Consider the following 519,700-nt stretch of genomic DNA (forward strand, 5'->3'; position numbering starts at 1 on the left):
ATTACCTATTTTAAACAAACAAACAAACAAACAAGTAAATAAATCTTCCTAACTGCAAAAAAGTTTTCTAGCAACTCTAACCATGTTTACCCACAAGGGGTCACTATTGAATGACATTTAATTCCAGTTGTTCATCAGGGAAACACTGTTCTGAATTCTCCCCACTCTCACTAGGGAGTGAAGAAGCATTTTCATTTATGTTCTTACTTTATTTTACACATTATATTCCATTGTTAAAAAACCCTCAATTCACAAATATGCTCAAAAATAAAAAATATACATTTAAAATGGGGTGAAAGAAGACAAAGAAGTTTGATGCAAAAAATTAAAAAAAGGAAGTATTGTTATTTATACAATTAAAAACCTTGCTCAGAACATTAAGACTATGAAAACATTTTTTCCCCCTGGTTGAGTTAGCTAAAGGCAATGCACGAGGACCATTTAGGTGAAATTCCTGACCGGTCTCCATAGATCAATTATGAAACCACGCCGTCTTATGCTCTAAGAGAAGTGTTAGATGTTCTGGGACATCAGACGAGCAAAGTTTCATTCATAGTTAGTTATGGATGAAAATGAAAGTAAGAATGGTATAGAAAAGGAAGAAGAAAAACCTTAAACTTGTGCTTTAAAAATTCTGTCTTACACATAAGATAGTGAGTATCTTCACTTGGCTGGATTTTTCAAAATTTGATTATTGCAGTGAATTCCCGTTTTTCCTAAAGCTGAACTCATTGTCCTTGGGCTAATAATGGGTTAAATGCTATCTTGTAAGTTCAAGGAAATTAGCCCTGCTCAAACACTGCGCACATGCAGTAGTGCTTTGGGCAGAATAAAGACAGGGGAAATCAGTGTGTGGGAGACAGTTTTCTCCGTGACAAGAGCTGAAACAATTAATGAAAAACATTTCAGAAGTGATGGATTCGTCTGACATTCAAAGGAAAAATGTAGCTGTCATTGGTGGTGGCTTGGTAAGAATCTGTTTGTATTTATTATTCCTGTTAGTGGTATTATATTAACTATCATTACTCTTATTTTGTTTGTTTCTCCGAGATTAACTGCTTTTATTTTTTTTTCTACCAGTTTTATTGAGAATTGACATACAGAGTGTATAAGTTTAAAGCGTACAACATAATGGTTTGACTTAACATACATTATGAGATGATTACCACAATGGAAGTTTAGTGAACATCCTCATCTCATACAGATACAAAATTTTAAAAAAATTTTTTTCTTGTATTGAGAACTCTTAGGATTTACTCTCTTAACAACTTTCATATGTAACATATAGCGGTGCTGATTATATTAATCATGTTGTATATTACACCCCTAGTGCTTATCTATAACTGGAAGTTTGAGCCTTTTGACCACCTTCGTCACCAAAGATATCACATTATTGTTGACTAAATTCCCCATGCTGTACATTTTATCCCGTGCCTCATTTATTTTGTTAGGGAAGTTTGTACCTCCTCATAATCTCCCTCACCTATTTCACTTATCTTTATTATTATTAATCGTTGTAAGTATTGTTAATTTTCTTTTGAAACTTTTCTGACATTTAAATACACCTTTTAAAAATGTAGTATTAGTTTATTTTGCTATTTGCTCGAAAAGCTATTTTATTTCCCTTAAATACAGAGGTGTCTGTTTCCCCCCCACCGTTTTTTTTTTTTTTGGTATAACATCTTTTGAAATAGACAATAAAGCAAATTGAATTTGATTAATCAGCAAACTGGCTGTTTTAAAAACAGATATTCATGTAAACAGTCATTTCAATAAAAAAGATTGCCCCGCTTTGGTTAATAACTCAAGTTTATACTGTCTATCAAGAATAGACAGTTCCTTTGGTCAGAAAACATGAAATTAGCCATGTTGGGTGTTCGCTGGTTATTTGAGTAATTGGGAGGAATACCTGTTTAGTCACCTTACATGGCTGGTCTGGTGGAGCTGGGCTGAAGGTGGTGAGTGAGGTGTTCCCCCGTCCTTGAGCAGGTGAAATGAACAGGCTGAGGTGGCTCCACATCTCATAAGATACAGGAAGGGGGTCTCTCCTCGGCTTCCATTGTTATTATACAAAGGTTAGTTCTGCTTAATGTGGGGCTGCCTCAACTAAACTGTATTTTTGTCCCTCTTAGCAGAACTCCTATTTTGAAGGCAAAATATCCCCATTAGTTAAAGTTTAATCATTTTTTTTGCCTTTGGTCTAATCATTTGCAGGCTTTTAGTTCATAGGTATTCATTCATTCGTTTACTCAACAAAAATGTATCGAGGGCCTAATATGTGCCAGACACTGTTCTAGGCTGTGTATAGTTGAGTTTTTTTTATACCACACACAGAGTTACATAGTTTGTGCTAATTCTGACTTTTGTTTTGCCTTCCTTCTTGTGTTTTCCCCGAAGTATGATGACAGTTCTAACACTTCTGGTTCTAAATTTCAAGATGCTAAGGGATGATACCATGTGCCATGTTGGCCAATGCATGTGACATATGTTGTCATTTCTTCATACCAGGCTTCCAATCAAAATTTTGCATAAAATGAGAATTCATGTATTGGACAAAATATTATCGAGTGCCTGCTATGTGCCAACATTGTTTTAGGTACTGAGGATATGATGGTGGGCATTCAGCGAGGAGAAAGACAATGGAAAAGAAAAGTAATAATAAGTTAGTCGGTGAGACCTAAGCCCTATGAAAGACAAGCCCTAGTGCTGTAGAGTGTCCCAGCAGGTGTCCCTTTGGAATGTGGTCAGGGATAGCCTTTCCGAGAGGGGATCTGTAACCACAGACCTGAGTAATGAGCAGGAAGCAGCCATGTACAGAAAGAACATTTTGGGTAAAGAGACAACTGTCCCTAAGAAGAGGAACCCTGAGGTAGTAATGAGCTGGCCACATTTTTGGAGCAGACAGAAAGGCAGGAAGAATGAGACTGGAGAAGAGTGCTGTTGTGGCTGCAGAGACTGAAAGAGCCAGAGATCCTAGGGTCTTGAAGGGAAGGCAGACAGGTTTTATCCTAGACACACTGGAAAGCCATTGGAGGGTAACTTTTCACTAGGCAAGGCATCATGGAAAAAAAGTAAGTTCACTGTATTCTTTAGACTTCTGAGTAAAGGTTCTCTGCTCTGTTGCAATTTCTCCCCCTGGGGCCCAGGGAGAGCCTTTAAGGGATTAGACAGAGTAAGGGACTAGGGTCAGTCCACGGGGAGGAAGAGAATGGGAAAGGTGAAAAAAAAAATACACAAGGAAGAAGATCGGAAAGAAAATAATTCTGTTCAAGTATAAACTTTTTATTTTATGCAAATATTGAGGAAACGAAACATGTAATCACTTAATTACCTTTATTATTATTATTTTATTAGTATTAAAGTAAACAAAACTCTATTCATTCCATTTTTGCTTTCTACTCCCCGAACATTAAGCCTATATATGAAAAAACTTTATTACTGCCCCGATATCTAGCACCTTTTACAAACAGAAGTGGAGTAGATTTCTTTGTGGCTACGGATGTCATCCTGAATCTGCTCAATGGCTGAGGAACAAGTTTTCATCTCACTCTATTAACTTTTCTCAGTCTCTTTTGTAATTTTGCTTGTGCTCTATTTCCTCTCACCAAACAAGTTTTCTTTCAGCCATCTCACTCATGTGCCTATATTTCTCTAACAGGCCTAGCATTTTGAGATTTTTTTCTGCTACCCTGATGGACTTCTAAGGTGCCTCATAAATCCTGTTCTCACCAACATAAGAAGACAATTCATAGCTCAGAGTTTACCACTTTTGCTGCCTGATGAGCAGTATCTGGAAGGGAACCAATGACTTTAGACAGTTCAAAGTTTTGTTAACTGCCTGCCAAGAACGTATTTTTCTTTCCTTTTCATTGATTCCAGAGTACCCTGTCCGTCTGTGCATACACATCTATCCATCCACCCATTCATCTGTTTGTCCTCTCAAAGAGAAAAGAGCACTCCTGCATTGTTTTATATATATATTTTTATTGAAGTATAGTCAGTTTACAGTGTTGTGTCAGTTTCTGGTGTACAGCACAATGCTTCAGTCATTTAGGAACATACATATATTTGTTTTCATATTCTCTTTCACCATAAGTTACTATAAGGTATTGAATATACTTTCCTGTGCTATACAGTATAAACTTGTTGTTGATCTATTTTTTTATATATTAGTTAGTATCTGCAAATATCGAACTTCTAATTTATCCCTTCCCACCCCCTCCCCCCAGTAACCATAGGTTTGTTTTCTTTTTTTTTAACATTTTTTATTGATTTATAATAATTTTACAATGTCATAGGTTTGTTTTCTATGTCTGTGAGTCTTTCTGTTTTGTAAATAAGTTTGTCTTTTTTTCTTTTTTTTTACATTCCACATATAAGTGATATCATATGGTATTTTTTCTTTCTCTTTCTGGCTTACTTCACTTAGGATGACAATTTCCAGGTCCATCTATGTTGCTACAAATGGCATTATTTTCTTCTTTTTTATGGTTGAGTAGTATTCCATTATATATATATTTTATATATATATATCTTCCTTATCCAGTCATTTGTTGATGGGCATTTAGGTTGTTTCCACATCTTGGCTGTTGTATATAGTGCTGCTGTGAACACTGGGGGAGCACTCCTCCATTGTTGATGGTAATCTAAATTGGTCCTTTTTTCTAGAAGACAATTTAAAAAAAATGTATGCTGATAGTCTTAAAAATATGGGAGAACTGCAAAAAGCAGCAATAGCTCTCTATCTTGAAGCCATCCTCAGAAAGGCACTGCATTTAGAGGGACGATTATCCTTCAGCCTGAGGGAAATTGAAAGCATTAGAATCTTTAATGGGGTCTCTCAAAAACACCAAATCTGAAGTATATTCAAAACCTGTAACAGAGCCTTCTAAAAATCTCACTCACTCTCAATCTCTTTCATGTACGTCTCAGCTATTCCAAAAACAAAACCAAAGACAATAGAGAAAACTCCTCCAATGTTCTAGGTAATCAAAATCCTCTCCCCAGCTCATTTCAGACTCTCTTCTACGTCCTTTATCATTACTCTGTTATCTTTACTCCGTTCCTCCCTGGTTCTAAGGCCCAAGAACCAATGGGGAAGACAGAAAGAAGGTGTGGCTCTCAGAAGTTTTGGGGGTTTGGTCCCTGTCATGAAGACCTGTACTTTGATGGACCATTTCATTACTGTGATTGTATCAAAAGCATTGCGTGGGCACCATGCAATTGTTTATAATCTTAAAAATTAAAATAAGTCAAATATACAAATATAAGAGCATTGCATATAATGAAATGTAATGAAATTGTTAAGTATTTTGATCTAAAATATTTTATGACTCTGACATATATTCATAGTATACTATTCATTTTAAAGGAAATTATAAAGTAAAATATACACCTGCTACCATTTTTAAAATAAATATGTGTTTTTATATACATAGAAAATGCTAACACTGGTTCCCCCTGGTAGTAAGATTGTGGGAGATTATGTTTTTCTTTATGTTTATCTGCATTTTCTAATTTTTTATTAAAAACTGTTGAGTTTTTACAAAGTGTCAGGTCTGTACCAGAAATAGCAAGATTGATAAAGTACAAGCCATACACACATCATTTTCTGGGCACTCTCAGCCTGGTGGGAAAATCAGACAGAAATGTAAATCAATCATTCAGTTAATTGTGAGAGATGTTAAAATACATATATACCTATGTACGTCCATGGAATTAAAGACAAAAAGACAAGCCTCATGGAGAAGGAGAGATACTAAGAGAAATTACACTGAGGACATGGGTCTTAAATGAAGGCTAAAGCAGGAAAAAATAGTCCACACAAAGGGAACGTTAGATTCAAAGGCACTTAATTATAAAAGTGCATGGCAGATTCAGGAAATATACAGCAACCTGGGTATACTTCTTGCAGATAGTCCGTGGGAATAGCCAAAAAGGAGCTGGAGAGAGAGGCGGGGTCACATGTAAGAATCTTTTATGTCATGTTGATAATTTGGGACTTTTTCCTAGAGACTTCTGAGGAGGCAGTAAAGGATTTTAGTACAGAAAAGGCATCATCCATGGGCTTGAGATCTATTTCGAGAGAGATTCAAAAGGAGCAATCAGTAGGACTTGTTGCCTAATTAAATGTATATCGGTTGGTGGAGAGGAGCTGTGAATATTCTCCGAGGCGTCCTGGTTGGGTGAGGTAGTGGGCAGGTTACCATTCACTAACAGAAGGAATACAGGAGGAGGAGAAGGTTTGAAGGTTGAGGGATGGGAATAAGTTCAAGGTATGTTGAGATGAAGATTCTCTTAAGACTCTCAGGAAGAGAGGTTCAGTAGTCAGAGATGGCATTCTGGGGAAGGATCTAGGCTAGAGAAAAATTCATGCACGAGCTTTCCTCAGAGCCCCCTCTTGGAAGTGTTTGGGGCATTCATTTTATCATGAAAAGAGGGACAGTCAAGACTATAGCTTGGCCTTAGAGCCCAAACTCAGCTGGTACAAGTCAGAGAGTCCAGAGTAAGGTTTAAATAATGAAACAACATTTGGCATAAGAGATGCAATCCTGGCATATGTAACAGTGACAAAGTCTGAAGAGATTTCCATTTGCTTATTTCAGAGTAAGTGCAGTGAACCATCCAGTTCTTCTCATTACATTGCTATGTTCAAAGATTAAATTCTTCAGAGACCAAGCTACAGATCCATGAGTAGGAGGCATGAACTGGCTTTTTAAACGTCTATTTGGTGACAGACTCAGAAGCAAACTCTGTGTTCCTTAGGGAGAGTTTTATGTGCTTCATTAAGCCAGAAACAGTTGACAGGACGTGTTTAACATTACATTATCAGATTAATTTCAAATGCATTACAATAAAAAGGCATAAAATATATGACATTTTTATAATCATGATGCCTCTTCCTGTTAAGGTTAGCACTTATAAATTAAAAAGTACAGTTTTCTCGTGATCATTCGACACTTGAACGATCATTGATGGAGAGATCATGTGGGAATCAGCAGAAACTTAGTGAATCCTATTACATAAAATCATACCTGCTGAATGCCTGAGAAGCACAGCTCAACATTTTTTAAAAAACAATTTCAAATTATCCTTTAAACTGGTAAGTTAGGCATCAGTGTAGTAGGCCAGGGTGGGGCCAAAGCACATGACATTTAAAGAAGGAAATAAGAAGAAAAAAAGTGGAGAGACGGAAGAACAATAAATTGGGTAAATCCACAATTATGTAACCAAGGAAACTCCTCAGAGCTCTGCTTAACCACAGACAGGCTAGATAAGTCGTTAATAAAACATTTAACTTACATATTATTTTATGATCAAAACAGTTTGCTATTGTGGACTTTGGGTGCTTCAGAACAAATACAGAGATTTTTCATCATTGTCCATGTCCTTAATAGAACTGTTTTAGTTCTGTCCAGGCTTAACTATAAGAACTGGCAGGAGAACCCACTGCTTGCTCCCAGGAGTTTACCCCTGTCCAGTTTCTTCTCTCCTCTCACCACCCTCCTTCCCCATCGATGCACAGGAACCAGCTGTGCCTTAACCGAGGGTTTGTGGTGGGCTCAGAATGACGTACACTCATTTTCCTTTCCATTTTTATCTTTATTGTCTTGCTAGCCTTTTTGCCTGTGCAACAGCTAAAGAAAGCACTGACAGTTATTCCTGATTAAGCATGTTTTACAGAAAGTGAGAAGGGGAAATAAATTTAGAGTGAGTCTGAAAAGTACTGATGTTACTGATCCTTCAGCTAAATTTATATAACACCTACCAAAGTTTTTTCCTTTTAGTTTTATTCAAACCTTGGGTACACAGAATTGGAATGACCATAATCTTTGTTTCAGGACTCCCTATTACCACTGGTCTTGGAGAAGACATTTTTGTTTATCCATGTGTTTATTTATTAATAATAAGAAGCAGCAGTACTTTTGAACTCATCACTCAACTGGGAATTGATACATTGCAGTGACTTATAACAACCTCTGTGCTTCTCCCCAATCCATGACATTGCCCTGACTCTTGTGTTTACCATTCCTTTGCTTTTATAAATGTACGTGAAAGTTCTATGTATATATGATATATGTTTATCATATATATGCACAAATAATATATATACTTCTAAAAATTATGCATATACATATATCTGTGATTTAGGATTTCTTGGTTGGCCTTCCAGGATATTAAATATGTGAATTGCTTTGCAAAATTAAAACCTTCCACACACTTAATGGTTTAAATGAGGGCTGACTACATTTTAAACTAACCACTACAGTCTGCAGAGATTGAATAATATGAAAAAAGTTAGGTGACTGCAGTATCCATGACAAAAGGAGACACAAGTCCTAAACCATCAGATTATTAAGAAAAGGAATATCCAAGTGCTTAGATGCTAAGGTGCCTTGGAGCAAAGGAAGCAAAACTCGTGCGGAGTGAATAGTAGAAGAGGACTCAGGTCCTCCTGTGCCTGCACACCTGTACTCACAGGTCCCCTAAACACTGCCCGGGTGCAAGGCCCTCTCTCCTTACCCCCCACATCCACCAGGGGCTGCTGAGGACCCACCAGCCTCCCAGCTCAGAGCTCCTCTAGTTAAGCATCCCCTCCCACGTGTCCCCTCGGCCAGCTCTGTGATTCCTGTCTCCCAGCTGAACTTCTCTTTGCCACCTTCCCTTCCAGCCTCTTCCACAGAGCCCTCTGGATCTATGTTTTGGTGTGCGAAATGTCAGTGTTTTCGCTTTATTTATTGCAACTCCCCCCAGACTCCTGGCCTTAGCTTAAACCTGAGGACAGCAGCTGCCTTGCAGCTTCTCCTATGGCTCAAGTATCTGAAGATTGGTGGTTGCCATGGTAGCCTTATTCTGCACTGCAACTTTCAGCCCTGTAAGTCTCCATTTTTACATGTTAACCCTTTGAGACTTAACTTATCTCCTTATACCACCTCTGTCCTCCTCACTGTTGTCATCAACCCACCTCTAGGTTACTTCCTCCGAATATTGAAGACTTCAGTACTTACACATAATCTTTTTTTCTATACTCCAGCCCAACCATCACCTTGAGTGACTATCAAAAGTTTTTGTTGACCCATCCAATTCCCTAGCCCTTCAGTTCCTTGAATTCTGCTTTCAATCCCTTCCACCTCTGCTATACTTCAGCCTCCAAGTCCCATGACCACATCCTGGACCTGCACCTGATCATTCCACAGAACTGCCCCATCTAGGATAACAGTGTCAGACCTAGGACTCCCTGATTCAGCACCTCCTAGCTTCCTAGCTCTCCCATTCAGTTGCTTCTGCTACGTCTATTCTTCACAGGGACCTCCTACATTCCCCGTTCATCAGCCCTCTCTGTCTTCCTTCCATCCCATCCAGCTCAGCTGTTAACTGTCCATCAATCCAACTAATACTTCAACTCATTGCTTTCTGTTCCATCCATATGGCTGAATCCCACCCTGCTTAGTTCCAGTGGTTTTCTTCCTCTGCATAGAATCCGGGCTGTTAATGCTACAAGAGAAAAGCATATAACAAAACCTCACGTCTTGGTGCTACTCTTAATCATGGTCTCAATCTTCAACCATGTGCTATTCACCCACACTTCTACTTTATTAAGCAGCCCATGTTCTGGAACCAGATTGGATCCATCTGAATCTTGACACCAACTGCAGCACTCACTAGCTGTGTTACCTTAGGTGAGCCATTTAACTTCTCTGTGCCTCAGTTACCATACCTGTAAAACAAGATAATAAAGTATCTACCTCCTTCTACAGCAGAGGAGATTAAATAGAGCAATGAGTGAATGGTACATAACAGCTACTTCATGTGTCTGTACATTATTATTATTGTTTCTTTAATCAGATTTCTGCTTCTTTTTAGTGGTTATTTTTAACCTTTATCATGTGTTTCTTCTACTTAGATGTCTCTGCCTCCTGACTCAGTCACCCTTACTTGGCTGACTCCCACTCATTCTTTCGGTCTCTGCTTAGATTTCATTTCTCCCGAGAAGTCATTCCCTACCTCACTCTATAACCCTCTATTTGGGTTAAGGGCCTTTTCTCTACTCTCATTGTAATTTCTCGACCATACTATTTATTACCCTTTGTTATAATTAACTATAATGCCCTTGAGCGGCCCAGGTGTATCTTGAACTCTGTTGTGTAGCACCTAGCACAGAGCTGGCACAGAGAAAAAAATTAATAAATAGATGTTAAATAAGTACATGAATAGTATTTGGAAAAATGAAGGCCCAGACAAGACTGTGAACCCCCTCAGGGCAGCCATTATGTATTATGTTTGGATCACTTTAAGTGCCTAGCAAGAGATCTTGTAAGAGTTAGAAATCAGTAAATATTTTCCACATAATCACTTTTCTGTGCCTCTTGAAAGTTGTTTTTGAATTTCCAAAGATTCATACTCTTTATCAGTTTGTTCCTTCTCTACATATGTGTCAAAATTGTCTCATTCTTCAAAGCTCAACTCAAAAATGATCTCCAGGAAGTTTTTACCAGTCTCTTTGTTCTGGTTATCTATTGCTATGTAATAAACTACGCCAAAACTTTGTGGCTTAAAACAAAAATCTATTCCTATGCCTCACAGTTCTGTGGGTGTTCTGTCATGTGCCTAGGGGTGCAGTCATCTGAAGGCTTGACTAAGCTGGATGCCCAAGATCACGCACTCCCATGGCTGGTGGTCGGTGTTGGCTATTAATGAGTGAAATGTTCAGCTGAGGCTCTTGAGCAACTGCCTGTGGCTTGTCCACATGGCTTGGGTTTCTCACACATGTCAGCCTCCAGATAGTTACTCTTCTTACATGATCACTGGCTTCCAAAAGGCAGGATGCAAAAGTTTCCAGGCCAGCAAATGACTATGCCTGACAAATGGCTCAGGTGTCACTTCTACTGCATTTTATTGGTCAAGACTATCATAGGCCCACCTGGATTCAAGAAATAAATTTCATTTCTTGATGGAGAAGTATTGAGGTCACATGGCAGAAGAGATTTGATTATGGCCACCTTTGGAAAAGACAGTCTGGTACATCACTCAAGGCAAAATTAATCTCTTGCGTGTCTTATGTAAGATTTCATTTAGTCTTTTTTTTTTTAACATTGATTCCCACCTTTGGAGCTAGATTATTTTGCAAGGAAAGGTCTCTAGTTTATATGCACTCAAAACATTGGGTAAGTTGAATAAAATTCTAATGACTAAAACATATAATTTTTTTTAAAGTATGTGTAAATGTTTTATGATTAAATTTATTTAAAAATTTAACTGATCCATAATCAAAATTCAAATAATGTGAGAAATCTGCAAAACTTTTATATAAAATTTACTAAGCATTGATTGGTTTATATGTTTATCTCTTCTTAACAATTAGGTGTTCCTAGGCCTGAGTACTTAGCTTAATAATCTTTAGGCCCCTAACATTTAGTAGATTAAGTTACATGTAACATGCTCGATAAAATTTGGCTTGGTTTGGTTACAAATTTTATTTTAAAATGTAATCTCTACCATTCATGTATACATTCAACAAATATCAATCAGGTACGTATTATGTTGCAATGGTTTTGGACAAGGATAACATGGTGAGCAAAAACAGTTTGCAGCTTAGTGGGACAGAACAGATATTGATTACAGAAGCACCCTAAGAATGTGGACTTTCCTTTGTGATAAGCTCTTTGTGTTAGCTTTTTAGGGCAACAGAGTACCAAAAACAAGTGGTTTAAAAAACAGCTATTAATTATTTCACAGTCCTGGAGGCTATAAGTCTAAAACCAAGGTGCCAACAGAGTTGTCTCCTTCTGAGTGCTGTGAGGGAAAGCTCTGCTCCAGGTCTCCCTCCTTGGCTTGCAGATGGACGTCCTTTCCCTGTGTCCCTTTACATCATCTTCCCTGTGTGAGTGTTTCAGTGTCCAAATTCCCCTTTCTATAAGGACTCCTCTCATATTGGGCTTGGAGGCACTCTAATGACCTCATTTTAACTTAATTACTTCTGTAAAGACCCTGTCTCCAAATAAGGTCACACTCTGAGGCACTGGGGTTAGGACTAATGCATATGAACTTGGGTGACCGCAATTCAACCCTTAACGCTTCTCAAAGGAGAAGTTTGTAGCGCTATGAGACCTCCTAAGAGGGGATTTGAGGTAGTTAGATGGGCCGAGGAAGGCTTCCTTGAGGAAGTAAAGCTGAGTGGAGACCTGAGGATAAGTGGGCTAGAAAAAGAGGAAAGAGAAGACTGTTAGCCACGGAAATCCTCTTGTGAGGGCGAACCTGGTGAGTGCAGGAGCTGAAAGTAGGCTAGCAAGGCTGGAGTGGAACAGTGATGTGATCTCCATAATTTAAAAACATTATGGAGAAAATCTGAGGTCTACGAGGAGTCATTTTTCTCTGAGAGGCTTATGTTTGCTTCTGTTAAGTGCCTGTGGTTGCCAGCAATCCGAGGTGAACGTAATTCAATCAGGGCCAGAGATGATTCCTAAGGCTGCTTTGGTCCCTTAAATCACTGGTTTATTTCCAGTTTATTCTACTTCTAAGACATACCTGTTTAGGGTCCTAACTCAAAGCCTGGGCATTTATTAAACCTTCCTGAGCAGAGGTTTGGAGTGTGTGTCCTAAACTCCAAATTTTGTCCTTTTAGCTTCATGAGTCTATCAAAAATCCTGCTGAGATTCTCAGCCTCCCCTACAATCAACTGATGCCAAGTTCACCTCTCTGGGCCTCCTTTTTCTCTTAGCAGAAGACGTAGTTCAAATGACCTATTGCACTACTACAACAAATGGCTGCTTGTGGAGAACAGATGGTCAAGAAGTCAGAAGAATGCTAGTAGAACAGACAGGAAGCTTACATTAGTCAAGCATGATGCTTGTGATAAAGCAGAATGGTGAAAATGGAAAGAGATGGATAGATGGAAAAACATTACAGGGTAGAGTTGGTAGAACTTGGAATGGATTGGATGTGGAGAATGAGGGAGAGAGTGTTGCCAAGAACGATTCTGAGATTTCTAGCTTGAGCAACTGGGTAGATGGGATGTTATTCATTGGCATAGGGAATATGTGGAGAAAACTGACACAATGTGGGGCAAGGATCACAAGTTTCAGTTTGTCTCTGTTGATTCTGAGGTGCTTTGAGACATTTAAAAAGCTACATCGATTCAACATCTATGTGCATGAGCTTGAAAGGAGATCTGAGTGGGAGACGTAAATTTTCACATCACCATGGATGTGAGAGATGGACCAGGAAGGAGGTTTGAGAAACTCCAACATTTGATTGTTTTCTTTGCAAGGGTGAAAGAGAGAAAGAGGAAATGGCCAGAGAGGTATGAGAAAGCAAACAAACAGGAAGGTTAACGTTCCAAGAAGAAAAGTTAACAGTACTGCGTGCTGCTGAAAAATTGACTGTGATCATTGTAGACTGTGTTACCAAATTTAAGTTGCTAGTGGTGAGGCAGTAAACAAATCACTGCAACTCATATAAACATATAGGAGGGAAACACTATAAAGCTGTGAGAAGACAATAAACAAAAAATTCTTCATAATCTCAAAGTTGGGAGAGATTTCTGAAGCAGGATACCAAATGCATTAACAATAATGTAAAAGATTGATCAGTGTGACTACATTAAAACAAAGAGATTCTTGTCATTAAAGATAGTATAGAATTTTTTAAAAAGCAAATCAGAATGGAAGAAGATATTTGCAACATTTAAAAATGAGGCACTCTGTACCCAGCTCTCTGAATAACTCAAATGATAGAATTACTCAAATAGAAAAATAAAGGCAGACAGTCCAACAGAAAATGGGCAAGAAACTTAAACGGACACTCTACAACAGAGGAGATCCAAATAGCCTATCAGTATATGAAAAGCTGTTCAGTCTCTTTAGTAGTATCTATTTATTTTGGCAAATTAAAACCACATTCCCACCTATCACTTTGTTTAAAAGTTTGAGAACACCAAGTGCTGGCCAAGATGAACCCTCAGAAGCTGCCAGTGGGAAAACACGTTCGTACGAAACTTGGACACAATTTGGCATAATAAAGGTGAAGATACATAAACTTTTGATCAAGGATTCCACTTCTGTGCATAAAATCTGAGAAGAAATCATGCATATGTGTACCCGGGTACATGTACAAGAATGTTCTTTGCAACATTTTTAATTTTCCCAGGCCATCATTTCACAACGTACAGCATATATCAAACCATTATGTTGTATACTTTAAATTTATATAGTTTATACATCACTTATATCTCAATGAAACTGGAAAAACTAATATTCTCAGGCCAGAAATAACTCAAGTGTCCTTCAACGGGAAGATGGTTAAATAGTCTGTGAGATTTCATACGATGAAGAATCATATGGAAACGAAAAATGGATGACATGGGGTTTATATGCAATCACATGGAGAGATCTCATCAGCATTATTATTGAGTTAAAGAAGCAGATGCAAAAAATACACAAGTGTGATGCTAATTATGTGATTCAAAAGCTGGCAAAATTAAACTGCCTCAGGATGTATATACCTAAGTGGGAAAACTATAAAGAAGCAAGGATAGGTTATCACAAAAGTCACAACTTCTAGGTGAAAGTTTGGGGACTGCAACTGGGAAGGAGGCTGGGGGAGTATGGAGATCAGCAATGTTGTACTTTTTCATCAGTGTGGCTATGTGAGTGTTTGCTCTAGTTATTCTATAATCTGTACACATGTTTTATGATCTTTCTGTATGAAAGGTATACTCATCATTTAAAAAAAGTTCAAAAAATAAAACATTCTTGAAAAGCAGACCTTTTAAATCTTGAGTTAATCCCATTATTTTTGCAAATGGTATTTTCCAGCAGTGATTGAATAGATCAATGTGATGACTGAGGCTAGTAATAGTATGGCCACACATGAGGTTGCATTTAGCCAGCAAAAATCCCCTCTATTTGTGGAATCAGATTAAAATATGGAAAAACTTGCTTTGATTCCTAGGTTGGATCATTAAATGCATGCTTCCTTGCCAAGAGGAATTTCCAAGTTAATGTATACGAAGCTAGGGAAGGTAAGACAATACTAAACAATGTGAGGTGTGGTTCTGATTCTGTGACTTCTTCCTCTTTAGATTTTAAAAAGAAAAAAAAAATTAAGATGAACTGTTAGATTTCATTAATAACCTCAACTATCGAAATTTAACATAATGCAAATTTATTACTATTAGTGTTTTCTTTAAAAGAGTAAACAAGCCCTTTTAATGTGGTCCTGATGGCACCAGTGGTTCAGGTGCTCATCCTGTCCTAGGCTGTAAGCAGGTGTGTGTAACATGGCGTCTACTTCCAATGTCTTAGATATCCGGGTGGCTAAATTTGCACGTGGAAGAAGCATTAATTTGGCCCTTTCTCACAGAGGACGACAGGCTCTGAAAGCCATTGGCCTGGAAGATCAGGTACCTTGTTAATGCATTTTCCTTAAAGAAGACAGCACCTGCTGTTTTTCAACAATTGCATGGTCTTGATTTCATCTTGGTTCAAAGCACCACTTAATGCCAAAGCCCTCTGCATGAGAACCCATTTTACAAAGGTTTTCAAGCTTCTAAAATTCACAACAGGGGGAACATTTCACACTTGAGGCACCCGGGGGGAGGACCGGAGCATAATGTGGGGCAGGCGGATACTGTACCAGGTAGGAACTTGGCCATCGCATCTGGCACTGGGCTCTCAACCAGACAGGGAGTCCCTGCCTACTGCAGCGTGATCAGGGATGGCCTCCGGGACCGGAGGAGGCAGGCAACTCCCCGTTTGACTACTTAGGTCCATTATCTCTTATCCACAATTCTGTACTCCAAAAACTCTGGGACTACAAAGCTTTTCAGCACCCATTCAGCAGCAAACTTGACCTGATGTGAGGCTTTTTATGGCCTTTAAAAAAAAATCTCATTTAGCGTGAATATGTTTTTCTAAAGAAATATTGTGTTTGATTATGTGGTGGTGCCCTGTGTGTTATATAATATCCACATACGCACTACATTACCTACCTAAAATTTGAAAACCTCTGAATTCTGAAACCAATGGGCCCTAAGTGATTGGGTAAAGACTGTGGGCCTGTTGTGGGTTTTTCTTATACGGATTCAATGTGGCCAAACGTCTCACGTTCATGTATCTTAGAAATGTGAACAGAAATAACGTATTTTTCTTGATAGTGCTTTTGCTGACAATGTGTTTTTGAAATGATAGTGTAAGTCAATACAAGTTCCGTTTGCATCTCCATAGTTTTCTGAGGCATGTGTAGGAAAACACTCTGCGCTGGGTTTCAGGAATCCCTCTTGCATTACTTTCTTTTGAGGTCATGAGAAAAATCACTTATCTCTCTGACAATGAACCATTTTCCTCAATTGTAATATTTGATTTAGACCATATAAACTTTAAGTCAATTCCCAAATCTTAAAGTTTAAAAAAAAAAAAAACTAAAAACTAAAATTTGCAGGAAAATGGTTTTCATTAAGTTTCCACCATACTGCACTCCCATGGCTCCATTATGTTTTGATATTTGGACAATATTTGAAAAATCACATTTCAAAATCAATCTCTGTCTTATTTGCATGACACCATGTTGTGGAGATTGAAATCGATATTTCTGGTTTTATTTCAGATTGTATCCCAAGGTGTCCCCATGAGAGCAAGAATGATTCACTCTCTTTCAGGAAAAAAGTCTGCAATTCCCTATGGGACAAAGTCCCAGGTAGGTTTACCTGGAGGGGCTTTTTTGTAAAGTGGTAATAGCTGAGTCTAATGTTGGAAGCTTGCTACTTGCTTGTTGGCCCTTCCTTTCTTCTCTAGCCTTATCTTTGGCATCACTTGCCTTCTGGAATTCAAGAACATGTACTAGTTAATTCATAGGAGGTGCTTAGAAAGGGCCCAGTTCCTCATAAATGTTCAATAATAGATATTATTTTTATCACTATTAAGCTGGTTTTTTGCCTCTACGCTTTGGTCGTACTGGCCTGGGATGCCCTTTCCCTCCCATCTCCTTTCAATTAGGCAGAGATTACCATGGATTTATTGTTAAGCATACTATGCAAGAACAACTCTATGTAAACTTATGTCTTATGATGCTGTTGCCTTTTCCTGACTCTCTGGCCCCAAATTTATTATAATAGAACTTATAGAATGAACCAGAAATGCTTTCAGTGTTGTATAATTTCTAAAACAACAGAGGCCAGATGATGATACAGAGTTTAGGAAAGAATATCCATTATCCTGCTTTGTGTTTTTCTTCTTGTCTCTTAAATAGTAACGTATAGAGTTGGGCAAAGTATGTACTTTTATCTGATTACACTTTCTAGGTTTGTTTCTTTGAGAGAGAATGAATGTACTAGACATCTGTCAACCACAGAAGAAACCCAACTTGCTTTATCCAGCAATGCCTCATTTTGCAGAACCCAAGTGAGGTTCATATTCTTTGGAGTCTCTGACCCTCTGCAGAGCTCCAACTGCAGGTAGACTAGCAGTTCTCAGACTCAACCTGGGATCTTGTTAAAATGTCTGATTCTGTAGGGCTGGGGTGGAAGCTGAGTTTCTGCAATCCAAATAGACCTACGTGGTGTCCATGCTGCTGGTCTGTGGACCACACTTTGGGTAGCCAGAAATAAAGTACATATGCTCATGGGAATAAGGTCTTTGTGGATTGTGTGAGGATTTAAGAAGCTGAAGTACTTCACACCCAATAGGATAGCTACTATCAGAAAACAAAAACAGAAAGAGAAAGTAAGTGTTGGTGAGGATATGGAGAAGTAAGAACCTTGTACACTGTTGGTGGGAATTTAAATTGGTGCAGCCACCATGGAAAACAGTGTGATGGTTCCTCAAAAATTAAAAATAGACCTACCAAGTGATCCAGAATTCCACCGCTGGGTATAGATCCAAAAGAACTGAAAGCAGGGTCTGGAAGAGATATTTGAACATCCATGCTCATAACAGCACTATTCTTGATAGTTAAAAGGTGAAAGCAACCAAAATTTTCATCACTGGATGGATAAATAAACAAAATGTGGTATAAACAGGTGAGATAATAGAAGGTATCGGTCTCTGCCCTGGTTCCTGACACAGGCCTCCTAAAACCCTTGTACTCCCCTAAGTGATAAGAATACTAGGAGCATCTTTTGTTCAAATAGTTGTTCTTTGACTCTGTTCCTAAATCTCTTGCAATTTGCTGGGTGATAGAAGTATCTTTTGCTCTAATGAGGTAACTCTGGTCACCAGAAAGACCAAACCATGATTAGAAGCTTGGAACTTTCAGACTCATCCCACGTTCTCCAGAGAGGGGAGAGGGGCTGGAAATGGAGATAATTATCCATGATGACTATGTGATAAAGCCTCCATAAAAAATCCCAAAAGTATGGGTCCAGAGAGCTTCCAGGTTTGTGAACACATGGCGTTACTGGGAAAATGACACACCTAGAGATGGCAAATATATACCTTATCCTATGCATCTCTTCCATCTGGATGTTCACCTGTATCCTTTATCATATTCTTTTATAATAAACTGGCAAACATAAGTAAACTGTTTTCCTGAGTTCCGTGAGCCACTCTAGCAAATTGATTGAGCCTGAAGAGGTGATCCTGGGAACTTCTGCTTTACAGCGGATTAGTCAGAAGCACAGGTAATGAACTGCATTTGCAATCAGCATCTAAAGGGAGGGGACGGTCTTGTGGGGCTGAGATCCTAAGCTGTGAATCTGTTGCCATCTCCAAGCTGGTAGTGTCAGAACAGAGTTCAATTATAGGACATCCAGCTGGTGCTGCAGAGAATTACGTGGTTTGAGGAAAACTCCTCTGTATCTGGTGTCCGAAGTGTTGTGAGTGTGGTAATAGTATGAGAGTACAAGAGAGACACACAGGAGAAGTGTAGGTTTTCTATACAGCATAAAATGGAATACTATTCAGCCTTTAAAAAGAAGGAACTTCTGACACATGCTGCAACATGGATAAACCATGAAGACTTTATAAGTTAAATAAACCAGTCACAAAATTACACGTACTGTATAATTCCACTTATAGGAGGTATCTAGAAGAGTTAAACTCATAGAAACAGAAAGTAGAATGGTGGGTGCCAGGGCCTGGAGAAGGGGAATGGGGGGCTATTATTTAATGGGGATGGAGTTTCAGTTTTCTAAGATGAAGTGTCCTGTGGTGGATGGTGCTGATCGTAGCACAAAAACGTGCGTGTACTTAATGCTGCCAAACTGTGTATTTTAATGGTTAAGATGGTAAATTTGTTATTGTGTGTGTGTGTGTCAAAAGTGGCTGAAAAGTAAAACATTCCAACAACTGAGTGAGGAAAGGAGCCGTGGTGGGGAAGGATTAAATTTTTCCATTTAGTGACTTCTTAGAAATAATAACCTGCTTATTTCAGTAAGGTGAAAACCTAGGGACATGATCCTCTCAGGGGAAGGAAGGGAAAATCCCACTGATTATCTATTGTCAGATAAACATCTTCAGATAATTAATATGTCCTGTTTAATTGGCCCCAAATAAAGCTTGGTGCTATAGGAAAGATCACCTCTTCTTAACAGGCAAGGAAGATTTACACATGCAAATCAAATAGCTACACCAACTAAATGTATGCTTTCTGTAAACAGTGATCATCCTCCTGTGCACCATGCCCCGTGCTAGTTGCTGAGGAACAGGAGAGGAGCCTGCCACCTGGGGAGGACAGACAGTAATCAAGTTCATTGATAAAAGAACTCAACTGAGTGATGGCAGGAGCACTGAGCTGTATGATTCAGAAAAGGAGGAAACCTTTTGTTTTCAGAGAAGAGAATGTGAGACTTGAAACAGACATTTTGTTTAAATCTTAAACTGGTAGCAAAATCACATTGTCCCAATCAAACGACAGTCCTCCTGTAGAGGGAAGTTGGGTGAGACCAAAGTTTTAAAAAAAATGTAAATGTTTAAGTGCCAAGGGTGCACTGGATGAGAAAACTTGCAAATGTGCTTTCGAATAACAGAATCTTACGGTGATCAGCCACTTTAGATGCGCTGACTCCGACCACCTTGCTTTACAGATGAAGAAACAGGCTGCATGATTACGTGAGGACCACATCAAGGGAGAAGCAAGGCAGGTTTCCTTGCAGACAGTGGCCAGCGAGCACGGTGGAGGCGCCCCTCGCAGTCACAGGAGTGTGGGCGATACTGCTTAGTTTACACTATTTCTTTTCGCCAAAATGAGAGGGACTCATAACAGTCAGCCCACCTTTCTCTTGGATTAACATGCATTGAGCTGAGGAAACTCAGCTCAACACACCCATCCCATCCCCAGAGGTTGAGCCAGCAAAGTGTGAATAGACCAAAGCGTAAGATGTGGTTTAAAATAACAGGAAATCTAGATGAGAAGAGTGACTTGGACCCGAGGCTAAAATTAACTTCCTTACTATTATGGCGAGAGAATGAGAGAGAGAGACAGAGAGCGAGACATAGAGACAGAGAGAGAGAGATGCAGTTTCATTGCCAGTGACTCCCCAAGAAGGTGAAAGAGTTGGTGGGAGTCCTCATTTTGGAACCTTCATTACAGAAGGAGGAACTACCCTTCCCCATAAATCCTGCCATGTTTTAATCTTTAAGAACTGAGTAATGCTAAATTTATAGCCACCCCTCTTACTATCACTATTTTTATATTGGAGGTGAACATGGGGGCCTCTTTGTCTTGTAAGAACTATATAAAATTGCTTTGAATTGGCCAATTCCACAGCCTGTGGCGATGCAAAGCCATCCGTATGACCCCAGGGTTTCTTCAAATCCTCAGGGAGCCTACCTTGTACTGGCCTCTGTTGCCTCTTGCTCAAGCCCACTCCTCCTCTAGGATTGGCTATGTAGCATGTGGTCCACACGAGAAACTCACCCTTTTCACTAATTTATACACACACACACACTCAAAGTACACATGAACATGCTGGAGACCTGGGGGTCATTGTACAGGGCACAACAAACAATTTATAAATCCCTACTGTGTACAATGTGACCTCTGAAACCCTTTCTGTACCCCCTTCTCTGAGCCTCCCTCCTCTATCTGCCCTTTCTCCCTTGTGGTAACTGACTTGCTGGTTTCGCCCATTTCCCTCTCAAATTACCAAATATCAAAATATTCTGTAATATACAGAGCAGGTCAGAGTTCCTCACTTCTTATTCCTAACCTCCTAGACCCAGAATGTAGAAATGGCCCCCTTACTAGAAAACAGACTCATTTGGAGGCTTTCAGGACCTAGAATGTAAACATTGCATTTTCGAGCACATTTGAAAAAGTCAGCACTGCACTGTTCTCCAGCAAACCTCCAGAGGGGATTATGCCACTTCCTTTGGGTTTTTTCTTAGTGTTTTTTGTTTGTTTGTTTGTTTGTTTGTTTCAAGGGCCATTTTATAGCTCTTGACTTGTTTGTTCTTATTCTTACTTACTCTTTGTAAGATAAGCCTTTTAGAATATGTATTGGAGAAGTGAGTTTGATGTGAGTGACTCAAACTTTTGGTTATAGTTACAATACTGCCCAGAGACGTGGGGGGGGTGGTTAGACGGGGACTCTCCCTGGTCTTCCTGCAGGACCAGTGTTGGTTGGTTGGTTCCCAGGTGATCAGTTCCCAGATTATCTCAACCAAGACTGATAACTAATAGGGAAAGAATATTTTCCCCATGTAAAGGCTTCATAATTTGAATGTTTCCTAATATACTTTGAATAACAAGTGTGGTTTCTATTGAAATGCAATGATTAATGGCACAGGAGACTGGAAAGGAGAACCACAAGGCAGAGAATTAAAAGGTCCCTGTTAATTTTAGTTTTTAATAAAGACACAGGAAGCTCTTCCTCAGTCATTGCCTCTGTAGCGTGACCAAGTTATTTTTACACCAGGCATAGAGTTAGCTGTTAATTTTAATATCTCTATTGAATGAGGTGAAGATGAATGTTAGCATATTTGTGTTAAATGTAATGTCCCATAATTTGGAAAACTGTATGCTTTAAAATTTTAAAGCAGTAGACTTGCCCTGAATTGCAAGGCTGCATTATGAATTTCATGGGCACTAGGTAGGCCCTTCGGCCTTTGTGGGACACTTTCTCTATAAGACAATAAAAATTAAGAATTAGATTATATGAGTGCATTGATAGAAAGGTTAATATAATCTAGACTGGATTCATTCCTATATATATTCATATTTATTTTTTCTTCTGATTTTAAAATAAACTAAGATTAAAACATTTTCATGAACCCCTAAAAGTATCCTAGGCCCTATGCATCATTCTGACTGTGCCCCATGGAACAGTCGGCCCTATGAAGTCAGAAACAACCAACACACATCCCAGCCAGGGTCCATCCTACTCTTGCCAATCCTTGCCCCATCTCAAACACACACACACACACACACACACACAGCCTTTCACATTGAATGAAGCCTCTCCAAGTAGTTTCTTTGGGAAATAGCACATTTATTCTAGTGATGTGTCATTTCTGAAGTTTTTAAACAACTCTATTTGGAGACCTATAACAAACATAATGAGATTTATGTTTTATTGTTAAAACAAAACTATCTTAGTGAAAATAATATTTTTGCTATCAGAAAGAAGTTTGGGTTTTATAGTGTCAAACTTTGAAAAAAACCTAAGCTTAATTTAATTTTTTAAAAAATTTCAGAGCTATTTATTTTTTAGTTGAAGTATAGTCAGTTTACAATATTGTGTCAATTTCTGATATACAGCATAATGCTTCAGTCACACATATACATACGTATATTCCTTTTCATATTCTTTTCATTTTCATTATAAGTTACCATAAAACATTGAACATAGTTCCCTGTGCTATGAACGTATTGTTTATGTCTTTTATGTATAGTAGTCAGCACCTGCAAATCTCAATCTTCCAATTTATTCCTTTCCACTCCCTTCCCCCCCCCCCCGGTAAACATAAATTCATTTTCTATGTCTGTGAGTCTGTTTTTTTCTTGTAAATAAGTTCATTTGCATCTTTTTTTTTTAGATTACACTTATAAGTAATATCGTATGGTATTTTTCTTTCTCCTTCTGTCCGACTTCACTTAGAATGATGATCTCTAGGTCCATCCATGTTGCTGCAAATGGCATTATTATATTCTTTTTACAGCCGAGTAATATTCCATTGTATATATACCATGTCTTCTCTATCCAGTCATCTGTCGATGGACATTTAGGTTGTTTCCATGTTCTGGCTAATGTAGATAGGGCTGCTATGAAAATTGGGGTGCATGTATCCTTTCAAAATAGTTTTCTCCAGATACATGCCCAGGAGTGGTATTGCTGGACATATGGTAAATCTATTTTCAGTTTTTTAAGGAATCTCCATACTGTTTTCCATAGTGGCTACACCAAACTGCATTCCCACCAACAGCGTAAGAGGGGTCCCTTTTCTCCACACCCTCTCCAGCATTTATTGTTTGTGGATTTTTAAAGATTAGCCATTCTGACTGGTGTGAGGTGATATCTTATTGTAGTTTTGATTTGCATTTCTCTGATAATTAGCAATATTGAGCATTTTTTCATGTGCCTATTAACCATCTGTATATCTTCATTGGAGAATTGCTTAAGTCTTCTACCCATTTTTGGATTAGGTTGTCTGCTTTTTGTTATTAAGTTGTATGAGCTGTTTGTATATTCTGGAAATTAAGCCCTTGTCAGTTGCATTATTTATAAATATTTTCTCCCATTCTGTAGGTTGTCTTTTTGTTTTGCTTATGGTTTGTTTTGCTGTGAAAAAGCTTACAAGTTTAATTAGGTCCCATTTGTTTATTTTTGCTTTTATTTCTATTGCCTGGGTGGACTGCCCTAGGAGAACTTTGCTAAGATTTATGTCAGATTTATTTTTGCCTATGTTTTCTTCTAGGGGGTTTATAGTGTCTTGTCTTATATTTTAAGTCTTTAAGCCATTTTGAGTATAATTTTGTGTATGGTGTGAGGGAGTGTTTGAACTTCATTTACATGTGTGAAAAAGCCTAAGTTTAAACTTGAATATTGTATTACATGTATTTGATTAAAGTATTTACAGAAAAAAGGTTACTTATCTAAATGGTTATAAAACTAAGCTTTCAACCTTCTGCTAAATAATAAAATTTCCTATTGCTGAGTGAATAACATAGAAGTACATTTGTTCACCCTCCAGAAACGAACAGTATCTACTATATTTTTCTTGCAGTATATTCTTTCCATAAGCAGAGAAAATCTAAACAAGGATCTACTGACTGGTAAGTCCAATGTTTTATTCACCAGTTGTCATTTTCAGTTAAGCACATGAGACTAAACTTGTCACATGATATACTGAAATTTCTTTACTATTGCTCTTTATGGGTTACTAAAACAAGACTATGTACAATGCAAAGTCTTTCTTTAAAAGTAGTGGTGATACATCATCTACTGTCTCTTTTTCACCTTATCAATGATCTAAATAAAAATCAAGCGGAGGGTATAGCTCAGTGGTACAGCACATGCCTAGCCTGCATGAGTCCTGGGTTCAATCCCCAATACTGCCATTAAAAATAAATTTATAAACCTAACTACCTCCTCCACCTTGCAAAGAAAAAAAAAACTTAAATAAAAAGCATTTGTTCAGTGTGTATTGAATTCCTGTTGTCTCCTATGCACTAGATTGAATGAGTGCTCACTCTCTGATGAAGAACTCATGGTCCAGTGGAACAACAGATGTACAGATACAGTAATTTGCAAAGTGACACAGTTAGACGTGCATTTCAGAAAGATGAAAGCAATAGTGCGAAGGCTGATAGAGGGCTGCAGTTTTTAGAGTATTATGATAATCCCTTTGTGCAAAAACAAGGCCCTGGACAAATCTGTAGCAAAGTGGTTTGTAGGGGGAGGTGTATATTCAAGATATTTTTAGGCAACAAAATAGATGCAGGGTATCGAAGGCTGAGAAAGAGGAAGGTGTAAAATATAACCCTGAAAACTCTTATGTGTGTAACTAAAAAGACATGCCTATTAATTGAAAAGCTTCTGGATTGCAAATTACATTTGTAGCTTGGATAATCAATCCAATCACATCCTATGTAGTCCTTGGTCATAGTTTTTTTTCTCTTCTTCAGCATTTGTACTAAACAGATTTATCCCATGCAAAGCATGCCACTAGTATTTCTATTATCTTTTAAATCAATTAATCCCTCTTAATACAGTCTAGCAGCCTCTGAGTTTTGGAGAGCAGAAGTTCCAGTGGTATATCTGTGTTTGCCCTCAATCCCCTACCCAGAAAGTGTTTGCAGTATGTCTGTTGAATTGAACTGAATTGAATTGAATTGGGAGGAGGAGTGATAGGGAAGTTCACTCTAGTTAATTCACCAGGTACTTAAGAAATAAGGCCTAGTACTCTTAATTCCATTTCTTTACTTGTATTTGTAAGACTGACTTTTGGATGAGTAGCTAGGTGGGGGTGGCCTAGGTTGCTCGGTATATTTGTGTTGAGCTTAAGAAACTACAAAACAGCTTTTTTACAAAGTTGCATAGTCGACCTAAGACAATTTCTTAAGCGCATCCTCTGAACTTAAGATAAAAATAGTAACGTTCATCGATGCACCAGACACTATGTTAAGTGCTTCATATGTGTTGATTTGTGTAACTCTCCAAACAGCTCTGTCGGGTGGGAATTATTTTCACCTCAACTTTATGGATGGTAAAGGAAGCTTAGAGAGCTCCACAGTGAATGACATAGCAGCATACTGATGTTAGTAAGTGGTAGAATTAGTGGTATTCTACTGTTAATAAGTAGTAGAATCTGGATTTGAACTTGAGTCTGTTCATTTCAAAGTCCATGCTTTTACCTGTTATAGCCACTGCCTCCAGTGTTACCTGTGAAACACCTACTGATAATAAGGAGCTAGGACACGGTGGAGATCCAGTCTCGGACGCCCCCTGTTTTTCATTGGGAATACACTGCACAGCATGCGATTTCATAAATGACAGAAATATGTTAATCAAATGAATGCTGACTCTCTGGATCTCTAAGCTTTGTTGGGCATATAAAGTTCTTTTACACAGCTTCTGTTCCTTTAATGGCATCAAACTTGTGAGCCACCCATTACACAGATAATTGCCTCTTCCTTCTGACAGAACAGCCTCCCCTTTAAAAGGACTGTACTAAATCATTTACCGGCATCAGCTTTTCACGTGGGGTTGTCTCATGGTTCGCTAGTCTGTGGAATGTTAATAATTGTTAAGCAAAACAAAAAGAAAAAGGTTATGTGGTAAGTAAGTCTGATAAACTCTGCATCAAATTTGTTTTAAAAGTCTTTTCTTACAATACTTCTCAGGGCCTTTATTCCACTAGCCTGCAGGGTGGATTTTCTAGAGCAATGCTGTCCAAGATGTGACTTCGGATGCCAGTCACATGTATAACTTAAAATTTTATATTAACCACAGTAGAGAACCTAAAGAGAAATAGGTGAAATTAATGTTAATAGTATATTTACCCTAATATAGCCAAAATATTATCATTTTCAATGTGTAGTCAATGTAAGAAGTATACTCATGAGACATTTTATTCTTTTTTTGGATAAGAAGTTGTCGAAACCCAGTGGGGTGCATCACATCTCAATTCAGACCAGCCACATTTCAAGTGCTCAAAAGTCACATGTGGTTGAGGACCAGGACACACAGCCAGGCAAGTCAGAGTGTGAGCGTTTCTCTAATGGCTTTGACCACAGATCAGTTATTTTAGGGAGGTATCACAGGACTAGTTCTCCATGGAAAACTCTTGAGCTGTATTATTATACATTTAATTTAAAATTTAAATTAAATTAAATTAAATTACAAAAGAAGTCAATTCTACAAACCCATTTTGTGTTTGTAAAAGACACCCTTAATTGTTCGGGTAAACTCTAATTTCTCCAAAGTTATTTGCCAAAAGGTTTCTTAAACATAGATGAGTCTTTGGCTTAGGGTCTCTCAGATTTCAATATTCTAAAGCTTCCAATCCCATGTCCAAGAATCTTAAAGTCTTCAAACCACAAGTCAAACTCAAGCAAAACAGAAGAAAAAAAGACAAACCCAAGGTAAAAAGGAGAGATAAGTACAGAGAGGAATGTTGAATTGGAAGTCAGACCTCTGGCTTAGTTTTCCTAAATTTTTTCCTTTGTGTGGTCCCAGGCATCTTACCTTTCTCTCCAGGATCTTGGTTACTCCATTTATAAGATGAAGAGTTTTGAAATAAATCGTCTCTGAGGTTTATTCCAGCTCTAACACCTGCATTAAGATTTGTAGCTTTTAGAACAGTAACTAGCCCCTAATTACAGAGCTCTTGTTCACGAGAATTAATGGAACAAAAGTCGTATCTTACTATGTGATAAGAAGATAATAATTCAAAAAATGAAATTCACTACAGATCATTAGCAGGCAAAAAAAAACGCACTAAAATAATTTTATTCTATTATTTGAGAAGTTTCAAATCTTATTACTCATTTTTTTGCCCTAACTGTTCCAGTGTTTGATTACAAAAAGAATTAGTATAAATAATCTGTATTTATGACAAACTGAAACAGAAGTCTAGAGGACTTCCTAAAAAGAGATACACATTCAGAAATAGTATGAAGAAGGAAGTTTGACTGAATATTTTCAATTGTAAATTAGGCCTTAAATTGGGGGCAACTTTTTATAATATGTGATGACTGCTTCTTTCCCAGGGTGCCAACAATTACAGTCTTAGAAGAATTTGCATAATAGAATTAGTTAGATTTTTTTTTTTTTTTTGAGATGAGGATAGTTGGTTTTTATTCATCTCTTTTACAATCCTGGAACATTTGCCAAACAGTTGTCAAATTACATTTTAACTAATTTATTTTTACATCACTAAGAGTATTTCTGTTCTCAGAAAATGATTGCTATTTCTGTTTGATTAAGTGAAATAAGAATTGGAATTTCACGTCTGTTTGTTTTCTTTGTTTCCTCAGCTGTTGAGAAATACCCCAATGCAAAGGTGCACTTTGGCCACAGGCTGTTGAAATGCAATCCTGAGGAAGGAATGATCACAGTGCTTGGGTAATGAGCAGTCAGCCTTTTGACTTCAGGGGTGAAGGGTTGGAGTGCAGAATTGTACCTGTAAACTTTGTTCTTTGGCTCTTTTGAAAGAGTTACATAAGTACTAACAGGAAAATTCAAATACTTTCTAGAATCAAGTAATTTTCTATTGAAATAGGACTTAGATGCCTTCTGAGCACTACTGCCAGGGATTCCTCCTGAGGCTCCTGCTCACTCACCTTCCTGCAGTATTTCGCACTGGCAGCCACACTCTGCTTCACTCTACTCTCTTGAAAAAGATGACCCTCCTCTGCCCTGCTTCTTTTCTCCTTTTTCTGAATATTATTTGTCTGCCTCCCCTTGGCTGACTCCATTTCCTCTAAGGTTCCAAGCCCCATGTCCCACTCTTGGGATATGTCATGGATTCACAGTTCGTTCAACAACCACTTGTAAATTCACATTTCTATGATTAACCTCTCCAGGCCAGGCCTGTATCTTCATTCTCAATCCTTATTTCAATCCTAATCTATATTAACTTCCCATTAAACACCTTCATAAGTACTTCTTGCAGTAAATCACAAACACTTTTAAAACTCTGATCTCCAAGCATGTCCCACTCCTGACTTCCCTAGTGCCATTACTCCAGTAATTAAAATCCTTCCTGATGTACCCTTTCCCCTATTTTCTCCCAGTAGACCTGTCAGCACTCCCCAATCTTTCATGCTTCCTGTTCACCTCAGAGCCTATGTCTGCCTTCCTCCTGGGCACCACAGTCCATGAGCTGTCATCCCTACATCTGTAGGCTACTACAGCACCTGGTCCCCATTTCCTCTCCCTTCTGCATTCTGCCTCCACTGCAGGGTGTTCACTGCCAAGTACGTTGTCTTAACTCACCACTCTTCATACATCATCACCCCAGTGGAAAAAAATGGTTTCCTCCCCTTTGCCAGAATAATGTATTGAAACCTTTGTCTTAACATTCAAAATGCTCTTCTCCTTCCTCTCCAGTTGTATTCTTTTCTGAAGCTCATCTACTGATCCCCTCTGTTTAAGGAAAATGTGATGTTCCTAGAAGACCCTGGTCACATCCCTGCCGATGTTTATGCTTTCCCTCTGTTTGAAACACTTGTTCTTCTCTTCAAGGTTCTTCATGCAGGGAACTCAACTCTTAGTCATGCTTCCACGGTCTTCTACTTCTGCCCAAGTAGAGGTACCTCATCATTTTCACCACTAGACTTTTTTTTTTTGGATGGTTTATTTTTCAGATCTGACAAAGTTCCCAAAGATGTCAGCTGTGACCTCATTGTAGGATGTGATGGAGCCTATTCAACTGTCAGAACTCAACTCATGAAGAAACCCCGCTTTGATTACAGCCAGCAGTACATTCCTCATGGGTACATGGAGCTGACTATTCCACCCAAGGATGGGGATGTAAGTCCTTTCCCCTAGCCCTCCCCCCACCGCATTAGTGTAGAGCACGTCCTAGGGCAGCTGTTCTCAGCAGCGTGTCCTGATCAGCTTTAGGGTCCGCCACAAGTACTTTATAGTTAATAATAAGTTGAGTGTACAAGTGTCCCTTTAATCATATCACTCTGACTCCCTTCCCTTTTGATCGGCTTTCTTGAACAGGGAAGAAAGGAGAGGAATTACAACTACCCTGTTGGAAACACACGAGGGACTGGTCTCACACAATAGTATCATTTTGGTATTATCTCTTGAGAGAAAAAAAATGGGTTGGGAATCAACTATGTATACTGACAATCCAGAGTTACTAGGCTCATGATTAAATAAAAATAGTTCTTAAACTATGTGGCCGGAGACAAATATGCAGTATGTACATTGTGTATTGTCATACGCAAATAAATGTGGTAACTTGTCAAGGAAATTTTAAATGCCAAAAGAAGCAATAAGGATCTTGGCTTGAAAGTAATAAAAAGTAAAGAGCATTAGTTAAATATTTGCTTTGCATATAAAGCATCCATTTTTAAACATCCCAATTTAATCTATCCTGTTTGAAATTCAGACTCTATAAAATAGCTAGTCACTTTGGGATAGTGGTATCCTATCAGCCGGTCAAATCCATATTTTAACATTTCATTATCTTTCTTCCTCCTGGTCAAAAGTGTATTTACTAATTCTTCAATGATATTTTATGGTTTTCAAGTGTGTCACAGTCTCATGGCCCAGGATCTGATCATTCTGGATTATAGGGTAACAGGATTCTGTTGAAAAACTGTCCCAGACTTGAGTGGCCTCATGCCTCCTAAAGTGGATTTAAGACAGCCATTTATTTCCTAGGTGTTCCTATTTAATAGCAATGTTTAGTGGTTTATCGAAAGTCTCCATTCTCTTAAGAAATGCTGTTTTGACATCGCAATGTGACTCAGATATGGGAATATTTTGACATGGCCCCAAAACAATTCTGTGAAACTTTCTCTCCCTTTCTTCCCTCTTCCTCTCTGACTCCTTTCTTCCTTCTCTCCTTCCTCCCTTTCTCTCTTTTTCTTTCTTTTTTAACGTAACAGACACTTTGACTCCATCTCTGACAGCTGGAGTAGAGGTGAGAGGTGGGGTGAGTGACAGTATGAGGGGCGTGCTTTGGGGAATTAATGTGGGAGCCTCATCTTAAAGCTGCTTTTGCACAGCAAGCAAATTGTCTTTGCTGAGACTTACAGTTTGGAGGGACTTGTAGTAAGATCCATGGGGATTATGACGAGCCTGAACTTGGGACTGCTGTTGCACGAGGGTATATATTGAGAGAATGACTGTTATTAAAGAAGCTGAAAATTTAAAGAGTTGTTTTCCAGGGTCATGAAATATATATGAATATCAAAGTGTTCTTGGTCTCATATTTGCTATTTCAAAACAATGGACAGACCATTGTCCATGCCAATGGTGAGGACAGGAGGTATATATTATCTTGCAGACTATTTTTAGTCAGCAGTTTCAACCTTTACTGTTGCTGCAAATGATAGATTGGTTTCAGCTGTCATTTCTTCGCTTTCTTATCTTTTGGAGTTCTAAAAGATTCTAACAGTGGTCAAAAGATAGCAAGAGGGAAAGGCAAGGACGTTCACTTCATCCAGGCTGGTCTCCTTTTTACCCGCTGAGGCAGGGTGCTCCTTTGTGCCTCCTCCCCCCTGCTCAGCGAGTTTACCCCTGCCTGGAAGCCACTGGCCTTCACATCCCCTCTAATCTACGAATCCCTTACTTTAACCGCTCCAGCCCCACAAATGTCTTACCTGCCCAGCTTCTACTTTGGCAGCCAATCTTTTTGTCTCTCTACCACTTGAGTTGTTGTTTCAAAAGAATTTATTTGGCTTTTCTTGTATCTTGCCTACCAACTGCTTTGTGAGATCTTTGGGCTCAAAGAGTTATGCCCTTGTTCATTTCTTTGTGTTCTGGGCTTTCTTTGGGGCTCTGGGGATAAAAAAGCCAGGAAGAAACGGTTTCTTCTCGTAAGACACAAATAACCATAACAAAGTGTGAAAATGCTAGCTAGGAGACTATTCTGTGCTTTCTGTTGTCTTTTTAATCTGTAAGACATATACGTGGTATGTGAACTCTAAACATTTGTAAAAAGTAACAGGAATTTGAAATAGTTGGGAAATTTATTGCATAGTCTTATGTATGTTAATACCCCTGGGAACCTGGATGGTTTGGGTTAATTGGGTGTTTGGGTTAATTCATGTTTCTAAGCAATTAATACCTATTCAGGATACTACTGCCTTGTAGTGGGGTCACTAAAGAGAACACATTTCTCTCTACTATTTATGTTGCAGTAAACAAGTGATAAGAGGCTTGTTTGTAAGATTTTGTTTTGCTCATGAAATTTAAACTTAGGATCTTTCCGTTCATACAAATAAGTACCCAAATAAAGTAAAAAGTAAAGTGTAAAAAATTTACATATATATACACACACCCACACATACATAGTTTATGTGTGTATATTTAAATATGTATGTATATTTATATACATATTTGTGCATATGTGTATGTGTGTGTGTCCATGGAAATAAAGAGGGGAGAGAGAGAAAGAGCATCTTATAGCATGTTCTCAAAGCTTGAATTATCCATGGCATCAAAAACTCGCCCAAGGTTGAGTTTATAAAGACCGAACACGGTCTCTTCTAAGACACCTTCTGCTCTATGTAGCAATGGATGTGCATATCACCATGCATATGGTACTGATTTAAATTACTGTGGAAACAAGTATAACATAAACAGAGTCAGTCTTACAGATATGCTGCATTAATGCACTAATTACATATGCTTTTTTTCCTGCAGTTTGCCATGGAACCTAATTATCTGCATATCTGGCCTAGAGATACCTTTATGATGATTGCACTTCCTAACATGGTAGGTATAAAGTTTTTTTCATCAATTGACATTTTGTGTATATAATTAATGTTTTTTGTTACTTACTTTTGTACTCAGTATGCGTCTACCTAATCAACTTTTTCATTGTTTAGTCTCTTCGGTGATGATACCTTTGAAACTGTGGAATTGCTGAGGAAAAATCTGAAGGAATTCCAATTATTTACTTTGGAAAGGAGGTTTAACAGATATGAATGACAAATGGGGGTTTATGTGTGGTGGTACCTGACTGTCACCTCCCTCAAGATAGTGCAGGAAGAAATGGCCCCCAAATTAAGCCAGAGAGACTTAGGTTATATATTGGGAAGTATTTTCATCCTTTAAGGTCTGTAGGACACTGGACTATACATTATCAAGAAAGAGCATTTCTGTTCTTCCATTAGACCCTAGAGATTTTTTCTATTAAAATATATAATATATATACATATATAGTTATTATATCTATATTATTTATAATACTGACAGATTGAGCTATTTATATTTCTCTGGTGGTTCTTTTATTTTCTTTTTTTTCTTTCTCTTGTTAACAGTCCTAGGGTCCAATGCTTTGATGTCTTAATGTCTTAAAAGGAACAATAAAGGGGGGGAAAAGAGGAGAAATGAGATCCAACCAACCTATTAATAATCTAAGGAGTGTAATGTTTATTCGGTGAAAATTTCTGGAATTTACAGTACAGGAATTCTCCCAATAACCAGGAAGCTGGGGAGCACCCTGGTTGGCAGAACTTTTCCTTGGGGGTGAGGGGAGAAAGCGAGGAGACCTTTCCTGTCTGCTTGGACATTTCTCCTAGGGTCTGCCTTAGTGCCGGCATTGCCTGGACCCCTCGTCTCTCTCACACTGTTCCTTCTCTTCTCACAGAACAAATCTTTCACGTGTACTTTGTTCATGCCCTTTGAAGAGTTTGAAAAACTGCTAACTAGTAGTGATGTGCTGGATTTCTTCCAGAAGTACTTTCCGGATTCTATCCCTCTAATTGGAAAGTAAGTTCCAAGATGTGCAGTTGTGCCTTTTGCCCCATTGGTGTGAGTTATTCAAAATTCAAATAAAGGTTAATGCACCTTATTTCAGTTTTTGTTAAACATGACCCATCGTGCAGTGGTGACCTGGACAGGAAGCCTAGATTACAGAAAAAGTCCAAGAGGATCTTGTGCTGTGCGCAGAAATTCTGGAAAGCCCCAGGCCAGGACAGTTCCCCTGAGAAAGAAAAGTAACAAGTGTCCCTGGGCCTTTTATGTACCTGATGCTGGCACTCAGGCCCTCAGGGTTTGGCATGCCACATAGCCTGGCTGTGCCGCCTTCCGCTGGTGGGGACACAAATCTGTGTCACGGCGGATATAGCTGGCAACCCCAAGACTCAGGTTCACGACTTGCTAACTATGTAAGCTTTCCTGTCTTGGGCCCCTCACAGTAAAACGGCAATAATAATAAGTTCCTGCCCCAAAGGATTATTGTGAGGAGTAAAGAAGATCATGCCTATGAATCATACAGCACAGGAGCACATAAAGTTACCCCAGATTGACAGCTAATTGTATTACCTGTTGGGCTTATGAGTCTCAGCTCCTCTGACCCATGTCCACATCACCCCTGAGGGCCCTATCATTTGGTCTCACTCAGTGCCTCTCTCCCACTGTCCCTCCCTCCTGGAATGCGGCTCATTTTCTACCTCCAGTGATGTCTTCGTGGAGGCAGTACAATGCTACAGAAAGAGCAAGATTTTAGTACTGCTTCTGTCCCTGACTTCCTTGAGTCTCAGATTTTCTCAGTGTTAAAATGGACATCAGGATACCCACCTTTAGGAGCAGTTTTGAAAATTAAGTGAGCTAAGTATGTAAAAGTGTTGGCCCACTGCCAGACCATAGCAGATCTTTTTAGAAGTGTCAGTTCTCATCCTTTCCTGCAGAACAATTCAGTTGTCTGTCTTGGTTTCCCCTTCTCTGACTTTGAAGCGAAATCTCTGGACACCAAAATTTAGCCCTTAGGTACTTTCAGAACTTGTTCTGTGGCTATTTCCTGCCTCACCGACTGGATTTAAGATCCTCTACTGTATGTACTACTTCTCTACCTATAGCTTCCACGGAACCTCTGTAGATGTTTGACAAACACGAGCTTGATTACAATTGTCCATTTCCGAATGCATATAGATTCACATTAATTTAATTTTGGTTTGTTGCACATTAATCAAATGTACGACACATCTTGATTTTTTCCAAGGAAACCTACACCATACCAAGGTAGTTGTCAATTGTGTGATCCATGTGCTTGATAATGAAATTTTCATGACATGTACCACAGACGTATTCCAAGTTATTCAGATTCAACCAAACTTGATCTTTGGGGATATGATTAATACTGTTGCAAATCAAGAAGGTGGTTAGAACAATGGAATTTTGAGACTAGAAGAAACCTCGGTTCTCCCTCTCCTGTTTCCTTCCTGGCATTCCTGTGTAGTTCTCACTGAAATATTATGGTAACAAAGTCAGTATATTAGAAAGAGTTATGCAAGATTTAATACCTAACTTAACACTTTAACACTTTGATTATTGTTCCTCTGAAGACAAGCCCTGGCACAAGATTTCTTTCTGCTGCCCGCCCAGCCCATGATAACCGTCAAGTGCTCTTCTTTTCACTTTAAATCACACTGCGTGTTGATGGGAGATGCAGCTCACGCCATAGTGCCCTTTTATGGGCAAGGAATGAATGCAGTAAGTTCTTCTTCTGTAAGTTCCTGAAATTTTTCTGCGTCAGTCTCAACCAAAAAAATCTTAAATAAAAAACATGTCTAAAACTATCCCCACATAATCTCTGAGAAAACAATCAATTCAACAACCATACCAGCTGTTGAACAAGATTGATCACTAACTACAGTCAATTCTTGGATTACTTGATCAATTTAATGTATAAAAAGAGCATAAAGCACAAAATAATTCTTTGTTCAGTTAGAAAATGTATTGCTAACTTGAAATTTAGAGACTTGGTTATCAGCAATTTGAGACTTAATTTTTAATGTAATTTTTTCTAGAGATTACAATGTTAGTCTCAAATAAGAAAAATATCCCAAATTATTCTTTTATTTCCTCCACTTTTTTATTCCAAAGGATAGAGTTAAATAAAATGAAGAAACAGACAAGATGTTGTACCTTACTAATTTTGCAGATTTCTTGATATTGGAAATTTGCTTTAACCTTGGCTTATAGGAAGTAAATTAATATGAGAGTTTTATCCTGTCATTAAATTGCTCTAAATGTGAACCCTAAAGCCCTAAATAGTCTAAATATTATCCTAATGTTCATAGTAGAACAATATAATTATTTTTGCTTCTTGAAGAAGCAACAGAATTGTCGAAATTACAAGTAATTTAAAATTTTCATTAAATTCTAAATTACATATATAGGAAACAACTGAGCAAAGACAAAACCATCAAACATGCAATCAATGGTCTTTTATAATCAGAATTCAGTGCCAAGTATGACTATTCAGCTCTCCTGTGCTGACTGAGGGGAAACATCCTGTGAATTATATCCACCGATGAAAGTTCCTAAGAAGCTTTTATTATTTCCAGTTTATTTTTTCCCATTTTTCTTGTTTTAGGGCTTTGAAGACTGCTTGGTGTTTGATGAATTAATGGATAAATTCAATAATGACCTTAGTAAGTAAAATTTCTCGATTGGACATGGACTAGCCCTGCTGATTAATTGTGCACCTATTTCTGATCCTGGATGAACACAAACCAATAAGTGATGCTTATTTCCTGTTCAGGGTTATAAGTTTTTCCATTAACATCTATGCCACTGTTGTTTCCCATATCGCACAAGGAGCACCTGGAGAGGATAGCATTGTTTCTTCTAAGTTTTGTGCATGAAGGTCTGTGCAGCAATCTATACAAAGATGAAAGTTCCGATTACTAAAGTTTGGCAGAGATATACTCCTTTCGTTCCCTCTCAACCTAGGTAACAGCTCTGCCTGCATCCCGTACAGCGTGCCCTCAGAAAAACTTTTAGAGGTTCCAGCATTTTCTTTCTTTTTGCCTTATCAAAGGTTGCATCTGATACTTCCATTTGCCTTTTGATTAAATTTGATTCCATAAATATATTCATTTTACAAGTATTGAAGTTTTAAAATTTATGTATAATTCTGAAAGTAACTTAAATGTACATAATTTTCAACTGTAAAAGAAATTGCAAACAATAGCCTGAGAACTGGATAACTTTTACTGCTTCTCAGCATCATGTGTTCTCAAAGGTCACTTCTGAATTTAAACCTGTTTCAGGTAAGGGGTAGACTTGGAGCACCAGCTCTGAGTCTATACCCAGATTCCAGTCCTGACTTGCCAACTTGCTAGCCCTGTGACCTTGAACAAGTCACTTTATCTTTTAAAAGGCTCAGTTTTTTTCCCATCAATAAAAGAGGGATAATACCAACCTGAGAGAGTTGTGAAAATTAAATCAAATGATTTGTGTAAAGCTTTCTTTTTTAAAAAAGCCTCACTCACAGATACAGAAAACTAACTAGTGGTTACCAGTGGGGAGACGGACGCAGGGAGGAGCAAGCTAGGGGTAGGCGATTAAGGGGCACAAACCGTTACATATAAAGTAAATAAGCTACAAGGCTATATTGTACAACACAGGGAATATAGCCAATATCTTATAATAACTATAAATGGAGTATAGGCTTTAATAATTGTGAATCACTATGTTGTACACCTGTAACTCATATAGTTTTGTACATAAACTATATCCCAAGAAACAAAAGTTTGGGGGAAAAGCCTGCATCAAAGAAAGTTCACAGTAAATGTTTTCTTATGGTGTTATAGGGAGTCAGAGTGGTGTCTGAATCTGAAGAGATTATAGGTTCCAGGGTAAATTTCTCATTCAGGTGCTGGGGATCCAGAGGCATTTTGTTTCCTCCCTCCTTAGCCCTCGTGTGATTGGTTTGCATGTGATGACAGTGATGGAGGTAGACGGAGAGCTCATGGAACAGAACATACTGTCAGCACTGGTACCATTCTTGTCCCTATTTTACAACTGAGGAAATTTCTTAGAGATGGTTAAGTAACTTGTCCAAAGTCGTGTAGCTAGGAAGTGGTGAAGCTGGGACTTGCACCCACATTCTCTGATTTTAGGAATGGCTTCCCAAAAAACTAGAGTTGTTTGGCCCTGTGAAGTTATATTAGTTAGTCATTAATTTATCAAATATTTATTACTTACCATATACCAGGTTAAGTTTTCAAACATGAACAAAATACAGGGCCTGCCTCTGGGAGATAACAGAATAACAGGGAAGCCAAAGTTTAAGCTAATAAGGTGTCTTAGGTACAAATGAAACAAATGTGCATTGGGTGGCAAGGGAGAACAAAAAAAGAGTAGCAAATTCTGAGGACTTGGAGTCATTTGCAGTCACTTATATGAACTGCTTTCCATTTGTGAAATAAATAATAATGATTTTCTAATCTAGTACATATTATACTAACTTTATAATAAGTTTTATTTAATCACAGTGGGAAACACCTACTTGTTATTGCTCAGTATTCATAACCTTGTTGCCCATAGTTTTAAAAGGGTAGGGAGAACATTTAAGTAGAGACCATACCATTTAATTTGAATTGTGTAGAGTCTAGCACATTTTTTACTGACTGTTTTGGAAAGATGTATTATTTAATTTGGTTTCTAGGTATGTGTCTTCCTGAATTCTCAAGATTTAGAATTCCAGATGACCATGCGATTTCAGACCTATCCATGTACAATTACATAGAGGTAAGTGATAAGGTTTGGCTCTATTCAACGAGCTCATGTACTGACATTCTAATAAACATTCTTCAATTTTTCTTTATTCTAGCTCCATCTCATGCATGCTGAATAAAAATAGGACCAAAAGAAAACACATACACAGATGCACATACACAGAGCATTCCTTACACACAGTTGAACTGTAACTATGAAGACAGTGACAATGACCCACACACATCATCTCCATTAGGGACATTTAGGAGGTAATGAAATTGATGAAATGTCTGTTTTCAATCTCTGCTAGTTCACAGGTGCAAAATCTTAGACATTTAGAAGAGTTAGTAATATGCTATTTTAATGAAAATACAGTTTTGATATTAGTTAACATATTTGGAAAAATTTAAGAAACATTAAATGACCTTTCTGCTCTTAACATTATAAGCGGGAAGCTTAAAGTAGCATTGAATATCCTTTGGGAATTTTTGCACTGAAAGAAATATGTAATAACAAAGAAATTCATGGTCAGTGATTAATACTCAGAAGAAAAAGACAATTCCATTTTGAGCCAGTCATGTGAAAAGCTCACAGTAAATGGTTATGGTTATAGATTTTTTTAAAATAATCAAATGAAAAAATGACAAGATAAATTTTGAAAAAAGACTGTAACTGTTTTCCATCTCTCCAGGAGATAGAAAGAAATAAAGTAGACTTCAGCTTGAGCAGAATTGTTTCATTTGTGGTGAAGGAAGCTCTATAAGATACTGAGAGTCCCACTGATGTATCTTGCCTTGTCTTTAAAAACAACTAGAACATAATATTTATCCTGAATATGAAATAGGTTAAGAGAGGCATAGCTTTAAACAGATCTCTTCTTGCCATAAACAATATTCCAAACTGATCAGGAAACAGGTATTTGTCAAACCTTTGGGCTCACAGACTCCTTACAGATTCGGACAAACCCTTGCTGAAAAAGTGTTCCCATATTGACCCCTGAGCAAAATATTGTTCTCTAACAGGTTTTGTATAATTGCTCTACCTTTCCAAGTTATTGTCTTTTGACACTTACTGAAGAGGATTGAAAGTGACTATTATGAAATAGGAGTTTATTTGACTACTCTAGTCTGGCTTTGTGGTGAATGGGGATGAAGAGTGACAGTAAGTTGTTATAAACAATTAAAGGTACTTTGTTCAAGGCTCTCTTTAAGACTCTCACGTTATTGCAGATGCGAGCACACGTCAACTCAAGATGGTTCATCTTCCAAAAGAACATAGAGAGATTTCTTCATGCCATTATTCCATCTACCTTTATCCCTCTCTATACCATGGTAAGGGCTGGATTTAAGACTTTTCCTCACTTTAATCTTATTTTTAGCCATTAAAGAACACACAAGAGTATTTTTTAAACTTCCTTACAGGTCACCTTTTCCAGAATAAGGTACCACGAGGCACTGCTGCGTTGGCATTGGCAAAAAAAGGTTGGAACAGATTACACTTTTTAAAAAATCTGATGTGTTGAAGTTTACAGTGTTATGGTTCTATTTACCTCAGGCAAATACAAAAATGATGTGACAGACACCAAATGCTTGCTTTCCAAATAAAAACTGTCCTGGGTATACAGGTAGCAGAAGCCTAATGAACAAAATTACAAAAAACGAGGCAAAGAGAGAAAGAGAACTTCTTGACGGGAAGAAATTTAAAAAAAGATAAATTGGTGCTAATATTCTAAACTTTCTGGTTTATTTTATCAACATGACCGTTTACTTTTATTTAGCAATTGACTTTTGCTTCATGCAATACTCTTATGGGTTTAATTTATAAAACTGGATAAAAAGTGGATCACTTATAAAACAATCTAATTCCAGTGTAATGCTATCTAGCACATTAATTTTGGCAGTTGGCTCAGAGATGTCATGAAATGGAGATTCAGATTCCTGATCTTCCACTGTGGAAATTTTACAATTTCATTTATTACATAAACAGTTCTATTCAGTACGTAGACACTGAGGTGGGAACGGTGATGAACGAGAAGCAGCCCCTACCCTTTGCGTGGCTCAGAGACTAGTGGGAGAAACAGACCCCTGCAGTGGAGAGGCACTGCCCCGGAGGAGAACGGGCATAGCCCCGGCGGGTGGAGGTTACAGAAACCGCTCACACATTCAGGATGTGAGTAGCGAGTATGTCAGCGAGCTGGAAGAAGCACATATGTGTAAGAATGGCTAGAGGTAGAGCTGGAATGGTAAGCAGGACTTGAAACATCTTGAATATTATTTTGAGGGGAAATAGGGAGACAAAGGAGGCTCATAGTCTCAGGTGTGGATTTTAGAAAGATTACTTTGCTGTGTAGAGAATATATTGGGATGAATCAAGATTTATTAATACAGAAATGAATAAAATAGGGTCCCTGCCCTTGAGAATCTTTAAGTCCAAAGAGGAAATGGGAAATAGACAGCAAGAGGCAGGACAGTGAGTGCAGTGAGAGGCCAGGATAGAAGGGGAGTGTACCTAGCCCAGACTAGACGGAGCCTCAGCTCATGGCATTCATAGACTGTAGGTGGTGAAGGTGCAAGTTAAAGTCTTTGAATGTGCACCTTCCGAGTCACAGAGGCCACTGGGCCCATCACTGTTCTTCAGGGACACTTTGTGCAAGGTCTGAGCAGTGACTGAATCATTTGTGGCTTTGGCACAGTTCTCTTTGAAGACATAGTTCACAGTTCTTTTTTTTTTTTTCAACTGTGGGATTTTTTTCAATGTCTGGACAAAGGCTGAATGCTAAGAATTCTTTATCCAGAACTCATGGATTCAGGTGTTTCCAGGGACAGAGAGAGAGGAGGAAGAGAGGGAGGCAGGAACTCCAAATTCTTGACCTTACCAGTCATTGCAGGACTTTACCTGGTGGTCATGCAATTAAATCACTGTTTCAGGTTAAAGAACAACGAGGAAATTGTATACAACATTTTTAAGAATGAAGTCTCTTTTTAAGATTTTAATCTCTGCACAAATAAAATGAGAGTTCTTGCTCTTTTTACAGATGATAAACAAAGGACTCTTTTTCTTTGGAATACTGATAGCCATCAGTGGCACCTACCTACTTAGGCGCTCCATGTCACCAAGGCCCCTGGAATACCTGAGAAGACCATGGAACTGGGTCACTTATTTCTAGAGTACAGGACGTGTCTCCCTGCAAATTCCCTGGGGTCACTAGAACAAATTACTAATGTTATTAGCAAGCGATATAAAGATGCTGCAGTAGCAAATACCTGAATTCTCTGTAATCAAAACAGGATCAAAATCATGTTTCCATCATTTTATTTAATTCACTAATGGAAGATATTTATCAGTTTATAATTAAATTCAATGTATAATTTTTCTATGTGTTCACTGAAATTATTGAGAAAAAAAAACCCCACCACTTTAAGTTGCAAAACGCAGCTTCCCCACAGCACTAGGCTTAAGTCAGATCATTCTAAATATAAAAGTGCAATGACTAAGATCTCTTTCACTTCTTAAAAAGTAAGGCCATAGAGGCCTCAAAGAAGACACTGATCACGCTTTTCTTTAAAGCCCTAATAGGACTGACTTAACACCCAGGACTAAAAGTCACAATTTGCCTAAGATGGTAACTACACTTTTCATCACCTGGATGGAACCACCTAAGCACAAGTCTCAGGCCTGCTTGCTAAAACTGGAAGTGTAAACAAGGAATTGAGGAATTGAGGGGCTTTCTAGAGAGTTCAAAATGAATCAATTTTATTTCCCAGTTTTTAGATGAAAGTATTACTTTCTGAAGATTTTCTTCAAATGTTTAATAGCCATACTAAGTGAAGGATAGAAGAGTTTTGTTTATAAATTAAGTATCTATATACACAAGAGAGTGGAAAAGAAACAAAGGGAGATAGTTTTCATAGCAATATAAAGCCGTATTTTATTCTATTCAGAAACAATTTACTAACATTCTCGAACTACATGCTGTGGAAAAACTAGCAATAAACTTGATTTTTAAAAGTTCATTTAGTGAAAACTTTTTTTTTGTTTGTTTCTTCCTTCTTCAATAAGCCAACTGGATCATTTAGAAATCTTTCAAACGTGACTAATTATGAAGATGCAACACTAGTAGAATAATCATCTAAGAAATAAAAATTAGGCAATAAAATAGTGACTCACTATGTCTTTCCTATATTGTCAAGGAAATTCTTGGGTCCTAATAATCCATGTTCAGTCTAAATAATGACTCATAGGAAAATGGCCTCCTTACTAACACTGACCATTATTTATCTGGGGGATTGACTGAAGAGCAGTCAAGATTAAATAGCACATTTTGTGAATACAGTCTACACTTACTTTCATCCTCCTTCAAATGTAAGTTTGTTCAGTTTTTGTTGGAACTCCTTTTCCAAATCCAGAAGTCTTGGCAAAATTGTAGGAAATTACTAGGAAGAGAGGCTAATCCTGCCACGTTCATGTTTGAAATGAAATAGATGGGGACACCTATCGCCATCAGCACCAGCTTCACCATGTATCTCTGCTGCTAATGAGTGATGACCTGTAAACCTTGATCACCTTGAAATTAATCATTCTATTTTCTTTTCTGTGTTGCTGTTTAATAGTATCTTCTAGAGCTTTCTCAGTAGCATATTAGTCTGAAGCTCCTTTTTAAAAAATCATATTACTCATAGAGCAATAGTCTTTTGTTTCCCATAAAGTTAAGAAATTGATTTTCTTTTTCATCCCAGAATTGTCTTTGATAAATTTTATTGATCAAACATTTGTCATGATACTGAATAGGACCCAACACTACAGAAAATTCAAGATATTCTAGCTATTTCACACATGTGTATGAGACAAAGTTATTTTAACAGCTAAATAAGTTTTGAGAAGTATGTGTTATTTGCCTTGGAAATACAAACATTTAAAAATATTTATTTGAAGTGAAAATTTTCAGCATGTTATAAGTTGATGGTACCTGATGCCCACCTTGGGCCATAAAAGATTTTTCATTATATGAAGCACCCATTGAAGTAAAGAATTTGTCCTGCTCAGTTCCTCCCAGAGGCAAGAAAACTTGAGAGCAATTCAGATTTTCTACTGGACCACAAAACTTCTGTTGATATTACACAGAATGAGGATTCCAAAACAATCTTATAATGGTAGTCTAAAAGTGATATCTTGATTTAAAGCCCTATCTTTCATTCCTATAAAGGGCGAATTTGGATTACATCAACCTTTGACCCACTGGTTCTAGTCTTTGTCATCGACTGATAGTGAGCCATCATGAGTGATAATAAAAATGATGGGAGAAGAGTTAAAAATCACTTTTTTCTTTGGTCTGTCCCTGACTTTCTGTGACATCTCAATGGGTCTAATCTGCATTTAACTCTGGTAGGTCTTTAGCAGGTTGCTGGTATCTGAGCAGTCGGAAACATAGGAGATGCAAAAGGGCCCTTTGAAACTGGGCAGGAAGAAAATAAAGCTGAATATTAAGTAAAAGTTTGGCAGTGGTCCACAGAGCTGGGGGTTCAGATTGACCATGTAGTGCAGGGAGGACAGATGGCCACAAACTAGTCACAGGCCATCAAGATCAGAACACTATCCAACCATGAAGAGTGTGAAAAAACACACCAGGGTGGTGCAGCCTGCATAGATTGTGACTTTGTTTGTTAATTACTTGCCATGTCTGAACAGTGGTGGAGGTGAAACAGATGTCTATAAAGGCCAGTAGGAAAGGAAGAAGTACGTGGGCGAATGGGGCTGGGAGTCTGATCTGTACGGGTTATGATGGTGAGCAGGTTTCTGAGTGATCAGGTGCTAGGAAAAGCCCCAGTGCAGGGGTGTGGCAGTTCTAGTTCCTCTGGAAACCCCAGAAGTTATTCTGAAATTCATTGGCCTTTTCCTGGTTCCATGTGGTTCATGTGACTACCAAGAAACTAAGCAAAAATTAAATGGAAAAAAAATGTAAAAGTTTGGCCCTTAATCTGGATTTGGATTAATTAGGATTGTTGTTTTTCATTTGCTAGCTGTTGGGGGGTTAGGTGGTACTGTTCAGATCAACCTAATTAAGCCTGGACTTTTATGTCTTTTATTTATTATAATTCTTACTAACTTTATCACGTAGGTCTGTTTCAATACTTTATAATATCTAGATTCAAGTTGCATGAACCTTCCATGAGAGCAGCTAGATATGTTTCTTTAAGGGATTTTGAACATTAAATGTACTTATTAGCCCGTTGAGGCTCACCAGAAAGATTCATATGCATATTCTCAAAAAGTTTTATGAACAATTTCAGTGGCTTCCAATGATTCTCCTGAGGCCAACTCAAGTAATTCTCAGATTCTAAGGATTCCAAATTAAAAATCTCTGGGTTCAAGGAAATAGACAAATGGAAGGCAACATGAAAGGGAAAGAAAGACCATCAGTTGAAAGGATATTGAAACTTATCAATGAAAGTAAGCTTATGGAGAGGATAAGCCAACAATATTCAAGGGAAATGAAAGGCATAAAAACAAAGAGGGCGATTTAGCACTGAACATTCTCAGGTTAATATAAAAATGCCCTCTTCTTTCAAGCTCTTGAGCATTTGAAGTCAGAGTAGTTATTTTGCCTGTTAGTAATATGACCTGTTACTTTGAAATTTCAATATTGTAATTAACCATGACTCATAACTTTTAAATTCTTTTAACTTAGAGGCTCAGCTTCATGTCAATCGTATCAGATCCATCGCTCTCATGTCATGACTGACGACCACAAAGCTGAAACTTTTTCACTACAAAAATAGATTAATAGGCTTCCCACAGACAGAGAGGAAGTTTCTTGAGGCAAATTGGCTTTAGCTACACATTGGCTGTGGTATGTGGATAATAACCCAACGAATTGCTAATGGTACCCATAACCCCAAGTGATGAGAAGTTACGAGCGTGGGCCTTTGGAATTCAAGCAAACCAGGTTCAAATCCAGGCATCAACATGTCCCGGACCAAACAAGTGCTTTAACTTCTCTGAACCTCTCATAATCCATAAATAAAATAAGGAATAATATTACTGCCTATTTTATGAAGTTTATTAAAGATAATGGATGTAATCTGCATAGTGCAGTAAGACTTTTAAATAAATTAACTTTGACTGTAGTTGTTATTATTACTAGACATAAAATATTTTCTGATGAATAAAATGTTGATTTTCATGGAATTTTACCTAACAACTGTGACCTCCATTGGCAGGTCTTAGGATTTTTATTGTTTTATCTGGAAACATCCACATTTCTTCCTGAACCCTTTACTTTCCTGTAAAATGCCTGATTTAGGTTTTTATCATCAAAACTGCTCTGAATAAAGTCTGTAAAAGTATTGTATTTTCCAACAACCCCACCCACATGGTGGAAATGATTGGTTAAGTACAAAGCTTACCTTTCTGATCATGAAGATATAAAAAGCTGCATCATACACAGTGCTGGAATTAGTGAAGGGTTATGAAACAATAAATACTGTTAGAGTGACCAAGTGTCCACCATCACTAAACATCAAGAAACAAATCACAACATAAGGCATCCAAAGGATCATAAAGGTGAATGTCATACAAAAGCACATTCTGGCCAGTTTATTTTCATATCTTAAAATCCTTATCACTTTTATTGTCTGAAGATCTTCAACGCCACGAAGCCACAGAAAGGAAAAGGAAAAGAAAGGGTTGAAAATGTAAAAATCATTTTTGTTCATTGTTTTCATAATAGATATTCAGATACCATTCTTGGCCCTACCCTAACAGAAAGAGAAATGAATAGGACCTTGGGAGGCTGACATCTGATCCAGGACCTGCAGCTGGGCCCAGCCCTTAACCTCTCTGGGCCTCAGTCCCCTCATCTTAACATATTACATTGAACTACATAGTCTCTTAGATCTTTCAATGGTTTTTAATGTTTTCTAATTTGCCTAAAGAAGAATAAAATGAGTTATTTTATCTAGATCTTCAAGTTGCTAAAGGACATCCTAAAAGAGTCATGATAAATTGGAAATAATTTCTCCATGATCCTGGAATCTCTTTTATCCATAGCAAAATCCTCAGATTCTCAAACCAGGCAGCAAACATGTGATGCCAGGAGTTTTACATGGTAAATAAAGCCTACAGCTGGTCTTGATGAAAACATAATTCCCAAATGAATTCTTAATGGCAACTACTGTGGCTTCCACTTTAGAGCAAATGACTATAAAGTGCAGTTTGATGAGGAATTTGTTCGTGGCTGGTTTCATCAGGGGCTCAGCTATAAAGGAGAATGCTTGGTAAAACCCAAGTAACCCCATTTCTCTAAAATCAGCATGTCTATGCCTAGTTTGTCCCCATTAAAGATATTTATGAATAATAGCCTATAGGCTGAAAGTTCTTTGAGTTTCTCAGATAAAAAGTTCTTTAGAAATTCCTCCTATTATTATTATAAATGTGTTTTAAGATGAAGGGGAGAATATTCCTGTATATCAAAAGTATTTTCTTAAATAAAATGGTTGTTTCTGATGTACTAAGAAGCTAATTTTGCTACAAACATACAATTGCTTTATATATTGATATAAAATCACTGGCATACCACTAATACTTAGTGTATAACTTTAAACTTGGAAATTTATTGCATTTCAACAAACTTTAAGTGCTTCTTTTATTTCTAGAAATATCATAAAGGTTAAGAAAAAATTTTCCAAAGAAAATCTGTTAAAACATGTGCTTATAGTATTTTAAAATATATTTAAATTTATATATCTAAATTATTGATATTTTTGAGATTATTTATTTAGAATTCTGTATTCATATTGACAAGGAATGGAAGAAAACATGAACAAGTAAAATGGTTGATTTTTTTTTTTTTTAGAGTAGAGGAAATGTGTGGTAGTGACTGTTAAATTCCTGGTACTATTATTATCTATGTGTGCCATTATATTTTAAAAGAAGCAATTTTATTTAATGCGATAGAATATCAATCTATTTTCAGATCAGCGTTTTTGAGGGGATGGGAGTTTTTCCTTAGAGTTTTTAAGAAGGTTGTGGAGTCCTAGTAAGAGCTCTAGGTTTGGAATTAGAGGATCTGGGTTCATATCCTAGATTCGCCACTTTTGCTCCTTGTGTGATGTTGAGCAAGTCAATTACCTTCTCTAAGAGTAAAGATTAAAGGAGGTTAAAATGATTAACTTATTAGAGTTAACTGAGATCATCCATGTCTATTGTGTAGTATGAGACGAGAGCTGAGCATAGTGTTGGGGAGGCCCAAGGAAAAGAAGCCCTTGAAGGAGACTTTAGAAGATGGGGCCAGAGAGTCAGCAACAAAGATAGAAGAGAATGAGGTCTTAGAAAATTTGGGAGCAGAAAAATTACAATTAAATGGAAGCTGTCAACAATGTCAGAAGTCTCAATGCTACAGATGCCAGGAAAAAAAAAAAAGAAATAGAATGTGTTCATTGGCTCTAACATTTGGGAGATCATTAGTGACCTTAATGAGGGCTGCTTCTGTGAGAGTGTGGTAGAAGAAGGAATCACCAATTTGCAATGGGTTGAGGAATAAATGTTATGTAATTAAAGAGATAACTACTGAGAGTTGAGAGTATATTCTGCTTTTGAATTAAGCTAACATGGTTATATGCTAAAGGTAAAGAGCCAGTAGTGAGGGAGAGATTGAAGATATATGTGAAAGAGAAAATTATTACTTGAGGGAGGTCCCTGAGGCAGAGAATGGGGTGGGGATGAAAACAGGAATCTAGGATCAGCTTGGTCTTGAGAGACCTCTCTCATTACCTTGCAACTGAAAAGAGGAGTCTAAGAACGAGTGTGAACATAGAGGTTTGTATAAAGGGAGGCGGGGAGTTGAGAAATTTGATAGTTGCCTTGTCTTGTGTAATAAATAAGAGGCTTGATTGTTTGATAAGAATGAGGAGGAATAGGAGGGCAAGAGATGATGATGAGGACTGAGGACACCTCACCGCTGAGTGTGGACAGTGGGAATCCAGTGTGGTTTTTCTCCAGCCCCTTTCTGTAGTTTGATTACAGCATGGAGAATACAAATAGTTGGATTAAACCAGGGATTTGTTTGCTTGTTTTTTCAAAATAGATGTATATGAAGAAAGTTGGAACATGAAAGTTGAGAGTAATAGGTCATGATTTAAAATGATGCATGTGGCTAAGTGATTTAAACGGGATGAAAGCTAGAGGGGTTTGGCAGAGTGAGCAAGAGACTGGAGGATTTTGATGAGAGAAGAGAACAGAGTAGGAAGAAGTAGTGAATGAGTAAGGAAAATGTACACGGTTGAAGTTAGAGATTGGGATGTGGAGTATGCCCCACAGTCTGTAACTCCAGATGTCTTTCTTGCTAGCACCTAAAAGCAAACCTGCTGTGGTCAGCTCTTGTCATTTATGACTCAAAAGTGATTTCCAGACAAAATGTCTGTACCACTCTCTAGTGGGTTTATGTGAACTTTGGATGAATAAAATTATGGGAAGTGTGGAATTCCCTTTACTAGAGTTCTTAAATTCTAAGAATGCTGGAGAATGTAGGGTTTTTTTCTTTTGGTTATTGCTTATTTTTGTCTGTCCAGAACCCCTTTCCTTCCTTCTTGTGGTTTAGAGAGTGATATATAAAGAGTAAATGTTACTCCTCAATGATCTTCTCAGAAAGTGACTTATAGTGCAAACTTTTATCAAGTGGGAAGTCCCTGAGAACTGCGCCAGCTGTAGGAAAGAGTATGATTCTCTTCCACATGAAATTTTCTACCCTGCATGGTTTGGGGCAGGAGCATTCATAGTCTTCAACTCACCCTTCACTTCAACTCAATGGAATACAGAATATGGCCATAGCAATGAGCAATGACACCCACAGGCACCACCAGGGAGCCAAGAAATAAGAAAAGCACAAAGCAGAAGTCATTGGCATCTTGGATTTCCAGTCTACAGCACATCCTAGTCCATGAAACAGGATGTACCTGTTTCAGCCCATGAGAGGCACTCCTGACCACACCAGTGTGTACAGCCAGATGTAGGTAACGGCCCTCCAGGTCCAGGAAAAAGTGATCATTCTGGCATGAACCACATGAATATAACATTCATAGGCCAGCACAGTTAGGCTGATAATGGAGACAATCCCTGCAAGAAGAGAAAGTGGGATAGCATATCATGGCACAGGGCAGGGAGGGGCAGACAGAACAGAAGTGATACATTCTCCACTGGCAATAACTTACAGAGTATCTGGAATGAACAGAATACTTTAAAAGCCAAAATATCTAGAAGGAATAATGCCTGACAGTCCCCAGGAAATTCCACTGGAGACATATTTACTCATAAAAGAAAATGTGGACTGGAAAATGGCATGTGAATTATAGCAGGTCAATAAATAAATAAAAGCTCTAAAGTCAGCCCTGGCCCATTGGTGCAGTTACTGTGTTAAATTTTCTGCCAAAGAGAAACTCTGGAGTGATGCAGCAAGAGTCACTAAAACAAATGTCTCTCTTGGTTTTGACCTTTCTCAGCTGTATCTGACTCAGCTATGGAAATAAAGTCAAAGAGGGTTCCACAAGTGACCCAAACTGACCAAAGTGATGGTAAATAATACACTAGAAGGAACCAAGAATAGACTAAATGAAGCAATAGAGTGGATCAGTGAGTTCGAAGATAGAGTAGTAGAAAGAACAGAAAAGAGAAAAAAGAATGAAAAGAAATGAGGATTGTTTAAGAACCCCCTGGACAACAGCAAGTGCACTGATATTTGCATTATAGGGGTCCCAGAAGGAGACGAGAGAGAGAAAATGTCTGAGAAAATATTTGAAGAGGTAATAGCTGAAAACTTCCCTAACCTGGGAAAGGAAATAGTTACCCAAGTCCAGGAAGCACAGAGAGTCCCATACAGGATTAACCCAAAGAGGAATAAGCCGAGGCACACTGAAATCAAACTGAAAAAAATTAAAGATAAGAAGAAAATATTAAAAGCATCAAGAGAAAAGCAACAACAACATACAAGGAAACTTCCATAAGGTTATCGGCTGCTTTTTCAACAGAAGCTCTGCAGACCAGAATAGAGTGGCATGATATATTTAAGTGATGAAAGGGAAAAACCCACAACCAAGAATACTTTACCTAACAAGGCTCTCATTCAGATTTGATGGAGAAATCAAAAGCTTCACAGATAAACAAAAGCTAAAAGAATTCAGCACCACCAAACCAGCTTTACAACATATGCTAAAGGAAATTCTCCAGGTAGAAAAGATAAGGCCACAACTAGAAACAAGAAAATTACAAAATGGGAACACTCATCACGAAAGGCAAATATACAGTAAAGGTAGGAAATCATCCACACACAAACTAATAGGGAAGTTAAAAGACAAAAGTAGTAAAATCATCTGTATCCACAATAAGTAGTTAAAGATACAAAAAACAATTAGATGTAAAATATGATATCAAAACCAGTAATTGTGACGGGAGGAGAGCACCAATGAGGATATGTAAAATGCATCTGAAATTAAGAGATCAGCAACTGATGTAAGTGTAAATGGATTAAATGCTCTAACCAAAAGACATAGACTGGCTGAATGGATACAAAATCAAGACGTGTATATGCTGTCTACAAGAGACCCATTTAAGTGCTAGAGACATACAGGCTGAAAGTGAGGGGATGGAAAAAGCTATTCCATGCAAGTGGAAACCAAAAGAAAGCTGGAGTAGCAATACTTATATCATACAAAGTAGATTTTAAAATAAAGATGGGTACAAGAGACAAAGAAGGATACTACATAATGAGCAAAGGATCAATTCAAGAAGATATCACAATTATGAGTATATATGCACCCAAGATAGGAAACCTCAATATACAAGGCAAACTATTAACAGACATAAAAAGAGAAATTCACAGTAACACAATAATAGTGAAGAACCTCAACACCTCTCTGACATCTATGGACAGATCATTCAGACAGAAAATCAGTAAGGTAGTAGAAGACTTAAATGACACATCAGATCAGATTGACATATTTATAGAGCATTCCATCTGAAAGCGGCATAATACACATACTTCTCAAGTGCACATGGAACATTCTTCAGGATAGATCACATGCTGGCCCACAAAGCAAGCCTTGGTAAATTGAATAAAAGTGAAATCCTATCAAGCATCTTTTTAACCACAATGCTACGAGATTAGAAATCAACTACAGGAAAAAAACTTCAAAAACCACAAACATATGGAGGCTAAACAATATGCTACTAAACAACCAATGAAACACTGAAGAAATTTAAAAGGAAATCAAAAAATGATTAGAGACAAATGAAAACAAAAACACGACAATCCAGAACCTCTGGGACATGGCAAAAGCAGTTTCAAGAAGGAAGTTAATAGCAATTCAAGCTTACCTCAGGAAACAAGAACGATCTTAAATAAACAATCTAACCTTACACCTAAGGCAATTAGAGAAAGAACAAACAATGCCTAAAGTTAGTAGAAGGAAAGAAATCATAAAGATTAGAGCAGAAATAAATGAAATAGAGAATTAAAAAAAATAAGAAAGACCAATGAAACTAAGAGGTGGTTCTTTGAAAAGATAACCAAAATTGATAAACCATTAGGCAGATTCAAGAAAAAAGGGGTTAGGGCCCCAATTAATAAAATCAGAAATGAAAAAGAAGTTAAGCTGACAACACAGAAATACAAGGGATCATAAGAGGCTAATATGAGCAACTGCATGTCAACAAAATAAGACAACCTAGAAGAAATGGATAATTTCTTATAAAGGTACAATCTTCCAAGACTGAACCAGGGAGAAATAGAAAATATGAATAGACAAATTACCAGCACTGAAATTGAATCAATAATTTAAGAACTCCCAACAAACAAAAGTCCAGGACCTGATGGCTTCACAGGTGAATTCTACGAAACATTTAGAGAAGAGTTAACATCTATCCTTCTGAAACTATCCCAAAAACTTGCAGAGGAAAGAACACTTCTGAACTCATTCTATGAGGCCACCATCACCCTAATACCAAAACCATAAAAAGATATCACAATTAAATAAAATTAAAGTCCAATATCATTTATGAATATAGATGCAAAAATCCTCAACAAAATAGTAGCAAATCAACTCCAACAATGCATTTAAAAGATCATACACCATAATCAAGTAGGACTCATCCCAGACACGCAAGGATTTTTCAATATCTGCAAATCAATCAGTGTGATACACCACATTAGCACACTGAAGAATAAAAACCATATGGTCATCTCAATAGATGCAGAAAAAGCTTTTGATAAAATTTCACATCCATTTATGCTAAAAACTCTCCAGAGAGTGGGCATAGAGGGAACATACCTCAATATTATAAAGGTCATATATGACAAACTGACATCTAACATCACACTCAATGGTGAAAAGCTGAAAGCATTTCCTCTAAGATCAGGAACAAGACAAAGATGCCCACTCTTGCCACTTTCATTTAATATAATCTTGGAAGTCTTAGTCAAAAAAATCAGATGAGAAAAAGAAATAAAAGGAATCCAAATTGGAAAAAAAGAAGTAAAACTGTCACCATTTGCAGATGACACAATACTATACATAGAAAATCCCAAAGACTGTACCAGCTACCAGAAAACTACTAGAGCTCATCAGTGAATTCAGCAAAGTTGGAGGATACAAAATTAACATACAGAAATCAGTTGCATTTCTATACATGAATGACAAAATATCAGAAAAAAATTAAGGAAAAACTCCCATTTCCCACTGCATCAAATTTGATACTTAGGAATAAACCTACCTAAGGAAGCAAAAGACCTATACTCTGAAAACTATAAGACACTGATGAAAGAAATTGAAGATGACACAAATAGATGGAAAGATATACTGTGTTCTTAAATTTGAAGAATCAATTTTGTTAAAATTGTTACTACCCAAAGCAATATACAGATTCAGTGCAATCTATATCAAATTACCAATGACATTTTTCACAGAGCTGAAACAAAAAATGTTAAAATTTGTATGGAAACACAAAAGACCCCATATAGCCAAAACAATCTTGAGAAAGAACAACAAAGCTGGAGGAATCACACTCTCTGGCTTCAGACTATACTACAAAGCTACAGTAATCAAAGCAGTGTGGTACTGGCACAAAACCAGATACATAGATCAAAGGAACAGGATAGAAAGTCCAGAAATAAATCCACACACTAATGGTCAATTAATCTGACAACAGAGACAAGAATATACAATGCAGAAAAGGCAGTCTCTTCAATAAATGGTGCTGGGGAAACTGGACAGCTACATGTAAAAGAATAAAATTAGAACAGTCTCTAACACCATATACAAAAATAAACTCAAAATGGATTAAAGACCTAAATGTAAGACCAGATACTATAAAATTCCTATAGGAAAACATAGGCAGGACACTCTGACATAAATTGCCAGCAATATTTTTTATACTTCTATACTGGAATTAAAAGCAAAAATAAACAAATGGGACTTAGTTATACTTAAAAGCTTTTGCACATCTAAGGATACCATAAGCAAAATGAAAAGAGAATCTACAGAATGGGACAAAATATTTGCCAATGATGCTTCTGACAAGGGACTAATTTCCAAAATATACAAACAGCTCATACAGTTTAATATCAAAAAACAAACAAAAAACAAGCACTTCAATTAAAAAATGGGCAAAAGACCTAAATAGATGTTTCTCCAAAGAAGACATCCAGATGGCCATCAGGCACATGAAAAGATGCTCAACGTTATTAATTATTAGAGAAATTCAAATCAAAACTACAATGAGCTATCACCTCACACCAGTCAGAATGGCAATCATTAAAGGGGCTGCAAATGATAAATTCTGGAAAGGGTGTGGAGAAAAAGGAAACTTGGTAGGAATATGAGCTGGTGCAGCCACTATGAAAAACAGTATGAAGGTTCCTTAAAAAACTAAAAATAGAGTTACCATACCATCCAGCAAGCCCACTCCTGGGCATATATCTGGAGAAAAACTGTATTTCAAAAAGACACATGCACTTGTCACAGCAGCACTATTCACAATAGCCAAGACAGGGAAATAACCTAAATGTCCATGGATAGATAACTGGATAAAGAAGATGTGGTACATATGTAATACAATGGAATATTACTCAGCCATAAAAAGAATAAAATGTCATTTTCAGGAACATGAATGGACCTAGAGATTATCATATTAAGTGAATAAGTGAGACAGAGAAAGACAAATATCATATGATGTTGCTTATATGGAAATCTAAATATATATAGACATAGAGAACAAACTGTGGTTACCAGGGGGCAAGGAGTGGGGGGAGGGGTGTGGATTAGGAGTTAAGAGATTAATAGATACACACTACTATATATAAAATAGATAAACAACAAGGACCTACTATATAGCACAGGGAACCATATTCAATTTCTTATAATGGGCTCTAATGGGAAAGAATCTAAAAAATATATATGTATGTATATATATAACTGAATCACTTTACTGTACACATGAAACTAACATTGTAAACTGACTACACTACAATAAAAAATAAGAATTAAAAAAGAAGGAAATTGTGAAATAAAATTCATATTTTATGGCAAGACAAGAAAACTTTAAACATAAAAAGATTCTTCTCTGCCCTTTGATCTTCTCTTCCCACACTGTGCTCTGTGTGCTGCTTTATGCATTGATCAAAACTCCCTCATCAGGAGAAATACCTGCTCAGCTCAAAAAAGCACCATTCTCCTAGCATCAACAAGACAACTCCTTAAAAGATAACATTCCTTCTTGATCGTTTAAGGGTCACATGACCCATCAGGATGGTACTTAGATCTGGATTACATAGACTGTCAACATATGTCATTGATGTACAGCCCTCTGATTTCCAACTAGCAGAACAGTTCTCAGAGCTTTCTAAGATGCTCTTCCTGGGTTATAATCCTCAAATTTGGCTTGAGTAAAATTTTCCATTTCTTTCTTAGATCGACTAATTAGTTTTTCATTGACAAAATATGTATCTTAACATGATAAATATAGCTTTTTCTCATTGTAAATAATATATCTATCCATGGATTACTGTTACCTGTGTTAGAATGATGTAAGATAAATTCTATTTTTTTTTATAAAGTTAGAGATTTCTTGAGCACATAAATCCAGATGGTAATAGAAGTTTTGTTATATTCAGTTTTTACTGGTTATAAGAACATATTTCCTATATTCAATTATTTAAGCTCTTCTGAATTTATGTGCCTCAAAACAGTGTTTATTATAAAAAATTACTTTTAATGATCTACTAATTACAACTCAATTTTATTAAAACAATAATTAGAAACAACCTGAGTATCATTCATTTCCTCAAGATCTTCATCAGTATTTTAAACTGTCCCTTTATTTGCCATACTAGAATTTCCTCCCCCTCCCCCTACTGATAATACTTCACAGTAAGAGTTTGGGAAAACTCAGGATCTTGCTTTTCTGTGTAAAGTGAGAGAAAGGTGATTGAGAAAGGGAGTGCCCGGATGCAGGAAATGATTTCCAGGAAGAATACAAACGGAAGCTGAGAATTTAGAAGCTGTTTCTCATACACCTGTCCATGCATAGCCATTAGAAAGAGCTTCTATTCCCCTAGTGGTATGTATATTCCAATTTGAAGACAACAGTCTATAAAATCTAATCTCACTGGCATATTACCTAGATTGCTTAATCTTGCCTCGTTGCTTATATTAGGATATAAACCATGCCTCAAACTACCAGCCACAGTAAAAAGTGGCTGCTTTGAGTTTGCTGTTCCCTCTGCCTGCAATTATGACAAAGATCTCATTCATAGTCTGGAGAAGAAGACAGATGTGTAAGCAAATAATTACAGGAATGTGGTAAGTGTTGAAACAGAGCTCTGTCTAGGGAGCTGGAGAATGCAATAAACGAAGTACTTATCTCTGCCTGGGGTAATACTGGGGAAGATTTTAAGAAAAAAAAAATTGAATTGATGAATGAGAGGGATTTATCAAGTTGGCAAAGGTGAAGATATTTCCAAACCAAAAATACAGTGTCTAGAAAAACATGGACATGAAAAAGAGGTGTTCAAATGTTGACTCTGTGCATCAGTTTGAGTCCAGTGAAGTTCTTTGTGATACAACTTGAAGATTATGCATTACTTACAACATCTATCAACAAACATGCATACACAATATGTCAGGCACCGTGCTAGGCAACAGAAAAACAAAGATGCATTATAAATAGAGAAATAAATAATTATGAAACAATACTATAAATTCTATGATAGAGGAAGGTTTTTGAGGCCAAAGTCCTGGATTCAATTCCAGTTTCTATACATAATTACTATGACTCAGGGAAAATTACTATGACTCTTTGAATCTCAATTTGCTCACCAGTAGAATAGGAATAATTGTACCAAAGTGCTGTCTCACGGTGTGCGTGTGTGTGTGTGTGTGTGCACAATAATGAGAATATAAATGTAGTTACTAAAATGGCAGTATATATGGTATCATTATTATTATTATTGAATATTTGAGTATCTGGGTTCAGAACTGTGTTAGGCGGTAGAAAGTTAGCAGAAGGCACAGGAGTGGGAAGAACTCTGGAGCTTAAATCTGATTCTATTTATACGTACAAATGTTTGAGAACCAAGTTATTTCCTCCTTTGGCCACTAGATGTCCACACTGAATAGCTTCAACAGCCTAGACGCTGGACTTCTACTCTAATGCACTTTCTCCAAGTTGGCACTACGGACGTTTTGAGCTGGATAACCCCTGTGGAGAAGCTGTCTTGTGCCTCAAAGGATGTTTACCAGAACTCCTGCCCTCTACCTACTAGATGCCAATATCACCCCCTTCTCAGTTTTGACAACAAAAATGTCTCCAGATGTTGTCAAATGTCCCCTGAAGAGCAAAATCACACTGGTTTGAGAACCACTGTCTTGATGGGAGAAAATCAGTAAAAGGATTAGATGAAACATTCCATAGATTATTTAAATGTTCCCTATTTTTAAGTAGTTTCATTAACTCACATAGGCTTATCCTAAAACTAATCATCTGCACTAATAATACAAAGACCCAGGAACACAGTTTTGATACATTGTCCAAGAGATTGTTCCCGGTGGTACTCTGTTCCTTAGTTGGAACCTAGAGGGAAGAAAAGAGGTGCTGGAAGCTGCCCGTTGGTCTTAGTTTTTAGCAAATCTGTTTTGGATGCCTGTGAAATGCAAGACACTGTAGGGAATACACAGGTACAACACACATAGACTTTGTTTTAAAGGAGATTACAATCTCACGACAAACTGTTCTCGTTTTTTGCCTTCTCCTTTTAATAAACACCTGGTTGGTATTTGTATTTCAACAACAGAAGGCATTACAAATAATGTCATAAAATAGAATTGTTAAAGGAACAGAAGGACATACAGCTCTTATCTCTTTAAAACTTCACTTAAATAATTTTAAGAACTTAACAATCATACTAATTGCCTTAAAAAAAAAAGATTCCCTGCTCTTCCTCAGCAGTCAGCTCCCCAAAATTTCTTTATAATGTGCAATAAAAATACTGAAATTGGTACGAAAACTTTAACTATGAATTAAACTTAACACATATAATAAAATTAACATAATGATGTAAAATTAATACATCTCCATACTAATTCACAATATTTCCATTCTTATTTTTAAATATAAGGGATAAATAAATAAAGGATCAAATAAAAGTCTCAAATATAAATGGGATATTCAAGGGCTTTAATTATATGACCTATAACAAAAATAATTGGCATAAACCCCACTGCACTGATATCCCCTAGGATTCCTATTTATTTAAAACTACAAAATACCTGAAGATGTCTTTCTGACTGAACTACAAACAGGTCTTTATCTTTGTCAACCCTGCATCTCTGAATCCAAAGTCATTCCTTTTCTTCTGATGATGTGTATCCCTTCATTCAAGTTGTTCACAGAGTGTATTAAGGGTTAAATATATATTTAGCAACAAGCAAATGTCAACATTAAGGGACATCAACAGAAATTAATAAAAATACTTTATTATAGAAATGAAGCTCTTGACATAAAAACCAGAAGAAATGGTTTGCTTTGATTTCAGGTGTAAGCTTAAATAATCAACTCCCTCTCTTCCAATCCAGGTCAGCTCCCTTTAATTACACAAATTGTAATTTATAGGATGTTCGTTTACTTGTTGAAAAATAAATGTACTCTAAAATTGTAGAGGCCACCACTTTTAAAATAGTGATTTATGTGCTATGCACTCTTGCATGCAATAAATAACCCACTTGAGATGAAGGCAAAGCAGAAGTTACATTTCAATTCTAATTAATGGATCTGAATACTTACTAGGAAAGAGTCCAGGCAAGTCATTTAATTCCTCCGAGTCTTATCTGTAAAATGGATATAAATACCTGCCCTTTCTTACCTTAGTGGTCCTGAGGTTCATATAAAAACTGTAGTTGTCAGGAGAAAAAGCAGTACTCCTACAAATGCTGTAGCAGAACCGCTGTCATAATGTTCATGTTAGAATCAAATTCTTTCAGTTGAATCACTCAGCTTCTTTGTTCATGCCTAACATAAAGCTGGAGGTATGTCCCCTGCTGCTGAACTGTGGATACATTTGGTTATTGGTTAAAAGGGTAAAAACTATACTGGAAATAACACCTCTTTAAAGAGTGAAAATACTGAAATAAAAATTTAAAAATCTTCAGAGGAAGCAACTACCTCAATGCAATAAAAGCATGACTTCCATTTGTCCTGCTGAAACAAACGTAGGTAAAACTAGTGCTAACCAGAATTTTTCCCTTTTGAAACTTTATGATCTGCTTCTCTTACATTTCTTTATACTTCCTACTCCCTGAGCTCTCAGTGCCTGGGGTTTTGGGGACCCAATCTCTTGTACCTTCTCTTCACTCATCAGTGGAGGCAAGACAGAAAGCTTCTGATTAATTTAAGACTTCTTGATTAACAGAATGTTAGCTGAAATAGATTTCAGAAAATATAAACTGATCTACCTTTTAACTTGTATTAAGCTACATGTTTCCGACTGTGTAATAAAAGGTCTTGTCACCCCTTTAAAGGAATTCTATGCATCACAAATCAGATTTCTTTTGTTTTTCTTTTCAGGGGGAGGAGGTGGCTATAATGGGGAGTATGATGGACAGAAAACGTCTTAAATTCTCATTAAGATAAAATAAAATGTATGTCCTTTAACAGACTGGTTCTCAGGTACAAAGGACCTGGCTTATATTTCTATTTCTAATCCCTAGAATAATGTAAACTCATAATCCACAGCTGATATTCCACTGATGTTTGTCATATTACATCATCTTGATTTGGATCTCTCATACTGACAAGAAGAGGTCTGCCAGCATCCTCAGTACCCTGAGATTTGTCCTTAGCATCAATCTCCCTGAAAGCACTCCCCAGGCTTGGCCACCTCTACCAATCCAAATCCAACCTTCATTTCCCTAGCCTCCAACACTCCCAAAGTAATTATATTCTTCGATCTGGGGACATACTTTAATTAGTAATTATGTCTTCATGCTAATGTCCTGGAATGCATTAATATCATTTCTATTATTCCCACCTCTGGTGCTGTGCTTTCCATTAAAATACATATATTTATTTATATATAATTTATACATATTTACTTATACATGTATACATTTATACATGTGTATATACATATACATATGTGTGTGTGTATGTGCGTGCATGTGTATGTGGGTGTGTGTAGTCACAGAATATCTTATTTTTTACTGCTGGGCAACTGAGAAAAGGTACAACATCCATTTTGACGAAGAATTCCTTCCCACCAAGAGATGGAAAACATTCTATTTTTGGAGATTATCTCTGACACTAACATTAAAATATACTAATATATATACTTATACATATATATAAATTTTTCTAATTTAAAGAATTTTAGAAGTTTCTAAGAAATCAAATTTCAACAAATAGTAAACCATTATACCAATTAATCCTTTATTTTTCATTGCACATATCAATATTGTATAGAAAAGAACCTCTTAATGTTAAACTCCAATTACAGTATTTTCTTCTGATTCTTTCCAATGTAGACCTAAATTTTTACACAAATACAATCAGTAAATACAATAATTTATGTTCTAACGTTTTTGAGTCTCATTTAAACATTTTTCCATAAGGTGTTTACAAATATCAATATTATGTAATGCCCATATAACAGTCTATGAGAGCGACAGCAATACATGAAAATTTATTTATCCAGTTCCCGATTACTAGGCCTTTTTTTTTTTTAAACCTAAATGGATCTCCAGAAACATCTTTATACAAATAACTTTTTTCTTCTTTTAAAATATTTTCCTGGACATATGCTATTCAGAGCGAGTTAAATCTATCAAAAGACAAATTGATTAAAGAGCTCTTATTATATTCTTCTGAACAGCTCTTTAAAAAAACTAATAATGCTACTAGTATTAGAATACATGCAATTTTAAAATTTTTTGTTAATATAATTGCATGAACTAGGTCAAAATTGCTTTAGTTTGCATTCTTAATATTAGGAAATCTGAATACCATTCTAAGAATTGACTTTTATTTGCATCTTCTCCTTTGAACTTGACTCAAATTTGCCTACCTAAGCACACAAATATTTATGGATTTGCATCTACCTTTTAAAAAATACTGAGTACTTTATCCTTGTGTAAAGCAAGTAGCTTTTATCCCATCTCTTCTTTTGTCTTCTTCCCATCTAGTATACATTTTTCCTTTTGCTTAGTTCATCTCATCTACCTTGTCCGTAATTTTCATTGTCATAAAGTTTCTTTTGCACAATTACTGGGATGAGAATTGCAGCCTAGCTTCCAGTAAAAACTGTCACGCAGAATGGGACTCATGTGGTGCCAGTCCCCGCCGCCGTCCATGGGCAGGTGAACAGCGGTAAGCAGCGCCCTCTCTCTGCTCTCCTTTTATGAAGAGCGTTTGGGTTCCGAGTAAAAAAAAAAAAAAAGAATTACAGTCTTTATTTTTACCTTTATACTTAACATTTTAGTTCATCTGGAACTAACTGTTATCATATGTGAAGTGGATCTAATTTCTTTTTTAACACTGATGTCCAGCTAATCTTTCCTCCAGTAGTTATTATATATTTCTTTCCAACTGGTTTATTAGTGTTAAACTTTCTACTCAATACCATAGTGTATTTAGAAAGGTGTACTCCACCTTTTTCTCCTAAGTTAGAAAGACATATCTTTGTTTATTTTCCTAATTAACTTATCACAATTCTGTCAAATTATATAAAACATCCAGTTTAATGGTAAGTGGAAATGTGGTAAATCTACATACTAACATCAGTCCTTTGGACACAATTTCATTTACATTGATTTAATCTCCACAATAATTCTGCGAAGCATTATTTCTATTTTACATATGGTGAAATGGAAGCCAGGTATGATTTTCCCAAGATTACACAACTGGTAAACAGTAAAGTGAGGACTATAACTTTGCTTTTCAGAGTCCCTATTTACTTGTTTTCCACTATACTAGGATATGGTTCCTTCAACTCACTTCTATATAAGCATCTTTCTTAATTTATCCCAATATAGTTGTGTAACTTTAAGTACTTGCATGTATTAATACACAAACATTTTAAACTGTAGTTCATCACTGTTGGAATCTAGAAATAAGATTAATTTTTAAAATTAATCTTTAAAACTTCCTGGATCAGTCTTTTATTGTCAGTACATTTATACTATAGGTTTCACTAGTTAAAAAACCATGTTAATAGAAAATATTTGTGCTTTCTCTTCTTATCTTTCTCATTTATGAATGCTTATTAAGGTTTTATTATAATGACAAGCTTTTTCGACCATATATAAATAAAAACAGTGCCAAGATTATTTAATTTCTGCTTGAGAAATGTTTCCTATGTTTTCCTAATAGGAATGATGTTAGTTCTTCATTTTAAGTATTACTTATCACAATGAGAAACCAACAAAATCATTACCAGAGATAATTAAATAAATGATAAATTTTACTAATATTTTTAAAGTTATCTGTAGTTAATACTTTGGATTATTAACTATTTTGTTCTGTTGATATAGATTTGATGATTATCCTATTGAACACCAACCTTATAACCCTGGGTCATAGTAAATTTTCATGTTGTATAGTATTTCCTAGTATTTTGCATTTTGCATCTGTTCAGAATGAGACCCTTTTCAAAATATTTGACTTCTAGTATTGAGGCCAAATTTGCCTCAAAATGCAAATATTGGCATATCATCTTTCTGATACATAGATATTATTTATCCTTTGAATATTTAAAAAAGTTCACCAGTAAGCCTATTAGGGTAAAACTTCAACTTATCAGAAAATTATACTAGGTTATAATATCCCCTAATTTTTAAAATGCTTTTTATTGGTTTTTTTTTAATTTCCAACTTATTCACATTCAAGTAGGAATGTAATATATTCATATTGTTACTTTTTTAAAACACTTATTTTAATCTAGTCTTAACATTTTTCCTGTTTCCATTATCTTTGGCTCTACCATCTTTTGCAACTTCTCAATGTCTTTTTTCTCAAATTCTTCTGAATAAAAATATTCATGATGTTGAAATTGAAGTTTTTTTCAATAGGTCTGCATTACCTTCACCTCCATTTTATATATCATCTTGAATTTTCATTTTAGTAACTAATTTTTAGGTCTATTTCAGACTTTTCAGTTGTTTTGATAGGTTTATACCTTAGAATCCAACCAATAATACCACTTTGCTATATTCAAAAGACATATATATATATTAATATCAACTCATGGCTTCTCTATTTCCAGTAAGCTGAAAGTTACTTAAATCTTTCTTGTTTCATTTTTTTCACATATAGAGGAGCAACAATAGACTATTCAGAGCCTACTTTGGTCTAGTAACATGTTACTTTTTTACAACACAATGTTCAAATCAAAAGATACATTAAAAAGCATTACTTTGTTAAAACTTAGACAAATTCTGCTTTAATGAGCTCCACAGTGCTAAACTTTACTTACTTTCAATTAACCTTTATTTTCATATTTCTCTGACTCAGTAAGTTGAGACGTGTGTCTACTCTGCTTCACTAGCAATGCTATACTGGTTTTCATGAGCATATTTTCCTTCTCCTACAGTACCTACACTCTTCTAATAGTTAAGGTTAGTGGAAAGATTTTGAAATCATGAAAGCCTAGATTCCAGTGTTGGCTCTTCAACAAGCCAGACTCAGAGCAAATTATTAAGTCTTTATTTCCTCTTTGAAAATGTATTCAATAATATCTGCCTGACAGAGTTGCTGAGAAACTGTAATGAGAGAGCACAGTAAGTGCCTAGCACATCGTAAATGCTTTGTTCAGGACAAAAACTGTAATTAAAGGGCTCACTTCCTATGGGATTATAATTCTCTGTCTGAGGAATGGGAACAGGGACTGGAAGGGAGGGAAGTTTACCTCCGACAGCTCCACAAGCTTACACCCCTGGAGTACAACCAGCTTTCATGACTTCTGATTGTTCTTGGGAAAGAAAAAAAAAAGTTTCTATCCTCCAGATAACGCTAAGCGGTAGGAGTTGATTATGAAGGTGGTTACCTCATTATTTGTGGGGTGGGACACAAGCAGAGGGACATGGTAAATCCTCCTTTGATTCACTCCTATCAATTGTAGCTAGTGCTGCTAATTCAAGTGGTGGAGCCAAACAGTACTTCACTTTCATCAAGAAACCTTGGCAAATCTATTTACAAGTGGCTATTAAAAACCATCTGAAATCCCAAGTTAAAAATGCTTCACTCAGTTTCTCCTTAAGAATTTCAGAACAGGCATTCTAAAATATATTTTCCTGGAGCAATTTATTTTTTCTTTTAGTCTCAGTTACTTAGAAATTATTTTCTTTTACATGCCAGAGCAGTGCTCTGCAGAAATTTTCTGAAATATTAAAATAGAACTAATCTTTTCCCCTAGATTTTTTTTGGACCAAACCTCCCAAGAATGAGCACTTCAACTACTAACTGAACTCTCTGACTCTTTTTGCAATGTAGAAGACTACGGTGGTGTCACTGTCTCACTGGTTACAAGGGTCAAGTAGGAGAATTAAGCTGTAGGATGTACTGTAAACATCACCTTCACAAATAAAGGATCATGCAAAGCTATTCTTTCAACAATTACAGACAAAAGTATTTTATCATAGTGGCACTTGCATTAGTTGCTATTGCAACTATGTTTATATGTTTATATTATAAACAAAAGACCCACATAACTTCCACTGTGTGTGTGTTTCACTATTCAGAGGTGGTAGCAACTGTAATAAGCTGCATAAGTAATTAAAATATTCCTTAGATATTATTGTTCTGTAGACAATAATAAAATCTGAAGATCAGTAGCAGATACAATATGACCTTCCTTTACGCACCACTGCTATTATGGAATCCTCACATACACATCCAGTGCTAAAATAAAGCTAGTCCTGTTTAAGGTTCTGAGTCATGGAGCCCATTCGGAAACAAAGTAGTCCAATAACCAATAAATCGATTATTGACAGGTTTACAAAGACATCCAATGACAATGTCTCAAGGAGAATTATAGACAACATCTGCATAGCATTCATTATATAATCACTCATATAGGAAATTGTCCTTTAAGTAAGAATATTCTGATGCCAGGATGAAGGTCCAAAATAGCACTTCCAGTTTGCTTTTTTTCTAATTTTGAAGGTGCTTTCCTGGGCTTTGTAGGTTTTTGCTTCCCTCAGAGGATTCTAGTTTGGCCATCACTATGTTACTGGTTCCAGAAGGCTCTGGCTGCTTGTCATCACCCTCAAAGAAAATGTCTTCTGGATTTGGAGGTGGTGGGCAGAATTCCTCACTTGGAAAGATCTCCCGGAACAGTGTTTCAGCTTGCTTGACTGCATGCTCACTTCCTAGTCCACAGTCAGGCCCAGTGCAGACATAAACATTGGAAGGCAAGCCATTATATGAGCTTCTGCTGACTCCTGAGGAATCTCTCATATTAAAATAAAGAGCCCACAAGAGTCCTGGCTTTTTAAGTTCTTCCTTGTCTATCTCTGTTTCAGCATATGGGGTAAATAATTTCTTCACCACTGATTCTAAGTCTTCTCTTGCTGTTTTAGAAGATGAACAGGTCAGATGTACCAGATAGGTGTCTTTCATGCATGTCATGGTTGAAGAACACAGTTCAGTGATGCGAATAGCACATGCTCCTGGTTCCACTGGAGGCACTATCAAAACGGAAATCTGCTGATCTGACTCTGCCTTTAGTACAGACTGGTCCGTAATGAGCACTGCCCTGGAGATCTGCTTGTACTGCACATTTAAGCATGTTTCCTCAGAAAGGTAACTATCCTCCACAATGAAATATTTAGCACTTATTCTTCGACCAAAGTGATCTATAATTGCTTTACATCTTCCAGATTCTTTGTCAACTACAAGGCATTGTACTTTATGGCGAAGACAATAGACTCCACCAAAGACTGCACACATTCTGCAGAAACACTGGGGAATTTCGCCTTGGCCATACAAGGGAAGTAAAAAGGGAGTGTTGCCAAACCGTCCAAGACACTGAAGAAAGTTCTTTGTTGCTTTAAGGCCATCTATTGTAGTGCAAGGTGACTCCGACATCATTGCAATTGAATGTAGTACAAAATGCTGGAGGTTGGGGGTTAATTTTTTGGTTTTTAAGTATTCTGAAAATGAGGACTGCACAAAAGCTTGGTATTCATCAGGATGTTGTTCATAGTCTAAACAAAATGTAAGAAATTTCATTAGCATCCTCTTTTCAACCATTGTGAGCTCTTTGCTATTAAAGATATCTGCTCTGGAACAAGGCACCTGTTCTACTTTTCCTTCTCGAAATGCAAGAATCCTAGTGACATTTTTAAATTCTGCATAACGACTAACATTTGATTTGATTAAAAGATCAACTAGCAATCCTTGAGAATAAAGCAGCTTTGACACCAAATCAATATTAAACTTCCTGCCTTCTTTAACTATTTGAGAGTAAGTAATCCTATTTCTCTTTGGTGGATCACTGTTGTCTTCCAAGATAGGTCTGGTTTCGTCTTTAGCTCCATCTGAAACTGTGTGTTTATAAGTTTTATATCTACAATATTCTTTCACCAGGGTTTCTGCTGCATCAGTTACTTCTCCATTGTTTTTTGTAGTGTCTTTGGCAGGCATTTCATAGCTACTCACATATAACGGATGTGTTTCTTCAGATAAGCACGCAGAATCCAGAGGTTTAATGAGGGTACTAGATGCGACCCAGGAAGGACTTTTCTGCAGAACATCAGTCTCTTCAACGTTATCATTCACATCTTGACTGGCATAACAGAAAACTTCTGTGTGTTGAATGGTTTCATCCTTCCTGCAAAGAGTGATGGCTTCTTCTGTTTCATAGACCAGGTCTTGCCATGCGGTGCTACCTTCTTCCCCAATGTCACTGTTCTGCTGATACTCCTTCAACCAGGAGAGCAATCCTGAAAAGCTGAAACTAGCCCAGTTTCCTCCATAGTAACTTCTTGAGTCAAGATGCAGAACCCTCTGACCACTTCTGGAACATGCAGCTGCAAGGATGGATTCGGGCAGACCTGTCCCTATTACAACCACATCAAACTCTGTTGGGAGACTGTTGGCCATCTTGGGAGGTAAAGTGCCTGGTTACAACTTCTGATGAAGGAAACGTGTATGAGCCCAGGCTGAGGGCTCAGATGAGGTGTGAATATGCTGTAATAAAACCCTCCTTGTGATGTTTCAGGTCACTCCAGAAGTACTGAGGCTGCGGGTCCTAGGTGTTACTTAACTGTTACCCTATTATTGTTTTTTTTCCCCCTTATAGGTCAGCAGCATAAAAACATGATAAAGTACATCTAATCATACCTCAGAATACTAAAATGAGTGTGTGGTGTTCATTTCTGCATTTCATCTTAGCAGTGAATGTCAAAATGTATCACATATGCATTTCGGACTGGAACTCTTCTGTGAAAGAAAAAAAGTCAAGAAAGAGTATAATTGTAAACAATATTAAGAGAAAAGTAATTTCATGCAACAGCAATTATAATTCAGTGGAGCCCGACTTGTTATGAGGACAGCCTCTACTAAAGCAAGTTATTAAATGAATTCTCACATGTTTTCTAATTTTCTGAAAATGAACAAAAGATATAGACTCCCTCAAATCAAGCAATTCAACAATAAAAAATAGACATAACATCCCACACAAATAAAGAATTAATGTAATACAATTTTATAATTTTTGCTTTTAAGTATGTGAATAAATAATACACAGCTGTGAGCTTAAATTGTAAGAATCATAACAAATGTAACATTTGGGTTTGTCACCACATAGAAAGTTCATAAGAAAATACTTTTGATAATGCTGCAAAGATTTTTGTTCCCCTAAATTTGCCAAGATAAAAACAGTAATAAATTATCAATAGATTTCAGGATTTTTTTAAAGGAAATTTAAGACCTGAAAAATATACATTTCTATTTCAAATCTTTGTACAAATGAAATTCCTGGAGCTTACCAACAAAAATTTTTTCTTTCTTTCTTAAGCTTATAAAATCACATCTTCAATGACACGAGGGGTGGCTCATCCTTCAAACTGTCAAGTCTCAGTGAGACTTAAATTAAGAGTATTGTTGAAAGAAAATTTCAATTAACAATGAAATTCTGCTTTAATGAAATCAACTGGCTGCACTGCTAGTTATTTGTTCATTTGAGTTGGGATTCTCTGAGCCATCTGCAATTACAGCTTAAATTTTTGGTGTGCTGGAACCTATAAGGAGGAAAATATAGTAAAAATAGCTCATAGAACACATGCCAGTTTGCATTCTGAGGACCTGAATAAAACTATCTTACTTCCTAGGAAGCAGTCAAAGGTTTACAACAGCTAATGGGCAAGTTAAAAAAAAAAAAGTTTACACCTGCCACTATGTTAGGTTCCTCTCATTTTAGGAAAGTAATATATGAGTTAGACCTCATCACTGTCTCCAACTTTCACAAAATAATCAGTTCTTTTTCTTGGATTTCCTGACCCTACGGCCTCTCATTTCTTTCCTCAAAGTGTAAAATTGTCTCTGTTGAATTAAATTAGGAGATGAAAGCAGAGAAGTGAGATGAGCTGGACAGCGGCTCACTTACGAGAGGGTTACAGGGCAGCTGGGACTGCAGGCAGGCTGGGGTTCGGGTGGGCGTGGGGCCTGGTGAGCCCAGGGAAGGAAGGACATCAGCGTGCTTAGGAGGAGGAGAGGTGGGGGAGGAGGTGAGATGGGGGTGAGGTCACGGGGAGGAAGTGAGGTCAAGGTGGAGGAAGACAAGTCGGGGGCGGGGGAGCCGGTGAAAGAGGAACAGAGGTGGGGGGAGATGAAGTCAGGAGAGCACCGCCGCGAGCTCGGAGCGCAGGAGGGGGAGGGGACGGGGCGGGGCCCGTGCAGGGGGCCGCAATGGCGGGAGGTGTCCCCGGGCCACTCACCGGACAGGCTGTTGCTGAAGCTGTCCCACGCGTAGTCCATGGCGCCCCAACCCGCCGCCCCTCAGGCGGGACGCGAAAGCCAGCGCGGCCCTGAGGACAGACGGCAGCAGGCGGCCCAGGCGGGCTTGAGCAGCGGAGGCGGGCGGGGCGGCGGAGCCGCGGCAACCTGACGCAGGTTGCTGCCGGCCCGCTGGGAGCCCCACGGAGCCCAGCAGCAGGGCTAGGCGCTCGTAGGCGCCCTGGCTGACAGGCGAAGGGAGGTTCGGCTGCCCAGGCCTCGGCCACTCGGCGCCCTCCGCGCCGCCACGCCTCCCATTGTGCCTGACTGGCGCCCGCGCGCTTGGCCGGGGTGGGGCGACGGGCGCTCCGAGGTACCCGTCGCCCCTCCGGCCACGGCGCCGGCCGCATGACGCCGCCCGGACCCCGCCCCGCCCCCGGCGTGCCTCCTAACCCCGCCCCTTCTGTCGTAGCAGCTTCCCCGCTAGGCAGGTTCGCTGCCTTCGCACCCCTTCATGACCTGATCCCCACCCTTGTAGACGGTGAGACCCCGCAGGCAGATCATCTGCAGGGGCTTATCACTCAGGAGCCCCCCTCACCCAGCAGGAAGGCTGCTGGGCGTTGACCACTCACTCACTCATTCAGGAACATTATGGGCGCCTGGCCCACCACGTGCTCATGTTGGGGGTTACACGAGGGGCCCCCGCCCTTGGCTTTGCCTTCCTTAGGAAGCTGTTATGACCCGGTGCCTGCCGGGTGTCTCATACTTGATGCAAGCCCTGGCCACACCCTGCCCATATGGGCCTTCCTGCCCATCCTGCAACAGCGGGCGATACACCCTGTCACTGAGGCCCTCACTGCGGAGAGCCCCAGGCTGTGCCCTCAAGCTCCAGACCACATCTAGCAGGTGCAGAGAGGTGGTTGCTATACTAGGAGCAGCACATTTCCTCTGGCCCTTTACCCAGTGAAAATAGCAGCCAACTCAAGCACAGGTCCGTGAACTGATCAGTCTCTGCAGGGCTGTACTGTTGCATCTGCACAGGCCCCAAAAGGCCCCAAGAGGGATGCAGTCTGGAGCCAGACCTGCAGGCTGTCCTGGGCACTGCTGGCCAGCAGAGTGTCTGTGCAAGAGCAGAGGAACTGCCCTTTATGAGGGTATGTGCCTCTCCACCTCTAAAAGACCCATAAAGAATGACTAGCCTTAGGGAACCTCCATTCCAAGTTCCTTGGAGGTAAAATCTAATCATCAGGTGGGGTTGCTTTCCATCATGGTGCATTGAGCAATAGCTGAGGGACAGTGTGCTCTCCTTAAAAATCTTGATTTGTCATTAAGGCTTCCAGTCTGGACTTGTCACTGATGAGACTAACCCACCCACTTCTTTAAAAAAAAAAAAACTCATTTACTTTTGTATTCCAGATGTATGCAGCCATTTAACAAGTTCTGTATGTTTAATGTCCACTGTGTTAACAACATAGCGCTTAGTCTACAGTAAGGTCTCAATAAATATTAGTTGAAGGAAGGAAGGAAGGACTCATAATTTTTCCTAAAACATTTCATTCATTTATTGGTGCTGACTCCCTGCCCTCATAAAGCTTACATTCTGGTGGTGTTGGAAGAATAATCAAATAAGTACATATATGGTGTTGTGAAATATGCCATAAGGAAAAATAAAGCAGAGAAAGGGTGTTTGGAAAGAAGGGAGAGGTTACGTTGTAGACGGCGGTTACAGATAGCCTTACTGAGCACCACAGGCATAGGGTACATGTAATGGGGTGGGACTGTGCTTGGCATATTGAGGGAGAAACAAAGAAACCAATGTGGCTGGAGCAGAATGAGAAGAAATTAGGGCAAAGAGGTGGTGAGTAGTGACTGGCCAGATCATGCAGGGCTTTGGCTACTTTAGTAAATGGACTTTGGCTTTCACTCTATCAGAGTAAAGTCCCAGGCGAAGCCTAAGCAAGAGGAATAATAGCGGTGAAGGAAAAAAAAAGAATAAGAGACTTTGGGAAAATGTTTAAGAATTTTGATAGATTTACTTTTATAATAGTATGAACTGTTAAAATTATTTATTATGCTTGACAGAAACAGGCAATGATACTACAGATAATATTTATTTTGTCAATAATGATATATGTTGCTATCCATTTTCAGAATTATGTAATCATAGTGTTGCCGGTGGATGCAACCGGTGTTTCAGGTTCTTGTCCCATCCCAGAAAGAATTCAGAGACAAGACGTAGAGGTTAAAAAAAGTAAAATGAGGATTTATTAAAGGATGGATAGTATACTCTCAAGGGGAGAGTGGACAGGCTCAGGTGAGCAGCTGCCCCATGTTTCTTTAGCAAGTTAGTTACATAGGGTGTAAAAATGAGTAGGCGGAATATTCATTGGGGAGGGAAGGGTTTGGGGTCGTATTCCTTGATTATCATCCCAACTCCACCTTCCCAAAGGGAGGAGGGATTTTTGTCCTTATTTAGTCTGGTTCAGAAGTGTCATGGCATCAGTGCATGATGGGTACTTCTGACCGGCAAGGCTAATTTTATTGAAATGAGGGCATAATGAGCAAAAGGTTACATTCAGACACTGGAAATTCCTGCCTTTTCTCACCTTTCTTTGTTCACCTCCAGGCCATTCATCACCCCAAAATGTGTGATCCTTTATCAGCCCAAAGGTTCCCACTTTTCTTTCTCTTCTCAGGGACCCCTGGTCCTTACATGATGTATATTTTCCTGCATTTGGCTTGTGCCCCTCTTTTCTGCCCCATTCCTGCCATTTGGTCTGTGTTCCCCTTTCTCTGCTCGTATCTAGCTATCTGCCTGCTCTAACAATAGGAGAATGCCAAAAACACTACAACTTATAAGGAAGTGCAGTATTGGCATAAGGACAGTCATATAGACCAAAGTAATAGAATAGAGAGTTAATTTTTAACAAGGATGACAAGACTACCCAGTGGAGAAAGGCCATTTCAATAAGTGATGCTTAGGAAACTGGATATCTACAAGCAAGGATGAAGTTAGAACCTTACCTTACACCACATACAAAAATTAACTCAAAAAGGATCAAAGAGCTAAACTTAAACACTACAGCTATAGAACTCTTAGAAGAAATAACACATCTTTGTGACATTAGATTCAGCAATAATTTCTTGTATGTGACACCAAAGGCACAGCCAGCAGAAGGAAAAAATGAACTGTACTTTATCAAAGTGAAAAACTTTTGTTCATCAAAACGAAAAACTTTTGTACACTATCATAGAGTAAAAAGACAATATATAAAATTGCAGAAAATATTTGCAAATAGTATATCTGATAAGTAATTAAAATCCATAAACTCATACACTGCAACACCAAAAAACCAAAAACCCCAATTCAAAAATGATCAAAGGACTTGAATAGACATTTCCACAAAGATACACATACAAATGGCTAGTAAGCACTTTAAAAGCTGCTCCAGATCTTTAGTCATTAGGGAAATGCAAATCAAAACCACAGGTTTTTCAATCCTGTGTCCTCTTCTACAGTGATTCGTGGGTTCTCTGGAGGGCCTGAGATCACTGGAGATATTTATCCTGAAACTCCCTTAACAGGGGCAATGCCTCTGTCAGCTGGCTCTTTGGGTCTCCCTCTCAGACCCTGGAAGACAGTCTTGGCCAATGTGGTCCCTCCCAAAATGACCCAGCTTGGCTCCTCTGCTTAGTTTTGCATCGGCCTTCTGAAAATATGTTTGCATTCTTGTCCCACTGAGTTCTGGATGTGGCCTGCTGTTGGAGAACTGGCCAGCCTCAGTCTTTCCCCTTCAGCGCCCATTGGGTAGAAAGAAGTGGAGAAAAGTCATGGTCCCTTGACTACTCTGAAAATTTTTTCTAGAGAAGTGCTCATTAAGGGTCTCCTCAATCTCCTAATAAATTCGCCTTCTCTTAAGTATTCTGAAGGTGATAACGGACTAATGCATGTAGAACTGGTTTCCCAGTGCCTCCCCACATACCCCTAAATGGGCTATATAGCATTTTTTTTTTTTAGAATGGGGGAATTATTCAAGCCATTTGTATTGTGGAGCCTCTGCCAAGACAGAAGGAAGTCCATTTTAATATCCTTCTACACTGGAACATTAAATCATCACAATCCCTATATTCCAAAAAAAATCTTTTACAAAGTATGAGAGTGTGAATGGGGGCAGACTTTATCTGCCATTCTTGCTCAGAATCACTGATAACCCTTAGCCTTCCGTGTGGTGCACGTCCACTGAGAGGAAACTCCGACCCTTACTCAATCAAGTAACCTCCTTCCAAGGGCTGGAACATATCCGTCACTGGCTTCTCTAAGCTTGGGCCCTAGTGAGACTCAGAAGAGCCCTTGCAGAAAATCTGGCCAAGCATATCTGAACTATTTCCTATCTTAGGAAACAGAAGTTAGTGAATGTAACTGGATTTTTTTTTTAAGGAGTCTGGCATGTCTTCAAGTTCTGAATGTCGTTTCTCTTTGTGCATAGAGCTCCTCAGATGTGTGAGATGTACGAATCAGTTTGATGAAAATTATGTACCTGTCCACATTCTCTTCCCCTAAAATACATATATTTGTTTAAAAATGGGATCTTGCTTATTATCTTGCTTTGGGTGACCAAGGAGTTAGGGAAAAATAAACATTCAATTTCTTGAAGGAACTGATTAGTGAAGTTATGATTAATGTATATCTATATCATATCTCTATCTATCTATCTATCTATTCCATATCCATTACAGTGAAATTTTGGTACACTGGGAACAAAGAGAGCATTTATAGGCTTCCTGAGGCAGGGGGTGGGGGGTGTGGCAGGAATAAAATAAGTTATGTACAAAGGATCAGAGATCAGAATAGTTTATAATCAGCAACAAAATCTGCTCAAAATAGACTTTATTCTAATAGCAACACTAAAAGCAAGAAGACAATGGAATAATATTTTCAAAATACTGAAATAAAGCAATTTCCAGCCTAGAATTCAGTATTTAACCAAATGTCAATTAAATGTGAGAGAAGATTAAGAATATTTTCAGATACTCAAGGTATCAAAATTTATCTTCCACATACAGTTTCTGGATGTGAGCCACCTAAATGCTGGCAATAAACCACAGAAAAGAAAGATACAAGAGAAAAGATAAGAGAATTCTCAAAATAATGACAATGGGAAATAGCAGTATGACAGCTATGTCCTGATACATGTGGCATTGGTTCTGACTGTGGCACTGTGACTCAAGAGACAGACATGTATGATAGAAAGGGCAGATGCTGAAAGACAGTTTCATCTTTAGAAGTTCATGCTTCCACATCCAGTAGAGCTGCAAGAATGAATGTGAATTTTACTCCCCATGGCATCTTGAGGAAGGTAAAGGGTCTGAGTTGAAAGGAGATATAGGGGGGAGAAAGTAATGCCCAGCTTTCTTACTTGGTCTTTACCCATTTTTCTTCCTTCTCAGGCAGTGTACACACACACACTCACACTCACAATCTGCGGGGAAAGAAATCTCAATCTCCTTGTGAAGGAAGGAGAATGTTAGATATTATGATGCAATGAGGACCACAGAAGCACCATGGCAACATTCTGAGGTCAGGATTTTTACTGAAATGTTTGCCTAAGTCAGTATTTCTCCCTGCTAACATCCCAGAGGTAGCAAGTCTTACTCCTACCCACAGGATGGGATTTTAATATGAAAGGAATGAGACCTCGGACCAAAAACTGAGGCAGCAGGGAGGCATTGTGACATTGGAAGGTTTTCCAAGTTGGCAAATTTGCACTGCTATTTCTGGACGGAAATAAAAGATTCCCTATGTCCCTATGGATATCAGGGAAGAAAAACGTTTCAACCTTGAGGTTCAGACTGGCAATTTCAGGACAGCCTTGAAAGGGTTTGAAAAATTGGTTGAACATGTAGCTGCCCAGAAAAGAGAGGAAAGAGCCGGCTTGTTTATCCAGAAAGAAGGTAAGATCGTAGATCACAGGGCAGTCCTGCTGGGTCTGTTGATTAGAAATGGGAAAAGTTTTAAGCAATCAGAGAAGCAACATAGCTTAATAGCAAAGATACCGACTGAGTGGCCTGAGTCCTCGTTCTGACTGTCCCTGACTGGCTAAGTGGACTTGAGGGAGCTCTTTTCATTTCTCTCAATGTTAGTTGTCTCGAATGTAAAATTGAGGGGTTGGATTAAATGACATCTAGGGGTTCTTCTGTGGGATCTACCATTTGATGGCTCACCGGTTACCCCGGGCCTCTCAGTAGTGTGTAGTGACCATTAACAATCCATGTGAGCCCCTGCCATCGCTTTCCTTAAGGGTATCACAAGATCTTCAAGACTTTCATAAGCAGGAGAAAGGCTCCTGCCTCACCATGATTCACTGTCTGAGCCTCTCTCCATGCCTCTAGGCTAGAATAATTTCCAGCATGCCAAGGTAAGGGGAAGGCAGTGAACAGTGGTCTGCCAGGACTGTTAGCAGCAGATGCCAACACAGAACTTGAAAGCACAGCACTGTGGTCAGGGCTGAAGGGGAATGGTGCAGTGAGGAGCTTCAGAGCACTGAGGACAGTAGTGAAGAGAAAGGCTTAACAGCTGAGTAAAAGACTAACAGGACATATACAGCTTTTGCAAGGAAAGTAGCAAGACCCACAAAACTGCTAAAGGGACAGCATGGCCAGCCCCTTAATATGCGAGGCTGTATAGTCATAAATAAGTGAAAATGTTGACTTTGGGTGTTCAAACCCAAACCGGTGTTATCTGAATAGCAGTTGAGAATTTACTAATCACTTTAATAAATATATTTAATTTTCATAACAATTTTAATAGACAAACATTACTGTTATTGCTATTATCCCCATTTTATTTGTTAAGAAATGAGAGGTTACAAATAAATCATCTTCCTAAGTTACTGAACTACTCTAAGTGTTAGAGCTGACTCATACATTTTAAGATATATGTGTGTGTGTGTGTATATATGTTTACCTGATTGAGAACTTGGCTAGACTTTCTAAATTACTCAATAAGCTTTCATTTTTCCCTAGTCCAGTTTGTTCTAACTCTCTGTGTAACTGATTTTCCAAATCCTTGCCACTTTTTCTAAATCCCCTGTAGGATCTCACTTCCTCCAGCCAAGCTTCCAACATCCTACGTGAAAGCAAGGTCAAAAGACAAGAATTCTCTCAAACTCCCTTTCCTCCACTTCCAAATTACCTGAATCATCACCTGTCCTTCCTTCCGTCCTCCTCCCCTCTGGAGCGATCACTTTACTTCTAACTCTAGCTCAGTCCTCCTTCACCTCTGATCTCACCTCAAGGTACTCATCATACTCCATTTCACAGACCTTCCCAAATATGCCAAGCTTTTGCCCAGCTCAGTGTCCTTGTGTTCACTAGCCTCTGCCTAAATGTCTAGCTGTGCATATGACTGACTCCTTTTTGCTTATTTTTTTTTCCTCAGCTTTATTTTTTTAACTCATCCTTAGAGAGGGCTTCCCTCAGGTCCACTCCCAACCACCACCACTAGATAATTCTATCACAGCTCCCTGTTGGTTTCCTTTCCAGCACTCATCTCACTCCAAACTTAATGATTTTCATATTGTTACTGAAGTATGACCTACATACAATAAAGCACATAAAGTACACTAATCCTAAGCATGTAACTCGATAAATTTGGACGCATGTAAACATACCTGTAATTCCCAAATGAGATCAAGACAGAGAACATTTCTAACATTCCAGAATGTTCTCTCATGCCCTTTTATACAGATAACCACTAATCTAATGCCCATCTCTAGTAATTAGTCTTGCCTGTCACAATCTGTAGGTATTTTTTTTTTCACTTTTTGACTTTCTTTCTCCCACTGGAATATAAACTACCCAAAGAGTCTTGTCTACCTAGTTTTCCATTCTAAATCCACTGTCTAGCTCAGTTCTGACACGTAACAGATGCTCAATGTATTTCTGTGTCTAACTCTTTCTTGTCTTTAGACTCAATAGCTAGACCCCAGCGAATCACGAAATTTGTCAAAATCAATATTCAATCCATGACGTGGTTTGTGCGAGTGTGTTTACGGTGTCAAAGAATCAGTCAAGAACTGTTCTTTGGTCACTTCTCTCTTCCACTCAAGACTAACTCTGGCAAACACTTCTGATTAGCAAGATGTTTTCCCGATAGGAAAGAAGTAATTAACTTTCTTATCTTTGTGTTCCTGAATAACTCTTGAAATAATTAAAACAAAAGCTATGGAAGAGATACTAAACACCAAAGTAAAATACTTTCTTCTGACTAAGTAATATTTTAGCCAAGAGCCCAGTAACATTCCCAATGAATGAAAAGATCTTTAACATTTAGAAGAATCTGGTTTTTATAGGTTGAAATGATAAAATGGATTAGCAAATAGAAAAAAGCAGCTGAAAAATGCAACATAGTCCTTGGAATGTTTTGACAGTGTTCCTGTGCTTTGTTTGATTGCAGATGCAATTGATTATGACAAGTTTTATGCAGCAGTACAGGAACTCTTCGGTCCAGAAGTGAAAAATCAAGATGTGAAATGCTTTTACAGGAAACTCTGCAACAACCCCGAAGCGTCTACAGACTGGTGTGAGGTACTCATTTTTCATGTTTATATTATAAAATCCAGGTATTACTTTTCTTTGTTCAAAATAAATAAAGAGTTACTCCGCCAGGGGTTAGACCCACAGTGTGCGTGTGGCACATTTAAATGCCAATCCCCAGAAAGAAGCTCATTCTGCTTAGTCACTAATAAGCACCAGCTAGTCTCGAGTTTAAGAGAAATACTGTGTGTTGTTAATTTATAACAGTTTTACTTCTCTGTTTTCATGAGACAACTGAAAAACTGCTGTCTTATTTTTCAGATTCCTTGGAATCAATAATTTGACAGTTGATCCACAAATAAAAAGCCCTTTTCTTCTTCAGGATAGTCTTTCCTAGTAATTTACTTTCATGCCATACTTGGAGGGTAGGATTTGGAACAGTAAAACAGAAAAATTTAAATTCAAAACTTCTCCCGCAGAGGAATGAAGAATTTTGCCCAGGAAGATTTATGGGAAATGGGTAGGAGTAATTATTTGAGAGAGAGAGGCCAAACTCAGTGTTAGGGTTCTCAGTCTGAAGAAGGCTGATTTGATTTCCAAACAAGTGCCAGCTCTGAATTGAACTATCAGTCTGAGCAAGGACGCCAGCCTGGTACATTGGTTTAACCATCGGAAAGAAAAATCAATGACTGCTCAAAAAGCCTGCACCATCAGCATGTGGAATGTTGAATATATTCAATGGCCTTCTGATATTTACAAAGCAAGGTGCTGACCGTTAATCCAAATTAAGATGTCAAATTCAACCAACACTAAATCTCTTACTTCACAGCCATTTCTGAGATACGGTGCATGTTTACACGTGTTGTTTGGGATTTCAGATCTTTGGATACTTCGCCTCTGAGAAAGATTCTCTTACTTCCCAAATGGATGAAGAAAATCTGGTTTTCCTCGTTTCTAGAAAACAGCGAGTTGTAATTTCAGGTGATACTTTAAATTTCCCAAATGAATTAATGTGGGTTTTAATATTTTCTCAAAAATAAATACTGGGACTATAACATTTCCATAGAACCATTTTTGGTCTTATGTACTTGATCAATACTTTATAACCAAAGAGAGAGAAGTGACAGTTTCAACTGCAGTATTGAAAGAAACTTGCAGTCGAGTTTGAAATATTATCATTGCTCTGAAGGACACTAAGTAGGGAATGTAAGGGGAAAAATTCACATTTTCCTGAAGGGGTTCAGATCTAAAATTAAAGCTCTCTACAGTGTTACCTCAATAATGCATACTCCGGTACCAAATACATTTTTTAAACAAATTCTTAAAATTAAATTTTCAAGTTTGCATAAATTAGAATTATTTCCCACACTCTCACCCTTGATTATCTTATGGAGGTTTAACCCTACACCTCTAAAACTGTGAATGTGGGTCCATCACAGAGGAATATTAGCTTAAGAAGCCAACACTTTACATACACATTTGTTTTAAAATTTGAGCCTGAGCTCCAGGAACTCACTTCCCTCTCTCCTCTTGACACTTTAGGTTTTCTTTCCTTTCTTCCCTCCAGAAAGGGAGAAGTCCAGGATGAGGAAAGGCAAACCCTGAAATCTGCCACTGTCCTCCAACATTTCATCTCAAATTCTGAAGTGAAACGAATAGTTTAGGTCAAAGCTGGTGTTTCTGAAATAAGCCCCTGAACCTAATTCAGTCCCTTCTGAACGAAGCCGACCCTTGTCTTTAAGTCTTCCTGAGCCCAGCCACATGCCTCACCAGGGCCTAACCTCTGGCCACAGTAACTGTCATCAAAGATAGTTGATGCAAGGGAGCAAGGGAGCTCTTCCCGCTCCCCCAGCAAACATCATCTCTGAGTGAGGAGTGGCCAGTGAACAAGGGAGACATGCTGCCAGCATCCTAAGTTAGAACTTTGAAAGCAAATTTCTAGATGGCAGTTGGGTTCTGTAGCTCATTTATTCACTCGGTGAATATTTGTTAAGGTCTACTGTGTGGGCCAGGTCACTCTCTAAGTGCCAGAGACACAGCACTGAACAATCTAAAAATCCCTGACCTCCTGGAATCTACATTCTAATGGGGAGAGACAGACAATAAAAGAAAATCAAACAAGTAAATTATATGATATGTCAGATGGTCTTAAGTGTGATAGAAAAAATAAGAAAGGAAGCAGGTTGTGGAGAAAAATAAAGCAGGGGTATGGGGAGTTGTTTTGGAGATGGGAACACGGTGTTGGGGTTTTAAATAGGGTGCTGGGGCAAGACCTGGAGGAGCTATGAGAGCAAACCACACACTTCAAGTGGGAGTGCCGTGGACTGGGGGCAGAGTAGTAGAAGATAAGGTGGGAGAGGCAACAGTGGCACAGGGACAGATGTCTAGGGCCTTGTGGCCACTCCAAAGATTTCTGAGTGGGATAGAAAGCTATGGGAGGGGTTCAGATAGCAGAGAGGCAGGACATGGGTTGCACTTCACATGTTTATTCTGGCTTCTGTGATGAATATGGTCTTTAGAGGGGAAGGACTGAAAGCAGTGAGAATGATAGTGGCTTCAAATAGGATGGTATTCTCAGCCTTTTTTTCATCAAAGGTTCAAAAGACCATCCCCTAGGAGTCTTTTGAACCTTTTTTCTAATTTCTGGCTCCTTTCATCCCAATTGCCTTCCCAACCTCCTTATCCTCCTCCCCTAGACATTTAATTGCCTCTGACATACTGTGTATCTATGTACTGTATGTATATCTGAGCTTTGGACACAAAGAGAGTAAGACTCATTCACACGCCCCACCAAGAACCAATCTGCACCCCCTGGGGGGCAATACTTCCTCAGTTGAGAATGCATATGGACAAGGGTGATAATATTGGAGTATGAGATTTGATTGCTTGCTTTTCCTCTCTAAGAGTTTACAATCATAAAAACTTGAGTTAAACCCCCCTGGGAAGAGGCCCAATATGTGTGGCTTTATTATTCAGTACGCAGGCAAAAAAAAAAAAAAAAAAAAAAAGTCTGTTTTTTTCAAAATGCGTGAAGTTAAAAAAAAAAACCTTAATAATAGTATTAAGGTAGTTTCATTCTTTTGTACTAGAAAGCCTGAGAGAGTATTAGGTTTTTATTCTACATAAATCATAATGATGACAGTTCAAAGAAAGAATTCCTGAGACGCAAAGATCTTAAAATAGAAGTGATTCTAAAAGACGTTTGGAAAACTCATTCTCTGAAATGTGCACATGGGGGTGGAGGCTGGGGTATGTATCTTGCTTTCCTCTGGGGATTCATGTATCACATCTAGTTGGAAAGCACTGTCAGGTCAGATTAGTTTCTCTAAGGATAATTAAAAAGCAAAGTTGCTCATTTTTATGGTTTTATTTTAGTTTACTTTTTAAGTAACTAGAGCCTTTCTAGCAAAAAAAGTTGTTTGTTTTCTTTTTCTTTTCTTTTTAAACAAAACTAACAAGTGACTTTTAGGATCTTTGCTGCTGGAACTGAAAGTGAGTGTTGTGCCATTAACAGGTAGCAGAAGACGAGATGTGATCAAGGGCATTGTCAAGGTTCCTCAGCTGGATTTACTAATTACAGCTTCTCAGAAAGGACTGATAACAATCTTTAATGGCCAGGTAATTTGAAAGCTTGGATTCCGTCCTCTTTTCTTCATCCCTTTCTCTCTTCTGTTTTGTTTATACATTATGCCTCTATATCAGATGCAGCTGAAACTGTAGTCATATTTCTGATTTATTCCAAAAAACAAAACCAAGTATTCCTAAAATGAGGAGCTTGCTGAACCCCAGAGCAATTTTCGAGATTTTTGGTAATTGCATGTGGCATTGTTCCTCAGGATGCCATATTGAACCATGTGGCATCAGCACCGTTAAAAGAGGATCCTTGGTAATTTCTCAGATAAAACTATAAAAACTCACCAGTCAAGTAATTTTTATCATAATCCCACAAAACAATGAAAGGTCCTTAACAAGAACCTTGTACTTGAAGTTATAAAAAAGAAGGCTCAAATTCTAGCCCCTCTATTTTACTAGCTAGATGTTAAGTAGGGAACTCGATGAGCCAACTTAGATCTTTTCATGTCTTTTTTTTCACATCTATAAAATGAGGACAATAGGATCGGTCCCCTCTCCCTCAGAGGATTACAGTGAAGGTCAGACGAGATGATGAATGTGGAAACACTTTCAGGCTTTGCTATTATTAATGTCATTTCTTTCTAAATTTATGTTTTGGACTTATTTTCAAACTATGAGAGATTTTAATGGCATGTATGATGATAGAGTCTACATCGTGTTTCACCATGAAAATAAACACTTGGTGATCAGTATCAAAAAAGAGTTCGAGTTATTCATTTATTTCCAAGTAGAGGCAAGCTTCATGCACATAAGATATACTTAAAATGATAACCAATGATTAAAATTTCAACAATAATTTTCAGCATTTCAGTGATTTACATCATAGGCGACCAGACTCAGTTAGAGGAGAGGCTGGCCTGCACCCAGAGGCGCAGCAGCAGGAGGTTCAGAGTGTAGGTGTGCAGACTAGCTTACCTGCCCAGCTGTGCCTGTTATATTTTTTATCTCTGGTGCCCAGTTCCTCCTCATCCAGACCAGAGAACATCCCTCCCTAGGTAGTTGCGCTGTTTACATGAGTTAATAAATATAAAGCACTTAACATCATCGTAAGCATTTAGTAACTGGTGGTGTGACTACAGTTATGAACAAATACTGTGAAAATAAAAATGGATTTGCCTCATCTAAGTATGAAAACCTTCCTCAAGCTCTTTTTCTTGGTGCATTATTTCCCTTCTCATTTTTTAACCTTTATTTCCTCAAAAATAGAACTAATGTGGTAGCTAAAGAAAAACAGTGAGAAGGAACAATGATCTTTAGAATGAAATAGTTCAGGATTATGTGAAATAAGTGAGATGGCATTATCACAGATCCAGGGATGTATCACACACACATTCACTCACACATGTAAAGGTGTACATGTGTAGGCACACCATGTATAGGCACACACACACACGTATAGGCACACACATGTATGGGTACACACATGTATACTCACAAACATGCAGATGCTCACATCTGTTTCTTAAAAGATAATACAATTGGAGAGAAAAGATTGGTAAAAAAATTACTTTAAGATTTAGTACACCAGGAATGAATAGTATTTTGAATGCTGCATGCCTTAAAAATAAGATAGTACATTCTATGAGAAAAGTAATTTGGTAAGGAGGGTCACAGGAATGATTTATTAAAAGATAGCCATTAATAATGCAAAATATCTTATACTCACAGTTTTGGCTTGATCTGAAGTAGAACAAATACACTGAAAAATTTTCAGGGTGCTCTCTGGAGGGCTTGGTGATGTACACTGTAAATATCCTGCAAAAACGGGCTAGATTTTAAAAATTCAGAAAATATCTCTAAGGATTACAACACTTTTAGAGTGGATAAGAGAACTTTAAACTTGAAGTGACTTCCACTAAAGAGGGAGATAGAGAAATAGAGGAGGAATTTTTTGAAGCGCTTTATTTTTCCCATCTAGAAAAAAGTCCCTGGTTGGAAAAGCATTTTTGAACTCTTCAGATGAAAGACAGTCTACGATGACCACAACTGACACTTTTAGTGATCTCCTGGATTTATTTTTTTCCTTTTCACATGATCTGTCCTTCTTGGCAATCATTTTCTAGACTTTCCCCAAGACCATTTGAGCACGCAAAATTAACCAGGTCGTTAATATACTTTGGACACTTACCTTTACCTTAGGAGCAATTAACATGCCTTAAAGGTATTAAAAAGCTGCTCGTGTACATACCAGCTCTGCTTGGATAAACCTGTGGTCCTCAATGAGCATAGTACTGAGGGCACGGTTTCCATTCAGTAGGTACTTACTGAGTAAAAGAGGAAGCCCACCAGATAGAATGTTCTTAAATCTCAGTAACTTGACAGATAACTTTCAAATGCAATGCTTTTTTTCTATATCAATCCATCTTCGTATTGACCTATTTAGCATTCTTGCTGTTGCCGTTAGTATTATTTTGCATCTCCAGATTTTGTTATCAAATGTTGCTCTGAATAGCTAAAGAATGTAAGGCAGGTGCAAATAGAAGGAACAAAAAGTTTTTGTTCCTAGTAAAGTTTTAAGACTAAGAGCATAATGACCAGGCTTAAAGGCAAGCCACAGAAGCATAAACTTGCCCAAAGCGAACAGTGCATTATTCCACAGAGCTACACCTTTCAGGGGAGACTCACAGAAGCTAGAAATGACTAACGAGATTAAACCAAGGAGATACTGTGTTGCCTTACAGCCAATATTTTCATTCTAAACTGTAGTGCCAACTAGCGTTCATTAGTCTCTCCCTTTTTTTATAGATGAAAGTTCAGACCAGCACCAAAATTATAGTAAGTACCTTTTAAAAATTCCTAATTAAGTTAAACTGGTGGCTATGATGATGTTCCTCCATAACTAATCAAGATCTCACTCAATGAAGAGCCTGAATAGGCCCTGAGAAAAAGATGTTTTCATAGGTTACGTTTTATCTTTATTGTCTAGGCTCCAAACTAAACCTTGAGCAACAGCAAAGAGGACCCAGCTCTTGCTTTTTGAGTTGATATGATTGCAGAGAATTTCTTGGAAACTGATTACTCCTTGGAAGCTTCCATTTAAAAGCCTCGCCTGTTTTTCTAAGCTCTCACTATTGAGGAATACAAAAAAGACAAAACCCATGTTGTGAGAACAAGGCAATAACCAATGGAAATTATTTGAAAACATTTTATTTTAAACTTGAAAACAGCATAAAAAACTAGAGTGCAATTTTGTAATTTATTTAATCCATATTGTTAATTGGAACAGTAATCTTGTGGCAGATGTAAAGCTATGGTGACTTACTCTCAGAATCCCACTGTGGCTTTAGGAGAGATGGGAATGATTGACTTTTACCCTGTTTGCATGCACTGATCTGCACTGAACTTCAAAGGGGGGTGCCAGGCACCTGGCAGAGGAGTCTCTGAGCTTCTTTTTCTTAAACTGAAAAAGAAACAAACACTTGTCAGAATTCCTAACCGATTTTACAGAAGACTCAAGGGCATGCCTGAAACACATGCTACAGTTTCCGGCACAGGAGGCACTCACAAGAGGGAGCCATTTTTCTCGTTCAGCAGTGTATTGTCAGTGACATGATGGATCTAGCCCCGCCAACCTGGTGACTGTAGGAAGACACAAGGGAGACTCACTGGCCTCTACTTGATCACTGATCAGATGTTCACGAAGGTCTTTTCCAGCTAAAGAGTCTAAGCATAAGGACAGGGCCGGAGAACTTGCTTAATCAGTGCCCTAAATCTAGTCTCCCGAGTTCCTGTGAAGAAGTGTTCTCACCTGAATGAACAGTGCACAAAGGTGACTGCTCGGCCAGTGGCTGTGCACTTCCGGGGAACTGCTCCAGGCTCTGGCTGTGTCATTCATTCTCCAGCTGATGGTGCTGAGAAACTCATGGTGAGAGTGAAAGGGAAAAAGATGAGAGCCTCTACTCAAGACATCAAAGAAGAGACTTTGTGAGGCTCCTCTGCAAATAAGGGGGAAATGGGGCTTTTAATGTAACTAATCTACTATTTAGTAACCATCATTCTGTGACAGGACAAAACACTATATATCCCAAAACAAAGCATTCTGATTCTGTGTTTGTCTATCAGGATACCTCCTGGATCACAGGATGTGATTACCTCTCGCAGCTGAAACGAATTGTTGCTACTACCGAAAGGACCATTGTCGTCTGGGATTATAAAGCTCAAGGAAGCAGCCAGGCACGTGCCAAGAGAAATAATCAGAGAAACTGGATTGTCTTTTTCATACTGGTAGTTTATGAGCAATCCACTTTCTCTACTGAATATCAGTTTCCTCATACATAAAATGGGAGTGTTTAACTAAAATTATCAAGTCCAGCATTAATATTCTGTGAGTCTAATTAAAAAGGAATGTTCTTTCCATTTAGTGTATGTTTGTTTTGGTTTTTAAATTTTTATTTATTTTTCATTTTGTTGGGGGGTGGTAAATAAGTTTATTTGTTTATTTTAATGGAGGTACTGGGGATTGAACCCAGGACCTTGTGCATACTAGGCATGCACTCTACTGCTGAGCTACACCCTCCCCTGTTTTGTTTTTGAGAGAGAGAATGATTAGTTCCTTTCTTCTTTTATACCTTTCTCTGAATCCAAGTATTAGCTTTTTGATTATGCTCACGTTATCCAATTCTTTCTCTCCAGTCCAGCTTCATTTGGTAAGAAAATTACTAAAATCAAATGCCTAATTCTGGCAAAAAAAAAAAAAATTCAACGGAGCAGATGTTAATGTTAATCCCTTCAGTAGCTGAGATGTTACTACTTAACCAATTTACAATATTTATTGAATGGATGGACCTGGAGAATGTTATTCTAAGTGAAGTAAGCCATAGGAGAAAGAAAAATACCACATGATATTACTCATATGTGGAATCTAAAAAGAAAAAAAATGAACTTATTTGCAAAACAGAAACGGACTCACAGACATAGAAAACAAACACGGTTACTCAGGGGGGAAGGGAGTGGGAAGGGATAAATTGGGAGTTCGAGATTTGCAGATACTGACTGGTATATATAAAATAGATAAACAGGTTTATACTGTATAGCACAGGAAATTATATTTGATATCTTGTAGTAGCTTATGGTTAATAAGTTATTAATTAAGGCTTACGGTTTCACAACTTATTAAAGGGAGCTTTCTGTTTCCAGGAAAACTATTTTGTCATAAAACCTATGGACCATTGCCTCCTCTGTGTGTGTGTAGTGTCTCTGCCTGGCCAGCTCTGCCGAGATGACATCCTCTTGGGGGATGATGGTGGTTTTGTGAACAAATTCACAGTAAATAGCAATGACTTTGGACTAAAACAGGCAAAATACAAAAAAAAATTACAAAGTCAGGTCTTAGACGCAAAGAACTTTAAAAGGTAAGAGTGTTACATGGATAGTCCAACTGTTTTAATATAGACATTGTTCAAGTATTTATGTAGTGAAAATAATGTGCCAGACCCCATGGTAGAGATTTTAAATACAAAGCTGAAAAAGAAATGTTTCTTACCTCAAAGAACTTCCAATATAAAAGGAAACACAGACAACTGAAATTAGCAACTGAAATTCCTATTTTAAAGGCTATTAAAATCTATAGGTACTTGAATGAATTAAAGAGTTCAATGAAAAATTAAATCATGAAAAAGTGTAAAAGATACATATGACTGTTTACTAGTACTTAAATATGGAAGATTTTAAACATGAAAACAATGGATATAGAATTCAGAGAAAAAGGTTAATAGATCTGACTATACCCAAACATCAAATGATAACATTTTAAAAGTAAATGACAAACTGGAATAAATATTTATTACAAATATGACAGACAGTGGGTTAATACTCTTTAATAAGTGTTAGAATTCAATTAAAAACCAATAATTCTTCAAGATAAAAATTGGCAAAGGCCATGAACAGATAGTTCACACACATGAACACACAGTACAAATAGTCAATAAACATTTCAAAATGATCATCTGGCAAAAATGCTAACAACAGTACGAAAACAGACATATGGACCAATGGGACAGAATAGAGAGCCCAGAAATGAACCCACAAACTTTTGGTCAACTAATCTTCAACAAAGGAGGCAAGAACATACAATGGAATAAAGACAGTCTCTTCAGCAAATGGTGTTGGGAAAACTGGACAGCAGCATGTAAATCAATGAAGCTAGAACACTCCCTTACATCATACACAAAAATAAACTCAAAATGGATCAAAGACTTAAACATAAGACAAGACACAATAAACCTCCTAGAGGAAAATAAAGGGAAAACATTATCTGACATACATCTCAAAAATGCTCTCCTAGGGCAGTGTACCCAAGCAATAGAAATAAAAGCAAGAATAAACAAATGGGACCTAATGAAACTTACAAGCCTCTGCACAGCAAAGGAAACCATATGTAAAACAAAACGACAACCTACAGAATGGGAGAAAATTTTTGCAAATGAAACCGACAAAGGCTTGATCTCCAGAATATATAAGCAGCTCAATCCAATCCAAAAATGGACAAAAGACCTAAACAAACAATTCTCTGAGAAAGAAATACAAATGATCAATAGGCACATGAAAAAATGCTCAATATCACTAATTATCAGAGAAATGCAAATCAAAACTACAATGAGGTATCACCTCACACCATCAGAATGGCCCATCATTCAAAAATCCACAAACGACAAATGCTGGAGAGGCTGTGGAGAAAAGCCTACATTGCTGGTGGGAATGTGGTTTGGTGCAGCCACTGTGGAAAACAGTATGGAGATTTCTCAAAAGACTAGGAATAGACTTACCATATGACCCAGGAATCCTGCTCCTGGGCATATATCCAGAAGGAACCCTACTTCAAAAAGACACCTGCAGCCCAGTGTTCATAGCAGCACTATTTACAATAACCAAGACATGGAAACAGCCTAAATGTCCATCAACAGATGACTGGATAAAGAAGACGTGGTATAGTTATACAGTGAAATACTATTCAGCCATAGTAACCGACAACATAATGCCATTTGCAGCAACATGGATGTTCCTGGAGAATGTCATTCTAAGTGAAGTAAACCAGAAAGAGAAAGAAAAATACCATATGAGATTGCTCATATGTGGAATCTAAAAAAAAGAAAAAAAACCAAAACATAAATACAAAACAGAAACAGACTCATAGACATAGAATACAAACTTGTGGTTGCCAGGGGGTAGGGGAGTGGGAAGGGACAGACTGGGATTTCAAAATGTAGAATAGATAAACAAGATTATACTGTATAGCAGGGAAATATATACAAGATCTTGTGGTAGCTCACAGCGAAAAAAAATGTGACAATGAATATATATATGTTCATGTATAACTGAAAAATTGTGTTCTACACTGAATTCGACACAACATTGTCAAATGACTATAACTCAATAAAAAAATGTTTAAAAAATGCTAACAACAGTTACCTCCAACTGATGGGTGATTATTGGTGATTTCGATTGCCTGCATTATAATTGTAGTGTTTTTGAAGTTGTTTAGAGTAAGACATATTATTTTTATTAGCGGAAAAACAAACTTTGTACTAAATATAACATCTTTATTAATCAAAGAAATACAACGTAAAATCGGATACAATCCTCACCTATAAAATTAGAAAAGGTTAAAAGTGGGTATAACACTGTGAGATAGGCATTCTCACATAATGCTGGTGGTGAAAGTGTGAGTTGAATCCCTTTCTGGAAAACAGTTTAGGCAACTGCATCAAGTGCCTTAATTTATAAACATTATAAACATTTATACATTGAGACCAGTGATCCCCGTGTATTTAAAAATATGATTACCAGTGTGGCCGACAAGGGAATGATTAATTTAAATAAGTAATCATTTAAAAATACAGATATTATGTAAATGTATAATGTAAATTCTATATATTTACATATTTTATAAATGTCATACATATGTAATATATTTATATGTAAAATATATTTTTGTCAGAGTCCTAAAAATATTTAAGATATCAAGGGCATTTGATAAAACAAAACATAGTATAACCATATTACAGAATGCCACACACCTCCATTAAACTATGTTTTGAAAAACATTTAATAATACGGAAAATGTTCATTATATAATATTAAGTAAAAATATTTTTATTTTTCTATGTGTATTTGTATCCATTTTTATTTAAAAAATACATAGATGTCTGCGTGTGTGTGTGTGTCTTTGTAGTTCTTCTTAGAAAAATACTAGGAGGCAGGGTATAGCTCAAGCAGTAGAGTGTGTGCTTAGCATACACAAGGTCCTAGGTTCAATCCCTAATACTTCCTCTAAAAATAAATAAGTAAACCTAATTACCTACCCCCACCAAAAAAAAAAAGATGACAAATATATTTTTAAAAGAGCTATAAATTATAAATAAATAAATAAATAAATAAATAAGTAAGTAAATAAACAAACAAACAAATAAATAAATAGAATATAGTTTCCAAAATGTTAACAATGGTTCTCTTTGAACTTTAGAGTGATGATTTTTATTTTCTTCTTTATGTTTTTTTACTTTCTAAATTTTGTCCAAAATTTTCCTTCTAGAATACAAAAAAAACTTTAAATAACACAGGATTATACTTTGTTACTAATATAACAAATATTTTATCCCAGAGTTAAAATATGTAGTTAAAAGCTCCTTACATCTGTTGCTACAACGGAAGTACGACTAGCCCATTGCTGGATCCCTAAGAATGACAATAATTAAAGTATCTGGCTCCACTGTCTATCATTCGTATACAAGCAGTATTCCTTAGTTCCACCAAAGTTCTAGACTCTGACGGAGGACCTCCCCAATACGTGATGTGCTGCTCTACCTACTGTCAAGAACTTTATTCCAATTATGATAGGCTCTTAGAATAGATGCTGAGACATGAATCTTCTCTTTACTGAGATATGTGTCGCCTGTCAGAAAATTCCATGGCCTGTGTTCCATCTCTGTTTCCATTAGGCAGAAATGTTAGAAATGAGATTAGGGATCTGAGGAATTTGAGGAAGCTGAGTACAGTTAAATGAATGCTAATTCACATTGGTTCTTTTGTAGACGATTTAATCATGCAGCTGATCATTCTGTTCATGACTTAAATTCGAGACTGAAGTGTATGTATAGGCTGAGTGTTGAGGCATTTTCTTAAACCAAGCGGTCCTCAGACCCAACAGCATAAAAAGTATTAAGGCTAAAGGGGTAATTAAATTCTGAAGCCATCAAAGTTTTCCTGCAGTTGATATCTACATCATTCATTCATTGACTGCATAGGGGTGGGGGTGATGTAGGTGGCAAGCACTGGTGTGCAAAACATTGTGGAAATTAAAGAAAGAAGTTGCCAGTATCCAGAGCTAAAATTGAACACAATCTGGCATGGAAAAATAAATCTCTCTCCCCACTCTGTTTAATCCAGTATTGTCAAACTTTCCTGCCTTGAGTTACAAATATGTCTATTTCCCAACTACAATCTAAGGAACTTGAGGATAAGAATTTTACCTTAATCAACTTTATGCCCCTAGTACCTGGAATATGATGGGTGCTCAATAAATACTTCTGGATAAGGAAACAAATATACTGTAAAATATGAGTAAATAAAATACCATGAAGATGGCTTCTTCCAGGTTAAGACAAGAAGAATTTTATGGCAGAAGTTTTGGACTCTGATGCTAAGCCTCTCCCTCAGGTGTGCTGTGTACTGATGAGCAAGCCTTTGACAAAGAATATGATGGCTGTCCTAGCCTCAGCTTCACTGGTGATCCGGGATTACAAACTTCTTAGTTCTTCAGTTTTGACTATTCATGGGAAGTATGAAAATGAATTGACTCATATAAAATAAAAAATAACATAAAACACAATCCTCCATTTGGATGATCAGAACTTTTTCAGTAGGGTAAGGATGATAGTGTCAATATTGGACTGGGATTCTTCTAGATTCTTCCTTTAATTCTGATTCTGTAGCTCAAAATCTGATGATAAACTTTTACTTCTTTCATTTAAACTATGCTGGAGGATGAACTTACAGTTAAACAGTTGAAAGTGGTATAATGCATAGGACAGCTTTACCATAGCTCAGAGTTGCGATTTGGTTAAAGGGAAAATAAAATACCAAATAGAAACTCAACACGATGTGTTTGTGAGTCTAATATAAACTCTCTTTCTTCCTTTTAATCCCCAGTGTTAAAAGGAAGCTACATAATGACTGGGTTATGAAAATTAGATATATTCCAGCCCTAAATTGCTTTGGATCCTGCTCCTTAGACAGTACTCATTCGCTAGTTTTGGAATCCTTGAAGAGACTTGAGGATAATTTGTAAGTACAATAGTTTATATATATAAACATTCTATGACTTTCAGGTATTTTCCAGTTGATAAACCCATGGCAGCCTTGGAGCTTTGAAACTGGTTTTTAGAAATATCAGGTGTTAAGTATCCCATTTGTTCGATGAGATTAATTAGATTTTCAGGAGGCAGCTGAAGTTACACAAATCTGAACATGATGTGTCCTGCTAGCAGCAATTTCTGTCATTTGTTGTGTGTTGCTATGATCTATTAAAATAAATCAATATAGGTGTACTTGCGTATTCCAAATATAGTTCTTCCGTAAAACTTTATACATTAAAAATCATTCTTATAGGTTAATTGACTAGCTAGTAGACTTGTGAGTATTTGTAACACAAAACCATCATGTTCCATGTATAATAAGTACACAAAGTAGCTTATAGACAGCTGAGTTTAAATAGTATGTAATCTTATTTTCTATCTAGTTAAATATTTAATAGTTACATTGATATATACTAAGAGTTTACTAATGTATAGTAACTATAAAACAGCTGTTGTATTTTAGTTTTTCTCAACTGCAGAGTTGAGGACTGGATTTCTCTTTAAACAGAAACAATGCAAATGCTGTCTTAATATCATGTTATAGAGTAAGTAGATTCTATGGGTCAGGGAGAACTTAACCATTTTACTTGTAATATTTTCTGTGGATAAATGGATGTGTAACAACTTAGAAATAAGCCTCTCGAATATAATCTATCCATAAGTTGGAATTAGCTTTATAAAGAAAAATACACAAGCTTTACTTCTAATCTGTGTTTCCCAGGCCTGTCAGAGAGTTCTCCATGCCAAGAGGAGCAAACGCTTTTTGTTACTGTGTGAAAGCGAATGTGATTGTCACTGGAGGTAAGACAGTTCACGTTACACAGAGATTTTCTACTTTGCAAACAGTGCTGTCCCTAATTAACATAGTTATAGAATTTTCATACAGTTATAGCATTTTACTGCTGGATAAACCTTTTAGAGAATTTAAAACTTTGTATAAATTTTTCCTTCACAATGCACACCAGATACAGTTTTTAGCTTAAGAGACCTGGACACTTCTCAGGTGGAAGTTGTCTATTCAATCCTCCTTCATGTAAAATACAAGTCATAGATTTTCTTCTGGGGACAGCCCGGTCTCATCCTCCAGGAGTGATAATGCCCATTTCAGCAGGGATCCTGGCCAACATTATCTAGGATGATTTGTGGGCCTGTGGCTTAGGGTTCTGAACATACCTGAGAAATGTGATACTTCTTGGCCACAGCCAATGAAAAGCAAATGCAAGCAAGCTGCTGCATTATAGGAATTATTCAGCTTGAATCATGTAACTGATAACCAGTTTCAATAAGTATAAAATGACACTGTTTTAATTTAATTTATATGATAGCCAATGCTGTGGAGCATTTTCTCCTATGTAAGCTAATTGTATCTCCTGTGAATTGTTTGACCATATATTTTACCCATGATTTATTATAATTCTGATATTCAAAATTAAAATTTAATAGAAAGTTTATTTTCATATATGTTTATATATACATCCAGTTTTATCATAAAACTGCCAGCTGTTCACCAAACCTATATTATCTCTGTTTTTAATTCTTATTTTTAATTGAAATGCAATCGACTTACAATGTTAATTTGAGGTATACAGCAAAGCAACCAAACCTATATTATCTCTTACTTGGTATACACCTAGACTACATTCCCTAGACTCTCTGTACATTCAACATAGCACACTGTAATTTCTTGATAAAAGTACATTTTACAACAGTGATTTTTGTATTTGGGCAACACTTATAATATATTTTTACATGTGTATCAAAGATAAAAATTAGTGTTAGTGATTCTTTCTTTGTTGGAAAAAAGCATTTCCTGAAAATATTTCCAAGTGTTTAAATATAAATGGAAAAATGTTAATTCTCAACTCTGAAAATAGTCTGTAAGAGAGGAAAATAAGCTAACAGTGACAATCTATAGGGAGTGGAACTAGAATTTTATAGGGGAAAAGAATACATTTTTACAGTAAATATATCCTTCCATATTGTTTAAATCCTTTACTATGTACCCATATGATTGTAACAATTAAGAAAATAGTATCTATGCCATGATAGTAACTCCATAGAAATTTTGTGTGCTCATGGGTATATGCTAGAAGGGAAGATGGAAAAATGAAAAGAGTTGATTTGTTATAATGGTAAAAATTATGTGCAACTTTCCACTTCCTTTGGTTCCCTTTATTCTTACAATGTTTGCATAATTTAAGAATGTGAAAACAAAGGAACAGCTGCCTTCAGTATCTGGGAAGTAAATGAAGTATAAATAATACATTAATGCCTAAATGAGTAGAGAAGTGTTAAGTCAAGAAAAAGACTCATAAAATATTTATGAAATTCACATTTAAATGTGCAAATACAACTATCACAAAACAGCCTTGACAAGAAGATGCAGATCCAAAACAAGGCTAGACTCGTAGCCAGTCCATCATAGATGACATCCTGGAAGAAACAGGCTGTGATTTGATACTAGAAGGAAGATAAGGATATGATTAAGGGTGAGAGAGACTCTCTAAATTTGACCACCTGTATCCCTGAGAATGTAAGTAGTCTCCCACATCCTTCTTTCAGGAGACGATAAAGTGCTCCGGCTGTGGCATCCCAGCATCAGCACCAAGCCAGTGGGGAAACTTGTGGGGCATACGTTCAGCATCACCGACATCGTAACAAATGAGAAGGACCAACATGTAATCAGCCTTTCTTCCGCAAAGGTAACAAAAAGAGAACAACAAAAATGAAAAAGAGCAATTCCTTCCCTTAAAGTCAACTATTGGAAAATCTAGAATACATACAATTTTTGACTGAAATAGCTGACAGTCACTGAGAAAAATATTGTCAACATGGAAAGGGCAATGATGTCACTGTTCTGTTTCTATTGATCTCAGCATGAGAAAGAACATGTTTAAAGACAAGAGTAAAAGTAATGAGTGAAAAATACAGCATTGGGAAGAGAGCCATTATCCTCAATAGAAAAACACAAGCTGGCCCTCCTGTCATCATTAAAGACAAAAAATAGGGATTTCTGTTATCATTGCTCTTACTATACAGTATTTTAAATGTTCTAACCAATGTAATAAAACAAGGAAAAATGATTCATGAATATTAGAAATGAGGTGACTGCATTATTATATTTGCAAATAAGGTGATTACTGGAAAAATTTAATAAAATCAGCTTACAATTTTTAGAGCAGAGAAATTCATTAAGGTGGCTGAAATCTGAGCTGTAAATCAACTATATTTCAATAAAAAATAAAAATACCTAAAAAAAATCCTTCTACCTAACTCCTGCGTTCCCAGTTTGTTGAAAATATCATCTTTATTCTTAACTGCTACTAGAAGGTGAATTTTTTTTTGTAATTTCAGTTTTATATGACTATATGTAATATTTAATTGATGGTTAATAAATATCCAGTTCTGCCCCTCCAAGTCTTCCTTAGTGGAAGCTACTTGTCCTCTTGGGTTTTCTCTCTACATCACCTTTCTGAAATGTTCTGCTCTTCCTTAACCCCTTTAGGGCTGACCTGGCTCCACTTTTCTTCTCCAGAGCTTTGAAGTACTAATACAATGACAGGAACCCTGCCAGCCCCTGGGGGATGAGGGAGAAAAGGGCTGGAATCAGTGCAGCCAAGTGAATAGCACTACTCCTTTTTCCTCCAAAGTAACTAATGTATTGTGACCACCCAAGAATAAAGTAAATGAATTCTGTTTTCTGAAGCTATTCCCTTTATTAAGTATCCATTCAATTTTTTAAGAAGTACTGGGTGTTTATGCAGTGCTGCACCACTCTAAATTCCTATTGGACCAAGACAGGGAATACGCAAGCAAACAGACCACAAACCAACTAACCAACCAAACTGAAGAGAATACATAAGACACTGGAGAAACAGAATCAAATAAGACATGGTTATTCACTCAAGCAAGTTACAGTTTCGTAGAAAAGGCCACTGAATTAGTCATCATATAATTTCTAGTTGCCATTAAGACAGACAAGTACTATGGGCATCAGAGGAAGAACACCCAGGTTGAATGGGTGACCAATGGAAGTTGTCGAGAGGAGATGAATCTTTGATGAGTTTGTATTAAATTTTGAACAAGTACCATGTTTTCACACCATTAGTACATATGTAAGTGGCCCTAAATGGTATATAGTTTTATTTTTGCATGTTTCTTTTTTTTTTAAATTGAAGTACCATCAGTTACAATGTGTCAATTTCTGCTGTACAGCATAATGTCCCAGTCATGCATGTCCATACATATATTCATTTTCATATTCTTTCCATTACAGGTTATTAAAGATATTAAACATAGTTCCCTGTGCTATACAGCTGGAACTTTTTAAAAAAATCTATTTTTATATATAGTGGCTAACATTTGTAAATCTCAAACTCCCAAATTTATCCCTTCCCACCCGCTTTTCTCAGTAACCATAAGATTGTTTACTATGTGTGCAAGACTGCTTCTGTTTTGCAGATGAGTTCATAGTGTCCTTTTTATCCATTTTCAAATTTTTGCATGTTTCAATGTTCTCTATGAATATAGTGAATGAATATTACTGAGATTTCCTTTTTCTCCCCTCAGCACTACATTTTGAGATTTCTCTATGTTCTTACATATAACTCTAGTTTATTATCTTAACTGCTGCATGGTATTCTGTTGCATATACGTTATGTGCTTATTCAGCTTGGCCACTGAGGATTTGAGTTGCTTCTATCCTTTGTGAATTTGTGACTATCGCTTTGATTGAACAGAGGTTTTTAATTTTCATTTAGTTAAATTTATCAGCTTGTTACGGCTCATGCTTTTTGTGCTAAGAAATCCTTTTCAACTCTTCAGTTCATAAAGATACCCTCCTTTAAATTTTTAATTTCCTTAACACCTTTATTATCCTATGATTCTTGTTTAGTAAACCACACATAATTCAGATGTTCAATTTGGTGGATTTTGATAGATGTATACATCAATGAAATCACCACCACAATCAAGATAGCTAACATTTCCTAAGTTTTTCTTAACATTATAGTTTCTTTTTAACATTTAGGGGCTTGTATCTCTGCGTGTGCGCGCGCGTCTGTGCGTGTGTGTGGTCTGCATGCTCACTCCTGCACATCTTTAACCATCCATCCTCCACATGGCCCCCGGGCCCCAGTCTACAAATAAGCCTAGACCCTGAGCCAGAGGTTGCCTTGGTTTAGTTCCTGGTCAGAAGGCAGAGTCCTCCCCTTTCACTGATCCTACAGCTTTCTATAAACTGTGCCTCCAGATGAAAACAGAGCACAACCTACTGCTTCTCAGTCCCTGCTTGGGCTCTGCCACAGAGAAGCGAGTGTGCTTTTGGTCCTGTCTGCCCTGCAGGAGCTGCTCTCCTGCTGCCACTGTCTGTTCCAGACCAGTGCCCAGGCTCTGGGTGGAGCCCGCTCATTGCTCTGTATGCCTCTCTTATTCGGATCTATAGAGTTCATACACTTTGCTTTGAAGCCTTGCTATTTCTTTTTGCTTTCTATTTTTACATTTTCTCTATTATTTCTCTCAGCATGTAAATCATACTTTGCTGCAAGTTTTTAAGAGCATATTTCAGATTCTGAAAATGCTTCACTTAAATAGCTTTGAGTAGGGAAAGTAAAGTGGAAAAGCAGTGACCCATGATCTTTATTCCTCCAGGTTTTCAGGGTGTGGGATATACAGACTCTTTCACTATTACAAGTCTTCCATGACAGCCAGGGAGGACCCGGAGACATGCAGATTTACTCTATGGTATTTGATGCCAATCACGGCATGCTTATTACAGGTAAGTGCACCCAGTTAATGGCAAACAAACCTCAGAGCTTGATATTTAACCTTTTTTAAATTAGCACTTGATCGCTGACTATAAGAAAAACAAAACCAGACAGGGAATTTATAAACCGTGATTTCTCACAGTAGACAACTGAATTCAATTCTGTCTGTTTTTTTATGGCTTGGTGGATGAGGTCTTGAACCTAGGATTCAGGGTGGTGGGGTTAAGCAGAGAAGTGGGATGTAAACGGCTGCCACATTTAGGCAAATCCAGTTCTATGGTGACTGTTGGGGGCAGCAATAGGACCCGTCTTGGAGTGGCTGCACCAGCATGAGGAGTCGGTGCCCCTTTTCTTGAGAGAGGCAATGTGGCCCCATGCACTCTGGTTCAGAGACAGTTACTCAGTGAGAAGGGTGCTGACCCTCCCACCTGCCTTTTGTTCTAGACAAAGAACAGTGCAGAGAGAGGATAGAGCCCTGAATGACAGACTTCCCCTCGTACTGATGCCAACAATTTGTTGCCCCCTTCTCCTGCTGCCTCTTAGGAACATGTGTTTACTAAAGAGACCAAAGACCTTGCTCGGCATCTGGTTGAACCCTTAGAAGGAGCTTTAGAAGAAATGAATGGTATTAATAGTACTTCTTCCTTCTGGAACAACAACCCAGAAGGCATTTCCTAAGCATTTTCCTGCTGACCACCTGCTCTGAATTCCTGTGGCGTAGTTAGGGCAGAGAAGTGGTTGGTGCTACCTCTGTTGGTGTAGCATATAACCATTTTTAACATTTGGGTTTTTTTCCGGATTAGAAGCACTTCATGCTTGATAGATAATTTTCCATCTTGTAAAACAGAACTTAATTCTAGTTGTAAGCTCCCCTCTTCTACACCACCTCCTCCAAAAATAACATAATAATGACTACAAGTGAATTTTCTCTCAGTGCCCCAACTTGCATGTTTGATTGCTGGGCTCAGCATTTCCACATCATTTATCATCAGGGTAGCTAAAGACTCAAGCATCAAGACCGTAAACAAAAACAAAACCCACAAAAAACAACCATAAAATCAAAATTTCTTCCCAATTTTATGTAATTCTGATGGTACTCTACTTACAGAAATACACAATTCTGTGTCTTGCTGAGTCATCACTAAAATTGCATACACTGACTGCAAACCATCAACGTGACACCAGAATTGCATGAAACTTGGCTCTCAGATTTTAATTCGTGCTTTCAAATGAAGCAGCCATTGTCATCTTCTAAATGACAGCAACACCACATTGTAGGATGTGCCATCGTTACTGTCACCACCGTTGCTGTTGCTACTCTATTCAGACAACTACCATTTGACGAGTTCTTTCACGAAGTGCTTTTATGGACTTTATTTCATTTGATCTGCACAACTACCGCCTGAAGTAGGCATTATTCTTTATCCTATTTTATAAAGGACAAAACTGATTATTAAGTAGTTCAGCTGACTAGTAGGACACTGGGTTAAAACATAGAGCTGGGATTCAGTCCCAAAGCTTCTGACTCCTGAATCCACCCTACTTCTCTGCACTGCAGTGTTTCCGTAGTAGGAGGGCAACTAGCCAGACATGCAGAGGATTGCCAGCTGTTCGTAAGTATATCCCGCTTCGGTGTCAGTCTGGATAAAGTCAGTCACAATCAGCACAATGTTAAAGGACCTACAAAGAAGCTCAAAGTGTTACTTGATTTCCTGGTCACCACCTCCCTCTCACACCTCCATCCTGAGGTATTTGAATTGAGAAATATTTCCGGAAGGGCCACCTCTGTTCTTCTTTACATATGAATAGAATTTACCTTAAAATTCAAACACTTTAGTTAAGAGTTTAGTAATTTTCACTGAAACTTTCACTACACTTGAGATCTCTTTGGAGGGACCTGAGGAAACCAATACAAAGGGTCAGCCTTTGGTAGCTTAATATCCACATCAATAAATTAGGGAAGAAGTTTCACTTTTGTTTGAACTGCAGAAAGATTTGAGGTTCTTACTTATAGTTCTAGACATTACACTAAAATAGAATACATAGTTGCTTTTGAGAGTTAAATCATACTTGAAGTTTATAAGATTACTGTACAACCAAACCAAACACCCCTTTAAAAATGCAAGTAGGGAATACCTGCTCCCCAGCTAATTCACCATGAATGATTTAGGAATCACACTTACTTAACATTGATGTTGCAAGCACTGGCTTGCAAATCTTTTTGATCATTACATTTAATAAAACCATGTTTACAAAGTGCTTTATCATTCACTGGTTGACAGAGCTTTCCAGCAATATATCTCAATCACTAAACGGAAGCTTTCCTTCAGCAGAAAGCTGGCCATTACCATTATTATTCTACACTAGATAAAGAGGCATGCGGTAGACACTGTAAAGAAGGAAAAAAGTAAACCAGAAAAAAAACCAGGAAAATAGGGGCCACTGAAAAGATATCAAGGAAGTCCAAATGTCCTGCACTTGAAAATTAATGAAGCCCAAAATGAATACTTTTCTCTGGCCGAATCATATTTGTTTCATTTGTCAAAAATGCTTTTTGATTAAATCAATATGTTTTCACCTCATTAGATTTCCTAGGCACTAATAATCCCACTGATACTAATAATCTCACTGACCAACTGTTTCCAAACACAACTGGTTGAATAAAATCCTTTGTGATTCAAATCTCTTAATATCAAGGATGTCTGAGAGATTCTTCTTTCTGTTCCAGGATCTAGTGTTATGGACATGTATCCTTTAACTAGGATGATACAAGATACAAAACAGGTTCCTCACACTCATGAATGGGAAATCAATGTCATGCTTTACAACAGATATTTTCACCAAGTACTTACTATCTGCTCTGAATCCATAATTAAGGTGAGTACCTATTGACTCTTCAGGAAGAAAAAGAGAAAGCAGAATTTTCTCTTTTTGTAGGTGAGTTTTTGAGTGATTAAATAAAGGCAGTGGCACATGTCATGGGGTCCGGCCGGCCGGTGAATTCACCAAAGCAAAGGGTGAAAATAGAGAAGGAGTTTATTAGGGATGCTGTCACAGACAACAGCGGGCCACACAGACGAGAGGTGCCTGTGTGTGTCCCGAGGGCCGGTTGCTGAGGTCTTTTATTAGGGAGGGTTATGTCAAGTACCGAGGGGTCACAAGGTGCAGTGGTCAGCTCGAGTACGAGTCTCTGATTGGTCAATGTTGAGATAGTAGGGAAGGGAGGGGGTCTTGAGAGGGTAGGGCTACATGACTCTGGTCGGGGCTGTGACCAGTTCTGATGGTCTGGTGTCCAGGCATTGTATAGACGATCATTATCTCAGCTAAGGGAGGTATGTCTTAGGAAAGGAATGTTGTCTGTATTTTCTGGTCTATGTCTTCATGGCATGAGTGATTTGGGGGCAGGCAGACATCCTGTGACTGGAGCCCCTCTGGCTCTCTGTGTGGCCTCTTACTTTTCCTGGAACCCCATAGCACATATGATCAGAGCTACATCAGAGCTATTTTTAGCTTTCATGAACATGTGAAAAATATGCATTTTAAGCCAGCTCAGACTGCTTGCTTTTAAGCTACATGCTCAATTGAAAAAATAAAGCTAGTTCTTCTCGTGAAAGTAGGAATTTTAAAGGAATACATCAAGGAGAAAAAAACTAGTGTGTATGTGTGTGTGTATGTATACATATAAATATATATATATATAAAATGTTTAAACTGAGCTATGGGAAAGAGAGAACGTTAAGAAGGAAGGGAAAGAAATGCACAGACATTTACTATAACCCCTGTAAGCACAGGATATGTGCCAAGTGCCTTAAATCCATGATCTTGTTTAATCCTCACGCTGTGGATCTGTGGACAGATACAAAGTCCCATGCTCCAGTGCATATAACTAGTGAGCATCACGGCTGGGATATGAACGCAGGTTTGTCTGTGGTGAATACCCACATCCGTTCCTCTGTAGTCCTGTGGCCCTGTCATCACTGTGTTCCCTAGAGGCCAGGGTACTTGACCATTGTAACCAGACTTGTAATTACGATCACTGAAGTCATCTAGCAGTGATGGCTGGAGGTATTTGCTTGAAGTGTTTATCCTTTTATTTCATGCATGCTCTCCAGAGGGAGACATACGGAGCAGTGGAAAACACTCCCTGGGGAAGCCTTCAAATCTCCTCTCGATCTTTGACCTTCTGTGCTCGTCTGGTGGAGATTTTCTTAGGCCAAAATCTCCCAAGTTCATTTAGGTGTCACTTATTTCTGATAATGTCTACAGAGTAAGTAGAGGGAAACAGAAACAAAAACCTGTCTGTTTTCATAAAATCCTGACCTCTTAAGTGGAAAGTTGTCTTTCCTGCAAGAGAAGGGGAAGGGGAGACAACTAAGTGAGTTTTCATACCGGATTTGTTGGAGAAGCATCATACTTTGGGCCAGGGAACAGGTAGCCTCTGAGACCCCTTCATGCAGTGGCCCTCATTCCTTTCTCCCTGCAGGACCTCATCTCTATCAGGGGCACACAGTAGTTAAGAACACGGGCTTTAGGGCCAGACGGGCTTCACTCAGATCTTGGCTCTGCCACTGCTGAGTCAGTGGCCCTTTGTTACCTGGCCTTCAGACTATTTACTACATCAGCTACATCTTCTCTCACTCTCCCTCTTTCCCTCCAGCTGCAACAACTGACTTTGTTCTTTGGAGAAACAGTGCACCTCCCCACCTCCGGCCCTTGGTTTATGCTGCCCTTGTCCTCAGGCACCGTGAGTGCAATCACTCTGCGTTGCCAGTTCAGTTTTCTTACTTGCTGGCATTCCAATATACACTCGATGTTGGCAGATCCGTAAAGAGGGAAAGATTCAGACCAAAAGACTGCAGCTCTAAAACTTCTACTCCGTTTTGAAACAGACAATGATGAGACTTGACATGCTTTCAGACTTTCTGATTGCACCCAGCCTAATTACACAGAGAGCCTTCTCTGAAGTCTCGGCCTCCCACACCCTCCCTTCCTTTTTCTCTCTCTTAGGAGCTGAGCCCTTGTCCCTAATCAGAACACTCATTGGAAAAGTCAGTGAGCTCTTTCCTCAGGGTTTTCTCAGACTTCCTGCTGTTAACCCAGATTTTGTCCTGTGGTCCCTAGCTCATTTGGATGAATGTCAACAGAGAATAAATTCAGTTTGATTTCTTTGTCTGCTGAACTTTTAACTGGTACATTTCTATCTTGCTGCTAAGCTTCATGCCGACAGTAGCAACTAACTACCTCGGCAGCCAGGGGCTGCCTGGAATAGTCACTGCTTGTCTCAGCCCACCTACATACGTTACAGACACCCTCCAGCCCATGAGACAGCACTGCATCTTTTAGCTCTTTCTTTGATCAAGCCAACCTTCATGGCAGAATGTTGGGAAAGGTGTTAGATGTGCATTGCACCAATTTTGAGGCTGTTTTGAGTACTGTAAAATTGATGCAAACCAAAGGGCTTCTGGATCATTTGATTGTTTTGTTCTTTCCTGTAGGTATGGGAACTCGAGACTGGCCTCCAAATATATCAGATTTCAGACCCGCATGGCTTCAATGTTGAACTGACTTCTGCCGCTGTCGATGGAAGTGGATTTCTTTTTGCCACAGGAGCATATAACGGTCAGACTAATATCCAGAACATGGCCTCTCTACTTTAGTGTCCTGAGAATTTGTTCTAGGATCCCTTCTCACTTGTTTGGGTTGGAGGGCAAGTGTGAATCAGACTGGAATCTGTAAGCATGCCAGGGAGAGTGCTGTGCCTGCCTGAACAGTGCTGGGCTCTTCTCTAACAGGCGTTAAGGCCTTGATACCAATGTTCAAAATAACCAATACCTTTCGTTACACTTATCTAGTTGCTTTTCAGTCTGCAAAGCCTTTCATATGTACCATCTCAATCCATCTTGACTGGGACTTATCTGCACTGACTCATTCCATCCTTCTACTTTTGGATACCATCAGCAAAGAGACAGAAATTCAGTTTAGCGCTTGCTGGTAATATTTTTACTGACAATACGGGACCATACAAAATATCCATCCAACTTTGCTATATCACATCTAGAAGTCTATATTGGACTGGTTTATTCATCCAGCTCCTTAAGGGCATGTGTCATGTCATACTTGAGAGGATGTCATGCTCCAGTTGTCCTGTGTCATTTGCTGCCCCTCATGCTGTGAGGCACTGCATAGAACCTGCTGGAACCACAGAGCTACAACCTGCCTCTCCTTTCACCTGCCTTGTTCTGAACTCCCCTGAAAGAACTGCTTTATCTAGACAAGATGACCATCTGCATCGCTACTGGAATGTATTTACTCTAGGGATATATTTCCTAAATTAATACTTGCTTGTAAACCAGTTGATGGATTGAATGAGTATTCTGATGTGAAAGTCTGAGTTTTTAAGTGTGAGCAGATAACAATACACATGAAATAAAATCATGAATGCTGAATCGATGGGGTGTGAGTAAGTGCAACTGCTCTTCATCTGGAACAATTCTTAAGCAGTCCTACTGCTCTATAGGCATATCCTGAATACATATGCAAGTTAGGAGCTCTGACCAATGCAGGTAACCATTGTCCACCATAACCATGCTGGAATGTTGATTGGAATTGTATTAGATCTGTGGATTATTCTGGAGAAACTTGAAATTTTTACATTTTTGAATGTTCCTGTTAACGAAAGTGTTATGTTTCTATATTTAGTTCTATTGTAATACCTTACTATACATTTTGCAATTTTCTACATAAGGATGTTCCATGTTTTTGTTAGATTAAAAAAGAAAGAAAGAAAGATTCATTGCAAAAAGCTAATGAAAAGTTAAAGACACAAGAGGTACCTAAAATAACAGACTATAAGACTGAAAAAAGAAAGAAACTCATATAGATGACTGAGATAGTGTTATTTTTCATACAAGCAAGTCATATTTTACTTTGTTAGGTCTAGAGTCTAAAATTCTTTCAAATGTTGACCGTTTTGTCTTCTTCAGAGGTACATATGTTAATTGACAAAGACTCTGGGTCTAGGACACCCTGAAAAGTAGGATTCTCTGACTCCCAGAGAAGCCCTAGCCACAAGCCAGCAGCACTCTCCCATTCTCACCAACCCACTGCCTGGGAAGAACTGAGCGGTACCCGCCCTGCTCTCTACCCCACTAAATCTTACTGCCAAAGTCCTAAGGTAGCAGGAAATCTGGGCCATGAGCCTGTGGTCCCACCTACCTGGGAAAGAGTTAGAGCAGGACCACTTCCTTTGTTTTTATGACTTCCTAAAAGACCATAAAGTCCTCGAGGGCAGGAACTATGCCTGCTCACTTTTCATCCCCTGCTCCTACCACCGTGCTGGGTGTATAGGAAGAAATTAATGTTTAAAGATGTTGTTAGTGAAAAAACAAGCAAATGATGGGGTTGTGAGAACTGCTGATGGAGGGAACCTGGCGTAAGGGAAGGAAAACACCCTGGATGTCCAGCAGGATTACAGCTGGAAGACAAGCAGCAGGGGGAGGGGGGAGGGGTTAGGGATAAGGGAGGGGAGGAAAAGTGCTGTGAGAAGCAGACCACCAGTTTCTAAACCTGGGTCACTATAAGAACCCATGTTGGAAGATAATTCTCTACATTGAGTAATGACTTAGAAATAGGCATTCAGCATGTACACTATCATCCCACCTGGCCCATGCATCAGGATCTCCTAAATGAACAAAGTTAACTATAAAGAAACTTTGTTATGATTGGTGCTGCCATTATGGAAAACATTGTGGAGATTCCACAAAAAACTAAAAATAGACTTACTCTATGGTCCAGCAATCCCACTCCTGGTCATATATCTGGAGGAAACTCAAGTTTGGAAAGATATATGCACCCCAGTGTTCACAGCAGCACTATTTACAATAGCCAAGACATGGGAGCAAGCTAAATGTCCATTGACAGATGACTGGATAAAGAAGATGTGGTATATTTATACAATGGAATACTACTCAGCCATAAAAAAGAATAAAATAATGTCATTTGCAGAAACATGGATGGACCTGGAGATTGCCGTAAGTGAAGTAAGCCAGAAAGAGAAAGAAAAATACCATATGATATCACTCATATGTGGAATGTAAAAAAGAAAAAAGAAGACACTAATGAACTTACCTACAAAACAAAAACAGACTCGCAGACATAGTAAACAATCTTATGGTTTACCAGAGGGGAAAGTGGGTGGGAAGGGATAAATCTGGGAGTTTGAGAGTTTCAAATATTAACTATATATAAAAATAGGTTAAAAAACACAGATTTCTTCTGTATAACACAGAGTATTATATTCAATATCTTGTAATAACCTTTAATGAAAAAGAATATGAAACAATATGTGTATGTATATGTGTGACCAGGACATTATGCTGTACACTAGCAATTGACACATTGTAACTGACTATACTTAGATTTTTTAAAAAGTATGATTTTAAATGTAAGAACACTTGACACCCTTTTTGCATTTTTCTTATGGAACTCAAAACTTGATTGTTTCCTACCTACTGGAATTATTTTAAACCTTTTGTTACCTAGTAAAAGCTACTTCTGAGACATGTTAGCACCTTAGGAAATGACACCATTGGAATGATATTTTACTATTAATAATAATTATGGCATTATTTAGATAGATAGATAGACAGACAGACAGACAGACATTGGAGAGTATCTTATCAAACTGGAAAGTATTGGGAGAATAAAGACAGAAAGGATCCACTTAAGAGAGAAAGCTTAGATAGGAGAGTCTGAGATTTTCCAAAAAAACCGTCACAATTTTCAAGAAAATGCATGGTCCTGATTATTCTCCATCAGCCTGTGACAAATGAAGGCATCAGAAATACATTTTGTACACAGCAAGGCTAGAGAGACTCACATGTCAGTCTCAGTAGGAAACAAACAGGATAAATTGTTGCAGAAAGCTCTCAATTAGATCAGTTTTTTTTTTCCTGAGATAAAAGCCAGGCTTTCTGTGAATTATTTTTGCCTATATAGTCTTTTCTCTGTGTGCTCAGGAACAGTTAAAATCTGGGATTTTGGCAGTGGGCAAGAGAAGAAAGTGTTGCCAGAAAGGAAGGACTGGAAGGAGGAGGAGCACTGGTTGCAACGCCTGATTTTCCTGAAAGCTCAGGAAAAACACCAGCACTTGCTCCTCTCTTTGGAGCGCAGCGGGAAGATCAGAATGATCCAGGTTTGCAATCCATTTTTATGTGCTCTGTTTGCTCTTCTTGGGGGGACCAAGTCATTGGACAACCCCCATTTAACTTCTCTCTTGCCAGCAAACTGAGGATAGTACCTCCCCATCAGCCTTCCTTGATTGCTCCTAATTAACCTTGCCCAGGTCCAAGCAAAGAGCAAAACAGAATAGCTGTGCAACCACAGCATCCTGCCCATCCAGCCTTTATCTGCTGAAGGGATTAGTCGGGATCCCGTGGGGATGGTATCAAAAAGATTAAATTCACATACAGCTGCCACCTCTGACATGGCTTATACCCGCATTTGGAGATCATTCACTGGCAGAGCTGCTTCCCAGCAGACTCTGGGAAAGGGTTCCTCTCTGAATCTTAATAACTCACAATGCATTCCGGGATGCTCAAGTCACTTTTACAGTTTGTCACCAAAATTGCTTTGTTTACTTTAAGGTTAACAATGCAATATGCCCAGGGCTGTTTTGGGACGATTGAGGTAGACTAACTTATTTTTCCTGTGAGTCTATTACCACCCAAGAATTCTAATGCCTTCTTCATGACTGAAACCATATTCAGGTGTCTAGTTACCTCGAAAGAGTGATAAAGAAAGAGGAATTATATTAGAAGGGAATAGACGGGGCTTAAGAGTTGATAAAGCTGAATGGTGGGTATGTCACTGTATGTTCTATTTTTCTCTGTATCTTTAAAATAGCTCAAAATAAAATAATTAATTGAATTTTTCATGTACTCACTGGACTTCTATTCGAGGGTAAGGAAGATGATATTTACCTGGCGGTGATATGGGAGCTGCCTGACGTTGTGCGTGTCCTGCAAAACGGGAACCGTATTGTGCATCTGAGGACAACCACTAAAAATAGGAGCATGGCTATTCCCATCCCAGATGTGGAGTTGATAATTGAGAAAAACTTTTCTCAACATGCTAATGTAAGTTTTATTTCCCCAATTTTTTTCCTTTTTATTATGGAAAATTATAAACATATACAAAAGTAGAAAAAATAATGCAATGAACTTCTATCTACTATTACCCAGCTTCAAAAATGCTCTCTGCATGGCCAAATTTATTTCTCATTATTCCTACTACTTCCCACAACCACTGTCAATGGCTCAATTATTTTGAAGCAAATTCCAGACACTGTGTCACTTCATCCCTAAATATTTCAGTGTGGATCTCTAAATGATAATGACTCAAAAAATAAAAATGTGCTATTAATTTCTCAAATATTTTCTAAAATAATTTACAAGAAGTCCTTAATATAATCATCTCACACTCTTCAAATTGCCCAGATTTTCTCATACATTTATTTTCAGTTTATTTCAACCAGAATCCAATCAAGCAATTTGTTACCCCTAGTTGATACATCTCTTCAATCTCTTTTAATCTATGATTATCTTTCCATTTCTCTCTTGTTTTTTTCCCTTGCAATTTATTTCTTGAAGATACTGGTACCATAGTTTCTCATTTTCTGATTGCACCTTCAGGGTGCATTTAACTTCTTTACTTCCTTTAATCTGGTAGTTATATCAGGAGCATGCAGCTTTGACTGAAAAAAATAAGACTATAGGACATGGAGGTCACTATAGTGCCGTGTACTTCCATCAAAATTTACATAACGACTGGTTCTCTTTTTTTGGATGTCAGCAGCAGTTGATGATCAGTATCTAGGTCTATTCTTTCACTGAGTTCCCATTCTACCGTTCAGATTCATTTATTAGCTGGAATGTGTCTTTAAAGAAAAACTGTTATCAGCTATTGGTTGCACTGAGGTACAGTTCAGATAGGAAATCAAAGTGACTGAATAACTCTTTCCTTATATTTATTAGTTTTCAAAATAAGAAATGGGTTCCCTTGCATCCTCCAAAAGTGGTTAGTGGACTTTTTGTTTGTTTGTTTAGTATCATTATCAAATCACAAATTTAAATATTCCTTATGTGTTTCATTCTATTGCATTTGCCATTATTATTGATAAATTCTCAAATTGTCCCATCTCAAGCTAGCTGGACACTTTTCAGGCTCCTGAGTTCTTCTGACATGACTCTAGTAGTTCCAGATAGCTTCCAAGTATGATCATTTTCCAGGCTTATCTTGTACATTTCTTGCTCCAGATCTAGAATCCACCATTTCCCCAAGAAATCCTAGTTCCTTTTAGTGCAATTAACTTCATTTAATTATAAAATTAAAACAGTATTAAGAAACTACAAACTGAGTTTTAGAGATGTCTATTGCCACTAGTTTTTATTGCCTTGTTTTTAGAACTTTTCAATGGATGGAGCCAGGAAAAAAATTTAAGAGAAAATACATCCTCAGTTTGTACTGATGTTCCCATTCAGATTTAAAATAACATGCTTTTACTGATTTTATCTCAAATGATATCTTTCTCTCTCACAGAAAATCTTTGTTTCTAATGACATCAACATAATTACTTATTTACTTTATCCTATGACCTATATAATATATCCTATATAATACATAGGGTTTTATGTCATATTATATTGTATTATGATACATTATATTATAGAATTTAGACTACAGAGTCAGAAAAAATAAAATAACTAGCAATGTGATAGCCGAAACTATTCAAGATCTTGTTTTCTTTGTACTTTCTGTCTTTAGAGTATATAGCTCTGGAATGTGTAGTCAAATGATCATACTTTAAAATTACTTCAAATAATCCTTGTGCCACCAATTCTTAAGCAGCAAAGTTTATTTCATTTTTTTAATTCACTGCTTTTTTAAAATTTAATTTTGGGAAGCAGTGCTACCCAATGAGATATAGAATAGAGTGAAGGAAAATGCTTAAAGAAGGTGATGGGTTAGACATAACTCTGAGATACTTATAAAATTTCTAATATATATAAGCCTGAAACTTGTGGGAGGGGACTGAACTAGGCTATTAGGTTCTTAACATTGGGATGATTACTGAAACATAAGAGGATGAGATTGCCCAGAGAGAGTTAGAAAAAAGAAAAAGCAAATGGGCTGGAGGTAAATCCTAAGGATATAAACATTTAAAAGGTTGGTAGAGTAAGAGAGTACCAAGGAGAAAACAGAAAAGGAAGGATCGTATAGACACAAGCAAAACCAGGAAAGCCGAGTGCCGAGCATCTCAAGAGAGCAAGGAGTTTCAGGGGAAAGAGAGCAACTGAGAGTGACAAGAATAACAGACCTCTAACCTTATTTAGACATTTCTAAGTCTTGCTTATGCCTTTGATATAGCACTTTCAAGCTGTACATTAATCAACACTTTGCCTGAATGCTTGAATTGTGTTATAAGTTTCTCCAAGTCACAGATATTCTATTTGACTATTCCAAGAACCTAACATAGAATATTTCTATTCTCAGAATCTAACATAGTAGTTACCAAAAAGTACTTGAGGCAAGAAAATTGAAATATATCAAACAGCATTGGCAATAGAAAGTCCTTAGTGATCATGAGAAAAAACTTTCATAGAGTGGCATGGTGCAGAAGCCAGACGATGGGTGAAAGGAAGGTAAGTATGTTAAAACAGCTAATATAGAATATTCTTTCAAGAAGTTAGAAGAAATATTCTTTCAAGAAGTTTGAAAAAGCTGGGAAGGTAATCTAATAGTTGGTAGGTTAACGAAGAATAGGTCAAGGCTGAAGGAAGAAGAGAGTAGAGGAGAGGTATATTTTTGTTGTTTTAATAAATTCTACAAATTAAATACTTTATGCCAAAAAGAAAAAATAGGTTTTACTAAATTTCATGCTCTAGGATTTTAAATCTATCTATCTATCTATCTATCTATCTATCTATGACATTTTATTTTAAGTTAATGACAGAATAACAAACTATGCACATTGTATTTGTCCTGTGCTTAGATACTGTATTCATGATGGTCATGAGTCTGTTTCCTTCCTTCTTCAGAATCCTGCCATCAGTACAGAAGTGAACTGCATTGATTTATTACAAGTAGAAGGATATAACATGATAGCTGCTGGAACTTTAAATGGTGTGATCATCTTATGGAATTTTGTAACATCTACTGTCAAAGAAGTGTGAGTTGCATCATTTCCTTAAATAATATAATTGTTTCCTTAAAAAGTTGCACTGCAGAAGAGCCAGAGTAACATTCAGTAATTAAAAAAATAAAAAGCAATAAATAAAAGTGATAACTCTGTCAAGGGAGGCTTTTCCTGGAGGTTATGTTCATGAGGAGACTATGTTCTAAGTGTCTAAATCCCAGAATGATATGAATAAAGTGAACCTTAGAGGCTTGCATTCCCAAGTGCTTTTACCTTTACTCTTCTCACTCTACTACGTGCTTTCCATGTGTGGTCTTGTCCAAATTCATAACCTTAACAAATACTTAAAGTATATAATAACTTAAAACAATAATTTCCTCAGATCTTCAAACACACATATCCTGCTAGCAATTACCATCTGGATTACCAAAAAGATCCTTAAAGTCCCACATGCTCAAAACTTCTTCCCAACCTACCACCGCCCCGCAACAAACACCTCTTTCTGTATTCCCAGTGAAACCTCTATCTAGTCAGTCACTAAAGTCAAATGGTGAGACACATTCTAGATTAGTTATCCTTCTCATTCACCACCCCAACACATCCAATTTACTACAGGCCAGTACCAACAAGGGCATGACATATACAGTTCTGCATCTCAACCAGTGAGATTTGCTCTGTTCCACAAACTTTACCCTCCTCCTGCAGTCCATTTCTAAATGTACTTACTATTGGTTATAAAGGAAATAATGCAACATTGTATGATTTGCTATGGATAGATCATAAATAATCTTTCCCCAGTTGTATAATCGGGCTCTAACCAAGGGCCTTGTGTGAATACCCTATGTCAAAGGAGTTTGTAAAACTGTACTTTGAGGTACAAGATGGCCAAGAACCTCAATGATGAATTAAAAATAAACTCAAGACTATCTAAGCATCTGGGGGAAGGAAAGAGGAGAGAAGAGAGTCAGAGACGACAAGGGGGAGAAAAAAGAAAATGCCAAAGAAATCTTTGCTTGTCTACAAGTCTCTTACACTCTACTGGTCTACCTGGACTCCATGCCCCTTTCCAGTCTATATCTGAGTCTTTACTTTTCACCACATTTTAGGAGGAAATATTTCTTCCTTTTGGGGACTCTGGGTGTATTTTCCTTTGAACCTTTAGTTGAGGTATCTGTTTTTGCAGACCCCTGCTCTGTACCTTAGCCAGGTTCTCCTGGGCCCTGTCCCTAGAATTCTTGTCATCCTTGCTCCTTCTCTTCAACCCCTGCCTTTAGGCTTTTCTCACAGACTGTATACTTGTCATTTTATTCCTAAATCAATATACATTGCACAATTCTGCACCTTCTTATTTAAAAAAAAATTAACAGTTATTGTGGTATATTTCCTGTACAGTAAACCACACATATTTCAGATGTACAATTTGATGAATTTTGATAGATATATACACCTATGAAACCACCACCACAATCAGGATAGCTAATAACATTTCCATCACTCCTCAAGAGTGTACCTTCTTATTAATTCAATTCTCACACTGTTAAGTGTCAGCTTGTGTATGACTTACTACTTAGGGAAAGCAGATAGACTAAAAAGGCAAAGATCATAGTCCTAATGCCACAGCTTAAAAGGAGTGGGGTGGGCAGCTCTCCTGAGACTATTCCCAATTCAAAGGTGGAGATACTCCTTGTGGAAGTGCTAGGCATTTTTCCAAGGGATGTATGCAAACCCAAAACCCAACTGAAGAAAAATAACTGATTATAATGGGTCATACACAGTGTCCTCTTCCCATAAAAAGATGATTCTATAAAAACAATTGATTTAGAATCACTGGAGTATTTTTTCAAAACATATAATTTAACACAAAACTGTCTAAGGTAATTTAGGTCTGGCTCTAAAGCTGAAGATGGTTTCCATATTCATGGTGGAGGCCATTTCTTCCTCTACCTCAAATTTTAAGTTCCCTTCACCAGTTCGGAGAAATAGCACTTCTTTTTCTTCTCTTTTAGTTCAAAGCCCCATGCTTTTTGGGGACATGAACTGGAAACTGTTGATGCTAATGAATAAGCCACTTCACCATTCAGTTCATCTGCAGAGCAGAAGTATGTAAAAAATTTGAGTTCAACACAAACTCAAGCTCACAGCTTTTGAGCTTGGTTCACTCCCCAGGAGATTCTTCATCACTCATCATCCAAATTAGCAGAGGCAATTTCCACTAAAGGAAAAAAAAAAGCTACAAGGTCTATTGGCTGTAAGGAACGTCAAGTGTGGCTTTAAAAGCCAGCCATGAAGTGCCAGGGCAGGTGGTGAGGGACCATCACTCTGCTTCCAGGAAACTGTCTAGGAAGATATATGGTTCTTGGGAATCTGGGTCAGTGGGAGACTTGAACAGCAAGAATAGTGTAATCACTGAATTACTTGTTTTTCTTTTCCACTTAAAAATAAGCTGCTGGAGGGCAGTAACTGTATTTTATTCAAATTTGTCACCCCACTTATTTAGAGTGGAATTCTATTCTTTAAACTGTATGAAACTTCCAGGCAGTCATATAAGCTCACTCTCTGAACTACAGGTTGGAAAACTAGACCAACTTACTAAGTTAAAAGACTTCTAAACACTAAAGATCATGTCGTTATATAGAGCCTTGTTAAGGAAAATTATGTTCAAATGCTATACCTCTGGATTGTCTCTCCATATTTAACAATAACCATCAACATTTCAGGAGTTGATTGGCTCTGCATGAGATACACAATATGATGTAAGTAATGTAAGTCACATTTGTACATTTTTATCATGTAAATGTATGCTTATTTCCAGGTACAGACCTGAAGATTGCTTCACTGTGGACCGTGACTTGGATCCTAAACGCTTTAGAATTAATGACATACTGTTCCTCTTTCGTAAACCTGAATGTGCAAGGTAACTCAGTACTTAACGGATCAAGAAATAATGCCTGGGATTTATGTAGATGATATAAAAAGGGTCCTCATCTCAGCATTTAGGAAGGTACAATAGAGGGGAGATATAGGTGGGCTGACTACTTGGCTTTAGCTCTCTTCCCTGTTACTGTTTTTGTAGGTGGATAGTCCCCAGGGCGATCAGTTTGCTGTTTGGGGATCTAATGCCCCTTACCATGTCAGCCCCACAGCTCCCTTTACAACAGTGTCAGAGATGGAAAATGCTCACTTGACCACATTCTGAGCACTGATACAAAACAGAAAAGAAGGTTTATAGGGCAAATATGAAAGACTCTATGACAGCAGGTTTCATGTGACATCTACTATAACTGAGCAATCTTCATCCATTTCTGAGAGAGCAGGGGATTTTTTTTTAATTTTTAAGAAAAGGTATTTTTCCTATTTACATTCGCTGGAGAGCTCTGATTTTCAGGCAATAGGCAATGGTAAACACATCTCTGGGGAGACATCAGTTTCTGTACTAGCATATCATCATCCAGAATATAATACCATTCCTCCTCCTTGACGTGAAATGTGTTCTTATTCTACGAATGTTCTGTATATAGCTGCACCAGAATCCTAAGTCAGTTTTCGGCCCATTCCAGCAGAAATGGAAACTGCAGAACAGAAGTTACCAGGTTTTCCAGGGCCCCCATTGCCGCCCTGCTCTCCACCATTTCAGTATCAGAGCCTCTGGGACTAAATCTAGCCTTAACGGTGGGACAGGGCAGATTTTTGTTTCCCACACTCAGACAGTACCCACAGTATCCACAGATGATGAAAGAAGAAATCAACTGAAACTGAAAAGAGGAGCACACCCTCTGAGTATGACAAAATATCTCAACTTTTCCTCCTTGCGCTTCCCCCCTTGCCTTGTAGGAGATCAAGTCAGGATTCCATATGTTCTTCATCCCAATGTGATTCTAGCAAAGGTCCACAGAGTAGCAAGGTAAGCAAGAAATAGGGAGAATATGCCTTCCTGTCATATCCAATGTTGGTCCAAAAATAGTGATTTGTTGCAATTGAGCCCCTCCCTTGTATATATGAAAACACTTTTTTGTTTCCACTAGAAAGCAATGTCTAAACTGTTTTCATCCTTTTTTCCAATTTTCAGGGTTTTCATATCTGAAAATAATCATAAATAAAATCAATTACACATGCTACTTTTACGTTCAAAATAATCATTTTAGACTATATCTTTGCTTAAAAAGTATTACACACATTTCACAGAGGGAAGAGACAGCACGTAATTACAGCACATAATGTAATGCAGTGGTGTTCAAACTGTGTCCTCAGTTCTAATTTCATATATTTTTACACATTTCGTTTCTAGTTAGGATTTTGTTTGAAGGAAAGTTTTCACTACAAAAATTATTTTGAAAGCACTAGCATGGTGGAAAGAATAAACTTGTAAGAATGTAAGTGTTAGACAGACTTGTACTTGAATCCAAACACTCATTTATTATCTGACTAGCTTTAGAGATGCCACTTACTCTCTAAGTTTCTGTTTCTTCATCAGTAAAAAGGGGCTGATAAAGCCTAACTGGCGTTGTCGTCAACGGAATCAGAGACAACATGCACCAAGAACACAATACGCACCAGGCATTTAATTACTCTCATTCCTACGCTACACTAGGCAAGTGTTGTGTTACAGATATCTATTTACGAATGTAAAAATCTTTGCGATGCATTTTTCAAAGAATTAATTAAAAATAAATTGAAAACTAATATAATTAGAAATGTAAATTTAGCTATCTGAAAAAAAAATCTACTCATCTATATCTCATTTCCTTATAATGTCATACAAATACTTTCTCTTTTTCTCCCCTAATTCAGGGAAGCAAACAGAGCATACATGACAGTGAGGTTAAAGGTCAGTATGAAATCTCCTCTCTTCCTTATAATAACATAATTTATTTGCAATAGGGAGTTTAGGTGATCGAATACCTGTAATTAACATGTATCCTTTTTGTGACTAAATGTGGAGGTGCCCGTAGGATTCAGTAGTCTAAGAAGGAGAATTTCCATTATGATGACGCCTTTTCAACTACTAACTCTAGATTTAAAAAATCCAAAATACTACTTAGCTTCTTAGTCTCTAGCCCGTTTCCCTAAAACTTATACTAGATTCATAAGCTGTTTTGTAATGTGTAAGACTTACACTGGGTGTTTATCTAGGTTTAGCTGTTATTCACGGTATAGTGGCTTTTGCAATGGAACCCAAAATAAGCTCTTCTATTTCTTCCAGTGATATGGGATCCATTTGTTAATGGTTTTTTGTTCTCTGCCCTGATTGAAGTTTTCTGGCATTAAAAAAAAATCTAGGGAAAAGAATGTGTTTTTTCCCCCCTGTTTTCCTGTCTGCCTCCTCTTTTACATTCTATAAAATTTGAAATTTCAAGTACTACAAACAATGGTAACATTAATTTTCCAATAGGTGTGCAAACAGATGTCACGGGAGGACAGCAACAGCCAGTGGATAAAAAACATCTTGGAGGCTCCAATTTAACAGACACTCAGCCACCTATCCTTGTCACTGCACATGAAGACGGACACCTCCGCCTGTGGACTATGGAGGTGATAGGCCTGTTATTTACCTGTAATAGCAAAGAATGGGAAAGATAAAAAGGACTATTGAATAAATCTTACCCTTCTAAGGTTCCATATAGCATCTAATTCTAGTATTGTTCAACTGTCAAGACACATTTCTGGTTTTGAAGCCTGTTCTGTGAAAATACTACTCAAAATTGTAATAGGTCAGTTTTGTAATCAAAAGATCAAATCATCAAAATGGCTACGTCAACCAATGTATTTCAAATTTTTCTTTACATTGAGCTATGAATCATGCCACTATGTATTTCATTGGATATTTAAATATTAGATAATATTAATGATGTATTATAGTGGAAGAATATATGAATATTAAAATGTTAACTATATATAAATTTTTAGTTATCCAAACTATTGGAAGACAGAGTGGGGGTGGGTATAGCTCAGTGGTAGAGCATGTGCTTAGCATGCATGAGGTCCTGGGTTCAATCCCCAGTCCCTCCATTAAAAAAAAAAAAAGTACCACAAACTATTGGAAGACATTATTACATTGTGCTGAGTGTCCTTACACATTTTACTTCAAGTTGAAAAAATCACTTTCATTTACTGAAAGATTTTAGATGATTTGGGGAGGAAAATGGGACAGCGTTTGAACTGGGAAGACAGAAATGACAGAAGGAGGGATCTTGAGTAGACTGATGATGATGATGACCATGAAATTCTTAGGGAAGGAGAGTGGTACCACTTGTAAGGCTCCTTTCTAGAGGGAAATCCAGAAAACAGCGAGTTTTGTATACAGATAGTGAGATCCAACAACACAGAACAGCATAGCTGTCTGCTGGATAAAACCTCTGAGGTTATCAGTTGATCCTCGCTTATGAGTAAGAAACTCTTGGTTTGAAAATACTACAAAATATTGTAACAATAATTTTCCCTGAAGTGGTCCTGATATTGGAGCAGTGTCTTTTTTTCCTGATAGATAGATAAAAGTGTGAGAGCAATAGGAAAAGAAAAGATTGTATCCAACTAAATCTCAGGAAACAAGCAGCAGGTTCAAATTCCTTCTTCCCAAGCTTGGATGTTTATTCTCCAAGTGGAGCAATGAATATGAAAACCCTTCCCAGTGCTGACTTACACTAAGCACTGAAAAACAATCTGCCAAATTTGACTCTCTTGCTCTCTCTTATCTTGCACCAATATTCAAAAATAGGTATTTCTGAAAAGGCAAACACAATATTCTTGCTCAAAGTAAGTGAGGTACACTTAAATCTGAAAAGAATATTTAAAAGGAGAATATGTCACTGGAAAAGGGACCTGAGGAACTGCATGAAGAGTCATGGGAATGACAGAAAACAACCCCCAGGTATAGAGGTGATCTGCCATCATCAGACTCCAGATGCTTATAATCAATAGTCGTCTCCACCTTTATGAATATTAATTTCAAGGAAATAAGTCCCTATAGATAGTTTCAAATCATTTTTACTACAAAGAAGAGAATCATGTTTCAAGTAATAGACATAATTCTTTAGATAAATTATTTACAGAGAAACTCAACTCCAATTTAATATTTAATATAGAATTTATTATACTTTATACAGGGAAGACTACTGAAAGATTTTCTACCTTTCACAAAACACGCTGCTGTTTCTCTGACATCGCTGTATACTGATTCATGCGCCAGAATACTACTGACTGGCAATGTGGGTAAGTCATTACTCTTACGTCATTGGCCACAGGTATCTTAGTAACCTACATGATATAAAAATGAATATAGGAAAATACGTAACATTTATTGAGACAAAAGGAAGACTAAGAAGGATGTGCAAACTCTCAAGGAGAAGAATGAATGAACATCAGGAGAACATCTTTCATTCCTAGCTCTTTATTTAGAGTAAGACATTCTACTTCTGCCATCTTTAATTTGAGTACAGGACTACCCACCCCTTACCTCACATATTGGGAAGAATGTTAAGTTTTCACTTTTATCTTAAAAGGGTTATGTTGCATTAATCTTCATTATTAAAGGGAGTAGTGGCATGAATTAGAGAAGAAAGAGATTATATTTTCCTCAATAGGGAACTTGTATTTATTGGGGTTTTTTTTGAAAAATAGTACTGTTTTATTCCCTCCTGCAATCTTTTTTTTTCAGTTTTATTAGGTAGAATTATTACAATTTGACTGCACATACACATTATATTATATATAAATACATGTATACAGTATACTGCGTATTTTTTTAGCTTACGTATATGTACTGATCATTGTTTCTAAAAACAGATTAGAGCTTTAGCTTTTTTTTAAGTTTAACATTTTTTATTGAGTTATAGTCATTTTACAATGTTGTGTCAAATTCCAGTATAGAGCACAATTTTTCAGTTATTCATGAACATACATACATTCATTGTCACATTCTCTTTCGCTGTGAGCCACCACAAGATCCTGTGTATATTTCCCTGTGCTACACAGTACAATCTTGTTTATCTATTTTACATTTTGAAATCCCAGTCTGTCCCTTCCCACCCCCCGTCCCCCATACAGTTGGTCTTAATTCTTTCATGTGACACAATTCTTTTTTTAATATTCCTTTCTATTTCCTTTCTTCTGTCTTTTGAATTAAGCCTAAATTTCCTTTTCTTCTCCCCAGTACTTTGAAAGATTATGTATATGTGTAAATGAACATGCATATGTAAACACAGTTTTTAATTTTACTAGTGTTTACCTTTAAGTTTTTCAAAAAGTAGTTAACCAGCTTATTAGAAATTAGGCTGAAACCTCATCCTTCCAGTTAAACAGAAAGCTTAGCCTACTACCTTTCTCTTTTTTCCAAAACCACCCCTTCACTTATTGTTTAGTAATGTAATCTTGAGATTACAGGTACTGCTATTACATTTATATCTAAATTTTATACCTCCTCTTTAAGAATTTTGTTTTCATTTCAAAAGTTATTTTACAAAAGTCACAACAAACTATTTTGTATCAGAAATTATTTGAGTCTTCTGGAGATTATAGAAAATAATTGTCTATGTTTGCATTCAGTATTACCAGTAGATTTATAACAGATTTTTAAAGTTATCTTTATTTAAATGAACTTATTTACAAAACAGAAACAAACTCACAGACATAGAAAACAAACTTAGTTACCAAAGGGGCAAAGGGGGAAGGAGGGATAAATCAGGAGTTTGAGATTAGCAGACACAAACTACTATATTTGTAGATACTGACAGGCATATGTAGAATAGATAAACAAGATTATTATGCGTAACACAGGGAAATATATACAAGATCTTGTGGTAGCTGACAGCAAAAATAGAATGCGACAGTGAATATATGTATGTTCATGTATAACTGAAAACTTGTGCTCTACACTGAAAATCGACCCAACATTGTAAAATGACTACAACTCAATAAAAAAAAGTGAAAAAAAATAGATAAACAAGGTCCTATTGTACAGCACAGGGAACTGTGTTCAATATCTTATAATAAATTATATGGAAAAAATCTGAAAACAGAATATATATATAAAACGGAAACACTTTGCTGTACACCAGAAACTATCACAACATTTTAAATGAACTATACTTCAATCAATCAATCAATCATTACCTTTATTTTATCTGTTTTTATTACTCACCACCAGCCCTTTTGTACTCTGATATTCTTATTCTTGACTTCTTATTTTTATTTATCTGTCAGTCTCCATAGTTTCACCAATATTGTTTCTGGTTACAGCAGAACACAGAAATCTAAGATCAGGCAAATTGTTTCTTCTTTTTAAAAATAGCTTGTATATTTTTGCACTAACTTTACCCTCTATGTGGTAAGTCTTTTCTAACAAAACACATGGTTTCTCAGATTCTGTTTTATTTACCATTGTAAATGCCTGAAGCAAAACAGTTTGGCAGTCTGGGTAGTATTTACTTACACAGCAAAATATCTAATGAAAGATTTCAATGTTTACATTTTATACAGAAGGACATGTTATCCTTTGCAGCATTAGTTCCTTCCTGGATCCACCTCATGATGAAAAGGTAAGAACTGTAGTTTTAGTTTAATTAATGAACCAACACATTATTTATGGAGCATTTCTTTGTGCTAGATACCACAAAAGTCAGAAATACAGGACAAGACTGCCTACTCTCAAATCATATTTAATACTATTGAAACTTAACCTATATGACAAATCACAATGGTCTCCTGGAGAAAAGAGGGGATGAGTGAATAAGCCAGTCACTGGTCACTCTGCGTCTACTTCATATTTTGACTTACTTGTTAGAATCTATGTAGAAACCCACAGCTTAAAAGAATTCATACACCATCCAGTCCTCCACAGTCATTTTCTGTGTCTTATACCACTTCATAGAATAAGGTTCCATTACCTTTCCTGAAAGTTCAACCTAGTGTCCTGCCATTATTCTTCTCAAGAAACTCTTCCTCCCCTGTAGTCTAATCCTCCTTGCAGTTAAACATATGTTATTTTACTTTTAGTGTTAATGCAATGTAAATGTCACCATCCTTATTTGGTAACCATTTAAATATGCACTTCTTGTGTGTATGTGGATATACAAACATCTACGTGTATTAGATAAAAACTCAACACTAATTAAAGAGTAAGCAAGGAAGCACTAATTATCACAGCCTTATTTCCCTGTAAGTTAATACTTCAAATCCAAAAGCTGAATAATAGCTTGAATAGTAACGTTTTATTTTTAGTTATAGGTATTAACATACAGGTACATAGATTAGGTAGACGCCTTACAGAGTTTTACAATGGTTATTACTTCAAACATTGTTTCATTGGATCTATAGAGTTTTCTTTTTGCATCCAAGAACCCATTATAGTTTTCATAAAGTTCAGATATTTATATTTGGTATGACTGCCTTCAGTTTGCAGAGGTGAAATCAGGGAGTGGCTTGCTTGGGATCACGTAATAGTTACTGATGACATCAGGGCCAGAACCAGGGTTCTTGTCCTCTAATCCAGTGCTCTTTACATGTATAACACATACTGCTGGCAAATGGAAAAAAGTAAGTTTCAACTTAGAAAGCATGGTTCATTTATCAACAACTAGAAATGGCCTACAATCAAGGCATGCTGTGAGTGAACAAAAACAATCGTATGCTAGAACCACGTGTGAAGAGAAGAGTTTCTAATTGTTTTCTCCTACTCACAACGATTATCAATATTCTATTATTAGTTTTAAAAGGTAAAAACATGATTCAAAGCCTACAGTTTTGTAAATGGGCCTTCTACAAGATGGCAATCAAGATCTTTCAAAATTCAGATAGAATCTTTAAAAACAAAGTTGTGTAATAATATTGAATTAGAATAATTGTGGGGTTGATTGGAAAGCATCTTCACCAATTTAAAAGAAGAGAATCTATTTTAATGACTTATTTAAATTCTTCCCTATTCAGCCTCATTTCAGCCTTTTCTTTATTTGGACAATGTGATTTTCTAATTTGTACCTGGCTGCCTATTTATAAATATAACACAGAATCTGCTTGTAAGATACCTCATTATTACATAGACTAACATATACCATGCATTAAGCCAGATTCAGTCACAGATTACAACTATAGTGAAAACTTAATATGTCAGTCTATAAATCAGAGATTACATCTGGTTCTCTTGCAGCTATACTGTTTAAAAGATGCTGTATGGAATGCAGATATTCTAAGAGATAGGGTAGCCAAAATCTGTCCACAGAAAAAGAAATAATACATGATTATATATACAAGCTTACAGAAAAGAAAAGTCTTAGATCAGTGTCTTTATAATTACAGGTTGTAATCCACTAGGGGGGTCGTCAAATCAATTTAATAAGTGGCAAGCAGTATTTTTACGAAAATAGAAGAGAATGGAGTGGGCTGAAATGCAATAGAATAGAATAGACAGTATCAGTGTGCATTGTACACAATGCGGCTAAGTACCCTTTGTGAAGGATATTGCAGCTTGTTTCAGATGCATGAGCTGGAGTTGTATGTGGTCACTGGGTCATAAAGTAAAATGTATTTCTTATTATAGATACAGTCTGTATTAGAGAAATACTTGCCTTAGAGAATCTAATCCCAAGGCAGAGAAAAAAAAACCTTTGGATGACCAAATGTTCCTGAACAGCTCTGAGACAGTAAAAAGAATACAGAAGAGTTTACCCTTGCTCTCTAGGAACAGGGGGTTGAATCAGAAGGTCAAGAAACTGTGCCTAACCTATGTGAAAGCCTAAAGGAACATGAGCCTCACAGAACTCTAAGCTGCCAGAATTCTAGCTCCCTAGTAGATGACCAGGAAGAAGTAAGGTCCTACTCTGGGTGCATCGGTGACAGAGGGGGACACATTCCAAGGGGATACTGCTAATAGAGCAAGCTCCTCGGTTGACAACTCTAGTTCACACAGTTTAGAAATTTCTTCTGAAACCCATTTAAGGGCTCTGTACTGGAGGATAAGTCACTTTCTGAAGGAAGGTACCAATCAAGCCTCAAGACGTTTTTGAGAGAGAATGAGCTGGGTCCATTCCTTTGGTTAATTCCTTGTGGATTATAGTGATCATATATACCTCACCACCACCACCAAAAAAAAAAAAAAAAAAAAAAGGAATCGGGATAAAATTTGGAAATGGGACAAGTCTTTTTGCCAATCACCCCTTTGGTCTCCTTTCTACTCTGCTTTCTCCTGCTCCTGATTATATCTTTCAGTACCCTCACAACCATTCTCCTAAGGCTTTTCCTTTATCTGGTCATCTCCTAATCCTCAGCTAAATGGATCGCTATGCCTCAATTAAATGATAAATCGCTAAAGATGTGAGATACTTCCTGTCCCGGGGAGACGTACAGATTAACCAAACATCAACAAACAGAATTTGGGTACCTCAACAAGCAAGAGAAGAGATAATCAGGGTGGGACTTCACTGTCTTGAGCAGATGTCCCCACCATTCACTCATAAGCTTAGTGATTTAATGGTTTTGCTCAAGACTGAATTTGGATCAGTACATACTTATTACAAGGGATATGCTTTCTCTTTGTTATCTAGAAATTCAAACAGCTGCTTGCCTGGCGTGCTCATTCTTTAGAAATTATTCAAATAATCTATGTAGAAGATAAACAAGTGGTGCTTACGGCCTCCATCGATGGCTCAGTAAGGTATGGACCTTCATCTTGTGAATTCAGGGTTTTGAGTATAAGAGGTAAAAGGATTTTAAGCTAAGGTTTACGTATACACCATAAGTGCAACTTGATTAGCTGATTAAAAGAAAGAAATAAACAAACAAATAGAAGGTGGCACAAAACGGCCTTGAGATGGTGGGCACTGATTTATAATTCTTTTCCATACCCAAGGAAATGAGATGCCATGCTCATCCACATTAAAAGGTATAATAAATACTTCCAATATAAGTGTTTTTGTAGACTATTTCACAATATTAAGCAATATGAGTAGCTCAGAGAGACAGACTCAGGCTCCGGAAAGACCACAGGATAGACAGGATCAGAAGTCATTAAAAAGTCCTAGAAAAGAACACTGAGAAAAGTGAAGGTGAGCTAATTGTTTCAATGACAATGTGACTGATGCTACAAAGCCTCCCTGTCTTTATGGGTCTCTTCTTCCTTGGCTGCTTGGCCTGCATCAGAGGGGTGAGCACAGCGCTGTGACTGGAGTGACCGGAGGTGATTCACTAGGACTGTGCTAGTTAGATGATTTACTAGGACTGAGGCATAGTTATATTCTTTAGAGAGCCTCCCTTCAGGATCAGCTTTTTTTTTTTTTTTAACTGAGGTATAATTTACATGTAATATGTTAGTTTCAGGTGTACAACATAATGATTCAATATTTGCATATATTGTGAAATGATCACCACAATAAGTCTAGTTAATGTTTGTCACCATACACAGTTACAAACATTTTTTTTCTTGTGATGAGTACTTTTAAGATCTACTATCTTACTACTAATAACTATAGTGGCCATGCTGTACAAAGCCAACTTGCTTTTAATTGCCTAGTAATGCTAAGTGTACATACACAAACTGCTAAAAACACATACATATAAAGAGAGAGCAAGATAGAGAAAGAGAGAAAGGAAATGTCATGACATTTCTTGAGACAAATTGCTATATATTAAATGTCTGAAAGTCATGATAATGAATTATACTTTTATGGGTAATAAAATTAGTTAAGATCAAGAAAGACAGGTTTCAAAGTGTTTTAGAGTTTAAGCATAATGAAGATGAAAAGGAAGAAATATTTTATGTTGCACGAAAGGCCCTGGACTGAAATCCAAAAGACCCTAGCTAGCTGAACAAGCCTGAGGCTGGTGATTTAGGCAGGGACAACCCCATGTAGCATCTAACAGACATCATTAAGGGCTTGGATCTTCACCTTGAAATAAACAGCCACCAAAAGATTTCAAGTGGGTGACTGATATAATTTGATTTACATTTAAAAAAATAATGTGTGGGGAATGGATTTTGGAGCAGCAAAAGTCAGGGCAAAGAGACCAGTGAGATGTCTGTGGAGTGACGTGGACTAGGGGAGTGGCAACAGTGCTGGAAATAAGTATCTTGGATTGGAGAACTATTTAGGAGGCAAAATCCAGAAGATGTGAAAGTTAACTGAAAGAGAAGGTAAGAGACAGGTGTCAAGAGTGACTCCTGGCATATAAAACTGGATGAATATTGATGCCATTCATTGAGGGAGGAAGCACTAAAAAAAGAGAACATTTAGAAATATGTGGGAAGATGAAGAATTTTTAGAAATGTTGAGTCTCAGGTGAATCTTTCGGGTAAGGTCCTATTTGAGGGCAAACAGCTGCTTCCTCTGATAGAGCTGAATATGTTTTATTCATAGGAAAAAATGAGATAATGAGATTTCATTATTATAGATGTTTTCCGCAACTCTGTCCCTGGGGTCTCTGCTCCAGCTTATTTTCAGCTACCTGTCATCAGAGTTAACCGGGCACTGTAATGCACACACATACACACACTCCCCACATGTTACATGTGTGCACACCTCTGTTGTTATGAGCATTTCCTGCTCAGTCACCCGTGGCATGGAGAAATTACTTTTACGATTCCTTTCAGTGAAGATCTCCCTAAACACTCAGTTCAAAAGACCTAGCTCTATTAATAGCTTTGTCAGAGTACAGTTGTCTTCATAACAGGGTCCTTCTGCTAATACTAGCTGCCAGTTTCTAAAGAAAGAAGCAATTTTAACAATCTTGCTTGTCAAAAAGATTGATTTCATAGTAGGAAAAAGCATAATAAAGACTTAGCTCTGGGACAGAGGATAGAAGGGGCTAAAGATCCATATCTGAGGCCCAGAAAATCAGGCTGAGAAATAGGATCAGTCATTTGGGAAAGTTCCACAGGGAGCAGGAAACACCAGAAAACAAGAGAACGAAGTTACTTCAGTCCTTGCCTCCAGTAGAATGAATTCAGAGTTGTCCTGAAGTTAGTCCCTCACCCCTCGGACTTCTGTGTTGAAAGGTCTGGTCCACTTCACTTTGGCCAAGGCTCCGGGAAGGCCATGAAAACATCTACACAGTGTTAGGAATTAAAATATGTAAGGAATGTAAGATGCTCATGTTACACACTCAGGACACCGTCAGGTGTAAAGATTCCTGACTGGACACCTCTGTCCTTCCTGCTCCTCAGTGCCTACCACTTTGATCTGGGATACCACTTGGACTTTGTGGAATCTATTTTTAGTTCAGATTATCCTCCTCCTGGGTCACTGAGGCAGGAACATGATGATTGTTTCCATCATTTGCTCCTTTGAGATTAGGACATAAATGGGAGATCTGCCAAACATTATTTCCTTTGTGTCTTATTTCCATAAGACATAGGGCACACACTCTATATGACATTCTATATGACCCTTAAGCATGTGGGCTATTTAGAAGGTCCTCTTGGAGTGAACTGATAGAGAAGTGATGCATACGGATAAAGAGCCACTTCGTTTGCCATCTTACTGCAGAACTCAGTTGTGAAAAACAGAATGTTGTCTCCACAATAGTGGGAATTGTGCATGGAGGTTGAGATGATTTTGATAACAGTAAAACCATTAGTAGCTATCTCCTCTCATAAGTTCTACTGATGCCGATACAGAAAGTAGACAACCGAGATGAGATACGGCCTAATTCAACTAAGTCAGCATGAGTTCTGATCAGCTTCAATGAGTGATGTTATTTTGGGAAAAATCTGCTCCTTGCTTTCTGGGTTTAATAAACAGTTATCTCTGTAAAGATTTAAACTGACATTCCCCCAAATTATTATAGATTAGAATTCTAACTTATAAAAATGTTTGTGCTATGATTAGCTCCATATATTTAATAGGAAGTCGTGGATTCAAGTTTAAAACTCCTTGTTGGGTCAGTGAAAGTCTATATAAATGATCTAATGAACACAATAACTTCCACTGAATTCTAGTTACTTTCTCCTCCCTCCCTTTGCCTTTCCTCAGGCTCTGGCATGCCCTCAGTGGTCATTACTGTGGATATTTTGGACAGCGAAGAGTCTTTGAAATATCACAGACAAGTGATTTTATTTTGCCTTGTGATGTTAATGAATATCCCATAGAAATAAAAGAAGAAAGCAAGTTCACAGAAAAGAAGCAAAAATATGAATATCCTCTGGTATTTGACCAGGAAAGGTAAGAGCATTTGGTTTTGTTTGTTTGTTTTCAGATAAGCAGACGAAATTAAACTGTATGATACTGTGACTCTCTGCTGGGCACGGAGAATTCAAAGGTGAAAAGCCCAGAATTTTTTGACAATTTTGAAATTCAGAGGAAGGGAGAAATAAGCAAACAAAAGCTACAATTTGGTATAATAGTACCTCTAGGAACATCAGTTCTTAAAATAATCACAGTGGGGAAAATAAGATTTACTCAAATAAAGATCAAAGAGGTAATTGCCTAAGAAAAGGCACTAAATAAATTTAAAAAAAGAGACCATGGTATAGTCTTTCAAGGCTTGAAGTCCAGGGAGCAAATAGGGAGGATATGGTAGGAGATAAAGCAAGAAAAGCCTATAGGGGCCAAAATGCAATTAAGACTTTCATGGGCCAGCAAAAGGATTTTATACTTCATAGAAATCACTCTGGCAGACTACATAAGGGGAAGACCAGGCCTGGAGAAAAAGACAGTGAGTCTGGTTCTGGACAGGCTTAAGTCTGAGATGCTGGTGGGACTTCCAATGAGAGATCTTGAATCAGCATGAGATAGAGCTGTCTGGAGCTCCCAAAAGAGGTCGTAACTATAGATAAAGATGTTATCAACATACTAGTATTTTTAATGTGGATAAGTCATGTAGGTCCTGTGTGTAGAGTGAGAAAAAAAACAGAAAATGAAGGAAGAAATCAAGAAATAGCCTGTAAAGAGCAGGCTAAGGAAGAGAAACCAGTGAAAAAATATTAAGAAGAAATAGCCAAGATGTTGAAAGGAAAGTCATAAACAAGTGCTATGATGGAAATCAAAAGAGGAGAGAGTCTAAGAAAAGTGGTAAAGAGGACACGTTTGTAGAACATGGCAGTGAAATCACACAGGACAACAGAAAAGTAAACACTGGATTTGGCATGTCCATCAGCTGAAACGTCACTAATGATTCTAGAGAGTGAAATTTCAAAGACTGGTAAGTAAAAATCACATTGTCGTGGCTGAGAAATAAACAGGAGATGTGTGGTGATGACAGTATAGATTACTTTGTAAGGAAGTCAAATTGCTCTAAGGTTGAAGAAGAGCTTGTTTTGGAGAGAGACTTGAGCCTGCTTCAAGGCTCAGAGGAAGGAAGACAGTCCCCTAGTAGAGAAAAAAATATTGGTGAAAAGTTGTTTTATGCTTTTGCTAAGCTCAGTCCTGTCTGAATCTTTGTTATAATGGAAGAGATCAGTGCTCATCTGAGCTCTCAACATTAGCTAAGCTCAGCCCTAGGTGGTAGGTGTCTAGATGTCTAGCCCTTGGGGGACAAGACCGCTTAGACTGGTAATATTCAGCAGACCAGATGAGTCCGAAACAGGAAGGACCAGAGAGGACTGTCTAAGATCAAGTCTTTTAGGGAAATCCTAAGTGGGTCAAAGCTGGGGAGACCCAGTGCCATCTTCTGGTCCAAAAGTGTGGAATGGCTGTAAACAGAAATTGAAGCGAAGAGTCATAAGCCATACAGAACTTGGGTCAAAACAGAAACAGTTCAAGAACAATTAACAAGGGTCCCAGGTGGCTGCCAAAACCCCACTGAAGGGCTCAAGGCTTGCCCTGGCTGGGCAGTAAGGAGCTCTGTGGAAGAAGTCGAGCTGAAATGTAAGAGGCGGCGTGGTAGAGCTAAGATTCATCAGGCTATGGTAAGGTTCACCAAGCAAAGTTGATCAATCCCTTTGGGTAATTGCTGCACCCTGAACATCCATGTATCTTAGTACTTAAAACACCATATTCTAATTAAATTAGCATGCATCTGCTTCACTATCCTCTGAGTTCCTTAAGGGCTAGTACCATGTTTTATCCATCTTTATATACCTAGTTCTTATCTCAGCGCTTAGCACACAGTAGGCACTCAAAAGATATTGTGGAACAAATAAAGAATGACTAATGGAGAACATTACAAGCAGAGGTAACCGAAGTAAATGATAGATACAGAAGTATGAGACACTATGATGTACTTGGGATAGCTTAAAGTAGGATACGTGTCCACATTATAAGTAAATAATTATGTCTTGTCTGTAGCATATTGGGCCTTTTTCTGTAGAAGAATTCCATCCTAGGACATACTATTTAGTATGTTAAAATATGCTTTTAAAATGCTTTTAATATTTAGTTATGACTTCTCAAATATATGCATAAGTAGGTTTTAACTATAATAGAGCCGCCCTGAGTCACAAAAAAAAATCAAACATTGGTTTTGTACCAGAGGTTTCCTCATCCTTACTATACAGATTTTTTCCAATGGCTATTAATGAATTTAACTACATGGAATGTTCAGGTTTAGCAGAAATCTCTGGAGGGAAATCTGGGAAGCCATGAGGCGTAAGAGTTAAGCACAAAGGTTGCATCATTAGGACAGGTGCTGTGGGAGTCAGAGAAAGTGGGAGTCCAGACAAAGAAGGATGAAATGGATACTTGTTGAGTAGGCAGAAAATAAAAGTTGTGGTATGCGCTTGACCATTTTTTGTGTATCTTTATATGCAGATGGAAAAAAATGAGCTCAATGTCTTTGCTTTTCAAACGTACACCTCCTAAGGCCTTTGAAGTGGAACATGATTTTAAGTATTTCAAGTGTCTTTCTACTCCCAAGGTAGGTTTAAAAACCAAAAAAGAAAAACAAGACAAAACAAAAAAAAAAATGCTTTGGTTTTTCACTTTTGGTTTTGAATTTAGATATGTCCAATGTATTAGCTTTCTACTGCTGCTGTTACAAATCGCAGCAAACCCGGTTGCTTAAGCAGTACAAATCACTTATTTCACGGTTCTGATGGTCAGAAGTGCGACCTGGGTCTTACTGGTGCTGCCAGAGCTGTGTTCATTTCCAGAGGCGCTAGGGGAGAATCTCAGACTCCTTAGTTTGTGGCCCCCCCTCCTTCATCTTCGAAGCTAGAAATGTTGCATCTCTCTGCCCATTCCATCTCTCTGACCAGTGGGAAAGGTTCTCTGCTTTTAAGGATTCCTGTCATTAGACTGGGCCCACTTAGATAATCCGTCTCAAGGTTCCTAACCTTAATCACATCTGCAAAGTCCCTTTTGCCAAGTGAAGCAATATATTCACAAATTGGGGGTGGGAGGAAGAAGGTGTGAACATCCTTGGTTGCCATTATTCTGCCTATCCCAGACAGACACACTTCTCTTCAGTGCAGAAATAGGAGAGAAATGTATACTGCTATTTATTTCTATTCCTAACACTTTTAAAAAAATGGACACAGCATGAGTCTTTAGGCTAAGGTCTGGCATAAATGAATTAAAATGGATTTCCTCAGGATTTTCTGCAAAACAAACCAAACTTACCTCCCATTAAAACTTATCCCTCATTACTAACCTACAGTTGCCCGACCTTCTACAAATCAGACTAATCGTTGTTTTCCTGAGCATTACTCTCAGTCTTCTGCCCCTACAGTCCACCTGGGCTCCCCTTACCACAACCATGATCTCTCTCTATCAAAGTCCATCCTTCTTTGTAACTGACAAGCTATTAGTATCCACAATAAGAAAAATCAAGAAGAAAAGACAGTCCAATTTTAAAAATGGTCAAAGACTTGAATAGATAGTTCACAAAAGAAAAAAAAATTACCAATAAACACATGAAAAGATGCTCAACCTCATTAGCAATCATGGAATCCATGTCAATAATATAAGATACCGTTTTATACCCGCCAGACTGGCAAATATCACAAAGTCTGACCGTGTCATAGGTGTGCATTTGTAACAATCAGAACACTCATCTGCTGGTGGAAGTAGTGTAAACTGCTAGAATCACTCTGGGAAATAATATGACCGACGCTATCTAGTAAAGCTGAAAACAGGCCTACTCTACTAAGGACATACCCTGGGAAATGCTTGAGTCTGTGTTTAGGAGGCAGAAACAAGAAAGCTCAGAGCAGGTCTGTTGGTAATAGCAAAAACCTGAAAGCAGCCTAAATGCTCATCAACAGTGTAATTAGTAAATAAACAATGATGTAATTACAACTTGGAATACTATGGAGCAGTAAAAATAAATGAATTTGAATAACACTCACCTACACAAAGGTTTGAAACATACTATTGAGTGAGGAAAGTTTTGCATAAGAATATATGCATAGCGATTTCATTTAGATAAAAATAGAGAAGAGGCAAAACGAAATAAAATATTCTTTTGGCAAAAACCATATAAGGTAAAACTATAAATAAAGCAAGAGAATTAAAAGCACAACACTTGGATCGTCATTATGTTTGAGAGCAGATGAAAAGGACGGAAGCCTGTGAACACCACGCTGAAAACCTCTAAGTTGAGGATATTGCTCCAATTTGTAAAACACAGCTGTGCTTATAGTGCCATTATTCTTGAACGGTATCAACTTCATATTTAATAAATATGTAACACTTTCCAAATAAATCAATTTTTATAAACGCTACCCTTCTGTCCAAATGGAACTCAGACAGCTTCTCCCAGAGGACAGGGTGACAGGCAGGAAAGGGACTGGCTGTGGAATGTGACAGACTTAGGTTTAATCTCATATAAGTTAGTTTATCTCTTTCCTCATCTGCAAATCCCTCAAAGAGCTGTTATGAAGATTAAAATGAGAAAATGTACATCAGGTACATCATAGATACTAGATAATCAATAAATGTTCATTCTACTTTACGAGAAGAGCCCAGTCTCTCCCTGCTTTGTGTCTCATAACATGTTCACTTACCATGTTCTACACTGAATTAGAATTATTGATATACTTCCTTTTAAATTTTATTTTAATTGAAGTATAGTCAGTTATAATGTATCCATTTCTGGTGTACAGCATAGTGTTTCAGTCATACATACATATATATATTTTCATATTCTTTTTCATTATAGGTTACTACAATATTTTGAATATAGTTCCTTGTGCTATACAGAAGCAATATGGTTTTTATCTATTTTATATATAATAGTTAATATTTGCAAATCTCAAATTCCCAATTTATCCTTTCTCACCCTCTTCCCCCTGGTAACCATAAGTTTGTTTACTATGTCTGTGAGTCTGTTTCTGTTTTGTAGATAAGTTCATTAGTGCATTAGTGTCTTCTTTTTCCTTTTTTTTTTTTTAGATTCCACATATGAGTGGTATCATATGTAATTTTTCTTTTTCTTTCTGGCTTACTTCACTTAGAATGACGATCTCCAGATCCATCCATGTTGCTGCAAATAGCATTATTTTATTCTTTTTTATGGTTGAGTAGTATTCCATTGGGTATACTTACTCTTACTTCCTACCCCAGCAGTAAATCATAAGCTCTTTATGGACAAAGATGCAGAGAACATAACAATGCTCAGTTTTGTTGAACAGCACAACTTGAAAATAAAGATTGGATTCACTTTTAATATTATCTTCCAACTTGAAAATACAAAATAACTTTTAAAGTAATCTGAAACATGAAATAAATTTGGTGAAATCTTTAGAAAGGTTTTAAAGCTCTTGAAACAACTGAAAGCCCCCAATACTATAAGGCTTACCCTTTTCTTGACACATTTATATCTTCTCCGTTGGTTGGTAAAACAACAAAGATTTAATGCTCAAGTTGAATTAAAATACACTTTGGAATCTGATTTCTAACAGCAATCTTGTTTTGCCCATTCCTTTTCATTCTCAATTGTGTAATATTTATCTATTCACTTCTTTTCTGTTAAACTCTTTTGACATTGTTTTCAGTAATAATAATACAATACCACCAAATCTTACATTTGAACAGCTCCTTACTATATACATTACTTCATTTGATCCTCATAACTAGCCAACAGGGAGAGAACTTGCTTAAGGTCATGCAGCTAATAAGTGGCAGAGTCAGAATTTGAACCCAAGAATTTTGCCACTGATGTAATGTGCCCTTTCCATTTTAACAGTCACTTCTCTGTTTTGCAGATTCGAAGACATGCTTTAGAAGGTTTCAAGACTGAAAACAGAAAGGCGGGGATTGTTTTTGGTTCTCTGCCTATATACAGGGTGAGTTGGAGGTATTCAGGACTAGATTTGTTACAGAACAACAGGGAACCTGACATCTCACTCCTGAACCTGGGCTACCGAGCAAGGTTGGGGAAAACTGCATAACCAAGCAGAGTGATGCTTCCACAAACATGTATAACCTCAACCTCCACCACATTCTCCCATGTTCCCCATATTCCAGCTAAGCTAACTTACTTACCATTCCTTAAGCATCACTGTTCTTCCCTTTTCTGGGACTTTGCCTGGACTTCCCCTCTGCCTGTAACTCATCCACCTCTTGTTTCCCTCCAAATCCCTACTCATCCTTCAAGTCTCCAATTCAGAAAACCTGTTAAATTAAAGAATTAATTATTAACCTAGGATAATAAACCAAAAACCAAATATTACAACTTAATCTTAACCTATAGTTTCTTAACATGTTGTTTCCCTTTCCCAAGAACATGCTGATACTGATTACAGGTATCAAACACTTAAACTACAGACAGGGCTAAAGGTACAGCCTCAGAATTAATAGTGGGCTACTGGCAAAGTGGGTATTTTTGAAAGCAGTTGGACCTTATCACTCCCTATCCCCCACCCCTGAATTCACAGAAATTATCACTTTAAATATGTCTTACTAACTTTATATATGGCTTCTAGATACCAAGCCCCCCTAGTCTAAGACTGCTTCCACTAATTGGTTCAGAAGCACAAATGGAGTCTCCAGATGGCATTTCAGGAAAGAAGAAGGGGCGTCATGTTCAACATGAAAAAGTAAGTTTGTACTTAGAATTCCATTCTTATCCCATTTCTGTTTCAATTGTTACTTATTTCTGGACCTAAAATTATCTCAAATCATACTCTGTTTAGAAATACTCGAAGATTTTAGCTCAGGGAGGTGGAAATCATGAATTTCTTGGATAGAGAGAAAAATCAAACAGGACCTCTGATCTGAACAAATAAAACCTTCCTACAGCTAATTTAAGACTTAGGTTTACTAAGCTTAAAATCCAGGCAGTATGACATGACACATCTGGGGACTGTATAGTCACCGTTTCTTCCTAATCCTATTGTACTGCAGGATGGAAACAAGACATCAGTAAGTTTCTGGCTCACCAGCCAAGTCGAAGAGAATGTTTCCCATATATTAACAGGAATAACTAACAAATAAAACTTTACAGTTTACATGGTGTTTTTATAAATGATCCTCTTGATTTTCACAATCACAAAGAAAATGTTATACCCATCATAGAACTGGAAAAAAGCGGAGCCAAAAGGGAGGTTTAGTGACTTAACAAAGATCACATAAGAATTAACTGACAATCTGAGGTCAACTTCTGACTCCAAATTTCATGCTCATTCTATTAAACCATACAGCCTAAAAAACTCAAATCCTATTACTCTTTTACTAGTTCTAGGAAGTTTATATGAGCCTAACTTAACCTGTGGCATTTATCTAGTCATTAAAATACATCAAACATTAAGAGGAAAATCTAATATATGGTAATTTTTATAAGCCTCCACGCATGTAGTCAATAAACACAGAAAGGAGATAGTTATTGTTTGTGCTTAATCGAACAACAGATAACAAATACAACTACAACAAAAAGCTGTTTTATTTAATATAGAAAACTTCACATAATTTTGTTATCTTGTGCACTTAATGAGAACATGAATGATTCCTGTTAATCATCGATCTACCAATTATTTGAACAAAAATTTTTGGCAACAGTAGAGTTTTTTATAAAAATAAGAGTTATTTTAATTGTCTTAAGTAATGGATGAAACACAACCTAGCAAGCTCCTTAGTTTCCTGTTTTTAACCAAACTTTACAGATTGGGCAGTGAATCCTGCTGCCCAGTTAAGTAGTTCTAAAGTTTACCTTGTTCCACTATGCCTTTCTGGAGCCCTGCCTCCTGGTTGTTTTGTTTTGTTTTTTAAACACATTTTTACCCCGGAGGCACAAAGAAAAGTTAAGTAAATTATACTTTCTTTCTAGAAGGATTAAGATCTCTAAAAATTAGTGGTACAATTTGACTCTAGAAAACTGTCATAAAATGACAGTTACTGACATGTCCTTTATTTCACAGACACAACGGAAGAAAAGTCTGAAAAGAAATTTAGTCCCGCAAATAAATCTGACTTCTTCTTTCTTCCCAAGCATCCCCAAATGAAGAGAGAAAAATCAGAAGTGGCTGTTTTGGCCTGAGCTGTACATCAAATGGCAAGGTCTGACTGATACTCTAGTCTTTATCTCAGGGTGAAAGTGAAGGGTCCATCAGACACTGTCACCCATCTCTGTATCCTCAAGCCATCCTACTGATGGAGATGATTACTCAGGGAGCTCAGGTGGCCTCAGCTCTGAGTATGAAGCAAGCAGCAAGCAGCCCATTGGCCAACTTATTTCATAAACAGAAATCCACTTACTGAATAGGTGATATTTCTTGTTTACTGTCAGGAAAATGACACATAAAGAAACAAAGAAAATCAATAGCATAAGTAGATGTAATCAATGACTAGGTTTCCACTTCCCACCATTGTTAACCCTAATTCATAACCAGAATTATTATTAGAAGGTAAGCAATAAGAGGCAAATTAATTATGTGTCATGCTTTGCGGACTACAAAGAGAATTATTAAAAAGAAAAATGTGCCCTGTCTTTTTCATTTAGGGCAATGTCACATGGAAGAAAATCCCAGTAACTTTGGGAAACTAAGTAAATTTTTTATTCATATGAAGTGTATACACATTTCTTTTTATGTTTACTTCTAAATACCCCTCCCTCTCTGACCTAAGTTAGGTTCTTCCCATTTTTTTATTTTAACAATATTCCTAAGACAACAACCAGGTCTAGAGTATCATGAGGACCGTAAGCTTCACCCCAAGTGGCCACCAAAGTCAAAAATGTCTTTATAGTCTGTGCACCGTAGGCCCCTTTCCATGGCTGTTTGGTTATAAAGTTTCCCCAGGTTTATGCCAAAGGTAAACAAAGCTGGACACTACGTAAAGTGGTCAGGACAGATTTTAATCAATAATATATTGCAATAGGGAAAAGCACCCAGCATGAAATGAACTCACCCTGGATTTGTACAGAAGTGACTGGGCAGTTTAAAGAGGGAATGGGACTGTGCGTGAGTGATAGCTCAGCAGCCAGGGAGTGAAACATTTTTTTAAAAATCGGGAAGGGAGAGTTGGAGACTCACTTGGGACTGCTAACCAGAATTTGTGGAAGTCAGGCACCTCCCCTCCTAGAGACGCTGGGGGAAGAGATCCTATCTTCAGGTGGTGGCTGGAACAAATGCTAAATTCTTTTGGCAGCCTTGAGCTTTCTCAGGCAGGCACTTTAAGTGGGGCTGGGGTCACCCTACGGATGAAGACTTGATGTTAAAAACCATGTTGCTGTTTGTTTAAGTCTTTATAAGCCAAGTCTGAGACCTAGTTAAGAGGGCAGACGACCCTGGCCGGCCTGGTCAAGGAAAGACTGTCTCTTACCAGTTCAATTACTTAGCAGGCACTCCCTCCCCTTCCCAAAGGGGAAGGGTCCAAGGAGCATATACCTCAAGCTGCACCTTCTGTGTGCCTGGAGCCCATGTGTAGCTGCCTGTGAAGAGCCGAGATTAGCAGCACAAGGACTAGGGGAGATTTCCAGCCGGGACTCCTTTTCGGTTTAGAGACCTCAACACAAACACGCGACGGCGCTCTCTGAGCTTCTGCGCCGGGACCCGAGGCCGCAGTCGGGAGAGCTCCACGACTCCCAGCAGTTTGGGGAAGAGCTCGACGCGCTTCCCGGGCGCCACGCGCCATGGGCCCGCAGAGCCAGCTCCGCTCAGCCCTCTGGAAGGTCGCCCGGACGTCCAAGGGGACGTCTGCGGCGGCGCCGGCGGGAAGCCGGAAGGCGAGAACCGGGCTCTGGCCGGAAGTGGGAGACCGCGGACGGGGGGGTGGTGCCGGCGCCGTGGAGGGGCGCTGACGTCACTTCCTCTGGGCGGGGCCGTGGGCAATCCCGCGCAAATTGAAAGCTCCGGCCGTCTGTGCTGTGCTGCGCTGCGTCCCGGCTCATCAAGTTCTGCGCCGCGGCCTCGCGTGCTCTGGCTCATGTAAGTGGGGGCCGCGGGGACGGGCTTCTGGGTCCCCACCCGGCCTTCCTCGGGCAGATGGAGGGCCCTTCCCGGCTAGCGGGTGGAGCGGGCAGTGCAGGCCCGCAGCGTGTCCCCGCTGGTCCCAGTCCCTGCTCTCGGGATCCGGGTCTTCCTGGCAGAAGGGGAATATCTGACTTGGTGCCGGACCCTGCAGCGGCCCTGGGGGCGGCAGGCTGGGCACCCCTGAGCGGAGATTGGGGTGCTGGAGTGTATAGGCCGGGGAAGTGATTTGGGGGACCGAGGGAGGGACCTCGCATTTTCCTGCGGAAACGAGCAGGCCGGTTTTACGTGCAACCTCCCGGCTTCCAAATGTTGACAAGCACATGGTTTTCTTAAAGTTGTGCAGGCGAAAGGAACGTGTCTCCTGGAACAGTCCTGTGGGCGCTCTGCCAGGCCCTGTGAGATCAGATGGAGCGGTGATATTGTGCTGTCATTTACTACCTGGTGCCGCAGGCGGTCTCCTGACGATGCTTTGTGCCTGTGGCCCCCATCATTCTCATCGTGCTGAAGAGGAAACATTTATTCGTGAATATTTACCTAACTTAGAAGAAACATGTAAGTTTCACAAAATTATACTCTGACAGTTTCTCTTGGAATGAAAGAAAACTTTTTTAGGAGTATCTGAGAGGTAGGAGAGTAATTGTTTTTCCCAAACTGTGGCTTGACGACTACGTGCACCCAAATTACCTAACGTGTTTAAAATTCAGAATTCCCGCCTCATGCCACAACTAGTGAATCATAGTCAGGAGGAGTGGAGGAGTTGAGAATCTGCAACGAACTGAAATTTGAGAACTGCTGGACTAGAGTATCAGAGCTTTCCTACAGTATCAACAGGGTTAAGTCTGACTCCTGATCCTGTACTTTCTTCCTATCCTCCCTAATTTAATGTCTGTTGGGAGAGATTTATGTTTTGAAATGCTAAGCAATGCTCAGTGTCCACTGCTTTTACTTTTTATCATGGGCAGTTGGGTGAGAGGGCAGTAGTTACTTGAAAAAGGACTGTGGCAGCTTCAGGTTTCTGTATAGAAAGGGCTTGGGGGCTGCAACCTGGATGGAAAAGCTAAGCATTTATCTTGAAACTGTATTTGCACGGCGGGCAGTTTCACATTATTTGTGGGTAGCTTTCAGTCTGATGGACTTGCCCCTGGGCACCACCATTGCCTGTTAGCAGAATGTTCAGTTGTTGAAATAAAGCATTCTGATGGTAGTAAATTTCAGTCCTAAAAAAGTATACCCCTAGTTCTATAATTCTATTTGCTTATTTTATTTTTCAGTTGAAATGTTCTACCAAGTGTTTTGCATGTTGTTTCTTACAAAGCCTTTGCAGAGGCAATGTGATATCACAAGATGCACAATTTTAACAAGGCCTTCTTGGAGAGAAGACAGGCTCATACTTTTTTTTAGTATTTTCTGTCTGCTTCATACTGTTTCCAGGGCTTGGAGCATACATTATGATTCCAAAAGGGAAAGCACTTTAGAAAGAATACATAAAGGAACTATCAAATAGGGATAGTATGTTATTATGGTAAGTATTCTAGACGTTAGAAATTGTTTGACAGAGAGGACCCCAGTTAAAATATTAAAGAGTAGTGATTCTCAAATGTCTAAACAATAATAGGTGCTATGTTAGTTTTTGAGCTCTTTTTCCAAAACTTTTGGGTAAATATATTTTGCTTTAACCATTGCTGTTTTCCATTTCTTTTTTCGTATCATATAGTTAACTTAGCACTATGGGGATCCAAGGATTACTGCAATTTATCAAAGAAGCTTCTGAACCTATCCACGTGAGGAAGTATAAGGGACAGGTAGTAGCCGTGGATACATATTGCTGGCTTCACAAAGGTGCTGTTGCTTGTGCTGAAAAACTAGCCAAAGGTGAACCTACCGATAAGTAAGTTTGGACCTTACGTTAATTCTTTGCCAATTAGGAACGAGACTTGTAACGCTCTTTTTTCAGAAGAGGATCATTTTCCTTCAGTGTCAGATTTATCAAGAAGTGAGAGCATGTGCTTTAGAATATTGCCACATCAGGGAACATTTCCTTCTATGATATACGCTAGTTTTCATTCCTTCAAATAAGCCAGAGTATTAGGACACCAGTGGACAAAGACTAAAGGCTGTCTTCTTTATTCTTTATCTAAGATAAACTTTTTAACAATATTCTGAAAAATCCATGGTGACTTTAGACTCTCACTTTCTTGGGTACAGACAACATACTGCTAAACCCTGTTAGCAAAACAAGGCAGTTGCTTCTCAGGGACAAGGTGTTCTGACTTCCTTTTACTTCACTCGGGGCCAGAAATGGTGGCCAAGCTGACATCCAGTCATAACTCATGACCTTATTTGGGGCGGGATATGTGTCCTCTTTGTTTTTTAAATAGAGACACTAGAAAAACAAGTCAGCATAGTTTTTAGACAGAGATTTTCCACAAGGATTTGGGCACTATTATGTGTCTTCTTTTTCACACTGTATAATTTACCTCCTAGAGGGAAGGCTTATAGATCTTAGCATGATTTACTTAAGCACAATGGACAATAATAATAATAATCTTTTTTTGTTTCCAGAAAGGGATGGGGTAGTGAGTTGGGGGTGGAAAGAAGCAGAGAAGTCATTATTGAAAGGTGAATATATGTTTTTGGGCTTTTGGGCCTATCAAGTTAATTTGACCCAAAGTGACCTGTCACAGTTTGTCTGGGATGTGAAGGAGTCTGGGTGCTTCTGCCACTCCAACTGTTGCAACCATTTTTTGAAAGTGATTTCTTTTCCACCAATAAATTTGAACAGTTGCAATTATAGTTGACGACTACAATTTTCTCATTGCTACCTTCAATGTTCTTTAAATTTTCTTCACTGGGGAGAGAACTTTGTCTCTAGTTTTTTTGTAATTCTTAAGGATTCTGAGATTTTTGACTAATTAGAAGAGTTGTCCAAAGTACAAGGAATATCCATATTGTCAGATGAATTCCACAGGGCCTTCCACATAGTAGGTGCTCAGTAAATGTTCACTGAACTAAAAAGTTTCAGGACTTTCAACAAAGTATTGAGTATTTTAATATTTTTTTCCTACTGTAACTAATAAGTCACATTTGATAGTTTATTTTCCTTTAATGGTTCATTTTGGATGGGGATACTAACAAGAAAAAAACCAGAAAGTTTGGATAAGCCTATGGTAAACCTTTATGATCATAATAAAGAATGAGGTAGCTCTATATGTACCTGGAAAGATGTCTGAAATATATAAAATGAAGGAACCAGATATCTGACGTTTGTATTCTGTCTAGTTAATAAAAAAAAGTAAATTTCCTTTAAAATCCATTATAATTTTACATTTGCTTTCTCCTATTTTTATTTGATATTTAATCACTAGTTCCCAGTCCTTGTGCTATAGACCAATGCAGGTCCATTGTCACTGGTTTACAATTTTAAAAAAAGGACAATGTAGTGAGTCTTCCATTAAAATGAATATGATGATGATTTAAAAGATTATCTTTTAAGATTACATCTTTCTATTCATATTTTTGAGTTAAAATACACCAATTGTCTTGCCAGAATAAAAACCTAAATGTAATGCATGATTCTTGTTTGCATCCTGGACTGGAGGAAAAAACTATAGCAGTGCTGTGCTGGAGTCAACTCATATGAACTTGCTATACCCATCTCCTCCCAATTTAGCATTTAGTGAGCCCACATTGGTGGTTTATCCACCACTGTTGAATATGCATGTCAGGGAAATTTATAAGTGCTACAAATCAGGCACTTCTTCCCCCAGAACTCGTTATTTATTTAGCAGGTCACCACTAGTTACAACAATACTAGGACAATTGGGCAAATTTTAATATAGACTGTATATTAAACAGTACTTTATTACTGTTAAATTTCTTGGGTATAATAATGGTGTTGGAAAAATCAGGTATTTATTGTACTATTCTTTCAGCTTTTCAGTAGATTTGAAATTTTTTAAATCAAAAAAAAAATGAGGGAAAAAGGCTAGATTTGAAATCACACAGTGTCAGGACCGTCAGAGTCTTTTAATCTGCTCATGAGGAAGGCAAATATTACATAACCCAGTAGGATCCAAGGCAGGATTTGAACCCAAGTCTAAATTAGAGCTTATATTTCCTATGAAAACATTTGCTTAAGAAACAAAAGCCTCTTTTCATAATCTATCTCATCTAGTTTTAAAAAGAGCAAAAGTATTACCTTATAAGATGCAAAGTACGTAAATGTTTTTTCTTCAATTTCATAGGTATGTAGGATTTTGTATGAAATTTGTAAATATGTTGCTGTCTCATGGGATCAAGCCTGTCCTGGTTTTTGATGGATGTACTTTACCTTCTAAAAAGGAAGTGGAGAAGTCTAGAAGAGAGTAAGTAGATTCTCTAACTTAACTACTTTAAGTTCTGACATTGTGGTCTGTATGATACCAATTTCTTTTTGTCTTAGTTTGTGGAGGCTTGTTTTATAGTTTAGTTCATGAACAGATTTTCTTAAATGTTTCATGTGTGCTGGAAAAAAATGTGTGTTCTTCAGTTATTGAGTGGAAGGTTTTATGTCTATCCATTAAATCAGGCTTATTATTGTAGTGTTCAAAGTGGCTTCTTTTGTGGGGAGTTTTGTTTTGTTTTTTATGTGTGTCTACTTAATCCATCAATTACTGAGGAAATGTTAAAATTTCACTGTGATGGTGGATTTTTCAGTTACCTTATAGTTCTGTCCATTTTTTGCTTTGTTTATTTGAAGCCATTTTATTGGTTGCCTTCATATTTAAAATTTGTTATATTTTTGTAGCAAATTGAAACAATACGTAGTGACTCTTATAGTCTCTATGCTTTTTTGTTCTGGAGTCTATTCTGTCTGACGTTAGTATACGCATAACAACTTTCTTTTGTATGTTCCTAATGCCTTTTTCTGTTTACTTTTAGTTTCACTATGTCATTGTTTTTAGGCTTGTTTCTTGTGAAGAACACATCACTGTAATTTTTTTTTTTATCCATTCTGTCAACCTTTGTCTTTTTAAAAAATCTTTTAAATGGAGAGTTTGATTCTCTTTACACTGATCATTAATTGCTAATATATAGCTCCGACCTTGTTTGACTTCTTTTGACATAAAGCATTATTCTAGAAAAGTCTGATGATAAGCTTGTGTGTATGGGCACTATAAATCCTTGTTCTTTGCATCTAGAAACCCAAAAGATCTGGGTTAATATTCTGAAGAACCCAGTGTACACTTTCAAATGAGTCAACCATTTTTTTATTCTAGGAAAATTTCTTGAATTATAGTTTTATTGTAGTTTCTTGAGTTCGCCTGTCACCTTTTTTTTTTTCTCTCTTGCAGAAGAAGACAAGCCAATCTTCTTAAGGGAAAGCAGCTTCTTCGTGAGGGGAAGGTCTCAGAAGCCAGAGAGTGTTTCACCCGTTCTATCAATATCACACATGCTATGGCCCACAACGTAATTAAAGTGAGCTAAATAAGAAATAAAGCCAAAGTAACAAATGGTTGGGTTCATTTAAGCCAGTTACAAGCCAGCTGTTTGTTAATGGGCAAGAGAGGACATGAAGGGAGGATAATTATTGTAGGCCAGACCTTCAGGAAAGCTGGGTGTCAGAGGAAGAAGGGAGCAGGGTTTGTAGGTAGGAGAGAGGAATCCAGCCATTTCCAAGGGAGAAGTCCTAAAGAATGAGCTCTCCCTTTTTAGATGAGTCACTTGCATAGATAAAAGTGCTCCGTAGAGACAGAAGGGCTAAATTCTTGGAGGTTCAATCCTACCCCATGCTCATAGTCTTCAACACTTACTGTAACCTTCACTCTTGAATGACTGTCAGGGATCTATTCAATTATTCTGGCCAGTTCAGAAGCTCTGCAGATTTCTAGTCTGTTTGATCTGCTTCTGCTTAGAAGCTTCTTCCCTCATCACCGTAAATCTTAGGGTCAACACTCCCATAGTCACAGCCCACACTTCCCCCTTTTTGGGTCTCTGTTCAAACTGCTTGGTAAACAAATGGGAAGAATGGTGATTAGATTCTGTTGTGTCATCAGTACAGTCTCCTGTAGACTTTTGTTCTGTGACAAGAGAACCTGGGGAAACACATGTCTTATGTTCTTTTGGGAGCATGACCATACTTAAGATGGTAGCTGTCTATAATTTGAAATAATTAAGCATTACAGCTTGTTTTTTTTTCTCCCCCCTCCCCGCCCCCCTGAATGTACAGCAATAGTTCTGTTTTCCTAATGTATAAATTGACTTTTAAAAAAGATTTCTTAGTGGCTGTATGATTAGTTCAATATATGCTAGGACTGAAAACAGAAAAACTTACTTTAAAGGAAATGATTTCCAAAAATAATATGAGCCTGTACATGTTGAGGCTGGGTAAGATGGGTTTGAAACAGGAAGTCTTTCAGTGCCTTCCACATGCTGTTCTTGAGATTGATCGTGACCCTTCCTCACAGGCTGCTCGGTCTCAGGGAGTAGATTGCCTCGTGGCCCCATACGAAGCGGATGCGCAGTTGGCCTATCTCAACAAGGCTGGGATTGTACAAGCTATAATTACAGAGGACTCCGATCTCCTCGCTTTCGGCTGTAAAAAGGTACCTAACTACAACTACTCCATACTGTTTTTCTATGTGGTTGGAAATAGTGTAAATCAAGGAGCTAAAATTTTCCTCTCCAGAAACACATATTTTATCTTATTTAATACCTGCAACAAATATCTACTTACAGTGTTAACAATTATTTTATTTAAAATGAAAAGAAAGGTTTTGCTGCTTGACATTTGTGTAATCTGGATGATTTTTCAGAGTAAGCCCTTAAAGTGAGAGGGTCGTCTTGTTTTTTTCCAAATTCTTTAGTGGAATGTAGTCTTGTTTTTTAATAATGATCACTTACATGCTTTATATTTTTCAATTAGGTCGTATAAATAAGTTAACGTATCTGCTAGTGAGAGGCTCTGCAGTAATTTAGAATTATGTATAAAACTGTTTAATGGAGAATTTTATTATGATATTTTAAGACACAGAACTATAGACTGATCTCATTTCTGTTATTATCTATGTTATTTGTATTATCTATATATTTGTAGATGACTAGAAGGATCTGTGAAAAGATCAATGCTGGGTAACAGTGATAGATGAGAGATTTGGGGCAACTTCTGTTTTCTTCTTCCTGAATTTCTGTGTTTTCCAAATTTTCTGCAATACACATGAATTACGTTAAGAATAAGAAAAAGAATTACTTTAATATGTAAAAGCAGAAGGTAAGAAGAAAATGCTTTTTGTTATTTAAATAGGAATTGCTATTTGACATGATCAACCCTGTAATAGAAATAGGAAGTAAAGAGGAGCAGAAAGGGCCTTCTTTATACGAGAGTCAGGGCAGTTGAATTATGATGTGTGATCTTGTCTAGCCTGTGCTTCAGTTTAACTTACCTGCAGATTTGACGGTAATTAATTGGACTCCCTATCTCTTGGTTACGATGAAGAACAAGAAAGATTTCTTAGAAATACTGCAGTGGATTTGGTAATGAAAAATTAAAATGGCTTTTATAGGTGTTAACAATTTCCCTTCCCTTTGAAGGTGATTTTAAAAATGGACCAGTTTGGAAATGGACTAGAAATTGATCAGTCTCGGCTAGGAATGTGCAAACAGCTTGGGGATGTGTTCACAGAAGAGAAATTCCGTTATATGTGCATTCTTTCAGGCTGTGACTATCTCTCATCCCTGCGTGGGATTGGCTTAGCCAAGGCCTGCAAAGTACTAAGACTAGCCAACAATCCAGATATTGTGAAGGTAAGAGTGATTTACCAAGGGTCACGTTAAGTTCTGAAGCAGTTCTTAAATAATAGATGATCCGCTCAGAATATGGATCTTAAATATTCTGTTATATCCACAGCCAATATTGTGTCATTGAAAGGAGAAAACTACTAAGTCACTAGAACTTTGCTTTTGGCAACTGATGAACCATGTTTTCAGCAGTTGACTTAAAAACTAGTAATTTTTAAAAATAAAAACAGCTATAAAGAGATTTAAGGATAAAATATCCTAGGGGAGAATTAATGTTAAAATGCAGTCTTTTGATTTCTGTCTTATTACCCTAGTGGTTCTCAAACTTTTTGGTCTCAGGATCCCTTTATACTCTTAAAAGCTCTTTGTGGCAATAATTTTTGTTTATATGGGTTATAGCTATTAATATTTACTAAGTCAGAAATTGAAACAGAAAAATTTAAATATTTGTTAGTTCACTCAAAATTAACAATAAATTCATTACATTTTAAAATAAATATATTTATATGAAAATAATCATCGTCTAAAACATGAAGATTATGAGAGAAATTACACATTTATGTAAATCTCTTTAACATGGCTCAGTAAAGCTGGATTCCTAATTCTACTTCCTCATAGAATCCGATGCAGTATCATGTGTCGTGAATTTTCTAGAAAACTCTGAGACACCGTACGTCATTGGTCTATAATTTAAGAAATTAAGCATTCGTTAAAGAAGCTTATTCCCACCCCTACTTGCCTTGAGTAGTTCTCTTAAGCCCATAGAGTTTGCAGAGCAGAATTTTCATTTTCTGTTTCTAAGAGTACAAAGTGTGAGTCCTCAGGGCTAAGGATGGTCTGATCTCAGGGATGGGAGATGGTGGCAGATCTGGGAAGAGAGCAGCATGCACTGATTAGCCTGTGACTCTAGGATCACTCTGGTTCTCTGGGTCTTCACTTCTTCATCTCTGAGTTTAATATAAAAGTTTCAAAACCCTTTCAAGCTTTAATCATCCATGACCATAACAGGAGTTAGAATGTTGACTCCATTTTTAAAATATGATCTAAGAATTTTTTTTTTTAAATCCTCAGATTTTGTCTGTTGTTTGTTTTTTGCTTTCTGAATGAAAGGGATTTTGAAGGTGAAGAATGTATCTTAAAGTTATACTTAGGAATATAAATTTGATGTGTAACTGGATTTTTCATTCTTTGGATTAATAATAGGAAAAAACAAAGAAAACACTGTTATAGAGACTTAGAATTTTAAGTCATGACATGATTGTGTTTACTGGTAGAGGTTTTTAATGTAGATAAAAGCAATTGATTTTTTTTTTTAATCCCTCATCCTTCTCTACTGTAAGCTGATGGATCTTGGGGATAATGTGTTCCCTGTTCTTTGTTTGCAGATAACTTGTAAATATTTTTACATCTATTATTAGGTTATCAAGAAAATTGGACATTATCTCAAGATGAATATAACAGTACCAGAAGATTACATCAAAGGGTTTATTCGAGCCAACAATACCTTCCTCTATCAGCTAGTTTTTGATCCCATCAAAAGGAAACTTATTCCTCTGAATGCCTATGAAGATGACATTGACCCTGAAACACTGAGCTATGCTGGGCAGTATCCTTTCTGAACAAGAATCGTAGAACTTTGCACTTCTTGCATATGTTTGTGGTGATATTTTTAGTGAGACATTCAGTAAAAAGCTTGCACTTTTTTTTTGCTTTTTTTTTAATAGTTAAATCTTTATTTTTTTAAATTAATTACCATGCTAGTGAAAATTTAGAACAACTTTTGCTTATAAACCTGAGGCTCATCCATTATAACTTGCTAATTACTTAGATTGACTTGGCAGAAGCATATACAGTCAGTCACTTAAGGTACATACTCCAAAGGTGGTACTTAAGAGACCCTCTCACAGCAAGTAAGCTCAATTAATTAGGAAGAACATTCTGGGCATATGAGTATCCCAGTTGAGGATGCCCTTCCCACAGCTACTGGCCACATGCATTCAGGGTGATGCAGAGCTGTGAGTCACTTAGGTATTGGCCAGGACTTTCTTCTTTATTGCCCTTGACAGGAAGTAAGTGATGACTTGGGGCTTTGCTTCAGAAAATAACCAACTCCTGCTGTGACAAATAGAGACTAATAAACTCTGCCTGTGGTTTTGGTAAAGCTGAATGTAGAAAGTAAGTACTGTCCATTGAAATCATAAACCTGAAGATTTTCTGTGACAATAGAAGACATTTTTCCATTTTAATACAGTATCATTTGTTTGATTATTAATAAAAGCATTTTCCTTAATCCTACCAACCTAGGTATGTTGATGATTCTACAGCTCTTCAAATAGCGCTTGGAAATAAAGATATAAATACTTTTGAACAGATTGATGACTTCAATCCAGACACTGCCATGGTAATATTTTAAAGACTTTCTTCTCAAAGAGCACATTTTAGTTATGTCTCAGGAAGTATGACTTAAGGCAAATCTTCATTTAGTAAACATCTTTTAAGCATTTCTATATCCAGGCACTGTGAAGTGTAGACTGAAAACAACTTGATACTAGAGGAAATATATCTCTTAGAACATAGGTATGTTGGTTAATTTCCTTAAATTAAAAAGTGATCACATAATATATTATCAAACCTTTAGACTTTCATTTGAGCATACCAAATGTTTGATGTCTTTTTTCTCAATTCACCTCATTCTGCCTACTTAGCCTTTCATTTGATCTCTGTCTTTAGACAAATGAATCTTCCCGCCTTCTAAAGTGCCTATGGTTTGAATATTACTGTTTTGGGTTTCAAAGGTCCAGTTGCTCTGAAGGCAGATGGGTGCGAATTGACTGTACGGTCAGGTTGAAGATGAGGACCCAGGGGCCAAATAATCATTTTTTTCAGCTCTCTTCCTACCTGTGGCCACCATGGTACCTGGTGCCTTAAATTCCTGAGTCGTTCTCTGGGTTTCTGTACATGGAGTTGGCTTTTCTCACTGACGTTCTTTTCTGTAGACACTTGAGTTTGATCTCTCTTGGGCTAAATTCTTTATTTTTATTTTTTTATTGCAGTATAGTTGATTTATGTAATGTAAGTTTCAAGTGTACATGAGGTTTCATGATTCACAATTTGAAAAGGTTATAATACTTTATTCATAGTTATTATAAAATATTGGCTGTATTCCCTGTGCTGTACAATATATCCTTTTACCTTCTTTATTTTACACCCGTTAATCCCCTCCCCCTGTCTTGCCCCTCCCCCTTGGGCTAAGTTCTTTAAGCTCTTCTATTTATACTCTTATCTTCACTATGGTTTGGAAGTTACATGTATCTCCTAATTTTACTGCAGGTGGAGTTTGTGTTTGTTTCTTGTTCTTACTGCTTTGGGGATGACTTTTTTTTTCCTTATTGAATTATTATTGACATATTAGTTTCAGGTGTATGACATAGTGAATCTTTTTATTTATATACATTATACTTATATACATTAAGAAATTATTTATATACATTAAGAACTTATCACAATCATTCTACTTACCATCTGTCACCATACAGAGTTATTACAGTATGATTGACCATGTAGTCAGCCCTTCATTTCCACGGGCATCTGCAGATTAGACCAACTGCAGACCCAATTCAATTGAATCCTTGGATGCAGAACCCATGGATATGGTGGGCTGACCATACTGCTCCATTTTATATAAGAGACTTGAGCATCCGTGGATTTTAGTACCAAAGTGGGTCCTGGAACCAATCCCCCACAGCCACCAAGGGACGACTATATTCCCTGTGCTGTGTATTATATCTCTGTGACTTATTTACCTTATAGGTAGAAGTTTGTATAAGAAGAGGACCGAAAAGACTTTATTCTGCTATCTTCTTTATAGATTTGAATTACTGATATTACAATTTAATCAGAAATGATTCTCATTTTTCCTGTCACAGAAACTGAGAAATAATTGGCTGAATTTAGTATGTTCAGATATGAATGGGAATGTTATGACTCACTAAGACAGCCATCCTTCATAATCCCAAATCCTTATCAGATCTTTTTTTTCATAGAGAAATTTCCCTTGGAACCACTGATTGTACATCAAACTAATCCTTTTTATTTCTCAAAAATTTATTCTTCCCAGTCAGGTTTTCTAATTGCCTATTTCTCTCTCTCTCTCTCTTTTTATAAAACCATCATGAGATCTAATGCCGTGAGCTATACTGCTTAAACTGTTTTTATTATGCCTATTCTCTCAATTATTCTAAGTTACCTTTCTTGTTACTTATTTATTATATTACTTATTTATTTTTATTTTTAATCCTTTGTTTAAGATTAGATTCCAAGTTCAGGTGGGATTTTTGTCAGGTACAATTCACACCCTAAGTACCAGCATTTTTTGTACTGTTGTTAATTTTTTAATGTTTTGTACCCTTTGCCTCTTCTGCTCTATTTGAATATCATTGACATCCTTTTAGCAGATCATTGTCATCTAAAATGTATTTAGTTATTAATTGTGAATAACTTGTATTAGCATTAAAAATGATTATTTACCAATCCTTACTGTCAATGAGTTTTCTCAGAGAAAATTTTGTATAAGGCTCAGCGTAGACCAAAGTAGCTTTCTGTTTCTCAGTATTGTCCATATTATAGAAACTATTGTTTTGTAAATTAGATTGTTTTAGTTTGAACTCATCCAAGTTCTAGAGATGGGATAGTTGATTAAATACATAATTTTATAGTTTTAATTTTCAAGTCCTTTGTAAAGAGTATGTTAGTTATTAATTAGAGGCTTGTTGCAAGATGATTATTAAAGTAATTACTACTGTATATTGAACTAATACTCAAATTTTAAAAGTAGTTTTTTCTGATCATGTTTCTTCAAGTGCTGTTTCATTTCTTGCACTGTTCATCTTAGGAAGATTCTTTTTTTATCTCTTAGAAATGAGCTAACAAGTTGCTTGACCCTCATTAAGAGAGAAATAGATCTAGGAATATAAAACACATTTAATGGAAAAGTATAGGACCAGCAAAGTGGAAAATGTTATTAGAGGACAGATGTTTCATCAAAAGCTGTTCAAAGGGGTAATTTAATTATTAACTTATAATTTATGTTGATACAGAGGGAAATAATTTGACTAATTATCTTCTTCAAGTAACTGTTTTCCTTTTACTGTTTTAGCCTGCCCAATCAAGAAGTCGTAGTTGGAATGACAAAGCATGTCAAAAGTCATCTAATATTAATAGCATTTGGCACAGAAATTATTGCCCTAGACTTGAGCTGGATATTGTTTCAGATGCTACAAGACTGAAAGAAAATCCAAGTACTGTAGGCATTGAACAAGTGATTAGTACTAAAGGGTTAAATCTTCCGAGGAAGTCACCCATTGTGAAAAGACCAAGAAGTGGTATGTATTTTGTTTTTGTGAAACAAAACAAGAAGTCTTGTTTAAGAAGTCTTTGTTAAATCTGAGATCACTAAGATTTTTTTCCTGTTTTCTTTTAGAAGTTTTATACTTTTAGTACTTACAGTCAGGCCTTTGATCCATTTTGAATTATTTTTTTATATGGTGTGAGGTAAGGATCAAGGTTCACTTTTTGGTATATGGTAATCCAGTTGTTCTAGCACCATTTGTTAAATAGATTATCCTTTTTCCATTGAATTGCCTTCCTGCATTTCTGTTTCTAGATTGGGTTATTCTGTACCAGTGGTCTCTTTTTCTATCTTTGAGCCAGGCACACTGTCTTAATTACTGTAGCTTTATAGTAGATCTTAAAATCAAGTAATATAAGTCCCTAAGCTTGTTCTTTTGAAGAGCTGTTTGGCTAGTCTGTGTTCTTCACATTTCCATACAAACCTTAGAATCAACTTGTCAGTTTCTTTAAAAAACAAATTCTGCTGAGATTTTGATTGGTATTTAGTTGAATCTGTAGATCAGTTTGGGGAGAATTGACAACTTAACAATATCGAGTTTTCTGATTCACTTAAATCTTCAATGCTTTGTAGTGTTCAGTGTACAGATCTGTACATCTGTTAAATTTATACCTCTATTTCAGATTTTTGATACTGTTGTAAATGGTATTTTTAATTTTAATTTCTGGTTCATTGCTAGTATATAGAAATACACTTGGTTTTTGTGTATTAATCTTATGTTTGGTAACCTTACTAAATTCACATATTAGTTCTAGTGTCTCTTTTGTAGACTCTAAGATTCTCTACGTAGATAATCAGATCACCTACAAATAAAGTCTTTGGTACAATGTTGAACAGAAGTGCCGAGAATGGAATGTTAGGTATTGGGAAAAAGGTTTCATTTTCCACTGTAGACATGTTTAGAAGTAGAAAGAGTAATTGTAATCCATTCCTTCTGTCTTTCTTTCCCTCAGACATTACATGAATGAATGAACGTCTGACAACAAAAGCAAAACAAAGCCCATGCAGACTTTTAGTTCATGCTTTTATGTTTTGAATTTAAGTATGGATTATACACATTTAGCCAAAATGGCCTGATTCCTTATGAACCTAAATCTTCTTCATGATAATATCTCTGAACCTTTGTTTCCTCTTCTGAAAGGGGAACAACATTGCCTGTTTCCAAATTGTTGTATACGTGATATATAAAAGCCCTGATGCATAGCAAGTACACTGAACTTAATAGTTCCTTCCTTTCCTTCTGCTGCCATCAGGATGATTCATTTTAGGTGGAGAGCTCATCAGGAAATTACCTATATCAGATTAAATCTTCTCTGTTATAACTGCCATTTATCAATGGATTTTGTCTCTGGGCACACACACAAATGCAAAAACAAAACAAAAACCGGTGAATTTTCTTCCCTCTTTAACGTGATAGCCCTTCATATATTTAAAGACAGCCATTGTCACCCTCCTAAATTTCTTTTGCAAGCTAAAAGTTTCTTATCTATCCAGGTTATGCTTTGGATACAATATAATTTTTTAATAATTTGTATCTGTTACAGTGAGTGGTTGTTGAGATGTGGTCTGCTTACCATAGAGCATGGTAAATATTTAGAACACTATTTCAGTCCTTCATCCAGAAACTGCTTTTACTATTGCAAACTAAGATAGTATTAGCTTCTATTAGTATTCTTGTCATTTTGCTGGCATTTTCTGCATTTATAATCGAAAGCCACCATTTGCTATTAAGCCAGGTACAGTTATATTTGTAAACTTAAATGTGGGTTAAATTATCTTTATTGAGGTAATCTTAATTCATTATAATCCATTGTTCTGCCTATTAATTTTTTTTCCTTTTTTTAAATCTTTGTATTGTCTTCTAATATATGAGTATTAGGTCACCTGAAAATTTGAGAAGTATGGCTCAAGGGTGTCTTAAATTTTTGGTTAAAATTTGTTTGCTTGTGTCATGTTGAATTGAATCAGAGCAAGTATGGAAATCTAGGGCTCCATACCAGAGACAGACCTCCTTTCATACCATTAGTCACCAATTATCTTTCAGGGCTATTCAGCTTGCTGCAAATTCCCATAACTAATACACAATAAATTTTGCTCTACATTGTCCACTAGAATAGTGAGAGTCACTGTGAGAAGTGTCTAGCTCAATTCAGGATATACTAAGTCTATGAACTTCTCCAAGGAGCTAGACTGACAAACTTATCATAAAAAGAAAATGAGATTAATGTGATATGGCTTCTTCTTGATGAAGCCTTGCTGGAGAGCCTACAATATTTTTTTTTTCCTCTTCTGTAAGAGCTCACAATTCTCTGCATAATACACCGATTTCGGTTTTGCCAAGTTTACCAATCTATAGGTTTTGGGTTTTTTTTTTTAATCTATGCAATTTTTAATTTGAGTTATCACCTTGACTCTAGTGTTTTGGCATGCCCCAGCTCTTTTACTAACTTCTTAGAATAATGAGCATTTACTCATGTGAGTGGAAGCTGTTCACTCTGAGGATTAGATGGACTAATTCAAAGCACCTTAGTGCTATCTCTATGTCTTTGTCTATTTCAGCTTTAACACTTTACATTTATTTAGCCTTATGAGGTATTCTAACACCATAGAATACATTTGTCACATGGCAGTCTTTTGAGAGCCCCTTAGCTGTGTAATGAGGATCAAAACTAAAGCACAAATTACTTTTGACTACATGACACTTTAAAAACCATAAACACATGGATGGTGTATATAAATAGCTCCTGGTTTTATGGAAACATTTTTAAAAAATCAAACATTAAGTTAAATCATACATTTACATGTAAATTGCCTTAGATTTTTTTTTTACTTTCAAAATTAGGTCCTTAGTATATGAGTATAGAGTCTTACAGAATTGATTATATCCTGAAGTTTTGGTTTGGGTAATTTCACATAAAATCATACAAATAATTGACATTAAATCATAGCTAATTTTTGAAATTATAAAACACAGCAAAGGAAATTTTTTTAGAGTCATTTTATTTCCTTTTCTGATGCATAATTAAAAAAAATTAAGACTTCATCTTTAGACAATAGGGCAAGGACTGTGGAATTAAGACCAAATCTCTACATGTGAAATAAAGATTTACAGATAATTTTGTTTTTATTTAGAAGAGCTGTCAGAAGATGACCTATTGGGTCAATATTCTACTTCAAAGAAGACCAAGAAAAATAGTTGTGAAGTTAGTAAGTCATTGAAGTCTTCCGACTTGTTTATGCCTGACCTGGTAGACGGAACTACTAATAAAAAAAGCTTAAGTACACCACCTACAACAAGAAACAAATTTGCAACATTTTTAAAGAGAAAAAATGAAGAAAGTGGTGCTGTCATGGTTCCAGGGACCAGAAGCAGGTATAGTTGTACCTATGGAATATTGTTTGTCTGTTCTATCATATACTCTGTTGACATTCATTTTAATTGTCTTGAATAACATTGAGTCTAATGGGATAGGCTTAATCCAAATACAGTTTTTTCAAATCATGTAGTGCCTTAGTTCTGCTGTTTCCCTGAACTTCTGTTACTTTTGTAATCTCTCCATACAGAACCAAAACAAGAATTGTAGACCTTATTACATTTTGCATTAGAAAAACTCTGCTGTTTTTGGGGGGGTCCCCCCTTATTTGTGCCTATTTATTTCGTTTTTTTTTTTAAAGCTAAATATAATTTTGCAAAGGATAGTTAGAAATATATTTAAATACAGATGGCTATTGATTTCTCATATAAATTGACAATTGTATACGATACTAGGTGCTCTCATACAAAAATGAGAGGCAATTTTTGTTCTTGAGAAACATGTAGTTTTTCCTAGTTGGAAAACTAGGTCATGACAAAATCTTTCCATGTAGGGTAGTGTAAGTTCAATGACAAACCATGCCTGAGGTGTTCTGAGGGCATCTAATTCTGAGACAGTGGCTGGAAAGGACGAGGGGGAAGGGATGAGTATTAGGTGCCGTTACCTAAGGTGTAAATGATGAGTGAGCGAAGCAGACGAAGCATGGAGCCAGGTGCTTTCCCGGGAGACTCACACAGCTTGGACAGAGGCACAGAGCTGAGCAACAGCATGGAGCGTGGGGTGACTGTTTGCTGTAGACCACTGCCATTATTACTTCTGCCACGATGTAAATTGGGGAAAGGATGAAAAGGGAGCAGAAATGAAGATGATGAGGGAGCAGAAGCAAGCAGGCCAGTTCATGAAAGGCTTGTAAGCCAACTGAAGGATCTCTGAGCCTTTAAGGTGATGGGAAACATTTAGAAGGTTTTAATCCAGGGAGGGGTATGATTTGATTCCTAGTTTAGATAGACCACTCTGAACACACTGTGAAGAATGGAGTCTAGTGGGCCAACGTGGAGCAGAAAGATTGGTTAGGCTGTTTCCATCATCCCTGTGAATGAAGGTGAGAACTTGAGGAGTCAGTATGGCTTAGGGATTAGGAACTGGGACCCTGGGATTAGGCTGCCTAGACTTGAATCCTGTCCTGTTTACTCATGAGTTCTTTGACTTGGACAAGTTAATTTCTTTGTGAGAAAACTCCAAAAATCTTCTGCATTATTTCCGTTGTTTTTGCTGCTAGGTTTTTTTGCAATTCTCTGGATTCTACTGACTGTGTGTCAAAGAAAGCAAGCAGCCAGCCTCTGGATGAAACCGCTGTTGCAGATAAAGAAACCAATGGAAACGAATCAGACTGTGTAGATGGCACGGTGTCGGATGACACCAGTGTAGCACGTAATTCAAGTGAGCAGACTGCAGATGATGTGACCGTGATTGCTGCGGACTCTCAGTCTTTGAAAACCAGCAGATTCGCAAGGACCATCTCACCACCCACTCTGGGGACACTAAGAAGTTGTTTTAGTTGGTCTGGAAGTCTTAGAGATTTTTCAAGAACACCAAGCCCCTCTCCAAGCACAGCACTGCAGCAGTTCCGTAGAAAGAGCGATTCTCCCGCCTCTCTGCCTGAGCGTAACGACAGGTGTGATGTGTCTCAGCTGAAGAGTGATGAGTCCGGTGATGAATCTTACCCCTTACATGAAGTGGGCTGGTCTTCACAGTCTCAGGAAAGCATGGAATTATCACCACACAATTTAAGTGCAACTAAACTTTCTCAGCCTTCCAGTAAGGATTCAGATTCAGAGGTAGGTCACATTATGAAGCCTTTGTTTTCAAATTCATATATAAGAGAAAACATGGTGTTTATCAGGTAACAGGAAATTTTGCCTGCATTATGGAAATAATTGGTTGTTTTAATTTTTATTCTAGGTCTTACTGAGTAGAAAGTTCACATTTTATTCATCTGAAGGGCTTTTCTATGTCTTTCCTATTTTAGACTCTTGTACGTGTAATCTAACCATATTTCTTGAATCACTATGTATTCCATTGAGAGCTGTCTCAAGTTGTGGAACACTTAAGACCTAAGCAGGACAATAAGCTTCGTGAAAAATTATTATAAATTTAATATCAAAATCCTTAATATACTCTTGAATTCAGATAACATTTAAAACCTTTTGACGAAATGGCCCTGTTACTGTGATGGTGTTCATCTTAAGTTTTAGTACTTCGGGAATATATATTTATTTACGCTTTTTACTTTTGTTGAAATGCCCCTTTATGACAAAGCAAAATAGTAATAATACAAGTGATTTTATGTTATTCTGTTTAAATTAATAAAAGCATCCTACTCATTTTTCTTATTTATAAAATATCTTTATTCTTACTTAAATAAAATCAAAACTACAAATAAGTACTGCTCATAAAGACCCAGTGATAATCATATTTTAAAATGACATGATTGCATAATAGCATTCTTTAAATCTGAGTTATCTCAAATTTACCAATTTAACATACTTCATTTTATATTTACAATTACAGTTACCAAGTTGTAAGAACAACTAAAGCCTTGGGATTATTTGACGGAATTTTGAGGTCTGATAATCCTGAATATTGAGCACTGTCTAATAAATCAGTATAGGTTGTATTTATCGAAAGCAAAATATTTTATTCAAATTCCTAAAGGAAACTTGAGTTGTATTGGACTCAAATTGAAGGAAAAAAGCCTAGGTAAAATGTGGAAACAAATTGTTTTCATTTGGTGAAAGCTGAAATCAGTTAATATATTCAAATCCAAAATCCATCTCATGTGGTGTTTTCTAAGTAAGAGTATGCCAAACCAAACCCTTGAGGCTTTTGCTTTTCTTTTCCCATTCACCCACTTTGCCTTCAGTTCATTCATACTGGTCTAGAAGACTGCTTCTTTTATATGAGCCTCCAGTTTTTTCCTTTTCCACCTCTTAGCTGGGTTTTCTCTTGGCACCATTTGGGTACCACCACAGCTGCTATTTCTTGAACATCTTTCATAAAAACATCGTTATCTATTCTCAAACAATTGAGACAATAACGGGTAATATAAAAACTATATAATCCTTCTTTGATTCAGAAAATATTTTAGAAAGCCACAATATTAGTCTTTACTGCATGATTCTGAAGAAAATGTATTGGGGCTTCATTCTGAATATCAGTTTTTACCATATGGTTCTGAAGAAAAAGCATTGGAGATGTTTACTGGTTCACTGTGAAAAGCAACAATCATGTGTTCTATATGTATTAAGTACGTTAACCCTATTTGAGGTGAATTAACCTTAGGATCTTACTCTTGATCTTCATTTTAAGAAATGATACAGCCCAGAGTCACCACTACTGCTAGCTATGAGCAAGGAACTTTAGAGTTTCTATAAATTACAATCCAAATTAATGGAGTATTTTTTACTTTTGGATTGTTTTTTAAGTATATAGTACCACGTGGAATCCCAAGATAATATTTTTTAAAAACCAACCCTCTTGGAACATGCTGAAATGTAGACCCTTCAGAATTTCCATTTATTGTCCTTTTTTATTTGACTTTTGTGGGAATCAAGATTATTCTGTCTATAGAAAAGTCTTATATGAGGGGATTTGGGTACAGAAAGTAGGTCTCAAAGTCTCTGCTAAAGGTAATTGTGCCTTTCATACGGTACTGCTCTACTTCTTGAAAGTAGATGCCTTTTTTCTCTTAAATGTTGAACATGTCACACAATTAAAAGAGCTATGGAGCTACACTGGTTCAAGTTTTTGTGGCTAGTAATTTATGAAAATTATTAGCCAAGCTTGCAAATGATATTACAGGAGGAGACTTTTTTTTTGAAAAAGAGAATAAATCCACACTTTTATTTATCTACTTTCCAACAAGTTTAAATCCTTGAGGGGGTACAGCGTCGCACAAATTCTGTATCCAGTGACTTTAGCAGGATGGTTGCTTCAGAATTTGGCAGGAACCATGCCGTTGTTTCCATGAGCACAAGTTACTTTTCCCCAGATTACTCTGGTTTTGTTGGGTTTGCCACCAGGAGTTACAATGTTCTTTTTTGCTTTGTACACATAAGCACATCTCTTGCCTTATCTATTGAATTCATCTCAAGCATAAACACCTTCAATTTTAGGAAGAGCTGTGCACCCCCTCTAGTTCTGGAGACCCCACTTAACAGCTTTTTAATTTATATTTCGTACAGTTTACTTCTCCAGCTGAAAGATCTTACTAGATTTCTTTAGTGAAACTCACAAACATCACTCTTTCCACATTAATTTTCTTTTATTCTATTCCAAGCTTTTTATATTTTTTTCTTCTGAGAAATTACATTTTATTTACACTGATTTTCTCAACTGACTTGTTTTATGTTTTGTTGAATATTGGTTAATTGTCATAAAAATTCCATAGTAAAAATCTAATTTTACTTTATTTTTTGATTTGTGGGATCTAGGAATCTGATTGCAATCTTAAATCACTTGATAATCAAGGTAATCAAAAATCCAAGCTACACTTATTTCATTTTTCGAAAGAAGACACGCCTCTAAGGAACAAGGTAAAACAGTTATTTAAATTATTTTTAAATTTCAGAAGTGATACATACCAGGAGATAAGAAATATAAGCAAAATTAAATATCAAAATGCCTGTATTCTTAATTACAGAAAAGCGTCTGCCTTCAAACCTTCTAAGACCATGTTTGTGCTTAATTTGTAGGTGTTTAAGTTGTGAAACCTGCTGTTTTTCTCTCGCAGTATAACATTGCTTATAATGACTAAAATATGCCTTTGTATGGGTTTAGTTAATCCTCTTATGTTTGTCCTTTACCCTAAAACTTTTTGCTATAGCAAACTGTACTGCAACCAAGATCTTGTGGGTAAATATTTGAGTACACATTCTTGATTATTTTACAAGAATGAATTCTGTGGAATGGTATTACTGGTCCCACAGCATCTATGATGATGTAAAGCTTTGATATATACTGCAAAAAGACCTTCTAGGAACTGGGTTCCTGATAAGCCAGGTTTTTTTCTTTATCAAAATATATAAAGATTTGTGTGACTGCATAGTGAAAGCTCATTAACTTAAAGCATGTTTTATATATTAAGTGTTCTTGCCCATCAGTATCAAAATACTAATTGTTAATGTAAAAATGGGCAAGGGACATGAACAGAGATCATAAAAGAAAAAGTACAAGTGAATGATTAACATATAAAAGCACATTCAACCTTATTAGTAATCAAATAATGTAAATTAAAGTAATATAATTTTTATCTCTCATTTTTCCATAAAAGTTTTTAATTTACTTATATTTATGAGAGTATTGTGAGATGAAAAATCACATATTTAGGAGACTAAGAATTGCTCAGCCACTCCTGGAAAGCAATTTGAAAGAGTTCAAATAATTTAACCCAATAGATTCATTTTATAACTTGAGGCTAAGGAGAAACTGAGAGTGTAAACACGAGAGCACTTAGTTCTGCATTGATTACAATGGTAAAGAATTGGAAAAAGTTCTAAATATCTAAGAATAAGGGAGTGAAATACATTGAATACACTGTTGGTTTTACTTCTTTGCTGGTGGAAATATAGGTGAATTCTTTTTGTTTGTTTCTCATGTTTTTCTATAATGAACATACGTTATTTTTCTTCTATTTATACCTGTGAACTGTATTTATATAGTTAACAGATATTATTTTCTTATGTTAATTTTTTAATGCATAGAAACTTTAAAAAAAATTTTAATAGGTGGTCTGGCTATTTGAAAGAAGGTTCCCATCTCATACTATATAAATATAAACCTGAAAGCTATTCAAGATATAAATGTAAAAAATGTGAATATAAGATTGTTTTAAAAATCTTTGAGTGAGACAGCCTGTTTCAGGACATCTGTCTTGGAAAGATGTTCATATTATTTCTGAATGAAAAGGGAAGCCATGCTATTAAACAATATTGTAGTGTGGTGTTATTGTTTGCTTAAATACTTGAAATTACTCACACATCTGTGTATATTTGTATAATCATGGTATAAAGTCTAAAAGGATGCCAAAATTATGTGCAATCATAGGTAGGACTAGAGATGTAAAAAGTACTTTCTCAAAAGGAGTTACGTCTGGACATTAAACCATGTTTTTATTATTATTCTTTCTGTTAGAGATATGCATTGTCAGAGTTTTAACTGTCACTTCTGTTTTGGTGACAACTCCCCAGATGAACCTTCCTTCTTCCTCCCCAATATCCACCTTCAGTATCTAAAATCAAACTCATCTTTTTTACCTCTAACCAGTACTTCGCAGAACATTTTTTATCAGCTACGGAAAGTTATTTAATTTCAAAATCTTAGGGTTGACCTCTTTCTTTATAAACGCCAGCTTGATACTTCTTCTGCAGGGATTAAAGAAAAACAACCAAACATCTCCATCTGTCTAAATCTTGTTTCTTTCTCTGTCTTATTTCATGCTTTCCCGTTTTCCCATCACCAACATCCTAATTCAGGATTTCATCTTTCACGTGTGAACCTTTCCATTCTTATACATCCTCTACTAGATTCATCAATTTTAAAGCCCTGTTTTATATTACCACACTCTTACCACCCTAAAAAAACAGCAACAAAACTTTAATGGCTCCATATGTCCCGCAGTGTAAAAATCAATGGATTCAACTTAAATGTCAGTAGAGATCCATTTAAGTAAATTATGGCACATTTATACAATGGAAAAAAGAGGCAACTTATTCAAAACAAAATTCAGTTCCACGCATGAAATGGAAAACTCTCCAAGATACATTGTTAAGAAGAATCAAGATATAGTAAGCAAGAAAAGCAAAGTACACAACAGTGTGTAATATGCTCCTGGTTGTCGTGTGTGTGTGTGTGTGTGTGTGTGTGTGTGTGTTTGTAAATGTATTCAGTGAATGCACAGGAAACTAGTAATAGTGATTGCCTAAAGGCAGTTCGGGAGTACAGGAGACTTACTTTTCTGTCTATTTTATAACTCTTGAATTTAGTGCCAGGTACGTGTATTAACCTGTTTTTTTTTTTATGATATATTTTTGTATTGTACTTTTATATGATAATTTTTGTAGTAGACATTTATAAGCACATTTTTGCATATTGCTTATGGGTTATTTTGTTGTTGTTGTTGCAGTGTATGAAGAATAGTTTGAAATTAAATAAAGGTAGTTGCTTTAACAGAATAGTATTAAAACAGACATTTAACCTTCAGGTTCCTGGGCTGTATAAATCTAGTTCTGTGGACAACCTTTCTACAACCAAGATCAAATCCTCAGTACCTGCCAGAGTCAGTGGGCTGAGCAGGAAGCCAACAAGCATCCATAAGAGGAATCATTATAATGCCGAGAACAAGCCAGGATTGCAGATAAAAATTAATGAACTCTGGAAAAATTTTGTATTTAAAAAGTGAGTTGCCTTGTTAACTTACTCTAAAATAGGATAAATGATTTTCTTCTGTAATTTCAACTTCTCTCTCCCAGCTGTTTCTGTTTTCATATGAATTAATTTCTTTATTGCTGTACCCACCCTCCCACCCCCAAAAATCACAATCTTACCCTAAAAGAATTATTTTCCTCTAGTCCCTTTAACTGACTCTTTGTAAGACTATTTAGCTTCAATTTCTATGCCTTCTTTTAGTGAAAAGATGGCAAAATGAAAAACCTCAGTTCTCAATCTGCCTTTGGGGGGGGGTCTCTCTGTTGTTAAGCAGATGACTTTTCCAGGTCTTAATAAGTGTCTCAATTTTCTTTCCTTCTAAAAGTTGTTTTAGATGTAGGGGGTAAGCAGATAAGCTTTGTGGTACTTCTGGATTTAGAGCAATTTGTTTCCCTAAATTATCACATCTAACATGGGGAGTATGATTGAGTTTATGTGATTAATTTGCCAGATTTCTAATGTACGTAGCGAACACTGTTTTAAAAGAATTGACCCTCTGTCTACATTTTTTGAACCACAGTACTTCTGTTGGACTACAACATCAGCCACAGAGTAGCATCAATTTATAATTAATCATTTTCTTGTCCTTATTAGAGCAAATGTGCTAAGAATAAAAGCAAAGAGAAATGAACGGAGGGAAGGGCATTACGTGCAATGCTAGGGTTTAAATCTCACCTAACAGATATATTATCACAATCAGATGAGATAGTATGAGTGGAAACACTTTGGAATAAGTGCTGGACAATTATTTTTTACTTTATATTGTGTAAGGTCTAGGATTAAATGATACAGCAGCAGTTCTCAAACTTTTTGCCTTTAGGAACCCTTTATAGTCTTAAAAATTATTGAGAGCCCAAAAGTACTTTGGTTTACGTGGGTTATATCTGTTATATATTTAACCATCTTCGAAAGTAAAGTGGACATTTAAAAATATTTAAATAACAATACGCTCATTACATCTTAAACCGATAGTATATTTTCACAAAAGAAATAGCTGTTTTTCAACACACAAAAAAAGTGAGGACACTTATATTTTTGCAAATCTTTACTGTCTGGTTTAACAGAATTGAGCTGGATTCTTACATCTGCTTCTGTGTTTGCGTCTGCTTCTGTTATGATACGTTGCTTTGGTTGAATTATATGAAGAAAATCTGGCCCCACACAAAGTTGTATTTGGAAAAAGTATATTTTAATAGGATTTTTATTTAATTGTAATTCTTCTTTTATATTACACCAGAATTCAACAAGTAGTTTCTTAAAGGTAGTTGTAATATAGAATATGAAGCCCTATCAGTTGACTCTCTGTGCTCTGTAGCATCATAGTCTATTGGTCCGTATTGCACTTTGTGCATCTTCTACTCACGTGTGATTTTATAACATTGGCGTTGATCATTTGGAAACTGTGGGTTTATTGAGTTGTGCTTATCTTCTAATTGTTGACACATTTCATTATACAATATTAAAAAAAAAATCGCAATCTTTTTTTTGTAATTGGAGTCACTGGAGATTGAACCCAGGACCTTGTGCAAGCTAAGCATGTGCTCTACCACTAAGCTATACCCACCACCCCCTCCAAAAAGAAAAAAATCACAATCTTATCAGCAAAGTCTTTAAGTACTGAGAAACTATTAAGTGGCAGATACAGGTTTTCCAAAATTCTAATTTTCACTTGAAAGTTTGAATTTTGTCATTGGCAATGAATACTGTTAGGTTTTTTTGTCTTTGAAGTAACAGCCTCTCTTTGTTCATTTTAGAGAAGCCCTTTGCCAAATACCTAAATTTGAATAACCATAGTGTCATACATGCTTTTACTTGAGATAACTATCATACTTCTCTGTGCAACAAAAGTGCCTTCTGTGTTTCCCATTTTGTCACAGAATATTCAGGGGGTTGAGAATTAATAAAATTTATAATTTTTACTACTTCATCAAAAATGTTCCTAGGTGAGACTCACTTTTTTTTTAGTACTATTAGTATTTCTTGTGCAGTTTGGTGCCACTGTCTGGATTCATGCTAAGTTGCCAGCAGCTTTACTCAGTTCTGCTTTTGGATTATCAGGACAGATGTTAGCACAGCAGGGAAGGCAGATAAAGTCTAAATATTATTATGAAAATAGTTTCATTCTTACAAAACCCCTGGAAAAGGTCTTGGGAATTTTTAGGGGTCTGTGGGTCATACTTTGAAAACTGCTGCTAGAGGGAAATTAACAGTATTTTCTAAATGCCTTGTAGGAAAGTAAGACTTACTCATATTGAATTTTTGTTGACAGGAGATAGAATCACTTTTGTTGTCTTCATAAGAGGATTAATTTTTATAGATACAGAGCTCCCAAAATCTCGGCGGAGGGAGAGGAGTAAAAGATAGGGCTTAAACATTTGTTCATGCTTCATTCATGTTGGTTCTCAGCCAGACTGGAGAAGGGCGCTAATCAAAAAAGAACTGATCATTCTGCCTTAGCTAGTATTTATTTAGTTGCGGTTTAGCACCTACTTTGAACGGTGATTTAGAAAGCAGGAATAGGAGAGGGTGTAGCTTAAGGGTAGAGCACATACTTAGCATGCACAAGGTCCTGGGTTCAATCCCCAGTACCTCCATTAAAAAGCAAAAATTAAATAAATAAACCTAATTACTTCCCCCCGCCCCCCAAAAAAGAAAGAAAGAAAGAAAGCAGGAATGTGTACTAAGAAGCAAAACTCACATTTTATTGGACGTACTCAGGGGAGAATCTGAATGTGTCATGTAATGAATTGAGACAAATTATAAAGTAAAGAATCATCTCCTCTTCATATACCTCTATTTTGTCCAGGTAGGTTATTCTCTAATAATTGCTACCCTAAAAACACCAAATTCATTTTATTATATTATATTTTGCAGAGATTCTGAAAAGCTTCCTTCTTGTAAGAAGCCAGATCCTCTGTCTCCAGTGAAAGATAACATCCAACTAACTCCAGAAGCAGAAGATGATTTATTTAACAATTCCGAATGTCTGCGTGTTCAGAGAGCAATATTTCCATAAACACAGGCAGCTGGGAGGCTGTCACCTGCAAGAGAATCTCTATCAATTGGAAATCCTATTTGGGATGAGGCAATTATCAGTCTGAAAGATTTGCTCTTAGAGCTATGCCATTTTTAAAATAGGGTACATTTTGTTTATTAACTATGTAACTGTTTTTGTTCAGCAGCTTTTTATATTTTTTGTAAGAAGCTAACTAGATAAATAATTTTGGTTTTGATAGTTTTTGGAAATTTTACTGTTAGTTAGGTGAGTCCCTTGGAACTTATAAAAATCTACTCTAAAGATTTCTGTAATGTCATCAAGTACAAGGATGGTAAATGAAAAACCACAATTCTGTAATCATTTTATCCTAGAGGAAATTACTGAATTTCTCAAAGCTTTAATTTTTTCCACCTGTCTTTCCTATCTTTTATGGTTGAATTGGAAATATAGTTGCTGGGATTGGAGTGGTAGTCGGAAGGGATAAAGATCATTGTGTAAGTGAGACAGTGTTCTGTTTTCCCTGAAGAGTTTGGTTGGGTTACAGATTGACAGTAAAGGAAAATTGCTTTCAGCGTCATGTGAAAAGAATGACTTCTTATTAATATTCTTAAACCTCAAAATAGCCTGTTTTTCTTAAATGTCTTTTTGAAGTGTGGGCTAAAAATTCCTTAACATGTATTCAAAACTAGTGTCCTGGGTGTGATATAAGACACTAAAGCTGCAGGGTCTGTGATGTGTACATACTCTGCAAAGAAACAGACAGCTTCTTGGAAAAAGAACCAGCTGTGCAAGTGAAGATCTGAAGGAAAGAAGTGAAGTAAGTGATGATCTGACAGGAAATAGAGGAATTATAAAACTATCCAAGATATAGTGGATAAAGGAAAGGGACCCAGGATATTTTCATTTTTCATTGAGACTCAGTAGAGGACTCTTGGATAAAGCTGTCAGGGTGGAACAAAAAACATAACATTGCAAGAAACAGCAGCATAAAAATTTAAAAGGGAGACAAATTTATTTTTTAAAAAACCTGGAAAAGACCAAATCCAAAGGATAAAAGAAAATTTGAATTTTCTGTGAATGTTTTCTATTGTAGAACAAATTGAGTATGGGAAGATGGCAACAGTGCCATAGGTTTTTAATCTCCAAACTCCCAACACTGGATGGCAAAATCAAAATACTAATGAACAGCATTTCAACAAATTGAGATGACATTTTATCTTAAATCCCAAAATACATGTGGATGAAGACAAGCCACCAAAAGCCACAAGACTGCAGGGTGATACTGCCATCTGTTTGAGAGAAGCAGAGGGTGACAATAGGGCATCTAATGCACCTGAGAACAGAGCTTATATAGAATAACTGTTGAAAAACACAGCAAGCCAAGTTACAAACAGCATTTGAAACTGGGAGAGGCTTTGAGCATTCCATGGTAAGTGAGTGCAAGACGTCTACAGTAATGTTTGAAGGACTGAAGCAATGTAGTCCATGTGCACTTTTGAAATGATTTGTAGAGGGGACAGGGTTCCCCACAGAAGAGAAAGTGCTGGGAGTGAAACCAAAACTGAGCAATAGAGCGACAATAGACACAGAGGAAGAAAAGGTTACATACAAGTGGATGGAAAACTAGTTGACCAAGAAATCTCAGAAGAATACTGTTTTTGAACACTGAAAATAAACAAACAAATAACTGAGGTTTCTGAAGTTCCTGTGAACCATGCCTCCTTCTCAAAGTTTAAGAAAATTTTACATGAAACCACAGAAAAGTTTCTAGATCAATCTCTTAAAAAATTAATTTTAAAAGGAATCAAGAGTAGAATAACATCTTTTCAAATAATGAAAATCTACGAGAAAGGCCCACAGAGCATATCAAAACCAGTCTATTTTAAAATGTGCTTAAAGTTATTAAGAAAATGATACAGGATATGAAGGAAATTAAGAATTGGAAAAACTCAGAAAAAAGTAAACTCAGGAAAGCATTAGAAATCAACATTTCAGATTTTAAGGCTAAACTATAAGAAACACAAGTGAATAAACATACAGATAGATAATGCCTTAAAAGAAATAGGTAAAAATCAAAACAAAATGGGAAAAAAGACTAAAAGATTAGGAAGTGACAAATATTGAGGATGGGGCAGAAGGTTCAATATAAAAATAATAGGAGTCTCCAAAGCGGGGGGAACCTATAATTTCAGAAAATAATTTGAAAAGATTTTGAGACAATGTTTTTTAAATGCACCCTTATACATAAGAGGTTATTGATCTAAAACAGCCAACACCAAGATATAAGTGATGAAAGGAGAAATTCTTTTGGGTAAGCAAGAACAGCAAGTAACATGTAAGAAAAAAAAGGTGGTCATCAGACTTTTCCGCAAGTATTCTTTATGCCTGAGGAAAATGGAGTCACATTTTTAAGATAATCATGGGAAAATGTAAGCAAAGGATTTTACATTCAACAAAGTTGACTTTCAAGTACAAAGAGCACGAACTTACTTACTGAACAAGAATTCAGGAAATATTTCTCCCTCAAGCTCTTCCTCAGGAATCAGAAAATAACCAAAATAACCAGAGAAATAGCACCATAAAGATTGATGATGACCATCAAACATAGTGACTTGTCCAATTAAAAGTGAGAGCTAAAAGGGAGAGTATGATATGCAATGGCTGTACGTCCATATGACAGGTAGTACAACTGAAGGGGAGAGACCATACCCAACCGTTGTTTAAACTGCCGTTAGTCTGATACTGTTTTAGGACTTTTGTGTATATACTGTGGGATAGAATAAATGAATATTTATAGGCTATTTTAATTCAGCCCCAATTATCTTGAGAACCAGAATTCTTCCCACCCCCACATGCCTCAAGATTCTTAATGTCAGAAAAAGGAGATGAAGATAAAATACAAAACAAATTACTTTAAAAAAAAGTGTAGTTGTGAACTTGAATTGGGAGTACTGATAGAAACTGATGAATGTATATACACACATACTATATATACACATATGTGACATGTATATATTTCACACACACACTGAAGAGACCAAGAAAAACTTAACCAGTCCAGTACCAATGAGCATCCTTATTGTAGTCATCCCAGCTTGTAGTCAAAATGCCATTTTTCATTGAAAGAAATTAGAGCTGCTTGAAAGTATCAAAGGCAAGCCTGGGGTATCTTGTTAAAACAGGCTATTACTACTCGGTAATTTCAGAATGACAGGAGACAGCGGAAAATGTTCTCACCGTCTAAACATGGGGGAAAATTTGATCTTGAAAAGACAAGAATTACGATTTATTGGAACCCATCATAAACATTTTTAAAAACTAGTCACCTTCAGAGGATAACAGAGTATCAATTCATTATCTTGAATATGGGGAAATACAGGAGAAAAATCAGGCATTTTCCTCTGTACTATACAACTGATTAACCAAACAGAAGACGGTAAGTCTCCTTTTAGTGTTCTAATAATGAAAAAGAGAGAATATCGCCATTTTAACCTAGTGGATTAATGGATTTAGGCGTTGAGCATCAGCTACTATTAACATAATCAGACATTTTATGCCTCTTAATGGAAAAACTGGACATCCTCTGTAGTCTTGCCAAAGAATAGGAGATGAGTCTGATCACTCTTCTGGATCCAGCTACCGAATTGCAGGAAATACAGAGGACAGAGGAATTTGTGGAACTAGGGCATGAGTGTGCAGTTAGCAAAATCCAGACTGCAAGGAACTACAGATTAAACGCCCTGGGATTTTCAACAGATAAATTGCAAGGAAAAGGATGGAGGGGAGAATTCCATGTTTTTAAAAAAAGCACAAAACTAAACTAGATTATTTAGGGATGCATACTCTGGTGATTAAAGAACAGAGAAATACAAGGAAGCTGTAACTATAAAATTCAGGGTGGTGGCTATGGAGCGGGGTTTCAGGGGGTGGTTGGACATTGATATTAGGACAAAGCATATGGAAGGGATTCTGGGAATGACTGGCAGTTTTATTCACTAGGTAGGATATTTTATGACAGTGTCTTATAGTAGGTTTGTCTTATAATAATATAACTTATTAAGCTGTCCATATCATAAATTAAGGTGTTGGCCTTGTAATTTATTAAGCCATTTAGTTGTGTGGTGGTCCATATTTTCTGTTTTACAACAATTTTCATAGTACTAGTATTTCATCAAATTGAAGATGTAATTGGTTGTAAGATGCATCATCCTTTTATGTACCATTGAAAGAAAAAAATCCATTATATTGACACTCTATCAAGGTACACACTATTCTCAAAAATGTTGAAATGTGTACCTTAGAATAAAGGAACTGCAGCAATTAGATGCCACATATTCTGTCCCTCATGCACAAAATCAACTATCTTCATTTCCCAAGGTTAACTCCCTGGACAGTTGGCTCCAGGCAGCCTGTGATCTTGAAAGACAGGAAGCATAGCTGAGGGGAAAATGAGGTACAATGTTGCTGAAAAGAGGAAATAAAGTGGAAATAAGCTGAGCAGTATGATCCCCACCCCCGTTTTCCTGTGAAGCTCCATTCTCTCTTCTTTGGGGATTCCAATTGCAAGTATGCTGGACTGCTCAAAGTTGTCCCTCAGCCGTTAGTGCTACTATATTTACTTTCTACTGTTTTTCTTTTTCAGTTTGGTTAATTTCTGTGAACCTATTTTCTGCTTAACTAATTCTTTCCTTCACTCTTCATCTCTGTCGCTGTGTTTTGTGTTTTTATTTCTAGCATTTCTATTTTACTGTTTCTCTCTCTCCACTGACATTCCCAGATCTGCTCATGCACGTATTATCCACATTTTATAACACAAGGTATATTAACCATAGTTATTTTAAATACCTTTTCTTGTATTTCCAACGTCTGGGTTATCTGAATCTGGTTCTGCATCTTGTGTCTTGACAGTGTTTTCTTTTTCCCTGTTCTCTGTGTGCATGTCTCATATTTTTTATTCATTTAACTGCTGGACGTTGATATACAACAGTAGTGACTGAAGTAAATGATACGCCTGGAAGTGGACATTGGTAAGTCTAGTCAGGAGTTTAACTGGTTGGGGTTTGTTATTGCTATGACAAGTACACCAGTGACTTCAAATTCCTCTAGTGTAGTGCCAGGGTTTTCAGTTCTGTCTGTTTTCCAGTGTTCCTGTTCTATCCTCAGTTTTTAACCTTCCTGACGCTCTCGTGACTCAGAAGCGTTCCATCTCCAAGCCCTCGCCCCTCTCCAGAAGTAGACTATTGTTGCTCAATTCTTGTTGCATGTTTAATGACTAGATGCAACCTGGGGTTAATGTCAATTATATTCGACTTTACAATCCACTACACAATAAAAGCATTATCCCCTTTTGTTTCTCAACTCCCAGCAAGTTCCTGGCAATATGGTCAGTGTTCCACATTCTTGGTAAATAATGTCTGGCTATCAGGCACTGTATATTATACAGCACCTGAAGTCTTCCCAGACACATTTCAGTGTTTGACACTTGTAGACTGACTCATGGTTTAAGGGAGGCAGAAGAATTGAATTCCAGATAGGAATCAGAAGACTTCATTTATAATTCTGACCTGCCTCAAACTCTTAAATGACCTTGGGTAAACCACCGAACCTTTGTCGTCTTCTTTTTTCTCACAGGACAAACACAAGGGGTTGACCTCTAATTCAGAAATTAATAACTCCAACATTCTGTGAACCAAACAGTAAATTCATTTATGAGTAACCTTTTAAAAATTATTCCAAAAGCTCCACAAGAGGGCAGCTCCTCCACATTGCTTAATGTCGGAAGAGCATTCCATACGCCTTTAAGTCTATTTAAAAGCCCACCCTCTTATACAGTATTTTACTTTTATTTCTCTTAACTATACAAGCAGGGCACAAATATATTCATACTTGGAAAAATCCCAACATTACAGATCAACTTCTAGCTTCTTGATTCATACCCCCAATCCTAGTCTTCCCTATTGTCAGGTTGTTGAGTATTTTATTTCTTTATGAAGTTTTGTTTTGCGTGACTTCTTTAAAACGTGATTTCTGAAACTGACTCTTAAAAAATCCACATAGGATTTGAAGGGTTGGAGGTATAGCTCAGGTGGTAGAGTGCATGCTTAGCATGCACAAGGGCCTGGGTTCAATCCCCAGTACCTCCTCTAAAAATACATAAATAATCCTAATTACCTCCCTCTCTCCCTACATAGGATTTGAACATCTTCTCCTGTTAATATATATAGATTAATTTACCTTTAATGACCCTTTTTAACTCCATAAAATGCATGTCATAATTTACTTATTTCTTAATGACATTTAGATGATGTTTCCAGCATTCAAACAATGTTGCATTAAACATTTACTGAATTTGGGGGAAAAGTGAAGAACCTCTCTTAACAGTAATTAAGATTTCAAAGCTAGTTTATTAAATCAAAGTAGGAATGTTTTAGTAATTTTACTAGCCATAAAAATATGTAAAGTCAGTTCATAGAAAGGAAGCTAGAAGAGGGAGCAATACTTGACAGCCTTTCCTGGAAGCATTTAGGTTTACTCTGTTCCATGATGTCAATCATTCTGGGATACCATTCCTGGTATGGCATTTCACAGGTATATTTTTGTCTTCGGTGAGATTGGACCTGAGCAGCAAATGGCCCAATCAATGCAGAACAGAGGCAAGAAAGGAATGCTCAAAGGTGGCCACCCCGTGAGGGAAAGTTCTGTCTTGGTTACCTCTGTATCTTCTACAGTGGGAAGGAAATGTCTGATGACAATGAGCCAGAACCATTTATATGTCATGTACACAACAAAAGTTAAATACACACACGTCTGGTGGTATTAATGGGATATGAAGAGGGGAGGGTATAGCTCAGTGTTAGAGCGTGGGCTTAGCACGCAGGAGGTCCTGAGGGCCAGATGGACTCTTGACTCGTTTAACCTCTTTTGGCCTTAATGCACTTCTGGTCTTCTCACCGCCCAGGAATTCTGAGGTTCATATAGGATACTGGTGAGAGCTTGCATGAAAGGCTAAGTGATAGCTTACCAGGTGCAAATGACCAATCCTACCATGATGGTGACACAGATTAAGCAGGGTTTGAAAACTGCAGCGAAGGGTGGCCAGTGGGAAATGTGTCTCCTTGCAAGGTCCCTCAGCATGAAGTCCAGAGTGGCATAACTGCCTGATGTGCTTAAACTTGTAAAGTCCTGGGCCACGCTTCGCTGAGTCTGCGTGGAGGCTTCCTGCCTCCTCCAGCCCTGAGCCTCCCCTGCCAGGGTGCTGGGTGTGGCTGGCGTGCTGCTTCCTGCTGGACGCTGGGAGAGACAGACCCTAAGGCTTCCTGCGCCCTCTGTGCTCTCCCGTTAGGGTTGGGACCCTCTGTGTGCATTTACCTAATGCTCTGCTCCATCAGGTCAGTAACCACAGGTTAGAAGCTCACAAGGGTTTTATCTTAGAGCAAGTACTTCTGTAAACCGTGCTTCCCTCGGTGGTTGACTGGGGAAAGTCAACATATTTGTAAAGTTTTTTGTTAGTTTGCTCTTTTCAGTTATGTAAATATTTACTCTCTGGCTGAGCTGATGGCAAAATCCATACTTCGAAGCTACTTTATTTGGTGTGATTTGTTAATTAAACAAATATCTTTTCCGCATATGTCTGTTACATTACTCTATGCTAAAGAATGTGAAGTGTGTCATCAGAACAGAAAGCCCGAATTTGGTAGTCAGGGAAGGCTTCCTGGAGGACATGACATCTAACCCTAAAGGATGGCTTAGAAGTTATCCAGGTAAAGAGAGGAAGGAAGACAGTCAGAGGGAACAGTAAGAAACGCTGGAAGAACTGAAATTCAGTTATTATGCAGGAAATGGGAGAGAAAAAGTTGGAAAGATGGCTTTGGTGTCCAATTAAGATGATTAGAATTTATCTTGAGGTAAGATAAGGACATTAAACATTTTAAGGAGGAACGTGCCCATGATCAGATTTTAGTTTTAGAAAGATTACTTGTAAGATACACCTTGAAATGTTAAAGGAGGAATAAGAAAGCTTCTACTTTTGGAAAGAATCACTTGTCTGTAAGGAGGTATGGAAAATCTAAAGGAATTTAAGGAGGGGACCATTGCAAGGTTTTAAGTCAGAGAGTGACAAGATGAGATAAGCATTTAAAAGAATCTCTCCCCTAAAAGGAGTTGAAAATATATATATATGGTTAATTCACTGGGGAGCCAGAGGAAACTTAGTGTCAAGGGGAGAGTCAAGTCCTCCACCATGTCTGCCCTCCGCTTCATCTGCCAGCGCTGCAGCCAGCCCCTGAAACTGAGCTGGTCCATGGAGACTTCCCGAGAACCTGCAGACTCGACACTCGTCTCAGCTGAGGGGGAGCCAGGAGAAGCCCAGGAGGGAGGCCCTCCCTTCACGGAGGAGGCAGATTTTGAAAATCTACAGGATGGTGCCTCTAGCAGGATTCTCCCTAGCGGTGGGATGTCCTGGGACCAGTTCAACAATTTCACCCTTCTTGGGAATCTCGGCTCCCTGAGAACCCTCAATAACATCCAGAAGGCCATCGGGGACATTTCTGACATCCTCTCCGGGGAAACTGACGTGAACCACCCTGTGTGTGTGGACTGTACTGACAATCTTTTAGAGCAACTGGACGCTCAACTCACCATCACAGAATCTGAGATTCAGAACTACAAACGCTGTTTGGAGACCAGGGAGTGGATAAGTGAGGATGACAGGGAGATGCTGCAGAAGAAGCTGAAGGACCTGGAGCTGGAGGAAGCGAGGCTGGTCCGGGAGCTGGAGGGGGTGGAGCAGAACCGAGAAAGGGCAGCAGCAGACCTCGAGGCAGCCCAGGCAGAAACAGAGATGCTGGACCAGCAGGAAAAGCAGCACCAAAAGGACTACAGTACATTGAAATGGCAACAACTAGAACTACATGACGAGCTGAGCAGCGTGGAGAAGCGCCTGTGGTACGCCCAGATCCAGCAGGACCAGCTGGAGAAAACCAGCGTCTTCCATGCCACGTTTGAGATCTGCCATGATGGCCCCGTAGGCACCATCAGTAACTTCAGATTGGGCTGCCTCCGCACCGTCCCCACGTGCTGGGATGAGATTAATGCCGCCTGGGGACAGGCAGCCTTGCTGCTCCTTGCTCTGTCCAATACAGTCGGACTGGAGTTTCAGAGGTATCAACCTGTCCCCTGTGGAGACCATTCCTATCTGAAATCTTTAACAGACGACCACACTGAACTGCCCTTGTTCTCTAATGGGAAGCAGAGTGTTTTCTTGCATAACAAATATGACCAGGCGATGATGGCTTTCCTGGACTGCATGCAGCAGTTCCAGGAAGCGGCTGAGAAAGCTGAGTCGGGTCTCTGTTTCCCCTACAAGATTCATGTGGAGAAAGGCCTGATGGAAGATCCTGGAGACAGTGATGGGTTCTATTCCATCAGAACCCACTTGAACACAGAGGAGGAGTGGACAAGAGCCCTCAAGCTTATGCTTATAAATTTTAAGCACGGTCTCACTTGGGTCTCCTTAAGGTATCGTGCAAAATAACTTTTTTTTTTCTAGGAGGGAGAGGTTTTTTGTTTGTTTTAAAGTATTTTTATTTGTGACAGTGTTATCAGATAAATTTTAAAACTGAAGAATATAACATGTTTATACTTTTAAAAAGTGAATGGCCACACAGGCACTAATTTAAGATGAATTATTGTCCAGGGCAAACCAGAAGTCATTGCTATCCTCCCCAGCACATCCTTGTCCTCTGTCTCCCCTTCTTCCTAGACAAAACAAATCAAGAATGACAAAGATGAAACCACAAGATGACAAGATGATTCCGCCATTAAAGAGATAATGAATACGGAGAGAACTGAGGGTGGGGTGAGAGGAAGAGGGTGGTAAGGAGAGAGGTGGAAGTCTTCATTTTTTTATGAGAAAAGTACTTGGGCCATTGTTCGTAGTGGGACTTTGGAGTCAGGAGGTGAATACTAAAAGATTTTTCAGTCTTTGCTGTGATGTATAGTGTAAACCCCTCCTCTTTATCCCAGAAAAATTGTCAGTAAATTTCTACACTTCGTTCAATGATTTAAAGTGAGAAGTGTGTCATTGGGCTGCGCCGAAATGTTTTGACACTAACCTGGAGATGAGGGGTGGTGGTTGAAAGGACTGGTAACATTTCTGCTGATTATTCTAATGGTCAGGTAGGGGTCACAAGGTGAACCCTTACAGAGAGCTGATGATTGTAAAATCAGCCAGAGGGCTTCTTAAAACTAAGAATTGTATGTCATTTACCTGCTTCTCCATTGCTCTCGAAATAAAATCCCAAATTCTTACCATGGCTTTCAGCCCGGGTGATCAGTCCTGCCTGCCTCTCGGGGCTCATCTCATCATTTATCCCAGCTCCTTTCTGTTCCCAAACATGCCAAGTCCAGCCTCCCTCAGCCCTTTGCCCACGCTCTCCCCTGTGTGTCTTCTAACTAAACTACAAACTTCCTGAGAAGTTAGCGGAAGTAGTCCAGGTAGTGCCTAGAACAGCCTCTCATACGTACATCTGTAAGTAGAAGTCATTGTGGAAAATGAGAACAGAAAGGTAATTAGTTTCTCAGACTGAGAAATAATAGAAAAATCCTAGGAGATTGATTAAATGAATTAAGTTCTAAGCATATGGTGGAATATCATGTAGGTATTAAGACGTTACAGAAGAATAATTACATAATATTTTTAAATGCTTATTATATGTTAAGTAAAAAGATTAAGTTATAAAATGTAACAAAAACTATTTAAAAGTATTTAGAGAAAAAATAACTCCAAGAATATAGATACCTTGAATATATGAAGGTAATTCCATGAAAATTATTTAAAAAAATAAAGCTTTCCACTTGAGATGAGGAAAGATGCAAGATACTGGTTTCCAGTATTTCATTTAACATGTATTGGGGATTCTAGCTAGTGCAATAGATTAGAAATGAAAGGTATAAAGATTAGAAGGGAAAAAATCAATATATTATTTGTGTATGACATAACTGTATAGTGATACCTCAATAATCATCACATAAATGATTAGAATTTTTAAGTGAATTAAAAAATTTACTGACTACAAAGTCAATTACAAAAATCACATGTATTTCTATACACAAATAACAATTAGAAAAAGAATTTTTAAATAGTTCAAATTGTTAAATTCCTAAGGATAACCTAACAAAAAGCCTTTTGTGTGGAAAATTGTGTTCTCAATCACATTTAGAACAGGAGTTTGCAAACTTTCCCTGCAACAGGCCAAATGGTGAATAGTTTAGGATTTGGGGTCCATGTGGTCTCTGTTGGTACTACTAAATTGAGGCAACTATTTGATTGTGCTGTTATAGCATAAAACCAGCCACAGAAAAGATGTAAATGAATGGGCATAGCTATGTTCTAGTGAAACTACGTTCATCAGAACAGGCAGCGAGCTGCATTTGGCCTGTGGGCCACAGTTTTCTGACTCCTGCTCTAGAGGGTAGACTCCATCCAGTCATGGACTGTGTCAATCATGTTTGTAGCTATGTCTCTGACAGCCTGCACGATGCCTGCTGCAGGCTAGATGCTCTGTGAATAGCTGAATGAATAAATCATGGAATTATACTGAGTAGTGAGATTATGGGAAATGCTATTTTTTTCTTTGTGGTTTATAAATATTCTCTGGCATACTTGTATCTGTCCTATAATAAAAGAAAGTAAGAGATGTGAATAGACATCAAGTCAACCTGCTGCTACATTATCCTGCTTCACTTTGTGGCTGTCTATCTCCATCCCCTACTTCCCATCCCCAAATTTCTCACATAGGCACATATTTTCCATTGAAGTCATTTGAGTGGCAGAAACTACTAGGCCAAGAGATTTTAGGCACCAGAAATAAAAGGTAAATCAGTTTATTTATTTATTTATTCACTCATTCTTTTTTTTTTTTTAAATTATTGAAGTATAGTCCATTACAGTGTGTCAGCATTTCTGGTGTACAGCATAATGTTTCAGTCATACTTTCATGTTCTTTGTCATTAAGGGTTACTGCAAGATGTTCAATATAGTTTCCCATGCTATACAGACGAAATTTGTTTTTTATCTATTTCTATATATAGTAGTTAATATTTGCAAATCTCAAACTCCCAGTTTACCCCTTCCCACCTCCTTTCCCCCCAGTAACCATAAGATTGTTTACTATGTCTGTGGGTCTGTTTCTGTTTTGTAGGTAAGTTCATTAGTGTCTTCTTTTTTCTTTTTTTAGATTCCACATATGAGTGATATATGGTATTTTTTTCTCTTTCTGGTTTACTTCACTTAGAATGACACTCTCAGGTCCATCCATGCTGCTGCAAATGGCATTATTTTATTCTTTTTTATGGCTGAGTAGTATTCAGTTGTGTAAATATACCACAGTTTCTTTATCCAGTCATCTGTTGATGGCCATTTAAGTCGTTTCCATGGCTTGGCTATTGAATATAGGGCTGCTGCATTCATTTATTTTGTGTTAAGAACAGTTAACATGAGATCCAACCTCCTTGAATTTTAAGTGTATAGGACAGTGTTGTATAAGCACAGTATTGTGCTGTGGATCTCTAGAACTTAATCACCCTGCACAGTTGAAACTATACCCACTGAATAGCAACTCTCTATTTCCCAATTCCCTTGGCCCTTGGCAACCACCATTGTACTCTGCTTCTGTGTGTTTGACTCTTCTAGATTTCTTATATGAGTGGAACCATGCAGTACTTGACCTTCTGTGACTGATTTAGATAAATTACTTTTAGAAAAAAGAAGTTCTAGGCTACGAGAAGTAAGATCTGGAACAAGCTGCGCCAGCATCACCTAGGAGCATACAGGAAATGAACACTGTCAGGTCCTGCTAGGAACAACTTCCTAAATCACAGTCCTTTTAACAGAGGGAGCATCTGGAACAAAAAGAAAAAAGCATGGACAGGCAAACAGCAGGAGCTCAGCAGGGCTGCGACTCACTGTGTGCTTCACTGGGAGTATTGCTATTGACACAGAAAAGATGGAGACGGAGGAAAGAGCACTGTCTTGGAGGGTCATCAATAACACGCCAAGGAGTTTGGATTTCTAGTTGGTGCAGAGCCTTCAAACCATTGCCCCCCCCCCCACACACACCCCTTGGTCACAGTAGACCAACCACCAGAAGTCACAGACTTGCATTTTAGAAGGGTGACAGCAGAAGCAGTGTAGACTGTTGAGGACTGACCACTCATTCAGGCAGCATCTCCGCAGGTGGGATGTCCTCAAAAACATCAGCCCTAGAAACTCTTGTGGGGGAAATCACAGGTGACAGAAAACTAGGTCAATAAACAAGCAAGGAAGAAAAAGTTTCCAGAAAGTCAAGAAAAGAGTAAAGAAAAGTAGATTTTTGTTGCTTTTTTTTTTAATTAAAAAAAAATTAGGGAGGGGTAATAGGTTTATTTATTTATTTCTTAATGGAAGTGCTGGGGATTGAACCCAGGACCTTGTGCATGCTAAGCACGTGCTCAAACACTGAGCTACACCCTCCCCCTGATTTTTGTTGCTTTTGATAAGAGAACTTTCAGAGTGCTGATGGTGAGATCCAACCAGCAGTCGGTAGAAGAGTAAAAGAGAAGTAGAGATAGCGAACATGGGCAATTCTTTCGAGAGCTTTGATCATGGGGGAGGAATACCAATAAAGCAGAGGACTTTAAAACTGGGACAGATCTGAGAATTTTTACAGTATTAAGAGGAAGAATGTAGCAGAGAAAGATTAAAAATAAAGTGTGTGCATGAGGGTGGGGTGAGGGCTTACATAAACTGACCATGTGAGGGGAGAAGTAAGTCTAATCAGGAAGGAAATGGAGAGGACTATTCAGAACAGGAGGAAACACAGCTTTGGGAGGCTAGTGAGAAGGAGGGAGGAGATGCGAATGTGGATCATTTATAACAGGTGCAGGTTGTTGGCAAGAAGTAGTTCAGGCAACTTGGAGGAGGAACTGGGGAGAGCATGTTAACCTGGTGGTGAGGGGAATTGGGGTGGAGAAGGCGACTGTAAACCAAGGTGGGGTACATGTGTCTTTTCAAATTATATTTTACCCTGGACATATGCCCGGGAGTGGGGTTACCTCAGATTCTTCCTTCTGATCTTGAATCTCAATGTAGTCCTTTCTCTGTGATCCCCGGAACCTTGTTCCATGCTAAACTTCCGGACTTCTTGCACCGTCCAGTGCCCTTCTACTCCCCATCAGTCACTGAGGGCTTCAGACACGGAAACCGGGCAAAGGCAAATGTACAGTGATCCTGGTAACAAAAATAAAATTGGTCACAGCTGTTAGCCGTAAGAGAGGGAAAAGAGAAGAAGCAGATTTCACTTTTACATGCTTTCATCACAGATCGTTAAAACACACTTTGCTCTCATTAATTCATTCCTCAAGCACCACGCTAAGGGTGCAGTCACCCACTTCCTGGGCAATATCGTCAGCTCAGTGACTCGGGATTAGGAGAAAAAGGAACAAAACATTCCATAGCCATTGACCATGGTACTAAATATTGCAAACTCATTTGAACCCCTAAATTCTCCTTACAACAAAATGATTAGAGCAGCTGTGCCTGGTGCTTTCTGAGGGCAGGGCTTCCTGGCTGTCGTGTTCATTGCTGTGACCCACTGCCAAGTCCGGGGTTTTGCCCACAGCAGGTGCTCGGTCAGTTGAGTGAATGGGCCTTCAGTGAATGGTAGCAACTGTTACTATGTGTAGTTTGCCAATGCCTTCTCACCAAGGTACTGACGAAGCAGCTCCAACTAGTCCTGCATCATGGGAATGAATGTTCTCCGATGACTTCCTCGGTCACTAATATTCTTTCATTCATGCCACACATATTTTTTGAGTGATTCTAGAATGCTAGGAGCTGTGCCAGATGCTGGATATTCAGAGTTGATGAATTTCCAGCACATGCAGTCATTGAATTTATAGTCTGTGGAGGCAACAGAAATGAAACAATTCACAAAAGAGAACTGGCCTGCAATGGTGACAAGGACGTGGAAGAGGGGCTCAGAGTGTTCAGAGTCTAGGGCAGGGAAAAAGAAGAGAAGAGAATGTGTAATGAGCCAAGAAGAGGGAGGAAAGATGAATTTCCCTCTACTCTTCTGAGTTCTTAGCTGAGATGTCTGTAATAAAGACAGATTAACAAGAGAAAAACATTAACATGTATACATGCGAGATACCCAGCAAAAATGAGTAACTCAAAGAGGTGGCTTAGAATTCAGGATTAAATGTCACCTTAATTGGGAAAGGGTGGGGGAGGTAGGCCTCTTAGGAGGAGTAAACAAATTTTAGAAAGGGGACTGGTCCCTTGGAAGTATAGATGGGAGGTAGGACGGTTTGTGGCAGTTTGTCTGGGTGTGACAATGACTTCTGTCTCCTCTCCTGTGATAAGTCCATCTTCCCCTTTTGCTGATGAAACGCCAGGGAGGAGATTTATGACGATTCAGCTTCTTTTGGAGGATATGTCTTCAGACAGTTAAGGAGAGTTGAGAGAAAGCTTCTCCCTGCACCTGCTGTTTTTCAGGTGCCTCCAGCGCAAAAGAGTCAAAATGGCAAAGTAGCATATTTTGAGGTAACATACGCTGCTACCCCTCCCAGGCCACTCCGGACCTTGTAGCCAAAGTCATGGGCTTGAGTTTGAATGTCAGAGCAGCAGGAAGCATGAAGGATGCCAGCCTGAGGAGGGACCGGATGGGACGCACACCTTCTACAGATTCTCGAGCTACTGTCAACGTTTGAAGTTTTTCCCATTGCGTCTCACTGCCACACTCCTAGGAGCTTTGAACAGCTAACAGAAATTAAAGGTAGCCTGCATTTGTAACAGCCAAGGGAAGCTGTTACTCACTGACGCTCAGCAGGCCAGCAGCCTGGTGATTGCCGTTAAGGCTTATTTAGTGCTAAATCGTCCTCAGGCATTATTTTAAGCTCCTTACACACAGTAACTCATTATATTTTCATTAAGTCTATGAAGTAGGTGCTATTTGTATTTCCATTTTTACAGATGAGGGTTCTGAGGCTTGGAGAATTTTAAATAACTTTACCAAAGTCCCAGAACAAGCGGGGAAAACACTTTTCACATCCCATCCGACTGGCTCCCGCACCGGTGATGGAGATGAGATCGAAGGGATCAGGATACGCCACCTGAAAACACGACTTAAGGAGAATTGGTATAAGGATGATTTTGAGTTGAAGGCAACTGAGAATCAACAGATGCAGGAAGAGCTCTCTGTCCTCCCTCATCCGCCTAAAAGCAGGGCGCACGTTTCCCTTTGTGAAGGTGCCCCTCTGACCCCGTCCCAGGAACAGGAGAGCAAGTCTGATCACCAGAGATGGAGAGGGGCATTTGCATAAACAGTCTTGACTAAAATAACCCTTCTCTTCCATTAGATGAATAACGTGGTGGGTAGGGGTGCCAACCCTCTGCACAGTTGAAAATCCAAGTATAACTTGTAATAGGCCCTCTGTCGGGGGTGGCAAAAGAATTTACCAAAGACAAAGAATGAAAATAGAGTTTATTAGGGGTGTGTCGCCATAGACAACAGCGAGCCACACAGACAAGAGGTGCCTTGTGTGAGCCTCGAGGGTTGGTTGTTGGGGTCTTTTATAAGATCGGGTCACAAAGTGCCTGATTGGCTTGTGCACAAATCTGATTGGTTGTAGGTGAGGTAAGAAGTTCAGTGTTCCTGAAGGGCGGTGAGGTTTATGACTCTGATAAGGTGGGTTGAAACAGGCCAACCTGGGTTATTGTGAGATTAGGCATTACCTAGAGCTATTGGTTTCTTAGAGGAAATACACCCAGTAAAGAATGTACGTTATCTGTTGAGGGATCACAGGCAGATCTCTGAGAGCCCGGAATGGGGGTCGTCAGACACTGAAGGACGTCGGCGGGCCCAACATTAAACAGCTTTATTTGCAGTCATTATGGCTTCTTGGCATAGTGACAAAAAATATTTAAAATGGTCCTGACACACGGGGAACACCCCCAAATTATATTTTAGATCATTTAGTTCCTTCAGCTGAAATAAATTTTTACCAAATAAGAGTTCGTGTGCCTGTCACACAGTCAGGCCAAACTGAAATGATGAATTTAGAGCAGGAAAAGGTTTATTGCAGGGCCAAGCATGGAGGACAGGGTGGCTCATACTCGAAAACCCCGAACTCTGATGGTTTCCAGGGAGAAGTTTTATAGGTAAAATTTGGGGTGAGGGCTGCAGGTGTGTGACTTTCTTCTGATTGGTTGGTGGTGAAGTCAGAGGGCCGTGTTCCAGGACTCTTGTGCTCAGCCTGAAGTCACCATCCTCCACCTGGGTGGGGGCCTTAGTTCCTGCAGAAGAGCTCAGAGATATTGTTACGTATATCCCTTGAGGAGGAACCAGGACCCTGCTTTAAACACTGCACTATTGTTTCTTGACTGTTCGTCCCTTGTTTCTGCATCCCCTCCCTTCCCTGATTTGCAACTGTTTGAATCTGCCCTTTGGAACTCAGGGAAGGTCAAGGAGGCTGAATGAAGCCTATTATCTCCTACAAACAAGGACCCAGCAAGTATTTGCACCAGGGAGGGCCCCACAGGATCCTGTTCCAATTCAAAGTGACCCACTCAAGGTTTCATCACTGCTGGGGGCTGCGGAGTGTCCCAGCTCTGGCCAGCTGGGCTCTGTGGCCCTGAAGGTTGGGCTGGTACAGGGATCTCAGTGACTCAGCCGAATGGCAGGGGGCATCCAGATTAAGAAATGCCCATAACTGATTTGGGGGAAGCTGCAGTTTTCCTGAGGTTGAGGGTAAAGCCATAGATTTTAACCTCAAAACCATTGAAGGAATGATAGGCCATCCTTGAATCAGGATTCAAAGGGCCCCTGAGCACTGCAGTCGGAAACAGACAACTCTCTATTTCCCACAGTCTAAATGACTCTGCAGCTAACGGCAAATATCCAGAGGGTACTTTCATCCCTTCCCCTCCCTCTTCCGAAGGAGACTAAAGTAACTAAGTAACTAAGTAACCTTTGTCTCAGGGTAAACTCAGAAAATTTTGTCATAATCAAGCAAAAAAGTACCACACCCTAAAACTTGGCTTAGAAGGAATTTGGAGTTTCCAAATTCTGGAGTTTTCCTGAAACCCAATATTAACATAATTAATTCTGAAGAATAAAGGGAGGGGCAGTTTTGCTCTCTTTTCCACCCCCACCCACACGCACCCTCCCACGTGCTGGGCAACACCCTTCCCCACCCCATACACACCTGGTTAATTTCTTCAGGTTTCAACCGGAAAATCACCTTTTCTGAGAGGGCTTCAGAACTTTCTTGGAAAAATCTGAGACTACATACAATCACCCAAAATGTGTAGTTATTCATTACTTTTGCCTTTTATGTTTGATCTGATTTTCATGACTTAAATATCTGTTAGTCATTTGTCTGAAGGCGCTTTGAACACCAAAGTTCTGGTTTGTTATGATGTCTTCATTGTTTTCCCCCGCCTGCACTTAGATTTTTGTGTTTCAGCAACCTCCCTGATATCTCCAAATGAAAAAGAAACTTTGAAAAAAATAAAAGCAAAGAAGTTGAGAGTATGTTCATTGTCTTAATAATGGTTTATTTATTCCTTATTTCACTTGTTAATGACCCTCAGAAGGAACCATGATAGATACTGTCCATTTTGTTTTATGATTGGGGCTGGTCATTTTCAGTGACCGAAAATCTTTAGTCCCTCAATTTAGACCACCCCTTTCTTCCAAGGTATCATGGAAGCTGAATCAGTTCAAGGGAGATTCTGGCCCACTGACCCCCACTCCCACTCACATTCCTGTTTCTGGTTGACCCAGAAGTCTACACTGTTGATCAAGTGTTAATCCAATTTTGGTCCTGAAAAGCCATTCTAACACCCCAGCTTAGTGTGAGAAAGGCATGGTGCTGGGTGAGCTTTCTAGATTAGGTGCTTGGGGATGAATAATACTCATGCAATGCTTATCTTTTGGTAGAAGGCATCATATAATGGTAAAAATAACATCAACATCTGGGATTGTTTTATTTCTGCTACTAGAAATCTCTGCTTTTCCCCCTCTTCTGACTTCCTTTGCTACGTGGTGGTTTGTGGTCCTCACTCCCTGACTCTGCTCCCAGAATCACCAGGGCCACTTGTATCTTTATGATGGCTGCGGTTGCCATGGCAGCACACGAGGAGTTGGGGGCACTGTGCTATCCTTTCTGATGTTCTGCTGCTTTCAGGGTCTCTGTAGTTCTTTTCTGTGGACTGGTCAGCATTCAAGGAGATGCATTTGCTATTCTATCTACTCTCCCCTCAACATTTCAATCTGAGCTCCCCTTTAGCTAGAGCTAGACTTTTCAGAACTTTCAGATACACCTACTTTAAACTTCAGGGGATTTAAGTTATTGGAAACAAACTTCGTGGCCACATCTCAATCTAACAAAGTGGTGTTGGTGCCACCTGGTGGTATTTGTCAGCTCTGACGTCAGTGTCAATGGAGACCATTAGGGTACAGAACTAGCTGGGGTCCACAGGATGAAGGAAGCAATCCAGGTATAGTCCTGTTAGTTGGAAACTGGCTGCCTTTGTGATTTCATCACGTGTGAGAAACCTATACAAGTGATTTGAAATTTTTGAAAAAGTCTACTGATCTTTTGATGATAACCTGCTCAGAAAGTCTTCATGTTTTGAAGCACAAATCAGAGATTTTTCAGATAAGGACACTGGCATGGAGATTTAATAATCCCCAGCCACAGGGGCAGATCCTTCTTTTGGACTCAGGTCTGTCTGATGACAAAAACCTGGACAAAACCCACACTGTCTCTTAAAACAGTACTGGGCCAAATTATGTACTTAAAAAGCTGAAACAAAGTGGACACAGATGAAGAACAGTTGCTGTGCTTTACCAGGGAGTGGGAGGAGAATGCAGTGGTGTTACCACCCAAAATGTCTAGACCAGTGCTTCTCAAACTCTGCTGTGCTCGTGAATCACCTGGTGGATCTTGATAAATTGCAGATCTGATTCAGCAGTTCTGGGGAGGGACCTGGGAGTCTGCATTTTAAAGAAACTCCCAGGTGAGGCTGCTGGTATACAGACCACATTGTGTCTAGGGTATGTTCTATGCCAATGGTTTCCAGCCCCCCAGGGGACATTTGGTAATGTCTGGAGACATTTTTGGTATCGCTATCTGGGGTGGGGAGCAATGCCACTGACGTCTAGTGGGCAGAGGCCAGGGATGCTGCTAAATATCCTAAAATGTGCATGGCAACCCCCACAAACAAGAATTATTTGGAAAACACAACCACACAAAATCTATGGGATGCAGTAAAAGCAGTCCTAAGAGGGATGTTCATAGCGTTCATAGCGATACATGCCTTCCTCAAAAAACAAGAACAATCTCAAATAAACAACCTAACCTACCACCTAAAAGGATTAGAAAAAGAAAAACAAACAAAACCTAAAGTCAGCAGAAGGAAAGAAATAATAAAGATTAGGGAGGAAATAAATAAAATAGAGATTAGGAAAAAAATCAATCAAACCAAGAGCTGGTTTTTTAAGAGTACACAAAGTTGACAAACCTTTGGCCAGGCTCACCAAGAAGAAAACCAAGAGGACAAACAAACAAAATAAGAAATGAAAATGGAGAAATTACAATCAACACCACAGAAATACAAAAAAAAAAATCATAAGAGAATACTATGACCCACTATATGGAAACAAATTGGACAACCTAGAAGAAATGGACAAGTTTCTAGAGACATACAGTCATCAAAACTGAATCAAGAAGAAGTAGATCAGTTGAACAGACGGACCAATAGAAATGAAATAGAATCAACAGTAAAAAACCTCCCTGCAAACAAAAGTCCAGGACCAGATGGCTTCATTGGGGAATTCTACCAAACACAATAATAACTCATACTGAGCCTTCTCAAACTCTTCCAAAAGATTGAAGAAGAGGGAATACTCCCAAACTCATTCTATGAAGCCATCATCACCCTGTTACCAAAGCCAAAGACACTACGAAAAAAGAAAATTATAGGCCAATATCGTTGATGAATGTAGATGTGAAAATCCTCAACAAAATATTAGCAAATAGAATCCAACAATATGTAAAAAAGGTCATATACTATGATCGTTAGATTCATCCCAGAGACACAGGAATTATTCAACATGCACAAATCAATCAACGTGATACATATACCACATCAACAAAGAAATCAATAAAGTTAGAACACTCCCTCACACTATATACAAAAATAAACTCAAAATGGCTAAAAGAGTTAAACAGAAGACAAGACACGTATAAACTTTCTAAAAGAAAACATAGGCAAAGAATTTTCTGACATAAACCTTAGCAATGTTCTCCCAGGGCAGTCTACCCAGGCAATAGAAATAAAAGCAAAATGAAACAGATGGGACCTAGTTAAACTTACAAGCTTTTGCACAGCAAAGGAAACCATAAACAAAACAAAAGGACAACCTACTGAATGGGAGAAAATTTTTGCAAATGATAATGACAAAGGCTTAATTTCCAGAATATACAAATAGCTCATACAACTTAATAACAAAAAACCAAACAACCCCATGCAAAAATGGGCAGAAAACCTAAACAGGCAATTTTCCAATGAAGACATACAAATGGTCAACAGACACATGAAAAACGCTTAATATCACCAATTATCAGAGAAATGCAAATCAAAACTGCAATAAGGTCTCACCTCACACCAGTCAGAATGGCTATCCTTTAAAAATCCACAAACAATAAATGCTGGAGAAGGTGTGGAGAAAAGGAAATTCTCCTGTACTGTTGGTGGGAATGTAGTTTGGTGCTGCCATTATGGAAAACTGTGGAGATTTCTCAAAAGACTAAAAATAGACTTACCATAATGATCAGACAATCCCACCCCTAGGCATATATCCAGAGGGAACTCTAATTCGAACAGACGTATGTACCCCAATGTTCATAGCAGCACTATTTACAATAACCAAGACACGGAAGTAACCTAAATGTCCATTGACAGATGACTGGATAAAGAAGTGTATATTTATACAATAGAATATCACTCAGCCATAAAAAAAGAATAAAATCATGCCATTTACAGCAACATGGATGGACTTGGAGATCGTCATTCTAAAAGATGTAAGCCAGAAAGGGAAAGAAAAATACTGTATATCACTCATATGTGAAATCTACAGATAAAACAAAAGACATAAATGAACTTATTTGCAAAATAGAAACAGACTCACAGACATAGAAGACAAACTTATGTTTACCGGGGGGAAACGGGGTTGGAAGGGATGAACTGGAAGTTCTAGATCTGCAGATACTAACTACTGCAAATCTATAACTAATATAGATAAAGAACAAGTTTCTTCTGTATAACTCAGGGACTACATTCAATATCCTGTAGTAACCAATAATGGAAAAGAATATAAAAATGAATATATGTATGTATGTGTATGACTGAAACCTTATACTATACACCAGAAATTGACACAACATTGTAAACTGACTATACTTCAATAAAAAAAAAAGAAAAAGAACAGAAAAAAATAAAGATGTGCAGGTTTGAAACTGTTAAAAAAAAAAGAAATTAACATAAAGAAGAATTGAGAAACATGACAAACTGAAAAAAATCCCTGAAAATCTGAAGTAGTGGACTTACAAAATGTAATACAAATTCAGGAAGAAATACCTATCATTTCCTGTAGCCAAAGTGAAAAATATCAAAGACATTTTTTGGTAAATTGGTCTAGATGAACTTCCTGGCAGCTTTAAGGACTAGGGTTATGATTTTAGATGTTTAAGTATTTCCTTTGTACAGTTTGCCTCCTGGCTGCTCACCTAATACAGGTGCTCTACATGAATGTGATACTTTATGGGTTAAAAATCCCCTTTGCATACATTTGCTCAGTTGATCTGTTCAGAATGTCAGTGAGGTGTCTTTTAATTATATTTGACATTTGAACAAGCATCTCACAGAAGATGAGCAATTTCCTCAAAGGCACCAAATTTACAGCCATGTTAGAAACACCACAAACTTACATTTCAGCCATAATAAAATATGTATTTGCTAGCATCTATGATTTAATACTTTATAATTGTATCAAACCCAGAAATTTCCATTCAGTTAGTAGCTGGGACTCTCCCGGGTCCTCCTCTCGCTATCACAGGCTTTGGCATTTTTCACTGAATGCCCTTTAATAGAAGTAAATATTAATTGAGCTACTGCTCTGTACCAGTTGCAGTGCTAAGTATTTCTGTTTATGGCTCACACTCTAGTCTCAACAATCACCTGTTCACTGGTGGATCCCAAATCTATGTTTCCAGCCCAGGCCTTGCTCATTTCTACCTGGTTGCCAAACCCCTGCTTAAAGGTGGGATACTTTCAGCTCCAGCGATCCAGTATTAGAATCTCTAAATACTTGTCTTTCCCCCACATTCTTTGAGTCTGCAAGCTCCAAGGAGAGCAGAGATAGCACATTTTCATCTCTGAACACTCCCTTTGGTCCTTAGTTTTGCATTTCACACACAGTAGTTACTCAGTGTTTGTTGGTTTCAGTGTACATTTGATCACTAGTGTGTCTAAATCAAGCCAAGGAAGAAAAAAAAAATCAGTAACTTTGGCCACTAGATGTCCCACTGCATTTAATGGTTAGTAGGAAATTTCAAATTTGACCATAGTATGGAAGCAAATCTTATGTTACTGTAGTCTCTAATCTCAACCATTTAAAACAAAGCATTGGCCAGACTTTTCTTGATGTTAGTGTTATTTTTTAATTACTCACTTATGTGGGGAGGAGAACGTGTCTGGGGGTAATGCAAAAATAATTTGTAATTGACTATGAAATTTATCATGTAACATCTTCCCAGGCTTTATGCCTTTTTTTGTTGTATCTGGTTAATATTAGTTTGCATTTCTGAGTACTGGGTGCAATAAAGTAGGTGGAGTGGGGTAGGGGGACAGTCTGAGGACAACATTTTATTAAGCAAAATTCTGATGATGCCATCCATCCTCCAGGCTTACGCCCTTCAGTGTGTTCCTATTTCTTACAGAAGGATCAATATGCTGCAAGCTGCCTACCCAGTCCTGCCTGTCTGGACACCCGCTGAGCTCATCCACCTCATCTGACACCACGCCTCCTCTCTCCACTCTAACTTCATCTTCCAGGCCTGTCTGGACTCCCCCCTTTACCCGTCTATCCCTGTAGTGTCTAAGTTTCCTTCAGATCCCAGTTCATGAGCCAACACCTGATGGAAGATATTCATGACTTCCCACTGTGTTAGTTCCCTATTCCTGGTGCAACAAATGACGCCCAATGGCCACAAATCAATGGCCTAAAACAACACACATTTATTCCCTTACAGTTCTAGAGGTCAGAAGTCCACAATGAGTCTCATGGGGCTAAAGTCACGGTGTTAGCTGGGCTGCATTCCTTTTGGAGGCTCAAGGAGAGAATCTGTTTTCTTAACTTTTCCGGCTTCTAAAGGCTCCCTGTTTCTGTGATCCTGTTTCCTTCCCTGACTCTCCTGACTCTTCCCCATTTAAGGCCCTTGTGATGACTTTGGGCCCACCCAGATAATTCAGGGTCATCTCCTTAATTGGACTAATCCGCTGATTAGTATCTGTAATTCTTTCAAATCTTCAATCCCCCTTTGCCACATAGCATAACATAGTCACAGATTTAGGAGATCAAGATGTGAATGTCTTTGGGGACTGTTATTCTGCCTGCCTTAGCCACCTAAGTTAAACACTCAATTTTAAGCTCTTCCACTACTTGTTACAGTTAATTAGATACATTCTATATATTCTGTATATCTAGATATACCTAGATATATAGAATATATATCTATATATAACTATTATATATCTATATAATTATATAATATATAATTAGCTAGTATATATCTAATTAATAATTATATATTATATATCGAATTAGCTACAGATTCCATTTTTGATCACCGTAGTTTCTCCATCTTCTAGCACTCTGCTCAAATAAATGCCAAATACAAGGTTGGACAGTGGGGGCTACATGGTGGTTGACAGCAGTTTCTAAAAATAAATAAATTCACTTTATTCCCTTTGACTCCCCCCGTCCTCATTTCTAACTTGAGTGAACTTCTAAAAATCTCTGTAAGTTCTTAAGAACCTTGTTTTCCCAGTTAGCTGGCATGTTAGTCGGTTAGTCCCTCTCTTCTGCAGTGTCACACGTTGAAGTCAGACAGGCCTGGCTGGGAACACTGGCTCCTCACTCTTATCTGTGTAACTTGATCTTTGTGAGATTTCCTTTTATCATCCATTATGTGGGGAAAAGAACTCAGGATAGTATTGTAATGAGGACCAAATGAGCTATTAATGTGTAAATGGCGTAACAGCATTCCAGGCACATAACAAACATTGGCGTTATGTCAATAAACGTAATGTCCTTCCCCTGAGCAATCTGTCGCTCATCTTTTTATTCTCAGGCTCTAGAGTGTTAACATGTCAATAGGCTCTTAAAGTGTTGATTGCATTAAAGACGTCTCCAAAATAATGAAAGCATCGAGGCACTGAAGAGTTAAGGGTGCAAATGAGGAGGAATTTAAGACCAGCTCTGAGCACAGGGCTCTGGGTCCCAGAGAAATGAATTGGCATGTCACAGAGCACCCTCAGCGAGGTGTTTGCTGCCTTTAGATAAGTGTGAGTCACCAGCCCGCCCCAGAACACCCACACACTCTCAGTTAATAGGGAGCTGAAGCTGTTCTGACAGTGTCCATTTCCTAAGGTCAGTATTACAGATCCCTTCAGTGGCCTAAGCAGAGCCCAGGCTTTCAGAGCCCATTAATAGGAAATGCACGCTGTGCCTTTCCTTTAGGCTAAAGAAATCCCTCTTCCTTTGTGGGAGCCAAGCAGGGCGACTACTGAGGTGGCCTTTGGCCCAGGGTATCTGCACAGATCCTTTCTCTTGGGCCAGCTTTCCCCAGGTAGTACCACATTTTCGACTGTGAGCTAACAGATCAAAGCCCACGCAGTTCATTCTTTTGCTGCGAAAGGCAGGTACTCACCAATGTTTCATCAGCTCTTCATTGTATGGTTGGAGGAGTTGCAGGATGCTACTGATTACTTCGGGTGAGAAGAGTACACTGATTTCACATATCACTAGATAGATGTTAAATAACTCTCTCATTTCACGTAGCAAAGACTTAAAAGTAACTTCTCTGACTTTTTTCTTTACTGGAGCAATAGATATTTAATATCAAACATTAGATATAACCTTAAAACTAACAGTCAGATGTCACCAGGATTAGCATTTCCCTCCAGTTTTATTGAGGGATCATTGACAAATAAGGACGGTATGCATTTAAGGCATACAAGACAGTGTTTGCACATATGCTCACATTGGGAAATGACTCCCACAGTCGAGCTAGGACCATGTCCATAACCTCATATAATTACATTTTTGGGTGTGTGGTGGGAGCACTTAAGAGCAAATTTCCACTTTGAAGCATGCAATACAGTCTATTAACTATAGTTGCCATCATTTCTAGAACTTATTCATCCTGCATAACAAAATGTACCCTTTGACCAAAAATCTCCCCATTTCTCCTACCCACCAGCCCCCGGCAACCAGCATTTTACTGTCAGCTTTCATGAGTTCAACTTTTTAACATCCTACGTCTAAGTAATATCATGCAATATTCGTCTTTCTGTGTCAGCGTATTTCACGTAGCCTAATGTCCTCCAGGTTTTTCCATGCTGTCTCACATGGCAGGGTTTCCTTCTTTTTTGAATGAGAAATATTTGAATAATATTTTATTGTATTTATATGTACCACATTTTCTTTACCCATTCATCTTGTATACTTTACATGACATACACTTGTACACTGAACATCTTAAAACATTGATTAAAAAAATTGAAGAAGACATAGATAAATGAAAATGATTTCTTTTTCACGAACTAGAAAACTAATATTGTTAAAATGTCCATACCACCCAAAGCGGTTTATAAATTCAATTGCCCAGGATCTCACACAGGCTAAGCTTACCCTCTACCACTTGAGCTATACCCTCCCTGAGAAAAGAGTATTTCAAATGAGAAAGAGTGGTGGATTTTGTCAAACACCATCAAGAATTTAAGTAAGATCTAGTCTTAAAAGGGAGATGTTTGATGAAATTGGTGCCAGCCATGTCAGTGGAGTGAGTAGGATTGGAAAGCCACGTGACAGGGGGTTGTGAAACCCATGGAAGGTGAGGGTTAGGAATTTGGCTGTGGAGAGAAGAGAAATGTTAGAGCGATAAATGGAGAGAAGAGAGTTGGGCACTGGGATACACCTGTGGTGAACAGCGGGGTCCTGAAGACCCAGGGCTGCTCCTAACCCAATGTCGCAAGTCCTTCCATAGCTACTTTGCACCTTTGAATTTGTATCGTGTTCACTTTTTTTCTGGTTCAAATAATGTTTCTTTGATTTTGTTCAGAACATTTTAAAATCTTCTCAAGAGAGCAGCTGGAGAGAAGAGGACACAGTCACTCGGGGATCCGCTGGGTCACTTTACCTCACCCAGCTGGTGCTGCCTGCCTGGTGCGCTCCAAGGTGCCTGGAAATCCCAGGGGCTGTGTTCTCCTGCCCATTCTGGCCCTGGGCTTCTGCTTTTACTGGATTAGATTGTCTCAGCACATTTATTTATGAGAGTAGATGATTTACTGAAAACGAGGCAGCAGAGAGATTTCTATATCCCAGCAACATAAACAGTTGAAAATCCAATGTTAACTATTTCTCTTCAAAAATCCTTCCGTCATTTCGGAAATGATGAACCGTGCCAGTTTATGCACGGTTTAGCTCTCCTGTCTACTCAGAGCTCCTTTTCTCTCACAAACTCTCGCTCACACCCAGTGTGCTTCACACCCTTTGGTGGCCTTGACCCCTGGTGATGCATCTCATCAGAGCTTCACACCTTTTACCTCCAGGCTGCGCATGAAGGCATTTTCCTAAACAAAAATAGTTCCCTCCCTAAGAGAAATTCTATTGCTAATAGAACGCTCATGTAATGTGACTTTAATTTGGATGCATAATTCAGAAAAGACAACACCTTCCCCAGGTGACTCAGTGTATTCTCTGCTCACGTCCACCTGAAGGGCATGGTCAGAAGTGCAAATCACACCTACCACCTGTACGAAGAGTTCGACTGTTTTCCCCTCCTGGGCTCCGTGTGAAAGCAAATGCCTTCTTTCTGTTTGATGATGAAATGTTATTATACACGTGTAGGGTTTTCAAATGGATTATTTCATTTTCACAAGAAGTCGATGCCAAGGCAATGCAGGTGTTATTAATAACCTCTCCATAAGTGAAGTAACTAGGGTTCAAAAAGAATTGACTTGGCCCACCTACGCCCAGCTGATAAAGGAGCAAGTTCAAGGCCCGCTTCCAAGGAGAATCCTGAGCTCCATGCCTCCTCCTCTTTCCACTGTAACACTATGCCTGTTTGATTTCAGTGTTTCTGTTTCACAGTTACAGTCATTTTCAATACTGATGCTTAATTTTGATGTCTTAATGGATTCCTTCCCTTTATGACCACAGTGTGATGCCTGGCTTCCTACCTTCAGTTGAGTAATACTTGACTTCGTGAGTTGTTTGGTTTGACATGGATTTTCTAGATTTCTACCTAAAGTTTACCAAAATTTCATGGATCTTGCAGCTTTCTGCTCTAAGTTTTTGAAGGCTAATAATGAGGTAGGGGGGAGATGAGGTAGGAGGGTCTTTACCTCAGTTCCCATTTTCTAAATAATGGATTTTTAAGGACAGCGTTGAGCAATACTGGCAAAAATTTGAAATCTGTATTTCACCAGGTACAGGGGTTCTTTTTTTTTTAGGTTTTTAAAAAAATTATTTTATTGTTGTACAGTTTATTTACAATGTTGTGTTAGTTTTCAGTGTACAGCAAAATGGCTCAATGATATATATAAATATATATATATGCTTTTTCAGGTTCTTTTCCATTACAGGCTATTACAAGATATTGAATATAGTTCCCTATGCAATGTTGTTTATCTGTTTTATATATAATATTGTGTATATGTTAATCATAGACTCCCAATTTATCCCTCCCTCCACCTTTTCCCCCTCTGGTAACCGTAAGTTTGTTTTCTATGTCTGTGAGTCTATTTCTGTTTTGTAAATAAATTCCCATTTGTGTCATTTTTTTTAGATTCCACATGTAAGTGATATCGTATGATATTTGTCTTTATCTGACTTACTTCACTTAATATTATAATCTCCAGGTCCACCCATGTTGCTGCAAATGGCATTATTTCATTCTTTCTTGTGGCTGATTAATATTCCATTGTATATATACATATCATCTCTTCTTTATCCATTTATATGTTGATGGACATTTAGGTTGTTTCCATGCCTTGGCTATTGTAAATAGTGCTGCTATGAACATTGGGGTGCATGTACCTTTCCAAGTCAAAGTTTTATCTGGATATATGCCCAAAAGTGGGATGGCTGGATCATATGCTAATTCTATTTTTCATTTTTTAAAAAACCTCCATACTGTTCTCCATCGTGGCTGCACCAATTTACATTCCCACCAACAGTGTAGGAGGGGTCCTTTTTCTTCACACCCTCTCCAGCATTTATTATTTTTTGACTTTTTAATGATGGTCATTCCTACTGGTGTGAGGTGATACTTCATTGTAGTTTTGATTTGCATTTCTCTAATAGTGATCTTTTCTTGTGCCTATTGGCCATTTGTATGTCTTCTTTGGAGAAATGCTTATTTAGGTCTTCTGCCTGCTTTTTGATTGGATTGTTTGTTTGTTTATATTAAGCTGTATGAGCTGTTTGTATATTCTGGAAATTAATCCTTTGTTGGTCTCATATTTTCTTCCACTCCATAGGTTGTGTTTTCGTTTGGTTTTGGTTTCCTTTGCTGTACAAAAGCTTTTAAGTTTAATCAGGTCCCATTTGCTTATTTTTGCTTTTATTTCCATTACTCTAGGATATGGATTGAAAAAAATATTGCTGCAATTTACGCCAAAGAATGTTCTGCCTATGTTTTCCTCTAGGGGTTTTAGAGTATTCCGGGCTTATGTTTAGGTCTTTAATCCATTTTGAGTTTATGTTTGTATACGGTGTGAGAGATTGTTTTAATTTCATTCTTTTACATGTAGCTGTCCAGTTCTCCCAGCACCACCTATTGAAGAGACTGTCTTTTCTCCACTGTATATTCTTGCCTCCTTTGTCGTAGATTAATTGACCATAAGTACATGGGCTTGTATCTGGGCTTTCTATCCTGTTCCATTGATCTATGTGTCTAAAGGTTTCCTTTGTTGACTCACTCTCAGGATACACCACACAGATCCTGTAGCATCATTTGCCATCCACAGAGCAGCGAATTCTAGAATAGGAGCCAAGTGCATTTAAACATTTTTCTGCCAGCTCTAATGTATTGGCCTTTTCAGTTCATTCATCTTTGTTAGTAATCAAGCAAGACATCATAAATTGTTTCTTCTCTAACATTTTTTTCTCTGAATAACGTAATGAATATGGATGCGGCCAAGAGTTCAGTGAGGAGGTGTGATGGATGATTATTAGGAGAAAAGAAATCAATATAATGTAACCTCAAGACTCAGTTTGAATTTCACTTTAGCAACCTGTTTTGTGGTTTGGAAAGAAATGATTTTGATACCAGCTTTGTGACTTGTTTGTGACTTGACAAGGAAAAAAAAGATCTGAAGACAGTTCTATTAAAAGGATGAAACCTCATACAATGGAAGGTGGAAATAGAATTGTCTCTGGATGGAAATGTGACAGCATTGGGACAGACATCTCCTCCTGTGATGCTAGATTCTCCTAGTACTGAGAGGATTCATGGTGAGAAGCTGTGTCATAGGGGACAAAACATGAATTTGGAAATTAAAGCTGGATTTGAATCCAGCATTGAAAATTGTAACCATGTTATATCTCAGTTATACCTCAACTTAAAAAATAGAAAGAAAATTGTAACCATGACACAGTGTTGAACTGCTCAGTATCTTACTTTCTTTATCTCTAAAGTAGGGATAATAGTGCCTGCTTTGCAGGTAATGATTAGCAATAATGCACGTGCAGTGTCTGGCAGGGACACGTGCTTAACAGAGGGTACCAACTATTCTTACACTTCATATCATGGATTCTTTTGTAGAGGAATTATAAGATTATTCTTTTGTTGATTCACAAATGAATATTTTTGCGTACTAATCACTCAAGAGCAAATGGTGATATGAAAACTACCCCTGTTCTTCTTCTTAATTAATCTCTATGAGATCCCTGGTCTTAATCTATAAAACTGTAGGAATAGGGATAATGCTAATAACAATACATACCTTTACCTATATACCAAGATTTCTGTGACAGCATTTCTATCAATAGCCTCTCTTAATTCCTTCAGTACTTTTATCATCTCCTTTTTGAACTCAAGTTCTGGTAGACTGTAATGGTCTACTTCATTGTTCTTTTGGGGTATTTCTTTTGTTCTTTTAGTTGGGAGTGGTTCCTCTGCTTCTTCCTTTTATTTATATTTTTCTAACTCTATGTATTTGGGAGGAAATTATCTACTGTGGTCTTAAAGCCGTGTTTTTGTGTGGGAGCATCCTTGCATAGCCTGCACGCATCTAGTCTTTTGGGTGCAAGGGCTGTTTTTAGTACAATGGCTGCCACATCTTCCCTCCATGTGTGCTGGCTGTTACCCCCTGATGGGGAGGGTGATTGGTGTTGTAGTGTCCAGAGCCGGCACTGGATGTTGAGTGGGACCTCCTCTTTGCTCTGTGGTTGTCACATCCTTGCAGGGGGGCAGGTCTGCTCCCTGGCTGTTGGAGTAGAAGTGCCCAGATCTGCTTCGAAGCTGCTGTGTGAGGTGGGCAGGACTAGAGCGCTTCCACGGTGAGAGGAGCCACTGAATGTTCTTCCACAGGAGATGTCCAATGGGAAGTACCTTCTGTGGTGTCACCTGTCACCCTTGTGGGGGCTCATAAAGTATACTGTTGTTGGCACTGCCCTTGACTCTGCCTCAGCCGTGGGAATAGAGGCAGCCTGACGTGCCGTCTTCCGGGTGCTGTGCTCACAAAGTCACCAAGGCGGGTCCACTGGAGTCTGGAACCAGAACCCAGTGGAGTCATGAGTAGTCAGGAACCTGGTTCTGCCATGAGCTACAGGGTCAGCCCTCACCCCAGCCCTGCCTCCATGTGTGTATGCCCACTGTTAACGCTGGCCCTGCCCCAGCTGTGTACCAGCCCTCCGTTTGAACTTCCTATGGGTCAAGCCCATAAAGGAGGGGGCACAAATGCACCAAAACCACCTGGGGCATCACCCACACTTCAACCCCTGCTTCAGAAGTCACTCAGCCTCTGGGAATGGGCTCAGATTTCAGCCCTGCCTCTGCTTGGGGACAACCCACCAGTGATTGCACCCTTCCAGGGCAAGTCAAGAAGGAGACTACTATGGTGGGGTCCACCTCCCTTCAAGAGAGTGGTTAACAACGGAGCTTTTCTGTCAGGGCCATGCCCTACGGGGTGGCTGAGAAAGAGGCTGCTATGGCAGGGGCCTCTCCCTCCCTTCATGTGCGCCAACAGTGGAGCCTCCTATGGCCGACTGGGCCCCTTTGGGCACACTCCCAGCCTTAGCTGGTACTATGCTCCAGCCCTGTCAGGCTGTCTCCACAGAGCCAGTCTTGTACAGCCTTCTCCTCAGGTCTGACCTCTATAAAGTCCTAGCTTTGGCACCCAGTCCTGCGCAAACCAGCGGGCTCACGTCCGGGCTGGGGACCCTACAGACCCCCCGTGCTGGTTTGTCTCTGTTCTTTCTGCTGGAAAGCAGCTGCTTGCTGTCTTCCAAGCCTCTGGAGTTTCTCTTCCGTCCTGGCTGTTCTCCCCAGTGGAGAAGTTGCTTCCCAAGGTAGAGTTACTTTTCCTCTTCCACCACTCCCTCCGAGGGATGCAGGGCCTTCCCCTGGGTGCTGGGCCCTCCCTGGAATGCCAGGCCCATCCCAATTTTTTTTTTTCTCCTACCAGATTATGTGGTGATGTTTCCTGTAGATCCACTTACATAAGATTTTCTGCCATAGTTCAGTAAGTGTTCTTGGGGGCTGTTCCACATGCAGATGTATTTTTGATGTATTTGTGGGAGAGGGTGAGCTCCGTGTCCTTCTCTTCCACCATCTTGAAGCCCCTCCTTTTGATGCTCCTTTTTGTACACATGTGTTTTGTAGCAGAGCCTAAGGTGATGGCCAGGAAAAGGCATTTCGTGTAGGAATTTGTCATGTCTGACAACCAGGTGTCCTTCCCTCATTTGTCTTCCCTGTTATAAGTAAACAACCGTTATACACCATTGAGCAGCGGAGATAAAAACCCTCCAGCAGAATAGCTAATAATAGTTTGGATTACTGATGATGGAGAATAACAAGCAAAAAGCTACAAGAGCAGAGTGGGTACCTCTTTCTTTCTAACCAGCGTCTTATAGATTTGGGGCTTTTGTTTTAAAGTTGTTATGGTAGCAGTGGGGATAGGTGTCATTCATACTTGACTTATGGTGATCAGTTCACAGGGTATGAAAATGTTAAATTGCTATATAGTACATCTGAACTGACATAATATTGCACATCAACGACATTTCAATAATAAGAAGAAGAATGTGTGTGGAAGGGACAGTATAGCTCAAGTGGTAAAGCATATGCTTAGCATGTACAAGGTCCTGGGTTCAATCCCCAGTGCCTCCATTCAAAAAATAATTAAAATAAATAAAGCTAATTACCTCATCCCAAGGGAAAGAAAAAAAGAATGTGTGTTCTCCAGTTACTGGGTGCCACGTGTAATATATATCATTAGACCAGTTCTGTTAATCTTCCAAATCTTGACCAAATCTTCCACATCATTACTGATATTTTGTCTAGTTCTATCAATGACTAACACATATTTAAAAATATCCCTCAGTGATTGTGGGTTTGTCTAGTTCTCCTGTTATTTCTGTCAATTTTTGCTTCATGTATTGTGAGGCTGCGCTGTAGGGACACTAAGGTTAGAGCTTTAGTGTCTTTCCTGTAAATGTAACTTCTCAGAACTCTGAAACACCATTCTTTATCTTTAATAACATTTAATGTCTCTTTATTTGAATTAACATAGCATTTGCATGTACATTATTTTTCCAGCTCTGAATTTTCAACTTCTCTATGACCTTGTATTTAAGGCAAATATTCTTACAGCTGCATAGAGTTTGGGTTTTATTTTAATCCAGTCAGACAAATTTTATCTTTAAAATGGGGTAGGTATTTCTTCTGTTATAAAAAATAATTATGGATAATTTTGGTCAAATCTACCGTTTTACTGTTGCTTTCTATTTGTCTGGCCTGTTCTGTGCCCCTTTGTCTCTCTTTTCTTGCTTAGACACACTGTCTCACTTTATCCTGGAGAAAGATTTATAGGGATGGGGTTGTTTTAAGTACACTTCTGCTGATGAGATTGGTCAGGGTACTGTGAATGGCAAATATTAAAAAATTATTTGCCCAGTTTAGATCAAGCTCGTGTTTGGGTCTGCTTTCCCTAGTAGATTATAAGCTCACTTGAGGACAGGGACACTCACTGTTGCCTGTTCCACATCGCCAACTCCAGTATTGCTAAGAATCAGTGCTCAATGTATGTCACATTGAATTGTTCTCCCCTACGTGTTATTTTATACATAAAGCACCATACATTTGTCATATTTCATCTCTTAAAACCAAAATGGGGGTGGGGAGGGTATAGCCCAGTGGTGGAGTGTGTGCTTAGCATGCACGAGGTCCTGGGTTCAATCACCTCCATTAACAAAGAAATAAATAAACCTAATTACCTTCCTCCTTAAAAATAATAAAAAAATAAATTAAAAAAAAACCCAAAATGAGAGTGAACTGTAAGTTTTGTAGAGAATACATGACATTCTGTTAAAAGGTCCTTTGCTTCTTGGAATATATTTTTAAGAGAAATTGATAATATATAGGAGAGAAATACATCATTTGTTTAAAGAGGAGGGAAACACTTATTTAAAACGTAAATGGCTTTATTTCAGGAAGAAAATGAGAAAAGGGTTAGAGAGCAGTAAACCCGTACAGTCGGCGGGAATACCACACACACACATCAAGAGATGAATTCAGGAAACTCAAGGGTAAACTGAGGCTCCTCTTATTGGGAGACTTCGGATACACTCACAAAGCTTGGTTGAGGACACTCTTCTCTTCAGTTATGCTCTTATGTGCCTGCTATTTTACATGTTGACAGGCAATGACGTTCACTGAAAGAGCTATCTAGACCCCAGGACCACATTTTTAAAAAGCCATTTGAACTCCTTAGACCCATGAATATTCTGGCCCTTGCCTAAGCATTAAGTCAGCTGGTTGACATCTCTGGGTAAACTGTAAGAATGTGGACTTTTTTTTTTTTTTCTGGTTACTGACACCAAAGTTTAGGGTATCCCGTTTTGGTTCCATTTATCCTTCTTCCTCAGAGAGTCATTCCAATCCTAGAATTCCTACATTCTTTTATCATTGTTAAACACTCCTTACTGTTTATCCTCATGAATTTGTCCTTAATCTAAATCAGAAGCTCATTGATAAATTTGTATTTTCCTAATTAACTATGTTAGTCATCGATAATATTGACTGAATATTTTAGACTCTTCAATATTCCAGAAATGCTGGTAGAATGGAATCTCTTAGTATTAGGCTGGGTGAGACCACGCGACTAGTTTTGGCCTCTGTACTGTGGGCAGAAGGGGCATGTGTCACTGCCTGGCCACAGGGTTGAATTGCTTGCAGCTGTAAGACTATCCAGTGATCTCTTTTCTTTCTGGCGTCATGACCAGCAATATCTGTTCTGTGAACCTGGGTCCCTGAGTGGCTACAATGAGCAGAGTACCCCTGCTGACCCACAGTGATTATGTTGTGTGAGCAAAAAATAAACTGTGGTTTTAAGTCACTAAGATTCTGTGATTGTTTATTACGGTGTTACTCAGTCAGGGTTCTAGCACAGAGAAAGAACAAGTAGGATACACATACACACACACAAACACGTGGTGGTTGGTTAAGCAAGTCTGAAATCCACGGGGCAGGAAGGGCAGACTGTAACTCGGGCAACAGTGGATGCTACAGATCACAGGTGAAATTTCTTCCCCTTCAGGAAAGCTTCAGTTCTGCTCTTGAGGATGTCCACTGAATGAATGAAGCCCACACAAAGTATCTACAATAATTTTCCTTACTTAGAGAAAAATCATGACATATTTTAATCACCTCCACAAAATACCTTCAGACAACTCCTAGGTTAATGTTTTATTGAGTAGCTGGGGATGCTGACCTAGCCAAACCGACACACACAGCTGAGCATCACACTGTGGCACAACAGAATTAGGCCCTGATTACATGAACACAGTGACAATTTGGCAAGACTTGACTGTCAGCGGACCTTAGACTTAAATGATCTATCTTATACGTCCTTTTCCTATAAACAACTACAAACTGTTGGCTAACTGACAAACGTCAAAAAAAAGAAATGTTGTTTTCAACCCCTAAATTAAGTGGTCGTTTTTATGGCATTCTTTTCCCTTTTGAGGGAGTGCCCACAGTGGGTACATGTGAAACAGAGCACATGAAACACAGACCTTCTTCTGGTATTACTAACCCCTACCCCAATCCAGGGGGGAAAGACGCCAAGTCAAACGTGCCATGACCTTATCCCACCTCTTCCCATCCCCACAATGGCATCTTAAAGTCCCATCTTCCTCCATCACACCTCTTAGGAGTAGCTTCAGTTCCATCTTCTACAAATTCCTGTAAACCACCCACTTGCCTTAAATATTCAGCATATTATTAGCAATTTTTTGCATTTATTAAGTCATCAGAATATACCTATAAAGACAATTTCTAAATTTGTAACACATCTGCCTCTCCTTAACTTAGTGTATATTCTCATATGAAAAAATGATGGCTTTGGGCTTCATGAGTTCTAATTGATCTTCCAGCTCTGACAATCTCTGTGCCTATCGAGCAGTTACCTGCTAAGTGGGTTTTTCATTTCCATTCTCAATGTTTCTTATTTACGGGTGTAGGATATTTGGTTACAATTGATTTGATATTTAGTGGGTATAGAGTGGGTCCAGGTGATTTACCGTGAAGACTTCCAAGGTGAGTCTACATCTAATCAAAACAGGGTGGACAACAGGGCTTCTCTTACCTCCTTGTTTACTTAGAAATGAGGGTGGCTCCAACGTTAATGAGCGTGTCGGCCCCCCTGGAGTGCAAAGAACAGACAGGGTATCTCAATTAATACGAGTTTATTTGTGTCGATACAAAAGAAAGTAAGGAAGAAGGCAACCCAGTAACTATCAAGTCCAGCCTCATTGTTCAGGAGTCAATCATTACGTCAGTAACCTAAGGGCAGAAATGGTGAATCAACAAGAATCCTAGCTGTCGTACCTGCAGAAATAGCTGCCATTACTAGTAAGGGTGACAACTCTTCTCTGATATAGAGACAACTCGTGTCTATTTTGGCTGCTTTTGCTGCTACTCACTCACTTTCTGTATCTTATATTCAGGGTTCCTAAAGGAGAGCTCTGGTTGGTTTGGTGGGTACCATCCTCAGTCACCCCCTGGCCTGTAAATGAGCTTCTCTGAGTCAGGAATGTACCAATATAATTAGCTGTGGCCAGCATGGAACGTTCTCATGACAGAAAAATGCAGGAAGCAATGCGTGTGCTCTCTCCAGTACCCCAGGAAAACTACAGCTCCGCCTATGAAATACGAATATAACATACAACCATCCTGTTTGGGACAAAAAAACCTTTTGTATCCAATTAAACATTTTTTTGGGAGAGAGGATGTTGCCTTGCATACCATGCACCTTCTAAAGAAGCAGATAATCTCCCTTTTATATAAAAGTAAGTGAAATTGTAGGTTAAGCTCTGAACCACAAGGATATGGTTGGATCATATTTTCTGAGTTGTCTTTAAAGAAATTCTTCCCCCATTTATATTGGAAAGTCACATATAATTTCAATATTTTTAATCCTGGAAGTTGAGGTCATACTCACATGATCTGTGTTATACCTACGTGTGGACACTCTAAATCAGAAACCAGGTTTGTCTGTATTATTATCTTATGAGGTGCTCAAAATTTCTCAATCATTCCTCAGAACTTTCCACACATAGGAGACAGTAGAGTCCATAAGGGAATGCAGCCACTGTGGAAAACAGTATGGAGATTCCTCAAAAGACTAAGAGTAGACTTACCATATGACCCAGGAATCCTGCTCTTGGGCATATATCCAGAAGGAACCCTACTTCAGGATGACACCTGCACCCCAATGTTCATAGCAGCACTATTTACAATAGCCAAGACATGGAAACAGCCTAAATGTCCATCAACGGATGACTGAATAAAGAAGAAGTGGTATGTTTATACAATGGAATACTATTCAGCCATAAAAACCGACAACATAATGCCATTCGCAGCAACATGGGATGTTCCTGGAGATGTCATTCAAAGTGAAGTTAGCCAGAAAGAGAAAGAAAAATACCATAGGAGATCGCTCATATGTGGAATCTAAAAAAAAAAAAAAAAAGAAAAGAAAGAAAACAAAGCATAAATACAAAACAAGAAATAGACTCATAGACGTAGAATACAAACTTGTGGTTGCCAAGGGGGCAGGGGTTGGGAAGAGATAGACTGGGAGTTCAAAATTGTAGAACAGATAAACAAGATTATACTGTATAGCACAGAGAAATATATACAAGATCTTATGGTAGCTCACAGAAAAAAAAATGTGACAATGAATATATATATGTTCATGTATAACTGAAAAATTGTGCTCTACACTGGAATTTGACACAACATTGTAAAATGATTATAAATCAATAAAAAAGTTTAAAAAAAAGAATATTTCAACATGTCTAAGGCTAAAAGGAGAGGGTTTGAGAGCCAGATATCCATTTTACAAAAGGAAGACTTTTCCCTCATATGAAATAGAAATAAATCATAAATATTCTTCATCTTTACCATGATTTAACTGGCGTCTGGTACAAGATTATTTCTCATTGGACTGTTAGCCCAGTTGAAAAAACAAAACCATGAAATTGTAGGATTCAGAAACTGTTGATAAAGTCAAATTATTATTGGCTATTGCAGATTCTGAAAGTTGGCTTTATTAAGCCTTTGCTAAACTCTCAAATGACAGCTTTAAGAGACGTATGACTCTTCTGTAAACCTGAGATTCAACATGGGTTTGGTGAGCAGACACCAGGTGTATCCGATTATGGATTTAAGCCTAGAAAGGACAGAGGGTATTGGCCGCTGAACTCCATCCACAGAGGCCTTTTCTGTCCCTGGACCAGAGTGTAGAGCCTGGTCACAACAATGTTTTCTTTACTAAAAAAAGGGATCATTTATTTATTCAAAACCAGTGCCTATTGGAAACAAACTCTTAAAAAGAAAAAAAAGAAGCAGGAATACTGTTACAAGGATGCTTCCTCAGGTGAATATACAAAATAGTGGGACTGTGGCTGCTGGGCCAGCTGCGTTTCCATCATTCAGGACATAAAGTGCAGCTTGGGTATTGATGAGAGACTGTTTGTTGCTGAGATTAAGCTGAGGAGGAAAAGAAATGCCTCATCTCACAGAATGAAAAAGCCATATAATATTTACGTCTGAAAAAATTGAGCATTTGGTTATGTGAGAAGTTTGAGAATTTTAATGATGTCCTCAAATTCAGCCCTTTATAACACCAATTTATTTAGGGATCTGAAAGCTAATAATATAGACGTGTCCAGGCACAGCTTTATCGTATTTACATAAAGAAGCACTAAAAGTTCAAGATGCTTTTTGTAACAGAATTAGAAGTTTAGTAGTTGAACATAACAAAAGAAAAATGCATTAACAGCCTACTAAATCTCACATTTCTTTTCATCAAATTGCCAAAAGAAGCATAAGTGATCAGCGATCATTTTTAGAACTCTGTGAGTACAAGACTGCTAATGGGTCAAAAATAAGAAATTTTGGTTTTTACAATCTCAGGAAACTTCTGAAGCAGACCTATCTAGTCACCATAAAAGGCCATATCCTTATAATTCAGTCAACAATGGGAATTCTCTCGAATGGGAAAGGTAGGCTATGAACTGGGGTTGACTTCAGGGCTATTAAAAAGAATCTACCAGTTTAAATTAACAAGGTAAAAATAATAAACATTTGGTTACTGATATGTAGAACAACAAGATGCTAAATCACAGTGAACGGAAAAATGCTGAATGTGAATTAATTTATCCAATGTGTCTTAGGCTAAATGGGCATGATAATAACTTCTCCTTCAAAAGGCTTATGATAAAGTACACCAGTTCATTGAAAACAAGCACACAAGGCCAAAGAATCAAACATTCATCCACAATATTGGGGGCTGATTATAAGGGACTGATAACCAATAGCAAAGTATCTTTCATGACAGAAGATAACCGTTCTATTGCGAATGAAGCAGCTTTTTACATCTCTTAAATGTTAAAAATAATGGAATGAATTTTGGACAGAGAAACTCACGCCAAGTGGCAATACATATGGAAAAAAAAAAAAAAGGCAGATTCTGGGATAGCATTCCTGAGACAGATGGCTCTGGGTCTGATCTTATCAAGGAAATCTTATAGTCTTTTAATTTTTTCCACCTGGAATTTAGCTCAATAAAAATTTCTAAAAACAAACAAAACTCAAAATGAATCCACGTCACTTGAGAATAGCCATCAGCCGGCAAGAAATGAGCTGCTTTCAGTCCCGGGTTCAGTGAGGCACTTTTTAACAAACCAGTAACCGCAGTAAAAAAAAAAAACACAGTTTTTCAAGGGGTAAGACCAAACAAAAATGTGGTCACACCCATCTCACCAAGAACCGAATCAGAACTGAGACAAACAGCAGCACAAACAGCCCAAATGGGAAAGGCCATGCCCAGAGCTGTGCAGAAGCAAAGCTTTCTCACAGCCCTTTCGGTTCTAAAAAAATGTTTTTTTACTGAGTCTGCTTTGACGTCTTAAAGACTTTAGGTTTATTCTATGTTCCAGCAGACTTTGGAAGGCGGTGAAGCTCCCTTTACAAAGCCCTGTAGAGAGAGTGGGGACACGTGCGGTGTGCCTCGCGGCTGTCATTTTCAGGTACTCACAGTGCGGCGTTTACAGAGCATGGCTAGAACCCAGAATGTCCCACTTCCTCTCCGGTAGTTTGATAAGCTGTGTGGTTCAATGATCAGATATACTAGTGGCCAGTGGCAGTGCAGTGGAGGTCAGCAGTGTTGTGATTTGACAGTGTGCGCCAATGATTCGATTTGCAGGGTGATCAAAGTTGTGTGGTTTGAGAGGAGAGCAGGCTGCATAAACCTATGGACACTCATACGCAAGGTTCCAACGGGAAGGTCCATCAGAAGGCCTACTGGATCCACAGTAAGTGGAAGTGTTCTCAGTGAATCACTGTTTAAAATCAATGCTTGAGAATCAATAAGGCACTAGGTTAATGCTAGCGGCATAGAAACCTAAAATATAGTCTCAAACTGTGTTTGCTTTTCTTCTTCCTCCCCTTGGGAAATGATTCCTGGAATGTTTATGGGAAAAGAAATAGAGATCAGTAGTCACCCTCTTTCTCATTAATTTCTGGCATGGACACCCATCACATAGCTTAAATCTAGAATTAAAGTGTTTCTGTTTTGCCTTCTTTTCCTCTTGGGAAATAATTCCTGGGTTGCTTGTTGGTGGGGGAAAATGGAAGTTGGTAGTCTGTTTAGCGCGTACACAAAGTCTCAGAGAGAGGGAGACTACTTCTAGGCATTCAAATAAAAGTTCTGCAGAATTCAGTTTTCTCTTAGGAGACATGAACGCATTTACAACACTCTGCACAAGGGCTGTTTCCCTGGCTGCCGCTGAAGGCCAGCTTTGCCTCCCGGACTCAGTGGCCTGGCTGCTGCTGCCTGGACCACCCTGAGGAGGTGGCCTGCCAGGCCAGGTAGGGCTCTGCTGCCGGTGGTGCATGGCAGAAAGTCCCGGGACACAGTTCTTGGAGCTACCTTTTTGATGGAGCTCAGAGGGAAACGGTGATCGTGGTCATTTTGTAAAGGACGAAATTCTCTTCTGTTATATGCAAACGATAGCAACTGTGAAGGGGCCCCATTATACCAAGACTGCACCTGTCCCATGGCTGTGGCAAACACTCCAGGAGACAACTCGAGAACGAACAAGGACGCAATCAGCACTCTTCCCTTTATCAAATTCAGCCCAGATTCCTTTTCCTTGCCTGTAAGTAAAGTGAGTATGGTTGTCTGTCGCCACGCCTACCCTTTGCTTACTTTCTTTGGCTTTCTCTTTTTAATCATCACCCAAACTACCTTTCCTTTATTGAGATGACTGACAGGATAACCCCCTGCTCAAACAAGGATTGAGCATAGGGTAAATATAGAGTCTTATGGGCTGGCCATTACTGATGCAGAATTTCATGAAGAATCCCCCAGGTGTTCATAAAAACATGTTACTCTTAAAAAGCCAGCTTCCTTCCAGTCATTTGCACTACCTGGTTAGTAAATACCAGTAAAGCAATACTTGGAAATAACAAGAAAGGAAGTTATGTGATCGCTAGACCACCAACAATAGCCAGTCTACACCAAGTGAACCCACTGGACAAGATTTGTGGGTTCCTCCATCACTCTCTCTGGCATAGTAGAAATCGAGTCTCTAGAAATTAAAAAAAAAAAAAAGAGATTGCTTCTTCTTGCTCTAAAAACACATGCATATGCCAGTCCTAAGGAAGAATCCCACGCACGAGGTCTAGTTTTGTGTGGCTGTTACTGATGCCAAAGTGACCCAACAAAATGTTCCATCAAAATGCTGACAATCCAGATCTCCAGCAGGGCTTCTGTGTCGCCGTGTTCACTGACATTTGCAACCGGAAGCTGTGGGTTTGTTTTCTCTCATGGATTCTCTGGGAGAACCTGGCATTGATGACAGCAGGATACCATAAAAACGATTTTGAGAAAAAGATTATACATCGTAATGCTTAGCATTTATATAGTTCCTTTTGATTTCAAAACAAGTTATAAATATTTCCTACCATGACAACATCTTTGCGAGGTAGGTGATTATTAATGTCCCTACATTAGCAACAGAAACCCGAGGCCAAGAAGTGCAGGACTCTGTTCCAGGCCAGCGAGAGAGACAGGAGCACCACTAAGACTAGGCGTCCTGAAGGGCACCTGCTCTGGGCTCTGAAGAGGCCATGCCTCTCTTGAACGTAGTCTCCATTAATATAGGGTTATACGTTATATAGATACAAAGCAACAACACACAAGGACATCATAGAACAATAATCCAATATTTTGGTTTCTTAGTAAAATATGTTAAGCACAGTATTTAAATTGCATTTCTCTGAAAAGCATTTGGTATATTAAATAGCAGAAGGTATATTAAATACTCTATAAACGTTTGCTGGCATACTCTTAATAGCATAAGGATTCTAAAGAAAGTAAAATCCACTTATAAACACCATAAGCTAAACAAAAATGTGAAAAACTACTTTATTCTCATAAATGCAGACTTCACAGCTTGCTGGGTATTAGCAGGTGGCTACATAATTTTTCTGAGCTTGAGAGAAAGGATACATATTGCTGGCTATGGTTTTAAAATATCAATTTGGTAGGGAAAAATGCAGTTGAGGGGTGAAAGTTAAAGACTGCTTTTTACATTTTGCATCCATTCTGAGCCATTCATACAAATTCAAAGCATATAATCATACTTGGAACTAATGTTTAGGTGAATATAGGGAAGCTATATAATATTTTTGTGAGAAGAGAAAATGATAGAAAATAAAAGTTATGGTATTCAAAAGAAATGCACAAGGGGACGAAAAGGTTATTTTTCAGGTGTGTTGAAGACGGACAAGAGATATCAGCTGTTCGTGCTCACATGCCTGTGTAGGTCTTGGAAACGGTTTCCAAGGACCAGTACTTGGTTTGATCAGTCGCTTCTCCAGGGCAAAACCCTCACTTCTCGTCTCTGCGTCTCCAGTTCTCAGAATGGTGTTAAAGAACTTACCTCATGCTAAGCTTCCTAAGAACTGACCAGGAGAGTCAGCAGAAAAAAGTTCTAAAACTAGAAAGGAAGAGGCATCAAAGTCTTAAAATTTGTATGCAAACGTAAAAACTAACTTCCAAGCCCAAATGACATTCTCTGTCAGAAGTAACAAATACAAAAGTCTTAAATTTCATGTACACACCGCTAAGATACTGGATTAGTACAGCTCGTTCAGAGAATATTTTTTATGTGTGCTTTTTCCCTAAAAAAGACATATTAAATTGTTTTTCTCTCCTCAAGTCCTTTTTATATAAATGGGAAATACAGGGTGTCCTGTCAGTTTGTTTGTTCGGGCTATACACGCGAGGGGTCCTTCCCACTTGCATTGTAGGTGGCAGTTTTGTTTGAGGGGGGTCTGAGCTTGAAGAGACTTGAGCAGTTTGGCTGCTTGGTGGGCTGCAAGGTTCTGGCGTAGGGGGAATACCAGTCCCTCTCAAACACGTCCTTCAGTTGCTTAATGATGCTCGTGCTGTTCCTCACGTCTGCTTGGTTGATAACAAGGCCCGTGCCGGCATTCTGCGTAAAATCATTCCCTACCCAGTCAAAGTTTCCTGCAAAAGACAAAGGCAATGATGGTAAAGAGTTAAGACCCACTGGGGAATATTCTCCATTTAATGAAATATAGAGCAGATTCTATTAAAAAAAAATACCGGGGAACAGTGACAGGGAGACTGAATTGTGTTGACAGCTCATTTGAAAAAAAAAATTCCAAGAAGGCTTACATATGGCATATTAATATTTGCATATTATTTTGGCATTTTCTTCAGCTTTGCTCAACTTGAAACTCCAAATAGGGACTCCGATGTTCTTTTTGGTAAATGTTATTTCTTATTGACATTCACAAGGCGAACTAAATACAGCAACATTTAAAATACATAGGAACACACTTAAAAATCCCGTGAACAATGACTAGCTTCTCAAAGAGACAACATCAAATCCATATGTACAGATGAGGGATTCTAATTATAACGCTCAGGAGCTTTCACATTAAAGAAAACGCTGAACCAAAGAAAGAGAACCAATTTCTAACTAAATACACAAAACGCTGCTTGCTTGGGCTGCAAATCACTTCCCAGTTCCAGGATCAGGCTCCTCAGCCCAGCCTGTGACAGCAGGCTCCGTGGGGTGACGGCTGGTGTTAGGTGGTGTGTTAGCTGGCTAGGGCTGCCAGGACAAAGAACACCGCACAATCAACAGAAATTGACTGTCTCACAGTTCTGGCGGCTGAAGGTCCAAGATCATGATGTTGGCAGGTTGATTTCTTCTGAGGGCTGGAGAGCGGGATCTGCTCCAGGTCTCTCCCCTTTGCTTGTGGATAACCGTCTCCTCCCTGTGTCTCTTCACATCTGTCATCTCCCTCTACGCACATCTCTGTGTCCAAATTTCCCCTTTTCATAAGGACTCTGGTCAAACTGGATGAGAGCCCACCCTAACGACCTCGACTTAACTCGATTACCTCTGTAAAGACCCTGCCTCCAAATTGAAGTAAGACGTCAACATATGAACTTGAGGCAGGAGGAACAAAACTGATCTGCCCCAGAAGGGGTTAGTCGTGTCTATGCAACACACCTGTAGGCTGTCTTCAAAGTGGGAACAGATAAAAGGGGCAGACCACCCAAACCCCCATGTGAACCTTTGCCTTTGGTATCCAGTGGGGAGACGATTCCCGCAGCACAGCAAAGGAGCTCTCAGAAGGGTACAGCATTTATTTTCTTTGCTTTTCTTAGTCCTTCATTTACACATATTTATTGAGTGTCTAATATCTACCAGGTACAATATTAAGGTCATGATATAAAACTGAAAATGACAGTCCCCACCTTCCAGGAGTCCAGGAGAAAGACACAGTAAGCATAACACAAGGCATATGAGATAGGACAGGAGATGTAGGTATACTCTGTCACGAGGGCAGGAGAAATGAGGTTTTTTTTTTTTACTTAATTTTTCTAATGGAGGTACTGGGGATTGAACCTAGGACATCATGCATGCTAAGCTGGAACTCTACCACTGAGCTATACCCTGCCCCTAGGAATTTCCAACTCTGGCTACATGCACCAGGAAGAAAGCACTTTGTTGAATAACGAGAAAGGCACAGAAGCTTATCAATTAGGAAATTCATTCCACAGGGAAGATAACATATTTGTGGATAAAAGGTATGATTAGGATCTCAGAGCATGAAGAGAAAGAGTTAGGGATGAGGTCGGGGCTTCCAGGACTTAGAGTGGAGAGGAGCCATCATTTAGTTCAGTGCCTCCCATGAACAAAGCACACTGTGCTTTCTACTTCTATGCATTATCTCATGTACTTGGTAGGATTTATGCCCACTTCACAGACAAAGATTTTGAGGCTCAAAGAAGGGAATAAATTTGCCCAACTTCACACAGTTGATCAATGGTCGACCCAGGTCTGCCAGACTCCATGCATTATCTTCAATACCATGAACAAAGCATGATTCTCACTAATAAAAACTGAGCCATGTCAAGACTGACCAAATTAATTTATAAATTACCACCATCCTTTTTGGTTCAGAACTGGTAAAGGGAACTCAAGGCTTGTAAGCGTAGAGCTTGACTTTCCATTCCTGCTGTGGCTCCTCAGGCATCCTGCAGGAATATTTGCTGAAGGATGCTGAAACCATGGTCCGTGGGCATCCTTGACCCACAGCCAGGCAGCCATCTGTGGGAGAAGCTGCTGGGACAAGGGACATCTGTAGAGAGAGCCAATATCTGTTCCTTTAAAGCTCTCATCCTTTGGTCCCTCCTTTGCTCTCTGGAGCCCCCACACATTATCAACTCCCTTTTCCATATGACACCCGCTGGAATACCGGAAGGTGGTTCCCTTGTTCCTCATTTTACTTCTTAAGTTTCTTCCTCAGGGCCTAATACCAGGTCCCTAAATCAAATATCATCAGCATAGAGAAAGAACTCCTCTTTCTTTCTCTTTATATTTCTCCCCCGTCCCACCCCATCCCACACAAACACTACAATGACACTGTCAATGGCTTCATGACAGACATAACTTTGGTTGAATTTTATTGCTAGAAATTAGTGAAGTGCTTGCCAAATGGTTTATAATACTGGGTCAGAGTCTCCGCACAGAGACCTCTTGCTGTTGCCATGTTCCTGACCGTGTGCTCTCAGACATGTGGCCATGCTCAGAGGCTGCATCTTTGTGCAAATGCTCAGTGCCAGGTGAACAGAAGCTTGAACCTCAAAACTGGGCATTAGTAGCCCCTGCAGGTTGAGAGTTACCCTGGAGCCCGCTGGTGAGACGGCACCTCCTCTTCATTCCATAAACCAAAGACTCCCGTGTTCCTGCAAGTTTTTCAAGGACTTCTTGATAAGACACTAAAATTTCATCTTATGACTAAGCGCCACACATTCAATCGAGGGCAGTGATTCATTGTCTCATTACGTTATCTCATTCAATATTCACTGCAATCCTATGAGGTGACAATATTAACTTCACTGTACTGATGAGGAAATTACAGCATGGAAAAGTTAAGTGATTTGTCCAAGGTGGAAGTGAAAAAATTCCAGAGGAGGCTCATAGCGAGGTCTGACTCTGCAGCCCACACCTAACTTGGGTTTCAAGTCACTTCTGATCCTAAAGGTGCACTTGCTTTGAACTAACTGCACTCTTCACCCGAGACTTCACGAGCCTCCAGAGATCTCAGGCCACACTGAGATCTCTGCTCCATTCAGGTGCAGACCTCACTCTCTGAAGGAAACATGCACAAAATACACTTTGGGGGCAGCATGGAGAGGGGGAAGGATGAGGGGAGAGAAGCGACAAGATTTTGAAGTTTCATTCTGTGAAATCCAGCTTTTTCCTTCAATACAATGGATGGAGCCTAGATCCTGAAACTTGATTGATTCTCAAAAGTTTTAATTAGTTTGTTCTCAGGAATCATAGCCCTAGGTGACTCTCCCAGGACTACAGGGCATTCCTAACACCAGTGCGATTTTGTTTTCCTACCCTCCACTTCCTGATGGCTGGGCTCAACTTCAAAATCATGTATATGCTTCAGTAATTTTTCAGTTGAATTGCAGTTTTATCCAGCTCTTCTGGAGACTGCCATTTCAGCTTCTAGAACACACATTTAGCCCCAGATACCAGGAGAGCCGTAGTGCTGCCCTCAGGAACAACTTGCGAGGGTGCAGGTGAACTCACTGGGTATATAATATATAAATAACCAAACCACCTTTCAGACAACTTTGTCAAGCTTGACTCAAATATACTCTGGAGAATTAAAAATCAGAGAGTTGATACTGTCTGGGGATTCTTCGGTAAGTCTTGTGAACATTTAATGGAACTGTGATTCCATGCAACTAGTGTAGATTTTTCTTAATTCAGCATTCTTGGCAAGTGTCTGAGTGACTCTTATGAGATTTCCAGGACACGCTGATAATTATTTAAATTATCAGTGAATTTTCCCTCTTCATGCTCTTTAAATATGTTTATACTAGAACTATGTTTTCACTCTAGGAAACTAATGTTTTGCAAAAATGCTGTGTGTAAAATGAACTCATTTAAAAATGTGTTATAATAGGGAACTCAGAAATAGACCCACATGAATACAGTCAACTGATCTTGGCAAAAGAGCAAAGGCAATACAATGGAGCAAAGACAGTCTTTTCAATAAATGATGCTGGGAGAACTGGACATCCACATACCACCCCACCCCGCCCCCACCACCACCAAAAAGAAAAGAATCTAGACACAGAACTTACACACTTCACAATAAGTAACTCATAATGGATCACAGACTTAAATGTAAAATGCACAACTATAAAACTCCTAGAAGATAACAAGGGGGAAAACCTAGATGAACTTGGGTTTTGGTGATCACTTTTTAGACACAACACCAAAAGCATGATCCATGAAAGAAATAATCGATAACCTGGACTTAATTAAAATTAAAGATTTCTACTCTGTGAAGGACACTGACAGAGAATGAAAAGATAAGCCACAGGCTGGGAGAAAATATTTGCAAAAGACATAATCTGATGAAAGACTGTTATCCCCAACACACAAAGAACTCTTAAAACTGAGCAATAAGAAAATAAAAAATCTGATTAAAAAGTGGGCCAAACGACTTTAATAGACACCTCACCAAAGAAGATATACAGACGGCAAATAAGCACATGAGAAGATGCCCCACATCGTATGTTAAAGGGAAATGAAAACTAGAACAACGAGACACGTGTGTCACACACAGCTATTAGAATGGCCGAATCCCGGTCACTGACAGCACCAAATGCTGGGGAGGATGTGGAGCAACAGGAACTCTCATTCATTGCTGGTGGGAATGCAAAGTGGTATGGCCACTTTGGAAGAGAGTTTGGCAGTCTCTCACAAAACTAAATATACTCTTATCATATGACTCAGTAATCATGTTCCGTGGTATTTATCTAGAGGAGTTGAAACTCATGTCTACACAAAGATATGCACATGGATGTTTATAGCAGCTTTAGTCATAATTGCCAAAACTTTGAGCAACTAAGAGGCCCTTCAACAGGTGAAAGGATAAAAAAAAACTGCAGTACATTCAGACAATGGAATATTACTCAGCACTAAAAAGAAATGGGCTATCAAGCCATGAAAAGACAGGGAAGAACATTAAATGCTTATTACTAAGTAAAAGAAGCCAATCATAATAGGCTACACACTATATGATTCCAACTATATGTTTTGAAAAACACAATACTATGGAGATATTAATAAAAAACAAAATCAGTGGTTGCCGGGGGTGGGGGAGGGAAGAATATGTGGAACACAGAGGATTTTTAAGACAGTGAAACTACTCTATATGACACTACAATGGCAGATACATGTCATTACACATTTGTCCAAATCCACAGAATGTACAACATGAAGAGTGAAGCCTAATGGAAACTACGGACATTGGGTGATAATGATGTGTCAATGTAGGTTCATCAATTGTGACAAATGTTACCACTCTGGTGGGGGAAGCTGGTAGTGGGGGAGGCTGTGAGCATGTAGGGACAGGGGGTATATAGGAAATCTCTGTGTCTTCTGCACAATTTCACTATGAACCTAAAACTGTTTTTAAAATAGTCTATTTTAAAAATGCATTACAAGGAAAGAAGAAGGGAGAGAACCAGGAATCAATATTTACTAAAAAAAAAAAAATCTGGTAGACAGATCAGAGACAGTGTTGGGAGTTTTTCATATATTATCTCATTTAATCCTCATACCACCACCAAAGAGTGGGCGCTATTATCTCCATTTTACAGATAAGGAAACAGAGGCTCTGCAGAGGCTCAGAGAGAGACTATGTGACTTTCTGCCATCCTCCAGTTTGTAAGTGTCAGTGCTTGAAATCAAATAGAGGTGTGTCTGACTCCAATATACTTACTTAATTCATTATAAAGAACATTTGGATATAGGCACATGCCACAATTTCCTTTAAGTAAACTCGGTGGATAAAATATTCAGATTTGAGTGCCTACATTTCACTGTCCCCCAAACTTAGTCCATTCCTCTATTTCCTAATATTGAGCCAAAAGTTCCCATTTTTGCCTCAACCAATTTGAGTTTGCTTTTGTCACTTGCTTTAAAGAAGCTCATTTCATTCTGCTCTCCATGCATTGACAAACATGAGAAAATCTAAATGATCACATCTTGGGTCACTGAGAGGGACAATGTGAATAAAATAATAATCTCATCTTCTAGAGAAACTGGGATGATATACATTTAAAAATTTTTTCAATACCTGGTTCTGATAATAAGACACACAACTATTCAAAATGGGAAAAGACAGAACTTCTCCACACTGAGCCAGGAGGTAGTTACTCTGCAGTGGCCGATGGCAGTGTCTTCTGAAGGGCTGCAGTGGGGTGAGGGGTCTGGATGCCCTGAATTCGAGACCTTGCTCTAAAATCTTCCCCCTTACATCTGTCTGTTTAACTCATGTCATGTCTTATTTTTTACCCCTTCACTGAATTTGGAAAAAAAAATACATATTCCATATTCCTTCATTCCATTCACGTTTTTCTTTTCTGCTCCAAGGCTGCTACTTCCTTTGCACAATGTAATAACCATTCTGCTGTTTTGGGATTTAGGCACCTTCATTTTACAGATACTAATTTCCACTCTATCTGTGATGATACCAGTAAAGGGGTTACCCTAGGCTCATGCACACTATGGGAAAGTAGAATAGAGTTGATCTATTAGAAAAACTCTACCAATACATACTGTTTCTGTATCTGGAGCTTTATTACCTTAGTAACAATAGCTAACATGACTCAGGTATCATCTCTGTGTCAGGGGCTTTAATTGTGCAAAGTGCTTTGTACCTATTATCCCATTTAAACTTCACTCTATGAAGTAGAAACTATTATTAGTCCCATTTTACAGATGAGAAAACTGAGGTTTAGGAAGCTTAAGTAAATTGTCCTAAGTTAGATATTTTTAAAATGGCAGAGGTAGGATTCTTGCCTGGGCAGTGTTCATTTTGGCATCAAATTTCTTTTTCTTCTTTCTTTTTTTCTTTGGCATCAAATTTCAATGACGTCTGCTTCCCCATTACTCAAGACAGGCTGGCTGTGGTACTGTGGGTAGCAAGTAGCACTGGATTCATTCCAGTGCCAGGAGTGGCCTTTGATGCGCCATCTACCTCCTCACTTATCAAATGAGGCAAATGGACCATGGAATTTCTGCAAAGCATTTATGGAAAGACATCTCACGTGGTCTCCCAGCATATGAACCAAGCCACAGAGAAGATGTTGGGTTGAAGAGATCTTTGTCCTCACCCTCCTGTCTCCTGACCTCCAAGGCCCACCCCTCACCAGCAGGGGCTTCCTTACCACGGGGTACAGAAGAGTACAGTGGGGTCACCACCAGCCTGCACGATCCCCCAAGGAGCCACAGTCCTGATACCTACCAATATAAGCCGCGCCATCCGTCACCATGTACTTGTTGCGGTTTAACTTAGGGAAGGTGTGATTCTTTTGTTCTTTTGTAACACAGGCATTCTCTCTTTCCAGATCAAAAAATTTCTGTAGGGCAATAAATACATCAATGAAGCAGGTGAACAGAGAACATTTTTGGTTTTGTTCAAGCATAAAAGGGTTTCTTATCCAAATACCCACAACAGACCTCATACTGAGTTATTACAACCACAATCTTGTTACTTCATGTCCATGAAGCTATTTTTGTTCTCAAATCTATACAGGTGACAAGGCAGAAAATCAGCATGCTCAACTAGATCCATAATTAATGCTTTTAAGCTATAAAATGAACACAAAATTCATTCTTTCAACAGGGGGAGGGCCAGAAGTTATTTAATTCTCATTGTCTTATTCATCAGGGTGCGCTGGCATCTGAAGTCCGCCTCAGGGTGCTTTCTGTCAAGAATACCAATGAGTTGATTCTCACACGTTGCATATGTTTTAGAAGCAGCAGGGCCACGTCAATGACTAGCTGAATTAATTGGGGATTTGCAAAGGTCAAACAAAGATTTTGCCAAAAGAACAAATACTTTCCATCTAAACACCTAGGTCTCAAGCTCTTTTAATAAGCAACTCAAAAAAAAAAAAATCACAACTTCGAACTATGAATCCTGAATTTCAACTTAATGTAATCCAAAAAAGCAACATTTCAGTTCACCTCAGACCTGAGACGGGGAGCTAAGAGGGGCGAGTGACGTCAGATTGTGCCTCAGGAACCTGCTGAAACTGGCAAGGACTCTGATAAAGCTCAAACCATGACTGAGCTCAAAGGAAGACACCCTCAAAGGTGAGGACCTCAAGTTTCCTCCACGTTGGAAAACGCTGAACATTTTCAAAACGGCATGGAGTCTTTCCAGAATGTCTTACAGTTGTAGAATCGTGTGTTTGAAGGAAAGAAGGGACAGAGAGAAAAACGGGATGCTACCCAGAAATGGAGATTTCATTTATAAGTTTTCAGACTAAGTGTTCAAATTTGGTTTGGGGAAATAATGAGAGATGGCTTTCCCCTTTCCCCCAGGCTGAGAAAGGGGTGATAAACTAGGTGATCACTAGGGTGTCTTGCAGTCCTGAAAATTCTATTATGATTTTTTTTCTTTTTGTAGAACTCTTGAGATCAGTGGTGCACAGGACAAATTTACTACCTAAGAACCATCTGCTGCACATCCCAGAGGAATGCTCTCCCAGGGCCGTATCACCGTGATGATAGGCAATGCAGCTTGGGTCACCTGATTTCCTCAGTGCCTGTCTTCTGCAAAATCTGTGTCAGTTTGATGGGTTCACAGAGAGCCCTTGTGGACTATTTAAACGGACTTAATAACCTATAAATGCTGTTAAGTCACAGCTGTAATACTTGTGAGGTCACTTGAGTCCAGATAACAGCCAGCAGTCATCTCGCTTGGACATTCTGTCACAACACCTGTCCACACACTTGGCTATTTCCTTTTGAGGAAGATATTATTGTAGAATCAAGACAAATTTGAAAAAGAATAAATTATACATCCTAATTTAAGTCAGGGCTGGCATCACAGCTTGAGGCTTTTCTGAGAACCCATTTGTTCTAGAAAGTCGAAGATGACCCAAAAGAGGGAAAACAGCTTTATCAGGGAGACGAAGATGATGGCAGAAATGACACTGTGTTCACTGACATACGAGTACATACCTAACGTGCTGGAGGTGAGAGCAAAGCCATTTATCTCAAAAGTGACATCTTAATTCATTTTTAAAAGCTCAGTTAACTAGGACAACTTTGTGAGTTGCAATCTCTTTCCATGAGCTTTCTCATGGACACAAACCCACAAAGCCAGGGCTGAGGGCGCCCACTCTTCTAAGGACAGAGATTACCAGGCCATCCGCTTTTTCAGTGTTCCGGGGCTCCTGAATACATGCTCTATGCAAGATTCCAACTCCGACTCTTCTTGGAAAAGCTCCTTGCTCATCTGTGGTCTCGATGTAGGGACGAAAACTTTCTTCTCACCTAGGCTTATCTTGATGCTTAAAAATACGTGGTCTGGCTTACGTGAAGATCTCTGCTTTATTAAATGTTCAACGGTGAACTATTAAGGTTTGGTTTATTCAAAGAATGTGACCATGAGTGTTTGAAAAGATGAAACTGAGTAAATACCATAAAGGTTAAAATGATGGATTCTACTTCCCTTGTAATTTCTTGTAAGTCTTAAATGAGAATCTCTTAATAGTTCACAACAGAGATTTCAGCTGACAGTGCCTCAGTAGTGGCAGGTGCTTTGTGGGGTCAGGAAACGGTGGGTGGGTGGGGACCGCTGAGTCGCTCTGAGGGGAAGTTGAGAGAGGAGATCGGGGCAAGTGCATCGTGTGCCATAGGCCCCAGGCCCTCTCCTCTCTGCCTCTGCTCGCATTAGTTACGTCTTTCTACTCTCTGCATTTTGATGCTTTGGCATCTTGGGCCTTGCTGAGTATGAAGGGGCTGCCCTCAAGAAAATGAAGGCTAACGGAACACTGACCACCTCTAGACCTAGCTCAGAAATGCCTCCTGTGCAGGCCTCCCATCTCTTTCTTCTTCTGATTGGCCTTGGGGTACTGAGGCTCAAGGCAATCTTGGAAACCATGTGTCAAAGTTGACAATGGAGCCCGTGTCCTCCTGGATCCCTGAATGCTTTGTGGACCACAGCTCCCTCCCCGGGAAGAGGGCCTGGCACAGAGCAGAGTAGGGTCTAAGTGCATCTTTGCTGAGTGACTGCAGAAGAGGTTGGGAAAGGCTGAGACCTAAAGGATGAGTGGGCAGTAGTCAGGTAAGGTATGGAAACGAAGAGTGTGTAGGAGAGGGAACAGCGTGTACAAGGGCCCTGATGGGAGGAAGAGAACGTTACCCGTAAGGACCAGAGGAGAGTCAAAGACAAGCTAGAGAGTTTGCACATCTAGAGTTGCGCAAATTCCCAATCTTGCCCCCCTCAAACTAAGCAGAGATGGATTAGCATGTGGCCCAAGGGACCTGGAGCAGTGCAGGCACCCAGGCTGAGGCGACCTGAGGTCTCGGGGAGTCTGCGGTGGTGCATGATCCAATGCTCCGTTGGCCACAGTCTTGCAAATAAGAATAGTAAGTGAGGGAGGCAGTTCAACAAGATGGAGAGGATGCAACAGAAAGTGTGTGTTAAGGGGGCTAGGCTGGTGGGGGCACCAGAAAACTTGGGGTCTAGTCTCCTGTTTCTTTGCCTATGATTGTTTTGAAAAATTACTTAATCTACCTTTTGTGGTACTTTTCACTATCAGCGATTATTGCCCTGGTTCTGATCGGAAGTTCATGTGTGTGTGCTTACAGCTTTCACAGACGTGTGAAGGAAATAAACCTTTAATTTAATAACTTAACAGAATACTTACAACTTTCAAACTGCAGTTGGCTATTTCAGTGCAAATAGCTTTCAGAGATGAAATAAAGTTAAAAGTGAGGGGGTCCGTTTCCTTCCAGAAGCTTATAAGGAGTCGGACTTTAACACTTCTCAACACTAGCGCTTCTCTTATTTTCCCATCCAAGTCTGGCCAGTAAGTCCTGTAGAGATGATATCCATATAGAGAAAAAGAAAGAAAATAAGTTAGTTTGGGGAAAAAATTTTACTAGATTACGGAGCACACTGATGTTAACTTGACCAATGCTTTATTCTGTAATGTAAATAACCTTGTAGGACACGTTGAAAAACTGCCAGCCTTCTGGGTTAGGACATTGAGAAATGATGCTTTCTTTAGTGGGGTCTCCCACCTAAATGAGGTCTCCCACCACCAGGGCCTCAGGCTCTGTGGACAGACTGACTGCCACCACATGCCCACCCCCACCACACTTCCAACTCTACCTGGGCTTCAGTTCATCTGTGCAGGAAGAATCAACTTTCCAACAGAATTCTAGTTTGGATCCTTGGACCCCTCACTCCCCAAATGCTTCACAAACCTCTCTCCTTTGGCAAGGGTCCCTCCGACCCCAAATGAGATTCTGCTCTGGTTATCCAAGCTTTCCCACACTCTTAGTTGCATATCTTGGCTACTGTGAATAACGCTGTGATAAACATGGGAGTGTATATAGCTCATTGAAATCATGTTTTCATTTCCTTTGGGTGGAATTCCCAGAAGTGGAATTGCTGGGTCATATGGTAGATCTATTTTTAATTTTGTTGAGGAACCTCCATATTGTTTTCCATTGTGGTTGGACCAATTTAGGTTCCCACCAACAGTGTATAAATGTTCCCTTTCCACCAAATTCTTGCCAGTATCTGTTATCTCTCGTCCTTTGATGACAGCTATTCTAACAGTGGTAAGTGGTATTCATTGTGGTTTTGATTTGCATTTCCCTAATGCTTAGTGATGATGAGCATCTTTTCATGTATCTCTTGGCCACTTTGATGTCCTCTTTGGAGAAATGTCTATTTAGTTACTTTTTTTTTTTTTTTTGCTAAAATAAGTCAAATTGTTTTTTGTTTTGTTTTGTTACTGTTGTTGAGTTGATTGAGTTCTTTACATACTTTGGATATGAAATCCCTTATCTGATATATGGTTTAAATTTTTTTCTCCCATTCTTTGCATTTTGTTAATTTTTTTTTTTTTTGTCGTGGAGAAGTTTTGAGTTTGATGTAATCCTCTTTGTTAATTTTTTGTCTTTCAATATTTGTACTTTTAACATCATGCCCCCAAATAATTGCCAAGACCATTATCAATGAGCTTCTTCCCTGTGTTTTCTTCTAGGATTTTTATGGTATCAGGTCTTACGTTTAAGTCTTTGTGGGTGGTATGAGACAGAGTCCAATTTCATTGTTTGGCATGTGTTTCTCCAGTTTTCCCAGCACTATTTGTTGAAGACATTCTCCTTTCTCCATTGGGTGCTCTTGGCTCCCTTGTTGACTATTAGTTGGCTGTATATGCTGGGATTTAACTCTGGGCTCTCCATTCTGTTCCATTGGCTGATGTGTCTATTTTTGTGCCAGTGCTCTTTTTGTGTTTTTATTACTATAGCTTTGTGGTATAGTTTGAAATCTGGAAGTGTGATACCTACAGCATTGTTCTTTTCTCTTAGGATTGCTTTGGATGTTCAGGGTCTTTTATGGATCCACACAAATGTTAGGAATGTTTCTTCTGTTTCAGTGAGGAATGCCGTTGCTATTTTGATGGGGATTGACTTAAATCTATAGATTGCTTCGGGTAGTTTGGCGATTTTAACAATATTAATTCTTCCAATCTATGAATGTGGATATCTTTTTGTGTCTCCTTCGATATCTTTCAGCAAAGTTTTGTAGTTTTCATTGTACAGATTTTTCACTTATTTGATTAAATTTATTCCTAAAGTATCTTGTTGTTTTGATGCTGTTGTGACTGCAATGGATTTCTTTACTTGTTTTTAAGATGCTGCATCATTAGTGTAAAGAAATGCACTTGATTTCCATATGTTAATTTAGTATTCTGACATTTTAGTGAAAATATTAATTCAAACATTTTTTGACTGAGTCTTTGGGATTTTCTCTATTTAAGATTATATTATCAGCAAATAACGGCAATTTTAATTCTCCCTTTCTGATTTGGATGCTTTTTATTTCTTTGTCTTGCCTAATTGCTCTAGCTAGGACTTCTGGGACTCTATTGAATAGGAGTGATGAGAGCAGGCATCATTGCCTTATTCCTGATCACAGAGGAAACACTTTCAATTTCTCTCCATTGAGTATAATGTTAGCTTTGGGTTTTTTGTATATGACCTTTATTTTGTTGAGATATGTTCCTTCTATATCCAGTCTAAGAGTTTTTATCATGAAAGTATGTTGTATTTTGTCAAATGCTTTTTCTGCATTTATTGAGATGGTCATGTGATTTTTATCTTTCATTTTATTGATATGTATTACATTTATTGATTTGTGTATATTGAACTATCCTTGAATCCCAGGAATAAATCCTTTTGATGTGTTCTTGAATTTGGCTTGCTAATATTTACTCGAACATTTTTGCACTTACATTCATTGGGGATAATAATCTATAGTTTTCTTTTTTTGTGGTATCATCTGGTTTTGGTACCAAAGTAATACTGGCCTTGTAGAATGAGTTTGGGAGTGTTCTCTCTTCTTGAACATTTTGAAAGAGTTTGGAGAGAATTGGTGTTGTTAGAAGAATTCCCCAGTGAAGCTGTCTGGCTCTGGAATTTTCTGTGCTGGGATATTTTGATTACCGATTCTATCTCTAGCCTCAATATTGGTCTGTTCAGATTTTCCATTTCTTCCTGATTCAGAGTTGGTAGGTTGTGTGTTTCTAGAACTGTATCCATTTCTTCTGGGTTATGTGATTCATTGGCACATAATTGTTCACAGTAGCCTCTTATGATTCTATGTATTTTTGTAATTTCAGTTGTAATATCTCATCTTTCATTTCAAATTTTGAGTCTTCTCTTTTTTTTCCCTTAGTGTAGCTAAAAGTTTTCTTAGTTTAGCTAAAGACTATCAGTTTTTTTTTTTTAATCTTTTTGAACAACCAGCTCTTAGTTACATTGATCTTTTCTATTCTTTTTCTGGTCTCTATTTTATTTATTTCTGTTCTGATCTTTATCATTTCCTTCTTTCTGATAACTTTGGGCTTAAGTTGTTCCTCTTTTTCTAGTTCCTTGAGGTGTAAAGTTACGATGTTTATTTGAGATCTTCCTAATTTCTAGTATATATATTATATTGGGCATAGACTTTCCTCTCAGAATTGCATCCTACATGTATATTGCATCCCAAAGATTTGACATGTGTTTTCTTTTCTTTTTTTATGGAGGATTCTTTTTTTGATGTTGAGTTGTATGAACTGATTTAGAATATTAGTTTCAGGTGTTCAACATAGTGATGTAATATTTTTATAGATTATACCCCCCTAATACTTACTATCAGATGCTCCATATGGCATGCAATACACCCTCATAGCCTATTTTATACACAGTAGTTTACACCTCTTCATTCCCTATCCCTATCTTGCCCCTCCTCTATTCCCACTCCTCTCTGGTAACCACTAGTTTGTTCTCTGTATCTAGGAGTCTGTTTCTGTTTTGTTATCGTCACTCATTTGTTTTATTTTTTTATATTCCACACATAAGTGGTACCATACAGTATTTGGTTTCCTTTGTCTGATATATTTTACTAAGCATAATACCCTCTAGGTCCACCCGTGTTGTTGCAAATGGCAAAATTCCATGCACTTTTATGGCTAAGTACTGTTCCATTGTATATATATATATACCACATCTTCTTTATCCAGTCGTCTGTTGATGGACACTTAGGTTGCCTCCATATCTTGGCTATTGTAAATAGTGCTGCTCTGAATATCGAAGTGCATGTATCTTTTTGAATTAGTGTTTTCATTTTCTTCAGACATATACCTAGTGGTGGAATTGCTGGATCATATGGTAGTTCTATTTCTAGCTTTTTGAGGAATCTCCATCCTGTTTTCCACAGTGGCTGCACCAATTTACACTCCCACCAACACTGTACAAGGGTTCCCTTTATTCCACATCCTCACCAACATTTATTATTTGTGGTCTTTTTGATGACAGCCATTCTGACAGATGTGAAATGATATCTCATTGTGGTTTTGATTTGCATTTCTCTGATAATTTGTGATGTTGAGCATCTTTTCATGGCCTATTGGCCATCTGTATGTCTTCATTGGAAAACTGTCTATTCAGATCTTCTGCCCATTTTTTAATCAGGATTTTTTGATACTGAATTGTATGAATTGTTTATATATTTTGGATATGACTGGTAGGACATGTCATTTACAAATATAATAATTTTCATGTTTCTCATTGTGGCCCTTTCTTTTTCTCTTAGAGAAGTCTCTTTAACATTTTTTTGTAAAGCTGCTGCTCTTTTAGCTTTTGCTTGTCTGTAAAACTTTTGATCTCTCCATCAAATCTGAATGAGAGCTTTGCCAGGTTTTCCCCTTTCATTATTTTATATCGTATCTCTCCTTTCTGACATGCAGAGTTTTTGCTGAAAAGGCAGCTGTTAGCCTTTTGGGAGTTCCTTTGTATGTAATATGATGCTTTTCCCTTGTTGAATTTAATATTCTCTCTTATCTTTAATTTTTGCCATTTAATTACAATATGTCTGGTGTGGTCCTCTTTGAGTTGATCCTGTGTGGGATTCTCTGTAATTCCTAGACTTGGATGTCTGTTTCCTTTCCCAAGTTAGGGAAGTTTTCAGCTATTATGTCTTCAAATATGTTCTCTGCCCCTTTCTCTCTCCCTTCTCTTTCTGGGATGCTTATAATACGAATGTTAGTAGTCTTGATATTGTCCTAGAGATCCTCATTTTTTTTTTTTTTTCTGTTTAGAGTCCATGATTTTCACTACTCTGTCAGCTGCCTGATCCATTCCTTTGTATCATTTAGTCTACTATTGATTCCTTCTGGTGTATTTTTCATTTTGGTTATTGTATTCATCTCTGTTTGGTTGTTCTTTACATTTTCTAACTCTTTGTTAAAAATTTCTAACTTCTCACTTTTTTTATTCATTCTTCTCCTGAGTTCTTTGATCATCTTTGTGATCATTACCTTGAACTCTTTCTTGGGTAGATTGACTATCTCCACTTCACTTAGTTTTTCCTCTGGTGTTTAATCTTGTTCCTTCATTTGGGACATGTTTAACTTTTACCTTTGCCTTCATCTGATGGGAAAAGTGGAAGAATGATTTTTGCTGATGCAGATGTTTAATGGTCATGGGACTCCTTGGGGGAGGAATAACCTCTGGTTCCAATCAGTGTAGACATGCTTCTTCCCTAGTAGTCGGTTTCTATTTTTAGCTTTGGCCCCCATAAACCCTCCCGTACCCCTTTAGGCAGCATGAAGTGCAGGTGCAAATGCCTCTGGATCATCAATGCCTGATCCCGCCTGTATGTAACTGACCCATAATAAGTTTCATAAGTGCTTTGTTTTTTGGTGGCAAAGTTCCTTCCCAGTTTGGAGGATATTTTCAATATCTCCATCTTCCAACATCAACCATTTCTAATTTGACAGCGTGTGAATTTTTTCTCTTTCATTTGATGTTCAGTGTGTAGACTAAAACTTAAGTTTGTAGGACATTAACACACTGATATTTAAAAATATCTACTTGTTTATTCAAGTTGAACACATGCCTGAAAATTTTCTCTAAGATATAAAAAAAAACCACTTAAAAATTTTTTTTATTCATATGACTGAGAAGAATTTAATTATAACCTTGATATTTAAACTACTTATGTCTCTGATGACTTTTCATTTAAAATGCTAAAGACATCAACAGGTTTAGAATACCGTAAGTAAAATAAAAGAACTGCTCTTCAAATAGCTTAACGGTATTTTAGTAATCAACATGCAAAATTCCAGGTGGGTTTCTAGTTCTTTTAGTTTTCTCTAATTTTTGTATTTCCAAGATATTTTAGTCTCCATACTGATTCCTTCCCCCTTGGCTATGAAGGATCTTATTTTTGTTTGTTTGAAGGGATTTCATGGAATGAAAGTTTTGTCAATCCTATGAAATCATCATCCCATCCTAATAAGTCCATAAACTTGACCTTATTTTCCTTCTGAATAATAGGAAAATCAGGCAAAACCTATCTGTTATGTTTCAAATTCTTTCCAAAGTGAAGCTGAAGAGTAAAATGAAATCCAAAATCAAATAAACAATAAATGGGAAAAACACAAAAAGGATAGGTTGAAAAAATGTGGAAGTATGTAGGAAAAAAAATCCATGAATGTTCAAAGGGTGCACAATATTGTAAAGTAAGTGTTTTAATAATGTGCATCTTGTAGCTTAAAATGCTTTTCGACCATCATTAGGAGTAATCAGTTTCTGGATGAATCACACCTTTTGCAATCCTATGGTCATTTGCATAAAGAAGTTGCATATTATGCATCTGTGAGGTTGGCAATATGAAAAATATTCAAGCAATATAGAGCTCATCAAATTATTTAACCTCAGTAAGTGGTTATTTTGAAATTGTAATTTTTTCAAATTAAAAAGGTCTCAGGGGACTTCCGGGCAAGATGGCGGAGTAGAAGGACGCTTGTAAGCCACCCTCTCCCACAAATACACCAAGACCCACATCTACAGACCCACTCAGCCAACCAGAGCACCTGCGGAACTCCAACAGATCATCGCCCTCTTCAAAAGATAAAGACACCAAAAATCTGGTAGGAGAAAAGGAAAAAAGAAAGAACAAAAGGCAAAGCTGCGCGGGACGGGTCCCGCGGGGAGGGAGCGGCAAAGGAGGACTGGCGCTCGCTCGCTGGGTCTCCCCTCTCCAACTGAGAGGCCAGCGGGACGGAGGGGGAGCCTCCGAGGCTCGGATCTGTACAGAGCAGCCCTTGTCTAACAGAACTAAGTTAAACGGGCACAGAGCGTCCCCCCGACACCCAGCCTGAGACACCGGCCGGCAGCAGCAGGCAGGGCCAGGCTGCATAATCTGGGCGGAGGACGGGGGCGGCTGCACGGAGGAAACTCCGGGGGACTGCAAGGGGCTGGGCGCCAGGGCTGTGGGTGTACAGGACGGAACAACCTGGGCCCTCCATAAAACAGCAAGGTTGATGTGCTCTCGGGGGAAGGGTGCATACCCCCATCTCTGAAAACACGCGGAAACTTTTCAGGGGAAGAGGGGCGGGGCCCAGGCAGAGCCGCCATATTCCCCGGCGCTTAACACCCACGCGGGGGCAGAGACGAAACCTGCGTCCGCACCGAAGGGCTTAGCAGCCTCAAGGGCCAGACTGAGATGGGCCTACAGCCCTGGGCAGACAGGTTCCTTCCATTCTGGTCCCCCAGAGAACTTGCTCCACAAAGACAAACAAGCAGCTGGGTCTTGGCTCGGAGCAGGGACGAGGCTGCCCCTGGGTCTTCCCCGAGCCCACCTGTGGAGCACGACCAGGGCGGAGCGCCGACCAGGACGGAGCGTGACCAGGGCGCAGCGCCGGCGCAGAGCGTGCAGCCGCACAGAGCAGCGGAGCTACCGGCGGCGCAGGCAGGGGGAGAGCGGCCCCCCGCCTGTCGGGCAGGAACACAGCCCCTGACCGAGGTGCTGGGAAGGGGCACGACCCGTCCTCCTGCCTGGCCAGTCTGCAACATCTGTCTGTGGCATCCAGAGGGGCAGTGACCCGCCCGCCCGCAGCAGAGGAGAGCTGCATCTGACCCCGTGATAGGAGGAGGCGCGATCTGCTTGCCGACAGGTGCTGGGAGCAGCACAGAAGAGGGCGCCAACGGAGGGCCTATGAAAACAAGCTGAGCTTCCAAAACAGGACGAAGACAGAAGGACTTCACATTAAAAGCACACAGATTCCAGGAGAACACCGACAACCCTCTTTTTTTTTTTTTTTGGTTTTTGTTTTGCTTTGTTTTGTTTTTTTGCTTTCTGTTTTGTTTTGTTTTAATCTGTTTTTACCTGTTCTATTTTCAATTACTCTTTTAATTTTTACTTCTTAATTCATTTCTATTTCTCTTGGGTTTTGATGTCCTGTTATTGATTAGACACAGGCTTCAAACACATATATTCATCTCCCCACCCCCCCTTTTTTTTTTAAGGTTTTAAAAGGACTTCTCCACCCGATTAATACTCTGCTTCAACCCGTTCTTCTATTATTCATTATACATTGTTTTCAAACCCTCTTTCTCCCTTCTTTTAAAAATCTTTCTCTCTCTCTTATTCTTTTCTCTTTTTTTTCTTTTTTCTTTTTTTTTCCTAAGTTCTATTCCTAAATAGGCATTAGATAGATAAAATCCTTAAGATACAAAATAGACAACTGATACTTCATAAACCACAGTGCCAGAGAGGTATGAGCAAGATGAAGAAGCAGAGAAACCTTTCCCAATTAAAAGAACAAGAGGAATCCCCTGAAAGAAAGCTCAATGAAATAGACATCGATAGCCTACTAGATCAAGATTTCAAAAAAGGAGTGATCAAATTGCTGAAGGAATTAAAAGAGATAATGCTTAGAGAAATAAAATATGTCAAAAATGAAATTGAAGCTATAAAGAAGAGCCAAGCAAAATGGGAAAACTCAATGACAGAGATGAGGAATGATCTAACAGCTGTGCAAAGCCGACTAGTTAATGCAGAGGAACGAATTAGTGATCTAGAAGACAGGGCAACAGAAAGCACCCATTCAGAAGAACTACAAGATAAGCAAATAAAAAATAATGATAATAGCATAAGGGACCTATGGGATAATATAAAGCGTCCCAATCTTCGCATAATAGGGGTCCCAGAAGGGGAAGAAAGATCAAAGGGGATTGAAAAGGTTTTTGAAGAAATCATGACTGAAAACTTCCCAAACTTAAAGAAGGAATCAGATATCCAAGTACAGGAAGCTCAGAGGGTCCCAAACAGGAAGAACCCAAATAGACCCACACCAAGACATATCATAATCAAGATGGCCAGAGTCAAGGATAAAGAAATGATTCTAAAGGCAGCAAGAGAAAAGCAAAGAGTGAACTACAAGGGAACCCCCATAAGGCTCTCAGCTGATTTCTCTACACAAACACTACAGGCCAGAAGGGAGTGGCAAGATATATTCAAAGCCCTGAATGAAAAAAAGATGCAGCCTAGGATACTTTATCCAGCAAGGCTATCCTTTAGGATAGAAGGAGAAATAAAGACTTTCACAGACAAAAAAAAGCTTCAGGAGTTTAGCAACACTAAACCCATGCTAAAAGAAATATTGAAAGGGCTATTCTAAATAGAAAAGCAGCAGGATGCTACAGAAATGAGAAACGTACAACTGGAAAGGTGATAACTCATGAATTACAAATAAAGAAAACACGAAATTATAAAAGAAGACATACAAATCACTGAGAGTGGGAGAGGGAGGCAGGGAAATATAGAATTTTTTTTTCTTTCTTTTTAAAATTTTTTTAACAGTAGGATGGGTTTGAGATCATGTTATTATCAGTTTATTAAAAACGGGTATAGGTTAATAGATTTACAAAAAAGGGTAACCACAAGTCAAAAATTTACAAGGGAGTCACAAAAATTAAATAAAATCCATGATAATACAAAGGAAAATTACCAAACCACAAAAGGAAGAAGAAAGGAACAAAGAGGATATACCAATTCAACTGCAAAGATAAGTTCAAAATGGCAATAAACACACATCTATCATTAATTACTGTAAATGTTAATGGACTAAATGCTCCAGTCAAAAGACATAGAGTGGCAGACTGGATAATAAAGCAAGAACCTTCAATATGCTGCCTACAAGAGACCCACTTTAGGGAGAAGGACACATATAGATTGAGAGTGAAAGGATGGAAAAGGATATTCCATGCAAATGGAAAAGCCAAAAAAGCAGGTGTTGCAGTACTGATTTCAGACAAAATAGACTTTAAAACAAAGGCCATAAAGAAAGATAAAGAAGGACATTTTATAATGATTAAAGGAGTGATACAAGATGAAGATATTACACTCGTTAATATATATGCACCCAATATAGGAGCACCTAAGTACATACAAGAATTACTAACAGAGATAAAGGGGGATATTGATGGGAATACAATCATAGTTGGAGATTTTAACACTGCATTAACATCACTAGACAGATCTTCCAGACAGAAAATAAACAAGGCAACAGAGAAATTAAATACTACAATAGAAAAACTAGATTTGGTGGATATTTTCAGAGCTTTACACCCCCCAAAAATAGAATATACATTCTTTTCAAGTGCACATGGAACATTTTCCAGGATCGATCATGTACTTGGACACAAAAGAAACCTCAACAAATATAAGAAGATAGAAATTATCTCAAGCATCTTTACTGACCACAATGCCATGAAACTGGAAATCAACAACAGAGAAACAAAGGAGAAAAAAAGAAAAGCATGGAGATTAAACAATATGTTATTGAAAAAACAATGGATCAATGAGGAAATCAAAGCTGAAATTAAAAAATACCTTGAGACAAATGATAATGAAAGCACAACCACTCAAAACCTATGGGACACAGCAAAGGCAGTGCTAAGAGGGAAGTTTATAGCGATACAGGCCTTTCTCAAAAAAGAAGAACAATCTCAAATAAACAAGTTAACCCACCACCTAAATCAATTAGAAAAAGAAGAACAAAAAGCCCCAAAAAGTAGCAGAAGGAAGGAAATAAAGATCAGAGAGGAATTAAATACAATAGAGATTAACAAGACCATAGAAAAAATCAACCAAACCAAAAGTTGGTTTTTTGAAAAAGTAAATAAAATCGACAAACCTCTGGCCAAACTCACAAAGAAGAAAAAACAGAGAGCACAAATTAGCAAAATAAGAAAGGAAAATGGAGAAATTACAACAAACAAAATAGAAATACAGAATATCATACGAGAATATTATGAAAAACTATATGGAACCAAACTGGATAACCTAGAGGAGATGGACAAGTTTCTGGAAACATACTGTCCACTGAAACTGAATCAAGAAGAAACTGAACACTTGAACAACCCGATCACTAGAAAGGAAATAGAAATAGCAATTAAAAACCTCCCTACAAATAAAAGTCCAGGACCGGATGGCTTCACCGGGGAATTCTACCAAACATACAAAGAAGAACTCATACCAGTCCTTCTCAAACTCTTCCAGACGATTGAAAAGGAGGGAATACTCCCAAACTCTTTCTATGAAGCCACCATCACCCTGATACCAAAACCAGGCAAAGACACTACAAAAAAAGAGAATTATAGGCCAATATCACTGATGAACATAGACGCCAAAATCCTCACCAAAATTTTAGCAAATAGAATCCAACAACACATAAAAAAGATTATACATCATGACCAAGTGGGGTTCATCCCAGGGACACAAGGCTGGTTCAACATACGCAAATCAATCAATGTAATACATCACATCAACAAGAGAAAGGACAAAAACCACATGATCATCTCAATCGATGCAGAAAAAGCATTTGATAAAATTCAACACCCATTTATGATAAAAACTCTCCCCAAAGTGGGTATAGAGGGAACATATCTCAACATAATAAAAGCTATATATGACAAACCTATAGCCAGCATAATTCTCAACGGTGAAAAACTCAAAAGCTTCCCACTAAAATCTGGGACAAGACAAGGATGCCCACTATCACCACTCCTATTCAATATAGTCCTGGAAGTCCTAGCCACAGCAATCAGGCAAGAGAAAGAAATAAAAGGGATCCAAATTGGAAAAGAAGAAGTAAAAGTGTCATTATATGCTGACGACATGTTACTATATATAGAAAACCCTAAAAGGTCCACAAAAAAGCTACTAGAGCTGATCGAAGAATTCAGCAAGGTAGCAGGTTACAAAATTAATGTTCAAAAATCAGTTGCCTTTCTTTACACTAACGATAAATCAACAGAAAAAGAAAGTAAAGAAACAATCCCCTTTAAAATAGCACCCAAAGTAATAAAATATCTGGGAATAAATCTAACCAAGGAGGCGAAAGAATTATACACAGAAAACTATAAACCATTGATGAAGGAAATTAAAGAAGACTTTAAAAAATGGAAAGATATTCCATGCTCTTGGATTGGAAGAATCAATATTGTTAAAATGGTCACACTGCCCAAGGCAATCTACAGATTTAATGCAATCCCTATCCAATTACCCAGGACATATTTCACAGAACTAGAACAAATCATAATAAAATTTATATGGAACCATCAAAGACCTAGAATTGCTAAAGCATTACTGAAGAGAAAGAAAGAGGCTGGAGGAATAACTCTCCCAGACTTCAGACAATACTATAGAGCTACAGTCATCAAGACAGCATGGTATTGGTACCAAAACAGACATATAGACCAATGGAACAGAACAGAGAGCCCTGAAATGAACCCACAAACTTTTGGTCAACTCATCTTCGACAAAGGAGGCAAGAATATACAATGGAATAAAGACAGTCTCTTCAGTAAATGGTGTTGGGAAAACTGGACAGCAGCATGTAAAACAATGAAGCTAGAACACACCCTTACACCATATACAAAAATCAACTCAAAATGGATTAAAGACTTAAACATAAGACAAGATACAATAAACCTCCTAGAGGAAAACATAGGCAAAACATTATCTGACATACATTTCAAAAATTTTCTCCTAGAAGAAATAAAAGCAAGAATAAACAAATGGGACCTAATGAAACTTACAAGCTTCTGCAGAGCAAAGGAAACCAGAGATAAAACAAGAAGAAAACCTACGGAATGGGAGAAAATTTTTGCAAGTGAAACCGACAAAGGCTTGATCTCCAAAATATATAAGCAGCTCATACGACTCAATAAGAAAAAAATAAACAACCCAATCCAAAAATGGGCAGAAGACCTAAACAAGCAATTCGCCAAGGAAGACATACAAATGATCAAAAAACACATGAAAAAATGTTCAATATCACTAATTATCAGAGAAATGCAAATCAAAACTACAATGAGGTATCACCTCACACCAGTCAGAATGGCCGTCATTCAAAAATCCAAAAATGACAAATGCTGGAGAGGCTGTGGAGAAAGGGGAACCCTCCTACACTGCTGGTGGGAATGCAGTTTGGTGCAGCCACTATGGAAAACAGTGTGGAGATTCCTCAAAAGACTAGGAACAGACTTACCATATGACCCAGGAATCCCACTCCTGGGCTTGTACCCAGAAGGAAATCTACTTCAGGATGACACCTGCACCCCAATGTTCATAGCAGCACTATTTACAATAGCCAAAACATGGAAACAACCTAAATGTCCATCAACAGGTGACTGGATAAAGAAGATGTGGTATATTTATACAATGGAATACTACTCAGCCATAAAAACCGACAACATAATGCCATTTGCAGCAACATGGATGCTCCTAGAGAATGTCATTCTAAGTGAAGTAAGCCAGAAAGAGAAAGAAAAATACCATATGAGATCGCTCATATGTGGAATCTAAAAAACAAAAACAAACAAACAAACAAAAACAAAGCATAAATACAGGACAGAAATGGACTCATGGACAGAGAATACAGACTTGTGGTTACTGGGGTGGGGGGCGGGGTAGAGGGTGGGAAGGGATAGACTGGGATTTCAAAATTGTAGAACAGATAAACAAGATTACACTGTATAGCACAGGGAAATATACACAAAATGTTATGATAAATCACAGAGAAAAAAATGTGACAATGAGTGTGTATATGTCCATGTATGACTGAAAAATTGTACTGAACACTGGAATTTGACACAACACTGTAAAATGATTATGAATCAATAAAAATGTTAAAAAAAAAAAAAAAAGGTCTCAGGTTGTACTCCTAGAAATGTGCACTTTGAAAACTTTTCCTGAATTAAATGGATTATTCAAAACATTTACAAGCACCCAAATCTCCATATTCTCAGCAAGAAAGCAAAAGTGGGAAATATTTGGGGCCTAGCCATACATTTATGCATGCAATGACTTAGGGGCGTACATTCTGCTCCTAAGTTTATTCCAAGTATTTCCACACTTAAACAATGATGAATATTGAAAAAACTCTCCATTTTAAGATGCTCTCTTCCTCTTACAGATGGGTGGACTGTCTGAGAACATACATATTTTAAGTTTCCATCCCCTTTAAATTGAAAAAGTATTATGAAAATTTAGCATTCAATGAAGACTGACGTGCACACAACAAGGTGATGCCTCCTTTCAGGAAAGTCTTGCCAGACCTATTTGGTTTCAGTATGTCCTTCAGGTACAGCTCAACTGATCATTTAAAAAAAATAGTTCTTCTCAAATTATTTTTGATTTTTCAAATAATTTTCAAGTTGAAACAACCTGATCTTCATTCTAAAGTTGCTCTCATGCCTATAATGTAAAATACCGAGGTAGTTCTATTGGATGAGACCCTGAATCCTTAAAATGGGCCAAGGCAGGAGATGCATCATGGGTGAGTTGCAAATGGCACCGAGCAGATCTGAATGGTGTGCAACCCAATGTGACCCGAGAGCATCGCAGTGTCCAGATTGGTTTCTCTGGTGGTCCCCAGGTTAGTGCCTGGCCCTGGAGACCAGGTTCTAAGTTGGAATTACGCACTCACTGACCTTTTGGTGCTTGTGCTGGAGATAGGCAGGTAGTCCGTGACTGCAATGTACACGTATTGCTTCGCATCATCTATTACACTGTAGATGGCATCTATGTCAAAGCTTCTGTTTTTAGGGCAAAAGAGTTTGGGAGAATTCTGTGAAGACACAAAAACCAAACTTTAGAGTATTAATTTTTGTCATCTGGGAAGTTCTCTTTGTTGTTAATTTTTAATTAAAAAAATGAATCTTGGCTTTTTAACCAGTTTTTTGCTAACCTACTTTCCAGTTCTTTATGAGATCAAATACATTTTCAGTCCTATCAAAGTTGAGGCATGTCAAAATCATGGTATCGTGGGATGGGTCTCAAATTTGTCCTTTAAATCCATTTTGGGAGGGAATTCTTGTTTTCGATACACACACCTTTGTGTTTTTACAGGATCATTCCAGCTCGAAACTTTTTTGACTCAGGCATGCATCCCTGTCATACATAACTGACTTTCTCAGACATTACCATATACTCTAGAAGTCATTTCACTTGAAAGATAATGTGGCCATAAAAATGTTCAAAACACATGTTCTGAAAGTCTTTTTGTTTTTTTTTTTCAAATCTTCATTGAGTGAGGAAGAGGAGTGTTGATGGTTGAGAAAGGGTCAGCAGTAATTCTAGAGGAAAAACCAAGTAGCTTATTAAGATGCCAAGTGGGTAAGGAGAGATGGGAAGAAAGGATATTCTGCAAGACTGAAGCACAATGAAAAAAAGAGGCGAATTATACTCAAGGCATTTTTCTTGTGCTGCTCAAAGTGGTTTCCATCTCATAGAAGTATGATGTTTTTAGATAAAGTTGCTATCGAAAAGGAAAGATGTACTTTGGTTTTCTCACTGTTTTGCCACTGGAGGAAACTGAAAATAGTGTTTCTGTCATTCCTGTATCACTCTGACAAGCAATACAGTAAGTGAAGGAATACAAACAATGGTGCTTAGTACCTAAGGTCAAATCAACGGTTTCTGGAACTGCCTAGAATCGACAGTACTGGGTCCTTCACCAAATGTTCCACCAGTAAGGTGGTCAGGGTCCATCACAAATGTTTGGAAACGACTCCCCACCCAGAGTTGGCAGGAATCCCTATCCCAGTTTAGAAAGAGAGAAGGCGAAGCTGTTGGATTGGATGCCCAGCTAAGCATGGGGCTGAGAAAGGAGCGTGTTGAAGGGTAATGCCCACCAGGCACCCTTGCTCAGAAAGTCGTCTTGGCTGGTGAGTTTCAGAGTAAGTTTTGGATTTAAATTATTTTTCTTATGGAATAAGGATGAGCTTCTAAGTCTTTTTTTAAAAAAAAAAACTAATGCAAAAAAAGGGAAAGAAATCCCATCCAAAAAGCCCCAAATAGAACAACAAAAAATAAAGGAAAAAACTTAAAAAACAAACCCAACGCCGTCCCACGCCCTTTCCCCAGCACACACACATGGAGACGCTGCGTCCGTCACCAGGCTAGACGGCTTGTGCTTCTGCAGTGTCTCTCATGAGACTAAGCCTCCCCCTTACTCTGGATTGTGGTTTCCCTCATTTAGGCACTGGTGCTGTTTGCTGGGGACGTTACACATCTTCTGAACTCATTTCCTTGTCTCCGTGATGCTTAAAAAGCAAACAAATGTGTGTCGCTCTCAGGACTCCTGGTTTCTTGGTGTTACGGAAACGACAGGCCAGCCAACAAACAAGCACCACTCAGAGGGTTGGAGTACCCAGATTTATTACACTGGCGGGCTCAGAGGGGCTTCTGCTCCGAAGCTCTGAGCACCTCCAAGACGTGTGCGTGAGGTTTTATAAGGTTAATTACAAGCTTGGGGTATTCAGCCTATAGGCATGGAACAGCTTTAGCAGCATCATTATCACAAAAGTAGAGGCAGGGAGGCAGCAAACCAACATTTCAAGGCCAGATACATGTCTCTGAAAATCCAACAAACAAACAAACAAAAAACACGAGCAGGGAATCAGCAAACAGACACTTATGAACTTAGATTTACGAGTTAGACCAGCCTGGCTTTTCTTTCACATTGGAATCCAGTCTGATCTCACTAGGAGGGATGTATCCATGGCCTCTGAGACCCTGGCCTCCCGCTTCTCTGCCTCTCTCATTTGCTGGTCACCATGCCTTCTATACCCCAAACTGAAATAATTGCCAGCCCAAGGCCATGCTCTCATCTTGTCTGGCCCTGAGTATTTGCTCCTGCCGGCCCCTCTGGCTGATGTGTTTCCTGTCTTTGCCTGTCAGAATGGTACCCATTCTCCAAGTTCTAGCTCATATACTATCTCCTCCATGAAACTTTTTTTTTTTTAACTGAAGTATAGTCAGTTACAATGTGTCGATTTCTGGTGTACAGCATGTTTCAGTCATGCATATACACACATATATTCATTTTCATATTCTCTTTCATTATAGGTTTACTACAAGATATTGAATATAGTTCCCTGTGCTATGCAGAAGAAATTTGTTTTTTTTTTATCTATTTTATATATAGTAGTTAATACTTGCAAATCTCGAACTCCCAATTTATATCATCACCTAGAGGCTATTTCTTCTTTTTCTGTCCTCCCATTATATGATTTATTTGTTACGTTATTTAGCATATTCACACTTTTAATTACTTGTGCTTGCCTCATCTCCTTGCCTAGACTCTTACTAGCTTGATTTTAGGGGCTGTGTTTTCCTCATTTTTTTTATCTCCATTAATAAATTAAATATTCAAGTTAATTAATTCCTTTAGCCTACGGAGTCTGCTTTAAACATTGTTTAAGTTTAACATGGAGAAGCTGAGGGTCTTAGTTCTACACGGGCACCTAGGCTAACACTGAAATGTGTCCAAATGCCTATGTTTTTGTTTCGGTTAGGAACTTCCTCACCTTCCCTACATATTCCAAAAACTGGATTTTGGTTTCAGGGAGGAACACGTTTAGACACAGAGTTGCTGGTCTCATTACATTTGCTGATATTAGTTTCGAAACTGTATCTTCGTTGATAACAGAATTTATACCATGGTGATGTGCCCAGTTCCAGCATTTAAAACCTGTAGCATGCTGGGCATGTCTCTTACACTTCCTGAGCCTCCACTTCCAGTGCGGTAAGAACAGTGACAAGCCTTTCACGCTGGTTTGCTTTGAGGCTTAAATAAGAGAATGGCTTCCTCCTGGCTGGGTCTGCCTCTCCTCTGTGCTTACTTTCGTTCATTCAGCAAATATTACTAAGTATCTGCCATGCACCCGGCTCTAGTCTGGGCACCTGGCATGTGTCAGTGATGAAAACAAGTTTCCTGCTTTGTTGGAGCTCCATTCCAGGACATGCTACATCGCGCCGCGTTCATCTGTCTGTGTGATTCTCCACCAGCTTGTGAGCTGCTTGGGTCTATGCCTCCTGTGCTTTGTCCCACGCCATGCTGAGCACATATTATATACTCTATACATATCTGTGGAATGAAAGTGAAAATGCTTCTTCAATCAATGAGTGCTGGAGGCTTGTGTGACCCCCAACCTCCACTCCTAGCTGGAGTTGCTTCATTCTGGGTATTTCCATCCACGTGTGAACAGACCTTTTATTTGCCCTTGCCTTTTTGTTTCCTGTGTCCCACTGCCTAACCCAGTGCCTACAGTACGGCAGGTGCTTCAAGCGTTTATTAAGGAAATGCATGACCCTTTGTATTAGTACCTCTGCCCCTGGGGTCACGGCAGTACTTGACTGTGCATCTAGAGTCCTCTACATTTGACGACAGTGTCTGGATATACTATTGGCTTTAGAATGTTTGCTCAAGGTATAAATGAAAAAACAGCAACGTGAAGAATGATCTACTGCTCTGACAGAGGAAGTTAACTGGTTCCCATTGTTTACTTAGAGAGAAGGCTGTTAAGTTTCCTTCTTATCATTCCTGAATTAATTTTCTGATCCTTGCATCGTGTACTTCTTTATTCCACAGCAAAATATAAGGAGAGGGAAAATATAGACCCTTTTCTTTGTTTCAGCTCGGCGATGATCTTTTACCGATTAAATGCTCTTGAGGCAACTTGATTATAGGTAACCTATGTTTCTTATATCTTACATCTTTTTTTTGGAAACCGCGAAACAATTTATTGAGTTGCTTTATACAAAATTAACAATTTCCACACCACCCCCAACACCAGCACAAACTCACAGCCCTTTTACATCCAAGAAAGGCCCCAGGAGGAAAGCCCGCTCTGTCGGCAGCTCTGTAGACCTGCCCTGCTGTGGCTTTTTAAGTCACTCACTCTTAACACAAACAAAGCATCAACAAGGAAAAGAAATGCCTTATATGTGCATGCACTTTGTTTGCATATTCATTAAATACTTGCTTCAGCAGGGTTTTGAGACTTATTTCAGTTTCCTAGCTTTTAAAAAAAGTCTATTCTCCATCCCTAGAATATATACACTAAAACGTAGTTAAACATAAAAAGGCAACCCACAGAATGGGAGAAAATATTTGCAAATCACATACATTCTCTGGAATGTATAAAGGACTCTTACAACTCAATAACAAAAAACCAAGTAATCTATTTGAAAAATGGGCAAAGGATTTGATGGATAATTCTCTGAAAAGATAAATGAATGGCCAATAAGTCATTGAAGTATACAAATCAAAACCACAAGATGCATTTCACACCCACTAGGAGGGCTAAAATAAAACAGAAAATTACAAGTATTGACAAAGACATAGAGAAACTGAAACCCTCATTTATTGCTGATGGAAATGTAAAAGTGGTGCAGCCAATTTTGAAAAGTTTGTCACTGTCTCAAAATATTTAACACAGAGTTACCACAGAACCGAGCAGTCCCATTCCTAAATATAAACTCAAAAGAACTGAAAACAGGTGCTCAAATAAAAAGTTTGTACCTGAAGGTTCATAGCACTATTCACAGTAGCCAAATGCTAAAAATACCCAAATGTCCACCAACTGATGGACGGATAAACAAAATATGATATACCCACACAATAGAATATTATTTGGCCATAAAAAGGAAAAAGTACTGATTCATGCACTTTGAAAACAATATACTAAGTGAAAAAAGTCAGTTATGAAAAACTGCATATTGTATTACTTCATTTATATGAAGCGTCTAGAAAAAGGCAAATCCTTTGAGACAGAAAGTAAATGAGTGCTGAGGGAAGGGGAAAATGGAGAGTAACTACCAATGGGTATAGCTTTTTCCTTGGTGGTGATGAAAATATTCTGGAATTAGAAGGTGGAGATGACTGTAAAATTCTGTGACTATACTAAAACCCACTGAATTGTATGCTTTAAAAAGATGAATTTCATGGTAGTAAGTTATATCTCAATAAAGCTATTAGAATGTAATTAAAATATAAGCAGAGATTCTAAAGAGACATATAATTATATTTTCTAGAGCAGCCCGAAGTCCTATTCAATGTCGATCCTCACTCACTAAACAAATCTCAGTTTACATGACTGATGGGTGAATGAACTAAATAATAAATAAGAGGGGAGTGGGTATAGCTCAGATGGTAGAGCAAGTGCTTAGCACGCACGAGGTCCTGGGTTCAATCCCCAGTACCTCTTCTAAAAACAATGAAAAATAAATAAAGATAAACAAACAAACTTAATTAAAAAAAAAAAAAAAAGAAATGATATCCATCTAGCACCCAGATCAATAAAAGCAGATCTTGAACTAACCAGTTTTTATCTTGGAAATCAAATGCATGATCTCAACAGCTCTAAAAAGAACTCTACAAGAAAGGACAAAAACTCAGCCCACTGTTCTGTCTTCTGATTTCAATGGGGAATGTAAGAAAAGTGAAATGATCTGGCCCTGAGTTACTAAAGATCACATGGTTAAAGTCAACTGCCTCTTTGTGTCCCGTGAGAAAATGAGAAAAAACCCACATCTATATCATAACTTAAAACTTCTATTTAAACATGCTAAGTTATTAATCACCTAAAATCTAGTTTTGGGAATAATTCTTAAGGTTTTCAAGTATATTCTTTTGTGTTAATTTAGTCTTGGGACTGTCATCTTATAAAAATATAATATACTATTTTAAGACATTTTACAACAAATATTTTGAATTTAAATAAAATTTCCTTGGCATTTGTTTAGCACATATGCTCAGAAAACTGTATGTATCCTGGAACTTTTTATTGGTATTACACTAATAGAACGAATCGAACATTTGTTACAGCTCTGTGGAGCCCTGAGGGAGGTGCGGGGAGTCCCAGTGCTGAAGAAAGTATAGCACACGACCTTCAGAGCGTTATAAAATAGTGGGAGAGATAACTGATAAACAAAGAGTTAGAAAACTGTGGTAAATGCTGTAACAAAGGTGGGATCAAAGGGCTCTGAGCAAACGACACCAATTCTAGCAGGTGCAGTTTTCTGACTTTATTTTATACTTGTAAGATTTTATACCCCTGTAAAAATAGTGTTCAATTAATACCTCTTGAACTGAAATTCAAAAGTTGAACTGAAATTTAAAAAATTCAAAGGCCATTAAGAATAATAATTTAAAATAATAAATGAAAATAAAAAATAAAGGCACTGCATGGTTTCAATGACTATACCTGAAAGACTGTTAAAAAAAAAAAACAGTTCAATTTATTTTGTGGCAGACCATTTAATAAGAAGCAATTTTGTAAATCTGCTCTAGAATACAAGAAAGGCCTTGCATTTTCACAGACTTTATTAAAGGCCTGGGCCCTCTCCGTTAACTTTGGGATCAACAAATGAGGACCCCCCCCACTTTTTTAAGGATCAGAATTTAAATTTATGCAACGACCACATTCACTCATCTCTGAGATTCAGACCATAAATTCCAAACGCAACCATTACTGAAACTGTCTCATAACCCATCTATTTCTTGCTGCTTCCATCTGTTCTACTGGACCTGGTTGAGTGAATGTCCCTTGTTGCCATCTGGATTAAGGGTTCCTTGGCAAATTTACTATTGCAACTCATCTGCAAATTAAGAATAATATCTGGCTTTGTTATCTTATAGGGTTGTCTTGAGAGAAAATAAAATTGACTACATGAAATAATTTTGTTAGTAAAATGCCCTATACAATATGCCGCTGCATTACTGACCTCCACACATACCAAAAAAAGTTTTCTTTAGTTCTACTAGATGAAAATCTTCTGTAGTCTATTTTATGTTATTCATATTTATATGGATTTAAGACAAATAACTTCAGTTTCCTCTCTACAGCCACAGTTCTAAATTTTCAGACTGTGCTTTCATTTTAATAGGCAAAAAGTCTCCTATTCACCCTCCTATGAAAAGTTCTTCTGTGACATAAGTTGTCAGCATAGAAGCACATGGCTCAACAGTGAGGAAGCTGCCATGTTAACTTGGGAGTAGAGTTTAGAGAAGTCTCTCAGAGCATCAGGACCAACTCAGAAGCCTGATCCAAATCAAAATTCTAAGGTCTCACCCAGGTCCTGTGGATCAGATCCTGGTGAGGGATGGGGGGACTGTTAAGTTTGCATTTTAAACAGGTTCCCCACTGGGTTCGTAAGTAAAGTCTGAGGACCAGGGCTGCAGGCCCAGATGTTTACACTGCCCACTCTCAGCAACACTGTGGGGATGGCTGTGGTGTGTGGGCAGTGGGGTGGGCGGGTGCGAGGTGGTGATTTTCAGGGCGGTCGAGGCCTGGATGCTGTGCCCTGCCCTTCTGAATGGGCCTCTTGCCCTCCAGCCCCAACCAAATACAACAGCTCTGCTTCGGTCTATTTTACGCACTGGGGTTCCCTCAGATTTGTTTCATCAAAGGGTTCTATTCCTAAAATCAATCTGAAAATCACCGACGAACAGCATCAAAAACAGGATCTGGTATCAGAAGACCCGGTGCTGGTGTCCCTCCTGGCACCTGCTCTCTGATGGTCTTTGCTCTTTGTGCTAGCAGATGAACTTCAGTATCTTCATTTCTTCAGTCATAATCCTGGGTCTGCCTCAAGGGGTGACTGTGCGGATCAAATCAGATAACGCAAAGTACCCGAAACTAGGACTGATTACTAACAGGTGTCGTTAGTACCAGCAGGGACAGCATATGACTGAGTGGAAGAGTGGCTCTGCTTTAACTCTTCAAGGGATGTGTCACAGCTGATCTGTCAGGTTCATTTTTGCCCAGCACAGGATCGCACTCGAACATTTGCACTGAATAAAGGGACTCCGGAGGAAGGAGGGAGGAGGGGAAGGAAGAGGAGGAGAAAGAGAGCAAAACTCACCGACACAAATGCTTGAGATTTGGTTTCGTTCAATTGAAGCTGCAATTTCTTTTCATTGTCATAGACCCCATAGAGCCTCTTGGACCAGGTCTGTGGGACTCTGCTCTTGAATTTCAATGAACTATATAAAGCAAATATCCTTTGCAAATCTAGGACCAGGCAGCTGCAGTTGTAGAAGATGACACCAAGTTCTTTCATCTGAAATTAAAATTGAAAGCATCAATGCCATGTACATATGATAGTGTTATTCTCCGAGGGAAAAAAAGTGCAAGAACGTAGTAGCAGTGACTTTTTATCTTGTAGTTGTTACACGATAACAGCTATATATATGGATACATCTCTGTATGTTTATATCTCTAAGTACGTAGATAGAGTCACATTATGGTATACAGAAGTGAGGTGTTATTAAAATGCTTAAATATTTAAGCAGAACTTTTGCTTGAGTTTTGCATTTGAGCTCTTATAATCTGTCCATACTTACCTACACTTTTAATACCAGCTTTTCAGATTCTTTCCTTTAACATTACATTTTTGGGTATGAATCCTTAAATCATGAAGCAATATAAAGATTGACTTTTAGCTGCAGTATAACAGAATGGTTTAGACCATGGAGTCTGGAGTCGGAATTAGGTTCCAGCTTTACAACTGGCTTTCTAGGTGTGTGATTTGGGGCAAGATTTTCCCAAGAGGCATCATTTTCCTCTTCCATGAAAAGGAGACAATAGTATTTATTTCATGCAGTTGCTATGATATATGACATGGTTAATACATTTTAGGGGCTTACAATAGTACCTATCACATGGTAGCCACTAAAAATATGTTAGCAATTTTTATTCTTATTAGCATTGCACAAGCCTCAAAAGAAAGAGACCAAAGGAATCTTGCTTTGTCTGTGATTCTGTTTCTGTTTCGTAGATGAGTTCATTAGTGTCCTTTTTTCCTTTTTTTTTTAAGATTCCACGTATGAGTGATATCATGTGGTATTTTTCTTTCTCTTTGTACACCAGAAATTGACCCATTGTAACTGACTATACTTCAAAAAAAAAGAAAAGAGAAGAAAAGAATCTTGTAACAAATTGTAGAGATGATTTTGTCTACCTCCTTCAATGCACTGATGAGGAAAGTAAGTCTTACACAGGTAAGTTTTCTCAAGTGAGAGATTTAGTCCGGGGTAGATTAAGAATTTGAATGAAGGTTTTCTGACCCTTGATCAAATACACCCAGGAACATAGCAATACTGGCTTCAAGTCCAGTGTCACTTTGTAAAAAATTACAGATTTCTAATTTAGTCAATGAAAGTGAAAAAGTGAAATTTTGGTCTTAAAAGAACAGCATGAATATACATGCCTCATGATCTGAACACCAAGTAAGGAATCTGGCAGAGATACCTTGATATTAAGTTCCCTTCCCTTCCCTTCCTCCAGCCCCCTACTCAAGACTCTACTCAGGATTACAGGAGAGGTCACCCCCTGTGTAGGGACCCGTATCTCTTTGCCCATTAGGACTCCCAGTACAGCACTCCATGGAGATCTTCCCATAGTTATCTACAGCCGCCTGGCATCATTTTTACCAGCTCCATAGTGGGCACAGAATAGATGGACACAAGTTATTCAACCTGCTGATGGACTTGTCCCTATTTTTTCTCTGATACAAAATATAAAGCAACGAGCATCCTTGTACATACATTACTGTGCAGCTGTGCAAGGACTGCTCTTAGATTCTGAGACTTGAATGGACACAGAAACTATGGGCAATTAGAGGTTAAGAAAGTGGGAGGAGCTACAGTGGGGAGGGTGTGTCAGGTGTATGCAAAGGTGCTGAGTCTGGTGGGACAGAATCAGAGCTGAGTGGCTGAAGCTGAGGGAGATGGGGAGAATGTGTATGTGTATGTGAGCGTGTAAACATTCCTGTCTGATGGCAGAGAGTAAAACTGGTGGGACAGGTCTGCCAGATTCCCAGGGGGCTTTGTGCTGGGATAGGCAGCTTGACGTTTGCGCTGAAGGTCCTGGGGAGGCAGGTGATGATGCAGTGGGGCGTGGACAGGCTGTGGACTGGAAAGGTCCCTCTGCCTGGGTGTGGAGACAGGACGAGGGCACTGGGGAGCAGGGCATTTGGACCCCTGGCAAGGGGAGAAGCCCACACATTCCTATGTGTTTTCAAATCTCAGGGATTTCCCCTAACTGTCTAGTGTAACTGCTAATGATTGCTGATCTCATTCCAGATTGGTGCGGGGTCCAGCTTGCTGTTCGCGAAGTCTCTGCTGACAGGATGGCAGGAGCATTAGGCTCTGCATCTGACCGTCACACTTCTGGGCCTTTCCCCAGATTAAATCAGTGCTGCCTCATTCTCTTCTCCAAGGAAGCCTTTATCATCTCAGGGTTCTCAACTTTTGTACCTGTTTCACTTTATAAGTAGATTTTTTGTCTGGTGGTGGGAGTTGGGGCAGCAGAGCTGAGGCTCAGGTTCCCCTATAAGTAAGCAGCTGCCCCTCTCTGACATGTTTCCTTGTCTGCCAGACACAGGCAAGGTTAGGGGACATCCAGGGGGCTGGCCTGGCCTGGGGCCATCATCAGGAAAAAAAACAGACACACAAAAATGACCTGAGGCCAAAGATGTGGACTGAAGTCTAAGCTCTTCCACCAACCAGATTATAGGGCCTTGGGCGAGTCACCCAATTTCAGTCCTTGTCTCTTTTTCTGAACATGCAGGGGGCTGAGCTCATAAAGTCGACAGGGGTCTTCCAGCCTTGCCACCTACAAAGAGAGCAACCACTCTGCAATATGGCATGAGGTGAGGAATCTGGTTAAGCGCCCTTGTGAAATGTGATGTCTAGAAGGGTGTCAGGTAGCAGCTCTTAGAGCTTTTCTCTGCGGAGGAACAAGGGAGAGAGAGAGGGAAGGGCCTTGCCATGTGACCGAACAGGACACAGCGAGTCCTCTCCTAGAACAGACCCTGAAGACAGACTAACTCCACCGAGGGCGAGGCACTCCACCTCTTCGCAGTTTTCATCTGTAGCTTGGATGGATTCCCCTGGGAAATCCAGGAAGATTAAAACAGATGTTTCATAAACATCAAATGAGAGCAAATCATTGTTAAGGATTTGGGCTTAGGGACTAAAATCGAGTTGTATTAACATTATGGCTGTTCAACTCAAGAGCTGTATGACTTTGGACTGGCTCTTCAACTTCTTAAAGCCGCCAAGATGAAGAGAAAAGTAGCTGAGACATGGGACTGTCAGCTTGGCCTTGATATTTCTAGGAACTGACCTGGCACTCGAGCTGCATCCCAGGATCTCCTGTCAAACACGTTTTCACAGAACACTAGCATCAGATGAGGCCACTCTGTTGACTCTCCAGGGAGCAATGGAGATGAAAACAAGACCTCTCTGTAATTGTGTGTGAACACAGACAAAACAGGAGCACTGTCCAAGCCACAGAAAGGACCATAGAGCCCCCACTCTGGCTAATACGGGTGACGGCTGCTTCTTTATCTATCACGTCTCCAGCCTGGCTTCATCCCCCCGCCCCCATACAGATAAGATTTGTTAAAACATCGAATTATAAAGCTGCCCTACTCGCAACAGCATCCAATCCTGAGCAATGCCCTGCCTCCTTAGCCCTTCCCCACATCACCTTGCACAAGCCAAAACCCCACAGTAAGTCCTTCCTAAACCAGCTTCCTTACATCCTGCGGGTCGCCACATTGTCACTTTTCCTCCTTGTAACAAGCAACTCATCTCCAGCGTGCAGGCTGGATTTTGGTCGGAGGGCAGCAGCCTCCTTCTCCCCAGAACGTGCACGTCACAGGGCCGTGAGGACAGACAATTCAGTGCAGCGCGCGCAGTGCCCGGCACTCCGTGTGTGCTGGCTGCTGGTCCTCCACCCTAAGTCACACTGCACAGGGAGGACTAGCTAGTCAACACGGTTTCGGCTGAAACAGGAAGTGGCCCAGGCAGCAAAGGAGGAAGAATTTGGGGGGGGGGGAATGAACAAATGAAGGCACAAATGGCTCTAAGTAAGGGCATAAAGAAAGGCTGCATTTTGAGAGGAGGCTCTGACCACTAAAACCTAAAGCAAGTAGTGCTCCTGAAACATTTCAGTATTGCTCTGTCTTCTGGTCTCTGTATCTATTACGTACCTTGTGTTGGAATGTGTACCATCGCACATTTAAATCTGGAAATCTGAGGAACCCATTCTTTAAAAGCTAATGGAAGAACTGGAAGCAATACAACAGAAATGTATTTTAATGGCAGCATAATTATTAATGATGTTTGTCCCTTTGGGTATAATCAGACAGAGGGGAAGCCTATTTATGAAATTCTCAGCATTTATCATCCCCGGGGCTGCCCTCATGTACCATTTATCATCATTGCCATGCAAGCGGTCACTGTCTCTCTGTGCGCCCTACCTAGATTTTCTCCAGAGACTAATATTTCCAAAGGTTCTATTCTAAACAAAGATTTAGTGTCCCTTTCTCTCTGTTGTGTAAGCTGCTTTTTGTGTACTTTTGTCTACAATCTCTGACATTATTCTGCCGTGACTGCATTATAGCTTTAGACTCTGAAGGCAATGGAAGAAGCCAAGCTTTGCCTTCTAGACATGTAAAGAGAATTTTACTTCCTCTCTGTACCTTCCTCTCCATCTTAGAATGACCCAAACCCATTTCTAAATATACATATTTGGGTTAAGCTGGCATCAACTGAAGATGGACAAAAAGAAACTGGCTTTTGTTTGGCAAATTCTTCAATCGGAGCAAAAATTCAGGGTAGGTTTATGAACACACCTTAAAATACTGGCAATGAGGGGAATAAAGACTGGGCCTCTGAAGAGCTTTTATGTCTAGATTATCAAAGGAACCAAAAGCTAAATTGATCGACTGACTGCTTGACTGACCAGCTGAGGCACTGAGATGGGCTGCCCTGACTGTTCGGTTCAAGCACACAGCTGATGACTGATGCAGTGGTCCAAACGTCTGAATAAAATCGTCTTGAAAAATCTGGAGATTTATCAGCTAATGAGTCTTTAGAAGATAATTAGTCTTAGGGGGTGACTCTCCTTTCCACAAAGTGGGCATTGTGTCAATGATCAACCCATGAGCTAGGAGAGGTACTCCCTCCACTGGGTACCCCGCCCGGAAGCTATCCTACAGGTAATGATTTTATTTACAGCTTGAGTTACATCAACGGTTCTGTGATGTCTTTTGCATTAGGACATTATGGGAGCTGCACTGAGGTGCTTCTTTCTTTCTTTTTCTTCTCTTTTTTTTAGGATCCAAAGAGTAGATTTTATTTGTATTTTAACAATGTAAGCAGCACAAACTTTGGCTCTACGGGTTCCTCATTTACTGGTTTTTTTCCCACAGGTTCTAATTCTTTTTCATTTGTGAATTTGGAAAAAAAAATTTTTTTTTTCTGAAATGTTTGGGTTTGAAACAATCCATTAGATGCTCTAACTTACTGCTTAGGGAGAAATAAAAACCGAAGTGGTGCTAGTTTATTAGCGTGCTTACTGTGCACCAGCACTGTTCTAAATGCTGTTACAAGTCTGCATTCATTAAAACCTCATAGCAACCCATTGCACAGGTAAGGAAACTGAGGCTTGGAGAGATTAAGGGACTTGTCCAAACACACAGCTTGTGAGCAGGGAAACTCAATGATTAGTTTAATATTTCATCTTCAAGGAAGAATTCCTTACAAAGGGCAACCAAGAAGTTCCTCGGGTGAGGGTTAAATCTTACTGTTTCCGTGTGTGCACTCTTTTTTGTGCCCTGGAGTTTCTCTTTCCATGAGTAGTCTCATTTCACAGCAAAATAAGAATTAGGGGAAATGGTATTATACCAGAAAAACATTTTTCTTTATTTTCTGAAAATTAGTGGAAGGCAGTTACGAAAGGCAATGCAGTGAGGGCAAAAAAAAAAAGAAACCCTTTCTACTCAGGCCATGAGAGGCCACATAGCGGCAGACACGCTTGGTTTAGTGGGTTTTATTGGTGACACAGAAGCCAAAGCAGGTGCCTGATGGATGCTCTTGTCAGCAGAATTAGCATCATTCTTTGCTGTAATAGTTCAGAATAATTAAGACCACTCAGCCTAACCACAGCTTAATCTATCATTTATGGATGTCTGGTTTGTTGTTCTCATGATTTTACAGAAATATGAACTAGTATTTCTTTAATTTTCTTGACAAAGACAAAAGAACCTGCAACTGTGAGCAACTCTCATGCATCCAGCTAGCTGCTGATTTATATTCAGAGTTACTGCAGGGAATTTAATTATTAGGAGCTCTAATTTCATTTTGTTCTGCCCTCAAGGTGAAATTTTTGTTCTTAGCGATGAAAAATAAAGAACTGAATCCCAGCAGCTCAAAGACAGCCCCCTGCTCAGAAACGTGCTCTCTGGCCCCTTACACTTCACGGTGGGTGGGTGGTTTTACCACTTAACTTCCCAATGTCTTATTTTCTCCGTTACCAAGTGGGAATAAAAATGCTTGCCAGAGGGAATACGACAAGGTGACAAGAAAAGAATGTAAGAACTTTAGAGAACAGCTAGTTCAACCTTATTTCAAAATTAAGGGAACTGAGGTCCCCCAGGGGGAAGTAACTTGCAAGATCATAGAATAATGCCCTGTGATTTCAGCCCTGGCTCCTTTGCCCAGTAACACTGTGCAGGTACTTCACTGGGTTCCTTCATAGTGTGGATGGAGAATGTGACCTTCCACATCAGTAAACAAAGGATGTTACTTGCCAAAGTACCACTATTCATTTGGCATCTTTGACTTTTGGCCGTAAGGAGTTCAAACATCAATTTCTTGTCTACAGTTGCCCCGACTGTGCACCCCAAGGGGATTCAGGATGGAGAAAAATAGGATACTGGCTCTGGATTGTTAAGATGCATATCAAAGAAATGATTTCAGATTCTTTCATCTTCCCATACATAGAAAAGTGCTAAATTCATTAACTTGAGATATTTGTTTTTTTCTTTAATTAGCAGAAAACTTTTGATGTTCAACTACCTGGTTTGTTTCTGTAAAACTCTTATAAATGCTGGCTCCTCCCTTACTTCTTCAGGACAGTCTCAGAGCGATCTGAGAGCCTGTCTCTCGGGCTTAGCATGTCTGCTGAATAAAACGTAATTTTCAACTTTTAGGTTGTGCATTTTTTTTCAGTTGACAGTAGGATGAAGTAAGGGGTGTTGCTTTTTCCCTCCCTCCCTCTCTTCTTTCCATCAGTGCTTCATCTTTTATAAGGGTGTGAAAACTTTCTAAAGAACCATTATTCATTTGGCATCTTTGACTTTTGGCTGTAAGGAATTCATACATCAATTTTTTGGCTTTATCTAGTCAAAGGGAAATCAATAGATAAAGTCTTAACTACAGTAACCAGAGAATGTTGGTTTTGTTTTGTTTTGTTTATGAATATTAAAAAATTTTTAAAACAACCTTATTGTGGTATAATTTCTATACAATAAACTACACATATTTCAGGTGTACAATTTGATGAATTTTGATAGATGTATACACCTATGGAACCACCACCACAATCAAGATACTTAACAACTCCATCACTAGCGGAAGGAATCTGAAGAGAATGGAGCTGAGAGTGGAATGGGATGAAACAAATTGGAAATACATTTCAGTTATTTTTTGGGACTACTTCAATTTTATTCTGCTTCTTTATAAGGGTTGAACATGATTCCAAAATGCCACCACAGCTCCTCCTACCATTTCTGTTTTCTGTTGTCTCAGCCTAATGAGCAGCGAGGAAACTGAGACCCTGCCATTTTCCGTTCATTGCGTTTCATTCCCTTTCAAACCCTCCAACAGTCTATTCTCTTTTGACAAAATGCTGGGGCCAGGCCTGAGCGACTACACCTGCCTTTCAGGTTTGTACAGTAAACACCTGGCCCCATGGATGTATGAGTATATTAACAGCAATGTGAATCTCACCCATTTGCCTTCTTCTTACTCATGCAGAGATGAAATCCTTAGGGAAACTGGAGAAGGAGAGAAAATCTTTTGTAAAAAAACCCACCAAATGTAGAAATCTCATGCTACTCTTTTTTTTTTTTTTTTTTGAGCCCAGCTATCCCCATCGTGGGAAGAAGAGGCAAGTGGATGGAACTTAGTGGGCTGAATTGTATTGTTTGAAAAACTCTTTTAGTATCCAGTTTGCTTTGAGAGTGACCTTGAGGTACAGAAAAACTCTGAAAAATTTCCAGAAAACAAGGATTCCCTCTTGTTGTAGAGAAATGTTTTGCTCTCTGTCTGTTCCCTTCTTCCTGAGTCATTCCTTGGCATCTCTGAGCATACGCTCTGGAGATTCTCTCTCCTCAGTGATGCCATCACAAGCAGCACTGGGACCCTTTATAGACAGCACAGCTGTGGAGTCACCCGGGGCTGGAGCTACCCAGCTTTTAAAATGAAATGTTGAGGGGAGGGTAGAACTCAAGTGTTAGAGTGCATGCTTAGCATGCATGAGGTCCTGGGTTCAATCCCCGGTTCCTCCTCTAAAAGTAAATAAATAAATAGATCTAATTCCTCCTCCCCTCCACAATCAATCAATCAATCAACAGTATTCCAAAAAACAAAAGAAAATGAAATGTTACAACTCTACTCCCAGCCCCATTGGTTCTCATCTCCTCCCTGTTCATGTAGCTCTAGAAGCCTCTCAGGATGCTAAAGGGAGATGGTTCTCCTCGGATCTGGGCCACCACTGTCCATAGATCTTTGCCAAATACTCTGTGAGTAAAATTGCTAATCGCATGAGTGGTCGATGGCTGCCAAATTAGGTGGGTGCAGAATGGCCTAATGTGGGTGGAGAAATTTGAAAAAGATCTTGAAGGATCTTGAAATTCTACAGTGTCAACAAGCAGAGTTGGGAGGACAAGACCGGCAGAGACGAGGGCAAGAACAAAGGCGGGGAGGGGAGGAGGGTCAGGAGCATAAGCAGTGAGAGCACGCGTGGTGGGAGGGGAAGGTCTCGTGGGTGGGAGGGTCCGGATCTGAAAGGCTGGTATGTTAAGGAATGGGTCCACAGACTTTCATGTTGGAGGTCAGAAACTCAACTGCCTTGGGCACCAGAACAAACATGTGCTGTAAAGTCATGTAAAACCATAATGAATAGAGGAGGTTGAGTCTGAACCTAGGGAGTGTATGCCCCTCATGATGACATTCAGAGTAAAATTTATTTTTCAATAGCGCTGGCCAAACCAAAACGCCTGCCCGCTGAGTTGGTCAGCCTGGCCCCCAGTGTTTGGGATGTTAATGAAGTGAAGACACATTACCCAATTCCTCTGATGCTGAGTTAGGGAGAAGGAAAGAGGAAGCAGGTCCAGGAAGAGGTGACGAAGTCCTGAGCCACAGAAATAGGAGGTAATTGTGGCAGGACCTGGGAAATGATTGAATGTGTGGGGACAGGGGACAGAAAGAGACAGAGCTGACTCCGGGGTTTCTAAAGTCGGTGACTGGATTGAACAATGGACATAGCAAATCTGATGGCAGACCCTGTGAGTCTGAAGTTCATTTGTGACATTCAATTGCTGATAATAATAATTAGAGTGAAAATAATTTACATTTATTGAATTTTCACTGCTTTATAATTTTTATATCAACTAAGTCCCTTAGTCTTCAGAACAACCAAGTCAGGTGAGCGTTACCGTCACCCCACTTTAACACACAGGGGAACGGAGGCACAGAGCAGTTAAGGCCAAGTACTGAGTGAGGAGAAGAATCAGAATCTGAGCATAGTCAGAGCAGCTCCACGGTCTGCACTCTAAGCCACTATGCTCTGTGTAGTGGTTCAGTGGGTTGGTAACTCTGAGTCCACGCTGGTGATAGAGTATGTGAGAACCATCACCACAGAAACGATGGCTGCCACTACAAGAGTGGGTGGTGACTGCAGGAAGAATGGGTGTGCTATTCAGAACGGTTCTAATATCAGTGTATTTGTCTTTTATACTGTCTCTTATTAAGACCAATGTGGACTGACTGCTGTATTTCCAGTGCCTAATACATAACGGGCGTTCAATAAATAGTTCTTAAATGGAATGAATGAATGGATGAATAAAATCACAGGGAACACCACTGATTGAGGGAAGAACCCAGCATTTAAGAAGAACTCACAAAAGGAGACAAAGAAGGACCAATCAAATAGGTAGGAGATGAACTAAGAGAGTTCAGCGTTATAGAAGATAAGAAAAATTTTTGAAAAATTAAGGAACTGTGGGGGATTTGAAGAAGGAAGGTAACAACGTCGTCCGTGCAGCAAAGAGGTTCATAAGACGACAAACTAAAGAGCCCCTTCTGTTGATGCTGGTGTTGGCAAGCAGGACGTCTCTCCCGTCAGACCTTCGCCAATTATCTTAAGTGTGCTTAGAAGGGTTTTCTGGGTCTCTGTATTTCTGAGAGGCTCTTCTTTATTTTTTTTTTCTGTATAATTTATTTTTATTTATCTATTTTGGGGGAGGGTAATGAGGTTTGTTTATTTATTTCGCTTTTAATGGGGGTAGTGGGGATTGAACCTAGGACCTCATGCATGCTGAGCATGTGCTCTACCACTGCACTATGCCCCCTAGCCCCGCCCCCAGCCCCGCCCCCCCCCCCCGACCCCGCGGGAGGCTCTCCTTAAAGAAAGCTGAGCAGGAGAGGGAGCCTTGAGCAGGGAGTGGATAGGAAGCGGATTGTCTCTGGTGAATTCCTCAGCCTAGGCTGGGCCCGCCAGCATTCCCAGTGCCGCAGGAAGTGAGCAGGGAGCCTGGAAGGGAGGCCGAGTGAGGAGAGAGACAGCTTCTTGTCTGTGCACTGTTTCTCCCCCTCCACAGTCCAGTTTCTTTTCTTCCGGCCATTAAACACTTCTATTCACTCAGTCTTCAACAGTTCAGTTGATTTCACTTTTTGATTACAAGTGACCTTTTTATCAGCTAATTAGAGTTGAAGTGAACAAAAAGGTAACATGACTAATATCTGCCCGAACATATAAATGAAACGGCAGAGTAATTTTTCTATTTTTGATCCATTATATTTATACATTTGTATTTTATATATTATATTTATATTTTTGATAAGTTATATTTATATATTTGTATCAGAATACATTATATTTCTCTAATGCATCAATACATTATATATAATGCATCAAATATATTATATTTATGTATTATATAAAATGCATTATATTTATGTACTGCATAAAAATACATTATATTTATATAATGCAGATACAGACAGTATGATAATAAGTGAATGAATCACAGGTCTCCATTTATTTAAAAAAATTCTACTTTGATTTTTATAGGAGAGATGCCTTCAGTTTCTCCTCAGATAATTTCAGATTTCTTTTTTACAACATGCCCTTTAAAATTTTTTTCTGAATGCAACAATTTTATAAACATTAAGAGGAGCACTTCAGATATAATTTTTTCTGTAGTTGTCTTTGTTGCCATAGAAAAATAGTGATCCTACATGCGCATTAAATTAAGGCTCCTATGTTAGAATGACAGCAAGAGGTATGTGTAAGAAACAGAAAGCATAATTAATACGAGCAGCTCATCAGTCTTCACTGAGGTGACTCGGACTTAGCGCACGCACAACAGAATGCTGGAAATCAGCCATGTTTTATCCAGTTACTGGCTTTGTTTTCTCGATAGGAATCACAGACCACGTGAAGCCTTTTCTAAAATCCTGTGCTAGGTTATCCAGAACTCCCAGACTGTACTGCATTAGTAAATAGCTGATATGGTTCATGTTTAGTTTACTGATAGTTTCTGAAGCCAATATCATTGTCAAGCCATTGGTTTTAAAAATCATTTTCCATTTTTTATTCATGTACAATTTACCTAGAGTAAAATCCATCCTTTTCAGCATACAGCTCGTAGCGTTTTGATATACAGTCTGTAAGCATGATCAGTATGTAGAACAGTGTCATCACCCACAAAAGTCCCCCCTGCTTCTTTGTAGTCACCCCTTCTTTAAGCAACAAGTCTTGGGCAACCACTGATCATTTTTCTTTTTGTCCCTAGAATTTTGCTTTATAAGAATGTCATACAAATTAAATCATACAGTATGTAGCCCTTGAATCTGGCTTCTTTCACATAGAAAAATGCATTTGAGATTCATTCATGTTGCTGTGTAGAAGGGTACTTTGTTCCTTTTTATCACTGAGTATTTCATTAAGTGGGATGTACCACAGATTGTTTATCCATTCTCCAGCTAAGAAACATCTGCACTGTCTCAGCTTACTGCTGATTACAAATAAACCTCCAACAATTAACTTCAGCATTCCAGGCCTTCCATAGTCTATGCAGTCTCCTTTTCCAACTTATGTATAATTGCTTCCCTAAGCACAAGGCTCAAAAGTATTTGTTGAAGATGATTTTGGTCAGTATTGAAAAAGTGGATTTCTAAATTGGTCTTGCCTAACATCTGTCCTTTAGGGTAAATTCTTTAATCTCTACTCAGTGGTAAAGTCATGATGATAATTTCTACCTTCAAGGATTGATGTGAGCATTTAATGATACACACACACACACACACACACACACACACACACACACACATGCATATAGTGAGCTTCCATTCCTCTCCCTTTGATATTAAATAAAGATAAACACAGGATCAACTTCTATATGTAAGATGCTCTTCTTGAGCTGGTAGCTGGTCTGTCTCTTCTCCTACCCAACTGTTCACCTTAGGTCAGGAAGCCCTCTAGTTCAGGGAATTAATGATTTCTGTGCCAGTGGCATGTAACGTACAGCTGCTTTGGCATGCAGGTTAAACTCAGCAAGTTGTGCTTTTGACACTGGGAGCTGGGACTCCGGAGAAGCTTACAAAGGTTCCCTAAGGGAATCCTCCAAATGGGTATAAGTTTTAAGTGTTTTTGTAAAATTCCTGACTTTTTTTTAAGATGCCACGTTTGCCATATCCACACATCTACATCTATATCATCATCTCCAGGGTTTGTTCTTATCTTTCCCTATACCCTTCATATCATGTCACTTCACTCTGTGATGATCTGTCCCCCAACAAAATTCTTAAGTAAAATTAAGTGCTAATAGAAACCCGCCACAGTACCATCTAAATGGAAGGGGTAGTGGAGATAGTACTTTATTTTACTTTAAACTGGATAAGAAAAATAGCAAAAGGAAAATTGAATATTAATATAATGCTCATTAACTCCATCCTTAACTCAACTATTGACTTTTTAGCATAATTTGTCATTTCCCCCAGTGAGGGCAGTTGGTTATAAACTACAATATGTTTTGCTTTACTATGGTTTAAATTATTTATTCAAACATCATTTTTAGTGTCACTAAATAGGTATCTAGACTAATTGGACTGGTTGAACGCTAAGGCAGAGGTTCCCAAACTTTCTCAGATCACAGTACCCTTAGTGTCTCAATAATTGTTGCACAGACCCTAGTCCAAACCTGAGTTTGATTTATTAAGTAGTTAGGTCCAAATGACTTCATTTTTTCTCTATGTCCTGACAACTTAGTAGCCTATGAAAATACTGTGCACATTTTTTTTTTCATTCCCAAATAACCACAATTACTTATTAATGGAGTATGTGCACCTGTTTGGCACAACTTCTCAAATCTTAGGATCAGACTGGACACTGCCTTATTTCCTGCTCCACAAATATTTTTGCTTAATTCTTGCTTTCCATTGCAGCAGTCACCAAAAACCAAGTTTCACAAAGAATGTTAAATTATGAACCCTTTCGGGACAGTGACTTCTGCAGTGAGCACATCAACAGATTTTGCTGTGTTTCCCTCAAAAACTTAAACCATCATGCATCACCTCCATGCATTTGCAGCAGTGTTCTAGGCTGCCTTACTCAGGGCACAGTTTGGGAACCACAGTGCCAAGGTGTCTTCTGATTGAGAAGTTATGATTCAAAACATTGAAAAACTTGGAGTTGGAAACTCCATTCTCCACTGCTGAGACTCAAATCCCACTGCACTGTCAGGAAAAAGCAAGAGTGTCAGAACAGAGTGGGGCAGTGGGCAGAAGGGCAGGAAGCATCGGAGCACCTGCTGATTTTCACAGGGGACAGGAGAAATGGATCCTGGAGATGAAAGGCAATCAGAGGATGTGATCCCAGAGGTCAGACCCTGGGGTGGATCACAAGAAGTCCTCCACCAAGCACAAAGGCTCCCTCTCCTCATTCCCACTTTTCTTCTCTAACTTGTGTCAGGCTTCTTAAGCAAAAGCAGCTTGGCTGACCACAGCGTGTGAAATAGTGACTGAAGACTTGGGCAGTGGAACTCACTGAGACAGCTGGTTGCCCATGTTTATGTCATGTGGCATCCATCTGGGGACACACACACTGGTCACAGCGTGCTCCCGAAATGAATGAGGCTGCAGCCTAACCAGCCTCGTATAATCAAAGCTGCCCAGCCCCACACTGCTGCCATAACAAGTGATGCTTCATTTGCCAAATGCAATGGAAACCCACCGCCAGCTGCGCACCTCTGAAACACAAGGAACTAGAGAGTAAGGGAGAAAGACGCTGGGTAAGAGGAATTAGCAACGTATCAGACTGTGAACTTTTTAAACTGAATAATGAGGTGCATGTATTATTGAGGAGAACTATGATGAGGAACATTAATAAAATGAACTGAAAATACTGCCTGTTCTTTTCCTCATTTTGAGTTGAGGGAAGGAGGGCAAAAAATAACTGAAGCTACTTTCTAGATGGCCATAAACAAGGTTCTTATTTTATTTTCAGATGAGACAAGAACAATTAGAAGACAGTTTCACAAGTCTTACCTGGGGCATAGAGATATTATAGAAGAGAAACTGTTTATTTGTCAGAGAATCATTCTCATAATCCCCTTAAGGGTCTCTTAACTCTCTAATTAGAACTTTAATGGGTCTCTTTTTACTTTCCAATATAAGTTACATTGGCTTTATCACTGAAATAAAATGATATGAAAACGAATATATGTACGTTCATGTATGACTGAAACATTGTGCTGTACACCAGAAATTGACACAACATTGTAAACTGCTTATACTTCAATAAAAATAGATATATTAAAAAAGAGAAATAAAATGAAAAGAATAAGCCTCTCTGCTTTTTTTTAAGGATGACTATTTAAATTTAACTTGAGATTATTTCCGTTTTTTTTTTTCCTTGGAAGGAATGGGAAAACGGCACAGCTTGGGGTGTTGACAGTATTCCAGAAGACCCTAGACTCCTGTGGATCCTTGATGACGGTTGTAGAGCCAGCATCTGTCAGCACGACTTAGAGTGATTGCCCATAAATAGGTGCTTGGCGATGAGTCCAATTCATTACTCACATCAGAGCCCAGTGCAGAGGAAAATGCAATATGATCAGGTTCCTGGCAGTTATCGTGGGACGGATAATGCTTTTAATAAAATATGAATTTGATACTGGTTGATCATATGCTATGTGCTAGGCACTGTTCTAAATTCTGTAAGGAATTAAAAATTCAGTATATAGTCACTGGCCTTCATTAGGGGAACGCTGGGAAATGAAAAACTACACAATGGCTAAAACAGAAGGCAAGACAGAGGCAACATGAGAAAGAGACGACATTATATGAATTCTCAGAAGGAGAAAGAGAACTAGTTATTGAAAAGCTACTCAGTCCTTTCTACATTTTCTCATATAATTTCATGTAATCTTTGCAAAAGCCTCATAAAGTAGTGCAATGCCAATTTTATAGATCAGGAAATTGAAGTTTCAAAGATAATGTGGTTTAGTCACGGACACACGGGGGATTTGAACTCACGGTTTCCCAACTCTGAAATTTATCCTCTTTCCACATCCTACCTGAGGTTAAAAAACAAACAAATAAACCTATCATCCACTTACTAAAATGAAGGCTTTAAAGAGGAGGTGACATTTGTAATGAAATATGAAGGATAGATAGAGTTTCTTATTAAAAATTCCAAATTTTCACTAATATCAAAGTTAACACATATATTTTCCTAGTGTCAAAGGGTTAAAAAAAACCAACCCTTACATTAATCCTCCAGACACATCCATTATGACAAACACTCTCGGGTGACATAGCACCCAGCCTCGATTCCTCCTCCCTCGCCAGGAATGGCCCGGTGGCAACCAAGAAGGTGTAAGAAAAGTCCCGGGGAGCCCCTCTCTTCCCAAATAGTCAGCCCCTAGTGGGAGAAGCCCCTGTTCTCTGCCTTCTGTACTGCTGTCTTCCTCACCACTTGCTTCCTGAAACACCAATGAGAGAACTACAGGTTTTCAGTTCCCTTTTGACCAGGATGCAACAGACGTGAGGATAAAGGCAGAAAGACAGGAAAACTCTGGATCCTTGACATCACTGAGACCCCATGTCAGCCCTGAACCGTTTCCCCGTGGACTTTTTGTTTTTTAAAACAACCACACTCTTACATATGGAAGCCACTGTGAGTTTTCACTGTTATTTCTAACTGAACACAGTCATAACTGATACATACAGTACTAACACTATGACGTGTATGTAGGTACATGTATATGCTTCTGCATATAGAATTTAGAAGGTTGCTTTTCCATTAAATATTTCTTGATGGCATGAGATTTAATACCTTCATGAGACTTCACTAAGTGCATGTAACATCATTTACTTTACCATTCTGCTGTTTGGTTCATAGGTTACCTCTCTGTCTTTCCGTTTTAGCCATTATAAGTAAACTTTTGTATCCATTTCATGGTTTCTATCTCTGAGCATGAGATGGGCAGAACTGTCCCCAGGAAGCACAAGACGGGAAAGCATTTCATGTAAAGGGAAGAGCATGTGCAGAGACACAGAGAAGAGAAGCACGAATGCTGCCCAGGGAACAGTTAGTAATGTTACCTGGCTGGGTATATAAGTCCACGGATGTTACAGTTGGAAAGGCAGGTGGGAATGAAACCGAGCAGAATTTTGAATGCCAGGCTGAGGAGCGCCATGGAGGCTTCTGAGTGCTGGAGGGGTGGGGTTAATTTAGGAACAGGAATGTGTGTGTGGAGGTGAGGATTGATGACCACAGGTAGAGGCCAGAAGCGGGAAGACATCATTGTGGGCTAATCAGTGGGTCCTACTGAGGGCACACGCCATTGCACACATACAGGGCAGGACAGCTCTCTTTGTTAGACGCACAGTGAAGACTGAAGCTTCACACTTAGACAGCACTTGGATGCATGGAATGGGAAGAGAGAGAGAAAGAGAGTGAGACGTTAAAGATGATGGCAGTTTTGAGATGAAGTGGCTAAAAGAAAGTAAGCTAATGTGATGTTAATGAGGAAAGGAGCTGTCAGGGTGAGGATGAGACAGTGCAGCCACGTTTATTTTTAAGACAGAGATAAGGCTTCGTGGCGGAGCATGCAGGGGGTAGGAGTATATGTTTGTGAATTGAACCTGGAGTTGGAAGAAATTTGACCCTAGAGTGGCTTAGATGTAATGCATCACTGGCATAGAGGTAAGATTTCAGGTTGAAGCAGTGGCTGTGATTGTCGAGGGAAAACCAAAGGGAGAGAGAGGCTAAGGAAGGATCGTGAGAGCAGTTAGCTAGGAGGACAGCTGTGTGTCACTGGCTGCAGTGCCGTGGTCTCAGAGGATGGACACTGATGGAAGCCTACAGAGTGCAATGGTTTGGAAGGAACTTTGGGTTATTGGGTCAACAGTATCTAGCCATTCTGATATGGGATTGTAGAAATACTTCATAATTCAGACAGATTGAAAGGTGCCAGTCGGAACTGTGAAAAGTCATAAAGTAACTACCAGGTTGCAGCTCTCAAATCCACAGAGAAACTGAAACTGGTTGCAGGGTTCTTCCAAATAGAGATACTGGCTCAACTGAAGAGAGAAATGTCCTTTACAATGAAAAGCATTAATTTGCAAAAGAAAGAAGGAAAGAAGGAAAGAAGGAAAGAAGGAAAGAAGGAAAGAAAGAAAGAAAGAAAGAAAGAAAGAAAGAAAGAAAGAAAGAAAGAAAGAAAGAAAGGAAGAAAGGAAGAAAGGAAGAAAGGAAGAAAGGAAGAAAGAGGGAGGGAGGGAGGAAGGAAGGAAGGAAGGAAGGAAGAAAGAAAGAAAGAAAGAAAGAAAGAACGAACTTGGAAGAGAGCCAGACGGGTCTGACCCGGTCTGGGGTGAGCAGGCAGTGCAGGACAGAAGATGTGGCTGTAGGATTTAGAGTTCTTTCCAGACTGGGGTGGAGTGCTCATTAGTCAATCCACATGTATTTACTAGCACTTTCTAGGTGTCACTGTTCTAGGTACTTGGGGATATGCTAGTAAACAAGGGAGAGAAAGTCACTCCAAGGAGTTTAATTCTAGAGGAGGAAGACAGGCGATAAACAAGGGCATGAGATAACTTCAGTACTGACACAGGCAAAGAAGATCAAACTTGTTCATGTGCAGAGAGTGACGATGTACGCTGGGGACGTGAGGGATGGCTGCTCTGGGGGGCTGGCGTTGAGCACAGGATAGATGACGGAAGACATGGGAGAAGAACTGAGCCAGCAGGAGGAGTGGCAAATGCCAGACACTGAGGATGGAGCAAGCCTGGCACGTTCAAGGAGCAGAAAAAAGGCCAGTGTCTCAGGAATGCAGTAGCTGAGGAGGAAAGTGGAGCAGGTTGAGGCAGAAGAGAGAGGTGGGGACCAGAAGCTGCAGGGATTCCATGGGGAAGATTCAACTCAAATGCACTGCTCCGTGAAGCTCTCTCTGGCCCCCTGGGCAGCACAAGGCATTCTACCCTGCACTGCCCTCCCTCGGACCCTGCCTATGCTCCTATTATAGGATTCCTCACAGACTAGGGACACCTCAAGGACGGGACTGTGATCTGTTACCTTTGTGCTAGCAGCAAACAGACCGTCCTGCATTCAAACAGACCACAAACATTCACTGGATATATGTCCACTAATGGAAACTTCTAGTTATATATTTTTAAAAAATTACAAGATAGAAGATGGCTACTTACGTTTGTTGTTACAGAACCCAGAGGAAGCTTTAGTACAAGGTCGTCAACCACCAATTATGTTAGTAATTTAGGAACAAGACAATTGTGAACTTTGTTCTCTGTTGGATTTTCACAAAGTCTAATCCAAGCTGGGGTGTAAAATACTCTGGCCTGGCTTCACAAGGAATCTGTGACTTTCCAAAGGAGATGCAAAGGGGACAAGTGACATGAACAACGTGGAAATGTGTGGGGCAACAGACTGGAATAAGATGTACTGGTCATAAAGGAATTAACACTCGGTGGTGCCGGCAAAGGGCTCCTCCTGACGGCTTTAACCAGCAGTCACTGACCACGGGAAAACTCCCCAAGGCAGAGTGAATGGTGCTAACTTTTTTCTTGCGGGAACTGTACACATTCGTCTCACCTGCTTTTTAAAATTAGAATTAGGAAAGTAAAATATAGCTTATTTACAAGTTCAAGAAAGTTTAGAGAGTTTTTTTTTTTAAGGTGGAAAGAGGAGAAACAGTCATCTGTGGAAAAAGAAACAAACCCAGATACGTGTAGGAAAAAAAAGGGCAGAGAGAGGAGGTGGCAGACACATGAGGAAGAATGAAGGCGTCGCGGGGAAAGTCTACGGACACAGAGGACACGCTCCCACCCGCCCCCACGGCAACGCCTTCACAGGGACAACCATGAAGCGCGGCGCGGTGCAGGGAAAAGCAGACAGGAGTTTTCGTTGCTTCCTCCTTCTGGAATTCTCATAAAAAATCACATTGTTTTGGGAGAGTCTGGAAAGTCAGGTAGGGTTTTTTTGACTGGATCCCTCAGATAGCCAGAGGGGAGTTGGAGCTGCTGGAGAGCGAGATAAAATCCCACCAAAGAGGGATGCCACCTCCACGGACGTGCTCCCCTGGGAGAGAGCACACGGGCAGCGGCCACACAGGCCGACTGCTTCTGGGAGCGGCACCAACAGAAGCATTTACTTCACTGGTCATTCACGGCAGGCAGTGTTTGATAATCAGACAGATAAGCCATTCTTCTAAAGGCCATTCACGGCGTGTCACCTGGGTGAGGAAGACCAGGTTCCTTGTCCATAGAGGAGGCTAGAACATTTGTCTCAGTTTAGCTATTTCCTGGCACCATGTCCTCAGGCTGATCATTTAGTGTTTCTGGATCTCAGGGCCATGTTGGTGCCTCAGGTGAGCAAACAGAGGCCCCTGTCTCCTTCAGCAGTTGAGGGGGAATCAAATAAATGAATGTGTAAGAAAATGTTTTATAAACTAAGTGTAGACGACGGACAGGGGTGATTATCCCAAAAGACTTCATTGTCAGGACATTTGCTCTAAAGGCATTTCATCTACATTTTACCTTCTAAGGAACTAAGAAGCTGCGGAAGGACTTAGCAAAAACTAAATACATCTCATGAATGTTTAATCAAACAACCTCCTATGCACATTCACGGTGGGTTCTTGGCCTTAAGGATACATGGCCACTGTCCACCATGTGCGATCTAGACATGGCGCCAGCAGCGGGGAATGAGAGCTCCCTGACCCAGGGGTCCCCCTGGGAACACCCAGCCCCAAGGGTCAGGACTGTCACACTTCTGTTCTCTGAAGGGATGGCTGCTCAGTGGTCACCAGCTCTTTAGCATGTATTGTCATAATTTTTGCGAGAATGTGTGTTCTAGGAGTAGACTGGATGAATTGAAGGCTTGGGAAGCAGCTTTCGACCAAATTTAGAAAGACTTTACTAAGAATGAGGAGTTCGGAAATAAATGGCTGAAGCAGAAGTGAGCCTCCCATCACGTGAAATGTGCAAGCAGGGGCTTGTCACTGGTGAGGGACGCAGTCCAGGGGAGTTCTGCATCAGAAGTTCTTTTGTTTTTTCCCTTTACCACCTCTGAGCATCCCATGTGGGGTTTCTGGTCAGTTGAAGAGGAGAGTTCCTCTAAATGAACTTCTTTCTCTCAGAAAATCTTCCAAGACTGCACCCACCTTGTCCATTAGCCTCTCCCACTGAGCTTATGTTTCAGTTGATGAAACACGTCTTCCCTTGAGCAACTTCTCTCACTTTTTTCTTGGTGCTGGATGTAAATGCCAAGTGACACCAAGAAACTGACAATGCCAACTAAAAATAACTTGTAAATAAAAATGTTTAAGGATGTTTTAAATCTGGTGTTTTCCATCTGTTTTTAGATGCCATCTCTGAGCCGGTCTGGCGGGCACTTCAGAGTTAGGGAAGGCCCCACGGCCAGCTTCTCAGCCCCTTTCATGCCCTGTGTGCCTTGCATTTCATGACAATCCCATCTGGGGACCTCTACTCAGTTATGGGCCCAGAAGGGATTCAGAAAATGCTGTCTTCCTCTCCGTCCCAAACAAAAATGCCTTCTGAGAAAAATCACTGACCATGAGATAAAGGGAAGAGGACTAATTATCTTTAAAAAATTTTTTTCTTTTTTCTTTGGGGGTGGGGGAGGTAATTAAGTTTGTTTGTTTCTTTGTTTGTTTGTTTTTAGAGGAGGTACTGGGGATTGAACCCAGGACCTCGTGCATGCTAAGCATGCGCTCTACCATTGAGCTATACCTCCTACCTAGGACTAATAATCTTGTGGTAAATCCTATGCTTTGCTCAAGGATTTAAGTGTAGAAATGGTAATAATAAGGAGTCAAAAGCAAGAACTAATACATGTAACTCAAAGACGGTGGAAACCCAAAGGAACAAGGCCTGGGGCCAAGAGAGTCAAGGGGTGAGTGGGAACTTATCTTACGTAAAGGGATGGAAAGAGGTAATTTAAATGAGAACCAGACCAGCTTTGAGGTAAGGAATGATATGCAACAGAATGTTTAAATGGTCTGAGCTATTTTTGCTGTTGTTATTTAGTTTGCGGTGAGAGTTTGCAAAAGCAAAAATGTTACCTAGACAGAAGCAAGTGAATTAAGAGTTAATTTGACCCCCATGTTTAAAAAATAACAGCTGGAAGGCAGATGAAATCTTTGAAATGCTACTGATGAGCATGAAATGTTACTGATGAGCAGGAAATGTTACTGATGAGCACGTCTGAAGAAACAGGTGTCTGTGTTTATACATGAGGAAAGCGTCGCAGGGATGCCCGCGGAATCCTGTCCTCATGGTTAGTAATTCATGGTGGGCTGGGGTAGCCACGTGGAGGGAGGTGGCTGATCTCAAAGCCACTTACAACTGGTACTCACTGGGGTCGGGCCTGGGCCAGCATTACAGTGACATTTATTATTTAGGGGCTCAGAAGATTGGAAAGTTTTTTTCCCTAGCTTTACTGAAATATAATTGACATATAACATTGTGTGAGTTTAAGGTGTACATGATGATTAGATAGACATTTATACTGTGAAGTGATTACCAAACTAAGGTTAGTTAACACATCCATCACTTCACATAGTTGCCTTTTTTGGTTGTTGTTGCTAAGATCTACTCTCTTAGCAACCTTCATGTATGTGATAACAGCATTGTTAACCATCGTCACCATGGTACACATTATGTCCTCAAAGCCTATTCATCTTATGACCGGTATCTCTGACCATAGAAAGGTCTTCGACAATGAACCCTGGGTGTAGAAACAGGACCCTAAATATTTCTAATTAGGTTGACTATAGTTCGATTGTGGCTTGATCTGGCACACACATGTATGTACATATACACACACATATATACAGATGTACAAATACACATGGAGTAAGTGATTATGTTATATTTAATTAATGTATCAAATTCAAATCAAGTATATTAAAAACAACTATTTAAATATACATGTTTACTACACACTTACAAAGGAGCAGCTTGGGTGTCTCTAGAGCAGGGAGCGGAAGCCCCCTGTCTGCAGCTGATCCCTGTGAACAGACTGGTATGTTTCCGTCCAAACTCTTCTCCGTGTTCACATGTACACTTGCTCACATACGTGCGCCTACGTGTTCTGGCGCTTTGTTTACAAAAATGGGATGAGGCCAGTGGGCTGATCTGACTCAGGACACCTTTACTCAGCCCTTCAGGGGACATCTCACAATGAGGACAAGGAACGAGCCAGCCTAGGGGGCTCGGCCAGTTCAGGAGGGACCCTCCCTTCCTGCCCTTCCTCACTGCCATGCACTGGGTTCAGGAACTCACCCTCTCCAGTGCCCCCTCCTAAAATTATTTTAACAAATATATTAACAAAGGGAATAACGTACATTTTAATAATAATAATATATTTTTATTTTATAAAATATTTTATATTTTAATTTTATTTTATAATAATATAGTTTAACAAATGTAATAAAATAGTGTCAGGAAGCTTCTCCAACAGCTTCCTAAGCTTGTTGCAGTCTAATCCATTTCTCCACAGCTGTGGCTCTTCTGCCTAAAACCTGTCAAAGGTTTTCCCCAAATTTTAGGCTAAATCCATGCTCCTCTGCATGACACCTGAAGCTCCAAGACCTCTCTGTCTCCTCCACTCCCGGCGGGACTGTGTGTAACAGCCACTTGGGTGAGTTATCTTTTCTCTGCACCAGCCATGCCTTCTCCCACCTCTGGGCAAAAACCCCACCTTTCTCCTTGGTTCCTCTCTACTTCTTCAAGCTTGGCTCAGGCACCACCTCCTCTAAGGAACTGTCCCTGACCCTTCGCTTAGTCTGAGTTAATTGCACATGCATCAAACTGTATTCTAAATATTTGTTTACTTGCTTGTCTTCTTAAGGAAAGAGAGCTGGCTTCTGCATCTATGTACCCCTAGCACTTTCAGTACATGTCCTGGCACAAAAGAGATGCTAAACAATGTTTTCTGAATAAACGAATGAATAAGAATAAATGACACCACTAGTTTGCAGCAGGCAAAGCATGTTTTAGAGATGTTCCCTGCTGAAAGCTTTTGGCAGGTAAAGATGATAAATACCTGACTTCTGAGAACAACATCAATGTCATTTTAGAAGGAGGCAGAGTCTAATCCATCAATTTGGAAGCCAGCTTAAGCAAGGTACATCAGTGTCATGTGTTGAATGCCTGCAAGCTTTCAAAGTCTGGAAACTTTTACAGCTCCATCCACAGGCGACCTGAATTCTACAGAGGTTCTAACTCCACGAGGACCATTCTTCCAAGTCAAGTTGGTTTGTTTGCCAGATATAAAAATAGCTTTTCAGAGTAAAAATCTTAGCCCTTCAGGCTTGTGTGTTAACTTTAGAAAAAAATATATTCTGCTTCCTAATTAAAGAGGGAGCAAGAGAAGCTCTAGACCTGTGCGAGCAAGGTCACCACTAGTCACATTCCGTTCCTGAGCGTTTGCAATGTGACTAATCTGAACTGAGCTGTGCTTGAGTGTGAAGTACTCACCAGGTTTTGAAGTCTTGCTACAAGAAAGGTAAAATATCTCAAAAATATCATTGTTTTACATTGACGACACGTTAAAATGATAATATTTCAAATATATGAAATTTTATAAAATATATGATTACAATGAATTTGACCTAATCCTTTCCTTTTTACATTTTAATACGGCTACCAGAAAATTTCAAATCATATATGTGGCTCACATTAGTGGCCTGTGGTATGTTTCTGTTGGCCAGCACTATTGCCCAGAGCTGAGCGTTGATGGCTCTGTGGACTAACCCTCCAGCTGTTCTGATGAACTGCTCTCTCAAAAGTTTAAGCACATTTCTTGTGTCTTAAGCAGTGAGTGGACAGTTTCCCTTTTCCTAAAGGAAGGGTCATAGTCATCCTGAAGGCCAGGACCTTCACAGCTGGCTGAGAGGTACCCAGGCTGGCTCACACTGATTGGTTCATAAAGACTGTAATTTCAGAATTCATGTGACGCTTTCAATGGTCAGTGCCTACTCCTCCCCTGTGGACAGCTCTCACTTGTCTGGGCTGTCAGTGTTCCTCTCTGACATGGGACTTCTTCCTGGCCACAGCTTGGAAGTTAGTTAGACCTGGGGTAAGCCTAAGAATAAACAGATTTTGAATGAGGCGCAGTGAGGTGCTCCAGTAAGTAAAAGCTTGTAGCTTTGGGGAGTTTTGGCTGTGCAGTTTTGTTTTTGTGCATACTTTTGAGTTCTTGGTTGTATTCCAAGTAGAGAAGGCCCTCACATACCAAGTTTCCAGATATGTGGTGTATCATCATAGATGTGGGATGCCTGGGTCACTGATTCAAGCTCAGGAAAAAGAATGTTGCATAAACCAGAAGTTCGGATTTCACTCGTAACTCGGACGCTAACTGAAGGAGTAACTCCAGGACATTCTCCAATTTCCTGATCTGTGAAATGAAGCTTCCAAAGCCATTCTCATGCATCTCCCGGGGCTGCTGTGGGGCTTACATAAATCAGTGTTCACGGGGAATTTCTAAAAATTGCAAAGCTCTTACTCAAAACTAGGAACCTATTAGCATTCCTATATATTGTCTGGTGTATCTTAATCTTGCTTCATTATGAGGCATGATTTCTCCCACAGGCTTCTGAGAATGAACTTCAGACCCACCATTTCCAGAACAAACATATCCAGCACCACAAGCCAAGTCAGAAGTAGAGTATTTTTAGGCAGAGTTTAAAGTCCAAATATGGTACATTTAACCTTGACTCAAACAGTATGGAAGTAATTTAGCAGTTTGTGGGTGGGGGTTAAGAAGGCCATATTACAATGGCACAAGGCAATGGAGCTAATTTTCTACACAGAGATTGCTGAGAGAATTAAGCTTCAGAAAAGGTTTTTAAAAATATGACAGTTAAATTTTGGTGAATTCAACAATAAAGGTCTAAAGTGACAGGTAATTATAATAATAGATGTTTGAGCTGTAGACTTGAAGTATGCAGAATGATTTATGGGTATTCCAGCAACTCACTGTATCAGGCGAATACATTCTAATTTTTTCCAATTAAAATATGAAAGCCACGAAGTAAGACAAAAATGGGGCAAAAAATTCAGCTGAGTAAATCTTTGTTAATATATTTGTTAAAATAAATGAGTTTCCTACGTCTGACTGGGCCCTCAAAGAAAGCCAGTGAAACATAGTTAATAAGCTTTTATTGAAGGAAACAAAATCTGTATGTATGTAGCCAACAAGCCAATTAGTTTTACTTCAGTATTAAAAACAAAACAAAATAAAACTCCATGGTTAAAAATGGTATTTTTCTGCATATAAGTATTTATTTTCATAATGAATGGCATATTCTCAACCGTCATGAAGGTGATGTTACAAATGTTACTAAATTGGTGTGGACCAGTTTTTGGTGGGTCAATTTCTGGTGTACAGCACAGTTTTTCAGTCATACATGAATATACATATATTCATTTTCATATTCTTTTTCACTGTGAGCTGCTACAAGATCTTGACTATATCTCCCTGTGCTATACAGTATAAACTTGTTTATCTATTCTATATATACCTGTCAGTATCTATAAATCTTGAACTCCCAGTCTGTCCCTACCCACCCTTCCTCCCCTCTGGTAACCACAAGTTTGTATTCTATATCTGTGAGTCTGTTTCTGTTTTATATTTAAGTTCATTTGTCTGCTGTTTTTTTATTTTTTAGATTCCACATATGAGTGATATTGTAATTTTCAATTTTTGATACCAGTTCTTATATGCTATGGCTTTAAGACTTACATGGTTATTAAACACACTCTAGTTTGCTAATTCGTGCATTCATTTGGAAGGCAAATACCATATAATATCACTTATATGTGGAATCTAAAAAAAATGATACAAATCTTAATTACAAACCAAAAATACAGGGGGTGAGAAGGGACTGGGACTTCAAAATGTAGAATAGATAAACAAAATTGTACTGTGTAGCACAGAGAAATATATACAGGATCTTGTGGTGGCTCACAGCCAAAGAGAATGTGACAATGAATGTATGTATGTTCATGTATAACTGAAAAATTGTGCTCTACACTGGAATTTGACACAACATTGTAAATGACTATAACTCAATACAAAAAATGTTTGAAAAAAAACAAAAAAAAACAAAAATGGACTCACGGACATAGAAAACAAATTGTGGTTACCAATGGAGAAAGGGCAGAGAAGGAATAAATTAGGAGTTTGGGATTAACAGATTCACATTACTATATATAAAATAGATAAACAATAAGGACCTACTGTATAGCACAGGTAACTATGTTCAATTTCTTGTAATAACATATAATGGAAAAGAATCTGAAAAAAAATATATGTATTCATGTGCATAACTGAATAGCTTTGTTGTATACCTGAAACTAACATTGTGAATCAATTGCACTTCAATTAAATAAACAAACAAATAAATAAATAAAATTCCAAAAATAAAAAAAATGAAAAAAAAAAAGATCTTTCTGGAGCAGCCCAGGTAATCTTCTAAATCAATACTGGAAAAATTAAGCCTTTGTTTTCCTTCATTACATGTTGCCTAAAGAATATTAATTTTTTTCTATTACATTTGCTGTTGCACTGCCTTTTGCTTTCGTTCGTTTTCATTTTGGTTCTGATTTACCTGCATTATAAATGGCCACTTCCTTAGAAGCTGAAACATGCCTTTGGAAGCTCATAAATTCTGAAACCAACGTCAGATCGGTGCTAGCACTAAATGAGGGTGACAGGATGTGCTGCAAGCGTGACCTCCTCTTGCCCGCTGGCATACCCACTCAGTCTTCAAAACTCTACCTCAGTGCTTGGTTCTTTAAATGGAAAGAAAAGGGGACAAGAAGAGGGAATCAAAGACATTTTAAGCCTCAGAACCCTTCCTCATCACTAAGTCAGGCTATGACTTTAACCCGCTGGGAGACTCGAAAGAAGTGACCAGCTTGGGGAGGCAGGAGTGCAGTTCTGGTCAACATCCTACCAAATGGTTACTGTCGGAAATAGCAGCCGCCATGAAATCAGTGGCTTTAGGGTCAGTCAAGAACTATCACTATTCAGGTGCTCAGGCTATTGGATAAAAAGCATCACTATTGGACAATTTCTTTGCTGTTTCTCCAACTGCCCGTTGGACATCAGAACTGCCCCTTCCTCCTGATAGTCCCCGTTTCTGTAGACAGTATGGTCCTTGTCCCCACTGACCCAGATCCAGATGCTGGAGCAGTAGCCACTGTTCCCTCTGGCTCATTCCTTATAACCCGTCAGTCCCTATGACACAGCTTTACCATGTCTCTCCTGCTGCAGCTCCTTCTAGTTCTCACAGTCACCATCTGTATCTGTCAGAGTTCTCCAGAGAAACAGAACCAACAGGCAATTTATATATGTTTATATATATATGTATATATATATATATAGAGAGAGAGAGAGACAGAGAGAGACAGAGAGAGGGAGAGAGAGAGAGAGAGTGCAAGCTAGCAAGTTTGACTTGTATTAAAGAAATTGGCTCTCATGATTGTGGGGGTTGGCAAGTCAAATCTGAAGGGCAGGCTGGCAACTCAGATAGGATTTCTATGATGCAGTCTTGAGATCAAATTCCTTCTGATAACCTGTCTTTGCTCTTTTAAGGCCTTCAATTGATGAGGCCCTCCCAAATACGGGAGGATAATCTGCTTTATTCAAGTCTACTTATTTAAATGTTAATCACATCTAAAAACAGCCTTCACAACAACACCTAGACTGGTGTCTGACTAAACAAATGGGCACCAGAGCCTAACTAAGTTGATACATGAAATTAACCTCCACACCGTCATAATTCAGTCCTGTCACTTCCCTCTTCAATCTCGCCCACAGGCTCTCTCTCTCCCTGCTTTGTCAGCCCACAATTTGTGCACTTTCTCTAGATTTGCTCCAGTCTTGTCAGGTCCTAGCCCCATCACACATCTTCAGTGTTTCCCCCACAGCCTGCGGGACTGAAGCCACAGCCTACGCCAGGCACTTGCAGTCCTTCCCAAGCTTACCCTTGTCTTTCCTGGCCTTATGTGCCAAGGCCTTCCAACTGAATACCCTGGTCCTGCAAGAAATTGTTCAGGCATCTTCTAATCACACCAAGCCTTTTCCCAACTCTGTCTTTGCTCATGCTTAGAATCTCTTTCTCTCTTTAGCTCACTCATCACTTAGGAGTCAGCTCAAGTCCCATCTTCTCACTGTTTAACCTGCAGGAATTTTCCTCTTTCCAAGCCCCCCAGTATCTTATTGCTGGCCCTACTCATTCAGCGCCAGGATTCGTGGCACTTGACTTACATAGTTGCACAGGACCCTGAATTCAGAAGGACTTGACTTAGAAGAAACTTGTGCTTGCTCTACTGCTCTGCCGTCACCATCTTGAAATTCTTGATAACTTTTTAACAAGAGGCTCTACATTTTCATTCTCATTTTGTACTTGGTCCCACAAATTACGTTGCTGGTCTCGTGTGGCAAATATCCTGGGTGGTCATATTTACTTTAAAGGATGCGTAAATATTTTGATTCAAACTGGATTGTAATTTTTTGTGGGTCTATGTCATTTTTTTTTCAAGCCTGCATCATGATTGGTACAGTTCTCTGAATCCAGTAAACACGAAATAACTATCTGTTGATTGTCTTTACCAGACGAAACTAAGCCTTGTCTTGCACTGTTAAATACTTCTGTTGTTAAGGAGACAAACTCTACAATCACCAGTTTTGGAATCACATATTTTTCTTAAGGTAGCGCATCGTGGTCAAAAGAACATTTGCCTGAGAGTCCTAAAACCTGACAAATAGGGATGAGGACTCACGGGTCAATGGCCAGGATATACCCACCCCAGCCCTCCAACCCTTGTGCCTCAGGGGTCTCATCTGTGAAGGGGGTCATTGGTTTAGCCCAGCCTTTTGGAAACAGGTAGGCTTCAAGGAATATTGGATTGATGAAATTAACTGAAAAGGAGTTCATGGCCAAACAGGCCAAACAGTTTTAATAAATGCTGCATACTTTCCACCCTCTTAGAGATGCACAAAGCACATCAGAGTATTAATGGCTCTGAGGAGTCCCATCAAAAAGAAATCTACTTAAACGAAACCCACAGTTTCTCATCTTAGGGAGTACAGAGTCCTTTTCTCAGGTAATCACCATGACTATCTTGCTGAAACAGCATTTCATACAACACACTTTGGAAGACACTAGACATTATTCTCTGAGGTAATTTCCAGTTCCAAGATGAAACGCTTCAGGGATTCCTGCTACCAGGCAGGTCCCGGGCTGCCCGAGGTACAGGAGAGGGCCTGGGCAGGCAGCTCAGCGGCTGTGCCACCGCTCCCCAGGCGGTGGCGTCTCTGATCCCCCGCACAACCATCGGGAGACTCCGTCTTAGTGCTCCTGAGCTCCCTGCCCCAAGAGCTGGCCTGTTTTAAGATATGCTTTTTCGGTCTTTTCAGAATAAAGGTGGATTACGACTAAAACACACACGAACAGAGTTTCAATAGGCCTATTCCTGTTTGTCTTAATTATATTTTAAAATGTTATTTAAATATCTCCCCTCTCCAGAGTGGCCAGATTCTTGTGACCAATGAACCCATTGAACCCTACCTCCAACTTCAGGCTAGTAGTTCATTTAAGAGAATATGTTTGAAAAATTATAAAAGTGACTTTTTCTAAAAGTATGATTTTCACAGTTTGCTTTCTAGCTGCTTCTATTTCAGTATCACGCCTCCAGAGGCCTGTGGTTTGAAGACTGCTGTGCCCTTTTCTTTCTGTTTCACCCACTGGTTGGTTAGTCTTTTGTTTGCTTTGTTAGTCCTGTATTTTTTGTTTCCTCTGCAGTTTTTTTAGGAGCTCCCAAGATTGACAAATCCAGACCCCTGGGTAGAAAAGCCCATGGCAATATTCACTTCCCTCCCACAGGACTCCCTGTGGCCACGGATCCCAGGGGGAGCACCCTGATCCACTGCAGGAGAATGATGTAGAGGCATGCACACACTGACTTCCTAATCTTTGACATTCAACCCAGAGGTTAAGTGAGTTTGTAGAACTCAAGTACTGAGCAAAAGCAGGCATCATTCTGTGGCCACCAAGTCATGTCATCCATAGGTCTGCAATCAGAAGGATGTGAATGAGTGAAGGGTGTCTCCATGAATAGCGCTGTTAGCTTCTCTTAGAGAAAACAGTGAGAGGAAATTTATAGTTTAGTATCACAGCAAAGTCATGAGGGAAAATGATTTTTTATAAATGTAATTTATTTAAAAAAAATTATTAGTGCTCAAGTAAGAATGAAGGGTTTGGAACTAGATGGCCTGGGGTTGAATTCTTGCTCTGCCACCCCTTGGACGGTGATCTTGGGTCAGTTACTGATCGGTGACTGTCTCCTCCTTTGTAGAATAAAGTGATGATAGTAGTATTTACAAGAAAGGCTTATCGTTAAAATTCAGTGAGTTCATAATCTTTGATGCTTGGAAGAATGCCTAGCATGGAGAAAGCCATCAAGACATTAAAGCTGTTATTATTATTACTTGTATTATTTCTCCTACTTACTATAGATTTAAGGCAGTAATTGATAGCAATAATCTGATTTCGCTAGAAAACGTCACAAAACGCAAGGCTAATGGAAGAGGTTGAGCTTGACACTTGGGAAATGTATTTTAATTCTTCATGTAACTGTTAGCCTCAAACACAGCTTTGCTCAAATGAAAATCTGTTCTAACCCACGGGCCCTGCTGTGCGATGTTTTATGTCACATGAGGTAAAAGAAAAAGCCCACACACTCAAGCACAGCTGAAAGGAAAACTAATTTAACACAGACGATTAAGTGTAATAACATGACCCCAAGCAGCAAGAGCTAAGAGGGAAGGATGGACAAAGTAAGACACAGCATTTGTGCCTAAGTGTGGCTAGGAGGCAGAGAAGGGGTGGGTGCTGACGGAAGGGAGGTAGGTTGGCGGTTGACATATGGATGCAGGGGAGCCAACAGGATGTCAGATGTTCTTGCAGAAGGATTTCAAACTCTTCCCCCTCCCCAGCTATGTCTCTTCTCTAGCCCATCAAAGAATATAGTGTCTTCCAAAAGGAAAATAGGAAAGATTATTAAGAAAATAGAAATGAAATTTATTTTAGGTTTTAAGAGTTTGATTTGGGAGTGAAAGATGAGAATATGGCCGCTTTGGGTGGGTTCGTAACTGAATCGCAAGTTGCCAGGAATGAAATGAGCGCTGCAGATTTGGCTAACTTAACCATCCATCTAAGGGTTATGAGAGTCGTCACCAAATGCCTAATTCCTACATAGGTTAGTGAATATTCTACTATTTTAGAAGCAGCAATGGGATCTGCTCTGGTTTGGAGACGACAGCCATTCTTAGGTAGCTATGACAAATGAAGAAGTGTCCATAGAGCTATGACCACAGTGCCTGGCACAGAGATACAGCAGCCTTTTGGAAGAAAGGACACAAAGATATCTTCTTCACCTCCTCCCAATCTCTGATCCCAATGGTGTCTTACCTGCTATTAAATTTGCAACCAACAGAAGAAAGCAGGTTTCCACGATAGAAGTCCCCACAGGAAGCCCCTGGTGGCTTCCTCATCTTATTAAGGCCTGCAGCCTTTTCCCCAACCAACCCCGGGCTGTCCTTCCCCAAAGACTTGTTTCCATGGGCAGCTGGCGCGTGGGACCCTTCACCTGCCCTCTCTTTAAGGGGATGTTCTGGATTAGAAAATGAGTTTATTTTAAAATTCTTATAATACATGCATTCCATACCTAAGAAATAGCATGTTAATTCACTGAGGCTTTTAAAAGCATAACTTTGTTGGTAGATTTGAGCTGAAGTGGAGAAATCTAAGAAGTCCACTTTGTTTCCTCTCCCTCCCATCATGAGGTTTAGGAGCTGAGAACAAAGCAGCCTGGGACCAGGTCAGAGGGACATGTCTTCTAGACACACCTGGAGGACCCAAAGGCACGCAACAGCAACAGTGGAGAGGCTGTAAATCTCCAGTTCCTACTGAGAATGGCATTAAATGAAGCACAAGGAGTTGACCGGTCCTTATGAAAGGAAACAGAGAACCAGGTCCAGGCACTCAACCGTGTCTCCCTCTGGTCGTCTCCATAACTGAAGGGAAACTAGCTACAATTTAGGAACGTGTAAACCAGGGAACAGCGTAAGATAGCTTGTATTTTTCATAGGAATAATAAGAAATAACTTGCACCTTATCTTTGCTCTGTATTTACCATGTTTAAAAGGGGGAAATTTCCATGTTTTACAATGGTTTCCAAAGGAAATAATATCCAAATGATGACATAGATAAAGAATAAATATTTAAAAGATCAGTCTACCTTCCTACAAAACCAACAACAGCAATGACCAAAAAAGACAAAGGAATAATCCTCAAGCAAGGAAACAAGCCCTTGAATATACAGGAAGGAGTAGAAGGAAATAAAGAAAATCAAGATAACTTGCTTACAAATTTGGAGAACAATAGCATTAAACCTCAATAATTCAAACCTCATTCAAATGGAATTCCTATAACTTAAGACCCTATCAGTTAACGACAAAGAAAATAAAATGTGGTGGTGGGGAAGTACATTTTCTAAAGAAGAAAAAAAAAAGCAAATGATGCTCAAGTTAAAAACCACTTGCAGAATTTACATATAATTAATATTGTTACAGAACCAATTTTTATCTATTTAATGTAGGAGAACCAGCTGAAAATTTCTGGGCAAACGATGCTTATTGGTTAGTTCTTTGTAAGTACAAAAAAAGCAAAAGATAGACTCAGAGATTTCCATAAAGCAGACTGTTTTTCTCTAAATAGTCTAAGTTAACAGAACTTTATACTATCATTGCCTCACGTCTTGTTTCTGAGATAAGCCAACACTGCCATAATCACTATTTTCTTTTGTGTGTGTGTTTAAAGGGCCATCAGGCATCAATATACAGAATTAAAATTTTTATCTTTCATATCTGAATTCATATTGGAAGAAATTAGCTTAAAACATTCAATATCAGAACTCAGTTCTCAGATCAAGTCTACCTTTCTTTGTAACGGGTGTATTTACCTCTTAGGGTCATTGTGTGGTTTAAATTAAACAATCCATTTACACGGCTTAGAACAGCACCTGGCATTCAATATAAGCTAGTTATTGTTGCTATTTTAGTACTGATATTATTATTTCATTCAGAATCATTTTTATATCAGTAGGTAGCACCAAACTTCCTAGTAAACATAAACCTTTGACAATGTCTTCATCCAAAATGAAACACGAAGTTTTCTTTCAGTGTCCCCTCCTTTGCTCGGAAGGGGGACTGTCTGTCTTATTCGAGACACCAAGCGCTTGGCCCGCGGGACTAGGCTACTCTGCTCCCCTTGACTGACAGAACTAGGAAACCACCTTGGATAAGCTGTACTTTGGCTCCACACTGTTCCACAGAGAGGGAAATAACTGGGGTTTTAGTATTTCATTTGCCTATTTCTTTTATACCTGAGCACTTATATTTGCCTCACCCATGTAAAGAGGAAAGCTAGATGGAGCGTGTGTGCATGAAAGGTGGCAGCTTAAGAAAGAGAACAGGAGAAGGGTGGAAATCGGGAGGCAAATGGTTACATGCCTGAAGCTAACAGTGCAAACATAATGTTACCCTCTCTCAGATTTATCCTATGTGGTGTTGTCTTTCAAGCTATGGTCCTTGTGTCTGTCTGCACATCAGTGCTTTCGCCCCATAGGGACAAATAAGGTGCAGTGTAATTCACTGTTATCTCAGTGATGTTAATGTCACAAGAGCTCAGCTGAGACGTAGTATGTATGGACTCTGTGCGTGCACGTTTGACTGGCCATTCTTATGCACCCAGTAATGGAAAACTTCCTGCCACTGCTTGGAAGGAAAGAGGTGACTGTAATCCTCTAGGCATCACCTCTGGCACAAATAAATACATGAAAATTAAAGAAAAAAAGTTCAAGTGTATTTTCAAGATATTTGAAGTTAATCATTTGCAAAGAGAAAGATGGTAACATCTTCATCTTAAGATTTATTAAAGGGATAACACAAATTATTATTCTACAACATACAATCCTAGACTGAATTTGCATGTTTTCCTCTGTCTGATAGATTATGTGATCTCATCCTGAAAATTCAGCTTTGTGTAATACAAATTACACACCCGCATTCTCTAAAGAATCTGGGAGCAGCACCTGAATTTTACAAAAGCCCCTAAGCCACGGTGGCAGCTTTTTTGGTAAGATGATTCTGACAAGGAAAGGTTTATCATTTCACTTTAAATCAAGGTGACCCTACTAAAGCTACGCAGTTAAAAATAATACATGCTGTAGGTTTTATTTCCCTACAGTACAGGTGACTGGATGCTTTAGGGAGGTAGCTGTTTTGACGATAAAGGAAAGATTACCTGTCCCAGGGATCGCCAGTCCAAACCGGCACTGCCGATGTAAACGTGCTGTTTGTCCACGATCCAGAAGGAGGACTGCAGCCGGCCCTTGTTGTAGGCAGTCATGTTCATGTAGGTCACCTCGGCTCCTAGGAGTTCAAGGAAATCCCAGTCAGCCTCTGGGTCAAGGCTGTGAACGTGCCATCAGCCACCTATACCCGCAGCAACACTCATGGTCTGCAGCCATCCCAGTTGGCATTCAGGGAAGCCAAATATTTAAGTTAGAGGACTCTCAGGGGGTTACTTTGTTCCCAAAAAAGAATACAAAGGGAAAAAAAGAAGACTAAGCTTTTCGTTACTTATGGCTCTAGACTGTGACAAGATCATGGCTTCTCAAGTCAGATCTGATTCACATCCTGCGCTTTGATTTACCCTCAGATGGTGATATGTGCACCATGTTCCTTTTTCTTTTACTTCTAGAATAATTTCCATACGATGTTGCAGTCAATGAAAAGATCAGTAATGTGCTTAGTAATGTAGCTCTCCTCAACAAGGAACTGGCCTTTTTTTTAAAAAAAAAATGTAGTATAGTTGATTTACAATATTGTGTTAGTTTCAGGTGTACAGCAAAGTGATTCAGATATATATTCATTTCCATTATAGGTTATTACAAGATATTGAATACAGTTCCCTGTGCCCTAATCTGGAGGTTTTCTAGCATGTCAACAGTGGAATACATATCTCCTCTGTTGGTGATTATCAGCAGTTTTCATTACTGGAGAATCCGTGCCTCACAGCTTTTTCTTTAGCACCTTAAACACTCATTCCCCACTCTTTCACCCAGCAAGGAATCAACATAAACGTGACAAAAGTGGCCTGTCAGGCGATTTGATCTGAGTAACTAAACAGAGTCCTGAAAGAGTGAAAACAAAGAAAGGAGGAATCTGAGGCTGCCGGACAGTTGCTTCTGCCACGCTGGTCGATTGCACACACCGACCACACGTTCCAGGTGCCGGCTGGTGACTCACAAGACTGTAAAGACCGGGCTGGAGTTGGGGGTGGGAGGGATAAGCAATAATTTCACGTGGGAAAAGGCAGTTCCAATCGGTCAGAGAAGAAGGGACCTAGGGTATGTGTAACTTCTTTCTGGAATCCAGAAATAGATGACATCCTCAGTTTTCCTAAAGGTCAATTAAAATGAGGTAGATTTTTAACTGCAGCCATTAAGACAAAGGGTATACACTGGGGTGTACAGCTCAGAGCAAACCAGAGGGCAAAGAAATGCATAATTCAGGAAGAGATGTTTATTAGCACAGAATCCCACTCTCAGTTTAGGAGAGTGAAAATCCAGTCTTGTCCGTAAATTTAAGTCAGTAAATATTTATTGAGCACTAACAGTTCTGTGTACACAGCAGGGAATTCAGCTTAATTCACCAACCCGGTGCCTTTCAGTTCAGGGCGCTGTGGCAGGGATGATGGAGGATGGACATGGAGTTTTAGGAACTCTTCCTGGGCCAGCTTCTGTCTACTCTGTTCACTCTGCATCTTCTACAAATGGAGGTGTCTCTACCACCCGCAAAATCAAAAGGCAGGTGCACATGTCAGAGCTCTTCGGTTTATCTGCTCAAGGCATCACTGACTGAAAGAATAATCAAGCACATCCTAACACTCTTCTGTTAAAGATTCAATAGTGTTTTTTTCTTTTTAAACTGAAACCCTGAAGTGTCATGTCTATTCATATCCCATGTACTTGCTGGATTGTAAAGCTAATATATGTTCCTCAACATCATGATTTTTTTTGAACATCAGCTGGTATTTCCATTTCCTGATCTCAATATGATTGAGGAGGCAAAGGAGCAGCTTTTCTTTGTTCCTTAAAGTTCCCAGATTTTCTGGACCATTTTTCAAGTCTCATAATATATTCAGAACGAATATGTTTTCCATCTGAGATTAAACAGACGCATATTTTACTTGATATGGTGTGTCAGCCTCTGGTTGGGCACAAAATGTCTTGGGAGAGAGAAAATGCTCATGGAAGCCATTCTTTATGACAGCGGGGGAAATGAGGGATTTACCCTATTTATATCCCTAAACCGTAGTTTAATATGACTGTGTACCGTGCAGAGGAATTTCATATTAGTAGGCACTTATGCTGCCCCAGAGTGCTCAGAATGTGGCAGAGGTGACCCGGGAAGGTTTGGCGCCTGATCATGGAAATAGGAGGCACACGTGGGACAACCAGGAGGTAAAACAGCAGTGTCTAATTGAGTTGTAGAACGCGTGGCATGGATTAGATACTGAGAGAAATTCAAACGTGGGAAAAACTCACTGGTACTTGATCTAGCAATTACAGATTCTTCACCCAGTCAAGTGCTGGCTTTAAATTAGTGCAGATACACACAAGTCTCATAGGATCATGGGTTTAGAGAACACTGAGGGATAAGTATAACCAGGCTGTGATTTCCACCTGCTATTAGGGATCAAGGTGTTGGAACAGCGCGTTGCTTCCTTTTGGAGAATGGGCTACTGAAAACTCAGCACAGCTCAATATAGTTCTGAGATTTCAAGGGTCAAGATCTCAACTTCTCTTGATGCCTTAGGAGGTGATCAACCACTGTCTGTTGAATGAATATAACTTTCAAGCTATGAGCAGTTCTGAATGAAGACATCTTTTCCCAAGCGTTATCTTTGTAACAGCCAATCAGCAAATACAGTTCTAGCTGAATCTCCAAACCAGAATAAAAGGAACACTAAAACTCAAAAAGTCAAATGAAATTCAGAAACTTAATTAACCCCACATTACTTTCAAAATGTTATTGAGTTGTTTTACAATATTAAACGAATCATGTAAAACTCCACTCAGTTTGAGGATGTTCCATCATTACTAATGATGCTAGGAGTAATTGTTCCAAGTAAATTTCCATGCTGTTCTTTTCCCAACAGCACATAGGATGCTCTTGCTTTCCAAAACCTGAACCACTATAATGTTGACTTGCTTGGATAAGGAAAAGAAAAAAAAAAGAAGAAGCCTTTTTAGAGAAGGCTAATTTGAAAGATAAGCATAATTTGCATTCAGGGAAAAATAAAATCAGAGTCAAGGTGCTACAGAAGCTTCTTCAGTAATGCTGAGGCATGAGCCATCTCTACTTAGGCACAATCACGGGACACAGCAGCATGGGCTCTCCACTTTCCCATTTTCTCAGGTTGGCATTTGTCTTCTCATCACCTTTGCTTTGTGAATAATTAGGTTCATTCCTCAGCCTCTCTGTTGAATGTGGCAGCGTCAAGTCAAGGGCTGCTGTTCAGTGCAGCGTGCGGGGACTCGGTGGTGTGGATTCCTTGGGGGAAAGCATAGTCTGGCTCCGGGAGGAAGCACAGACCCATTTTCAAGCCTGTTGGGATGAGTTAAATCCTGTCTCTGAACACCCCCTCCTCAGAACCACAGGAGAGATTTAGACTCCACTGGTAGTTTTAATTCACTCTCATCCAATATTTATAAGTGTTGGCATTTTCAGCTGAGAAGCCCTTTGGAATATAAATAAGGCAGTTTCTCTGGGAGACTAGTGGGTGGGGAGGGGGATTTGTTCTTTAGGCCAAATACCCCAAGTAGAGACCTGCCGAGCAGAGAAGTCGGCTCTGGCCCTGGCGGCACCCAGCTCTGCGGCCCCCACCACGAGCCCCGGCTGTGGGCTTGGATCTTAAGGCAGCTTTTACAGAGTGAACTAATTTCTCCCCTCCTACCTTCCCCCCTCCCTTCCTTGATAGCACTTCCTCCTTTATAAAATATGCATTAAGGTTGGGAACGATCCTATACAGTAGCTACCATTACTGATCCGCTGTAGAAATCAGGAGACTGAGGCTTGGAGAGGTTAAATGACTCAAAGAAGTCACCCAAGTGGCAAAGCCAGGGACACATTCCAACTCTAAAATCTGAGCTTTTAGCCTATCACCTTATACTTATGTAGAAAAGACCCAACACACACACACCTCCCCCCAGAACAGGACCACCTATAAGATCATCACTCAGTGGTAACCCCCATCAAAACCTGAGTAGATCTTGTCACGTATGTAAAATGAGATCATCCTTGAACAAAAGTGGAACAAGACAGTAGCTCCTGTTTTGGAGACTGCTACTTTTCACTGAGCAGTATAATCCAAACACTTTCCCCATGTCAGTGGCTACTGTCCCCTGACATGACATGGAGGATGCAGCCTTCTCTCATGGGGATGTCCCAAGTGTTTACCATCCCGATCTCTTTCTAATTTCAGGAACTGTGTACAGTGAACATATTGGTACACAGTTTTTATGAACCAAGCTCTGAGCAGGCACTGGGGCAACCGGAGGTAATCGGCCGGGAGAAGAAGGAGTTGTTGGCTGCAGCACGACCCCATCCCAAGTGAGTCCCATCTCTGCCGAGGCTGTGGCCATCCACCTGCACAAACCCCACCGTGACGCACAGCACCTCTGATCTTGCTGTTTCTTATCCAGATGTCACACCTCTTGTTAATAACAGCACTTAGCAAACCATTGTTGTCTTTAGTTCTATGTAGTTCTGTGGTCACTATCAGTTATTTTCTATGTATTAGTTATTCTACTTTTTGTTATAATTATTTTGCATGTGCCCTTTCCTCCAGAGGAACCATCGTTTAGTAGTTTCCTTAATAATTCTAAAAAATCATGTATCTCTACACTCCCTCAATCCCTTTGCCAAGGATTGCTGAAAAATAACAAAAAAACTATGGGCTGGGTGTTCAAACGATAACACTCAACTTTCCGTTGAGAAGGAACTCACTCAGTGCTTCACCCTAAGTCTGGGTTAATTAGCCTTAAGGATACACGAAGGACCCCAGCACACGTGCTCTTCTGACTCCCCACCCTACTTTCCAACTGGGCAAATGACTAGAGGGAAAAGAACTGTCAAAATAGTGTCCCTCTTTCTGATTTCCCCAGGAGTTCCTTGAAGGAACAGAATTGCAAAGCAAAAAAGCAGTTTGAATTGTATCAACCCTTGAGATACCATTTTTATGATTTTTCCACCAGAAGAAAGGTACTATGTAAATTTCTATGACAGTCAGCATTGACATAGCATTTACATTTTCAAAATGCTTGTATCACTTACCAGTTAGCATCATGTTTGAGGACCATCATAAGCTTTAAATATGGGATATTCCCTTTTTTTTAGTAGAGTTCCAGTAGTACAGGAAAAGTTATCCCCTCCACACCTGGCAGGTCTTAATCACGTCAGACGAAACTGTCAGCGCTTCTCAATGTTCTGATTTTAAATTTTGCAACTTGCCCCACGGCCTGGTCCTTGCCACAGAAAATTACAATACCTGACGTTACAGAAGTCAAGACTCAGTCTGAAATCTGGAAAATCTGAAAGCTGCTTTCTCATACACCCAAAGCTTGGGCTGTTTATTCAAGCAACATTTATTTATTGCCTGCATGTGTCAGACATCACATCTCTGTCTCCTCCTCACTGAGGTTGAAGCCTCGAAGTAGAAACGTGCGTCCCAGAGCGTGGTGGATGCTAGCAGACTGGGAAGCCCCGGGGCTCGTGCAAACGGGCCTGCTCAGGTTGAAGGCATGTGGGAGAAGCCTCCTGCAGAAACCCAGATGGAGGGTTTCTCTTCTAAGCTGCTATTTGATTCCAGATTCTGTGTGTTGTTTTTTTTTTTTTAAACCAAGTCCGTATCTCACCTGTGCTATTATTTACTTAATCCTATTTAAATCAAATTTGGAGGCATTACTTTTTTAACTTAGCTTGGCCTTAAGCATTAATACCCATAAAATAAGGGGTCTGATGTGCTAGTTATTTTATCTTAACACATAAGCACACCAGCAGGGCCATGGGTGCTCCACGCTGGAACACACTGCTGAAGGTGACGGCCAAGGCTGACAAACGTTAAGCAAGGGAGGGGCTGGGGAATGTGCTGATTTTTAGGAGTATCCTTTTGTTAAACTGATTAAACAAGGAGGCCATTAGACCAAGGCGGCTTTCATGCTGTGGTGGCTACAGAAGCAAATCCAAACCTACACCTGTAATTGCTTCAAGGTTATGAAATCAAGGCACTACGGGCCACCCATCACAAACAGCCACTAAGCCTGAAGCCGCAACCAACCAAATAATGCCTTCTCTTTGCTTCTGCGCTTTCTCTCTTCTCTTTCCCCCTGATTTGATGGCTTTAAGCATTTCTATTCTAGAGATACTAGAATTCGGAGAGGATATCCTTTGGGAGGTGAAAATGAATACAGGAATTTAGATAAAAACACATATTTATATAAATATAAATGAAGGAATAAATTATAATGTTCCTGAAAGCCTCATGATTCCTAGAGACCTTATGACCATCATTTCTGGCCATTTGCACATCCGTGCTCTGAAGGGACCGAGACGCAGGTTTTCTTTCCTCTTTGGTTTGCTCATCGCTGACGCTGAGCAGTGCCTGCCCTGCTCGAAGCAGCCACACAGAGGACGGCCACCGCGTGCGCTAGTGAGGGGGAGCTTTTACTTCTGTGACTTTGTGTCTGTTTTCAATTTTGACATTCCAGATACATCTGCTTTTTTAATGCACAATCGTAAAGGCAAATGAACCAGTTGCATACCCAAGGATGATTTGTAAATGAGATTAGAACAAGGCCTTCCTTTCATCAGAAAATCATACGGCTGGGTGTGTGCTTTAAGGGCAAAAGTGAATTCAGTTCTGACTAAGAGGGGCTGAAAGGACAAACACAAAAATAACACACCTGGGTAAGAGACAGAGGCTAGAATGGATGTGACTTATGAAGTGTTTATTATGAGCTAAGCACCTGCACCAGATGCTTTTCATACATTCTCTAATTTATCTCTTATAGACCTCAAAGAGTTACTATTATCCCCATTTTACTGAAAGAGACACTGAGGTTCAGAGAAAGTGAGTAACTTGCCTGAGGTTACATCACGCAGTAAATGACAGGTTCAGATTTTTAGCACAAGTCTATATGACACCAAAGCACAGGCTCCTAAGTGCTATGCTAATTAACAGTAAAGTGTAACATGTTCAAAGAAGCCCCTGCCTTGCTGGTATTCTGTAAAGAAACGTAGAAGGCAGGGCGTCTTGCAGTGAATTTTGACTGCTGTGAATAGAACAAAGGCAGCCTTCATGCACTCAAGCATAAGCTGAAGCGGCATCCACTTTGAGAAGGTGTGAAATGAAAGCAGACTCTGATGGAAAGCATGCCCGGGTGACAGCAAGGGCACCTTGACTTCTGTCTTGGCCATTCTCGCAGCAGCCTCACCTGCTCTTCTACACAAAGTACCCCATCCTCAAGCCCTTCACTAGGGCAGTCCTTTACCTTGGTAACAAAAGACCTTATGAAGGGCTCAGGTTTCTTCAATGGTGGAAATGAATGCCAGAATAATATAAAATTTACTATGGGGAAATTACTAAAATACATTTGGTAATGTTAACCTGAAATTAATACATACAACCATAGCTACTTGTACAATTAGATTTTGGAATAATTATAAGTTGGTAAAACCCAAGTAAAAAAGCCTCAACAAACATAAAAATCTCAAATTATGCTATACTTATTTGGAACAAGCAGTTCAAAAATCACCTTGTAAAATTTCTAAGTTGGAAACTGGGGCAGCTTGCATTAATTTTAAAGTTTACAAATGCCCTATTCTCAGATTTAGGACTATAGATTCCTTTTAGGTTTTGTTAAACCTAATCCATGAATGTGAGAATAAAAACATGGCTTATCAATGATGAATGAGTACAGTTTTCTTGAATTCAAATAACCAATGGCAAGGACCATATTTAGAATGTGACAGAATGAACATAGCACCCCTCCTCCTTTTTTAAAAAAATTAAATGGCTGAAAGAAAATCTGCACATAATAATTTTAAAAATCAAAAGAATGAAACTGGACTCCAATCTACACCACTCACAAAAATAAACTCAAAATGGATTGAAGACGTAAATGTAAGATCAGCAACTGTCAAACTCTAGGAAGAAAACACAGGGAAAATACCACCTTGACATTGGTCTGGGCAATGATTTTTTTTGGGTATGACACCAAAAGCACAGGGAACAAAAACAAAAATAAAGAAGGGGTTCTATATCAAATTAAAAAGCTTCCTTTGCAAAGGAAACAATCAAAATGAAAAGGCAACCTACAGAATGGGAGAAAATATTTGCAAATCATAGATCTGATGAGGGGTTACTATCTAAAGTACATAAATAAAAACACAACTCAGTTGCAAAAAAACAAACAAAAAAATTAGGCAAAGGACCTTGAGCAGACATCTTCCCAAAGAAGACACACAAATGGTCAGTAGGTACCTGACAAGGTGCTCAACGCCACTAATCACCAGGGAAATACAAATCAAAACCACAAGATGTCACCTCACGTGTTAGGATGGCTCATATAAAAAAGCCAAGAGATAAGTGTTGGTGAGAATGCAGAGAAAAGGGAATCTACGTGTACTGTTGGCCAGAATGTAAATTGGTGCAATCCCTGTGGAAAACAGTACAGATGTTTCTAAAAATAAATTTTAAATAGAGCTAACATTTGATCCAGCAGTCTCACTTCTGGGTACATAATCAAAAGAAACAAAATCAATATTTTGAAGAGATACCTGCACTCCCATGTTCATTGCAGCATTATTCACAATTGCCAAGATATGAGACCAAAACAAGTGTCTGCGGATGGATGACTGGATAAAGATGTGTGCATACACACACACACACACAATGGAATATGCTGCTCAGCATGTGCAAGAAGGAAATCCTGCCATCTGCAACAACACGGGTGAACCTAGAGGACATTATTCCAACTGAAATAAGCCAGACAGAGAAAGACAAATACTATGCTGTCTCACTTAAGTGAGGAATTTAAAAGAAAAAGTTAAACTCATAGAAACAGAGAGTAGAATGATGGTTACCAGGGACTGAGTGGGTTTGGGAGAGGGGGAGGGTGGGAGAGACACAGAGATGCTAGTCAAAGGGTACAAACCTTCAGTTATAAGATGAGTAAGTTCCCTGGATCTAATGTACAGCATGGTGACTACAGCTAATAATACTGTATTGAACACTTAAAATTTGCTGAAAGTCGATCTTTTAAAAAAATTATTTATTTATTTATTGGTTTCTTTTGGGGAGGTAATTAGGTTTGTTTATTTATTTACGACTTTTTTTTTTCTTTGCTTTTTTTTTTAGGGGGGAAGTAATTAGGTTTATTTATTTATTTATTTTTAATTGGGGTATTGGGGACTGAACCTAGGACCTTGTGCATGCTAAGCATGCGCTCTACCACTGAACTATGCCCTGCCCCTGAGAGTAGATCTTAAGCATTCTTACCACACACAGAAAGAGGTAACTGTGTAAGGTGATGGATGTGTTAATTAACCAATTTTCACTTCTTATTCTACAACAGGTTATTAAGCATGCAGAAATAAAATATAATTAATGATTTACTTAAAATAGAGTTGTTACTAAGAAAAATGAAAAGGGTTATCTTCTGATTTCAAATATTAACATTCTGACTTAAATGAGTAAAATTTAGGAACAAGGAAATCTAATTCAATATTTACTGTCTGTTCAGTGCTTTGTGGGCAGAAAGCCAAAATAAGCCAAAGGTGCCCAAAGAGGGCTCATTAGGGTTCTGTTGCTCTTGTTTATTCACCAGCGTGGGTAAGGCTATGTCTAATTAGTTTCCTTGCTTGGCATATGGTGCTAATGGAGGAAAGTTGAGGTCAGTTTTTCTCAAACCACAGACTGTCTGAGCCAGTCAACCCAGCAAATGTATGAGTTTATTTACAAAAGAGGCAGATGAGGGGATGTGGAGGGATGAGGGCTGTTACAGTGGCTGAAAGTGCCCCCAAAGGGCATGCTCTGTAGTCCCTTCACAAAGAATAACCAAAATGAAACCGTGTGGATAAAAAGATTGAGAAATCTAGAACTTTAATTTTTTTTTTAATTTTTTAACATTTTATTTTTATTTTTATTTATTTATTATTGTATTATTATTTTGGTAAGGGGGGAGGTAATTTGGTTTTTTTATTTTTAGAGGAGGTACTGGGGATTGAACCCAGGACCTCATGCATGCTAAGCATGCACTCTACCACTTGAGCTAAACCCTCCCCCCTAGAACTTTAATTTTTGAATCTCAGATAGAAAAGATCTGAAGATTATCTATCTATCTACCTATCTATCATCTAAAGAAACCAAAGAGGAAAGAAAATTCCAGACACATTAATGCTCTAGCTAAACAAAACAAAATCCCATAAAGGAGTTCTGTTATCAGCTCCTCAAAGACGTTGCAAGTATCTGTGGGCAGGAGCGCCTAAGCTCTAGGTTTAATCACTCAAGGTTTGCATGCTGAGAAAGGAAGGGAGTGGGAGGGAAACACATGTTTGATTCTATTGAAACACTAACCCAGCCAGGACTGGGCTGACACAGCCAAGCCCAGCGTGAGACTACCGCCAGAAGAGAGAGGGGCGGTTAAGGGAAGGTTCAGTAAGGAGGTCCCCTGAGCCCGAGGATGAATTTCTTTCTATTGTTGCATAATGGCTAGTCACCAGCAATGAGGAAAATCAAAACAGCGTCTAGTGACAGTTTAACTTACAACCTAAAGTTATTTACATGAGCAACCTCTTAGCAGACAATGCCAGTGGGACCAGTCACCCCAGTCTTTCCATGTCCTGTTACTTTTAGCTCTGGGTGTCTTCTATTCCTCTCCTTTTCAAAATCAAGCTTTCACGACTATTTCTTCTCTTTCCATTCAAGTTGCAACTTCGTCAGGCTGTATATGTATGTGTCTTCTTTGTTGACCCCAGGGGATTGTCCCTTCTTCTCCAGTGTATTTCAGGATTCTGATTTCATTATATTGTTTTCCTGTAGAACTTTCACATAAAAACTGACTTGCATAAACCTCCTTCCTATTTCAGGTAATACAGCAGGGTTTTTCTTTTTTGTTTGTTTTCATAGGAACACTTCCTATCAGCGGATGTGCGAGCCATCAGGAGTTCTGTTGAAGGCATCCCTGTGTTTCTTAAGAACCAGCGCAGCCTGAATTTTCTGAATTTCCAATTCCTGAGTATGATCACTGCACTTACAAAGAAGCCCTGTTACAAGAGGTTTGGTTTAGATTCTACCTCCCTCAGTGTCGTATTAGGAAAGGTCAAGTTTGATTTCATTTAATTTAACTTAATTATTAAAAGGCTTCTAAGCTGAAATTTCTAATTTATTGTTGAATTTTAAAGAAACCCTCATTACCGTATGTCACTGATTCTGAAGCAGTTTCCACACTGTAACATCTCTGACACTGCGATGCATCTTATGATTGCTGTAGACAGGGTGGCAGTTGTGACAGAGTTGTCACTTCACAGTCTTGGATATTATTGCTAGTAGCATGACAGGGACCCAGACGTTTCTCAATATTCAGCCAAGCAACCACTTAAGAGCCTTTCGAGGAAGGAATATTAAGGTCTGCTGACTGTCAGAATATCTTCCTTTAGCATTATCAAGTAAGCTTGGAAAACAAGCATAATGCATGGCTGCTTAGAAAAAGAGACAAAGTAGAGAATCTGTTTCTTAAAGTTGCAGAGTAACCATCAACACTCTTGATGGTACAGAGATATGTTCAGTGGAAAACATCGACTTCAGTGACCCAGACACAAAAAGTGATTCAGAAAAACTGGAGTCTGTGTAGATGTTTTAAGAATTCCTTGATCAGTTTATCTCACTTCTATCAGTCTTCGCTACCAAACTGAGCTCTTTGAGGTCAGGCTCATGTCTTCATCCGTTTTCTATCTTTAAACTCTAGTTTGCTGGCATGTGTCAGATAGTCAAGGAATAGTTGCTGAATAAATACTGAATGAACAATGGAAGAAACAAAGATTGTTTAAGACCAACTGGGGAAAAGAGAGGAAGTCTAAAGGAAAATGTTATGGGTAAGGTTTATAAGGGATCTTGAAAGGATGAAAAGGAGCTTTAAGGAGGGTATTTCAGGCACAGAGAAAAGCATGTTTTAGGAAATAGCCCTGAAAAAGCATGTGTGTTTAGGAAATCACAACTAGTTTTCAGATACTTCGAAATTCAACAATAAGAAATGGTAAGAATGAAACGGAAAAGAAAGATTTCAGATCTAAATGGTTTCAAATGCTGTTTTTTCTTCTTTCTAAAGGAGTGTGGACCTTATTTCTAGGCCACTGATTCTAATCCCTTATGCCTTTTATTTCACTAGTCATTTTACTAAAGAATTATGTGATGATAAATAAGTAAATGCTTGTTTTTTCCCAAAATGAAATTATTTTCTGACTTCATTATTTTATTTTAAATTTTTGATAGACTCCTGGTAAACATTTCAATCACATTATAGTAAGTACACTGAATTGCTATGGTTTTGAAAGACAAATAAAAAATAATTCTCCTTAATTATAAATCTCATTGCAACAAAGCTATAAAATACAAAGATTAAAAATACAGTAGTGGGCAGGGGGAGATGAATAGGCAGAGAACAGAGGATTTTTAGGGCAGTAAGAATACTCTGTGTGATATTATAATGATGGATGTATGCCAGTATACATTTGTCCAAATTCATAGAATATATAACACCACGATTGAGTCCTAAGGTAAACTTTGGATTTGGGGTCATTATGATGTGTCAATGCAGGTTCATCCTTGGTCAAAAATATGCCTGTTGGATCAGTGATGTTGATAACGGAGGCAGCAATGCATGTATGGGGGCACGGGGTATTCAATAAATCTCTGTATCTTTCTCTTAATCTTGTTGTGAACCGAAAACTGCTCTAAAAATAGTTTCTAAAAATGCAATAGTATTACCGAGCCATAATACTTTGCTTATGACTAAAAGACACAGCCAGAGATAAAAATTGTACTGATTGTATAAAATTTCAGTAAAACTGCTGTGATGTTACCAGTATCAGATCTGATGAAAAACAGGACCTCAAAGGCATTTGCTAGGAGGCATGAGCAGAGAGAACAGGACTTAAGAGTTAAGTCACAGTCAATTCCCAGTACGTTAAATGTTGGTAGCAGATGGCACACCCTACTTGAGGGTGGATAAGCCTCCAATGGGAGAAGATAATTGAAATACATATATCCAATGAAGGATTCAAATCCAGCCTAATAACCAAGAACAGGCCAACTAAGAAAAAATAAAATAAAATAAAATAACAGTGGGCAAAATGCTCTAACAGGCACTTAAGCAAAGAAGATACAGCAATGGTCAATAAGTATATGAGAAGATGCTCGCTAGCATTAGTCATTAGGGAAATGAAAATTAAAATCACATCATGATACCTATCCACCAGGATGGCTAAGATAAAAAAGACAAAGGATGCCAGGTTTTGTGAGGATATGGAGCAAATGAAACATTCCTATGTTGCCTGTGGTGGTATAAACTGGTATAACCACTTTGGAAGCTGAGTGGCAGCATGTGTAGAAGCTGAACATACAGAGCCAGTGACGTCAGCAGTTTCTAGGTAAATCTCCAACAGAAATGAGCACACACAGGCACCAAAAAGACATACAAGAATGGTCATAGCAGTATCCAAAATGGCCACCATCAGTACAACACATACACTATATATGTTTACAGGATGAAATATTATATAAAAATGTAAAAGAATAAACTACTATACACAACATACATGGATCCTATAAACATAAAATTCCACAAAGGAATCCAGATACGAAGGAGTATATTCTTCATGAGTCTATTTTAAAAAGACTGAAGAAAAAAAAACCCCAAGTATAATCTATGGTGGCAGAAGTTGAAATAGTGGTCAGCTCTGCAGAAGGTACTGACTTCAAAGGGGAATGAGAAAAATTTCCAAGACACTGGCAATGCTGTACATCTTGATCTTTCAAAGGGTTACATGCAAGCGTTGACTTCGTAAATATTCCTAGAGCTATATAATAAAGACCTGTGCTCTTTATTGCATGCATGATATGCTTCAATTAAAAGGTTTACATAACCACTAGGGCATACTCATACATACATCAGTTTAGATGGGGATGTGAGTTGATAACAGTCATGTTGTGGAAGATCCCTGTGGGTGCTACACAGAGATCAGATAGTAGGAAGGTGAGAAGATACAGGCAGAGAGAAAGGAAGCTGCGGCAAGGCAAGGGCAAGGGATTAAATACCCGAAACAGGGCAGTGGCAGCAGAGAAGGGAATGAGATTCCTACGCGAGAGAATTGGGCAGATCCTATAGACTTAGACCCGTTAGATGTAAAGAATGGAATTGTATTCAGTATCTTGTAGTAATCTACAATGCAAAAGAATATACGTATGTATATGTATGATTGAAACATTATGCTGTGCACCAGAAATTGACACAACATTGTAAACTGACTATACTTCAATAAAAAAAGAATACAAAAAAAAAAAGTAAGAATGGGAGTGTGGAGTGAGTGGGTGGTTGGAAATTCAGGTAAAGGGAGCAGCTGCTGCGAGAGTTACTAGGCAAGGAGGAGACTGCAGGTTAACATGCTGCATATGAGATATAGGGAACAGAATGTATTCTATATAGTGAATACATTCCTATATAGGGAGTACATCCTATACAGGGAATATAGGGAACAGAGTGGAGATGGTGAGCAAGTGAATTTAGAAAAACCAATTAGTGAAACTCCACATTTACAGGAAGCTTTGTCTGAAATGAAATCCCTACCTGGGTTTAAGGACTTCAAGGAGTCTGGGTTTCAAAAGCACCCCACCATCTAGCCAGTGTGAAATCTCAGGGGTTATCTTCTGACTTCTGAGTCAAGGAGTGGGGAGCAGCAGGTGCAGGGAATGACTTGCTATCTCACCCCACCCTTGGAGGGCTCCGCGGCCTCGGGCCACCTCACCTCTCCATCCTGCCGTGCCTTCGCTGGGCTGACAGGCGTACTAAATCGTGACTATTTTGTAGGGAAGCCTCACTCTTGTTCTTTTTCACAATGTATTTGATAACGTCTATAGTCAGTGACTCCTTCAGAGCTGAAGTTGCTCATGGCTAGTCTCACACTTACCTGTCTGGACAAATCTTCCTGGCACTTTACCAAAAGACTAGGAAACCTTCCTTAAAAAATTAAAAGATAACCCCAAAGCAAAGTATTCCAGTACAGATTTAAAATGGTTTTATAAAAATATTTCTTAAATGCAGTTACTACTTATTATGTTTCTAACAAGATTATACTGTATAGCACAGGGAAACATATACAAGATCTTGTGGTAGCTCAAAGTGAAAAAAAATGTGACAATGACTATATGTATGTTCATGTATAACTGAAAAATTGTGCTCTACACTGGAATTTGACACAACATGGTAAAATGACTATTACTCAATAAAAAAATGTCAAAAAATTTCTTAAATGCAGTTGCTATTTAATATGTTTCTGCCAAAGGATGAGAACAGAGAAATACAGTAACTGTATTTTAAAGATGCATAACTGTTGTACTGTGCACACATACGTGCATTAATAAAAGCCATATAGGCTCATTCTAAGTATATAAGGAGTAGCTCTGAGAAATCTGGGTCCTGTTTATCATCTCTTATTGTGAAGGAAAACCATGTGTTTTCTCATTTTGATAAGAACTCCTATTAGACATTCACAGAGCCGAAGCTGTGGTGATATACGCATATGATTGTGAAATTCAAACACTTCTTTTGTGTGAGAAGCAATGCGTATAAAGAAACCTTAATTCATAGTTTACAACAGAAGTGGAAGCAATGACTTTATCTAAAACTTCATTAAAAGCTGTTCTCTGTCTAGAGTAGCCAAATATTCAGCAGCACCTAAGAAGGCTCTTAATACACCTGGTCCTGCCTAGTTGTAACTTCTGGTTGAGTTGGTAAGCTTCAGCACGGCAAGAACAGAACTGTGGATGTACACAGTCAAGAAGTAACAGAACTCTCGCGCTACATCCCTCTCTTCCTAAGTCATCTGCCTTTCGTCCTTCTGGGATACGCAAACCCCAAGGGCACGCAGGTAGATTCCTGAGAAAAATTATCTGCAAATACAGGCACAGAGTGAGCCCAAAGAATTCCACTCCTAAAAATGTGTCAGATAACAAATTTTCAGACAGAAATCAAACATTCAGTGGGTACACAATTTCATAGTTTTTAAACAGTTTAAGTAATCCTGTATTTCTAGTCTGTGTCTGTTGTACCTGTTAATCAACTAAACTAGGTATTTTCTAGTTTCTCAATAATATTGTACTGTGCGCAAGTAGCATGGTGAAGAGACCTAGCTAATTCACATTTTATTTTCCAATGCATAGAGAAAATACATGCATGGTGCTAGGTCCATGCGCCCAGCCAAGCTTTTGTCTTCTCTATGTTCTTATCTTTCCATAGGCTTTAACACTTCCAACTTTTCTTCTGCAGAAGGAAAGGCCACTTGGGCTCACTTATTTGCCTAATAGTCTGTTCCAATTTTTAGAAGCTATTTTATTTTCACTTAATAATGTGGGGAAGATAACAAGCAAAAATGCCCAGGATGTTTAAGTAGCACACATGTGAGATGTAATGCCACCAGGTGAAATACACTCACGAGGGCCAACACCATAACCGAGCAGGACCCTCTGGGACCTTCCTGGCAGAGATCCCTCCTCCATATCCTCCGCTGTAGTTCCTCTCTGAAGGACCCAGGTAATAGTATCTCATGCATATTTCCTGAGTTTTTTAGATGCTAAAAATCACTATCAAATGGAAGAAATTAATGACTTGATGATCCTGAGTATGTAGCCCCCAGACTTTCTGGTGCCTAAGGATTGAGCACCAGCAGCCAATCAGAGAATTGTGCACGAGCTGATCACATCCCTGGGGCTCCCCTCCCTCACCCAGCTTTTAAAAATCCTTTGCTGAAACCCTTCTGGGAGTTTGGAGATTTGGTGGGGCACAAGCACCCATCCTCCTTGCTCAGCTCTGCAATAAACCTTTCTCTGCTCCAAACTCCAACGTTTGGGTTTGTCTGGCCTCACTGTGCCTCGGGCACGTAAACTTGTGCTCAGTAACAACACCTCGTCCTCTCCTGGGGACATCCTGCAGCTTGAACATTGTCACTGGCTCACACCTGCCAATTGCCTTCAGAGGCTTACAGTTTGGATAGTAAACAAATTCAGGGTAAAATTTTTTATAAATCAGTAAAAACTCTTTGGCAGTTAGGTTAGTAAAGACATAGCAAAATGAAGAAATTTACTTTGTAATTATCCTGTCTTCAGGGACTGCAAGACAAACTGTAAAGTGGCCGTACAAATGGTGGTCTCCTGTGGAATTATCTTACAAGTCATGAGTTAGACTATATTATGTCAAAGAATATGTAGCATGAGGAGAATTCCCATTTGACGGGCAAGAGAAAACCAGAAATGCAATGACTGTTCTGATAAGAAGTGGCTCTTTTCTCTGATCACATCATTAAAGTGTTCAGAGGAAAAGGTTCTTCTTTCTAGTTAATTATCATCTAATGGCTAGTAGATTATTTTGCATAAACTAATAGGCAACAACGCTATTAAAAAAAACTCGGCAGAACTGATTAATTACTTCTCTCATTTAAAGTATTTAATTAGGCTATTTTTCACAGTAAAAATAAGAAGTGCGCTAAGTCAAATCTGTTGACTATGGAGAAATCATGTATTATTACTCTAACTGGAATTAAAGGCACTGGAACAGAACACCCAGAGGTAGAGTACCATGTCAACCTTGGCCTTACCCTTTGATTTCAAGGCTTCTAATACCTTTGAATCAGCTGTTACATCACTCACTAGCTTGATTTCAATACTTTGAGAAGTCAGCTGGAGCAACTTTTCGAAGAGACGTTGACCCTAGAAAAAAATATTCAGAAACAAAGTCAGAAAACCTAAAAGTAGGCTATTTTAAATAGGAATAAATAAACATTGAAAATGAAAACCATTCATTCAAATTTAAAAGGCAAGCACTTAAGCAGTTACTATTTATGGAAAATTCTTCCAAGAGTTGATAGAAACAGTAGTAGTTCAAACACAGATTACATTGGTTTTTGAGTATTGTGCGACTCACCAATTATTGCAATAATCACCTCAAAGCTACAATGCAAATCTACTCTTCTCTTACTTTTTCATTAACTCTGAAGTTATCTACACATGAAGAGATAGAGAATATTAAACAGCTGTGGCTAGGTCCAGAGAGACTCCGATTCCAGCTGGTTTTCCAATGTAAAAGCTGGATTTCTTAAGAATAGGAGGATGAGTGTGTATGTGTTCACGTACGGCTGGGGAATTGTGCTGTGCACCAGAGAGTGACACAGCATTGTAGACTGCCTACACCTCAATAAATAAATAAAAAAAAAAGCTGTGTTTCTTAATCTCACTAATTTCCAGATTCTTCCTCAATAAAACGTAGATAATATTAGTATATACTTTAAAGGGTTTTCGTGAGGATTAAGAGTTAGCAGTAGGCAAGTATCCCTTAAACGTTTGCTATTGTGACGGTCATCATGGCTACTTAACCATAGTGGTAGGGATTTGTCTAAATTCAGCTTGTTTAAAACTTATTTTATTGAATTCAAGTTATGCTCTGCCTAGAAATCTAGAAGTATTAGCCCAGACTAAAGATGACTGAAGTAAAAGACCAAATAAAAAATAAAGGTTTTCCTTGTAAGATTTCCACAAGCATATACATTTTATAGTAAATTTTAGTCTCTGGGAGACTCTGCATAGTGGTAGGTTCACAGTCATTGTATCATCTCAGGCGAGTGAGTTGCAACGTTGCCCCGTTTATTTTCCCTTGTGCATCTTCCCAGACTCCTCCTTGTCATAAAAGTGAACTGGTCTTTTATTGGTTTTTCAGATTTTTGGTTTTGGCCACAAACTCAAATGCCTTCAGAGGCCAAACAGACAAGAAGGCTTTGGCCTTAATGGCCCCTAAATGGCAGAATCTTGACAAGAATGGATTATTGGTGATGATTATGTAGAAAGGATCTGAAGACTGATAAGAGAAGACGGCTGAAATGCCGATGTAGAGCAGTGACTCCTGCGATGCAGCCTCAGAAAGAAAAGAAGCCAAAGATCAAAACCCTACAGCTCTGGAGTATTAAGGAGGAGGGAGCTGGGAGGGCCTGTGCCACGATGCCAGCTGACAACAGGGAAGAGTGTCTGGTATAACCCAGCCGCACTCCAACTGGAGCCAGCGCAGTACAGCTAAAGCTCCATGCTCCCTGGACATTGGAGGATAGAGGAGTGGCCCCCATGTCAGGGATGGAGGCTTCCTTTTTGTTTGACTAAGTGTGCTGATAAAGGATGTCCAAAGCAGAACTCATCAAAAGCGACCAAATTACTCTGCATGCGGAGCTTGGCGGCAGCCTCTCCACAAACCAGGTATTCTTCCAAGGTGTGCTGAATGTGTGCATCAGGCAGTTGCGAATTGCTTTTTTAAATAAAGAGGTGAGAGGAGAGAAGGGGGAAAGAAAAAGAGAGACATAGGAGGAGACAGAGGGAGAAGAGTAGGGAAAAAGGCAGCTGTTGATTTGCTGATTTCAGGGTCTAAGTAAATGTCCAGTTTACTATGGAGAAGGGAGGGCTTGTCAGTGAGAAGCTCAGACACTAGATACGAAGGAAGATGCACTTGGTGGGGTTTTCCTGCAGACAGAGTTGCCACCAACACAGCCTCCTCTCTGCCAGCTTGGTGACTTTGCTGAGTTGTGACTATGCCCTTGTCACACATCCTTGAAGGCTTGGTGATGTCTGCACGGCCCAGACTCATGGTCATCTCATCATCACATTAATTGTGTTCTTCACCTTCACACAGGGAAAGGGCTTATGGACTTTGTGTGTTCTGTGAGACCCCACCGTTAGTGAGCCAGTATTTTTAAGCAAATTTTTTTCCCTCATCTTAGTAAACAGTATATTTAGCACAAATGAAACATAAGAGATCTTCTATCTGTGTTTCTGGCTCTGTGCCTTAAATTGATTCCCACTGTGTTATTTTTGTAAGATTTAAAATGAAGACCAGAGCTCTCCAACATGAATGAAAATAGAAACTCCAAAAGCTACAGAGAGGGGCAGACTGTCATTAAATAAAGCTTATTTTTATTTTTACTTCAATATGTGCTGATTACTTACGCCAAGGATTCTTAACATTTTAAATTATAGTGCTCAATCTAATGAACTTGCGCTCGGGCGGAACTTCTACACTTCTATGTGAGGCAGAACTTCTATTAAATCTCCCCTCTTTTCAATGTCTTACTTCCTGGTCCACATAGTATTGCTAAGACATTCAGAATGCTGTTACCTCCAAAAGTATGAAACACTCTATGTAGAGATCTGCAGTATGGCCTCCTGCTTTCTGAGTTAAATTCACTTATTGTGTTTTCATAATGGAATAACAAAAGCCCCTTGGTTTTTAAACATCAGTAGTTTAAAGACTTGCAAACATCAGCCAACATCTCAAACTTAAATAAATCATCCTGAAGACAGTCAGTGGCTTAGGCAGGTTGACCTCCTTTCAGCCAATTTTTCCCTGATGTCTGCAGTAATCTCATGACAGACAGCCCGGTCCTGGAGAGGAAGCTGTACCCAAGGACAGATGTCCAGCTCAGTCCCTTTGTGACTATGAAGAGACTGCTGAACACAGGGAGCCCTTTCAATCCCAAGGGAGCAGGGGTTATAAATACTGCCTATTTTTGTTGACCCCAGACAACTCATGGGCAGGATGAAATGCCACAGCAAAATGTGAAAGGAAGAAACAAAAATACCAAAGAGAAATCAGAAGAAAGTCATGCTCCGTAAGCTTAATTCTGGAGATTATGTAGAATATGGTGATGGTTTTCAAACCTGTTTTAACAGTTGAACTCTTTGTTCAAATGAAAACTTAAGCTAAGCATCTCCATCAATCTGTCTCTGCCCCCCTGTGCAGAATCCCCAGGACTTCACAGAACACAGCTGGAAAACCCCTGAAGTTTACCCCTTCATCAGACTGAGGTATGATGTCAGAACCATCAGGATACTAGATTGAGAGTGTAATGTCAGAGCTGGAAGACACCACTGAGATCAGTAGTCCATCAGTCTCCCCACTTCATAAATAAGGACTGAGGTCCAAGAAAATTAAGTGGTGTGTCAATGTTCACAACACTGTAGTTTTCGCTCCATGATCATTTCTGTTACGTTAAAGTTGGAAAGGAAGGGGTATTCGGGGGAGAACATTATCCCCAAGCCACTCCCTCTCCTTTCCCTCCCAGCTCTGGTATAGTCAGCTCTTCTGAGTTAAGACGTTCTGCGGCTGGAAGGCATTTGATCACCAGCAGAGTCAGGTTCTGGGCATCCATGTGCCTGTAGAGCCATCCTCTGTGTCACATGAATGTCCAAGTGCTTCCTGTTCTCCAAGAGGCTGGGCAGGAGCTGGGGCAGCCTTGCTAGGCTTGGAGCTTGGAGTGTGAAGCATCAAAGGGAGAGGTGTTCTCCAGGTGCCCCAGTGAGGGACAAGCTGACCATCTAATATGGCCCCTCCTTCACCTGAAAGGAACCACTATTGATCCAATAAAGTCAAATATCAACACATTTAAGAGGACCCAACAAGAGAGACGCTTGAACACAATGAGTACCAGGCTACTCAAGAAGACAGGAGCTGGAGGAAAAACACAGTGATGAGCACACAAGGGCAGTCAAACGTGGCTGGACTAATACTCTGAGATTTTTAGAACTAACTAAAGAGCAGTATGGCCAATAAGGGTGGTAAGTGGAGAAAAGAGTGCTAGATAAAATAAGAATAGGTAACATGTGGCTAATAGGTGTAGTGGAAGAAAAAAAAAAGAGACAAAAAGAATATGTTTGCAAATAACAGAAGAAATCATTGTCCAACTTGAGGAAAGACCTGAATTTACATGTTGAAGAGTTGGAGGCAAATGTAATGTGGCAAGTCACATCTAGGTACATTCTGTAAAGTTAGCCAACACCTAGGGAAAAGAGGAATTCTTAACAAACTTCTGGCCAAATACGAAACAACAAAAAACATCACCTATCGAGGAAAATGGATCAGACTGGTGTGGAGCTAACCACCGGCAGTACCAAACCCGCATTTGGTGGCGACAGACCATGGGAGAAAATGACCGAAGCCCAAGAATGCTTCACCCAGTCAAGGATTTTACCTGCCAGCGCGAAAGAAAGAACTGTTTGCAGATACATTCAGATGTACAGACTGCATTACCTACACTACCCGTAGGAGGAGCATATTCAATGAAGGACGCTATCCAGACAGTAAATAACACTAAAAGCCATTAAGGAGAATGTAGAGGAGCGGAAACAAGTGGTGAGCAATGTGACATGGCTAAGTGTTTGATGTATTTGCTAAAGAAGGATTCTTGAAGAGATAATAATAGAAGAGAACAGATCTGACTCCATGTTAGATCTGCTCCTTTGTCTTTAACCCTCTGCTTCCTGGCCTTAGTCATGCTGGTTCTGCACCTTTTGTAAAAGAATGTTGCCTACAGCCTGAACTAGACAGGAGAGCCCATTCTCAAGACTGGACTCTTTAAGGGTATTAATACTTTTCCCTTCGTGTAAAGATAAAAAGTTGCAGAATAGAAAATAGCTTTTGACTTGCTGGAGGGTTTCAGGGACACCATGACCTGACCTGCCTGGACAGCTGCAAGAACAGAGGGTTCCGACACCAAGAAGTTTGCAACAACCATATTGCTTCCTCCCACTCAGGAAGCCCACATCTAGAGATACATCCCAAAGAAACAAAAGCACCAAAATGTGTGTGTGCATGCACGTTGTGCACATGTGTGTATTTATGACTACATTTGTTAGCTATGCTATTGTCATACACACACAGGATAAAAAGTATGAACAAAGCCACCCCTGTCGGGGGCAGATGAAGAGAGATGAAGAAGCTCATCGTGCCAATAAGGGGCTAGGAAGTAGCAAGGAATTAATATCAGGAGCAGCGTGCTTACTGCAGGGACCTGGGCAGCTGGACTCCTGCGGTACTAAGAAGTCGCTCTGACATTGCTCCAGCATCCACTCTGGCTGCAGAAGGCAGGCAGACAACGTAATCGTGGCAGTGCATTCAGGAGCACAGAGGAGAGTGTGGATGGCACTGCAGGAGATGGTGGCCTGGGACGTGACTGGGGCAAGGGAGGAATGCCAGGATGGGCCACACAGTCTGGCTCTTCCACAATCACTTGCTCTGAGTGGGCAGAGGATCCCACACAGAATGGAGGCCGAATGCCTTCAAGCCCTCACTCCCAACAGTCCCAGCTTCCCAGGGGAAGCAACCATGAGGGTTTTCTACATGCTCCCTGAAAAACGCTACAGTCTGAAGAAAGCAGCTCCCTTAGTCCTCTAATCCCACTTGTGAGAATGGATTCTGAGCGAAAGAGCAAAAAGAAAACAATGTTTTGCGCAGAGACATTTACTGCAGTAGAATTTACTTCAGAAAAAAAAGAAATAGCCTAAATGTCCACTAATAGAGAAACAGCTATGTACATTTAATCCAGTTTATCTACTACATTGTCTATCATGCAGTCTAATTGAAATAATATTTACCAGGGTTTCTAACAACATGGAAAGATGCTTATGGTATGACATTCAGTTCAAAATTAAAATGCAGTTTTCTTAATTTGAGCCTATGTATGCAATTATGGATAAAATATAAAACTATTAAAAAATTTTTCTTCATGATCACGTGATTTCATTTTTCTTTCATTTCTCTGTAGTTTCCAAATTTCCTGTAGTAAGAAACTATTGCTATTACTATAAGAAAAAAAATTCAACCCATCTATTCTTTTTAAAAGAAAGTTCCAAAAACATAAACTGACCGTAGGAAATATGGAGTGAAGGTCTAGAGAGAAAACAATCAAGCATATAGGTAAATAAAACTAACATAACACAACTTTAAAGAAAAGTCATTATTTAATGCCAATACTTGAGAAGAATGTCTTTTAGTTCATGATTTATTCATGCCTAAATGATTGGATTTTAAAAGAATCAAAGAGGTTAAACTTTTGCTAATCGTAGTGCTTATGAGTTTATATCACAATGATGATTTCCCTTAGAAATATATTAGATGGGGAAGGGTATAGCTCAAGCGGTAGAGTGAGTGCTTAGCATGCAGAAGATCCTGGGTTCAATCCCCAGTACCTCTTCTAAAAATCAATCAATCAATCAACCTAATTACTCTCCTACCCTACAAATAAAATTATATTGAATACTCTTATCTAATATTTCAAACTTAACTACATTGGCCCTCGGTATTTTAAAGTGACAATGTAGACTGATTTCAATATGTATTATGTTATATAAATATAAGTATATCGTTACTTTCTTATATATTGATATCAAATATATATATACAGGAAAGCAAGCCAGAATGCAATTAGAATTACTCAACAGCTGGGGAAACGACAGCACAGAGAAGCAGCAGGAATTCACTGAGAAAGCACAGCACTGAGGGAGGACCAGAAACCACAGGAGCCAGGGGGCTCTGGCGAGCAGCTGAGAGCAGAGACGGAGCTGCACAGGCTGCTCGCTGGCAGCTCCTTTCACGGCTGCGCCACCATATTCTTATCATTGGTTTCTGTCTCCCCCACTACTCTGGGCTCCATAGGGGAGGGACCACTGCTCATTTGATTTTGTATCCCCAGCGAACAGCACAGTACCTTGATAAATGTTTGTTCAATAAAGATACATTCAAAATCACTCTGTGGCTATATTTCAAAAAGGAGAAGGCCAGTTTATAAGCATTTGCTGAGTGTTGATTTTGTGGAACAGGGAAAAGATGCTGTTTTGAAAGATAGGGACACTCTTTCCATAAGGTGATGCTATTTTCACGCTGACACTGCGTGAGGAGTTGGTTACTCAGCCTGGAGATGAGAAGGCTGAAGAGACTCTACTGTTGGACATCCACAAGCAATCGCTGTGCACCCTCGTCTTCCCGGCCATCTGCTCGACAGCAAAGCTAGAGAATAAATACGACACAAGCCCTAGAGCCCTGAAGTAGGTGGAACATTCAAGGAGAAGCTGCCACCTTTTTATATCATCACGGAGAGAACAACTGTAATAAACAGGATGAAACAGAAACAGACAAAATTAGGTTGACAAACCGAGCAGGAAAGGGATAGACCTGGCCCTATCGTGACGTCTGTGAAACTCACATGCTGTTCATTAGAATGGGACGGTTTAAAGCAGTGACTCCCAATCCTGGCTGCCCACGGGAGTCCCCAAGTAATCTTTTAAAATGTATCAAAGCCTGAGTCCCTTTCCAAATCGTCTAATTTTAACTGATCTGAGTCTGGGCATCAGTATATTTTAAAAGCTCTCCAGGTGATTCTGACTGGTAGTCATGGTTGAACACTGTCATACTTGGAGAACAGGCTGAGAATCTACTAGAAAATATGCACATTTTCCTTTCTCCTTTCTTCACCTAAACCTTGAAGAACAACTTGAGTCAGTATTCTGGGCAGAATTATCTTCACCTCCTGTAACAGAAGTTGAGAAGTTGATGGACAGCTAAAAGATATTCCTGCTTTAAAATGAGAAAAGGAAATTCCTGCACTAGAAAAACAAAAACAAAATGAAAACAGAAACTATCTTTTATAAGCTCCATCTTTTGTTGTTTTACAAACATCACCTAATCAAATTTACAAAGCAATGAGGAAACTGAGGATTGAAAGGATTATGACATTTGCCCAATGTGACCACAACTACTAAACTAGTGGTCATGTCAAATGTAGTTGGTGCCAACCCTATGGTCCTTCCACTGTAGCACGTGCCTCCTGCATGATGCTGCTAGTTTGCCTTTTCTATAAAACCAAGCTTTGAGAACTGAAAATAAAATAATGGATTCTAAACCGAGCCAAATAACAACAGAGCATTAGTATGTATCCTAATTATGTTTCAGTTAATTTTTACATGTTTTATTTTTCCCTATAGCCGCTCCCCCCCCCATACAAAAGAGACTACAGGAAGTTTGCCATAATATAGTAAAAACATATTCAAGTCCTCAGATCTACATCAAAACAAAGGATGAAATGTGTGTTTTCCACGTTGTATCAGAATGTCCTACCTTCTCTAGCTGCCTCACTCCAACCTTCTAATTACAATACACCAACCTCTTAATTACAATACACCAATCTCTTAATTACAACAGGTTGGAAGAATTTCAATTATCTGAAGGATCCAGTCTCTACCAACTATGCTCACCTTCTTTTAGGCGAAACTCAAAGCAGGAACTGTTCTCATTTTATTTTTCCCAGATAACACAAAAGTTAGTAAAAAATAAAAGAAATTCTAATTAAATATTATGATGATGTTACCGGATATCTGGAAACTTTTATCAGGCTTTTACATGGCAATGGCACTGTTAAAAACAGAATTATCCTGGGTTCCAGAAATACCCTTGTGTTGTACAGTAGATGCTGACTGTTTGCATGGAATGACTGAAAGGTCCCCTTCAGTAGACTTGGAGAGGGAATGGAAACCCACACTGGAAGACCAGAGATGGGAAAGAAAGGAAGAGTGGGCTTAGAGAGGCACTGAAGATGGAGAATCAGTAAGATGGTGGAGATGGAGAATGAGAGGCACTGGTGTGTGTGGAGTCTTGGCTAACCGCCCCACCACCAGACATTCTGGGTCAAAATATGAAGTGATAGCAATAGAAGGGCAAGGAAAAGGTTTCTAAGTCAGATAAAACAAAAGCTCTTTCCTGTTGGTTAACTTACATCGATAGCCGGGAAGAATGTTGCTAGGAAGGAATGAGTGGGCTACAAGACAGAGCTAGAGACCCAGGTCACACATGGATGCACTGCTTACTCAGCTGACGGCAGGGTGTATCCCACCAACACCAAAGTAAGATTACCGGATGTTGCCTGGTTATAGGGAACTTCAATTCAAACAAAAACAAGGAACAGAACACCAACCAACTGATCAACCAACAAAAATAAGAAGTGGCTATAGATTTGAGAAGGCCATGTTACTTCTTGGGTATTCAACATGACAGCTGTGCATAGGGATATATATGTATGTACATATGTATATCCGTATGTATAGATAGATGAGTGAGAGCAAGATTCTGTGTGTATGTACATGTATGTGAAGAAACTTGTAAGTAAAAAATAAAAGCCAGGATTCCATATATAATGATAATTTGCCTGATTCTTCTTATCCACCCAGAGTTTCACATTTGTAGAAATTATATTCCTCTTTTAATTTTACACAGTTACCATCCTGGTTTCTAGCACAGTGTATAACACACAGTAAGAATTCATTATTTGTTACTACAATTAAACTGACTCGAACTAGAGTTGCAGTGTGTATACAGATAAGTAAATGTGAATGATAACATTCATAAATTTAATAGCAAACACACAGGCACTAAAATGGTCAAAGACTGTTCTATGCTTTTTATATATGTTAACTAATTTAATCTATACAACAACCTGTGGGGTTAAGTTCTGTTATCACCTTGATTTTGCTGATGAGAAAACTAAGGCACAGAGAGTTCAGCATCTTGCTCAAAGTCACACAGCTGGTAAGTAGATAAAAAGAAATCTGAGCTATACTCCTGACTCATTTCTACAGTCTGCCTACCACTTACTGTGTAGATTCAGGGTCCCGGCGTACGCTTCCCAAAATGACTTACTGGACAATGAACTTTCATACGTGGTACTTAACTAAATTAAGTAAATAATGTCAAATTGTAAAAATCATAATTTTTCAAAATTAAACCATTGTGATGTATCATCAACTGGCAATCATGGCTCCCTGCAGACCAGTAACTAATTGATTTCATATAAATACATCTCATTAAGATTCAGTTGTTGCAGCTCATTAATTATTTTATTTGGTTCCTTACTGTGAACTCCCAGAAAATTGGATTTTTTTTTTTACTCAATGAACTAGGTAGCTCTACCAATAAGCCTTTGTTAAGCCCTATTTCCTGGCTTTTCCTAAACAGCCTTGATTTCATAAATCTCCATCATTTTATCCCATAAATTAGCAATCAAGTTGTCCTAGACATATAATATTGCAGGGTTTAAATTCATTCTGAAAGAAAGAAATAAAACCCTTAGCCCAACCCTATATTTTGATTAAATATGAAAATACGGTTACCACGGAGCTATAGCCCTCACTAGCCCTTAACGTGGCTATGATGCAGAGGAAAGTCACTGCCCAGTTTCTTTTAGCACAGAGGGAGTCAACCATCAAGAGATTGACAACACCTAGTGCAAGGAAGGAAAGACAAGATGCGTTTTTTAGGGTCCCCCTCATCCAACCCTCAAGCCCTAGGACTTAGGATTCAGAGGCGCAGGAGAACTTACCACATGTCTTGGGCTTTTAGAGATAAGTTTTTACAGAGCCTGGATCATTCCTTCCTGCCTGCCCTCTTAGCATGCAAGAGGGGTAACTGTACAGAGATCAGGAAAGGAGGAAAGAAAACAGGTCCTTGCTGTCAGCTTTTTCTCTGTGGTGCACTTTAAGGACCCATATCCTATTCTCTCCAGGCCACCAAGTTTTACATTCCTAAAAAAGAAGGTATGGCTGAAAGCCTATTTGATTTAAATTTTACCTGTTTATTTATTTATTTTTTTAATCTTTCCAATAGCTGTCAATCTTTGGCTTATAAAAACTGCAGACTCTAGGCACAAATGGTTTCATCCACCCTCCTCTGCTCCACCCTGGTCTCTCCTCCTTCCTTAAAAGGCTCGAACAAACACTAACATGTCCCTAGGGTGATCGGAGTCCCTCTTAAAGTTCCTGCCTGAGAAAGCTCACGATTACCAAAGAACTGTCCTTCCCAGTCAACACCTGAAGATAGGCCTCCGTAGGATGGCAGGAGCCGAAATTTGATAAGCACCAGTTAGCAATCCCGGGTAGGTTTCACATGGACCAACCCTCTTCCCACTGCTTTACAAATTTCTACTTCCCTGATCCTGCTCAGGCCCCTGCCACCCTCTCCAATCCCTCATTGCACTGTAAAGTGCGTAGTCATTCTCTGTACAAATCTTGTTGAGTTTCTTCCTTCACCTGAACCCTCTTCCCTCTTGCAATAGTATTACTGATTAAAACCTGCCCTGACCACTTCAGCTAGTGTCCAGCTTGTTTACCTTTGACACCATTTATTCAACAAATATTTACAACTTCCTATTTATTGCCCAAGAAATATTTACTTTCACAACTAGTATGCACCAAGCACCATGCTAGGCACTGTTATGCCAAACCGACCTGGAGCCTCCCTCATCCTTTTCACCACTGCTCTGTGAGCAGTGCTGAGTATTGACCATCATGTGACTTCAGGAACCATGACCCAGAAACGCTCTGCCATTCCCTGATGACTTATCTTCTCCCAGAGTCTAAACACCAGGAGGGTTTGCTAGACTCACAGAGCAGGAGGTGGGAATGGTTTAGATCAGCTCTTTTCAAAGATTTGAGAGCATACAAACCACCTGGGGATTTGGCTGCCAACAATTCTTCCCATCCTGTACACGCATGTCCCCATCCTGGAGTCTCTCGTCCCTCCAAGAATGCGGCCGGGCCCTGTGACTTGTTTTGACTAACAGAATGCAGCAAAGTAATGTTTTGGGAACCTAGGCATTCAGAGGTCTTGTAGTTTTCATTTTCTCCTTCCTGGGACCCAGCTGCCCTACAAAAAGCTGGGGTTACAGCACTGTGTGATGAGTGTCCACGTGCAGAGAATGAGACCAGGCCAGTCTCAGATGGTCCAGCTTCAGCTGCCCTCCCACCTAAATACAACTGCGTGAGTAACCCCAGCCAGCACCAGAGCAAAAGGCTTGTCAGCCAACTCGCAGAGAGAATCATAGGGAATAACAATAACTAATTTTTTGTTACACTGCGATAGAAAATTGAATAGAAACGGCTGTAGCAAAAACTTAAAGCATGTGGTATTGTCTCTGGGACTGGGCGGTGGTAGAGGCTGAAATCTCACTCTGTTACTCAAGGCCTGGAAAATAGTAAAGAAGTTGCTTCTGAGGCCTTGAGAAAGTCATAGCTGAAAGTAAGGCGACACTACCGCCTGCTGTAAAGTAGGGGATTTGGAGATCGGCTAATGAGATTATTCAGGTAGATTATCGAAGTTTGACGGTACACTGTAAAAAGGAACTGTTTCGTCTTCACGCAGAGTTTTGAGAAAAATGAAGGAAATCTAGGACTGTCTCTCAATTCGGCAAAACATTCTCCAAGTGAGAAAAGACCTCGGAAAAGATCAAATCGCAGTTGTGGCTGTAAGATGCCACGTTGAGACCTCTGAAAGATGGAGAGCGGGGTGTGCGTCACAGATCCTATCAGTTAGACAGAAGGGCTCCTGGAAATTTTCAGGAGGGGTTCTGAAGCATCTTGAGTCACAGTCCAAAGTGGAAAAAGAACCCATCTGTGAGTTATTTGTGGCGTGGCCTTTTGCTAATAGAATGGATTATAACTGGATACACAGTCTACAAATGTTTTTAAGGGGTTGTTCCATTTTGGGTTAAAAAAAGGACAGAGATGGTTTAAAATGAAAAGAGGTCTCTGGGGCCTCAGATTTCTACTGGCGGGAAACCAACCAAGAAAATAAGTCTGAAGCAAACACAGGCTATTTCTTATGAAAAAGAAAGAACACAGAGGGTGGAGCAAAGAATTTCTGAGAACAGCAAATTAGGAAAGCACTCCCACGGAGCAGAAGTAGACCCAGTCCAGAAACATTCCCTGTTCTCTAAGGTCGGAAAACTGCTGCTGTGGGCAGGGATGGCTTTCAAAACAGCCATGGACGCACCACTGATTCATGATCTCCACTTCCCACTTTTGAACAGAAGTATCTATCATAGTTATCTCATTTCTGTTTCGCCACTGTATGTTGGGAGTGTGTGTTGGGGGGCATAGATTTCCAAATCAAGAGGGCCCCATGTGAGAAATCTTACCCAGAGCCTGACCTGATGCAGATAAAAGAGATCCTGGTCTTTGAGCTTTTTCTATCATCAGATACAAGCCTAGGGGGATGAGGAATGCATTTTGTATGTAGGTGAGATATGGACTGCTGTGGCGCGAGCGTGCTGTGGTATAAAATTTCCAAAGATACCTGCTAAAAATTCTCCCCATTCCCATATGGATGCTACCCCTCCCATCCTGGATTTGTGACTTGCTTTGACCAAAGAATTAGGTGGAAGCAATTGGGATACTGGAGCCCAGGTCTTAAGAGGTCTCGTAAGACCTCTGCTTTTTGTCTTTGCTCTTTTAGGATACAACCATGAGTAAAGAGTTCAAGTTTGTTTACTGAATGATGAGAGACACACGCAGAGAGAGAGAGAGAGAGAGAGAGAGAGAGAGAGCTCCAGCCAGCCCCCAGACATTCCAGCCACTCAAGGTAAGATGCTGACATGTGAGCAGTCATCTCGGATCCTCCAGTCCCTGGTAAGCCACCCCAACCAACACAATTTAGATCAGAGACAAGTTCTCTCTGACAAACCCTGCCTAGAATCACGAATGAATAAGTGATTGTTGTTTTTTAAATCACTAAGATTTGGGATGACATATGCTGCTTCAGTAGATGTAGAAGAGTGCAGAACATAATTAGTGAATTTATCCGATTCTTTTTTAGGATGGCCTTTATTGGTTTTTTATTCTTTTTTTAATCTATTTTCTAATATATTTTGACTTTAAAAGAGTATAATTGAAGCAAATCAAAGCACCAATGAAGTAATAATTACAGGCTTAAAGCCAACACATTTTGTACACAAAGAGGCAAAACTCATTTTATCCTTGACCCACACAGGCCAAAGGTCATACACTTGACTAGAACATCCTGGGTAGCTCAGTGTTATCATGTTGCACCAACACACAGAGAAACACACTAAAGATTACCAGGATCATTTTCTTATCTCCAGGACAGTCAGTTTTCTAAAGGCTCTTCTTATAACCAGTACATTTCTTTGTACTAATTCACTCCAATATGACAGAGTCAGGAATACACACTTATACTGGGAAGTTTGACTCCACTATTAAAAAACACTGGCTCTGGGTCTCAATGGCAAATCAGGACATCAATTAACCAAATAAATGTTTCAGCAAGCAGTTACGGAACTAGAACTGAAAACATGCAGGTTGTGCAAAGCAGAATTCGGGGGCGTGCCATCAAAAGACATCTCAATGTGAAGGCACCACTGAAGTTGTCTGATACAGCAGTGCTGCAGAGAGAGTCTATTGCTGGCAAAGATGAGATGTGATTTCGCCCTGGAAAGCCTGGCATTCTAGCAGAAGCTGAGCGACCTATGTTCAACAATGGCGCACACATATAAATGTAACAACATACATGAATGATGGGTAAAGACAGACCGAAAAAATGAGCTTGAACTTTAGGAAAGGAGGCAAGAATACTGAGGAGGATAAAGTGCACATAAGTAAAATCATCACACACAGAGAGGATGCAGCTTACCTGACATGCTGATGGATGACTGTGGTTGAGATCCCAATGGGAAGACACTATGTCAACAGACTTTTTGGCCATGTTGAGTAAATTCATCCAGCCTTGGAAAAGTGGTAAGTGAAATGGTGCATTTTCTGAATAGTTAAGGCCTTCAGGAATATTTTCCACCAGGGCAATTCTTAGAAAAAAATTTTGAAAAACAAAAAACAAAATCTAGTCAAATTTGAAGGCACAGATCTTTATACATGCATACAAAGATATCTGAAAAATACTCTTTACTCTTTCTGAATGTATATGTTCCTCATAATTTACATTTTACACCAAAGGCCTTTAACAATTCCCCTATACTAATCTAATGTGTTCCGAGAGTTTATGCTCTGTTTTCTCCCACTTAATACTCGTATTTCAGAAAATCATGGCATATGTCCCTAATATCCAGTGTCAAACTAGCCTTGAAAAAAAATTCAGAGCTTTCTACACAAGCATCTTCCTCTAGTAATATTTCTTTTTCCCCCCCCTTACAGCAATGCAATTCTTTAAAAAATTCTACTTCTGTGAGCTACTTAAGACCATAAATTAAGTTTTATACATCTCCAGTGTCTCCTACAATGTTGGACATATATTAGAACTTGTTTAGAAAATAAAATATTATTAATTTTATTACTACTAGAAAATAATAAATAGTAAAGGCTACTTCTATTGCTTAAAACCTCTGCTAAAACCTTCCCAGCCTAGGGCCTAAAATGATACTAAGGAAAAAATTTTAAAACCTGCCTGCTGCAGGGCTTTGTTAAAGTTGGAGATGAGGAATAGATAAAATAATAGTAATAACCAAGCCCTAAGTAAACTATAATCAGCAATATCCTAATAAAAGTATCTTCTCTTTTTAGGCTTATTATTGACATGTTCACTGTGGCTGTCCATGGTGCTGAAGCTAAGGCTGGGTGGTTTTCAGTTCTGAGATAGCCAGGTGACACATAACATTTTAAGAAAGGAATGAACATATTTTCCCCTAGTTTAAGAAATGTAAGTTCTCCTGCAACTCTTGATGGGAAACTCCAAACTCTTATGAAGATACCTGTAAGTGCTTCCAGAACAGAGAATTGTTTTATTCAGAGCTGTGCATCCCCAGTGCTAGATACAATCAGGGCTCAAGAAATACTTACAGAATGAATTGCAGCTTCCAACACAAAAATCCAGAACTTCTCAATAAAACTGTCAACTGTTTCTCTTAGTGAAAATTGTTCCATTTAGCCAGTGGTAGGACACAAAAACAATTCTCTTTGTAAAATGTTTGTGTATTTGATGAATATCGTAGCCTAAATGGAGTCTGAGTATGTGTCTTAGAGACAGTCACAATTTGGGGATCCAGTCACCCAACCACACAACTCACAATTGAATTTAATGTTTACTGAGCCCTTATGAGCACATGACTAGCAAATCACTGTCCACAACACGGAAATGACTAGACAAATCGCCTTAGTCCTCTGGAATTTGTAATCTAGTGAAAAAAATATAATATAATGATTTAAATAAGAGGTAGACTCTAAGAAATGGCAAAACAAGAGTACGAAATTTAATTAGATGGATGATGCATCATCTAAAGTATCACTGGCGCATGAGCAGTAAGGAAAAATTAATTCTGGCTGGGGGCATTTAGAATTGGTGGAATTGGGACTTGAAGTGAGTCTTCAAAAATCGAATTTTTATGGGTGATCTGGAAGGGAAAGCTATTCTAGATAGAGGGAGGTGCTTGTTAAATATGGTGCATCTGGATATTTGGGAGTTGGTGAGCCAAGGGGAGTGTGAGGGAGGAGAGTAATGGCAGGGACTTGCCGTGGCAGTGAAGACTGGCAGTGTCCACAGGGACCACACTGTGGAGGTTGTGAACCAGGAAGAGAAGTTTGGACTTCATCTTGATGCTTTTGAGAGCCACCAAGTACATTTTAGGGGTCTAACTCTGACAGTACACATGTATACCACTGTAAGGGAGATGACCAATCAGCAGAGAGTAGAGGGTCCATTGAAACTGACAAGGAAGATCAGAAAGGAAGTAGAGTGAGGATTGAGAGAGATTATCAAGGGGAGAAAAAATAAGAGAAAACTAACCCAAAGCCTAATGCTGGGGGGAATACCTAGATTTTTCTGGTTGGCAGAGTGTGAAACAGATGAGGAGGTTCAGAAGGGACCAGAAGAGAGGCAGGAAGACAACGGAGGTCCAATAGGAAGCAGCGTTTGGGAAGCCAAGGTGAAGGAGGGTCAAACAGGCAGAGGGCAGGGATTTTTTAATCTACTTTGAAACCTTTGAAGGCAATAGACAGAGGTTGAAGTTGGATATTATAACTCTCTCCACATTTAAAGTTCAATTATCTATGTTAACAGAAGCCAGACATTAACATGAAGAAGTGACCCCAGATAATTAGCAGTTTCAGCCTCCACTGCAACTGATGAATATATTTAAAAATCAAACAAGAAGAATCCCAACAAAGAAAACCAAACTAGAACATCAATTAACAAACAGAAAAACTGACTAGTTTCAATTTTACTTTAATATAAAATCCACGCTGAGAAAGACAACGGGGAGAGTCAAGAAGCCCAGATAAACCGAACACATGAAATAAGGAATGTAGAGAAACTGTACGATTGTAGATGGCTCCGCACCATCCTTTTTCCACACCACCTGCATGGTTTCTGGTAGGCATACAAATAAAGGTTCCCAATCTCTTTTAGAAATCTCTAGACCAAGTATTCTTAACCCTGGGTTCATGGATAGAATTCGGGGGGAACTATAAACTCGATCTTTATTTCCCCTCATCTCTAACTGAAATTTAACATTCTCTTCAGTTATGAACACAGGCAAAAAACCATGGGAATATTAAAAGAACCTGGGATCCTGTCACCATTAAGAATTTTCATACCATGGTACAATAACTACTGCCGACATCTCCAAGTATTCACCACTACTCTGAAATTACGGTAGTCACCAGATCTTGTTTTTTCATGAATGAGCAGTGCAGAATACATGTTACTGTATCACAAATTTGTTTTTTTAAAATATTTTTGATGACTTTATTTCAGTATTATTGGTTTTCTTGGCAATCCTGTGTATTTCAGTTTACTCATTTAAAGCATTTTTTCAAGAAACGAGTCCATAGGCTTCATCAGACTGTAATGGGTTCGGTGGCACATAAAAGGTTAAAAAGTACTCATCAGACGGATAATACATCAGCTATTCCATTTTCCCCCTACTTCACACGTACTCTTATAAGATTTTTTCCATTATGGAAGCCTGAGAAGGTAAGATTAGCAAGAGAAATTTCAAAGAAGAGAACTGGGTCAAAGCCAAATATGGAAAATATCTAATCACTTCTGGGTGGTAGTGAAGGGTGAAGAGGAAAAAAGCAAGTCCTGGAAAGACTGGAAGAGAAGAGAGAAATTCCCTGGAAGCCAAGGAAGACCAAACTTTATTATTATTATTATTATTATTATTATTATTATTATTATTATTATTATTATTATTATTATTATTATTTTATTAAATAGCAAGTAAATCATGCATTTATAATAAAAATTAATATAGAGACACTACCCAAGGTCTGGGGAGCAACACTTATGTTTGTAATAAATTCTGGGGAAACCCTGCTCACCTGGTCACTTTCCCTCTTTCTCGTCTTACCCGGAGGTCTTGATTGCACTTCCTCTACCACAGTGCTTGTTTTTCCTACGCCCTGCTAGAAAAGGTCTTTAGAAGTCAGACTTGGAATGACTTATTTTGGTGACTTATCATTTTATTTCCTATAACAATCAACAGCTGGCTCCTCTGCAGGGGCCTGATCTAATTAGCATAAATGCAGAGCTCATTTCCAAGCGGTAACAGCCCTAGCTATATTTTTCTCAAGCAAGGAAAGAAGTAGGCAGAACTTATTAAAATTCACCTTGGGGCAAATCTCTGGAATGCTTGCATACTTTCTTTAAGAGAACTATGCCCAAAGGTTGGGCACTGTCTCTTACACCTAATAACAGGGGAAAAGCTGAATAACCGCAGACACAAAACAGCAAAAATCTTTTTTATGCCTCTTTTTATGGTACTTTGGGATAACTACAAATGATTCGACTGTGCGTCCAGGGAGCTTAGGTGGAATAAATAAAAGGAATAAAAAGCATTTTACATTGTTAATAGATTTTATTTATTCTTTTTGAGGTTTTATTTATTTATTTGTTTATTTTATTGAAGTACAGTCAGTTGCAATGCATCAATTTCTGGTGTACAGCACAATGTTCCAGTCATGTATATACATACATATATTTGTTTTCATACTCTTTTTCATTAAAGGTTATTACAAGACATACAATATAGTTCCCTGTGCTATACAGAAGAAACTCATTTTTTAAATTTAGTTTTATACATAGTGGCTAACATTTGCAAATCTTAGATTTTAAAATAGAATTTTATCTGCTCTTATTAATAGTAAGTATTTATTCTCCAAACTTAATTTTTTTAAATAATTTTATTTTTTAGAGCTGTATGTTTTATTTATTATTGTATTATTTGATTATTTTCTTTTGGTGGGGGGGAAGGTAATAAGGTTTATTTATTTTTAGAGGAGGCACTGGGGATTGATCCCGGGACCGCATGCATGTTAAGCATGCGCTGTAGTACTTGAGCTATCCCCTCCCCCCAAACTTAATGTTATTATCAAAATTTCTTTCAGTCCAGGAACAGGAACAATATTTCACCTTCTTATAGAAATATCTGTAATTCTCTAATAAACTATAAAAATAGGTAGTCCCTGCATGTGCTAACTTTATTTAAAACATGGTGTATGTATGTGTGTGTGTGTGCGTGTGTGTGTGTTGGTAAACACAAGAACCCTTATAAATTATATTTTCACATATATATGATTTTGCTATTATTGTAGAGAGATGTTTAAAAGGAAAGGATTTTGAATAAGGTAGACAAAACTCAGATCTGCCAGCTATTAGCTGTATAATCTTGGACAAATGACTAGCCTCTTTACTTCTGTTTCCACTTTTCAAAAAAAGTTATTACAAACTTAGAGGAGATAGTCAATGTGAAGAAAGTGCTTTGCTCTGTGCCTGCTTTATAGTGAACACTAAATAAAAGCTACACGTATATTTGTAGAGTTACTTACAGTCTAAAAACTTAAAATTAAAAAAAAATGTCTTGTGCATCACACAAGGTGGTATATGATATTGGTTTGTCCCTCTACTGGTGATGTTAAGCTTGGTCACTTGTTAACGGGGGATCTGCCCGATTTTTTCAACTGAGCAGGACCTCCCTTTGCTCTGTAATTAATCGATGATTTGTGCAGAGGCACCTGCAGGTGGTGTATCCTCTTCCCCAACTTTTCACTCACTGATTCGGCTTTCATCCGTTTACAGTTCTTGACTGAATCCATTTGTACTATACTTGTTGATAATTTTCTACCATTTCTTCTATATATGTTAGTTGGTAGTCTTTTGTAAGGAAAAGCCTTTTCTTCTCCCATCACCCCTTTTTCTATTTTTAAAAAAATTCATTTATTAGCGTGCACTTTTAGATTCTTTTTCAAATTCGAAGCAGGGATTTAAACTCAGGTTTGTCTGAGTTCATGCGCATTTCACAACACTTGGTTAGGTCCTGGTCTTATCCGAGAAGGTTCTCCACCTTTAAGTCTGTGGAGGGAACAGGCAGAGGCTGCTGCCCTAGAGGGAAGGTCAGCCTATCTGGAGATCCCAACCTTGTCTGGGGAAGAGGGGACGGTGCCTCTCACTCTACACTCCACTCTGTGTCCACATTGGCAAGGACATCTATGGTGACAGAAAGGCCCACTTGTCCTTGGCTCCATGTTTCCTGGGACTGGCCCAGAAAGGATAAAAAAGAGAGAAGAAAGGAGCCCAGAGAGGATGAAGACAAAAGAGGAAGGAAAAAGATACAACTTAGTGTACCTACATTTTGATATTTTACCAATATAAAATGTGAACAAAGAAGAAGGGAGTTCATGAATGGAAAGACCCTGACACTGTCCTCAAAGAGCTGAGACACACAGTAGGCAGCCAGATGACTGAAAACAAAATGGTTAAAATGCAAAAGGTCTAAGAAATCCAGATTTGCATTCAAGGCACTTACTACCTTTTGACATCTGGCAAAACAGTAATTACACTGTCACCATCACTACTTCAACTGAACACAGTGTTTAATGAGTACTTAATTTGTGTCAGGCACTACATTAACTAGGTTTACTGACTATGTTCATTAATGTTTACAAGAATTCTCAGAAGGGGGTACTGTAATTATTCCCAATTTTTGGATGAGGAAACTGAGACGTAAGGAGTTAAGTAGTGTGTCCAAGGGCACTCCGCTTGAGTGACGGGGCCCAAACTGAAACTTGGGTGGTCTGACTACAGACTAGATCCTCTTAACCACTGTGCTCCACGGCCACTTCCAATTTTCAAAACGAAAAAATCCAGGCAGAGATACAAAATGCAGTTTTCTTCTCACGTCCTCGATGTATCTTCAATGAATCAAGTCCATAAATGCCCAGGGGCGTGATATCTGTGCCAGTAAATGCTAGTAGACCTGCAGAGGCCCTTTCTGTTAGGATTTATTCTCTCACAGTCAGGTTTTTGTTTGTTTGTTTGTTTGTTTGTTTGTTTTAAACAAAAGACACAATCACTACTTCAATCATACTGTTGGAATCAAATTTCAGGACATAGTCTATCCAATGATATGGGTCATTTATTCATGCCCCACTTAGTTGATCTTTATGTGGGGGGGGGCTCAAATTTGTGATCAGCTCCATTCCAGGTGCTGAAAAGCATACCAGCCAAGGACCTGCTCCCCTGAGGCTCATATCCTATGGTGAGGAGGACACAGGTAGTAAGAGAGTAAACAGATGAAAAGAAGGAGTGTCTGAGGGACATAAACAGGGCGAAATGATCGCAATCAAGAGGGGGACTGCTTCTTGAGACCAGCAACCAGAGACGGCCTTTCTGAGGCTGTAACACTGAGCTGAGATGCAAAACATTGAGGGCAGGGTGCTCAAGGCAGAAAGGACCAAAAGTAGAGAAAGCATCAAGACGGGAGTGAGGCTGGAATGCGAGAAGAGCAGAGAGGCCGGGGTGGTGAAATCTCAGAAGGGAAGGAGAAAGGAACAGAGCAAAGGTCGAAGGGGTTGACCAAGGCTGGATTATGGAGGAGAGGAAAGTACATCTTTTGTCTCCTCCACCCTTCAAAGTTCTTGCCTGTGACCCCTGTAACCAAGGACAGATTAACAAGAGAAAAGCACACAAATTTATTTAATGTAAATTTCATGTGACACAGGAGCCTTCCTAGGGAAAAGAAGACCCAAAGAAATGACTAAACCTGAGTACTTTTATACTAGGTTTGAAAGTGTAGGAAACAAATGAACAAAACGGCTTCCCTGATGCTAAAGCTGTTTGCTGATTCATTACGACCTAAAACTCTTGCAACTTTTCTCTTTTCTGACAAATCCCCACCTTCATTTCACGTGCTCAACTATTTTTATGCTAAATAGCCCCCAACCTTTCCATTACACTTTCCTCTCCTGACACAGAATTTTTTTATCCAGAAGAGAAGCTGTACTCCAGAAAGGTGGTTCTGGGCTGATAGCCTCAGAGTAATGAACAGACCCTACGGAATGTCTCTGTGATGTCAGCTGGATTCATCAAGACAAAGAATACAGCACCCCAGAAAAATGCCATGTTTGTTGCTCCACCCAGCTTTTCTATAAAACCTCAGGACACCAATCCCAAGATGGATTCACAGTCTCTAAGGCATGAGCCGACTGTGGCTCCCCTTTGCCTGACAAAGCAATAAAGCCGCTCTTTTCTGATACTCCCAAAACTCTGCTTCCAAGTCTGAATTTGTTTTTGGGGTACAGTGGCCAGTGTTTTGGCAGCAGGTTTGATGAAGAGTGGAAAGCTATAGGAAAATGGGGTAGGACAAAGGCTCTAAGGTAAGTGTAGAACACGGGGGGAAACTTAGCAAGACCTGTTCACTCAGATTCCTCTCTGTGACCCTTCATCTGTGGGAATAAGGATGCTCCTTTTTTCCTAAGAAGGCACCTCTCACATGAGGGTTGTATAACCTGCCTCGGGGAAAGGTCAGAAAGTCCTTCCGGCACCTGACATTTCTCAGATTCCTCCCGCTTAAAATATTCAATATGTTAAGGTGCCCTATTTTAGGGTAGCATGCCCTGAACCTCATCAATTACAGAGGGCTTGTGAACATACCATTGTGATTTACAGGAACAGTGATGGGAAGAAACGGAATGACTGGGCAGGAGGGGGACATGATCTGATTTACCTTCTACAAGGATTTTCCTTACTTTTGTGGTTTCCCCACAAATGCTAGAGGGTTGCAGGAAAGTAAGAGTCCCAGTGGGGACAGATTAGAAGACCGTGGCCATCGTCTAGAGCCTTGTGAAAGACAACCATAACTTAAACTAGGTGTGAGTCCTGGAGACGGAGAAGAGCTCAGGGATGTGGAACCCATTTTGAAGGTGAAGCAGACAGACAGGAATATGGGTACTACTGGGGGACCCGTTCCTGGTGTCATCTCCAGGTTCACGGGCACTCCAGCCATATGACACACCTCTCTCTCCAGACATTACTCACTTTGCTCCAGGGAAGGAAGGAAGAATTACTTGATTGTGAGATTGAGGATGAATATTCAGCTTGGTTCCTCGCGTTGTCCTCTTGGGAGAGCTATCTCACCCCCAGCATAACTAAGTAGGACCTTGTGGGGCCTTCCAAGGTCAGACCCCTCCCCTATATCCTCTGCTGAAGCTCCTCTCTGAAGTACCCAGAGAATAATATCTCATGTATATCTCCTGAGTTTTTCAGATGCTAAAAACCACCACCAAAGGGAAGAAATTAACTACTTGATGATCATAAGCACGTGGCCCCCAGACCTTCTGGCACCTGGGGGTTGATTGTGTTGGCCGCCCTGTTACCTCCACGTCAACCAGTCAGAGAATTATGCACGAGCTGATCACACACCCTGCGACTCCCCTCCCTTATCTGGCCTTTAAATACGCTTTGCTGAAACCCTTCAGGGAGTTCGGGGTTTTCTTGGGCATAAGCCACCCCATCCTCCTTGCTCGGCCCTGCAATAAACCGTTCTCTGCTCCAAACTCCGACGTTTCAGTTTGTTTGGACTCATGGTGCATCGGCCACATGAACTTGCCTTTGGTCACACCAGCCCTCATACCACAAGTCTCGCCTGGACAAACCCCTTCCCGTCCAAGCTCACGGGCTGTGGCCTGGGTGCTACGCCCACGTAATTCTGCAGCTCAATTAGGAAGAACATTTGCTCTCACATTAAGCTCCATCACCCAGTGTCGCCTTTGTCAAAACAGTGATCACTTCCTCTACCCACGACTCCTTGTTCAGGAAGAAAGATGGTATTTAATGAGCCCCTGCAGAGACCCTCAAGGTAGAATATACTGAGCTTCCCTGGACATTTTGATGGAATGAGGGACCGCAGGTCAGAACCCAGGATGAACAATCGCAGGGGAGAGAACAGGCTGAGAAAATCTTCATGAGGGAGGCACTTTGCTAGTCAGCGCCATACTTACTGGCCCAAGAATCTCAGTTCTGTTCCCGAGTTGATAGAAAGGTTATGGTTAGCCTGGCAAATTGTGCTTCCCTCCCGACTCCCGGGCCCAGCAGAGGGACTGGTCATCAATCATGACACTCTTTCCTGAGCCTGGCCTTGGCCTGAAATCTCTCTCGGGCTTGTGCTCTGGAGAGCTACTAATAACCAGGGTTGCAGACAGGATGAAGCTGAAGTTACAACTTTGAGGCAAACTAGGAAATGAAGCCAATTACATTTTCCAATTAACCCAAACTTATCCAGAAAAGCATTTTGATCTCACGCTGTGTTGAAAGTATTTCTAAAATGGAGAAATACTATTTTCTAAAATTAGAAAAACACTGAATGGATATTTTTTATGGTTTTACATCTTGCCTTAGGACTCCAAACACTAGTTGGTAAAAGATATAGGGCTTTAGTCTGACTCTGCAGAATTCAGGATTTATCCCGGTTTTATTTTAAAATAATTCTTGACTTAAACGTTTTTCGGATTTATGTTGCCTCTTTAATTTAAAGCACAGAGAAATTTTCAGTAATTGAAGACTTACCATCAATTACTTCTAGTACGAGTTTTCAAAGTTAAGGGCCAAGAAGAAGACAGGAGAGTCACTCAAGCCCTTAATGCTAAACCACAAAGCAGCTAATAAACTCTGCCCTATCACTGTTCAGGGCCAGTGGTGTTTTTCCATGGGAAGGAGATTATGTGCATTTTCCCCCTCTTTTCTTCCTCCTCCAGCTTGAATCTCAGCAATTCTCACTGTTGAGGCCACTTTAATAAATTCCCATTATTTGGCAAATTTTTGCCCACCATGGGCTATGTCAGATTTATGTGTACCCCACTGACACCAACTACATGAGAAGCTGCCTGGTGGCCACTGAAAAGCCCAACCTTGAGTTTAGGGTGGATCCCCTATGCCTCAGTGAGACTCCTTAAAACCTTGCAAGGAAAGTAGACCTGGGAGGGACTTCACAGAGAAACAGCAGGTTCTTGTTTAGGCAAGTTGTGTCTAGCTGACACTTCTTCTAGAACCAAAGGATGTTTTTGAAAAGCAGGGAAAGTGTCAACTAGGTGGCCCACTGGGAGCACAGCAATCCGAAGTCAGGATCTTAAGTCATGCATTCACTGCAGGGGGCCCTGCTGCACCCTGCAGCCACCCAGCACAGGAGACAATTCTGGCTGCTATATTTCAGGTCTACCAAGGGCAGTCAGCATCATCTGGCAGAACACATGCCATTTCCAGAGGCTCAAAATAGTTCTTCTAAATGTGTCTTTTCACAGTTCACACACATGGTGTAAGTTTCTTCTGTTGAGATATTAAGAGAGAGAAGACAATTTTATAATGACTTTGGTCGGAAAAAGGTTGCAGGGGGGTTGGAATCACAGGAAGAGACTGATTAGGAGAACACTGCATAGTCTAGCACCTCAGTGAAAGACAACGATGACTCAAATCTATTAACCCATTTTTTTGTTAAGATTCAAGGAAATATCTAGATATTTTTAGAAAGCATTACATGCACAGGTTAAGAAAATTCAAACAGATCCCTAGTCGAAGTAAGACTCTCGCCTCTGCCCCGGTCACTCTGTCTTCCAGGTCCCTGTCCCCGGATCGACCACTGTTACCAGGCACTGTTTTCTACAACTAAGATCTTGCCTGCATACACACTGATTAACTTACCAAGTTTCCATGTCTGGACCTTACAGAGCAGGAGAATTTATTAAGACATGCATTTCCTTGATTGATTCATCCAGAGGAAGAAGTCCTGAGGGGAGACTTAGTCCAGAGCCGAAAGCAGAGCCGGCCCACAAGCTACTTTCCTTTCTATATTCTGTGATCCAAAACCCTGAACTGTCAAAGAAATGACACTGTGTGTCCCTGAGTGGAAGGGGACAGAGGAGTAACTGTGGGAAGCACGGAGGTAAAGAGGAGAGGGTCCCCACACCTGCAGAGGGCAGAGAAATCCGCGGGTCTTGCAAACAGCACAAGACCCACCACCTGGTCTCAGACCTGCCTGGGAAGATAGCAAACTCCCAGGGGTTGGATGTGGTGTTTTTGCACCCAGGGAGACTGGACCCCAGGCCCTGGGGCTCCATCTGTACCAGTCCCGGGTGTGGAAGGGACACGACGCTGTGCCGATGGAGTCTAGCAGTAACCAGCACGGACAAACACACCGTCAGAGGGGCCTGCTGATGCCCCACTGCTGGGAAGACTCCAGGATTCGTACAGCCTCGGGCAGTTGGTGCTGAGACTGAATTCTGGCCAGCCCTCAGCCTGGCAGGTCAGTGAGAATTTGGGTCTGATTTAATGACATAAATGCAATTTCTTTTAAATCTGAGTTTGGGGGCTGGGATTTGTACCTCTACACAAATGTGGCATTTGATCTTTTTCGGACGGGCCAGACAGGTATTGCAATCCTGAACCACGCTCCAGCCCACAAAGCTTACATTCAAGGGATTCCCTGATTCATACAGAACATCCTTTAGCTGCAACTGGCTCATTCTGACAAGGATCAGAGGCGAGGTTGCGAAACTGCTCTGGAAGCAAGAAGTGATGGTCCCTAACCAGTGTTATTTTGAATGGAGCCCATGCCTATCTGCCTGCACAAATAAGCGTTTGCTCCTTAGTCAAAGGGAATACAAAATTAAAATTCAAATATGTTCCCCAAGCGAACTCACCCACCACACAACAAACAGAAAACCCTGCTCATACTAAGGGAAATATAAGTTTGTTAAAACATACATATATTTGTATGTACACAAACTTCTTTTTTAGGTACAGACTGAAAACAGTAAGCCCGTGTAAAGCTTAACTCATCCCATGAAACCCTTTATGTAACACCCACACACCCACTCCCTGGTCAGGAAAGGGCATTTTCCATTAATTTTTGATAGAGAAATCACATCAGGCTTCCCAGAGGAGGAATCGGGAGTTAAGAAGCAGGCTCTAGGCTAAGCTGCTATTCGCTCTTTTCCCATTATCAGTTCATAGGGCAAATTTTCATTCCATGGCTGATTCATTCCTGGCAGGAGATAAAAATGTCACTAAAAGGAAACTCCAGGCACTAACGGTGCATGCGGTCTGGACATGGAACATTAAGCCAGATCTTCCTATGTTTGAACTATTTCAGCAGCGTGCGGCGTCAGTGGGGCTGAATGAGCCTCTGGTTTGTACAGCTGATCTCTATCTGCCAAAAGGATGTTAGGGCTCAACTTAGAAACAGGTAAGATTAGGAAATGGGCAAAATCATGAACATTAGAAACTTTTCTAATATGCATGTGAATATCCTATGTATCTGTTGTGAAATAATAGAAAAAATATACATATATTGGTCTCTGCCCCGGGTTCCTGACACAGGGCTCCTGAAACTCCTGTAGGATGACAGGATGGGTGATACCAGTGTTTTTTGTTCTTATTAGGTGACTCTTAGTGGGTGTCTGGATGAGCACTGATCACCAGAAAGACTAAGCCATGAGTAGAAACTTGGAATTTTCACTTCTGCCCTCCACTCCCTTAAGAAGGACTGAAAATGGAGTTAATAATTGATCATGTCTATGTGGTGAAGCCTCCAATAAAAATCCTAAGAGTATGGGGTTTGGAGAGCTTCCAGGTAGGTGAATACATCCATGTATGCAGAGGGTGACCCAACCCAACTCTGTATGGACAGAAGCTCCTGCACTTGGGACCCTCCAGACCACACTCTTTGTATCTTTCTATCTCGTTGCTCATCTGTATCCTTTACCATATCCTTTAATAAACTGGTAAACATAAGTAAGTGTTTCCCTGAGTTCTGTGGGCTGCTCTAGCAAATTATATCATCTTGGGGAGGGGGTCATGGGAACCTCCGATGGGTAGTCAAGTTGGACGGAAGTTGTTGGTAACCTGGGGACCCACTACTTGTGATTGGCCTCTGAAGTGAGGAGCAGTCTTGTGGACTGAGCCCTTCCCCTGTGGGATCTGATGCCATCTCCAGTTAGAGAGTGTCAGAATTGAGTTCAATTGTAGGACACCCAGCTAGTGTCACATAGAATTGCTTGGTGTGGGAAGAAGCCCCACACATTTGGTGACCAAAAGTGTCACAAGTAAAGAGTTCTGTATGAGCAGTAAAGGAGACACACAGGAAGGGCTATTTTCTTTCCTAACCTACCCATATATTGAAAAATGGCCAAAATGATGTTGATGATGACAACGATGATGGTAGCAAGAGCTGCTGTTCATTGAGTGTATGCATGCGCTAAGTACTTTGCAGACTTGACCGTGCTACCTTGTGACACAGGTATTGCTATGCCCATTTTTAAGGCAAAGACAACAAGGTTTGGGGAAACCATGTAAGATGCCCAAAGTTACACATTAGTAGCTAAATCAGTTTTCAGATCTTGTTTCAGCTGGCATCAGAATCTGCCCCACTCAACATGACCCCCTTGGAAGCCTCCCTCTGGTGTGTGCATCTGACTGTGTGAGAACAACAGTGCAAACCCAGGCCTGGTGCCAGGTGGGTGAGGATTACACTGAAGTACTGTCACCAATAAACACTGGCGAACAGGGCTTCTCCTCCATTCTCCTCTAAAAAATAAAAACATATTTATTACCTCTACGAAGAACTGTCTATACTTCATTAATACACTGATGGATTTTTAATCCTGAAAGGACCACATTAATTAGCCAAGTCTAGCTTCAATTTTCTCCAGTAGCTGTTATCAATCCTTTAAAATAGAGTGTTCAGTGCTCCAAGGGGTATAATTTCTCTACTTGAACTCTTGAAGGACTTAGATATATTTAAAAACTTATGAACTCTATTATAAAGCCTGATAGAGTCATTAGACATTATAGACACAAGAAAAATGAACATCAAAGTGCTTTCTATTAAGTTTCTTATAAATATGTAAATATTTTAAATAATGGGCAATAAACCTTTCATTCATAGTCACATTATAATTAACTTTTTAATTTAAGTAGCATCCTGGAAGCTATAAATTTGGGCTCCTGATTCACTTCCAATCACCTTCTAATTTATATTTGCCCTCATTACAACTAGTCTATGAAAAACTTCAACCTTGCAATTCTCTAATCTTGGAAGCTTAAAAATTCATAAGATATAATTAGAATCTGCATGGGAGATATTAATGTTTAGTGACATGAATGCTGAGCTAGGAGTCAAAAGAACTCGACTGTAGCCCAGAATTTGTCTTCTACTCAAATTATTTGTTTGGAAACAACTTCACTCACCTATAAAATGAGGGTCCCAGAGATACAATGTAAGGACCCTTCCAGAGTTAAGATTCTAACTTCTATGTTTAAAACTCAGAGAACCATTGAAACTCATCAATATTATTACAGGTTGTATATATGTGTGTATATTTAGATATACGTAATATTATAAATAATTTGCTGAAATAATAAAACCACAGGTAAATGTGAGCAATATACTTCCAGTTTAAAACATGTCAAATGAAGAAAGAAACACATTAAATCTAAACATCTTAATGTTTTCAAACTGTTACTATTGCGATTCACTTATGCAATTAGTCATTTTTAAGTATTTGAAACCTTTTAACAAACTCCTTAATCTTTATCCTACAGGAAAATAGTAATAGCCTAATAATTCCAGTTTAGAAAAATAAAGAAACTGTGACTTTCTCTGTATATGCCTACAAAAATTTAGTTAGAAGGCCTGTTATCAAAATAGAGCTACTGTTAGAGGTACCGGCAAAGAATATTGGGTAGGTGTGGGGCGAGGGGAGACTTGGCAGGGACCAGAGAGCAGAGTCCACCTGTATCCCATTGTCTCTGCATGGCACAGCAAACATTATTTACCAAACATCTGCTTTTTCATCTCCATTTGAATTGCCTTCCTCCACTCTGAAGCCCCGATCACTATCTCCAACATCTTCCTTTGTCTTTAGCTAAAGGTAACACTTAAGGTGAGGGTTCCAGCCATCCTGGTGAGTGACTCAGTCCTTTTGGGCCTCTCCCATGTATGCATGTTAGTAAACATGTGTTTGATTTTCCGCTGTTAATGTCTCATTTCAAGTTAATTCTTAGACCAGCCAGAAGAACCTAAAAGAGTAGAGGATAAATTTCTTCCTCCCTGGCGCTGGTCAAGTTTAAAGATGAAATCAGAAATTTCCAAGGCTTTCACTACTGTTTAATACGGTATTTTGATCAAGGTCCTATCGGAGTAGAATACTTTGTTGTTCTTTTTTTTATTCTTATAGTATGGAAAAATATTTTACCTGGAGGTCAAAGAGAACATCTTGCCATAATAAAAGGTAAAAGGTGCCATGTGAATGGCACTTACAGCCATTCTTGCAGTGTGTACACTTACTTGGTTATAGGATTGATTTTTTTTCCTGCAAAAAGTCACCCTCAGCAAGGGCTCTAAACCAAAAGCATTCTTGTGTGGCTGGGACAGACGTCAGCCACAGTAACTATAGCAGGATGTTGCCAAGCACAGGAGACTCCCACTGCAGCAAGGTTTTCAGCCTGGTCTTGCTAGAGCAGGCAGGTAGCTACATGTGAGCAGAGCAAGGGGGATGCAGGCCAAATGGCAGGAATGGGCAGAAAAGGAGGGGCACGGGCTAAATGGCAGGAAACCATACTTCTTGTAAACAGTGGAGGTCCTCGGGCAGAAAAAGAGAAGCAGGAGCTTCCAGGCTGATAAGAAACCACACATTTTGAGGTGACCAGTGTCCTAGAGGCCAGTAAAGAAAGAAGGGAAAAGGTATGAATCTCCAGTGTCCAAATGTAACCTTTTGTTCATTATGCCCTCATTACAATAGAATTAGCCTTGCAGATCAGAAGTACCCATCGTGCACCGATGCCATGACACTTCCCATCCAGACTACACAAGGACAAGAATCCCTCCTTCCCTCAGGAAGGTGGAGTTGGGATGAAAATCAGGGTATATGACCCCAAACCCTTCCCTCTCCAACGAATATTCCGCCCACTCATTTTTACACTCTATGTAACCAACTTGCCAAAGAGAACTCAGGGCAGCCGCTCACCTGACCCTGCCCGGTCTCCCCTTGAGAGTGTACTATCCATCCCTTAATAAACCCCCACTTTACTTTCTTAGCCTCCGTGTCTCCTCTCTGAATTCTTTCTGCAACAAGACAAGAACTTAATCGCCAGTGACAGCTTCATGCTCCCTAAACACACATGCTGTGAAGAGGTAGTCCATAATTTTGACACCATTTCTCACTCTCTTTCTTCTACAAGTGGTGGATAGACATAGGTGACGCCTGTCTCTTGCATATCTTCCCAGAGAGGAAGACACTGCTAAGCTTGCTAAGCCAGTAAATTGCAAAGCAATTGTTGAAACCAGATAATACTACCTGAGGGCAGGAGATGACAGTGAGGGCGGTAAGTTAGAGAAACCATGTAAGCCAGCTGTCAAAGCATATTTTGAAGAATTAGTGATCACCTGGTATTCAAGAAGCAACCAGCAGGAGACCCAGGCTACTGCAGTTGCTCAAAGGAAACTCACACCTCAGAGGAAGTCAACTGACCTTCCAAACACAGCCCTCACAGTGTCATGAAACAGTGAATTCACCACCTCAGGCACTGGGTTTTAGATCTGCGTCCCAGAAACTGATGTGGTCAGCACACTAAAACTGGGATGCTTTCCAACATGGAGCCTTAGCCAAGCTCAGAGAGATTTAAGTCAGATGACCCTGTGTTAATCTCCAGTACCCGGGAATGAACAGGTTGTTCTGGCAAACTTACGCCCTCAATGGTGACAAGCTACACAGAAGTTCAAAGAGTCAACGTCTTATGTAAGGATGGAGTCAGGAAAAAGAAGAGATCATTAGTCTTCAGAAGTGTCTCTGATCTAAGTTAGTTTGAATCATCTCAGCCAGTACCAGAACTAACCTGCTAAAGAGGTCTCCATTTCCCTTGACAAAAACCCCTTCCTTCTTAACCAGGACTTGCCTCTGTGCCCCTTCTTCTGTTTCCACTGCAGAGTCACTCCTTTCTTACTCCGTCCCTTCTTTCCCTCCAAAAGATACAATTTCCTATGTGAAATTCTAATCACGTAACAGCTCTGCTTTGCTGAAAATAGGTGCAGATCACCTCAACCGGAGTCTTGGATGTTGAGTCTAAACAATGCAGTTATGTATTTGCAGATAGATCTCTTGGCCCCCTCACACAGTTGGCTCCTAATTTTGATTTTTTACTAGTTTATCTCCGATCACAAACTTTCCTTTCTAAGTTGAGAGAGTAACTTCATTAGCCCTTCTTGCATGCCAAGAGATACAAAACCACAGATTTAGGTCTAATCATTTAAAAAATTAAAGCATGGACATTTCTCTACAGAAATACTTCATACTTTCTCTAAATTAAATGCAACCCAATATAACACATAGAAAAGCTGTGCATTTTCCTTGTCACTTTATGCATGATTTGGTCAAGCATTTAGTTACCTATGTGAGGATTTTCATATTGTGATACGCAGCTAGCATTGCCATGACTGCTGTGAATGACTGAAAACCCCAAGGATGGTGTTTTTTGCCTGCTCATAGTCAGCAGCGCTGGTCTGGACTCTATGGTGCTATGGTTTTCTTTTCTTTTTTCTTTTTTTTTTGTTTTCTTTCAGAGAAAACAAAAGACCATAAGGTAGGCACCGAAACTAATTAGTTGAAACCAGATGACTCAAATAAAAACTGCATTCAAAAGGATGTTATCTTAAATTCCTTTTGGAAATAAATGGAAACTAACAATTAATATTGGAAAAAAAATAGTTGCCTAATAAGCTGTAAGCTGCTTGGTAGATGTACCTGTGAGTCAGCAAACATTTAGTGAGAACCGACACTGGGTCGATCAAGAGCCCTGCTGGTTGAGGGAAATGCAGATGACAACGCGGTTCTGGTCTCCAGGCCGACCCACTTATCCAGTACGTGGAGGGTCTTCAAGCCTCCTTGCAGCTCTAGGATTCAGTACCTCTAATACCAAAATTGTGCCGTCCTAACGCGTACTGACGCACTCAGGTCCTCAACTCCAGCTGTGCGGGCAATTTTTTGCAAGTATTATTTAACTTTTTGATTCTCTTTCATTCTCTCTGCGGATTTCATGTTGAATTGCTCTGGCATAAAGTGTAGGCTTTAGAGACAGACGGACCTGCTTTAAAATTCCACTTACCCTGGGAAAATTACTTCAACGAGGGAGCCTTAGCTCTTTGCAAATTGAACTCTACTCGCGCCTAATAGGTTTGAATTGAGAAGTACAACCAATGCCTAAAAGCTCGGGTTCCTTTCCACCAGGGTCATCTTGGCAGGTTACTTACCTCCTCTACGCTTATGCCTATTTCCATGTGTAAAAAGGGGAAAGAACCATCTTTCATAGGACTGAGGTAAGGGGTAAACAGCATAGTGGAGGTCAAGTGTTTAGCACAGTGTCTAGCACACGGTAATCATGCAATAAATACCAGTTATCATTATTTGATCATTAAATGACTTACTGTATTGTAAGCACTTAGCAGACTTAAAATCAGTACCTTATTTTGGGGCAGCAAATTCCAAAGATGCCATTCTGTTTTCAATATCGTTTATAATAGAGGCAACCAACAGTGGGAAACAGTGCGCTCTGTCACTATCGGTGCCCAGACAGATGTTCACGGTTTTCAGTCAAGGATGAGAAGGAGGGTCTCCTATACTGAGAAGACCTTGGATGAGATGACTTGTAAGTTTCTTCTCAACTTTAATTTTCCTTATTCTATGCCATATTTATCTTTGGTTAGAAATGCTACTATTATTAACACTGAAGTAACATTACAAATTTTAAACTACTTTTATAAAGAACCTATTATTGGGAAATATTGAAGAATTTGTCCAATGCTTTTTCTCCAGAAAAATCTAAGTCCATTCTCCTTCCTGCTTCTCTTATTCTAATATATAAAGAGAAGCTCAAATTGAAGTCAGTGATCTCATTTCAGAATGTACTTTTTTAATCTTGAGAAGTAGAACTATCTTCTCTGTTAGTTTTGATTCTGGTGATAATATTATGAACTAGGTCAGAAGTTAGTTTAAAAAAAAAAGGTCCACAGCCAAGAATCTCATTTCAAAAAAAAAAAATTGGCCATGTTTCATGTTCAAAATAAACTCTATTCTGGGACAATCATAAGATGCTTCTGAGAAAAGTGCCATCAAGAATACTAGCCAAGGAAATGTTCCATGCAGAAGACAAGAGTCCAGGGCCTGACCACCTGACTGCTATGCATCCCCTTGGATAGAGGACCAATGACAAATCACTTTCTACTTGTCTTTCAGTGCCTCTGAAAAAGTTGCTAGTAGGAAAGAGGTCCTGGGCATCTGGGCAAAGAAATATTAAAAATCTCGCTTTGACTGGAGCTTTTATCTGCAGCTTGAAAAGGCGCAGGGTTGGGCTTTGGAATGGCAATATCTGCATATTCTTGAAAAGTGGCTTACCTAAGAAGAAAAAAACAACAAAAAAGGAATAATAGTGGCACCCCCTGGGATAAAAGGATGTGCCCTGGGGATGTGAAGGGAAGTGTGAGCAAAGAAAGGCTGGGACCAAACCCACTCCTTTGCCAGAAGGAGAAGAGGTCAGGGGAGGGGACCCACAAGGCGCCTGTGCAGCACAACGCTGGGACCTTGAATGCCAGTGCTCCTTTGCAGGCAGAAGAGGTTGGCTTTGCTGTTTTCCAGGTCCCTCTGCTGTCACACCTGCTAAATGCTGCCAGTGAGCACTGCCAAGACCTGGACGCTCTTGGGCTGGTTCCCAAACCAGTGTGCTGAACGGCAGAAAGAAAGACGACAGCTCCACGACCAGATGGCCCTTACACTTTGCTGGGCAAGTGGTTTATTTTCAAATTTAATTTACATGGAACTACTTCTGTACATTGCAAATCCTTAAGTAGGATTGTGGGGTACCTGCCATAGGAAGTGTTAAATGCACTGGTAAAGAAAAAGCAGTTTTTTGTTTTTTGGTTTTATTTTTGGTAACAGTGGGAATGTCGGTTTTAATTAGAAAATGGAGAAAATAGGTTTAAGAAGAGAAAAAGGAAGGAAAGGACAGAGAAAAGTAGTATTTTTCAGCACGAAGTTAGGAGACATTAACAAGTGAAATCGTACCTAGTCTTGGGATATCCTTGGGGGCAGAAGTGGAAGCAAATGAGTCTATTCTGCTGAGCTGAGTCCCCGGGTGGCCTTGGTTTCTGAACCAAGGAAGGGCAGGAGGGTCTCTGGAATACAGGAGTCTTCAGTCATAGCTTGGAGTTCCCAGATTTTAATATCATTCACCAGCAAAATTAAAGAAAAATAATCTTGGGACAATAATGAATTGCTGACTTTTTATTTTATCAAGGAAAAAAAATCCTACAACTTCAATATAGCATTATTTTAAATCCCTCTTCCCCATTAAAAAGAACACAATCCTAGGATAAAAACAGTCTTTCTTAAAAAAAAGGTCAGCTGACCTTCAGACTGATTTATATTTATAGTTATTATATTATAATTTCTACAAATATCCACAGGTATAAACAAATACATATACATAAGTGTGTATGTATGTATATACATGCTGATTGTATATATATGTATGTGTATTCATATATATGTGTATATATATATACAAGCTTATATAGATGCACATACACTGATATGTAAGGATATGTTTGAAATGTTATGTACAAAAATTTAATGTACTCTTTACTTATGGTATTACGTTGTAAGTGATTTTTTTTATTCTAAATGGGTCAACTGGGGATTCATGGTGAACAAGGGTAACTTGAAATAAAGCTCTAATGTGTAACTTGTGGGCGATTAGTAAAGCACATTCCAAATAGACCTACCGATGAAAATGGAAGCTTTGCGCCTAACTAATGTAAAGAAAGTGGTGGAGGCGGCGAGGCAGAGCCGGCCAGGACTTATGGAATGGAGGTGCTGACGGACATGCTCGCTCAACAGCCCCTGACATCGACATTTCAATAGCTGTCCAACCCGAGCATTTGAGAAAGACGCCACAGACAGATGACAGCTTGGTCATAAACTGGCTCTGGCTCCGAACCGATAGTTTGCAACCCGGTCATAAATCAAGCAGGGACGAAAAGATTGAGAAGAGTTCTGGGTAGAAAGTTTGCAAGATCTTCTGACCTCGGGAGGCAGGATAATACAAAGGGGCAAAAGCCAAAGTTTAACTATCCACCATCCACCATCTTGGTTCTAACCAGTTTGTCCTGTCCTCAGGTGCTGTCATTCCTTCAGCAGTTGTGCCCCAGCCTAAAGGTCATTGAGCAGGAGTTCCTGTCCCTGGTGGCCCATGAGAATTACCTGGGGAGTTTCAAATAAAATCCCTGGGATTTAACTGGTTTGAGATGGGGCCTGGGTAGCATTTTTTTTTTCTCAGTTCTTCAGGTGATTCTAGTGTGCACTCAAGTCGAGAACCACTGCTTAAAAGGCTGACAAAAGGTGGCAGGAAAAATTCTTACTCATCAGAGATTCTCAAACTGATTTATCTGCATACTTCAAATAGGACAAAATATTCCATAACCAGCCATTTAGGGGCTTGCTTTTGTCACTATAGAACCTCACTGTGAACAGACAGAAAGACACTCTTCTCATCAAAATATCGATGAGATTGCCTGTGCGATGTACAGTGACAGAACACAGACACTGTCACGGCAAATGCCAATGTCACAAAGATCCCAGGAACCATCTAGAAAGCCAACAGAGCATCTGGATTACCTTAGAAAGTGCCTACACTTGTGCTGGGTGGGAGCAGGGTGAGAGCTGGCTGAAGGCAGTGTGGAGTTTCCACAGCTTTGGAGCCTTGCGTGCCAGGCACAGTCACACACTTAGCATAAGTGACCCCATTTACTGGATGTGTTTGTTCTCTCTGCTCTGGCCACACCGTCCTCCTACTCCTCCTCAAACATGCCAGGTATGTTTCTACCCTCTCCTTCCACCTGCAGCCCTCTTCCTTCAGATGTCTACCTCCTTCAGGTCTTTGTCCAACACTCCTCCAACTCCGTGAGGGCTGCCCAAGGAAAGCTGTCACCAGCACCTTCCTTTCCCTGTGCCCTACTGTTTTCATCCTACTGTGTCTGTTCTCGCCACAGCACTCATCACTTTCTAACATCTATCTACCTATCTATCACCTATCTATCCTTCTATCTGTTTTGTCTTTCTGAGACAGGAGGGAAGGGGGCAGGGCACAACCACTGAAGGAATGACACAGCAATCAAGGACAGGACAGACTGGTTAGAACCAAGATGGTGGAAGATTCGACTTCCAGTAGACCTTGAGCCTCATGGCAACCCACAGGCCATGACTGTTCCTAGGCTGGCCATAAAAGGCCCAAAAACGGGCGGGGGCTCGATTCCTGCAAATCCCTGCCCCTTCCCCAAAGTAGTTGGCATAATCCTCCTGTCTCTTAGCATATGAATTCCCAAGCCCATAAAAATGAACAACTCTGCACCTCGTGGTGGTCTCTCTCCCTTTCTGAGACATCCCGCACTCTGTCTATGGAATAGGCATCTCTCTAAATAAATCTGCTCTCACTTTACTACGCCTCACTCTTGAGTTCCTTCCTGTGTGAGGCAAGGACCTTTTCTCCAGCAACACCTCCTACAGAATAAAAGCTCCACTGGAGCAGCCTCCTCTTCCCTCCACCTATCGTCCCACTGAACAATGTCTAACCATCCCCGACATTTAATAAGTACTCAATAAATTATTATTAAATAAAAGATTTGATAATCCTACAATAAATTATTGTTATTATTATTTTGTTTAACAGAAATCCTTTTTGTGTGCTAAAAATAAGTTTTTCTCCCTGAAAAAAGGGAGAAGGAAAAAAAAATTTTTTAGTTGGCTGTTGATGACGCTGGTACCTTCCCAAAATTATGGGCTCTCCACTTCCTAGGCACATACAATATAAAATATATGCGGCTTGCAAAGCTGAAGCTGGTTAATTTATGTCGTCAGTTATCTTCATTGCTCTCCCTTAACTTAGTGTTCTTTTGTAGTTTCCAAAGGTGGCACTTGATAGTCACCCTCCCCAGTTGATCCTTGGGATCTGACATCCCAAGGCTAATGGCACGTCTTTAAAACAGAAACCCACTCCCAGGGGTGCAGCACAAGCGCCAGCAGGGCACCCCACTGCCTGGGAGAGTTAAAGCGCCTTTCTGATTTCCACCAGAGCTGCTGGATGAGCAGGGAACACAAAGACTGCTCTCGTCCCATGTGCTAACAATGCCTGCAGGCTTTCTCAAATTCCGTTAGGCATGTTGGTGCTTCTGCCACCATTCAGAATTCTATACGCAAGCCTGTTAACTCCAAAATCCTAACTCAGCGGGAAAGTGCATTAAAACATTTATTTTTGCTCCCAGTGTAACAGTACAAAAGATTTACACTTTTACAAGGCTTCTACTCTTCTAGCACTAAAATATTTAAATGGACCCTGCACATAGGATCAGAGGCTTCGCGCAGCTGGTCAGAAGATGATGACAGCAGGTAAGAAAGAGGCACAAAAGCCACAGAGGACTTGATGAAAAAAGAAGCAAAGTTACAAATGCAGTGCTCAAGGCAGGAAGCTGTGAAATCATCATCTTTCAACAAAGCGAGTAAGTACTTCCCTGCAGAGTCAGACCTCTGTACTCAAGCATTAACATCTTTATCTCCACCAGATGCAGAAAACAGAAAATAAAATGAGAAAGAGAAAGAAGGAACCATGACCAATTTCAGTTTCATCCTCCCCTTCTCCACCAAGCAGTTCGCTGGGGATGCATTTGAAGTAGGCCCTCACCACTACTATTAGGCAAATGAGAGCCAATTAAAATGCAAAAGGAGCTCTCAGTCCATATCCAAGATGCGGGAATAAATCTAGATCCTGTCAGATCAGGTGAGGCAAAAGCAAAATGGTTTCATTAGAATGATCAAAGGCAGTACTATATTTCCATGAAAAAGCTAATTTGCATGCTAAGAGAAAGAGATTCAAATTACTCTTTGCTCAAAACAAAATACAGTTGTTCCAGGACCCACAAAACCTGTGGAAGCTCAAGTTCTGTATATAAAATGGTTTGTACTTGGCATAGAACCTACACGCATCCTCCCACATGTTTTAAATGAAGACTCAATACAACGTAAATACTACATAAATAGTTGTCTTTGTGTTGCAAAGCCAAGTTTTAATTTTTGGAACTTTCTGGAATTTTTTTCCTTTCTGAATATTTTCAGTCCATGGTTGTTTAAATCTGCAAATGCAGAACCTGGAGGGCCCACCGTAAGTGAATTTGTGGAGTACATACATAGTGCTGATAAAACATTTATTGACATTTTATAACTAGAAAACATCTTACATGTCTAAAAAGTTCCCTTAAATCTTCTGTATAATGAGCACAAATGCTAATTTATTATTTTCCAACCCTCTGTACACTGAATTAACTTCGTTTACATCAATTGCTCTGACCGGGAAGCAGGAATCCAAGTGATGCTCAGTGGGGCTGACTCCACCCAGGAGAGCTGAATGTTGTTTTTAAAAGAGTAATACATTTGAATCCTTCCCTGTTGGCAAGCATGGGCTCTGGACTCCTTGCTGTGCTTACATGTTTCCTTACCCCAGGACTCAAGGTGTTTGTGCCCTGGAATATCCAGAGTGATACAGAGACCAACCGGCAGAATATATACACACACATTCCTACACTTTGGGGAGCGGAGCCCCTTACTTGCCCATCCTGCAACTCTCAGAACTTCCTGGGAACTCTTCTGAAATGATCTCAAGAGCTGAATATAAACCAGAAAAGCCATTACAGTCAGAAAGTATTTTTGATCTGAAATCAAATTACCCGTATTTTTCATGCCCTGCTTTTTCAAAAGTGTTTGCTGGTGTGAATGAAAAATATCGCCTGCCGTATCAGTAAATAAAGGATGCTGCAGCCATCCAATCATCAGCCACTCCTGCTGCCCCGACAGGGAGCCTGCGGGAACTCAGGAGGCAGACAAGCTGGCAGCCCAGCCTCTGCAGCCACCACCCCCAACGGTGCACCCTGAGGGGGCTCAGGATGGGACAGCTAGGTGCATATCAAAGGAATGATTTCAGTGAGCCCAGACTCTTGAATCTCTCCATACATAGAAAGTGCTAAATTCCTTAACTTGAGAGACCTGGTTTTCTTTAATTAACAGTGATCTCTTGATGTTCCAACTACCTAGTCTTCATTGCAAAAAAATTCTATATATCCCGGTTCCTCCCTTGCCTCTTCAGAGCATCCCTCAGAGCAATCTGAGAGGCTTTTATCCCAGGCTTAAACCCTCAGAGATGTTCACAGAATAAAACGACTCTCAATTTTTGGGTTGTGCATTTTTTTTCAGTGGACACTAAAAAGGACTTTTACTGGCTTCTGAAAGCCAAAACCATCTGCTGAGTATTTGCAAACTAGGGATAAGAGTGTAGTAGCTCAAAATCGTTCTTTTCCAGGGTGGAAACATGGGGTGGTGCTGAAGTCCTGAGGGTTAGGGACTGGATTCTGGCTGGACAGCTAGCCCCTGCTTGTGTGAGGACAAGTTATGTGACATCTCTCAAACTTAACTCAAGTGAGAAATATACTGCTTATTTGCAGTTCCTGACATACACCGATGTTTGATTGATGTGAGATCCTTCCTCATCCCTTATTCTGGCTAGGGGAAAAAAAAATAACAAAACTAAACAGTACAGCTCATCCTCTGCTTGACATTTTGCACAATTAACAAAATCAGCATTTGCTAATATTCTCTTTTGGTGATTAGCCTTTCCATCTTTCATGCAAGTTTAAAAAAATATGACTGCACCTAGCTCATTTGCTTTATAAGTATTTTTAAGTATATAAGTGACTGAATCAAATAATTTTTTGAGAATACAAGTTAGACTTCTTTAGGATCTACTGTTTATCTGACTCCAAAATTTACATTTTTCTGAGTTCCCTGCCATTCACTCTCCATCCACTTAGCCAGTGGTTCCCATACTTTAAGCTGCATAAGTTGTAAGAGGGTTTTTCTCTTTAAATGTAGGTTTCTAAGCCAAACCCATAGAAATTCTGATTCTATGAGATGAGATTCCAACCAGGGAATGTGCATTTTAACGAGCACCCAGAGAATTCTAAAACAGGCATCTAAGATCAGACTTTGAGTAAAAACTGATTACTCATCGGACATATTATTAACATTTTTTCCCTGAAATGCAAATATAGTCACGTCTATTGTCAATTTTCTTGTTAAGCCTTGTGGCTCCCAATTAGTACAGATTCCTCGTCATGTGCACATGACCTCCACGTGTGGTCAGTCTTACTCGCCTCAACTCCTGCCTCTCCGTCTTTTGCATTCTGTACTCCAGTCATATGGAACCAAATGCTTGCTCTTCAGTGACAAAGTCATGTCTTTTTTTTATCGTCAAGTCTTTGCACTTGCTGTGGCCCTTATTTGAAAAGCCTAGAATCATTTAAATTCAGTTCCTGCTCTGTCATTCCTCCAGAGTTAGCTGCTCCTTCCTGTGATTTCCTAACACCCAGGGCATCGCTCATGGTAGCATTTTTATGCTCCAGTGCACTTGTTTGGTAACTCTCACCACACTCTTGGTGGTAAAAACTAACAATTCCTCCTTGTATCTTAAGTGTTAGCACAGTCCTTACACAAAATAGGCCATTAAATATTTGGCTGATTGAAAAAAATAATAATCAATGGAACTTTGGCAGGTAATCCCAAAAGCTTAAAAATTATATGGGTGTCATCTGGGCATTTTTCATTCATGTCAGTGATATATATGATCAGCTGTACCATCTTTTGCCATTTGATAGACTCATATTGTTGGAGGAAGAGGGATTTTGGAGGTCATGTTAGATGACCTCCCCATTTTTCAGATGGAAAAAGAGAAACGTGAAAGAAGTAAGTGACTTTCCCAAGTTTACTCAGCAAGTTCAGTGGAGACGGAAAGCTTTTCTTTCTCTGCTCTAGTTTTCCTTTTGCTATCCCGTATTGCTTGTTTTATCTTCTTTTTCTTCCATTATCCTACTTTACCAGAAGTCAGCACTTATCCAAGCACCCACTCTGTCTGAGGCCCTGAGCCAGGTATGCTAACTCAGCACTGCGTTTCTTCTTTCTTTTCATCCTCAGAACTCGGGCATCCGATAAGTTTCAGCACTACGCCAGCTGCCCAAAATGTAAATATTCGGAAGACAAAGTTCCCCATTCCAACAAGCTTACAGCCTGGAGGAATAGACAGGTAAGTGGGCAGTGATTTAAGACACGGTGCCTCCAGTGGGCACCCCGTGGCATCCTTGGGATTCAACGCGGAATGGCAATTTGGTGACTGTGTATGCAAGGGACAAATGTTCTTTGCTAAATTTGGACTAAGGACCAAAAGGCCAGTAAGAAAAAAATAATAAAGCACACACTTGAGACATCTCATCCTGACTCACCTGTCACAGAACTGCCAAAAAAGAAGAGTGTTCTCTGAAGGGGATCTTTTAATATCCCCTGATTCCCAAGACAGAATGAAAACCGAGACCTCTGAGACCTTAATTATTAATGCCTGAACCTGAAAAGAGACACAGTAGACACGAAGCAATGTAATCAGACTTTACTATCACACTTCCAGGCTAGACTGATTTACACAGAAACTGAGAGTGTCCAACATTTTAAAAAATATCCCTTGACTCAACCTTCATTAATTCTCAATCTTGAACCAAAGTCCAAACTCAATACTCATTCATCTAAGTATATTTAAGGAGATACATGATACTTGGTGTTAATACTTTTGAAACTCTAGCCTGCGCTATGGCCAGTCTTCGCAATATGTTAAAACTAGGCAGGGCCAGGTGTCTGTGTGTGTGTTTTGGGGGGGGTGGTGTTGGGAGAGGAATCTCTCTCTTAGCTATGGTGTGTAGCTTTTTAAAAAATATAACACTACAAAAGGAAGGACAATCAAATTCACACAAGACTTTATATGACATAAAATAGCTCAGCTCAAGACTATGGGCTGAGTTAAACTTATAAATGTTTATAGTTCACGGAGCTATTTTTGAATCATTTTCAATGACTTCAAGATGCCAATTTTATAAAATTTTATAAAATAAGCCTCCGGTGGAGATTGGTTAATTTACTCCGTGGTGTTCGCCGGGTAAGTAACGAGCACTGTAGGAGCAGTCTGCTCTGGGCAGTGTAGCCGCGCTCGGAATGTAACCTCGCAGGGACCCAGGTGGCCAGGGTAAGCCTGCTGCCAGAAGGGTGGCCTCAGGTGAAACCCCAGAAATAGAGACAAGAAGGAAGGCTGTGCCCAGGAAAGGAAGCAAAAGGGAGGAAGGCTCTGAGGCCCAGGAAAGTGTGGCGTTCTTAGTGCCCGGGAACACATTTGGACTGACGATAGCATAGCTTGGAAGCTCGCAAAGGAGGGGATGTCAAGGGATGGCAGGCAGGGCACTTGAATCTCATGTGCATCAGGATTTTGTGCAGAACAAAGCGGAGCAACTCCCTTAGGTGCTCAAGAAAATGAATCTCTACTTTGTACAGAAAAACAATCTCCTGACCCTAGCCTGAATTTTGGGTTAAAAAAAAATGCAGTGCAAGGATTTATACCTTAAACCCTTGCAAAAGTCAGAAGCAGATTTCTTTTTTTTCAGGCATGAAATCAGTGGGGAGGTTTCAGCCGTCAGCAATATGTTCACTGAAAGTGCACCTCCTTTATGGGAGGGTCCTGGGGGAAGCATGCTGAGACCCCAGGACCAGGGTCTCCTGGGAGGAAGGGGGCAGAAATAGCACCTGCCTAGAGGAAAGTTTTGAGATGGGGAAGCCCAGAGAGAGAAGCCCAGAGCTAGGGGCTGGGGCCCAGTATTGGGCGGGGAAGCTTCATGACAGACTGCAGTGATTCAAAATCTGCATGCCTTCCTGGGGCTCCTTTCTGGGGCACAAGATGCTTACTTAGCCTGTTGTCACAAATCTTAATCTAAGCATTTCCACCCCATTCCAGGATGTGCAGGAAATAAAGGTGGGTCTGCATCAACAGCTGAAGTATAGTGATGGAAGATAACGTCACTGGATAAAACAAGGGCAAAGTATGGAGGCAGAGGCTGAGAGCAAGTTGAGCCCTGCAGGAAACAGCAACACTAGCTCGCTCATACTTTGGAGGGGTGGCAGGTACTGGACCACATATGTGAGTGTCCTGGCACTACTCCCCTCTTAGGTGGGCAGCCCTTATCACAGCAGCCCTGACGTGGCCCTGGGAGCTTTTATAAAAAAATAAGGAAAGAGCCAGCCAGATGTGGATTTAAACCCAGCTTGACCCCTTACTAGGGGCGTAGATTATTTAATAATTTTGAACCTATCATTTCATCTATAAGAGAAGGATAATAACGTCTGCTTTACTGTAAGAGTCAGTGAGATAACATTAAGTACCTTAAGTAGTAGCTGGCATATTACAGTTACACAAGAAGTGATAATTGCAATAATAAAACCAAATAACATTTTAAAATGGAGGGTCAAAGTCCACTACCACTTGGAAATGTAGTTCTAAGTCCTTTCTGTGATAAGAACTAACTACCAGGACAATGAGATGATCAAATAAAAATAGAATCGCTGATTCTGCCTTCAGTTACTAGTAAACAGCATTATTGAGAATTTCACGCTAAAGGCAAGAAAGTGTCTGCATAATAGCTAGGTAACTAAATATCCTAGCCTGCAACATTTCTAAAAGAGTGCTCGGATTAAAGTACGTCATTTATAACAAGGGAAAAGTCTGGCGCATCTTATGTAGTAAATGTCACAGTTACTGAAACAAAGAGATCACAGTGAATTCTTCAAAGATTTTTCCTTTAAAGCTTTGGTTTTCTCAGTATACTCATTGTAATCACGGCAATCACTTTACTTGAAAGTTCCAATCACAAACTTTTTCTAACTACAGGTGTATAAACAAAATATAAAAATATCTATCAGGCACAAGTGCCTAGGTTTTCTTTTTATTTATCTCCTCTCTCCCTTTGTCAGCGTTCCCCTTGCCTCAGGTTCAGGCCTGGGCTCCGCAGTGTTACAATGAGAGGTCCTTCCTGCGAAGGCAGCTGAAACAGGCTATCTGGAGAAAAGACAGCTCTGCTTCCTGTGCCCAACACCATTCAGGAGGATCAGACATGGCTGTGCCTAGAAGGGTGCAATGCTCTTTTGGAAAAATATATACCACATTCAAATAATCTTTTTGCAAAACAAACCTAGCAACAGGAAATGTCAACATCGTTAATCGTATATTAAGTTTCATTAAAATTAAAACTTTGAAATAATTAGCTTCTGCTGCTTCCCAAGGGGTAATTATAGACCATCAGGAAGTGTCACGCTCTCTTGAATTTCCTCCTTTAAATGTGAAAGGCTAAAGATAAAACATTATTTTAAAAATAATCTTTGAGATTTCAGCTATGGGAATATAAACAGCACTTTCTGGGTCTTGGGCTAATCAAATATCTCATAATTCAGGAAATTTGAATTTCACTTGACTCTGGTGAAATTAAGACGTTAATAGGTGACATTTTAAATACGAGTAGAGTTCTGAAATGTAAAAATATCTATATTTAAATGTTTGAAGCCTTCTCTTTTCTTTCATTTAAAATTAAGCATTTATCTTCCATTCCCAATTATTATTAAATGTTATTTATTCAAAGCTAGTTAGAAATAGAAAAAAATGTGTTAGATTACCCTTTCATTTTAGCAATTCCTCAATAGGTTCCTTTTTCTAACCCACTCCCACATGATAGGCTCTAAGTATATAATCTATAATCTTCAGTTTCTTCTCCCATCATCTCCAGTTATTCCCCCAAAATGAATTCTACCATGGAGGGATAGTAAATATATCTAGATAATACATATGACCTCAATGAACAGAATATTGTTATACAGTATTAAGCAGTATTATAACAGTATTAAAAACAATATTACTTTTACATAGAAATGACTTCCCATTAAAAAGAGTAGCTGCTCAGTCCTGATGTGTGAGACCCTATAAGACACAGGTGAGAAAAAGAAGTCCCTTGTTCTCAGGGAGGTTTTGACCTAGATGATGAGACAACATAAAGACAGAGATGCTGATAATAAATAGCACCAATAAAAGACCACGTTTCCATTACAGAAATGAAATGGACTTGCATTTGTGAAAAGGGGGCAAAGGAGTAAGAACTTAAAGTAGGTGGGGGTACCCTGTGAAATGGAAGACCACTTGATGAGAAGCAGAGGTGAAATCACAGGAATGAGTTAGAAATTGCAGAAGCAGAGAGAGGAAAAGAGGAAACAAGATTTGAATAATGCCCGTCTTTGCAAGTGGGCAGTGAAAGGGTATGCAAAGTTGAACATACAAATGGACAAAAGCCAGATCATGTATAAAAACAGAATTCAGACCCCACAATCTGCAGCAACCTGACCAGGAAACCAACCTCTTCTGTACAATGACTAGCCTAGGGAGCCAGCCTGTATGAGTCAGACATGTGGGAAGTCAGACTGCTATCCCTAGTAACAACTCACAAAGCCAAACAATAACTTCTGTAGTCAAAATGACCAGGATCTGATTAATAAATGACAGCTTCCCTAAGTTTTGTCTATGCTTCCAACTTTGACTCAATGAGAGAGACAGCGAAATATGCTCCCTTAGCCCATCACATAGGATGCCACACTCCTAGTCAGCTTACCTCCAGCTTCCCCAGGCCATCAGCTTCTATTCAGGGCACACCTGAAGCCTTCCCTTTTTCCCTCTAAAGTTCTCTTTTTCAGTGTGACTCTGAGTCTGTACCAAATCCAACTGATAGTGACGGACTCCCTGGCTATAGGAAACTTTGAATAAACAGACTTTGCTTTTCTCATTTGGTTCGTCTTCATTTATCTCCACGTGATTATTTGCAGAGACAGAGAGGTTAGCTTTGGAAAGGACAAGGGAAATTTCTTCCCCTGAATGAAAATGGGAGGAGAGAAGGATGAGTGAAGACACGTGGGGATTCTGAGTTGGAAAGAAAACAAAGAGTTATACCAGGGGGGCGTCATTTCTCAGTTAAAGTGCTCTCTAAACAGGGATTCAGGAGAAGTAAGGTTAGGGCTGTAGGAAAGTGAAAGCAGTTTAGAACTGGAGAAAGACAAGAAGGAGCCAATAAGAAATGGTAAAATGCCCAGAGCAATCTACAGATTTAATGCAATCTCTATTAAAACACCCCTGACATTTTTCTCAGACCTAGAATAAATAATCCTAAAATTTATATGAAACCACAAAAGACCCTGAATAGCCAAAGCAGTCTTGAGAAAAAAGAACAAAGCTGGAGATATCATGCTCCTGGACTTCAGAATATACCATAAAGCTACAGTAATCAGAACAGCATGGCACTCGTACAAAAACTAGCACATGGATGGACCAGATTATAGAGCTCAGAAATAAACTCATGCATTTGTGGTCAATTAATCTATGACAAAGGAGGCAGATATAAACAATGGGGGAAAGACTGTCTCTTTGGTGGGTGATGCTGGAAACAGCAACATATAAAAGAATAAAATGAGCACATTTTCTCACACCATATACAAAAATAAACTAAAAATAAATTGGAGACCTAAATGTAAGCCCAGAGACCATAAAGCTCCCAGAAGAAAGAAGAGGTGGAACACACTTTGACATGAATAGATGTGATATTTGGGGGTGAGGGTGTCTGTCTCCTAAGGCAAAGGAAACAAAGACAAAAATAAACAAACAGGACCTTATTAAGCTTAAAAGCCTTTGGACAGCAAAGGAAACCATAAACAAAACAAAAAGACAGCCTTCAGACTTAGAGAAAATACTTGCAAATGATGTGACCAACAAGGGCTTAATGTCCAAAATATACAAACAGCTTATATAACTCAACATCAAAGAAACAAACAATCCTATAAAAAATGGGCAGAAGACCTGAATAGATATTTTTCCAAAGAGGACATGCAGATGGCCAACAGGCACATGAAAAGATGCTCAACAGCATTAATCATCAGGAAAATGCAAATCAAAACCACAATGAGATACCTCACATCAGTCAGAATGGCTATCATTAAAAAGAACATAAATGGCAAATGTTGGCAAAAATGAGGACAAGAGGGAACCTTTATACACTGTTGATGGGAATATAAATTGGTGCAGCCACTTTGGAAAACAGTGTAGAGGTTTCTCTAAAAACAGAGCTGTCCTATGACCCAGCAATTCCACTCCTGTGTATATATCCAAAGAAAATACAAAAACATACATGAACCCCAATATTCATAGCAGCATAATTTAAAATAGCCAAGATATGGAAGCAACCTAAGTATCCATCAAAAGAAGAATGGATAAAGAAGATGTGACATATATATATATATATACACACACACACATACTCAACCATTAAAAAAAAAGGGTTTTAACATTTGCAACAACATGGATGATACCTTAGTGAAACAAGTCAGAGAGAGAAAGACAAATGTCTGTATATTATCACTTTTAGGTAGAATCTAAAAGTGAAAACAAACAAATGAATATAACAAAACAGAAACAGACTCACAGATAATAAAGAACAAACTGATAGTTACCAGTAGGGATAGGGAAAGAGGGAGGGGTAAGAAAGGGTTAAGGCATTAAGAGGTACAAACTACTATGTATAAAGTAAATAAGCTACAAGGATACATTGTACAACACAGGAATATAGCCACTGTTTTATAATAGCTTTAAATGAAATATAATCTATAAAAATACTGAATCATTAGGCATATACTTGAAACTAATATAACAGTGCAAATCAACTACACTTCAAAAAAGAAAAGAAATGGGTAAAATGGTTCACTTTTTAATATAGTAGAATAAACAGAAGTGCTTACACCTCTCTTTATAGAGATTCTAGAAGATTCTGTAAGAAATGGATACTGGCTTTACAAAAGGATAAATATGTTGAGAAAGTTATAAAGGAAATAGGTTCATTGTGGGCTCAAATGGAGAAACTGGGAGAGAATGTAAAATAAAAGCTCTAGAGCCAGTTTTTGCCTTTACTCCATCTTTCATCATTACTGTCTGTTTAGTACATTGGAAATCTATTTGTAGTAACAGGTGCTCTAGGCTTTTAAATTCTTTGGTGTTTCCTTGAGGGTGCGAGTGTAGATTAAAGTTTCTCTTGCTCTTAAGACAGTCAGAAAAGCACTCAGATATCAAATATAAAGCCAAAAACCAAGTGGAGTCTTCTGAGTTTGGGAGCAACGCTCTCATTTAAAAACAGGGTTGGATTTGGCAATATAAACCATGGTAGGTGAAAGTTAATACAAATAAAGGAAAAAACTGTAGTTTAAGGAAAAGAATAAAAATTGGATGAAAAAGCTCTTCCTTAGTTTGGAGCAAAGTTAGATGGAACTTAAAAGGGAAGTGCAAACACCTGCAAAGAATGTCCCTTAATAAAAAGAATTGCCTACATTTATTGCATGTATTTATTATATGAAAGATGCTGTTCTATCAAAGGTACTTGCATTAACATATTTAGTTCTTACAGAAAACTTTCAAGAAAGATATAATAATTGTCTTCATTATACAGATGAAAAAATGTGGTACAGTAAAATCAAGAAACTTGCCCCAAATTGCAAGTCTCCTAAGCGGTATTGCCCAATTCAAACCACACTCTTATATCTATAATATGAAAGTGAAAAAGGGAAAGAAGATGGGGGAAATATTGCTCAGTCACAAAAGCAATTTAAAGAGGCTTTCTTCTGATGTCATTGTATCTGTCACCAACACCCTTGGGGGACAATCTAATGAAACTCTTAGAATTTAGATTTTGGGTTTTAATAGAACTCTCCATGAAAGGAACCAGGGCTCATTGGAGAACAGACAATATACCATATCTCAGACCAAGAAAATTCAATGGGGCTGGAACACATTATTGTTGCCAGAAAGCAAAGCTGCTTGCAGAGATATCCAGGAAAGTGTCCAAATGAATGGAAGACAGTTCTTAGTAGCCAAGTAATAAAAATTGGGGCACTACTTTGCAGTAATGTGGATGGACCTGGAGATCATCATACTAAGTGAAATAAGCCGGAAAGAGAGAGAAATACCATATGATACCACTTATATGTGGAATCTAAAAAAAAGGACACAAATGAACTTATTTACAAAACAGAGACAGATTCACAGACATAGAAAACAAACTTATGGTTACCAAAGGGGAAAGTGGGGGAGGGATAAATAAGGAGTTTGGGATTGGCAGACACTAACTACTATACATAAAATGGATAAACAACAAGGTCATACTGTATAGCACAGGGAACTATCACTATCTTGTAATAATCTGTAATGGAAAAGAATATGTATGTATATGTATAACTGAATCACTATGCTGCAACACCAGAAACTAACACGACATTGTAAATCAACTATACTTCAATTTTTAAAAAAGGCCAGGGTATTGGAAGTAAATTTTAGTTACTAAGAACAATGGCAAGGGATGGGACTGATGGTTGGGAGGTCTGCTAGGCACAAAAGAAGGAGGGAGAGAGTCCTGGAAGGTAGAAGGTAACGCTGCTTAGAGCGATAAGGAGGGAGAGGACTATGTAAGAAAAGTTCATCAAATTAAAATGAGAAGATGGTGGACAAGGGACTGTCCCACTGGAGACTGGGACTGGATTGGGATACAAGGAATCGCAGGTACCCGGCCTCCACTCTGTGCTTTGGAGGAAGGAGAAAAAGCAGAAGCTTCTCAGGATGAGGTGAGGGAGCATCTAGATACCACCAGGGTAGGGATATCAAAAGTGCCTACTATAAGGCTGAGAATGGAGGCGAAATGAAATGCAAGACACAGGGGAAGAGACTGCGGAAGACAGGGAGAGCGGGAGGGGCTACAAGTTCTGGAGAAGACAGCTGCATGTGCAGGGGTGCAGCCTAGTAACCAGGGTAGTGATTCTAACCATCCAGGGGAAGGGAAGCAGGAGAGTGGGTAGTCATTGGAAGAACACGTTCCAGATGGAGGGAGAAGCAGTGTTGAGACACTGGGATTTAGTTATGGATTGAGACAGAAGAAACTACCAGATGGAAATATTAGTCGTATGAATTAAAAAATAAAATTAGATTAAATTATAGCTTCCCCCCAAGGGCAAAGGGGTATAATTCCTTAGAATTATGCATAATTAGTCCTTTTTTTGTTGAAAATGACTAACACCTGGTAATGTTTTTTAAAAAGTTCCAGGTATTTTATCTTAAAGAAGTTGGCATAGTTTGACCTTTATAAAGTTGCTTTCTAGGTTCTGGGGTTTGCCAATCAAGGTACCCAGCAGACTTCATTACAGGCTGCGGTGAGGGAGTGGGCAGAGCCATTCTACTGAATATGTATGAGTCATTGGCCCCTTGCCGACAGAATGTTTCTGTAAGTCACGTAATGAGATCAGCACAGGGCACTGATGCAGACGGAGTGTTCAGGAGGAAGATGATGACGGCCTGCTATTCTATTGCCTTCCTGATGATCCCAATACAATTATTCTCTCAAATTCAGTCTGGGAAGTAAATATATTTAGAAACACCTATCTCATATGAAGGAATGAATCTAAAATGTATACTGACTTCTCTCTTATATCCTTTGTTCTGGATAATGCTGTTGCCTGGTAATGAGACCATAATGTATCATAGGTTAAAAAAACACAGAACATCAATTGTCTTTTCCAGATATTTTTTGGGTGCCAGACATTCAACCCTTAAAGCAAAATATCCAGGATAAAAACTCACATACACATTACCAGGGTGTGGTTGAATTTAAGCTAGAGAAGAGGGACACTTGGATACTTTCCAAAGGGAAAAAAAATCTATTAATTGAACGAACTCATTAAAATTCACCAAAAGCTCTAATTCATAATAACCGTTATAACTTTATGGCCTCACTTCAGCTTTGCAGCAACACATATATAAAAATACACCTCTTATCTATCTGCCTTCTCTTGGTACTTTTCTACATCCTCCTCCCAACCTCAAAAAATAAAGGAGCACTCAGGGAAGAGGTGGATGAGGAGATTTATGGGGATAAAACCATACTGCGATGGCTGTCAGTCAGAAATGACCCCCGGGAAATGCTATTTGATGTATCTGAAGAGAGATAATACATAAATTTAATGTAATTTCTGGATTAAAAATAAACTGTGTGCTAAACTGGGAGAGATTGAGGAGGCCTGTGGCATCTTCTTGTAGACATGTTTATTTATTTAATCCCTAATTTTAAGTTGAAATTTTTCCTGAAATATGTGTTTAACTTCCAATTGACATCACAACCAGCACAGCGTCCTTTGTCCATTGGGCATTCGTTTTTGCCAAGCTCATCACAGAACAAATCAAAACCTCATACACGGAGGTCGCCAGAAATGCAGACTGTTACAAAATTTAATTTTGTCAACACCACTCCTCTGTACAGAATATGCCCAAATGGTAAAGTGAATTAAATCATTACTCATTTTTTCATTCCCTTGGTCTAACTGACAGAGCATCAGTGTTGAGAGGCAGGACTCAGCTTCACTCAAGGGGAAGTCGGGGGACCATGTGTGTTCACGGTAGTTTTTCTCTCCACCGTCCAGGGCCCTCTTTGACTTCCTTGCCCACTCCCTAAAAGAGAATGTTTGAATTTTTGTTTGTTACCTCTTACCGACATTTATTTTGACAATTTTTTTCTGAGAGTCCATCCTCATCCTCTCCCATGATGTCCACGGCTGAGAATATCAGCGCAACGAGAATCGCAAAGCAGCACACCAGGGCGAAGATCACGATGCACTTCTGCTGGGACTGCAGGAGAAAAAGAAGATTAGGAAAAGTCAGCAGTCTTTCGCTGAGGAAACTCAAGATGAGACATCCTTTCAAAGTTCCATGCAAAACCCTTTGGGGACAATTACTTTCATCACTGCCAGAACCGGGCTGCTCTCTAGGTGGGACGCCTAAGACCTTTTCACTGTATTCCTCAGTACAGCCTTCAAACCCCTGCTAAATATGTGAGAACCTGTTAAATAGTTCAAGTGCTGCATCAAGACTTCCAAACAAGTTTGCTCTTCTTTCTAATCAAAAGCAGTCCAGAAAAGATTACAGGACACTTTTGAAAGTTAAAAATGAAACACAAGGTGAGTCTATAATTATTCTGTCCCCTGCTATGATCACCATTTTCAAAACTCTATGCAAACTGCGTTCAAATTTTGTATCTTCTTGCTTTTCCCATCTCATCTTGCTCTAAGATCTTTATGGTGATGGCTTCAGGAAGGATGCTCTGGGTGGTCAGTATGAGTTCTGTGTTTTGGTCAGAACATTGGGTCCATCAGATCCTAGCATGGTGGGTTATTAACCAACATAGTTCATTTCAAAACACTGAGCACAATCTTAACCAGTGTTCATACTCTTCATACGACTTTCATTTAGAACCACGAGCCTAAGTTCCAGGTGGTCAAAGTCAATCATGTCCTTATCTTTAGGCTCCAGTGTTATAATTCAAAACCTCCCTGTTTCCGGGGGTTCACAGTCAAAGGTGGCAGAAGACAGGGCCATGATGACTAGGCAGGAGCCATGGCCACTGGGATAAAAAATTTTGCCTACATTCCATTTATTAGATAAATCCAGATGGGGAAAAGAGGAAAAGGGTAATTTTTTAAAGTCTTTGTGCAGTTGCTAGGGATTATCTACAGAAGGGGAGAGGGTGATCTTTGACCAGACAGCTAGGAGCACTTTCTTAGTGATGGGATACATATAAGCAGGCCCCCCACCCCTGCACACGCACGCGCACACGCACACACACGCACATACACAAATTTCAGACTTTTGTTGAAACCAGCTGGCTTTGCCCTCTCCTGCCACTCCTCTTGCCTTTCATCCCTACAGAATCAACAATCAAGGAACCTCCTGAAGCCAGGTGTCCAAGTTGTCCGGGGGAGGCCTCATGTTACAGTTTACAGAGGAAGATGTAGTCAAGAAATAAATGGTATTTCTGTGAGTAGGCACTGTCAGCTCAAGTGGTTGTTTCTTTTTCGTGTTTTCCAGCCCTCCCTCAGGTCTCATATCACGGCAGAACCTGTTCCAAGTCCACTCCTGCCTGTCCGTGTGTTCTCCCGCTGCACGTTCAGAGAGGACGTAGGGGAAAGCCCAAGGGAGACACACCATGGTTCTCACCAGGGCTCTGTGGCGCTCTGACGCCTGGACTGTTTTCTTCTTTCCACGCCTAGCAACTTGCACAGAGCCAGACAAATAGAAAGTGCTCAAGAGATAGTTACTGTACGAACATAAAAGTGAGTGCATGGAATGAAAATCACAACGCACACTTCTCAGGATGGAGAGCTCTCAAGACTTAGTTGTGACCTTCCTGAAAATTGGCTTGTATCCATCTTTTAGGGATTGCTAATCTTGTAGCTCATCCTTGTTCATTCTCTGCTGGAGCCAGAGGCACATTCATGGGCCATGCTTACCAACTATGTGCAACTCTGCAGAATAGATTATGCATCCACCTTGCCCCCTTACTTGCCATTCATCCCCAATTCCTCACTAGTTTTATTTTAAGAAGCAGCAGCAAACTGGTTGAAGGTTCAGACTTTGGAATAAGTTCCTTGGATTTTACCACTTACTGGTTGTATCCCCCTGGGCAAGTTATTAGTCTTTGTGCTTTAGCTAGTTTCCTTGCCTGTAAAATGGACACCATCATCATCATAATCTCTTTATGGGATTGTTATTAAACATTAAATTAAGTGAGATACTATATGTAAAGCACTTAGAACAGTACCCTCCAAAATAGTAGCACTAAATGAGTGTTTGCTTTTGTCAGTATATTGTAGTACATGTATCTCTATAAGCGGCCTCGATTATTTTGGGGAAACAAGGTAAAGATATGAACAAACAAAAAACAGTTAACTAAAACTGTAAGCACATGGAAGAGAGAGGCTGCGAAATAGAGAAACAGAGAAGGACAGGAAGAAATAAGACAAGAGAGAGAAAAGAAACGTGAGATGGAAGCTTTCTAGGATACAATTGAGAAATTGTTCTTTCTAGCTCAGTCTCAGGATTCAAAGCTCTAAACCAGCATTTCTGAAACTCAGGCATGTATCTAAATCACCTGGAGGGCTTATTAAAACGTACGTTGATGGGCCCTACTTACAGAGTTTCTGATTCATTTGGGGACCCAAAATGTGCATTCATAAAAAGTCCCCAGTAGGGGCTGATGCTCCTGGCCCAGGGGCCACACTTGGAGGTATCAAAGTGCCATCTCTACTAAATGCTGCTTAATATATGTTCACCCTTCAAACTCACCTGCCTATAGTAGCTTATTTTCAAACATTAAAGGGATCATGATAAATACACTGTATTAATTTAAATGTAAATCTTGTGGTTTATTTTCTTCGTGGGGGCTTAAACATAATTTTAAATGATTTAAAAAAATTTTTGAATGAATTTTTCTTCGCCCTTTACTGTTTATTTATTTTAATGATACTCATTACTTGTATAAAAAGAAAATGTTGGCTGTTAACTATTTTGAGAAAAACATATAATACGAAAAAGAAAATAAATCACCCAGAGTCCCGCTCAGACATAACTGCCCTTAATTAATATTTCCTTCTGGTTCTTTCTACACCTGCCTATCCAACAATCTGATAATGTTATGGCGTGCTTTATACAGTTTCATTCTGCTTTTTGTACTTAATCATGTTTGAATGTCATTAAATGTTCTTTTAAAGCATAGTTTTAGATGTTGTGTAATATTTCACGGTGTGGAAAATTATTGTCTCCTTTACTCACAAAACTTTTGTTTTTTTTTAAGCCTCTTATTTTACAACAGAAAAAAAAAACATTTTCCCCATTGTATCTATTTCTCTATAATTTAGAAATAGAAACAAACAAACAAAAAGCTTTTGAAGTGAGTTAAAATAATGCCATGATATTCACATTGATCAATCCAGAAGAGACTCTAACCCAGGACAATATAATCAAACATTATTTTAAAAAGAACCTTACAGCAGCATAAATATGCCATGTTAGATACAGAGCAGGAACTTGGTGAATGAGTTCTAGCGAAGTTAATACGAAATGCTTCATCTATACCAGCACTGATTCCTTTCCCTTGATTCTGATTTTTATCATAAAACAGTAAATAAGAACTCTACTTAATTTGTGTGCTGCTGACATACTTTGATGTAATAACCCTCACAAATTTCTATTAACTTCTATTTAATTCTACATTATAAGCATCTACTAAGATAAACAAGTGAGCCAGTTATTTTCATTTTAATTTGTCAAAGAGGAGAAATTTGGACTCTTGATATTCATCTTCAAACGTCTCCTTGAAACAATGTACTATAACAATATGAGGTCATACCACTAATTTCTTCAGTTTCATTTATTTTCCAACTCATCAAAAGTGAAAGATTATGTTCAAGTGATAGCATACAAGCCTCATAAATGAGACCAAACTCCAGGTTACTAAGAGATTTACTCATTTTCAAATCCTTAACAGATCATTTCAGACCATTCAGGAATTAATTTGAAACACACTTTCTTGTTTGTATTGAATTGAATCAATGAAAGCAAAGTTTTAAAGAGAACCCAAAAACATGATTACAACCTAAACTGCACTGATGACTCAACCCATTAAAAGAAAACAAAATTTGAAATGCTATTATATAGCATCGGTCAATCAGTACTTTTCACTGCAGTAAAGACTTGCTTGCTTGATCAAGAAATAAATCTAATTATGCTGACACTGAAAATATTTGAATATGATATCCTTACCAAATATATTATAGAAAAAGATGTATAACCTCTAAGTGGGGAAAGAGTATTAAATTTAAAAATTAGAAGTATTATAAAATGTAGATGCAAAAATTAACCATAAATTAAAATTATTCATATTCTTTTTCATTTATTTACCATGACTAGTTGTTTTGAACAAGATCATGGTAAAGTCTTAAAAACTACAATGTTTATGTATGCAGATTTTAATGCCCACAGAGCTGGAAATTCTAGTACAACTAGCACCACTATTTTCCATGTGAAAGATATGCAAAACAGGTCTCAAAGACATTTGGTTACTGAGCTGTCCAAGGTTACTCAACCAGCTGGAGACAGTGCAGGGATTTAGGTCACTAAATCTCAAGTCTTTAGATCTGTTTATAGATCCAAATGTTTCCTTTTTGGTTTTCTTTTCTTGACTTCACTTTCTACTTAGTTTTAGCTATGTTTATTTTATCATTATTATTAGTTTTTGGTTAACAAATTCACATGGTAGTCCATTAGTACAGAAATGAAAGCTGGGACATTTGACTTTGAGCTGTGCAGCCAGGGCATTCCTGAATCTGTATGACTTTCCTATGATTCTAGATGTGTTCCTATCCTGAATTCTTAGGCATGTGCCTAGAAGACAGGTTACTCAGAAGATCCACAAAATTACATTCCCAGCAAGAGTGTAGAAGGGAATCCCTTTTTTCCACACCCTCTCCAGCATTTATCGTTTGTGGACTTTTTAATGATGGCCATTCTAATTGGTGTGAGGTGATATCTCACTGTAGTTTTGATTTGCATTTCTCTGATAATTTGTGTTACTGAGTATCTTTCATGTAACCTATTGGCCATCATCCACTGTGGAAAACAGAAACAGACTCACAGACATAGAAAACAAACTATATCACAAAGCTACAGTAATCAAAACCATATAATACTGGCACAAAAAGATCACAGATACATGGATCAATGGAACAGGATAGAGAGTTCAGAAACAAACCCACATGCTCATGGTCAGTTAATCTACAGCAAAGGAGGCAAGAATAAACAATAGAGAAAAAGACAGTCTCTTCAATAAGTGGTGCTGGGCAAACTGGACAGCTAAATATAAAAGAATGAAATTAGAGCATTCTCTAACATCGTATATAAAAATAAACTCAGTATGGACTAAAAACCTACATGTAAGACCAGATACCATAAAACTCCCAGCAGAAAACATAGGCAGAACACTCTTTGACATACGTTACAGCACTATTTTTTCTGAACCAGCTCCTAGAGCAATAGAGATAAAAGCAAATATAAACACAGGGGGCAATTAAACTTACAAGCTTTTGCACAGCTAAGGAAACCATAAACAAAATGAAAAGACAACCTTCAGAATCAAAGAAAATGTTTGCAAATGACATGACTGACAAGGGACTAATTTCCAAAATATACAAAGAGCTCATACTGCTTGATATCAAAAAGACCAAACAACTCAATCAATCAAAAAAAATGGGCAGAAGACCTAAATAGACATTTCTCCAAAGAAGACATCCAGATAGGCAACAGGCACATGAAAAGATGCTCAATATCGCTAATTATTGGAGAAATGCAAATCAAAACTGCAATGGAGTATCACCTTACACTGGTCAGAATGGCCATGACTTAAAAGACTACAAATAATAAATGCTGGAAAGGGTGTGAAGAAAAAGGAACCCTCCTACACTGTTGGTGGGAATGCAAATTGGTGCAGCCACTATGGAGGACAGTAAGGAGGTTCCTTAGAAAACTAAAAATGGAGTTACCATATGATCCAGCAATCCCACTCCTGGGCATATATCCAGAGAAAGTGCCAATTCGAAAATACACATGCACCCCAATGTTCATAGCATCACTATTACAATAACCAAGACATGGAAACAACCTAAGTGCCCATCAACAGATGAATAAATAAAGATGTGAGGTGTAGCTGTGTGTGAAATATATAATGGAATATTATTCAGCCATAAAAGAGGATGAAATAATGCCATTTGTAGTAATATGGATGGACCTAAAGATTATCATATTAAGTGAAGTAAGCCAGACAAAGAAAGACGAATATCATATGATATCACTTACATGTGGAATCTAAAAAAAAAGACAAAAATTTTATTTACAAACCAAGCATAGACTAACAGACACAGAAAACAAACTATGGTTACCAAAGGGGAAAAGGCTGGGGAGGAATAAGTTAGGAGTTTGGGATTAACAGATACACATTACTATATATAAAAGAGGTAAACAACAAGAATTATATTCAGTTTTTTATAATAACATATAATGGAAAAGAATCTAAAAAAATATGTAAGTATACCTATAACTGAATCACTCTGCTGTAGTGTGAAAGTAACACTGTAAATCAACTACACTTCAATAAAAAATAAAATTGAAAAAATGTATATGAAGATAATGCATGAGACAACTAAGAAATTTCTCACTTACAGTGAGAAACTTCTGGGAGAAATATGTGCTCCTTTCTGCCTTTGGAATGTTTCAGTGGAAAGGCTTAATTCTCTAAACAACACTGCTAAGCAGTTGTCACTCTCACAAACCAGGAGATTAATGAGATACGAGCAATCTGCCAGGGACCAGCTTCTGATAAGTGGCAGAAATTGAATGCAAACTCACCACAGCAAGCTCACCAAACCACAACAAAGCAGCAGTATCCTCTGATAACATTTCAAGGGCTCCAAAAATCTCCTTCATCCCAAATAACCTTCCTGGAAATTTCTCTTTGTGTTGTCTTAACACTCCAGAGCCTCACACCAACCCATGCATTTCTTCATCCAAGTTCTAAACTGCTTTATTCAAGCCCAGCTAACTTTGAACAATTTTGATCTTTAGCTCTCATGACTGAAGCAGGTTAATTCTTTTTCCAACTTTATCACTTCTGTATTCAAAATACTTGAGGTCATGCCCTGGGAAATATTTATCTATTTGTTTGTTTGTTTGTTTGTTTATTAGGGGGGAGGTAATTAGGTTTATTTACTTTTTAAAGGAGGGAGTGGGGATGGAACCCAGGACCTCATGTGTGCTAAGCATGCACTCTACCACTGAGCTATACCCTCCCTCTGCGGGAAATCTTTTAAATCAACTTGTTTCTCCCCTTCTGCTCTCACTATTCGACATTTTTCCATTCAAAACCATTGTGATCATCCACGTTCCATCATCATATTCACCCTAGGGCCTGGGTTCCTGCTGCTTTGGGGAAGGAGGTTTATTCGGTACCTCCATGGCTTTGCTTTATTTACTACCCAAATTACACGCTTTGACCTTGTGATACGAGTCAAATGCCAGCTTGTGTGCAAATGACTGCCTTCTCTGTTGAACTCCAGGTACATGTGAACTGAAGAATAAGCATTCCTCTAGAGGTTACAGTACAACCAAACTTCACTGCTACACACAGATCTGCACAAAAAGAGGGGGGGAAAAGAACTAAAAAGAATGAGAGAGATAAAAAGGTTTTGTATACTGCCAGAGGTGTCCAACAATAAGACCAGATGATGTCCTTGAGAATTTCAAAGATGGGATGAAGAGTACATTTTCTTCTGTGCTGCATGATTATTTAAAAATGCACCTGGGATTTGTGTTCCTCAGGAATGGTAAGATGACACAAGGAGAAAACTGCTTTCTTAAGTTAAGAGCTGATCACTTACAATTCCCAAGAGGACGTGGGACAAGCTACACCATGCATGGACGCATGGAGACACACCAGGGTCAGTCAGGAGGCAGGAGAGAGAGGAAAGCATAGGCCACAGCCTTTGTTGTGATTTCCTCGGGAAGGAATGGGTGAGGCAGTGTAGGTAAGTTTGAGCAAGGATTGGATAGTTAGGATTGGATAGTTTGAACAATTTGGGTGGGCTCTGGGATACACGGTGGTCTCCAGTTGTCTGGTTCCTGGCCCTGGGTGTTTTAGGGCAGAACAAATATTGGTTTGGAGTGTGAACATAAGATAAAATGGTTGGAGACTGGGGCTCTGGATTGGCTGGTTTACATATGAAAGGTATACCCAAGGTTGCTCACTATCTCTAGAAATTAGCTAGCCCTTGCAGGGGCATTCTCTCCAGGATGAGTAAGGGTCTAAGATGTCAAAGAGTCATAAAATAGAGAGAAAAAAACTCTATAAAAACCATGATTAATACTATAATACAACAGCCTTTTTTTAATGGAGGTACTGAGGATTGAACTGAGGACTTTGTGCATGTTAAGCACCTCCTCTACCACTGAGTTATACCCTCCCCCAAAACAGCCTTTCAATTTCAATCCAGAAATAGTATAAACCAGAAGAAGATCTGGAAACTAATCAGTTCCAGTGAGCCCGCAGTCCCATTGTTGGTGGCCTACAAATCCACAGCATCCACCCCGACCAAAGGATACTGCCTCACAATGAAGTCAAAAGCTCTCTCTTAGTAACATGACAAACCACATTGGAGTTGGAATCCAATAGACATAGAATGATGTCATATTTATGACAAAATCACCAACGTTGGTGTCGTGAATTACATACCGTCTTGTTTAACAGAATATTCTGTATTATCTTATATGTTATTCATAACATTGAGTGATGTCCTCATTAATAGAAGATAAGATTTTCAGTAATGATATTTAATTGAAAAATAATTATTTAAATGAAAGGCTCTTCTTAGAACTGGTAATAAGACTGCCAGTCTATTTTCAGACAGTGAAGGCTAGGGTTGAACAAGATACAGAAAGGATCACTAGTAGGAGGGTGCCTCTCCTTTGAAGCCCAGGTCCAGTGAAGGGTCCCCACAACGGAAATCAAGACTTTTAATGACATTACCTATCATTTCATAATAAGCACTGCGGTCCTCGGATATGAACTTGTCTTAGCAGAGAGGAACGATAAAATAATCAATGAAATAAGTTTGAGTATACTTTAGTTCCCCAAACTAAAAATTAATTCAGTCACACATAAATAGGATATTTGACATAGAAACATTTTGGAACGTAGGTTTTGCAACAGTCTGACTCCCTAATGATTAAAATTCAGGGCTGAACAAAATTCATTCCTGAAACAAATATTTATTTAGAGCCTATCAGGCTTAACACTGTCCCAGGTCTTGGAGATTTGGCAGCCAGCAAGACAGATACGGGCTCTCCTCTTGAAACTTCTATTGTAATAGGAAAGGCAAACAATGAATAGGTAACCAAACAAAGAGCAAATTGATGTCCACTGTTCAGAAACGCTATGTAGAAAATGAACAGGCTGACGTGACAGTGACTGAGGGTTAGCACTTTTTGTGGAGTGGTTAACAAGGGCATCCTTGAAGAAGGGACATTTTATCTGAGCACTGGAGGAGCTAACCAAGTGAAGTCGAAGGAGAAGGGTCCCAGGGATTGGGAACAGCACATGCAAATGACTTTGGATGGAAATGCACTAGGTTGTCATCCAGGAGATAAGACCAGAGAGGAAGAAGGGAAAGAACATAATGGCCATAGCTAATGATATGCATTTTATACTTACTAAAATAGAAAACCATTGAAGGATTTAAGGCAGGAAGCTGGCATGCTGTAACTGAACTTCTTTTTCTCTGAACCATTTGAGAACAGGTTGCCGACATGATGTCCCACTGCCCTTGAACTATTTCTACAAAACAAAAATACTCTCCTACATAACCATAGTACAAAACCAAAGCACAACCATTAAAATCAAGACTTTAACACTGATTTAATATTCCAAACCACAGACCCTTTCCAAATTTTGCCAACCTGTAACAGATGGATTCAATCCAGGACCATGTACCGGCCCTAGCTGTCATGTCCCCCCAGTCTCCCTCAAAGTAGAAAAAAGTCCCAATTCTAGATATATTTAAACTTAAGAAAATTTCCTTAGAAAACATTTGCAAATGTACTTTCCAAAATTAGGACTCCCCCTATTTATTGCAGAAAACAAAGATCGCATGGGTTTACCCCTGTTTCTGGGGATAAATCAAGGCCATATGAAGAAAGTTCAAATAAGATGTGGAGAGAAAAGAACAGCTGAAAACTTCTTATGTATTTATAGGTGCTCTATGCTTTGCAGGTGCATGGAGGACCCAGCAATATAGCACCTACATGTTCAGCCCTGCAATACAGATTATTATACATAGGCCAAGGGGAAAATTAACACTCCATTTCACAGACTTAATACAGCTCGTATATACTAAATTCTTCAGGGCTGTGTTTCTCCAGGGAAGCTTCTCATTGCTCAGTCAAAAACCAGGAAGTGTTCCACAACACAGACAAGCTTTTCTGTCTGAAGATACTAACATCTTGTTGAAAACACACCTCCAACATGATCACTCAGCCCATGGCAAGAAAGAATGTGCTCTCTCCATTCACAAAACCTCAGCCACCCTTAGCGTATACTGACATCTTGCTCCATATGCTCTTTACAAAATCTGTTTGGTTATCAATCACTAACGCTTTCTGGAATCTCTTCTACTGTAATCGCAGGTGCCGCTGCTTGGTAGAAAGAACATAGATCTCTGGAATTTAAACTTCCAGTTTTGAACTTTTGTTACACACCCTGTGTGATTTTGAGCTTAGTCATGTCACTTTGCAAAGGTCCAGCACTGCACAAATGCAAGTTATTAAGCATAAGGCCATTTAGAGATCTTCAGATGTGTGTGGGCATGGCCTACGACAGAAAAATCAGATGGAAGCCATAGAGAAGATATATACAATATCAGGACATAATTCAAACAGGAATTGTCCAAACTTCCAACAGGTAGCCTAGAGCCCCTCACTAACGGCCCAACCGAGGGAGATGACACTATTGGGGGAGCTGCAGAAGGGGCACATGCATTGAGCAAGAGTTGGAGTGACAACACCCTAAGGCTCCTCCCAGTTTGAAGTTTCTGGGAGACTTTCCCTTCCCCACATAGCTAAACCTTCTCTCAATAATTAATTCACAAGCTGGAGAACAAGACTGTGCATGATACTTATTTACATTCCTCACTTGCTTAGCGCAGTGTTCCATCCATAGTAGGGGCTCAATAAATATTTGTTAATTGATTGAGAAAAGCTATAATAAGTGTCACTGTTCTGGAGATCTTCTCAGCTTGAGTAGAGAGAATTTATGTGAAAAGAAATAACTAAATTGTATGCATCCAACATAAATATTATCGAATCCAACTTGTGTTTCAAAAAGATGTTGGCACTCACTTTTACATGTCTTGGGAATGCTTCCAAATTAAATGAATTCTAGACAAAAACATAAGACACAATTAAGAAAACGCTGGATATATAAAATTAGCTGAGCCTATTCATTCTTTCCTAGAAGTGGAAGCCATACTACTAGGGAATAAAGCTATATTTTGTCTCAAGAACACTTTTGATAGTCATAAAGCAGAAAGAATTTTCTTGATTAGTTTTAACTGTTGCTTTGGTGGAGTGGGAAATGTGGTTAAAATATTTTTTTTAAGGGAGGAGGGTATAGCTCAAATGGTAGAGTGCATGCTTAGCATTCATGAGGTCCTGGGTTCAATCTCCAGTACCTCCTCTAAAAATAAATGAATAAACCCAATTGCCTCCTCCCTCAAAAAAAATTTTTTTTAATCCTTATTGATGATCATGGTTTGTCCAATATATACTGAATGCCCAACTACTGAGGCTCAATGAAGGACAAAATGAGGAATCTCACGGTACCCGCCTCTGATGAAAAACAAGTTTGTCAACAGGCCTCAACCCTGGAATAAGTAAATGCATAATCCTTACACTCCAGATAAGGAGATTAAAATTCAGTTTTCACTGTTCTTATGAAGCAGCTACTATACGCTGAGTCTATTTACATCCATATAACTATACATAAAAAGTCTGAAGTCTTCGCAGGAGTTAAATATCCCTGAGTTGAATTACCCTGATTTTTCAGATAAGAAACTTGAAGCTCAGGCAAGAGTGGCTCGTCATAAACCTAAAGCCAGCACGCTCTCTGATTTCAAGACCCGGGATCATTCCCCAGCACCAGGCTGCTCTTCCAGCCCCCTGATAGCATGAGCCTCTTCTGCATATAGTATGGGGAAGAAAGACCCAGCAAAGGCATAAGCTAGTCAGAACCCACATTCATGAAGGACATTCTGGCGCTAGTAGAAGTTACAAAGTAAGAGTAGAGTGAAGAGAACCAATACTGTCGTTTTAACTATCATTGACATGTTGATCACACCTGAATTTTTATTTCTGGCCCTGCCTCCTCCTCTGTGCCCCAAATTGGTATCTTTAACTGCCCACCCAGCACCACCACTAATGTCTAATAACATCTCAAACACATTTTAGAAAGCACAGCTCTTAATTCCCCCACCCTAAAGCCTGCTCCTCTCCTCACTGTCCCCATTCAAGGTGATGGTATCAGGGTTCATCCTGCTGGAGCTCCAAACCTGGGGGTGACTCTTAGTTCTTCTCTGTCTCTCTCATCCACATTGATTGCATCATTGAACTCCAGTGGCAATTACTCCTAAATGTCTCCCAGACTGGTCCCTGTCTGCCCGCCACCACTGGCAGCCTTGTCCAAACCACCACCCCTATCATCCCGACAGCGTTCAACAGCCTTCAGCGTCCACTGCCACCAGCTTTGGTCTATTTTCCACCCACGGCAGCCAGAATAGTCTTCTGCAACCAGAAACCGAGTCATGTTGACCCCTCCCTCCCTCCACAGACATCTCATTACACTTAAGATAAAACTGAGACCCTTTCCTACTGCCTGTGAGGGCCAACACGATCTGGCCTCTGCAGGACTTTCAACCCCACACCTGTCAAGTTCCCCACTTAAGGATTCTCCAGCCACCTCGGTCTTGACATTGTTACTTCTTCCAGCCATCTACACCACCTATCCTCTCAGTCTGAAAGGCTGTCCTTCTAGACCCTGGCATGTTGTCATCCTTATCACTGCTCCAATGTCACCTCCTCAGAGAAGCTGCCCTTGACAGTCCCATCCAAAAAGGAGGAGCCTGCACTGTGTACCCACGACCTGATTTACCTCCTCTGGGGCTGTTACTGACTTCAGGACTCATTACCGTCTGGTCCATCATATCTTTCTGTCCGTGAGATCTCAGTAGGACCTAGGAGACCCTGCCTGTTCTGTTCACCACTGTATTCTCCGTAGCTAGAGCAGTTTCTGCCACATAGTGGTGTTTAGTAAACATGTCCTGGATGAATGAATAAAGGAATGAATGAATGAATGAATGAGAGTCCCAGGTTCAAGGGTCAAGGGAAAGAATATATTTGTTTTCTTAACAGAACATTCTCCAACATAGGCTCTAGCTCATGTTATATTTCTGTTCTTTTCCAATGTTTTAATGCCTTCCTTGCTATCAATGTTACTGAGAAAATGACTAAGAGATTTCAAATCCATTCATGCTGAGAAAATGATACAGAATACATTTCAGGACCAAGGTTAGTCAATTATGTTTGTGTCAGAATATCTGTAAGATATAATTTATCCTAAACTTGAGATTAAATGAAACAAATAGGATTATTCATAGTTTTATAACTCTCATAATAAAAACAGAACAATACAGATACATTCTTTTGCACAAATCTTTACCACGCTGACCTCCACTGCATAAATCAAAAGTTTTCCAAAGAGCTGTTTTTCTTTTTTTCATCTAAGATGTCTTGTGCATTGTAAAAAGATGGAAAAATAAAGAGCTTTGAGGGAAATGATTATAGATGCTAAGGTAGCTCTATCTATATGACACACAAACAAAAATAATTTAAAATGTGAATAATTAGACAAATTATATGATGGCCTCGCATGGCAAAAAACACAGGAGCACTGGAGGCTGATTAAAACTTGGCCATCACAGATGAACGCTTCTGCTCAAAAGCAGACTATGACACAAACCACTGAGGTTCTGTCTGCAGAAGCAAATCACACGGCCAGGCTGGACCACAGGGTGCGAGGGGATCACCAGGCAGGTAGTGAGGAAACAGAAATAATCATGCAATCCCTGACGTACAAAGAGTAAGTTGAGAGGACTTCAGCAAGCTCTGGGGGAAGCTTCTAGAAGGCGACGATCTGAAGAATTCAGTCTCACTCATTTGCGAGTTTCCCCAGAGGTCGTTTGTATGTAATTTTGCCGATGATTTTAAAATATATTACGAATGTATTACAGGAGCTCAGCTTTTTAAAGATAACAAGACACGTTTTCTGAGAAAATAAAGAATCCTTATGAAAAACAAATATTTTCTCCAGTGAGGGTTCTATGAGCTTGGATTTGGGGGCCACCACATTTTCTTAAGGCAGGAGTACCCCGTCCCATCTTTCAAAGTGCAGCAAAATTCAGCTGAAGAGGGGAAGCAACGTGACTGATGTAAAAGATTCGCTGTCCACAGGGTTTCTCCCCATGTTCTAATCTGGGCTCCTTCTGGAAGGTCCTCACTTTTCGGTCAGCTTCCTTAGTATTCTTAGGGGGAAGTCTGTCCTTTTTTTGCTAGAGACACTTAGTCTTTATGCAAGGCGCAAGTCTCGTCCCAGATAAACGGGAAGCACTAAATATACGTGTTCTGCTCTCAGCATATTTTCCACGGGGAAGGAGGGCAGAAGGGAAAGAGCACACACAGAACATCTGTTACAGAACCAACTGCCAAATTCATGGCAAGAAATGCAGAAATGCTTGGCTGGTGCAGCCCGTGTGGCAGGCTCCTCTTCCTGGGATGGGGAAGAGAAAATGTAGTTCAGGATTAGACAAAATGAAAAAATGTTTATAAAGGTGGATAAGCACTGCAAGTTGTTATAAATTTCCTAGTAATGGCAGGATTTTCACAGGGCTCTTCAAATACAAATATCTAAATATATTCTATATAATATGTGTAATATATTATACATAAAATATATAATTTGTAATATGAATACATAATATAACTGTCTTTAAATTGTAACCTCAGTATTTCACTAGGTGATGATGAAATTTATTTAAGAAAAGTGGAGTTCAATTTTTCTGAAAGCTACCTGACACTCTTGGGAAATGTTTTTGTTATGACAGATAACAGTTGAATCTGGACACCTGGCACCTACAGAACAGGACTGAGAATACAGTTTTGTGGGTATAATGTTGGCTTCAGAAAAGCTAAGCATAGAAGTTACCCCAGTTTTTGCTTTCTATACTAAGCACTATGGGTGAAAAAGAAGTAAAAGCTGAAGTTCCTGTCCACCACGAAGTGACAATCTAGGAAGGCAGAAAAGGCATATTTCAAAACAGTAGCCAAGAGCATCTGTGAAAGGCTAAATGTGCATCAACAACAAATCAAAACTAAGGAAGTAGAAAAACAAGGTGTGGTTGTGCACGGCACACAATAAATGCAAATGCATCAGAAAAAACCTGAAGATAAAAAACCAGTTCTAAAGAAGAGCCTTGTGGTGAACTTGAAGGTGAGACGGGGTGCAGAGATAAAAGTGGGGTGGCACTGCAGGGCAGAAAGCGAGGACAGGACAGCATGGGGAAATATCTGTATGACCAGACGCACCCTGTAACACCTTACACTCAGACACGCAACACTAACTTGTGACCTTGGGCAAGTCGTTTAGACGATTTGGTCCTTAGTTTCTTCATTTATAAAATGGGAATAAACCCAATAGCCATTTACCAGGTGATTATATCCACAACTCACGGATGTTAATGGCTTAGCAGAAAGCCAGCCCTCACACAGGCTGGCGTTTCTACTCTTTCTTGGACAGCTGGGTTCCAGGAGAAGGACACTGTCGTGTTCACTGCTCCACCCCCACGACCTAGCAGAGGGCCCGGTGCACACTGGGATCTCAATGAATATGGCTTCCTGGAGCCAGAAAACAGTCCCACAAGTGAAATTGTTCCTTCTTCCACTTCCACCGTCGTCTGCTCAAGTCCTCCTGTGGCGGGAATAGTTTAAACATTTCTCCCCTGGACAGAATTAACGTCAACAAATTTCTCACACCACGTTACTTTTTATGTAAAAAGCAGAGAAGAAATACTCAATAAAAACAATAAAACAGTAATAACACTGCTGAACACCAGCGGCTGTAACCCGCTTGGCTTTGCCTTAATGTGAAATTATGAGAATGAACTTCTGTGTTGATGTTCCCTCCCGCACAGCTTCCTCTGGCCTCCCGCCTTCTCGCACAACCTCCTTGTTTCCCATTTACTTTACATCACCCTTCAGTCCAGCTTCTTCCCTGGCTGCAGGGTGTCCTCCATATGCTAAATCTAAGGGCTCTTCAGAGCTGCCAGCCTCCTTGAGGTCCCTACCATACAGTCCTCTTCTCACTCTTTCCAGGTGAACTGAGTTTATCCTATGACTTCAGAGACCTGGTATTCAGGTGGCCCAAGCCGCTTCTCTCCCATGAATCACAGATGTAATTTCCCAATGTCTCCAGAACACTTCCAGAACATTTCATATGTGTAAACCTCAGGTCATTACCCCACCTTCTCTTTTTCCCAAATTTATTCCAAATGTCTTTGCTCATTCATGGGAAAAACTCAGAAGGGTCCTCAATTCTTCTCTCTCCCTGACACTTCAGATCCACTGGGACATCAAGTTCTGAATCTTCACCTGAGAATTTGCTCTTAAATTCCTCTTTCAGACCCACTGCCTTGCCTTAGTTTAGAGACTGTAATTGCTAATAGCTTTTCAAAGGCCATAAAATAAGCTTGCTGCTTCAGGGTATTTGTATAGAAGTTCATAGACATCTCTCTTTTTTGATGTCTATAGGAATAAAAACTTCACAGAGTAAAATGTTTCCTAATATTTTAAAATAACTGTAAATGTGAGGCAAATCTCTTCCATGTAAAACTTAGGAAATGCAATGCAAACAACAAAACAAGTACATTTTTGTAGCTTACACAGATCTATTCTTGGATTACAAGGCAGAGACTGACTAATTATTAACCAAGCTTATTTCCTCTTCTTCTTGGGATGTAGTTCGGATGCATTTCCCAAGACCTGTTGTAGTGAGGTGTGCCCATGTGCCTGAGTTCTGGCCCGTGGATGTGAGGAGAAGTGATAGGCGTGTGCCACTTTCCCTGTGTGACCCTCCTTGCTTTTTATCCTTCCAGGGCGAGATGCAGTTAAGTAACTTGGAAACCACATGTTAAAGGAGACAGAGCAACAAGATGGAAGGAGCCCGGATCCTTGAATTACTGCTCAGAGAAAAGCCACTTGCCAATCAGGAAACTCACTTTGAACTTCAGTTGAGCAAGACATAAGCTTCTTTCCTGTGAATCTGTAATCGGTTCAATATAACACGATTTAAACAAAACTTACATCATCTTTCAGCATGCTAAAAGATTGGGGAAGGGGGGATAAATAAACTCCTATTCTATGAATCACAGATTTTGACTTTTATCTGTTACAATAGCCATAATTTCTTTAATTAACATGTAATTACAGATTAGAATTATTATCCAGTACATTAAGTCATTCGTTTGGGGTATCAAATGTCTCCAGAATACTACAGAAAGTTTCTGGAGTTTAACTCCAGAGGATACTGTCAATAGTAATTATCTTGTTACTATTAATAGCATTGCTAACATTAACAAGTAATACTGTCACCTTGGTGCCTGTCTTCATTCTTCTTCCAGAAGGAAGCATCATGTCTTCTAAGTTATCCCAACCATCGTGTCACACATACTGATAAGCATAGAAATCTTGAAAGGGTTCCTTCTACAGTGATTAAATAGCTACTTTTACACCACGGTAACTATAGGAAAAGTCAAAAGCACAATGACGGCAGATGGGAACATAAAAGGCGTTCTAAGTTCATCTTAATACTTTTGCATCCAGCAGATCTCGCACTCCTGGAAATTTTACAAAGCTGAAACTCCAGCATCCCATATGGGAAGCTAATTGCTTTCCTTTTTAACATATTTATTCTGAGACCAGTCTGTGCATCATTCCGAGCAGATTGATGATTAGCTGACAGGACTGTTTCATCCTGCCTACTAGAACCAACAGACAGCAGAGAGCCTTTGAGAGATGACTTTAACTGCCTCTCCGTACTAGAAATGGTCCGTTGTCTGTTTACCCAGTCTTTTCCCCATTTTAATCAGCAGATCTGATTAACAGACATTCTTCAATGTTCTCGATAAATAGTTTTTCTCTAGTCTAAATAACAAAAGCATGAGCTTAAAGATGGGAGGAACATAACTGCAGTCAGACCAAGAGCTAAATCCACATAAACTTCTCTAGAGCCAAAGTGGTAAAAGCTTCATCCTAAAAAAATTTCAGACTTCCAAATACTTTTCTGTGATTTTAAAAAATCAGTTTATTGTCTCCATTTTAAGCAGATACACTGAATTCTAGCAGATTGTTAGAAAAAAAAGAAGGGTGCCACAAAAGCCTCCTCCAAGAAACAACTATTTTAGACTGTTTGATACAAGAAGCATTTAAAATAAATAAAAACACACTCCACTGAAATCTGGTAGACGACAGAAATGAAAGCCAAAATCGCTTCCTACTTTGCTTTCAACTGCCTCGGCTTATGAACCAATGGCAGAGTCTCAGAGTTTTGTTCTATATGAGGACTTGCTAACTCTCTGGCTAGCAAAGTAGCTCAACTACTCTTCCAATATTTATTCTAAAACAAAAATTATTTTACTAGGTACAAGTTACCAGTGAACAGTGGTTAGAAAAAGGGATGGGTGATTTGGTCCTAGTTTAAAAACTCCTGAAATAGTCAGGCAAATCCTTCTGTGCCAAATGTCAGATTATCTTTCAAATTCAGAAGCAATAACACATGACCCCAATGAGTTCAGCTCTCTGCTGCAGGCTGTCTGTTCATTAAATGTCGTATTTAACTTAAGCAGCCACTCCTTATCTTTTATTTTCTCTGTACTTTATAATCCAACATTGTGGTTCTACATTGGGGGAAAAAAAAACCTTGTGGAACAAACTTGCAATTGTACTCATTTCAATTTTGCTAGTTTTAGAGGAAGCAGGGAGGAAGAGGATGCCGGGAAGAAGCTCCGATGATTAAAGTGCTTGCTGGTTCAGCCAGTGCAGAAGGTTTCGGTACCACAAAGGAGATGACAGGACTGCTGGCTTAGTTAGGGTGGCAGTCATGCCCTTCTGTGACAGATAGCGAGGCTTCCAGGCAAAGGTTCTCACTCTCTGTCTTACATACCCTCCTTTGAAGATGGACCTGTTCCTGCCAGGCTGGATGACATTTCACGGTCCCTTCAAGCCTTATGATGCCATGGCTCTGTGAACAGCAAGCTCCACTTCAAAGGTGAATGACCACGAAAAAGTCATCCAATAAGATGTCACAGCAATATTCAAATGAAACAGAAAACTTGAACTTGAAAAGTTCAAACAACTCTCAAAGCCAAAGAGAATTTCTTTTGGTGCTGCTCCAACATTAATGTTTGCCAAAAGCAGTTTAACTTCAGTTTGGCAGAAAACATTGCATTTAACACAGCAGTGAGATCACATGCTTTCCTGAAATCATTTAACCCATAGGAAAGCAAACCAGCGGCCTCAGTTTAACTGCAGGGACTGTAAACAAGAATGGAAATATTCCTCATGCATTTAACAACATGTCTTCAGATATCAGTAACAGCCCCAGAAAATTGTGTAAAATATTTTCATTGGTCTTCTTAGTGATTACCGTTTTTATTTATCTTGAGTACGTTCCCAAAGGCATCTAAATCGTGTTTAGATTTGATATCCTTTCTATATTCAAGATTAACCACTACGTCTGCATGTTTCAATCACCAGGGGATTTGGTCATAAAGTAAAAGCAGGTATCTGAATTCATGGGTTAAAATGTTCACTGACCACACTCTTCCTCTGACCAAATAACATTTATGGATGCAACAGTGAGTGAAAATATTTATGATATGAATACAATTTTCTTCCTAAGGGAAATTCAGAATTCATTTTAAGTAGTTTTTTTAGCCAACTTACCCTCCACCCCTACTGCCCCACCACCTCCAACACACAAAGACACACGAAGTTGCTGTCTCCACTCCCCAGCTTGACTGTGTAAAGTGTCAGCTATGCTTCAGTCCCACTGCCTAGACATTATTTCAGTGCTTCCTTTACCACTTTAAGTTTCATGAGTCTGTCATCAACCAGGAATCCAGGAACAACACTGGAATCCCATGTAGAATCCCCGGTGCCCTGCATGGACACCAGGCTCAGGACATGGCATCCCCACACTGCAGTCTGCTCAGGCTGCCGTAACACCGCAGAGTGGTTTAAACAACAAAAATTTATGTTCTCCTAGTTCTGGAGGATGAGAAGTCCAAAATTAAGGTGCTGGTTGATTTGATTCTTGGTTAGGGCTCTCCTGACTGCAGACAGCCACCTTCTCACTGCATCCTCCCATACAGAGACCTCTCAAAGGTCTCCAAATACCATCACACTGGACATTAGGGCTTCAATATATGAATTTTGGGGGGACACAGACATTCCTTCCGTAACACCTAGAAATGACCACAAACCTTCCATGTGCTCACGATACACACCTGACGTGGCTCCTACTCCTAGTGCTGCCTAGTGTCTCTGTGTAGATGCTCTGGCCCTTGCTACAACAGGGACCCTGTCCTACACTGCCCAGGATGCAAAGCTCCATGGTGGTAGTCACTCACAGGTACGTGTCTAACTTTCTTGTTCTGATTTTGGTGCTGGGTTCCCCATCACTGTGCTCTAATCAACAGTGGGGTCTGGATGAACTTGGAAATGGCTGGACCCATGAGCTCTGTGCCCCCTCGTCTGCCTCCAGCGGCTCCAGAGTGTGCCTCTCAAGTTGGGTCTCTGCTCGTGCCTCCTCACTTGAGCTGCCTCACCAGGCAGGTCTTGTACTGGGACCCTGCACCCCCGCTGGCCCTTCCGTTCCTGTGTGCCCTCAAGCTGACCATGAGCCTCACATCCAAACCCTAAGCAATTCTACGTGTCTCCAAAGAAATGCAGTTTTGATTTAAAAGTTGCTGCATAGAACAAGTCTGGGTCACCCACAGCCTGTGAAGAGCAGAGATATTTGTGAAAGGTTTGTGTAGCCATGATCACCTTTAAAGGGAAGATCCCCTTGGATGATCTTTCCTAGGAGATTGTCAGAGGTAAATTAAGTCTACGTGGTAATTAAATCTTTCACCTACATCACCGCGCCCCCCACCCCCACTCCGCGGGCTCTTCATACTTCACTCTCACTTGGATCTCAGTGAACTGCGTGATGCATGTGGTCTCTGCTCAGTGTGCCACGATCCTGCTCGAGTTCTCATTCACGGCTTATTTACACACCTTCTTTTGTCTCAGCTACTTGAAGAGGAAACAGACACACGAAGAGGAAACAGACACACGAAGAAGAGCAACAGCATTGATCAACACTGGCTTTCACCTGCCTAACAGATGGATTTCACTTTGTCAAGGGTAATAGAAATGCAAGTGGCATACATCTGAATAGTCAAGCGTCTGTTTATTTTGGAGATAAACTTTATCCTTTCAGCTGTGTTAAGTTTGGTTCTAATAAAACTAGAAAGCCACATGTCATGGGTATTCCTTTTTCATTCTGTACACCGGTGAAAATCAGGCCACTAAATCATAACATGTTAGAAGATCATAAGGTCAGAGGAGTTTCAAGCCAGAAGACACAGAGAAGGTCTCTGCACTGCCAGCTGCTTAGGCTCACGTACGCACCCTCATCCCACCCTCGGAGGGAATTCCCTGATGGTCACACAAATCCAACAAGCAAATCTGAGAAACCTTGAGCTGGAGTGAAACGATCCTGTGTCACCAGCAACATGAAGGGAAGCACACAGATGTGGAAAGTGGGGATTCACGGAACGCTGAGAGAGGTGAAGCCACAGGTGTGATGTATCGCGACTGACAAACACTCACTGGGCACCCCTTGCTGAGGGCACGGAACTGTGGGGAAGTACAGCAGTTACCTTGTATCTTAATACGTCTGTTTTGTTTCACATCTTTCTCAGTTCTCTGAGGTCTTTGGATGGCAGATACAAGTCCAAAAATCTCAATGACTTTTAGTAAGACAGAAAGAAGGAAATGGAATAACACAAACAGAAGATACTGACATTACCGAGAATAAATGTTAGAAGAAAGCTGTTGATTCCTACTGGAAATGGAAGGAGAAAACTAGCTCATTAAAAGACAAGATTGCAATGGAAGCTGCCAATTGAGAGGATTCCTCGTGAAGTGTAGGGGACCACTTAATAATAACAGAGGGGCCTCCCCCCATGTCTCTGTGCGGCCTGTGTCCCTGCTCAGTTCTCATAAGTGGAGGTGTGTCTTCAGAAATCCGCCGTCCAAAACCTAAGAACACGGGTAGGCCTCTGAGACCTTTATCTGACAAGACACGCAGGTTTAAGTACAACCACGTAAGAGCAAATGAAATTCTCTTTTCCCAAGATGAGCCTGGAAAAACTCACCCTGGCATAAAGGCTCACAGGCACTGAGTGTTTCAGGTGGGGTCCCAGGGGTGGGCACCACAGAAGGACACAGCAAAGGACAGAGCTAAGAAGGCCACTCTTCTGGGCATTTCTGTCCACTTTCCCAATTCAATTTGTGGTGCAGGAAACCCAAATGGAAAACCGTAGGGGAAAAAGCCGAAGAGACAAAAGGCAGACTTTAACAGGAAAATGTGGCCACTTAAAATAAGACAGATACAGTCCTGGAATTTCTTGGATTAAAAAATCACACTCTAAAGGCTGCCAGTTTGACACTGTGCCTGTCTCATCCCCATGTCAAAGTTTCTGTGGCAGATGGCAAGGAGCAAAATGACCCCAAAATGTCAATCCTTTCTTCTTGTAATAAAGAGAAGCTATCAAAAATACACAAAGCGGCAGAGAGAGAAAAGCAAAAGGGAACTCCCTGAGAGCCTTTGATTTGCAGGAACGGAGCAACCCACATTTGTTTCCTGAAGTTCTAATTCCTCCCCAAGTAGGGCTTACGCTTAACAGAGGGTTTTTAAGCAAAATTTTTTCATTAACGTTTTTAGTTGGTTTCCTTTGGGGGAAGGTGTTACATGCACATCGTGAAAGACATACAACATAGAGCGAAAAGTAGCTGTCTCTTGCTCTCACCCTTGTGAGTTCTCTTTCTCTGAAGCAACCATTCTTAGCAGACTTTTCTTTAAAGAAACGTGATTGTGGTATGATTCCTGTGGAGTACACCAAACATATTTCAGATGTAATATTTGATGAATTTTGACAGCTGTTCACACCTATGAAATCACCTCCACAATCAAGATACTTAAATTTGCATCACTCTCCAAGAGGTGCAAATTTCAAATTCCCAATCTATCCCTTCCCACCCTCTTGAACCCTTGGTAACCATAAGCTTGTTCTCTATGTCTGTGAGTCCATTTCTGTTTTGTAAGTAAGTTCATTTGTGTCTTTCTTTTTTTTAAGATTCCACATATAAGCAGTGTCATATGGTATTTTTCTTTTTCTTCTTTTCTTTTTTCTTTTTTCTGCTTCCTTTCTCAGTCTGTTTCTGTTAATAAGTTCATTTGTCTTTTTTATTTTAAGAGTCCACATATAAGTGATATCATACGAAATCTGTCTTTCTCTGTCTGACTTACTTCACTTAGAATGACGATCTCCAGGTCCATCCATGTTACTGCAAATGGTATTATTTTTTATGGCTGAGTAGTATTCCATTGTATAAATATACTACAACTTCTTTATTCAGTCAGCTGCCAATGGACATTTAGGTTGTTCCCACGTCTTGACTATTGTAAATAGTGCTGCTCTGAACATTGGATTACTAGACTTTTGTGTGCCCCCAGGAATTCATCTCTATTCCTAGAATAGAGGTATGTACATGTTTGTGCTGCTCCCCCCTTTTTTAATACAAATAGAGCAATCTAAACATATTGTCTGCACCTCACATTTTCCAGTTAACATATTGAGGACAATGTTCAATATTTACTCTTTCATTAATTCAATGATTCTACAAATATCTATCAGACACTTCCTATCTGCCAGGCACTAATCCAGCAGTTGGAACAGCAGTGCATAAACTAATGTCCCTGCTCTGAGGAAGCTTATGTTTAGCAGAGGGAATCATGCCAAAAAATCAATGTCTAAATGAACATATATTATGTCACATGTATTATTTTTGAAAACAAAGCAGCATAAGGGGATAAAGTAACAGTGTGGTGACGGAAGAGAAGAAAAAGGTTCCTTTATGGGATGACATTTCAGTAGTGACCCCAAGAGAAGAATCCTGTGAAGAACAGAGGGATAATTCTGACCACAGAAGAGGACGTGCACAGACCTGAGACAGGTGTGTGGTTATCTCAACTGGGAAGCAGCCAGGAGGTCACCCAGGCTGGCGCACAGAAAGCAAGGGGGTGACAGGAGAGGAGGTCACAGAATGAGGAAGAGAGCCAGCTTCTGCTCTCACAGCCCCTGGTCAAAAGTTTGGCTTTTACTCTGAGTGAGATGGAGAGTCTGCAGGGACGTGCTAGACATGCATTTCAGAACGCGTATTCTGACGGCTGTGCTGAGAAGCTGCAGGCAGCGAGGCCAGGAACAAGGAGCCCCGTTAGGAGATCTCAGCAATAGTCCAGGCGAAAGGTGATGCTGGCAGGGATGAGCAGGCAGCGGTGGAAACGGCGGACGGCGGCCAGATTCTGGATGCCTTGGAAACGCTGGGCTGTCAGAAGCTGCGGGATGAGGAGAGTGGGGGAAAGAAAGTGAAGTGCCGAGGACGGCTCTGAGAGTTCTAGTCTGAATTAGTGAAAAGATAAAGTTGCTGTTTTCCTGAAACGAGAGGGCTGTGAGAAGAGCAAAGCTGGGGAAGGAAAAGCTATCAAGACGCTGATTTTAGACACAGCAGAGGGAAGGGATCTCATGTGCCTTGGTCATCGCTATCCTTACTGCCCAGTACAGGGCCTAAAACCTGGTGGAAACTTAATAAAATGAGGCTAGCTCACTGTTCTAAAAAAAGAGACCAAAATGTGGAATGGCTCAAATATAAGGAGAGTGTATTTCTTGCTCACATAGAGTCCAAGTTAGTCCGCATGTGGGGACGGGGATGAAGCCTTTGCTCAACAGGGTCATTCTGAGACCCAGCTTGACAACACCTTTCCAGTCTTCAACGCATGGCTTCAACACAAGACACATTCAGCCCGCAGGATGGGGAAAATCGCGAAGGCATGTGCACTGGAGGTTTTTATGGGCAGGCGTGGAAGGAGCCCACATCACTTCTGCTCATGTGCAATTGGCCCTATCTCATTCCCACGGCCACACCTAACAGCAGGGAAAGCAAGGGAATGCAAATTAGTTGTGTTCCCAGGAAAAAGGGGAACACAGAGTCTGGCAAGGAGCCGGCAGGCCATAAGTATCTATAGTGAGGGAAGAAAAGCAGTCTTTTCCTACCACGGCGGAGAGAGATGACACCTCTTTCTTCTAAGTGTTGACCGCTCCGTCGGACCGCCCAGCTGGCTGCGGAGCGTGTGCACGGGCTGCAGGTTTTAATGAACACATTTGCCTTGTCTTCCTGTAGACTATGAACTCAACGCAACTAAGAGCTTTGTCTCAAACTCCAGTTTCCTGGAATAAGGTCACGCCAGCAATTAGTGCTACATAAATGTTTGAAAGCAAAACAACAGCCTCCCGCTCCACCAGTACTGAAAGAAAAGAAGGGAAAGCGCTCCCGTGATCGATCGAGGTCCTGCTCACGCGACTCCAGTTCACAGTTTGGCCCCGAGCGCCTACTGGGCGTAGGGTCCAGCACTGGATGTGTCTGTATATATTTCACTTTTAAAATATCAGTGCGAGTAATTACTGGACACACCAAACACTCAGAACAGGAGCTACACGGGGCCCGTTTTCAGACACTGACTAGCAAAAGCAGTTCAGGAAACAGTCCAACTCAAGAATAACTCGACAAGCCCCAGTTACTCGAAGGGAGCTTCCAAAACAGGATTTTTATCTTTTAAAAGCAATATTTTATTCATCCATCTTTGGGCAATAGCATGATTTTAAATCACTCTACTAGACCGGAATGGAGCTTGGCTGCACCAAAGATCTTGGAAGCTTGAAAGGAGGTCACTGGTCCCAAGAGTAGAGCTGAGACAATTCCGCTGTCCTGGGTGGGTGCGGAGGAATGACACTTCGGTGTCTCAGGTGGGGCAGGCTCTGCCCACCCGAGTGCTGTTCCTAAATCATCAGTGTCTGATGTGGAATGATTATCTCCTAGGGGCTACTGGTGAAATAAACCTGACCAAGCACAGACTATAAGTCACTTGTCAAAGTCTGCACAGCTGACCGACTGTAAGGGCCACACGGACCATACAAAGAGCAAAGGTGGACAGGGAGGTCTTTGCCCAGGTCTCATACTTCAGAATCACAGGGAGTTTGGCTGCAAAGGAGCTGAGATACTGGACTGTCTTGCTGGACTCATCCACACGCTTCTCTTCCTTTACTTCTGACTCCCTTCTCAACCCACAGACTAAGCACAGGACACTCTATTCCTTCTGAAAACATTCTCCCATCTCTCTCCCTCTCTGCTTCCTCCCGCTGCTCTGTCCATTACTTTACTTAACACTTTTAAAATTAGGTCATTTATCCCCTTGATGCTGTAGGAGTGAAACAGCAAAAGAAACAAACTGGCAATTGCTTAAACTTGAATGTACTAAAATGCTCACTTACTCATTTTAGTTCTTTCAACTAATATTTAACGTGCCATACACTCTTCTAGCCATCAAGACTATGATAGGAAGCATGGTTCCTACTCATGGAAATTCAGTCTGTTAGGGAGGTAAACATGCATCAAACAGTAGTATAAATAAATAAATACATTATTTAAAATAGTGATAAGCACTCTGAAGAAAAATGCAGGATACTGTGACTACACAATTGAAGGAAGACTTAACCTACCACCTTTAGTGAAAACGGTGTGTGTGTGTGTGTGTGTGTGTGGTGAATATGTGCATGGAAGTGAGTGTGTATATGTACACAAGAAGAAAGGCCAGAATTATCTATAGAAAACCAACAGGTATTATCTCTGAATGATCTTTCCTTCCTTTATTTCCAGCCTAAGTCTTTTGCAACTGCCATGTGCTTCTTTTGTCATCAGGAAAAAAATAAACTCTAAAAAAATGAATTGGACTTAGCCTGTCTGATGCAGTTTCCTAAGGTCTATGGTAGGCTACCTTTAGATTTGGAATCATCAGCTCTTTTCGGTCTTCCCTTAAGATAAAACAAGAATATATTTGTCCTGACTTCACAAGGCGTAAGAGTATGTTACTTTGACACGTGTGAAAGTAGCAGTAGTAAGAAGTAACTGAGACAAAATGAGCCAGGCAGACAGCATTCTCTCAGAAGACATGACTCGCCATCCAAGGCTGTGGAGCCATCAGACCCATCTTCCCCGAGGGCCCGAGGGCACCTATGCCCGTACTCAGCCACTCTTTATAGTGGATCCTCTGTTAAAGCTGAAGCATCAGTTATATCTTGATGTGAAAGTCCTAGGAAGGCTATTCCTTCTGATTAGATTTATTTCTTACAAAGATCTACAGACAAATAACTTGTAACCTATTTTAATCTTTGCTACTTATAATTTACCTCTGCTATTTACAACTGTTTCTGATACTTTCAGTAGTTCAGCCTTCAACTTCAGTAATGAGGCAAGTGAAGGATCTTGTCTACCATCTCTTCTGCCAGCCACAGAACCTCTGTTGGAACCATAGAACTCTTCCCCACTAAGGGCTCAAAACATCACAGGGACTTGGCCTTGAGATGATGTGGAAAAGGACCTGGCCAATGTCCATCACAAAACATTCCAGTGGCTTACTTTGAAGCACCACAGAGCCTTTAAAAATCACTTCAGTACTTTTTTGTAAATGACATACACTCATGTTTATAAAGAGCATTGTTCAAATAAGGAGAAGAATCAAGAGGTTTGAAAATACCCCCACTGTAATAATTCTACATAATAAAACTGAAAAGGGGGGGGGATATCCCCCAAATTCCATGATTGTTAGTGTGGTGAGCTTATTTCTCTATATCTCTATCTATGCACAGAGATCTATTGATATAATTCTATACAAATGAGGTTATTTGCTTTTTTTAAAAAACAAAAATGAGGGAGAATATATAAAGCTTAAAAATAAGCAAAACTCAATTTGGAGGGTTAGAAGTCAGGATCATGAGATGGTGCGTGAAGGGTCTTCCGGTACGCGTGACGTTCTACTCTTCGAGCTGGATGCTGATTACAACACTGTTCATTTTGCAAAACTGTGAGTTGTACATTTGTGATTTGTGCACTTTTCTAGTTTGTATGTTACACTTGAGTAAAAATTTTTATTTAAAAACTCCTTAAGTAAATTAATAGTCCAAGCAAATGAGGAAGAAGGTCAAGGAGAGGAAACATATCTAGCTCTAGAACCAATTAAGTTCATTGTCATGCAGTCTTTAATCTGCAGTATCTTAAAATTTTATCTGTTATTTGTTAATGCACTTTCACACAAATTTAATAGACGGTTGTAAGTCCTTGAGTGGGTAAATGGTTCTCATTTTCTTCAATGTTAATAAACATAAGTTACAAACATTGTTTTGCAAAGAATCCTCCTGGTAAGTGAACACAAATTGCGGAAGACTGAGGTGCAGCAACGTATTGTAACATAGCCCGCCCTGGCTATGACAGGAACAATAAGCCATGCTTTTAATGAACTGATTAATTAGCCATAGTGTCAGTCAGAAACACTAAAATCAGATAGATACAGCATAACAGCTTAAAAGTAAGGTTTATTAAGTATATTCAGGTGTAATTTACCCCCTTTCTCTCTATTTTATTCATTTCTTAAAATCTTTCTATACATGCCTTCCTTTATTGTGATTTCACTATTGGAATCACAATAAACACAGTAATTAATAAATGAAGAAATTGATCCAAGTACTTTCATAACACAAGGTTTAAATCCAAACACAGCCAATTTCAGAATCTAAACACCAAATTTCCCCAAATCGATATGCCTGCCTTTCAAGGGTGGGGCCCCTAAAAGAGGGGCTGACTCAAGGTGGGAGGTTTTGGGGAGCGTAGGACCTTCATAGACCCAATAGGCAGACGTTTACAGCCCAGTCCTTAGGGGTCAGGCTGTCTGGGCAGATTATTCACACAGGGATTGCTAAATGCAAAGAGTAAGATGGGAAGTAAGCGGTGAGGGAGACAAACAGTAAGAGGTACCGGAGTGTTGAAGGAAGAAAATGAAAGGGAGGAGAGAGTGAACTCGGACTATCATCATCTCCGCTGGAAGCTGAGAGGGGTTTCGATGTTACAGCAGGGCATTTAAACGTGCAGTTCAGGTTAAAAGCCCAAACTCTCCCATTTTTCCCTGCAATCCTCTGAGATCCCCCCAGAGACTTCATCCACTTGAACCTATTTGATTTCTAGGTTATGCAGCTAATGAGCTGCTTGATTCTAGGTCTGCCATCTACCACGCTGACTTTACAGTCAACACTGGGCTTCGTCAGCAACAACGCAATGGCATTTTATCCATCATCCCATACAAACCTGCTCTGTGTCTTCTCACCAAATGGGACCTGCCCAGCATCCATCATGACTCATCTGTACCCATGAGGCTGACCAACAGGATGAAAATTTGAACTGAGCTCAAATTTGCTTAACTATCAGCTTCGCCATTCCTTTAGCATCAAGTGTAGTTCACAGAAGACTCCAGAAAAATGAATGAAAGAGACTATTCATCTTCATTATACTGTTAATATGTGCAATTTATAATTTTTTATGTTCTTGACACCATCCTCAAGGCGAAACTCAAAGCCAGCCAACGCATTCAATTTCCCACAACCTGTCAGCACAATACCTCTTTTCCTGACAACCAGTGTCTTAGCCATTCTAATCAATAAACTTATGCAGACCTTTATTACATGCTCTTGCTTTTTTTTTTTTTTTTGGGGAAGGGGTTTCACACCCACTCATCCTCCACATCTTTCCATTCATCTTGTCAACATGGCTACTGGTCATCAATTATCAAGAAAATAGCACTGTGGCCATTAGTAGGTTCTAGCTAGCTCAAATCTGTCCTCTTCATGTCACCTTCAAGCTTCTGGAACCTGTGAACATATGGTTGTGGCTGCAGATAACCTCCTCTGATCCACTGAAGCCACCTTCTTCTCCTGAGGAACATGATCAAAATACCACGTTACAGCTTCAGCCTCTGTGTGCTTCCCAGAGCACACTGCATTGTTACTCACTTCTAAACACCTAACTGGACTTTGGGTAACAGACTACTGGGGTCGTCTGTTATATATTTGATGCTCAGACTTTTTCTTCCTTGATGCACACCTTTATTCATTCAACAACACACAGAGCCTACTATGTGCAAGGCACCTTGTCAGGTAATGTAGGAATTGCAGCCAGTGGACGTTCCCTCACTTCTCTTGAGCTACCTGCTTCAAGTGCCAGGGGCTTTGCTTTTTTCATATTTCACTTCCAATCAGTGGCCAGTGCGTATAAAGTTTTCTTGCACATCATCTACTCCTTTGATTTCTTTTTTATTTTCTCTCTACCATTCTATTTTAAATCCTTACCATCACGTACCTAGATAATTGCAAAAGCTTTCTTCTAGTTCGTCTCTCTGCATGGTCTCTAGCAAAATGAAACATCCGACTTTACATAAACATATTAATGTAATTACAAGAGTGATCCAATGAAGGTGAGTCATTATTTGCAGTTTGTAGATAAAAACATTAATTGTTAAAGAGTTTTTTAAAAGTCCAAAATCATACAACTAATGAGTGACTAACAGACATTTAATTCTGAGTATATTTAAACCCTCTTTCCATAACATTAGACCATCTCTCAGTTAAAGGGGACTTTTCAGGGGAAACATAAGGTATGAATTATGCTGGCATGAAAAGGAAAGGAGACCAAACAGGTGACATTGAGAAGGAAGAGCAGGCCTATCGTGGGAGCAGACTGGATATGAGAACATGAGGAGGAAAGAGAAACAAACAGTCAAGATTATTTGTAGTTTAGGAGACTGAGTGGTCATTGAAGGTTTGTTCTGACTCCCTTCTCGCTCTATCTTGGAAGCCTGTATAATGAGGTGGTTTAAGAAGTAAGGGCCCTGCACTTGTTCCCAGCCCAGCACTACCCCTTACTAACTGTACATCCTCAGGAACGTACTTAACTTCTCTGTGCAGTAGCTCAGCACAACAGGGATAACAATAATGATAATAATGATGATATAATAGTAATAATATCTGCTTAAAACACTTGGAACACAACACATAGGTCCTCAATATTTATAAAATATTATTTGAAAGCATCCACCCATTTCCTTTACTCTCAAACAACTTAAAATTGTTTGCAATTATGTAGAACAGACTTAATTACTTGCATTTTCTTTAAGTTTGTAAATAAAACCAAAAAAGCAATCTGATGGGGCCAGAGCCCAAACCAGGTTGACTTATTTGGTACGACACCCAGCAAGCCCTCACATGCTCCAGATTCTAATGAGGTCAAGGAGAGGGTTTCTCACAGCAGTGAGTGTCTTTTCTCCTGGATAAGAGAGCTGATCACATTTGCATGATAAGAAACATGACTGGTTTCCTTTTCATCATGGGAGGGACTTAGTGAAAACCGAATCTATAGATTCACTCCCCTTACAATCAGAGACTGGTTTTTCAATTCACTGTTCTCTGCACAGAGCTCTTACTAAAAGGAGAGTGAAATACGGTACCCTTCGCAGAAGCTGGCCGGTTAGGATGTCTTCTCTATAAAAATGTTACCATGTTAGTGCCTGCAGCTGAGAAGGGCTCAGTTAGACCAAAGCATTCACTTTAAAGTACAGTTGGGTAATTTTCCCCACTCTCTAAATAATAACTAATCAAAATAATCAGAGTATGGCCTCGATGCCAACATGCCAACAGCTTGCAGTCACTCTCCGGGTTCCCAGGGTCCCTTCCCCCACCCCCACGGAACGCTCGCCCCCTCAGAGGCCCCTACACTTTCATCAGGTTGTGCTGCTGCATTTCAGTGACCTCCGCCCCCGACTGGCTGCCTGCTTTCTTCCTGAGCACTGTACCCAGTCATCACTATGTTTCTGCTTGTGCCTACATTTAAGGCCTGCTGGCAGGGGACCCTACATTTCAGCTCCGTCCTTTTTAATCCTTAAAGGAATGTTCTCAGGCTGGTTAAAGAGAAGAAAAGAGTTATTACGCCCCCCAAGAATTCAGGCAAAACGCTCCCAAGCACTAAGGAGCCCATTTAATCCTCATGCTGGACATGTTGATTCTAGCCTCCTGCTGGTCTGGGGAAAACAGGTGAGTCGCTAATGTGAAGTCTTCTTCACTGGATGGAAAAGCTTCTACAAGGAATGAGGTGATAAATGGTACCAGATACTCATTAAGGAGGGGGAAATCTGACCCTCATCTTTGCAGCCTTATTTCTAAAGTCGGTTTGCTCATGAGTGAGTGATCTAGGTCAGATGATGAGGGCACGGAGAGAAATGAAATATTCTCAGAAATTCAGCTTCCAGTTTCCCCTTTCCTGAATTGCTGGAAAGGCAGACTTCCTTCTAAAAATTCCCACAATCGTTTCATCAGCACTTTCCTCATTCATCTGGATTATAAACAGAATAATCATTTCCCACACATCAGCTGTGCAGGCAAATAAGTGTATTTCAGGCATTCTCTCTATACAGTAATAGGTTTTATTTTCTCCCACATGTTATGTAATCTTATTATTACCAAAGTCCATCATCCCTTAATTCCTTAAAGTTTGGTGGCTTCTTTGTTACACCAGCTCTTCCCCCTCGTATGGTGGGTGCTGGAGAAGTACTTGAGGAAGGAACACAGAGCCTGAACTGAATAAGCACACAATCTCTTCCATGGTGACTTCTAACTCCTTATCCAAAGACTTCCTTTCCATTAAGATGCCCCTAACCCTGGCAACGTTTTGCTTTGCTTGAGTGAATCAAACAAATTTCCTCCAAACAAAGTCACAGGACACTTTCTTTTAAATGTGGGCTTCTGTTGTCGCTGCCCGCATATGATAGTTCAAAAAGGAAAAAAAAAAATCTCTTAGAAGTTTGCTCTAGTAATGTTAAATGGCAAATGCCTCCAATCAGCAGTGACGCTCATGAAACTGTGACAATTCACTAGTCAGAAAAGAAAGCTGCTTGGTATGAGTGGGTTTGTACCCCGACATGAAAATAGCGAGAAAACAGGCAATCACTTCTTTGCAAAGTCTCCTGGAAAGGACAGTCACACTCAGGGGAAAGAGCACGCTTCAGAGACGGCACGATCAGGGCTGTATTTGAGGTCACCGTCGGGCTGTGCTTCCCTGGCAGAGCCCCGCAAGTGGTCCTTATCAATTGATTACAAGGCAGTATTACTTGTGACATGAAAGAAGTTATTTTTCAAGAATCAGGGCTCTGGTAGTAAGGGTGTTCCCGCTCTTGTAGTGAAAACTGACAGCGCCCCAGAGCTCAAGAGACTGTTCGCTCTCATGCCACCAACAGCCATGTTCACCAGCACACGCTAAGTATCCCTTCCCAGGCAGCAAACTCGGTCTGCGGAAAACGCCGGAGTTTCTTACCATCGTGCTCCAGCCTCCCCTCCCTTCGGCGGCCGGCAGCCGGGAGCTGCGGCGGGTGCGCTGCTCCCGCAGCCTCCGGACCCTTTGGAGGCACAGAACGTCTCGTGCGGTGCGAGTGGAGCTGCCACCGATCACATTTCAGTCCCTCGCCTGCTAGCCCCGATGCTCTGGAAATCAGCCAGACCCAGCGCGAAGGGAAAGGGCTGCAGCTTGCCATTTCAGAATTTCCCCGGAAAATGCTCTTAAAAACGCGGGCCCCTCACTTGGCATTTTAGCAAATACCAAGGGCTGCTATAGTCAATTACATTTCTCTCTTTTCCCTCTTAAACTGAGTTGGGTTTTGTTGCTAGTGGAATGAAATTATAGCAAGAGCTCAAGCTGACCCAGGGGAGGCAGGCACGGTGCCCACTTCCGCACGCACACCTCCAACCTGACCAAAAACAGCTGCTGTTCCAATCAGAGAAGAGAATCCAGCCTAGATATGGGAGGAGGGGGGGGTACGGGGAGAGGGGCAGCACTGCCGAGCTCCCCAGGGTTACAGCATCTTGAGAACTGCTGGGAGTCTGTAAAGTGCTCCGAGGAACAATCACAGGACCAAGTCTGCACTAAATCATCTGATGTAGCACCGCCCAATCCAAACAGGCTGGAAGAAAAGTTCTTTGCTTATCAGACAAATCTATGGAACACAGCCTTATCTTGAAGAATAAACTGGAAGTTCTTCAAAGGCAGGAACACTATCTGCTAAGACACTTTCAATCTAGCCGGATTGCTCACTCACACTGAACTATCAGGCTCTTGCTTTTCCTATGTTTTGACAACATTTTATTGCTTAAAATTTTTTATCTCAGAAGGATTTACTCACACAACTAGCACACAGCAAAGGCAGGACCTCGACTGAATCTTTAAAATAACAGTACGCATAAGCAAAAACATCTGTCCATCACCAAGCTGTCTTCCTGCCTTGCTTTCCCCACTGACTGTGAACTCCACTGGGCAGTTTACATGTTCACTTTGTTCTCTTCTTCATCCCTAGTACGGCCTCCACTCCACTGCAGGATATCTATTGGCTGAATTAATGAACTTTCCGTAATCACTGGAAATGTTGGCAGAGCCCCACATATTGGTCGAGTTTCTTTTTGTTTGGAGTCCGATGTGTTCTAGGCTTGGGTTGGGTTGGGTTGGGCCATGGCTGCCTCTCCCCTTATCAGAAAGGTTCACGTCCCCTGATACGGTCAGGAACAACTTCCAGCAGAGTTAAATACTTGTTTCAGAGCAAATTCAACCCAAGAGATAAAATGCATGATAGCCCGGCCTTCTGATTTCTCGGAAGAGTCCATGGCCTTTATCACACCTGACAGCATCAAGAAGTAGCTGTGAATCAACAAAGTCCAAGAAAACTATTCACAGTCTCCTTTCCTGCACACAGCAGTCATTCAGAACAGAAAAGCAGATATGACAAGCAGGTCAGGTGCCCAGGTGAGACAACAGAGCCCACTTCAGTGGCCGAGATGTAGCTCAATGTGTGCACATAGTAGGCTCTAGATACATGCTGAATTCATATAAATCCTTAAAGAAATGCTCTGGAGCTCTGGAATGTCAGACACTTCTCCTCAAGCAGGAAGGAGCCAATGCTGCCTAATTTGGGGTCTCAGTTCATGACCCCATCTTTAGGTCCTCTCCCAAGGACATTCCACCAAACTGTTCCAATGATTCCCTGCACTGTAACCAATGACCCCGGCCTCAGATGGCATGAGGTGGTGACATCAATCGCAGTGTGAGCACTCGAAGAGCCTTGCCCTCCTTTTCCCACTAGCCTTTGTCTTTGTAAACAACAGAACCCCCCTACGCTGGCATTAATAGGTATCTCCCTTTTCTTCTCCTTGTTCTTCAAGGTGCAATGTCATTTCTGCCTCCATCAAGAAGATTCCACTGATGGATACAACTTGGAGCAATTTCCCTGCTCCATGACTTTAACTCACCTCTGTCCCAACCATTTAACATTTGATCGTAAACTGTCTTCTGACACTTCTTGGGTGCCATTAAAAAGAAAATTTAAGTGTATCTTACCACTTAGTCAAACGGGAAACATGTTATTCCTGTATAAAATTTGTGAATGACATCCCACTGACTAGAAGATGAAGCTAAGGCTGCTTATCATGGCATTTAAGGTCCTTCATGAATGCACCCCTTAAAGTTTCCTCTCCCACCACACCCCTGCAAGCACAATCTGCCTTAGTCACAGAGAACTCTTTGCGATGCCCTCAAGTCACTGTGCTCACTCATGCTTCCAGGCCTTTGCACACGCCTGGTCCACACAGGAGCTCCTGCCCTCCCCCCCCCGCCCCGGGTGCTCCCTGTCTGTGCCATGTCCTCTGGTTCTTCCAGAAAAACTGCATGGCAAGTTGGAGGCTGGAGGTGCATTAAACGCTGCTGTGCACCATCCTGATGTTTGTGTCAGAGCCCTGCACCAACCTAAGGAGATTTAGAATCAGTGATTCTCCTGCAATGAGTGTACTGGCATTATTCTTCCCTACGAAAAATGGACTTTTTCTCAAATAAATTATCATTTGGCAGAAACCACAAGGGAATGTGAAGAAGGATTTCTGAATAATTGTCTGTCGACTGAATCGGGTTTCTATTGCCATTAAGAATTGTTTGGACACTTGTGCTAATTGAAATTGTTAAACTTCTCAGCTTGACTTTGTTAGCACAAACTAAATCACTGAATCACAGGGACCTTATTGATACCCAGCCCCAGGCACAATCAGCAAGAATGCTGGGAAATTTCTGGAGAGTGAGAAGTAGAAAAGAATTGAGATTTCCTATAAAATTGGTGTGGGAGGATGGGGGGTTCAAGAGGAAAGGACTGACCTTTTGGATATCCACATTTTTAAATGAAAATATATTAACTACAATTTTATATGAACAAAAGACTTGAAAGACTAGGTACAACCTACAAAATAAAATCAGTTTTTTGTGTAGTATTGCTGTGAATCGACATACATTTTTAAATGTATTCAAATATTTTGTATATCGCAGTAAAGTTTTTAATCTTGTTATTCATCTCTCGTGTTTCATTATGTCCTTTTCACTGTCCCTCTTTTATTTTTCATGATTTTTTTTTTTTACTGCAAAGTTGTTTTAATGTCAATTAGTTACGGCAGTAAAAAAGTCTGCAGCAAAGATGCTTGTACCAGAAGTACCTGGAGCTGCTGGTAACCACTTCTCTCTCCCTGATTTTCCTATCTCTAGGTTTAACCCCAAGCCCCATCTTCCTGTATTGCCTCAATGTTTTGCTCTGTTATTGAGTGAGTTTAGCCTCACCTACCCGCCCGTGCCTCACCCCACAAATGCAACCAATTTAGGCAGCAGGGCTAAGGAAAGCTCAGCACGGACCAGTGATTACAGAATCCCTTAGAAATGATCACATGGGGAGCAAGACGGCGTTTTCAAATTTAATCTCCAGCAAACCCACTTAGTCTAAGAATCAGAGCATTTAGGGACGACTTTCAGTTTCTAATAATGTTTCAAAAGTTTCTGTTTTGATAGACTACAGTTGATGTTGGCAGAGGAGAAATTAGGTCAAGGCTCTGAGAAGCAGCAGCCATCACTTCCTAAAACCACCCCAAGATGGCCAAGTATTTATTTTATAAAAACAGTTACACAGGGAAAAACATTTCAGCAGTAAAATATTTACATTCATTTCAACTATGGTATTATTTATGAGATACGAAATCATACAAGATAGTTTCTAACCATGAAAAATGGATACAGTAAGGAGAAAATAAAGGAGACAGAATAAAATGTGAGTGCCCTTGGGGAGGGTAGTAGCAATCATATATCAGAGTCATCTGCGGGGCTTAAACTGTCTAGTAGAAGGCGTGGAGCTTGTTTCCTAGGCAATCCTGAATTAGAGGGATAACTGGCTGGAGGCCTCCCATCTTTGCAGACCATCTCAGTTTGTGCTTTCCAGTTCTCAGCCTGGGACCACCTATCTCTTCTCTTGAGCGGTCACATTATGGGACTGTTCTCCCTTTTGACCACAGGAGGGAGCTGCAGCATAACAAGGGCAGCATTCTCCGCTTTCTCCTGAGTGGTAAAAAAGTAAGTTTTATCTCCACAGGCCAGTTCTATCACTACATAGATGCCTCCAGCTAGGAAAGAACGTGACCTTGATGGAATAAGCTTCCAACACTGTAGTCCAGCTGAACCTGCTCAAGGTTTTCACACACATATACAAATGTGCACACAAAGCAACTCTTATTTCTCTTTTGTTTGCCTTAATACAAGAATGTATAAGTCATCTGTAAGATGTTATTTAAATGAGGATAATCTAGATGCACATCCTAAGCATTAAGATAATCTGATTTTTTTAGCTGGCTGTAATCACATGGAATTCATTAGATTGCTTTATACATGGATTAAAAGCAATCTGCAATTTATCTTCTATTCCCCAGGTCTTTTCGGTATAAATATGCCCGAGGAAAAGTCTTCTAAGCCTTATTGCCGAAGGCGATATGATGGCAAACAGGCAGCTTAATGAAGTGAACTCTCCTTGTGAACCTCTGGCCAAAGTCACATCTGCACCCATTCCTTGTTTCAGCTCTTAAACACTTTTTAAAGGCAGCAGCCAAGTTCAGTTCTAATTTACCTCTGAAGAATTCAGCAAAAATCCATTTAGAAAAATGATTGGCCCTCAATTTGTAAGTGATGAGGTAGGCGCTTACATGGGGTCCCAAAAGGAATCAATTGGATTGGAGTGCTTGTCTCAGACGGAAGGTCTATGCCCAAGTCAACACAGGATCTCACTTTATATGCCAGTTTCACAAAGCTGTGTATGATGTCTTGAAGTCAAGCGCAGCTATAGCCAAAAGGGAGGAAGAGTGGAACATGCCATAGGAACAGAAGTGTCCCAAATATGGTCCTTGAGCTCCATTAGGTAAAGTTCCACTTGATGGTCAGGCTACCTGTGATGCAGGGTGGACCTGGGGTGGGGACAGAGGGGCCACCTCTCCTCACGTCACATGCTCCAGGGAGAAACCCTAGGAGCCCCGGAATTCTAAATTTAAACCTGGCCTTCCAGGCCCTAACAAAGGGAATATGTGTTGAGGTGGAAGGAAGGAGTGTGTCAGCTTGATTGATACATTTTAGACATTCAGGTCTGTAAGATGTTACCCTGGCCCCGCCTCCTCTCCCTACTGCACTTGGTGAATCAAAGCTGTATCTCGGTTTGGTTCAATTCAGTAACTCTTAGTTGGGTTTCTGTGGGGATGAGAATTGTGCAGAGACCAGGAGGTATGACTTAGTAGCCCCTGGTCACACGGGGCTATCTAAATTTAAATTTAAATTAATTAAAATAAAGTACAATTTAAAATTCAGTTTCTTAGTCACACTAGCCATATTTCCAGTGCTTAAAGTCCTATGTGGCTAGTGACTCCTGTATCGGATGGCTCGCGTACAGGACACGTCTACCACTGCAGGACATTCTGCTGGACAGTGCTGCCCTAGAGGACCCTAAACAGAGCAAATATGAAATGGGGATATGGGGGTATCTGCACACTGAGGGCACAAATCCACAAGCAAGGCTGCATCTAGGAAATTACAGTCCGAAGCGGCCATGGCTGTTACTAGACATTGTACATAGTATCATTGGTTTGGAGGTGGCCTGTATCAGAGATCTCAGACTGGCCACTTGACGAATGAATATTTTCCTTGGCTTCTGTCCTGTTGTAAACATGGTGGAATTGGCTTCCAACACGTAAAAAATGGAAACTCGAAAAATCTGGTTTTCTGATTTCTCCTTAAAAAGGAGAAGATCCAGCGCCCCCAGGCTTGTATTCCCAACCTGCAACCACAGGCTTGGAGTCAGGAGCTGCTGCCCGCAAAGGAGCCCGTGCCCCTCACTTCACCAAACCCCCACCAGCTGCTGCAGTCAAGGTATCTCCTAATTTCCGCTGCATGTGCATTTGACTGGGAACGGAAATAACATCTCTAGCATTACAAATTAAAAAATATATATACATATACCTATAATGGAACACCATAAAAGATACCTAGAACACTCTTGTTTATTCTTTTTGTATCTCTAAGTGAACTCTATTCACGTATCCAGATGATATGCTTTGATCTGTAGAAATAGGATTAGTAAATTACAGAAGGAGGTTAAAGTACATTTACTGATTTCCAATAATTCCATACTCAGCACTCTAGGCTTTCAAATTTGATGGCAGGACGAAGAGCAAGAAGAGGGGAGAGACGGTAGAAATGTAATTCTTTCCTCCCTTGTCCCCACACACACACACACCCCTGTGTCCTTTAGGTGTGATGGGGCTGTAAAAAGGTCGAGTTATGCAAATAAAAATGAGCCCACTTCTGAATAAAGTTTTAAATAATATTTGGGTGCCTAATGGAAAAACATCTCAATCATGCACAAGTCTCTTCACTCAAAAATCTAGTCTTATGCTCATGAGTGGTACCCATTTAAATTTAAGGTCCATTAGAGATGGGACTTTATCTGTCCTATTCAGTACCAGCATGTAGCAGGTAATTAGTTCACAATAAACATTTGTTAAATGGAATAACAGAACCTTCAGAGGGAACAGAGCATTGCCTTAGAAATTCTACACCTCTGCCTTTGATCTCAACCTGACATAATGATATTTATATTCATTTATTCAACAAACCCTTTTATGTGCTGGGGCTCTGTTGGAGATTATTTTAGTATGCAGCTGTTGATTCTCTAAGTCATAGGTCCCATGTTTAGGAAGGGAACTACAATCATTAAGGAGAATTTGATTTTGAACACTACATTGCCTTTTTAAAAAGCTAGCTTGTGCATTATATTATTTACTAAAATATCCATATTATCAACTATGTACTATATATTATCTATATCTGCCATATTATTGTTATCTATTCCTCAACCTCTCCCTCACCTCCTTGCCTCTTCCCAGGGGGAAACTTGGCTTCCCCTTGAGGCCACTGCTTTTCCTGCAGCCCTTCCTACGGGAAGCTGAATTTCTCCTTTAGTTCTTGTACCACTGGATAAGGAGATGGAAGTAAATATCCTCCCTCCTCCTCCTCCTTGCCACTTTGAGACCATTCATTCTCTCTCCCTTCTCCCCCACCCAAAGCCTCAGCTTTGAACCTCATGGCATCAGACTAGATCACTCAGTGCTAAGCGTCTTAAGGGTCATGATGATCCGACCCCCAGTCAGTTCTCTTCTCCTTCTTTCTCACTGTGATGAAACATCTCCATCACTATTTGTGTCTTAATCTTGAAAACTTCAATATATATGGAAATGATCTTTCCAGCGCTCTGGTGTCTCCTTTCCTTGAACATCCCTTTCAATTGTCTTCAGCCTCAGCCACTCACCCAACGTCATTACCACCAGCTGCGGGCGCTCCATCAGCTCCACTTAATGCGTCCCACTCTCTGCCCACAAACCTCTATCTTTTCCTCTCATTCTCTCTGGCACTCTGACTTCAACGATTTTTGCCCCTACTAGGATTGGCAATCCACTGAGCATAGTACCATGTCACTGACCCTCAGCCCTGATGTCTTCTCTACCCTGCATGTCCCGCTTAAAACCGACACCAGTCAGCATCATCACTCCCTGGCACAGGCCCTCTGTTCCCTGGCCCCTCTCCAGCTCTCACCTACTCCCCACTCCTGCACCCGTGTCGCCAAGCACGGCTGGGAAAAAACAAAATTTGAGTTCACGCCTGTATCATGAGTGGATCCCTAACATTAGCACACAATCATTCTCCTCATCTCTTATTCATCCATCCTCCCAATGGGCTATTTCACACTTCCTTATCTCTCCCCAAATTTCCAACATCTTCCTCATTCCCACTCTCAGCTTATGACCTTTGTTCTTACTTCACTTCCACAGATCCCACTGCCTTACCTTCCCGGCTTCCCACCTCTTCCCAAGGATGAACTAGGCGTGCTCCCACCTGAAGACCCCTCTACTTGGGCACTACAATCCATCCCCTCGCGTCCACTAGAGGACACCTCTTCCACAATTACCCTCTTCTACAAGAAAACAATCAATTTTTTGCTCTATAGCTAATCACTTCCATCAGCATGCAAAATGCTGTTATCTATTTTACCTTAAAAGGAAAAAAACCCTCCTCCTCATCTCCCCTCCCCCCCCCACCAGCCACCGTGTCATTTCTTTACTTTCCTTTGTTAGGGTGTAAACTCCATGAAGGGAAAGATTTGCATCTGTTTTGTTCTCTGATGTATCCCAGGTATGCAGAATAGTATCTGGCATGTACAAGGCGGCCAGTCATATTTACTGAGCTGAACTGAAAGAACTTCAAAGTATAAAAAATGGATCATAAAGATACTCAGCAAATGGATAATGGTGACTGCCAGTGGGAAATTAGGAAGAGGCACGCAATTAGGGATAGATACAAAGGGGACTTCATCTTTACTTGGAATTTTTTTTTTATTGAAGTATAGTTGACTTACAATATTGTGTTAGTTTCAGGTGTATAGCAAGTAATTCAGTTATATATATATTCTCAGATTATTTTCCATTGTAGATTATTAAAAGATATTGAATATAGTTCCCTGCGCTATAGAGCAAATCACTGTTTTTATTTTACATATAGTAGTGTGTATCTGTTAATCCCAGACTCCTAACTCATCCCTCTCCTCTTTCCCCTTTGGTAACCATAAACTTGTTTTCTATGTCTGTAAGTCTGCTTCTGTTTTGTAAAAAAAAAATTATTTGTATTATGTTTAGATTCCACATGTAAGCGATATCATAATGTTTGTCTTTCTCTGAATTCCTTCATTTAGTATGATATTCTGTAAGTCTATCTATGTTGCTGCAAATGTTAATATTTCATTCTTTGTTATGGCTGAGTAATATATGTATGTATATTATCACATCTTCTTTACCCAATCATCTGTTGATGGGTACTTAGATTGCTTCCATGTTTTGGCTACTGCAAACAGTGCCGCTATGAACATTGGGGTGCATGTATCTTTTTGAATTAGAGTTTTTGTCTTTTTCAAATATATGCCCAAGAGTGGGACTGGGATTGCTGAATTATATGGTAGCTCTATTTTCAGTTTTTTAAGGAATCTCCATACTGTATTCCCCTAATGGCTGCACCAAACTACATTCCCACCAACAGTGTAGGAAGCTTCCCTTTTCTCTACACCATCTCCAGCATTTATTATTTGTAGACTTTTTTTTTATATTATCTATGGTTTTATGTGATTTTTTAATTATTATTTTTATTTTATTTTTTAACATCTTTTATTGATTTATAATCATTTTACAATGTTGTGTCAAATTACAGTGTTCAGCACAATTTTTCAGTCATTCATGGACATATACACACTCATTGTCACATTTTTTTCTCTGTGATTTATCATAACATTTTGTGTATATTTCCCTGTGCTATACAGTGTAATCTTGTTTATCTATTCTACAATTTTGAAATCCCAGTCTATCCCTTCCCACCCTCTACCCCCCTGGTAACCACAAGTCTGTATTCTCTGTCCATGAGTCTTTAGATTCCACATATGAGTGATCTCATATGGTATTTTTCTTTCTCTTTCTGGCTTACTTCACTTAGAATGACATTCTCTAGGAGCATCCATGTTGCTGCAAATGGTGTTATGTTGTCGGTTTTTATGGCTGAGTAGTATTCCATTGTATAAATATACCACATCTTCTTTATCCAGTCACCTATTGATGGACATTTAGGCTGTTTCCATGTTTTGGCTATTGTAAATAGTGCTGCTATGAACATTGGAGTGCAGGTGTCATCCTGAAGTAGATTTCCTTCTGGATACAAGCCCAGGAGTGGGATTCCTGGGTCATATGGTAAGTCTATTCCTAGTCTTTTGAGGAATCTCCACACTGTTTTCCATAGTGGCTGCACCAAACTGCATTTCCACCAGTAGTGTAGGAGGGTTCCCCTTTCTCCACAGCCTCTCCAGCATTTGTCATTTTTGGATTTTTGAATGACGGCCATTCTGACTGGTGTGAGGTGATACCTCATTGTAGTTTTGATTTGCATTTCTCTGATAATTAGTGATATTGAGCATTTTTTCATGTGCTTTTTGATCATTTGTATGTCTTCCTTGGAGAATTGCTTGTTTAGGTCTTCTGCCCATTTTTGGATTGGGTTGTTTATTTTTTTCTTATTGAGTTGTATGAGCTGCTTATATATTTTGGAGATCAAGCCTTTGTCGGTTTCACTTGCAAAAATTTTCTCCCATTCCGTAGGTTTTCTTCTTGTTTTATTTCTGGTTTCCTTTGCTGTGCAGAAGCTTGTTAGTTTCATTAGGTCCCATTTGTTTATTCTTGCTTTTATTTCTTCTAGGAGAAAATTTTTGAAATGTATGTCAGATAATGTTTTGCCTATGTTTTCCTCTAGGAGGTTTATTGTATCTTGTCTTATGTTTAAGTCTTTAATACATTTTGAGTTGATTTTTGTATATGGTGTAAGGGTGTGTTCTAGCTTCATTGTTTTACATGCTGCTGTCCAGTTTTCCCAACACCATTTGCTGAAGAGACTGTCTTTATTCCATTGTATATTCTTGCCTCCTTTGTCGAAGATGAGTTGACCAAAGGTTTGTGGGTTCATTTCTGGGCTCTCTATTCTGTTCCATTGGTCCATATGTCTGTTTTGGTACCAATACCATGCTGTCTTGATGACTGTAGCTCTATAGCATTGTCTGAAGTCTGGGAGAGTTATTCCTCCAGCCTCTTTCTTTCTCTTCAGTAATTTGTAGACTTTTTGATGACAGCCATTCTGACTGGTGTGAGCAGATACCTCACTGTAGTTTTGATGTGCATTTTTCATTAATTAGTGATGCTGAGCATCTTTTCATGTGCTGGTTGGCCATCTCTAAGTCCTCTTTGGAGAAATGTCTATTTAGATCTTCTCCCCATTGTTGGATTGGGTTGTTTGGTTTTTCTGTTTTTTTGTTACTGAGTTGTTTGAGCTGTTTGCATACTTCAGAAATTAACCCCTTGTCAGTCGCATTGTTTGTAAATATTTTCTCCCATTTTGTAGACTGTCTTTTCATTTCGTTGGTTTAATTTATTGTGCAAAAGCTTTTATGTTTGATTAGGTCCCATCTGTTTTTGTTTTTGTTTTTTGGGTTTTTTTTTTTTGGCTTTTATCTCTTTTGGCTTGGGAGGTTAATATAAGAAAATATTGCTACGATTTATGTCAGAGAATGTTTTGCCTATGCTCTCTTCTACTTTTATGGTGTCACGTATTATATTTAGGTCTTTAAACCATTTTGAGTTAATTTTGGCAGATGGTGTGAGGGAGTGTTCTAATGTCACTGATTTACAGGAGGCTGTCGAGGTTTCCCAACACCACTTGCTGAAGAGACTTTCTTTCCTCTGTTGTACATTCTTGCCTCCTTTGTTGAAGTTTAATTGAATGCAAGTGTCAATTTATTTATTTGGGTAGGTCTATTTCTCGGTTCTCTATCCTGTTCCATTGATCTATCTGTCCATTTTTGTGCCAATACCATACATAGAATGTTTTGTTTCTTTTAGTTAAAGATAATGATTATATTCAGTATTACAAAATGTTAACACTTGTCAATTCTGGATATTCTGTGAATGTGGTTAGAGGATTCTGTGCACCTTTCTGTACTGCTTAAATTTCTCAAAATTTTAAAGGCAAGTAAAAAAAAAACCTTCGTGGTTTTCATAGCAAAGAATTTCTTTGCTCTTCCTAAAAGAATAAAAGTAGTCTTATTATAATTTTTGTGACAATGTCCTTTCTTAGCCAAATATAGTCATCTGGCAACTGCCCCATCCATTTCTTATTTCTGGAGAAAGGAACCAGCAGAGTTTCAAATACAGAAATACAATCTTCATTAACTTGACCTCCTCCACACTGTGCTGACAGGGGACAATTCAAGTTGGAACAGAACTGTGTCCTATGGCCGCTGGCTGAAGTTACCTCCAGGGCCCACCAGGTGGTGTACATGTGTAGCCATCACGACTACTGACCGAGCAGTGATTCCACTTAGCCCCAAAGAATCACCTTCTCAAAATGTCCTCTTTCAGAGTTTTAAAGGTACTACCTGAGCATGTCTGTGACTTAGGCACCCATGTTTAAGTCTGGAGCCCCCAAGAGTCCCCACACTCTTTCAATCCCCCTTACAAGTAATATCTGAATGTTGCAGCATCCTACAATCGCCAGGCAAAATTTAAATGCATTTATTTTGGAAAACAAAATTCCGTGTGTACACTCATTTCCTTTTCAAATGTTTCACAGCAAAACAAAGGTTGTATTGCCAAGGGTTATAAAATTAAAGAGGAAATGGAAATCTGTTATTTTCATAATAAGATCTTTTCATTCTGCCAAAGTATTCTGAGTTCCAAAACAACTCACATGCCCAAATGGTTGCATTTTCATGGTGATTTACTGAGATTAGGCGTTTGTAGTAGGCTCTGACTTAAGCAAATTTTAAACACAGCGATCTTTAAGCTATGCCTTGAACTACTAGATAACCTTTCAATATTGTAATTAGATCAATACCTAATAAACATACAAGCTATATATAAATATGCTCATAATATGTTGATTAGATAGGTATATTTTTATTTTTTCATTGCAAAATTGATACAAGCCTGTATGAATATAATTCAAGTACTTTAGAGGCATAAAATATAAAATAAAGTATTTCTATCACGCTGACTATGTGTCAGACTTTACGTGTTTGAACTCAATCACTAATGATACCCCATGAGAGAGGTACTATTTATTATCCCCTTGACAGAAGAGAGAACTGAGACACAGAGATGACGAATGACTTGCCCAAGGTCATAGAGCCCGTAAGAGGTGGCACTAGTGTTCAAACTAAGGCAATCTGGTTCCAAAGCCCACAGTCTTCAACTAGACTAATTATGCTATAAATTGCTTAACAATCTCCCTGGAAATAGATAGTTAGATTGTTTATTTAGTATTTTAAACAACGCCACAATAAATATCCTTAAAATGTGTATTTCTTGAAGATTTACTTCTAGAAGTGGGATTGCTTGTACAGGCATTTAAAACGTGGTTGGTAATGAATGTGTCTCTAGTTGACGTGTAGAGACGCTAAGTCTACCTACATTCTCCCAAACGGAGCTGTTTCCCTGCTCCTTACTGATCTTAGATGGTATCAGTCATGCTTCACTTTTGATAAGCTGATAAATACAAAACAGAATCATGATGTTGCTCTAATCTGCACGACCCTAAACACTTGTGAGTCCGAGCAGCTTTGCAAGCATTTATTTGTAATTATGGGTCTCTGAATTTTGTCTTCTCACATTTTGGTCCATTATTCTATGGAGCTGCCTTTTCCTGTGGGCTTGTAGACACTCTCTACCCCCCCCCAACCTTGCCCCATGGACAGGCACTGAACCAGCTGGAACCCCCAGCCAGCTCTCTGAACGGCTGGTGCACAATCACAGCAGGCTCCTGTGCAAGGTCCAGAGGCAAAGAGCTGGGAAGAGAATACAGGAAATTCCAGTTGCTTCCCCAAAGCAAGACTGCCAGCATAGCAGAGAGAGAACAAAGTTTACCTGAGGCTGTAACTCACAATCTGCCCATGTAAAGTCATTTTCCTTTGTGGTGAATATTGTACTGACCCAATGCGATGCATTAAAAAAGCAAACAAGAAGACTGCCGAGAACATCCAGGAGAGGCTATGGAACTGGACTGGCCTGGATTTGAATTTTGCAGCCTTCACTTAGTTAGTTGGGTGGCTTTGGGCAAGTTGGTTAACTTCTCCCAGCATCCAAGCCTCCAGAGAACAAGTATCATATCTACGATGCAGAGTTACAAGAATTGAGGGAAATATCTGTAAGCATCTACTATAGATAGGGTAGGGCCTGGCTGCATAATAGGTATCCAATTATTAACACTAAAAAATAATATTTATTATTATTACTATTAATAATACTGATATTGTTGATGGTAATTAAGGAGAGGCAAACATTCTTTTTTTTAAGATTTTTAATGCTTTTTTTTAATTTGTTTTAGTTTTTATTTGGGAGGGAGTAATTAGGTTCATTTATTTACTTACTTAATGGAGGTGCTGGGGATTGAACCCAGGACCTTGTGCATGCTAAGCACGCACTCTACCACTTGAGCTATACCCTCCCCCCCCCTCCGGTGAGGCAAACATTCTGATTTGCCACATGTATTTGGCATGACTGGCTGTGCTAACTTAGTTATGGATAAAAGCTAGGTGATACTCTTTTACTTTCTAAATTAAAACTCACGTCTACCTCCATTTACCCACTGAGCAGGAAATCTGTCTTCCACTTCTGCCCCTCTCTTCTCTTTCCATGCCCAGGTTGCTCAGAAGACCAGCCCCACTTGCTCCTATGGTGCAGTGCTGGTGCCAGACTCAGGCACTCCCTTTGAGGTTAGCCGGCTCCTCTACCACCAGTCTTTGTCCAAGCCACTGTGGCCGAGCCTCTGGCACTGATCGCAGTGCAGATCCCCTTCCAAGCCACAGTGGTTCTCAGGGCAGTGTGGGAGTCAGGGCACCGTCCCTAACAGGGCTAAACTGATTCAAGGGCTCATTGGTAGGGCTGGCTTGAGGTCTCAACTTTTCATCTCCTTAGGCTCACCTGAATGCCCCTTTCCCAGACTGATAACCTCCCACAGGAGGCGCTATCTGCCACCTCACCTACCCAGGAGCAATTACCCTTTACCTCTCTCCATTCCTGTCCTCCACCTGAGAGCCCTTCCAACACTGCCTCAGTCTCTCTCCTCTTCTGTTGCAGAATGCAAACAATTACTTCAGGGAAAAAATGCTGGTCACTCTAGGATACCTTGTACTCTTCTCACTTTACAAGGGCCCTTCCTCAGATCTAAGGCAGTTCCTGAGGATTCAGCCAAGCCTTGAGTTGCTAACAGGCAGCAGGAAGTGAAGGAGATGGAGGCCCATAACTGTGATTAACCTCGGAGTTCAGGAAGTTCATCCCTGAACAAAATGGATGTAACTCCCAGGTTCAGTCATTCTTTACATCTAGCACCATAAGTGGTACCCATACACAATAAACGAGGGCGCTGGTTGGATTTCTGAAACAGAGTTTTACATAAACTATGACTGTTTTGGTGGCAACATTCATTAGGAAAAAATGTGTTCTGAGCTTTGAAGCCAATCAAGTTTGTTACATAATGGACTGGAGATAAACTAAGATTATGAATTTTTTCTTCATGTTCCTACCCTGAGCCATCCAAATCTGTGGAAGATTTGGAAGCAGTTTGCTTTAATTAAGCCAATAAAGCGATGGAAACTTGTTGAAATCATTTACCGAACTGCTTTCACAGATCATCTTTTTTGAAAATAAAGGACTCTGACAGACCAGCTTGTTGAAATTCAACAGCCCAAAAGCTTGTGTATTCTCCTTGGTGTTGCAAAAATATCTAAGCACTCTGAACCTAAAATCATAGAAAAAGAAAGAAGAGCAGTGCTGATTTGTTCATGGACGAGCAGGTGTTCATACTAAATTGGACGTGTTCATAGAGCAGAAAATGCAATACAGAGTCTGTACTCATTTCCCACTGCTGAACTGCTTGGCACCATGGGTTCTGGTAAACCGAAGACGTATGGGCCCAATAACCCAAGATAAAAGCTCCGGTTTAACAAATTTTAAAACAAAACAATAGAATCATTTGAATTTTAAAAAATATTTTTAAAGAAATTCAGAGAAAAGAGAAAGAATGTTTCATTTTATTTTCTTAATCTCCGAATACTTTGAGAACATATGTGAAAAGAAAAGAGAGTATTTTTTTAATGAGTAAAAATGTTTAAGTATAAGCTAAAATATAAGCCTAAAATTGCACATTAGTATTGAGGAACACAATGATATTTAACAAAAGCCCCCAGGTGATATTTCAGTTAGCAGTTCATCCCCATGCGGTCAGAATTTCCAGGTCTAGATATAAAGAGTAAGATATCATTCTTTTGGGTTAAAAGTAAGCAACAATGATTGAGGAACTTGACAAGTAGATAAAAATAGAACTGGGAAGACAAAGAAACTACAGTCCAGGCTTTGCTTCAATACAAATTTGCACTATGTCTTTAAGAACCACTCAACTGTTTTATTTTGGTTCAATTTCCAAATGAGAACGGTATTTGTTCCCTTACACAGGGCCAGTGAGAACATAAGGTAAGACAATGCACGGTTCATACAAAGAATGTGAAAGTTTGATGTTACACAGGCCAACTATAATACCAAGGCTATTAGAAAAAAATAATTTGGTTTGTAGACCTAGTATTACCAAAAAAATAAGAGTACAGGTATGTTCTATAATATGGCATGGGGTCTACTGAAAAAGATAAAGGTAAAAATCATATAAAAGTTTTTCTCCCCAAATATAAAATAATCTCTCAAAGTGTATACATACAGGACTGTTACTAAAATCCATAGATTAGCTCTAGGAACTAGGATGCCAGCAAGGATGTCTATAATCTTCCTGGGAGCATCAAGGGAAGAATATAGAAGGTGGCTTATGTGCATTAAAGGATTTACAGGGCTAACATGAGCTAATATTATATCAAAGTGCTGAGAAACACCTCCACAAAACAGTAAGAAATTGAAAGAGACAAGCATAGAAACTAATGAGTGCTATTTGGTTTTTTAAAATGAGTCTCAACTACCAAGGAACATTGCATTTCCCAAGACAATAATTTTACCAAGTGTAATTACCTGTAAATCTGTTAAGTTACAAATACAAATAAACCCAGCACCAAATGGACTGTTAACCCATGCGAAAATAGCTTTATTATTTAGGCATTACAGAATTAACTCCAAAAGACACCTTCTTAGAATCTGTAGGTTCAGAAAAGTAAATCAGAACTGAGAAATCAATGAGAGACATAAGCCTCTATGTCCCTTTCCACTGGCACTGGCTTCTCCACTGGACTCCTACAGAGACTTAACAGTTGACATGTGTAAGGGAGAATTCATCATCACCCCTAAAGCTGCTCTTCCTCTATTTTCCAGGTACAGCACATGGTACCAACACACTCCTAGGACTTTAGTCAGAAACCCAGACTGTTCCCCATCACTTCCCCATATTCAGTGTTCCAAGTCCCTCCAAAATTACTTCTTAAATAGTCTTTAAGTATGTCCCTCTCTCTCACTTTCCACTGCCATGGTTTTCACTTAGCTTCTCATTATCCCTTATCTAAAATGCTGCAACGGAATCGCAACTGGTCTCCCTGTTTTCCTCTAACCCATGTCCACCTCGTCACAAAGGCTGTCCTCTAAATACACAACCTGGTTAGCTTATTCTTCCCCTTAAAGTCCTTTAGTGAAAACATGGCATACAGATTTGGCTCCTTCCTTTCTCTGCAGTATCCTCACTTCTGTAACTCCTCGTCTTTGATTTATATCCATAAATGCTGCTGTCCTCGAAATACATCATATAGTTCCTACTGCATCTATTTGACAAATTTCTAATCATCTTTCAAAACCCAAACCTGAAATCACCTTCTCTATAAAAGTCTTCTCTGCCTGCTGCAGATTCATTGCTACCGTCTCTGTGCTACCTCTGTAGTTTTCTCATAGTTCTATTACTATGCCAAACACATTGCATTATAAATGTGCATTTATATGTGCATTGTCCCTTAATGTATGAATTCTCAGAGGGCAGAGCTGTTTCTTATTCATTCCTACGCCTCCCATGTCTAACACTGGCCAGCAAAAATAGTGCCCAAGAAATCAATGTTGAATTGAAAAGCTAGAGCCCCTAAATTATCTCCACTGGGAGTCAAATAAGGGAGACCTATCATTAAGCCCAGATGACAATTAGGAAAGCACACACACACAAAGGAAAATAGAGAAAAGAGAGGGAAAGGAAGATCAAGAAAGAAAGAAAGAAAGAAAAGCCTTCCCATTGAGAGCAAATGTAAACAGCTACCAGTAAATAGGAAGGCTTCAAGACGTTGGAAGAGAAGGACACGGAGCTCACCCTCTCCCACAAACGCATCAAAAAGGCATCTACACGTGGAACAATTCTCACAATATAGCTACTGAACCCTAGCAGAAGATCTTGTATAAGTAGAACTATAAAGAAAATCTTCACAAAACTGGGCAGGAGGGAAAAAAAGAAAAAGAAAATTGGGACAGGATGTGCCCCCGAGAAGAAAGTGGCAAAAGAGGAAAGGCACCCTTACCCTGGGAAGACCCCTCTCCAGGGGGAGGTCTGGGATGAAAGGGGAGATTCAGAGCTTGGAGGAGAGCACAGGAGCTGCTCTGCGGCAGACAGAATGGAGAGAAACCAGCGCAGAGGGTCCGTGTAGCCCTTAGCCTGAGACGCGAGCCTGCGGGTGCACGCGGGACTGGGTGCTAGAGCTTAGGCTTTAGTGGATAGACCCAGGGAGAGGACAGATGTTGACTGCACAGAGACATCTTCAGGGGGCTGGAGTGTGGTACGGGCTGAGGGTAAGAGTGCCAGTGAAAGAGCCTGAGTCTGCCAAAGAAAGCTCCACCGTTGGCGTGTGTGAATGGAGGGGTGCAACCTCCTTCTCCACTAGACCACAGTTGTTGCTTGGCATCAAAAACAGTCATAAGAAAGAAGTTCACAGTGATACAGGCCTTCCTCAGAAAACAAGAAAAATCTGAAATAAACAACCTAACCTACCATCTAAAAGAATTAGAGAAAGAAGAGCAAACAAAACCTAAAGATGGCAGAAGGAGAGAAATAACAAAGATCAGGGAGGAAATAAAAAAAATAGATTAAAAAACAATAGAAAAAAATCAATCAAACCAAGAGCTGGTTTTTTGAAAGAGTAAACAAAATTGACAAACTACTGGCCAGGCTCACAAAGAAGAAAAGAGAGAGGACTCAAATAAACAAACAAACAAACAAGAAATGAAAGAGGAGAAATTGCAACCAATATCACAGAAGCACAAAATACAGTAAGAGAATACTAAGATTAATTATATGCCAGCAAATTAGACAACCTAGAAAAAATGGACAAGTTTATAGAAACATACAGTCCATCAAAACTGAATCAAGAAAAAAACAGATAATTTGAACAGACTGATCAGTAGAAGTGAAATAGGATTAGTAATAATAATAATAATAAAACTCCCTGCAAACTAAATTACAGGACCAGATGGCTCCACTGGGAAATTCTACCAAACATACAAAGAATTTAAACTGATCCTTCTCAAACGCTTCCAAAAGATTGAACAGGAGGGAACACTCCCAAGCTCATTCTATGAAGCCACCATCCCCTTGATACCAAAACCAAAGACACTACCAAAAACAAAAAATTACAGACCAATATCTTCAATGAATATAGATGCAAAAATTCTCAACAAAATATTAGCAAACCGAATCCAACAACACATAAAAAAGATAATACATTATGATCAAGTTGGATGAATCCATCCCAGGGACACAGGATGGTTCAATATATGCAAATCAATCAATACGATAACCACATCAACAAAAGAAAGGACAAAAACCACATGTTCAAATGAATAGATGCAGAAAAAGCATTTGATAAAATTCAACATCCATTCAGGATAAAAACTCATACCAAAGTGGCTGTAGAGGGAACATATCCCAACATAATAAAAACTATTCATGACAAACCCACAGCCAACATAATATTCAATGGTGAAGATTTGAAAGCCTTTTAATCTGGAACAAGACAAGAATGCCCACTCTCACCACATCTATTCAACACAGTACTCGAAGTTCTAGCAATAGGAATCAGACAAGAAAAAGAAATAAAAGGACACCAAATTGGAAGACAAGAGGTAAAATTTTTACTATATGCAGATGACATGATACTATATATAGAAAACCCTAAACATTCCACACAAAAACTACTAGAGCTGATAAATGAATTCATCAAGATAGCAAGATACAAGATTAACATACAGAAATCTGTTGCATTTCTTTACACAGATAATGAAATATCAGAAAAGGAAATACTTAGGAATCAACCTGACCAAGGAAGTGGAAGACTTACATGCAGAGAACTATAAAACACTGATAAAACAAATTAAAGATGATTTAAAGAAGTGGAAAGCTATCCTATGCTCTAGGATTGGAAGAGTTAAAATTGCTAAAATGGCCATACTACCCAAAGCAACCTGCAGATTTAATCTGATTCCTATTAAATTACTCAGGAGATTTTTAGTAGAACTAGAACATATAATACTAAAATTTATGTGGGATCATAAAAGACCCAGAATTGCCAAAGCAAAATTGAGGAAAAAGAATGAAGCTCCCAGATTTTAGACAATACTACAAAACTACAGTAATCAAAACAGCATGGTACTGGCAATAAAAACAGACATGTGGATCAATGGAACACAATAGAGAGCCCAGAAGTAAATCTATGCACCTATGGTCAACTGATCTTTGACTAAAGAGGCAAGAATATACAATGGAGAAAAGACAGTCTCTCTAACAAGTGGTGCTGGGAAAGCTGGCAGGACATGTAAAGCAGTGAAATTAGAACACTCCCTTATACCATACACAAAAATAAACTCAAAATGACTTAAAGACGTCAACATAAGATAAGACACTATAAACCTCCTAGAAGAGAACATAGGCAAAACATTCTCTGATATAAATCGTAGCAATGTCCTCCTAGGGCAGTCAACCCAGGCAATAGAAATAAAAGCAAAAATAAACAAACGGGACCTAATTAAAACTTACATGTTTTTGCACAACAAAGGAAACCATAAACAAAACAAAAAGACAATCTACAGGCTGGGAGAAAATATTTGTAAATGATGTTCCTAACAAGGGCTTAATTTCCAGAATATACAAACAGCTCATACAACTCAATAACAAAAAAAAAAACAACCCAATCCAAAATGGGCAGAAGACCTAAACAGATATTTCTCCAATGAAGACATACAGGTGGTCAATAGGCACATGAAATAATGCTTAATGTTACTAATTATCAGACAAATGCAAACCAAAACCACAATGAGATATCACCTCACTACTTGTCAGAAAAGCCATCATTAAAAAGCCCACAAATAACAAATGCTGGGGAGGGTGTGAAGAAAGGGGAACCTTCCTACACTGCTGGTGAGAATGTAGTTTGGTGTAGCCACTATGGAATACAGTACGTAGATTCCTTAAAAAACTAAAAATGGACTTACCATATGATCCAACAATCCCACTCCTGGGCATATATATCCAAAGGGAACCCTAATTCAAAATGATACATGCATCCCAATGTTCATAGCAGCTCTATTTACAACAGCTAAGACATGGAACTTAAATGTCCATCAACAGATGACTAGATAAAGAAGTTGTAGTATATATGTACAATGAATACTACTCAGCCATGAAAAGGAAAAATAATGTCACTTGCAGCAACATGGGTGGACATGGAGATTGTTATACAAAGTGAAGTAAGCCAGAAAGAGAAAGAAAAATACCATACGATATCACTTACATGTGTAATCTAAAAATTAATACAAATGAATTTACTCACAAAACAGAAACTGACTCACAAACATAGAAAACAAACTTATGGTTACTAGGTTGGAAAGGAGATGGAGAGAGAGAAATTGGGAGTTCAGGATTTGCAAATACTATTCTATATGTAATAGAAAAAAAAATCGGTCCTACTGTATAGCACAGGGGACTACATTCAATACCTTGTAATGAAAAAGAATATGACAAGGAATATAAATATATATACACACACACACACACATACACACACACGTATGTATAACTGAATCACTATGCTGTACACCAGAAATTAGTACATTATAAATCTATTTCACTTCAATTTTAAAGAATAGCCACTAATAATTTTTCAAATAAAACCTATAACCACATTATCTATTCTTGTTCACCAAGGTAGCCTGCTCAGGAAAGTTCACTGGAGAACCTTCAGCAGAGTAAACAAAGAACACCAAGTCTTCTGCCTAGTACCTCAGAGATAAAGTCCTTAAAGAGGTGATTAAGTTAAAATGAGGCCATTAGGGTGGGGCCTTAATGAATAAGACTGGAGTCCTTACAAGAGGAGAGACAGTAGGGGTCAAGGGCATGCATGCAGCACAGAGGCCACCATGTGGAGAAGCACTAAGAGGGGGCTGGCTATAAGGCAACGAGAGAGGCCTTTCCCTTACAGACCTCAGAGAAAGCCAGCCGCACAAGCAACTTGATCCTGAACTTCCAGGTTCCAGAACTGTGGGAAAATAAATTTCTTTGTGTGACTCAGCCTGCGGTAACTTGTCATGGCAGCCCTAGGAAACGAATTACCCATACACCACACGGGGGATTTGGTAAGGAAGAGAGAAAACCTGTGGGGCATGAGGATGTCTTCAAGTATTTGAAAGGCTGCAGGTGAAAAAGAAGTGCCAGTCATTCTTTCTAGGATTACTGCATTCCAGCTCAGAGGAAGGAAGGACAAATACCAGGGTCCATTAGCTTTAAGGACGCCTTCTAGTCCTGATATTCTCTGATCGTTAAAAAAAGATGTTTCTCTTAGAAGGATACTTAATCAGTCAGGAGTATGATCTGCCTTTTAAGAGCTGGAAAAAACTTCCATAAATGGCTAATATTTTGCATGATATTTCATCTAAAATATCATAGTATGGTAGACGTCAAGGCCAGACCGAACTGGAATAAAGACACTTGTGTTACACCTCCTGGTCTCCCCCCGTGTAGATTTCTTTTCCTCCTGTTGATGACACGGAGGTTGAAGGTCTTCCTTGGAAAAGAATTCAAATACAACCACTCCTGGTGTTCACACATCTATAGGCATGTATGAAAACTTGGTGTGGTATATTGGGAGAAGCAAGAGAAGAAATACTCTAAGAGTGAGTCTCTGAGAAAGACATTCTAGTCAGGGCCACAGAGAGAAGTGCAGGACTGATCCAGGGACTGCATGGGGGTTGCTGGCTGAACGCTTGAACACGGTGCCCCTAACTGATCACGTGTGTGTCATGGGAGGGCAGGAGAAGTGCCTAATCAGTAAAGCTGCCTCCTATATTCTGCACAACTTTTGTACCTAACAACTGGGTATAGGACTATTCAAAATCAAGAAGGAATATAGCAGAGGAAAAATTTCCCAGTAACTCTGAGGAAGTTTGTATTATACAAGATCTTCCTGGAGGGCTGAGCTCTACCCACAGTTGAGCAAAAAAGCAGAACGGCATCTTGGAGTGGGGAATAATAGCAGCTCAGAGGTGAGAGGCTTGGCAGTGGGTGCAGACTTCAAGCGGCAGAGCGTCACCGACAGTCCAGGCTGGGCAAGAGCGCAGGCACGGCATTAACTGGTGGTCAGGAGTGGGAAGCGGCAGCGTTAGCCAACACTCAGGGTTATCAGGGGTAGGACAAGCAACGCTGGTGCACACGGTAGCCCTGGTGGAACATTAAGAATAGCTTGGAGCAAGGGCACTGCAGTATGAATTCAACCTTGGAAGGATCTGTAAGAGCATACGAGCTGTACCCCAAGTGTTTAGTTCTACTAAAAGATATGAGCAAGCTCTATACTAAGATTATGTTCTTTAAAGCACATTTCATAGCATATAGTTATAAAGCAACCTTGTAGAATGCCATTAAATCTAGGCACACTGCCAAATGGAACAAGACAGAGAAGAGTGGGTCTGGGAATATTCAAGGGCAGCCAGTTTCCGCTAATCACCATGGATAGGCTCTCAAGAAGACTCTGACCCCTACACCCAGATTCCCAAAGGGAAGTTCTGTAGTGGGAAGGCCTTCAGAAGCTCACTGTGTTCCGCTGTTACTTGGAGAAGCATGCAGTACAAGGGCCCAGCAATTCAGAAGACCTCCAGAAGGCTGGCTTGGTTCAGAGAACACGGGGTAAGCTAGCAGACAAGGCACAGGAATAGGAGACAGACGACTGAGACCCTGGTCCTATTTCTATCAGCAGCCAGCTGTTTGGCCTTACTCTCTGATCAGGTCTCAACCGCTTCTATCACACGGTAGAATGCGTATCTAACTTACTGACCGACCACGTGAGGACTGAATGAGAGAGCAGATGTTTCCTGAAAAGGTTCAAGTTTACAGAAACAAAAGACATATTTATCAAGTTCGATCACCTCTCAAGGACTGCAAAGTCCCACTTATCCATGGGAAATTTACTGTTTATTATGTTCTACGGGTGGCCAGGCACTGGGGAACTGGGGCAGACATTAAAAAACGGTACTCCACTGTTTATCTCACAGAGGTGCTCATGGAAAAAGAGAAGAGGGAGGAGGTCAACTCAAGCAGAAGGAACAACTTCTACAGAGGTGCGTCTGGAGAATGCACTGGTAACATGCAGACAGGAGCTTTCTCAAGACAGAATACTGAAGCTGTAATTTAGAGGATGAAGTGTTTTTTTGACTGAAACAGAGAGAAAGGTTCCACTCAGGTCTGGTATTTCAGTGCATCAGTAACTGAGGGGCTTCTGATTCAGAACGTTTCGAGGGATTCACTGGAATGGCTGGGCTCACCTCTGCAAGGAGAACCATCCGTAGCCCCTCCTCTGACAGGGGAAATGCGACATCACCGAGTTCCGAAGCCCACCACTGACAAATGAGAAGCATGGCCCCAGAAACAGTTTCTGGTGGAGCCTGGGTGTTACTGGTGATTCTGTGCCTTCTGTTCCCAAAATTTCACTTCTTACCTCAAAGTTTTTATGTATCCATTTGTAATAAACTCAGAAAGTCAAAATCGGCAAGCTTTTTCACAGCTCTTTAGAGACCACTGTTTTGTTAACATAAACCAAATACCATTTTTTTCTTGAATTGCAATTATGTATTTATATATAAATTTTCTTTCAATCTTTCTTTTAAATATAAACATTCAAAACTATAACCTGAATATAGGATTACTAATCTATAACCTTCTTCAATTTTATACAGTTACATTTTTTCTAAATAATATGTTTTTTTCTCTTAAATAGCCTAAGTTCCTCATTGGTTGGATCAAATAGCTCATTTATTGTTTTAACTTTGTTCCTAAAACATCTGATATTGGGGCTATGTGGCAATGCCTCAATTGCAGTAACTCTTTTCCTAGAACCCACATCTGCTTCATAGAATCTTTTTCGCTGCTCATTAATCTTGAGGATCTCAGTATCCTCCAAAAGCTGTACACCAAACCTGCCGCTATTCAGTGCCCTAAGTAACAGTACTTCTTAAACTCAACATGCTCCCAAAGCAATCATGGTGGCTGCACATCCTGATTCAGAATGCTGGAAGGAGGCTCCTTAGGTTCAAGAGCCCAGGGGATGCTTACACCACTAAACTTTGCATAAGAGGGCTTAACAAGAGCTTCCTGCACACCAGGCTTTAGTCTTTCCACACATATATACCCTTGGGACATGGCAGTCTCTTACCTTCAGAAACATTTTATTCTTTTGACCGTGGCTAAGTGATTATTCTGGCTAAATGACTCTCAATTATATTCCTAATTCTCACTGATAATCCTGCATGTTTAAAACTTCTTAGTATCTTCCTTCTTCTTCATAGTCTTTCATTTTTGTACTCTTGGTTCAGTAGGCATAGTTCAGGTGATTGCATATAAGCACCTTCCTTTTCTCTATTAGACCTTCCAAATTAATGCTCATTAATCTTTTCATGTCTTTTAAAAATTTAATTTTTTCCTCTCTGAGTTGTTAATCATGATTCTAGATGAGAAAATTCAAAATATCCTGCCTCCTCTTTTCCATACTATTTATAGACAGACAGACAGACAGACAGATACCTATAGCTATAGCTAGACAGAGATATGGAGATATATCTGTACATGGTGGCCTGCTAAGAAAATAGATAAACCCCCAAAGACTGTCAGACCTTGAAAAGGCAAACACTGGATACGGTCTTGCCCCACTGGGTTCAAAAATCAACTCCATAAAATAGTAGAAAAATTAAGAAGTAGTAATCGTGTATTATATCTAAACACTTCAAATATTTAAATCATTCCATGAATTGGGCTCTATTCTACAAAAAAATTTTCCAGATAGCCCACTGTTTCATTTTGCTCTCAACCTCCTCCGGTCTCATTTGCTAGTTTTATGCAGGCTCGTTCCTTCTCCTGAAGCTCTGCCTTCAGGGTTTTACAGGCCTCATTCTGTGGTTCCCACCTTGATGATGTACTTCAGGCCACCCCGTGGTGACCCAGGGCTCCTCTTGATGTTAATTAGACTGTGTCTCCATGAAACTGTTGGGAGTAAATTTCCACACACATCCTTAAAATCTGGCTAAATTATACCTTCCCTTTCCACTCCATTCATACAGATCTGCAATTACCAAATTTTCATGGACTTTGGAGCACAAGCGCTTCAGATATCTGGCATAGGCTTGAAATTCCCAATCCAGCTCTTTGCTAGTCACTGTCATTTTATCTGTGTAAGCAACCTATCAAGGTCGACGTGTCTTTTAGCCGTGAGCCTCTTGTGATTTTTAGTTGCAAATATAGCCACTTTAAACCTGTTCTGTGTTTTTAGGTGTGATTACAAGGAAGTTTTTGCCTGTGTCCACTAGAAGAAAAAAAAAAAAAGAAAGATCAACACGTCCACATCTTATCATCTCAGTTTGCTGATTTTCAGCACGCCAGACAGCTTCTTATGAGGATGTCTGCTGTCGAGGTGCAGAGCTGAGAAGTCTGCAAAGACCCTCGCTCTCGTTGCTTGGTCTCTCCAACCCAGTCACCAACGTGAACACATAGTGTAATGGTCCCATCTACCCGGGAACCTGCGGAATCACCATCATGTTTACTACGTGCCTTAGTCTGTTTGGGCTGCTATCCCAGAATACCCTAGACTGGGTCATCTCTCATGCTTCTTCTATATGGGCAGTGAACCCATTCATGCGGGCTCCACCCTCATGACCTAATCACCCCAAAGCTCCACTTTCTGATACAGGGTGGCGGGGCAGTGTCAGGATTTCAACATGTGAATTTTGGAAGGGAAACAAATATCCAGTCAATAACGCTGTGTTTTAAATATATGACAAAAGAAAAAAAAATAAGAAACAAACATGATCCATATAGATTTCTAGCTCAAGCTCACTAGAAAAACAAGTTACGAACGCTTCTTTAATTCTTGCTAACTGAGAATATGTCACAATTATCTTTAGGATTCAGAAAAGTTAGCAATGTTCGTACATTTTATTCAGAGCGTCTCACTTGGCCGGTTACCATTACTGTCATACACGTCTTGACCTCGGTCACACCCTCATACTCTTCTTGAAATGAGAGAGAAAAGCAACCCGTGGACTTGACTAGGGAAAAATAGGGGAACCCCACAGGGATAACAAGGCTGGCCCCACTCTTTTCCTGAAGCTCAAATACAAAGTTAAAGTGCAGAGGACATACAGCAAAGCCTAATTTGGTTCAAGTATCAGCATGCAAAGGTCAGAACAGAAGGAGAGAAGTGAGCACAGGGCCACACTTCTGGGCAGGGTCAGTTTCAAGGATCAGAGGGAAATTTTCAGATAGTGGGATGGGCAGATCCAGAACAAAGGAGAAACCTTTAGGCAAGGAGGACTGACAGAAGTCAGGTAAGAGAAATCAGACGCCCCTCCCCACTTCCAAAGCCTGAGGCTGCCACATGGCCACCTGGGGTAGTTGCAAAGAGGATGGGGCTTGAGAAAGCTGGCCCAGGGAGCTGCCAGGACGGGCCATAGGGGAGCCCCAAGATTAATGCTCTCAACCCCTCTGGGGCCTCCAGCAGCAGACAGGTGCAGACTATTCATTCTCAGCCTCCCCTGAGGGCAGGGAGGAGCTGGCTACAGTGCTAAGAGGGCATCGCCTCCTTGAGGCCAGTCCCTGGAGCAGCGATTCAGCAGGAAGGGACCCACAGTGCCAAGTATTTTAAATAACATCCCTTCCGTCTTCTTTCTTAGCATTCCTGACTGCAAAAGTCTTTTCCCACAGTTAAGCTCTGCCCAAAGGGACTTAAGCAATGAGTTGTTCTAATTTAAAAGGTGGTCCTTAAGAATAAGCTCGGGCATCTCAGAAAACCCCTTTTATCTTTCATCACATCCAACAATTACATATGCCCTTGCCTGGGCACCCCGCCTGCTTCTCTCCCCGGATTCTAAGGTTAGGAGTCCTTCCCGACTTTTCTTCCTTCCCACTTTCGCTCTGGCCCAACGGCACTCCCATGTACCATCTCGTCAGGTTATGTAGGGTGCTGTTTCTGCCTTGTGCCCCGGAGAGCCCCTGTTCCGTACCCCAGGCACACTGAGGCGTGTGACAGTCCTGTTCGAATGCTCTACAGATCTGCCTGAGCTGCCTGCCACGTGCAGATCTGCAGCTTCCAGGTCACAGGCTTTAAGCAGATGGTTCACCCCCATCTCCATGGACGCGGCTTCCCCAACACTTTTGCCGTCCCCCCCCACCATGCCCCAAGTCCGTCCCAATCACCAGAATCACCTAGTCACGGAGTGAATGCTGGACCACACACCTCCACAGCTTCAGCCAGCGGGTCGTCTCTGCACCAGGCTTTTATGTAACAGAAACGGCTGGTCTGGAGCTGCTTGGCGCATGCCACCTCACCCCCAGCCAAGGTTTACTTTATGTTCCAAAATGACCACAAACGGTCCCAAACTCACTTCTGGCTCTCTCATCCACGGAATCATAATAACTGAAAAAGAACATCACCCCATCACCACCAATTCCATCTTTACAGGGGTTCTTATGTAATCATCTCAATATGTCTCATAGTCTCTATTTCTCTTTCTGCAAACCTTCCTTTCATCAGGCTATTTGAAAATCAGTAACATAACTATCAAGTTCCTTAAGATTGTTTGCCTTTATGGGTCAATAAATACAAGATGCCCTTCCTCGCCTTCCTTATTTTCATTCCTCCAATGTTTTATCTTTCCTCCAGTAACTCCTTCCGAGCTGTGTTCTGCTTCATGTCTCTGCTAAGCTGGAAGTGAGAAGGACAGCCCGGGGTGACATGCCTCCTCGTGTTGTCCCTCTCTCGTCAGTCCCTTGCCACACTCCTGCATTCCTGGGCTGCACAGGAACACTCCTGTTTTGTCCTGTGTGGTTTTCTCCCCATTAGTCACATCCTGCAGTGGGTCCCCTAGGGCCCCTCTGAGACGGGGAGCCCGTGTTGTGACCACGTTCCTAAGAGACAGCAGGAAATAGTGCCAGGATTCCACCTTACTTATGAAATGCTAATGCTCACAAGCCAAGTCATTTCACAAGTCAAGCAAGCAGTTCTGCCTCGACTGAAACCTAGACAGAGCCCACAATTCTACACACTGGACTTTGTCTCTGACTCTAGAAGCAGGCACCCGTCTCTTCATTATCAAATTTCCCAGCCGTGCTCCAGTCCCTGACTGTGACCTCAGCGGGTGCTCAATAAATGCTTGTTCACCAGCATCCAGCACCCACAGGCCTGGTGGGGAGGACTTGGCTACTAACATCACTCCCTCCAGCAGGAGGCCTACTGATTTTTTCTTTTCCTGGGCACAGAAAAAGAAAAGTTTTACAAGAACTGGATTTCAAGAAACTTCATGAATGAAACAAAACAGTGAAGATATAAATCATAAGCAATACACCAGGGAGAAATACAAGCAGTCACGGCAAACCTTCTGAAATTAGAAGGGAAATAATATTTCCAACATTAATGAGATGTTATTTCTATTTCACCATGTCTTTAACATACTAGTGTTCAAGGAAAACCACTGAACGAGTAAGTGAGGGAGGGCAAAACATGAGAGGTTAGCCAGAAGAGAAGCCTAGAAGACAGAATGTGATTGATCTCCCCATCTCTAACAATCACTGGTTCAAAATCAAATACGTCTGGGGCATTAGTCGCTTCTGAGGTTCAGACCTGTGACATGAAGAACACTATTTTTTTCAAAGAACCCTGATTTAAATCAACAATGTTCTGATTATTTATTCAATTAGAAACTACAAAGTACCATGGACGTCACTTGTAATCAGGCCCCTATGGTGACTTAATGTGTTATCACAGACTGTAGATGAAATGTTAGCAGGAAGTCCTAATCTTCCACATTTTGTCAGGTTTTATGTTTAATTATATAATCTTAATACACCCATTAATTTTTGACACCATACTGGTATAATGTAAGCTAAAGAAGAAACTGTTACTGGTACTTAAATTCAAATATTACATTTTTGTTTTTGCAATTATCATCGAAGGGAAAGCAGTTCTTTCTTTAATGTCTCTGCTGTACAGCCAGAGACACTTCCCAAACCATAATAATATCCCAAAACACTAGATTACATTCCAACTAGAAAAGTTTTGCAATGGGCAAAAACATCAGAGAACTAAAATAAGCTTAATTCTCCTTTAAATTGCAAAAGGGAGATAAAGGAGAAAAAAAAAAAAACCTGTCTTGCTTGAAGTTTTGCTCTCCTAAGATGGATGGCAGCTTTGAGAAAGTAATACTCCACACAGTTACTCCTGAAAAAGGCAGTTCAGCTTGAGGAGGCACAGACTGACACTCTTCTCAATAATTTTTAATGGAGTTTTTTGCTATTTAATGTCATATAAGGTAAGGATTTAACAGCTTCTCCTGCAGCCTGATCAAACATCACGTGAGTATGTTCCTATTGGCAGTTTTTTAAGAATTTCTGGATATATTCACTTTCTTTCACTTCATCAGACGTTAAGAGATTGTTCCTATCCGAGGACTAAGCGAAAACAGCAGCTTAAAAATTACCAGTGTCACTCCTCCATTTACAATTCTTTTTCATTTTCCCCATATATGCGACAACACACATACCAAGATAATTTATAAAAGTGGTGTGTTTAGGGATACCTAAAGAATCACAGAATGACAGAATAGCCCTTAGAAGATTGTGGCATAAATTTTTAAGTATTTTCCAATATCTGCTCTCTTGGAGAACCCCTAAGGGTTAGCTGGTCCCAGGGCTGCCCAGAATAAGGGTTATACGTGTGGGCTCCCCTTGCAGTTAGATGTGGCATGTGACTGAATCTCAGACAGGAGATGGGTGGGAATGTGACAGTGCAGCTTCTAGGCTATGTTCTTAAAGGCAAGGAGGTGGGGTACCCCTTCTTCCTTCTCCTCCATCCCAAGGCTGGAAAAGTGGATGGAAAGATGGGTGCTACCCCTTGGATTCTGAGAAGGAAGGAAATCAGGGCAAAAACTGGGAGGGGACCAAGTCCCGGGGGGCCAGAGAGCCTTCGTACAAACCCATGAGCTGCCTACAACTGAAATTTCATGTAAGAGAAAAATGAGGCTCTATCTTTTTGCTGACAGGTTTGGGAGCGCTGTCACATGCAGCCAAAACTGCATCTAATGCACAAAGGTACCACAGATGAGGAACCTGAGCCGGGACTAACTCAGACCCACCAATTCCACAAAACCCAGGGCTCTTTCATTTCCGCCAGACAATCCTACCAAATGTTGTCTCCACATCAAAAAAAAAAAAAAAACTGTTAATACTATCTTATTATTTGATTAAAGTCCAGTTGGACCACATTCGTTCTTGCTTATGCTATTGCTAATAAAGGAGAAAATGATCTTTCAGATGCAAAGCACCTTCCTATAAAGACCCTTCTCTTCTCCTAAGTTTTCTTTGTTTCTAGGCCACATCCTCTGTGTGGGGAGAGGAGGGCAAGGGGTTGGAAGGCGGGAGGCAACAACATGGAGACTCACATGGGTCTGAATACCAGTTCTCCACAATCTAACTGTTTACCTTCCCTGTCATGAAAAACCAACAGCTCCATTCTCCCCTTACACTGTTGCTACAGAAGTGAATTAAAATAGCATATTTAAGGTACCTTGCATTGTACCTCTCACACAGGAAGTGCTCAACAAATGTAACTCTTTGCTTTCTTTCATGTCTTTAAGCATTTATTATTCAATCAAAAATTATTTATAAAGTAACCATTTATCTTCTTTAGCTTACATTATATGTCAGGTTCCGGAACAAGAAGGAAATCATTCAGAGAGAATTTCTGCCCTCATGGGGCTTACCTGGTAAACAGCAAAAGAAAGTAAAAGGGGCAGAGGGAAGGCACTTTGAAGGTACAGTTTCTTAACTTTCCTTAGTTCCTTTTTTTATGAGGCAATGCATGTTGCCTACCGAGCTTTTAGGAAAAACAGATAAGCAAAAGAAAGAATGAAAATTATTCACAATCCCACTACTCAGAAGTAACCACTGCTAATGTCTTAGACTACACCCTCCTCATTTTTCATTCTATCTATGTGGTATATAGTCTTCTTTTATAAACAAACATACAAAATATATTTGTATTTATACAAAATATGTTTCAAATAGTTTTCTAAGCTTCTTTTCCCACTTGAAATTCATGAAAAATTTGAATGTCATTACCATTTCAATCGCTGTATGGAATTCCCTCTCCTGGATGTACCAGAATTCATTCAACAGCCTCGATTTTGGGATAGTAAAGAGGTTTTTTTAAAATAGATTTATTGAGGTATTACTGATACGCAAAGAACTGCCCATATTTCATGCGTGCAATTTGATGAGTTTAAACTCTTGTGACGCCATCACCACAATCCAGGTGACAGACATATCCAACACCTCCCACAAAGTCTCCCTGGACCCCTTTGTTGTTGTTTTCCTTTTTTTCTATTAAAACTAACCCTGCTAAAAATGGCACCTTCTTCAAGAGGCTTTCCCTGATGCCCGTAATTAAAATAGCTCCCACCCTCCACAACTGCTCCCTGATAACTTTTCTTCATAACACTTAACAACTGTTAAAGTATCATAAATGTGGACGGGTTTGTCACCTCTTCCCCGGAGAGAGGTGGTTAGGCAGCCTACTGATTCTTGCTAATTACCAAGGGAAAGGAAGTGCCCAGCTGATGAAAAGGCAGGACACTTCTCTTATCCCACAGCCGGCTCCTTAAAATCCAGGGACATACCCTGTATCCATTCCTTTGTTCCCGCCGAAGTTTCTGCTAATTGCTTTTTGTTTCAGGGCTGAGCTCTGAGGGAGGAAGAAGCCTGTAGCAGAAAATAATTACCATCACCACCACCGGCATGAAGAGCACATGGCAGTGCCTTCTAACAAGACCACCTGGCCTGTCCCTGGCTGACGGCCGGAGCTGTCCCGAATGGCCATCCTGGCCGATGGCTCCTTGCTCCAGCACCTCCCTCCCTTCTCTGCGAGAGCACTTTCATTCCAGTTCCCCTTCTTGGTAACACAGAGGCTGTTCACTTCATCCCTCTGCCTCTGCTGCGTGAATTCTTTAACGGACAGCGGCAAGGACCGATGCTTTGGTGGGCTTTCTAATTTAGGGGGTCCATCCATCTGCTGACACCCTCACCAGCATCTAAGCCCAGTACAACCACTGACTGTGTCCTCTTCACTGGAGGACCTCCAAGGCCAAGAACTCTGCCTGGCATAGAGTAGATGCCTGTGATATTGTGTTTTTCTTTAAATCAACTCACTTTTTTAACCTAAATATATTTGTATAAAAAGGAAAAAAAAGTTTGTATCAGTGCTGTAAATGGAAGAGGAGGATGGCTAGGGATGTGTCTGTGTCCTTCTGTCTGCCTCACTTTCTCTCTGTCTTACTGTAAAAAAAAAGGTTCAGGGCTAGACAATTGTTTAAGACTCATTAGCCATGAACTGAGATTTTCCTTCACTAAATCAGCTGAATTATAAGAGAATTTAAAAAAGAATCACTTATTCACTAAATCCAAAATTACACCATACCTTGTCTGAACCTCCTAAATTCCCTCACCAGCTCCCTCAGAAATCTCAATCCAACAAATAATCAGAGGGCAAAGCAGTTGGACTGGAGTGTGTCTGAGTACACTGCACACTTCTCCTCTGTATCATATCAAACATAATAATAATAATAAATATTATTTAACGTATTATTATTATTATAAACTCCACTGGATTTCAAAAGAACTTCATCTTCCTCCCTCCTTAGCTTGACATATTTGTAGTTCTGTCTAGTTTAAGGGAGACATCTATCTGTTTCATTGACACATATACTGTGAATGTTTAGTTATTAATGTTAATAAAGAAAGAGAATTAAAACCAAACCCATTTGCATATGCCATGGGACCAAGTACTTCTTGTTGCAATTCAAAGATACAGAAGGCTAAAGGAACAAAACAAATAAAAATCCGACTAGAACTTCTTTTGAGCTTTGGACTGTATGATATGGCTAGAGGGAAAGAAAGAAAAAAGATTTACTGTCCTAACTCTTATTTGTCCAAGCTAAAATTAAGATATATTAATTTTGAAGAGATAAAATAAAAGAGGGGCAGGATAGAAACCTGGAAGTAGTCTAGGATGCTAAGGCACAGGTAACTTGTCAATCTCATTCACTCTCATGATTTTAGCTGCCATCAATATACTAATGACTGCTATGTCTGCCACCCAGATGTCTCCCTGAGTTTCAGTCAAACCTCAAACTCCCCATTAGATATTGCCATCTTCACAAGAACCTCAAATTTAACATATTCAAAACATAACATTCTCTTTCCCCTCAAACTCTGTGCTTGTTGCTGGGTTACAAAGTTGGTAGCCACCATCTAGGAAATTACTTAAGAGTGGAAACTGAATGGTCCAGGACTAGTCCTTTTGACTACTCTCTGTATCAAATCAATAACTAAGCACACACACAGCATTGTAAAATGATTATAAATCAATAAAAAATGTTAAAAAAAATAACTAAGCACACATATTGTCCCTTTCAAGGAATTCACATACCACGTTTTTAATAGAGCCCTGTTTATGCAGAAGAGGAACAGAAGAGAATTATATAACCAAATATCGATTACAGTCAAAAAGACTGCTAATTTTCAACTGATTAGAATGTAACAAAACAACACTGCTAAATGTAAGGTAATCCTTCTTGTACTTTTTAACTATTTAAGTCAAGTCTCAGGAAAATTGAAAATGGTTAAATCATATGAAACTGTATGTGGGTGCATGCATGTGTGGGTGCATTTGTTATCTCCTGACTTCTGCAAATTTAAGATGGAGAAGTAGGTACAGAAGATGTAGGTTCAAGGGCTGTGTGGCACATCTGACTCTCTGCCCTGTAACCACTCCCCACCCCTCCTCCGTCTCACTGAGAAAGAACACCCAGTTTTGATCAGGTGCAGAGCATGTGCATGCTTCAGGGAACTCCAGATTGCCCAGCCTCAGGTTGGAAAGCTTTCCATTTTCCCTGTCAGTGACTGGTTTAGGAGAAGCCTCGTGGAACTCTCAGGCTAACGATACACAACAGTAAGTTCAGTGGGGAAAGAACTTCTGAGAAATATTTCGTTGCTCCTAAAAAGGGACATACACACAAGTGCTCTCTTCTCTCTTCTGGCCTTTGACTATTTTTTAATGAGGTTATGATGCCTGGAACTGTTGATGGCTTTTTATAACCTGAGACAGAAGTCAGGCGTTGGGGATACAAAGCAGAAAGGGCAAAAAGAGCCAGGGACCTTGACCACGTTGTTGAGCTGCTGAATTATTCAACCCTTCAAGTTGTCCACGTGAAATAATAAATTTCCCTACTATTTAAGACATTCTGACTTGGGTATTCTCTTACTTGAGGCTGAACTCATCATAAGTGATACAGACTAAATAAATAGCATGTACTTTCTAGTTCTGTGTTTTATTCTTAAACATCACATGCTTGGCACTTCTCTCATAAAATAAAACTGCAGGAAGTAATTCTACGTAGTCCTTTCAAATGTAGAAGAGACAGAAGTTAAACACAGTGTGGGGAGGGGAAGCAGGTCTAGCTGACCTGAAGAAGTTCAAAGGAACTGCATGTGTAGGGTGCCTCTCAAAATGTATTATAATCACTCCAGTCTTTAAAGTTCTGCCAAAAGCAGCTAACTGATTTGCATTCAGTTTAATAATTTTGAGGGTTTTCTTAGTAAAAAACGGACAAATATGGGGGTGTCTACTAGTATCATTCTGGAGCCGATTAAACTGCAACAAGCATAAGACACCAACATCTAGTTTCCTGCAACCCACCAGGTCCACTTCAGATTCATTCATCATTCTAGAAGAGGGCAAGAAAGTTCTTCTGTTCACTTTCAGACTAGACAAGCTGAATCCTTAACTGCAGGGCAATTATCAGCGTGGTGTTCTTTTGCCGTGCCCGCTTCCATCCATGAAAGCACCTCTTATACTATAATAACTAAAAATACACTCTAAAACTCTCACCCAAATCTTTTACCTTTTAGCACATACAGTTATTGGTCTCCACTTTAGAAAGTTATATCTCTAAGAAATCCATTCAGATACTGGGGTAAACATCTTTTGCCCCGGGTGAAACATGATTCACCTTGAATCATGATTTTCCTTATGTTTTCACTTTTCCTATACATTTTTTTTTAAAAACTCATTTTTCTAATCATTCTGAATTTAATTTTTTTTTTGCAAATCATAATTCTGCTGAAATGCAGAGTAATATATATGACTTGAACTTTGGAGAATTTAATACGGAATTAAACTGATGCTTAAAAGCTCTTGCCCCTCAAGAAAAACTATTGAATGAGTCAATACTTTTCATTCTGCTCTAAGGAGGGCAGAACAATTGAGAAATGGGCTTATTTGAAACAAGATGATTTAATTAGTCATCAGGAGGAGCTTTCTGAATAGAGATGCATTTCTAAGGGAGGCTGTGAGGGGCACATTTTCTTCATGCAGTTATGAGGTTATTGTGTTCCACAGACATCACAGAAAGGTTCTGGGGCACATCTCTTTGGATCTTATGGTTCCATATAATGGACAAGAGAAAGGATGACTGACCTACCATCTGAGCCGTGAATTTAAAATGGCATTGTCAGACCTCCAGACGAGAGACAAGGAAATGGGTTTGGGTGTTATGGTTACACAGCCCAGTCACCTCCACACCCACACACAACCAGTCTGCTGAGAAATCATTACCTTTCTAAGCCTTCTGCTACCAGCACTTCTAAACAGAATGATGGCATAATAAAAGCAGTGCAAACACAAGTGTAGGAGTTAAAAATGAAAAGTGGTAAAGAGGCTTTAAAAAAATTAAGTGGAAAGCAAATATACAGCACTTGCTTAAGGCTGTAAAAAAGTTCCCATTTTTTTCTCAAGAACTCATGAGAGATGCTGTGACCATTCATACAAAAATAGTCAGGTGCACCAGAATCAACTGCTAAACAACTAATATGGGACAAGCATTTATGTACAGAAACTTAATGCTGAGAAAAACCCCTGGTGGTTCAAAGCTCTTCTTAGACCAGTTAATAACCCTCTACTTCTCACTGTATACAGGTATTCGATCTAAATTAGATGTTATCTGCTCTCTCTTTGGAGAACCGTGGGTGTAAGAACAATTTTGTTGGGAAATCTCACTTTACTGAGCCATTCACATTTGTTGCACATTGAGATTTAACTTCAAGGAAGAAGACAAACGTCCCAGACAGAGGCATGAGGAGGCTCCAGGATTGAGCCTCGGATGACTTGAGACTCTGTACATCCTAGGGAAGGGCCAAAGGCTGGAGCAGGAGGACCAATGAGCTTCCCAGAAAGGAATTCAACCTGCAATGGAGGATGAGAAAGCAGGATATATCCCAGGCACTGGAGAAGGGGGGCACATGTGTGAGAAAGACACATTTCCTGCCCTGCAGTCTCAAAGACCTTAGAAGCACAAGGCAGCGCTATGTTGAAACAAGGGCTCAGCGTGGAGCACAGTGCTGGGGGAGGAGAGTCTCTGCCATTCACCAGTGTGGCCTCGGTGGACCGGCACATATCAGCTTCGAGGAGGACTGCTTGTCCAAGCAGGCAGTGCCAGCCTCCATGCACACCAGCTTCGGCATCTGGAAGCGGCCTGGAGGGCAGCAGGGCAGCATCGCAGCACAAAGGCACCCTCAGGGAGGGCGTGCCGGGGTGGGAGGTGGACCCACGGTTTTGTGGGCAGCAGAAAATAGTACCCTTGGCAAGGACACCATTTCCCAGACAGAAAAGTCCACCTCTGGAGCCCACGCTCTCTCCTCAGACAGGCAAGCTACTTACAAGAGGGAGCTTTTAGCAAAGCCAATGTCTAGAAATTCTTTTTATCCCTTATTACTACAAATCTTAAACCTCAAAAGTTTGTTTCTGGTTAAGAAAAGCCGTAAAAACAGCAAGACTTCGGCATTTAGGGATTTAATATAATGGGTCTAAGTTTTTCACAAGCAACCCTGAAATTCAATTTTTCGTGGTAATTTATAAATTTTTGAGACACAAATGTGAACTGCGGGTGTTCTGCAGAAGCAGGCAAGGCTAGCTGGCTGTCCAGCCTCTACATTTCAACACAACTTCGCTGTAATTCCCCCTTCTTCTTAGGAAGGTGCTGCACTAGAAAGCCCCTTCCTTGTGAGAATGACAGTCCTTTCACTACAGAGATGGTGACAGTGAATAAAGCGTTAAATTATCCATGTGGCTGTCTCTGCCTTGTTGATAACTACCCCAAGTTACAGAAATAAACGTTAGCACAATGATAAACCCACTCACCCAATATCCTTCTCAGACTGACAACTCATCTTGGAATTACATTTGGCAAAGATTACATTAAGTTTCCTTCTTTTTCAAACAAGTACGTTGTTTAAAACAACTCAGTTCTAAATGTAACTAGAAACTGTTCTACTCATATCAAAAAGGAAATGTCTTTCTGGATTAATAACACAACCAACCACCTAACAGCTTTATCTTAAAGCCCATTTATCCTCCTGTGTGTCAGTGTGGAAACTTGGACGCAAGAGATCCCAGAATAGGTGCTCGGCTAGGTACTGGCCTACTTATTTTAGTGGGAATTAAATTTAATGAATGGACATAAGGAGTCATTATTCTCTCTCCATAAAAGACACTTACCTTTCCTCTTTAGTAATTTTATCAATGAAGAACTTTTTAATTCATCTATTTTTACTGTTCATCAGCAATTCTATTCAAATAGTTTGTCACCAATAGTAGGTTTCTAAGCAAAGGAAATATAGATTCGTTCTCACAAATCTTTTATTATGTGAACAAACAAAAATAACTGAATGCATCATTTGAAGCCCCTCTTCAGGAGCCAGACTCTTTCAAGTGGGCACATTGGTAAGCTTTTCACCATGCTCTGTGCCTCCGAGAAGCATATCCTCCTCTCTGCCATTAAAAAAAAGGAAAGAGATTAGAGACTAAACTGAGGTCAACACGTTTTCGAGCCACAGTAGTTCATCTCGACTGACTATCCCTCTAACACTCAAATTCTACCCAGACCTGTCAACTTTCTTTCCTTGAACTGAATACCACTTTTGTGCCAGTTATTCTAAACCCAAAATAAAATCAGGTAAAGTGAAGTATCCAAATAAAATTAACGTTACCCTAATGAAACAGGGCAACTTTATCGAAGTCACAGAGAGCAAGGGCTTGCCTGTTTTGAATGCCTGCCCGAACACTGCACATCACTGATGCTCCATCAGTACTAACGCCAATTCACATGCATCTGCTTCTCGTGGCCCTTGAGCAACTACTTTTTCCTTTCTTCCTCTTTACACTCAGAGGATATATGGGCTCCCTACTCATCTTTGTTCTTGTTAAAGGAAATGGGCAGAGTGATGGTAAAACTCTTCTTTCACAGGCCACTTTCAGCAAAGCCCTGGGAATTGTTATCTTACTGTTACTCCATTTTTGTAATATTTCCTAGAGCAAAAAAACTATAATCATAATCATAATAATTTCATTTGGGGGTTTACAGAGATACCCTCATGAATAAGCAGACAATATGCCTACATTAGCAGTGCTGCCAGGGACTCGGAAGGACGAGAAAGCCAGAATTGCTCGGCGGCTCAGCGGCTCGGCGGGAGTAGCACAGGTACGCAGCCCAAGCAGAGGAGGGAAGAATTATCTTGAAACGAGCGAGAGACAAGAGATGCCAAAGACGAACGCACATTCTTCACACTTTCACTCTCCTGAAACACCACACCAGACCACAAGCGTGTTTGCCTTGGAGTGCTACACTTACCAAGCATTTCAACGCCTATCTCACCATGTTTCCTTCTCTTTTTGCCCATTCTTTTCTTAGTTCTGACTGAGATGTTTTCTTAGTGTGAGTGGGCTGATGTTGAAAAGATTCCAAGTAAATTTCCAAAGAGAATTTAAAATCTCAGAAGATGCTGTTTTGGCTCAGAAAAGAGGAAACCATGATGGCAGACCATGGGAGATCCATCCCCTTTCCACACACAGGCCAAATATCTAAGCATCAAAAAAAAAGTTGGAAAATAATACCAAATTGGAAATGAGAGAAAGGAGTTACTGATGCCCAAGTGTAGAATTTGATTCTCCAACAACAGATCACTGACCTTGGAAAAAAAGAAAAGAATGAGAATGTCTGTACAAAGAGCTGTGTATGCATATATATATATATATATATATGTGTCACACGCAATATTAGGACATGACATAATGTCACTGTACCACTCAGCATGTCCTATCATTTGCTTAGTATAAGATTTCTTTCCATCATCTAAATGAGAATTTATGGGCTGAGGTAATAAATAAGATATTTCAGGGCTTTGATGAGAAGTTCAAATGAAGATGCTAATCCTTATCAAAATATGTGTATTGAACTTTCACTGATATATGAAACTACTAAGCTTTTGTCTTATTGGAGCCTTTTAACAGTGGACTTGGTTGAAACTAAAAATGAAACATCTCCTTTTTAAACAAACAAATGAAAAATGAAATGAAAAAATTACCTCACCCCAAAATGAAAAAGTATCTTTACAAATATATTATGAAGAGGTGGGAAAAATACAAGATAAGCCTTTAGCATTCTGTAGTACCAGAAAGTAAGGAAGTATTCAAAAAATTAAAAAATGGGGGCATTTCCAAGGGACACAGGAGACAAACGAGCTCCCAGCAGTCCAAGTGGGAACAATTTAATACATAAAATAAAAAACAAAGAACTGAATTATACTCATAGTACAAAATAAATATCCAAGAGATCTATATACCAGTCTCCTTAAGTATTTGATATTTCCATGCTAATGTAAAAGGTAACAATTTTTAGTTTTATTTGCAACTGTGTTTTCCTAATTTAATTTTATATAGTAACTTTGTATCCAGTGACAGTGATAAGTCCAGTGACATTATTAATTCATTAAGTGCATCTGTAGTTTATTTTGTTCAGATGTACAGAATCATATCATCTGCTAATGATAATTTTATTACTTCCTTTACAATTCTTATATTTGTATTTCTTTTTCTTGCCTTATTGCGTTGGTTATGACTGCTTACACAAGGCTAAATAGAAGTGATGATTTTGGATATCTCTGCTTCACAATCCATGCAAATATTTTTAAATATTTCACCATTAACTATGATTCTTTTAAAAGAAACTCTTTATCAGAAAAATGAAGTTTCCTATTATTTCCAGTTTGTTGAGAACTTTATCATACTTGAGTATAGAATTTTATCAAACACTTTTACTTCATTTATTGAGATAGTCAATATGGGTTTACTTTCATTCTGTTACTGTGATAAATTACATTGATTTTCAAATTTTATATCAACTTTCATTACTGGAATAAATTTAACTTTATTATAATTATCATTACATATGACAGAATTCATTACTTATTTTATCTTTGTCTAAACAAGTTCTTTGAAGACAGTGTTTTATACTACTTTGCATTTTTCTGTATTATTCATAATGCTGTAATAATATTATAATTGTATTTATAAAATTGTATACATTTGTGGGAAGGCAAAGACTTGCTCTGATCATTGTATATTCTCTATTATTTGGTTTTGTTTTGCTTTTTTGGGGGGAGAGGTAATTAGGTTTATTTACTTATTTATTTTGATGGAGGTACTGGGGATTGAATCCAGGACCTCGTGCATGCTGAGCATTCACTCTACCACTGAGCTGTACTCTCCCCTCCCTTATTCTCTGCTATTTGGAACACAGTATACATCATATAAATGCTTTTTGAATGGAAGTCCTCAAAATCTCCTAACAAAGTGCCTTTCACATAAAAGACACTCTCAGTAAATATCTGTTGGTGATGAGTGTGTCCATTAGTGCTTTTTTTTATTTCAATGAGTCCCATCTTCTCAACTTAAGTCTTCTCAACCTGTAATAGACATAACAATTTATTGGCAGGAGCACAATTACAGCTCAATTCAGAAAAAGAGTATGTTCAAAAGGTTCACTCTCTACTCTAGAGGATAAAAAAAATATTTATCATCCAATGGCCGTGACGTCCAGTCCCATGATACCCAGTCAGGTAGTTCAGCTTGGGCACACTTCATACCTTAGGCATCAGTGAGATTTTTCCAACGTACATAAGTCTATCTGGGAAAGTTTGCCATGTTCTTCATTCTTCCTCATAAGCCCTGCTTAAGGGCTTGATTTGTGATTTCAGAAACTCGGCTCTTTTTTCTCTATTTCTGAGAAAAATTTAAATGTACAATTTTAGTAAAAAGGTCTGTCTCTTCATAACGACTGTTTAGCAGTTAAACTGTACCTCATCATTCATGTTGTGCTCTAAACTCTCACGGTACAATCTACGCAGGTATGAGTTTGAGGCAATTCAGTAAGTAAATGCCCCCAATATACACACTTGAAGCAACATTTCTGGGTTGCTATTTTACTGCACATTCTACCTCTGCCTAACTATACCATCTATCAGTCAATTCAGTACAAGAACTCAACATGTTATAGCTACTGCCTTGTCCCAGAAGTTCAAAAGATTCATCAGATTTCTTGACCTTTGGAGCTAAAATAGAACTGAAAACTGTTACATACATTTAAACCTGAGATAGATACATAAGTCTGTAAGAAGAAGTTAAGACTTTTAGAGAAACCAGCCAGAGGAAATTGGTAGTGGCTACAATATGGAAGAAAGGAAGAAAAAGGAATCTTAAGTCCAGGAGTCTTGAACTTCTCAAGTTATTTAAGTATGATACGTCACTGACTGTGATTATGTTAAAATAAGTCAATAAGCCACACCCAACGGAATTCAAAGAAGTCCAAGTTTCTTCAAAACAAACTGAAATGTCAACCCACAGTCTAGTAGTAGGATAAATACATGCTACCTAAAGTAATGACAAATATGATAGTGGACACAACACTGAGGTGCATTAGAACACACTCAAGAGACATCTGGACTTTTCACGTCTTGATTGATGTGTTAGAGAGCAGAGAATTCTGCCTCAGCCTAGGCTTTGCCTGTTCTGTTTATCTAATGTCACAGGAAATAATCTTGATAAATGTTAATGTTAAATGTTTGCCAGACTAAAATGATCCAGTCTTGCCCAAACACATTAAATATAGAAAAGGATATTTTCTCCTTGTTTATTTGTTTGTTTGGCTGGTTGGTTGATTGGTTGATTTTTAATGGTGCATTTTAGAGATTCATTCCCTTAGGTTGAACTCTGTCTTTTGGTGCTTTACTTATCTGCTCTGTGGGGTATAATTACTTTCACAAATCTGCTCTGTGAGACATAAATGGCATTACATAATCTGTACCTAGATCACAGTGACCACGTTCATTCCAATCCATTTATTCTTTGCTCATCATGTGAATAATTTATTCTAGGAGGCAAGTGTGCACTTGGCATTTATTTACTATTCACTGGTAACATAAACTCTATTTAAGCAGGTGCAAATTCGCACTTCAAGCGGATTTTTTTTTTTCTTTTAGTGAGGCAAGCAAGCAAGATACCAAGGCTCACTACAAGTGTGAACATTAAGGATTCTGTCTTTTACTCTTTACAAATTCTCTCCTCTGCTTTCTTTTAAATAGACTTTCTGAGCTACCATGCAGATAAATGAAATATCACTTGACTTAATCCCACCAGCACCAAGCTGGGAAGGAAAGCAGTGGCTGGGGATGGGGCAAAAAGATAGCTACCTATAAACCAGGAAGCAGACCTCACCAGACCCCACATCTGCCCATGCCTAGATATTGGACTTCCCAGCCTCCAGAACTGTGAGAAATAAATGATTATAAGCCACTCAGTCTATGGATTCTGCTAGAGCAGGCTGACCTAAGACACCTGCCACGCTGCACAGATGAGAAGCACTGAAGGAAAAATCCTTTTGTGGTACTGAGCCCCTGCCATGAGGGGACTGTGCCTTACTGCTGTACAGGCGTGGACTGTTTCCTTGAATCATCCAGCAAACCTGGGACTCCTTATGGAGGACTGTGAATGTACATCCTGGTGACCGAGTCCGGTGGCCTGTCTAACCTGAGTCCCTCTCTTAACCACACTCTGGCAAAAGCTAATTGACTAAATAGAAGAGAAATAAGACATCTCCATCTCCATAAATGGCATCAGGAAACTTCTACACACATACAACTGGCATAAAGCCAGGCAACTAAACAGAGTAGCCTCTGCAACTCTCCCAGTTTGTGGAAACAAAAGGTCAATCAAGGCATATACCCTCAAAGGACACCTAATGATAACACCATCCTCTGGGATAGCCAAACTGTATTAAACGGTGACTTTCAAAATAATCCAGCCCCAGAAAGGGCTGACAGAGCAGGGCAGGTTAGGGAGTTGAAAAAGTGGCCCCATGCAACTCTTCTTTTTAGATCATAATCCTTCACTTTTACCTAAAAAGTAAATATGGTATCCTACAGAGACTTAAGACTTCCATTGTCCGTTGCTGGTCCAAACCTGATGCTTTCTAAAGCCATAACCATTAAGAGCGGAATAGGAGGTGAAAGATTCTAAGAACCAAGGGCATTATTTGTAGCTAATAAGACAACATTCTATGTATAACCCAGAAATTTTACTTTTTTCCTGAAATTTCCAAGTAGAGGTCAAAGTCTAGAATTCATGATACAAACATAACTTCCTTGTAGCTTCTAATCATGACTTAAGAATGGAAGAATTCACTCATGTACATTTATTTCTTAATGAGTGTTCATCTTAAGTATCAACCGACCAATGACTGGAATCAAATTTAACATGGGGTGAATGTATTCCAATTCCTGATTATGCAATTCATGTCAATTTTCTCTTGTCCAACCTGGGGATCAGTCCTGTTGCCTTTAAACTAGAAAAGTGGGGATAAACTATTCTCATTTTTAGCGAACTGAGTGGAAATATATTCTCCAGATGTCACTTCACATTGTGTTATTGACTTTCAGATTAAACAATGTCTCTGAAACCTGGACACAGTCCACACACTGCCAGATTTCATTTCAGGGAATTCCGTTATTGCGATGCCTGTATACGTGCGTCATTTGAAGCCATAATTTATTTATGCCCTTAATACTAGCTTGGCTTTTAAAGCACCAGCAGAGTAACAGTAAGCTGTTTTCATGCATGTGATCTTCATCATAATTATTCATTTTGTAACATAATAAAAGTGGTAGTCATCCATTTGATTAGACAGATCAAAGGGGTCAAACTACTGTACATCACCTTTGAATTTCACAGGACACACTCATCCTAATCTCTGCAACATCTAAATCTGAAGGTGCCTGATATGTTCAGAATGTTGTCTATCATAAAGTCAACATTACATCTTCATGCTTTGTGTGGCAATAATACACTTGGTTGTATTTGTTATGCATTTTTAAATATCAAATATCTAACTAGAAATTAACATCAAACTACCTGAAACATTATAGTGTACACAACATAGGATAGATGAGCTTGAGTGCAAATAAAATTTGCATCTTAATGGAAATGTAATTTTTCACAGCACTGTCATAAATATTATTTCATTTGAAATGTCTGTAGATGTTTCAAAGGGGCAAGAGAATATCACAAAAAAATTTACTGAAAGCAAGTCCTCCTTTCCAATTAAAGCAGGTGTAAAAGAAAACTTCAGCACAGAATACATCTCATGAAATGTATTTGAAAAAGCAAATAAAAATGAATCACTGATTTAAATAACAAATGAGATGATTTTTCAAAAAATAAGTACCATGCTCTACTTTCAAGCATCTGAGTGAAGAAGAAAGCATAGATCCTTACATCCTTTCAAACAACCAGACCTCCCTTTCCTTGGTCTCAAACCCTCAGGAGACACTGAGCATCCTGTACTCATCCATAAAGGTGAGGCTGCCGTGGCCCACCCTGTATGACGTGATACTTTTAACGAAAACCTAAAAGTGAAACACCATTTAAGTATAACGTGTGCAGTGTCTGTGACTCAAGAAGACATAGTCATAGAAGGCTGCACTATCGATTTCCAGTAAAAGAATAAAGGAAATAGACCGGCTAAAAGTACAAGCTGCAAATTAATACACAGAGGGTAACTGAAATGAAGACGTAGTCTATCATCATTCCAAGGGTGGACCATCTCCCTGGTACTAAAATAATATAAAGACAACAGAAGCTAAATTACACGAAGAGGCGGATAGCCCTTCTTCAAACTAATAACCAATGGCTCCTTCGCTAATTCTGGGGCTTGCATTTTTAAGCAGATACTGCTGCCTTTCAAACAACTTGCATCCTAGAAATCTCCTTCAGTTAGTTACTTCCATGGTCTTAAAAATCTGAGACATTCATTTGCTGTTAGGAAATTGTCTCTATACACAATACTCCTGGGAAGCTAGCTGCTGCTGAAAAGCCCAGGAGAAGAGAAACGCGGATTGGGGGGGGGGGGGGCGGGGTAGGCAGATCCTTGCGGCAGTAGATGTGTGAGTTCCAGAAGTTCTCCTTATCTTTCTATCATAATTGGCAATGTGACCCAAATACAAGAAAACCTCTACATTCCATTAACAGACTCAATTTGGATTACGCAGCTCCGCGGGAAGAAACAGCATCCTCTCCTTAGCTAGCTGTGCTGCACTCTTGAGAGAATTCTCTTAGTTTCATGTTAACATTTGGTTAAGGAGATGCTGGTGGGTCAGATTTGGGAAACTGTGAAGCCACTAAACGCCGTTCTAGGAGAACTTTTTTTCTCCAGAACCGCGAGCCTTAGGGTCTCAGCCTCAGCGCCAGGAACGCTTCCGGCGAAGCACGCCTCTTTGGGAGAGGGGGTCCGCGCGAGCCGGCCCCCACCCTCTAGCGGCGGGTCCCGGGAGCTGGGCGACCTGCTTGCTCCTCCTTTCTCTGTTTCTCCTTGCAACGAGTAAATCCCTCCCTAGCTGGGACCGCCACCTGCTCATCCCAGAGGAACCGCTGCAGAAAACTCGAATGGCTCGTGCGCCGACCTAGGCTGGTCGCCAGCGACGACAACTTTACGGATTCGTTAATGTTAGTTCTGGATCAGGTAAAATAGCCCCGAAGACGCGAGCAAACGCCCCTCTAAAGCCCACTGCCGTGCAAAGCCGGCTCCTCGGAGCCACGCCGCGGCAGCTCCCCGTCTTGCTCACCCCGCAAAGGCGCCCAGGAACGCGGCGCGAACGCCCCCCGCAGCGGCGGCCCGGGGAGGTCGAGGTGTGTGGCCAGGCAGTGCCGGAAGGGAACCCCCGCCCCTCTCCTCACCGCAGCCCGGTCATCCCCGCAGGAAAGTGCCGGAGAGGCCTCGGGTGGGCGCACGCCGCGGACGCCCGCCTCCCCCAGCCCGTCCGCCCGCGGGGTCCTGGCCCCCGCCCCGGGGCTGGGGTGCGCGTACGGCAGGTGCAGGGCCGCGGCCCGGGCCGCGCTTACGTGCTCCAGCTTGTCTTTCCTCCGGAGCCAGACGCTGGCGCTGTAGTCCTGCTGCTTGACGCTGCTGTAGAAGTTCGCGCCCACTCGGGTCAGGCTCGGCGAGGGCTCCTTGGGGCGGCTTTTGAGCCTCATCTGCTCGAAGCCCTCGTGGGGGGAGGCCGAGAGCCACTCGTGCTGCCGGATCTCCATCCTGACATGACCAGGCGGCGGCCGGCGCGCAGCGGGCTCGGGATGGGCGCCCGGGAGGCCGGCCGGGGCTGAGGGAGGAGCGAGCGGGCGCGGGGCGCGGGGAGCGCGGGGAGCCGGGCGCGGCGGGGCGGGAGGAGCCGGAGGGGTGGGGAGGGAGAGGAGAGGAGGAAGGTGGGGCGGGAGGGAGGCCGCGAGCGAGGCGGAGGCGCGGGGTGCAGGCGGCTGCGGTCCCGGGCGGCCGTTCCGCACGCGGGCCCCTCGCGGCACCTACCGGCTGGCCAGACCGGGGCGGGGTGCGGCGGGAGGGGAGAGCGGGCGGTGGGCGGCGGGAGGGGCCGCGCGAGCCCGCAGGTTGGCGCAGTGAGGAGGCCGAGGGCCGTGAGTGCGGCCGCCGCCCCTCCCGGAGCGCCCAGGCGGGCGGCGGCTCCGGCGGCCGACCTGCCTTCCGCAGCCTTCCCTCAGCCGGGCTCCACGTCTCCCCCTCGCATTTTTACTTGAAAGCGAACAGCGACTGGAGAAGTGAGCGCCGTCCCCGCGCCCCCGCCCTCCCCGGCACCACCCCGCCCTTCCCCCACTCGCCGCGCCCGGCCTCTGCCTCCCTCCTCTTTTTCAAAGTTCAGTAACTTCCAGCCTCTGAAGCCCGTTTGTCACACCCCTGGGGACTCCGAGCAGAGGGTGCCCAGCAACCCCAGAAAACGGCCCCAAGGACAAGTGTCTTCTTGAGCCTGGCGCGCTTTCCTCCGAGGGTGCAGCGATGCGGACCCTCCCGGCGCAGTAGCCGGGCGGCAGCTCGCCGGACCCACCGCCCCAGCCCGCGATGGCCCCCTCGGAGCGCGGCTCCCAGCGGGCCCGCCCCCCGGGTCCTGGGCGGGCGAGTCCCCGGCGCTCGGTGCAGATGCTCTGCCTCCGCTCCGTACAGGAGGCGTCTGTGGCTCGAGCTCTGTGCACTTGCCTCTCCTCTCCGTCCGCAGGCTCCCAGGGTCAGGTTTTACTCCCCTGAGGGATTTTACATCTGCCTTCCCTCCCAGGCCCAGTCTTAAGGCAGACAGGCATGATGATTTTTTAGAAATAAGGCGGCATATGAATAATTGAACCTTAAATCTCTTAATCTCTTGCTACAGCTGAAGTCAGCATTTTTCAAAACATTATTTGGTTTTACCGAAAAGCTGAATAACGACTAATGTTAAGGATTTTTTAAGTCAATTTAAACGCTCGGGGAGCATTTGAAAGGTGAAGTGTACTGAGGATTTTAAAGGGAGTCACAGAAGGTAAACTGATCTCTCTAGTCCTCGACTGGTCTGTTTCCCAGAACTGTCCACCTTGGAGGATAGTTTCAAAGAAAGAAATTCTGGGTGAGAATTTGATGCAGTTCTATGATGGCAAGGATTGTGTCATATCTTTTTAGAGTCTCCATATGAAAAGATGGTATCGTAGTAATAGTAGTTGAAACAGAATCCTATGAGCAGTCAATTTGAGGATGAAGCCGCTACATATAAACAAGACTCACACAATTCTTGGTTGCTGGTTTACTTGGGAGCTGATTTGCATTGTATTGAATCCCAGGCTGTGGGTTATTGGTAAATCTCACAGCTATTACGTAAGACAAAGGTCATCCACCCCATTTTCCTTGTGAGGGAGGGAACTGAGACTCGAGCCTGAAATACACTTCAAAGCAAGGATTTGAACCAGGATTAAAAGGCTGTTAACACTAGGCATTCCACTGTCTTGTCTCATATTTTGCTATTACAATTTAGCTTTCACTGCTTTTACTTTTTTTAAGTAAAAACACACAATTTAAATGATTACAGTTACATATCTTTTATAATATTGATGTTAGAAAAGCCAGACTGCCCTTATGCAAAGGCTACCTCCGCTTTTTGCTCTGTAAGATTACACTGTAAGTCACGTGATATATCCAAACCTTGACAGGTGACAGATACCCAATTCAGAGTAATAATGAAGTCTTCCACTGTAGTAGAATTCAGACAAATAGTCTTCATATCAAGCCAGGTTTTCATATTGAGTAGTTTTTTTTTTTTTACAGTAACTTTTTAGGGGAAAACACTGTAGATTCTGCCATCTATGGTGTAATGAGTATAATGATAGCATATATGTTACAGGCGAACTACTCAATTGAGTATTGTAATCAATTTATAGATAATGTTTTATGATTAAAAAGGTCAAGCAAAGCTTAGATTTGTACTGTTTCATACTCAGTTTACTTAGTTTATAGTGCCAGACATTAAAATGGACTTAACAAGTTTAAATAAATATGAGTGCAGTCATGGTCACAATTTTTTAACAACCTTGAATCCCTGTCCAATTTCATTGTTTTTGATAGTAATATGAAATTTGCTGGTTGACCTTCAAAAGAGCATTTTTATGAAACTAAACTCAATTGAAACTGTTGTAGAGAAGAAAAATATTTCTGAAGGTGGCCAATAATGAGAATCTTGCCCCAAAATATCATTGAAATGTGTTAATACTATTGAATTTATAATTAATTCCCATAGCACTTTTTCCTGTACGTTTTCATAGCTCTTGTATGTTCTTAATGCAGCGTAGGTGTTACAATTATCTATCCTCCTAGTCCGTTGACTTTCTTGGGAACTGGGGCCACACTTGACCCTTTACTCTGCTAAATGGTTTTCATTTGATTTCAGTAGGCTTTGAATTTATCTAATAAATAGAGGTTAGTCATTACTATCTCAAATGATTACTATAGGAATAAAATTATAGAATACATAAGAAGACATTATATAAACTATATGCTATTGTTACTAGAACATTTAGGCACAGAAACGTTCTTTATGTTATTCTGATGATGTTATCATTTTCATTGGCAGTTGTATCACTTAATTAATCTTCATTGCTAAATTTCATGCTAAGTTGCTGGAGCTTTTGTTGATCTTAGATTTTCTAAGCCAACAATGTCCTTCTACCTCCCTATCATGTGGTTCTAGTTTTTGTCCTGGCTTTAATGATGTTATTTTTCTGGTCTTTTGTTTTTTGTTAATGGCTTTGTTACATGTAGGCAGAGAATAAATAATAGATGAAGAATTGGTTAATCTGTCACGAACCAAGACTGCCTGTCAACATGTCAACCCTAATGGATTGGTTTCAAGTTGTAAAAACTGGTAAATTGATGTACAAAGATGAACAGGGCACATTAAATATCTTTTTTTCCCTCTTTTAATATTTCTATTCTAGTTATGCTCAGGCCACTCCTGTTCTTTCCAGAAGCATTCATTTTAGCAATTGATGTGTACAAGGCCATGCAGACACAAGATAAATAAAACAAAACAAAATTTAAAATTATGTAAGCTTGATCTAGTTGGAGAATCAGGCAGGTTGAATGTTGTAACATAGCTGCAGGTGCAGGGGAACCAGGAGAAGGGTGAGCTAGGGGAAAGGTGCTGGAGAAAATGACCCAAATGGGGATCAGATTCTGAAAAGAAAATGTGGTTACACATTTAGATGATCTTAGCAGAGAGATAGAGTTTAGCTTCGCTAAACCAAACTAAGAATTTCAACTTGGCAAACATGTATTGAGTTTCCAGCTTGTACTCAGACTTGGGTAAGCATTGTGGGCATTCAAAATTCTGAGAAGTCATAAACCCTGATGTAAATGAATTTACAATCTTAAAAATAGACAGACTCTAGTGAAACTACAAATAGCATGCAATTATGATCAAATGTAGAGAAATGTCAAGAAAATAATACAAAATCAGTAGTTCCCCAGGAGGCAGCATTTTATGCTGTTGAAAAATAAACATTCCCAAAGTTTGGGGTATATAACTTGGTTTAGGAAGGCAAAGCTAAATGATTGGGAAAAGTCAGTAGGCTGTAGGTAGGAGGCTGATTTTTAAGAGTTGTTTAGCAGAGTTAAACATAAAATAAAAAGGCCTTTTAAAGAATTGAGATACAAATTTATTTGATGTAGCTAAAGTGTCACTTGTGGAATAAGGTGCATGCTGAGGGTATCTTTTGAAAACTAACTAGCTGAATCTGACACACACCTGGACGTAGGGTTATAGCTTGGTAGTATTCCCAGCTTCAGAATGAAAATGTAAACTCTGCAGGCTTCAGTCTTTATTGGGAAATGGATATGTGAGAAATATGCTATATTTAACATCATAGTAACAGGTGTACACAATTTCCTTTCTTTTAACCCTGTTGGTCAGTTGCCCAATTATTTTATAACTGTAAATGCATAAACTATCATTCTAATATAATAAATCATTAGTATACTTAAGGTTATTCCAAATGGTTGTGTAACTAGAATTTTGTTGACAGGAAAAAACATGAATTATGATAAGCTATTTACTAAAATCCTTGGTTACCCCTGAATATGTACACTTCCTAAAGTTTTGACAGAGAATCTCAAAGCCAATGTATATTCTATGAGAGAAAGGCAATCAAAACCTTTAGATTCTCTAAGAAACAAGCTCCCTGGCTTACATTTATCAGACATCACAATGTTCACCTACCTGCAAGTGACAGATGAAGGAGGCTATAAGTTCCAGCAAAGGACCAGGAAGCAGGTGAACCCAATGGGGGTGGGAACAAGTTATAACTGAAAAACCTGGCCAAGGAGTCCCTTAGTGTGCGTGAGAGACAAAAGGACTTACACATCTCTAGACCAGGAACTCAGATGGAAAGGGAGAGGGGAATAGAAAACAGGTTAACAAAATTAGGTATCAGCAGCTAGGTAAGAACTTGCCTAGCAAATGCAGAAGAAAAACTGGTTTTGCTGGTACGTGGGTCTAGTAAATCAATGTAAATTGCCATGAAAACAGTTCAGAAAAGGATAGGGTTGCAATAAAGCCAGTTGGAGTTGCAAAGAATTATTGCTTCCATTTACAATTTTATTATGGAAAATAAACTGGTATGTGATTTATGTAAACTCTCTTTAGTATTCATTCTGTCACATTTACAATGTGTTAATTTCTGGTGTACAGCATAGTGTTTCAGTTATACATATATATATTCCTTTTCATATTCTTTTTCGTTATAGGTTATTATGAGATATTGAATATAGTTCCCTATGCTATACAGTAAGACTTTGTTGTTTATCTGTTTTATATGTAGTAGTTAGTATCTGCACATATGGAACTCCCAATGTATCCCTCCACCCTTCTTTTCCCCCCTGGTAATCATAAGTTTGTTCTCTATGTCTGTGAATCTGCTTTTGTCTTGTAAATAAGTTGATTTGTGTCATTTTTTAAGATTCCGCGTACGAGTGATATCATATGGTATTTTTCTTTCTCTTTCTGGCTTACTTCACTTAGTATGACAATCTCCAGGTCTATCCATGCTGCTGCAAATGGCATTATTTTATTCTTTTTATTTCTTTGAATTAGTGTTTTCATTTTTTCTGGATATGTGAGGAGAGGAAGTTCGGGTGCTTACGCCGTGCCAGGTGCTGTGCTAAGAGCTTTGCATAATTCTCATTTAACTCGCACAGCAATTTACTGTTGCTTCCATTTCGTAGCCTAGAAACTGTGGCTTAAAGAAGTTAAGTGAACTTCTCAAGGTCACATAAAATTAAGGAACAAAGCTTGGAAACCAACATGAGACTGATTTCAAAACCCAGGTTCCAAACATGTAGCAATCAGTCCATCAAATGAGCAGAAAGCAGCTATGCCCTTTTTCCCTGTTAAACTCAGGCTGTGGATCTGTTCTTTCCCTACTCATGGAGGATACTTCTGGCATGTTTCATCGTTTATTTTTGTCATTTTTTTTATTTGAAGAAGAGTCAGTCTAAGAATCACATACCTCCAAATATGCATGCAGTTGAGGGGAGGGTATAGCTCAAGTGGTAGCTTAGCATGCGTGAGGTCTGGGGTTCAATCCCCAGTACCTCCTCTAAAAGTAAAGAAATAAGTAAGCCTAATTCATCTTTCTCCCCATCAAAAAAAAAAAAAAAGACTAAAAACCTATGTGCAAATATGCATGTAATTGAGAGATCGTCCCCTCTCCCTGGAAGCCTGCAGCTGGGGAGGGAGGCTGCTCCACCTCCTTTACCACTTGGTAACCACTGCTTGTGGCCCCTCTAGGTCGGGCATTAGAATGAGGAGCATTGCAGGTTGTGTTCCCCAGAAAGCAGAGTCCGAGATGGAGATTAACGTGCGAGGACTGCCTGGGGATCAACATATGTGGAAGGGAGGGGGCAAAGGGGAAAGCCAGTCAATCCCGACAAAGGCCTCGATGACCCCACTGGGAGGGAGTTGCAGGAAGGGGCTGGGAATACACTTGCACCTTTTGCTGACCAGTCTTTGTATGGGCGACTCCCCTGAAAAGAGTTGTGACCTTGGGCAAAGCAGTTCTCATCAGCTAAGGCAGCCCCCAAAGAAAGCTGGCAGCTAAGGGTCATCTTCAGGGAGCACTCCTGGAAGCTGAGGGAATAACCCTTCTTCTTTTCTGAGGAGTGATCTCCATGACCCACCACAGCACCCACCATAGGGAGCAAGGGTAAGAGGGACACAACCTCTTCTGGCCAGCTGGTCACCTGGCCCTGATGCTCTTTGTGTGTGGCAGATAGCGATGCTGACTGTTTTGCTCTCATGGGGGAAGTTTTGAGGGTTTTTTGAAGGTCTTCTTGTCACTAAGAATCTCTCTCCTGTAGTTCTTCTTATGTTAGTGATGTACACTCACGAGAGCTACTTATAACTTGCCTCTCAGTGCCCTTCCACCCTGGTTTCCTCATATCCATCCTTTGCTGGGTCACATTTCCTTCCTAGCAGGCTTCTTGGGCGCAGCTTCCAAAGATGATCAATGCCCTTATATCTGGAGAAAACACCAATTTGAAAAGATACATGCAGCCCAATGTCCATAGCAGCACTATTCACAATAGCCAAGACCTGGAAACAATCTAAATGTCCATCAACAGGTGACTGGATAAAGAGGATGTAGTATGTATAGTATATATATAGCATATATATATATAATGGAATACTATTCAGCCATTAAAAAGCAATGAATTAATGCCATTTGCAGCAACATGGATGGACCTGGAGATCATCATTCTGGTGAAGTAAGCCAGAAAGAGAAAGAAAAATGCCATATGATATCACTTATATGTGGAATCTTAAAAAAAAAAAAAAGGACACAAATGAACTACTTATTCTTTATAACTTAGGTGATTGATTTCTTGAATATGTGTAAGTAAGCACATTTGACTGTCCTTTATGATTGCATTGCTGCATTCTGTTGATTCTTATTTTATGGTTGGCTTTATTCCTTTGATCACTATGTAAGTTTTAAAAGCTAAAGCTCTAAACTGCTCTTAGAAACAATGAACAGTATATATATGTAGATTTTAAACCAGTTTTCTCTCTCAATGAGCTGCTCTTCCTAGAATAAACTTTATTTACCTGCCCTCTTCCCCCAAAAAAAGACAGCCATTAGCATTTGGTCTCATATGCCTTTTATTTGTCAGCTCACACTGGCCTGAAAACCACCTTTGGTTCTAATACAAGGAGGAGTGTTTAAAGGTCGCCCATAGAAAGGAAGGAAGGAAGGAAGGAAGGAAGGAAGGAAGGAAGGAAGGAAGGAAGGCAGGCAGGCAGGCAGGTAGGCAGGCAGGCAAGCAGACATCATGGTAAGTCTGGAAAATATATCCCCTACAGGCAGATTTTCTCCAACGAACTATCCTTGCCAAGATTGATGTGATATCCCATGACTAACAGGATCTTGCCAAAGTAACTGATACGGCATGACCCAAGTGCTCCGTGCTGAATGTAGTGCGTCTGTACCATGTCATCATTTATTTAATTCAGAATGGACCCCAACTGTCAAAGACTGTCCCAAATTGCTTGTTTGCTTAAAGCACAGGCCTGACAGAAGTTCCTACAAACATCACACTGCAGCCAACTATGGCCTTAGTATTGGGTTTGGGAATTAATTCCTGTCTAATCTTTATTTAATGTATCACAAATGGCTTCAAACTTTTATGACCCATTTATGACTCAATACAGAAAAAAAAAAAAGCCAGTGTCTGTTTTTCTAGCAAACTGTGTCCCAATGTTCTGATAGTGATGTTTTCAGCTTAACAAAATGAGGAACTTGAACCTTATGTGTGGCATAAATACAGATGCTATCATAGAAGTCCAGCTCCATTCTCCTCCAGTGTCTCCTTTTGGAATGAACCTGGTTATGATTTTAGTTTTCATTTGAATCCACTAAGGAATGCTTTCATTTTCTAGTTATGAATTGCTTGATCCTAGAAATCTTGTGGGATGCTGTACCAAAGGTGACAGCCATGCAAGCACCCCATGTGCTGAGGCAGACGGACAGAAAGCCCATCCATTCTGCAATAAGATGATTAGGGATGTACATAGAATGGGTACCACATAATCAATATGTTGAATACTTCTACCTTTCTATCCCTTCAAAATAACACTCCATTTATTTCCACATGTGACATTTTGAAGACACGAGCCTGAACCATCTCCCTAAGCAAAGATATTTATGTGTTCTTTTCACTTGATGATTTGCCCCCAGGCATCTGGGCCATCCTTCACTTACGTGTTTTGAGGACAACTGAGATCTGCTCTGTACTTCCCCTGGCGGTGACAACCAGTCTTCACAAGGTTACACAGTCCATAAAGGGCAGTAAAATCAGCACCATTTATCTAATATATAATGTCTAATATATGAATCTTAAAATATTCTAGGGAGAGTGTCAATCCATTAACTGGGATAAAATAGCTTTGAATACCAAGAGCTTATTGTCACTACTAAGGAGTACCTGTGTTTTTATAGTCTCCGTTCAATTCCAGTCATTCCTCTGGGACTTAGCAGAGAATCAGGTCAATTCTCACTTTGTGAATCAATGTGTTAAAAACATCTAAGACAGGGCACCCAGTCTTCTGGCTGAAGCAGGTGTAAAGTCAAGGAGGATATTGGGCAACACCTTCTATATATTGGAAAAACCCTTAAATGAAGTATAAGATGTATTGTATTATAATCATCATTAGAAATAGTGTGGCTAACAATGCCATACATTGGAATAGTACTCCACAATGCACAATTGGGCCGCTCCATAAGATATACTAGAAACACGTCTCCCCCATAATAGTAAATGCATTATTGGACAGAGTATGCAGGGACAACTAGCTCCACCATGTGCCACGGGGCAGAATATGTGACTGCCACTGTCCCCATCCCACCAAGAGTCCCAAAGAATGTACACCTGAGCAGAGGAAACTCAGTTTATTCTGCTGTGACTTTTCTCTCATCAGTCAACTAGAAGTATTCAATCTGTTGATGCTAACACTGTGTTACATCAGCCTCGCTTATAAATGCACAGATATTTTTCTTGATCCACTTATTTCCTTGGCCAGCAGAAGTAACAAATGGCAAAATCAGAAGAAGCTATGCACAGCCAACCCAGGCTACCGTATCAGTAGGGTCAAGAAAGAGTCAGGTGGCTTCACTTGCAAAATACCCCTAGTTCTCAAAAACTAAAACCAAAGAGCAATGGTAGTCATAGGTACTGACCACTTTCGAGTAATAACTGCACGTCCCAGCTTCTGCCTGTTCCTCTAGCACAGAGAAGACGCAGGTACATTACTCTGCGTGACAGTCAAGTGAATGATTCCAGATGGTTAAGCTGGACCACTTTATCACTCAAATATTCTTTTATTCATCTATTTGGGAAGCAAGTTTTTACTGAGCAGCTACTCTGTGCAAGATCCCAAGGATCTCAAGGTGCTTTAAAGCATTTCCAAAGAGAAGTTGGAAATTCATGCTTCTGCCTCTATTTTTTTCCACTTTAACCATTTTTTTATTGCTACCTTTTGTCTTTTATTATTGAAGTATAGTCGATTTACAATCTTGTGTCAATTTCTGGTGTACAGCATAATGTTTCAGATACACATGAACATATTTATGTTCCTCTTCATATTCTTTTCCGAAGTGTACAGTGCAGTGGCATTAAGTTAACACTGTTGTACAATTACCATGACCATCCATCTCCAGAACATTTCATCTTCCAGAAATGAAACTCTGTACCCATGGAACAGTAACTCCTCACTTCCTCTGTCCCCCAGCCGCTGGAAACCATTATTTTATTTTCTGTCTTTATGAACTTGCCCATTCTGAGTACCTCATGTAAGTGGAAACATACAGTATTGTCCTTTTGTATCTGTCTTGTTTGACTTACGATTTTTTCAAGGTTCATCCATGTTGTAGCATGTATCAGAGTGTCATCCCTTTTTTAATACTTAAAAACTTTACTCATATGATTATACCTGAAGACACTGTCAAAATACTTTTTTTAAATTGAGTACAGTTGATTTATAATATTATATTAGTTTTAGGTGTACAACATAGTGATTCAAAATTTTTATAGATTACACTCCATTTAAAGTTATTGTAAAACATTGCCTCTGCCTCTATTTTAAAGTGATCCACTTCCTATTGGATTTCTTTAAAGTATGAACTGGGCAAGTCGAAAAAGAATAGTGAACGTCGCCTTTTGTGCCTTTGAAGGGAAGGATTATGATGGTTCTCATCAGGTGCGATAAAATCAGGAATGTACCCAATAACTGGTAGACAAAGCGGCCTTTCCATTTCTTTGCTTATAGAAGATGGGAGATACAGCTTTATGCACCTTCTTCCTCTGCCTGTGCCACCTCCTTTCCCTCACGAGAGGGAGTGCCCTGGGCCAAGTGTCAGCTCTCTTTACGTTCCACACTGTACCTTGTTCGCACTTAGAGCTAAGAAATGAGGAAACAGTCACCATAAGAGCGAACATGCTGAAACGGCGAGAGAAGGGAAGGTCACAGCTGGTGAGACTGGTAGAGGCAACACCTCTATTTTCAATAGTTGCATAAATTATGACAAAATGGGAAGATAAGTGACTGTTGCATGTCCTATTCCCTAGAGAAGAAACCTACCGGAGGAGGGAGGGCGAGAAGAATGGTGAGAAGGGCAGGCAGAATTTCAAAATTGACAGCATATGATGTTTTACCTTATGTTATGTTGAACAAAGGGAATGACATCTTCTGTCCCTGCTTCCTAGAAATAGCTCAGGGGGTCAGGAAGGCTGCCTAGGATAAAAGGAACAGGCAACAAAGACCTTATGCCTGGTACAAGCTTATCACGTGAAAGCTAAGTTTTCCTTCCCTTCCTTCCTTCCTCCCTCCCTCACTCCCTCCTTCCATCTCCTTTCCCAACCTCTTTTTTTTTTTTCAGTATTGTTAGACTGAATTTAGGAACCTGTGGATTTTAAACCTCAAGACTTTCATTGTTTCCTTCAAGTCCCACAGCTTATTATAATTTTAAAAGATCTCCTTTCCTTCCATGTATAAGTCATTTCTTTTTATTTGTCTCTGCCTGTCTTGGCATCTCTTTTTGCAGACCTCTTGGTGAAGCAATTTGAAGTTCATAGGCAGACTATCCAGAGAAAAGGAAACAAAGTTATTTTAAGAGAGTCAACAAAAATCCTCAAGTAAAATCCTTCAAAAGCGATTCCTTGCTAGATAATACGACTTCCTTCCTGGAGTCCCCCTGGGGATATAAATGACACCTATGAAATTACCATCATTTACCAAAAGAGCCTACACAAAGCATCTAATTTTATGACTTGCCAGGAAGGCAAAGAGCGATGCGTGCATATAGGCAGTGTGAAGTCAGCTTTCAGTGGTAGCACTTATTTTTAGAGTCAGTCATAGTGTTCCGGTCCACTTGGACAGGAAATATATATTGAAAATTCGATACTCACTGTGATAATATCATAGTAAGTAACTCAATAATCTTAGTTTGAGTGTAATAGTTTGCCAGGTCAGGATCCAGTCATAGAGAGTATTATCTAACTCTGGAGCTAAGTTTGGCTTGTAGAGTCTTATTGGCTTGGTGTGATATGCATGAAGGCAGTGTCGGGCTGGAGCTGGCACCTGCAGGCCTGTGAAGAGCAATTGTGCACATCTCTTTCCAAATCTATGTTCAGTGACTTCAGGCTGGTACCTGGAAATCAGCAACGGTGGGAGTATTTACACTGTGGAAATCAGCAAACACTACAAATGTGGGATCCCTCTCCCATCATCTCTCCCCTCCAAGAGCTGGTGGTTAAATATTCACCAGACATCACTGCATATAGTAAAAGGAAGGCTCACTTTACTGCTTCATTACAATACAATAGTCCTATTTCATCAAAATATTAGTTCCTGTGTTGCATAGATGTGGCTGAAAACCAGCATGTGGTTTATCTGGCTGGAAGATTTGCTCCTGATAAAAATGAATAAGCAAGCAAGACACTCTGTGGAATATTCTATTGATAAGGATATTAAGTTAGGTATAGCATTTATCTTGCCTGTCCCTATGCAGGGGAATCAGTAAAAGAAAGGAGGAAATATGATTGCCATCACCAGTATCACCGTTGCTTCCTGAGAGCTGATGTCAGGCGCCGCACACTGGGGTTCCATCCCTATGTGTACACAAGATGCTTTTTCTCAGGACCTCGTGTCACTACATGGCCCATTTAGCTCCTTACTGTTTGCAATTTGGTTTTTATCACTTCCATTTCTTTGAAAATAAACTCAGAGATTCACAGATGCACCTCTATCCTGTTAGCATAACACTTTAATGATCTTCAGCAATACCGGGGCTCCAATCTTTTAAGTTTCTTATGCAAAACTCGAAGGCGTTTGGAAATAATAGAGGCAAAAGATCGGAATCTGGGGATGGAATGGCCACAATACATAAATCAGAATTCATCAGTGCTTTAAGAATTATCTGATTAAAAAAAAAGAACTACAATTGTATTTGACTTCCAAGAATTAAACAAACTGCCCTTGGAGGTGGATGTGAGGAGGACTGAAGGCAAGTGATGGTGTGAAGACCACCAGGGACCCGTGATCAAGGTTTATTTCACCTAGAGGCCATTCTCAGGAAGGGAGACCTGATGTCGCGTGTAGCTTTGTCTGAAGTTCAACAAGCAGCTCTCCTCCCCATGGATCCCACTGGAAACAAGTGCAAACAGTATGTCTTCACCGACGGCTCCCAGAGCATGTCCCCAGCTCAGGCATCCTTAGTCACTGCAGTGGGTAGTTTGGGACTTGTGTTACATGCAAGAACAAAAGGATTTTTTTTTCAATTTTGCAAAGCTGAGCCTTGAAATTTAAGGACGGTGAAATGGCTTTTATCTCTTCCACTCCTTTCTAGAAAACCTGCATTTCTCCTTTTTTTTTTCTAAATTTTGTCTCATTTGCCTGCTCATGTGTGATGTTTGGCACATGCCATCTTCTCTGTAGGTTCTTGTATATATCTTGTCTGGTGTGTGTTGTGGGGCAGGAGAGAAGGTCATATTCATTTTATAGTCCCAGTACCACTAGCATAGCATCCTGTTCTGTGCTCATGAGCAGTGTTAATATAAGCTTCCTGTTTACCTTTTTTAGGAGACCTTTATCCATCTATTATTAATTTAATAAATATGTGAAGCACATGGAATTAGAGTGAGGTCTATGTATGCATTGAATTCGTAAAAAAAATTGTTCTAGGTCCTCTGGCTATTTTTAGTTTTCAAAGACAGTTTATTTATTATTTAGATTATTACAGCCATTATATGATTTATTATTGTCAAGTATCTAGCATTCTGCTTGTCATAGAGTTGATTCTCAACAAATATTCATCTCTTTTCCACTCCTCTAATACCCTCAGATGTTTAGTTGAGTTTGTTCTCTGATTTTAGATATCCTCTGGACCACCTTAGTTGCATGTATCTACAGACAGAAGGTGCTGAGCACACGCACAGCCTGTAGCTACTGCACCACCACCTCCACCAGCCCTTGTTTATGGCCAGGTGTGGCTCCAGCCTAGAGGCAGTGAGTGTGGTGTAAGGCTAGATCATGGGTTCTGGGGTCAAGTGATCTGTCTGTTTGTTCTGTCACTGATTTGTTTTACTTTCAATAAGTTTGTTGACTCTCTCAGTCTCAGTTTCCTCATCTGTCAAATGGACTAACTAAGAGGGATTAACATATTAAAATTTAATATTTAATATTAAAACATGATGGATTAAAGTAGATGATGTAGGTAAAAGCCTTAGCGCTTCGTTATAAATGACAGTTGTGGTTAGCATTACTGTGAGAAGGTTTCTGTTGAGAAGCCAGCTCGCTGAGGATGGCACATTTCCCCGTCCCCTCAGCTTGGTGCTCCAGAGGCATAAGGGATGATGCGGCTGGAGATCCATTAAAAGAATCGAAGGCTTCAAAATTTGAATTCAAAGTCTTTTTCCTCTTCGTGTTCTGTGGCCCCTCCTTGGTTCCCAGAGCCCCTCTGCTTGGAATTTACTTCCTTCTCTGTCCTGTAATTCCCTTCCCTGCATCCTGCGTACACGCACCCCGGGTCACCCCACCCAGTTCTCTTCTATCCTCATAGTTCTACAAGGTTTGAAAATACTTCTGCCATCCTTCCGTGGAAAATCTATTCTCTCTACCTTTGACGATTTCCAAATGTGTATCTGCACTGTCTCAGCTAAGCTCTGGGTCAGCCTCGGGGGAGAGGTGCTTCTGGGGATGTAGGCTACAGACCCCACCACAAGTGGACTTTAATGGGCAGTCACAATTCATAAGCTTTCTCCCTCGGAAATAATATCAGTGAGTAGAAGGTACAAGGAGATGGTCTTCAGAAATTTCCACATTCAAAGATGAATTTGGCGGAGGGAAAGCAGTAAATTCCCCAGCACTGAAAATATTTAAGCACAGGCTGAGAGACCACTGCTGTATGGATTTAGAGATTGGAAGCAAGAGTCAAGGAGACAGCTGAACTCAAGATACCAAGATTCTATTAACATTTCATGTTATTTTGGCATTATGATTATTACAATATTTTAAAGTTCAGAAGTTTTAGACAAAAGTGGGACAGTCTGTCATACACACACAGACACACAGACAGACACACACTCTTCATCCATACTTGGAACTCCTTTTGCAGATTAAATAAGGTTGCAATAAAAAACTCCAGTGAAGCCAAGACCTTCCAATTTTATTTTTGAGAAGAGCACTCCAGAACAATCAGGGCAAGCTCAGAGATTAGCTGTAGTTCTTCATTTAGTTAATCCTGTTTTTCATGCAAGAAGCAGTTTTGCCACTTCCTTTGGAGACTGAGCAAGTACATTTGTTAATAAAAATAGACTTTGCACCTTCCTCTTGCATAAGTCCACTGCTGTAAGCCAGCTTGATTTGAATGACAGGAATCTGCTCAAATTGTGAATGGACCCAATAAACTGGAACACTCTTACCTGGGAGAAAAGAGAAATCCCAATGTTGAGTGTGTATTTGGAATCAGACTGGTCTCCTGAGAATAGTGTAAATGCTTTATTATTCTGTCTTCAATTTAAACATATCTTTCATTTGACACTTGAATCTTTATTCCCAGGGCTTCTTAAGTCTTCTACAATTTTCCTGCAGAATATGACTTAGAAAGACTCATTGCATACTTGCTGGGTACAAGGCACTACAATAAGCCTTGGGGGAAAGAGAAAAATCAGAAGCAGAAAGTTGAATAAGACATGGTTCCTGCCTAATGGGCTTTAAAATCTACTGGGAGAGGAAGTAATGGCTAATACTGTCAGTTATTGAGTTTTTTATTGATTTAACATACTTTAACCAAGAAATGTAAAGAAAAGAATATTGAAGAAAAAATTTCTTAAGGAGGGAAAAGGGAAGGAATGAAATCAAAATGCTAATGATCATTGTATTAGAGCACTGAGATTCAAAGTGATTCATTTTTCTTTTGCTGTTTCCACATTTCCTTGAATAAGATTATAATTCCTTATCATGTATGAAAATACATATAAGTTTAAAAATTATTCTAGAGTATTTTCTTAGTACCTAAAACATAGCTATCATGTCTTTAGTAAGAGAATTTGCCATGAGGGACAAGGAACTATAAAGTTGAAATCAAAATCAATATGAATAGAATTTACAAATTTAGTGACTTCCATGTGGTTCTGTATACACACACAGACACACACACACGTATATGGATATATAGATGCATACGAAACACATATTCATCTCACACACATACGTATGTGCACATACGTGGATATCTACATACATATATTCATTGCCAACTCTAGAATGTTCTTGAACATTCCAGATGGATGTTTTGGGTTCTGTCCTTTGGTTCTTTTTTTATCCTAATGATTGAAAAGACAGCAAATGACCAACTTCCACCTTCTACTTTTACTAATACTAGTAACTGTGGTGGAAAGTAAAGAGCACCTAACTGGTGAAGCTTAGCTCTGAGTTCAGATCCTGACTCTACCCTGAACTACTCCCTGTCTGTGCATGTGTGAATATTCGCTGGTGGAATGGAAGAGTCGGTCAGATCCCTGCAGATACCCATAAAGGCCAATCTATTGCCTGGGTTAGGAATGAAAAGAAGACATTGATAAGAAGTATTTTAACCTCTCTTGACCTTAGAGGAAGTCTTTGGAAATCTACACCATCCACTCTGCAAGCTCTTTGTGGATGCAGGCTCTGAGACCAACATACTCCAAGCTCCAGACTGCTTGTTCATCAACTTCTGACCGTCCATTGCCCGTCAACCTGCTCCACTTGCTTCATAGAGGGCATTTCCATGGCACGGTTATACCAAAGATTGGGTGGTGACAATAATAGCTACTAAAAATAGCTATTTGTTAAAAGGCTGTCACGGGCAAAGTTCTTACCTCCATCCTCTTTTTTAATTCTCACAAGAGTCCGCCTAGTTAGCTGTTATTTTCTTTATTCTGCAAATGTGGAAATGAGGTTCAGAGAACCAAGTAACTCACTCAAGGTGGGCCAGTTAATGAGTGAAAGATTGGTGTATCAATTTAACATGGCGCAGCATTCCAGAAGGACCAAGGATAGACTGACCCCATGGATAAAAAATGATGCCAGAAATGGCTGGTGTTAGGGTTCAAGGAGGACTCTGCACTGGTGTGATCTGATTTTCTCCTTGCCAGATGACCTTTATTTTAAGGAAAGAGGCCATGCTTATCATATAAACAGAAGAGGGCAGGAGGTGGAGAGGCAGGGGACACCCTTGCAAGATGTGAGCTTTTGGCTAACTAGAACCAAAACTTAAATTACTGAATACAGATTTCCACATAAAGTTAGTAAGGTCCATTTTGAGAGCCACACTTGATCATATGCTTACATTTTTCTCTTTTTGCTCCAGGGACTTCAGTCTTCTGATTTCAGTACACCCTAATCCCTCTCTTCCATTTGCACCAGAACCTAGTGAGACTTAAGGCAGTTGTGAGTATCAAAATAGAACATTAACGGATAAAATTACTTAGAAGATTTGAAAGAGTAAAGGACGGCAGAGGAGAATGAAATGTGAGGAATTCTGTAAAAAGAGTTCAGTACCTCCGATCCTGTACCTAACATGGGTCACTGAGGTGCTTTGTCCTGCCATCTACCCTCTCTCAGCATTAAAGGAGGCTGTTAACAAGTACAGAGGCAAAGACTGCGTTAAACTCCACAGGGGGGCTCCGTGGGGAGCCCAGGGGACTCCGCAGGGAGTGCTGCCCCCACCCCCATGCTAAGGTGGCCAGTGGAGGCTGCGTCAGTGGAGGCTGGAACTCCAGGTGATGGGCTGGGCTTCTCTACCTAATTCCTTTAGTGCTTATGCCATGAGCCATAGTCGCCTAAAAGTGCAAGGGTCACCTACTCCAGAAGATTGCATTATAATTTGTCATACTGCATTGAGTCCAGGATTCTCCTTCCTGCTAATCAAATCATTTCAATACTCAAGCTGAATCAGGGCCAGCAGGGAAATTTTCTGAAATATGACCCATTCGTGATATAAGGACTGAAAACCACTTCCCAGTGCTATAAAAAAAAATGATTGATCACTTACCTTACATGGAATATCTCTAGGTTTTATTTTCATGAAAATGAATTTGTTAGCCTATGAATCAAAATGACCAAAGGCGATTTTTTTTTCTTCTCTTATCCTCTCTTCTCACCCTTTCTTAGGTATATTGGTGGAAATAATGAGATTAGCCAGGTCCTAAATGTCATGGTGAAAAATTTGCAACCCTATCAAACACTCTGATTATTGCCTTTATCCCACAAATGTAGAGAACCCAGGCCTCATTATCTTCCCTGTGGACAGCAAGGAGACATAAATAAACTTTTCATTTCCCTTCTTGTCAATTTAATATTGGTAAATGTAAGTTTCACACTGAACCAGGGAGTTAATAGTCACTAAGTATAATTTGTAGAGGTAATCATAGTGGAAAAGACTATAGAAATGCTAACCTTTGAAGTTTAATTTTTAGTAAGAAAACAAAAATCTATTTTTTGAGTCAAAATGCTACAAATTTTTTTTTAACTGATGAAACTTTAACTTTTTTTTCAACTTGTTATACACAGAGAGGACTATATAAAATGTATATGTGTATTTAAAGAGTGAAAAATGAATCAAACACCTGTGTAACCGTTATCCATGTTACCAACAGACCTTGGACCACTTATGTTCCCCAACCAGACCGCATCCCTTTTCCAACCCCAAGACAAGAATCACCCTGACTTCTGGAGTCATCATCCTTCTGCTTGCCTGTCTATGAACACTTAAACAAATATTGCTTAGTTTCACTGACTTAAACTTGCTTATTTCTTCTTCAGCAATATCAGTCCTCAGGTTCTAGCTGGCTTGGGGACAATGTGCTCATGGTCACCATGCAGTTAGCTTCGTCCACCTGGCAGGGGTTTTAATATCTGCAAAGTAACTCAGGGTTGGGCTCGGGGGATCATCTGTAGCCCTTGGGGAGGAACTGAAGGTCTTTGATTTTGTTTCATGGCTAAACTACTATTATTTGTCTTGCTTGTTTTCCTGTTTCCACATTTTCTCACTTCTTTGATTACGTTTGCTCTGTGGAATTCAGGGAAGGCCTGGGAGGCTAAATCTTTTCTACCAACAGAAGGCAGGGGACACTGAAGTTCTGTCTCCAGGCCACAGGGTCAGTTTCAAAGCTTTTGGAAAAAGCATAGGAGATTATCTTCATAATATGTGAGAAGGCAAATATTTCTTAGATTAAAAATCAATTATAAGAAAGAAAAATATTTAGATGAATTACTCTTTATTAAAATTAAAAACTTCTGCTCATCAAAAGACACCATTAAGTAAATACATACTGAAGTCACAGTCTGGGAGAAAATAATTGCAATACATATATCTGAAAAAGTTATATCCAGGATAAATATATTTTTAAAACCTTTTATGTGGCATAATTCTAATGTGGTCCCCAAGATTTCTACCCCTGGTGTATATATTCCTACTATAATCCCCTCCCCTGCATGTGGGGAGGATCCATGAATATAATGAGTGTCACTGTTGAAACTAGGTTACAGTATATGGTAAAAGTGAAAGAATTTTGTAGGTGGAATTAGAGTCAATAATCAGTTGACTTGAATCAATAGGGAGATTATCCTGTGTGGTGAGCTTTTCAAAAGAGACTCAGAACAGGAGAGACCCTTTTACACTGGCCTTGAAGAAGCGAGCCATCATGCTGTGATTTAAACAACATTAATGTGTTATCTCACAGTTAGACAGAGGTGGCCTTTAGGAGCTGAGGACCTCGGTCCTGTAACCACAAGGAACTGAATTCCACCAATAGCCAGAATCAGCTTGGAAGAAGAAACCAAGACCCAGATGGGAAACCAGCCCCTGTCATCACTCTGACTGCAGTCTTGTCCTGGGCAGAGGACCCAGTTAAGCCTTACCCAGCCTCCTCATCCATAGAAACTGTGAGATAATAAATGTATGTTGTTTAAGCCACTAAGTAATTTATGGTAATTTGTTATGCAGCACTGGAAAAATTATACATCTTATAATCCAATAATAAACAATTCAGTATTTTAAAAATCAGCAAAAGATTTAACAGATATCTCACAAAGGAAGACATACAAATGGCCAGTAAGCACAGGAAAAGATGTTCAATATCATTAGACATCAAAGAAATGAAGATTAAAATGTCAATTAGTTATTATTACATGGTCACACAACACCAAATTTTGTTTTAAAAAAGTAGATTAACTGGGAATGTGTGCATATAAAATGTTACAATCATGTTGGATAATGGTTTGGCACTTTCTGATAGATTTAAACATGTACCTGTTCTTACCTATTATATGATCAGCCAATTCCACTCCTAGGTATATTTTTCCATGAGAAATGAAAACATATGTCCACAAAAAGACTCATACATAAATATTCATAGAAGGTTTATTTATAATAGTGAAAACCCAGGAAGAAATTAAAATATCCATCAATAGGAGAATGGATTTTAAAAATTATGAATACTACTCAGCAATAAACAAAAAGTTACATACTACTGAAATATACAACAAAGTGAATGAATCCCAAGCACACGGTATTGGGCAAAGAAACCAGACACAAAAGAGTTTATACTGTGTAATTTCATACAGAAGAAATTCAGCTGTAGGTGGAGGGTATCTATGGTGATAGAAATCAGAATCATAATTCCCTCCAGGAGAGGAAAGACTAACTGGAAAGTTGCACAAGAGAATTTTGAGGAGTGATAGACGTGTCCTTTATCTTGATTGGCTATCAAGGTAAATGTATTTAACAAAGCCTTTTGCCATTTGCCTCTATGTACATTATACTTCATTTTTAAAAAATGCTTAAGAAAAATATGAAAGGAAAAAGCATAGTAAGGAATTAAAGTCAATGAGTAGCAACAACTGTTGAAATTTTGTTGAAAAAAAGAACGAGGGAAGTACAAAGTAGCTGAAACTTGACATGGGGCCTAGTGAGGAATTTTTTTAAATTTTGTTTTTTATTAAAATGTAATTGATTTACAATGTTAGTTTCATGTGTACACCAAAGCAGTTCAGTCACGCATATACATACATACATATATTTTTCAGATTCTTCTCTATTGTGTGTTATTATATTTCTCTAATAGTTGCCTGTGCTATACATTAGGCCTTGTTTATTCTATATATAGTAATCTGTATCTGTTCATCTCAAACTCCTAATTTACCCCTCCCCTGCCCTTTCCCCTTCGGTAACCATAGTTTTTTATGTTTGAGAGTCTGCTCTTGGTTTGTAAGTAAGATTTTTATCATTTTTTTTTAAGATTCTACATATAAGTGATCTCATATGATATTTGTCTTTATCTGACTTACTTCACTTGACATGCCAGATAATCTCTAAGTCCATCCATGTTGCTACAAATGACATTATTTCATTCTTTTTTATGGCTGAGTAATATTCCATTGTATATATGCATATCTGTATATAATATCTTCTTTATCCAGTCATCTGTTGATGGACGTTTAGGTTGCTTCCATGTCTTGGCTACTGTAAATAGTGCTGTTATAAACATTGGGGAACATGTCATTTTGAATTATAGTTCACTTCAGATATATGCCCAGGACTGGGATTGCTGGATCGTATGGTAACTCTGTTTTTAGTTTTCTAAGGAACCTCCATACTGTCCTCTATAGTGGCTGCACCAATTTACATTCCCACCAACAGTGTAGGAGGGTTCCTTTTTCTTGACACTCTCTCCAACATTTATTATTTGTAGACTTTTTAACAATGGCCATTCTGAACCAGTCAGTGTAAGGTGATACCTCATTGTAGTTTTGATTTGTATTTCTCTGATAATGGGTGATATTGAGCATCTTTTTGTGTGCCTGTTGGCCATCTCTATGTCTTCTTTGGAGAAATGTCTCTTTAGTTCTCCTGACCATTTTTTGATTGATTTTTTTTTTTTACATTAAGCTGTATGAGCTGTTTGTATATTTTGGAAATTAGTCCCTTGTTGGTCACATCATTTGCAAATATTTTCTCCCATTCTGTAGACTGTCTTTTTGTTTTGTTTATGGTGGGAATTTTTTAATGTTTACAAATAGAGCAGCATTTGTATGCTGATTGCAATGCTCTGATACAGGGAGAAAATCAATAATGCAGGAGAGAAAAGGAAGATCAGCTGAATGATGTCCTTGAGTGGGTGAGAGAGAAGGGGATATATTGTTCAAAGGGAAGGGCTGGCTTTAGACAGAAACACAATTCACCGAAAGTATGAGGGGAGAAGGCTGGGAGTATAGTGAAGAATGAAGAGAGTGGTGCGAGGCTCAGGGCACTGTTTTCGGAGTCATTACTCCAGGGTTTCTGCTATTTAACACTTACTAGATGGATAAAGAATTTCCTGTCCTACTTTCCTATCAAGAATGTAGTATTTAATGAGACTAAGCTTGTGAAATAATAGCACCTATAAAAATAAAACTTGCTACACATGTTATAATGAATAATGAGACTTGCACTGAAGTAGACTGGCTTATGAGGTCATGGGCTCTGCGTCTTGGATTGTTTACAGGGAGGGGATCCCTTTGATGTGTGGAAGGTTAGACAAGGTGATTTCTGAGGTATTTTACCCCTCTTGGCTCTTGTGACTAATTCTGCAATAAATTTGGTAGTGCACATATCTCTTAGAGATCTTGATTTCATTTCCTTTGGCTATATACCCAGAAGTGGAATATACCCATACTGGGTCATATGGTATTTCTATTTTTAATTTTTTGTGGAACCTCCATATTGTTTTCCATATGGCTGAGCCTATTTCCATTCCTACCAACAGTACACAAGGATTTCCTTTTCTTCACACCCTTGCCAACTTTTGTTATCTACTGTATTTTTGGTAATAGACATCCTAACAGGTATAAGGTGATATCTCATTATGATTTTGATTTGTATTTCTCTTGTGATTACGGAGGTCGAGCACCTTTTCATGTACCTATTGGCCATTCATTTATCTTCCTTGGAAAAAATGTCTATTGAGTTCCTCTGCCCATTTTATAAAGTTTTTTTTTCTTTCTTGTTATTGAGTTATATGAGTTCCTTTTATATTTTTTATTTATGGTTGGCAAATATTTTCTCCTATTCCATATGTTGTCTTTTCATTTTGCTAATGGTTTCCTTTGCTGTGCACAACCTAAGTGTTCATCAGTGAATGAATGAATAGAGAAAATGTAGTACATACACACACACACACACACACACACACACACACACACACACACACACAGGCAAAATGGAATACAACTCGGCCATGAAAAAGAAATCTTGCCATTTGTGACAACATAGATGAAGCTAGAGGACATTATGCTAAGTGAAATAAGCCAGACACAGAAAGACAAATGCTGTATGATCTTCCTTATATATGCAATTTAAAAAGTCAAACTCATTGAATCAGAGAGTAGGACGGTAGTTGCCAGGAGCTGGTGGGGGCTGTGGGTAGTGGAGGAAATGTGAAGAGGTATTGGTCAGTTACAAGATGAATAAGTTCTGAGGCTCTAATATACAGCATGATGATTATAGTTAATAATATTTTATAGTCCCTGAGAGTAGATCTTAAGTGTTCTTACCACACACACAAAAAATGGTAACCATGTAAAGTGATGGATATGTTAGTGAGCTTCATTGTGGTATCATTTCACAATGTATATCTACGTTAAATCATCACATTGTTCACCTTAAAATTAAAAATAAATATAATTTTTAAAAGGACAGGATTTGAAAATTTTTAATAGAGATAAATAAGGTACCTTACTGATCAAAATGAACAAAACAAGACCTAAATGCTAAAATGATGTAAGAGTATGATGTGACCACTCACCTTCCTGAGAGGCATTGTTGAAAGTGTTCTGCACGTGGTTAGACAATTTCAGTTGTATATGTCATGAGTTGAACACGCTTCCCTGCTATGCCTTATGGCTTTTGAGGAACATTGTTTCCTCATCTATAACCTAAATAAATAAACAAATAAAGTTATATGTATATACATAGATATGTAAATGCATTAAATATAAAACAAATAAACTCCAGGTGTTGTACAGGTTAAGCAGTGCTCACCAAGCATCTAGATAAGAGCACAGTGCTGCTGGACCTCAGCACAAGCCCCGATGAGGGGAAGGACCTGGGAGTTCCTTAGGAAGGAGAACTGAGAATGAGGGGAAGGAAAGACCAGGAGCTCCCCAGGCCCCTTCTTCATTCCAGTTGACTTCCTTGTGGTAAATTGCAGAAAAGCAACTTATTGTGAGATGAAGTCTTTAATGTGGCAGAAAAAGTACTTACAAAAGTGTAAAATCTCCCTTCAGAGAATCTTTTCTGTCCACAGCTGTACACATCAGAAATTCAGTTCCACTGAAGTTTCTATAAGTCATGTCCTAGAACCACCTTGTTAAAACTGGCCCCTCTGCAGAGCAAATCAGTTCTGAGTATTACCTCTGTTATAAATACTTTTCAAAATTTTCATATATAAAAAGTAGCTATATAAACATCTGTCTGAAAATAACCTTTACCTTTCTGAGTAAAGAAGAAAGGGAAGAAATAAAATTGAGCAATGGGTGGATGTCAGTGGATATGCTTATATTAAGGATGAGTTGAGGCAAGTGTAGGTAGAGAGGAGAAATATATTATTAATAACTCAGTTACTAAACCAGGCTCCGGTTGGCCGTAGCTTCGCTCGGAGCCAGGGGTCTGCAGATGTTTTATGAAAAGGAACAGATAGTAAATATTTCAGGCTTAGTGAGCCACAGAGCCTGGGGGACAACTGTTCAACTCTGCCTTGCAGCAAGAGAGCAGCCACCAACAAGAGGAAATGAATGAGTGTGGCTGTGTTCCAATAAGGCTCAATCTACAAAAATAGATGACAAACGTGGTCCAAGTTTTGGTGACAGACACCAGGGTCGAAGACTATTTCTGCATTGTGAAGCTTAGAATATCGATAAGGAAGGTGAAGAAAGTTCACGCTTATTAAGAGTCAATTTACGTACCTGGAACTTCCATATCTATGATATCCCCTTACGTGCACAACTGCTCTGAAAGGGGGTCCTATGCTCTCTGATTTTTACCCCTGGGGAAATCGTCAAACCACTTTTCCAAAGGCACCTTGGTGTTAGTGGCTTTTGCACTCAAATTTATTTCCAAAGAGTCGTATCTTTCTATTACTCTAAAATGAAGAATCATCAAGCACAATTTTTTAAAGTAAGAAGTCTTAAAAGTAGGAATGGCTACCAAACAACAAAAGAGTTAAAGAATGAGGTAACTCAGGTCCCTGATACAAAGGTGTTTTGTAATGAAGCTGCCTTAAAAAAAGAAAAAAAAAATCACATGAAGCAGGTTCCTGCATTATCTGGGCAACGTTCCACTCAAGGACAAAAATACTTCTCAGCAGAGCCTCCAGTGATGTGTGCCAGGGGAAGGCAAGGGCAAAATCAGGAGGCCCAGGGTGGGTGTTCAATGTTTTCTGCTTCCCTAGTAGACATTCCCTTGTGTTTAAGGTCCTGGTTCTTTCCTTCCCAGCTTCCATTTCTCCTATGAAAAGAAACCAATGCCTGGTATCACCTGCTTTTTCCTCATGTTTTCAGTGGCTGCCAGCTCCCTTTGAGCTCCCTTGCATGGGCTGGTGTAGCCCAAGATGGGCTCTCTTGGATGGGATCCCAAGATAACCCAATGGAACTTAGTGCCCTGCTCCCTAACTCATTGTCCCAGAAAGATGACAATTGCCCAACATCAGTTAGGCAGGCCGTTGATCCACCTCCAAATTCTCTTGAAGATCCACGTGATGCCTCAGCAGGCACCATCATTTTAAGTTAGATTGTCAAACTGTCAATTTCAACAGCTACCTAACAAATACTTCTGGTCCCTCACCTGGAAATACCAGGAATCAGGGAATGAGCAGGATTGGAGGGGAGTAAGTGGGTCCTTAAATTCACAGTGCCTGTTTCCTTCAGACCGTACAGATGTGAGTGGGAGAGGCAGGGCAGTAGTGAAAAGGGAGAAGGTGGGTTACAAATGAATATTCCTTGATGCCTCAGAGCCCGATTTCTCCAGAGGAGCGTGGGTGGGGAATGGGACCTGAGCAAACGGAGCTCTAGGAGCCACAGACATGGAGGAGAAACCACCAGCATCTTGCAGAGCTTGAAACTGACACCTGATTTAGCTCAGGTCCAACCAAAGGCCCCATCCCTGTAAGACCTTCTATACACGTGAGGGGCTAGACTCACCCAAAGGGCCCCTTCCAGGCTTAACATCTTCTGGTCCTGCCTAAGGAGATGGTGGGCTGCCATCCCTGATGGTTCATCTGTCCCAGGACTCCCCCTAGCATGCAGGATATATTTCGGGGTGCTGGCAAGGTGATGCAGAGAGGACCCCACCTCCCTTTATTGCCTGTCTTTTAGCTTTTCACCACCCTCAGACACAATATTATAAAGTCACATCAAACCTGTCAGCAAATGAAATCTGCATCTAGAGAAATGGATTCCAGAGAAAGAGAAGCTTGGAGAGGCCCCCTGAGGCTGGGGAAGCTCACAGTGGTCAGTCTACTCTCACCTCTGCCAAGAAGTTTCAGTGAGAAAAAAAAAATCAAATCTTTACATGTGTGGGAATTTTAAAAATTCTTAAATATATATAATGTTACAATCTTTCAAGATTCCCTTTAGAGGGATTTATCTTTGGAGTCCCAGCCACTCACACTCCAGGAGAGAAATTGTGGACATGACAGAAAAAGTACAGAACAATGTACATTTTGTCTGTTTTGAGGGCAAGATTTCCAGTGTCTCATTTGCCCTTACACACAGGAGATGCTTGATGCATGATTGTGAAATAAATGAACCGCTTCAAGGACATTAATAAATCACAGAAGCCAGCTCCTCAAGCACAGAACATTTTGTTAGCTTCCATAGATCAGCCATCACTTCGCTAGAATAACACAACACACAAGTGAATGAAAAATATTTAGCTTGAGAATGAAATCTCCTACTTAAAATAAGGATAAACGAAGCTAACAGCCTCCGGTGCACAGACGCGCCGCCGTCTTAACAACCAGAATGTATCAGTGTTCAGGGTGAGACAGTCCTCCTGCCTCTTACCCTGCTCATCCCCCGTTCAGGTGGCAGGGGCCAGGAAGAGCCCCTCAGTTGCCATCATCTGGAGCCACACCTCCACAGGCGGCTTTGAGACTGTGTCTAAGTGCTTGGAACCTGAGCTTGGAGGGAGAAACCCTCCAACCAGAGATAGGGGACTCCTCTGATGACTGACTTTGGCTTGACCGCTTCCCAAGGCTTTGCCCAGCCTTCCTGAGACAGCAGGGCCACAGTCAGGGCACTGTTACCTCCCTGCCTTCCTCCCTCTCTTGTTTCTGGGGAACAGACTGGCAATCCTCCCAGCTTCTCTGAATCCCTTCCTGCTTTCCCTCCCACAGGCATTTCCCCTAATAACATCCCTGCACATTTAATCCCATCTTGGCACTCAGGCTAACGTATCAAGATGAAGGGAAGACTCTTGGGCCATACAGCAGGCATAGCCCTTGAGCCTTTTCTCTGATCCCGATAAAATTAAGACCCTCAGGTACCCAGCCTTCCATATGTCCTACTGTCCCTGTAAAGAGATACCAATTGCTTTAGATAATGGAAGATCTATTGCTTTTAGGAAAGGCAGTAACAATATAACAACATATAATTATATGTAAAATATACATCTATATGGCAGAAATTAAAGAAATTTACTTAAAATATAAAATCTGAGCACTACCATCTAAAACAGGAGGGAACGTGTGCATTTAAGAAGGTAACAGACAGAGATTAATGTTCATTCCACTGTCTATGTCACTGTGTTAATTCTTGAAAGTACTCGAAACCATCTCACTTAATCCTCCCGTCACCTAGGATTTCCTATTGTCATCACCTCAAGGTTACAGATAAAGAGACTGAAACACAGACAGGTTAAATGACTTGCCCCAGGTCATACACAGCCTGTAATTTTGGATTCCGCAATTCTGGCTCTGGAAGTTGCACTCTGAACTGCTCTGCTCTCCAGCCTCCTGTTTTATTATCTGCATTAAACCTGATAAACACTTAACCAAGCAGCTCTCCAACTCCCAATCTTGGCTTGCTTATCCAATTCTAATTTCCTGATCGGCCCCCACCATTTATGGCTTAGGCTCTGCCTCTCAGGATTTATTTCAGTGATTAAATTTGGAAAGAACAAATCACCAGGGGATTTGCTTCAAAGGGGGGGGATTCTGCTTCAAAGAGTACAGCCCATTCTGAAGTAGCACCGCTGTCACGGGACACAGCAGGCCGGCGCGTGGGCAGTAAAAGAATTTACGAGACAAGGAAAAGTTTAAGAGACAAATAAAAAGTTGAATAGGTATGCTGCTACAGGCAGCAGCGGGCCACACAGACAAGAGGTGCCTGTGTGACCCTGAGGGTCAGTTGTTGGGGTCTATTATTAGGGAGGGTTACATCAGGTACCACACAAGGTTTTGACTGGTTGTAGGTGATGTAAGAGGATAAGGGTCTGTGAAAGGAGCAGTGGGATTTACGACTCTGATAAGGTGGAGACATGAGCGGAAACAGACCAGCCTGAATTATTGTGGGATTAGGCATTGCCTAGGGCTATGAGTTTGTTAGGGCAAACATGCCCAGTAAAGGCATAGCAAAGGGAAAGCAGATTTATTTAGAGAGATGCACACTCCATAGACAGAGTGTGGTCCATCTCACTCAGAAGGGAGAGTGGCTTAGGAGATACACACTCCATAGGCAGAATACAGGCCATCTCAGAAAGGTGAGAGGGAGAGAGACTGAGAGGTGTTGGGGGTGTTTAAAGTATAAGGTACACACTCCATAGAGAGTACGGGCTGTCTCCAGAAGGTGAGAGAGAGTGACCGCTAGATCCAGAGCTGTCAGTTTTATGGGCTCAGTAATTTCATATACTAATGAGCAGAATTGTTCCATCTGCTTTGGGGAAGGGGCAGGGATTTCCAGGAATTGGGCCCCTGCCCACCTTTAAAGGTCAGCCTAGGAGCTGTCATGGTGCCTGTGGGTTGCCATGAGGCTCAAGGTCTACTTGAAGTCACGTCTTCTGCCATCTTGGTAGTAGCCACTTTGTCCTGTCCTCGATTGCTGTGTCATTCCTTCAGTGGTGGTGCCCTGTCCCCTTCTCTCCTGTCTCACTTTCCACAGTTCCTCACTTGCAGAGAGAGTGTCTGAGCAGCCCACCACATGGCTGCCAGAACTGACCAGGCTGAATTAATCAAAATCAAATCAAGAGCAACTATTGTACCATCTCACTTTTCTTCTTGTAGGCATCATACATATTCTCTAATCTATTCTCCCATAAATTCAACTTAATTGGGATAGAAGATCTTTTTAATTATTAAAAATATAAATTATTAATTATTTTTGAGAAATTAATTTGCATCTTTCTCTCACATTCACATTAACTAGCCTTAGGGTAACATTATGTTGACTAATAGAGGTGATTAAGAAGAGAACTTAAGGAAGAAAATACAGTCTTTTACATTTACTACATGTTTATGAATTCCGGTAGTTTTCCTTCCTTCCATATGAGTTTCTACTTGGTGCCATTTCTCTTTATCCTAAAAAAATTTATTTTAACTTCTTTCATCTTAAAATGTTTTATTCTTCCTTCCCTTTTGTTTCAAAGTTAATAGGTTGAATTTTTAGAGCAGTTCTAGGTCTACAGAAAAATTGAGACAAAAGGACTGGGAGTTCCCATAAACTCCCTCCTCCTTCTTCTTATCTGTTGTTAACATCTTACATGAGTTCAGTACATTTGTTCCAGTTGATGAGCCAGTATTGATACAGTATTGTCACCTAAAGTTCATGGTTTATGTTAGAGTTGACTCTCTGTGTTATACATTCTATATAGGTTTTGACAATTGTATAATGACATGAGTCCAAAATTAATACAATAGCCCGTAAAATAGTTCCACTGCCCTAAAATTATCCTGTGCTCTACGTGTTCATTCCTGTCTCCATCCACCTAAACCACTGATCACCCCGACCTTTTTACTCTCTCTAGAATTTTGCCTTTTCCAGAAATGTCATCTAGTTGGAAGCATACAATGTGATGGTTAATTTTATGTATCAACTTGACTGGGCCATGGGTGGCCCAGATATTTGGTTAAATGTTATTCTGAGTGTGTTTGGTGCTACTGGATGAGATTAACATTTAAACTGATAGATCAAATAAAACAAATTGCCCTCCCCAATGTGGATAGGCCTCATCCATTTCAATGACTATCTGAATGGAACACAAGGCTGAGGGAGGGAGACTTGGCTCTCTCCGTCTCACTGTCTTTGAGCCGGGACTTTAATCATCTCCTGCCTTTGCACTTGGATTAGTATTGGAACTTATGTTATCATCTCTCCCGGGTCTCCAGCTTGCTGAATGCAGATCTTGGAACATGTTGGCCTCCGTGATTGTGTGAACCAGAATTCTGTATAATAAATCTCCTTATATAAGTATATCCTATTTATTCTGTTACTGGGGAGAACTCTGATTAATACGTGTAGTATATGGCCTTTTCAGATTGCTTAGCAGTATGCATTTACGATTCTTCGCTGTCTTTTTGTAGCTTGATAGCTCATTTCTTTCTATTATTAAATAATATTCCATTGATCACTTTCAAGTTTTAATAAATATGAGTGAAATTGTTATAGATACCTGTGTGCAAGTTTTTATGTGGACATACATTTTCAGCTCATGTGGGTAAATACCAAGGAGTGAGACTGCTGGATCACAGTTTTGCTGGAGCAAAGGTAAACTATGCATTATCCATACTTACTACAAATTATAAATCAAATGAATGTAAATCGTATGGATTTTTCTGTGCACTGGTTCCCCGAAGAGAGAGATGCAAGTGTTATGGCTTAGTAAAGACTTAGATGCGTAAATCTCAAAAAAGGGGTTAAGTGGAAAAGGGTTAAAGCCCAGGAAGTAGATCATATATTCTTTGAAGTAGAAACTATTCTTTGAAGTAGAAAATACAGTGACTTTCTGTGAATTGTAGAACACTTTACAATTAGGTCATGGAACTCTGTGAGGAAGAGAATGATGTGTTTGGTTTTTCCTTAGAGGAATGACCTTTCTGATGGCTCCTTCTGGAATTGTTTTCTTTTCTCCAAAATAATAGGTTAATTTCAAGACAGTTGTAACTGATTTATGTGTGGTGGTTTCCCAGTTTACGGAGAATTTTTAAGACAATTTGTCTCATTTAATCCCTACAAAAGTTAACAGGATAATTATCTCTGACTTATTTGTAGACAGGCCAAGCAACGTTTCTGGGGTCAACACACCCAGTTAGTGTCTGAGCCGGGCACTGAAACCAGACTTTCAACGCCAAACTTCCAACAGATGAGCATCCTACCATGTTGCCTTTGCAGATAAAGATTAATTAAATAGCCCCTGACTTCATGACGTGACTCCACAGTAACCAGAACCCAAACACCAGGAGTCAGTGGGTTGAGCTTTAGTTGAGGTCTGAAGCACTACAAGCAGTTGTAGAGACACAGGAGAAATTTACAGGGTTCGAGCAAACGGCAGCGGCACGTGCAGAAGAGAAAGGAAGAACGGTTTTGTGCAAGTCCCCTCAGGGTGGATCCGGAGGAGGACGAAAGTAAACAGGAGACAGGGAATGCAACGCAGACCACAGACGGCAGGGGCAGGGGAAGAGGAATTTCAGGAAAAATGGCAGAGTACAAAGAAGTCCTCAGGGGAGAGAGAGAGGAACACAAAAGATAGAAGAATGATCACAAACGCCAGCTACACAACAGCAGCAAGTCAGCATGTACCCTGTGCCTGCGATGGGCATTACTTCCGGATAACACAGAGGGATTGGGTACCAAGTCCCGTATCCACAGCTTATAAAAATGCAAAACGTAGAACAGGTCTGACTGACTCCAGAATCCACTCTCTAGGGACTCTGAGAATTTAGCGTTGTGCGTAACAGCACCCTCATAGCAGGGTGCTCGGACCTTAAGTATCACAGAGCAGGCTGTAAATCCCTGGTTGGGTACAAGAAGAGAGAAAATGAGAACCAGGAGGCGGAGGAGAGAGGCACCAGGGGCAGCAGAGAAGTGCTGGCACACTGACCTCTCCACGCCTGACAAAAGCTACTAGTTGGGAGAAGCAGGTAGTTAAAAAGTCATTTCAAATCTGGAACTCCTGAAACACCTTCAGTATGGATGTTTCTAGGTTTGCCCAGAGTGTGACTGCTATTTTCAAGCAGCATAATTTTTATTTAAATTTGCAGTGAAAAACCCAGTCAGGCATTATCTGAAGCGGTAATAACATTTAATAGTTGTACATTGCTTTTACTAGTTTTCAAAGAGGCTTTGCACACATAATATTATTTGGTTCTCAAGAATTCTGTGAAGGGGTTATTGCTGTTTCAAGTTTCTTTAGAAGAAAAAAAAAAAAGAATCATCTCAGTGAGGCATAAGACTTGGAAGAAAAAGCATGAACCGAGCTGTGCTGGCCCAGCCTGATGGTTATTAGTTTGTGACACTGGGTGAGTTACTAACTTTTCTGAACCTCAGTGTCCTATTTGCCAAATAAGATAATCATTTATAACTTGCAATGTGTTTAGTTAACATCACATAAGATAATATATAAAATACCTCACTATGCCTAAAACAAAGTGGATGCCCAATAAATATTTTATGTAATTTGTCAGGATTCTTGGCTGCAAGTGACCAAATTCTGACCCAGATTATTTATTATCTTAGTCAAACTGTAGGAACAGCAAGGACACAGTTGAACCTTAAAAACGACAACCAGCAATAGGTAAGCAGCTAAAATATCGCACCATCCTTTCTCTCAACTTCTCTCTGGATGTCATTTTCATTCTTTCTTATTCCAGATTGTGTTTCTTCACACGGTGGCAAGTATGATGGCTACTGAGTTCTATGTCTTCTGCCACTGAATAGAACTAGAATTTAACTCTCTGGGTCCTGATCTGGTGTCAAGTGCCCCCCACCTCCACCCCCACAGAACTCACTGAACGCTGTTACACTGATAGTCATACTTACTATGGTTAAGGATACAAATGAGAACCATTCAAAGGAGAAGATACAAAGGCCAAAGTCTGGAAAGGTGGGGAGCTCCTGGTTGTCTTCTCCCTGTGGAGTCATGGGTGGTGTTAACCTCCTCCTGGTCACGTGAGTGACAAGATGCACAGAGTATTGCCAACCAGGGAAGCTCACCTGAGCTGCTGTGTCCAGAACTCTTGCTGGGGCTTCGTTGCATAGGCGTGAGTGATTGAATCATTGCCCGTGTGGTTGAACTCAGTCTTTAGCCACCTTCCCAGAGATCAGGCTGACGTTCCATGGCCCGGATAGCCCCTCAGGAATCACCTCACTAGCGCAATGTGGGACCTGAGGGGCTCATGGTGAGTAACAGACTCCAGCACTCAGGGCATTCCAAGTGTCTAGAAGTTACCTGTCTGGATGACACATTCCCTACTGCGTGGTTTTTTTCTTTCTTCCCTATCTTTACTCATGTTTATTTCTTTCCCTTGATACACAGCACCAGATTCCAGTATAATTGTAAAAACAGAGGTGTTAATCAAGGGTATTGAAAGGGTTGTTTTCAACAGCACCATTAAGATTAATATTTGGTGTAAGTTTTTAATAGATATCCTGTATCAGATTGGGAAACTTTTCTCCTACTCCTAGTTTGTTAAAAGTAGGGATTTTTGTCAAGAACAAAATAGAATTTTTCACTTTATTTGCATGTGATAAGATAGTTGTATAGTTCTCCTTTATTCTGCCAATGAAGATAATTACACCAATTTTCTAATGTAAAAAAATGTATCCATTAGTGGAGTAAACACAATTTGATCATGATTTATCCTTTTTATATGTTACTGAATTCTGTTTGCTGATAATTTTTTTCCTATTTTATCCATGAATAAAAATTTTCTGGAATTTTTCTGGACTTCTTGTCATGTCCTTGTTGGGTTTTAGAGCTATAGTTCTGCTGGCTTCAAAATACAAGTTTGGGAGTGTTCCCTTTTTACAAATTTTCTGGGAGAGTTTGTGTATTACTGGCATTACTTGATCCTGAACGTTTGGCGGAATTTCCTAGTGAAATGATCTGGACCAAATTTCAGTTATGGATTCAATGCCTTTAATCATGATAGGAACACACAGACTTTCTGTTTCTTTTTATGTCACTTCTGTTAAGTTGGTGCTTTTCTATGCATATTTGTTACTTTTAAGTTTCTAGTGCATTGTTATAAAGTTGTTCATGATATCCTGTTACTATTTTTCAGTGACTGCATGGTCTATAGTTATGTCTCCTAAGGTAGGAGTTATTTCATCCTACAATTTTGAAGATTTCATTTCATTATCTTTTGACTTCAGTTTCTTTACTTGAAAAGTTAGGTGACAGTTGTCACTCTTTTTCATGAAATCTGAATTTTTTTCTCTGGCTGCTTTTAAGATTTTCTCTTTAACTTTGTTGTACTTAAGTTTTACTGTGATGTGTCTAGATTGTGTGTGTGTGTGTGTGTGAACACGTGCTTCTCTTGCTTGGGGAGTTACTGGGCCTTTTGCTTTTCAATAATTTTGGAAAATTCTCTCAAATACTGCCTCTCCTCCATTCTTGTCTTATTTCTTTCAGAAACTATTATTTTATATATTATACCATCTTTACCATATCCTCTCTCTCTGTCTCTCTCTGTCTCTTGTATATGTGTGTGTGTGTGTGTCGCGCGTGTGTGCATGTGTGCGTGTGTGTGAATTCCTTTTGTTTCCCTAGGAGTCACCTTAGATATTTTCTTCTGACCCAACTTCCAGCCTATTAATTCTCTCTTCAGCCATGTATAATCTTCAGTTAAACCCATCCCTCAAGGTTTTAATTTCTGTTATTGTATCTTTTTTTTTTTTAATTCTAAAGTTTCTATTTGATTCTTTCTCAAATCTGTATCACCTTTCATTGCTTTTGTTTCTTGGCTAAAATATTCTACCTAGACAAGAACAAACTAAGTATAGTTAAAATCTGTGAAATATGGTTCTAATATCTGGAGTCTCCGTGTCCCAGTGATTCTTTTCTTTTATTCTGGTGTGTGTGTGTGTGTGTGTTAATGTGCCTGGTTATGTTTTGTTGTGTCCCAGGTATAGTTACTGGAATTTTATTTTTAACAAAAATGTAAGGACTAGGATAAATGTGAAGGTTTGCTTTACTTGTAGTTCATCTAAATTACTTAGTCTGCTATCACTGGAAAAGGAAATGATAGAGTGGTCTTTTAAAAATACAATGATAATTATGCCACTTCCCAATTCAAATATTTTCAGTGACTCTCCATAGAATGTAGAATAAAATCTAAATTCTGTTCACAGTTAAAGATCACTTTCTTCTTCAACCTCACTGCATTTTTCAGTTTTTCCTGATTTCAGGAAGCTTCTTTCTGTTTCCACTCCACCCTGGCTCTTTGGGTGCCTTGTTGTCCCTCATCATTAGTTCTTGGGGAAATATGACTGACTCAAGGGGAAACCTGACCAAACTAAACTAGCTTGTTCAATCGCAACTTATTATTCTCCATCACTCTGTTTACTTTCTTGATAATGCTTACCAAAATCAGTAATATTTGATTATTCTTATTATTTGCTCATTTATGACTTATTTTCTTCTACCACTGGAATGTACATTTTGAGAGCTGGGACTGTTTCTCTAGTAGCTGGCAGGAATTCCACAAAGTAATTATTCAGTAAATGGAGTTTTAATGAATGAAGGTTATATTAAGTGCCGAGAATATATTCAAAAATAGAAATATTCATTGTTTTTGTCATCTTTGTGGTAGTAGTAGTAGCAACAGAAGCAGTAAGACAGTTAAAAATAATAGTATAGCCATGAGAAGCAGTTAGATTGAGTTGGAATCCTACTTTGCCACTTACTACCTGTGTGACCTTAGACAAGTTCGCTAACTTCTCGGTGTTACAATTTCCTCATCTTTAGAAGAATGATAATCATGTCTTCATCCCTTATCCAAATCCTGAGCCTGGATATATTTAGGAGTTCAGAATTTTCCTTATTTTAGAAAAGTAATCTGGTACGTATACCATATATTCTATAATAATCCCAGTAGTGTCTGGGGCAACTTCCATAATTAAACACATTCATATTTTTGCAGTAAAATATGCAAATACCATCCATAAATGGAATAATTAGACCATAAGTGGGTTTGTAACAGTAAAGATCAGATTCTACTATGCAGACTTTGAAAACTTGGTTTTCAAGAGCTGATCCTTGGGAACACAAATGCATGTAGAACATAGAATTCTAGAACTATGGTCTGGGAACTGAGAAAAATCCTAGTAGTCTTTTTTACAACTTCTCCAAATTTAATGAAGAGGAAACCTAAGACACAAAGATATCAGACGACTTCCCTAAGATCACATTGCTAGTTTCTCCTAGTGCTGGAGACTGACCTTCAGTTTAGTGTCCTTTCTGCTACACCATAATATAAAAAAATAGAAGATAATTTTGTTTCAAACTTGAAAACTAGAACTAATGGATTGTTCTCAGAATTCTTTCCAACCTTGAAATTGTAAAATGTAGACTGACTTTTTATGATCAATGGGTAATTTTTTTGATCGCCAGAAATTATACATTTCTTAGTAGATGGTGATAATGAGAAGAAGTGACCTTGCATCAGGACTTGCAAGATCATGAAGAAGACATAAACAAAAAAGATGTGTAAGAAATAGAAGTTAGCATGTGAATTTTCCTAATGCGTAATAAATACTATATTATTTATTTTGTATAGAGAAAATTATGATGAACTAACAGGGAAGTTAGAGATGGTGAATAGAAATATCTGTAGAGGTCACTGGAAAACCCCCTTTTTCAAAATGGGAAAAGAACTTCCAGTCTTGTTACTCATTGTCTCAAATAGCAAATGATATTTCAAAAAATGTGCACAATTGACTGACATTTACTATAGCTATGAGAATCAAGTCATAATTAGTCATATATCAAATACTAGATCATCTACAGTCGATGAAAATCACTAAACTTGCCCATCTGGGCAGTTAGTGTATGTTTTCGTGAAGATAAAAGTGCATCTTAATTTACTTAGAAGTTTCAGAACCCACCATTCTACGGGGAAATATATTAAAGTTAAACCTGAAGTCACAATTAATGACATGAACATGGGATTATAACCTCTTAATTAGTAGTGGCAGTCATAGGACAGTTGAAACACAAATGCCACACAGACTGCTGAAATTCTTTTCTCTTAGATTCCTTAGAGGCAGAAAATTCTCTGGATTTTCTGTTCAGAGGAAAGTGTGGGCAGAAAGAAGGGGCAGCAGAGTTCCAGCATGACATTGCAATTAAAAAAGAAAAATGGATACAATTCTGCCTTGCAAGTATACTTTTTTTCTTGTTTTGAAATAATCCATAAGACTTGCCAAAGGGCCTCCAGGCATGAGCAGTATGTACATTTGCTTGCATGGAAGGCTGATTTCTTGGAACACAAAATTTCTCACTTTTAAAAGTGTAACTGAAGACATAGTTCAGTCTCCCTGATGAGCTACAGGAACATGAAACTTTAGGACAGAGACTCATAGTCTACAAGCAACTTGGCTCACTCTGTATATCTATCTAATCTAAGCTTAATTGTTATGTTTTCTTGATAGAATTTTATTTTATTACACACAAATCCAGAAAAGCATACATTGAAGGTTATCATTATCTACATTTTGTTGCTCCTTCCCATTTTTTCTATGCATATATTTGTGATTTTTAAAAACAACAAAACTTTATTATACCAAGCAAAGAGATTTGAAGCTTGTTTTTCATTCAGAATAATAATGTGAATACCTTTCTATGGCAGTGAATGTTTTTATGCATGATTTAATGGCTGAAAAAAAATAATATCATGTTTTCTAGAATCAGCCATGTGCTGAGTATTTTAAACTATCTTTTTAACATCTAATCCTCATAACAAACTTTAAAAGATCAGTATTATTATTCTCCTCCTATACAGCTAAAGAAATCAGAGTACTGGCTTAAATAATATATCCAAGCACACATACCTAGAAAGTCAGAGAAACAGAATGTAAACCCAGGCACTCTAATTCCAAGAGTTTATGCCCTGAGTTGCATCACTCAGTCTTTTCTTTGTGTGCACAGTGCACAATATGGTTAACCCTTCCTTAATTGTTAGACCTGTAAATTGTTTCCTTTTTTTCTTCTTTCTCTCTCTTACCCCACCCCTCCCCTCCTTTCTTTCTATTATAAGCAATTCTTTGATAAGCATCTGTGTAGCAAAACCTTGGTACATCGCCTCCAAGTTCAAATGGCTTTGAGTCACAACTACTCTACATTCTCACCCTCTGCTATTGAACAGGTTCATGCGGCAAGTTCTGGTCGATGGGCCAGGAGCAGCTATGAGCTAGATCACTTTGTGGACAAAGCACAGAAGGAAGACTGGCTGAGCTCTCCATGAGCTCTCTTACCCACCTGGTGCAGCTTGAGAGTTAGGATGATGGGAATCCAGAGGACAAGGCCCCCATCAGCCTGGGCCCCTGAGTAACCACACAGCCCAGCACACCCACCTCCCGCTCATCTGGAGCCTGGAGCTTGAGCCACAAAACAAAAATATCTTTGTGTTAAGTCGCTGAGTTATTAGGTTTAAACTGTGACCACACATAATGGGAACTAGGCAGTATCTAGCAAAAATCATATCCATTTGCCTTCTGACTCAGCCATCCTATTTCTAGGAACCTTCCCCAGTCATTATGGCAAAAAATAAAAAAAGAAAGAAAGAGTGTATGTACAAGATTATTAATTGCAGAGGAAATGACTTCCGGACATTTTTGGACAAATACACATGAAAAGCGTTTAGTTCATCTTTTACTTTTGCTTTTTAAGAATCTGTCCTCTACTTGAAAAAATGAAAATACTATCTACTGAATTGGAGTTACATTCTTGTGTTTATTTGTGTTTATATGCTTGTCTGTTTGCTCACTCGTGCATACATGCATGCATCTTCCTGATGTTGAGGAAGTTCAGAGCAGTTTCCTAAAGTTGATACTTGGATGTTCAGATGGCATCAAGGTCAGGTACATGAGTAGATTGTATCCTGAATTATCTGTGGGAAAAGCAGGTTGTATCATTAGGAACTAAAGAGTGCAGGATAATTTAAAGATAAAAGGTGTCCGGTAGGGGGCAGGGTATATAGCACCAGTGGTAGAGCATATTCTTAGCATGTACCAGGTCCTGGGTTCAAGTCCCAGTACCTCCATTAAATAAAGTAAATAAATGTAATTACCTCCCCCACCAAACAAACAAAGTGTCAGAGAAGCATTTCTCCAAGGTCCTTTCATCTGAATGCTTAGTTTCAAACTTAGTTTCAAACTGAGGCAAGTTAAGACACTTAATTGAAGGGTCTTAGGATGCTTAAGAGGACACCAGAGATGGTGGAGGAGGGTGTTAACACAGAGTAAGATGCCTTTAGTGTTTACATGTAGAGCATACAGTATTTTAATTTCCTGAAGGTATTTAGCTTCCTTTGCATTTCAGAGAGTGCAATTTTGCAAGATTTCCTCTTTCCCTTTGAGTAAATGTTCAGTGCAAGTGCATTTCTTGAGAACCTTCTGAAAGATACAGTGCTTTCTTCCTGTTTTCTCTCAAGGTCTCACTAAACAGAACGCCTTAGGAAATGGGAATTATAATGACACCCACCTCCAAGCACTCGTGCGTCTGTGAATATTTCTCAGTGATCTCCCGCTTTCAGGAGCCTTTCCCACATCAGCGCCCACACCTGGGCTTCATACCGCATTCAGAAAGCGACCTGTGACCAGCACACAAAACTGGAAACATTGTCGCTGTGATGAGAATACCTAATGTCCCCAGAGAGGCCATGCGGCAGAAGCCTGCCCCGACAAATCAAAACTTTGGGGGAAGCTTTTGAAGAGGGAATCTCTTGTCTTAATGCAATTGGTGGCCGAGGCAGGAGCGTGATGCAGAGGGAGCCTGCCGGTACTGCTGGCCATCTTTTCAGGCAATAATCAAAATACAGAACGTCAACAGGAGGGCTCTGTTCCCACACGTTCATAGTAACTTATCCAATGCTAACCACAGAAGGTACCATAGAAATGGGGATAAATGCAAGAGGGAAACTGCCACCCTGAATACGGCTGCAGGGGGGCAGTCGAGAAGAGAAGCTTCATCAGTGGAGGACACTTGGGTCATTTAATCACTCGGGAGTTGGTGCTTTTCCTTGCGGAGATAGAAGGATGTTGGGGAAAGCTGTGTATCTTGCCCCTGCCATGTTTCTGGCCTATTTGCATGTAGCAAAGAAAGTCACCAAGCTATCACTAATTGACTGTGGGTCTTGGGCCATTCCCAGTTTGAAGCCCAGTAAATGAGATTGTCATCTAGTGATGAGGAAATTAGAAAGGAGGGATGTGTAATGGGCATAACTTTGTACATTTCAGTTTTAAACTTACTGGAGGACTTTCTCATGGAGAGGTGTGTTAAACGGATAGGATTAAGGAGAAAAGGAGAGATGGAGGTGCCTCGGTGAGCTCCTTGGGACTTAGAATTATAGACAGCTACAGCTGGGTTCTTGGGCACAGAGAAGCAATGGCTTTCCAAAGGAAGAAAGTCAGGGAAAGGAAGGAAATATAGACAGGGAGAGATTCCTAGGAGGAGGAAGGGACAGTGTATTCATGGGAGCGAATAGGGCTAGAGGTGGAGGCCCTACAGCTTCACAGTCAGTGGACAGGCTTTGGAGAGTGACAACCTGGAGTCAAATCTGCTAATTCTCACCAAGCCTCAGTTTCCTCATTTGCCAATTGGACAATAATAATAACTACTTCAGAGAGTTTGGGGAAAGAAATTGAGAAAATATCTGAAAAACACTTAGTGCAGTGCCTGGAATATAGTAAGCCCTTGACAAATAGTAGCTATTTATTTATTAAAACATAAAAAATAGAATGACAATCTCCAGGTCCATCCATGTTGCTGCAATTGGCATTATTTATTCTTTTTTATGGCCAAGTAGTATTCTGTTGTGTACCACAGCTTCTTTATCCAGTCATCTGTCGATGAACATTTAGGTTGTTTCCATGTCTTGGCTATTGCATATAGTGCTGCTATGAAAATACCAGAGACTGACACATTGTATGTGACTATACTTCAATAAAATTTTTTTAAACCCATAAAAAATAGAAATAAAAAACAGTAGCTAATAGTGTTCTTTTAGAATGTAGAGGAGAGAGTGAGGGTGAAAAGAAGAGCCAAGGCTAAATCCATGGTTGAAGATATAGGAATATGTTCATGGGCTTTGGAAGGTGCCAAGGGACTTCCATATTTATATTCTATAGTTCTTCATACATATGTATCTTATAACCTCTTGAAAACATTCTGTCTTCTATGAAAGGGAGACATATTTTTCTATGCCTTTCCTGTATCTGAGCATTCAACCAAGATTAACTGGAGAGATAAGTTTTCTTAATCTGAGCACTGCATGTTTTGCATTTCCAATGACATCTAGACTGCTTTACGGATGAGGAGGAAGAATGTTGCGTAGATACATTGCAGCAATATTCCCAGGAACATTGTTTTATCAAGCACATGGGTGGACCCTGAGCCTATTCTGTTCTTGATTCTGCCGTAGAATGAGATCTTTCACCCACACAGTGCTCCTTACTTATGCTCAGGAATGTCCCCCAACACTTTTGCAGAGAGAATGCCCCTGTCTTGGTTTATGTGGGCTACTCTGATTCATGATTATTTGTGGTTTCTGTCACCTACTGGAAGAAAACAGCGCTGACATGTAAAAACAAAAATGGGTTTGAATGCTGGATCTATAGTTTATAAGTTTTGTTATATTAATGAAACAAGGAGACCATTAAACCGAGATGACTTTACTGTGTTAACAGCCTCTGTATGCAAACTCAGACCTAACGCTGCAATGCCTCACATTGATAAACCTAAGAACAACCCAGTCACAGTCAAGGAGGCTTTCCCAGATAAGACAATCACTTAGAACTATAGCTAGCCAAGTAATTTCCCCGCTCTGTTTTCCTCCTTTCTCTGTAGAAGTCTTTCCCCAAGCCCCTGTCAGCCGTGGGTCCTGAACCACTTCCAGTTTAGTGCTGCCCAATTCGAATCAGTTTATGCCCAAATAAACTCTTAAAATTTTTAACGTGCCTCAGCTTATCTTTTTTAATACCTTTATGATCTAAACTTTCACTTCCCTACTCTAATGCAGGCATAATTCACAGAATTGTGAAAGTAAAATTAGTGTACATGAAAGATCTTTATAAATTATAACATATCTTGTAAGTGCATGGTGGTATTATTAAGTTTTTCCTCTTTAATAGTTTAATTCTCTCCTAATCTCTCCCTGGGCACTTTTAGCTACTGAAGAAAGAGCAGCATCTGGCCATCAAGTGTAGTATTAAGATGCGTGTTCAACGGCCACTAATTCCCAGCCTCACGAAACTGACTCTCATTCTTCTAGATGAGAAGCATTTGTTTGGCTGCGATCATGAAGAGAATCCTTCCCCCGAAACACACGCATACATTTACCCAACAAATTTCGTTAGACTGGGAATCAAGTCAAGTCTATTCAATAGCCAAGTGTTGAAAGTTAAAAAGAGGGAACAGAGAAGGGTAACATAACAAAGTCTGTGGTTTTCTTCCCGCACCAACAACCAGTTCTCCAAACTTTGGTGCCAAGTAAGTGTCCAAAAATTCAATTTGATTCTGACACCATCTTCCTGGAGCTGATGTCAGATCCCGTGAGTTAAAGGGCTCCGTTCAACAAGACGGATGCCTACTTCAGATGCCAGCTGCCAACAGATTTCTCAACCTACTTACGCTTCTTCCCCGAAACTACAAGTTTTGGGGTGTCCCATGACTCCCCCCCCCCAGGTTTGGTAAATTGTTAGAATGGCTCACAAACTCAGGAAAATGCTTTATTTATGGTTACTGGTTTTAAAAAGAAAACCACAGGCCACAAGTGGAGTCACTTACGCTAGACAGTGCCACCCAACTGGGGCTTAATACCTAACCTGACTTCAGCTTCAGCCTCCCCCAGGAATGGATCCTTAACTGGTCTGTCCGGAATTTTCTGGTCAGCACCAGTAGGATGAAGTAACCCACGTAATAAGACCTGTTTTCCCCCAAGGGAGATGACCTGAAGTAATCCTTTTCTTCTTTTTAAGTCCTGCTGTTAAAAACCTTTTCCTTTCCCCTCTGCTTTAGAAGCTCTATGCCAGGAACCAGGAACAAAAACCAAATATTTATATTTTGTATATAATTTTCACAGCACCAAACCCACAGCTTCTCTTTCCCTGAAACAGAGACTTCTTGGCTAGATAATTCAGTTCAGTCTGTTCTTTCAGAGTTCATTGTTTGAACAAAGACCAAATATATATATATCTTTATTATACTAAACAAAGTGATGAGGCTTCTAATAATATATTGCTTCAAAGGGCATTTTCTTGTTGAGTTGACCCTAAAACTCTTGTCTTGGCCTCTTCAGTGCAGTAGACTTGGTTAGTCCTAGCCAGAGAGACTAGGACTGACCCCACGTATTCCCCTAACAAAGACCGAAGTATACAAACTAGACCAGCCTTATATTAATTTACAGAAGAAAGTTTTCTTTTTCTGTCATATGAATGCACATGTCTTCATCCTGATACCATCCTATAATGTCAGAATACACAGAAAGCCAAGATAGCAATCAAAAGATTGCTTTCAGAGCATGAAATTAGAGCAAAAGAAATGGAGAGCCTTAAGGCACATTCTGCCTGGCTCTGGTGATTCTTGGAGAATCACCTCTCTCCGTCATACAGTGCATCTCCCCAGTGACTGAAACATCCGTGAATCTAGGATTGATTGTCTCTCTTTCTAGATGGTGCTAAATAAATACCGCCAGCATCAGGCGTTTGTACTCTATTTTTCTGTGCTGACCAGTTGCACCTTCTGTTCATACACTCTTTGTCAAAACAGGGTACTTTATAAGTGGTGTTTCTGTAATTAAGAAATTACAGTTTGTTGACTGAAAAAAAATGCACAACTTAAAGGTTGAGAATTATGTTTTATTGGGTGGCTTTATTGAGCACCATAGCCTGAGATGGTAGCTTCTCAGATAGCTCTGAGGGACTGTCCCAAAGAGGTAAAGGAGGAGCCCGGAGATAGAGATATATATATATATACACACACACACACATATATATGAGAAAATATTACCACTAATCACAAAAATCAGACATCTCAAGTTAATGGTTTTAGTGCCTTTCTGTATATGGGAAGAGGCAAGAGTCTGGGCTCACTGAAATTATTCCTTTGATGTGCATCTTAACTTTCTCAGGACAGTATCCTGTTTTCCTCCATCCTGAATTCCCCTCAGGGCACACCTTTGGGATAGAGGGCGACTGCAGTAGCTGATGGCTTGATGGCAGGCGATAGTCTTTGTCCAGAAGTCTTATTTCTAATACTGTTTCCCTGAGATTTCATCCTACTCACCTTGGAGTTTTGAGTGTTCCTATCTCTTAAACTATAGATGTAAACACAGTCTCTTGGAGTTGCCTTTCAGTTGTCTAACCATATCATCTAGTCGTGGGTTTTACTGGTTTAACTTCATGCATTTCCAAGTTGATAATAAGAGATATCACTTATTGAGGGTCTCCCGTATGCCTGTGTTTCTGAACTCTGAGTTAGACTCTTCCAGCGGCAAGGAATAGAGAATCACACTGATTAGCTCAAGAAAGAAAGGTGGATGGTGAAAAGAGAAGGACTGCTGTGGATAAGGGACAGGAGGGCTGCGTGGGAGCCAAGGATGCAGACCAAACTTTGACACAGTCTCAGAAAGAGGATGCTCTAGGAAGGTCAGTAGCAAAATGTTCCGGATCTTCTCTCAAGTATTTGACCATTAAAGAAACTCAGATAATTTCAAATGTTTTTTCTAGTCTCTTTCTGGCTTCCTTAGCTTATATTTTGTGTATTTTCTCTCTTGATCATACCTTGTGGTATTCATAATTTAAATTTTTCATGTTCTCTCATTATCTGGACTGTATCTCATTTTCTCTCCCATTTCTGTTATCCCACTGCTGACAGTTAAATCTTTTGGTATTTTCCAAATTAAAATACCCAAAAGCAAGTATTTACTTGGTCCAACCCATCTTCCTTAGACATGTTTCTTTTTACAACAAGTTCATCTGTGGGTACCTTGACCAGATGCCTGCTTCCAATCCCAGGACATTGCTATAAGGTGCATATATCTTCTATGCTTAAAAAAAATCAATTATTTTATCTGCTTAGAACCAATTCATCTGTAGGGACAGTGAGAAGAACCATCTTCCTTGGCAAAGCAGGAACCATGATCAGCCAATTTATTTAAGTTTCTTGATAAGGAAGTTGCATACATTAGCTCACTTAATCCTCCCAACAAACATATGGGGTAGATATTATTATCCTCACTTTGCAGAAAAAGAAATTTAGGCTTAGCAAGATTAAGCCCCAAATCATGCAGCTTCTAAGTGGCAGGAAAAAGTACTCCCAGAGAGTTGATGATGTTTTAAATGTCCCCAAAGCCCATAGTTTAATAGCTCAAGTTGTCTTGAGGGTAAAGATCTGTATCATCTAAAAGTAGAGACAAACTATTGCCATGACATTTGAGCACATAGTAAAAGGGCATACTATAAAAATAGTTACCATTCTCTAAGTACTTTCTATGGACCAGGTTGCTGTTCCAAATGTTATAAGTAGATTATTTCTTTGAATCTTCATAATAACCCTATGACATAGGTACAATTATAATCTTCATTTTATAAATGAAAGCTGATATACAAAAGGAAAGAGAAGTCCAGATAAAAAAAAAAGTGGCCCTTTTTTAAAAATTTTTAACTTTATTTTTTAATTTAATTTAATTTAATTTTTAATTTTGTTGAAGTGTAGTTGATTTACAAAGTTAATTTCAGATGTACAGAAAAGCGATTCAGTTATATATATACATACTTTTTTTTCAGATTCTTTTCCATTATATGTTAATACAAGAAATTAAATATAGTCACCAGTACAATAGTTTCTTGCTGTTTATTTATTTTATATACAGTAATGTGGATCTGTTAATCACAAACCCCTAATTTATATCATCCCCCCCACTTCTCCTTTTGTAACTATAGTTTGTTTTCTAAGTTCGAGGGTCTATTTCTGGTTTGGAAATAAAATTTGTATCTTTTTTTTAGATTCCACATATAAATAATATTATATGATATTTGTCTTTCTCTGTCTGACTTAATATGATAATCTCTGGGTCCATCCATATTGCTGCAAATGGCATTATTTCAATTTTTATGGCTGACTAGTATTCCACTGTACATATATATACCATATCTTTTTATCCAGTCATTCTGTCAATGGACATTTAGGTTGTTTCCATGTCTTGGCTATTGTAAATAGTACTGCTATTATGTTGGGGTGCATATGTCTTTTTGGATTATAGTTTTCTCTGGAAGATAGAGAATGTTAAAAACATCAAGAGAAAAGCATCAAATAAGATACAAGGGAGCTCTCATAAGGCTATCAGCTGATTTTTCAGCAGAAATTCTGCAGGCCAGAGGGGAGTGACATGGTATATTTAAAGTGATGAAAGGGGAACACCTAAAACCAAGAATACTCTACTTACGAAAGCTCTTGTTCAGATTTGATGAGAAATAAAAACTTTACAGATCAGCAAACACTAAAAGAACAAAGCAAAAGCTTTACAACAAATGCTAAAGGAAATTCTCTAAGCAGAAAAGAAAAGGCCACAATTAGAAACAAGAAAACTACAAAATGGAAAAGGCAAACATTCATTAAAGGTAGGAGATCATTCTTGCACAAACTAGTAAGAAGGGAAAAGACGATAGTAGTAAAAACTTCTGTATCCACAATAAGCAATTAAGAGATACACAAAACAGATGTAAAATATGATACCAAAAACAGTAATGTGAGAGGAGGAGAGTGCAATTGCAGGGAACTTAAAATGCACTTGAAAATAAGAGGTCAGCAGCTTAAAGCAATCACATATATATGTCTTTTGATTTCTCCATCAACAAAGTACATTCTTTACTAAGCATGCTTTCCCTCACAAACGAATAGCCCTAGGCAATGCCTAATCTCACAACAGCCCAGGCTGGTTTGTTTTAGCTCAAGTCTCCACCTTATCAGAGTCATAAACCCCACTGCCCTTCACAGACCCTAAGCCTCTTACCTCACCTACAACCAATCAGAGACTTGTGCACAAGCTGATCAGGCACCTTGTGACCAACCTTATAAAAGACCCAACAACCAGCCCCCAGGGCTCAAACAGGCACCTCTTGTCTGCGTGGCCCGCTGTTGTGTATGATAGCATCACCTAAGAAACTCCTTTGCTATTGTCCTCCTTCATCTCTTGTAAATTCTTTTACCACCCCGTGTTACTGGCCCATCACCACGTCACCACCGCCCTTGCCCCAAACAACTTTTTCTATAAATATTCTCTACCTTTTCTTCTCCCTACATCCAAAAGCCCTGTCCCCAAAAGGGTAGCTAATTATTTTTCTGAAAAAGTTTTAATGCATTTTTGTATGTCTCAGGGTCTGCTTCTGAAATGATAAGAAACTCTGCTGCCCACGGGTCATAGACACTGACCAGGAATGAGGAAGAGGGTGTGACTTGCACAAGAGTGATGATGGCTGCTAGAGAGCAGAACCCTCGTGAAACTTTGATGGAAAGGGATTCTATTCTCTCGCTGTCCATCACATTCCCTGTGATTACTAAGACCCACCCAATGTCATCTGTGATCAGAAATGACAGTCAGTCATTTCAGTCTCTATTGATCATCAAAAGTTGCCTGCCAGTGGCTAAGTAGTGAAAGAGAAGGACAAATGACCCAAAGTCTGAAAAAGAGATATTTCATTCCAGAATATCAGCAGATAATGAGGACAGGCTACCCTGTCACAGCCAGGAGGAAGAGGAAGGCTGTGCTCAATAATGCCTCCTTCCTCTGGCTCCCAGTGCTTTGCTGTGCCTCTGACTCAACTCTTGTTCCTGGATGTCTCAGTGTTTAGTTGGTCATGTGCAAATCTATCATCCTCACTGAACTGTGAGCTCCTTAAGACCAGTGTCCATGTGCCTAGGTCATAGCAGATACTCAAATATTTTCTGAATGGAAATTTTTAGTATTGTCCCTCGATATCTAGGTTATAAATCAAGACATAGAGAATGGTCTTACCCATGACTGTTCAAAGAGTCAGTGAATTTCCAGTCTACTCACATGCAATACAATATCTCATGCTTCTCAGTTTGGGGAGTCTTTAATCTCGCCATGAGGAGCTGAGTCCCAAGGATTCAGCATTTGCTGGGCTCTTTCTTAGTTCCTTCCTCCTGACTTCCTCCTTCTCCAGGATGTGGGAAAAGCCATGTGGGAAAAGTTTCCTGGGTTTCCTTTCTCTGTGTCATACATTTCATATGGGAGGATATCTGGTGGGGGGAGGGAATGACTTCTGCCCTCGATACTTTATCTGTGTTTCCTATAGATCTGAATATGACCCGGGGCAGTGAGGCAAAAGGAATGAAAAATGGAGCCACTTACTGTTCCAATATTTATTGCTGAGTTTAAACCTGCATAGCCTTCACTTCCTCTTCCTCTTCTTTTCCCCGCTCCCCTGCCTTCACACTCTTTCCCATTTCTAAAATGCAATGAGTCAGGTGTGGAAGAGGTGGTCGTGGATGGGGTCCACCTTGGCCGCATTTTAGAGAACACTGTGTTTCTAGTGTGAATAGCAAGGGGAGAGTTTACCTAGTCTGATAACCCCATTTTACATGTAAGATGGCCAGAACTCAGGGTGTTCAAATGACTTGCCCAAGATTATTCTCATGGTGAGAATAGGTGCAAGAGAAAAAAAAAATTGTTTTTTTCAGTCTCAGTTCAGTGCCTTCTTGCTGTGGAACACTTGTTGAGAAAAATAAAACGGGCAGTAAGTATGTCAGCTTTATTGCCATTTCAAAACCTACCACAGAGCTTCAGACAAACAGAGGTTAATAACGCTTTACTTGTGTAAAGACAATACCCTAAATGAGCACAGGGCATGTCGACATGCATTCCTACAAGTTCACTGTCACTCCACATTAAAATTTGAAGAACTCTGCTCAATATTACTTCACCCCACAGTCTTAAAATATAGGCAACTATTGCTTTAGTCCAGCTAACTCCAGAGTAAATAAGAATATCCACTGTAAATGGCACTGGTTATTAAATACATGATTTGAGTGAGGTTTTTTTCGTGTTGTGTGTGTGTGTGTGTGTGTGTGTGTGTGTGTAGGGGGGTCTGTGTGTGTGTGTGTGTGCGTATGTTTTTTGTTTTATTTCCATGGCATGAGCCAGGCAGCTCTAACCATCACCATAATGAACAGAGCTAGGCTGGAGTTTTAAATTAAAATCAATGTTGTGCTTAGCGCCCCCTGTTCCAGTCCTCATTTCCTGATGTGTGTTTTTCAGCAGCTGCTGTTGTTTTCAGGCAGAATGAGCTCTGAACTAGCAAAACTGCAAAGCGGGCTAAATGTCTTTGTGCAGTTCCTTCAGAGGCCCCGGGTTTCCCTTCCAAGCTCCTGGATCCTGCTGCCTTCTGTCCTTTTACAATCACAAGCCCCTGTTGTAGGGTTCTGTTGGGACTTATTTACTTAAAGTTATCCCAGACCCCAGAGAGGATGTTGACATTTCCTGCCCCTTCCCCATCAAAATCTTCTCCAAGGGACCGATTGCATTATGGGCTAATCAATTTGATAAAGTAAACAGAGGTATTAATGACTGGGAATGATCTAAATTAACCTTCTCAGATAATTGTGTGCATTTTTGCAGAATGCTTATAGCTTTTAGAAGTGAGAAAAGTGATTAGCAAAATGTGATTCTGTATGGAGAGAGTGAATTTGCCTCCAGGAGACCTTCTAACACTCGTCAAATCATGCTGGGCAGGTGTCCTCATGCCAGCCAGGGGAGAGGTGTATGAGTAGGTCAGCACCTTAACTTGATTCCAAGGCCACAGATCATGGTCTTAAATTAAGCTAGCTTTTTGACAAATAAGGCACCAATCCATCACCACTGAGAGAAAATGAAATTGAAGCAGAAGCTGCTGTAACAAGTTAGTGGCATGATCTTCATACGTAAACGTGTCTTTTCACTTAGTGTTTGCAAGAAATGGAAGGAAAGTGACAAACATGCCAAACTGTAGCTCTGGGACTATGTCAAAATAAACCATGTTGAAAATTAAAGTCTTACTGTGCTTGCATTGCTGGGTTGTTTGTCTAAAAAGCACAGTTTGCACAGGTAATGTGTTACATCATGACACAAACATTCTGGCCCTCAGCAAAGAGCTCTGTTTGGAGGGAAAAGAACTTCATTGTCAAGAAAATGAAAAAGAGGCACAGAACTAAGGTTGAAAGAAGGAGAATTAAAAAAAAACAAACATTCCTTCCACAAGTTGAGTCCAAGCCGCTTGTCCAAAACGCCACTGGGAATGTCAAAATGTTTTTACTTTGTCTTTCCTTTTACTAGTCTAGGAGAAACGTGTATAACTTTCCAATGTTGTATCTCACTCATTCAGCAACAGTTACCCTCCTTGACAGAGAAGCAGATCCACCTACATTTATATTCTTAGCTTAGCGATGAGGAAAAAGGAATATTAATTAATCCAGGCATCACACATTTGAGGTCTACTATGTAGAGGATGGTTAGCTGTATCACTTGGATCAGAGGCAGGGGTCGACTTGAAATATGAAGAAGACAGTTTTCACTTTCAAGGAGCCATAATCCAAAGGGGAGGGGATAGACAAAAACAGAGTTCTAACTTGGGGAGGTGAGTGTCCTTGATAAAGACACGTAGAATGTGGGCGGGGCTGTAGGGCAAGAACACGGAATCTCTAAGAAATGACTAGGGTGTTTCACTGACCAACCAAGCTTGGTGCACACCATCTAGAGAAGCATTATGTAACAGCTTGACCTTCTTTTATTCAACTTAAATTTCATTTGGAGCATCGGGAAGGAAGCTGATGCAAATTGGCAAGACATAACCAACACCTACTTGGTAACTAGTTAACTGGGGAAGAGTTAATTAATCTAATTTATTTTGCTTATACCACCTATATAACTTTATAATGGGATAGAAATGGATAAGACACATTTCTTTACTGGTATGTGTTTCATTGAATTCAGAATAACTTCTATGTCTCCCTTTTTCAGGATTCCTGTTTCCAAATGGGTAGCTTTGGGAATCACACCTTTCTTTAAAGTCTAATAACTCAAATAGAAGTCAATTCTAGAACTTCTGGGTAGAAAGTACAAAACAACAGTAGATTTTTGTTCCAATGTAAGAAAGAAATTTCCATAGACTCTGTTCTCCACAATGGAATGGACAGACTCTCCAGGAAACAATCCCTTTATTAGGTATGCCCAGACATGTAGAAGACAGTTTTCTCTGCTGGGTGGGAGTTTGAGCTTGATGGTCTTTAAAGACCCTTTCAGCTTTAAGTTCTGTAAATAATTCTCTCTTCTAAGTTGAGGTCTCTGGCTTAACCTGGGTTCCATAGCAAACCAAGACTGAGACAAAGCTTGTTTGCCGAAGCGCTATTGGAGGGTGAATTCCCAGGGCCGTCAGTGAGAGAGAGACAAAGGAAACTAATCCAAGAAAGAGGGAAAAGCAAGTTCAAGGCGGTGCCCTACCCAGCTGGCCACGTCTTCACAAGAAACACCAGCTGGGGCCTTCCAGAGAGGCGGGGCAGAAACACCACGTCCCACCACACAGTGAGGCAGGGTGGGAGGAAGAGGAGATGACCTGCTGCGTCCTCCCGTCTCCTGGTCTTCACTGATCAGAGTTTGCCCCGTGGGATGCTGACCCTCCTGCACTTGTAGGTTGTGTTGCCTGGCCCTTCAGAAGAGCTACTAGAAAACAGTGTGGGTTTATTTGTATCTAGAAGTTGTTGGGAGAGCCATAGTCCGTCTGGCTGGACGACATCAGGTGAAGTGGAGACTTGGCCTATCTTGGCCCTCATTCTTGAAAAAACCTGAGGTGTTGGGAGGTTAAGCTAAATGGCAGCCAATCAGAGCTCTCCCCTGAGCCAGTGGTCAACCCTATGGCCAGTGGAGCTGAGCAAATCAGAGGAAGCATATAACCTGGGTCCAGTATAGCATATCCTGTCTGTCTCAGTGCCTGTTTCCAACACAGACTCTCCTGAGTTGGAGCTTCGCCCCCCCCCACATTAAAACTTAGGCAGTATGTTGTAGAGATGGGAGCAGAAATGAGAAAAACCACATGAATTAACTAAACACAAAGAAAGAAATATTGAATAGAAAGATTTTTATAAGACAGAAACAGAAGATTTTTAGTGTAACTTTATCTGAACCTTTCCCCTTCATTCTTCCCCATCCTCTGATAAATGTCGCATTGGGACATGCATTTTTCATGTACCAGGGTGCCAGCGACCTTTAGTTCCTGCAGCTGGAGTGCAGCACCCTAGGCATCCATGAGGGAGGCTGGCTCTGATTCCAGGATCACGGCATGGGATCTGCACGCCTCTAGCGGGCCAGGACTCAGAGAGCTTTTCTAGGGACTGTTGGAGCTGCTGTGGCAGAGTTGTGGGTGGGCTGGAAGGTTAATTGACTGGCTAAGATCTTACTTTCTACGTTTTGAGAAGTTTGCCTCTTTTGTCTCCCAGTTCAGGGGTTCTTCTGCTTTCTGACAGTTACACAATTCTCTTCCACAGCCCAAACAGAAAACTGGCCATGAGTGGGGAATAAAAATAACTCTGCTTAGTATGGAGAAAGAAATTACAGGGTAAACCCTTGTTGTTACAAGCATCTGGCCTCTTCCATCTCAATTCACATTCACCCCTTAACTCAGTGTCATTTATCACTATCCTCACCACAGACTGAAATAGTTTTGTCACAGTCATTTAGAGCCTCCAGATTACCAACTCAGTTGGCTCATTCTTAATACGTATCTCCTTCAGCTCTTCACAGTCCTTGGTATCTCAGACCATTCTCTTCCTAAAATGTATTTTCTCTAGTTTGGACATGACCTCTTTTTTTAGATTGTCTTTTGCTTTGGAACCCTTCATTATCTCTCCAGCTGGTTTTGAGACAGGAGGAAAGGGGGCAGGGCACAACCATTGAAGGACTGACACAGCAACTGAGGATGGGACAAACTGGTTAGAACCAAGATGGCAGAGGACTTGACTTCCAGTAGACCTAGAGCCTCATGGCAACCCACAGGCACCATGACATCTCCTGGGCTGGCCTTAAAAGGTCCAAAAGTGGGCAGGGGCCCAATTCCTGGAAATCTCTGCTCATTTCCCAAAGTAGTTGGGATAATCCTCCTATTCATTAGCATATGAAATTACTGAGCCTATAGTGACTAATAACCCTGTCATCGCTCACTCTCTTGCCTTCTTGAGACAGCCCGACTCTGTCTATGGAGTGTGTATCTATTTTTGCTATAAACTAAACATTCCTACACCTCTTGGGCTCCCTCCCTCTCACCTTTTGAGATGGCCCACGTTCTGCCCATGGAGTGCGTATCTTCTAAGCCTCTCTCCCTTCTGAGTGAGGCAGCCTGCGCTCTGTCTATGGAGCGTGCATCTCTCTAAATAAACTTGTTTTCACTTTGCTATGCCTCACTCTTGAATTCTTCCCTGCACGAGGCAAGAACCTATTCTCTGACAGCAGTGTCTTTTCTTCTAATAGTTTCTCAAGTGTTAGTTCTCCAGAAATGGCCCACGGCCAGTTTTTCTTCAGCCCTCATGATTTCAATGATTAATTGAACATGGGTGGCTCCCACATCTGCGTGTGTATCCTAGTCCTCTCTCTCTTGAGATATGGAATCTTACTTCACACTCCATAGGCAGGATGGACATTTGCTGGACATTTTCTCCTGGAAGCCTCATTAGGTGTCTCAAACTTAAGATGTATTAAAGTCAACTACTCCATCTGCATCTTGCCTCCCAGATGTGTTTCCTCTCTTTCATTGTAAATGATAGTAAATAATATCATCGTCCACCCAACTGCCCTCAAAACTTAAGGGTCATCCTAGACTTTTCTCCCCTTTTCAAACATTTCCTGACCTAGGAGCTAATGAAATCACTTCCTCCTTTTCCTGTCCCCATTCTGTTGATGCCCTGATGCTGGCCCTCATAATTGCCCAACTCTTTTGCCCTTGAACCTTCCCCCTTGCTAAAATCTGTCCTACTTCCACACTCCTGAGACCTTATTCTAAAATCCAGTTCTGACCACCTTATTCCCTGGTGTCTTTAGTCAGTTTCTCTAAAAGTGGAGCCAGAAACAGGAGGTGCAGTGCCTGTGATTCACTGAAGGGTCCTCCCAGGAAAAACCTGCAAGGGAGGGAGTAAGGAAGACAGGGAAGGGAGAAGGCTGTGTTGTCAGATGAAGTCTAGACTTGGTCCTTCCACAGGGGAGGGGCTCACAAGGATAAACCACAACACGGAGTTGTTCCTTTTGTGTCCTCGGGTAATTCCACGTTTGCCTGTGGATTGCCTGAGATGTTGGTGGGGAAGAGGAGTAACTTCTAAGCCAAAGAAGCTTATCAGCAGAGGACAGTTCTCCAAAGAATAGAGGAAATTGTAAGCATTCAGCAGTCAGCAGGTACACCAGCCGGAGGGAGTGCAGTCTGGTTCAGTAAAGGGGAGCCAAATAGGTACCACACCTTAAACTTTCCATTCAAGTAGAAGAAAATAAAAGCCACTCAGCATGACCCTTCCCTGCTTGACCCTTGCCAGTCTTACCGCTTACCATTCTCTCCTCCCTGCCATCCTCATTTGAATTTCCCCTGCAGGTGGAATCTACTGTGTATATTCATAGCCTTATTCATTTCTTCCTGCTGGTCCCTTTGCATGGAATTCCTTCCCTTCTTCTCTGAAAAATTCCTATAAGCAGCACTTTGCAGGAAACCGCCCGCAGCAGGAAACTCCTTTTTTCCCTTGCCATTTTAGCAAAGCTATATTGTCACTAACCTTAAATCAATCCCCGCCTCCCACCAATGCTCTGCTCATCTCTGGCCCTAGCAAACCTTTCAGAACTTCTAATCACACAACACCTTGTCTAACCTGTTAGTTCTTTCCATAGATCAAAGAAGTAGAAATGAAGAATAATTAACAGATGACCAGACCTCTTCCCTAGCTTCCCCTTCAGAAATCTTGCGAACAAACATGCATAAACTAACGTGTGAGCAGGGTAGCATCTAAAGAAGGATTGCAGGGAGTTGGCAGGCCTGCACGCAGTGGGGGCTGGCAGTGGTCCTGACTCTTATCTCAGTCAATAAGTGAGATTACTTCCCCCTTTTCCCTTTAAAACGTTCATGGCCGAGCAGAATCTTCGGAGTTGTTTTTTGGAGGACACGAGCCTTCCTTCTCCCCAGATTGCTGGCATTCTGATGAAAAGCAACTTTCCTTTCTACCAACAGTTGCCTCCCGGTATTGATTTCCCAGTAATGAGCAAGCAGCATGAGTTCGGTAACACTCCAGCTCAAATGTCACACTTGTGAGGCCATCACTGAAATTCCTAGACAGCATTGATCACGCCTGTGTCTGGTTGCCACCGCATTTCATATATAGCTTTATTATAATATTTTTGAATTGTAGATACTTGTCAGAATGCTTGCTTCTTTACTAGGTTTTTGGAAGACAAAAATCATATGTCTTTGAACCTCTGGCAAAAATTCTGGTACTTTTGAACTAAACCTAGGAAAAAGTCTAGTGTTTTTTGTTTTTTGTTTTTTAAAAACTATGAATGTTGGTCAAATTGAATCACCCTTCTAGAATTTGTACCCATTCTAGAAGCAGTAATCAGTACATTTCTGAGACACATAATGACTCATAAGGTCTTCAACTATGAGATAGTCACTGATTTGATTGCACTTTTGCTTACTGTCATGAATTACTTTGATTTTATAATATTTGTTGCACATCCTCACTCTTTATTTCCATCTCCATTTCTTTATTATTTTTACTTCACAAATATTAAAAAAAGACAAGGTTCGGTACACCAGAAACTAACACAACATTGTAAATCAACTACACTTCAATAAGCAAATTTTTTTAAATAGACAAGGTTCAGATTATGTGAAATAAACTTGAGTGCTCCATAGAATACTGGCTACGTAAATCCAAATGACAAATCAATAATGATTGATTAAAGCAAAGAAGTATCTTTTCTGAAAGTCATATCAATCAGAGGTGTTATTGATATTGAAGGGAAAAGGTGATGAAGCTTTTTGATTCAGTGACTTTGGCATGGTCAAGGCGTCGAAACAATACCTCTTTTTTACGGTAATTTTCATATATTTGTTTGCTCTTTTCCAGCTTATTCAGGCATAACTTATAGACAATAAAATTCATTCTTATTAAGTGTACAGTTTGCACACAGTCATGTAACCATGATCCCCTTCTGCGACCACTCTCCCCAAGCACCCACTGACCTACATTTCTAGTATTTCATATAAATACAATTATGCAATGTACCCAATGTGCTTTTTGTGTTTCAGTTCTTTTACTTAGCATAAAGTTTTCTAGGTTTGTTCATGTTGCTATATGTTTAGCATCTTACTACTTTGCTGTGTGAGTGTTATGTAACTTGTTTACCCATTCACCAGTTGTTAGACATTTGGGTTATTTTCACATTGGGGATATGATAAATAATGATGCTATAAACATTGATGTTCAAGTCTTTTTTTGAGAACATATATTTTCATTTCTCTTGGGTAAATACCTAGGGGTGAGTGAGAGTGTTCAGTTGTATGATTACTGTATGCTTAACTTTATAAAATATTGCCAAACTAATTTCCGAAGTGGTCTCACCATTTTATATTTTTAGTAGCAGTGTTGAGAGGTCAAGTTGCCAACACTTGGTGTGCTCAGTACTTTTGACTTTGTTTATTCTAGTAAGTATAATGGTTTTAATTTGCATTTCTCTGATGACTAATGATGTTTCATGTACTTCATGACTGTGCATATATCTTCTGTGAAAGTCTGTCCAAATATTTTATCCATGTCTTAGTGAGGCAGAGGGGTTGTTCATCTTCCTGTAATGGAGTGGCTTTTAAAACTATATTTTGGATAAAAGCCCTGTGTGTTGTATCTGTTTTGAGGAAGCTCTCAGTTTCGATGGAGCCCTTTTCTGTCTGCGTTGTTCTCTGGTTTGAGTCATGCTTTTTGTGTCTTGCTGAAGAACACTTTGCCTAGCCCAATGTCAGAGAAATTATATGAACATTTTCTTCTAAAAATTATATGAACATTTTAGTCAAGCAATCGCCCTCTTTTTAATGGTTACTTTCATTCATCTCTCCCCAGTTTTTATATGGTGTCTTTCAAAGGTGCCTATTTTAAATGATCAAAAGCCATCTGATATAGACATACAAGAAAGAAGTTACAATTTGTTTTACAGTTATCAAGATTATAACATAGTAAATATGTTAAGGTAGGACTTTTGAAGAAAGTCCGTAAAGATACATATCAAAATGGAAGTGTTCATCTCTTAGTGGTAGAATTATAAGTGGCATTTATTTTCTTATTTTTGCTTTACTGTAGTTTTCTGATTGTTTCCACAAGAGTATGTGCATAAGTTACATATTTTAAAATACTATTAGCATGTATAAATAGTAATAAATCATGACAAGAAGAAGGCAAGTTTACATGATTAAGCCCATTTCTAGTTGTGTCTTATTTATAATGGCAAATTCAAGAAAACCAAAAATTGTCTGTGAAGCTGAAGCTTTCATCTTAATATACCCATTGCTTTGACATGCCCACGGTTACTACATTGAGTTTTCGTTCATTTTTTACGTAATGGAATATCTAAAAAGTATCTTCATTAACTTCACCTTGGGCTCTAAATTTTTCTTCAAATCATTATATCATAGAGAAGTGAACTAGGAAGCTGTGGTGACTGCTGACACCCTCCTCGATCTCTCCTTACTCACTTCCTCCAGCTCCCCCTCCTGGGAAGTAGCAAAGGCCAGTCAGAGTTATTAAGGTTCAAAGTGACTACAAATGCAAGAAATTCAAGCCATTGAACAAAGAGCCACTCTACCAGGAGAGCAAGGTCTACCAACTTCCACGAGTTTTCTCCTCTGGAGATGTAAACTCCACTAGGCTGGTGCAGGCAATGTGATTCCTTGGACACTTGCTTCGTCTCTTCTATGACCACATCCGTAAGGAGAACAAAAGAACCACAGCGTCAGAGCATGCCTTGATCTCGCAGTGCAATACAATTCCTTTTATTTAAAATTATAAATTTATAATTTATAATTATCATTTATAATTTACTTATAAATGATTGCAGCCTTCTTTTCTTGCATACGTTTGTTCCAAACTCCCACCTAAGCTTCTTCCAATGTCCTCTGGCTAGAACACAGCTAAGTAGAATTTTCTTTATTTGCATGGGGCTTTTCCTTCTACAATATTAACATAAGTAACAGGCCCTAAGCCTGGTAACCAGCTATGGTGACGGCACAGCCTCAAAAGGGAACTCTCTCATTTCTGAGCTCCCAGGCAGGTAACCTCTCTGCCGCATCTTCTTTAATCTTGTCAGTATCTCCCATGTCTTCGCTGAATTAAAACCAATTCTACTAAGTAAGGCTAGTGTATTTTCCTCCAGTTCAATAATTTTCTATTCTGGTCCAGGCCAAACAAGAGTTTCTAGAGGAATTGTGGGTCACGATTAGCCCCAGTCTGTATCTTGCTGTTAGTTCTCTAACAGCTGGCCACAGGCCTGCAGTGCCTCTCCCATCGCTGGTGGCTGGAAGGGGGAAGCACCCATAGACTGCTTCGGGGAAAACAAGCCTTAACCCATCCTGCTCTGTCCACCCTGCCATTCGAGCATGGTCCAGTCCCTGCTCTTAACAAAAACATATGTTATTAAGAGTGATCTGGAGGGAGGATATAGCTCAGTGGTTCAATTCCCAGTACCTCCATTAAAATAACTAAATAAATCAACCTAATTACTTCCCTCTCTTCAATAAAAAAAGAATGATAACGATGTTTCCAAATCATTCGTTCAATGACAAGGACTATCACTTACAGTGAAGGCAACTGCCAATTACACAAAATGCCCAGGAAAGTTCATAGCACGTATTCATCAAATCAAATTAATTACTCTGTCTCCTGTTCTGCTCTACTTCCTTAAGCATTTGTAAGCAGAGCTCATTAAAATTCTTTGAACTTGTTTATCATCTGCCTTTCTTTTCCAGAATGAATGTTTTGGTTCTAGAGATTTAAGCGACACTTTGGAAACACACACAAGCCTTCCTTGAGCAAACCTGGCTACCCAGGTTCACTTTGTCCTCACGGACAGAAGCAGTCACGTACGGCCACCCTGACCACTGAATTAAGCATTTCAACCCCCACTTCATCCCACCCCCTGCACTCCTGACCTCCCTCACTGTCTCTACTTCTGTTTTCTCTAGAGCACGTGTGCCCTTTAAACACACCACATAATTTAATTTTTTATTATATCTGCTGTTACTGTATCCTGTAAAATGAAGGGCATAGATCTCTGTCCAGTTCATTCCCAAGTGCCTAGAGCGGTCCCAGTATGCAGCAAACCCTCAATAAATACTTGTAGAATAAACACACTGGTGATTCAAAGGCCCTCAGAAAGTCTCCTTCACCCTCCATAGCATCTCCACCTCTCAGGCTGCACAGTGTCTGGATTTCCACCAGGAGAGACATCCGCTTCGGGGTTTCTTTAGCTGTGGTTTCTTTAGGTTATGACGCATAAACATTCTTCTGTGAGGAAATCTACCCCTTCAAATTATCTGCTGTGCATAAAGCACTGTGTCAGATATTTTGGGAACACAGAACTAAATCATACTCCTTCCACCCCAAAGGCAAGCTTACATTTACTATCTACATGACATAGTGCCACTCAAGAGAGATGCACAGAGTGCTTCTCTGAGGCCAAGGCCTGGTGACAGTGGTTATCTCCATCCTCAGGACCTCAGTATCTCTCTGACCCTGATGATACTACTTTTGAAAACAGAAAGAGTGATGGATGGGGCCTTCCACCCACTCATTATTCATCTCTTCCTTAATTCAGCATATATTGAATTTTTTTCTATGTGCCAGGCATTTTCTGAGTCCTGGGTGTCTGGCAGTGAACAAACAAGAAATAATCCTTGCCTCATGGAGGTCACGGTTAGTGTGTCAAGAAGTTGTTTACTAAACGAGAAATTAATTTCTTTTACATGTGATAAGAGTTTTGATAAGGGACATACAGGGAGCTATAGGAGTACACAGAAAGGGCCCCAACTCTAATCTTGCTGGTCAGAGGCTATATCTCCAGGGGAACCCCAGGGAACCGTGCAGGTCTGTACCTGAACCCCAGATTCCCTGGGACAGTGCAGAGGTAGATGTGCAAAGGTGAGACTAGGAGGGGTCTTTGTTAGGTTGGTTTTCATGGCTGTAGTTGTGGTGGTTGCCATTGCCACCCTTTGCTTTGTTGCATCTGATAACACAATTGTCCTGAGATCCTAGGAGTCTTCCTTGATGTGGTGTGGTGGCCAGCGGTCATTCTGAAGGTCATCACACACACCCTGGGCTGTGTCTTAGAATCACATGGGAGAGACAAAAGCACTGTTGCCTGGGGACCACCCCAGAGCTTGGAACTCCCAGTCCCTGGTAAACAACCTCTCCTGCATCCTCATCTTCCTTGTAGTGTCCTTCTTTCACCTCTAGGACTCAGACCTTTCCCCCAGCACTTACCCTTCTCCCTCTCAAGAGGTTGCTGCTTAGTCTCCCATGTCCCATATATCAAAAGGCCCATCAGGTAAAAACCGCCAACTTAAGGTTTATCCTTTATTTTTTTTTTTGAAGTTCTTTTTTAATTGAAGTATAGTTGATATATAAGTTACACATGTACAATCTAGTGATTCACAATTTTTAAATGTTATACTCCATTTATTGTTATTATAAAATATTGGCTATATTCCCTGTGTTGTACAATATATCCTTGTAGCTTACTTTATACATAATAGTTTGTACCTCTTAATCCTCTACCCCTAATCTTGCCCTTGAGCCCTCTCTCTCCCCACTGCTAACCACTAGTTTGTTTTCTATATCTGTGAGTCTCTTTTTTGTTACATTCACTAGTTTGTTGTATTTTTTTTTTAAGATTCCACATGTAAGTGGTATCATACAATATTGGTCTTTCTCTGTCTGACTTACTTCATTTCGCTGCCATCCATGTCCTCCACGTCCATCCGTTTTTGCTGCAAATGGCAAATTTTCATTCTTTTTTATGGCTGAGTAGTATTCCATTGTACATATATATACCACATCTTTATTCATTCATCTGTTGATGGACGTTTATGTTGCTTCCATATATTGGCTATTGTAAATAATGCTGCTATGATCATTGGGGTGCATGTATCTTTTCAAATGAGTGGTTTTGTTTTTTCAAATATATACCCAGGAGTGGAACTGTCAGGTCATGTGGTAATCCTATTTTTAGTTTTTTGAGAAATCTCCATACTATTATCCTCAGTGGCTGTACCAGTTTACTTATATCATTCTTCTGCATTCCTGGCATCTTTCAACTTCTTGGAAAACCTCCCAAATTTATAAGCTTTGTCCAAAGTCTCCATACATTCATTTATTCAAATGATATTAATTCATTAAGTGCCTATAACATGCCTAGGACTCTTCTAGGTGCTTTGAGATACACCAGTAGAATAAAGTGGCAACATTCCTATCCTAAATAATCACCTAATATTCTAGTGGACAGAGAACAAAGTGCAAAATAAATAAATTACATAATAGGTAAGAGATGATCATAGCCCTGAGGAGGAAAGAGAGGAGGGCCACGAGGACTGGGTGTGGAAGGGAAGAAGCGTTTGCATGTAAACAGGTGGTCAGCACAGGCCTCAGCTGGAAAAGGAGGTATAAGAAAAGACAATGTTTTTCCCCAGCCCCACTGCCACCCATTTAGGACAAGCCTTCTTCTCACTTGGATGCTACAGCAACCTCTAAACTAGGTTGCCTGCTTCTTCCAAATGTGCCCCCTCAACCCATTCTTCACATTGTCTCCCACCTAGTGTTTCTAAGCCCCCATCAGGTCAGATCACACTGTTCTCTGCTTAAAACCCTCCAGCACCTCCCCATTCGTGGCTCCTGGGCAGCCGAGCATGCAGTAAAATTACCCATAGCCTCAAGCGCTACTCAGACTCTCCAGGCCATTACCTTCACCACACCCTCACTCAGAAAACTCAGACAACCATCTTCAGGTGGTTGCACATGAAGCCATGTCTGCCTCAAATGTCTGCCCCACAGCTTGCACCTGCTCCCCTCTCAGCACCCTGCTCCGTCGTGCTCACCCCAGAGCAAGGTTTCCTGGGCCCCTGTAGTCTGGCTCAGTGCCCTTCCATACGCTCCTCCGACAACTTGTGTTCCCCTCTGACGCGGCCTGTGTTCAGCGTCTCAAATCACAAACCTCAGGTCAGACTCCTCCTCTTGCCTTTTTTGTACTGACTAAGCATGTTTTATCTTTTGATTTTTACTTCCACCAGTTTGGAAATTTCATCCTATTTTTATTATTTTAGTGGTTGCCCTAGAAATAATAACATGCTTACTCATTTATCCAAATCTAAAATTAATCCAGACTTTTACCCCTTTTGAGACAATGAAAATCCGTTAGGAAATTTTAATTCTTTTTACTTTCCTCTAAACTTATGTTATTTATACCTGATACTCTTAATCTATCTTATTTTTATTGCTGTCTCTTAATTAGACTTTATTATTACCGTTTTATACAACTCCAAGAGGGCAGAGGCCTGAAACTACACAACTCAGAAACTTTCCAGTTTTTTGTCTTTCTTTTCCTTCTACTTTGCTCAGCCCCAGCATGGCCTTATCTGCTGCCCTCTGGAGTTGGGGGCTTGGTTCATATCTGGTTTGTCCATCCTTTGAGGGGTTCTAGTCCCTTTATCATTGGTGATCTCTGGGCATTGGCTTCTGCCCTTTTGCCTGCACGGTCCAGGAGCCAGAGCCCATATTTGCTACATCAACAAATGAACTCAGGGAATATACGGCCTTGGGGCTTCAATATTCTGCTTATTTCCCAGTCATAGGCCTTCACCCCAAAATTAATTAGCCTGGGGACTTCTTTCTGTCTTTTAAACTCTCCAAAGTTTATAAGCACATTTAAGATGTTGATGATTGTTTTTGAACTCACACATAATTATTTTAGAAGGATTAATTCAAATAATTCATTACTGAGTCTGAAACCTCTATAAAGATTATATTTGATTTCAAAATGCGTGAGGCAGTAAGAACTTCCGAGATTTCTTCTAATAGTAACACTAGTAATTTAATAATCTTAATATATTGAGCATTTATATATGCCAGTCAGGGGCATATGTGTTTTATATGTATTAATTTATCTAGTCCTCATAATTTAGAACAATATCTAACATATATTATGCATTCCATAAGTAGTGGTTATTATAGTTACTTTTACAATCACTTTTTAGTTGAAAATGTTTTCACTTCTGCCCTCCAGTGCCATACAGTCACTGTCCAAGGTCCCAATCTCCCAATTGCTCGAGTTCTTTATTAGATCACTTAGATCAGTAAAATATGCTACATTGTTTTGGCACAGTTGCTTAATATGTTGCCTCCCAAATAATTTTTCATGTCTGGGAAGTCTCTGACATCTTAATCACTTAAGTGTGATTTGGGGGTTTGTGTGACCTCAAATTACACCATGTGCCACTGGCTCACAGGAAAAGTGTCACCATTTTTGATGCCTCCCCAAAGAAGGAAGTCCCCTCTCTGGCTGTCAGTTTTCTCCCTTCTTTCTGTGCGGACCACATCAAATGTATCATTGGATTAGAGTTTGAAGTGTCTCATTTCTATTTCTACCATAGATCTTTGCAGGCATCTTAAAATTTAATTATATCAGTTACCACCAACAGCATTAAGGAAACGTACCCTTGACTTTGAGTCTGTTTGTTTAAGCTAAATCTCAATGTCGTTTTAACAGACTTGGACTGTAAATAGTTTAAGTTCTGATGCCAAGAACCAATTATGTACAGTGAGCAAAAATCAAATGATTTTATACAGAATGAATCACTGCAGGGATTCTCAGTAGGCAAATTGGCTCAGCTAAGATGTAATATTGTTCCTTGATTAAAGATGAAGCTGCCAACTGAAGGTGACTGTTTTTAGGGGCTGATACAATTTGAATAATATTTATGTGGAATTTCCCAAGTTTTATTATGATGCAGGCATTCTGCGTACTTCTCTCATTTGAGCCTAACTATTATTCTCAGATGTATTTATTTTCACTTGCCACACTATTTATTCTTTCACAATTTTTCTAATTAGTCATGACTACTTTGGGTGTAGTATAGTAATGGTTGCCTGAGACTAAAGAGTAAAAATTGTATTCTTCTAAAATGATAACTTTTTTTCTTCTGACTTTGTGACTCCAGCAGTCCAGCTTTCACTGGCCCTTTGTTTTCACTGACTTTCTATATTCACATACGTTGTCATTGTTTTTCACTTGTGGTGCTTAAGATGGAGTTCTCCGGCTCCATCTCAGATGCTTGGTGATGAGGGAAGAAACAGATTCTCTTACTTTTCAGTATTTTGCGGAGGAAGCGGGGTTAGTAGCAAGTAAATTGGACCAAGAGGAGTGATTAATCTCATCGCCAGTTAATATCTTCTGAGCACCCCGTTGTTTGATTACACATGAAAAGTGAACTAGAATCATCATTAAGATAACTCTAATCAGAGAATTGTTTAGCTCAATTAAGGTAGCATTTTTGTACCTATGATTAACCTAATGTTGAAAGACAAAATGAGAGTGACTTTCACACACTCCTCTCATTTAATCTGTTTCTTCGCAACACCATTTAGCTGCTTTGGAAATCATGTCTTGATCCTGGAAGTGTTAAATTTTCATTAATGAATGTTTACATAGTTACACACACACACACACACACACACACACACACACACACACAGGTTGATGATTCATCAAGGCAAATCATTTTGCTTTTCTTTTTCTTTTTTCAATATTTATTTTTAAATTTATTTATTTATTTTATTGAAGTATAGTTGATTTACAATGTTGTGCTAATTTCTGGTGTACAGCATAGTGATTCATTCCTTTTCATATTCTTTTTCATTATAAGCTATTGCAACGTATCGAAAATAGTTCCCTGTGCTATACAGTAGGACCCTGTTGTCTATCTGTTTTATATGCAGTAGTTAGTATCTACAAATCCCAAACTTCCAATTTATTTCCATCCCCTTTCGCCCTTGGTAACTGTAAGTTTGTTTTCTATGTCTATGAGTCTGTCTCTGTTTGGTAAATAAGTTCATTTGCACTACTCAGCCATAAAAAAACAGTAAGTTAATGTCATTTGCAGTAACATGGATGGACCTGGAGATCATAATACTAAGTGAAGTAAGCCAGAAAGAGAAAGAAAAATACCATATGATATCACTTACATGTGGAATTTTTTAAAAACCCACAAATTTTGTTTGTTTTTCATAAAAATAAAAGATAATGTATTTGGACTTTTCCCAATCTTGCTTTATAGTAAAACTCCAATATTAAGTAACATTTAGAGATATTGACACCAGTAATTGAAGCAACAGATATACTTACCTTGTGGAGTAAAACACAGTCTTGATGGTGCAGTATCTCCCTTTATTTTGTAAGGATAAATATTAATTAAAAATAGGAGACTTAATTCCCCCTTTGAAAATAAGTGAAGGAACCCCCTGCCCACACCTTCTTCTTAGAAAAGTTATCATGGTAAGTATTTCTCTCCTCTCTTTGAAATGTATATAAGTCCTTTTGAAATATACCCTAGTTTGTCAGCTTTATGACCCAGGAATGCCTTTCTCGAGGACCTGGGAGCCATCTCAGGTCTTTGCCTGGGTTCCTGGCGCAGAGCAACTAAATCCCTTGGAATTCCCTAGGTGACGAGAGTGTCTGTTGCCCTCAGGAGGCAATGCTTGATGGGCTCATGGATAGTTTCAGGGTGGGTTTTGGTCACTGGGAGAATCAAGCCATGATTAGAAGCTTGAGTTAACTGATTATTTGTCAATCATATCTACATGATGAAGCCTCCATAAAAATCCCTAAAGTACGGGGTTTGGAGAAGTTCTGAGTTGATGAACACATCTACGTGCCAGGAAGGAAGTGCACCTCAAACTCTGTGGGGACCCCTCTTGACCTTGATTTATGTCTTCACCTGATTTCCTTATTTGTGTTTTTTAGAATACCCTTGTAACAAATTGCTAATAATAAGTAAAGTGCTTTCCTGAGTTCAGTAAGCCATTTTAGCAATTATTGAACCCAAGAAGGGTGTCATGGGAGCCTCCAGTTTATAGCAGGTTGGTAGAACCATAGGTGGCAACCTGGAACTTGCAGCTGGTATCTGAGGTAAGGTGTGGGGACAGTCTTGTGGGACACAGACCTGGGGGATCTGTTGCTCACCCCAGATAGACAGTATCAGAACTGAATTGAGCTGCAGGCCACCGAGCTGTACAGGTAAGGACACATAAGTCATGGGAGGGCCTGTAGGGCTGTTAAGAATCCTCACAGACGCTACTGAGTAATCATGCCTGACAGATTACTGAAAATAGGAAATCCTCTGTAGACTTGACTTCCAGTAGCCTTAAGTCAGTCTTCCAACACAAACAGGTGCCTGGCCTTTCAGGAAAATCCCACAGAGCTGTCTTGTCCCAGATACTCAGTGCAAATACTTCTGTAAAGATTCTCCAACTGTCATAGAATCTTAGGGCTGGGGGGCTTGGGGGCCATCTGGCCAGCCTTTCAGCCTATGCTTCACTTTAACATGTCAGAATGTTATAGACAGAATGTCAGATTAAGATTTCTTTTGCTTTATTCCCGCATGGGATGAATTATCTGTGATTTTTTACTCACCAAATATTAGAAAGTATATTCATCCATATTTTGAACCAAATATTAGAAGTATCAGAGTTTCTGTATATGCATGCATATTTTGAACCTAAACGGAAACTTAGCTCTCATTATATTAAAGTGATGCTTCATTTATCACAGTCATGGTCCCTACATTTGTCTGTGTTTTTATGAGTATGCTCCTCACTCTCTTGTTTTAAGCATCAATGCTTGAGAAGTTTGAGTTGATATTTTAGATTTAAATTGCATGATCCTGGTACCATAGTCCTTCTGGCAATCATTGCCAGAGTGGCTTCTTTGTGTGTTTATAGCCCAAAAGATTTCTGTTAAATTCATCATTGTGACTTTACCTTTCTTCAAACTTGAAAAGATTTGTTTATTATATCCTAGATACTATATATTTAGGATCTGAACATCAAAAGTTAGTCAAATATTAACACAGAAGAATCCCCATGGATTTTCTCAGTCCATTTGTTTTTCTTTAATTTCAGTATTTGGATCTGAAAGTCATTCAAGACTATTTCATCCCAGCAGCCAATTGCACATATACTAACTAGTATGGTAGTGGGGGTAGGGGTGGGCTAGCCAGATAAAAAGTCACACCAGCAGTGATGCTGGAAGGCTTTACCGGGTGTATACGTATACACGTCTGTGTGACAGATGGAGAGCCAGAAAAAGACTCAGGACAGAGCAGCACACGTAATCAGGGAGGCTTTGGACGTAGCCCATGTGTCAATGCCAATAGGAATTGCTCTGTGGACTTCAACCCTGCAGAGCAGTCAGCAGCATTGTACAGCAGCTGGGCTCCCAGTAGAAAATGCTTCTAAGTTTAGGAAGAGAGTGGAGGGTGGGGGAAAGTAAGTAATAAAGAAAACAATGCGATGAACAGAGAGAACAGACTGATCAGGAAGGAGAAAAGGGGGAATGTGCAAATCTGTGAATGCTGGGTTTCAGAACTTGGATTGCTAGATGCAGTGCCACTCAGGAAAGGAAACAGAGCTTCAATAGCTGCAGATGTGTGACCCCGAGAGGGCTCTGAGTTTCTTGCATCCAATTTCCTGTCCCTTCCTTTGCTGGAGCCCCAGAGCCAGGGACATTTTTCTGTTCCTGCTTTCTTGGTTCCAAGTTCTTCCAGAGATGTGCAAGATTGCTACTAGTTTGCAAACGGAGCCATGGGAGACTGTAACGAACGCTCCTTGCAAACAGGCTAGACAAACACCTGTAATAGGCCCTTTTCATTTGACCAATTGACAGAAGTGTTTCTGTCTGCACCATTTGCTTTACTGGGGTCTCAGCAAAATAGACAATCCTTGAAATGTCTTGGCTTGACATTCCTGTGTCTTTTTGTATGGGAATGTCACTTGTGTTACAATCAATCACATGTACAGCAGACCTACTATGAAGCATTGGACACAAGCCTCATCTGGGCTCCTAACACTCTGGCAATCTTTTCAGAGTCCCCCATTCAGCTCCGACTTCCAATTCTGTGGCAATTCTTCAAGCCTCACCACCTTCTCAAGCCTCCACCTCCCTTTCCCAGCATAAACCCTACAAGACACCTCTGGCCAAACTCTTACTCCTTTCTCCCATGTTTCAGAGGACACTCAGCTTCTTAGCTATGAATGCTCCTGATTCTGCCTCACCACTTACAATCCTCGCACTGCTGCCTGCTGTTGCTCACTTCCTGCTTTCGGTTGTGCCTTGCTGTGTGATGATACCAGAGATCTTCGCCCATCCCATTCCATTTTAGGCATAGAATGCTTTTGTCTTCTTCGTCTGACTGAAGATCTCCTATTCATTCTTTTTTTTAAGTTGCAGTATAGTTGATTTCCAATGTTGTGTTAGTTTCAGGTATACAGAAAAGTGACTGATAGATGTGTATATATATATATATATACATATATATATATATATACACATATTCTTTTTCATATTCTTTTCTACTATAAGTTATTACAAGATATTGAATATAGTTCCCTGCACTATACAGTAGGTCCTTGTTGTTTACCGACTCTATATATAGTAGTGTGTATCTGTGAATCCCTCCCTCCCATTTATTCCTTAAAAGCCACTCAGCAGTGTCTCCAGCAGTTAAGCAATGATGCTCTCTCACAGTGGAGACCCCACACCTAAATTTGTCACATTGTCATGACTAGTTATTCCTCCTTTAAGGCCCTTGTTGTGCACCTTTAAACATATCTTAGCTAAAGAAAAATGAAGCAAAGTGCTAGCCAAGTGGTTCTGCAGTTTCTCGTTATTTATTTGCAGTCTGTGCATCTAGCAATAATCCTCTCTCTCATTGCCCTTGTTTTCATTTGTTTTTACAAAATGCCTATTTCAGACTTTTATAATGGGTTTTGATTCATTTTGGGCTTTGGTCTTCATGATGCTTAAAAAATGTGTGTCATTCTTTGGGTCACATAACCTTTTGTACCATCTTTTATAGCTGTTTTAAGTCAGGGTACTACTGTGAATAGCCAGTTTGAGTTCTTTTTGCTTTTTGGTATTCAGCAGTACATTTTTAAAATAATATTCCATCCTCTGTGGACCATTTTCCCTTTTGGAAATGTTGTCCATGGAATGAAAACTTTAACTCTTCTGAGTAGTTTTGATGCACATCTTTCCAATGTCTAGATGTATATCTGATCATCTGTGCCTAGTGATGACAACCTGTTGTAGAATGAACTTCAGAAATACTTTGCCTAAGATGATAATTTATTAAATTTCTAAATGACTAATACTTTGGACAAATAACAAAGGAACTTAAGTATGGAATAGAAGCTTCTCTACCATCTCCTGTAAACTGAGAGATATAATTGTGACCAGGATCAACCAAGAATTTACAATCAGTTGCTTTGACTTTTGCCGATAGATGTTAACTTAGTTGAAGTCTAATCTGCTAGGTCTTACCTTTTGGTAAATCTGCTTGTCCATCACTGACTGTGCCTGCAGAATTCGCCCATACATCAGTAGAATGTTTAGGCATTTTTCTACAAAGAAGGTATGTGCAAGTAAAGGGATGTTTGCTCATCAAAACAATTTGTGACTACATTTCCCAATCAGTGATTTCCCTGACAGGTTTTAAATTGCTTCAGGCAGGTTCTGCTCTTTCATTTATTCCAACTGTTAGATGTTTACTGATTAAGTATTATTGCCTATAATTTGTCATAAGTGTCCTAAAGCTAAAAGAAGAACAGGATCTGGAGCTTCCCAATCACTGGTTTAGTATGTAGGACAAGTCGTTAGAGCAAGCTTTAGTATCCTGTCCTGTAAAATGGGGTAATTGGGGCTACTGGGCCAACGCCACACAATTACTTTATAACATACCTTTAAACAGAATGTAACAGTGCCTTAGCAAGAATATAGAAAATACTTTCTCTGTAGAACAATAAAAAGTAATTTTGCAAAAGGTATGGTAGCACCACCAGCCAAATTCTTTAACCTTTCAGAAATTAGTGTTTGTCATTACATATTTATTAACAAATATGAGGCAAGTATCTACCCTGTGCCAGACCATGTGTTCCGCGCTTGGGGAGGCTGGAGTTGTAGAAGACAGGCTCTCTCCCATAAAAGAAAACGATTTTTAGAATGCACGAAACAAAATGATAAGGGGCTTTGTGGGAGAATCTTTTCACTCAGAAAAGGTGGGAAGAGAGAAAATACTGGTACCAGAATACTAAGCAATCCTCTAACTGATCCAGTATACACGCACTGACAATCAATCTTCTGTTTGTGGATTTGGTGGGGCAGAGGGGGTACTTAGGTTTGTTTACTCATATATTTTTAAATGGAGGGACTGGGGATTGAATCTGGGACCTCGTGCATGCTAAGCATGCACTCCACCACTGAGCTACACCTTTCCCCCTCACCCCCCACAATCAATTCTTATTAAACCTAAGTGTGAGTGTGAGACAGTGTGGCCACAGCGGCTGTACTTAACTGAGCTGCATTTGCATTTCAAAAACCAGCTCCTGAGGCTGCATTCAAATTCTTCTGCCAGAGGTTACTGTAGGGGATGTGAACTTTGGTAGATAATTCACAATATATGTTTTTCTATCAGTTTATCCACAGGGAAGATTCAGTTGACAGCAAAATAAGTAATATTATTTAAAATGATATGTGAATGGCTTCTGTAGTCATTCCAATCTAGACATCCTTTTGCTTCATGAGCTATCCTGAAGAAATACATTTTGAATATTTGGGTTTGGAAAGAATCGCAGTAAATAAATCCCCTATCAAACTTCAAACTGATGTTGTCTTAGCAATTAATCTTCAATAAGTGATTTCAGTCCCAAATAAATTCAGTCTCTGATGCATACATATAAGTGATCTATGTATGTGATTCAGGTCTAAATTGTGGCCACAAATGGGGTCCAAACACGTCTATTAACTGCTAGGCAGCTAGCCAGTTATTTTGCCCTAAGGACTTCTAAGATGTCTAAAAAAAGAAAATTTGGAGGTATAATGCTAGCTAATACTGATGTTACTTGCATCATGTACGAGCTCTATTCTAAACTCCTTCTGTATATTAGCTCAGATCACAACACCACCATGAGGTGGATACCATCATAATCCCTATTTTACAGACAGGAAACTAAGTTTCAGAAAGGTTGAGTGAGTCACATGAGGTCACACAGCTAATACGGAGCAGGACCAGGATAACCCCTGCAGTCTGGCGTCAGTCTTGTGTTTTAACTGTCAGGCTGTAATGTGCTGAGCTTGACTCAGTGACAAAGCCTGTCATGAGAAGAAGGATTTCCCAGGATGGCAGGAAATTCTGCAAAGGGCAAGAATTTTTGTCTCTGGGCTCGCATAAAGGCTTCACATTTTAGGATTAGATTGTCAGTTCAGATTCATGATCCCCAAGAACTTATTTAGTATCAAGATTTGCTAATTATTTCAAAGACACAGTCAAGAAGCTCAGACAAAGCAAGGAAGACCCAGAACACCCCCATGACTTCCTGGCCCTTATTTCCCGCAGTGGATGTGTGCTCTCTAGCCCAGAATAACAGGTGAGGTCTCCAAGTGGGGCTTTGCAGGTGCCCACACACAGTAGTCAGTGCTTTTCAGTGACAGCCTAGGGAGGGGTACCATGTGTGTGGCATTCTCCAGGGAGCCTTATGTTACAGATTCTGGATTAACTTTAAGTAACCCTTTAGCCATGAACATCTTGCGAAAGTCATCCCAATAGTTAAGGGTCTCTTTTTCCTAGCAAATGTCATTTGTCCTTTAACTCAGAAGTCCAACCAAACAGGAGATTAGAAGGATCATCTGACTTTTTTTTTTTTTTTTTTTTTGGCTTTGGGGATGCTCCCATGGTAAAGAAAGTAGTGGATCCTCACCCAGATGTTATAACTTCTTCCTACACAGTCACTGGTGTGACCCAGCCCCTAGTGCCTTGTCTGGCACATAGCAGGTGAATACACATTTGTTGAATGAATTAACCTAGCACAGATCTGTTATATAGATTTTCTGTACCATGATGCCTACCCTCACTTTGGGGACAGCCTAAAGACAGTACTTAAGCTGTAGGGAAAAAATTGAAATAGCAATTTTCACTCAAGATTCACTGTAAACTTTGTAAGACGCTGGGGTGCAAGGTGGCATTGCTTTGATATAATTCTGATAGATTGGAATCTCTAAGAGGGGAAAAGTCACTTCCACCAACTTCACAGACACCATGCAGTTTGGGAACGTCCTGGCGTTCACTATGTGAGGGACACCAGTGCCCTTGAAGGGGGCAGAGTTATGGGTGGACGTGTAGCCCCCAGTGGAAGCTTTCTCAGCCCGGGTACGGGGAGTACCAAGTGGAGAACTGACAGTGCGTATGGCGGACACTTCTGAGCACTAAGTGTGTGCCAGGCACTGCTCTAACTGCTTTGACATGTAGTAACCCATTTACCCCTCACATGAAAACTTACCAAGTAGTTATACTATTATTATTCCCTTGTGAGATCTATGACTCTCTGTTGGAGAACCAGAACTGACCGGAGAATAGATAAAAGAAGATGGAGGTAGAGGGAAGCCAGAGGCCACCTGGACACCCTTGTTCCCCACCGCCGAGCTCTCAGACACTTCCCTTCATCCTCTGAGCAAGAGGAGGGGAGACAAGCTCTGACTCACCCCTACAATGGGGACCTGACAATTTTGAAGACCAAATGAAAGCTGGGGGAAATGCCCTGGCAGGAAGGAGATGACCAGGACTTGAGCACCAGGAGGAGTGGGAAACAGGGAGTGGAATGAAGACTGGAGGATGTGAAGGATGCCTTCAAGTTCTGGGGAGGGAAGCTCCAGGCTTACTTTCAGGGCAGAGCCAATAGCGACACTGAAGGGCACCCACAGCAAATTTTCACCACCCCTCCCACCACAGACGCTCTTCACACCCTCTTGCTGGTAGTTTGGAGTCCATTTACTAGGGCAGCAGGCTATTTGAATCTTCTTTGCCACAGAAGTTCATTGCTCTCCGTGTAATATTTCACTCTATTAATGCAGAAAGAATGCAGATACATTCCAAGTTTACAGTTTTTTTTTTATAATGGTGCAGCTTTTTTTTTTTAATTATGTTTTTAAAATTACACAAATGAAAATTATGCTGCTTTGCAAAGTCTGGAGATTTTCAATGAAACCAACTGGTGCTTCTCATCATTGGAGGTCAAACTATTAGGATAATTAATCAATTCAGTTTGCCAAACACTTGTCCTGGTTACTGGTGCGACCTGTCAAAGTCTGCTATTTGACACAGCTTTGAAAAGCTTTTAATTCCTCCTGGCTTTTCAGTTTTGTTTTAGAATGACTGTTACAGGTTTTATTTGGCTGTTTAAAGCCCAATTCAGCTTTTTAAATTGTAGTTCTGTGGACACTCTGGGCAGTGTGCAGTGTATGGAATGTTTACCTGTCCACTCGAGAGCGCTGCTTACAGGTTTTGTTAAGATGCTGTGCTGTAAAATACTGCCATATTTGCTATTTCCATGTAGTTTTTTTTTTTAAATATGGCACCAAAAAAAAAAACCAAAACAACTTCGGGCTTTCTTATGTGTGTTTAATTGCTTGTTAGTGGGAAAGGAAAGGACATCACCAACTCTGAGAGATACGTGTATGTACCACCACCAGCAGCAGCAGATGCCAGAGACAAGCCCAGTATGAGTGATGAAAGGCTATGTGAATCCATCATAGGGAACCCTTGACCAGTGAATCATTGGGATTAATTTTTCTGGCTCCCTGTTCCTTATCTTCAAAAGCCAGTGTGGGCTGCAGATAAAGTATCTGGTGGGCAGTGTGATGGTGCACAGTGTGATGGTTCACAGTGTGAGTCCACCCAAATAGGCTCCCAGACTAAGTGAACAGACATTCTTATTCATCCATCACACTTTTTTAAAAAACTGAAGTACAGTCAGTTACAGTGTGTCAATTTCTGGTGTACAGCATAATGTTTCAGTCATACATATACATTTTCATATTTTTTCATTATAGGTTACTACAAGATGTTGAATATTTTTCCCTGTGCTATACAGAAGAAATTTGCCTTTTTAATCTATTTTGCATATAGTAGTTAATATTTGCAAATCTCAACCTCCCAATTTATCCCTTCCTATACCTTTCCCCTCCAGTAACTGCAAGTTTGTTTACTATGTCTGTGAGTCTTTTTCTATTTTGTAGATAAGTTCATTAGTGTCTTCTTTTTTCTTTTTTTTTTTTTAGGTTACATATATGAGTGATATCATATTGCTATTTTTCACATATATAATAGCCAAGACATGGAAACTATCTAAATGTCCATTGACAGAGGACTGGATAAAGAAGCTATGACATATTTATACAATGGAATACTACTCAGCTATAGAAAAGAATAAAATAATGACATTTGCAATAACATGGATGGATCTGGAGATTGTCATTCTAAGTGAAGTAAGCCAGAAAGAGAAAGAAAAATACCACATGATATCACTTATATGTGGAATCTTAAAAAAAATAAAAAGAAGACACTAATGAACTTATCTACAAAACAGAAGCAGACTCACAGACATCACACTTTTAAGCCTGGCTTAAGGGTCTCCTTTGTGAAGCTTTCTGAAGAACCTCCCATCTTTATAATTTCTAGACAGAATTCCATTTTGTTCACCCAGTGCATTCATTTATGCTTAGTAAGATTTATCTGCATGCAAAATGATGAGCAATAATCCTTTAGAAAGCTGATAGGAAATGAATTATCTGGTGGATCTCTTTCTATTCAATTTCAATTAACTTTCTAAAAATAATTTCAGGGAGATATCTGAAATATCAGTCTCCAGTTTGGCAAGTGACAGATAACAGAAATTTATTGTATTGATTTAGTTCACACTGCCTGAGTGGCCATACCCTCTGTGTTAAAGTGATTATGCAGTAAGTTTCTTTCCTGTATTTGTGCATGTTTTTTAGTCTTGGGGGCTCTTTTTCTCTCCTTTATACCCATTGCCTCCCACCTGCCCATGATTAATCTCAGTGCAAGTGCCATCTGTCGTCAGCACCACTTGACACCGCCTTCTTCCCTAATACCCCATTCCCATTCCCAGCTACTGTCTGTGTTGTGCATGCTGTCACTGCATTTAGTGTTCACCTCTGATAATGCATTTCTTGAGAACAGTACCTTCTCTCCCAGGGATGCATGTGGTGGGCCAGGTGGTAGCCAAAGCCAGTGGATCACACAGAATGTCTTCCTTCAGTGTCAATTTGACTTGAAGACTTGGGAAACTTGAAAAAAATCTCTGAAACCTATACTCAAGTACATATTATATAATTCCACATTGACCTACCTCAAATTGTGTGTCAAATATGTTTAGACATAAATGGAAGGGATTAAAGTGGACTGCAGAGATGGCTATAAGTCTTGCCACTCTCTGTATCTACAGCCTGGTATTATACCTTTGTAGCTCCTCCCATGAAGAAGTAGAATCTTCTTCCAACCCTCGAGCCTGGGAGGACCCTAACAGTTGTAAAATGTGATACTGGCAGGGATGTGAAAAATACTGTGAGTTGGGCATCCTACATGATAACCGTTGACACCAGCAATGCAAAAATGCTGTGCATTGGGCTCACGGCTCTTAAAGACCGCCACCAAGTGAAGAAGTCCAGGCTAGTCTGCTGGAGAATGAAAGGCCACGTGAAGAACGGAGGCACCCCAGTGGTCAATCAGCCCGCCCCCAAACAATCTAGGACACATGAGTGAGCCCAGAGGAGATCAGCCTGACCTATATCAGAAAAATTGCCCAGCTGGACTGAGCCCCAGATTGCTGATCCACAGAATTGTCAGCTAAATCAATGACTGTAGTTGTAAACCTCTACATTTGGGAGTGATTTGTCATGCAGCAAAATTTAACTGATACCATGAATAAGAAAAGAAGGAAAAGCCCAAGAAAGAAACCATTTTTATTGGGATGAAAGGGCTAGAAAGCTTGCTTCTTCAGGGTTCATAAAAACTCCAGTGTTATTTATTGCTCACGCCACCTGGGCTCCCCTGCATACTCAGACAACCGGAGAAGTTGCTGCATGGAATGAACACTCTTGTGGCGATATTTTCAAATTAACCCTGTGAGGATATAAAGGTAATCACAAGAATGTGGACAATGAAAAAGAAGCAGGTCATGTTTCTGACATTTTCTTTTATTTCCTTTTTTTTTAATTTAATTTGTAAGGTGGTGTTAACTATATGGTTATTGGCTAGAAATCCTGAGTTCTCAACTGTACATATCCAGAGTTTATAAAAAGAACAAAACAACCGAGACACACTCCTGATGCTCCTTGCTTGGCGTGGAGCCTGTGGGGAAGACGCCTTTCGGAGGGGCCGTAGCTCGGGGTGTGCACTGTGAAGCTGGAGCTGCGGACACCGCAGTGGGCATCCATGGCACTTCAGGTTGTCTGGGTTTTGTGTGTAGTGACCTAGCGTTCTGCCATTCTTAGCTGTGGAGAAGGGGGGTTCAGCTGGCATGAGAAGTGTTTGGATCCTTTTTAGTTGAAGTGAGGTATTTTTAAACTGTTTGTTTTTAAACAAACTGTAGAACTCTTCATTGTCAGCAAAGCGAAGAGCCACTGCATCAAGGAAAGTTCAAGAACCTTCTGTACTAAACACAATTTGCAATGTTCTGTTATTTTTTTTTTTGTATGTTTAGAATGCTGAAATGTTTTTGAAGTTAAATTAACAGTATTACATTAAAAAAAAAGCAGATCTTGGCCGAGAACAATAAGGAAAACACAATCAGATCAGTACATTAAAAATTACTGAAGACTTTCTGTGAAATTAGTCTCAAATACACTTTGCAGATCAAGTAATGGAAAGGGGGAAAAGACGGTGAAGCTGTGGAGCTGACTTTAAGCTGTTTTAGGTGCAAAAAGAAGGTGAAAAGCTATTCCTAGACTACGAAATGATTCATTTTGTTGTGCTCCACAGACAAATGCAAACCATTGGTTAGAAAGCAAATTTAACACAGTTAGTCCTATTACATTCGAATGAGGGCATACATGTCATGAGCTGGCTCATTTATTGGTTTCTTTGTTCCCTGTGTTCAGAAAGATGATGTTTCTGAAGTGCTTGTATATGTTCAATGAGGTGGTCAAAACACTACATTTTATACAAGAAAAAAGGACACTGAATAATCATCTTCGAGCCAAACTGCAATAGAACGGGAAGTGACTTGAAGAGTTGCCCACACACTACAGCAGGCACGACCTGAACTGGACGGTAGGAGCCATATGTCCTGGGGACAGGCAATAAAGAAAAGCATTGTCTGTAGAAAATTAGGTCTGCTTTTTATTATCACCACATGTTCCAGCAATTCTAGGTAATTTCAGTGTTTATATATACGTGTGTGTGTGTGTATACACATATATGCCTCCTACTGGTGCGGACAGCTTCCCCAGCACCCCTCTGACGCCCACCCTGCTGCAGAACACCTCTGCCCTATGGACGAGAGCTCCCTTAGCTGGAAGAAGATGCTACACAGAGTTTCTGTTCTCAAGCTTTCACTGCTACATTTCTTCATGAGAAAAATTCCAACAAAGGAGAACTCAAATCAGGCGATTGAGTTAAGCATTAATCAGAAGAACAAAGGTTAACACATAAAGTGTTAATGCTCATAAAAATCCTTTTTAAAAGTTGCCATTAATAGGCATTTATCTTGGTGGGCCTAATTTTAGAAATATTCTGACATCAAGGCTGAAAAAGGAATTTCCTGGTCCAGCATCAGCCCCCTTCAGTTTAGTCCTATTTTCTGATAATAACAGATTCACTGTAACAGTGTGTCTGTGAGCCACAAAAATGAATAACATTTTTTCATGATGGCAAGTTCTTTAAAATAGATAAATATTTTAATTACAAGTATGATATAAAATTAACCACAAAATTCCCATGAATTTTCAAGAAAAAACATGAGATAGCAAATAATTTCATTCTTTACAGAGGGTCATTGTAAGCTATACCTCCATTCTTTCCTTATTTGCAGTTCAGGGATATTTTGATGAAAAACTTGAAGTTGTATTTTGCCAGAATAATCTTTCCTTTGTTGTCTTATAATTATTTATTCATGAGTATCTCCCTCTTATATGAATTCCTTCAAAGTCATGGGTGGAATTGTTTGTTTTTGGATAGTTAGAACCAAGCACTTAGCCTGATAAATGCCTGTCCATCCCTGTCCAGTATGTTTGATACCACATGACTCTGTGTATCTGTGTGTGTGTGTGTATATATATATACATATATATCACTAAGCCACTTTGGTTTTACAGTTTATCACATTGCATATATATATATATATATATATATATATATATATATATATATACATACACACACACACATATATATACACACACAGATATACATATATACACTCACACAGACACATAAAAATATCAGAGAATATAGATTTTATCAGACATAAGCCATGAGCACATTGTTTGGATTTTCTTTTTATGGTTCTTTGGTGATAGATAATTTTTACTGGCTTAAATAAAATTACTTGATAAGATGTTTAGATGTGAGGAGGCATCCTGCGAATTGGCTTCTCAACACATGTTCCAAATCCTTTCTATTGTTACTTCCTGTGATGTTGATGCTGGAAAGTTAAAACTACAATTCCCAGGCTCTCTCACACCTGGGATTCAGGATGTAACAGATTTCACTGATCTACTGTGTGAGACTTGATGTGGAGGGAACCACCCTGTAGGGGGCGCGTCTGTTGAACCGGCATGGGCCGTGCTGGGAAGCGTGGTTTGCAAGCTGCAGTAGCGGTAGCAACTGCCTTTCCTACTTGTGGCACAAGCAGGATAGCTCCGAGGGCTGAGCGTCGCTCCTGGAAGCTCGGCCTACAGCCTGCAACTCTAGCCCTTTCAATGATTTTGCAAGCCTTCTACAAGTCTGTACAGTATCATGTTCTGTTTAGACCAGCTAGAGTGGATTCTGTCCTTTGTAATTGAGTATAATAGTGCGTATGTCGATTGAGAGTAACTCTGTTTGTAGAGTCAAATTTATAAAATTCTCTTAATAAAAATCCAGTAGAGTATCTGGAGATCAGACTGCAAATAACCTCCTCCTAAATGTAGCTTAACATGCAGATAAATGTTCAAAGCTTATGAGCACGGGTAATGACAGTCCAATGTCACGTGCTAAAGTCTATTAGTTAAAAATGTATGCTTTCCAAGTTCAATTTATATTCATGTCTAAAAATTGGCTTCATTTGGGTTATTTGCTACAAGTAAATTAGAAGAGAATGTGGCTGATAAAAAGAAGCAGACTAATAGCAAGATGTGTTATCTAAACTCCTAACAGTGACAAATGAGCCAGGAAATTAAGAGAAAAATGTAAGAGCAAAGCAAGCTTTGAAGTCTGGTCCATTAGTGTAGGTCAAGGAGAACTGATGCCTATTAAATAGTGACATCAAACCAAGGGGGTAAGTTTTAAATTATGTTGCCTTTTTTCTCTTTAGTAACAGGGAAGTCTGATGTCCAGCAACTATGTGTTTCGAAGAAATCAGCTTCCTGCCCCACAAGTTCAAGTCGAGGACAGTAGCAGTGATGAGCTTTAAAGATCACTGGAAAGGCTAGGGAACTTGTTTGAAGGATCCAAAGCACTGGACTCTCCTGGGAAACCATCTTCACAATTTGAGCAACAAATAGAGTGAAGAGGGCACCCATAGTAAAGCATTCTGAGATTGGGTGTCAGGACAAATGGGGTGGAGGAAGGCAGAAATAGCATGGCACAAGTTGTCAGAGCTTGAGCACGGTGAGGAGAGCATTAGCATGGGGCGGGGGTGGTAAGAGTTACACGTGGGAGATGGATCAAATAAGTAAACATGTTAAGGGTGTGGGAACCAGGTTTCTTACCTTTAGAGAAGGAAGTTACAAATATGAAAAGGGAGAAAACAAGAATGAACTCTTAAGTGTTAGATGGAAATTGGAGGTATTGATTTGAATTCATGAGTTTTATGTATAAATAAATAAGATCTTCCTTGACTTACGATGGGGTTGTGCTCAAAAGTTCTGTCATATGTTGAAAATACTGTGAGTCAAAAATGCATTTATTACATCTCACCTACCAGACATTACAGTTTAGCCTAGCCTACCTTCAACATGCTCAGGACACTTATGTTGTCCTACAGTTGGGCAAAAATCATCTAACACGCGGCCTGTTTTATAACAAAATGTTGACTATATCATGTAATTTATTAAACACTGTAATAAAAGTGAAAACAAAATGGTTGTCGGGGTACAGGATGGTTGTAGTTGTATGGGTTGTTGACCCTGGTATTCCTGTGGCTGTCTGGGAGCTGTGGCTCACTGCTGCTCACCCCTGATAGGAGAGAGTATTGGTTCCCTGGGAAAGGTCAGAATCCAAAGTATGGTTTCCATTGATTGTGTATCACTTTGTACCATCATAAAGTCAAAAAATTAAAAGTCAGACCACTGTAATAAAATGCACAGCCTGAAAGTTGAGAGTTATATTTTATTCAGTGAACATTTCTGAGGATGTGAACCCCTCCAGCCCAGGATGACAGCCTCTCAGATTGCTCTGAGGGATGCTCTAAAGAGATAGGGGAGGAGCCAGGATATATGGGAGTTTTTACAACAAAGACTAGGTAGTTGGAACATCAAAAAATTGCTGTTGATTAAAGAAAACCAGATACCTCAAGTTAAGGAATTCACATTTTTCTATGTATGGGAAGGCGCAAAGTTCTGGGCTCATTGAAATCATTCCTTTGATATGTACCTAGCTAACACCTAGCTGACACCTAGCTCAGTATCCTGTGCTTCCCATCCTAAGTTCCCTCGGGGGGCACAGCTGAGGGTGACTGCAGGGGCGGGCTGCCTGCTTGTCTGCATCCTGAGTTCCCTCCGCTCACTGTCGGGGGTGGTGGTAGCAGCTGATGACTTGATGGCCACAGCATCCTTTGTTTACTGATATGACTTGCAATACTTTTTGTTCACACCCTGTGATCGCAATTCTCTGACGGATCTAAGAAGAGCTGATTTTTATTTAATTTTTTAGTACTAGAGAGACAGGAAGGAAGGGGGCAGGGCACAGCCATTCAAAGAATGACACAGCAATTAACACCAAAATGGTGGAAGATTCAACTCACAGTAGGCCTTGAGGCTCAAGACAGCAGGACATTTGACTTCCAGTAGACCTGGAGCTTCATTATATGTTCATTGTAATATATTAGCCAGGTAAATGACATTCCTACAGGCTCCATGACGGTTCCGAGGCTGACCAGAAAAGGTCAAAAAGTGGGCAGTTGCCCAATTCCTGGGAATCCCAGCCTCTTCCCCAAAGTAGTTGTAATAATTCTTCCACTTGTTAGCATATGAAGCTACCAAGCCCATAAAAACTAACAACCCCCACACCTCGTGGCCCTTCTCTCGCCTTCTGAAACAGCCTGCACTCTATGAAGTATGTATCTCCCTGAATAAACCTACCTATACTCAACTGTGGCTCGCTCATACATTCTTTCCTGTGAGAAGCCAAGGACCCACATATCCCAGGGACTCAGCGGAGACCAGGGACACGGCCCTCTTCTCATCCCACATTGGTTTTTCCTGTATCACTAGTTAGGACGTAGTGACAACTTCAGGCTTCTTACATGCCAGGTAAGAAATCAAAGTCCTCTGTCTTTTTTGCAGAAGATGTAGTAGTGTAAGTGTATACAGAAAATCTTAAATAATGAAAAACTACTAGAACAAATAAGTGAATTTAACAAGATTACAAGATACAAGGTCACATAGAAAAATCAGTTGTATTTCCATATACTAACAAGAAGCATTTTAAAAATTACATTTAAGTAATGCCATTTACAAACATCAAAAAATAAAAATACTGATAAATAAGTTTAATAAGATATGTGTAAGACATGTACACTAAAAAGTATAAAGTATTGCTAAAAGAAATGAAAGAAGAGCTAAATAATGATGGGATGGGTATACCATTTCATGGAAGAGAATGACAGATCTGAAATCCATGTATATAGGTTTAGTGTAATCCCAATTGAAATCTTAGCAGTTTATTATTGGAGAAAGAGAAGCTCCTTCTAAAATGTATATGGAAATGCAAATAACTTAAAATAGGCAAAATCAATTCTGAAAATTAAACAAAAAGTTAGAAAACTTTACTATCTGATTTTAAGATTTATCACAAAGCTTCAGTCGTTAAAGCTGTCTAGCATTGGTGGTGTTACTGAGCAATAGTTCATGTGCCTGACGCACAGTGAGGCGAAACAAACCAAAATGTGGGAGTTTGGAGCAGAGAAAGGTTTACTGCAGCGCCAAGCTAGGAGGACAGGAGAAGCTCATGCTTGAAAAGCCCAGACGCTTCGATATTTGGGGGAAATTTTTTTATATTCAAAACTTGGGGTGAGGGCTGCAGGGGTGTGACTTTCTTCTGATCAGTTGGTGGTGAGGTAACAGGGCGGTGTTTCAGGAATCTTGTGCTCAGCCTCCACCTGGACGGGAGCCCTAGTTTCTGCAGAAGAATGCAAAGATATTGTTATGTATATTCCTTGAGGAGGAACCAGGACCCTGCCCCAAGGCTGCACTATTGTTTCTTGACTGTTCCTCCCTCCTCTCTGCATCTCCTTTCTTTCCTGCTCAGCAACTGTTTGAACCTGCCCTTTGGAACTCAGGGAAGGTCAAGGAGGCTGAATAAAGCCTATTTCTTACAAACAAGAAGCGGAAGAGAAAAAGGATTTCTACCAAGGGGGACCCCACAGGGACCAACTGTTTCAGTGTGGATGGAGATAAAAATCGATGTAAAAGGAGATTCTAGAACTATACAGTTAAATCTAGTAGCTTCTAGACATGTGTGGCTATATAAATGTAAATTTAAATTAATTAAACTTGAATAATTAAAAAATTTAGTTCCTGCTGTACTTCAAGTGCACACAGTTCATGTGGCTAGTACCACTATCAGACGGCTCCAAAATAGAGTATTTCTGATTCTGGTAGATGTAGCTGGTGTCCAGGTTCTTGCCCTGTCCCAGAAAGAATTCAGAGACAAGACACAAAGGTTAAGAAAGTAAAGTAGGGATTTATTAAGGGACAAATAGTACACTCTCAAGAGGAGAGCGGTCAGGCTCAGGTGAGCAGCTGCCCTGAGTTTTTTTGGCAAGTTAGTTACATAGGGTGTAAAAATGAATGGGCAGACTATCATTGGAGAGGGAGGGGTTTGGAATTGTATTCCCTGATTTTCATCCCAGCTCCGCTTTTCCAAAAGGAGGAGGGATTTTTGTCCTTATTTAGTCTGGATGGGAAGTGTCATGGCATTGGTGCATGATGGGTACTTCTAATCTGCAAAGCTAATTTTATTGTAATGAGGGCATAATGAACAAAAGGTTACATTCGGACACTGGAGATTGCAACCTTTTTCCACCTTTCTTGACCAGGCTCCAGGCCAAAAGTTGTGACCACTTATCAGCCCAAAGGTCCCTGATTTCTTTGACTGCCCAGGGACCCCTGGTGCTTACCTGATGTGTGGTTTCCTGCATTTGGCCCGTGCCCCTCCTTTCTGCCCAATTTCTGCCATTTGGCCTGTGTCCCCCTTTCTCTGCTCATATCTAGCTATCTGCCTGCTCTAACATGTCCATCATTGCAGAAAGTTCTATAGGACAGTGTTGGTCTAGAAACTGCATCTTGACAAATACTCTAAGGTAATTCAGTAGGGAGAAAGAACAGGCTTTCAACAAATGGTGCTGAAATAATTGGACATTTGCATGCGAAAAAGGTAATAAATCTTTACTCATACTGTTGAGGGAGAATAGGTTCTTGCCTCATGCAGGAAATAATTCAAGAGCAAGGCATGATAAAGTAAAAGTAAGTTTATTTAGAGAGATACACACTCCATAGACAGAGTGCAGTCTGTCTCACTCAGAAGGGAAAACAGCTTCGGAGATACACACTCCATAGGCAGAATGTGGGCCATCTCAGAAAGGTGAGAGGGAGAGAAGCTGAGAGGTGTGGAATGTTTAGTTTAAAGTAAAGGTAGATGCACACTCCATAGACAGAGTGAAGACTGTCTCAGAAGGTGAGCGCGACAGAGTGAGAGCGACCAGGAGGTGTGGAGTTGTTAGGTTTTATGGGCTCAGTAATTTCACAGGCTAACAAGTAGGAGGATTACTCCAACTACTTTGAGGAAGGGGTGAAGATTTCCAGGAAATGCCCCCCAGCCCACTTTTTGACTTTTTAAGGTCAGCCTAGGAACTGTCATGGCGATTGTGGGTGTGCCAGGAGGCTCAAGTTCTACTGGAAGTCAAGTCTTCCTCCATCTTGGTTGTAACCAGTTTGTCCTGTCCTCAACTGCTGTATCATTCCTTCAATGGTTGTGCTCCACCCCACTTCCTCTCACTTTAATACCTCATACTGTAAATATAAATTTACCCAAAATGAATTAAAGACATAAATGTAAAGGCTAAAATTATAAAACTTATGGAGTTGAAAATCTTTCATGATCTTGGCAAAAATTCACTTTATAAGATGCAAAATATATGATCCAGACACGTTTCTAGGATTCTGGTCCAAGATGGCAACATAAGAGGCTCCTGAGCCCCTCTCCTCCCTGGAACACACTAAACATACAGCTACACACAAAGCAGTTCCCTCTGAAAGGAATCTAGAAACTAGCTGAGTGATTCCTAAACATTGCGTAAATGAGAAAATACCTGCATCACAATGGGTAGGAAAGGCTGAGACACACTCTTGCCATAAAACCCACCCCCAGCACAGCAGCATACAGTGTGGGTGGGGAGAGGAACTCCCAACTCCCAGCTTCTCCCTGAGGAGTCCCAAGTCCAACTTGAGACTTGGAACTCAAGTCCAGGGCCTCAGTTTTTAAGATTCCTACTTAAGGAATAGGCTACTGAAACGTGTAGCTCTGGAAGTCAGTAGGGATTGCATCTGCATCAGCGAGACCCAAAAGAATACAGCAAACGAAAAGCAGTTCTTAACGGGATTTTGAGCACTCACCGTGGCTGTTCCTCCAGGGCTCGGTTCAGCTCAGAGGAAGCGTGCAAAAACCACCCATCTCTCAGAATTGCTCTGAAAAGGGTCTGTTTGCATTTATTAAGAGCTGCTGCCTGAGGGTCAGTTTTCTAATTTAACACACGTCTAGGCTCTGACTGCCATCAACCCTGGAGACCAGGGAAAGTAGCAGACATTTCTGCTTTCTCCCTCTAGCCCACTCCAAATTGCCAATATCTCCCTGAAAATAGCTTGTACACGTATCTGCGCCCCAGTAGTAGTGGCTGAAATTGGAAAAATGTGTCTCTGGACTATCTGGCTCTGACAGCCAATGGGGCTTTATAGTCACAAGTCCCACATGACTGAAGCTTTTCTTAACTGGCTGTCCTCCCAGAACTCAGAGCAGAAGGAGCAAACAAAAACAACCATCTCCCAGTCCTTCCCTGAACATGGCCTGCTTGCATACTTTAACAGCTGGCATCGGAGCCAAGCTTCTAATTTAGCACACATCTAGGGGCTGATTGAGATCCTACCCAGAGACCAGGGAAGCCTGCGGACACCTTCTATACTTCTCCCCCTAGCCTTCTCCAAGTTGATAGTATTTCCCTATAAGGAGCTTGTACACAAATCAGGCATCACAGCTTTTGTGACTGCAACCTCAGGGATGGAGCTGTGGACTGCCTGGCTCCAATAGCCAATGGGGCTAGCATTCAAGAGTCCCTCAGGAACTCAGAAAACAAAACTAGTTCTTAATCGGTGCAGAAGGATCTACCTGTGGCTATACACCTGGGCCAAACACAGAGAGAATAGTCAAAAAAGGTCCATCTCCCAATTTCTCCCTACAATGGGCTGAAGTACATAGTTTTCCAGCTGTTGTCCAAGAGTCTATATTCCAATCAAACTGCATCTAGGTGGTGACAATATTCCATTCCTTTGGCCACTGACAGGTCTTGGCATCCTCAACTAATAGGAGGCACCAAGTACAAAGAAGGTGGCTTGGATTATCACCAAGGTTTGACAGACAACCAAGACCTCAGATGAGGCTGATTGATGAGGTTCATTACTTACACAAAACCACCTCATCAAGACTGAAGGAGGAGGCTGTTTTAGTTAATGTGCAGAAACCAACACAGAGAGTAAAGGAATATGAAGAAAAAGAGGAGTATGTTCTAAACAAAGTAACAAGATAAAACTCCAGAAAGAGATCTTAATAAAACTGACAAAAGTAATTTATCTGATAAAGAGTTCAAAATAATGGTCATAAAGATGCTCACTAGGTTAGGAGAAAAATGTATGAACATAGTGAGAATTTCCATAAAGAGAGAAAATATTTCAAAAAGCAGAAAACAGAAATCATAGAGCTGAAGAATGCAATAAATGAACTGAAAATTCAAAGAGGAGTTAAGTAGCTGATTGGATCAAATGGAAGAAATCATCAACGCACTTAAAGACAGGGCAGTATCCTCTCAACACTTCTATTCAACATTGGAAGTCCTAGCCATAGCAGTTAGACAAGAAAAAGAAATAAGAGGGATCCAAAATGCAAGAGAAAAGATAAAACTGTCACTATATGCAGATGACATGATACTATATATAGAAACCCCCAAAGACTTCACACAAAAACTGCTAGAGCTGATAAATGAATTCAGCAAGGTAGCAGGATACAAGAGTAACACATGGAAATCTGTTGCATTTTTTTTACACTAACAAATAAAAGGAAACTTAAAAAAATTTTCCTTTTAAAATCACATCAAAAAAATACTTAAGAATAATCCTGACCAAGGAAGTTAAAGATTGATGCACAGAGAACTATAAATCACTAGTTAAGGAAATTAAAGATGATTTAAATAAATGGAAAGATACTCCATTCTCTTGGATTGGAAGAATTGGTATTGTTCAAATGATCATACTACTCAAAGCAATCTACAAATGTAATGCAAACCCTATCAAATTACCCAGGGCATTTTTCACAGAACTAACACAGATAATCTTAAAATTTATATAGAATCACAAAAGACCCAGAGCTGCTATACTGAAGAAAAAGAATTAAGCTGGAGGAATAACTCTCCCAGACTTCAGACAATACTACAGAGATATAGGAATCAAAACAGTGTGTTATTGGCACAGAAACAGACCTATGGATCAATGGAACAGAATACAGAGCCCAGAAATAAACCCACAGACTTCAGGTAAATAAATCTTTGACAAAGGAGGCAAGAATATACAATAGAGAAAAGACAGTCTCTTTGGCAAGTGGTGTTGGGAAAGCTGGACAGCCGCATATAAATCAATGAAATTAGAACACTCCCTCACACTGTACACAAAAATAAACTAAAAATGGCTTAAAGACTTATCAGACAAGACACTTCTTGGAAGAAAACATAAGCAAAACATTTTCTTACATAAATCTTAGCAATGTTCTTCTAGGACAATCTACCCAAACAATAAAAGTAAAAGCATAAATAAACAAATGAGACCTAGTTAAACTTAAAAGCTTTTGTGCAGCAAAGGAAACCATAAACAAAACTAAAGGACAACCTATGGAATAGGAGAAAATATTTGCAATTGATACAACTGACAAGGGCTTAGTTTCCAGAATATATTAACAGCTCCTACAGCTTAATAACAACAACCAAAAAAACCCCAAACAACCTAATCCAAAAATGGGCAGAAGACCTACACAAGCCATTCTCCAGTGAAGACATACAAATGGCTAGTAGGCACATAAAAAAATGCTCAATATCACTAATTATCAGAGAAATGCAAGTCAAAACTACAATGAGGTATCACCTCACACCAGTCAGAATGGCCATCATCAAAAAGTCCACAAACAATAAATGCTGGAGAGGGTGTGGAGAAAAGGGAACCCTCCCACACTGTTGGTAGGAATGTAGTTTGGTACAGCCATTATGGAACACAATATGAAGATTCCCTAAAAAACTGAAATAGACTTACCATGTGATCCAGCAATCCCACTCCTGGGTATATATCCAGAGGGAATTCTAATTCAAAAAGATACATTTTGAATTATAACAAGAAGAAGGCAGAGTTCCATACAGAGCCAGATAGACCAATTGGACAGGGAAAAGATAAGATTACTGATATATAATTGCATATATTTTTCTTCAGTGAGTCATTAGTCAGTTATCAGTTGACAGTGGGATGAGAATGGATGTGAATGGGGTGAGATAGGGAAAAAGGTGTGCTTCTAGTCCTTCACCCCAAAGAATATGATTCTAAGACAAAGCAAATTGTTATTATTGCCATTGTTATGATCATACTTCATTATTGTCATTAAACTCCTTTCCTGCCAAACCTAAGGAGGAATTCATGTTAACAGCTGTTATAATTCTGTGCTTTCATATAATTGCACCACCAATGTGTAAATATTGTGTCATTTAAATGGTAAGCAAGGTCAATAATAATGGGTTTGAATTTATTTAAATGTCATGCCGCACGTAGATTAATTTTGTTTCAGATCTGAGAATGAGTGAAAGTGGTTGAGAACATTCAATGAAAGAAGAGCATAGGTTTCCTATACTTGTCCATAAGCATGTCCAGCAAATAGTTACAGCACGAGGTCAGAGAAGAAGAGGTCTTAGCGTACTCTTAGCATCTTGGGGGGCCTGGCTTGTTGTGCAACTCTAAGCCTCCTCACCCCTGTGTGTGTGCAGCCTCATCCCTCTGCCTACCTGCTTTCCCTTCAGTTGGTTCTGTTCTCTCAGCCACGGCTCACAGGTCACATCTTTTCGGAAACTTTTTTTCCCAAAGCTAGCTTACATTATAATATCTTTCTGAACTCCTTGAGATGGTCCCTTTGCTTACCCAGTCACAGCACTGGTCATTTCGTTTCATAACCGACTACATCTCTGCTCTCAGCACAGCCCAGGAGGTTGCCAGAGCACAGAGGTAGGCACGGAGCAGCGCTCAGTGTCCTTGCTGAGTGAATGACTCAGTCCATTCGTTTGTATTGCCAACAGGGTTAGGCGTCTCACTCCTGTGGTAGCTAAAGCAGTTCAGTCTTCTCAAGTCAAATCTAGGATGTCCTCAGAGACCAGTCTGAGGGGAGGTGATTATGTGAGTGAAAGTTTATTTGGTAATAATAGCTATGGGTCCAGTTATTTAATTTGGACTCTCTAGGCTCAGCTGAACTCTTTAAAATAGCCTCTAAACCTAAGTCTGAGGCAAGCAGAACCTTTTCCCTTGAGTTCCAGAAAGACAAATTCTCTCCTTGTCCTCCTGCACGTCCCAGACAATCCCAGCAGGTCAGACCTTGGGAAGCCCAGGCCAACAGCTGCTGAGCGCTCTCTCCACAGCCTCTGACAGAGAGGTCCTGGCACCAAGCATTTGGAGCATACAGCAGGGCTGGTTCAGGATCTGGGCTTGGTTCTTTAGAAGCTGCCATCTGGAGACACTCCACCTCAGAGGAAAGTGCTGATCTCGGGAGTTTATCAGGAAGGAGGGGCCGCAGGTGCACCTTGGGCAGCTCAACTCATTATACTTACTGGGCCACAGCAATGGTACATAATGAGAACCAGTCCACCTGCTAGAAAGCCTTGCCTAGGCATCTATTGATATTGTTTGACATGAATCTGTAGTTACCTGAAAGGGGCAAAGGGAAAGCAAATAGGGTTCCGGGTTGGAGTCCAAGCTCAAGTCAGTGGGTTCAAAGCAAGTGCAATAGTGCTCATGTCCCAGCTGTGCCTGAGTGCTGTGGGCCTCCTCTTCTCCCTGGTCGGAGGTGTTCTCTGCTTTGTTCACTTAAAAAATAAATAAATAAAACCAACTTGTGGACAAAGGTAAGCCCCAAACGAGCAATGCAAGGAGTACTTACTGAATGAATGACAATTTTAAAATACAAATTTTCCTTTACCTTAAGCCACATGTACTTAGAATTACTTACATTTTGGCTTAAATCAATGCATTAATAAATGAGCTGCCACTTTTGAAAACAAAAATTTACTTCTTCTGAACTTAATTGCCAAGATTGGTTGGCTTACAGCAATCAGAGAAGAAAAAGAAATAAAATGAATACAAATTGGAAAAAAAGAAGTAAAACTCTCACTGTTTGCAGATGACATGAAAATCCTAAAGAAGCCACCAGAAGACTACTAGAGTTCATCAATTAATTTGGTAAAGCTACAGGATACAAAATTAATATAGAGAAGTCTGCTGCCTTTCTATATATTAACAATGAAATATCAGAAAAAGAAATTAAAGAAATAATCCCATTTACCATTGCATAAAAAAAAAAAAAAACTAGGAATAAACCTACCTAGGGAGGCAAAAGTCCTGTACCTTGAAAACTGTAAGATGCTGATGAAAGAAATTAAAGATGACACAGATGGAAAGATACACTGTGTTCTTGGATTTGAAGAACAATATTGTTAAAACGGCCATACTACCCAAGGCAATCTACAGATTCAATGCAATCCCTATCAAGTTATCAACAGCATTTTTCACAGAACTGGAACAAAAAAATTTAAAAATTGTATGGAAACACAAAGACCCTAAATAGCCAAAACAATCTTGAGAAAGAAGAATGAAGCTGGAGGAAACATGCTCCATGGCTTCAGACTATACTACAAAGCTACAGTAATCAAAAAAGCATGACACTGGCATGAAGACAGATGCATAGATCAATAGAACAGGATAGAAAGCCCAGAAATAAACCCATGCACTTATAGTCAATTGATCTATGACAAAGGAAGCAACAATATACAATGGAGAAAAGACAGTCTCTTCAATAAGTGGTGCTGGGAAAACTCGACAGCTACATGTAAAAGAATGAAATTAGAGCAATTTCTAACACCACATGAGAAAATAACCTCAAAATGGTT

The 519,700-nt window shown here is 39.6% G+C and overlaps 7 protein-coding genes and 3 long non-coding RNA genes across 17 annotated transcripts; 5 read left to right on the top strand and 5 right to left on the bottom strand.

The window, feature by feature from the left end:
* The first annotated feature begins 641 nt into the window (after positions 1 to 641).
* On the top strand, positions 642 to 41,435 carry KMO (kynurenine 3-monooxygenase). Its single transcript, XM_015234783.3, has 15 exons — positions 642 to 968; positions 14,950 to 15,019; positions 15,303 to 15,400; positions 16,603 to 16,692; positions 24,159 to 24,207; positions 27,913 to 28,000; positions 29,245 to 29,410; positions 32,267 to 32,338; positions 33,216 to 33,337; positions 34,912 to 35,059; positions 35,946 to 36,003; positions 38,025 to 38,107; positions 39,304 to 39,405; positions 39,496 to 39,555; positions 41,109 to 41,435. Exons 1-15 carry the CDS (start codon positions 894 to 896, stop codon positions 41,238 to 41,240), a joined length of 1,413 nt encoding a protein of 470 aa, XP_015090269.1. The 5' UTR covers positions 642 to 893; the 3' UTR covers positions 41,241 to 41,435.
* Positions 41,436 to 43,269: 1,834 nt separating this feature from the next.
* OPN3 (opsin 3) lies at positions 43,270 to 49,369 on the bottom strand. Its single transcript, XM_072948227.1, is given in 7 exon segments — positions 43,270 to 43,317; positions 43,319 to 43,454; positions 43,456 to 43,526; positions 45,478 to 45,730; positions 48,869 to 48,977; positions 48,980 to 49,183; positions 49,279 to 49,369. Coding segments are annotated over 7 exon segments (912 nt in total).
* Positions 49,370 to 60,013: 10,644 nt separating this feature from the next.
* CHML (CHM like Rab escort protein) lies at positions 60,014 to 68,962 on the bottom strand. 3 transcript variants are annotated; one of them, XR_012063532.1, is made up of 3 exons: positions 68,542 to 68,962; positions 63,510 to 67,045; positions 60,014 to 60,999 (listed from the first exon to the last, which is right to left on the bottom strand). XR_012063532.1 is itself a non-coding variant. In XM_006198796.4 (2 exons), the coding sequence occupies exon 2, from the start codon at positions 66,704 to 66,706 to the stop codon at positions 64,754 to 64,756; it is 1,953 nt and encodes a 650-aa protein (XP_006198858.1). In that variant the 5' UTR covers positions 66,707 to 67,045; positions 68,542 to 68,962; the 3' UTR covers positions 60,014 to 64,753. The 3 variants fall into 3 exon arrangements, 2 of the variants coding, with proteins under 2 accessions (XP_006198858.1, XP_072804660.1); XM_006198796.4 differs by having other exon boundaries at positions 60,014 to 67,045; XM_072948559.1 differs by lacking the exon at positions 68,542 to 68,962 and adding an exon at positions 68,211 to 68,376 and having other exon boundaries at positions 60,014 to 67,045.
* Positions 68,963 to 73,558: 4,596 nt separating this feature from the next.
* Positions 73,559 to 74,035, bottom strand: LOC140688613 (uncharacterized). The gene is made up of 2 exons (XR_012063312.1): positions 73,957 to 74,035; positions 73,559 to 73,849 (listed from the first exon to the last, which is right to left on the bottom strand). It is a non-coding gene; the product is annotated as an uncharacterized lncRNA (long non-coding RNA).
* Positions 74,036 to 74,162: 127 nt separating this feature from the next.
* WDR64 (WD repeat domain 64) lies at positions 74,163 to 134,798 on the top strand. 3 transcript variants are annotated; one of them, XM_015234787.3, is made up of 28 exons: positions 74,163 to 74,491; positions 76,995 to 77,125; positions 77,953 to 78,055; positions 80,589 to 80,692; positions 83,453 to 83,482; positions 84,770 to 84,880; positions 85,844 to 86,058; positions 90,854 to 90,988; positions 91,781 to 91,860; positions 93,622 to 93,761; positions 96,709 to 96,835; positions 99,553 to 99,701; positions 102,320 to 102,443; positions 105,842 to 106,017; positions 106,784 to 106,960; positions 109,922 to 110,052; positions 112,832 to 112,933; positions 113,851 to 113,920; positions 114,808 to 114,844; positions 115,409 to 115,548; positions 117,120 to 117,225; positions 119,491 to 119,549; positions 122,550 to 122,659; positions 125,973 to 126,161; positions 128,688 to 128,793; positions 132,083 to 132,163; positions 132,803 to 132,916; positions 134,234 to 134,798. In XM_015234787.3, the coding sequence occupies exons 1-28, from the start codon at positions 74,347 to 74,349 to the stop codon at positions 134,315 to 134,317; spliced, it is 3,276 nt and encodes a 1,091-aa protein (XP_015090273.1). In that variant the 5' UTR covers positions 74,163 to 74,346; the 3' UTR covers positions 134,318 to 134,798. The 3 variants fall into 3 exon arrangements, with proteins under 3 accessions (XP_015090273.1, XP_072804662.1, XP_072804661.1); XM_072948561.1 differs by having other exon boundaries at positions 134,305 to 134,798; XM_072948560.1 differs by having other exon boundaries at positions 106,790 to 106,960.
* A 1,328-nt stretch (positions 134,799 to 136,126) lies between these two features.
* Positions 136,127 to 163,956, top strand: EXO1 (exonuclease 1). Of its 2 annotated transcripts, none has more exons than XM_015234719.3 (15): positions 136,127 to 136,240; positions 136,621 to 136,837; positions 138,000 to 138,173; positions 140,530 to 140,649; positions 141,619 to 141,742; positions 142,732 to 142,869; positions 143,855 to 144,067; positions 145,480 to 145,667; positions 146,366 to 146,462; positions 149,217 to 149,442; positions 152,601 to 152,841; positions 154,062 to 154,620; positions 157,276 to 157,377; positions 160,044 to 160,237; positions 163,142 to 163,956. In XM_015234719.3, exons 3-15 carry the CDS (start codon positions 138,013 to 138,015, stop codon positions 163,281 to 163,283), a joined length of 2,505 nt encoding a protein of 834 aa, XP_015090205.1. In that variant the 5' UTR covers positions 136,127 to 136,240; positions 136,621 to 136,837; positions 138,000 to 138,012; the 3' UTR covers positions 163,284 to 163,956. The 2 variants fall into 2 exon arrangements, with proteins under 2 accessions (XP_015090205.1, XP_072804663.1); XM_072948562.1 differs by having other exon boundaries at positions 152,604 to 152,841.
* A 7,548-nt stretch (positions 163,957 to 171,504) lies between these two features.
* On the top strand, positions 171,505 to 172,849 carry BECN2 (beclin 2). The gene has a single exon (XM_006198881.4). It carries the CDS (start codon positions 171,505 to 171,507, stop codon positions 172,795 to 172,797), a length of 1,293 nt encoding a protein of 430 aa, XP_006198943.3. The 3' UTR covers positions 172,798 to 172,849.
* Positions 172,850 to 180,359: 7,510 nt separating this feature from the next.
* LOC140688614 (uncharacterized) lies at positions 180,360 to 181,833 on the bottom strand. The gene is made up of 2 exons (XR_012063313.1): positions 181,509 to 181,833; positions 180,360 to 180,597 (listed from the first exon to the last, which is right to left on the bottom strand). It is a non-coding gene; the product is annotated as an uncharacterized lncRNA (long non-coding RNA).
* A 24,972-nt stretch (positions 181,834 to 206,805) lies between these two features.
* Positions 206,806 to 428,652, bottom strand: PLD5 (phospholipase D family member 5). 3 transcript variants are annotated; one of them, XM_072948246.1, is made up of 10 exons: positions 428,414 to 428,652; positions 347,269 to 347,412; positions 309,079 to 309,247; positions 294,395 to 294,506; positions 276,705 to 276,832; positions 241,563 to 241,760; positions 233,342 to 233,478; positions 218,704 to 218,872; positions 215,283 to 215,397; positions 206,806 to 207,927 (listed from the first exon to the last, which is right to left on the bottom strand). In XM_072948246.1, exons 2-10 carry the CDS (start codon positions 347,316 to 347,318, stop codon positions 207,671 to 207,673), a joined length of 1,335 nt encoding a protein of 444 aa, XP_072804347.1. In that variant the 5' UTR covers positions 347,319 to 347,412; positions 428,414 to 428,652; the 3' UTR covers positions 206,806 to 207,670. The 3 variants fall into 3 exon arrangements, with proteins under 3 accessions (XP_072804347.1, XP_006198861.1, XP_031545918.1); XM_006198799.4 differs by having other exon boundaries at positions 347,276 to 347,412; positions 428,414 to 428,619; XM_031690058.2 differs by lacking the exons at positions 347,269 to 347,412; positions 428,414 to 428,652 and having other exon boundaries at positions 294,420 to 294,506; positions 309,079 to 309,106.
* Positions 428,653 to 479,377: 50,725 nt separating this feature from the next.
* On the top strand, positions 479,378 to 508,876 carry LOC140688615 (uncharacterized). The gene is made up of 3 exons (XR_012063314.1): positions 479,378 to 479,514; positions 505,932 to 506,103; positions 508,346 to 508,876. It is a non-coding gene; the product is annotated as an uncharacterized lncRNA (long non-coding RNA).
* The last annotated feature ends 10,824 nt before the right edge of the window (positions 508,877 to 519,700 follow it).

Source organism: Vicugna pacos, chromosome 23 (assembly GCF_048564905.1).
Source record: "Vicugna pacos chromosome 23, VicPac4, whole genome shotgun sequence".
Lineage (NCBI taxonomy): Eukaryota > Metazoa > Chordata > Mammalia > Artiodactyla > Camelidae > Vicugna > Vicugna pacos.

What these genes read in the sequence shown, in the direction of transcription:
- KMO (XM_015234783.3), top strand. Translation starts at nt 894, where the DNA reads ATGAAAAACATTTCAGAAGTGATGGATTCGTCTGACATTCAAAGGAAA. An exon ending in CCATTGGCCTGGAAGATCAG is followed by an intron (nt 15,401 to 16,602) that starts GTACCTTGTTAA and finishes GTTTTATTTCAG; the next exon opens with ATTGTATCCCAAGGTGTCCC. An exon ending in TCTATCCCTCTAATTGGAAA is followed by an intron (nt 33,338 to 34,911) that starts GTAAGTTCCAAG and finishes GTTCCTCTGAAG; the next exon opens with ACAAGCCCTGGCACAAGATT.
- CHML (XM_006198796.4), bottom strand. Translation starts at nt 66,706, where the DNA reads ATGGCCAACAGTCTCCCAACAGAGTTTGATGTGGTTGTAATAGGGACA.
- WDR64 (XM_015234787.3), top strand. Translation starts at nt 74,347, where the DNA reads ATGGATATCAGGGAAGAAAAACGTTTCAACCTTGAGGTTCAGACTGGC. An exon ending in TCAGCCTTTCTTCCGCAAAG is followed by an intron (nt 93,762 to 96,708) that starts GTAACAAAAAGA and finishes TTATTCCTCCAG; the next exon opens with GTTTTCAGGGTGTGGGATAT. An exon ending in TCCATCGATGGCTCAGTAAG is followed by an intron (nt 122,660 to 125,972) that starts GTATGGACCTTC and finishes GCCTTTCCTCAG; the next exon opens with GCTCTGGCATGCCCTCAGTG.
- EXO1 (XM_015234719.3), top strand. Translation starts at nt 138,013, where the DNA reads ATGGGGATCCAAGGATTACTGCAATTTATCAAAGAAGCTTCTGAACCT. An exon ending in TCAATCCAGACACTGCCATG is followed by an intron (nt 146,463 to 149,216) that starts GTAATATTTTAA and finishes TTACTGTTTTAG; the next exon opens with CCTGCCCAATCAAGAAGTCG. An exon ending in ACACGCCTCTAAGGAACAAG is followed by an intron (nt 157,378 to 160,043) that starts GTAAAACAGTTA and finishes TTTAACCTTCAG; the next exon opens with GTTCCTGGGCTGTATAAATC.
- BECN2 (XM_006198881.4), top strand. Translation starts at nt 171,505, where the DNA reads ATGTCTGCCCTCCGCTTCATCTGCCAGCGCTGCAGCCAGCCCCTGAAA.
- PLD5 (XM_006198799.4), bottom strand. Translation starts at nt 428,602, where the DNA reads ATGGAGATCCGGCAGCACGAGTGGCTCTCGGCCTCCCCCCACGAGGGC. An exon ending in AATTGTCAAAATAAATGTCG is followed by an intron (nt 309,248 to 347,275) that starts GTAAGAGGTAAC and finishes TTTTTTTCTAAG; the next exon opens with AATTGCCCTGGTGGAAAATA. An exon ending in ACTGGCGATCCCTGGGACAG is followed by an intron (nt 241,761 to 276,704) that starts GTAATCTTTCCT and finishes TTTTAATTTCAG; the next exon opens with ATGAAAGAACTTGGTGTCAT.